General features: G+C 41.0%; 3 protein-coding genes, 1 long non-coding RNA gene and 1 pseudogene across 10 annotated transcripts; 2 read left to right on the forward strand and 3 right to left on the reverse strand.

The window, feature by feature from the left end:
- The first annotated feature begins 37,121 nt into the window (after nucleotides 1–37,121).
- GATB (glutamyl-tRNA amidotransferase subunit B) lies at nucleotides 37,122–126,885 on the forward strand. 5 transcript variants are annotated; one of them, XM_086704112.1, is made up of 13 exons: nucleotides 37,123–37,338; nucleotides 39,228–39,378; nucleotides 69,464–69,577; nucleotides 71,905–72,103; nucleotides 72,563–72,685; nucleotides 81,376–81,489; nucleotides 83,594–83,678; nucleotides 84,394–84,453; nucleotides 86,408–86,597; nucleotides 98,287–98,420; nucleotides 105,838–105,916; nucleotides 119,169–119,267; nucleotides 120,825–126,885. In XM_086704112.1, exons 1-13 carry the CDS (start codon nucleotides 37,163–37,165, stop codon nucleotides 120,951–120,953), a joined length of 1,653 nt encoding a protein of 550 aa, XP_086560238.1. In that variant the 5' UTR covers nucleotides 37,123–37,162; the 3' UTR covers nucleotides 120,954–126,885. The 5 variants fall into 5 exon arrangements, with proteins under 5 accessions (XP_086560240.1, XP_086560238.1, XP_025777776.1 ...); XM_025921991.2 differs by having other exon boundaries at nucleotides 37,124–37,338; nucleotides 119,169–119,303; XM_086704110.1 differs by having other exon boundaries at nucleotides 37,125–37,338; nucleotides 84,394–84,438; nucleotides 119,169–119,303.
- Nucleotides 126,886–128,273: 1,388 nt separating this feature from the next.
- FHIP1A (FHF complex subunit HOOK interacting protein 1A) lies at nucleotides 128,274–378,603 on the reverse strand. Of its 3 annotated transcripts, XM_086704108.1 has the most exons (14): nucleotides 378,296–378,603; nucleotides 308,377–308,503; nucleotides 225,335–225,447; nucleotides 218,164–218,395; nucleotides 205,627–206,253; nucleotides 194,409–194,567; nucleotides 192,297–192,383; nucleotides 157,013–157,180; nucleotides 155,779–155,858; nucleotides 146,717–146,907; nucleotides 142,662–143,807; nucleotides 135,699–135,877; nucleotides 135,201–135,339; nucleotides 128,274–129,009 (listed from the first exon to the last, which is right to left on the reverse strand). In XM_086704108.1, exons 4-14 carry the CDS (start codon nucleotides 218,266–218,268, stop codon nucleotides 128,756–128,758), a joined length of 3,135 nt encoding a protein of 1,044 aa, XP_086560234.1. In that variant the 5' UTR covers nucleotides 218,269–218,395; nucleotides 225,335–225,447; nucleotides 308,377–308,503; nucleotides 378,296–378,603; the 3' UTR covers nucleotides 128,274–128,755. The 3 variants fall into 3 exon arrangements, with proteins under 3 accessions (XP_086560234.1, XP_025777865.1, XP_086560235.1); XM_025922080.2 differs by lacking the exon at nucleotides 225,335–225,447; XM_086704109.1 differs by lacking the exons at nucleotides 225,335–225,447; nucleotides 378,296–378,603 and adding an exon at nucleotides 334,003–334,871.
- Nucleotides 173,220–187,855, reverse strand: LOC147581707 (uncharacterized). Its single transcript, XR_015250180.1, has 2 exons — nucleotides 181,746–187,855; nucleotides 173,220–181,707 (listed from the first exon to the last, which is right to left on the reverse strand). It is a non-coding gene; the product is annotated as an uncharacterized LOC147581707 (long non-coding RNA).
- A 13,746-nt stretch (nucleotides 378,604–392,349) lies between the features above and the next one.
- LOC112858849 (chromobox protein homolog 3 pseudogene) lies at nucleotides 392,350–392,907 on the forward strand (annotated as a pseudogene).
- Nucleotides 392,908–468,912: 76,005 nt separating this feature from the next.
- On the reverse strand, nucleotides 468,913–469,401 carry LOC112858066 (calmodulin-alpha-like). The gene is given in 1 exon segment (XM_086702900.1): nucleotides 468,913–469,401. A coding segment is annotated over 1 exon segment (465 nt). The 5' UTR covers nucleotides 469,378–469,401.
- Between the last annotated feature and the right edge of the window lie 10,147 nt (nucleotides 469,402–479,548).

The following is a 479,548-nucleotide window of genomic DNA, read 5'->3' on the forward strand; positions in this document are numbered from 1 at the left end:
CACGGAAGCTATCCTCTCTGGAGGTTATGGAACAGAGGCAGTCATACCTCTGGCCTTGCCTTCCCGTCATCACGTGTAATGAAGTTTCCCTCCTGACCAAATGGGACCCCAGCTGCGAGGCATCTAGCAATTGACCAGGTGTTAGGCAGAGATCACTACATATTTTTCTTCTATCACCATGGAGAAGCCATAGCAGACCACAGTACGAACTTAAGACAAACCCTAGATAGTTCTCCATGTTGCCTCCAGGGTCCTTCTGCTTTTCTCCATCTGCAACACTTTTCTTCTCTCTAGAACCATCATCCTTAGAAACCCCATGACCAGCATAGGTCATTCTGGCGTCTAACTTAGGTTTGTCCTTTATGTCCATCCACACCTTTGTTTGCCTGGGGTCCTGTTGTCAAGTAGTTCTCACAGGGAAATGACCCGAATATGTCTGGCACGATAGACTGTTACACTGCAGTGATACACAAATCTAAAATCTCAGTGGTCAAAATAAGGGTTTCTTGTTCATGTTGCATAGCCATCCCAGGTTGCCAAGTGTCTATGCCTCAGAGCCATCCAGTAACCCAGGCCACCATCCTAGAAGTTGCAGTCATCAGGACACCTGGGTGGCTCAGTCAGTTAAGCATCTGACTCTTGATTTCGGCTCAGGTCATGATCCCATGGTTCATGAGTATGAGCCCCATGTCAGGTTCTGCCCTGACAGTGCAGAACCTGCTTGGGATTCTCTGTCTCCCTCTCTCTCTGCCCCTCCTCTGCTTGTGTGTGTGCTCTCACTCCCTCTCTCTCTCTTTCTCTCAGAGTAAATAAACATTAAAAAAAAAAAGAAGTTGCAGTCATCATCCCCAAGGGAAAGAAGGCTCTAGAATCTTCTCCTGGCAGTTGAAGGCACTGGCTTAGAAACGATAAGTAATTACTTCCACTCTCAAGTCATTGGCCAGAATTAGTCACATTGCTCCATCCGAAAAAAAAGAGGAAGTACAATCCTCTTTTGTGCATTGGAAGAACAGAAATATTTGGTGAATTGCATAAATGATTAGCACACCACTTAATTAATTTACACCAGGAAGAAAAATGAAGATTCAGAGAGTAAAGAATTACCCCTCCCAGTGGCATTCACTAGCACAATGAAGCTTATTATGTTCCATTCTCTGGTGCTGCACAGACATGGGCAGATGCTAGAAACAAGGGGAACCTCTCCCCAGTTCAGATCCTGCGTTCGCTTTATTCACTCTCAGTTCTCCAAGTGGCTTGCCACCATGAATCCAAAATTACACAAATACGTGCTGAAGATGAAAAGGATACGATGAGTGTTTACCAGAGGGTACACTAAACGATGTACATGGCAGATGAGGGCATCAGAAGCCGAGCCAGGAATCTGAAAGGAACCATTGGAAGATGGAGACAGGCTGGGTGAGGATCATTGTTGCTGCTAGCTGCTAGCTTTCTGCATAAGGGGAGACAAAAAGGCCAACGTGACAATTATAACATCAATCTAACATGAAGCAATTAAGGCTTGGAGCAGAGTTTGAAGGAAAGAGACATGCGGTCTCAGAATTGGAGACTCCGGTGAAGGAACGCCAGACGTGATGAGATGACGGTGTGGGGAAGACGGAGACACTTGTTCTTGAATCCAGGAGAACTTCCGAGCTTTAGCAAGAACTCTGCAATGGTGGCAAGAAGCTGAGTTTCAGAAAATAGAAGGGCAGCAAACTCGTGTTCTTGTACCCTAGCAAATGCCACATATGTGCCCAGGGCAAAAACCAGCAAAGAAGTAAACCCCTAGTATGACCAATAATGCAGTCCTGAGACTCCATCTGAGCCTAAAGCAGGAGGGCGGAGGAATCTCAAAGATCGCTGTGCAGCTTGCACCAATTCCAGGGGAATAGGCCTGTGGGGTGATACCACATCCAGTCCCTCAGCAAATTCTATTGCCCTTACTTGCAAGATGTAACTTAAAGGGGACCACACTTTACCACCTCCACCTTCCTCCGAACACTCTAATCTCCTGCCTGGATTTCTGCAGTTGCCTTCCCAACTGGTCTCCTGTTTAAAGCCTTATCTCCCAATTGTCTATTTTCTGTGAAGCAGCCAGAAGGAACCTCTTGAAATGTAACCATTTCTCTGCTCAGCACTTTCCAATGGCTTCCCATTCCATGCAGAGGATCCTAAGGCCTTCCCTTGACCTAGAAAGCCCTCTAGGATACCATCCTCTGAATCTCCTGGGACGGGACCTCTTTCCCCCCCATCACCCCCTCCTCCAGCACTCAGCTTTGGTCACACTAGCATCACTGCTCCCTCTGCCAAGCCTCTGTCTCAGGGCATTTGCACAGGCTGTCCTCTCTGCCCGGAAGGCTCTTCCCTCGGAGATCTTCATTGGGCCTTGCTCTCAGACCTCCTTCAGATGCCACGACATCAGTAAGGTCTTTCTTACTGTTCCCAGCCCTGAAAGCCCAATCTCCTATCAACTATCTTTCCTTCACCAATTTTGTGTGAAATGGGTTGTCACAGGCAACATATTTTACATTCCACTTTTTGGTTCTAGTATAAGAGCCAAGAGGGCAGGAGGGTTTTTTGTTTGACTTGTTCACTGCTGTAACCCCAGCATCTAGAATAGGACTTGCCAGCAGTAGGAGCTCAATACATACATGTTCACTGAATAGACTGCAATTGATCACAACCTAACCACCACACTGACTTAAAGAGATATTCAAGGGACAGGCATTTCTTCTTCTTGAAATACCCTGTGAGGATTCAGGGCTGCCGCCTCCTCCTACCTGATGTCAGCTGCCATGGATACAGGTTTCTTAAAGGGGTCAAGGATGCGACAGATGCTTTACATTAGCTTTTATGTCCTCCATAAAATTAACAACAAGCAAACCTTGGGTAACGGAGCTATAATTCTGTCTTGCAATTCTGATCCAACACAGAGTGTAAGAGATTGGCTCTTGAGGCTAAAAGCTGTTTCCAGAACCCTCAATGGAATTATACCTCTGTAATTCATTTACTGTTATTCATTTTATATGTTTATAGATAGAGCCAAAAAAAAAAAATCACACAGCCAGCAAAACCAAAGCAAAGAAGAAAAGATAACCTAGTGGTTTTCATTTTTAAATTACAATCATTATGTAAGATACAGTATTTTGCCACACTATAGCACTTCTAGGCTAAATAAGAAATATACTTAACAACAGGTAAACCTAATAAGATAGCTTTTTGAAAAAATGAATAGTACCTTGCTCTGTCTTCAGGGATGTTATTTTCGATGGCAATATCAATTCACACAGAAAAGTCAAGAGAATAATTATGGCTTTTTAGCCAATAGGACTGATATACGTAAATAGGATCTGTGAAAGTGTTGGATAATATCCTTGAAAGGCTCTAAAGTTATTGTCCCACTCCAGCTATTTGCAATACACGACCAAAAACAATCCAATAAGGCTTCATCACTTATGTCCAAGTTTCTAATGAAACAAGCCTCATGAAAAATAAACTAGCATACAGATGGGCTTGGAGAGATCTGGCAGCATATCTACCTTTTATATTTATTTTATTTTATTTTATTTTAAAGCCACTGAGGGTAACCAAAGTGGTTTGTTAGGAAGGAACATTGCAGGGGAAATTGCATTTTCCACTCACCAGACACAACCTAGATAAAGATACAACATAGACACTTTCTTCAGCCAATGAACTACCACTTCATTTGTGAAGGAACTGCAGGATGTAGCAGGTTTTCTTGGTGTGGATTTCTATCCACAGGACATTTGGCTGCCGCTTACAACCCATTGCATGTATAGGCTGCTGAACAGCCTCCAGATGGTGTGTATAAGGTTTTACAAATGTTTTTCTTGTTCCAATCAGACATGACCTTTCAAATATATAAAGCTGTACACACAAAAACTGCCACAAGACTTCTAGAAAAATTGAGCAAGTTCAATTCACAAATATCTTTGAGCACCTACTACGTGTGAAACATCATTCTAGGTACTAAGGGATATAGTTGTGAACAAAACAGATTTTAAAGCCCTGACTTAATGAAGCTTCTATTCCGGGGGGTGGGGGGGGTGGTACACACACAGTGAACAAAATATATAAATTATATATTTTTAAGGTGATAACTGCTATGTGCTATAGAGAAAAATCAAATGGGGAAAATAAGGTGGGGTGGGGGTGCAATTCTAAATAGAATTAATGTAGGCTTTACCAAGAAGGAGACATCTAAGCAAATGAAGATGATGGATGCCAATATCTAGAAGAACCTTCCAAGCAGAGAAAACCACAAGTGCAAAGATCCTGAGGTGGAAACATGCCCGGCATGTGATTGGAGCAGAGTGAGCAACAGAAGAGCAGTGGATGAAGTCAGGGAGGTCATGGAGACTATATTCTGTAATGACTCAGGCTTTCCCCCCCAGACAGGACAACCATGGAGCAGGGTAGTAACATGATAGGACCAATGTCTTCAGAGCATCCATCTGGTTCTGTCCAGAATAGCTGTTGGGCTGGGAAGTAGGGAAGTGGATGGGAGGTGAGGGCAGAAGTGGATCAGGGGACGAGTTAAAAAGCCATAGCATTGCTGTCAGTATAAGAGGGAGGATACCACCCTTGGACCAAGGTGGTAGCCACGTGGATGATACAACGTGTTTGGATCCTGGATATATTTTGAAGATACATAAAATAGGATGGGGACAACAGGATTGGGCCACTCCCAAAGATTTCGTATGGCCACTTTAAGTATCTATGATCCTCTCCCAACTATGTCCTGGGCAGTGTTATTTACAACATCACTCACCCACCCAAAACTTACTGGCATTAATGACAGTTTTGAAGGATAGTTCAGAAATGTGGATTCTTCGGGAAGTTTAAGAACCATGTTAGAATTAAAGGGTTCCCGAGTCAACAGAAGTGTCACGTCTCTGCTGCTCAGTCTGCACATGTGGGAGTGAGGGGGTTCACTCTGTCTCTTCTCTGGTTACCAGTTCTCTCCCTGCCTCATCGCTGTGCTGGGAGCTGAGAGCGACAGAGCCGTAGGGTGCTACCTGTGCACGCAATGAGTCCCAGACTAGCTGGGGAGATATGTGGAGGTACCGCCTCCTTTCTTGTTCTGCTCTTCACCTTCTCAGTTTCTCTCCTCCTGCTCTGCCCCTGTCAGATCTCTCTGGGTTCCTCAAGGCACCAAGCACCAAAGAGAAGCTGAATCACGCTCCTGACAATAGTGAACTCTACGGAGACTGCCCTTATTTGCTTCTATGTTCTTGTCTGCTGTCTGATGCCTGTTTATGCACAGCTTCCCTCTCGGGAGTGGCGTGGCCCCGTCTCTGACTTTCTTCTGTGTTGTTGTTGTTGTTGTTAGCTCCAAGTTAAGGGAAAGCCGCCAAACCAAACAGGACCCAACCCTATCAACTCAAGAATCAGCTTAAGATGATTGAGACTGTGACCCTCCATGGGCCCTTTAACTTGGATGCTCGGAGATCTGCTCCTACCAGGTTAAGGCAAGAATAGGGCATTCCTTTCTGTATAGCTGTGTTCCATCTTCCCAGTTACTTACTTGGACCTTTTAATAAATGAGCTCTCCCAGCTAGAGACCTATAGAAGGTCATTGTTGTTTTGGTTCCTGATGCCTTTGAAAATATAGCTAATGTTTTGTACTGGAGATGATGTGGGCTAGGAAACCAGAGTTTTACTGTCTATTTAATTTGTAAACCATGTCTTTTAAGCATATGCTGTGGCAGATGGTAGGTGATACCATGGTGTGTTTAGTTAGATGGGATCCTCACTAAAGTTCACCTGTCCCATCTGCATACTCTAGAGGCCAAGACATTCTAGTACCTGTGCTAGAAATCCATCAAAACCAAGAAGACTTTTTTAATGGTAAGTAATAGTAATGGGTCTGTGCTAATGAAAATTCAGAGCTTCTCCACCCAGAGTGGAAAAAACTGAACTGAACCCAGTATCAGCGATTTTCCAGCAAGGCTGTCACTGTGATCTGTGATGTGCTATCAAGATGAAATTGGAACCAAGTGTACTTTATTCAGGACATCTGCGAGATAAAAAATATAATGCTCCTTTTCTATCTTTGTGACATTGTTCGCAAAGATGTGATTTGGCTGTTAAAACCACTTGCGCTGTATCTCAAGGCTAAGGCTGACAATTCAAATAAAAGTCTCTCTCTCTCTTTGGTTTGTTATCTGAACCACAGTTAGCTGTCATGGCAATTCTATATACTGGGGCACTTGGGGAGGGGTGTGAGGCGTTTGACCTGCCACAGCTTCCCATCTGACTCTATGCTTCTGAGCATTTAATTTCCTGGAGTTCTAGGAAGTTGTTGTTTTTTGGTTTTTGGTGTATATTTTTTAATGCCTTCAATATCAGGTTCAGTGTTAAAAGACAAATAATGATGTTTAGTTTTTAATAATTTTATTATATGCACTTGGTAGAAAATTTAGAATATACATATTAGAAAATAGGATGCTACCACTTTAGATTAGTTCTGTGAATATTGCAATACATTTCCTTCCAGTCTTTTTTCTGTGTGTGTGTGTGTGTGTGTGTGTGTGTGTGTATGCATGTGTGTGCAATGTTGGCTTGTTTTGTTTAAAAAAAAGAGAGATGGGGAGAACTGAATGAATAATTTTGTGAACTCCTCATCAACAACTTATGACAAACATTTTTCCACTAACCTTTCATTCTTCACAGATGTGGACACACAATTTTTGGTTCTCATCATTAATGTGCAAGGAACACCATGAGTTCCTCCACTCAGATGAGTGTCTGTCTAAATTGTCATAAATCACTTTAGAATTTCCATCAAAAGAAACACTGTGAAATATCTCTCTGTCCTATAGGGATGCAATATTGCAAACAGAATCTTATCCAAAACATTCAGATTTACTGGCCCTCCTGCCTCTAGCTTGAGCAAGCTCTGTATTCTTGTTTGCTTAACCTCAAGCCTACTCAGAACCTTGAGTCTACCTGATATGTGGGACCATCCTGGACTGCAAAGAGTCCCCCAAGATGTCCTACTTACTACCCCTTTTCTTACAGGGGTGCCTCTGGCTTTCTGCAGAACCATTCATTCTTACAGCTAAATCCAAATCTCTATAAGAAGGCAACTTTCAGATAAATATATTTGTATATTTTCACTGGAGACACTAGGTTATAGAATTGGTGTTAGAAGTCCATTCGAGGCTTAAAGTACCAAGGGGAAGAAAGATGCACAGTTTAAATTCGAGAAAAGGAACATTAAAAAGCCACTCATCAGGATCTAGATTTGGCTGACAGCTATTCATGCAGCCCCAATATTTGGTCTTCATTAGCTTGTGACATTGTCCTTTACTATGACACACTCCTATTAAGGAATCCTCAGGGAAAACTGTAGTGGTTGAGGAGAAGGAGGGTGGCCTCCTTAAAAGAAATTTCACTTTTGGAACAAGAAAATGGTTTGCAGTGCACTCACTTGTGTTTTGTCCTCTGAGTTGACCTTGCACCAAATTCAGACCAACCAGAGTTTGGCCAAAATTTCCATCTTGAAGTCATAGAGGTTAGGACTAGCCAGGGGCTCCCATGTCAGCAGTGGGTACCAGAGACCCAACATTCACATTGAAACTTTCACTTGCCTATTTTCTTTTTTGTTTGTTTGTTTGTTTGTTTTTTGTTTGTTTGTTTCATTGGCTGTAGGCATCCATCTTCAATCACATACAAACTTTTCAATAACATACAAATCACATACACTCGTCATCAGCAGGGAATGAATAAAATCTGTTGTATTAAACTGTTACTAAATTCCTCATTCCTGGGTATTGGAAGATGAGGAAAAGGGATACACAGTCAAACTTCGTTAGTACATTTAGTAAAAGTCTGGCTAACTGTGGTTCGATGGTTTCTCTTAGATGAAGCTACATATGTTTTCAAGTCTGTAATAGTCTTCTTATTTAAGGGCAATCACGAGCCTGCATGGCCTTTTTGAGCCACCCAGGCACCCCTAGATAGCATAGCTTTCAACTATAAAAATATTAGGTTCAAGATCCAGGCACAAAAATGAAAGAAAATGAAGCAAAATTTCATTTTTACAGAACAGGTCAGGGTCAAGGGCACTTCCATTTAAAATAATATTCTCTAAATATGGAAATCAGCTGATTCTCAGGAAATGTTGGGAGATCTAGGACGAAACTTGCAATGTTGGGAGATCTAGGACGAAAATGTTGACATTTTCACCGGGCAACAAATGCTGACCACCAAGAAAATACACCAACAAATGTCTAACCTAGAAAAGAAGAAAAGGGGAACTCTAGAAGAGAAAGACTCATGTCCAGAGAGAAACCTGAGCAGTTCCTGGAAACTGAGGAAGGGAGAGGTCACTGGGGAACTTGAGTAGAGAAGGAAATTGCAGAGTGATCATACCCAGCTAGGTGTGAAGGATAAAAGAAGTTGAGAACAGGAAAACTACGTGAAACGGACAAGCTCGCAAAACAGAAATCCCAAGGAATGCCTGTAATCAAGGGTGTTTAAAGGACAATTCGCGAAGGGAATTACCTGAGACACAAATGCAGGCACCTCTGCCATCACCTTGAGTGGAAGGCAGATTTTACACGATGGATTGGAATAGTCATTTTCATTTCATAAAGCCTACATCCCTGGAAAATTGGGTTCCATAAATTGAGATTTTTGTTACATTAAGCTTTATTACTAACTTTCCAGTAGTTTTAGAGATATAATTTATCTGAACTATTCAGAAGTATAGAAGTAAGATAAAAATGCGTCAAAAGCTTAAAACTTCATTGAATAAATCAATTGGATAAGTAGTCAAACAATACTGATTTTTCAGGAAAAACAAATTGCATATCAATTAATACACTTGAAATACAGTTTAATTTCTCTATAAGCAATTATCAATGCTTATAGAAAAAAGGCAGAAATGAGAAACAAGGTCCACAGAGAACTCTGAAATTTCATTCCCATTTCAATCTTTTCCCCCATCTCCATTTCAATCTTTCTGTTGAACTAACTTGGGTGTTAAGAAGCTTGTTTCCTTTCTAGTCATTAAATAAATATTTATTAATGGCCTATTCTATGCCAGACCTTCAACAGGGCATCTAGGAGAAAGGGACCAGGGTCAAGGGCTGACCAGGACCCTAATAATAACAGAGTTGATTTCAATTGTTTTCTGTTATCATCTCAGCAAAATGCATAGTATAAATTAAAATTAATTTTAAGATTCCCATAATAAATATGGGTATCCTTATCATAATCATGTCAAATAGTTTTTCACTAGCTCTCATTCTTAATTCTGATCTATGTAGGGACAAGAAAATGGCATCTAGGGAAAAACTGAGAAAGAATAGAAACTAGGAAAAAGCAAAATGAAAGTATATAAAAAATTAAGACACAAATAGAAAAGCAGAGTGTAATTCACTTACAAACAGTATTGAAGTTAATCCCAGTTTTTTCTGGTAGATGAAAAGTTGCAAAAATGGATTTATAAATGTGAATGTCATGATTGACAAGCCAAAGACTTATGTGGAGAGGATGTAGGAGTGAGACAGAAATGGTGTCTATTCCAACAAATAGCTAGGAAAAAAAAAGGTAGCTGCAGAAATCAGTAAGCAGGAGCATTTGCTCCACATTCATTACAGAAATGACCAGTCAGGAAGTCTAGGATGCAAGGAGCCGGTCAGGGCCATTCAGGAGGAGCTCTTTCTACAAATCATTTTCTTACCTACTCATTCCACAAACATTTGAGGTGCATCTCATAAGTACTTTTTGAGCCAATAAACAATAGAAGAAAATAATGAATGATCAAGCCAATCCTTCAGAAAATCTACACATCTTTTAGCACCCGCAGCTTTCTGCTATTATGTACTTCCTTTTTTTTATTATTTTTTTTAATGTTTTTTAATTTATTTTTGAGACAGAGAGAGAGCATAATCAGGGGAGGGGCAGAGAGAGAGGGAGACACAGAATCCAAAGCGGGCTCCAGGCTCTGAGCTGTCAGCACAGAGCCTGACGCAGGGCTCGAACTCACGGAGTGTGAGATCATGACCTGAGCTGAAGTCGGACGCTTAACCCACTGAGCAACCCAGGCTATGTACTTCCTTAACCTTGGCTCCTGTTGGGCTCTTTCTCACCTACCTATAAATAAGGATTCTTAAATCACAGTTACCATGACTTCAGACTTTCATGGGCCACACCAACCAAATGATCTGGTCTATTAATTTTGAGGAATATGAATAAAGGCAGGCTGCAGAATTTCAAAAAACAAGATTAATGGTCTTCTTCCCAATTCTATCACTCATGGGCAAAATGGAAATATAAGCATTATGTTGCCAAATACCAAGGAGATGGCAGATATCTTCATTGAGATAAAGAGATGCACCCCTAACTTGAACTCTCACACACAACACCATACCTTTCTGCTGTAATAAGATATACACCATGCATGACATGATCTTGGCAGTGTTTACTAAGACATCCATGATGCTGGGTGGGATGACATTACAGGTCTTGACACAACTGCCTCCAGCTGTCTAATGGTGCAGCACAGGCTCGTGCTAAAGTTTAGTATGTGATTCCACAGGTTGAGAAGAGAAGATGGGGAGCACTATGAGCTGAAAAATGTCATTCGAACACAAGCCGATGCCAACACCTGGGATAGAAGTAGCATGGACCCAACTTAACTACAGAAATCCAAAAGGAATTCTTCCAGAACCCAGTGCCTGATCATGCTGTCCCAGAAACCAGGGCTTAAGTAATAATAGTAAACTCTTGCATACTGACACTTGTACATATTTTGTCTTGTATTTATTTATTTACTTATTTACTCCAATATAATTAACATACAGTGTTATATTAGTTTCAGGTATACAATATAGTGATTCAACAATTCTCTACATTACTCGGTGCTCATTACGATAAATGAACTCCTAATCCCCTTCATCTATTTCACCAACCCCTCCACCAACCTCCCCTCTGGTAAGCACCAGTTTGCTCTCTGTATTTAAAAATCTGATTTTTTGTTTGTCTCTTTTTTCCTGTGTTGGTTTGCCTGTTTCTTAAACTCCACATGTGAGTGAAATCATATGGCATTTGTCTTTCTGTGACTGACTTCTTTCACTTAACATTACACCCTCTAGATCCATCCATCTTGTTGCAAATGGCAAGATTTCATTCATTTTATGGCTGAATACTATTCCATTGTGTATGTATACCACACCCTCTTTATCCATTAATCTATCAGTGGACGCTTGGGTTGCTTCCATATTCTGGCTATTGTAAATAATGCTGCAATAAACATAGGGATGCATGTATCTTTTCAAATTAGTGTTTTCATATTCTTTGGGTAAATACCCAAGAGTGGAATTATTGGATCATATGGTGATTCTATTTTTAATTTTTTGAGAAACATCCATACTGTTTTCCACCTTGGCTGTACTACTTACACAGTTTTTAAAGCTCCATAGGTGATTCTAATGAACAGCACCATTGCCATAGCATCACAAAAGCTTCTAATTCTTCTTTCTGCCTCCTCCATGTTCCATCATGAAAATGACAGGTTCTTAAAACATAAAAAAAAGTCACTAGATAAGGGTATTTGAGAGTGTCACAAGACTTGCCTAAGACTAGATGTTTAGAGACATGCTTATCAATCTAAAATAAATGGGCGAATTTGCAGAGTAAAATTAAGTGGTTGACCGGCCGATGAAGTGGTGAAATATGGTCTATGCCTTAATGAAGAGAATAATGTGATCTCTTTGTTTTTATCCTAAGTTTTCCCCTACTGGGGAAAAAAAATCTTTTTTCCTTTATCCATCGTAGGTTCATTGACTAGGGCCCTACAAATTAGACTGAGAAAAAAAAAATTAAGAAGAGAAAACCAAGCAGAAGTATATTTTTTAAAATTTTTTCTTAATGTTTATTTTTTAGAGAGACAAAGACAGAGTGTGAGTGGGGGAATGGGCAGAGAGAGAGAGGGAGACACAGAATCAGAAGCAGGCTCCAGGCTCTGAGCTGTCAGCACAGAGTCTGACGCGGGGCTCAAACCCACAAATCGCAAGATCGTGACCTAAGCCAAAGTTGAAGGCTTAACTGACTGAGCCACCCAGGCACCCCCCAAGCAGAAGTTTATTAACATGTGCACTGCCCATACACATGGAAGTACTCAGCGATAAGTGAGTACTTATGGGGTGGTTAGAACTTGGGCTTATATAGCATCTTAACAAAAGAACAGTAAGTTTTGTAGAGAAGTGATAAGACAAAGGAAAAGGGCTTCAGGCTTTTAGGGGTGGCCAACTGTGGGAAGGTAAATATATGGAGACACTAATGGAAGATAAGCGTTGTTCTGGCAAGGTTTGTTGTATAGATTCCTCTGGTGCCTGCCATCTCTGGATTTAGGATTTGTAAGAGTCTAGAATTGTCTCCAATGATTCAGAATCATCTTACCCTTCCTGACAGAGAGGGAGAGGGCAGAGAGGTCTTTTGTGCCTGCTTTTTTTTTCTTCTTTAATGCCTTCAGCTCAAAATAATCCTTATGCCAGAGTGGCATATTCTGGGATGGCATACTCTGAACTCCTAAACCCCTTTCAAAGCTGTTTGATGGGCTGGAAAGCCCTCTGTGAACTCCCCACTAAGTTACTCTCACTATATCATCACCCAGTTGATTTCTTCTTTGGCACTTGTCACTAAGTAACTTGTAATTACTTAGTATATTAGAAGTGATATTTTGAAAATTATTTAATTAGCTTTTCCTGTTTGCTTTTGTACTGCAGACCCAAGGTGTCCATCTGCCATTGGGGAGATTAGAATTTCTTATAGGGTGGTATTCACTTCTAACATGCAAAGTAGGATTATGCAGTAAAACAATAGCTTCGGTAGCCAGGCATTTGTGCTGAAAGGATTTTCCAAAGTCCTCTAATATCCACTTCATTAAGGGCCAGTAGTGGAGCTCTTCTGTTGTGGTGAGAAGCTATCCCTTTCTCCCTGTGACAGAAAAACTGGTGAGGTTTGTTGTTCAATATGGAGAGGATGTAGTGTAAGGGAGTAAAAAACAGGAACAAAAAAGCAAAAGCCTGGGAAAGACTCCGAGAGTGGAGAGAAAGAGAGAAAAGGAGAGAGAATCAATAGACCAGCTTTAAACCCGAGGAGGGTAGTTACTGTAGATAAATGAGTATAATAAGAGTAACACCAAGGGCAAATAAAAACTCTTGCTCCAACTTCTCTTTGGGGCTCTGGAAAAGTTCACCCAAGTTAGCCCTGGGCTCCTGCAAATTAACCCAGCAGTGTCCTTAGGCACAGAAGGCATATTGGTTAGTGTGCACAGGCTTTCTGCGGATACAGGTACCATTTCTGTCAGGTTTATTGAAATATTGAAAGTAGTTTTACAGGGGCGCCTGGGTGGCGCAGTCGGTTAAGCGTCCGACTTCAGCCAGGTCACTATCTCGCGGTCCGTGAGTTCGAGCCCCGCGTCGGGCTCTGGGCTGATGGCTCAGAGCCTGGAGCCTGTTTCCGATTCTGTGTCTCCCTCTCTCTCTGCCCCTCCCCTGTTCATGCTCTGTCTCTCTCTGTCCCAAAAATAAATAAACGTTGAAAAAAAAATTTAAAAAAAAAAAAAAAAAAAAAAAAAAAGAAAGTAGTTTTACAAAGTGAACTGTCGTGTTTGTACCCACTCCAGTCAATATTTTGCAGGATAATGAATTCTAGACACCTCAAGCAGGAATCAGGGGCCCTTTTCTATCAAGTAGCAACATTTCCCCAATCCCTAACACAGTGATTGTGAATCCGTAAGTTTGCTGACTTATTAATCAGTCATTATTTATTGAGCACCACAATGCATCAGGTGCTGGGATAGATGCAGTCGACATGGAACTGTCTTCAAGGAGCTCACAATAAAGTAGGAAAAGGTGGTCATGTAAACACAAATTATAATACTGCTGTAAGTTGAATTGTGTCCCCCAGAAAGATAAGTTGAAGTCTTAACCACCAGTGCCTCAGAATGAAACCTTGTTTGAAAATAAGATCTTTGCAGATGTAATCAGGTGAAGGGTAGCAGAATATGCCACCCCAAAATATGACTACAGGAGTTCAAGACATGCCACTTCAAAGTATGCCACTTTGGTTTGTCATATTGATTATTTTAAGCCACAGGCACTTGAAAAAAAGAGCAAATGCACGGAGAAGCTTTCTCTGAATTCCCTTTATCTACCTAAAGATGAATCCTCCAAAAGAGACTCAATCGCCATAAATCCCTTCCCAGGGAGCTGCATGAACCAGAGGAAACTGACTCTCATCATAGGAGACACAAAAAGTGGACATCACACCCAGACAAACTTTGTCACGAACTACCATACCTCCCATCTATGCCTCTAAGGGCTTGTTCACTAAAAACCCCTGACTCTCCCCTAAGAGATCAATATCAGCCTTCTCTTTTGTCTATTAAGATGGTATTTAATGCTGCATTCTAAGCCACCTCATGGAGTTACTCATTTTTTCTCTAGCTATCTCCCATGTACACATGAAGTCTATATAAGAAACTTCTGTTTGCCTTCCTCCTGTGAACCTGTCTTTTATTAAGCAGTCTCTGCTGAGAACTCAGAACAGTGAGAGAAAATCATTTTTCCCTTCTGATGCCCTAATCCAGTGGGACTGGTGTCCTTTTACAAAGAAGAGCATATGGGAGAGGACGCCATGTAAAGAATTAAACAAAGATTGGAGTTTTGGTGCCACAAGCCAAGGAAGACCAAGGATTTCCGGAAACCACTAGAACCTTGGAGACAGACGTGGAACCGATTCTCCTTCGGAACACCCAGTGGTTCTGAACCAACTCTGCCAACACCTTGATTTGGGACTTCCGGCCTTCAAGACTGTATAGGAATAAGTTTCTGTGGTTCAAAACCACCCAGTTTATTGTGATTTTTGACAGTGGCCCCAGGAAACTATCACAAGTACCGTGTGAGGAGTGCGTCAACCGGGCATCATATAGTACTGGGAAGCACAGAGGACTCTCACACAAAGAGTAGAATGTTCTGACTCACTGGAGTGGCACAGAAGAAGTTGGAGGCAGAAGCCACATGAAGTTTCTAGCTCAGCCAGAACAATGCAGGAGACCTAGAAAAGAGACTTCTGCATACTCAAAAACTATTCAGTGGCTCTGAGAAGAAATGAAGCCTATGGTGGACCAAGGTGGAATTCAGTCTTAAACTGTAAGTTTTCCAATTGCATGGGTAAAGGAAATGAGGAATTCATGACAAAGCTTGAAAGCAAGCGATGGAACAATGCCTCTCCAAGTATGTGTGTGCTTTAGGGCCTTAAGTAAAGGAGCCCTAGGAAATGAGGCATCAGGGAGCAATGTAAATTCATAATCTGTAGATGCAGTACAGCCGGCCACTGGTGTTCTGTGGAAAAAAGGGAATGAAATGTTGCTCAATCTGTTTCTCAATGAGATATTATCATCTTTATTATTATTACTTCCACCAAGTTGACACTTTATCTACCAAAGCTGATATTTCAAGAAAGGCTTTCTTCGTTGAAATGGGTTCCTATCTTTTTCTATCAGACTCCAAAAATAAATCCATACCCCCAAGACTATGTATTTGGAATTCCAAGGGGTTTTCTAGGTAAAAATCTACTCTGCCATCTTTTTAAACAAATGAGTTCGGTTGCACAAATACATTCATGCCAAACCATTTCTAAAAGAAATGTACTTCAAGTTCCATAGATCATGTTGAGTTTTTATTCCAGTATTAGATGTCATTGTAAATCACAGAAAGAGTAGAGGTGTAAAGGCTTGAGCTGTCATTGCACATGGAAGGAAATGTTATTTTCTCTTAATTCCAATTTAATTGAAATTATTTACCAAGGTAAATATATTTACCTTACAGGAAAATACAGAAAAATGTTTCAAGATACAGGTAGGAGGAGAACACATATATTTTTCTCAATCAGACTATTGAGCAGAATCTTTGGCAAGTCTTGTGGGGAAAAAAAAGATACTAACCTTCTATTTTTGGGGCGGCTGATTATCCAGGTCTATCTTCTTTCTTCTACTTTTAACTGATCAACGCTGGGGAGAAATGATGGGTGAATCGGGAGTTTCCCATTTTCTTTTAAGTCCTTCCTTTTAGTACATTTACATTTTAAGCTTTACCTCTACTACAGAGTATTTCCTTCAGAAGGAGTTATTTCATGTGTCGTAGCCTAAAACCTCAGCACCCAGTAAGCAACATTCTCTTTCTCTCATGGATAAGGCCAGTTCTACAAATCCCAAACTGAAGTGGTGTTTAGAAAGAAAGAGAGAAGTGAAACAGAAAATGTACGTGCAATTAAGGACCCCAAGTCCAAATGGCTGGTTTTGATTAACATGTACCCTTTTCCTAATGCTAATTCATTTGTTCATTTATTGGATTTCAAAACTGCACCCTATGCCCTCCAGCCTCAGCAAACAAAGACATAATTTAAAATACCAAGACACAAATGTGCTATTTATTACTGAGTAAAAGAGCCATTATTACAGTGACTTATTTTTTTTCTTCAGGAAACTAGCTCTTTTCAAGTTATTTACCATGTTGTCAATTATTACCATCATTAATAATGATAATGATAATCACTGAGAACTAGCAATGTGTTGGGGGATAAATAGAGCACAGAGCTAGGCCTGGTCCCAACCCAGTGAAACAATGGGGATTTTGTTTCACCTCAGATTTCACAAAGTGAGGATGGTAAATATCAGGAAAGTCTTTACCCATAATCTTCCCTCATCTTTTTAGTTGCAAAGCTCCCCTTTTATAATTCCTTGTGCACACAGAGGGTGTGAATTCACAGTTGCCCTCTCATGCATGACCTGGCACGTGCACGCCCCAACACTTACAATTCTTCAGGCTGGCACTGATTGCCAGATTCTCCCAGCTGAGAGGGACTGCATGTTAGTACCACTGGATGCGCTATTAATGGAATCTGTTATCAAGTCACAAGACAAGATGCCAGTCTGGCACTATTCTACAAACTGGAAGTGCATGGGGGAAAACACAGACACCCTGTCTGTCGATGAATAGCTAAGCTGTGAAACCCAATGACTGGGCACCTACTAGAAATTAGCTTGTCAAAAGTGATTGCACTGTATGAGACGGAGCATCATGTGTTCGTGTGTCTGTCTGTCTATTTGCATGCATGTGCTTCCTTTGAAAATGCATGTGTAATTATAAGAGGAGAGTAATAACTGAAATTCTTGGGCAGTATCTTGCTTGGATTAATGTGTTCTGATCACATTCTGAATATAAATCTAAGTGAATTACTAGAGCAAGAGTAGAAGTTGTATAATAGCTCTTTTCTAAGGAGTAATCTCTTTGGAATAATTTATTCTCACTTTTTTCATGTATGCTTAGAATGAAATATGTAATTTATTTTTATCATGTTATAGAGTTGACTTAATACAAACTTAAAGATAGACCCCTTCCCACTAATGTCAATGCTTTTCATTCCAAGTTTCTGAAGCTTTAATGCTTTAATTTAAACACGAGGAATAGGACTAGAAAAAAAGTCGTAGATCTTATTTTCCTTCTGCCCATTCCTTGGCTTCATAGAACCACTCCTTGTTCTGTAGCTGTCTACAGAACAGGGATCAGAAAGAAAACTAGGCAATGCTGGTGGAGGGAAGTACTGGTGGAATGTACCCTGGTTGCTGACATTTCTGTTTCATGGCCCCACTTCCTATTTATCCCACCTCTTGGCCACCTACAGATTACTAACTAATCAGAGGATCAGAAGAGAATCTCCACCTGCACGTGTATACACATAAACCCCTAAAACAAGCTTTTCTGAGAGCCACAGTAGAGATCATTTAGCAAAAAGGAAGTGAGTCCTCATCCTTTTAGCTCTAATTTCTACCTAGTTCTTGAAACGTTTCATAGGCAGTGGATAGAGACACAGAAACTACACACACAAACACTACATGTGGATACAGAACCATTCAGACATGCTTAAGACCACCTTCTTCTCTTGGGAAAACACATAGTATTCTGAGGTCCAAGTACAGCCCTCACTTTTGTATAATCATCTCAGCCAGAGTTATCTGTGTGTATCAAAGGGTGAAATTTGGTCTAGGCTATTTAAGTTTGTTTTCCTATTATCACTTAGATGCATAGAACAATATTTTCAAAATCTGTTTATCATGTTTTTAAGAAATAATTTTTCTCATATACACTTATAAGTTAAAATTGCTCCGGTAAGGACTTAGTTGTCAATAGTCATCCATTTTTCCTTCATTTGCAGTTACAAACCAGCATCAGATTATTTCTGACAGAGAAGTTTCCTTCAGTTTTTTGAAGAGGGAGAAGGTGGGAGCAATATTGAGCTTTTTTATTTAAGTGACCTGAGATTTGTGCCTTTAAACTTCCAATTACAGAGCCCAGATTTGCTGCTGAACCTTCTGTAAACCTATCAGTTAAAAGCCTGTGTAGTTTTATGGCACGTCACCTCTAGCCTCTGATTAGCAAATTGCAGGCCAAGCTAAAACACTTAAGCAGTGCTGCAGCTTGTCTCATTTTGGAGGACCAGATCATTACAGTTTAGTAATTTAGAGAAATCTTTGCAGTCTGTATGCCCTCCCTCTGTGGAGATCTGATGCACAGAGAAGGCACTCAGGGCCAAATTACACACTACATTTTCCTTATAAAAAAAATACCAAAGAAATTTGCATCGGTGGAATTTATGAGGGGTTTATTGCATTCACTCTCTGAAATTATCTTGTTCACTTCCTCACGTATGAGTTGTCTCCTCCTCCAAAATGTAAGCTCCATGAGATCACAGACCTCTTCTGTCTTGAGCACTGCTCTGCTGTATCTCCTGTATCTCCAGATTACTGCTCCGAGCTCAACGGATACTTGCTGAATGGATAGATTCATTCATTCATCCATTCCTCAAACATTACAGACGAGAAAAAATAAGTCCCCCACCTTTGAGAGATTCACAGTCTTTTAGAGGAGTCACAAACACTAAACCACTACAGAGCAAGTACATGAGCCAGGGAAGGGCATCAAACACTAGACATTACCTTTAAAAATATAAGCTACATATATGTCAACTAACTTGGATTTAAATAAATATAAAAAAATATATAAGCTACATATTACCTTTATGTTTCATATATATGCTATGATATGGATACAGACATATTCACTCTATTAGCCCCACTGCTTAGTTATTCATTCAGCAAATATTCTTTGAGCACTTGGGCAAGGATGCCATCCTTATAATTTGGAACCATGCCAGAGTATGAAGCTGGCAGTCACAGGCCAAGAGGAAGTCTGGAGTCAAAAGCAAGCCAGGGTAAAGTTGGGGCTGGTGAGCAGCTTACGGGGTCCCCACAGTCCATCTAATCATTGGCTGGAGTAGGCAACTAGCATTGGAATATTTGAAGTCAAGAGGGCAAAGTTCAATAAGTTCTATTAAGTTCTCAGATTTTGAATTCGACGGAAAGACCCTGATGTCTGAATCTCCCCAGGGATGCCCATGAAGGAAGGTTGTTCAGGAGATAATTCATCCATTTTTGACTTGTTATTTCCCAATTTAGGGCATCTACTTTTCAGTAAAAAATTAGGACTTGGCCCAGAGCCCTGACATCAGAATGTCTTCAAGCCACCCCTGGCTTAAGTACATTTGGGACCAGAGACACAAGACTGGAGGTCCTTTAGATAATGAGCCACCTGGTACCAGAACAAGTAATCTCTATTTATTTATTATGTGCAAATTTATTTTAGCACGCAAATTAAATTACATCTGTGACTTTATTTGGACTCCAAATGATGACTCAATGCATGGTTGAAATAGTTGCTTTGTTGTTTAGTGGCTAATAAAAATAATAATACCTGTATTTATTGAGTGGTGATTATGTGCCAGGGCTCCAGACATTTTCCATTGACTAACTTATTTAATATTTATAACCACCGTATAAGGTGGTTACTGTTACTATCCTATCTTAAAGATAAGGAAATAGGCCCAGAATTGTTGAGCTGAATTTGCCCCAGATCACACAACTCATAGAAGGTAAGATTAGACAAAACCCAGACAACCTAGCTCCAGAACCAGCAAGCCCCTAACCACTGATTATTGCTACTATTTATTAAATGCCAGCTATGTTCCAGAGGCTTTACATTTATTTTTATCTCTATAAATCTGTTTCATACAGCAACACGACAAGGTAGATGTTATCTTCCTCATTTTGCAGACAAAGACACTTAACGGTTGGCCCAAATAAGTTCTGAAATCAAGATATGAACCCTGTCTGTTTGTCTGTCTCAAAGGCCTCTGCTCCATCCACTGTCCAGAGCTTCCTCTGCGACCTTGAATAGTCTCTTACCTGATTCTTACTTCTTCTATTCTTGCTTTATTTCATTTTCTCTGGTCAAAAACATCAAGAAGTTCTAATCAAGTGTTCATTAGGAGGTTCTGTGTTCCTTTCTTAGAGTTATAATCTTTTATATTAATATACCACTATGTATCTTTCCAATAATCTTCATTTACATGCCCTCATTCAATTATCGCAAAAACTCTGAGCTATAAAAAGCGGGGGGGGGGGGGGGGGCATTATTGTCCCTTATTTCTGAAATGAATAAGCCTTACAAGAGAGAGAGTGAATAACATGCCCAAGGGGCTTGCACCTGGTCCTGCTATACTTTCATTCACTTGCCTTTGTTTCTACTTTGTGCAAACATCCTGAAGCAAAGTTTGATAGGTGGGAGAATCAGACCAACAAAAGGAAATCTGGCTATCATCTCAGAGAGACCATATGGATTTTTACGAAACCGTTCCTACCCACAATAAAATAAAAGTATCTGAAAAGCCGTTGGAAGGTTCCAGTTAAATTCAGAGAACTGGACACATGCATTTATTACTACATCTTGAAATTATATAAAAATGAAAGAAAATGTACTAAGAGAATAATCTCACAATAACAAAGACATTGAGAGAGAAGATCAATTTAGGACATGCAATATCTGCATAGTAGGAGCCCTGAAGAGAGAGAACAGAGGGAGATTACTAGAAAAATAATTCAAAATTTTTATCCATAACTGAAAGATATAAATTTTCAGATTGAGATAGTGGAATATCCAGCTGGAGAGATAAAAAAAAGACCCATATATAGAGGCATTGTCATGAAATTTAAGAACACTAGGAATAAAGAGAAGATCCAAAAAGCATCAAAAGAGAAAAAAAAAACAGATGACATAAAAGGACTGAGAAGCAGAATGGCATAGAAGTTCTCAATGGTAACATTGAAAATGAGAACGGAACAATGTCTTTAAAAGTCTAAGTGAAGAAGAGAAAAAAATTCTGAAGGAAATTATTTCCAACCCGGAATTTTAAGTCCATCCAAATTATCAATCACATATGAGGTTAGAACAAATATGGTGTCAGATATTCATCTCAAGTATGTACTCCCAATATATCCTTTCTCAAGAAACTACTAGAAAATGTGCCTTATCAAAACAAGGAAATAAACCAAGAAAGAAGACATATCATGGGAATAAGGAAATAGAGCTCCTCCTACACATTCATAAGGTAGAGGGAATCCCCAGGGTGATGATAATAGGATTGTTCAGGAATACAGTTGTGTATCAGGACCAGGGAACAACCATCCAGGATCAGAAGAGGAAACAGTGAGTTCCAGAAGCAAGTCTCTAAAACAAAGATGAAACTGATAAACAAATACATGTTTGGCTGAATCGAAATGCAATTTATACGTAAAATCTTAGAAGTAAATTAAGGACATACAGAACTAAGCAAAGGAAAAAATCATTCGGTGAAAATTAAAAATTTTAAAAAGAATATGTAACTGTAATATACTACATAACACAGCTTTGACTCATATTAACATGGCCCTAATAATATAAACATTGAGCATAGAGTGAATAAAATTATGACATAATTATGTTGGAAGAATGAGTGAAGAGAAGTGGTAGTGGTGTAGGCATAAGTGTACAAGAGAGGTAAATTTCTCATTTTCCATAATAAAATAAATAGATAGTATTTAAAACAAGAAAATACTTAGCAGCACAATGTTGTTGTTTTTGCCTAAATGTGAATGTTTGCCTGAATTCTAGGGAAAACAGATGAAATAGCTGAAAACAGTTTGCCTCTAGGAAGTGGGAATCAGGGTGAGAAGGAAGATGGCCCAGAGGACATAGTTCTTCTTAGAAATTTGGACAGAAATGTCGTTGCCTACCATTTTCCCCGTTTTTTTTCTTGGTAATAGAATACTAAATTTATTCAGGAGAGTAGTATGCCCAGATAAAATGGCATGCTTCTCAATGACACTTACAGCTAGATGTAGCAATGTGACTTCATTCTGTCCAATGAGATGTAAGCAGAAGTTGTTGAGTATGACATGCCTTTTATCCTTCTTCTTTTTTTCTTTCTGCTGCCTGGAATGCAGACATGAAAGCCTGGACCTTACTGTGACTGAGGACAGAGAAGCAGAAAGCTAGAAGGAGATTATGTTTCTGATAATCTCAGACACTGTCAAACAAGCTCTGGACTATCTAGCACTAAATAGCTTTTACTAAGGGAGAATAAACCTTATATATTTAAGACATTGTCATTTTGGGTTTTTGCTAAATGCAGCTGAAACTAATTCTAACTAACACATATACTTTAATTATCTATCTTGTATATTAAACCATGTATGTGTACCTTGGATAAAAATTAGAAATGAAAGAAGGGAAGGTCAGCAAATGCATAAAGAGAAGAATTGCCAAATACTCATTTTGTAAAAGTTCTTTAGGACACTGATGTCCACCTGATAAGTAATGTTCCTTCCCTAATAAGCTTCATTGCCAAAGACAAAGCTGAGATGAAAAATACACTGGGTGGAGCCTGTGGCAGAACAGACATTATATAAAAAAAGATTAGTGAAATTAGTCAGGGAAAGACAAATATCATATGACTTCACTTATATGAGGACTTTATGATACAAAACAGATGAACATAATGGAAGGGAAGCAAAAATAATATAAAAACACGGAGGGGGACAAAACATAAGAGACTCTTAAATATGGAGAACAAACAGAGGGTTGCTGGAGGGGTTGTGGGAGAGGGGGGTGGGATAAATGGGTAATGGGCATTAAGGAATCTACTCCTGAAATCATTGTTGCACCACATGCTAACTAACTTGGATGTAAATTAAAAAAATAAATTAATAAAAAAAAGATTAGTGACTTAAAGACATAGTAATAGGAATGATCTAAATAAAAAGGCACAGAGAAAAAGGAAAGTTAAAAAACAAAAAGACCTTCAGTAGGCTGTGGGATATCTTTAAGAAACCTAATATTATAAAATGAGAGTCCCTGAAGGACAGAAATGGAAAAAAAGGAGGTGGACAAAAAAATATTTGAAGTTGAAAGTGGCTGAAAATTTTGCATATCTGGCAGAACCTATAAATCCACAGATCTTAGAAAAAAATTTCAAGAACAAAGCACATCAAATAAGATTGCTCAAAGTCAGGAGAAAGTGAAAATCTTAAAATTGGTCAGAGGGGAAAAAAAAGATATGTTAGGTAGAGAAGAACAGTAAGGATTACAGCTGATTTCCTATAAGAAACAATGGAAGTGAGAAGACATTGGGAAAACATTTAAAGTAAAGGGATAAGAAAATATAATAATAAAGTAAAAGGATAAAAAACATGTGCAACCTAGAATTCCGAACTCAGAAAAAAAATCATTACATAATAAAGGCAAAATAAAGATGTTTTGTTTACATACAAATGCTGCAGTAATTCACCAGCAGCAGATCTAGACTGTAAAGAAAGTCCTTCAGGCAGAAGAAAAATGATAACAAGTGGAAATATATATCTACACAAAGGAGAAAGGGAGTGCTGGAACTGGTAAGCAATGGGTAAATATATAAAAACATATCTCCTCCTAAGAACAAAGCAAGTATGTACATTCTCACGACTTGTACTCAAACTTATCCTAGAAGTTCTAATTGATGCAATAAAGCAAAAATAAATAAATAAATAAATAAATAAATAAATAAATAAGGCAACTGGATTTAAAAGGAAAAAGGAAAACTAATTTTATTTGAGACAATATAATTGTTCAGGTAGAAAACCTGATGAAATCTGCAACAAAGCCAATAAACTAATAAGTGACTTTCAGGAAGATTTGCAGAATACAGTATGCAAAAACTCAGTCATGTTTCTGTATCCTGGTGACAACCAAAAATTTAAATTTAAAAATAATACCACTCATTATAGCACCAAAAAAATGACATTCTTGAGGGTAAATCTGACAAAACTATGCCAGGCCTGAATACTGAAAACTGTAAAATGTTGCTGAGAAAAATTAAAGAACTAGATGAATTAAATAAGTCTTAATATTGTTAAATGTCAGCTCTCCCCAAATTGATCTATAGATTCAATGCAATCTCAATCAAAATCCCAGCAATGTTTTTATAGAAAATGACAAGCTGATTCTAAAATTTACATGGAGGGGTGCCTGGGTGGCGCAGTCGGTTAAGCGTCGGACTTCAGCCAGGTCACGATCTGGCGGTCCGTGAGTTCGAGCCCCGCGTCGGGCTCTGGGCTGATGGCTCGGAGCCTGGAGCCTGTTTCCGATTCTGTGTCTCCCTCTCTCTCTTCCCCTCCCCCATTCATGCTCTGTCTCTCTCTGTCCCAAAAATAAATAAACATTGAAAAAATAAATAAAATTTACATGGAAAATTCAAAGGACAAAACAACTTTGGGAGAGAAGAGCAAAGTTGTATAACTGACACTATTCAATTTCAAGTTTTATTTTAAAGCTACAATAATATAGTATTGTACTTGTAAAAAGATAAACCTATAAATCAGTAGAAAAGACTAGAGAATCCAGAAATAGGTCCGCACATATATGAACAACTGAGTTCTTCACAATGGCACAAAGGCAATTCGGTAGAGAAACTATAGTCTTTTCCACAAATGGTGCTGAAACAATTGAATGTCCATTTCAAAAGATAAGAACTTTGATCCACACCTTACACCAAACTCCAGAATTAACTCAGCATGTGTCATAGACCTGTAGATGACATGTAGGTGACATCTGACTTTCATTACATTGCCCTGAAAGGGGAGTGTGCAATGTGAGGAACCCATGCAGTTATAACAACTCTGCTTCTGACCCAGAAACCTCATGTTTGCTCTCAGGACAATGTATTTTATATATTAAAATATATAAAGAGACAGACATGAGCGGGGGTGGGGCAGAGAGAGAGGGAGACACAGAATCCCAAGCGGGCTCCAGGCTCCAAGCTGTCAGCACAGAGCCCAACACAGGGCTCAAATTCACGAACTGTGAGATCATAACCTGAGCTGAAGTCAGACGCTTAACTGCCGCTAACTGAGCCACCCAGGTGCCCCTATATTTACAACTTTTAAATCATACTATACACCCCAGCCCAGCCAATTTCATCATTTTCATGGTCCTAACCACCACATACCTTCTTAAGACTCCCAAATTCACGTTTTTCAGCCTAGACTTCTTGTTTTTCAGACTGGTATTTTCCACCAGCCCTCCGTGTATCCACTTAGATGTCTCACTGACATCTCAAACTCAGTGTGTCCGAAACCACACTTGGTATCCTGTTCCCCACAACTGCTCATTTTCCTGTGGAGGCATCACCTCCCTGGAGTCACCCATGCCAGAAGCCAGGCAATCACCAAACACACACGACAGTACAGGAGAGACAACTTTCATGTGTCATTTCAATGTTTGTGGCCAGAATGGCCGAGAGCACCGTTTTGATTAACAGAAAAAAAGCCCAGAGAAGGAGCATGACGCTCAGAGGGGAGACGTTGTGGACATGTTGGCTTCAAAGTGCTGGCAGGGCATCCAGGTGGAGATTTCCAGCAGTCGGTTGGAAATGCCACTGTACATGACAGATTGCTGATCTTGGTTGCAGAAATGAAAGCTCAAGAGCTTTTCTGAAAAGTTTAAGCTGTGGTTTGACAGGAATCATACTGTTTCTAAGAGTGAAAACATTCAGAAGCATTCGGCTATGGAGGACAGACCACAGGGAGAGAGAGAAATGGAAGTATGCTGAGGAAAAGGGGAGCAGCGTTTGAAGCATGCTTTCTAGCCACCTGAAGGAGAGGCGGTACTGGTCAATATTTTTGTGGTAGGTCCTTTACTAGAGACTTCATGAATATATGACTTCTTTCTCCTTCTCTACCTGACAGAATCTCTTCCCTCTGTTTCCTGCTTCCTTTCTGACCCTATTTTTTTCTGGGCTAGGAATGCCTGCATGGGAGAGTGCAGTGTGGAGGACAAGGGCCTGGCTGTAGGCTTCTCACTCCACTGCGTTAGGAAGGCAGACAGTAGGGAACAGGTTAGCAGGAAAAGTCTTAAGGCTCTGGCTGCCCTTTTTGATTTGTGCTTTAATGCTGGAGTTGACAGCTTGCCTGAGAGAGGCTGAAGGGACGTGTGTTCTGCATGTCTGGAATTTATTCCTTTGGCTCTGTAAGATGTGACACTGCATAATGGGCATGAAGAAGTAATTTTGATCCTGTGACTATCTTGGCAAAGGTTCCAGAAAGACATATGGACATAATCTTCTGGACATTTGTAGAAGAGCCCTCCCTTAGGGATTGTCTTTGCAGGCTTTCATTCACTTCCAGTCCTATGGCTTTCACCTCAGCTTTATTCTGTTTTTACTTAAGAGATAAAAAGCCAAATCACATTCAATTGAAAGAACTAAAAATATTAATGTAGAAGTAAGTCATCATTATGACACGTATCAATTTCTCACCTCTAAGGCAGTGCACAGAAGCAGGGCTCTGGTTATTAACCAGCCATGATTAGGGAAAAAAAAAAAAGGTCTGGGTAGATCTTGGTAGACACTGTGAAAATACGAATTTTCACCATGATAGGTTCTAGCATCTTCACCTACAAATTTGCAAAGGGTGACATAAACAGAAGAGTCTTCCTAAGAATGACAACCTGCTTAAATATCATTCTGCAACAAGCTGTTCTGTATCTAGGACCCTACATTCTTGGATGTTTCAGAAATGACTTATTTCTCATTGGAACAGATTTCAATCTATACACATTTCTGTTTTAAAATAGTTGAGATAGCGCAGTAAATCCAGCTAAGTGTACCCTAAGCTTCTGTGTGAGTGTGTTTGTGAACTACTTGTTCAATTTAAACTTCATCTACAGCCTTCATTTAATATTGATCATTGTTTCTTTCCTTGAAGAGTCTGACTAATACAGTGATAGAAAAAAATTCAGAAAAAACAAAAGCCAGACCCCAGTCCTAGGAAGATAACTGTGCCCTGGCCCTAAAGATACTCCTTAAAACTAGCTCCCAGAAGAAGAGGTCTTCCAGGAGCCAATATTTATTCATTTGCTAGTGTTTTTGTGAATCTTCTTTGAGAAAATTCTTTGGAGTTATACTACTGGGAAAAGGAGAGACTGAAATGTGGAGACAGATGTTCCCTGGGGTATGAGGTCTTCTTTGCTTAGACCTAAGTGATTTTCCCTCCAAGGGAGCACTCAAAATCACCTTGCTGCAAAATTGCCTTGGCTAATGGCCAGCCTTAAGGGAAAGGTTTTTTTCTATCTCAAGGGGTCACCATACTGTCAAGGTCTAAACAAATGGCTGTTCTATGAACCTCAACTGAGAAAAATGAGTAATCAGGAGATTTTCTGTATTTCTACTCATTATGGTTATAGAGGAAGTCAGCCTGATAGAATCTGATTATAGACCCAGAGAATTCTAGATCTTGAAAATGCTCAAGAGGTCATGTGATCCAACCTCTTGAAACTCAAGGCTAATGGATAGTAAGTAGCAGGGGTGCGGGGACACTATCAGGCCAACAGGACTTTAGATGATAACTTGCATATTTACAAAATTCTCCTGCACATGTCTGAGATAGGATGGAGGAATGTATGTTTAGCACATCAATGACTTTCTTCACATGGCTGGAAACAAGACTTCTGATAGGTGCTCAGTTTTAACCAATTAGGACAAACTTCTTCTCTTAGTTCTCTAGTTACAAAGAAACAAATAAAGCAGGAAAGGACTCTGATTGAACTTACTTGGGTCAGATATTCCTTTCCTCAGGTCAAATAAGCCGTAGCTGTGTGTGTGTGTGTGTGTGTGTGTGTGTGTGTGTGTGTGTGTGTGTGTGTGTAGCAGGCCAGCTTCATGTGCATGCAGACTGTGCAGTGACACAGGGATCTGTGCTTAGAAGGATCCCATGCTTGGCTTAATGCTTTGATGTTTCCATCTATAAATTCCTAATAAGTTTTAATCAATGAATTCTACATTTTAATTTTGCACTGGATGCCCCAAATTATGTAGCCAGCCCTGACATGGAATTCTAGCTCAGCTTGGCAATTCCTAACAGAGTCATATGAACGGTGTGAGTGGGAAATAACCCTAGGATCAATGGGTAAATGGTGGCCAGTACAGCTAACAGAGTTCTGAGAACTTAAAGGGCATGAAACATGAAAGATATGGTCCTTTTACTCAAAAATCTCAGTCTAGTAGGACAGGTATGGAAATAACTTAAGTGTCCATGAATGGATAAAGGAAACACAGTTTGTATATATATGCACACACACACACACACACACACACACACACACACACTGAAATATTATTCAACCATAAAACGAAAAGAATTGGATCTTGCCATTTGCAACAACGTGGATGAAACTGGAGGGCATTACGCTAAGTGTAGTAAACCAGACCAAAAAAAAAAAAAAAAAATGCTGTGTGATATCACTTAAATGTAGAATCTAAAAAAAAAAAAAAAAAGGTTGAACTCACAGCCACAGAGATAGAAAAGGGATTGCCAAGGGTTGGGGTGGGATTGGAAATTGGGATAGGTTGGTAAAAGGCTACCAACTTTCAGTTACAATATGAACACAATCTGAGGATCTAATACATAACATGGTATATTATAGAATTTAAATTTGCTAAGAGTATAGAACTTAAATGTTCTCACCAAAAAAAGAAAAAAAAGGTAAATATGTGAGATGATGGGATGTGTTAATTAACTCAATTGTAGAAATCCTTTCACAGTGTATGTGTGTATCAAATCATCATGTCATACACTTTAAACATCTTACAATATTTTTGTTAATTAAACCTCAGTAAAGATGAAAATAATTTTAAAGAAAAAATGCAGGGAGAATGTCCACCTTCACTTTCATTTCATAAAGACTGGTTTTATGAAACTATGAGTTCGTGTGTATGATTACAGATGGAATTAAGAGTCTCTTGTTCAACAACAGTGACACCATTATAGCAGCAATGACTTGCTACTACAGACTGCTAAAAATATTCTTTCTACAGGATCCATAAAGAATAGGACAAAGGAAGCCCTGGAATGATGCCTGTAGTCTTGTAAGGACTCAAGGAATACATGGAGAATAAATGAGAGAATGAAGTTGAATAAAGAATAAAAGAAAGGAAGGGAAGAGAAGGAGGGAGTAAGTTGACCATGCTCAGTTTTTCCAGGTAGTCAGGCTGTCCAGGAAGACAGTAGTTGGAAACCATAAAAATAAAGGGTAAGCCATCTAGAGCAATAAATTTTATGAAATGTTAATTGGGTTTACTCTTAGCACTCTTCCTTTCATTATTATGTTTAACACCAAACACTAAAAAATTAATCAGGAAATTCCATCTGGCCAACAATTTTAATTTATGAAATTCCTTTTGCTTCTGAAGATTAAAAGCAATCCTCTGAGTGAGTTAGGCATTCTAAGAGAGCCCCAAACAGCCCTGAACAAAGACTCTAGAGTATCATTTCCTTTTATATTGTAACATCTTTGAATCACTTGCAATCTATAAATAAACCTGCATTTTACAGAAATGGCCCTACAAAAAGCAGTGCCATGCTGGAATTCAATAATACAAAGCTATTTTTAACAGAGTTTTGATTTTTAAAAATTAATTGTAGGCCCTAGATAACACAGGAGTTCTAACTTGACTTACTACAAGTTTTATGTTGTGTAACAACTCTTTAAAAATGATTCTCCTACATCTGTGCTTTAAGTGCAAGTCAATGCTAATTGAAAACTTTGTTGATTATGGCTTCCCTGTTCTATAGTGGGGAAAATGGAAGCACTGATATTCTGAAATCAGAAATTAATGCTCTTTACCTTTAAACATCTTCGGTGCTATGGTGCTCCTGTTTTTAGAGCTATTTAGTTTCCCCAGGTGCAATATAATAAGTTATCTGACATCAAAATAAATCTTTGAGACAAAAGCTGTCCTCCTAAAACCTGAAAGAAAAGGAAGGGGAATTTGGGGGCAACTTTTATCTTGGTAGAAAGGCATGTTCAACTGTAAATCTATGAAAACATAACATAATGAAATAATGAAAACTTAAGGCCTAGATATGTTTGTCTAACTGAGCTTATTAGTTTATTTTATATCAGAGGATAACAGAGAAGAAATAACTCTTGATGTGATGAGACATATATGAAACCACAAGCCTGGGGAACATTATAGCCTTTATCTTCTATCAAAAGGCATAGATCGTAGGAAATAGCAGTTGTAGTATTTGGAAATTTTAGGCCTCAGAAAGTAAATGATAACTTCTTTCAAGAGTCCGTGGTTTTAAAGTATAGGAAGAGGAGGAATTATTTCTGCCTCTATCTTAATTAACCAAGATTAAATGCCTAGGCCTCATCTGTTTTTTGCTTTAGAAAAAAAAAATCTTGGGTGGTTTTCTCCTAACATTTGCTTTGGAGAGGATCAGACATTAGCTATGGTATCTAGAGACAAAATAGGACCTCGGATACAGGACTCTTGTAATAAAAACTAATTGATTTTCCGTAATTTGACCTGTCTTGCAACATTATATTTCAGAGTGAAAATTATCACTTCCACACTTGCTGTTTTTTGACAAGCGAAAATAAATAACAGCACTTTTGAAAGAAGAAAGAGTAAATACAACATTTGAGTCAAAGGTGCCATAGAAATCTAACACAAGACATATAAATACTCAATTTTACTTTTCAACTCCATGGACAATGACTATTACACAGTAAGAAGCACAGTTCATGTGATCCACTGCACAATAGAACCAATACAAATGGATATTATCACTTTGAAATAAGTGATAATATTAGATCTTTCCCCACCTTAGATCTCTGTTGGGGAAAGAGAACACAGGAGCATAAGGAAAAGTCTAGTTGAAGTTTCTAAAAAAAAAAAAAAAACAACAATAAACAATGTAGGCCAACAGCAAACTATTGGTTTTCCTTAGGGAAGTGAGCTACTATTCTAGAAAACAAAATTGCTCTAAGGGAGGTTGTTACATAGCAGAATGTCCTCTTGTCACAGATCCCAAGAGAAAGGCCCCAGGCACCTAAAATGGTTGCTAGTCTGGACAACTACGCAAGACGAATTATTTTCTTTCCTAAACTCAAGAGTCTTCATTTTGGCATCTGCTAAGGACACTAAACTCTGAGAGACTGTAAAATGTCAAACTGACCCCCATAAATTGTGAAAACATTTCAACAGATTATGTGAGTTTCAGTGTGGCAAATAGAAGGTAATGCATTTATTGAATAAATCTATACAAAGTTTTTAAAATCACAGGCTCTGAATCACTGCAAAATGTTTCCCAGAAATGCCGTATCAATGTTCTATGGCAGCCAAAATAAAGATAATAGCTTAGAGAAGGAACACAGAATATTAGGCTTGTTATTTGCTAGAGTGGCATTTTATATAATCTTGATTTCCTTTGCCTTGTGAAAAACGTGGCATCCAGCCCCATTTTTAGTATCATCTCTTTTCACTTTTACTACGTATGAAAGGGGTGAAAATACCTTTTAGTAACAAAGCTGGTCTAAGTGTGGAATCAGCATCAACCTGAAATCGCTGTTGGGTCAAATTATCGAATCTTACTGGTGAATTAAAATCTAGAGTCAGACTCCAAGGAGACAAGAATAATGTCTATGTTGGTCTTTCCCTCTTTAATTAGTATACATGAATCACTGGATTTTTTTTCTGTCTCTCTCTTTGCATTTATCTCAGTAGTTGTATCATTTGATTGCTAATGTGTTTGAATTGAGCTGCTTGATTTTAATTCAATCTGGCACCTCTTCATGGAGCACTAAATCTCCTCTCAACGGCCATACATTAAACCGTGGCGAGCCCTGAAGGCTCTGCCACCAACAAGACTTCAGCTCTTATTGCTTTGTGCAGCCCATCCATTCTTGGTTCAAGGGCAGCCTAGATGTAGAGATCCCAGTCCAGATACTCACAGGTAATGACACGGATTACCTGGCAGGATGTGTAAGATAAGCCTTTCTGTTCCCTTCTATACCACCCTGGTGGAGTCTGATACATCTTCCCTTCGATTAGCAAGTAGGATTTCATTCACTCAGGGAAAATTGTCATCAGAGCTCCTGTGTCTTTGGTGGAGTAGTTCTTAAAATTCATACTTTACTCCTTAAAATCTTCAGACTTAAAATCAAGAGAACCATCTGACATACAAAAAAAATCATCTGTTTTGAAATTTAAAAGCTGTTCATCATTATAGGTACATGATCTGGAAATAAGATATTACTCAGAATGTGTGCGTGCGTGTGTGTGTGTGTGTGTGTGTGTGTGTGTATAAGCTCTGCAACTTTGAAGGGTAAAGACCCAATTTCAAAACAGAAAAGAGACAGCTTCTTAGTGCATAGCAGGAATCTTACCACATGCCGAACATAGTTTACAGGGACACAGTGTTTAACATGTTCTACTACCCATTACTTGTGACTCAGGAGTCTCTTCTCTCAAGTAAATGGTGAGTCATGGGGATATGTAGAGGTGGAACTTCTTTCTTACACATAATTTCTCTTTGCTTCCAGGATTAGTCAGATTTCTAGAAAAGGACGGGGGAAACAGCAAACCGTCCCCTGAGACCAGAAACAAGGAAAGCCAGTGGAGAGATTACAGTTTATGGGCCAGGCAAGCCTATTAGCAGCTATGCTCTAGACTCATCTTCCCCAGATGGCAGTTCATCTCTACAAAGACATTGGACAGGGTGTTCTATTTCCCTGCCTTGGAAAGGAAGAAAAAGTTATAGATTTCTTTGCCCTGAAGCAATCTTCTAGAGAAAGCAATTGTTCCCTTCACATCAGTATTTTATCAGAATCAAGACTTAATGGTAAAAATAAAAGGAAATGAATCCTGTTCTCCCAATTGTCCAGCATGTACCTATTCCCTGTCTTTCTTCTTCCCCTAATGACACCTAACTGGATCTTAAAATGTGGTTTTTCTAAGAAGGAAACTTCTATTTTCAGAATGGCTTTTCAAAAACAGGACTTCTTCCTTCTCGTGCCAGTGTTCTTCTTACATGAAAATAATGCTGTCAATTTCTGTCATATGTACATCATTCTAAGTTATATTTTTTTCCTTAGAGAATTTATACTTACCTAGCTACCCTTCCTCCTTACCACATAACACAAAATTTAAGAGAGCAGGCTGGGCACTATAGCCATAGAACAGATAGAAACTAATAGTCCCACAGAGGAACTAAACTCACAACTGTGTTAAGAAATACTACAGCCAGCTCCATTAGACAACAAGGGGCATTTTGTTTATCAGTCTGCTAAACGTCTTTAAAACACTGTTTTGTTTCCACAGGGAAAAGTAGTTAGCAAAGAATAAATTGGTTAACACAACTTTAAGTTTCAAAATTATATACAAAGAAATTTTGAGATACATTGCTGTGACACATTATCAAAGTGAATAGTGGAAACTATCTCCTTTAAATTTTACTTGGAATTTTAATGTTTCCATTAAAATCGTTTACTTCATTGTGAAAAATGATGCAAGTGGTTCTAAAAAATTAGAACCACTTGCACCATCCTCTCACATTGTACCCATGTTAGTCATGCAGTCATAAATCCTAGGACACCATGTTTTCACACCATTTCCCTCATCCCAAGCCAACAGAAGGATGAGAAAGGGAGTGATTACAGTCAAACACAACTTAGATTTGGGGGTGATGATTTGTGTGTAAAAAATCAATGTGTTTATATAGATACCTGGAGATTTTGAGTCAAACCCAGGGGTAAGCCAGTCTGATCCAACTCTGACATTCAAAGACTCTCTGAAGAATACTAAACAAAACCAAGCATGCTATTTTAGACATACTTTCTAACTATTGCCATTTATAAGTAACAACTCAAAAATCCTGCTCTGGCTTACATATCTTTTTTAAAACTTGTTCTAAATTTATTTGTACTGTGTCAATTATGTGAATAAAATAAGAGCTGAGAAACTCTCCCTAAGAAAATGTTTTTGCTAGAAACCCTGTCCTGCTACCTTCTGAGCTTCTTGAAAATGAAAATCTCTGTCTTCCAGATGACAGCCACCTTTTTGGTGGAACCAAAATAGCTCTCTCTGCTAGAGTGCTGTCAGTAAGAGTTCTGACAGATAACAGATTTGGCATGCAGGAGGAAGGTAAGAAATGGTCCCATGGTAGGGGGTTGGGTGGGAGCACCTACTAACTAAGGAGCACCTGACTAACAGGAGGGGTGCTTGGAAAACAGTGCCCTCCTAGACACCAGACCACGCTTGAGGAAACCAATGGGCACTTCTGGAAATAACACATAATCTTGGGGGAGAAGGGAACCATCGCTCTTGTAGGATTTTGAAAGGGCTATGTAATATGCATCCGACTGGAAGGTTTCCATTTGTGAAAGGAATCAAATATACTTGCATGCAGAGGATTTTCTCTCCCTCTAGTGGTAGGGCAGGAGCCTCTGAAGTCACATGCTATCACTGTATAATACTGCTTCCTAAACAAAGATGTGCATTTTGCCCATAAAATGAGTATTTTCACTAGTAGTGTGCTGCTCTCTCTTATGGTAGTTTTCAAAACACCCCCAACACTTCGTGTTAGGGAATGAATTGCCTAAGTATGCTCATTACCAGTGGTAAGGTAGCAAGGATCCCGCTGTTCTTTTGCTAAAAGATGCCTGTGCTCACTTCTGAGATACAGGATTCCCCTTTCCTCTACGTTCCTATCAAAGATGGAACCATGCTGTGATCAGAAGCAACTGCCCTGACACCCCATCTAGGCCAGAAAAATCTGAGGCACTAAATGAGAAAGAGAAAACAAACTTACCTAAAGAAAAGGTGGGCAATATGGAAATTCAAAGGAGAGATACTAATGAATCTGAAGAGTGATCTGAACCTGATAGGTCAATAATTAACCATGAATTTTGGAACAAATCTATTCCTCTACTTTGCAGTCTCTGTCATTTCTCTCATTTTCATTTTGGTCATGAATAAATACTTCCAGTGTAGCAATTTGGATCAATGATATGGGTGAAAAACAGAAAAGATGGAAAAAGTAAATAATGACATTTTGAAGAGAATGACTAAAATTGCCTCCAAAGAGGGATTAAACTGCATAAAATACCACAGTTGTACAAAAGTATTGGTGGAAATGGATCATAGGTTAAAGCTGTCTAATCAATAGGTTATTTATCAATAATTGAAAATCTACCAGTGGGAGGTATGCAGAGTATGCAGCTTTTTCCCTGCTCCATACTCAAAGTCACGCATCCATGATGCCTACTTGACTTCTCCTCTTGTATGTCTCCAAGGCAACCAAAATCATGTTTTCCTGCAAACCTATTTCTTTTCTAGTTTCTTTATCTCAGTGAATAACTCCACCAGCCATCCGTTTTCACAAGCCAGAAATTCAGGAGTTACTTGACCCCACCTATTCTATCACCACTATATCTAATCCATCACCAAGTCCTTCAGTCTTACCTCCTAAATCTATCTCACATAGGTCAATTTCTCTTTGCCTCCACCACCACACTATTTCATCATCTCCCTCCTAAACAAGTACTACTCTAAAGGGCATCCACTCCATTCTTTGTCAAACACATTTCCCACACTGCACTACTTTATTCAACAAATATTTTTAAGGGGTCTACTTTGTACTCTGAAAACACTTTGTTGAATAAGACAAATTCCCCATTCTCAAGGAGCTTGTGGAGACAGAAGATAAACATCAGATAGTCATAATAAGCACTATATAGAGAATTAAAATAGGGTGAATAATACAGAATGGCTGAATTGTGTGCTCAAACACAAGAAATCAGTGAGGGTTTCAGAAAGGGTTTGAGTTTCGGGGCGCCTGGGTGGCGCAGTCGGTTAAGCGTCCGACTTCAGCCAGGTCACGATCTCGCGGTCCGTGAGTTCGAGCCCCGCGTCGGGCTCTGGGCTGATGGCTCGGAGCCTGGAGCCTGTTTCCGATTCTGTGTCTCCCTCTCTCTCTGCCCCTCCCCTGTTCATGCTCTGTCTCTCTCTGTCCCAAAAATAAATAAACGTTGAAAAAAAAAATTAAAAAAAAAAAAAAAAAAAAAAAGGGTTTGAGTTTCAAAGAAGTCCTTTGGGATGATGGTATCTATTAAGGCTTTTTCTCATGTAAGAAAAAGTGTTTCAAATACTCAGCAAGAACAAAAAGGAAAATAAAAATGTACCTGAAGGTACAATCTAGGTCTGTTTGTCTCTAAGCACCTCTCCTTAAATACAGCACTTATTACCTACATGAAAGTATCCTAGTTTCATTAACTTTTCTGTATAGCTCCTCTCCCAATAACGTAAGTCCCACGAGAATAGTGGACGTAAATGTCTTCCTCGTTCCTTTATCGTCAGTGCCTAAGAACTGTGCCTGGCATATAAGTAGGCACCCAAGTGAGTATTCGTGGCATTAATGCACAAATTAGTGTGTGAACGGGCAGAGTAAATAGAGAAAATAACTGAGTGAGTTTGGAACCTCAGGAAGTCTTCGCGGAGATGTCAAGTTCATTTACTTCAGCTGTTAAGGTTAACTGAGGTATAAGATCCCGCCAGGTTTCTTAGCTTTGGATCTCCGGCACCACCTGCTCTTACTCAAACTCATCTAGGCACTCCCAGCCACAAACCTCTCCAACTCCCCGCTAGGAGGAGTCACACCTCCCGACCCAGAAACCCTCCCACCCTCTCCTCTAGTTCTCCTTCCCTCCCCTCCCCGCCAGAGTTCCGGCAGCCTTCGAGTAGCAGTGCTCACTGGGAATAGTAGTCTTCCGGTGTGAGGCTAAGGCGTTTTATCCATTTCTAGAACTACGCTTCCCAGAGAGCCTCGCGGCAGAGGAAAGCTGTGTCACCTGACCAGGACTCTGGTGGGGCAATGGCGGCGCCCGTGCTGCGCGGGTGCTGCCTTAGAAGGTGTTGGGCTTTAGCCTGCATTGACAGCGGTTCTCGCCACGGAAGAGGGGCTGCGACTGGGTTCACGTCCAGCGGGAAAAGGGGACAGAGCTTCGTGGCTCAGCAGCCCCTCCTTACGGCCCAGAAGTCAAGGAAAGGGTATACTATTTCATACCATTACTGCCCACTTAGGTGTGAGGTGGAACTGCCGGAGTGGGGAGGTGGTGGCCACTACAGCCTGGCTTCAGTCTAGACGTTTTGTGGGCGGGGGGGTTGGACTGTAACCTGAAACCTAAATGAAAGAGCAACACGAGCCCTCTGTCAGCCTCGCCTCCGCACTAAATCATCAAATAGATAAGCATATTTGAGGAATTCGCGAGTGTAAAATCTCAGGTGTTTTCTTGAATGTAAAACTACACACACCGAAGTGTGGATTCAGTCACTTTACTAATAGCACTACCAGTGGGGTCCGTGACAATAAGCGGGATCTTATTTAGCTGACATTTATTTAGCGCTACTGTGGGAGAAGTGTTTTCAAAGTAGAGAGGGATCCTTTACCTACAAGCTCTGGATGGTGGTGGCTTAATATTGTCGGAAAACTCCACCTATCTGTGGAGGTGTTTAATGTTGAACGTTTTCTAGACCTAGGAGGATGCAGCCAATACAAGAGATCTTCCTTCTGATTAGAGAGCTTTGCTTCGTTTGTTAAATAGCCTCTAAACAGCTGTTTATACTTTATAAGACTTAAGTAGTTTCTTTTTAAATACAGAAACAGAAGGCACGTGTTTGGTAATCACTATATCCTTTGAGACAGTTAAGTTGGCATTATATTTGCTTTTCTGTTGGAGCGACAGAAGGAAAATGTCCAGAAACGTTCAACTTCTATTCCTTTTATAAATTAGATCGTCCGACTGTAAATGGAAAGTATTTTTTCTGTCATGTAATGAAACTTAAAAAAAAAAAAACACTTTTGAGTAATGTTTTAGCAAATGCAGACTTTCTGATGAGTTTTTCATTTAATTCCTCTCAGTAGCAGGCAGCGCTTCCAAACTTTAAAAGGAAGGACTTAATCTTCTCACAGCACTATAGATAGAGAACTTGTGTTGAAATGATTGGAACAAAACCCAATACATGCAAACAAAAACCTAGATAATATAGGAAATTGCATGGGAGCAAAGCAGAATAGGAACAGAACATGGGAGGAGTATGTGTAAACATGCATTGTCCAGGATGTATGATTTCAGAAGGAATAAGCACACTTACAAGAACCTGGAGAGATTTGTGTGTGGAATGTTCATATAGACCCAATAGAGTAGGAGTGGCCAGATAGAGATTATTATAGCATTTAACAGCTTCTTAGATTTTGATAGCAATCGAGCATAAACAAACAGGAACCTGAAACTGTATCTGGGGAATTGAAAAAAAAAAACAAAGCCACATCTTACAGTTTAATGTTTTCATTTGCACAAAATTCCCAGGAAGAGTATGATTTAGTGATGATTTATTATATCTGTGTCACTCTTACCATTTTACTTGCAAGCCATTGCATGATGGAGAATTTCCTTTCCTTTTTAAATAAGATATACAACTATTTATTTATCATTATTTCTCTAGAAGTAAAAGCATAATGTTTATGTTAATTCTAAAATATTTGCAAGATTAGCTTTCATTTACTGAGTCATTAATTGGGGAAAGACAGTTAATGTAGAAAATGCTGCTTTTCACTGAAGTCAGCCAAGCAGATGTCACGTGATACCCATTTCTAAATTGTTTCAGGACGCCAAATTGTTTCTTCATCACCTTCCTTTGTACAATGAGTTTCCTTATGCCATGTTGTAAATGCATTTTATCTTGCTGGTCTTGTAGATGTTCACTATGGATTGCTTTTGATTCAGTGATCAATACAATATGACATATTTTTAAATATAAGGATCTAAAATTTTAATAAGTTAAAAAATATGAAATTAATACGTATGGTTTAGGGTTGTAGAAATTCATGCATAGTTGCAGATCCAACTACTTCTTAACCATTATTTTTTTCTCTTTAGCGAACACAAATGGGCAGCTGTGGTAGGTTTGGAAATTCATGCCCAGATTGCCTCCAACTCTAAACTCTTCTCTGGATCTCAAGTCCACTTTGCAGCACCTCCAAATTCTTTGGTATCTTTTTTTGATGCATCTCTGCCTGGAACTCTGCCGGTAAGGTTTTTGTTTAATCATATTTCATTAGAAAATGCTTATGTTTTATTGGACGTAGATAACGATTTCCTTGTTTTAACATCTTGGCACAATTCTTAGAAAGTACCTGTTTAGGGATTTGGAGTGAAGTAGGATGAACTAAATGTTTTCTTTTTTTTTTTTTTTAATTTTTTTTTTTTGCAACGTTTATTTATTTTTGGGACAGAGAGAGACAGAGCATGAATGGGTGAGGGGCAGAGAGAGAGGGAGACACAGAATCGGAAACAGGCTCCAGGCTCTGAGCCATCAGCCCAGAGCCCGACGCGGGGCTCGAACTCACGGACCACGAGATCGTGACCTGGCTGAAGTCGGACGCTCAACCGACTGCGCCACCCAGGCGCCCCGAACTAAATGTTTTCTAAAGACCCATCTCTGTAATTCTGTTTCTAAATCTAAATGTCATCCATTTATTCATACATGTATTCACTCATTTCACACACATTTTTAAATGTCTACTAAATACCAGACCCTGTGCTATGAACTGGAACACAAAGATGAGGGGCATTCCTTGCCTTTGAGGAGTTTAAAGACTAGGTGGGGAGAAGTGTCTTACAAACAGGTAGAGTAGTGTGTGATTATGCCTGTGAAGGCGATATGAAGGACATGGTTTTGGAACCCAGAGTGGGGACATCTAATTTTGTAAGAGAAGGATTATTGTGAGAAATTGGGGTATGAGTATGATTGGAAAGCTTGTTGAAACAGGTGGTGTCTGAGGTATCTGAGAAGCCAGATAGGAGTTAGGTAAATGAAGGAAGAGAAGGAGTCTGGTCACAGAAAACAACATATGTCACATGATATTATAGTGTAAGGTTCATAATGATTGCGATTATTGAAAATTAAGTGGTCAATAGTAGAAAAAGTCAACCACAGTATACATTGAATTAACTACTTATTTACTCACTTTCACTTAAACCCAGGGAATGACTAGGTCCAGTGTACTCAGTCAGCAAGATTGTTATCATATAATTTCATACAGTTAAGTGGATTTTTAAGAAAAGGATGGAAGGAACAATATGAATATTTGAGGTAATCAATAAATCATAGTCTGTGCGGGACATACAATATCCACTGGGTGTGGGATTTCCTGCCATCCTTGGAGGGAGTGTGTATAGATAGATGGTGGGAACTGACAGGGAGAGGGAAGGATGGGTGAATTCTGCACTGTCTAACATGTGAATACAAGTGAAAGCTGGTTGATGTGACCATTGGCAGACTTGCAGAGATGGAGGTTTACTTTTCTCAGGGTCACTGTCCAGAGTAGAAGGTTATGGGCAATGCCTCCAATGTGCCTGCTATACCCTGGGCTTTGATTCTACTGGGCAGTGTCTCTTGTGCTTTTTGTTGTGGAGGACTCCCATCCCTGAAAACCCTATCCAGGCTCACCTTTGATTTGCTGTTGGGTCTTTTGGAGGAAAGACAGATAAAGGGATGTCTGTCCCTCCCTCCCTCCGACTTAGAGTGTCTGTCTGTGGAAAAATAATTTTTGTTTGGGAAGAGACAATTTGTCAGTTACAAACGTATGAGTTCCTGTTTGGGCAGAGATGCAGATATAGTGGAAATAGAGTAATATCTGTTCAGACAAATGAAATGGAAAGCAGTTCATCATAACACCTCTCCTTTTTTCCTTCTGAGCTCAGAACTTTTTTTCACCATATGGTAGTTCATTATCAAGAGGCTACACATAACCTCTGATTTCTTTCTAGGTTTTTGCAGCTGGGAATACAGAATCCAACAAAGTATTTATTATAGTTCACATTTAGAAATAGATCTATTTGCAGATAGGTATGTTTTCTATAAATAGGCTTTCATTTGTGGCTAAATGTGGTCAAATATTAGAGACAATTTAAAATAACTAAAATGTCAACATGCTTTGAAAGACTTCTTGCTATACACCAAAGAAGGAGGTGCTTGCCCAGTGATAAGCATAGCAAGAAAACAGTGAAGGTGTTTGGGACGTTTAAGTGGGTGAAAGCAGACATGAAATCAAGGGCAAAATTTTTATTAGTCCTGTTTTTCTTAATATTGGAGAGATTTGAGAATACTTAAATACGTATGACTTATAGTCAACAATAAGATATTCCATACTTAAAAACTGTGTTAAGAAGGTAGATTTCATCATAAGTATTCTTACTGCAATAAAATAAAATTTTTAAAAATGCTGATGAGGAACCAATGAAGAAGAGCTAAAAACAGTTAAAGAGGCTTGAACATATGCATTGTAATCGGTCTCTCTCCCTACCCCAGAGAAACCCCACTGAAATTACAGTAAAAGAATTTAAAAGTTATAAACCTATAAGAGAGTGGGAGACCAGAATACATGAGAGATGGTAGATGGAGGAGGGACTTACTTAGCAGAGCTGAATTAAGTATAACCCAAGAAAGGGCCGCTAGTGAGGAGTGAGACGGCATGCCCTTCGTAGCCTCAGAAGTGGTCAGGATATGGGATCCTTAATTATTGTGGAAGGCCAGGGAGAGGTGGAAACAAGGGATTGATTCTGAGTCTGGATATGGAGCAGTTAGACTTAACGTCCTCTCCCCTGACCCTCTGTAGCTGCCCCACTCCCCACAGGAATCTATAGTTTTAGGAAAAATTCAACTGGTAACACATTCTCCCTGGGACCCCAGGCAGAGGAAAGACACTGATGTTAGAGATTATCTACACTCTAGACTCCAGGGCCTGCCCAGTGCTTTTCTCTACACTGTTTGGGGACCTCAGGCAACCTTGTATAGCCATCACTCCCCTTCCCCAAGCAGGAATTTGCAGGAACTTGTTTGGAGATTACATGTCCCTGGAATGAAAAGCTTCAGATACTGAAATTTGGAGTGGTAGGGGTCTCTATAAACAAAACTTCCTGGTCACCTGATCATCCTAGAATGCAGGCCACCGGTCAACAAGTCCTGGATACTTACGTTGAACTTGTAATCAGCGTTTTAGTACCCTACTTCAAAATACAGACCGATGGCCAAAAATCACTAGACTTTTGAGGAGATTCTCCTACATAATGGAGACAGCCCCAAATAAAAAGACTAAAAGAAATAAGAGGCAGCAGATAATGCACCAGGTAAAAGAATACCTTAAAAATGAAAAGCTTTTATAAATATCCTCAGATAAAAAAGGTAGCTGCACCTTTGAGATAAGAGCATGATAGTACTTTTTAAAAATAATCAGAACTAAAGCTCCAAGAAATTAAAATTATGATGACAAAAAAATCCAGAGGAGTTAGAAGATAAAGTTAAGAAAATCTTCCAAAAAGTGTAACACAAATACAGTGAACTGGACAGTTGGGGATAAAATTAGAAGATTAGAGAATCAGTCTAGGATGTCCAACATCTGATTCATAGAAGTTCCAGAAGACAGAAGAGAGACCATAGACAAGAAGAAACTATCAAATAACACAGATTAATTTCCCAGAACGGAAGGACCTGAATCTTCAAATGGGAAGGGCCTGCCAAGGACCCAGTGCGAGGAACAAAAAGAGTCTCACATATAGGCATGTCATCGTGAAGTGTAGGAACGCCTGGAATAGAGGTAAGATACTGGAACTTACATAAAAAAGAAAAGAAAGGTCACGTGCAAAGGACTGGGAATCAGAAAGTCATCAGACTTCTATTTTTTTTTTAATTTTTAAAGGTTTATTTATTTTGAGAGAGAGAGAAAGAGAATGAGTGGGAGAGGGGCAGAGAGAGAAAGAGAAAGAATTCTAAGCAGGCTCCTTGCTGTCAGCGTACAGCCCAAGGCAGGGCTCAAACTCACAAACCGTGGGATCATGATGTGAGCCAAGATCAAGAGTCAGATGCTTAACGGACTGGGCCACCCAGGCACCCCATAAAGTCATCAGAATTCTTAGAAGCAGTGCTTAAAACTGGAAGAGAATGAAATGGTATCTTAAAAAAAAATCTTAGAAAAAAATGGTTCTAATTTAGAATTCTGTATCCACTATCAACTGTGACAGTAGAATAATAATATTTTCAGACAGGTTCTCAAAAACTTGGCCTTTTACTATCATGAAAACCTACTGGAGTAATGGAGAGCTTCCAGATTGCCAGCCCTGCAGCAGGCCTCAGGGAATCTGGTGGGACAGCAGGATGGATGGCTCCAGAACAGAGCCATTTCGAGAAAGAATGGGTAGCTGGGTGGGAATAGCAAATATCTAATGTTTGTGTAGATACAAGATTTTACATGTAGAGTCTTTGAGAATAATAAGCAATAAGTAAAGTGAAAAATATGAAGCAAATAATGAAATAAAGACTCGTCAACTCCAGAAAAGACACAGCGTGCAAGAAAGGAAATGTGATCATAGTACACTTACCAGCTTAGCCAAGAAACCCATTTACTTAATAATAATAGAAGAACCAACTACTGATTTAACAAAAGCTGATATAACTAGGATTTGGGGAAATAAAAGAACTAAATTCTTATCTACCATTATCAGAAGTCACATTCCAAATTGATAAGGCAAGAAAAAAATAAGAATATGCTCTAGGAACAGTTTTGGTCACAGATTCAGGGAGGCCCCTTTCTGCTTTCCAGGCCCTAAGTTGGTAGATTGGTTTTTGTTTTTGTTTTTTTGGCTTTTATTTATTTATTTTTTTAATTTTTACAAATAAGGCAATGAGTGAAAAATTTAGAGTTCTCAAGAGACAAATTAGTCAAAAGGGTTTTCAATGACGTATTAAGAAATTTTATGTAAAAGTAATATTAAGTAATCAAATATTAACCTCTGCTGGTTTCTCAGCCTTCTGCTAGTGAAATATCTTTTTTGTTCCCAAAGTCCAAATAGTGACAGACTCCCCCCCACACTCCCTACCTGTGATTCCCATCCTTACCATGCTTTTAGGAGGAACAGGCTCATCTATATTCTAGATTATTCATACCCAAATTTATGCATGTCGTGGGAGTATGTGCTTTCCTGGAGGTGAAGTGACCTACCTACCTACCAGTTTGACTTTTTGGACTTTAACATTACTCAGCTCACCATGGGATTGGACTGAAGAGTGGCATATTTTGTTCCTGAATAGAAATGTAGTAAACTAGGAAGCATGGGTAAATTCTAAGAGGCAAAGTAAGATAAAAATACTGCAAAATATCTTGCCTTATAACTTTATTTAAATTATCTCCTGGGGGGCACCTGGGTGGTTCAGTCAGGCGTCCGACTTTTGGTTTTGGCTCAGGTTTGTGGGTTTGAGCCCCATGTCGGGCCGCACGCTGACAGTGCAGAACCTGTTTGGGATTCTCCCTCCCTGTCCCTCTGCACTTCTCCTGCTTGCGCTCTCGCGCTCTCTCGCTCTCTCTCCCTCTCTCTCTCTCTCAAAATAAACACTAAAAAAAAAAAATTATCTTGTAGGAATGAAATTGGCCAAGTCTTGGGGCTCCATGTTCTAAAACAAGAACACCGTGTCATTAGGACAGGTATCAACTCTGTCTTTTTCCCAGATGAAGGAAGGATTGTCACTTGGCAAAAGGCCAGCAGCCTTGGCCAGCAGGTGATGGATTTTTCCAAAGGTCCCCTGGCACTGCATATTACTTAAAAATAGGAAGATAAATATGACAAGACAGCTCAAAGATCTGAAAGTGGTGCTGCCAGGGAACAGGACTGGCGGGTGAGGGCAGCAAGAGCTGCTGGTTTTCATTATAAATTATTTCAAAATACCTGCCTGTAATAAATTGTTAAACAACTAAAAGTTAGTTGTAAAGGAGCAACATATAGATAAGAGGAAATTATTGATAGAATCAAGTTCCTGAGAAAGCAAGAAGTATCTTCAGAGCACAGGAAGAAGGACAGCTTTCCGTCTGTAATCTCGCGGAAGATGGTCCCTCCAACCCATCTGTAAAGGCAACTTTTTAGTTTGGGTTGTGGAAGGTTGAGGAATCTCCCATCTGGTTTTTCCCTTTCCTAGCAAACACTGTTTCTTATATCTCACACTCCTTTTTGGAGCTCTTTCCTGCCTGAGTCAGTATCCCTTGCATTCTGGGTCTGTGGGTGATTCAGTCTCTCAGTTTTTCTGGGCCTCCAGTCGTTTCTAGCTCTTGAATGATAGCACAGAATTCTAAGTTGACAGTTATTTCCCCTCAGCACACTGAAGACATGATTCCATTGTCCTCAGGCATCTATTATTGCTGATGAGAAGTCTGCATCCTTTGTAAGTAATCTGATTTTTTTCTCTGATAGCTGTAGCCAGGACATGTCTAGGTGTGGATTTGTTTTTATTTATTCTGCTCAGTACCCAGTATGATTTTTCCACTTGAAGACTCTACCCTGGATTGTGGAGGTATCTCTGCGGGATGAATTCATGGCAGTCTCTACCAAGGCCCATTGGGCTTTATTAAACAAACTGTTTCCATGTTACTTTCTCAGCTCCTGAATATCACTCAGCTTGGATAGTGCCAACATTCAAGCCACACCCATGCTAGGTACAGGGCCAGGGGCCCTGATTTCTCAACACTTTCTTTTCACTTTGGCCTTGTGGCAGGTGGCCTGTTCCATATCCACTCCTATAGTTGGTGGCAGAACATTTTCTGCCTGGACCAGGATTTTGTGGTTCCCATCTCCCTGCCCCAGGTGTCTCACAACCTCGACTTTTGCTCCTAGGGCAGGGGTGGGGGTTAGGGGGGAGGGGCTTTAAGTGGCCAACATCTGGTATCCTCTCCACCTGGTGAACAATAATGATAGTAGTAAAATCAACTGACATTTACCGAGTGCATGGTATGTGGCAGGGACTGTTCGAGGTGCTTTCTTCATATGTGTTAACCTTTTTTAATCTCATAATAACTATATCAGACAGTTCTCGTCATCATCCCAATTAGAAAGTAAGTGGAGAAGCTAGATACAAACCCAGTAGTCTGCCTTCCAGGTTCAAACCTGTAACCCCTTTGCCATCCTATCTCTTATAGTGACCCTTGGGTGATACATGGCTTTAAGCTCCACTACTGCCATGGAACCCCAGTTTCCTTTCTGGCTTTTGAACTTAGGGGTGTGTGTGTGTATTTATAAATTTGTACATTTATATAATGTCTGTGTGTATAGATACAGTACTTGTTTTCATCCACCATGTCCCCTCCAACCCCAGTGTATCTGTAGTCCCAGCTATCTATCACTTAGGCTGCTATTTTGACCAGTGATTACAACCCCAGCCCCCTGCCCCTATTCTGATTGATGACTCTTCTGAATGTTTCTTAGGACCACAGGCATTTTATCTTCTTATTTTACCGTTAGTTTTAGAATTATATGGAATCCCATCATAAATCTTCAGACTGAAAAGGTCATTCAGCCCATTTTCTTGCTTATAGGCAGGATTACAGCTAAACTAAGGACAGCATTCTTTGTTTTTATTAGCAGGGATTCAGCCTCACTCATTACTTTGACCTAGTAAAACCTCTTACTCTGGTATAGAATCTTCCTTAACTTATTGAATAATTATTCACCTATAGAACTTAAGCGAATCTTAGGTTATCTGCCTAGAGTTTACTATATCCTACTTATCAGTGTCATCTCGATTTCTCTACTTATAATACTTTTATGAGATGTGAAATGGGAAGAACAATAGGAAAGGAAACATACTTGTTTGATAAAATGTCAAATTTACAACTCTTGTAATTTGCTAATGTTTCTAGTAAGGGTGAGATTTCATCAAGTTTGTTTGAAATTTGTGCTTGTGCAAACCTGCTTGGACACACACACACCCACCCACCCTTCAGTCTGTTACTTGAAATGCTTGCCCCCTCCTAGTGTCAATCCCTATGCAGGAGAAAGCAAAGAGAACATTCTGCCTCTGTTGATGCCAGCTGGTAGGTTGCTCAGCTATGGCCAGTAGATAGCTACTTCTGATAATCAGGCTGCGCCACAATTAGATTAATTAAGAACTAGTGACTCTGCTCTTGTTTTCCTTGTTTGAAAGCTCTTATCTGTACATAACACCGAGCCCCCTAGTAACTGTAAATGTCTATTGTTTCCAGAACAGGGGAAAGGGTTGTAAAAAACTGTTTTCCACACGTAGGCAAGAATATTCTCCTCTTTTCTCAGGATTAACCTGTCTAAAAAAGCATTTGAGGTTTTACATATCAAAGATGTTTGGAATTGGCTCTGGCAGCTGTGGAATGGAAACTGGAAGATTGTTTCCCATATTTTACAAAACTTTCTTTTATGCCTAAGAGTATATACAGTTGACCCCCAAACACGGGTTAGAGGCACAGAGTCAGAAATCCATATATAACTTTTGACTCCCCAAGAACATATCTACTAATAGCCTGCTGTAGACCAGAAACCATACTAATAACATAAATAGTCAAGTAACACATATTTTGTAGATTATATGTATTATGTGTTATTTGTATAATAAGTCTTCTAGAAAAGAAAATGTTAGTAAGAAAATTATAAGCAAAGGAAATTTATTTGTCATATTCTCCTGTATTTGTCGGAAAAATTCCACATATAAGTGTACTTGCACAGTTCAAACCTATATTGTTCAAGGGTTAACTGCATTACTATTAGCAAGAAGAGAATGGAAGAGGGGGAAAGATATGATGTCAATATATCTGAGATGATGCCTGCCCTCTGGAAACTAACAAACGATGGAGAGATGATGCTTTATATTAGAGATTCATACTTGAACATGTATGCCACGTTGCACCATAAGGGATCTTGGCCCTTAAAGAAATGATGATGTGAATACTTTGTAAAATACTTTGAGATTAATTTAATTTTTAAATTTCTTATGGCATATTTATTTAAAGTTAGCTGTCAATATCCTAGCTCTCTGAACATAGCAGATACTAGTAATAACTTTTGTTTTGAAGGACCTAATAGATTTAGAAATACTTGACTAGTTCTAGAGAGCATTAGGCTGAAGTGCTTTCCTGACTCTTAATTCTAAACGTAATTATAAAAGTTGTTAACTCAAAACTTCCAAACGAAATAGAAATTCAGGAACACAGCATTAGGGAAGTGTTTAAATGCATACATTTATAATCAGATCTATATTTACCTCTCTGTCCATTCATACTAGATTATGTTAAGTTATTTGACTAAGAAGACAAAATGTGACAGTTTTCTATTAAAATATTTTTCCATTTCAATGATTTGCTTTAATGTAATCTGTAGAACTTATAATTACATTATATTCTCAGTCTTTAATCTTGCCAGTCATTCTCAGAGTCACTTTGATGGTTTTCCTTCCTTCTTTTGTAAAATAGGGTGTTCCAGGGGTGAGGAGTTTTGCCCTATGACCCTTGTCCCTATAAAAGTGGTGTGTCTGTGAGTGTGTCTGTGAGTTCAGACACACAAATGTGGAAAAGTTCCCTTTCAGCTCCTAAACTCTTCTGATGGTCCAACACTTGCCTTATGATGTCAGTAACTGGCTATCTCCCATGAACTCAGATGACTCATGAGGGTGATGGACTCACATGTTCAGTAGGCAGTATGACCTCCTCTCCCCTCACGTCGGAATCATTTGACTCCTTCCCTGCCATGGATCTTTTCCCAGCTCTCTGTAGATTCTTGAAAGCCTCTCTCTTCACGACCATTTTCACCTCCCCTACCCTGTAGCAGTCTTACCTGCAGTATTCCCCACGTGAAGTCTGACTGTATTAATAATAAGGCTTCTACTTTGTATCAATATATATTTGTTTTGTATAGTTGATTGACCATCCTTCTTGTGTATATTGTTTATAGCAATTTATGTGTTTGATTATAAGTTTCCAAAAAGCAGTTCATGGACCTTTCTTGGGATGCTTGACAGTACCTTGCATATAACATGTATATAACACCGTGAATAGATATTTCTCTATATAATTGCATGCACATACATGAGGAGTCCATATGAAATAAAGTTCTAGGTGTCTAAAACCCTTTTGCCATTTTTTAACCTCTTTATGGGAATCTTTCTGAAGTATATTTTATACTTTCCCACTTTTGCATAGGGTATATTGAACATATAAGCTAACCTCTTGATTACTCAAGGTCATCAGCAACGTCAGTTATTGGTCAGTGTTGTAATATAATGCTGCCTTCAAAGGCTGTTGAGGTGTGTAAACCTATCTGATCCTACAGTAAATGGATCAGATACAGTAAAAGCCATCTTTTTATTCATATTGCGGTCTTTTTCCTTGCTATTATAGTTATCTACCCCTCACCTTTTTTTAAGCTGCTGTTAGTATATTTGACTCAAGGAGCCCCTTCTTGCTCATTTTCTGCTTGTCAATCATTGCTTCTCATCTGCTGTAGCCCAGAAAGCCTGATTATTCACTTGCTATTGTAAGTAAGAACAAGGCTCTGCACAGAGATCTGTTCTACAATATAAAGTACATGAGTGGTAAGAAGCTTGTTAGCTTCTTAAAGTTATAAACAGTATGAGAATGGAATAGAAAGAGATCCTGGAAATTATTCACTTTAGTCCTTTTAATTTACAGATGAGAGAGCTGCTGTTGTGACTTGACCACAGTCACACAACTGCTTTGTGTCCCAGTCAGATTAGAACTCATGCTTAGCTTCCAATCTATATTCCACCATTATCAGAATTGCTGGTAGGCATTGTTATTTTGCAGGTATGTGTATATTTCAAAACATAATACCATTGACAGATGTGTATGTAATATGTTTACATGTGCATCCACATGCTGATAGACAGACAGAGAGGCATTGACTATTTAGCATTGACACTGATATTATGCACTGTTTCTAACGACAGTGTCCACTGGGTGAGAGATCTAAATCTGGAGAGAGAGAAAAGAGGGAAAGAGTGCTGATTCCGAAGAAGAAATGGAGAAAAGAAAATCTAACCTAATTAGTCTTTCTCCAGACCCACCATTAAGGGAGCAGCTGTAGCTCTGGGCAGCTCTCAGCTGTACATATCACCATGCAAATACTGATTATAATGAAACATTCTTTTAGGATCTTTACTATATGCTTCCTCCAGGAAAATTTTCTCTACATTTTCTTTTGGTTCACGAATTCCCTGTTATGTCTGCTCTGCTTTTCAATATATCCATTGAGGTTTTTTTTTTTTTCTTCTGAGAGTATCTTCCATATATAGAAATTTGGTTTTTTCTTTTAAATGTCTCCTGACTTTTTAAAAAATTTTTTTAATCTTTATTTATTTTTGAGAGAGAGAGAGACAGACAGACCAACAGAGTGTGAGCGGGGGCAGGGGGGTGGACAGAGAGAGGGAGACACAGAATCCAAAGCAGGCTCCAGGCTGCAAGCTGTCAGCACAGAGCCCAACATGGGGCCCTAATGCACAAACCATGAGATCATGACCTGAGTCGAAGTTGGACGCTTAACCGACTGAGCCACCCAGGTGCCCAAATGTCTCCTGTCTTTTAAAAAATACTGCCTTTTTTGTGTATTCAGTTTTTGAATTCTTTAGTAATTTCATGTATTTTTGAAAGGTTTTTTTTCCTTGGGAGAGAGAGAAAGAGAGCGCACATGTGCAGGAGAGGGAGCAGAGAATCCCAAGTAGGTTCTGTCAATGTAGAGCAGAGCCCAACACCGGGTTTGATCTTGCAAACTGAACTATGAGATCATGACCTAAGCTGAAACCAAGAGTCTCATAGTGTTCAGAGTACAGATCTTTCACCTCCTTGGTTACATTTATTCCTAGATATGTTATTCTTTTTGATGCAATTATAAATGGGATTGTTTTCTTATATTCTTTTTCTGGTATTTCATTCTAATAAAAACACAACCAATTTCCGTATATTAATTTTGTATCCCTCAATGACATTTGTTAATTCTAATAGTTTTTTGTTGGAGTCTTTAAGGTCTTCTATATATAGTATCATGTCATCTACAAATAGTGGCAGTTTTTCTTCTTTCTTTTTTTTTTTTAAGTTTATTTTTTCTTTTTTTTTTTTTTTTTTTTTTTTTTTTGAGAGAGAGAGAGAGAGAATCCCAAGCAGGCTGAGTGCTATCAGCACGGAGCCCGACTTGGGGCTCGATCTCATGAACCATCAGATCATGACCTGAGCCAAAATCAAGAATCGGACATTTAATGGACTGAGCCACCCAGGTGCCCCAGTTTTTCTTCTTATCAGTTTGGATGTCTTTTTTTTCCCTTGTCCCATTGCTATGACTAGGACTTCCGGTAATGTGTATTGATTATGATGTTAGCTGTGGGTTTGTCCTATATAGTCTTTATTATGTTGAGGTACATTGCCTGTATACCCATTTGTTGTGAGAGTTTATCATAAATGGTGTTGAATTTTGTCAAATACTTTTTCTACATTTGTTGAAATGATCATATTGTTTTTATCCTTCATTTTGTTAATGTGGTATATCACGTTAATTGTTTTTTGAGACATTGAACCATCCTTGCATCCTTGGAATAAATCCCATTTGATTGTGGTATGACCCATTAAATGTGTCATTGAATTTGGTTTGCTAACATTTTGTTGAGAATTTTTGAATCTATGTTCATGAAAGATACTGCCCTTTAATTTTCTTTCTTTCCTCTTTTTTTTTTTTTTTTTTTGTAGTATCTTTGGTTTGGTACTGAACTAATGCTGGACTCTCAGAATGAATTTGGAAGCATTCCTTCCTCTTCAGTTTTTTTGGAATAGTTTGAAAAGGATAGGTGTTAACTCTTCTTTAAATGTTTGGTAGAATTTACCCACGAAGCTGTCTGGTTCTGGACTTTTGTTTCTTCGGGAGTTTTTGATTACTGATTCAATTTCATTATTAATAATTGGTCTGTTCAGATGTTCTATTTCTTCCTGATTCAGTCGTGGAAAGTTGTGTGTTTCTAGGAATTTATCCATTTCCTCCATGTTGTTCAGTTTGCAGGTGTATAATTGTAGTGGTCTGTCAAAATCTTTAGTATTTCTGTGATATAAGTTTCTCTTTCATTTCTGATTTTATTTGAGTCCTTTTTTTTTCTGGGTAAGTCTCACCAAAGGTTTATTAATTTTGTTTTATCTATTTTTTCTGTTTTTGTTTTTATTAAGACACATTTTTTTTCATAAATAATTTATTGTCAAGTTAACTAACATACAGAGTATGTAGTGTGCTCTTGGCTTCAGGAGTAGAGTCCCATGATTCATCACTTAAATGCAACACCCAGTGCTCATCCCAACAAGGCCTCCTCCTCAATGCCCATCACCCACTTACTCCTCCTCCCCAACCCCCCCCCCATTCCCCACATCAACTCTAAGTTTGTTCTCTGTATTTAAGAGTCTCTTATGGTTTGGGTCCCTCTCAGTTTGTAACTTTTTTTTTCCTTCCCTTCCTCTATGGTCTTGTGTTAAGTTTCTCAAATTCCACATATGGGTGAGAACATATGATATCTTTCTCTGACTGACTTCACTTAGCATAATACCCTGCAGTTCCATCCACATTGTTGCAGATGGCAAGATTTCATTGTTCACATAGCTGTTCAAGGCTAGCTGTGGGTGTGGCTGAGTGGGAGCAGTTTTGGAGGAGTATTAGTCTCAAATGAGCTACCTGCCAGTTATGGCAGGGTGGGAGCTGCTTTGGGGATTTGCTGGTCCTGACAGAGTCTGCCCATTGGGTATGGCAGAGTAGGAGCCATTATGGAGGGACATCTGTCAAGGCTAGCAGGTTGGATGTGGCAGGTCCATGGAGAAACACAGGGGCAGGGTGAACAGTGCTCGCAAGAACTGGCTCTGGCCAGCAGTGGGCCAGCTAGGTAGAATCAGGGCAAGAAGAATAGTGCTTGCCAGTGCTTCTGTTCCTGGAGAATATTCCTACAGATCCCTGCCTCTTTCACATGCCCTAAAACTCATCATACATCTACTTCACATATGGCCCGGGTACTTTTCCATCTTCTGCCTCTGTGCTCAGTCTCCAAGCAAGTTAGCTTATGCATAGGCCCTTTAAGAGAAGACACTTGGTTTCCTATATCTCTGGCTCCCTTGGAGGTAAGCCCCACTCATTTTCAAAACTCCTAGAGTTAAGCCCCACTGGTTTTCAAAGCTCAGCATTATGGGGGGCTCATCTTCCCAGTATAGTCCCCCAGGGTAGGGGGTGTCTGATGTGAATCTTTTTTTGCATTTATTTATTTATTTATTTATTTTTTAAATATTTACTTAGAGAATCCCAAGCATACTCCATGCTGTCAGCACAGAGCCTGACGTGGAGCTTGATCTCATGAACTGTGAGATCATGACCTGAGCTGAAATCCAGTCAGATGCATAACTAACTGAGCCACCCAGGCGCCCCCGGTGTGGATCTGGAACCCCTCACTCCTCAAGGAGGATCTCCACACGTGTGATATTACTCCCGCTTGTGGATCCCACATCAGTGGTGGAGGACCCAATACACATCTCTCCTCCTCCTACCATTCTCGCTGTGGCTGTTTATAACTTTAGCTGTGGAAGAATGTTCTGCTGGTCTTCAGGTCTTTTTCAGAGAGGGCTGCTCTATGTAGCTGCAGTCTTGGAGTGCCTATGGGAGGAGATGAGTACAGGATCCTCCTACTCCACGGTCTTGATCATCCATTTACCCATTGCTTTTAAAAGTTACCATTTTCCAAAAAGAATTTATCCTTTATCCTTTATCATTATCCAAAAAAAATTATTGAATAATTGCCTTCACCTTTGTATGGAAATGATGGTGCCATCTCATTCCTCTTAAGAAACAACAAAAAGTGGGGCACCTGAGTGGCTCAGTCAGTTAAGTAAGTGTCCGGCTCTGGCTCAGGTCGTGATCTCGCGGTTCGCAAGTTTGAGCCCCGCATTGGTCTCTGGGCTGACAGCTCAGAGCCTGAGGCCTGTTTCAGATTCTGTGTCTCCCTCTCTCTCTCTCTCTGCCCCTTCTCTGCTCACACACTCTCTCTCAAAAATAAATAAAACATTAAAAAAATTTTTTTTAGTAAATAAAAAAAGAGACAACAAAAAGCAATATGATAGAATTGAAAGGTTCAGCCAGCTATGGTGGGAGACCCATGAGGAAACTGAGGTTTTGTCTTGCCCTCTACCCCAACCTTGGGGAACCTGAGGAAAGTCACTTGGCCTTTTCCCCAGGTGACTCTCCTAGGCCTGCAAAGCATCTCTCTAACCCAGCCGTGTTTCCCTGCTGCTATCTGCTTTTTTCCTGATAAGGGAACATCTCTAGGCAGCATACTCGGTCTTCCCAGAGATTCATTCCTGAGGATGAAACCTTCAGCATTGTATTTGGAAAGGGATTTTCTCCCATTTCCACATTCCCTTATGCTGGTTTGTTTTCCCCTCAAAATATGTGCTTGGATGAGAGATTGCACACAGTAACAACGAACCCTTGTCAGAAAAGATGGTGCTATACTTAGAACACATAACTGTTTGTAATGAATTTGGTACACTACTGCACCAAAAAGTCTGTCATACTAGAAAGTGAGGCGGGGATATGTAGAAATAAAATATAAACACATTACCAAAGATACCCAGGAGTATGAAAGCTTAGGGGTTTTTTGTTGATATAAATATTTAGTAGTTAAAAAAATTACCTAACAGTGTTCTGTGACGCTATTTTTGTCTCTGACATTCAGGCAGCTCATACAGGCTTTGTACTGGTGATTTATACTAGCAGCCTGTAATAAAAATGCAGCCTGAAATCATGCAGCTGGGTACCATTCATTTTTCCTCCATGGACAGTACCAGAACTTAAAAAATTGCAGCAGACATGTAAAAGCTCTTCCCTCACAGGAAATGCATGCCCAGCCATGGCAGCTGGCCCTCCTGGGTTTCTTCTGCTTTATGGAGTCATTGGTGATGCTGTGCAGGTTTCTAGATTGGTTTTATGAGTATGAGAAAAGAATTTCCAGGAAGATATTATGTGGTTTTAGGGGGTCACTAAAAATAAGACCCCCTTCTCCTTTTGAATCAGAACCAGTGGAGAAATCAACACAGAAGTCAGATAGAGATGAGCATATCAGCTTTATTACAAATAATGACTTGATTGAAAAATGCAACCTGATATATAGCCAAATAACTTCTAACACTTTCTGCTTAAGTTGAACTGGCTCCCCAAAACTGTAGGCCTTTCACTTGTTGGGGAAGAGCCTGCTTCTACAGAAGACTTTTCAAGTGTCCACAGTGTACCAGAATATATCATCTCTGTGGGCATGCTGATCGGAAAGAGCTCATATAGCTTTGATGATTTATGCTAGAGGCCTGTAAAAAAATGTTCAGCCAGAGGGGCCAACTCCCATGTGCTTGCCTCCTTTTCCCAAAGTCACTATAGTCAAGTCACTCCTCTTTTGGGAGAACAAAGTATGGAGTAGAGAGCAAAATCTAGCTATGGTAACGTAGGAACAGGAGAATGGAGAATGCCCACTCTGCCTTCAAAAGCATGGGACAGTTTTATTGTGTCTGGCAGTAGATGTGAACTACTCTTTTTGGATAGGTTCTGTGGAATTCTTTCTCCATACCACAAGTACATATACACTTGTCATCTGATGCCATTGGGAGGGGTCTTTCTTACCTCGTCATTTCTGTGTGTATTTTCAGCTTTATATTAATATGGTGAGGGGGTGAGGTGGGGAATGGTTGGCTATTCTGTACACTGCAGCATCTTAGGGAATTTTTTTCCTTAGCTCTTTTTAAAATCTTGGCAAAGTTTGGAAGTCATTTTGCCATTGGCATCTCAGATGACAAACGTCAGCTTGGTGATGTTGGCATAGTTGGTGTAGTCAGGCTGGGCTTCTCTGAAGAGCATTCTGTTCCTTGTGGCAGAGCGTTCTTGCCAGTGAGCCTTCGTGTTTTCCAGCCTTCCACCACTGGTTGCATCGTTATAACAGGCCTAGAGCTGGGACAGGAAGAGGAAGTGGGAATATCAAAAAGCATTTGCATTCCCAGGAATCTTAAAGTATTCTGTTCCAAATTCTGATGCATGAATCTTCTTTCACAAGTGTAAAAGCAAGAAGCATAATCAATCAAGGGTCTTTGTCATGCTCTGCAGCTTTCTTAGGAGATGCAGGCAGGAAATAATATGTGATTGTCAGTAGTGTCCTGAATTCTCAGTGATGTTTGCCAACTCATAGGCCACCCCAGTGAGCAAGGTCAGAGGCTCCAACCTCAGCCGATGGAAGAAGAAGCTGAGGGCTTTGCTGACTTGCCTTAGGGAGTCAGGGAGGTCAGGAGCCCAGTTAAAAATAGAAGTGAGAGAGTTGCCTGGTCCCCATTCTGCAGTATTTCTATTCTGCAGTATTTGCTAATTGTTCATTTCCAACACATAACAGGGATTTTTTTCCTTTATAGCTGGTTGTAAACTTTTAAGATGCCTGTCCTCACTCATAACCTGTGTTTTCTTATCATAGCTGGCTAGCTATCTTAGTTGCCTTCTTTGTCTCTTCCATTTTTACATCTATGAACATAGAGAAGTTAATGTATGTGAAAGCACTTCATGAACCCTCAAGGGGCATGTAAATGTTTTTGGTATTATTATGATACTCATATTCTTAACTTTGTGTCATTAAATTATAAATACTTGCATTTCATAGTGGCCAGTAGGTTTGGGCAAGGAATGGAAGTGGTTAAATATTTGTGTAATGCTCACTGAAATAGCTTAAGGTTGCACATGTCACAACAGCATGAATTTATTTAAGATGAGGTTCTTGACCATGGATGTCTTTCAGAGAAGCACACATTGAGAAATTTCATGTACATTTACATAGTGAAGCAACAGAATGGAAGCATCAACAGAAAATAAGATACCCACACAGCTTTGGGGGAAGCTGGAAGTATTTTCAACCAGAAAATATATAGTTGGGGAAAATAATTTACCTACCATGTAAAAAACAATAAACAAGTTGTCTTTCCATATTCTTGATTGCAAACATGTTGCCTATATGCAGGATTTATATACTTACATGTAGATGGTAGAGAATTCCCTGTCAACAGATTTTTCATGTTCCTGGAGGGTTGCACCATACTTCAGCACCTCTGTAGGGCCTTAGTATGTCCCACTTAATGTTGGCATAGGAAAGTTTTAGATAGATACAGTATCTAGAATGTTTTCCTTTCCACAGCTGATTTTCAGCAGCAGTGAATATAAGCCCCTGATACACACGTACAGTTTATGAGTTAGCATCAGTTTAAATAGCTCCTGTCTCCTCCAGGCTCGCTCTCCCTCTTATGGCTTGTAATATCTCACCATCCTCTCAGGTAGAATTATCTACTCCTTTCTCCTGCCCCCACACTTTTTATTTTGAAGAAATCCAAACTTATGAAAAAGTTGAAAAAATAGTACAGTGCACATCCATCCTGCACCTAGATTGTCTTTCCCTCTGGATGAGTCATTTGAGAGTAGGTTGCAGACATTATGGCACTTTATCCCTAAATACCTTAGCATCTCTCTCCTAAGGAGCAAAACCCTCCTCTTCTCTGCTCACTGAGAACTGATCACAACTAACAGCGATACAACACTGTTCTCTAAAACACCGTTCATACTCAGGTTTCCACAGTTGCCTCAGCATTATCCTTTATTTTCTTCTCCCCAGGCCAGGATCCATTCAAAGATCACATACTGCAGGGGCGCCTGGGTGGCTTGGTTGGTTAAGCGTCTGACTTCAGCTCAGGTCATGATCTCACAGTCCGTGAGTTCGAGCCCCGCGTCGGGCTCTGTGCTGACAAGCTCAGAGCCCGGAGCCTGTTTCAGATTCTGTGTCTCCCTCTCTCTCTGCCCCTCCCCTGTTCATTCTCTGTCTCTCTCTGTCTCAAAAATAAATAAATGTTAAAAAAAAAAAAATTTCAAAGATCACATACTGCAACTAGTTGTCTTGTCTCTTTGGTATCATTTCCTTCCTTTTTCTTTCTCCTTTCCCTTCCCTTCTTTTAAAAGTCCAGGCCAAGTTCTTTTGTAATCTATTCTTAAAGCAAACATGATTAAGGAAATGGGGTGTTTTGCCCTATGAAGGCTTGGCTTTTTTCTTTTTCTTTTACTTGTTAACTTCCAAGATTTCATGGCTTGCCATGAAGCCTCTAAGGAGATGTATTCCTGTTGGGTGCATAAAATTAAAGATAGTTTTTTCTTCCTAAAAATGTACATCCTGATAGACTCCTCCAAAGGCTCGCTCCTCAGGACACTCATCAGGGACTGATGAACGCAGCAGGTACATGTGCCTGTAGGAGTTTGCTTTTGGTATTCACAGGCCTTGTTCCACCAAATTCCCTATCCATCCCAGTAGTGAATACCCAGCTAGCATTTTTTTTTTCCTCTTCAAATTTTTATTTAAATTCTAGTTAGGTAACATACAGTGCAATATTGCTTTCAGGAGTAGAACTCTGGGGTTCATCACTTACATACAGCACCCAGTGCTCACCACAAGTGGCCTCCTTAGTACCCATCACCAGCTAGCCCATCCCCCACCCACGTCCCTCCGCCAACCCTCAGTTTGTTCTCTATCATTAAGAGTCTCTTATGGTTTGTTTCCTTCTCTCTTTTTTCCCCCTCCCATATGTTCATCTGCTTTGTTTGCGAAATCTTACGGTATTTGTCTTTCACTGACTGATTTATTTCACATAGCATAATACACTCTAGCTCCATCCATGTCACTGCAAATGACAAGGTTTCATTCTTTTCGATGGCTGAGTAAAATTCCGTTGTGTATGTATACACATACCTATATATACCACTCCTTTATACACACACACACACACACGCACACACACACACCCCATATCTCCTTTATCCATTCATCAGTTGATGAATATTTGGGCTCTTTGTTTTCATAGTTAGGCTATTGTTAATAATGCTGCTATAAACATTGGGGTGCATGTACCCTGTATTTTTGTATCCTTTGGTAAATACCTAGTAGTGCCATTGCTGAATCATAGGGTACTTTTATTTTTAACTTTTTGAGGAACCTCCATACTGTTTTCCAGAGTGGCTGCGCCAGTTTGCATTCCCACCAACAATGCAGAGGTTCTCCTTTTTCCACATCCTCACCAACACTTACTGTTTCTTATGTTGTTAATTTTAGCCATTTGACAGGTGTGAGGTGATGTCTCATTGTGGTTTTGATTTGTATTTCCCTGATGATGAGTAATGTTGATCATCTTTTCATGTGTCTATTAGCTGTCTGGATGTCTTCTTTGGAAAAATGTCTAGTCATGTCTTCTGCCCATTAATTGGATTATTTGTTTTTTGGGTGTTGAGTTTGCTAAGTTCTTTATAGATTTTGGATACTAACGCTTTATCTGATATGTCATTTGCAAATATCTTCTTCCATTCTGTAGTCTGCCTTTTAGTTTTGTTGATTGTTTCCTTTGCTGTACAGAAGCTTTTTATCTTGATGAGGTCCCAATTGTTCATATTTGCTTTTGTTTTCCTTGCCACCAGAGACATGTCTAGTAAGAAGTTGCTACAGCTGAAGTTAAAGCGGTTTGCCACCTGTATTCTCCTCTAGGATTTTGATGGTTTCCTGTCTCACATTTAGGTATTTCATCCATTTTGAGTTTATTTTTGTGTAAGAAAGTGGTCCAGATTAATTCTTCTGCATGTCGCTGTCCAGTTTTCCCAACACCATTTGTTGAAGAGACTGTCTTTTTTCCATTGGATATTCCTTCTTGCTTTGTTGAAGATTAGTTGACCATATAGTTGTGGGTCCATGTCTGGGTTTTCTATTCTGTTCCATTGATCTGTGTGTCTGTTTTTGTACCAGTACCATACTGTCTTGATGAATACAGCTTGAAGTCTGGAATCCTGATGCCTCCAGCTTTGCTTTGCTTTTCCAGGGTTGCTTTGGTTATTTGGGGTCTTTTGTGGTTCCATACAAATTTTAGAATTAGCTTTGTGAAAAATGCTGGTAGTATTTTGATAGGAATTGCGTTAAATGTGTAAATTTCTTTGGGTAGTATAGACATTTTAACAATGTTTGTTCTTCCAATCCATGAGCATGGAATGTTTTTCCATTTCTTTGTGCCCTGTTCAGTTTCTTTCATAAGTGTTCAATAGTATTCAGCCCATAGATCTTTCATTCAGCATACAGACCGTTGGTTAGGTTTATTCCTAGGTATCTTACAGGTTTTGGTACAGCTGCAAATGGGATCAATTCCTTGATTTCTTTTTTCTGCTGCTTCATTATTGGTATATAGAAATGCAGCAGATTTCTGTACATTGATTTTATATCCTACGACTACTGAATTCATGTATTAGTTCTAAAAGTTTTTTGGTGGAGTCTTTCGGGTTTCCTCAGAGTATCTTGTCTGCAAATAGTGACAGTCTGAGTTCTTCCTTGCTGATTTGTATGCCAGTACTATGTTAGATAGTAATTAGTGAGAGTGGACATTTGTCTTGTTCATGACTGTCGAGAAAAAGTTCTGTTTTTCTGCTTTGAGGGTGTTATTAGGTGTGGGTCTTTCATATATGGCCTTTATGATGTTGAGGTATGTTCCATCTATCCCTACTTTGTTGACAGTTTTTATCAAGAATGAAGGCTGAAATGCCTTTCTAGAGTTTAGTTGGTTCAGGCCAGTTGTTTCATTTCTCAGCAAGTCAGATCTGTCACCATAATACTATTCTTCTATACAAAGATGAAAGTAGATCTCATTATGAATCATTAGAGCTTTTGACTCATGAAATTTCTTACCACTATCACTGATTACTCTCGAGATTTCAGTGATATGAAACAGTTTGTCATGCCACTAAATTTCTCCAGGTAGATAATCTTGTGAGTAAATTTTAGGATAGATTAGAAAAGACTCAGCAGTTTCGGTATGGGGTCAATCTAAAATGAATGGGTTTGTGTGTTTTAGCCTTTTTGACATTAATATATTTATTCTTAAAAGTTATAAACAAGAGAAAGACAAATTTCAGAGTTAGCGGGGGGGAGGGGGGGGGATCTTTCTCCAGTAAAGATTGTGGCCCCATCCCAAAGTTTTATTGAAAAAGAACAATGATTTTTTTTTCTTAAACATTATTCCTGTATCTACCTCATGCCTTCTTCATACATCTCTTCTCCCCAGCCTGTCTGCATTTCAAACATATTTACTGTCTCAGAAGACAGGAAGCCACAAATGTGTGGTGGACATCAATGAGATGACGGTAAATATTGGCTCATTTAACTAATTTACAACTATTCAACTTGTTAGAAGGTAGCTCCTTTCATTTGAGAATGGGAGTTTTTTTCCAGCCACAGGCATGCATGCAGTGTTATCCGGGAAAATTTTGGGTCACCATAAAACAGAGACAATGAAGTAATACAAGTTTCCTGAGGCATTAAGAAATATGGTCTCTGTTGCACTGGCGATAACACTAATTATCACAAAAGGTGTTGGTTATCATTTAAGGGGGAAATAGCATGTTGACATAATACATAATTTCAGCATCTGTTGTGCCTTACTTTTGATTGTAAATCTAGAGTAATGGATCTATGGAGCTGTTTAGACCTTTTCTCATTAGAGTCTTTTGCCTCCTAGGAAAGCTTGCATATGAAAGATTCAAATGAGATGGGCATTCTGCCTTTAATAACACTTGAGTTCTGAAGTCAGTATTTTCTAAATGTCTGCCATGTGTTGAGTGATTTTGTTTAATTCACAGAACAACCCTGAAAAATTACTGTTCTCTAACAGATAAGGAAACTGAGGCTGAGAGAGGTTAGGTAATTTGTGTAAGGTCACACAGCTAGTAACAGTAGAGATTAGATTCAGATCTTTCTGACTCCATTTTGTCCCAGTTTGTCAATTAGTAAAAGTCTTCTCATAGATCAGTTTGACTGCAATGAGTAATGCCAAATTAATTAACTGTTGGAAATGTTGTGGGAAAGAGACCAGTTTAATGTATATACCCAATCTTGCTTTTTACTGGCTGTCAGTCCCTCTTAAGCCTTCCTGTCTGATTTGGCTAAGTGGCCAAGCTTGAGACTCCACAAATGAACATATAGTAGCTAGGCCATTGGCCTCCAACCCCAAAGGGAAGTCCAAGCAAACCAGGCTGTGCCCTGTGAGAAGTTTTAACTAGGTTAGAGATGGGTCTAGAGTTGCCAAGGTTTTTTCTTCTTTTTCGTACGATCCACAGGTAAATGTCAGATCTTAGATGCCAGTGGTCTGTGGAAAAGCAAGAGAGATTGCTCCAGCTCTAAAGACCAAGCTGGTCTAGGCTAGCCATAGCTGGTGGTGACTGTGGGCACCAGGTCCCCCTTGCCAGGTGGGCAGAGGCTAGAGGAGGATGGAATCCCACCTGAGGAGATTGGGCCTTCTGGCACTTTGGACCAACACAACATCCTTGCCTTTGATCTTGACCAGACGTCGGGAGTGGAATTGGTGCAAGAGGATAAAGAGGAACTTTGGAACTGAAGAACAGTCAAAACTGCCAAGCCACACCCTTCTTTGGAACAAGAATTGTTTCCTGTGAAGTGCATATTTGATATTTTTTCCCTTTTGTGAAAGAGGGATTTAAACAAAAGAAAATATAGCATTCTCTTTCTCCTTTTCCCTAGGCAGTGTCCATGTTTAGGCATAAATAATATATATTTATGTGGGTATATCCTTATAAACATTAATATCTGCATAAAGCTAGTAACTTCTGATGGTAAAATTTCACTTTAAAAAAATTAACTGACCAGTTTTCACAAGCTTAATTTTCATAGCTCTCGTGAGTGTTTGTATTTGTTTTGGGTGATGATAAAAGAGCTTCGTGGTGAGAAGGGATGTGGGGATGCAGAAACGGGGGAACAGTTTTCTCTACCATAAGGAAAATTTATCTGTGTAGTAATTTTTTTCTTTGAATATGAATATGAATATGAACATGAATAGAGTTCATGTTTTGAAATAAATTTATGGTTAGCAGTAAGATAAAGGCCCATTTTACTGCCTTATTTTTACTTAATAAATCTTAATTACTTTCTATCCATAAATTAAAGCATTTACCATGCTGTATCTTAATCATCAGTTTTGTCATATATAGCATTAATTTCACAGAATAATTGCCATTTGGGCTTTTTGTAAAACATCACCTTATAGTCTTCACTCCAAAAGAAGTGCTAACTAGAATTTCAGCGAGTACACAAGTCTTGTCATGTTACCTCCGTTTTTAAAGGAGGCACTGATACCAGTTGGACTAACTTTGGGGATCACCAGTTAAGGATGAAGTAGGAAGGGGAGAGAAATGGTATGAATTACAGACTGTTATGAAAGGCAGTTTTATTTCTTTGAAGTGCATCACAAAATATTTCCTGGTATAGGTCCCAGGGACTGACTTCACTGAATAGACTTATTTATAATTACTAGAATTCCAGGAAATTCTAGTGAATATTATATTGACTTAAGTGCATTATATAATCTTCTTCATTCAGCTTATTTGCTTAGCAAATCCTTTCCTAATAGTTAGTATATAGACTTAGAGTTTGTTCCAGCCCAAGTTGAGTTATCACAGATGTTCCTTAGAAATTAGTAGCATTTCATGATTTTTTGGCTCCCAGTCTGTGAAAAAGGAGTCCACGAAATTTTCAGTTTTATGTTGATTGGATAGACGTGAGAGTGGCATCAAATATTAGCTATTATCAAAAGTCACGGAAGTGAATATAAAAATGTGTGTATTTGCTGTGCAGTTGTGGCCCGTGTATCCCCATATCACACCTCACTGTTCCTCTGCTCTGCTGAGTATCACTGGGGAACTGCCCACACACACTTCTGTTTCTGGTGCCTCCGCTCAGCTGGTAAAAGACCGGAAGTGGGAGGAAAGGAGCCACAGGGTATTTCTCCTTCCCTAGCCTCCTCTGGCAACACCTCTGGTAGTGGCTGGGTCTCATCCCTGGCTCCACCTCCCAGGAGACAGGTCTGCTGTGTTTCTGGGGTCCTCTGGGTGCCCTATGCCCCGGATCCAGTGATGCTGCTTCTCCACACCCCCATCCCTCCATCAAGGGGTAGAAATGGCTTCCTGCTGTTGAGAGTCTCCTAAATTGCATTACTGCGCCCTCTGTGATGTCCCAGCTCTTTGTCATCTGTGTAATAAAGTCTCTTTTTTCAGGTGGTTCTGTTTTACATACTAAGGGTGGTTTCTTTTTCTTGACACATATATTTTATAGAACAATTTTGCTTTTATTTCATTGCTTATAGTCTGGATGTTGATAAAGGGAATGTTAAATTATTCATTACCTCGGTTAATGTTTAATCAGCTTGGTATTGCATTTAGGTGGGGGGGCGGAGCAAAGAGGAATAAGATAAAACGATTTGACTACCCTCAGGGAGCTCAGTCTGCTTGGAAGCTGGTGCTTTACCAGAGTGCATGGGTGCTGGAGAAGGAGTACCTAGACTGCAGTGGGGGCAGGACATCCAAGGCTTGCCAGGTGCTGAGATCTTGTTCAAGTGGATGAGAATACAGGGCATTACCAGCAGAAGCAGCAGTCTGCACAAAGGGTGTCAAATGCATGTTTGCATGAGGGTCTATGGGATTAGGGACAGTGGAAGAAGAGGAAGCTAGAAAGGTAGGGGTTAAATCATGAAGGACATAGGAGACTCCCCCGAAGACTTGCACTTTATCTTTACAGTGATGAGAAGTGGTGAAGAAGGTTTTTAAGTAGGGGCATTGCATGGACACATTTCCTCTTTAGAAAGATTGCTTTTGAATGGGTGTGGAGGAGATGTTGAGAGCTGGAATGGAGGGAGACAAACTTGGCCAAGGTGGTTTGTGCAGAAATCTCAGTTGGAGGGGATGATGCTTGAATAGAGGCCTGAATTAAACCAGAGGATTTGAGAGGAAGGCGGAGTGGTGGGGAGGGGTGAGTCAGGATATACTGAGAAGGTGGAATATGTGCAGCTTGGTGAATTGGGGCGGTTGGGGGGGAAGATGTGTTGGTAGTTGTTATTAAATGATGGTCCATTTTAGGGGCGCCTGGGTGGCGCAGTCGGTTAAGCGTCCGACTTCAGCCAGGTCACGATCTCACGGTCTGTGAGTTCGAGCCCCGCGTCGGGCTCTGGGCTGATGGCTCAGAGCCTGGAGCCTGTTTCCGATTCTGTGTCTCCCTCTCTCTCTGCCCCTCCCCCATTCATGCTCTGTCTCTCTCTGTCCCAAAAATAAATAATAAAACGTTGGAAAAAAAAAAAAAAAATTTAAAAAAAAAAAATAAATGATGGTCCATTTTACTCAGAGATTAGGAAATGCTTGCTTAAAACTAGAAGACTGTTTCTCAAATTGGGGTCACAATGTGTCCTTGGAGGTCTGATGCATGTTTCTTCTACCTCTGCCTCTCTTATTTTCTGATTAAATAAAAGAGCCTCTCCACTTATTTTATAAATCATTTCGTGGGTACTTGTGTCTAAGGGTTTCAGAAACCTAGAAATAGAACATCCCCTGCTAAAGGTCCACTCATCCCCAAATCTTCCACATGCCAGAGACTGTGTATTGTTTTACAAATTGAAAAGAACACAGTGCTTGCTCTCTAGGAGTTCAACCTCTGAAAACAAACCTAGAGAGAAAAAAACTGCTAAGAGAAAGATATTAGAAACGATACCCGCCTGAACTTATCTACAGCGGAGTTTGGTTTAAGTTGCTGCTCCAGAGTTACAGCCAGGTATTTGCAGTTTACATAGCTATCAGTACGCTTTATTCTTTGAAGATTCAAAGTAGAGTGTCGTAATTGAGAGCTGGAGTTCCAGGGGTCTGACTTCCTGGCTCTGCCACTTATCATATGTGTCACCTTGGCCAAATTACTTTATCTCTAGAACCCCCTTCATTACCTGTAAGATGCCCTATGATTACTGAAAGGGTTAAATGGCTAACGTATGTGTTGTGCATGGCACACCTCCTGACACAATGCAGTGTGCAATAAATACTCACCGATGATCATTCCCGAAGCCAGAGCGAAGCCTCTTCTAAGACTCAGTTGAGACCAGTGTGCTGTGTGAGTTCCAAGGATTGTTACTTTCCTTCTGCATTAAAGCTGTTGGGGCTAAACCTGAGATCCTTTGTAGTCACTTATGTTAATTGTAAAGAAAATCCTGGGACATGCTTTCTTCGGGAGAAGTTAACTCTTTGGATTTTTAAGTTACCTCTTTGATCCCATTATACATGATTGGTTTTTGCTTCAGGAAACTTCTAGAAACCAGTGTGAAGGCCTGGAGATTGAGACATCACTGCCTCTGTGAAACCTTGCCTTGATATGCATCACCTCCATCCTCATTGGAGTTCAACACACATTAATTGAGCACCGCTATTTTTCAATTCCTTATTAGGCTCCAGGGATGCAAGGATGAACTGATAATTCCCATCCTCGTGAAAATTAGTCTAATGGAAATATATGTAAATAAGGTCAGTCCACTGTATTACTAGCACAAATGGAAGTGTGTAGACGATCAAGAGGGGTACAAAGGGAAGATTAGTAAGGAGAGTTTCGCAGGTTTGGTGACATCTCAGTAGATTTTGAATGGAATGAGAAAAGGGAGAGTCCACAGATCAGCGTGGTTTGTATAGGTGATGGACCATATGGGGTGGTGGGGAGCGGAATGTGACGGGAGATGAAATTGAAGATGGGGGGTGGGAACTGGATCTTATAAAAGCTTAGCCTGTGGGTGTTGGGAGCTATTGAGTGATTTTAAGCAATGGAATGCTGTAGGATTTACATTTTTAGCAAGATCTTCCCAGTATAGCAGGTGAACTTGAGAAGGATGTTGGAGATGCTGGCACGTTCATGTCCCCACTACAGATTCATTGAGGCCAGTGACAGAGTCCTATTTACCTTTGTATCTCTAAAATCTAGTACTTTATAGACACTTCAGAAGTTGCTCAGAATAAAGACAGCCCAAGTTGAATTTTCCAATTCTGCATCCCATTCTCGCAACATGCTGACCTGGACCTCCATCTGTCATAAGCAGCTTGACTAAGATCATAATAAATTCTTTTTTCTTGGCATTCTTTTAACTGGCACTCTCTGTTTACTAGCCCCTCTGTGCAGCTATAGTGTGGAGATGATTGATGCTTATAATTCTGACCCTGAAGTACTTCAAGTCTTCTAAATCATCAAAAAAAGATTAAAGTATATTCAATATTGCTGTAATGTTTATGTGTTTTCCTGCATTCTTATTCTTTGGAAATTGATGGTTTCTCAAATGCCTGCATCCTCTTGCGCACACAGGCACAGTGGGAGTCTGTGATCACCCACAACCCCTCACTCCCTCGCAGGGCCAGGTACAGGGAGTTTGTTAGCAATGCACGTGCAGAAATGAGCAAGCAAAACAAAGCTGGGTTCTCTTCATGTCTAGAAGGAGGAAGCAGGTTGGCCCCCCGAGGGGCAGACCGGACAGAGATGAGAGAGAAAACAGTGGGAATAATAAAGCAAGAACTGGTACAGATTAGCAAGACAGGCAGTTTACAGCAAGCCCCCACTACGGTAGAGCCCAGGAGGAGCAGGGCTCCGGGCTGGGACACGAGCTTCTCATTCTTGTGTGCCTTGACCCAAATCATCAGGCTGGGATTTGGCAGTGTTCTCTGCCAGCTATATTTGTATTACAGTAACAACTGTTCAGTAAAATACCAAACATTAACAAGTGAAAACATCAATAATTAGAGAGCATCCTGTTCCCCGCCCCCCCCCCCCACATCTCTTCATGAAAACCATTATTACTGCAGAGCTAACAATATTACTTGCCCCAGAATGAAGAAATCCAAATAGAAGTCCATTTTGTAACCTGGTTTCTGAAGAAAATGCATATAATGATGTTACTAGGAGGGAGATTCACTGTTTGAGTTCTCTTTAGGGGTGGTATATTGCAGTGGGTAGAGACGCCTCTTACCTTTCTGTTGTACAGATTTGTCTTCAAAATCTGTGTTTGATCAAGTTCTGCCTGTGCTGGAGTGCCCCACTCATTATTCCAGCCTGGAGAGCCGGTCCCTAAACCACAGGGATTCTGTTTGTCACTCACTAGGCAAGGGCTTGTGTGGACCTTAGAGCTGACTTTACCATTTGCCAACTCAGTGATTTGGGTGACTCTCTTAGGATCTCTGGGTCTTAGTTTTTTCTTTACTGAAATAAAATAATACAAATTCCTTCTTTACAGGGTTGCTGTGAAGCTGAAATAAAATGGTGGATGTGGAAAGCCCTATATAAATAAAAGTATACTAAATATACTAATGAACATCATAAATATTCTAATAAAGAGTAGAAGTATGTTTCATTAGCAAGTACAAAAATTTTTCATCTTCAAAAATTTTCCCGAAGCAGAGTGGGGAAATGAACTAACTAGATAGGGATTTCTTACTATGGAGTAGATGTTCTGTCTGTTACTTTATGCATTCTGCAAGATAGGTATTAAACCCTTATTTCAGAGATGAGGAAACTAAGTCTTCACACACTTATACATAGCAGAAGTGGGGTTTGGACCTGCTTACTCCAGAACTTAATGCTTTCACCTTATCTCTAGTTGCCGGTCTTATTCCTTACCCCACATCCCCACCCCCCCGAAGTTCTTTAAAAAGCTGTTCATGTCCTTTTGGGCTGGGAAGTTTGCTAGCCATTTCTTGGTCGTTCACTCCTGAAAGTGGGGTAGGGTGGGATCTAGAAGGAACCTGTGAGGTACGACAGCCCCTAGAAGGACAAGAGGCTCAGGAAGAGTCGGGGTGCAGGGCACACTCGGTCTGTACCTCTAGCGAGTCCGCCAGGCCTGGACCGAAACTGAGGAGGCAGGCATGCCCCATTTCCCAGCCCTTGAGGAAATGGCTGTGGCCGTTTTTCCAGAAGATTTTTCCCGGAGTTTCCAGAAGTTCGTTCTTCCTCTGGCGAAGTGTTTTCCAACCTCGCTGAGGTGGCTTGGTGAGCTGCTTCTTGGCTCCTCCTCTTAGGAATCAGTGCCTCTCCTGTATTCTGACCAATTCCTCGTTCTGTTTTAGGATTAAGTTTATTCCATGTAACCCTGCTGGGCTTTTCTGGGTCCCTCCCTGTTAACTTTGATGTGGCAGTTCCTGAAGTTCCCCGTGGAACCCACCATCGCATGCATTTTCTTTTTTATATAAAGTTTTCCCGGTTCCAGAGGATCAGAGCCTACTTGCGAACTGGAGCTGCCCACACAGAGAACCAGAGATAATGCCTGTTGAAGGGCCAGATTGAATATTCAGGGAGGATGTCAGTGTGTGGGAGAAGCATTTGTTCAGACTGGATCATAGAGATGCTGTGCATCGTGTCTCCATAGGTTCTCAACAGGAGATGCGTCGAAGCGGCGGTGATGACAGGCCTGGCACTGAACTGCCACATAAACAAGAAGTCCTTGTTTGACAGGAAGCACTACTTCTATGCAGACCTCCCTGTAAGTACGCTTGGCGGCCCGCCCTGTGTACGGCCTCAGAGCTGGGGGGCTTGACGCGAGGGAGGGGGGCCGCGCCTCTCATGTTTTCAGTCAGAGCTCTGTCCGTGTCAGCGGGAGGTTCTGCCTGGCCCTGATGAAGGCAGGTGCCCCCCGATGTTTACTAGATTGGATGCAGTTGTCCTGATTGCTGACTCCTTGCTTAGCCTCATGCTTCTGCCGGCTCCCTCGTAATTGAACGGGGATAGAAGCCAGCGTTCTCGGGCTCAGCCCAGCCGCGGTGTTTGGCGCTAATTGCCTGTTAGGTCAAATCTAACTCTGTGGCTGATGCAACAGTAAATGCATACTGTAGCTTTGCAGATGGAGTGATAGCTTCCCTCTTTGAAGTTGAAGTTACCAGTAATAGGACTGTCTCCTCCAGGGACATTTCTGTCATCTCACGAGGAGCACATAAGTGGACAATAGTAAGCGGAAACATGAACCAGAAGCCTCGACTAATGACAGTAATTGTGCAGTAAACCCAATATTAACCTGCTTTTTCCTTAAAATTATAGTTTCTTCTTTAGGAGAAGCCAGGGTGAAGTAGAGCCAGTTTTTCATAATGTTGAACTGAACCGAAACTGTAACGTTGAGTGGGTTTCCCAAAATAGTATTTCATTTGATCTGAGCCTCTGATTAGTAAGTATGCCCTTTCTTCAGATTTAGAAAAACGATAGCGAAGATATTGCTTCCCGTTATTCTCCTTGAACTGAAGATGAGGGTGAGCTGGTTGTTAGTGGGTGAGGGTGGAAGTGCGATTAAATACAAAATGCGACTGGAACCTTATTTCTCCAATTGCTTGCTTGCTGCTTTCCCCTCTGGCTGCCACCCGTTAGCAAATTCTATCGCTTGGTAGGATGAAGGGAATGAAACTGCATTTTTTTCCATCTTTTGAGAGTGCTAATCAGTTCGGTTAAGGTGGGAGACTTAGCATGCAACTAAAATGAGATGTTTTAATTATCTGTGGCTTTCTGTTCTTTCTGGCCCAGGTGGCTCAGATAACCAGAGTTAGTCTTGCCAAATTTTACATGGAACATACTTCTGTAAAACGTCTTTGTTGTTTATCTGAATAAACAGTTCATTCAAATCCAAATATGACTGAGCATCCTGTAATTTATTCAACAACCCTATTCAGAGTTTAATTTTTATACATTGTGACTTGCTATTTCAGCACAGAGTTGACCCAGTGCAGTGGTTCTCAAAGGGCGGTCCCCGTGCCACTAGGATCAGCATCTCCTGGGGACTTGGTAGAAATATAAATCTCAGGTGCTGCCCCAGAGCTGCAGAATGAGAAACTCTTCGGGTGGGGCCAGTCTGTTTTGACCAGCCTGCCAGAGGACTCCTGATGCAGAGGAAGTGTGAAAAATGCCAGCCTGGTGGCTAAGAGCAGAGTGTGGAGCCAGACCATCCGGTGTTCAAATCCTGACATGGATACTTACTAGCCCTGTGGCTTAGGACAACGCACTTAACTCCTTCCCTGCTCCGTATCTCCCTCATAGGGTTGTCGTGAGGATTAACTGGTATGAAGAACTCAGAACAGTGTCTGGGACCCCATAAGCACTGCGGGGGCTTCAGCTGCTACTCTCTGTTCTCCAGTTCTCCATATCAACCTCCTGTCTCTTTAATGTGTGCTGATGCATGTGTGCGTTTGGAAGTCCTTCCACCTCTACTTAGGAGGTGAGGGAATCCTTGCAACATCCATCAGTATTTTAGTACTACATGTTTTCTTAGCCGAGTGTGAGTGTCACAGCATTTTCTAGCGAGGGAAATGGGAAGTTGGGTCATGGAGGGCAGCTGGCATGATTGGTTCCCTTAAAGAGCAGGAACAAAACAAGCGTAAAGGCACTAGCAACTGCTGTCTCCCGCGCTGAGAGTAGATGGCAAAATGCTTAGCCAGCACTTCCTAATAAGGAGGGTCTGTCAAGAGCCCAGTAATCAGATGCAGGGTTTAGGCTAATGAGCTAAGTGGAAACAATAAATTCTTCTCTTAGAGGCCTCTGACAATGAGATTATTGTTATTCCCCAATTTGTAGGGAAGATGGGATTCGTGTTTATTGCATCATGATTGGGGGTTGGGGGAGGTTCAGGGAAGGTAAGGGAGGGGGGAAAGCCAGAAGAGGCCAGGTTAAATTACAGCTAAATTGCCTAAACTAATTTTCTTCTCCTTTTCCTTTTTTTTTCTGTTGTGTTTTTAAGTAAACCTCTAGTCTTAGTGACATAAAAAGAAATAGTGAACTGGACTCCCGCTCACATTTATGGCCTAATCACTGTGTAACTCATGTTGTGTGCAGGCAGGCTACCAAATTACTCAGCAGAGACTCCCGATTGCTGTGAATGGGAGCCTGGCATACAGTGTCTGTGTGGGGAAGAAATGGAGGCAGGTGATCACCAAGACCGTGAGGATCAAGCAGATCCAGCTGGAGCAAGACAGTGGCAAAAGCCTTCACGATGAGCTGCGGTCTCAGACACTCATCGATTTGAACAGGGCAGGTAGGCTTGGAGATTTTCTCTTGCCTTTCCTTCCAGCCAACCCTCTTCCCCCCTAGAGTTTTCCCAAATCAGTTGAGGAAATAGGCCCAAGAGTTTCACAGATCCAGATCAAATATCAGCATTGGTATTGGCACAACTGACTCGAGAACTCAGCCTGAACTGTGATTACCATTGGGCTTGCTAATAACCCACCAATAACTGTGATTATCGTCAGGCTTGCTAATAACCTATCCCTAAAATGTGATAAATGTAGCCACCTCGTCACCGACCCCACAGCTCGATCTCTCAAGCAGACACTGAAAGAACCAAAGTTAAAAATCAAAATTTGAAGGGGAGGAGAAACCATTCAAAGGCTAGAACCCGTGTTGAGAGTCCATCAGTGATGCAGGGTTTTCCTGAGACTTCAGCCTGATTTATCTGGAGAGCTGCGGTCAGGCTGACCCTGCCTCTCTTTGGTAGGAGTTGGCCTTCTGGAAGTGGTGCTGGAGCCGGACATGTCCTGTGGAGAAGAGGCAGCAACAGCCGTCAGAGAGCTGCAGCTGATACTTCAAGCACTGGGGACCAGCCAGGCAAATATGGCAGGTAGAAGCCACAGAGGAGCTGTCGGTCGTGTCCCTCCTTCTTGATCTTCTTTTTCCGCTTCCCAGGTGTCTTCTCACTGGAGTGTTTTCTGCGTCAGCTGCATTGCGGTTGTTTACGTGTTTTGTCAGCCTTTAGACCTCTGGGGTCTTTTTCCTTAGAGTTTTCCTTGGGTTCCTTAATGAGCCCCTAGTCAAAACTAAACACACCAACAGCAACGGCACCAAGGCACTGAGCCCAAGAATATGAGATTAGGAGTTGTTAAAAAAAAAAAAAAAAAATTCAGCTGAGTAAATTTGAAGATGAGACTGGCTTTATTTAAAGATTCATGAATCAGGCAGCGTCTCATCTAGCTAATAGGAGGTAGCTCCAAGGAGTTGTACAAAATGGAAGACTTTTATAGAGAGAAAGGAGTGATAAAGGAAGTTTTATAGCAGAGAGTGGATTGTTTCAGGTAAGGTCACCTTTCTTTGGGGGGCGGGGTCTGTCATGCAGATTACCTCTCTGGTGTTGATCAGGAACTTCCAGGTCAACTGGATAAAAGGTCACGGTCCTGGGAGAGGCTGAAACTGCACTTAAGTTTTGGTTTGCTATACTGGGAGTGAGACGTTCTTTCTTTCTTTCTTTCTCTCTTTCTTTCTTTCTTTCTTTCTTTCTTTCTTTCTTTCTTTCACAAAGGACTAGATGCGACTAGATGCTTTCTTCTGGCTTCTTCTATCCAAATGTTTTGCACCAAAATTAGGGTCAGTGAAATAGTGTGTTTGAACAGTTTTATCTTTCTCATAAGACATTATATTTTCCAGAATAGCTCTCAGTTTGTGAGTCTGTGCAGGTAGCACTTAGTTGCTACTTGATGATTTTTATTTGTGTCTTTCATTTTGTGGAATTTTCATCCAACTACAGCTGAAGCCCAATTACATCAAGTATAAGGCAAAGTTATGATTTCAAAATATTTGAACTTTGGGATAATATCAACTTCATTAGAAATGTAGTAGGAAATCAAACAAAAGAAACACCTGTGCCATTGGGACCAAGCAAAATGTATGTTTTAAGTGTTTGCAAATTGGATATAAAGATTACAAGTTTGGGGGGCACCTGGGTGGCTCAGTCAGTTAAGCGTCTGTCTCTTGATTTCAGCTCAGGTCATGATTGCAGGGTTGTGAGGTCCAGCCTAGCATCAGGCCCTGGGCTGGGCGTGGAACCTGCTTAAAATTCTCCCTCCACCTCTCCCCCTGCCCCTCCCCACCTCACTGTCTGTCTGTCTGTCTCTCTCTCTCAGAAAAAATAAAGATTACAAATTTTGGTCAAACTCAATTTCTTAATGGTTCCTCTCATGGCCCCTTCCTAGCACTCCTTTTTTTTTAACTTTATTTATTTATTTTGAAAGAGAGGGAGAGAGAGGATGCATGCAAGCTGGGGGAAGGCAGAGAGAAAAGGAGAGTGAATCCCAAGCAGACTTCGTGCTGTGCTGTCAGCATGGAGACTGATGTGGAGCTCAAACTCACACACTGTGAGATCATGACCTGAGCCGAAATCAAGAGTGGGATGCTGGATCAGCTGAACCACCCAGGTGCTCCTCCTGCCCTTAAGTCACCAAAAGCTAGCCTCGCCCATGATTGCCCTCTATTTTCTGTTCCCAGGGGCTTTAAACAAAACTCTTGCCACTCAGCATTCCTTGAGTAGAGAAAGGCAGGAGTGGAGAAAAGATACAGATTCTGCATATACAGTTGTTAATTCATAGTTCAGTAGTGTATTAGAGTACTCCAGTGAGACAGAACCAATAGGATGTGTGTATATGTGCACGTGAATGTCATATGTATGTATGTTTATATATGAAGAGATTTATTCTAAGGAACTGGCTGATGTGATTATGGAGGCCAGCAGTCCCATGATCTGTAGTCAGCAGGCTGCAGGAGGGCTGGTAGTATAGTTCCAGACCAAGTCTGAAGGCCCGAGAACCAGGAGAGCCGGTGGTGGAAGTTCCAGTGTGAGGCTGAATCCGAAGGCTGGAGGAGACCAGTACCCCAGCTCCACGACAGGCAGGCAGAGAGAGCAAGTTGCCCCCTCCTCTACCTTTTGTTCTCCTCAGGCCTCCAGCAGATTGAATGAGGCCTACCCACAATGGCAAAGGCAGTCTGCTTTATTCAGTCTACCAATTCAAATGTTCTCTCCTCCAGAAGCAGCCCACAGACACACCCAGAATACCGTTTAACCAAATACCTGGGCACTTTGTGACTCTGTCAAGTTGACCCATAAAATATACCATCAGAAAGTGGTCACAGTGGATGCCAGTAAATACCATTTGAGGATGATGATTCATCTCCTTGTTGGTTTATAATACTATTTACCAACCTTTTGATGTCCCACATTATATTTGCGTGTTACAAAAGGACTTCTGAAATTGTAACGCCACATTTGTCACAGAGAACATGTTACAAGCAACAAACTGTAACATTGGAGCCCCATACAAGTTGAATTTGAAGACAGAACTTGCCTATTTAGTATCTACTTTAAGCTAAACACTGGAAAAACACAGCTACATGAGTCTGCCTACAATTTGGCTTTATAGAAGCGAGGCTCTGTTGTAGGGTAAGAGAACTCTCCATTTCAGATTTATGGTTCACGCTGCTTTTTTACCCACAGAACATAAATGAAATATGGGCAGGTTGGATGGTTATCCATTTATGCACTAAGTGTTGATTCTCTATCACTTAAAAAAATTTTATTATTCCATTCTTCCTCAAAATAACTGTGATTCCTAGCAAACCTATGGAATAATAAACGGACCACCTGTTAGCTGAGAAATAGTCCCATCTGGGTCCTTGCCAAGAGATAAACCATAACGGCAAGAACTCATCAGTCGGTGACAGCTGAGAGGGTTCATTAAATCTCATTTGTTGTGACACTGTTTGTTGCTTTTAAATACAAATCCAGCAGCTTTGCCCCTAGCACAGCAGCAGAGCGGCTGCGGCTGTTCTGAGTGATATGGGGAGGGAAGGTCCGCATAGAGTCTGCAGGGGTCGAGCTTTTTGTGCTGTTAGTATTTTATCAGCCCCAACCCCTTTGATCCTTCTTCTGCCCCACCACCGTAGGACCACTATGCTGGCATTGGAGACTGCAGTCTGAGAACTGAGGACCACCCTAGAAGGGACCAGTGGACCCCCAGGGTGTTTTTGGAATGAAGCTTCAGTTGCTCTGGACTGTGATTCAGTGAGTTCCTGATAGTTTTGCTAATGAGCATGGGTCAGCTCAGCCTGGGTTCCTGAAGTCATTTCCTTCTCAGTGGACGTTTGCCACTGTTGAGATCCTCAAAGCCATCTGTAGAGTTGAGTGTGCACTGAAGTAGACATTTGACATGGTTTCGGTGATAACGTCTGCCATTTTGAACGGCTAGCCTGTGCTCATCAGCTCACCAAGCATTTTTAAAAATTACCATCTCGTTTAAACTTTACGGCCTTCCTGAGAGATAGGTGCTGTCACGCCTGTTGTATAGGTGAAGAGGCTGAGGTTTAGAGAGGTCGTGTTATTTGCCCAAGGCTCACAAGAAGTGACTGAGCTGGGATTTGAGTCCAGGTGTGTCTGAGCCCAGGAGCCCTTCCTCTAAACCCCGCATCACACTGCTTCCTAGAGGCAGCCACAACGGTGTCACAGCCATAGATGACACCTTAGAGAGGCAGGATGGCAGAGCATGGGTGCTGAGGATGCTAAGGTCCCAGCCCTGGGTTGGGGCCCTGTCCTGCCTCTGGTGGCCGAAAGAACCTGGGCAAGGGGTTTTGATTTCTCTGAGCCTCACTTTCCACATTTATGAAGCGAGTCCCCAGATACTTGTGTATGGAAAGGGAAAGGTCATCACATAGGGCTGGGCAGCTGGGTGTGGTGTCACTGTGCACTGAGACATGGAAGACGGGGAGAAAATCTGGAATTCCATCTTGGGTATGTGAAGTTTGAGATGCCCAAAGGGTGTCTAAGCGGCTTCATCTAAAGCTGCATCGTAGGAAATGAATGTGATAAAGTGTATAAAACTTCTCACAAGCGCTGACAAGTAGCATGTGCTCGGTAAACGTTAGGTGCTTTTATTAATGATAGTAAGTACTGTTGCTTTTACAGAACCACCACTCACTTTGGGTACATAAGCTTTGCGAAATATGTTCAATAAAATTTGGTCAGTGTGTGTGTGTGTGTGTGTGTGTGTGTGTGTGTGTGTGTCAGAACTTGTTATTTAAGTCCTGGAGAGCATCCAGTGATCCGAATGAGATAGCTTAACAGACCTCTCTAAATCCTCAGGCCCCTGCTGTTTACAGAAACAGTTTTCTGTCCTGATGGTATATTTCTGATGTGTGAATGTGTTCTTAGAAAAAAAATATGTAACTGCACCATATCACTGCGCTCAGTGGTATCGTTTTTTAGTTTTGCTGTTACAAATCTCTGCTTCTGGAGGGCAGAAATCGAGCTTGATAATGCTCTCATGATGTGTGAATGAAGGCCCCTCACTCAGTGCTGCAGAATGCATTGAGGTAAACCTGACTGGTAAGGCTTTTGTGCACTGGAGGCAATTTAACTTAATTTGTTTAAAAGGTATTTTGTCTTCACTGGATAGAATGTCTTTTGTTAATGCTTGATACTATATTTGAATCCAGGCTAGTGGACTCTCTTTCAACACTGCAGGATACTAAATGATTCCTCTCAGACATTTATGTAGCATGGCCTTCGCCGGGAGAGACTGAAATTCATGCTCTTGTTCCTTATCCAAGTTAAAATTCTAAATTGCAAAAGATGGTGCCATTTTTAAAAGCGGGTGAAGTCCCACTCAGGGTTCCCTGAGTTCAAAAAAAAAAAGTTGTTTCCCAAGAAGTGAGATTTGGTTGAGCACAGCTCAGCATACTTTAGAAGTTTTCCTCTGAGCTGAATAGGCCTTTCAGATGATTCCAGCTGTAGATCAGTCCTATTCAGACAGAAGTTGAGAACTTATCAGGAGCCTCTTGTGAGACAGTAACCAGTCTGCTTACTCATTGCTCAGGAAAATACCAGAGTTCTGGCTTCTCCAACAAGGTATTAATTTTATTGAATAGTTACCTTCTGCCAGATCCAGCTCTAGATTCTGAATATGGCAGTGAAAAAGACAATGGCATCAAATAAGACTGAAAAGAGTTGACAAGGGATAGATTACCAATAATGAGAAGAAATTTGGATTTCATCCCAAATGCAGTGGGAAGTCATTGAAGGGCTTTTAAGTAAGGGAATGACAGAGTCTGAAGAACGTTGTAGAAAACCACTCTGGCTGCTGTGTTGAAAGTGGATTTCAGATGAGTAGGAGTAGAAGCAAAGAGACCAGGAAAGAAGCTCTTATAGTAGACCAGATGAAAGAGGATGCTGTTTTGGACAGGGTGGCATCAGGAAAGATGGAGAGATCAAGCTGAGTAGACTCAAGGTGGATTTTAGAAATCATGGGATTTGTTAACAGGCTGGTGTGGAAATCAAGGGGCAGGAAGAAATCAAGGATGTCTTCAAAGAAGCTTGAGGAGCTAGGTGGTGCTGTTGGCTGAAACTGGGAAGATGAAGATGAGCATATTTGTGGAGGGGAAATCGGGATTTAGTTCTGGAAAGTGAAATGTCTGTGAGATCTCCAAGTGGAAGTGTCAGGTGGAGGTAAGGGTGGGGCTCAGAGTAGAGGTCTGGGCAGAAGAGAGAAATTTAGGACTTAGCAGCACATTGGTGGTATTTATAACTATATACCCCTCCAGAGAGAGTGCAAGAAGAGGGTCCTGAATTAGATGGGGAAGAAAATACCAGCAGACGAAATGCAAGTAGAGTGTCCAGAGAGGTGGGAGGGAAGCCAAGAGCATATAAGGTCACGGCAGCTGAGAGAGGAAGGTAGTTGAAGAAGGAAGGATTAGTCGGTATGTTGCATGCTTCTGGAGTGTCCAGCAAGGGGAGACAGAACAGGTCCTGTGTCCACTGCATTTGGCAGCCAGGAGATTGCTGGTGACTTTAGCGAGGAATTTTCAGAGAGGCGGGGACAGAAGCGAGACTGAAGAAGGTTTAGGAGTGAACGGGAGGTGAGATGGTAGAGACAAGATGTGCAACAAGCAAGCAAAACCTGTGGGAGAGGATTTGCTGGAAAGGAAAGCAGAGAGGCAGCTTAGTAACTGATGGAAAGCAAATGGGGTTCAAGGGACTAGGGTTTGTGCTTTGTTTGGTTTGTTTTTGTTTTCCAGGAGCAAGACTTTCTGCGTGTGTCTCTATTAGAAGTACTGCCGAGAAAGCAAGGGGGTTGACTGATGTGGGAGAGAGGAGGTAGCTGAAAGAATGATGTTCTTCGGAAGGAGGGTGGGTGAGGATTTGAAATCCAGGGACAGTCCTAAAGAGACTTCCATTTCGGTCCTAAGGATAAGATTAATTCAAAATAGACTGTAGTCATGTGCTAAGTTCTATGGTATTGACCGTGTATATTCTAATCATTCAGAGGAGCCACCAGCGGAGGCAAGCTTATTGATGAGAGCTTCTAGGAGGAGAAGTGGTAACACTTAAGTGGGATCTTGGGGGATGAGCAGAGGCTGAAGAAGGGACAGTAATAGTGATAAAGAGGACGTGCAGGAGCCAGTGGAGTGGGCAGGGGCTCCTATGCAGAAAGCTTCCCTGACTGGAGGAAAGCGTTCTCGTGGTCTGAGTAGCAGAGAGAATGTGGGTCGCGTCAGCCAAGACTGGATGACGGCTCTTCAGTACCAAGCAGAGGAGACAAGATGGTCCAGCAGGAGCTGGCCCTGCACATGAGCAAGCAGAGAAAATGATGAAAGCCACATCATAGCAGGATGAAAGTCATAGCCACATTGTGGGTGACTGGACAAGGAGGGGTTGCTGAACTACAAGTCAGGATGTGATTCTGAAACCCGGTCTGAAGTTCCGAGCCCTCCAGCGAGGGTGGCCGCAGTGGAAAGAGAGAGGAAGTGACAGATGTGAGGGGGGTTGGGAGAGAAGAACTGACAGGATCTAGTTGTCAGTTTGGACGTAACAGGAAAAGAAAACAGAGGCAGTGTAGATGACTTCAGGTTTCCTAGACCACGAGTCTAACGTCAGGAATAGTTGGGACTTCTTGACGTTCAAGGAGGCACAAATTGTCCAAAATGTTGAGAAGTCTGTGCTAGAGATGTAGATTAATTTCTGAGCTGAAAGCACCTTTTTCCCTGACGGTCAGCGTGGGTGGCACTTGGGGTCGCAGAGTGGGGGAGCTCATCCTTTGTTCTGGGGGAACAAGTGGAGAGAGTAGGGCAGGCAGTGGGTGGCCGGTGGTCTCAACCTTGCAGGAGGTTGAGCCCCACATCAGCATTTGGGGGAGCAACAGAGACTAAGACCATGGAATTTCTTGGCATGGAATTTATGTATCCTGTTTCATTATTTTAATATGCTTTTGCTGCGGAGTCTTGGAAAATGAATCTCCTGATTCAGCCCATCACAGCCCTCAGGTTTGGCACGTCCTTTTTAAATTTAAGAACCAGGGGCGCCTGGGTGGCGCAGTCGGTTAAGCGTCCGACTTCAGCCAGGTCACGATCTCGCGGTCCCTGAGTTCGAGCCCCGCGTCAGGCTCTGGGCTGATGGCTCAGAGTCTGGAGCCTGTTTCCGATGCTGTGTCTCCCTCTCTCTCTGCCCCTCCCCCGTTCATGCTCTGTTTCTCTCTGTCCCAAAAATAAATAAAAAACGTTGAAAAAAAAATTTTTTTTAAAAAAATAAAAAATAAATAAATTTAAGAACCTGCCTAGGAAAACAAAAATCCAGCATTTTGCCCTCACGTTCTGTTCAGTTTTGAATATTGTAAATGAAACTGGAGAATAGAGAATCTGAGTTTTACTTCATAGGGTATAAAATGTGATTGTTTTTTATCTTCATCTACCTATTTGTCTTAGGATTTTGTCTCTGTCTCCTCCTCAAGGGCCTCTTAGTCCTCTCCACAAACCACCTGCTTCCTTAGGGGTTATTGCTCCTTATCTGAAGGGGCTTTCTGGGTCAGAGAAGGGCCTTCCAGGAGGGAGGTAGTCCCCTCTGAGTTCCTCCACAGACTCACCCCTTCATAACAGCACTGTCTGCTGCAGCAAATCCTTACAGCAATCAGGAAGGGTTCAGAGTCCTGTTTGTGGAAAGAAGAGATGATTGCAGGACCCAGAGGAAGGAGGAGGGGAAAAGCCCAGGTTTCTGGTATTTGCCCTTCAGCTGTAAAATCTCAAGGACTCCCTTATGGATCTCCTGGAATCACTGTTGGAAATCCACCTTCCATTGGAGAGCTGTGCAGGGTTATCAGATGATCATTTCTAATGCCTTCCTGCCAGCTCAGCTCTCACACTTTGGATAAAAACTCAGGATAAAACTACAGAGTAATTTTCCATTTTGACAGTGTTGTTTTTCTTATTTGGCAAAAAATTAGATTTCTGCATCTGGTACCTCCAGAATTTCTCCTGTCTTCTGCACGTGCACAGGGGCGTACAGATATGCACGCACACATAAGCTCACACCTCAGATGCCTTAGGACTGTAATTCTCGTAAGTGGGCAGAAGAGCTTCGGGACCAACCATACCTTCTCTAAACTTGGGTTGCCATAACTGACTAAACAGCAAGTGGAGTTAAATATTACTTGCCGGGAGACTTCAAAAGACCACGTTGCCTCAAAGAATTTCTAAAGAGTTGTCTTTTTTCTTTCCTTCCAGAGGGCCAGTTAAGAGTGGATGCCAACATATCTGTGCATCATCCTGGGGAGCCTTTGGGCGTTCGAACTGAAGTGAAGAATCTCAACAGTGCCAGGTTCCTGGCCAGAGCAATAGGTGAACGTCAGCTATTACTTTTAATCTTCCTTTTGTATCCATTATCTATTGCTTTGTAACAAGCCACCCCAAACCTTGGTGGCTTATACAGTCACCATTTCAGTTTTCACAATTCTACTGATTAGATCCTGCCTCAGCTCATTCATGAGGCTGTGGAAGCTGGCACCTCGGCTGAAACAGAGGGTCTAAGGCGACGCCACTCACATATCAACACCTTGGTGCTAGAGGTCTGCTAGGCTTCTCTTTCCTTGTGGTCCTTCTTCATTCGCTTGCCTAGCCTGGACTTTCTTGTTTGGCAATGGGCATTCTAAGGGAATGAAGGCAGAGGCCTCAAGGCTTCTTGAGTCCTAAGCTCTAGAACTCCTATAGTGTCTCTCTCTTCCAGCACATTTGATTCAAAGCAGATTCAAAGGGAGGATCCTTTTTATGGGAGGGTCTGCAAAATACCGTAACTCTGTTTTTCTGTTTACCACATTCTTTCTGACCTGCATGAACTTTACAAAGTCATGTTTATTCATTATACATTGGCCATAATTTGACCTCACTGGTCAATATATTTTTCTGCTTCTTACTATTTTTACTAATAGATTGCATGTGCCTATATAGTCAAGTTTTGGTCTTATTGGAGCTCATACAGTCCCATGACATTGCTGACTGTGAAGACATCTCAGAGGCCTAAAATATTCTTTAAAACCAAAAGTATCTGTAGAGGAAGAGAGAATGTAGGGAGGGATTGAGTTTAAAGTGCATTCCTTCAAGGATGCACAGAGCACAAGCTATCTGGATATATTGCTGTGTGTTGAGTAGAGTCTTGGGTCTTGTTGAGAAAAGCATTGGAAACAATAGAGCAGAGATTCTCTAGTCTTGTGTGAAACCTTATCCTGAACCTGAAATGATCAGCCTCAACAAAGATACTGTGAGTACAAATTTTCAGAAAAAACGGCATCCTAATGGTCAAGGGGGATAACTTACTCAAGGGAAAGGGGTAAGGGAAGGTTCCCACATGAAGATAGACCAAAGAGGTGGGACTCTTCTGTCTCTAAAAGGAGATACAGTCCATGTTTATGAAGCCATGAAAGGTTTGGGTCAGGGAAACCCTTACAGCGCAGTGTTATGAAGGGGAAGCTTGGCAAAAATAGAAGAAAGCTCTGCCTCACCCTGTGAATAGTAAGTGTTCTGGAACTCATTACTCTAGGAGGTGGTGATGCAACCTAAAAAAACAAGCAGCAAGATTTTAGGTAGGCTTATCCATAATGATTTACAAAGGAGCTCCCGAGACAGAATTCTGCCTGTGTTCTCACTTGGACCGGAAGAACCTCAGATTTACTATGATGGGCTTAATTCTCCAAGCCCATGATTTTTCCACCCCACGTTTCTCCCTACATCATGCCTAGTAGCTATCGTCTCAGTGGGGGAGATGGGGAGCAGAAACTGACACATTTTGGTGTTGCTGCTGCTTGTCAGCTCAGGTAAAAAAGTTTGGATTCGGGTGCGGGAAAGTGGTATTTGATGGTGTGGGGAGTAAAGGGGAAGCTTAAGCTGCTTTCAGAAAGAAGCTTAAGAGTTGTGGCTGTTTCTTGCTTACCACAGTCTGCCTGGTTTGGTGGTGAGGGAGCATGGCATAGAGCAGTGGCTCTTAATCGTGTGGGGTCATAGATCCCTATGAAAATTTTGGACTCTGTCTCCAAAAAATGTACAAATGCACACACCCACATTTTGTGTATAATTTCAGGAGGTACCAGAACCTCTTGAAGTCTGTCCATGGATCCCTGGATAAGAACTCTTGATTGGCAGCGGTCCCTGATCTGGAGTTAGTTGGCCTAGATATTGGTCCTAACCCTTCTTCTACCAAGAGCTGTAAACTGGACTGGGTCACCATGAACCTGAGTTTTCTCAGAAAGTGAGGAAGCAGAACTTCCTAAAAGGCCCTTTCCGGCACCATTATCCTATGATTGCAATGCAAAAATATAGCCTATCAGGGAAGAATTATTATGAACAACTCTCTTGATTATTTTTGACTTGAAGATTGAAAAAGATTTCTAATTATTGCTTGATTGGATTAAAGGAATCAAAATATGATACTAAATTACTATGTTTTTCTTAGACTATGAAATTCAGAGACAAATCAACGAACTTGAGAATGGATGTGAAATTCTGAATGAAACTCGCTCATTTGACTACAAGCTAGGGTGAGTTTGCTTTGACAAGCATCTTGAACACAGTTGGGTGGGGCTCCAATCCAGGCTCACCACAGGCAAGCCCTGTGACCTTGAAGAAGGTACTTAGCTTCTCTGCATGAATGCTTTTCTCACTAGTGCAATTGGGAGAATACTGTATGCTACAAGGATAGAATATCCTGTAGGGCTGGCAAGAGGTTGAAATTGAACCAGACTTGTACATAAGTACTTATTATGTTCTGGCCTTTCATTTGCTTCTAGTTTACCCACTTTATGGCAAGAATTTCTACTTCCTTAAATTCTATCAGACTTAAGCTCTACCAGTTCAAGCTAGAGGTAAAGAGAGCTTAGGGTTGGTTACAGAGGTGTCCTTTGTTTTGTTTTGCTTTGTTTTGATAACTTTGACTCTGATATTCTGACTCCGAATTTTGAGGATTTTGTGCTTTTAGCAAGAGACCGAAAAAAGCTCAGAAGACGAGAGTTTGAGCTGGTTAGAAGCCGGAAACATTGAAGCAATTTCTTCTCTCTTTTTTTAGTTAATCTAAATATTTCTCTTCCATTAATATAATTTTTTCATGGAGTCACGTAAGTGTCTGCCAAAGAAGGTGAAAGAGCTTGAATTTGCCCGTGGCTCTTATTGATAGGGGTAACCCATTTCCCTTTGCACATATGTTAGGTGGTGCTGCGCGCAATGTTTGTGTAACGTTTTCTTATTTAACCGTCATAGGTGCACCGTACCGATGAGAGACAAAGAAGGAAAACAAGACTACAGGTGGTTACTCCTCTTGTCAAAGTACCATTACATGTTTGGGGTCAGGGGCGTATTTCAAATCCACTCGCAGAGTACCATAATGATCCTGGATAGTTTTTAAGAACCACTTTGTGTTTGTATTGTTGCATGATGGAAAATCTGGACTTCCTATTTTATGTGTATACTGAGAGAAAGAATGTTTTCTTCTTTTGGTAGCCTCAGAGTGCCTGATTTGACGAAATTCAACTGTTGGAAGACACTGTTGACTCACCTCTGTGTGAGAGTTGTTGAGCTAAGAGGGTGGCAGTTGAGGATGGGGCCTAGGATGTTCTTATATTCAGTGATAGATAAAGTAACACACTGAAGATCCTTGAGAAGATATGGGGAAAAAAAGAGATGCATATGTCAGTGGCATTTCCCTTCGTATCTCAGGTGATGCTATTTAATTGATAAACTAAACAACTTGTACTTAATATGAGATCCAGAAATAAGGACAGGCTTAAGGTAAATTGAACCTTTTGTTTTTTTCCCCACTGAGTTTAGCAGATTTGAAAGATTGAGGTTTTAAGCGACAAAGTTGTTGAGGTTAGCCCACTGTTCCTCCACAAAATGCAGGAAGTGCAGCTCTTGCTGTGGATGACAAGCATCTTGAACAGAAGTAGCACTGTGATGTGGGAAAGAAACTCCTAAACCCTTAGAGTGAACCTCCCCTGAAGGGCTCCTCTCCTGTCTGTCGAAGTCAAGATTGTTTGAATCACTGTGATCTCAGTTCAACCTGTTCTTCCCAAGAGCTTCTTTGTTCTCCAGTGTTGCCGCCCTACTCTGTTTGTGCTGCTTTCTTAATCAGCGTGGAGTTTGGCTTTTAGGTCAGCTAGTGGCTTTGGCCCAATCCCTCAGGTTAATAGGCGGGATTCAGGAAGCCTCCCTTTGGCTTTCCTCTTGCCATCAGAAGTCAGGCTGATTCACAGCACAGATTTGGCATTGAGGTGATGGGTTGTTTGCACGTCTGATCTATCACCATGGCGCCACCATTTGCTCTGCATTATCCTGCTTCTACGTAAGCCCTTTGACAAGTATAAGCAGAGAGAAAATGTTGGATGCTGGAATACAACAGAGGGAAAGACATTATATGCAATGGTGCAGCAGAGAGGTCCCGTATGCTCCTTGGCATGTACCGTGTGCTCCACGTCACCCCCCACAGTTTCCCCTGACAGCATCTTGCGTTGCTGTGTGATTTGCATCTATTCCCCAGGAAATGTTGAGCACTCACTAAACACACTGGTACAGTACATTTGCTATAATTGATGAACTGATACTGAGATTTTATTATTAACTAAAGTCTATAGTTTACATTAGGGTTCACTCTTTACGTTGCATGTTCTGTGGGTTTTGAGCAAATGTATAATGACGTACATCTACTGTTACAGTGTCCTAGAGGATAGTTTCACTGTCCTGAAAATCCCCTGTGCCCCGCTTACTCGTCCCTCCCTCCCCAATAGCTTCTACATTTTATTTAGGCAAAATCTTACTGATTTCTTCCACATCTCAAGGTTTTCTTTTTCTTTGACTTTTCATTTATTTCACAGATACTGCTAAAAATAGTGAGAATTTTTAAATGAGGGAAAGTCTTTTTTTCTGCCTAATAAGTAGATTGTTCTCATTTGGTCCTATTTTTCGCAACCTATGTCTTTATGAATATGTACTTTATCCACAATTAGAAATCACAGTGTGGCATCAACCCTGCGTGGTGCCTTTTTTGCTCATCATTCATTTATAAGCATGGACGCCGGCAGATCTGGTGGTCTTGACCTGTAGAATACACTTGTCCAAAGACTCCTTCCTGGGAAACAGGGAGAATTGATATTATGGGACATTCGAAGACATTGGCAATTTTAACACGGCAGCTAAACATGAAACTTTTGACGATAGGAGTTTTTTCCCGTTAAACGAAACACTTCCGAGTCAGACCCCATTTCCTCTCTGTGCCTAGGTTTATGCCCGAACCCAACCTTCCTCCCCTGCTGCTCTATGACACTGCATCTCTGCCTGCTGGTGCAGACCCACAGCAAGTGATCAACATTGACCGGATTCGGGAGCAGCTCCCTGAGCTCCCCAGTGAGACCCGAGAGAAGCTCATTCAACAGTATGGGATACTGCCAGAACACAGCTTCGCCTTACTGGTAGGTATTGATCAGAGGCTAAAATAAACCCAGCTCAGCAGTTTAGGGTAATGCTCTACACTGTGGGCTCTGAGTGGAGCAGGCAGGTTGCTTCAGTTGTACAATAGATGCTTCTGAGAAGAACAAGGTGCGATAACCTTTGCTCACCACCCTTTACGGTAAATACTCCTCAAAAAACCAGAAGATGAAGCAGAATCTCGCGTCAGTCATTTCTTCTGTGTAGAAATGAACAGCTGCTCACAGCAGCCGTGGAGGCTTCTTGAAGACAGTCCAAATGTTATGGATGAATGTTTTCCCATGTGTCCGCAGGACAAAAGAAAATCAATGTATAGGGTTTCTAGATGTCTAGCAGTATTGAACCATGACAGGGTCTGGCAGGAAGTTCGGTTCTCAAAAGCCAGCCAGCTGTTTCTCCAATTGTAGAAGAAAAACGTTTATTCCACACGAAACGTTGAAAACTCCGACTAAAAGTATCGGCCCTTTGAGGCTTGAAGATGCATCTTAAGGGGCTGTTAGAGAATCTGACACCACTGAGACCTGCTTAGGGATTTTCCATTCTTTTCAGAGCTGCCCGGGGCTTTGCTGTTTTCTTTGTCATGGCAACATTAAAGTGATACAGGCTCAGTGAGGGTAGGGTTTTGTCACAGTTGTCTCCTGCGTGCCTGTTAGGAAGTAGGAAGTTTTGCTGCTGCACGGTTCAGGCACTGGGGATATGCCACACTTTAGCTTTTGGAGCAGCGGAGTCTGCACAGACTCTGGATTTTTGGATTTTAATTAACCAATAATAACTACATAGGGATGCTGGAATGCACATATTTATATACTTCAGTAACAGCAGCCCTGCCGTTTCTGGTACAGGGTTGGCAAGTGGATATTTGTTGAGTGAACGGCTCTCTCTTTATAAATCAGCTAATAGGAAAACTTCCTGGAGAATCTCACGTGAAAACTCCTCTTTTCCTCCCGGTAATGATTAGGCATGCGCAGATTTTTTTCATACTCCAGGCAGAGGTGACCACTGCCTGCTGTGGGCTGACATTGTGTCTTAGCCATAACTCTGTGATGGTTGCGGTGCTAGATTTTAATTATTTCATAGTGTGACTTGTTCGGTGCCTTGCAGGCAAAGGCTGTGTCACCCTCTCATTCGCTGTTCCTCAGCACAGATTAGCGCATCAGCAGTGCTTAATGCCAGATCTTTGTGTGAATCAGTTAGCATCTTGGACAGAACAACTTTTAATCTGAAACCTCTTACAACTCAAGTATTTTTCCCTAGGTTGACATAACCAAACTGAGTTTTAGTCCTGTCCATCTTCCCCAACATCTGATCACTTGAATTTCCAGCCCACCGGACTAAATACGAAATGCCACGTTCTGGTTCTGCATTTTACAACTGCCAGATTACACAGGGGGCAGGAAGACTGGGACGGAGCCCACTGGGTCTTAGCCTCAAAGACATCTGTTACCTCTCTTTATTTGGCCTTCCGCCAGGTGAACACAGGCAGCCCTTGGAGGTAGCAAATGAAGAACCTAGGTTTCGTGGCCATTTAAAAAAGAATTTTTTTAACTTTTATTCATTTTTGAGAGACAGAGATGGCACAAACAGGGGAGGGGCAGAGAATGAGGTAGACACAGAATCCAAAGCAGGCTCCATCCAGGCTCTGGGCTCGAACCCACGAACCATGAGATCATGACCTGAATTGAAGTCAGATGCTTAATCACCTGAACCTCCCAGGCTTCTCTTGGCCATTTCTTTGCTCACAACTGCGATTTTAGAGAAGAATCCACTAAATATAATGTTAAAAGTTATTTTTGTATATCAACTTCCTTTATAAGAGAGGTGAAAAGATCTCTCGGAAACTCCTCTCAAGATTATGGCTATTTCTCTCCAAGGCACGGACTGCAAATATACACTCCCTTTGAAGAGCATCTCTCTAGCATTGTCACACTTGGCCTCCGACAAGCATGTGATGGTGGGGAGCGTCTGCCGTCCCTTACTGAAAGAAGTCCTCTGAGGGCAGGGAGGTTTTCTTGTTCATGTTTCTGACCCAGGCTCCACTCGTGTGTCCTTCACAGGAAGCCTTGAATAAAGGCTGAGGGATGCCTGGTGAGTGGGTGTATGTTTTCATAGTTTAAGGTCCTGTTTAGGGGAACCCACCTTTCATCTCTTCAGTCCACCACTTTTATTTTCTGTTGCATCTCCTATGTAGTGGGTACTCAGAGGCAGAGATTAAAAAAAAAAAGTGTTTCTTTGCTTTCCAAGAGTTTATATGTATACACACACACATGACACAGCTAAGCAGCTAACCAATAGATGCATAATGCAGGATGGGAGCCCGGGGAGGCAGTGATTACCTTGATCAGAACAAAAGGGAAAAACTTCAAGAAGGAGGTGATTTTTGAGCCAGTTTTGACGGGACTGGTCTTTTAATAGCTTAAAAATATGCTTATTTGTATAGCTTGCAGCTAATGTATTAGGTGATTCATTGTTTTTTAAAGGGCCAGCCCTTGAAATTCCCAAGATGAGCGCAAAGAGAACTTAAAAGCAATGGAAAGAGAATGAGTCAGACAAATTGTTTTCCTGAAAGTAGGCATCCTGAGCTCTTTATGACTTTGTAATCATTGAAAGCTGAGTTACTCAGACCCGAAAATGATATGTTCATGTTTTTTCCTGCCTTCATCAGAAACACAACAGATTGCTGAGAAGGGCGGATGCACAAATCTAATGAACCATCTTTCAATTTAAAGAGTGCCCAGGAGTATTCATTAAATAAATAGCAGTAGTGGAGGTGTGCTTTGCTGAGCTTCGATTCCATGCTTTGTGCCTTCAGATTGCTTATTAAGTTAAGCATTTAAGCACATACCCACCCTCACACACATGCCTTACAAATAACAGAGACTTCAGAATTTAACTCTGATCTTTATCTTATTTTATTGTCTGGTAAGGACTGAATTATGTATTGATAATTTAGGCTTGATATTTACAGAACCCTAATATTATATTTTAGCATCTCCCACCATGTCTGGCACGTAGTAGGCACTCAGTGAATATTTATTCAGTGAATGGACAAACAAGTAAGCACGTGGGATACCATTACAATACTCATGGAAGCCCTGGAAGAAGCAGCATTCCTGACAAAAGCATCTCTGTTTCTAAAGATCAGATACATAAGCCAGTCTTGACAACCTAGCAAATCATGGAACGATACCTGACTCCTTGAACTCGGGGTGAGAACACCTGGATCACCACTCTAACCACCCCAGATCCTGTGTTCCGATGCAAATCACTTGGTGTCTCTGACTCTTGTTTTCTAAACTGGTTTTGTCAGGACATTAAGTCCAGTCTATATTCTGGTTTTCTCTCATGAACCTTCCTGACAGTCACCTCCGAACAGAAAATCTGTATTACTGTTTTTTCCTCTGGCCACATAAAAAGTATCTTGCCCGACGTGAAACTTTGACCTATTTAGTTAACCTTGCTTCCCTTTCATAAGTCAGATTGTTCGATTGTTGACCTCCTTTGTAAGGATTAAGGAATAGAAATGTAGAAGCTGAGATCCAGGTATTAGGATTCTGAAAAATACGAGGTTCTAATAGTGTAACACGTCCTTCTCTGAGTCAGCATATTCCAGGAGTAATTATTAGAATGATCTAGATTATATGCATGTGCCGATAATCCCAAAATGATGTCTGTGGGGGTATCTCTTCCTAAATCTGCCTTACCTGATTCAGAGAATGCAAACAAATTGTAGTCATTTGCCTAAGCAGTACATAAAAATGGCTACTCGCTGACAGAAGTCTCTGTGGTTTATAGTGGTCACTTTTTAATTTACCCTTACAACAACCCTCTGAGGTCGATATTGCTGTTCTCCCCATTTTACAGATGAGGAAACATAACCTCTGCGGTTGAATGTAAGACGTTAAGTAACTCAGCCAAGCCTGTGGGGACTTCAGAGCCCAGGCTTTATTTATATGCCGAAGCTCTGTTGCCTGCCTGTACGTGTAATGTGTCACAATGCCAAACAGGAATAATGTGTCAAGTTCATTGCTGTTTTGGATCACTTGATAGAGAAAATAGAATTTTTATGTTTGTTAATGTTTTATACAGTCCCACTAATGCTTCAATCAGTCATAGTCACAGACCATTGATTCAATTTGAACTTTTGACCACTTGGTTTTTAAGAGGTCAGACTGCCTTATAAATAAAAAATGCTGTCTACTAAATTTAGTGAAAATCAGTCAAATCCGATGAAAAGCAGATATTATGTCCATTTTCCAAGTAGGAAATTTAAGTCACCAAAAATAAATGTAAGCTCTCCTCTGCAACTTTGTTTCTCAAACTTGCTGCCTCAGGTTCTTGGCTCCTTCTGACTAAATCATCGTAAAGGGTCTGCACAGAGTGCAGAATATGTGGAGTTTGTGAGATGACTTTGCCTGTTGTTGGCCTCGTGTCATGCACCCTGGCACATGGTAGGTACTTGGTGAGGAACAGATATGAGCTCACAAGGTGGCTGGCTGTGTACGAAGTCAGTAGATGGAAAGATGTCCATCTCATCAAGATTTCAGTGGAGGGGGGCGCCTGGGTGGCTCAGTCGGTTGAGTGTCTGACTCTCGGTTTTGACTCAGGTCACGATCTTACGGTTCAGTTTGTGGGTTCAAGCCCCGCGTCGGGCTCCATGCTGTGAGCACCGAGCCTGCTTGGGGTTCTTTTACTCTCTTTCTCTCTGCCCTTACCCTGCGTGTTCGCACGCTCGCTCTCTCTCGCTCAAAATAAATAAATAAACTTAAAAAAAAAGATTTCAGTGGAGGAATGGCATAGCATCCCCAATTTAGTATTTCTTGAGGGCCTGCTATATGCACCACAGTGCCTTATGCTGTTTTCAGATATAAGAACTTTATCTTTTCCATGCCACTTTTAACTCTCCCAAGTAGCCCCACAGGGCAATGGGTTGAAACACTGACTAAGAGATAGTCTTGATTTCAGATCTCACCTCTGATGCTTTGGAGGGGAGAGCTCTGCAAAGGTGACTGGAGCTATTACCCTCCCCAGCTGAAAGAGGGGAGGGGATGATTCACTCATCCTAAAGATGATTGACAGAGAAGAATCTTCACTGAATCTAAAAGAAGCCTAAATGCAGCCAAGCAGACTCCCTAGAATGAGTTGCCGGGGAGAAGAGCAGTGGCACCGAACAGCTGCTAACTAACACATTGATTTTAGCTCATCAAAAGAATGCACTTTCCCACCATTCCATTATTTTATTCAGTACCTGCCAGCTGTTCAAAGGTTCTTAACATATTAAAAATGTTGCATTTTAAGAAAAGTCCAGCATGGCCCCAGTAAGACTGCAGGAAAAAGTGGTCGTGACCCGCCAGATTAGTGACCTATGCTGCTGTATATGGCTGTCTTTCTTTGTATTCAGCCTCAAGATGTGTAGTCTTACTTGAACCACTTCATTTTCCCCAGCTGGTTATTCCCCACTTAAAGTCATAATCCTTTGTTTCTGACACCATGAAAAAGGTTAAAGTGACTCCAGGGGACCAAGAAACAGAAAAGATATCATGACTATGGTTGGTCGTTAAATGGATTGTTTTCCAAGAGTTTTGCTTTGAGTTTCTAGTAAGCTTGAAATGGCTTGGTTTGGATGAACTGTCTTTAAAGTAATTTCCCATGATAAATGTCTGTATACCCATAGGTAACACTGCTTTAAAGCTAATAGTTTAAAAAGGCGTGTGAAACCATATTGACTGGTTTCAGACTGCTTAGATGTACTGAGGAACAAAGCACTGGTCTTCTAACTGCTGCTGAAGGAAAATCCATTTGGTCAACATCGTCGCTCACCATTTCAGCTCCATGTAATTTTCGAAATTGATTTTATTCTTCATTTTATAAAACTGTACCCAGTGCTTGCCAGCTTATGGGTGCTTTTACAGTTAGTGTATGCACTAGAAACATAACCAATATTTTCTCCTGGTAAAGCTAAATAAAAGATGCACCTTCTAACTTCACTCCTGCAAAACCAACAATGCATTTATTTTAGATACAACTAACAAAGGACTTTCGGAGATGAAGATCCTCCGGGCTCAGGGTCATTTGACCCCTCAGGGACACGCTCATTGGCCCAAAAGTACAGGGAGGAGTGAAGCCCCGAGTGCCCAACCTTGGGGATTCACAGGGGCTCTCTCCTTAATCCTTCCTGAAACCTGGTTTCCTGTTTGTGGAATGATTTCCTTTTGGGGACAATTAAAATACATTATTTCAGGTTTCAATCAGATCTTAGAGCCAGTGAGCAAGCACTGCCTTGAAGCTTTGTTGCTGGTTTTAAGCTGCAGCCAGAAAGCTGCTGTTGACCAACACAGGTTCTCTCCGTGTTGGGCCCATGTGACAATGGTGGCTTTAGGCACGTTGAAATGTGATTGTAATCAGAATTGATTTCTTGACAGCATACTTTTTATGGCCCACTCTTGCAGATACAGTTTTCTAATTATGCCAATCTACTGTCAATGTTTATTACCTAAATTATTTGGGTTTTAATTATCCAAGGAAAAGTCTTATTGCTATATAGGTTTCCCTCCACATCCCTCCTAGAGTTAATATATCTCGGAAAACGTACACTTGTTTTCCCGTTAGTCTAAGCCAGATGTAGGTGTGAACCCTCCCCGAATGGAACCATTATCCTGAGTTAAACTCAGATGTGTTACTTCCCGACTCTGCTGGGAACACAGCACAAGTGAAATTGTTGGCACCAGAGTTTTGCTCAGATTGTAGGGGCTTCCAGACCCACTGGAAACATGACCCAGGAGGAAAAAGTATGAAGACCAAAATAGGACTGTAGCTCTTTCTAGTTGCGTATTTTATGAGACAGACTAGGGAGTATACCCTTGGTGTTTCTGGGCCAGTTTCAGAGCTGCTTCAGATCTCCGTGTTCTTGAAAGTGGCCGTGATGGTTCAGGATTCTGACTTCGCCTGACACACTCAAGGGAGAGTGGTGTCTCCTGCGCTAGTCTCACACCACCAAACAGCTGTCTTTAGTTTTTCCCCATCCAAGACTCCTCTGGATGATCGTGTGTGTGTGTGTGTGTGTGTGTGCGCGCGCGCGCGTGCTCGCTCACTGCAGGATTTCCACAGCCACTTCTTGTTTCCATGAAAAGCAGAGGGAGGGCTCCTTCACATCACAGACCTAAGCCACCACCCCACTGAATGTCAGTCCTTAATCTAGCCATAACTTCTGCTTTCTTCCCTAGCACCACCACTCAGGCATCCCTAGCTAGTTTCCATTTCATCCCAACACTAGCGTTTGATGCTATTTTTAGGGCTGCTTTTCGCAAAGTTGGTGGGTCTGCATTCTGTTCCCACTTTGTGAGAGCGACCGAATTCACAGGAATAAAGAGGGAACAGTGGAGTCCCCACTGACCCACAGATGCTGGGCCCTCTTACAGTGTTTGCAGAAAAGCTCAGTGGCCACTCACCCCAGCACCCCTGCCACGTGGTGGAAGGGTGCGGTTCCAGTTTGTGTCTCCACCACATGGCACGTGAGCACCTGGCTCAGTCTACAGATGCAGGGTCTCCTGTACAGTCAGCCGCTCCCACCACAGGAATGACCTGCCCGGCTAGGTGTAAACCCACGCACAAGTTCTTCGTATTAGAAGAATTAGAATGCAGTAAAATGCAGCGTGCTTGATACCAAAACTATGTGAGCAGTAATGGGGTTGGTTTCGTAATGTCAGAAGGGGCATCAGAATTAGGCAGTGTCCTGGTTGAGGCATATACATACCCGCTGTAACTTCTCTGAGGAGAGGGTGCAGAAGGGGTGCAGAAGAGAAGCCCAGCAACTCTGGCCACCCTCCTGTCCCCTGGAAGCTCTGTATGGCATAGGGTGGGGGGGGTGGGTAGGGGGGTTGAGTGTCTTCCTCCCTGATCTGGGGGCAGGTGTGTGTCAGGCCACGGCGGAGAGTGCCAGGTGGTGTAGATGTACATTGGCAGAGGCAGAAAGAGAACTTGCCATTTTCTCCTAATTTCTCAGTTAATTGCTAAGGGCCTTTGCAACATTTTTAATATGTTAAGAATCTTTGAACAGCTGGCAGGTACCGAATAAAATAATGGAAGTGGTGGGAAAGTGCATTCTTTTGATGAGCTAGTTGCTTCACGTTGTGCCTGGCACTGGTAGGTGCTCCGTCTTGGTCCCCAGGAAGGCAGCAACATGATAGTTTCTTCCTCAGCGGCGGTGTAGCGTGGAGATAAAGAGCACAGACCACAGGGGTTCAGATCCCAGTTCTGCTGCTTTCTTGCTGTGGAACCTCAAGCGAGTTCATGCCTCCGCGTCCTTGTCTGTGAGAGAGAGTTCTGCTAGGATCCACCCAGGGTTGTTGTTAAGAATTAAATGAGTTAACGCAGAGACAGCACTTAGAACAGTGCCTAGCCCCTCTTGTTGTTACTAAAATGTATTATCATTGCCAATGGCGGCGGCAGCCATGCGCAGCTCCCCACAGGGCTGGCCGCCGTTCTCCATGTCTAGCAGCTATTCTGGAAATATTCCTGAAAGCCTCTTAACTAGCCCTGGATTGCTAATCTAAGGTCCCTTTAGCTGCCATGTCACTCCCTGCCACATAATCAGCTGTTCCTCAGCTTGTACTTTGTAGGTTTTTTCTTCTCTGAAGTCTGCCACTGGGCAGCTGTCTCTGTCAAGTTTCATTCTACTTCTAAATATAGTCCAGCTAATTTCTGCCCTGTCATCAAGTTCAAAGGCTGTGTGACTTAGAACAAGAATGGTGGTTGGGAAGGCAGCCCTCATCCTATCCCAGCTTCATAGTCTTCTGACATTTTGTCGTCTCTGAAGGTAGAATGTAAAAAACAGCATTGCAAAAAGACGTTGCTTCCAGAGCCCGGCGCAAGGGTAGATCGGGGTTCCTTTGCAGAGCAGACGGTGAAGGTGAGGCGATCCCTCTGCCTTGCCTCACAGCCACATTGACCAACTGACAGGTCCGTTAGTGGTGGAGGGTTCCTGTCAGCCTCTACGAGGCTGACCTGGCATTGGCGCCGGGTGTAATTGAATGCTTCGGGAAATTTGATTAAAATGTGAAAAGGATGCTTCCGGGTCATAGAGCTACAAAGGCTGTCTGGCGTTACACGAAAGGCAGGACCAGTTAGTTGTCCCTGCTGCGTTAGCTGCAGCTGAAGGAACAATTAGTGTTACATTCAGCCAGGAGACTTGACACCCCGTGTAGCTAGAGTGTCGGCTCTGATGTAGGATAGGTCAGTCCGAGTCGGACGCTTGCATGTCGCCTTTGAGAAGGAAGTTGGGGTTTCCCTAATGCAGTGGCCTTTTTGTGTTGCTCTTCATACGGTTTTTATGGAAAGGAATTACCAGCGCACTGTTTTCCTGAGAAAACCAGATGGCTGCACTGCCACGTTCACCAGGGCCTCAAGAGATTTGTGCCGAGCTTATTAGCAGTTGCCGACCTCCTAAGAAAAACTAAGAAGACCTTATCTAGAATGCTTGAAACGCGGGCTTGTGATCTAAAGAGCCAGAACAGGCAGCCCATGTGTGACTTTGTATTGATCCGTCATTCCCTGGGCGGCAGCGGCTCGGCCTCGTGTAGCTCGCCCCATTACCATCACAGATTTTCACATCCGCTTCCAGTTGTGTGCCGGAGCCACGTATCCCCCAGCGAAGTACGGTTCCAGCTTGGAGAGGCTTCATCACAGCACTGACACAAAAAGACAAACAGAAATCTGACTTGCCATGTTATCCATCCAATAAAAAAACCACCCAAGGGTAGAAGAATAGATATTCATCACGTCCCAGCAACTCAGCCAAGCCTGGGAGTTCAAGTGCAATATTTCTAGGTGGATTTAGAAAACCTTTCCTTGGCAAAGCAAAGAGCTCTGCTTCTGACAGCTCTTTTCACCAGCGGGCCAGCCTGTCTGCGTTAGAACAAAGGGAATTCTGCCCGTCTGATTTGGGCCAGATAGTGGTTTTCTACTTCCCCAGCGGTTTGCTGTACCATTGTGGAAGTTTGAATACTTTTCCTAAGTTAAGCAAAACTTCCTCTTCATTCTTCCTGCATTTGCCTTTATCTGCAGTCAAGCTTTGGCTGCTGAGGCGGCCTTTGCCCTGGTTTAGCATGAGCAGAATAGTAACATTGGCTTGAAAAGAGATTCAAGAGATGATTATGGGATTATTCAGTAGGCTTGTCACCAGAGAATTTATCTGTTACAAAGGGCATGTAGATTTTTTTTTTCTTATGGAATTTCTACTTTAGCAACCGTGTGCCTGTGTGTATATTACAGCATCTGCAATAGCTGAGCTTTCAGAGAACTTTTGTTCGTATGTCTTGCTTCTTCCCAGTATCTTGTTTTTCCAGAAAGTTCTTTTGCTTAACGAAGGTTCTCTGAAAGGGCAAGGGTTCGAGAGCCTTACCCGCAGTATAAAGTGAAAAAGACCATTTCAGGGAAAGTGTGGTTTTATTTGCATTTCAGCAGGTAGGAGAAATCTACTAAAAATGTGTTCCCTCTGCATTTGGAAGCTTCAGCTTCCCCTGTGTGAGGGGAACATGTTTTTATCTTTCTTACTGAGAAACAAAGGATGGACTTAGCCACATTTTTTTGGTTCTGCCGAACTGCTCTGAGCTGGCAGTTAGCTATAGTAGCTAAGGCACTTTGATGAGTGCCTTGGGGTTACTCTTATGCATAATTGTGGCAATTCTAATATTTAAAGGTGAACATGGTATGATAAAGAATGAGCATTCACATGTGATTTTTTTTTTTTTTTCAATGTACATGGTGATGGCAGCAGACATTAATTCCATCCGTGGATATTTACCATGTAGCTGCCATGGCCCAGCACTGACTTAGCTCTATTTATTGAGTAAACAGGACAGAATGGCCCCTGAATCACAGAGCTGACAGTCCAGAGGGGAGACATAGTAGTCTTCTTCACATGTCCTTGTTGAGCCCACCCAGGCGATTGTTTTCACAGAGCAAGAGGAGAGGCAGGGTTAGCTGTGTCTAGTTTGGCTCCGAAGGTCCGGAAGCCACTGCTGCCTCCATCAGCTGTGTGGTCTGAGTCGGTCACATGTGCCTGGGTTCTTCCTCATTTTGGAAACATTTGAGAACCATTTCTGTCATTTTGGGGATGATGTGAAGATGAATACAGTTACGATCCACTTTTGGTTTTTCAGAGGTAGAATATTCTGTCTGTTCCTTCTTCATTTACTTCTTTTCCTGCCTTCTTATTCTCACAATCACTGGGACTTCCAGCAGAGGATAGGCCTGGAAAGAGAAAAGACAGTGAAGTGAAGCCAAACTTCATGGGCCCGAAGATGAAGGACGCAGCTCAAGGGTAAAGGGTGTAGGGTTCACAGGGCTGACGGTGAGAGGGCGGGTGAGTTTGGGGGACAGTGGATTTCATTGCCCTCTGGTTCACCAAGCCAGGCTTTTGGAAATATGTTCATTCCTTTGACAAAAAGCTATATAAAAAGCGCCATGACAGTAGTAGAAGTCAAATACTTGCTGTTTACTGAAAGTGATTAGAATTTTCTGGTGGCATTTCCATGTTTAGGAAAGTACAGGTAGGTGTCTCAGAGGAGGCAGAGGGTGACAGTTTCAGATTTGCCTTCAGAATGCTGATCTTTCATTTTTTTGGAGATATATATATATATATATATATATATATGAATTTTTTTTTTTTCTTTACAGAATGAAGTTGGCCTACTGGAGTTCTTCCAGAATGTGATAAAAGAAACTAGGGCAGAGCCAAAAAAAGTAACTAGTTGGGTCCTCAACATTTTTCTGGGTTTTTTAAAGCAACGGAACCTTGCTGTCAATGAGAGGTGAGTAGGGTCTGGGGATTCTTTCTTCCTTTATGATGAACTCTGTGTCCAGAAGCAGTTTAAGTAGGGCAGGGCTGGTGTTTTGTTCTCCGTCGTTCCCCTTAAGATCTCCTAACAAGACACAAACACCCTTGTGAATTCCATATTCTAAAGCTATCCGCCATCACCTCTGAGATTTCATTTATTTGTTCCAATCTCTGACTGTCCGTACTGCCCTTTGTACCATTCAGGGCTGGGGGCCTGAAGATGAGTAAGACCAGGAGTCTACAAGCTGGTGGGGAATACAGATCTGTAAGAAAACAGACATTCACCTCAGTGTGGTCCTGTTAGGCCGGAGGCACACAAGGTGCCATGAATGAACACCAAGGGGGCCTGGCCTGAGGCCAGAAGATGACAAAGGTTTCCCGCGGAGGATATGCTGGAACCAGGCCCTGAAGACCTAGTGGGAGTTGCCAGGTGATGGGAGGGATGAGGGGATTCTGGGTAAGGGAGTGGCCATTGGACACTCAGAGACGAGCAGGCATGGAGGCTTAGGAAACCCAGAAACTTCGGGGTGCCAAGGGGGCACGCAGGAAAGCTCAGGAGAAAGCTGCAGAGACCACCAGAGGCCACCGTGCAAACACTTCTGTCAGCGGCTCTCAAAGCTATAGATCTCCAGCACACTCCAGTTTCACTCGGAGGGGTGGAATGAAAGAACAGACCAGAAGCAAGGAGCCTGTTGCCAGAGTGCCAGTAAGAAATGCCATGGGCCTCAGCTGAGGTAGGTGGGAGAGCAGTTATCTCACATCGCATGACTTCCAGTTCTTACTCGGACAGCGGAGCGACATGGAGGATAGTGTTTTTCAGCCTGGCGAGAGCTAGAGGAGGAGGAATGAGTTCAGAGGGAAGGGGCGGGGCAGGATGCCATGTTCCATTTTGGACGTGCTGAGCTGGGCTGCCTGTGGGACAGACATCCCCCTCACGGGCATAACCAGGAGGCAGGCAGATATATGATCTACCACTGACAGGAGATATCTGGCAGGTATAAATCCTAGAGTTCTCATTTGTTCGTTATTCAGCACATGTTTATTTAGACTCTGTGCAAAGCACTGTGCTAAGCATGGGAAGATCAGTCAGCACACAGATATAGTCCCTGCTCTCTGAGCTGACAGTCTAGAAGCTGGTGATTAGAAAGCAGTGAGCTAGCAGGTGCCCTGAGAAGGCGAAGGTAACAGCTAAGCTAAAGCCTGAGGGAAAGATGAGTAAGGTTAGTCAGGCAAAATCCAAGAAGTAAGAGTGTTCCAGGTATAGGGAATAGCACGGGTAGAAATCTTGAGGTAAGTTCAGGCATCATACTTCTGGCAATGCAAGTGCATAGTCCAGTATGGGTGGAACATGGATTTCGTGGCTTATAGATGGTACTTGAAGTTGTTAAAGCAGAAGAGAACTGTCAGGGAGGGTACGGCCTGATAAGATGGCTGAGGAAGGAGCCGGAGATGCTCTAGACTCTTAAGTGAGAAGCGTGGGCAGAGAAGGAGGCAGCCGAGAAGAAGTGGCAGAGAAGAGGAAAAGTAGGACAGAGTTAGCACCACAAAAGCCTAAGAAAAGGAAAGTTTCAGGAAGGGAGGAGCAAGCAGCAAATTTAAATGGGAGAAGGAGGGAGAGTGAATTCATCAGGAACCCCAGGCTGATGGCCGGGGCCTGGCAGGGTCCCGGTGGAAGGGGGAGCCCAATCTCAGCAGGTGTGTCACTTGTCTCAGCAGCCTCCCATGGCCACGGAGAAGTGGAGGAGGGGGGACAAGCATATGTTGATACGTGATTCTGAAAAACTATTCCCTCAAAGGAGGTTAACACCATACAGTGCCAGTTTCACATCCAGCCTCTTGCTTGCAACGTGTATATGTATGTTGTAATGTGGCATTTGGGATCAATTCACTTCCTCACTTAGCTCCTTACCACCAGTGGCCTTGGATGAGTTCCCCTCTATGACCCTCCATTTCTTCTCTATGAAACAAAAATGACAGTACCTGCCTCCAAGGGTTTTTGAGAGGAAAATGCACAGTGCCTGGCACATAGTGAGCCCTCTGTGTTAGTTTCCTTCTCTTTGCCAGGTCGGTATACCAAGTACCAAAACAGTGGCCACCCTCAGTCCCCTAAATTCCTGTGGCATCTGTGGCCTTTTTGTCGTTCATTCCTGTCCTTTCAGGTTTGGCCTCTCTTCAGAAACTCCACTCTACACTGAAAATATTGTGGCCTTCAGTGAAGACTGGAACCATCTAGAAGAGTTTATGGAGGAGATACAACTGTATCTTAAGAATGGCCTTAAAGAACGGATAGGATTTGGTGAGGCAGAGGTCTGGGAAGCACTTGTAGGGAGCCAAGGGTGGAATGGCAAAGAACTGGCATGTTTTTAGACCGAGGAGGAGCATAGCTTACAGGAGCAGAGAATGGAAAACGGCAGCAAGCACTGCTTCCTGTATGGTTGGAGCAGGGCTGGAATCTGAGGGTGTGGGAAGTCACAGGGGAGGTTAGCTGTGAATCCAGTAAATACGTGTAGAGCACCACTAAAAGGACCCCATCCAGGCCCTCAAGGAATTCTCCGTCTCCTGGGGAGGACTAGACTCATGCATCAGTATTTTATTTCAAGACAGAAAGGGGTGCTTCCTGTTTTAGAACTATACACAGTGCAGTGAGAGCAGAGAGGAGGGAGATTGATGTTGGCCAGGAGAACCTGGGAAGGCTTCAAGGTGCGGTTTGAGCTTTTGGAGGAGTTACCGATCTGATCTTTAAATGTATGGTTTTCCATGTTATTGGCTGTGATTCTTAAAGTCACTGACTTTTCTTGGCAGAGACCTTAGATAACCTTTGGTTCAGCTCATTCCTTTAGCAGACAAGGTGGCACACCTCAGGTGGTGAGCTGCTAAGACTGGAAGCCACGTCCCCGGACTTCCGAGCTAGTTTCTTTCTATATTGGTCTATAAAATTAGGGGTTTGCTCGACAACCATGTTGGTAGCTGTTAAAGGAGCTAAGGTTAATAAATTAGCTTGTCAAGTGCACTTGGAGCCCCTGGTATTTACCCAAACAGTTCATATGCACTAGAGTTTTAAGAACCCAAAGGGTACCCCGTTCTAAATAAAAGTATATGTAACTGTTCCAAAAGCAGGTAAAGAGGAAGCTAAACAATAGCTCTATCACACAATTTATGTAGATCAAGAGCCGAGGATCCAAAAACAAGCTGTAGGCAGCCTCTTTCTACACAGTTCAAAGAACCATTAGCTGGGCTGGATACACCAGCCTCACCTTGGAATAAACAGTAATTAGCGCACAACTCAGCTGCTAGGGCTAACATTTCCAGAGCTTAGAACGGCCGTAGCTGCGGAGCTTCGCAGTAGTCTCATGATGACCCCAGGCAGGGAACACTCTGGAGGTCAAGTTGGTAAGAACTGATTTTGCAAATTAGCACTCATCTTTAAAGACCTGTCATGGTGTTTAAAGGGTCCAACCAGAAAAGCTCTTGTTGAAAAGCTCTTGTTGAACTCAGCTTTTTAATTATTTTGAGCATATTGCTTTGAAAGTTGTTTTTCTGTTAACTCCTTCTAAATCTCTATTAATAACAGGTTTGATGTAATTAAGAAAGTGGAAATTACAGATACCCTGGCCAAGCATTTCGTGGTGAGATCAGGCAAGCCCCTCCATCCAGTTGTCCAGTCTAGTTGAGTGCCCCAAACTTCAGGTCAGCCAGGGGCAGCAGTTCCTGAGGCACTAGCAGATCAGGGCAGGCTTTTGAGCCAAGAGGGGCTTGATGGTGAAGGGAAGGTAAGTCCAGCAGTGTGATGCATGGGATAGCATCCAAGTGGGGCTTCAGGGTTCAGAGCCTGTTAAAGATCATTCTGGCGGGCCTGTGAGCGAACAGTGCGTATGACTTCTTAAACCAAAACAAAGAATATGTGACAGAAACCATGTGTGGCCCACAAAGCCTTAAATACTTACTCTCTGGCACTTCCCGGAAGAAGTTTGCTGACCCCTGGTTTAAAACACGTTTGGTGAGAGCTGGTTGAATCTCATGGTGGAGAGAATTGGACCCCGAAGAAGCAGCGGCAGTCTTGGGAACAGATGTGCTTCCTTTCCCTGGCAGCCTGAGGTGGAGGCAGAAGACCATGTGGGAAAGAATGCTGGCCGGTGCTCATTATCGGGCCAGGAGTGAATGAGGGACAACCAGGGAGAGGGAAGAGATGGGAGGCCCAAGGAGAGGAGTTTTCACAAAGGGCTTTAAATGTAGCCCAGAAGTCAGGGTGCAGCAGAATGGGGAAAGCTGTTATGCTTGGCAACAAGCGAGGAGGGGTGTGATTTTTAAGAGAACATCCCCTGTAGAGGGGAGGATTGGTGCTGGAATGGCACATGCTTACGAGGACAGATAGTAGCCACTAATGCTAGATATTTATCCGTAAAAGTAAGGTAAGAGACCAGGCTTGCAGACTCCGAGATCACTTGCAGACATTTTCAAGATAGGAAGATCTGAGCATTTGTGAGGGTGCATGGTTAAAGCCAAGAGAGAGGAAACAAACATGCAGACGGGATCTGCAGGAGTGGAAAGTAATGGGATAAAAGCATGGGTTGAGGGGTTTGTTTGCTGGAAGAGGAGGAGGAGGGCATGATAGAAATTTCTGAGTCGTGCATCATGAGCTGCTGTCCTTATGAAGTGAGAGGTGGGGGCAGGCGCTGAGAAGGGAGGTGGGAAGAAGATGCCGTGGCTGTAACAGTTGCTTTGGTGGGGCCACCGGATAGGGGTGTGGGGAATTCATCGAGAGGAACATAAGGATTATTGAGCAGCAAGAGCCACCTGGATGTCCAAGTCCCAGTGTCCTCCTCCAGGAGCTTCCTGTGTCCCATCTTAGCAGAAGTAGAGAAGGTGGACTTTGGGCTTGAAATGGGTGCAGAGATGGAGATGGGCTGCTCATTTCTCTGATGCAGGGAGGGGGTAGGGATGTGCAGTTGTAGAGGTGGCAGTGCGTCTGCTCCCGATGCAAGCTGGAGGTGGTGTCATGACCCTGAAAGAGTGCTAGCTGGACTAGAGGAAGTGGGCAGATTGGAAGGATCCCTTTGTACCTACACTGGCCTCAGGGGATTGGAAGCTGGCATGCAAAGCTTAAGCGTTTAGGTGTCAGATTCTTCTTAGTGGAGACACATTCACTGTCCAGAGACTGGCATCTGACAGCAACAAATCAGTAGCTTGTGCCTCGGCTGCCAATATGTTGCAAATCTGATGATAGTTTATTTATTTAACTGAGGAGTGGGGTCTTTCAGGATCCGTGTGACAGGTACTGATCTTTGTCATTGTCGTATTCAAGGTTAGCCCTGGCATATCTGGAATTAATGTAGGCGGTATACCAGATAGATATCCCTGTTGGTAGGAAGAGTTCTGTGACACAATTTCTTACTGACCGACTGTGTGTCAAGCATTTGTGGGTACAGAAAGATGAGTGAGAAATCTCAAATGCTGTTAGGTCAGTGGAAATGTTTTATGGTGTACATTTATGACCTAACTAACGAATTAAGGTCATTAGATGAAAGGCAAAGTATTTTTAGTTACGTCGTGTTCTATTTCTATTCTCCATCCCCATGTCCCTTATATCATCAACTCATATGGGAGAAGGGACCTTTTCTTTTTTTCATGCTCTAGAAATCCAGTTCACCCTCAATGCTTATTATGGGTTCTATACACTGTCTACACTCTAATCAGCCACTGTATTTTCTAGGATTGCAGAGCATCCAAGGAACCCACATTTTTAAAACAAACTGATTCTTTATTACTTGTCAGTAAGGTAGAAGGCTGGAAAGGGGGTTTATCAGTTTATTTCCCAGCCCTCTGTCCCTCTTGCTGCTGAGATTTAATCAGGGTGATACACAGATGTTCCGAATGCCAACTTAATAACACCAGACAGTCTCCAAACTTAATTTCCACTTGGAATTACCTCTTATCCATACTTTGGGATAAACAAAGACTTTAAGGATGATGGTCTGCCTCCGTGTGTCAGCTGCTTCGAATGAACAACCCTAATGAGGTTTCACTGTGCTTGAATCAGAGTCCAGTAAGTCAGAGCTGGTAAACTTGAACTCAGTTGGTTTGGAATGCATGGAAACTGGATGGGGGCTAAGTGGCAATTTCCTTTTTATTATCTAAAAGCACGCAAAGAAATTAATTGTGATTGATGAAAACTAAGACAAAAGGTGTTTTCAAGTGGCGTTAAGCACTTCAAAAGTTTTAGTTTATACAGACATACTAACGTGCTATTTATAAGTCATTCCTATTTAAAACTAGTCCTCTAATGACCTCAGATAAACAGTGTTCTTTTAGCTTAGTTGCTGTATGTGTTTAAAAGTAGCAAAATCAGGGGTGCCTGGGTGGCTCAGAGCAGTGGCTCTTGATCTCGGCTCAGATCATGATTTCAGGGTCGTGAGTTCAGGCCCCGTGTTGGCCTCTGCCCTGGGCGTGAAGCCTGCTTTTAAATAATAAGATAGCAAAATCACATATTTTAAAAGAAATAGTCTAGGGGCACCTGGGTGGCTCAGTCGGTTAAGCATCCAACTTCGGCTCAGGTCAAGATCTCACAGTCTGTGAGTTCGAGCCCCACATCAGGCTCTGTGCTGACAGCTCAGAGCCTGGAGCCTGCTTCAGATTCTGTGTCTCCCTCTCTGCCCCTCCCCAGCTTGTGCTCTCTCTCTCTCAAAAATAATAAACATTAAAAATCTTTTTAAAAATAGTCTATAGTTCAGTGTTACTTTTCACTAAGTCACATCCTAAAGGTATAGATATAATGGATCCTGGGCCCTTCTGTGGTGAAAGCTCTCAGAAAGCTGTTGTGAGCCTGTGGAGGAGAACAGTGTCTGTGCAGATGCCCATGGGGACAGTTAACGAAGCGGATGGCAGTCACTGCACTCTCTTAAGGAAAAGCTCTTACAATTAAAAAGAATTTATATTTGCATAAAAACACTCAGAAAAGTAGCCTTGTTAGCTCTTTTGTTTGAAGTAATTTTTAGACTGATCTTGCATTCGAAAATATTTAATTACTGAGTGGTAGGTTTTTTGTTTTTTTGTTGTTGTTGTTTTGTTTTTCTCTTGTCATGGTTCATGAATTTTGCAGCCACTCCTTTTTTTTTTTTTTTTTTTTTTTTTTTTGACTAATTAAACTGAGCAGTTGTTGCTACAACTTCTGCCAAACGGCCATTACTGTTGTGTGGTAAAACAACACTAGTCACCGAAACTTGTTATATCCTAACCTACAAAATAAATAAATAAAATAGAGCCCCATTGCCCTGTTATTTCCATTCCTGGGTGTGTTATTTAAACCTACAAAATCGAGCACTCTTCTTCTCAATGGGTGTATACTGACAGTGTGAAATGTACATTTATTTTTCTCTCCTTTTGGGGGCTGCTAGTCCTGTCACACCTTCTGTGCTGGCTGAGCTTCTCAACCTGCTGGACAGAAAAGTAATTTCTTCAGCAGCAGCTAAACAGGTATGTCCCCACTTCCTAAAGTTTCTGACTGCTCTGCTATTCCAGTAGATGTTGTATGTGAAATTCAAATGCCGTCACTAACTGAATTTCATAAAGTATTAAATGCGTGTAAGGGCTGTTTTCATACTGAAAAGGTAGAAACATTTCAGTTAGCAAATGAAAAAAGGCTGGTATATGCAATGCAGGTAGTGTGCTTTCCATCTTTGCTAAGCAGGTGGTTCCCGTGTGGTTTTGCCTGGAACGTTTTCCAAACATTTGTTTATGTGAAAGGCGGGACTGTAGCTTTTGGGGGCTTCGAAGCACATGCACTGCCCCTGTGACCCCCACGAGGCCGAAGCCAGAGCACCTTCAGCACTGCTCCCCGGCCCTCTAGTTCTTCTCAGTCCCCTGCAGGCTCCCAGCCAGTACTAGGGCCTTATTTGTCTTCATTGCATGATTGCCCCCTGAAATTTAGTCTTCCAGCAAGGAGGATGAGGTCAGACAGACTGCCTCTTGTTTAGTAGATAAAACTTTATACACATGCACAGTGTATGCAAACTGAGAAAAACAGCATCGTCATCAAAGGTGGCCTCTGCCTCGTCTCCTTTCCACCTGACAGTCATAGGTGGGTGAAAGGTTCCTGGAATCCAGAAAAGTCTTAAAGGATAAAGAACACCAAGGTGGCTGCCTTATTTAGACTTTGGGTATCAAAGCCATCAATGCTTCAGCCAGAAACTTAGTGTGACTTTAATGGTGCCTTCTGCATTTAATATTTATACCACATCAACAGTAGTGGCAGGCACAAAGTGAGGCTTTGGAAAAGCAACTGCTTTTGGCTAATTATGAGGCGCTGTGGCACTCACACCCAGCTCTGTGCAGTGAAACTGGAGACAGAACTAATAAAGTTTCTGTTTACCCACCGCCCAGTGAGGCTGTCAACTACAGGGCCCTTGGCACATGTAGGAAAGGATTTGAGTTGCCTGGATGTCAGAGGAATACAAATGTTTATGACAGTGCTCAGCAGTGACAGAAAGATTAGGTGGCCTGAGGGCATCTATATATATATATGTATGTATACATAAGAGCAGATGAATTGTAGCATTTGAAATGAAAGAAGGGAAAAAAAATCTTCCCCTTCTCACTCATCCTGCCCCACCAGACAAGGAAAAGGGAGGAAACCTAGTGCAGTGAATGTGATTGGTTCGGTAGGACCAATGGAAAATGCTAGAAGATGCTGATGGTTGGTTCAGATGTAGGTAGGGACACCTTAGATTGTATCAACTTTCAGCATGCTCAAAGGAAGCAGGGTGCATCCTGGCTGCTGTGAGGTAATCAAACTGAAATAAAAGTCTGACTAGAAAGGTGTTAAATGTATGTTGCATGAGGGAATCTCCTGTGTATATTATTGCCTTGGGGGTTTTGCTTTATTTATTTTTCTACTTTGTTTTCTGTGTTTAATAAAATCATGTATGATTTTCTGGTGGAAAAAAAAGGTATTTTTTCATTATAAAGAATTTAAGTAATATAGAAAAAGATAAAGATCTTCAAATTTTACCACCTTGAAATAACTACCATTAATATTGGGTGGACACCCTTCCAGGCATCCTTCCATGCACATGTACTATTAGAAGGATGGATTGATGGGATGGACAGACATGGAAGTTAGAGAAATAAAGACTTTAGAAAATAAGAAATAAGAGGTTATAGTGATTTTTTTTTTTTTTAGTTTATTTCTTTATGAGCCAGGCAGTTCATTGGCTTTTAGTATATCCACAAACCTATTCAGCCATCACCCTATCTAATTCCAGAACATTCTCATCACACAAAAAACCAAACCATTAGCAGTCATTCCCCCACTAACCCCTTGCCCTAGGTTACTACTAATCTACTTTCTGTCTCTGTGAATTTGCCTATTCTGGACATTTAATGTAAATAGACTTGTACAGTATGTGGCCTCTGTGTCCGGCTTATTTTACTTAACGTGATGTTTTCAAAATCCATCTATGTTTTAACATGTGCCAGTACTTCATTTCTTTTTAAGGCTAAAGAATATTCTACTGTAAGTATATGCCACATCCGTAAATGGACATTTGAGTTGTTTCCAGTTTTGGGCTCTTATTGAACATGCTGCTTTGAACATTTGTGTTCAGATGTTTTTGTGTGAGCATGTGTTTTCAAGTTAGTTACGTATAGACCTGTACGAATGGAATTTCTGGGTCATATGGTAGTTGTACATTTAACATTTTGAGGAGCCGCCCGACTATCTTCCAAACTGGCTGCACCCAGTTGCATACCCATCAGCAATGTATGAGGGTTCCTGTGTCTCCATATCCTTGCTAGCACTTGTTATTGTCTGTCTTTTTGATTATAGTCATCCTAGTAGTAGGTGTAAAGCGATAATCTCACTGTGGGCTTGATTTGCATTTCCCTAATGACCAACTATGTTAAGCATCTTTTTGTGTCTTTTGTAGGGTACTTTTTTAAAAGGAAAATGTTACAATTAACTTTTTACTGAATTTTTAAAAAGAATCCAAGTAGGTCTTGGCTTCTAGAAACCCTGTGAGCCAGAGGGTGCTCCAGTAGAGCAGACTCTCTGCTTCTACTCCTTCTTGGTGTTTCCCTCTGACGGATTGGGGTTCTGTTAGTGATTAGATGACCAGGAGATGAGGAAAAAAAAGTAGACAAAGTAACTGACTCCTAAGGATGACAGATATGTAGAAAGAGCCATCCTGTCCTTAGAACACTCTGAATTCCAAAGAATCTCCCACTTTATGTCTAATTTACTATTAACCCATCACTCTCCCTTACATCATTGCCCATTATTTCATCCCTTACACATTTCACCGCCCCTTCCTTGGAGGTACTCCGGCAGTGCTCCTGAGATTTACAGGCCTCATCCCCTTGGCACCCCAGGGGCAGGGATGTTGACAGGTTGCTATGATGCAGCACTCCTGTTTTTCAGAAACGGAAAGAGAAAAAGATTACTTATCATCATGAGCAACCTCCTGGTAACTGTGGACAAAAGCATCTCAATTCTTGTCACAGGATCTAATTCTAGCTGTTGAAGTTGTGGGTAGCGGCCCCTGTCTCCCTCACCAAGGAGAGGGCCGTCAGAGTCACGGTTCACCTGCAGACCTGCACCCCGGGATCCTGAGCCTCTTGTGAGTCAGAGACCCTGGGTGTTGTCCACAGCCAGCCACAGCCCCAGGGGAAATGGTGTGGACTGTGTGCATGCCTCCTTTGTGCACACTGGAAATAGATGTGGCTTATCCACTGTCTCTTGGGGATTGTCCGGTTAGCATTTCTAGTGGAACCAAGCCAGGTTATGATTCCATAGCAATGGAAATTGAATTTTAACATGTTAGGTGTGCCACTTAACCCGTCTCCTCTTGTCTACTTTGGGATCTGCTTTAAAGAGAAATCACCAACCCCTTTTAATGCAGAAAATGTTATATGTAATGCGGTAAAACTGTTACAAGTGATGTGATGTCTTTTTCTCCCTTTTAGTGAGTGCTTCAGTTCTATGTGCATTTTACTGTGCCCTACTTCTTTTCAGGGCTTGGGCTGATGTTTGTGCCTTTCTAGAAGAATGACCTTTCACAGTTCTTGCCTTTGAGCAGAGGGGACACCCCTTTCTGTTCCTGTCCCGGCCCCCTCCCTACCTTCTCCCTTCAACAGGCCTTTCCTCCACACTCTGACCCTGGAAACCCCTGGACAGGTGAGAGGCCCAACTGCTTTCCTTCCATCCTTCCTTCTAGATACTTTAAAAATAGCTTTAGCGAGACACAATTGGGTAGTAGTTGAAAGGGTGTGTGAATTCAGTCCCCAGGGAACTTAAGGCTGCCCTATGTGTCGGAGCCAGCTCCGTGGTCAGTGTGTGATTGGGGGTTCCCAGCTTGCGTGACCCCATGCTTTCGGTGGCCATTTAACACAGACGGCCAGCATTACCCTAAGAATCCTGTGTTAGGGACTTGGATCTTGGGTGGGCAGCAGCAGGGCCTGGGAGCTGCACTCCTAGCCAGAAACAGTTGCACTTCGATAGCACTTCCCAGGGTGGTGATTAAACACAGACAAAAGCTGAGGATTTATGCTGCAGCACGAGGCTGGCAAGTACAGAAGCCATTATGTTTGCAGCAAGAGGGCTGGGGAGCCCTCGAGTCTGGCCTGGAGGTGGAAGGCCCCTTCAGTGATTCTCACCCTGCTGGGCTTCGGCCAGGAGAGCACAGACTGTGTCTCAAACAGGAACGAGCAGAGGATTAGACAGCTGGAGTCTACTGCATCGGCCCAGGGGGCTGGGGCTGGGCTGCGGTGGCCACTCGACCAATTGAGGAAGTTAATAAGCTGGTATGTTTTCACTCTGGGAGTAGAGAACACCCCAGACACAGGGCTCCCATTTGTTCCTGGAGGCCGCTGAAATGTTTCTCCGGCGTCACTCTGTATCCCCGCCCTACCTCGCTCTACTTTCTCGGGGAGCAGCCAGCCCCTGCATTTAAAAGTATCCATCCCAGCACTGTCTTGCGTTTCCTCTTGAATGGTGTGGTTTGGCAGCGGTTCCCGAGCTGCCTCACATCGCCTCTGTTCTGGTGTTTTTGGCTCAGGCTCATCCAACCAGCGTTCGAGCCTGTCGGGTCCCACTGTATTAGGTGCCAGGCAAAGGCTGAGCCCCTGGTCAGCCTGCTCGGGTCCGCTGTGTGCTGTCAGCCACGGTGGCTGTTGCGGGCCAAGAAAAATGATGCAGGCCCAGGAGCGGCCTCCTGGGTCAGCCAGGTGTGCCAGCTTACGATTCCCAGGCCCCAGGGACCGCCCACGTCTGCTGATCTTTCCACCTCATCTGCCTATAAAGAGGTGCTGCATAGATTCCTGAGTCCTCACAGGTGATTGCACTTTTGAGCCAGGGATCTAGATCCCTCTTGAGATTTCCACATTCTCCTGCTGAATGTTGGACATTTTTTAGGCACTGTTTTAGGAGACTGTGCAGATGAACAAAATAAACACTGGTCAAAGTCTAAATACTTACCAGAGGGCTAATTTAATCATATTATAAATATACTTAATGGATTTAATTTTTTTATTAATATGAAAAGTAGTTCTGTAGCAAGTAAAACAAAAGCAGATCACAGACTGTATATATGTTGTGATTGCAACTGTGTTCCCAAAGAAAAATAGGGGAAGGAAAAACCCCAAAATACTAACATTTATTATCTTGAGGGAATGGGAAATACAGGTGATTTCTTTTTATCGTTTTTATATTTCCTTATTTTCTATAGTGAACATGTTTTTAATAGAAGTATAGTTGACACATAATCTTACATTAATTTCAGGTGTACAACTTAGTGACTTAACATTTATGTACATTATAAAATGATCACTATAACTCTGATTACCGTGTTACCAAAGTTTATTATTGACTATAGTCACTATGCTGTACTTTGACATCCCTGTGACTTGTTTTGTAACTGTAAGTTTATACCTCTTAGTCCGCTTCACATATTTCCCACAACCACCGTTTTGTTCTCTGTATCCCTGAGTCCATTTGTCTTGTGTTTTTTAGATTCCACATACAAATGAACTCGTATGATATTTTTATTTCTGACTTATTTCCCTTAGCATAGTACCCTGTAGGTCCATCTATGTTGTCACAAGTGGCACGATTTTCTTTCTTATGGCTGAGTAATATTCGTTTGTATATATATACCACATCTTCTTTATCCATTCATCTTCTGATACACACTTAGATTGCTTCCATATCCTGGCTATTATAAATAATGCTGCAGTGAACATACAGATGTATATATCTTCTCAAATTGTTTTTTTCATTTTGTTTGGATAAATATCCAGAAGTGGGATTACTGGATCATACGGTGGTTCTATTTTTAATTTTTTGAGGATCTGCCACACTGTTTTCCAGAGTGGCTCCATCAGTCTACATTCCTACCAACAGTGTATGAGGATTCCTTTTCTCCTCACCAACATTTATTGCTTCTTGTGTTTTGTTTTTAGCCATTCTGATAGAAGGTGGTACCTCATTGTGGTTTTGATTTGCATTTCCCTCAAGATTACTGATGTTGAGCATCTTTTCATGTGTTTGTTTGTCATCTGTATGTCTTCTTTGGAAAACTGTCTATTCAGGTCTTCTACCCGTTTTTTAATCAGATCATTTGACGTTTTTTGGTGTTGAGTTGTATGAGCTCTTTGTATCTTTTGGATATTAACCCCTTACTGGATATATCACTTGCAAATATCTTCTCCCTTTCAGCAAGTTACCTTTTCATTGTGTTGATGGTGTCCTTTGATGTACAAAAAAGGTTTTTGGTTTGATAGTCCCGTTTATTTTTGCTTTCATTGCCCTTGCCTGAGGAGACAAATCCAAAATAACATTGCTAAGACCAGTGTCCAAGATTTTACTGTTTTAAGAGTCTTATAGTTTCAGGTCTACATCTCCGTCTTTAATCCATTTTGAGTTAATTTTTGTAAATGGTGTAAGAAAGTGGTAGTTTGATGATTTTGCATGTAGATTTATTATATTGCATTATATTCATTGACTCCTTTGTCATAGATTCATTGAACATATCAGTATGGTTTTATTTCTGGCCTCTGTTCCATTGACCTCTGTTTTTTTTTCCCCCCCTTTTTGCCAATATCATACTGTTTTGATTACTGTAGATTTGTAGTACAGTTTGAAATCAGGGAACATGCTGCTTCACACTTTGTTTTTATTTCTCAAGATTATTGTTGCTATTTAGGGTCTTTTATGGTGGTTCCGTACAAATTTTAGGACTATTTGTTCTAGTTCTGTGTAAAATAATGTTGGCATTTTGATGGGGATTGTATTGAATCTATAGATTAGTTAGTATGGACATTTTAACAATATAAATTCTTCCAGTCAGTGAGGATGGAATATCATTCCATTTATTTGTGTCATCTTCAGTTTCTTTCATTGGTGTCTCATAGTTTTCAGAGTACAGGTCTTTCACTCTGGTTACATTTTTTCCCCCCCTAGGTATGTTATTTTTTTTTTTTTGATGCAGTTGTAAATGGGATTGCTTTCTTCTCTTTCTGGTATTTCATTATTAGAAAAGCACAACCAATTTCTGTATATTGTATCCTGCAACTGGATTTGTTTATTCTAATAGTTTTTTGGTGGAGTCTTTAGAGACTTCTTAGTATCATGTCATCCATAAATAGTGACAGTTTAACTTCTTCCTTGCCAATTGGATGCCTTTTCTTTCTTTTTCTCCCCTGATTGCTAGGACTAAGCTAGAACTTACAGTACTATGTTGAATAAGATAGTGGCAGGAGTGGCCATCCTTGTCTTGTTCCTGATGTTAGAGGAAAAGCTTTCAGCTTTTACTGTTGAATACGTTAGCTGTACGTTTTGCATATATGGTCTCTATTATGTTAAAGTGTGTTTCCTCTCTAGCCACTTTGTCATAAATGGATGTTGAATTTTGTCAGAGGTTTTTTTTTTTGCATCTACTGAGATTATTACATGATTTTTATCCTCATTTTGTTAATGTGGTGTATCATGTTGGTTGATCTGTGTATGTTGAACCATCCTTGCATCCCTGGAATAAATCACTCTTGATCATGGTGTATGATCCTTTTCACATACTTTTTAATTCAATTTGTTAACATTTTGTTGAGGATTTTTGCATCTGTTGTTGATCATGAATATTGACATGTTATTTTATTTTTTTAATTTTTTTTTGGTAGTGTCCTTGGTTTTGTTATCAAGGTAATGCCAGCCTTGTACAATGAATTTGGAAGTGTTCCTTCCTCTTCAATTTCTTTAACAATTGTTTGAGAAGTATAGGTTAACTCTTTTAAAAATGTTTGGTAGAATTTGCCTGTGAAGCTGTCTAGGCCTGGACTTTCGTTTGTTGAGAAATTTTTATTACTGATTCCATTTCATTATTGGTAATTGGTCTGTTCAGATTTTCTATATCTTCCTGATTCAGTTTTGGAAGATTATATGTTTCTAGGAATTTATTCATTTCTTCTAGATTGTTCAGTTTGTTGGCATACAAGTTTTCACAGTTGTCTCTTACAATCTTTAGTATTTCTCTAGTATCAGTTATAACTTCTCTTTCATTTCCTATTTTATTTGGAACCTCTTTTTTCCTCAATGAGTCTGACTGAAGGTTTGCCAATTTGGCTTATCTTTTCAGAGAAATAGCTCTTGGTTTCATTTATCTTTTCTATTTTTCTTGTTTTGTTTTTTGGTGTCTATTCATTTCCACTCTGATCTTTATTATTTCCTTGCTTCTACTAAGCTTGGGCTTTGCTTGTTCTTTTTCTAGATCCTTTAGGTGTAACGTTAGTTTGAAACTTTTCTTGTTTCTTGACGTGGGCCTGGATTGCTGTAAACTTCCCTCTTACGACATTTGTGCTGTATTCCATAGATTTTGGAATGTATGTTTCCATTTTCATTTGCCTCGAGGTATTTTTATTATTGCATCTTTGATTTCTTTGTTGACCCATTGGCTGTTCAGTAGCATGTTGTTTAGCCTCCATGTTTCTGTGTTTTCCAGGTTTTTTTTCCTTGAAATCAGTATCCTTGAAATACAGTCATGGTCAGAAAAGATGTTTGATACGATTTAAGTCCTCTTAAATTTATCAAGACTTGTTTTGTGGCCTCACATGTGATCTGTCCTGGAGAGTGTTCCATGTGCACTTGAAGAAAATATGTATTCTGCTATTTTGGGGTGGTAGGCGTCCATCTGGTCTATTGTGTGATTTAAGGCTACTGTTTCCTTATTGATTTTCTGTCTGGGTGATCTTTCCATTGCTGTAAGTGAGGTGTTACAGTTCCTTACTATTATTGTACAGTTGACCCTTGAACGACACAGGTTTGAACTATGCGGGTCCACTTACAGGTTTTTTTTCAACATATATTAGAAAGTTTTTATTTTGTAAATATAATTTTTTTCACAATGTCTTTATTTTTGCTGTATACATATAACAGTGTTTTGTATAAGACAGTATTAATATAGGTACTACATGATACTTGTAAATGTACATTAACTTATGGTATTGATGAGTACAGTAATATATTTCTCTTATGATTTTCTTAATAACATTTTCTTTCCTCTAGTTTATTGTAAATATATCTAACATACAAAATATAATACTTTATAATATAAAAGTATATAATATATCTAACATACAAAATGTGTTAACAACTGTTTATGTTTTCAGTAAGGCTTCTGGTTTACAGTAAGCTGTTAGTACTTAAGGTTTGTGGAGTCGAGAGTTATATGTGGTTTTTGACTGCACAGGTGATCAGCACCCTTAAGCTCTGTGTTGTTCAAGAGCCTGATGTATTACTGTTAATTACTCCCTTTGTGTTAATATTTGCTTTGTATATTCAGGTGCTCCTGTATTGGGTGCAAAGATACTATAATTGTTTTGTCATCTTGTTAGATTGATCCCTTTACCATTATGTAGTGCCCTTCTTTGTCTTGTTATGGTCTTTGTTTTCAAATCTATTTTGTCTGATATAATCATTGGTACCCCAGCTTTCTTTTCATTCCCATTTACATAGAATGTCTTTTTCCATCCCTTCACTTTCAATCTTTGTGTGTCTTTATGTCTGAAATGAGTCTCTTGTAAGGTAGCAAATGTGGGTCCTGGGTTTGGCGGGGGGGGGGGGGGGGGGGGTTGTTGTTGTTTTGTTTTGTTTTTTTAATTCATTCAGCCACCTGATGTTCTTTGAATAGAACATTTAATTCATTTACATTTAAAGTAATTATTGGTAGGTATGTACTTATTGCCATTTTATTAGTTGCTGGTTGTTTTTGTAGTTCTTTTCTATTCCTTTCTTGTTCTCTTGTTCTCTTCCCTTGTGGTTTGATGACTTTTAGTGTTATGTTTGAATTTCTTTTTCTTTTTATTGTGTGTGCCTATTACAGGTTTTGGTTTACGGTTACCATGAGGTTCATAATATACCCTACATATATGGCAGTCTGTTTTAAGTTAATGGTCACCTAAGTTCAAATACATTCTACAAGCACTATGGTTTTCCTCCCCTTTCCATTGTTTTGATGTCATATTTTCAGTCTTTTTGTATATTGCTTAACTAATTTTTATAGATTAGCTGATTTTACTTTTGTCTTTTAACCTTCATACTACCTTTACTGTATGTTTGCTTTTATCAGAGATTTTTTCCTTTCACAGTTCTCTTATAGTTGTGGCCTTTCCTTTTTTGTTTCCAAAAGCCCCTGTAACATTTCTTCTAAAGCTGGTTTAGTGGTGATGAACTCCTTTAGCTTTTGTTTCTCAGAAACTCTCTCCTTAATTCCAAATGATAACCTTGCCAGGTAGATTTGTGGTTGTAGGTTTTTTCCTTTCAGCACTTTGAATATATCATGCCACTCCCTCCTGGCCTACCAGATTTCTGTGGAAAAATCAGCTAATGGTCTTATGGGGTTTCCCTTGTCCATAACTAGGTGCTTTCCTTTTGCTGCTTTTAAGATTCTTTTTTTCTTTTTGCTGTTCATCTCAGGGGACTTCCACTACCCTGTCTTCCAGGTGCTGATTCATATTTGCTCTTGCTTCCTTCTACTGTATTTTTCATTTCAGTTATTATATTTAGCTCTCATTGGCTCTTTTTCATATTTTCTCTTTGTTGGAGTTCTCACTGTATTCATTTTTCTCCCAAGTTTGGTAAGCATCTTTATGGCTGTGACCTTGAACTATTTATCAGGTAGATTGCTGACCTCCATTCTGTTTAGTTCTTTTTTTGAGGTTTGTCTTGTTCTTTTGTTTGGAACATATTCCTCGGTCTCCTCGTTTTGCCCGACTCTCTGTATTTGTTTCTATGTACTAAGCAGATCAGCAACATTGCCCAGTCTTGAGGAATGAAGAAGGTATGTGCTGATCCCGACTACTCCCCAGGGGTGGTGCACAGGAGCTGCTTGGAGGGGCACCTCAGGGGAACATCTGGGTGGGTTGAGCAGTGCTTGCAGGGTAGATGGAGAGTATCAAAGATGGTGCCCACCTCCATTGCACGAGAAAGTTCCCACAAATCCATGCACCTCTGGCACATACCCTAAGGGTAGTCAATAAATCTCCTCCTTATATGGCCCAAGCACTTTTCTTTTTTTCTTTTCTTTTTTTTTTTTTTTAACCTTTGTTTATTTTTGAGAGAGAAAGAGAGAATGCAAGCAGGGAAGGGGCAGAAAGAGGGAGACACAGAATCCAAAGCAGGCTCCAGTCTCTGAGCTGTCAGCACAGAGCCTGAACTCACAGGCTTGAACTCACGAACCACAATATCATGACCTGAGCCAAAGTCGGACGCTCAACCTACTGAGCCACCTAGGCACCCCAGCCTGGCACTTTTCAAACGGCTGCCCCTGAGCTGGGTGTCAGAGTGAGTTTGTACTCCAACCTTTTAAGAGCAGAACCTCATTTCCTGTAGCCCTTGTGCTCTCCCGGAGCTAAACCCTGCTGATTTTTAAAGGCACACATTACTGGGGGGCTCATCTTCCCAGTACAGGTCCCCGGGGCAGCAGTGCCTGACGAGCCTGAATCCTAAACTCCTCAGGGGGGACCTCTGCATTGATTTCCCTCCTACTTGTGGACTGCCACGCCAGGCGTGTAGGTCCTGACTAGACCACGTCTCTGCCCCTCCTGCCCACCTCACTTTAGGTCTTTAGTTGTGGAAGAGCTGTTCTGCTAGTCTTCAGGTTGTCCTCAGAGACGATTGTTCTGGATGTAGTTGTAGTTTTGGTGTGTCCTTGGGAGGAGACAAATTCAGGATCTTCTTACTCCGCCATTTTCATCCTATCCTCCCCAACATGTATTTACTCATATAATTAGAAACAATGTTTTGCAGTTTAAGAAATTTAAGAAATTTCTAATCTAAGAAGTAGATGAGAGAAATTCTTCAGACTTGCTTTTCTGCCTTACACATTGTTCCGTTACCCCTATGCTGCTGATGCTCCACTAAGAAGTTTGTTGAAGGCAGGGAAAGTTCTTACCTGTTTTTGAGCCCTTCTCCCTCAATGCCTCACCCATTTTCTGGCTGAAAAAATAGTTGAAAAGTTGGTTGGACGCATATATAGTCCGTGTTTTTCTAAGAGCAGGGACAGGTTTTCTCTAAGCAGCCAGGCCTGTGCAGCAGTAGCCAGAGGGGTGCCCTGCGGGGGGGCTTCTAGGAAGACCCACCAAAGACACCGCTCAGCCACAGTCACCGTGAGTATTCTGATAGCTGAGCGGAAGGTGCACGGACCATTGTAGCCACGGTAAATATTTGTGGTTTGTCTTTGTCCAGACTGGGGAAACCTTTGAGCCCTGCAGAGATACAAAGCATCTTCCCCTTCATTTGCTTTGCCCTGTGTGCTAATTATTGACAAGCTCCATATTTCTGGGAGGAATGGCTCCTGGCTGGCCTGTCCTGAGCCCGAATGTTCATAAGGAACATCCAGTGCTCAGTACTGACTGCTGGCAGAGGTGAAGGAGGTGCCGCAGGAGACTAACAGGGGAGCCCATGCCCCACCCCTTGCGTTTACACTAGAAAAACAAGAGGAAGGAGGAAAACTACCGTAGGAAATGCCTTCTTTAAAAATGTATTCCTTTCTTCCCCAACTTTGATAAGTCTGGGGATTTGTTGCTGTTATTTATTTATTTTTTTTTTTTAGGTAGAAAAATACACCATTAACATTCGTTATCGTAGCCAGATTTGGGTCTAGCTCCACCAGTAGGGGATAAACGTGGCATGGCAGAGGCCCCTGTGGATTATGATTTATGTTTTTAGTTATTTTCCCTTTTGTAACTTATTATGGGGCCACTTTCTTGCCCCCCTGAAATCATAATTCCCAGCAGGCTGAGCTTTCTGGACTTCATCTCAGTGCAGTGGTTACATCCCTCAGCCTGTGCTGCCCCTGCCTTCAACAGAATAATAGCACCTCAACTAATTTATGCAGCGGGCGTGAAGCAGAGCTGGCCCTGGCCCTCTGACTCCTGGCGGCAGGGGCCCTGTGAGTCCTCAGCTCCCAGCTCCTCCCAGCCTCTCCCGGCCATGTGGTTTGAGTCCATGAGTGGGAAGGGCCCGCTGTCCCCACGGGCCCCGTCTCAGGCTCTGTTCTGTGGGAACAGCCCAGCCTGGGTAGACTGTCCAGGTGCTTCAGGAGAGACAGGGAATTCCCATGGGGCAGGCCCGCACATCTGGGAATTCACTGAATCTGCTCTACCTCAGCTCCGCTTGTCCTGGCCGTGGCAGGTGGAGCAGGTCCTCACTTCTCCGCCCCTCTCTCCCTCCTCTGGCCCGTAGGTGTTTGAGGAATTGTGGAGGAGTAAAGGGAAGACTCCATCACAGATTGTTTCAGAAAGGAAGCTTGAACTGATGCAGGATGAAGAGGCACTGGAACGGGTGTGCCACGCCGTGATGGAGGGGCATCCTCAAGTGGTAATTAACGGTCACCACAGGGTGGAGAGGGTCTACTCTCCTGGTCAGGCCAGGACAGGGCCAGCCCGAGGACTCGGCCAGGAGCCTCTCCACTGCTCCCTTTCACCGCCCAGAGGCACTTCCTAATTAGGGCCGGCCCAGCTTGCTCAGCAGTTCCCTAAAACACTTTATCCGTTTTTAGCTAAGGTCAAGAGCTGAAATTTGGTGACTATTAGAAAAATACCACATTTCCTAGAAGGAAAATCCACCCCTGGAGTCTCATCTCATGCCGTTCAGTTTACAGGGGTGTTTATTGGGCTCACCGGATCCAAGTTTTGACCTCCCAGCACGGCACCCTCTCCCAGGGCGGGCACTTTGAGTCTGTTACCACTCACTCTGCTTTATAAGGAGACCGCTCACTAACAAGCCAGCAGGCATGACTGCAGAAAGGGAAGAAAGATGGGCAAACACTTTAGCTCCATGCCTAAAAAAGGTGGGAAGAAAGGCAGAAAGGGAAATTACTTGTAAATTATGGAGAAAATCCTTGACAGGAGCGTAGCTGAAAACCAAGTCATTCTGTGTTCTGAGCACAGAACAAAATATAAAAGCGAAAATGAGTGCCATCCCTTCCTCCCCAAGTCTAATCATACTGTCTAGAGATTTTTTAGTGGGTAAAAAATTGCTAGCATCTCTTTCAGAATAATACCCACCCACCCATCGGCTTGCCGGGGACACTAACAGCTCTGAAAAGAGCTCTCGATAAGGAAAATGAGCTTGTGCTGGGTCCAGCAATCTCCGTCTTCCTGCCTCATCTGTAGTGACTGATAAAGACACACTTTCAGTTTCGGACTCGTCCTGCGGCACTGAGTACAGATGCCCACAGACGTTATTACCCATCAAGATGCCGCAGAGCCGGAGCTCGGGGTGGGTGGCCCTGACAGTCAGTGGCTACTTGATAGGAAGCTGGCGCCTCCTTCTTTTGTTGTCCCCATCCTGCCCACCACAGTGCACTCCCCAACCCCCGTGCTCCGGGACAGCTGCCATTTTTCGGATTTGTCTTCTGACAAACACGTGTCCTTGGCAGGCAGTGGGGGAGAAGGAAAGCCGGGCATCTCCGTGCCTGCTGACCACGGGAGGATTAGAGAAGGACCTCACTCTGACTAGACTAGATCGTTCATCTAGGGTTACTCACCCCAAGACTGAGAAGCTCTGTGTCCCTGTGTCACTGTGGCACCCAGGAGAGCACCCTCGTTCCTGCATTCCAGCTCCCTTGCTGTGGACAGTCCCTCGTCATGCACACAGCCCTCTCCTTGTCCGCTTTAATCAGAGAGCACAGTGGCAGACATCCCTGTGATGGGAGCCTAGAAACCTCCTCAGAAGTTCACACCTCCCCCCTTTCCTTTTCTCATTTTATATCTAATCCTAACAGGAAAACAAAAGAAATGAAGTTTAAGTGTCAGCAAACATAAACCTTAATTTAGCATTTTTAAGTATGCATATCATTATTTTCTCCTCTAAAACAGTTTCTATCTATCTTTAAAGGTAATGGACATGAAGAAGGGAAACCCCAGAGCCATAAACAAACTGATTGGGTTGGTACGAAAAGTAACTCACAACCGAGCAGATCCTACGGTGATAAAGGAGATCCTGGAGAAGCAGTTGTCGTCATGAGATGTTCTGGGTCCGTCTCTGCCTGAGGGACAGCAGAGCGGCCATGACTGAGAACCTGAGCCCGTGAAACCTGACATCCAGGGGCTCAACCTGCTGGCGCCTCCCAGTCTCTAGCCCCAGCTAGAGCTGTAGGCCACCCAGGGCCAGACCCGACTCTGCCCTGGGATGCTACCTGCACAGACCAGCAGCGACAGCCCCGTTTGCCTCATTGACCTGGAAGTGGTTCCAGGATGGCCGCAGTGGTGCTGAAGGAATAGCACGTTCCAGGCCTTAGTAATTCTAAACTAAGTGAAACACACGGTTTCAAGTGCTGTCACTATTCTAAGAAAACTTCCCATCCCGCACTTCTTTAACAAGTATTTCTGAGTAAGTTCCAAAAGCCAGGCACTGCTCTAGGTGCCAGGCATGAGCAGTGGTCAAGAGGGACCATGGTCTGGATGCAGTATTTTAGACCTGAAAGTAGATGAGTGGAGATGAAAACCACAACAGGACAGACATGCCAAACACACTTTTGTCTAGACAGGCCCTGCGGGGCTGGGAAGGAGGGCATTAGTCTCACTAGCCCGCACTCATGCACGGAGTAAAAGTGACATTGCCCACCTGCTCAGCTCCCCAGGGATTGCTGGGAGGTCTGAGAGTAAATGAAACATTATTTGTAATAAACAAAAAAAAAAAAGTTTTCAAATAAATTTAATGAACAAAATATATACTGAAATATCACATAAAAAATTAACTTACACGTCAAAGATTGTGCAGCTGACAAGGACCCCCGCCCACCCCACCCTCAAGCCGAAAAAAGATTAAAACAAAAAATGTAACATTAAATTGATTTGTTTTCCCTGGAAAGAATAAGATTATAAACTAGTACATCAAAATCTTGACCTTTAGCAGTAATTGTGGTGCAGTTAACAACCTCTCCGTGAAGGCTGGGTCGCCTTCACCCCTGTTCTCGTGACAGTAATGCGGCTTCTGTGTAACGCACCAGAGCACCCCTGTGTGCGCCGCGTGCCTTTGCTACCTCTGACTCATGGTGCTCAAAGACCACTTTCACAAATGCTGTCTTGTAACGTGTCAAACCGTGGCATAAGAGAACAGGCTCTTCGGAGGCTCTGATTTTACATTGGCTTCTCCAGCGTACCAAGAAGAGTCCAAGCACTGCCGTCATGAACGGTGGCAGCTGGGGAACCAGAGAGAAGCAGACCTTCCCCATCGCCAGGGTGACCATGAGTGGTGCCCCAGGTGCTGGCAGTTGCTCAGGACTTCCCTAAGCATCCCCCCTACCCAGCCAAAAGAGCAGGGACAGAAAGGAAACCAGACAAGAAGAGGTAAGGTTTTTAAAAAATTGTGACAGAATGGCTCAGAATTGTGCGAGAATGTGTTACCTCACGCAGCAACCACGTGCCTGCTCCGCGTGCATTCTGTTCCAACACTGACGACCTACTGGACCTAGAAGTAGAATATTCTCTTTTCTATAGAGAGAGAGGCTGAGTCCAACTTCTCTCTGCACTTTGCAAGTCTGAATTACAAATGGGGCAGGACAGCCTGAGCCTGGATTCTGGCAGGATGGTTTTCTCAGGAATAATACGGTTCAGTTTTGTCTTAAAAACTCCCATTTTCACCAAAGGTCTGGCTTCTTGGTAATCAAATGTTACAAAAGATGATACTGGAGGATCTTTCCAGACCCTTTTAAATCAAGGCCTTGCTAAAATGGGTGATGGGGGAGGGGAGGCAGCCAGATGAAGACAAATCACCAAAATTATGTCCAGTGTAGACTGTATTATGGACTGATCATTTCCAGAGAAAAATGCCATGGAGACACCTGATCTTTATAGTGCTGTCTACCTCTGACAATTGCCCGTGGTCTTGAATGCCCACTTCTGAAATCCCGAGAATTAGACAGTTATAACTGCTAATAGAAAAAGTAAAATCAAAACACAGCTCAGATTATCTTACTCAGAACCTGACTATATATTCAAAAGACCTATTTGCATAACAGAAACTCACAAAGTATGGCTCTACTCATAAACAGGTCTCAAGTACAGTTTTAAATACATCTTTGCATGAGTGAGAATTTAGTCTGGTTCGTTGCTGTTCCAACAAAAATCACAAGATGTGTGAGTTGGTGTCATGTGAAGCCACTGCCATCTGTCATTGGAATCCACACACCTGTAGGCTGGGAGGGAAATGTGCTGGAAAACTGGCTCATCCCCAGGATGGCGTGAACCAACCGGACCTGGTCATGCCCAAACCATGTGTTCTGTTGGTTGACAGGGAAGTTGGCTGGTTGGTTGGCTGGCTGGTTCTGGCAGAAAGGAAGCTCAGCCTCAACACTTAGCATGGTACCTGGCACAGAGTAACTTTAGCGAATGCTGATTAAGTTTATAAAACCAAATTAGTGGACAGCCTTTTAGAATGAGAGGCTGGTGCTGCCAACAAGTAGGCTTTGAATTCTGGACAGGAGTCTAAGAAGGAGCTTCTTGACTCTGTCCAGGCATATGCACCAAGGTGAACTTCTGTTCCTCTCAAAGTATACATGCCTCAGAAAAAAAGCTAATCATTATTTATAACAAGTTTAGCATGTTTTAGCTGAGCTTATACACACACACACACACACGCCCCGCTTTTCTAATTATTGCTTATCTGCAAGAAGGCTATGAAATTTTTGAAAGTACACACCCTCCTGGAGCTTTGAGTTAGTTGATTAATTCAGTACACAGCTTATGGGAATAACCCACAATTCATACTGTGTTTTTCATTTCTACTGAATTTGCTGCATTTCAAGGACTCTACCGAGTGTTGCGGGGGCAAAACACTAAGTCTATCTCAAGGGTCATGTTATTTATCCATTACCAAAAGCAGCGTGGAAATGGCGGCCATGCTTCTCTGGCAGATTTCAGACAAATGTATTCATGGATTATTTGAACACAGATGACCCTAAATTGAAAGATGGCTAGAATGTGATTGAAATCCTCTCTCCTTGCCTCCCTTAATCAAATAATTTAGCAAAAAGCATTTAAGATCAACACTAAATTCCCCCTTAAAATATCTCCAGGCCAAAAAGGGGCCTTGTTACAAGCCTTCTGCAGACTCGTCCCAATAAAAAGTCCATAGACACACTCAGAAGCACAGACTTCTGCAGCCTCAGCTCCATGAAATTTATAATCTGGCCTGAGAGCTTCCATCACCCTTGTCAGGTTCTGAAATGACATAGTAAATCTAAGCTCCCCAAAAGATGCCTGAAATACATATCGAATGCATACTGACAGAGCTTATTGGCAGTCTTGTAACCGGTGTGGCTGACAATGAGTTAGGTTTACTCTCATGTCATAAGACAGGAACAAAATTCACAATGACCCAATGGGATGGGAAGGGTCAGTCCTAGCCAAAATCATCATCTGTCTTCAGATCCAAAGTGCAGAGCCAAAGAACTGAAGACTTACGCCACCCCCGCCCCCAACCCTATCCCTGTCTTCTTCCCCATAGAACGTCACCAAAAACCTTTCACGAAAGCCCTGGATAACTCGTTATCCAGTTAACGAGCTGCCAGGATAATCTGTCCTCCAAAACAAGTAATGGCCTAATAAATGCCTGAGCGTGGGGAAGATTTACTGAGGCAAAATTATCCCGAAAACAATTCTTAGTCTTCCGAGAGCTCTTCCTAAAGCATTAGGTTTATGATGGTCATTCAAAAAGGAAAAAAAGAGTCCACTCCATTTTCTTAAAATATTTCCTCAATGATGTGATTTAAGGGTGGAGTATACACTGGTCTGACAGTGTTCTAAGCTGTGATTTGATGGAGAATTAGTGCTGCGTGATTTATAGAATGATGGCTGAAGCGAGAGGGGCCTGAGAATATCTTCTCAATGACTTAAAGCTGGTGTGGCCTCAGCCCCCAGAGGACCGCTGCCTCCAGGAAAAGCCAACACTGCAGAGCTGGCTGAGCTTCGCAGCAAGCCACAAATTACACTGGTCTGGGCCAGTGGCTTGAAGTAGCACGTGCAGTAATAGCTGTCCTGCAATAAAGCGTTTCATAAAAATGGCAAGCTTGACAGCCACTTCCGTAAACACAGGACTAGTAATGAGCAATTAAACTGTACTGCCCTCAAATGAGAGCTGTAGCTGATGCTGCACATCCTTAACCTCACACCAGTGACACGGCCCACCCCAGCCAGGGCAGCGCTTCCCTCACGAATCTAGACACGCCCGATCCCGATTCCGAATGAGCGGTGCTTCCACGGCGCAGAACCTCCAACCAGATCTGGACATCAACCCACATGACCGTGGCATCCCAGCCGATTCAGAGACCATTTTCAACCCTGAGTACCACTGGCCACCCAAACTGAACAGGCAACCCAAATATTCTCGTATCCTGTTTCTGGAGTCTATTTGTAAGAGGATGCTCTCCCCATAATTCCAAAGCTCTGTGAGGTCTTTCTTAATGGACTGAAAACCAACAATTATGTATGACCTAAATCAAAGGCACTTGCTGAGCAAAAGATACTCCCGAGGACCCAAAAAAGAACTGAATGCATCCTCCCTACATGTGACAGAGACCTCAGTTCCAAGCCATCAATACGTCAAAGTATTTTCCAAGCCAGTACTGGGTAAAGAGGGGAAAATTCCAGAATTCCTTTAAATACTGAGGAAAGGAAGTTATCTATTAATAAAGGAAATCACATCTCTTTAATTGGTTACTCTGGCACCCCCCTTTCATGGCTGGGAAATTGTTTATACCCCAAAAGCTGTACGTTAGCCTAAATTCACCTGGAATTTGTTTATAATTTTTAAAATTTAGTTGGTTGTTTCTAAAGATCTATTTTAAATATCCCAGTGCACACATATACTTTGAATCATAAAATTCACTCCATCTGGAACTTTACCTCAGACCCTGCACTGGGAATTGAAAGGCATGTGTGATGTTCCAGGAATCCTCAAGTTGTTTTCACTGCCCAGGACCATCAGGCTAGACACAGGGACTCTGGTCTCAGGCCTGCAGCAAAGGGTTTGTGCCCACTGTGCCTGCCAACAGGTAGCACAGCATCTGAGTGGGAGCCTGTCGTATGGAGCAGGGACCACACTCTCGGACCACATTTTAAAGCACGCCAAATATCTTTACAAATTTTCCCTACATTACAAAAAAGAATTTCTGCAGGCCCCTCTGACTACTTTATGATTTTTACCATGATTTTTTCCCACCAAGGAATTACCATTGTCACCCACCTACGGTACAGTATCTCCATATCTTCCTAGATCAAAGTTCATTCCTCCACCCCCCCCTCTCCCCCCCCCCCCCACCATATTTGCTTTTCTCTTATTTATAGCCTCAGGACTCTGCTGTTTTTCCTCTGGTATGTCCACACTATTGCCACAACCATCCTTACCTAAGCTACCTGGCTGTTTCACTCCACCGTGTGGATTTTCCAGTTCTCTATAATGCATTTCCAAGTCAGATTTCTGACTTCATTTTGAAAACCCCTGAACACAATACTGTGGAGGAGGCCTATAATGGATGCAGAAAGATGAACCAGTTTCCAATTCCAAATAGGGTTATCATGTGAGTTTGCTACCGGCACCCCACCACGGGAGCTAATTTTACTGTCTCCCACCCCCGACACTGATCATCTCTGCCCTTCTTTAAGGTAAGTCTAGTTCAGTACCTATTTTTAAAAATGCTAAGAGGTACAAAAGCAATCTCTTTCCAAAAGGGCACCCTCTACACAGGGGACTACAGTGGTCTATAATAAAGCAATATGGACTGAAGAATCAACACCATCACCAGATAATGGAGAGAAGCGTAAATCAAGCCAAAAAGCCAATGAACACACTTTCCAGGTATGACTGCAGCATTTTCTGTACCTGTTCAGTCCAAACTGGTAGGTAAATACTTGTCCAAAACGAAGCTAGAGGATAATAAATTACAGCTTACATTCCATCTTCCTGTTCCTCTTTCTTAATCTACCTTGAGCCACCTTCTTTTCCAGTGGAGACCTGGGGGTTTGCGAATACAAGGCTGTGCCAGGAAGCCAGGCCAGTCCGCTGGGCCTCATACATTCCTGCGGCTGTACCACAGCTGGGCAAACCATTTTCCAAGACAGACAAATGTGACGTCAGAAACATACAATAGGTCAACATCTTTGGTTTCTTGCTTAGACTTAGAAACACTGTGAGGCTGGCCGCTGAGAGCCTCCTTGCCCAGGCCAGGTCTCCTGGGGTCCACATTCCATGGGCTGGCTAGCTCTCAATACAAAGCTGCTTCAAGAACCGTGAAACACTGAAGGGCAGCCTCTGCTCTGCAAGGTCTCAGATGGGATTCTTTCCTCCACTGCCCTCCTCTGCTACGGGCCTGATTAAAATCATACCAGTCCTCCTGAGGCACAACTGCCAGACCTGTGGCTGCCCCCAGGGCTCAGCAGCGATGCCCACGAAGAAAACAAGAACTGGGAAGAACTGGGACTTCCCGTTTCCCCCCAAACAGGGAGGCCCACCCTTGTTATGTGCTCCTCCCCTGCTCAAAATAGAGGGGAGTGGAACTCAATGTCCACAAATATCAGCTGTTCATGGTCTCGTTTTTTAGCAGACAGTTATTGTGTGTGTTTCCCCCTCTTTGGTGGTTTAAGGAGACCGGTGGCGCTAAGTATAATTATGCCTGGAGCAGGCTGCAAAGCAGCACAGAGGCACTAATGCATCGTGTGGGGGCCTTCTAATGAACCCCATTACTCAGAAGGCAGCATTTCTGTGTGTAGTGAGTCACCAGCAGGCACTTGGCTTCGCAGGGCTTCCTGTGACCCGTCTGCATTTACATTCCAGGTCCCAAAGTGTACAGTGCTTGTTTCTCTACAAAGTGCAACATACTAGAAAAAGCAAACAGGATCTAAAATAATTGCCAATGTTTTTATAGATTTCATTTAGTTCACCTTTATCCTTTCCCCTGCCCCATACTCCTCCCTACCCCCCCAAAACCCACTGTGAAATAGCTTCACAAAATCTTTTATAAAACACAAAACAATGATACCCGAGTATATGATACCCCACTTTCTCCACCAGATCAAACTTCTAAAAACTAATGTAACGGTTTGCCTATGTAGATTTCATTTTGCGCAAATCTTACTAAAATAAAACTATTTCCAGTGTTTAGGAAGTGATACACTGATTAAAGAAAGCTCTCAAGCAACAAGAAAATTTCCCTGCATTCCAAATTATCCACGATGACATCTGACTTCCCAGGCAAACAGCTGAAACCAATGGATTTGCCTGCAACATAAGGCAACACATGTTGGGCAGAGTGCAAATCTTGGAAGTAAGATGCAAAGGGACACCTGATACATGCTTGTGTGATAGAGGAAAGCGGGGCCCCATCTTTATTCTTCCCTTTTAGAAAAGGGAAACCAAAATGCAGAAGGCAACCGGAACAGATGTTCATTCATGTGTTATTTGAAGAGCTGAGCCTTCTAACCCGGGGTACTTCCAGAAATCATGGAACCCCAGTATTTGCTTGGTGTGATCTAAGCTCTAAGCTGCAAGATAAGTGACTCAAAGGGATGGGAGAATACCAAAAAATTGAGGAGTAAAAAAGAAAAGAAAACCTGCCCAAGGAGTTACCAGCTTATGAGACTTACATTCTAGAGGAGGTGGAAAGACCCGGCTAGAGAAAGAGGAGGTACACAGAAAATTTCCCTCCCCACAAATCAAGTATTGTCAGGAAATATCAAAGAAATTTTTGTAAGCAGCTTTGCATTTAACATTCAGTCAAGACGCTAAAACCTTAAAAACAAGAACCTCTATTAAAAAACAAAAACAAAAAACTAACAACAGGAGTCCTCAAAGTCACCCAGGATCTTGTAGCACAGAATGGAGTGTTCCTGGGCCAAGGCAGCCAGTTCCTTCAGGAACTCTGGGAAGAGGGCAGCGGCCAGCATGGTGTTCCTCACCGGCAGGGGCAGGCTTGGGGGCACCCCAGCCACCTTGGCTCTGTTTGTCAGGAAGGGCTGAAGCACTCTTGGGGGACCATCCAAAAGGTTCTTGCCAATTCCTGTCCTGGAAGCATCCTGAATGGGATCTGAAAGCAGAAAGAAAACTGTCAGGGTGACCCTCCACAGGCCTTTATGTCCACCCTCTTAAGTATGTGTGTTTGAGGGGAGGGGGCTGGTGGACTGTCTAGTCGTGGGTTCAGTTCCTAGAACCGAAGTCCGAAGACACAGCCCTTGAACATGTACCTTCTCCGCCCTGTGGCGCACACACACACGTGGCTGGGTTGCTGTCCAGCAGATAACCTCCAGCACGAGGTATGTGATGGCGAGAGTTTTATCCCAAATCCTGTGTAAGAACTTCGTGCAGCAATTGTGGCAACCCTCCATGCCCAGGACATGGTGAAAGGAAAAAATGAAAAAGGTGTCTCCTGCCACTGCATCCTACCAAGTGAAGACTTAACTCACCACGTGTTATCTGGGGACGTCCAGAGGCTCCACCTGCTCTCCTGGTGTTGGGGGAACCATCCTACCTTTACCAATTAAAGCAGAGCTGCAGGAGGCAAGCTGGGCTAACCAAGCCACTCCATGCTCTCTGTAGCTCCGGCCTCAAGGGCTCCCTGAGGACCCCCAGCTCTGGCTGGGATCTCCAGCCTTTTTTGAAGAACAGAATGGAAGAAGCCTTTTAAAGGTTGGAAATAACGGAGAGGAAGCTGGGTGCTAGGAAGACCGACCCAGATTGGGAACTTCCCACCACCATGGGCATCTAGTGGCAGCAAGTGGCTTAGAAGCCTCCATCGTTTTCAGGGGTTTCAATCTCAGCTTCAGTAACACGGGTCCAGGATGAGATGAGCCCAAACGTGAACATATTCAAATGATTTGCATTTCCACATCAAATCAGTTTTACTAATTAAAATGGTTCAACTTTCCCCACTATTTAATTCTTAAATATCCCCAGCCTTCATATATTTATAGGAATTATTTATGCGTCCGTCTGCCCCTACTCAAATAGGCTCACTACTCTTTATAAATCATTATATTCAAGTTCTTCATTATTTTGGCTGCTTTTTAGAATTCAGTCCCATTTTTCAACACTTCTCAGAGTGTCGCTTAACTACAGTACTAAAAATTCTTGACATTTATAGTACTTTCCACATCTCACTACTATAGTCTTTAGTGTGAAAAAAAAAATCCTCTGCTTTACTGCTTTAAATATCTTTTAGATTAGAGTTTATCACACTTCATTCCATGAAGAACTGGAAAAGTTGTAGAGGATCTGTCTGCTGCCACCTTTCAGCAGAAACACACAACACGTCCGGACAAGAAAGTGAGGACAAAAGTGTTGAGATCACTGAGGTCCATGGCCAGCCTTGGAGACCAGCCCCTGGGACCCTCACGGGAGTCCTCCAGCACCGCAGCTCTTCAAAGGGTCCAGCAAAACTCACAAAGGAAGCTGGCCTGGCTACGAGTGAGGAATGGGACACCCATAGGCAGTAATCCCAGGCCAAGACCTGCACAATCCATGGAATTCTCTTCCCCATATCTCTGCTCCTCTAGATCTCACTAGCCTCAAGAGACCCCAGTGCAGTGGTTAAGAAGAGCACACACTCTGCCACTTAGTGGCTGAGTGACATCAGGGAGGTTGCTTCACCTCTCTGTACTTTAATGTCCTCATGTGTCAAAAGCTCACAGATTTGTAAGGATTAAGTGAGTCAATAGGAAACTCAACCCCCAGAACACAAATAATCCAATTAAATATGGGCAAAAGACCTGAATAATGAGACCACAATGAAATCTCACTTTGCAACTGTCTGCATGGCTAAACTCAGAAACAAGAAATGACAGGTGTTGGCGAGAGTGTGGAGAAAAAGGAACCCTATTGCACTGTTTGGTGGGAATGCAAAGTGGTGCAGCTACTGTGTAAAACATTATGGAGGTTCCTCAATAAAATTAAAAATAGAATTATCGTATGATCCAGTAATTCTACTTCTGCGTATTTACCCAAAAAGAACAAAAACACTAATTTGAAAGATCTATGCAGCCCTCTGCTGCATCATTATTTACAAGAGCCAAGATACAGAAGTAACCTAAATGTCCATCAATGGATGAGTGGATAAGAAGATACAGTACATATATAATGGAATATTACTCAGCCATAAAAAAGAACGAGCTCTTGCCTTTTGCAAAAGGTGGACGAACCTGGAGAGTATTCTGCTAAGTGAAATAAGTCAGACAGAAAAAGACAAATGCCGTATGATTTCACTTACATGTGAAATTTAAGAAACAACACAAATGAACAAAGAAAAACAAACAAAAAAAAAAGACTCTTAAATATAGAGAACAAACTGATGGTCACCAGAGGAGGGATGGGTAGGGAGACGGGTGAAACAGATGAAGAGGATTAAGAGGTATAAACTTCTAGTTATAAGACGAAAAGTAAAGCAGAGGGAATATAGTCAATAACACTGTAATGATGTTGTTTGGTGACAGGTGGTGACTACACTTACCGTGATGAGCACTGAGTAATGCATAGAATTGTTGAATCAATGTTGTACACTGAAAACTAATATTGTATGTTAATTATACCTCAATAAATCAACAAACAAGAGGTAAAAAAAAAAAAAATGAGCCAGTAGGCATAATGTACACAGGGACCTCTTGATGGGTCATCCATCATATCATCAGCAATTCAGCTGCCACTGACTTCACAGACTTCCTGTTTCCTGCCCCAGATGTCGTTCCCTGCTCTAGCCTCCCACCCCGTTTTATTAACCAGCAAAGGCCAATGTGGCCCTTTAACCTTGTATTGTTTGTTTTTCCTCCTCTATCAGACCTTGAGTTTTCTGAGAGCTGAGCCCCTAGGCGATGTGTCCTTCACAACACCCGACCCACTTCGTTATTCATAGCAGAAGCTAATAAACATTCGCTGAATGAACGAATGAGGGAAGGAACTGACCAACATCAGCTCTTCCCTACAACTGATCTCCCTGGATGGTTCATTTTCCTCATCTCCATCTTTCTCTTTCAAATTCACTCCTCCTTCCTCCCAAAAAAGGGTTTTTGTGGTTCATTATTCTAGCTTCATCCATGAATTCAAAAAGTGTCATGACTTTAAAAAAGTGTCATCACCAAGGCTCATTTACCCACTTGAATCCAAGAATCAAAATTGTCTTCACTAATAAGGCAGCAGCAGGAGCGTGCCCAGTGAGGGAGACCTAAGATTTGCAGGGAAACCCTCCCAGCAGGCTGTGCTGTTAGCACGGGAGTGGCCTCTCAGAGTGTCACAAAGCTCCATCAAGCTCTCAGTTCAAAAGCAAGGAGAACCAAGTTATGGTTCCTACCTGGCAACTAGCTTATCATATAACGTCTCTGTTTCCTTTTCTGTAAAATGGAAATACCACCCACCTGACCTCCCTCCCTCCCAGAACTCATGATCAGTGAAAGGACTCTGAAGATAACTAACTACAAGCAAATACAACCTCTGTGGTTTGGAAAGTATTTGAGGGGAAGTGGCTGATCCCAGAGATCAACAGTCTCAAGGATGACAAAGTGACAGCTGGCATAGGAAGTCTGTCCCTATTTGAAGCCATTAGTGAGGAGGCTCGTTTTTTTGTTTTATTTTTTTTTAATGTTCTAATTTATATTTGAGAGGGAGAGAAAGTGCAAATGGGGGAGGGGCAGAAAGAGAGGGAGACATAGAATCCGAAGAAGGATCCAGGCTCTGAGCTGTCAGCACAGAGCCCAACACGGGGCTCGACCCACGAACTGTGAGATCATGACCTGGGCCAAAGTCAGACACTTAATGGCTGAGCCACCCAGGCACCCCTTTGGCTCGTTTTTTACAGGGCTGTCAGGAGGCCAAGGGAGTAGAGCACCTGCATGATGGGGGAACTCGCTGCAGGCACCCAAGTTCCACCCATCATCAGAGGACTCAGCAAGCACACACAAGCACCTAAAGAAAAAGGCAGGGAAGAAGAGAAGTATAAATAAATGTCAGAATTGGGTGTGGTTTTCTGAAATGCTGCCCTGGGTCTGAAAAGCTGCAACAGAGGGCTTTCAAGACTAATACTGGCAAGATTTAAAAGTCAGGTGAGAAATCTGTTACAAGCTCCTCCCACCCACCACGTCCACAGTGCTAGACAAAGTACACAGCTCACAAACATGGAAAACCCCAGTGTCTGGCCCATTACCATGACGCTCGAGCTCCTGGATTCAACTCATTTAGAGGCAATCGCATCACACTCAATGCTTTGGTGGTCAGCTTTGTGCAAGGGGACAGACACCTTTCTCATTCTGTGAGAAAGTTTAGAGACTTTTTAAGTTGAGAGGAGAGTGTCACTTTGCCAATATGAAAGAAGTTGGAAAGTTTACCTGAACAATTCTGTTAAAGGAAAAGTCTTCTTCCCCGAGAGAAGCTTCTCACAAGTCAAAGCCCCCTGAACATTACAGACCTTAGAAAGCATCAATTATGGCTCATTTGACAACTGTATGTGGTGAGAACAAGTTCCCCTGGGCACATACCTGGCATCCACAGCCAAGAAACAGTCTGAAGCCAGGACATAGGACAAGGTGTGAGTGAACCCCGCCACTCCCCACCCCACCACCCCTCACCTGGAGTGTGTGGGTCAAGGAAAGCCTAGGAAGCCAGTCAGCGTCTGTGCCCTGGGCTCCACACACTGGGCAAGACAGGCTCAGGCACCTGAGCCTCATGACCCTGGCGGACTACTCCAGGCACCTAATTTCGGCTGCCTTATACGAAAATGAAGCCAGTAGTATCCTTCTTGCCCACTGCACCGTGCTATCTGAAAACAAGATTGCCTCAGAAAGCACGTTACAAATTGAAAACTACAAATGAAGACCAAGCATGGAGTGTAATGTAAGAAGAGGCATGCCACCTTCCATCTACAGATTGTAAACATGCCCACAATTCTTCTAGCCCTTGCCATGGAGAGGTGGAAGTTTGGCTCCATTCTTGAACCTGGGCCGGCCCCATGACTTGCGTTGCCCAACAGAATGTAGCAGAATTGACCTTGTTTGGGTCCCGAGACAGAGCCTCAAAAGATTTTGTACAATCCTGCTCTCGTTCTTGCAAACCTACCGCCATGATGTTGACGAGCCGGGGCGAACCCTCTGGATGATGAGTAATACAGACCCCCACCCCACCATCCCCATCACCCCAGCCGGAAACCACCCATATGAGTGAGGCCATCCCAGACATCCAGCCACCCGCTGACGGCCACACATAAGCAAGTCCAGCCAAAATCAGCCGAGGCTGGCCCAGATCAGAAAACCCGGGCAACCACACAGACTCGTGAGCACTCATAAATGACTTTCTCTTAAACCACTGAGTTGCTGCAGTGGTTTGTTACTGAACAAAAGCTAATGCTCACAGGGTGAGCTACAGAGGTGTGCTCCGGGTTCGGGAGGAACACAACTAACAGACCAGTAGTCCAGGAGCTAGGAGAGGCCACGCAGGCCCACAGCCCACCTTTCCACAGAGACGTGGGGGCTACTCCCCCTCCGTGAATGGCCCGGCCCAGCTTGGACTACTCTTCTCTAGGGCCAAAGCTTGGAGCCTGCCCCCTCATCTCCCAGTGGCACAGGCCCACCTGTCTTTCAAAGTCTGCCTTGCAGTGCCCTGAAGGCTCTTCACAGTCAGAGCTCTACAGCCAAAAGGACTTGAGATAGAAAACAAATTCTTCATTTAAAAATCAAGGAACAGGAGGCTCAGTGAGGCCCAGTGACCAAGAGGAAATAGCTACACAGAGACAAGGTCAAGCCATCAGAGTTCTGGGATCTTTTCAGCTCCCTTCTCCCAGTCCAAATGAATAGTTTTTACCTTCCAGAGCCCTAAAGCACATTTATTTGGGGCCTGAGAGTCTCTGAAAACATAATAAAGAGAACAGATGCCCTCCTCAGGGCAGGACTGGCCAAAAAAATGGTTCAGGGTGTGCACATAATGCCTCTTTCTGGCCCACACACGCCAAGTTATTTATTTTAGCCAAGCAACAACACGCAGCACTCCTCCCTGACCACTGTCGGGGAGGCAAGCAAATGTCCTACTAAGTCCTCCCAGCCGGGAGCAGGCCAGGTGCAAGCAGGGGAGACTTTTCTTTAGGTTTCAGAACGCGAAGAGGCGGCTCTCCCCTGTTGGGGAAAATGATGATGTATTTAGATGCTTTTAAGGCCCAGGAGCCAGCACAGCATCTGTGAGCCCAAGTCAGGAGGCTGGGGAAACGGAAGAACAGTTGGAGGAGAGACACAGAGGAGACACCTGACTTACCTTTGGTTAGTGACTCAGGGGTCATGTCAGACATGTCCACTCGGAAGAGCAGGTATTGCTGGGCTTGTATGAGGAGCCCCGGGAAGTCTCTCTCCACAGAAGCAAACTGCTCAATCTTGTTTTTCACAGACGCAAGGACCTGTCAAAAGCGACATTAATGATGTTAATGCTTCACAATGGAATCCCACCCTCAGTTATCGATACATCTTTCCGGTACAGCCCTCGCTGCCGGAACTTTTATGATATCAGGCATTTGCTTGTTTTTAACTGCCTGGGTGTTCTTGGTAGGGCGCCCTCGAAACATCAAGCTAAATGAAGCTTTGCAGTTTGTCTAGAATAATCCACACAACTGGTGTCATAGGACGGGGAAGGAGAGCAAATGAATTAGAACCGAGGGATTTTAGAAAACCAACAAAATAACAGAGGAAAGGAGAGAAGCAGCCCTCTCCTTAGCACCCATAAAATCAACAGGTATGGATATGGGCTCAGCTAACGAACCTGATAGAGGGAGCGGACACTTGGCTGGAAGACCATGTTGGTGTTGAGCAGAAAGGAGCGCAGGAGAGGCTGCGGGTAGCTGGCTAGCTGAGTGATGATCCCGATAAGCAGCAAATTAACATGTAGAGAGTTCTCCAGCATGTTCTCCAGCTTTGACAGGACCACGCTGATGAATGGGCCTGCAGGAAGAGCACAAAGCGTCAGGGCTGGCTCGGCACAGATGACATCTTTCCTTGACAACTCAGGAGGCACTGGGGCCACCGCTCCCAAACCGCGGGTCCGCCAGGTGCAGGTCAAATACAGAAACAGCAAATTGAGCCAGATCTTCTCCTGCCTCAAAGCAGAACATGAAGCAAACCACCACCACCAGGAGGAAGCAGGGATACGTGCATGGGAGCTGGTATTTTGACTCTATGAGCAGTTTTGATGCTTTGAAAATTATCACAGACCTTGAAAAAAGTCAGAGGAAGCATAATTTTAAAGATACACTTCGGGGCACTTGGGTCCAACTTCAGCTCAGGTCATGATCTCATGGTTCGTGAGTTTGAGCCCTGCGTCGGGCTCGCTGCGGTCAGTGCAGAGCCTGCTTCAGATCCTTTGTCCCCCCCTCCTCTCTCTGCCCCCTCCCCTGCTCAAGCTTTCTCTCTTTCAAAAATAAACAAACATTAAAAAAAATTAAAATACGGGCTCTGTGCTGACCGCTTAGAGCCTGGAGCCTGTTTCAGATTCTGTGTCTCCCTCTCTCTCTGACCCTCCCCCGTTCATGCTCTGTCTCTCTCTGTCTCAAAAATAAATAAACGGTAAAAAAAATTTTTTAAAAAATTAAAATATACTCCATAACGTTGCCGTATTTCCAGAACTGCCAGAGCTCAAAACCATGATATTCAATCACCTCATGAAGACGCATACTGTAGGGCTTCACACAAACATCAGAAACCAGCAAAAGTTTTAGTAACAAAAAAACTTTTGTGCCAGTAAAGAATAGCAAACACACAAACTATGTTTGCCAAGTAGCAACATGTGAACAGGGATTGTCTATCCACAAGAAGCACCCAGAGAAAGATCCCGTCTTGTGAAATATCACCATGTGGAAGAATCGGAAGAAGAGAAAAACCAGGGGTGAATGAGGCCTGGGCTGTAATTTTAATGGCATTGGGCAGCTGGGTAACAATACTTTAATCTTCAGGTGGAGCAGGCGAGGGAGGGAGAAGTGGGACTCAATTTGGGGAGGTATAGTTTGAGGTGTCATAGGTTCCTCAAGAAAGAAAATCTATACGACTGCAAAAGTAGTTCATAAATAATTAGGTAAAAGGAGGCTTTGACTAATTTGGATCGTGAGAAAATTAATGTGCTTTATGTGGGAATTCATTGAAGACAGGGAAAATCAAAAAAATTAATCTGGCATTAATAAAATTACTTGAAGACATTTTCCATTTTTACCATAAAAGCGGTCCATTAAGCAAAATGAATGAGAATTCTGCATTTCCCCCAGTGGAGCTATTGATGATGCCTCTAAACCACGGCATCTTTATAACAAAAGCACATCACCCTTGATGAATAAACCTGCCTTACGAAGATTTCACCAACATTAATACGAGTTTAACAAAAACATACTTTACCACAAGATGCTTTATTCAGAAGCCTTGGTGGTGTAAGACAGTAAAACCCTTTGCAAGAAAAGAGAAGCCATCTGTGAGAATTGGGAACACCAAACCTAAACCCTTTACCCCTGGATGATGGCAATATTCCTGTCGCTGGGGTTGCAGAGGATGTTTCTACTGGGGCCTCAAACAGAAAGGCACTACCCCCTCATGTATTTAGATGAGCCTCAACTTCCCCATCTCTGGGATGGACAGAGCTCCTCACTTTCCACAACACAGCCGTTCAATGAACTCTCTGAGTAGAGAGCCTTCGCAGAGGCCCTGCTCACAAAACACAACTGGGAGTGTGCCAAACACATTCAGAAACTGGATGAGAATCCCACTTTGAAAGCACCTTAAAGAGGCTTCATCAAAAACCCTGGAAACGTCACTAGTAACTCTTCTGGAGGCATCACAACCCAATTCAAGCTTTTCAGGTAGAGGTACAAGGTGAAGGCTGCTGCCCTCATCTTCCCCGACTCCCGGCCAGGTCTTCCCTTTCTTCCCCTCCCACCCCCTCCCCTGCTGCCCTGCAGTCCCTGGCTCAGCATCTATTTTCCTCCAGAGGAAGCCAAGACAGGTGAATCCAGTCCCTTGAGGTAGATAGAATCCCCTATAAACAAACACATGTCCTTAATGAGAGTCCAACCCTGCCCTCCCATGGCCCGAGACTGTACTTTGCCCGTGTAGCCATCCAATGCACATGAGATGTGCCGACCTTGCAGGTGCCCAGGGCAGAGCAGGTACAGTCTACCGCTACTACAGGGGAGGGAAACAGACCAGCCCCCTGTGGAGAGCAAGTGGCATCACCATCTCTGTTCTGAATGACAGAACGTTAGGTCAAGACCAGCAACTGTCATAATCCACTAATGACATTAATTACAACTTCTTAGGCATGTGCAAAAAGAAACATCCATGAAACCCTTTCAAATTCCTCTTTTATTCTTAGTTGATTTCTAGCACTTAAAAAAAAAACTGCTTGGCAACAAACGGTTGCTAGGGGAAACTCTTAAGCAGCTGAAAATCAGAAAAAACTCAGCTACAATTTAGAAAGCCACAGGTGTGTGTGCGGGGTGGGGTGGACAGTGTGTTTTTTCTTCCTCTCTTCTTCTAGGAGGACAGGCAAACTCCCCACCCAGCAAATACTAATTTCTCAGAATAACAAGCAACGTGTCATTCACGTCTCTCCCCTCTCATGTGCCCTCTTCCCCTGCCCCCACCTACCCGCCCGCTCCTCCTCTTTTCTCTAACTCCAAGAATGGAGCGGCCATCAATTCCGTGCCTCGGCTCTGCTGGTCCCATGCTGGAAATACATCCTGAATGTGGGCCTTCACTGCCGTCTCTCTGCCAGCTCTGCCTGAGGTCTGAGTCCCATGGTTGCTTGTCTTGACTCCAGCAATGGTCTTTCTATTTTAGTAGAGATTTAAATGATTTTTTTTTTTTTTTTTTTTAGTTTTCTTCAAACAGTACAGAACTATAAAATAAAGAATAGCCTTCGTCCCTGGAGGCAACCCCTGTTAACAGATTAGAGCGTGTTCTTCCAGAAATGTATATATACATACATAATAGAATATATGTATATTCTATATATATTCTATATATGTATAGAATATATAGATAGATAGATATAGATATATAGATATAAATATATATAGAGAGTATATATATATAGAATATATATATTCTATATATATATTCTATATATATCTATAGAATATATATAGATATATATAGATATATATAAATATATATATAGAGAGAGAATATATATATAGAATATATATAGAATGTATATATTCTATATATATTCTATATATTATATATAGAATATAATAATACATATATAATAGAATAATAACTGAATTATTATTTAAAACATTTACTAGTCACTATGTGCCAGGCAGTGTTCTAAGTGTTCCACACTTTTCATGTATCAACTTACTTAAATATTCTACAGGAGCCTACGAAGTTGGTTATTTATCCCCATTGAACGATGAGGCAGAACACTAAGTGTACGTGGCCAATAAATGAAAAGTCACGACTGTAATCCAGCCCATCTGTTTCCAGTGCTGCTTCTTTTCACCAACAAACTGCCTTGCCTCTGCCCGCGCACACGTGTGTGTGTGTGTGTGTGTGTGTGTGTGTGTGTGTGTGTATCCTGGTTCTTTTTTTTTTTTTTTTTTTTTGATCAAATGATGACATCTTCCACACCCTGTCCTGCACCTTGCTTTTCCATCGAACACTCTACCCTAGAGACTGTCCCATAGCAGCACATACAGAGCAGTCGCATTCAGCACAAGGCTGCAAGCTAGTCAGTCACCATGGGTACTACACTCGTAAAACAGTCTCCTACTAGTGGACATTTGGGTTGTTTCCAGTCTTTTTCTATTATAAACAACACCTCAACAGACATCCTTGTAAATACATCTTGGCACATACGTGTGAATACAGACTCGTGAGACGTTCCCAGGAACAGAACTCAGAGCAGGAGTGCATTCTGAATTCTGCCACAGTGACAGCAGGCTCCCACCTGCTCTCTCTCTCCCTAGTACTCTAGGCTGGCCTTTCGAACACAGACCCAGTCACATCACTTGCCAACTCAAACGCTTCCAGGGTTTCTTCAGTGCCAGCAGCGCAAGGTCCCTGTTCCTCAGCTTGGCCCAAAGACCCCCTCCCCATAAGGTGGCACCAACCAAGCTTTCTGGCTTCCGCTCTCAGACACTTCACTGTCTCACAGGAACCACGCTCTGTCACACCTGTGCCTGCGCTGTCAGGCTCCTTTGTCTTCTGCCTGCTGTTTCCTCTTCCCCAGACGATCATTCTGAGCCACTTTTACCTGAGAGCTTCTCTCCGCTGTTTGTACCCCTCTTCTGTGAAGTCTTTCCCACTCCCCCCCCACCACTGGGCTCCCCTAAGACGTGTGACACACAATCACTAATAATGCACTTCTTTGGAGCGCCTGGGTGACTCAGTTGGTTAAGTGTCTGAGTCTTAATTTTGGCTCAAGTCATGATCCCAGGGTCGTGGGATCAAGCCCCACATTGGGCCCTACTCTGACAGCATGGAGCCTGCTTGGGATTCTCTCTCCCTCTCTCTCTACCCCTCCCCCCCCAACTCTGTGAGTCTCTTTCTCTCTCAAAATAAACAAATAAACTTAAGAAAATAATGCTTTTCTCACTGAGTACAATTCTTTCTTGATCTCTCCTCTGAAAGTCTGTGAATCCCTTCAGTTTTCTGTCCTAGTATCTGGCACAGAACCTGCCAAATATTAGGAGATCAATACAAGACTGCTGAATGCACAAATAGAGTTAATTAGATAAATGAAATGGAATGCTTTGATCGTCCTGAGAAGCAAATTCATTTCGGTGGAAATCAGGATTCCACGGAGAGACAGAAGTTACGCTTACTGCTACACAACACACTCAGGAGTTTGGAAACTACAAAGTTTATATACGTGGAAAGAGAAAAGATGTTTCCTGAAGCTGTGTACAAATTTCAAAGGAGGAAAAAAGCAAAGTTTTGGTTAAAATTACCTATATGTATCAAAAAAACTCACAACATTTTGTTGGTTCTCAGGTGTATCCTATGCAAAACACTGATGTTATTTGATAAAGTGTTGTATTCTCTTTTTCTTCTTGCCCTAAGCTATACTTTGTTTCTGCAATTTACATATTTCCCAGGGACGAAGCTCTTTCACAAGAAAGCCAGCGTTCTGTTCTAAAGAGCAACCCTCATTAGCCCTGGGTGGCTCTCACACCCCCAAGAGCTCTGCAAAGTGGGGATTTCCAGCTGGGCCAGAGTAAATGGGGCAGGCCCCAGGCAAAATTCCGGTTTGTGGTAGGTTACTTCTGCCCCCCTTCACGCAGCCAGGGCCCTCCGCTCCCCACCCCACCCCCAGCCCCCTCCCCTTATCACCTGGGCAAACTGAGATTATCTAATCCTTCTTACTTCTGAGGGACTGACTGATTGAATTTTAATTAAAACCCATTCACACTGAAATGTTATCTCCACGAGAACCTCAAGCCTTTTAATTGTGGAATTAAAAGCTCTCTCCCTCTTTAAATAAATCTTCAGGCCTCAGTAAATAGATGAATAAATACAGGAGGAGGCTGGAAGAGCCACTTGAAATCACAGGAAGCCTACCAGACTGGGCCGGAAGATAATATGATCTCATCTATTTGGGGTGATCCAAGGAGGTGGAGCACGGCCGGTCCCACCAAGCTGCTCCCCGCCAGCCAGAGAAAGGCAAGCCTCAGCCAAGGCTGCCGGGGGCTGCCCGTAAGAGTGATAACAACACACACGCCCCGCCCCGGGGTTCCCATTCAGTCCTCACAGGAGAAAGGGGAGGGTTTAGGATCTCAGAGCTGGAAGTGCTACAGCCAGGAATCCCCCACAGGCCTGACTCTAACGTTGCTGTGGGTCCCTCTGCGGAGTCAGCCCCTAAAGGGGGGGATCTCTCCCGGTTACCTAGACACTGCTCAGGGGTCCCACACCAGCCTTCCCTGAGTTTGATGAGCCCCCTGGGCCAGTTCCCCCCGCACCCCAATTTGCAGATTCAGATATTACTGGCTAATATTTAATGATGTTTTCTATCATAACTCCTCACCCCAATCCACGCGTCTGATATCCTAACCTATCCCTTGGGCTCTTACTCGGTTCCTACCTGTTGTTAGGGGTATATGCTGGAACACACCCATTCGTTGGCAGAGTTACAGGTTTATGGGGGTCCACTCTACTTATTTTTGGGTAAAGATTTTGCAATTACCTGAAATGAGCTCCGGGGCAAAGGCATACCTAGCTCCAATGGCCTCTGACGTGTGTATACAGCTGTCTTTATTCAGCAGCTATTCTGAGCACCTGCCCTGTGCTCTGTTCTCTGTTCAGGTGCTGGGAAAGAGCAGAGAAAATCCAACACCTGTGCCTTCGCGGAGCCTATGATTCTAGTGGGGGAAACCGTACCTTTTTTCTATACAAAAACACATGCCATGGAGAAAAATTAGTAGACTAAGGGAAATGAGGCTATCAAATACGGAGACTGGATTTTTTGTGTGGTTTCATCAGTCCTAGTATTTTATCAAACACATATCAAGGGAAGCAGTTATCCAGCTGTGAAATGCATCCTCTGATTGGCTGGGGTCCAAAAAAGACCGCTAGAATGACAAGGTAACATGAAACCATCTCTCTGTGCTCTTCACAAATCCACTTTCCCCCCTCTGTTAGGTAAAGTGGCAATGCCCCTTGCCTCCACCTACCGTACTTCCTCGTCACAATATGTCCAAGTACTTACAAAAGCAGAAATCAGAAAGCGAGCGAAGATCATCACCTGTGAACGGGGTGCTCTGAGTCCTCACGGGAGGCTGACTGGCAAAGGCAGTCTCATCTCTCACCCCAAACGGGGACGGCGCGGCGTCGATGGTGGGAGCGTCTGCTATAAAAGAATCAAAGTCGTCCTCCTCTTCCAGGGCCTTCTCCCCGGCCTCCTCCTCTTCGTCCTCCTTTTCTCCTTTGCTCTCTTCTTCGTTCCCCTCTTGCTCTCCCTTGAGATGCAAGACAGCAGGCGAGGGGAAATTCTCTTCTGTCAAGCCCTCAGGGCCCGAATCCAGTTCTTTAATGATTTGGTCATACTGGGCGATGAAATCTTCACCCCCTCGGTTAATGACCGTCGGCTTTGAATCGTGTTCGGCCTCGGAGATGGGAGACGCTAACTCCGGGCTCGGTTGCGGGGCTATTTCCAGCTCCTCTTCTTGTTTCGGTCCCTTGGACGCATTTGGAAACAGGTCTAAATTGTCCCTACCGTGTTCCTCCTCTGAATCCGTGCCTGACGGAGGGCTGGGCAGGGGGCCGTTGTTCAGGGCGGGACCCTGAACCTCAGTCTGGGCTTGGCTTGCAGGGCTGGCGGTTTCCGCCTGTACCTTCCTAGTGTCCTCAGAGTCCTTCTCGGCACACAGCCGGTACACCATCACATCATCCTGGAAGTCGGACTCTTCGATGTAGGACCCTTTGAAGAGCAGGATGGCGTTCTTCTTCATCTCCTGGATGTGTCTGGGGGGGTCGACTGGTGCCGGCGGGCCCGAATTCTCCAGATCATCATAAGGCCCGGGGGAGCCCACGTCCGCCCCTGAGGAGATGCCGGTGTCATAGCTGTCATCCCACTCCAGCTCCGTGTGGCTCTTCTCCTTTCCTGGAGGCAGCGGAGAGCCCGTCTTCCTGGGGAGTTGCTGCGGGAGCCTGAACACAGGATAGAGGGAGCCGATGGCGCTGTCCTCCGTCAGACTCTGGACAAACGTCTCCGGGTCAGGGGAGTCTCCGTCGTACAGGGCGGACCAGACTCGGCAGTCCCTCATGCAGCGGAGGATGTTGGTGTGGGCCTCCCACAGGTACTGCAGGTAGCTGATGTCCAGGGCTTTGCCGTACTCCACGATGCAGGCCGACGGAGACGACACCTGGGGCACTGGCTGCTCCACGGCCCCTGCCACGGGAGGCAGAAACGAGTCAGAACGAGCCCCCTGCTTACACGTACAACAGGTGGGGAGACAAAGGTAGTGGACACAGATGTGACTCATTTGGCTGCTAAGATTTTGTGCCGCCAGCTACTTTAGTTCTAATTAACTTCTGAGTAAAAAAAATGGTTAGATTTTAAGAAGGAAAGCTAAGAACAGAATGTCTTCATAGAAGTTATAGAATCATAGAGGAGACCTAGAACTCCACCATTTCTTTTTTTTTTTTAAGTTTATTTTATTTATTTTGAGAGAGAGCAGAGGAGGGGTAGAGAGAGGGAGAGAGAGAGAATCCCAAGAAGGCTCCACACTGTCAGTGCAGAGCCTGATGCGGGGCTCAGTCCCACAAACCGTGAGATCATGACCTGAGCCAAAATCAAGAATCTGACGCTTAACCGACTGAGCCACCCAGGTGCCCCAGAACTCTACCATTTCTTTTCTTCTTCTTTTTTTTTTTTTAATGTTTATTTATTTTTGAGAGACAGAGAGACAGAGCATGAGTGGAGGAGGGGCAGAGAGACAGGGAGACGCAGAATCTGAAACAGGCTCCAGGCTCCAAGGTGTCAGCACAGAGCCCGATGAACTCTACCATTTCTTAAATGGAGAACTTACATGGCAGGTGCTTTTTCAACACTACCCCTCCCAACAGCCCTATATGGCAGATATCATTTTCTCCATTTACAGGCAAAGAAACTGAGGCTCAGAGACAAAAGATCACCCAACTAGTCAGGGACAGAGCACAACTCAAGCACAAGCTGTCTCACGTCAACCCCCGTTCATACTTTGTTCGATGCCACACCTTTGCAAGCTTCCTGTCCCTTCATTATCTAAATCTCTACCAGGCCAGACCAGAATTATGAATTGCATTACCTGTCTACCCACCCACCTACGCCACTGTTCATCCATTAGGGCACTCCACTGTAAGGCGATCCCAGAGTGGGAGAGTGGAAATAATGTGGAATTTGGAATCAGAGGACCCATCAGCTGTGTAGCCTTGAACAAGTCAACTCCTCTGAGTATGTTTCTTCCTGGGTAAAATGGAAATACTACTTTCTTCAAAGGATTAAATGTGAATACAGGGAAAGAATGTGGCAAGTTGTAGCCATTCGACAATCGCTTGTTTAATTTAAATTTTGAATTATGCAGCAAGGTCAGCCCCAGAATCATTCTTGAAACAACTTTCTTAGTAAATAAAAAAAGACATCAGCTGTCAAATATGTTCTAAAAAATGACTATTGGTAGGAAAATAGAAGATATCTGGAATAGTTTACCTAATAGGAAAATACATTTAAAATAACTTGTACTGCCAAGTAAATTATTAATTTCCATGATCACTGTATCTTTATTTAAAGACCAAGAATACAACCACCTTAATTTGTAACAATTACATCTACACCAAACACCCTGATATTTTCCTGGTCAAGTAGCCCAGCTCTTAGAGAAAATATACTTTATCTAACAGGATGGTGCCTGGATAGACAGGATGATATTGTTTGGGGGGATATCAGAATACACACTGGAAATACCGGGGTCAGTACCAGGGTTGGACTCTTTCCTAGCGGTCACAGGAAAGGCAGAACGTTCCCGAACTGAAATAGCCTTCTGGCCACCGAAGATGAACAAATGCCCCCTTGTTTCAGCTGCCTGCCAGAGGGCCAAGGTTGATATAGGTGACCATTTAAATTTTACCTGTGCAGGGCCTGGGTGACTCACAGTCAACCGAGCATTGACTCTTGATTTCAGCTCAGGTCATGATCCCAGGTCCTGGGATGGAGCCCCACGTGGGGCTCTACGCTGAGGGTGGAGCCTGCTTACGAGTCTCTCTCCCTCTGCCCCTCCCTGCTGCTTGCACACTCCGTGTCTCTCAATAAAAAAATAAATTTTACTTGTACAAGATCAACTGCAACTGGCAAATAGCACGAGTACTATAACTCCTATTAAAACAAACAAACAACAACAAAACAAAACCAGAGTATTTATTTAAAAACAAATAAAACCCTCGGAGTTACCTGGGTGACTCAGTCAGTGAAGCATCTGACTCTGCGACTCTTGATTTTGGCTGAGGTGATGATCTCATGATTCCTGGGATCAAGCTTTTCCCCACACTCCTCGGCTCCCACCCCGTGCTGTCAGCATGGACCCTGCTTGGGATTGATTCTCTCTCTCTCTCTCTCTCTCTCTGCCCATCCCCCACCTGAGTGAATACTCTCTTCTCTATCAAAATAAATAAATAAACTCAAAAAAAACCCCAAAAAAACCTAAGTAGGTCAACGAAATGAATCAGATATTGTTGCCACATCACAAATTTCAAGCTTTATGATGATATATTATTGGCAGGCAAGCACGCACAAAGGGTCATCTTACAAATTAGAATAAGGACTAATTCTATCTTAGCTACAACCATCTCCACATCTCTACCCCCATTTTGTTTAAAAAGACATGGTGGCACATATTTTCATATATGTACTCTGAGGATGCCACTAAAGCCTGGTCAAAATAAAGGTCTGGTGGGTGGTGCCTGGGCGGCTCAGTTGGTTAAGCATCCAACTTCGGCTCAGGTCATGGCCTCGTGGTTCGTGAGTTTGAGCCCCACATCGGGCTCTGTGCTGACAGCTCGGAGCATGGAGCCTGCTTCGGATTCTGTGTGTCTCTCTCTCTGCCCCTCCCCAGCTCTGTCTGTCTGTCTCTCTCTCTAAAATAAATAAACATTTAAAAAAATTTTATAAGAGGAAGCAGAAAAGACCCTCCCCGAGTCATTCATAAATGAAATGGGGCTCACTGCATTATTCCCTGTCTACCCAAAGAGACACATATCCATTGGAGGAATGGCATCTGGCATCCTTTTTGTTTAAAGATTATTCACTAGGCGAGTTCCTTTTACCTGAACTATCATGCGTACACTTTGACCAGAGAATATAGTCCCTCTCCTGGTTCCCAAGAGTCAGGGTGATCCCGCTGGAGCAGCAGACGGGGGTCAGGGCGAGCAGCTTGGCCGCAGAAACAGAGTAACAGTCTCTCTCCTTCACGGCCCACCTCTGACTCAGCATCATGTGGTTGCAAGGGATCAGATACCTGTAACGACAACACGGCTGCATTCAGTGTCTGCCACATCCACTCCCATCGGGACTCGTCATGGCCCGAGGTGGACGCATGATGCATCCTCTCCCCACTCTCGAGCCAGCCATCCTACCAGCCCCGGGGCTCACTCGCTTGCGTAAAACCTGCGGAGGGCTTCCTTCTTCTGGCAGAACCACCCCCTTGCAGAGGGCCCTCCCGCTGCAACCTTCACGAACTGCCTCCTCTCTCACCGGGTCCGCTATCGCTCTGCCTCCATGTCTGCACCCACGGTAACCCTCACTAGGAATGTGCTCCCCGTTCCCTGCCTCACCGATGTCTTGTCATCCTGCAAGGTCCAGCTTCAGTGTCACCCTCTCTGGGAAGGCTTCCAGGGCTTCCTGCTCCAAGACAGAGCTACTCCCGCCCTCCACTACACTCACCGCCCTCTCCTAAAGCACGGGTACCTAGACTCACAATTATTTCAGCGTCTCAGAACACTCGGACACTCAGTACAACGTGCTACCAGAGCAGGGGCCTTCTTTAACAGTGTGGTTTCATAGTCCCAGAAACTCTGGCTCGTAGTGGATGCCGAATGACCGCAGCCGCACGAAAAGGCAAAGACCCACTCCACAGTGCAAACCCCCTCTCGTACTCTCGTGGTTGACCCTGAGAAAATATGGCGGCGAAAGGTATTCTGGTCACCAGTTCCAACATGGGAGCTGGGGACAGGGAGAAGGGGTGTCCCAACACCAACAAGCCAGCAAGGCTCTAGGCACCAGCAAGGTGTCCTTCAATTCAACTCAATTCTGACCGTATCTACCTGGAGATAGCATCCACAGGTGAAGGGTTCAGTCTTACATGACTGTCGCCCACGTACACACACTTCAGATGACCATCGCAGGCCAAGGTTATCACCTGTGCTTCTGACCAACCTGCTATAAATGGGAGGTTCCAACAACCTCCTTGGATATCAAATAATACGCTGCAGTGGCTCACCGAACTCAGAACAACATTTTACTTCCTGGATCACCAGTTTATTACAAAAGGATATAACTGGGGAACAGTCAGATGGTGGAGATGCATAGGGCAGGGTGTGGGGGAAGGGCGCAGACCTTCCATGCTCTCTCCAAGGGTATTGATCTCCCCACATCTCTGTGTGTTCAACAACCTGGAAGGTTTCTGAACCCGGTCCTTTTGGATTTTTATGGAGGCTCTATTACAGAGACACGGTTGATTAAGTCACTGGCTGTTGGTGACTGATTTAACCCGGGAGGTCAGGGGAGTAGGACCAAGGTTGTAAGTAACCGTCTAATCACATGGTTGGGTCTCCTGGCAACCAGCCTCCATCCCCAGGTTTGGGTCATGGAGTGGCCTTATCAACATAACAAACACATCTTTGTTCTTCTCAGCATGTAGGAAATTCCAAGGGTTTTAGGAGGTCTGTGCCAGACACAGGACAGGACAGGGACCAAATATGTATTTCTTTTATAAATCACAACTTCACAGTGGCCAAGGCCTCACCAAGGAACACTAGGCCCCACTGCACACAAAATGCTTTCCGTGGGTGATCAAAAATACCTGAGTATCACTATGAACCTAGAGATAAGAAAATCTGGGCAATCAGTTCTGACACTCTGGGAGCACATCCACGGGCTTCACAGGTGGAATAAAGTTTATTTAAATGGTTGACACTCTTAACGGGGGGGGGGGGGGGCAATAATACTGTTCCTTTAAACAAAGACGGAAAAAAACGGGATGGAGGCAGCATTCCAGAGCCAGAGCCAAGTGTCACTCGTACACAGGGGCCAATTCCCGAAGACCTGAGCCATGATCTTCAATAAACCAGAATGTTTTTGTTTCTGTTTTTTGCTTTTGAGAAAGAGACAGTACAGAAGAAAACAAGCTATGATGAAGGATTCGGTGAAAAAGATAGAAGTACAACTTTCAGGGTGTGTCTGGAGGCCTGAGAACAACTAAGCTGTGTCTCCCACTTCCTGTTGATCCAAATGAGGAAGGTACGTTTACATCAATGACTGACCAACGGCAAGAGCCTGAGTCAAGGAGGAAAAAAGACTGAATTCTTTTCATGGTGCTTTACATGAAAGATCTTAATAACTTTCACAGTGTGAAACAAGTTTGCCACTTAGCCCTCCCATTCCCAAAAGAACCACCACACCATTCTTCAAGTACTCTGCCAGAGGCTCCTAGTCTCTTCTCCCCCACACCCACGGGCATATAATCCACACACTCCTGAAGCCTAAACTTGGAATCACTGAGATCCAGACATTCCCCGCAGGTCTGATGTGGTGGCATCGACTTTCATAAATTCGAGTGTATGAATATCAAAGGTCATAAAAACAAAAAGGAAAGAGAGGAGGACAATATGGGCAAGGTGACAGGTCTGTTCTAATTCTTGGCCCAGCTCTGGGGTCTTGATCCGAGCACTAGCGGAGAAGAAACAGAAGTTGTAGGTTGAGGCACCAGGATGGCTCAGTCAGTTAAGCTTCTGACTTCATCTCAGGTCATCATCTCACAGTTTGTGAGTTCGAGCCCTGTGTCAGGCTCTGTGCTGACAGCTCAGAGCCTGGAGCCTGCTTCGTATTTCCTCTGTCTCTCTCTCTCTCTCTCTCTCTCTCTCTGTGTCTCTCTGTCTCTCTCAAAAATAAACAAACATTTTAAAAAAGAAGCTGTAGGTAGCAAAATGAAGGAGGTCTTTTCACAAGGATCTCTGTGAGCAGAGATGCTTTGGTGACAGACAATGATGCAGAGGAGAGAGGCTTTCTCCCACTTGTCTACACAGGGAGCACAGCTCTGTCCCTCTGTCTACAGGGCACAGCTCTGACCCTGAGGGCACAAGGGAAGGCAGTGCTGGGCCAGCACCTCAGCACCTCTGCGCTCTCAGGTGGGGACCAGACAGGGGCAGAGGGAGACGGCACCAACCAAAGGGGCCTCACCAGGCACTGCTGTGGCAACTATGGTGGTGGACACACTTGCTTGTGACCATGGGTTAAGACCCCTCCCTAAGGCCAAGTTCTTAGTTGACAGGTGAAGGCCAGAAGACCCAGGAAAACATCGTGTGGTTGTTGAGATGGACTGTTCTCATCTCACTGGCTGGTGAGGCCTAGGGAAACTCATATCACATAGGATTTATTATCTCCTTATTTTGATCATTAATTATTTAAGAAAGAAACTGCTTCAATGCTTTGATACACTGCAGGAACTTGATGACTGCTTACAGCTCCAACCAAGCATATTTCATGATTTAAGTTGATATACATAGATTTCTGCTCTTTGTTTGAAGTATTTTTTAGAAATGGAACAGTGGATCAAACCTAATAAAGCTATTTATCAAATATCACCAGTGGGTAGCTGGAAATTATATTAGAATAAAGAGTAATTGGGAATTTGCAACTTTGCAAACACATATTTTCAGCAGAAACTAAGAATTTTCTTCTGAGTAAATCAAATAAACAGATTCCCTATAGGCTGAAGCAGAGGTTTTATCAAATCGAAAAGGGGGGGGGGGCTGGGTGGCTCAGTCAGTGAAGTGTCTGACTCCCGATTTCAGCTCAGGCCATGATCTCACAGGACATGAGTCTGAGCTCTGCTTTGGGCTCTGTGCTGACAGCCCAGAGCCTGCTTGGGATTCTCTCTCTCTCCCTCTCTCTCTGCCCCTCCCCGCTGTGCGTTCTCAAAATAAAGAAAGTTAAAAAAAAAATTGGAAATGGGGAGTGAGTTCACATAAATAACCCCTCCCTCGTATTCACAGTGCTTCCACAGCACCTCTGAAATGAAGGATCATCCCAGAGGGAAGAGTGGGAAAACCATGCGTTGACCCTGTCTTCCCATCCCTTACAGGGAAAGATTAGGAACAGAATGAATGTCAGAAGCTGCCCTAATGTCAAATATCAAAATGAAGTGGCTGTCGATAAGAGAAAAATCACTCCAGAATTTGTCCTCAAACCATCTTTTCATTTATACTACACATACTTTGTCTGGAGGCTTTTATTTAAATTCAAAAGCAGTAAAAATAACCAGAAACTAAGAAATATCTGATTTTAGAGATCCAGATTACTCAAAGCCGTCCTACGACACAGCAGGGGGAAAAAATGATATCGTCCATATTGTCCTCTCTTTTTTTCGTTATTTCCCCAACCCTTCGCACCCCTTGGCCCACTGTCCCTCTCCCTGGCTCTCACTCATTGAAGTGAAGCATCGTTGCGTCTGAAACAGTTCAGTGACAGCCAATCAATAACAAAGCGCACACATTGCCTACTGCTACACTGACAACACGAGCGAAACAAAGCAGTACAATGAAGTAGGTAAGGTGTTTCTATGAGATGACAAGAACCTCAATAACGCACCGAGAGGCAAAAATCTACAAAGCAACATCAGTAAATTTCAAAAAGATTGTTTTCCAAAGACATTCTGACTGTACTTTTCCTAGCCATCTTCCCCTAGGCTGGCTTGCCTTTTTTTTCCCCTTGCTCTCCTCCAGACACCTAGCTCCCATGCAGGATGGAAATGTTCCTGAAGTGGACACACAGCAATGCACTTTGCTCTCCGAGCAAAACATCCTCTAACTGAACACAAGAGGCAACGCAATTCAAGAACCTGACGATGGACCAGCACTTCCGGAAAAATATTCAGAAACGGCATTCAGGGTAGTAAGCAATTAAATTTTGCCTAAACTGGCAAGTGCCAGGAATATGGGGGTGATCTGTCACCTCACTGCTTATCAGCATTTCCTGCCTGCCTCTGGCCTATTCTATGTCACATCCATGCAGGCGGACAGTTTCTCCTTGGTTTTCTGCTCACTAAAATAGCCTCTCTTTTGGAGGTACCTTATTTCAAGTTATGGCTCCTGATTATTATGCTAACCATAAGAAATATATCACTTATGAATGGATTATCACTTTGCAATATCAGTATTTAGTAGTATTTGGATTGCAACAAAAATGGACATATAGTTATTATTTATCACATAACAAATAAGTTCAATTCAGTGGACTCACATAATCTCGACTGCTCTACTGCCTCTCAGCCCCACACGTTTATCATGTGCGTTCGAACCACTATAGCGGCAATAACAAAAAGGACAGATTATAAATCTGGGTTTTATGTCCCTGAAGATAAAGTTTAAATGACTAGAAGAATAAGGATTTTGCATTGTCTTTGCTTTTGTACAGATTCTAAATCAGAAAAGACAACGTTTTCATTAGTTTAGGATGTATTTTCCAGGAAATTCTCCTCCCTTCAATTTGTGTAGTATGTTACAGCGTTTCAAAAACACTTTTCAGATAGCCCCACACTTGATTCTCCCAAACATCTTAGTATGAGCTAGAAATTCCAAAAATAGAATAGGTCAAGTCAGCAGTTCACTCTCCTTCTAATGGGATCTGTTACACTTTATCAATTTAACCACCGTCATTCACAGCCTTGTTTTCATAATTTTAATCTCTTTACCTCTTTCTGCTGCAAATGTAGTAACTTCTTCCATTCTATCTCCTAGTTCACTAATTCTTTCTCTCTTAATCTGTGCCCCACATGCTATTTACCCAAACCCCTGATTTTTCATTGTAATAATTACAGCTTTTACTTCTAAGAGTTCTGACTGGTTCTTGAAATCTGTCTCTCATTTTTGCATGATCACAAAAACACCATTTCTTTAACAGAAAATAACAAGTGTTGGCAAGGATGTGGAGAAACTGGAGCCCTCGTGCGCTGTTGGTGGGCATGTAAAATGGTGCAGTTATTATGCAAAACAGTAAAAAACTTAAAATAGAGTTACCATGTGATCCAGCCATCCCACTTCTGGGTATATCACCCACAAGAATTGAAAGCAGGGTGTTGAAGAGAGGTATATGTACTCCTATGCTCCTAGAAGCATTATTCACAACAGCCAAAAAGCAGAAGCAACCCAAAACGTCCATCACCAGACATATGGAGAAACACAATGTGGTATATATAAACAGTGGGATATTATTCAGTCCTAAAAAGGAAGGAAATCCTGACACATGCAACAACATGAAGACAAAATGAAAAGTGATAAAGTTCAGGCACCAAAAAAGGGTATGATTCCACCTAAGGGAGGTATCTAGAGAGTAGTCAAATTCAGAGAGTCAGAAAGTAGGAGAGTGGCATCCTGAGGCCGGAGGAGGGAGACATGGTGAATTAGTGTTTAGCGGGACACAGTGTTCCTGTTGCAAGGTGGAAACATTTCTGGAGCTGGATAGCAGCAATGGCTGCACCACAATGTGAATGTATTTAATACCATTCATTGAACTGTATGGTTGCGATGGCAAATTTTATGTTCTGTGTATGTTATGACAAATATAATTTAAAATGGGGGGGGGGGGGACCTGGCAGTTCAGAGGGCGGAGACCAGGAAGCTGAGGGTTCCCGCGAGTCTGCTGCGTACCTGACTTCCGTGTATATTCTCCATTTGCTCATGGATTCCCCCAGGCAATGAGGTAGAATTCGAAATAAATTGGGGCGCCTGGGTGGCTCATTCCACTGAGCGTCTAACTCTTGATTTTCACTCAGGTCATGGTCCCAGGGTCATAGGATCAAGCCCCACGTCCAAGCTCCACACTGAGCATGAAGCCCACTTGGGGGCTTCCCTCTCTCCTTCTCTCCCTCTCTCTCCCTCTCCCTCCCCCACCCCCTGCTGCCCCTCTCACACTCTCTCTCTCTCTGAAAAAAAAGAAAAAGAAAATATTACATAAAGGGCAACTATCATTATTGTATTATCGCCATCATCCTCATTAAAGAAACAAGGAAAATGCTTGGGCTCAGAGAGCCTAAGACCAGGTAGTTACGTGGGATTTGGCTTCCATCACCCTATTCAGAATCTTCGACGTGTGCCCTTCAGGCACTTTGCTGGGAAACGATTAGCCCTGACTTGGATATGGAAATATCTCAACCATGAGCCAATTTCTCCCCCTTCACATGGCACGTGACTGGGTCTCAAAAGCAGCTAACACGATCTCTGAGGGCTGTGTTTAGCACAACGAGCACCGCACCGCATCCCGCGTAGACCAAAGGTGATGGAGGAGTTGTCCCCAGCTGGGCCACATGTGATGAGGTGGCTCAGAGGGGAAAGGCTCTGCACATCCCCAGCAGGGCCAGGCTTCCAGGGAGGCTGAAAAAGACAGCTGCGTTTCATGCCCCCAGCAAAGCAGCCTTTAGGAATTTGACACTTAAATATAATCAGGTTTTACCGTGGTGGGAAGCAAAGTGTGGTTTGGGGCAGTAAGAAAGGCTTTAACAAGCTGCTCTGAGGGATTCCGTTCAGGCCTTGCTAATGCATCTGTCACGTCAGCAGACACCTAACGGGAGGCTGAAGCAATCCTTTTAGGATGGGATGTTCTACTCAAAATATTCTAGCCAGACTACCCAGGCTCTCTCTTCGTGATCAGATTTGTTCTTTGCCAGTGCCTTAAGATTAGTGACTGATGACCTAATCTAAACCTCTAGAAAGTCCAAAAACTCTTTTTAAAGTAAGAAAATTAATAAGTGATCTACTTCCCCACGAAATGATAACTCTGTGAGGCCTCCACCATGATGTCACCATCCCACCTCTTCCAGCCTGGGTTTGGTTTTGGTTTTTTTATCGCTCCCATTTGCAGATAAACCAGTGACCACTGGTTCTCAAAATCAGCCATGCATCAGAATCCCCTGGAGAGTTAGTTAGAACATAGCTTGCCAGGCCCCACCCACCCCCTGAGTCAGCACATCTGGGAAAAGACCAAGAATCTGCATTTCTAACCTGTTCCTGGGTGAAGCCTCTTGTTCCCTGACCACTTCGCCACGCCCTTACTTGTCCACAGCTACCACGCTGGAAATGCTAACGCAGCCACTTGGAATGTCCTCTTCTCGTAATTCTACTCACGTTGTATCAAAACCCCACTGGTGACCAGAGGTGGTCCAAGTCTCCTCCTCTTCCCCTGTCCTAGGCTTCTTCTCCCGCTATTCCCAAGGAGGAGGTCACACAAAGGGTCAGAACGTCCTCAAAGGAATCAAAGGAAGGAGGAGGCAGGAAGGCGTGCCAGATGACCCTGGCTGACTTGTTCCTTTTTGTTTCCATACCCCGAGAGGGGAGTGTGGGAGCACAAAGCCTAGCCACCTCCCCCTCTCTCCCTTCACAAAGCAGATGCTTCCCTTGGGGACCCCCACAGGAGAGGCAGAGTTGGGCCAAGGCGGGGTTAGGTGTTCCTGAGTCCCCTGCCAAATGACCACATTAACAGCATCCTAACAGCAGTTCACTTTGACTCCTGACACCTGCCTTCAAATACTAGCCAATTCCCCAAACCTTTCTCACCTGTCCCTCCGAAGGTCCTACCTGCTCCACCTTGTTTAGAAGTCCTTTTCAATCCCTCTACCCCATGCCCTACTCTCTTCTGAACTGTACACGGAAAGTACTCATTAAATATTTACTGAATTGAATTGAAACATACTTATGGGTCAGAGAGAGCATGCTGTAGGTGTAACATTAGGAAAGCAAGAGTCATAAAAATTATATATCAATAGCATTTCATATTTGGAAAAGTTGTTTCCAGTAACACAGGCCTCTAAAAGTGTACTTCAGGAGAAAGACATTCAGCCGCAGAACAGGAAAGCCTTCATAGTCTGAAAATTTCCAAACATCCTATCTGTTATTTCCAGGAACATATTTATAATACAATGTATTTAGCCCCGTAAATACTCTTAATAGGAAAACTAAAATTAACCTTGGGAAATGATACAGAAATTAGATTGATATTCCTGATCATTTTTTCCCTTAGAAGCATGGCTCCTACATGGCTTATATGACCCAAAGAAAAATATAATAGCAATAGTACATATTGAGTTTTTCTTTAAAGAGAACAAAAGAGGGCAACTCACCTTAGAACTAGCTGTAACATCACATCTTCACAATGTAAACCGATGAGAGTTCTAAACAATGCCAGGGACACCACACAGAGCTGGGAAGCAAAAAACACACATTCTATTTCAGATATTGGAAGAATAGCTCTACTCCCCACAGATGGAAAATAAATCAGAATTACAAAATAAAATGGCCTCTTTTTTTAGCAGCTTTGATAAAAACATGCTGCTTCCCGAGAGAATGTGTGTTAAGGCTTTTAGTTCTCCTACAGGATTTGATTAGAAAGCCTATGTCTAGGGGTGCCTGGGTGGCTTAGTCAGTTAAGCGTCCGACTTTGGCTCAGGTCATGATCTCACAGTTCGTGAGTTCGAGCCCCGTGTCGGGCTCTGTGCTGACAGCTCAGAGCCTGGAGCCTGCTTCACATTCTGTGTCTCCCTCTCTCTCTGCCCCTTCCCTGCTCATGCTCTGTCTCTCTCTGTCTCAAAAATAAATAAACATTTAAGAAAGCCTATGTCTAGAATGATGCCATAATGCAGAATGACCCTCCTACAAAATGCCTGTGCTCTTATTTCGAACTTTTAAAGATCCACATAAACGTGCTCCTACAACTCCCCAACACACATACACACACACACATGCGCGCGCGCACACACACACGATCTCCTGCTTGGCATTTATTTTCCCAAGTTATTTTCAAATATGACATTGGTTATTTACAAGACAGGGCTAACAGAAAATTGCAGGTACCCTGGCCAGCTCCCCAACTAGAATGTTTAGCCCCATGCCTCAGCTCCTTTGGGCTTGTCTCTTGGCTTTGGGGCAAACATTCTCCTTGGTTCCATTTTCAGTAGTGCTGAGAGTATGATAATATAGTCTTCTAAGAAGTTCATTCAAAACCAAGAATTCTTTTGATCTCTAATTTCCAAAAAGGAAAGGTAAATAGCCAAATAGGGAAGATACCTACAGGTGAATTATAAAATCATTGTACCCTTTTGAGAGTAAGCTTTCATCATTTCATCAGAGCACTTAAGTAATTTTTTGCACCAGGGAGTAATTCCTAGTCTGTGTTCTAGATAGGACGGACCTAAAACCTGGTCAATGAAATCCATAATGGTGTCATAATAATAATAGCTACAAGAAACAGCAGGGGAGGGGGGATTAGAGAAAAAATATTCATCATTAATCCCCAAAACAAACTCTCCTGAAATTTGTTCTGAGTTATAAAGTCCCTTCCTCTGGGGTTCACCTTACCCGAAATGGGGTGTTGATTCGGCTTGTGAGAGTATCTAGGATGTGGACATTCTCGTGCTGGTGCAACAGGATAAAACGAAGGAAGATCTCGAGTAATGCTGGCTCGGAGATACTACGCAGGAAAAGGTCCAGATATGCAGTTGTGGTCATGACCTCCTCCACAGTCACCTGGGACCAACGACAGAGTGAGCACAGGCGAGCATCCTCTCGATGCTGTGATACATGCTTCCCCAAAGGCCCCTGGCCTCACCGTAGTGACCCCATCAAGGCAAGGACATGCCAACCACGAGAACACGCTTCAGAGCTTCATCTGAAGCCTATAACCTATTCACATCCCACAATACCACATGCTGCTTCCGCCCTTTAATTCAGTAACGGAAAAGCAAGGACATAAAAAAGCAATTCAAGTGTTCTGACAACTCTAATCATCAAATGCAGTTCAAATACCATAAAGATTTTAGTGTGTAACCACAAAGGGGGGGGGGGGATAGATAATGTAAAGTATCTACATGGTCAATAAAGGATTAATTAGAAAGCTCAATATAACTGTTTCATCATTAGTCATCCAATAAATATTTATTAGACTTGCTATGTACCAGGAGCTAGAACCATAAGAACACATTTTCTGTCCAGGAAGATGGGTGTGTGTATGCACGTATATATGTAAGAGGTACAGATACAAAGTAATGCAGATGTTCAGGTATGTTCCTGGAAAGTTGCAAGTCAAATTTTTATAACTGCATAATATACGTAAAGTGTTATTTATAAAGTGCTATAAGAGTTTACCACTTATAAAGTAACCGACTTTTTTTTTTATAATACAAATTAGTATTTTCTACGTGGTGTGATTATCCCGAGCAGTAGAATGTCTGTCTTTCAGGGAATATAAAACTCTCAAGAGTCAATTTTTTCAAAGTGCTGAGGACTTGGTGCTTAAAGCATTCAAATTTTAATTTTAAGCATTTTGATAGGGAATATCTTAAGAACTCGGATAGATTTCTTTGTCTTCCTAAAAAGCAAAGTACAACATCTCTTGATGAACAGGGGTCATCAATTGTCTGACTGACTGTAGAACAGAAATACCCAAACTGGGATGCATGGAAATCACGAGGGAAACAGTTCCAAACTTCAGATTCCAGCTCTATCCCCTAGAAATCTCAGCAATCTCCCCTGCCATGAGTCTAACGCACCTGCGCTAAACAGATGGGGATGCTTTTTGAGTGGTTACATCTTTCTCTTTTCCAGTTTTTCATTTCTTTCTTCCTTTCTTCCAAAGTATTAACTGTCACTTTATGATATTGTTGTTGGTCATTCCTTTTATAATACACTCTTCTCCTTGTAATGTTCTGTCTTCAAAATCAGTTTAGAAACCAGATCAGCAAATCTGGTATCTGAGTATAGATAGGCCCCATGTGGATGCATCTGTACATAAAGGCTTAAACTGTTTTCATATATTTTCTTGGTCCTTAGTTATATTCCAGACAGAGGAGACCAAGTGGATAAGATAAAGCCAAATCAGTTTTGTCTATTTTCCTTATTCCAAGCAAGGCATGCCTATACAGTACACTTGAACTCACCCTCTCAGGATCTGTTGACAAGTGGCCCAGCAGAACCCTGAGTGGCATGAGCTCGGCGTGCAACAGAGTGCAAACGCCGTCCCCCTCCAGCTCAGCGCCAGTGCTCTGAGCCCTCAAAACATTCCACACACCACTGTGTCATCTGACCAACTTGAAAGGGCTCTCTGTGGCCCAAATATAACAAAACAAACAGGTGAGCCTCAACCACTCAGCAAATAAATTACCTTGAGAAGAGTGCTTCTCATGGGCTGTCCCTGGTCCTGAAATAAACTGCTTCTATCCTTGTGTTTTTTTGGTGTTCTCCAGTCCCAAGCTCATAGCACTCTTAACACTGTCCTGGAACACATGCTATGTCTTTTTTATTACTCCAGTGCAATGTACAGAGTTGGGCACATAGAAGGTACTGAATATAACATTTCCTGAATAAACAACAGCCCCCAAGGTCCTAGTGATTTACATTTGCCAGAGTTGAGCTTAATTTTTAATTCTTCCCTCTTCTCCGAATGTGTTCTGAGGGCCCCAGAGAATGGGGACATTTTTAATAAAAACCTATGAAATAACTGATGTCACCAAGTATACTTATGGGGGAATGATTCACACCACCACCGAACGTGGAGCTCCATTAGCTCACCCCATTCCACTGCCACAATCTCGGGGTCCGTTAGCAGAAACTTAATTCAAAATCACTTGGGCAGAAGTCTAATTCCCTAATGATCTGGATCACTAGAAAAACGCACAACCAGACATTTCAAACGGGCCATGCATGCATGCAATTTCTGCAATACTGTATTTTCAGCCTTCCTTACTGAGCACTGCTGAGCTGACATGTCCTGCACAATTCCAGGAGCTGCCTTTGCACCAATAATGCACCATCAGCTTTTCCCCCCTTAAGTTACACATGACCTTAATAAGCTCAAAAGCACAGCAATAAACCCTTTAGAACAGAAGTCTCAGTCTTTGGGGGCTCACATGAAAGCAGGGCATTAAGCATCTATTGTTTACTACTCTTAGGCTGGATAAATGAAAGATTTTATTATTTTTTTTTCTTTTCTTAGCAATCAAAGCTGTCATTTATAAGCTAAGAGGATTTAAGAAAACACTTGGAGGGGCAGCATTTACATAACATGGTATAAATATTAAAAACCCAATTCTATTAAGCATCAAGTTGTAACCTCTTTATAAATCGAGGTCACACTCACCTTAAACTAATACCCAAGCCAAGAAAATCTGGTTCCCTTCTCTGTCTCTTCCCTCCTCCATATTCACAGAGCCCTCAGAAGACTTTTATCCCAGAAAATCTTTTCCTGCCCCATTATCTTACTTTTCAGAATCTTCCTCTAATCCCCCAAATAGGCAACCTCCTTAACAAGGATGAGACCAGAGCCTAAGTGTGATCACTTGAAAGCTAACGATGAACCCCCAGGGGAAGGCAGCTCTGCCGTGCAGAATGCAAAACCAAAGCGGCCACTGATGCCCCAAAGAGGACATATTAGTAGAACAGGACAGTAGCATCCTCTTCATGGTCCAATTACAAAGGACAATCAGCTCTTGATGTACATAAGACCTTTTGCCTTACCAGTGAGATGAGTGTCAGTATTTATTTCTCTTGTTCTCTAAGGAATTGCAGGTAGCTACAAATTCGGGTACAAATACTAGTAGAAATAGTAAATGAGGTTCTACCTTACTACCATATAATATACAGTAATAAAATTTAAGGATACTAAAGCTTAGGAATGTTAATTCTTACTAAAGGCAGAACCATAGGGGCACCTGGGTGTCTCAGTCGGTTAAGCGTCCAGCTTTGGCTCAGGTCATGATCTCACGGTTCATGAATTTAAGCCCCGTGTTGGGCTCTGTGCTGACAGCTCAGAGCCTGGAGCCTGCTTTGCATTCTGTGTCTTTCTCTCTCTCTCTCTCTCTCTCTCTCTCTCTCTCTCTCTCTCTCTCTCTGCCCCTCCCCTGCTCATGTTCTGTCTCTGTCTCATAAATAAATAAACATTAAAAAAATTATTTAGAAAAACAAATTTTAAAAAATTAAGGCATCAGGACAGCAATAACCTAAGGAAAACTCCTTCCCACAAACAAATAATTATCCTTGACAAGATAAATGCAACCATGAACCTAAAGAATGTATCTGCTGAGGCACCCTTCTGTGCTTCACTTTTCGGCCCCAGTTCTAGAATGGAACCTGAGCCCTGACTCAGGGACTTGACTTCATCTCTGTCAAGACCAGTTTGGTCTACCCTTTGAAATCAATCCCTTTCTTCACCCACCTTCTCCCCCCTCCACTAGCTCTCACCTGGGTCCCCTTCACGCCCAATGCCTTCACCAGTCCCTCAAAATGGTGTTTTTAAACTAGAGTCTGAAATCCAAAAGTGGATAGTGAAATCAGTCTATCAGTTCACTCATGGTTTAGACCAGACTGAAACAGAAAATACTAGAGTACATTGCACTTGGTAGGAACTATTTTGTGAAACTTTCGGGTGCCTATTTTGTTCAAAATATATGTAATGTAATATATTATATTTATGTATGTGCCTTGTTACATACTCAGCAAAAAAATATAGACAAACATACACAAATGCCTAAGATAAATTTTGGACTGTGCATTAGAGTCAGAAACATCTGAAAAGCGACACAGTAGCACTGGAATAACCACACCAGCCCACGGGCCTTTCTGCCTCCCCCTCAGCCGCTCAGGCTCCTCACCAGTCCTACACCCCAGGCTACAACCCAGCATGTCCAGAGTCTGGAAGAAGTGCATGCATAGTCCAGATTAGTTCTCCGACCAGGAAGCAACTGAATTTACAGTCAATCTACTCCTTTCTCTCTTAGCCATGAGCCCCAGACATGCATTTTTAAAATTAATATCTCAAGCCTCTCAGAAAAGGACAAAATAGGACTTGTTTTCCTTTAAAAAAGGGAGTGGGAAGGAAGAGAGGAGTTGACACCATGTGTCACATCCCGCTTCTGTAATTCAAAACTCTCTCAAAAGCGAAGGCCAGAACCAAGCCCAGCCATTGTGCCCACGATCGCGGCAGCACATCAACTTAATGTGTAGCGTAGGAGTGAAATTGAGCATATAGACATTCTGACCTTTCTGTAATCAGCTCTAGTTGGGCAATTCCATTTGCATCTAAATTAGCACCAGAATCCTCCCTATAATGGCAGGTTTATGTGTATGTCCCGAAAAACAAATTTCCCACCTGCTAATTGTTTTTTTGTGATCCAGTCACATTGGAACAAACAGATGGGTTCTACCTTCTGTCGCTTAGGCAGGTGGCAGGCAGTGGGGTCAGGTGACTGTTGCATCCTCTCCAAGTTAGAAGCCACCTTCCCTTGGCTTTTCCTTCCATAGACAGGAAACAACTAGCTAAGCAGGGGCTCACCCGGGTCATGTGTAAGTCTTCAGCCCCTGCAGCTCCAATTGGAGGGTTAGGAAACTGAGACTCAGCTGAACCCTGCCCACTGAAAGCAGCAGGGAAGAGAGGAACAATAAGGCTGGATCGCACTGAACAGGCATGAAGGGACCTTCACAGGAAACACAGGCTAAGAACTTTGCTCACTGCTGCCAGACAAGCTAGCAGCCAGGCAGGAGGCATGTCCACCCAAGTGCAGCCAAGGGCAGCAGCTGGGTGGGCTCTTCACAGACATCTTCTACCCTCCAAGGACACAGAGCACAAAGAACGTTCAAGTACATAAAGGAAGACAGATACCCTGGTTCTCAGCGAGCAGCCCCACTGTTTCAGCCAAACATTCAGGAAAGATGACGTTCAGTTATTCCAAGTCTGCAGAGAGCCTGCAGTTGATGAGTCAGACTCTCTCCCTCCTGGCCCCTCAAGCCTCCCTTCTGCTCCTAGACCTCTAGGCCACACCAGTCACTGACACCGCCACGGGCAGGCTGAAAAGGCAAATGGAGGTGATATCCAAAATCAGTAAGTTTGACTACTTATTCCTAAAATATTTGAGGAAGGAAGGAATTAAAATGATGGCTAGAGTGACATCAGCAACATATTTGAAGGAAAAATGTTAAAATTAAGCCAGTCTCTATCTTTTATTCCCAGCATTTCTTCACTATATCTGTAATACATTAAATGTAATAATTAAATCAATTAAATATTATCAATTAGCTAATTCATTAAATATAATACACTTCCTCTTGCCTATCATAAACCTCTCCCCAGAGCGGTCAGCAAATTCTTTCTTTTTTTTTAATGTTTATTTATTTATTTTGAGAGAGAGCGAGCACAGAGGAGAGGCAGAGAGTGAGGGAAAAAGAGAATCCCAAGCAGGCTCTGCACTGTCAGCATAGAGCCCAACGCGGGGCTCAAGCCCACAAACCATGAGATTATGACCTGAGCCAAAACCAAGTGTTGGATGCTCAACCAACTGAGCCACCCCGGTGCCCTGGCACATTATATCTAAAGCCTCCCTTGCTGTACTATGTGTGCATAATTTGTTCCCTAATACTTCATTATAATATAACTTATCAGAGTGTAATTCAACATATGATCCATTATATTTGAACCTCATCTAATGGAATTCAGTTATTGAAATACTCCAAATATCGCATAAGAAAGCTATTTCACAGTTTGGTTCTGAGGTCAGAATGAACAGAGACACTCTGGGGTGGGTGTTTAAGTGCAGAAGCAGAGATCCAAACAGTATCCCAAAGATTGCTAAATCCATCCGTCGGCTGTTTACTAGCTGTTTCAGAAAGCATCTTAGTTACAATACGAACCACCATAGAAACAACGCCATCATCACTGGTCAGTTTCTGAGCACCTACTGTGTAATGAAGGATTATTCTCAGCATATTGCTTCAGCTCCTGGAGTCCACACAACTTCATGAGAACGGACTCAACCCAAGCAAAATGACCCTGCATGAAAGGACCCTGCGGTACGTGAGCGGAACCACCAGAAGGCTGAAGAAGTGGGCTTCCAGAGGAAGGGGTTCTGCTGCCGGGCAGCCAGAACACACATTGCCACTCTGCCTTCTTCTAAACTGCTTCCCGTGGCAACACAGCCCCGGTCTTCCCAACCAGAAAGCATTCCTCATTGTAAAGAAGATTCTACCCCCGTCATCTAAAGTGTGCCTCACGCGGGGCGCCTGAGCAGCCCAGTCAGTTGAGCACCCGAATTCAGCTCAGGTCACGATCTCACAGTTCGAGAGTTTGAGGCCCGCGTCGGGCTCTGTGCTGACAGCTCAGAGCCTGGAGCCTGCTTCAAATTCATGTCTCCCTCGCTCTCTGCCCCTCCCCCACTCATGCTCTGTCTCTCAAAAAATAAATGTTAAAACTTTTTTTAAAAAAACAGTGTGCCTTACCCTGTGCTCACATTAAGATGTGGTGACAGGGAAATGCCACCTCTCAAAACTCAGCTGTCTTTCCTATTCTGGAATTATTAAGCCCTCAGCTTCCTCTTTTGTGGGCTAGTCCATTTCCTTTCCCAGTTTCCTTAATGTCTTCGCCCATCCTTTAAGACTACAGACTTACTGCAGAAATGACTGTGTCTGACCTACAGTGTGAATTCTCAAAGCACCTGCTACGCCAGCAGGGACTCAGAGGGTAATCAATACATGTGTCGAGATGGAAATCAGCAGCCCTGTTACTAATAAAAACACGTGGTTTTTACAGCCCATGTTTGGGGACGCCTTCATCAGCAAGGTGGTTAGATTAATTTGACAATACATGCAAAGCAGAGGATATTTTCCTTTCATCATGAATAACATTACATTGAAAATACAGAGCCTAACTCATGCCATGCTCTTGAATTACAGCAACCTAGAAAAGTGACCTATTGGGAAAAAAGAAATGCTTCCTCGGGTTTCCCCTTAATTTCTCTTCTTGATTAATAGGACAGTACTAGTGAATTCTGATGAGCATCGACATTAAAACCCAACAGTCAAGGGGAAATGGCTCATGGACCAGAGTCTCAATCAGCAGCTTCTGTAGAATGAAGTTATTTGAGAACAATTCTAAGAAGGCCTACCACCTCCCTCCCCATTCAATTTGCCTGCTGGGTCAAAGGTATTATTTGGCCTGGAGTTTTATACACAGACCAATTTTCCTAGACACCACAGACTATAACAAAGGCAAGCTAGGATGACAAGAGCCAGATTTCACTCCTGGCTTACTTTCCATGAGACAGAAAGTCCTCAACACAATGGAAGACTTAGAAAACACACAGGTATCTACCCAAGTGAGTTCAATAATTCTCGTCTCTCTGTTCTAATTCTTGTTTCTCTCTGTTGCCCCAACCTGGTCATCACCTGGCACTAGATAATCACAGAGTAAAGTACACAGAGGCGGACCCTGTCACAGTGATTCTGTCTCTACCTCAGTGGAAACGCCAGTCAGACATACAAATGGGGGGTGGGGAAGAGCAAAAAAAAGTTTAGTGTGGGGCAAAAGAAAACTAAGCAGACTGTAAACTTCCTTTCTGTTTTCCTTTTTGGTTTTCTTACGACAATTTGAAATATTGCCGGGCATTTGTTGCCGATAAATGTTTAATGTTCTGCTAGGAGGGTGCAGGGAAAGAATACAAGATTCACACCACCTTCCAGACTGGACCCTCCCTCCCTTCTCCAAGACTGTTTCCAGGACAAATACCACCTGGCTGCCTTAGATAAATAAGGTGGGGCTTTGTGCGAGGTACTTTCCTGTGGTTCTTTGCATTAGAGAGAGTGGGACCCTTCCTATCTTTCCATAACTCTGATGCTTAAGAACTGAGGAGCATTATCTCCCTCGTGCACTTGTTGAAATTAAAAAGAAAGAAAGACAGAAATCTACTTTTCCATTTCAAATCAACAGTAAATGCAAGCTTAATTTATAACCCTAATTTTCTCTCCTACAATGGCAGAGAAATGACATGAAGTACCACGGTGAGGTCAGAGATGACGTAGCTTTTCAGAAACTTATACTGATTCAGACTCTAAAAAGCTGACTGCATGTGTTGAGACAATGAACACACTTTAGTCTCCTAACTTCTAGCTGCTTCTCCCAACTCCCTCTTCTGATCTGCCCTTTCTGCAGGACGTCCCTGTGCAGTGCACAACATGTGCAACCCTATATGTACACAGCCTGGCTTTTCCACAGAATAGTAACAGAAAGCTCCAGCTTCCCATCAACAGAAACTAAATTTTGTTAACATCTATGAAACTCTGAGGTTTGTGGCAGGCACTTTTGTCTCCCCAATATTCAGTCTCTCTTTCTTCTTTGAGAATGAACCTCAAATTTAGAGCTAAAAAAACTACAGTTTCCCCCTTCCTTTGTATCTAGGTATAGCTGTACCTGTCCTGGCCAGTGAGATAGATGTGAACAGAAGTGGTGTATGGAATTAAAAAAAAAAGAAAAGAAGAATGTTTAAAGGGAGTTTTCTGTGACATGAAGGGAGTGTTCTGTTATCTGCAGCTAAACCTTATGCAAACTGATACAGAGTTTTCTCTGAAAATTAGATGATTTGCTTTGTAAGTAAACTGCTGGAGTGATCTCATGCCAGCATTTAGAACAGTGCCTCGCATATACTGGGTGTTCAAAATATATTTGTTGAGTGAATGGATTAATAATGAATGTTTTATACCAAGAGAAGACCAGCTAACATTTGCAGCCCATGATAAGGCTTAAAATATTCTTAAAATATTATTCTCCAAATAATCTTCCAAAACATGAGAACAGTATTTTTTAAACTTTTTAAAACCAGAACCCATCATAAGAACTATATTTTACAATAATACATAGTATTTACAGTTACAAAGTACAACGCACCAATGTTTTCTATTTTATTGTTTTTTAAGGGCTAATTGCAACCTACCAAACCAAATTTGTGACTCATTAATATGACAATACTCAGTGTTTGAAAACTGTTTAAAATACAGATATACTGGGGCGCCTGGGTGGCGCAGTCGGTTAAGCGTCCGACTTCAGCCAGGTCACGATCTCGCGGTCCGTGAGTTCGAGCCCCGCGTCGGGCTCTGGGCTGATGGCCCAGAGCCTGGAGCCTGTTTCCGATTCTGTGTCTCCCTCTCTCTCTGCCCCTCCCCCGTTCATGCTCTGTCTCTCTCTGTCCCAAAAATAAATAAACATTGGAAAAAATAAAATAAAAAAATAAAATACAGATATACTTACCTGTTAATTTTTCTGTTAACTGCTAAACGAGTAAGAGCAAACACTAAAATTTGATTTTTTGTTTCTTAATTAAAACTCTAAAATATTCAGGGCACCTGGGTGGCTCAGTCAGTTAAGGGCCCGACTTCAGCTCAGACCATGATCTCACAGTTTGTGAGTTTGAGCCCCACATCGGGATCTGTGCTGTGAGCGCAGAGCCTGCTTTGGATCCTCTGTTCCCCTCTCTCTCTGCCTCTCCCTGCTTGTTTGCTCTCTCTTGCTCTCTCAAAATTAATAAAAACTTTTAAAAAAGCTAAAATATTCAAAAGGTAACAAAAAGAAACAATGGTAGAAAAAACAAAACACTGTGCTTATTTTGCCATTTTTATACAATAGTTAAATATCATCACTAATGTCTTATCCAAGCTTGGTTCCAAAACTGCCTACTCTGGGTGGTTAAGTATTTGTGTTAACTGTTCTTTCTCTTAGCTAATGAGAGAACCGAAAGTGCACTTCCTTTCTAAGCTGGGATTCTCAAAGTCTACAGATACTAATTTAAAGAAGCAAAGGGTGGCGACTGGGTGGCTCAGTCAGTTGAGTGTCCGACTTCGGCTCAGGTCATGATCTCACAGTTCGTGGGTTCGAGCCCCACGTCAGGCTCTGCACTGACAGCTCAGAGCCTAGAGTCTGCTTCGGATTCTGTGTCTCCCTTTCTCTCTCTCTGCCCCCCCCCCCCCCACTTGTGCTCTGTCTCTCTCTGTCTCAGAAATAAATAAACATTAAAAAAATTAAAAAAAAAAAGAAGCAAAGGGCAGCATGGTGTAATAGAAAACAGACAGCAGTGGGAATGTAAAACACTTGCATTTTAATCCTTGGACTCTGGTGACCTTGGGCAAATCAAGCAATCTATTGGTGTCTCAACTGCTGCAGCTGCAGAACAAGCAGGATGTCCCTGACCCACGATGGAATCCAGCATGTCCATGAAGAAGCCCAACAACGAGATGTGGTGAAAGCTTCTGTGAAAAGCATCTTCCTCCACAGATTTTAGTGAGAACCCATAAGGTGAGGCTCAGGGTAACCAAAAAGCGCTTTGGAACACTTAGAGGACTCCCTGAAGTTAACATAAAGCCACCACATAAGCCTCCTCTGGATAATCTAATGTTTAGGCATTGAAAAATCATCTATTCCATATCCTCTATTCCTCTCACAAATAGTAAGCTCACGGTCTCTGAATATTTCTTTTCAAGTCATGAGCCTTAGCGTGCTCCGCTGTGAAATGATGGCATTGAACCAGATGATCTACCCTCTCAGTTCCAAAACCCTGAAATTCTTTGATTTCATGTCAGCGACATGAAACGGGAGCTAATTTCATTTCTTTGCCTTGGTAATTTTACCTCCAGCATAATCAACACATGACTCTATTCTGTAGTGATAAGGGTGCTACCCACGTTCTTTGGAAACATTTATTTAATCACCTGCCTATGTATTGAGTGCTTTTCCTGTGTAAACTAGCAGCTGAGGAGACATAAAAGAAGTACAGGAAACATCCTGTCCCTCATGGCACTTCCAGAGGTGGGCTGCTGAAATTCACGCGGAGAAACAAGCATGAGACCGCGTGCTTCCAGAGTAGCAGTTCAGAGACGAGACAAATCAGTGTGTACTTCAGTGCAGGGCGTTAGCCCAATACAGGGACTGTGCCGAGACTTAACCAATGAATACATTTTGCACAGACAGACAGGAAGCAGAAAGAATTATCCAGCAGGAACACGGTAATAAGAAAGAGGACAAGGGAGGCACTGCTCTGACCTCAGGTCTGCCTTTGAAAATCACGGGGAAAGGAACGTTACAAGGCAGGATGGAGACAGATTAGGAGGGGTTTTCAGAAACAAGGGAGGGAGTCTGGATTATTTTCTGCAGGCAACAGGCACGCATGATGGGCTCTTCAACATGGCAATAACATCTAAACTACCCCTATTTGTTTTTGTAGTATGAATTACTGCTTCCAAATCTCTAGAATTTAGAAAGGTTGCATTTCCGTAAACCTGACAGAGAAAAATGATCTTAATGTTTCCTCCCACATGCAGGATCACCCAACAGAGTACTTCCGGCCTCTCTGCCTCCCTAACGCCCTCCCCAGGAGAAGAAGAGTAAGGTCATTTTGAGAAGCCTGTCCTTCCTCTCTCCTTTCTTCTGGGAGCCCAGCTGCCAGCAGGAAGTACACATTCTTCTCTACTCCTCTCACTGCAGGCTCTATGGTGCATCTGGGCAAGTCTGTCTAATCCTGGGGGTCGGTATGAGGCAATCTTACCCCCAGGTATAAACTCTATTCTTCAGCCTCAGTTTTATTGATAACAAAGGCACTATTTTGATCTCCTGTCTGCCTCACTCGTAGTTCTCAACCTGTCAGAACTCAGATGGGGAAGAGAGCCCTTTATACCTCAATTACACCATACTGACTTTCCTGAAACTGCATAACCTCTGCTACTCACAGTTTCCACTGATTCGTATAAACGCTTCAGACTCCAGGCTCAGGGCTTCAATTGTACTGTAACCCCAGACACTGCCAGCCTAGGGCAGTGAGAAAGGTGGCCACCGAAACAAACTTACGGCAACACACAGGCAGTCCTGACGGGGAACTGTGGACAGCAATTCCAAACTGACGGCTGCTGTATTTGGGCCCTCACCACCCTAAAGTCCCCGGTCCTGGCATCTCCTCTTCTGGGCTTCCTAATGGTCCAGCCCTTTCTGTATGTCCGAAGCCCACGCCACCAGGTGTAACTTAACACTAAAGTAATCCCCCCACAAGTCACATTCTCCCATCTTCCCTCCTAACCCCCCCTTCCACACTGTTTAAATGAAGATTTATAGTCTATTCTCTCTGAGGTAAACAAGCAAGCTATACACAAGATGAAAGATCAGTGGAATTAAGTCTTCTAAGGAGCATCTACATTTTAAGGGTTTAACATGTGATGAGGCTAAATGATAACATGTTGATTATATGAGGATGAAAATTCTGAGTACACCTTTTCCAGCTGGGGCCTCTGTCAACACCCTTACCGTCCCTATTCTCAGCCCACTGGAGAGACAACTGGACACAGGCCAGGAGCCATTTCCAAAGGAGGAAAAAATTTGTTTATTTTTATAATCATCAGTAATTATTACTATTATTAATAGTATTTCCAGAAATAGCTACCATTTATGGAGTCCCAGCTCTGCACCATGCATTATGGTGTTTCATATATGTTCTCTGGGTTAATTCAATTTGGCTTTGCAAGGTAGCTGTCAGGGTCGTCTTCTCACAGATAAGAAAAGTGAGGCTCATAATCTTGTCCCAAAAGTACACAATAAGTGGCAGAGACCAGATTCACCAGAGACCAGGTCTGCCCGATACCAAATTTCATGTTCTTTGTATTATTTTGAGGAGAAGCCAAGATAAGAATTCTAACATTTCCTTGGCATTCTTGTCCCCTGGCCTCTGGAAACTGAGCATAAATACTTTGAAATTGAATAGTTGTATCAACTATGTGGGCTGATTAAGGTCAAAGACACTATCTCCCATTATAAGAGTTGAGTTATGGCATTTTGGAGGATTTATACCCATTCCTGCCCTTTTACCACGCCATCCCTCATCCCACCAATTCAGCTATTTTTCTCTAAACCAGCTGCTCCCAGGGTCGAGTCTAGACTTCACTCCAGAAAACAGCTTCTCCAAAGAACTTACTGAGCACCTTACTCCTGGGAACCATCAAAAGAGGTAAAATTGATTATTAAGCCAACAGGAAGGTAAAAAATTGTTCTTAAAACCAACAAGAGAAGAAAAAGACTTAATGTGAAAGGCCAACTCTCCTACTATCACTGGACACATGCCAACAATATAGAATCCATACCTAAGATTAGGACAATTATAATAACACATTAAACTGCCCCTCACAAAAACATGAACTTCTGGTCCTCACAGCTCCTGGCTATCCCAGAAGGGACTCCCATTCCTCAGACCTGGATCATACACCCAAAACCGACTCTACCAGCCCCAAATGGGGATGCAAAAATGGAGTCTCTTAGATGCAGCAATGACCTCATTACTCCAATCACAATACAGTACAGCTTCCAGCCTCAAAGAGAATAATGGTTTTCAAATATAGATCTCCAATGTTCAATTTGATTTGGAATCCAATGGTTCAAACACATTTTCAACGACATCATACAGCACCTCAAAAAGCTTTTAAAATATGAATACCCATATTCACACCCTATCTGGATCCAGGTAAATCAGAATCTCCATGGGTGGGGCCAGGCTTCCCTTGATGACTCTGATGTGCACCAGGGTAAGAACCACCCTCACAAAGGACACCTACATTACGCAGGTGCTAGGATGCCATGTAAGATACTTCAGTGGATGGAGTAACAAAAGTAAAAACAAAATGAAGAACTCAAACACAAACAAACAACAACAACAACTCTGGTTTTTGCTGAGCATTACTCTGTAAATATAAGGATGACAATCACATTCCCTCTAAAGAAGACTCCGGCCCAGGAGGTAAATGAGCATTTCACATCACAGGGCAAGTCAGCGGTGAGATCCCCACCCCGCGTTGCCCACGCAGTCATCAAATTACCCTGCTTGAAAGATGCCATTTTCTACCACCTGCCATACAAAGCGAGTATCGTGTGGAGCTTGCGAAAAGATTTTAAATTTCTATTGAAGAAAACAAAGGAGTAATTTGGAAGCTTCCAAAAACTTCACTTATCCAACTGGATAGAATACTGTACATTATTGAATAAGTTAATTGTCCAAATGAGTACTAGAGAATTTCCCGAGAATAGTAGCAGGATTTGACTAATTCCCACCTATTATAGAAAGACCCATTATAGAAGAGTTAATGTTTTGAATTAATGAGGCAAAGGATCCAAGCATGGTTGAAAAGACAGGTTGATATAACACCCACTTCCTTACCCTCCTTCTACCATTAAAAAAAGGCAGAAGAGCATGGTCAATAGCATGTTCTGCTTTTAGCACTGTGAGGTACAAAGTGACCCTAACATCATTCTGGGCTTCTTTTTCTTCTTCTTCTTTTTTTTTTTTTTTTTTTTCTCATTCTGGGCTTCTAATATCACTCTCATGATATGAATAAAGAGTTCCAGGTAAGAATCTGCAGATTAACTAAAAATATTTTTCCTTTCTTTATTTTAAAGTGGGGCCACCAAAAAATTAAATCCAAGAGCCTCTTCTTAGATCCACTAGATGGTGCAAGCTCTCCTGGTAGAGCAGACTTACCAAGAGGAGAAACTCAAGCAGGACATCAAAAATTAGTATGGGCGCACCCAACCAGCCCCTGATCACATAGGAGGCTTGAGAGTAAAAGGATTTGCTCTCAAAGAAATCTATTTTGCAATTAATATAAGCATAAGGAGAATTTGTTCTAAATTCTGCCCTGGGAGCTCAGGAGTTAACTTACGCTTTGGAAGCAATCAATGGATCTAAGATTTACTTCCAAAGGGGTAATGGGAAGAGATGATACTGAAGCCTCTATAGACCAGCAGTTCTAGGTTTGGTCCAAGTTCTGCCCGTAATCAGCTGTGTGAGCCTGAGCAAGTCACTTAACCTCTCTGGTCTTCAATGTCTTTATCCGAAAAATGAGGAGCTGAGACTATACAGTCTCTGGAATTATGTCTAGTACTAAAATCCTGTGAGTGTATATCACATACTATGTTCCTATCTCCAATTCAATCTCGCCACTTAGATTTGGGAAGAACCTCACACACAGGAAATGCTTCATGAAATCCAACCAATCTGTGAAATTTGTTTAAACTGAGATGTTATTAATTCATTTACTGACAAACATTTTTAGAATCCCTACTGGGTGCCAAGCACTGGGGTGACACCTGTCTCAGAAATAAGGATACAGAAACAAAGGAGTTCCTTACCTTTGTTCCACATAGAGTTCCTCTGTAAAACTGAAATCCAATAGATTTTAAAGTTATAAACCATAAATTCTGACAGACAGAATGCTATCTTCAAAGAAAAAAATGGACAGCTAAATCCACTAGTTCTATTAAAGCAACTATGACGAATATAAATATCATACATGCTTATCCAGATAGTTGAATGTCTTGATAAATAACCATGAAAATGATATATTGCCAATTATTTTTAACTTGATAGGTATCTCCTAGGCAACTCAAGCCAAAAACAATAAAGAAAATTCTCCCATTTTGAATAATTTCAATTCCAGATGTGGAGAGCACATTTTAAATCTGAATCTTAGAGGGGCACCTGGGTGACTCAGTCAGTTCAGTGGCTGACTTTGGCTCAGGTCATGATCTCACAGTTGGTGGTTTCAAGCTCCACATCAGGGTCTGTGCTGAGAGCTCAGAGCCTGGAGCCTGCTCGGATTCTGTGTCTCCCTCTCTCTCTCTGCCCCTCCCCCACTCATGCTCGCTCTCTCTCTCAAAAATAAACATTAAAAAAGTTTAAATATGAATCTTAGCGTCATCGCTGATTCTTGAGTAATATTTTTTTATTCATTTTTCTTTTCTTTCTGGAAAACTCCGTATCTTCCTTTACACTGCTCCAGCAATATCTGTCTCAAATCTGGTCATTTCCATTGTGGATTTCCACAACAAATAAGACATATTCCACTTTCAGCAAAAAGCCATGTCTAGCCAATCCTAAACACCCCTCCCCTCAAGTACCTCACTTTCCTCCCATTCCATGCCACCCCGGAGTGCCAGCTGTCACCCAAACATCAGTTCATCAACCTGACATGACCCCTCCGCAACAGCTCCAACTACTTAATGTCTTCTTAGCTCTCTCCTCTTTCTCCCTCACATTTGCTCCACAGATACACATCACTATCTAGTTACCATATCTATGTTCACTTACTTATTCAGAAAACAGCAAAATACCTATATGTGCAAGGCAGTGTTCTAGATGTGCTGCTATAATATTTGTATGCTCAATGGATATATAAATAAGCACACATAATCTCTGCTCTCATGCTGTTTGTCACCTGGTAGGATAAGTAAGACACAGCAAACCCATAATGATCATACAAGGTAATCTTTTAAGTGCCATAGGAATGAAACCAACAAAGCTCTAAAGATGAGAAGAATGATTGCCTATGCCTGGCTTGGTCAGGAAGACTTTCAGAAGGAGGCAGTATGTGGTCGGGACACTGGAGGATGAGAAAGATTTGTATAGTATAGTTGGAGGAGATAAGTATAGTTGGAGGAGAAAGGTATCTCAAGTACAGGAATGGCATAAGCACAATTAACTGGAAATCAAGTTCATACTCAGTGAATAGCAAATGGTTCAAGATAGCTGGAAAAGTCAACCTTTGGAGGAAGTTCGGGGTCAGCCTGGGAAAAGATTCAAACAGCTGAGCTCTACAAGTCGAGTCCCAGAGTTATTTCTCCTAGTACGTTGATGCCTACAGTTTCCTACCTTTTACTCCTGGCAATATGCCAAATTTTATAAATTACAGATTAATGAGAGAGCTGCCCAGTGACTTAAAACTATGATTCTCCAACATGTACATGATAAGAACTAAAAAGGAATAACAGAATTAACACATACAAAGCACTAACTCTGTGCCAGGCAACACTGCAAAGTATCAACCCATTAAATCCTCACAAGTCGTTTAAGGTAGGCACTATTATATCATCCCCATTTTACAAACAAGGAAAACGGCTCAGAGAAGTTGAAAGTGCTGCCCAAGGGCACAGAGTTAGCAGGTGGCGAAGCTGGAATATCAACCCCTGCAGTGTGACTCTGAAGTTCACACCACATTAAATCCTCCGCAAAGAACTAACTGGATAACACTAACCACTACATCCAGGTTTATGCCAATGAATAAATGCACCTTCCTCTTTGCTCTCTATTTTAAGTCTGTTTACTTAGGCCAGTGTTTTTGTTTGGTTTTTGTTTTGTCACAGCATTATATACAGCATTATAAAGATAGGGATGCCCCCAAGACACCATGAGGCTGGCTCTGGGCCATGGATTCTGTAGTCAGTTCACAATTTGTTCTGGGAATATGCAAAAGGAGAGGGAAGATTTGGGTTTCTGTGCACATAACAGCGTGCCCAGGTCTCAGCTTACCATGTGCCCTACCTGGAGCCTCCACATTTACAAAATATTCAAAGATACAGTGGTTACGGGATACCTGGGTGGCTCAGTCAGTTGAGCATCCGACTTCGGCTCAGGTCACGATCTCACGGTCTGTGAGTTGGAGCCCCGCGTCGGGCTCTGGGCTGACAGCTCAGAGCCGGGAGCCGGCTTCAGATTCTGTGTCTCCCTCTCTCCCTGCCCCTCCCCACTCATGCTCTGCGTCTCAGTCTCTCAAAACTAAGTAAATGTTAAAAAAAAAATTTTTTTTAAGATACAGTGGTTACATAAGCTGGAAGCTTTGCACTACAACCTAGATATTAATTAGAAGATTTTCTTTAGAAAAAAAGTTAATTGGTCTGATAGTTTCTATTATAATCTATTTCTATATTCTCAGAGGTTTCCCACAATAAATACTAAGACATTTCATTATGTTCCACAGTTGGTCTACAAGGGATAGCTCTGGGATAAACAGTTGACTCTCTTAGGCTTTTCTATATATTGATGAAGGGAAATGTGTACTTGTATATGGATCTAAATGACTGTGTGCATCATCTTTCCACTTAATAACCTAGAATATGAGAAGTAAAAAAATAACTAATAATGGTTACAGTCAAATGAAGAAAATCTTGTCTCTACTGTGCAATCTCTCATGACAAGGAGCACTCACTTCCCCTTCTGCCCATAGCACCACAGCATCTGGTGGGTCCAGTCGGCAGAACAAGGATGACGCTTTGTTGTATTCTGTGATACACATGACACCAATGTGTGGCCAGTTTTCCTACTGCCAAGCTGGCAACATTTCCATTTGAAAGTATTTTTTATGGTATTCACATCACTGTATACATATCTTCATAGTATTACACAGGAAAGCCATGTTGATTTCACAGCAGTAAATAATGGCACTTGTCCAGCATCCTGAACCATGGGAGGTACTTCTCACAATCAAACACTCTACACACACAAGGGAGCAGAAATTTATTCTTAGAACCGATACACAAAAGGGCACCCGGGTGGCTCATTCAGTTAAGCATCCGACTTCAGCTCAGGTCCTGAACGTGATCTTGCAAGTTCATGAGTTCGAACCCGGCAATGGGCTCTCTACCAGCACAGAACCTGCTTCAGATCCTCTGTCTCCCTCTCTCTCTGTCCCTCCCCTGCTCTCTCTCTCACTCTCTCTCTCAAAATAAATAAAACATTAAAAAAAAGAACCAATACATAAGAACTCAACAATGTCCTTTCACTACTCACCTTTAGATGCTACTACTACTAAGTCCTTAAATAATGCAAGTATTGTGACCTATGCTACCCTCTTTGATGGCTAAAACAGCTCCAGAGGGAGGCAGAGCAGACCATATCCCCTTTTTTAATGCCTTGCTCGTTTGGGAAAGACTTCACAACTTCCCAAAGCATTGTTCTCTACCTCCTCATCTGATGTTCACCACAGCCTTAGGAGGCTGACAGCATGGGGATTACCACAGATGAAAAAACTGCATGCTTAACCAGGATAAGCCCCTTAAGATCACACGTAAAACTGGGATCTATGTCTTCTGAATCCTCGTCCCAATGAAAGAGCACAAGCAGGTACCATGCCAGCAGAAGGGCAGAGATTATTCATCCAATCACCCAGCGTGGTCCATGGATCATCCAGTTGCTGGCTAACAGGCAAAGCTCTGGGCATCAGCCCTATTAAATTAGATCCTGCTACTCAGGAGTTTAAGAGTAAGAAGTTCCCAGATGACTGTCTTTGCACATTTAAGTGCAAAGTGCATTGAGAATTAGAATAAGGAAGAAAGTAATTCCAGGTACAACACAGTTGACATCACGTTCTGAGAGAAATAAGGAAAGAAATAAATCCAAAGTTAGGCTATGAGAAGAGATAAAAATGAGGTAAGGAACAATAAGCACTATCAAAATAACACCAGCATTCTCAGGGTGCCTGGGTGGCTTAGTTGGGTAAGCGTCCAACTTCAGCCCAGGTCATGAGTCTCACTGCTCGTGGGTTCCAGCCCCATGTTGGGCTCTGTGCTGACAGCTTAGAGCCCAGAGCCTGCTTCGGATTCTGTGTCTCCCTCTCTCTCTCTGCCCCTCCCCAGCTCATGCTCTGTCTCTCTCTGTCTCTCAAAAATAAATTTGAAAAACATTAAAAAAAAAGTAACACCAGCATTCTTCACAGGGCTAGAACAAACAACCCTAAAATCTGTATGGAACCAGAAAAGACCCCAAATAGCCAAAGCAATCCTGAAAAAGAAAATGAAAGCTGGAGTCATCACAATTCCAGACTTCAAGCTGTATTACAAAGCTGTAATCATTAAGACAGTATGGTACTGTCACAAGAACAGACACTCGGATCAATGGAACAGAACAGAGAACCCAGAAATGGACCCACAAACGTATGGCCAACTAATCTTTGACAAAGCAGGAAAGAATATCCAATGGAAAAAAGAAAATCTCTTCAACAATGGTTTTGGGAAAAGTGGACAGCGGCATGCAGAAGAATGAACCTGGACCACTTTCTTACACCATACACAGAAATAAACTCAAAATGGATAAAAGACCTAAACGTATGACAAGGAGTCATCAAAATCCTACAGCAGAAAACAGGCAGCAACCTTTCTGACCTTGGCTGCAGCAACTTCTTACTTGACATGTCTCTGGAAGCAAGGAAAACAAAAGCAAACATTAACTATTGGGACCTCATCAAGATAAAAAGCTTCTGCATGGCAGAGGAAACAATCAGCAGAACTAAAAGGCAACTGATAGAATGGGAGAAGATATTTGCAAATGACATACCAGATAAAGGGTTAGTATCCAAAATCTATCAAGAACTTATCAAACTCAACACCAAAACAAATAATCCAGTGAAGATAAGGGCAAAAGACATGAATAGACACTTTTCCAACAAAGACATCCAGATGGCTAATAGACACATGAAGAGATGCTCAATGGTTGCTCATCATCAGGGAAATACAAATCAAAACCACAACGAGATACCACATCACACCTGTCAGAATGGCTAAAATGAACAACTCAGGCAACAACAGATGTTGGCGAGAATGAGGAGAAGAGGAATCCTTTTGCACTGCTGGTGGGAATGCAAACTGGCGCAGCCACTCTGGAAAACGGTATGGAGGTGCCTTAAAAAATTAAAAATAGAACTACCCTACGACCCAGAAATTGCACTACTAGGTATTTATCCAAAGGATACAAGAGTGCTGATTCAAAGGGGCACACGCACAATGTTTATAAGCAACACTATCAACAATAGCCAAAGTATGGAAAGAGCCCAAATGTCCATCGATGGATGAATGGATAAAGAAGATGTGGTGTATACATAATGGAATATTACTCAGTGATCAAAAAAATGAAATCTTGCTATTTTAACAACATGGATGGGACTAGAGTGTAGTATGCCAAGCAAATTAAGTCAGTCAGAGAAAGACAAATATCATATGATTTCACTCATATGTGGAATTTAAGATACAAAACAGATGAATATAAGGGAAGGGAAGCAAAAATAATATAAAAGCAGGGAGGGAGACAAACCATAAGAGAGTCTTAACTGTAGAGAACAAACTGAGGGTTGCTAGAGGGGTGTTGGGGCAGGATGGGCTAAACGGGCAAGGGGCATTAAGGAGGGCACTTGTTGGGATGAGCACTGGATGTTATATGTAAGCGATCAATCACTAAATACGATTTGTAAAATCATTACACGATATGTTAATGAATTTGGACTTAAATTTTTTAAAAAATCTCCACTGAAAGGTCTAAAAAAATATAAGCAGAAGTATAGATTACAGGGCTACAGAATACTGATGAATCAGTAATTTTTCCCACTAAATTTATTTGACAAATAAAATTGTGTCTATTTAGAGTGAAAAAAAGGGAACAATAAGCATATTATCTAAAATCAAAATACCGGTGACTACAAATGGTACAAGATTCACTGTCCAGTAACATACAGTGTCATGTGAAGGATGTCTCATTTAAGAGATTCCGCTGGTTAAGTTAATGGGTGATATGCGTCAGGACTAAGTGCCAGAGACAATAAGAACTGTAAATGCAGTGCCTTGTTTGTTCTTCACAAGAACCCAATAAAATAGGTATCATTTTATCCATACATAATATATATACATAGACAAAGGTACTTGCCACAGTCACATTGCTACTTAAGTAGCAAAGAGCCAGAACTCAAACTAAGGTCTCTTTGACCTCAAAAAACATTTTTTTGAAATGTTATGCTAGATTGCTTCCTCAAATTGGATTAATCAATTATAATGCATTAATTGAATGTCTTAGATGGCACACACACACCTTCAGTTTTCAATTCATAAATCAAGTATTTCCAAGTGAAATCCTCTTGTAAGTGTCACTAAAATCCTCTGGGTCTATTTAATAGCTGCCTCTCGTTGGATAGAGCAATTATTAATTAAGGCGGTCTGAAGCTGGCCTGCTTCACATGATTTCTTCAATCCAAGTTGCATAGCACTACAGCCAATCCATGTTACATAGCTGCAGGCCCATGACAGGACGGGCCTTTTAATTACCTCATTCAACTGCCTCTACTGACAGACCACAGTGATCCCTACATCTGGCCTCTCGACTTCCACGGACTCTTCTGTTTAAATCCAGGATGACCGAGGACACAGAATGACTGTTCGGGCCCCTTGCCACTGCCATCCCAGCAACTCGGTCACAACTAGATCTCCAGCATCAGACTGGGACCATGACACTAGGATGTAAGCTGGAGACGGCACCAGGTGCATCAGGCTTTCCCGTTTGAGCTCAAGCTCAAACATCCGCAGCACATGGCTTCCCCACTGCCAGATGGCCCTAAAGGGAATGGCTGCCTCCCTGACCCGAAGCCGCTGGAGCCTGCCTCAGGCTCTGAGACAAGAGCAGCAACTTCTAGAAGAAGTGACCCCATTTCTCTAGGACATCCCTGAGACCCCTTCACTTTACACCAGACCAGCAGTGTATGGGCCAGGTGGGTGCACAGGTATGCTTTCAGCATGGTGGAGGACAGAATCATTATAAGTGACTGGTTTACTCCAGGCATGGTAAGAAACCAAGTTCCATATGAACAAGTATAGCTCAACATCATTATAAGAAGAGGAGTAAGAAGCTAGCAAAAAAACGGGGGGGGGGGGGGAGGGGGCAGGATAATATTCCAGAGTCTTTAGTGATTGGACACCTTAGGTCAAAAATGTAGACAATGGGTTTTAAAAAGCAAATTACTGAAGTGTATAAGCAGAAATATGAAATGGAGAGACCAAAACATTATCCCATTACAGTTATTTATACGGCACACCCCAGAGCTGGAGCCTAGTTTGGAGCTCCATCACTCAAGGGAAATTGTAAAAGATTTAGCAAAAAAACACCAAATTTCAAATATAAAATCTCAAAATTCCAGGGCCGAGATGGCATCCTAATTCGATGTTTTTGATTCCTTCTTTCTTCCAATTTCCCACTGAAAGGAATGACCTGATCGGTGAAGTTTTACAGCATTACTGGAACCAGACATAAAACTTCAAGGTGTTTTTCATCAGAAAGTAATGCAGACGACAGCAGAGTAACGTGCTGGGCATCCAGAAACGCAACAGGAAGTCTGCCAGAAGGGCAGGCAGGAGGCCTGTCTCTGTACTCTGGCCACTCCAGAACCCTCTCCACCATCTCCCAGACTAGAGATGCGTAAAGAAGGGTGGACAGAAGAAACGGAGTGAAGTGACAGTTAAGTGACAGGCTGCTCTGCCCACTCCTCCCTGGAGACTAAAAACAGTATGACCTCAGAGGTCAGTGCACACCTCCTGTAAACTCAGCATCCAATTATAGCTCTTTAACATTTATTACTGGTGATAATTTGAAGATGGTATTTAATTTCTCTTAAAACTTTCAGTCACAAGTTCCCCTGAGCATAAAAGCCAAAAACATTCCTCGCCAGTGAGAGCCCAATTAGACTCCAAAGGGGTCCCAGCCCACCTAACCCACAGACACACTAAGAGCAAATGGGTGACTCAAGAGTGTGGCTGCTCCTAGCCTCTCAAAATTTCCATCTTCTCCAGTCCCCAAAAAACTTCCATCCATCAACCTAAGTCAATAAGCCATGAATTATTGAGCTCACAGGATACAGATTATGAATATGTATGTGTGTGTTTAGGAGACAAGATTGTAAAACAAATGGGCTCCACCGTGGTTTAGAGGAAGCCAGCCACACGTGCCTTTAAGGAAATGGCTGAAATTATTCTACCCATGTATATTGTTCAAGCATGTAGCACACAAGAGATGGTGGGAAATTGGGTTTTCTGGTAGATTTTTTTTACTTCTTTTCCAAGCATCCTTGTACAGAATAACTTGCTGAATGAAACACAGCTGGCTGCTCTTCACAAAAACCAAAGGTACAGGCTTTCTTTGATGTCAGTTATTACTGCTAATGTCTGTGAGCTGCCTGCAAAAAAGCGGGGTATGTAATTATTTTTCCTTCTCTCTCTCCCTTCCTTCAGCACACTCCCCTGTCAAGGTCTCCTGTCAATTTCCTAACGGTCTCCAAATAAGGGAGCCAAAATAACCCACAGAACAGAAGAACATGCTAGCCCACAAGACACTTGACCAAAATAATACGACTGAGCCTGGGATGCTATTCGCGCACCCTTTCTCCTCCAAATACCTTCCCAGTCCCCTCTTCCTAACCCCGCCATGGCCAGGGCAAGCACTAACGCCATCTTTGGCTGCTACTGCCAGCAGTCTGCCAGTCTCCCGCCAGCCCAGGAGGCCTAAACGACACACCTGCACAGAGATTCTTCCAAGCTAGTGACAAAGTCAACCAGCCTGCTTCACTTCCGTTTTTATCTGCTACTCCCCAGCCTGATCACCGCATTCAAAAAACGACCAGCACCAACAACAAAGGGTCTTGATAATCCCCTTACTAGGCCTCTCTACCTAGGGACTTCCTTCCAGTATTACCACCATCTTCAAACATTTAGGGATCACCTAACGAATACAGGACACCATGCTGCCTCCTACAGTACAGGTTAGCAACCTTTTCCTGTAAAGGGCCAGAGAGTAAATATCGTAGGCTTTGTGAGTCACATACAGGCTCTGTCATATACTCCTTTCTTAAAAAAAACACTAATTGAGGGGTGATGGGGTGGCTCAGTCGATTAAGCATCAACTCTTGATTTGGGCTCAGGTCATGATCTCACGGTTTGCGAGTTCAAGCCCCACGTGGGGCTCCGCGCTGACAGCACAGAGCCTGCTTGAGATTCTCTCTCTCCCTCTCTCTCCCTGCCCCCCCACTCCACTCGCTGACTCTCTCTCAAAAAAAAAATAAACATTTTTAAAAAACAATATTTGAGAAAGGTGAAAAACACTCTTTTAAAAAGAAATTTTGGTAAAACACACATAATATAAAATTTGCCATCCTAACCATGTTTAAGTGGACAGGTCAGTAAAGTACATTTGCACTGTTGTGCAATGTATCTCTAGAGCTCTTTCATCTTGCAAAACTGAAACTTCTATACTCAATAAACTCCATGTTCCCCCAGGCTCCCCGCAAACACCGTTCTACCTTCTGACTCTATGAATTTGACTACTATGTGGAACCATACAGCATTTGTCTTTTTGTGACTCATTTATTTCACTTGGCATGCTGTCCTCAGGGCCCATGTATGTTGAGGCCTGTATCAAAACTTCCTTTCCTTCTAAAGCTGAATAATACTCCATTGTAGGTTTATACCATATTTTGTTCATCCGTTTATCTGTAGATGAATGTAAAAGCATTCTTAACTCACAGGATATACAAAAACAGGCCATAGTCTGTTAGATTTGGCCCATAGATCATAGTTTTCCAAGCCCTGCTCTGGAGGCATAAAAGAGCATTACAACACAGAGGTCGTAGGACTTTCTCAGTCCATGGCACCTTCAGTGCATCAGTAATTTTTTCACAGCACCTCTAGGCCAAAAGAAATACCCAACCATCCCATTTATTAAGTATTTCAGTCCAAACAACTTAATATGTACTTAAGTCCTAACAACTTACCTCCTGTTGGGCACTCAAACCTCGGAATCAGACTGGACAATACCACGTCATTCCACGTTCCACAATGATTTTCAGGTGATACTTGATTTTTATGTACAGCACCCACCAAAAACTCAGTTTTGCAAAAGCACAATCATATTGAAAGGAATGTATATTTAATACTGAAACTCAGCAATTCCAAGCCAGTAATTCATGTGGTATCTGACAGACGTCACTGTACTTCCCTCATAAATTTAGAGTATTTCACCGAGACCTGGCACACTGTTTAGGAACTGCAGGTAATAGGATGGAGGCGGGGAAACAGAGTCAAATGCCAAGGATACATCAAACAACAGAAAGGAGAATAGGCTCATGGATAAAAGATTGACGCAGACACTAAGCTACGGATTCTAGAAAAGGGAGATGCCTGGAACCCACAAAGTCAGGGAAAGCCACAGGCAGGAGTGGGACTTCAGCTGGTCCTTGAAGAGACAGTAAGACCTGACAAGAGAAGAGGAAGAAAGAGAAAATTCCAAGCAAAGGAAATAGGCTAAGTATAGGAGAGGTTCTGAAGCAAGAAGGAGGGTGGCCTGGAGTGGGGGGTGAGGGGGCACGGTGCAAGGTGTGGACTGAGGAGACCGAGGGAAATGGGGCCATTTCAGGTTTCAGAGGGAGGGTAATGGCTTTAAAGATATGTTTAGAAAGCTTAACCCAGCCATACGTGTGAGACAACCTGAGGAAAGAAGTTGCAGCAACAAGACGTGTGAGCAGACAGTAACCCTGGTCAAGGCACATGGAGACGGGACCTAAAGTGCCCATGTTGGGAGAAGAAACAAAAGGATCACACAAAAGAACCTTATGAAGAAAGGTTAACAAAGGGGGTAGTAAGAGAAAAGGTTCAAAAACAACCAGGCATCTAGGCCAGGTAACTAGGAAATAAACGACGTGCAGAGGAGGAGCTAAGCTGGACTGGGGCGAAAGCTACGAGTTTGGCTTCTGATATTCTAAATTTGAGGAACACAGCAGGTCGCTTAGGCAAAAATATCCAGCCAGCAGTGGAGGATTTTCAGGCCATCTGTGTAGTTCATTGCGGGTGTAGGGGTTGATCAGCAGAAGACCAAGCCCCACACATGCCCATTATTTAGAGAAGGAAAGGGGAAAGTTAAGTCCGTGTGGCCAACAGACTACAGGAGAACCAGGAGAGTCCACGGAGTGGACATCAAAGGGGAAAGGAGGTTACTAAGGAGTCAGAAGTCTTGGATTTGTTAATAAAGCAATTTTTTCAAATCCCAGTAATTTTAAAGAAAAGTTTAAGTGCATTTAATGATCCAGCAAGGGGAAAGCTGGCAGGCATACATAAAAAAGAAAAGCAGTCATCTCTTTCAGTAGTTTGAAAGGGTTTTATGGGTAGCAAGAGGGATAATATCTTCTCTTTAGGATCCTTCTTGCTTATATCCCTATTTTCTTCCGCCCTTCATTTCTCCTGAGTCCCCTTTCTTTCTGTTTTCTTTCAGTTCACCCCCACACATCCCAAAACGCCAACCACACCTACTGCCGTATCTTGTCACCGCCAGACGGGTCTTGAGCCCAATCTCCCAACTCCCTCTGCACTGAAACTGCTCACTATGGATGCAAATGCTCACCTGCCCTGGGAGTCAGACCAGGGTCTTTGCCCAGTCCTCATTCTCCCTGTCCCCTTGTGTACACCACAGCACTCCGGTCCGCCCCGAGCCCGGACTCCCGCTGGAGCTCGCTTCCTGAACGTCCTTCCCCACCTGCTCACCTGCAAGGTTCAGCCCCAGGTCACTCACGTCACTCTCTCCCTAACTACTCCACCTTCTGTGTCCACCCCACACCTTCCCCCACCTGCCTGGCTTCCTTCTCTGGGACAGCACTTATGTTAGTCCATCTTGCTTCACATTTGTGCTTAACATGTCAGGATCCTAGGTCCCAGATTATAAACCCCATGGAGACAAGAAGGTTTTCAGGCAACTTCATTTCCCCATAGGGTCTGGTACAGACCTTTGCTTCCGGTGCACAATCACTAAGTGGTCTTAGAACACACAATATTATCCTCTGACTGCATAGGAGACGGCAGAATTTGTCCTGGAATAACTATGATAGCACCTTTGCACGTAACGGCAGGTGATTCTCAGAATGCTCTCATGTTTGCTCTCCATTCCCTGCAAGGAGGAAAGAGGAGTTTGCTGTTCCCACTGTGCAGTTGAGGAAACAGACTCAGAGAGGCTAAAAACTTTGCACAAGGTCACACAGCAGTAAATTTGAGAGCCAGGACTAGAATTCAGATCTTCTGATTCACGGTCTAGTACTCTTCCAGCGCACACCCTGCTTCTGCCTGTGCTTTAGGTAATTTTTCGTTGTTTATTCATATCTGGTATATCGTTAGCATATCTGCCTGTCGCATTAAAGTCTAACTATGATTTCAGGTTCCAGAGAACAAGGATCAATACATAGAAACAGGCAGTAACTATAAACTATGACAAGTGGACTTCTGTGTTTCTAGAAATTTTTAAACCACATTTTACTTAAGCACTAAATCCAAATACACTCTACAGTTGTCTGTTCCTACAATCGACACTCTAAAGTGCTGATACTAGTAAATACGTGTGCTGAATCACCTCTGTTCGCCTCTCCATATCTGCTCTCCATCTTTTCCACCATGCTCTGAGCCCCAGATGACCTGTATGGACCACTTTCTTTCCACAGTTCCCTTGCTATCTGGTTTCCATTTGGGTTCACTCAAAGGGAGTCCAGCAGGAGACCAGAGGGAAGGAGGAGAATGAAATTGGCTATTTCTTCCCTTGCCTCCCTCTCTGAGGCACTGCCTCAGATTGGCTGTGACCCACACCTGAAGTTTCTGGTTTTATTCAGGTGGCCCTCTCCACACCGCTCTCTCTGACACTTTACAAACACATTCAGTCCTAGGGATGGTAACCATGGTCAACTTGCCCACAAATTCTTTGACATTCCTACTATCAAAAGGTGGGGTCTATGTCCTTTCCCCTTGAAAAGGGGTGGACTCTGACTTCTATGAATAATAATAAAATATGCCAGGAGTAACACTGTTTCAGTTTCCAGACTGACAGCTTCTACTTCCTGTCTCTTGAGCCCCCAGCAAACAAAAAGGAATCCATCTATCTGCAGTTGCCATGTTGAGACAAAGCCCAAGCCAGCCCTGTGAAGAAACTGTGTGAGATGAGGGAAAGAGGGAGAGGGAGAAGGGGGATGAAGAGAAAGAAACCCATCGTTCCAATCAGCCCCCAAGATATTCAGGCCCCAGCCACCGTACTCATCCCAGCTGAGGTCCCAGATATCAAAGAGCAGAGAGAGATGAGCCATCCCCACTGTGCCCAGCCTGAATTCCTGAACCAAAGAGTCGTGCTTTACACTAATACATGGTTGCTTCAGGTCACTAAGTTAGGGAGAATTTATTACATAGGAGTAGATCACCGAAACGCCATACTCTTGTAACCAGTCCCCCCACTGCCCAATTTGAGTGCCATCTGTTCCTTCTGGGCCCTGACTGATAAAATACATATGACAGCCATTAGGGCCATATTGTAATCACACTGCAGACTTCTCTTCTTCTAGGAAAATGGTAGAGCTGCACCTCCCTCTGAGATGTGGCCTGGTGACTTGCTTTGCTTTAGACAACAAAATGTGAATGGAAATGACATGGGTCACTCCCAGATAAGAGCTTCAAGAACCAGTGGACCATTTACCGTGTTCTCTTCCTCTGACATTATGTGCCCAGCTATCAGTTCCAGATGGACCCCCACCTTGGGTCCCTGAGTTAGAAGAACATGGAGGAACGCTAGCTGCAAACTGCCCGCCCCACACCCCAAGATGGACAAGTAGTGTGAACAAATAATAAGTATTAGTTTTTTCAGCCCCTGAGATGTTGGCGTCATTTGTGACTGCAGCATACTCATCGCGACTGACATAGTACATTCCTTCGTCAAGTGAATCCTGACCAAAGCAAACCCTTGCCAGTGGAGACCATTTGAACTCCTGAATATTCTGTACACAAGGAAGCAAGTATATAGGTCCATCGCTTTCACATCTATAATCAGGAAAGCATGGAAATCAGTCAACCATTTGGAAACATGGGAACCCACCTCTTAGACTTCCATCTACAAGGAGTGAAAGAGACCAAGGGTCCCTGCTACTACACTCAGAAGTCCTCGCCACATACCCCACAGGCGGCCCCCATAGTGACTGAGTGCAGCAGGGACACCAGGCAGACCTGTCCCTGGGAGACACAGGCCTCCTCTGATGGGCCTCCTCAGACTGCACAACACTGAAGGACACTCCCAGCCAACCTCCCTCTCTCTACTTCACCTGGGGTCAGATTTGCACTGAGGTCCAACAACTCCCAGCCTTCCCCACCTTGCTGCCTATTTTCTCTCTCGCAAGCATTTCCCCTAATAAAATCCTTGCACGTTTAATCCTGTCTTGGCATCTGCTTCTCTGAGAACACAGACTAATACAACCACACCAATGAATATTCAGCCTTGAAAATTTAGTTTTAATAAATTAAATATACAGAAACAAGAGAACTACTCTTGCTGGTTAAGGGCTGCCTAAAGTCATAAATAACCAGTTTTGTGCAACACAGTGTCTAGATCAAACTAATTCCTAAATCATCCATATTAACATGGTATCATTTTCTCTAGTATGACTTTTACAAAGTATGATTTTAAACCTATCTCCAAAAATTGATCCTTTCCTAAATGTACAAAACAGGCTTCCAATCCCTTATTCAAAATCCTGGAGACCATACATACATTGGAACTCAAACTTTTCATAGTTTAGAAAAGTTAATTTGCAGGGTGCCTGGGTGGCTCAGTCGGTTAGGCGTCCGACTTTGGCTCAGGTCATGATCTCGCGGTCCGTGGGTTCGAGCCCCGCATCAGGCTCTGTGCTGACAGCTCAGAGCTGGGAGCCTCCTTCATATTCTGTGTCTCCCCTCTCTCTGTCCCTCCCCACTTGCACTCCGTCTGTCTGTCTGTCTGTCTCTCTCTCTCAAAAACAAATAACCATTACAAAAATTGTTTTTTAAGAAAAGTAAATTTGCCGTATTTGACTAACCCAGCGGATCTGAGGCAGCACCTTATAACCAAATATATTAGTATTCCTTCCACAGAACATACACATGTTAACACAAGTGGAATAAAAACAAATAGTCTCAAGATAGTTCAGGGGAGGGTTTACCACAAAATGAGTTCAGCAAAGGTTAGGTTGTGCTGCCACATGAATTATTTAAAAAAAAAAAAAAAAAAGGGTTTTCCAAGCTTTTTGAATTTCTGACTTGAGGATAAGGGATTATGGATGAGTATATCCACACTACAGAAAACTATGCAGCCCTGTGAAAAAAATCAAATATGCCTCTGCGCTAACACAAATATGCCTTTGCGCTAACAGGCCACAGTGTTGGATGGAGAAAGCACCTAATGGAACAACTTGCAAAGGCAACTTTACATTGTGCACATACTGACTTGGGAGAGGGATGGTAGAGGCGACCTTCGCCTGTCAAGCAGCAGCACCCCACCTCTCGTTACCCGCAGTCCTTCGTGATGACTTCATCTCTGGTTAGGAAATGCCATAGAAATAGTTTATGAGAATTGATTGTGATGTAGGAATATTTTTAACTATGAATTTATTTATATTATTTATGAGACAGAGAGAATGAGTTCACCTCTGCAAACTGCCTACATGGATGGGACGGACAGTAACTAAAATACTATGCATAACTTGGGAGCTGAGATAGTACACCATGGAAATTTATTTAGGATACTAAATTAGGCTCCTCTCCCAGGGCAAGGGACACAAAACATGAAAAAACATACACTGGAGCCTCTACAGAACACCTGAGACTTCCAGCTATCCTTTCCCATATCAAAGGAGAGGCCACAGGCTATTGGAGGTGAGCGTTCCCCCAGGAACTCCTCTAGAAACACCCCATTCTGGACTTCCTCATCTGCCTCGGGGGCTCCTGTCCTGCCACTCATGAGAGGCACCTTACTTCATCAACCACTGAGGCAGCCAACAGTCAGGGGAGAGATTGTTTACCCTCCCGCCTTGCCCTGCTTCCTTCCTAAACCTTTTCATTCTAAATGATAAAAAACCACAAAGAAGAAAATATTGGAAAGCAAGAAGAAAAATTAATTAGGGAGGAAATATTCTCCCTGGTCTCTAAATAGCCCTGGGAGAAACTGTCTGTAATGGATAAAAGTTAGGGAATTTTAGTTAGGGGTTGGAAATTCAAATCCAATACAGTAACATTCACTTTGCATTTTATTTATTCAGTAGTGACGGTATTGTTTTTTATCACAATAAGGATGTGTTCCTGACTTCGTGATTTTAAAAAACCTCATATTTTAATTACAGGCATAATAGAGGGCAATATTAATTAATATACATAAAGTGCAATTAGTATTCTCTTTGCATGGCACCTTAACAAACATCCTTCCGTTTGGGCACTGTTTATTCAGCCTCCCGAGTCCAAGGCTCTGTCCTTGGCATAGAAGATACACCAGTGAACAAAGCAGGTCTGAACCTTACCCACAAGAAGCAGGCAAACCACTGTGGAGACAGCCATTAAACAAGCTATTGCACATTTAATGATTTGATTCCACTTCTGGTAAGTGCTATGGAGGAGTAGTACAGAGTGACCAGTGAGGTCCCTGTAACAGTCTCTGAGGTGGATCTCATTCTCAATTATGGATAAAGAGTTATCATTAATATTTGTAACATTAAGGTATGATAATTATAATAATGTAAAATATCCTGAACAAATAATCATGATAATTATCACTATTATAATAATGACTTGGGAAATTATTTTATATCAACTGGTCAATGAGGAAAAGCATGGGAATAAATGAGGAAGAAAGTCTAAATGTGTGAGAGAGTATAATTACTGCCAAAGAATTTCAATAGCAGCATTGTATTCCTTCATAGAGGAAAATGTCTCCATGTAGAGGCTTAGAGACCTTCAGTACAAGACATCCACCCCACCTCCAGGACAGCAAGGTACTAAAAGAAAGACAACCTGGAAACAAACATGAGCTTTGTATTTTCCAAAGATATATCCTGTGTTTTCCAAGACAGATTTCATTTTGAACACTTGGTCCCTTTGTGCCCATTAACCACTAAAACAACCTGGAAATATCAATATTTTGAGGTTTAAACTACATCCAAGATGACCTCCTGAACCTAGAAGTAGCACAAAAGTCCCAGTCAGACCAAAAACACTGTTTTGCAAAATAGTGCAGCACTAAATGGTAAAAGATGAACATTTTCTATCAAACCTGTTGCTCTAAACTAGAAACCCCATTACCATGGCTTCAAAGCTGCCATAATAAGGTATTCTTCAATTCTGTAAAATGAGAGCCCATGGAAATGGTACTTTCAGATGTAGAAACCTGGGCATCCCATCAACACATGTGATAAGTTGTTTCTTGCTTATCTCCCCACATGCACTGGCAACTCTAGTAACTCCACAAAGATTCTATGAACTAAATACTCTATGTGTCTCTTTACTCAGTGAAGAAAAACTCCTTGTAATTAGAATTCTAGGCGCATGGGTGTCTCCAGACAGCTCACAATGGAAAAGATACCAGTTGATTTATTATATGAAATGAGTGCATCATAAGGAATTCAGAGTGGTGTTAACGGGACAGCCAATCTTTGCTGGGACCTTAAGTTGCTTCGCTTTAATTTTTGCTGTCACACAATTGTTATAATAAAAAATTACGTTCTATTAAGGAGATGACGAATATATGACACTTGTGCTACCACTGCCCCTTTCCCCACCATAGTAAACCTTTCACTCTCTAGAACAGACTTGGCTTAACAGAGAGTTCCAAGTAGCTACTCCCCATGAACTGAAGGAAACGCAAGAGTCAGAGTCATTTGCTAATCCTCACATAGACTATCTTACTTAACATTCACAATGCTGGGTTCTATGACACCAGCTGGATTCCATCAGACTTAAACTGTTGCCATTGTTAAGACCTATCTTTGGCACAAAAACAGACACATAGACCAATGGAATAGAATAGAAACCCCAGAATTAGACCCATAAAGGTACGGCCAACTAATCTTTGACAAAGCAGGAAAGAATATCCAATGGAAAAAATGGTGCTGGGAGAACTGGACAGCAACATGCAGAAGGATGAAACTAGACCACTTTCTTACACCATTCACAAAAATAAACTCAAAATGGATAAAGGACCTGAATGTGAGGCAGAAGACCATCAAAACCCTAGAGGAGAAAGCAAGAAAAAACCTCTCTGACCTCAGCCGCAGCAATTTCTTACTTGACACATCCCCAAGGGCAAGGGAATTAAAAGCAAAACTGGACTATCGGGACCTCATGAAGATAAAAAGCTTCTGCACAGCAAAGGAAACAACCAACAAAACTAAAAGGCAACCAACAGAATGGGAAAAGATATTTGCAAATGACATATCAGACAAAGGGCTAGTATCCAAAATCTATAAAGAGCTCACCACACTCCACACCCGAGAAACAAATAATCCAGTGAAGAAATGGGCAGAAAACATGAATAGACACTTCTCTAAAGAAGACATCCAGATGGCCAACAGGCACACGAAATGATGCTCAACATTGCTCCTCATCAGGGAAATACAAATCAAAACCACACTCAGATATCACCTCACGCCAGTCAGAGTGGCTAAAATGAACAAATCAGGAGACTATAGATGCTGGCAAGGATGTGGGGAAACGGGAACCCTCTTGCACTGTTGGTGGGAATGAAAAACTGGTGCAGCCGCTCTGGAAAACAGTGTGGAGGTTCCTCAAAAAATTAAAAATAGACCTACCCTATGACCCAGCAATAGCACTGCTAGGAATTTACCCAAGGGACACAGGAGTACTGATGCATAGGGACACTTGTACCCCAATGTTTATAGCAGCATTTTCAACAATACCCAAATTATGGAAAGAGCCTAAATGTCCATCAACTGATGAATGGATAAGGAAATTGTGGTTTATATACACAATGTAGTACTACGTGGCAATGAGAAAGAATGAAATATGGCCTTTTGTAGCAAAGGCCTTTTGTGGGTGGAACTGGAGAGTGTTATGCTAAGTGAGACTCTTAAAAACTGAGAACAAACTGAGGGTTGATGGGGGGTGGGAGGGAGGGGAGGGTGGGTGATGGGTATTGAGGAGGGCACCTTTTGGGATGAGCACTGGGTGTTGTATGGAAACCAATTTGACAATAAATTTCATATTTAAAAAAAATAAAAATTTAAAAATTAAAAATTAAAAAAATTTTAAACAAGACCTATCTTTGATATTGCTGAGGAATGTGAATGGAATGAGAAGAAAAATGAAGCTAAGGTCACTATCAAGTCAATTACACTGTTCACCTTCCTCAATTTCCACCAGTTGTACCATAAACAGACAAGATTACATTAGCCAGTCACTGACCTTATGGAGCGCAGGAGCCAAGACCGGTACCAAGAACCCATTGTAAATATAATTAACAAGCTGACTGCGAATCAAGGGGTGAGCCACCTAAGAGAGAAACGGGTAGTCATGAAAAAGACAAAGAGTTTAATCTTTAGGTCTTCTTAAAATCACACATTTCTGTGAACATCCTACATTAAAAAAGGAAATTCATATTTTGGCCATTTATTCCATGGTTAAAAAGTAATTCAGACTTCAAACCACTATGTAATTTTTTTCAGATGGTTTATTCCAGTATAAACAGCTTGGACTTTCAAACTTAAAAATTGGTAACTTTAGGGGTGCCTGTGTGGCTCGGTCACTTAAGCATCCGACTCTTGATTTTTGGCTCAGATCATGATCTCAAGGTTCATGGGATCGAGTCCTACGTTGGGCTCTGCACTGACAGCACAGAGCCTGCTTGGGATTCTCTCTCCCTCTCTCTCTGGCCCCCCACCCCATTCACACTCTCTCTCTCAAAATAAATAAATAAACTTCTGAAATAACTGATAATTTCAAGTTTCTACTTGAAACCAGATAGTGGATTGAATATGTATAAGGACACATAAATTAAAAGTAACAAACTATAAAGTATATTTTTGCCCCATAACTTCACCTATGTCCCATCTCAACTTCTGACTAATTAAAAAAAAGAGTACAACTACTAGAGTGGACAATTCAATACATTTATTTTGCTAGCAGAAAGAATTCATGTTAATGATGAATTTTCTGACATTTATACTGAGGGGAAGGCATGGAGAAAATCTTTTCATAAAAAATAAGATTCTGTTCAAAAGTTGAAAACATTACCAGAGGTACAACTCTTCCTATGTTTGATTTTTAAAATATATTTAGCATGGATAACACTTTACTAATATCTTTTATGAGTAATCTTTTCAGTAATACCTCCAAACAAAAAAAATCTTAAAACTATATGGCCTCAATTTCAAAATATAGCATGAAATATATCATTTCTCTGTCTTTAACCATGCCTGTTAGCTTTTACTTCTCGTTCTTAAAAAAAATAATAATAATAATAAAATCAAACAATAAAGTGAAAAGCAATTTCTAGGGAAGTAAAGCTAGATCTTTAAATTACTGATAATCTCTCTCTGTGTGTACATTTGGGAAGGAACTAATAGTTTCATCTTTTTTATTTCCACACACTTCTGCAAGAAATGTTGATAGACTGTAATATTAAAGGGGAAAAAAAAAACCCCTGAAGATGTAATCCATTTATCTTATATATAAATAAAACTTCCTTTGACTTAGCAATAAAAATGAGATAGGAACTAAAGTAATTTACTTTCATTTTCTTCCAGAAGCTATTTCTTTATTTGGTAGATAAACAGATTATAACTAACATTTTTCACCTTATAATCAACATAAGGAAAACTTGATTTCTTAATAAATCCAATATGAAGGTAATATTTGTATTGTATAGAAAGAAAACATTTTTTATGAAAAACCACTACATCCTTAAATATATATATATAATCTGATTTTTATTGAAAGCAGTAACAAGAAATCTGAAGGTAAAAATCTAATCAAGGAGCCAAATATACTAGAGTTCAGTGGTTGTTTTTTCCCCGAAGCAGACCAATTTCAAAGCATAGATTTAATTTGTGTTGCTAAGAAGATGCTTAACTTCTTCTAAATTCAATTGGGATAACAATATTCTTTATGTAGCATGCACCATTAAGCAAAATAAAGTGTTTTCCTTTGTATACTCCCAAGAAGACCTTGAAGTAAGAGTAGTATAATTTGGTGTACTTAGAAGCCTAAAAATATCTATTTAATGAGTGAAGCATTGAACTTATTTTTGATGGTTAAGTGGATAATCAAAACAGAATTAACACTTTGTATAAGGAAGATAAAGAAAACCTACTTATTTTCTTCTCAATTAAAACTTCCCCCAAACCTATAAACTAACATTTTTGTTCATTCAAGGACATTCAGTATGCTTAAAATAAAGCAGCAATATTCCACAGACATTAAAATTTTAAAAAGGAATGCTGATGAACTATCTTCCGCAGTGCTTGTATCCTGAATGCACCAGCACAAAGGGCTCCTCTACTGTGCTCCAGTACCCACCTGTATGACGGCATTGCAAAACTCCAGGGAGTTCATGAACTGAACGAGAGCAGGGAGTAGGAGCCAGTCGTCCTTCAGAAGGCAGTGCCACTCCTCACCTTTCTCTTCGAGCTTTGTAGGCAGGGAAGAGTAGAGACCACTGAGCCCGGTTGCAAGTACCTGTGTTCAGACATAAAAATAAGCTCTTTTCCAAAGTTCTTAGCCTGTAACTCATAGCTGCCTGGTGATGCTAATGCCGCTTGTCCAAAGACCACACTCTAAGCACCGAGGCTATTCAAATATTCAAAAATATCAGCTAGCTAGGAAGGACTCAACAGGTGAAGGGTTCAACTCCAGCCGAGGACACGGCAGCACCAGAGGGATTCAGCTGACACATGCACAGTTAATACAGGCTGCTTATCTCTCATATGCCAGGCATACGCTCAGCTGGGGGTACAGGGAGTGGAGGGAGACACATGCGGAGATGAAGAAAACACGAGTCTGCCCGCAAGGTGTTTGGGAGAGAGGCGGATCCATATACAATGCATTACAGTACAACACACTGAGTTCAAATCCAGAGAAAGACTAAGGCAATCCAGGACAGAAGATCGCACAGGTAGGAACCATGAGTAGCCTTATGAGAAAGATTCGTGCAGACGTATTAAAGGTCATGACCGATACACACGTTTACAGTTTAGAAAGCACCTTAATCTGATCTCCATAAATTATAGCAAGAAGTGGAGGTCATGGGCCAGTTAGATGTGATGATGATCAGCTAAGGTGGGTCTAAGCGGAAGCATCAGCAATAAGAGAAGAGAGGAGGAAATAGAGCTGAGTACCATGTGTCAGGTGGCTGTGAGAGTGCACTAGGTAGGCCTCTATCAATCCAGTAGTAATCCAAAGGTCACAGGGTTTATTTACATCCTCTCTCAGTGCTAACATGAAACTTTCAGCATTTGGGCTTAGTCAGTGAGGGTGAATGAGAACTCAAATTTGTCAGGTTATCCAGCTTGGTCTTTAAGAAAATAGCGATCCTCTTTTTTTTTTTTTCAAAGAGAGAATGTGAGCAGGGGAGGGGCAGAGAGAGAGAGAGAGACAGAGACAGAGAGACTTAAGCAGGCTCCATGCCCATCGGGGAGCCCAAAGCAAGGCTCATTCTCACACTATGAGATCAAGACCTGAGCTGAAATCAAGAATCAGATGCTTAACCGACTGGGCCACCCAGGCACCCTGGTGATGCCTTTAATAGAGACAGAAGTGTAGGAAAGAAACACATTTACAGTGGGTACCTATTGATTTTATCTTGCAGAGTATAAGACCAAGGAAAACTATTAATTTCACAGTACTAGAGGCCTCCCAATTGGGAACTGATGCCAGCTAAACAGCACCTTAGAGATCCCAATCTGGCAGCCATGCAAAGAACGGGCAGGAGTGGCCCAGAACGGGTGCAACGAGGTCATCTATAGAAGGCACTGCTCCAGGGTAAATGCTAAGTTTACAAGGAATTCAAATCAGATTGAACACTCAAGGAAACGTTCAATCCTGAGTGAGCCCCAGAAAAGAAAGAGTGAAGTATTCATTGATCTGACCGTCTAATAAGAGATGAACAGGCCAATTACAATAGCGCAATAAATACTCAAAATATGTAAGAGAAAAAATATAGTGCTCTGGATATACAAAAGGCTCTTACTCTAGACTTGGGGGGCTGAGAGCATGAAATGTTCTCAACAGAACTGATATCCAAGCTGCTGAGAAACAAATAGGAGTTACGCCAAAAAAGAGCCTTGGAAGGAAGACTATTTCAAGCAGCGGATGCACAAAAGCTCATAGGGGTAAGAAAAGATGGCATCTTCCAGGAACTAAGAGAAATACAGCATTACTGGAATGTAAAGGTAGAGGTAGAAAGAACCAGGCAGGTTCAGATCCTATAGGGTTTTGGAGGCCAGGGAAAAGAGCTTGAGGGACACCCCGATGGGGAGCCTAGTAGACAGATGTGTGCTTCTGATGCTCAGGAGTGGGATCTGGACCAGACGTGGAGATCTGGAGTCATCCATTTGTAGATGGTGGTACCTCAAGCCATCAAGACCAGAGAGAGGAGGGAAGGCAGGTTCAGACAGATGAGATACGACAAAATAATCCAGGGCTTGGCATCAGAAACAGAAAGTCAGAAGAAAGTATGGAAACAGGTATGCTGAACTTGGAAAAATTATCTGTCAACTCATTGCTGTCTCTCCTTTTCTCTTGTCCTGTTCCCACAGCACTCTCCCATCCCTCTGTGGAACAGTCATCTTTCTGGTCGTCTTTATTAGGTGATTGGCTATTTTCTCCAGTTCATCTGGTCTGACTTATTCACTGCTCTTTCCCCAGCACCAGCCTTCCATAGTGCCTGGCCAACGTCGGTGTTCTAGAAATATGTGTAGGTTGGGTGAATGAATCTGAACTCTGAGCAAAGTCTTGGAAAGGAAGACATAAATATGTAGCAATGAAGGTTTGGAGTCTTGTTCTTAAGACTATGCAATACTCATTAGTCTGCAGAACATTTTCATCCATGTTTCTCTGCCACTCTGAAGAAGACAGCACAGGCATCCTCTGGCTCCACTTTCTGTAGGCCAGAACAAAGTAGGCCTCTGTGTCCAGCTATCACATGGCACTGTCCTTCTGCACAGGCAGGCTTCTGTTTGCATCTGAACCATGCCCTTCTCAGAATACTCTTTTTGAAAAGTGAATACTAGGGCACCTGGGTGGCTCAGTCGGTTAGCATCTGACTCTTGGTTTCAGCTCAGGTCAAGAACTCGCAGTTCGTGAGTTCGAGCCCCATGTCAGGCTCTGTGCTAACAGAGTGGAGCCTGCTTGGGATTCTCTCTCTCCCTCTCTTTTTTCCCCCCCACCCTTGCCCCTCCCCCACTCGCTCTCTGTCGCTCTCTCAAAATAAATAAACTTAAAATTTTTTTTTCTTAAGTAAAATATTAGGTATGTGTTATTTTTAATTACTATCAGTGATGTATGTAATTTGAAAATTAATGTTGCTGTAATTATATTGATATACTGAATAGCTATTCCCAGCTTTTTAGTCAGACAAATTAGGCCTGTCTATGAATTCATCTTCAAAGCCTCTAAGTGGTTAAGGAATCAGGAGTATGCAGAATTAAAGCCTTTGTACTGCGGTTAATTTAGCATGAGTTAGCAAATGTAATTGATTTTTAAAATGTGACATCAAGATTAGATTTCCCTTCAAGGAGAATTCTCCGTCTCTGTTCTCCCTTGCCAGAGGTTCCAAATTTGTAACAGGCAACTCACTCGGGTCACATTCAAAACTGGAATTAAAATGATTTGTTTGGGTATGCTGACAAGGAGTTAAATACTTTAAATAGGGGACATTCTTCTTTGGGACAACAAATGCCCTGATTTTGAAAAAGAGATAAATGCACAATCTCGTTTACTGTTTGTTTCCAGTACTTTAACATATTATCTGGCTTGAAGGTGTTCACTTGAGTGAGTGAATGAATGCATCAATAAAGGTCATTATAAACAAAACAGAGAAATACATATACTCTTGATGCCTCCCATGTTGAAATGGTTCACCTGTTTTTCTCAGGGCCCTTCATACTCCACTGTGGGCTTCTCTCCCAGATGCGCCCCCCTCCCCCCCACACCTCCCGACTCCCACTCTCTCCCATGGCGTCAGCTGGTGTCTCTGCATGAAGACCTCAGATTCTCAATCTACAGGCCTGTAGTCTGTTGTGGAGTTGGATGTGTTATTCATAGTGAGTGCTTCTAGCATCTGATACTCAACATACCTGACTGGACAGATCATCCACACCTCCAGAGTGGACTAGAATGAACAAGTCAGACCGGGTGAGCCGGAGAAGACAGCCAACAAACTAACAAATGCAAGAAACACGAATGCTCTACAGAGGGACTCAGGGGGTGCTGTGGGAACAGTAGAAGGGAAAAGGAGAGGCAACAATAGGTTTTGCAGTTCATCTTCCCAGTAGTTTAATGACATAATCTATTTACTTTTATATTTCATTTTTAACATAAAAATTTAAAAAAACATAGACATTCAACAGTTAAACATAAAATACCCATCTATTATTTGAGCCTTTTATGATCCTCTCTACAAAACAAAAAAAAAAAAAGTAATTTTAAAACATAGTATTTATTCCCAGCCCATTAAGTGTTAACTCAGTATTTCTAATTTATCTTCTCTCAAGAGTCTCCTTAAAAGAAAGCTAATCACCATATAAAATCATAAGGATAACAACAGTTTAAAACAACAGCGTGCCTGGGTAGCTCAGTTGGTTAAGCGATCAGGTCATGATCTCGCAGTTCGTGAGTTTGAGCCCCATGTCAGGGCTCTCTCACACATATTCTCTTTCTCTCAAAAACTTTAAAAACAAAATAAAATAAAAAGCAAACCACTTCCCTGACAGCAGAATAGTATGGGACCTGTTGCAACTGTGGATTTTAGTATCAGACTAACACGGTTTCAAACCTGACTTTGCCATTTACAGAGGTTTCTAAGGTTCAGCTTCTTCAGTGAACTGGTGAAAGAATTAAAGACAATACGCATGTACAGAGATGGGCATCGTGGCTTACACACAGCAGTGTTTCCAGTGGAGGTGAGGAAAGAGGACATGCACAGAGGACAGAACAATTCAGGGAAGGTCCATCATTAACTTTAAACACTAATGGTACCTGGTTAATTTTAGCAAAAGAAAAAGATTTCTAGAAGATGACTTTAGTCTGAAGCTAGCAGCAAAACAGCTGGTGGGGACCATTTGATACAACTTGCCAAAATAAAAAAAGCTCATAAATTTTGGAGAGGAGATAAATAACTTTCTATCAGTGGCTGTGTACCTACAGGTTGCTTACTTCAATTTGCATTTCCTGATTTACATATATGCAGCTTTCTACTTTGGCCAATATATAACAAGTGACGAAGACATAACCATCAATATTTGGTTACAAAAAATCAAAAGTGATAGGGTCACATATATAGTTGCCCATCCATCATTTGTCAGTACTAAACTGTACCCTAGAGTATTCTCATTCTCCTCCTTTTCTGGGAGAGCACATCTTGTCAGTGGAGGCAGCGGAACGAGCTCTTCCTAAAAACTACAACACAAAAGTTTCCAAAATGTGGTCCAGTTTCCTGAAAGAGTCATTACTCTTCCCAAAGCCTGATGCTAACACACTTTGACAATCATACTAATTACAGAAAGCTTTTTGTCAATTGTGGTCCTTAGCTGGATGGCTAACAGAGTACGCTTTTATCATCAACATAAAGAGTTCTTTTTTTTTTTTTTTAATTATGTTGTCAGATGTAATTATAGAAAACTGGGTACAAATGAGATTATGGGATCTATCCTGAGGGGCAACTTGGCACAACGGACCTCTGTGTTCCACTCTAGCAAATAAGGTCAGCTGGAGCTGTTGTTGTCCCTCCGATTTTAATGAACTGTACAGTGTTTTAAAACACGTTTTTATAAAAGCAACAATTACTCAGTGAATTCTGCTTATAACACATAATAAGTGGGTATATAAACATTAAAAACTGCTCCATTCTAGTGATATGTTTACATTTTGAAGTATAAAATATTACAAACATAAAACCTAAAAACACCTCCAAGACTTAACATATTTTAATATTTTGCCATAATTTATTCAGAGTGCTCTTTATTTTTTCAAAAAAACAACCCCAAAAAACAAAAAAACAACCACATTACAAATAGAGCTAAAGCCTACTCCAATCATTTCTCCTTCCTTCATCCCCAGAAATAACCACAATTTTGAACTCAGTACATATTATTCCTGTGCTTGGTCTTGTACTTTCACTGTATACATATGTGTCCAAAAAACAGTCTATACTAAAATTTTGTGAGTTAAAACCTTATGTAAATTTTATGTAAATACTAACATGCTATATGAAACCTCTTTCTACTTTTTCTACTCAACATGTTTTTAGATTACTGATGTTCACACACGTGGATCTAGTTACATGCTAATACATGTGATTCATTCATTTTGAATCCTGAGTAGTATTCCATTGAAAAAGAATAAACCATTCATTTATCTTTCCCTTAATGTATTTGTTTTGCTCTTCCTCAAATCACTATTCTATTGAATATCTTTGTGTGTGTACCCTTGTAAACATGTGCCAGATTTCCCTGGGGCAGATATCTAGAAGTGAAGACAAGATCACATAGTATGCAAATATTCCATTTTATTAAATATTGCCATACAGCTTTCCTGCATTATTGTACCAATTTATATTCTCAAGAGTTGTTTTTTCTCACCCTTGACAGCGCTTGGTGTTAACAGATGTCCAACAGTTAGCCAACTTGATGAGCATTATCTGGTGTCTCACTGTGGGTTCAATCTGCATTTTCCCTGATGCTACTGAAGATGAGAATATTTTCATATGTTTATTGGCTTTGGGTGTCTTCTGGGAACTGTCCATTCATATCCTTTGCTCCACACTGGGTGTGGAGCCCGATGGGAGGCTTGAACTCACAACCCTCAGATCAAGACCTGAGCTGAGATCAAGAGTTGGACACTTAACCAACTGAGCCATGCGGGCCTCCTTTGCCCTTTTTTCTAATGGGCTGTTTCATTGTTTTCTTATTAATTTGTAGCATTACATATATTTTTGTGTATTTGGGGTTCCAATCACATACGCAGTTATGTGTATTACAAATATCTTCTCCAAATCTGTGTTTTTGTTCTTAATTCCAGTCGCTTCCTATGGTTCATGCATTATAGGAAGGCTTCATATAATGAACAAAGTGCTGCTTAAGCACAAGGGTCCTTGAGTCAGGTTGCCCCAGTTCAGATCCCGACTTCATCTCTTACTAGCCATGAGGCCTTTTATAAATTTACTTACTGTCACTGTGCCTCAATTTCTTCATCTATAAAAAAGGGTATAATACTAGTACTTACAGTTGTGAGGACTAGATGATTTAATACATGTAAAGCATGAAGAACAGTATCGGCCATACAGTAAGTTCTCAACAAATACGTTACTGTTACCATTATTCATAATCATCTGTTATTCCTGGTATTTTACACACATTTATAGGACTTTTAGCAGTGATTTGTCATGTTCCATGAAGAATCCTATTGGGATTTTGATTTAAGTCACATTAACACTTCATAAATTACACCTTACATTTGCAAGGGGGCAATGTTACTTTTACCTGGAGAGAGATAAAGTGATCACCACTTTAACCAATAAGTAATCAAGTGTAGCATCACAAAAGTGAGACGACCCAACACATGCTTCTTGATATAATGCAATAAGAAGTGTATCACATCACCTGTAAAGTATTCTTACAAACTTACCCTGAATTTAATCAAGCACTTAGATCTAACTTCCAATTTGCGGGACATACAGGTGATAGGGACAAGTTTAAACTACATAAGAAACAAACCCAGAGTATGTAGGACATTCAACAAGACAATGGCTTCTCTTAAAAAGTCACTGTCATTGAGGGAAAAAGTGGCAGGTTGTTATAGATTAATAGTGACTTAAAGAGATATGACAGGGGCGCCTGGGTGGCGCAGTCGGTTAAGCGTCCGACTTCAGCCAGGTCACGATCTCACTGTCTGTGAGTTCGAGCCCCGCGTCGGGCTCTGGGCTGATGGCTCAGAGCCTGGAGCCTGTTTCTGATTCTGTGTCTCCCTCTCTCTCTGCCCCTCCCCTGTTCATGCTCTGTCTCTCTCTGTCCCAAAAATAAATAAACGTTGAAAAAAAAAATTTAAAAAAAAAAAAAAAAAAAAAAGAGATATGACAGGGGCGCCTGGGTGGCTCAGTCGGTTGAGCGTCCGACTTCAGCTCAGGTCATGATCTCACGGTCTGTGAGTTCAAGCCCCGCGTCGGGCTCTGTGCTGACAGCTCAGAGCCTGGAGCCTGCTTCAGATTCTGTGTCTCCCTCTCTCTCTTCCCCTCCCCTGCTCATGCTCTGTCTCTCTCTGTCTCAAAAATAAATAAAAACATTAAAAAAAAAAAAAAAGATATGACAATCAGAGATGTACCTTGTATCAGACTCCAGTTTGAAAAAAAAAAACCTACAAAAATCACTCAAGGCATAACTGAGAAATTGGTTATTAGATCCTATGATGGAATTAGTGTAAAATTTTCTTAGGTATAATAAAGGTCTTGTGGTTATGCAGAAGAGTGTCCTTATTTATAGGAGATTCATACTAAAGTATTTAATGTCTGTAACTTAATTCCAAATGTCTATATCTTCATTCCAAATGGTACAGCAGAAACAAAAAACAGATGATAAACATAAATATTAACAATTTTGAATGTAAGTCGTGTGTATTTGGTGATCATTTCGGTATTCTTCCAAGTTTTCTGTATTTTACCTTTTTTATAATAAAAGGTTGTAAATCATAAGTGGCATTAACTTTATGGACTGATTTTCAGGAAAGTGTCATCTACACGGTATCTACAAACTAAACAGTTTTCCATTTATTTAGGTCTTCTTTTATACTGATTAAAAAAGTTTTATAATTTTCTCTGTAAAACCCTTTTCACAGATTTGTTAGATTTATTCAAGATACCTTAGAATTGTTTGCTTTTGCAGATAATATCTTTTCTTAATTGCCTTTTGCATACTGATCTGGAGAACCACCTGAATATTTTGATGATTTGTTTCAATGGCTGTGCTCCTTCTTTAACAGAACTACCCAAAACAATTCAAATAAGCCCAAACCCAAACCTCTGTATAGGTCCCTCACAAAACTATTTTTAGTAAGCTTCTGCCTCCACAGCATTGCTCATATCCAGCCCTTCTTTGTCATTCTCATCCCTATCGTTCTTGTTTCTAGACCCTAATGTATCTCCCGACCTCCTCAGCATCTCCCCATCTTGAGCAAACTCACCTATCTTACCCAGTTTAAACTCCTAAAAGAATTCTGATTCTACCGTGTTATTGCTCAAATTTCTTCAAGAGCTCTCTGAACTGAATAGAGCAAATGTGATAGGCAGACTAATGCCCACCCGCACCCACACACCCACACTGTTCGCTTCTAATCCCTGAACCTGTGAATGTAATAGGTTACATGGCAAAGGGGAATTAAGGTTGCTCATCAGCTGATGGTTAAATAAGGAGGTCATCCTGGATAATCCAGGTAAACCCAGAGTAAATTGCAAGGCTCCTTCAAAGTAGAAGAGGGAGGCGTGACTACAAAATGGTGTTCAGAAAGATACAATACTGCTGACTGCACAAGTGGAGGAAGGGGCCACAGGCCAAGGAGTGTGGGAGGCTTCTAGAAGCAGGAAAGGGCAGGGAAGTGCACTCACCACGAGAGCCTCCAGAAAGGAGGCTGCCAAGGCAGGAGCCCTGCCAAGATCTCCATTTTAGCCCAGTGACACCTGCTGGACTTCGAACCTACAGTAAGCCAATACTACCGTAAGATAAGGAATCTGTGTTGCTTAAAGACACCAGAAGAAATAAAAAAGTAATACAGCAATGTATTTCAAAGGTGCTTAGATTCAGGTAAGAAGTTCCATTTTTGCCGATGATAATATATTCTTTAAAAAGAGTTTACAAGAAACCGCACCGTTGAAGGCAGTAAGGAAGGGAGATTTAATGTGTTGGCACAGATGGAAGGGAATCAGCTCCTTACTTCCCATCTGACTATCACTCTTTCTACAATTTCTAATTCTACTGGTCAGAACCCAGAAGAGACACATGGTACCCTGAATTTCTGAACTGTAGTTCTAATTTTCAAAATTTTTATCCATCTGTTTGCCCCAAAATATTCACCACATACTAGGTGATCCTGGTTTATTAGTAAAAATAAAAATTTAGTAGCATGAAAAAGATTATTGCTTTTGAACCTCAAAGCAAAATACAGTATATTATTCACTAGGGTTGCTATTAGCATTTTGGGCAAGTCGGTTCTTTACTGTGCAAGACTGTTCCACAAACTACCAGACATTAAGCATCCTTGGCCTCTGAACACTAAATGCCAGTTGACCTCCCTCCACAGCCACCTCATGTCCCTATGACAACAAAGGACACCCCACAGACATTCCTAACTGCCCTCCCCCCAGTCAAGAACTACTCATATAGTGTTCGTTAATAATGAATCTAATCTACTTATGGCAACTTGCCTGGCCTATTTCAATAAAACTCATTAATGGCCTTACTATTCCAGCAGAATCAGGCATACTTAAGACAGTACAGTTTATAAAGAAATATAATGAGGTGACTGTAAGAAGAACAACCAATTGGAGCACCTGGATGGCTCAGTCAGTTAAGCGTCCCCTCAGGTCATGATCTCTTGGTCATGGGATCAAGTCCTGTGCCCCACCCCACACTGAGCGTGGAGTCTGCTTAGGATTCTCTCCCTCTGCCCCTCCCCCACTTATGCATGTGTGTGCTCTCTGTCCCTCTCTCAAAAAATAAAATACAAAATTTTTAAAAAGAACAGACAATGGAAATAGACTGGGAGTGTTTACTGAGTTGGGAAAATAAAATTAGCTGTTGCCCAACATCCCTGACAAATCAGATGATATAAATTTGCCATTCAAATGCCCCTTCCAAAGACAACACTAACACCAAAAACTAATCAGAGCCCTAAGGTATCTTAAGAGCCTCAGACAGCTCCCATTATTTTCTGGAACTGTGACCACGATTGGATCTATGCTACACCAACACCTGCAAAGGACCTCACACTTTCTTTGTCACCATGTCGATGATCACGAAGCTATACAGAGTGAAGTGTTTCTTGCTACCTCAAACTGTAAATACGTATTTATTTTTATAAATAAAATCAGTGCTTTGTGTCTATAATCATCTGATCATTATCTTGCTGAGAAATAAACTGATCTGTGAAACCAGCTGAGCAGTCTCACAGCGTGCCATGATTCTACAGTGCAAGATCAACTTGAAAAGCTAAGAATATAGAAAGTGCACGTTCTACCAATCACTCAGGATATGTTCATAGTAAAAAACTAAAACAGTTCCTAACCCAACAGAAATGAAACATGAAATGGTAACACATAGAGTTTCCTCTGTTGGCTTATTTAGAGCTGACAATGCTCAGCCAAATAGCTTTTCAACTTAGATTGCTCCCTCCAAAAGATTTCCTCCCAACATCTTTCCGTAGAAGGTGCCAAGTACAACTTGCTGAAAAGAAAGGTATAAAAAAAAGTATTTACCATTAGCACGAGAGAGGGAAAGCGGAGTGGGTGGAAAGCATGCCAACGAGAGGGACTTACTGGACAAAAGTAGGTGTTCTCCACAATGTGATTGGCCACCATGCTGTTCTCAGCAGACAGAGACATGATGAAAAGCAAAGCATCCCGGGCCTGCTGACCCACTGTCCCCTCTCGGTGAATGAAGGGAATCAGAAGGGAGAAGATGAGGAAGTTGGCTGCCCCTTGGTCCTCACTAGTGTGGAAGAAGAGTTCCAGAATAGATGGATCTTTGGCAAGGATGGAACAAAGCTGATTGAGGAGGACAACCAGCTTCCCCTCCACGGCAGGGGTGCTTGTTCCCGAACAAGAGCTCAGCAACATCATTAGGGGCTTCAGGATGGGCTTGTGGTGCAACAGAGGCTGGTGCGACTGAGTGACCAACATCTCGTACATCTTTAGCTGCTCGATTTTAGTCTCATCAGTAAATTCCCTCCGCAAGCTCCAAAGGAAGAGTTTCTCCATGATGTTCTCGGAGACCACAAATTCCAGAATCGGCCCCATCGCAGCATCCTTGGCTTGCTCTTCAATTAGCAAGAAGAGCATGTGTTCTACATAATTCTGCACGGCACTGGCCTCATCTGGAGGGATGGATCCATATTTTGCCTGGGTGTTCTTCAAGGGGTCGTGCTTCTCTAAGATCTTCACAACCTGTAACCAATTCAAACATTTGTCATCCATCTCATGTTTACCATAATTACAATACACACCACCCCTGACTGCGCCTTATCTTTCATGGAAAATGCAGGAGCCATGGCCCAAAACAAGATAAATATGAGCACTGTGTTTGTCTCTCTCTCTCTCTCTCTCTCTCTCTCTCACAAGAATAAAATGAAGTGGTTAAACTATAGAAAGCAGACATTTGAAGATGTTCCTTTAAAATCGTTATAAATTTGGGCAACCTAAACGTCAGAGAAAGTAGTATAGTTTAAAAAATTAAGCTACTTGTGTTCATGAGCCTATTATGAATACTACTGAGCAAAATGAAAAATTGTAAGTGATATATTAGATGAAAAATAAAGTCTTTATATATAGTCAGATACATCATTATCAACTATGTCAAAAACATACATGAAAAAAGATCGAAAAATATATATGAAAAAATAATAATCACTTTTGTGTTCAAAGTGATGATAAATTTTCACTTTTTTTCTGCACTGTCAAAAATATCACTTTTTAATTTTAAAATACATTAAATAAGTAAGACTACCCATGTTCTACAAATAGATTTGGAGGTTCCAACAGGAAAACACGGCTCCTTCGCACGCCCTCGACTGAACATCCCTCCCTCCTCTACTTGGATGGACACATTCTCCCACCAAGCATGCAAGGTTAGTAAGGATGAAAGGAAACTGATGAACAAGGGATACATACCTAGCACAATCACCCCTAGCATATGGCATATGATGAAACTAAAAAAATGAAGGTGTGAACTTTGCATTTTTTAAAACCAGAAAAAGTTCTGGGATAACCATTTACTAAGTAAATCCCTAATGCAGCAAGTTTCTGTTTGAAGTGATAAAAAAAAGTTTTGGAAATAGCGGAGACAGTTGCACAACATTGTGAAGGTAGCCAAGGCCATTGAACTACGCATTTTAAAAAGGTTAAGATGAGGGGCAGCTGTGTGGCTCAGTCAGTTAAGCGTCCAACTTCAGCTCAGCTTGTGGTTCACGACTTTGAGCCCCACGTTGGGCTCTGTGCTGACAGCTCATGATTCTGTGTCTCCCTCTGTCTCTGACCCTCTCCCACTTGTGCTCTCTCTTTCTCTCTCTCAAAAATAAATAAATAAATAAATAAATAAATAAATAAATAAATAAATAAATAAGAAAGTTAAAAAGGCTAAGATGGCAATCTTTGTTATATATGTTTTACCACCGCAAAGAAAAAAATCTATTGACAGTAAAATATAAATAAATCCCCAATTAGGTCATGCGATGTCCTGGTGTTTTTCTCCCTTACGACTGCTGCCTACTGAATGCTTCCTACCTCTCTCTGCCCATCAGTACTTACCTCTACTTTAGGACCTAGAAATTAAAAGAATTTCCTATCTCAACTCCCATGTAACTTTATGACTTGGAATTTCTACAATATCCATTCAATTGACTTCCCTTAAAATGTATACATATTCTAATAATAATTTTTAGACAACCCAGCACCCTAGCAATGAATTTATACTTGTTCCTTTTTGCCTTTCTGAACTGCACGCTATGGGGATTATGTTTGTCTTTTGCAGTACCCTCCTGGCCCAGTTCTATAACGTGCTGTTACACGCTCTATATTTAGGTTATAGAATTTTTGCAAGTCACTGGGGAAGCTGGCAAAAGTACAATGCTATGTCAGCATGCATGAGAAATGAGAAAAATGTACTTCCCCAGGAAAGGTCTAAGTTTTTCTCCTGTCAGAAACAAGGCAAATGAGCCTTTATAGACCAAGCAAGTGTATCCTCATAGAATGAACAGAATTCTACAGAATCTGGAATCTCTATCAACCTTCTTTATGAAATGAATAATGCTGTCACAAAGAAAAAAAATCACTGCAACACCCCTGAGTTGACATTTTCAATGAGAAAGGCCTTGGGTTCGCAGCTACCCAGGTGGCACCTGGCTTAATGACTCAGCCCCAGCACATCCACTGGACGGACATCTCTCTTTCGCTCCCTGCCAGACTCCAGAGATCCCCCAGCCGCCCCCAACCTCCAAGAAGTCCTCCAGAATTCCTCAGAGGCCTGACTACCTCACTGGCAGAAATGTTGGGATCTGGCTGTCCTTTCCCTCTGCTCTGGCCTTGACAACATCTCCCAGCATGGGACCACAGTACCTCACTTGTCCAAAAGGGGCCTCCACCTCAACACGTATGTTCTCAAGCCCCCACAGCTCGAACTTCAAGGTTCCACATTCTGAAGAATAAATCAGCAACACGCTTTCTCCCAGTTCCATAATTTCAAAGTCCACATATTGAGTTTACTTATGAGAACTATCTATACAGGTAGGCCTCAGGGTAGAAATGTAATTACACTTCTCATGTGTGCTCAGACTGTCTAAACTGTCTAAAATTGATCCTATGCTTTATACACTGTTAGTGGTGGGGCAAATTAGCTCCATCTTTCTGGAAAACAATTTGGCAATCTGTATCAGAAGCTATAAAATTATCCCTGCCCTTTGACTTGTTAATCTCACTTTGGGGAGAATCTAAGGAAACAATCCAAAAATAATACGTTAAGAAATGTTCATGCCAATGATATTTTCAATAATGAAAAATAAAAATATTATTGACCCAGTCAACAATAAGAGAATTATAATCAAAATGTTACATCACCATACAATAAAATTATTAAAAATAAACACTAAGTGAAACATATCATTGCATGCAAATGTATATATGAAATAATTTAAGTTAAAAACTAAATATATTGACAAATAGACACAGGATCATAAGTGAGTCTGAAAAGATACAAATGGGATTTTAAGGTTAATTACTTCTTCTCCCCTATAAATTGATCTAATTTCATAATATAAATACAAATAAAAGTAGACAAAGTAATTTTGCACTAATCTCTTTTCTAAAAAACCAAAACACTGGAGCACCTGGGTGGCTCAGTCAGTTAAGCATCTGACTTTGGCTAAGGTCATGGTCTCAGTTTGTGGGTGTGAACCCCACATCAGGCTCTCTGTTGTCAGCACATAGCCTGCTTCAGAGCCTCTGTTCCCCTCTCTCTCTGCCCAAACCCTGCTCATTCTTTCTCAAAAACTAAACTTTAAAAAAAGAAAAACCAAAACACTGAGTTAAAAGCAATTAATAATTGAAAATCTCCTAATTCTCAGAAATTCCTAAGCAATATAAATTTATACACGTGTATATGTATTTATACTCTATGCATGCATGTAAGTAAGTGTATGTTACACACCTAAATATATATAAGTAATATATAGCAGAACTATTTACATAGTCATGAAGCACATTTTCTCATAAATTAACCGTCACATATTATTTATTCCACTGTATTCCTTTGCAAACAGACTTACTTTTTTTGCTGTGAAAAAGCTTAGAAAAGAGAACTGAGTTTTTTATACAGAAGACAAACTACTTAGCCACTTTTAAATTGAAGCATCTTTACCCTCTTTATAGTATAAGCTCCTCTACACTGGTTAATGGGCAGAGAAACTCAAGAACAGAGCTATGATAACCCATGGAGACGGAAGGTTTGTTGATCATCTGTAATGGAGCAGACATGTTAAGAGCCCTTACTCATTCCCGGCCCTGGCCGGGTGGTGTTACTGCCTGGAAAAGGGTGTGTTACACCAAGGCCTGTGAGTCATGGAATATACAGTGCTCAGCAAAGCGTTAATTATGCCTGTGTTGACACATGTCCTTAACCTCTCTTCTTAGGTGTCAGGACCCTCCCAGGCCACCTCCCTTTCCCTTCCTGGCAGACACACCCACGAACTGCTTTTAAGAGTGGTCTCTAAGGGCCCATACCCAGGGCCTGGTTCCTAACCTGACAGGGAATGTCTTAAGAAGCTTCTCGGCTACAGCACAACATGCGTTGAAATGCCAAAGAACTGATGCCTCAAGTTCACTGCCCAGATGGTGTCACAGTTCTCTCAGTTTCTGTAGATGCTTTCTCACGTGACCTGGACTTTTCCTTATTTTTTCCTTTAGTGCTGTCTTCTCACATCACTTCCACCATACCAGTACTCCTGTGTCCTGACTTCTGCCTGCTGCCTACTTTCATCCATTTATCTACTCTGAGCTTCCAGTCCTCTAGATCCACGGTCTCTTGCTGCTCCTGGTGGCTTCCCCAGGCCTTGCACATTCCCCTGAGTATCCTCTATCTTATGCTCACAACTCTGCTAAGTTGGCTTCTCAGCTGTATACTCAGTCTCGGGGATTCAGGTCCCGGAAAAAAACACCATTAGGGGAGCTGGAGGGACCTAGAGATGGGAAGAGAATGAACGCAAGCAAAATACGCTGTGCAAATATTTCCTTTACTAAACAAGTTCACTTCTTTCGTCTAAAAATGCCATTTAGGGGCGCCTGGGTGGCGCAGTCGGTTAAGCGTCCGACTTCAGCCAGGTCACGATCTCGCGGTCCGTGAGTTCGAGCCCCGCGTCAGGCTCTGGGCTGATGGCTCGGAGCCTGGAGCCTGTTTCTGATTCTGTGTCTCCCTCTCTCTCTGCCCCTCCCCCGTTCATGCTCTGTCTCTCTCTGTCCCAAAAATAAATAAACGTTGAAAAAAAAAATTAAAAAAAAAAAAATAAAAATGCCATTTAATAAAGCAATCAACCCCTGCTACAGCCCCAGCTCATTAAGTAAGGCAGCTAAGATCGGAAATAGCACTGTAAATGTTTTGCTGATCATGGCTAGGCATTTGTTGGTCTACAAACTTTAAAAAATATAAGCTGATACATATATGTGTGAATCATAGCCTGGATCACAAATAGAGCCACATGTAAATTATCACAAATGTACAAAAAATCAACAGTATGAACAATTGCATACAAATTATCATCTGATGAATACGCTTAAATTTTAACCTAACTTCAAAGTCATTTGCTCTATAAATATAAAGGTTATTAGGGGTAAAGGAGATGAATAAATAGCATTTTTCTTTTATTAAGGATATCAGCTACTCCTAATGATGGTCCCCATCAGTCAGTAATAATAGGCCTGGATTAAAAATATTCACAAATTCTAAAATAGGCATCTCAAATGCTGTCAAAATGAAAGATCCACATAATCACTCCTCTAGCTAACAAATGATTATTCTTCATGGTAAACACAAGTGTTTATCTGTCAGATTAGCTTTGACTACATCTTAATATTGTTTTATGTCTTATATACACGCATATGTTAAGAGATGATTACTTATGCTACTTTGGTTAGAGCCTAGTTATTTCAAGAAAGTCACATGAGTATAACCCATACTTCCAAATCCTTTGGAATGCTAATTAAAGTGGCATCGTGGAAAAAACCAAGTTACTAAGCAACATTTTCCATCACATAGAAGAAGGCCAGGCTTTTGCGATCTTAAGCCAAATTCCACTTAATGTACCAAATAACTACAACAAAACTAAGTTTCCATCCAGTCCTTGATCATTACTTAAAAGCCATGTCTTTCAATCTGGGGTATTCCTGGCACACCTATTGCCACGGGAGACAACTACTGAGTCATTTCTTTTTGTATTAAGATTAACAGCCTAGTAATATATCTGTGCTTGTACAATTTGGTTCATGTCAGCTCCAGTCCCAGTCTCCAGAGGCATATCTAAATCTGGGATTGAACAGGGTAAAAGCAGGAGCTATCTCTACACATCATACCTCCTTGGGACCAAAGATGGTCTAGCACTACCATAATAAAGAAACATGGTAGAAACATCAATAAATAAAATAACATAATAAAACCTTCATTTAGGTATGTTTGTTAAATTTAGGTTTTAGGGAAAGGATTTAAGAATAATGATCTATGTAATAATATTCCATGGTAAAAAACAGACTTATCACTGATCATACAGTGGGTGCACTGTTGATATTTCCACATGTTCGACCACTTTAAAGTCCACTAGAAGCATAAGTTAATGCCTCAGCCCTCTAAAGAAACAAAGCTTCTGTTCTGCTTCACTTTCTACTGTCAAGTTCAGAGCTACTTGAGAAGCTAAGAGATATAAATTTTTAAAATATTAACAAACATCATTTGACTAAGATATTAAGATGAGATTCTCTAATACTTCCCAACTTTTCATCTCTAATGAAAAGACTAATTTTTGTCATTTCGTCCATGACAAGGCATAGACCAAAAGAATGAAGACGAACGGAACAAGAGAATCAGTTTCACAGGGAACAGATGCATCTCAAATCCATTTAGAAGTCCTCTATACTTCTTTACTAAGATCAGGCCCCTTGGAGCTCTACATAAGATACTATACTTAAACCATATCATCTACTTTGCATTATTGTGGGAAGACATTTGACTTAATTAACTAATCTAATTTTTCCCATCCCCACCCTCACCAAGAAGAGAAAGGCTACTAGACTCACTAGCTTTTCTTCATCCATTGTCATTATTCTATCTGAGCTGAAATTTTCTTGGCTCAAAAATTGTATAACCGCTTATTTTTGGAGGCTGAGGGGTGGTAAGGAGAAGCTTTGGGCTATTGACTAACCAGAAGCACACAGAAATGTGCATTTCCAATTGATTTTATTTTTAACCCATCACTTCTGTTCTCCTAGCTCTAAGTGCAGACATCATTGAGTGTATAACCAATACTGATTCAAGGCTCAAAAGGAGAGGACAGAGGATGAATAGAGCAAGGTCCATGAAGCTTCACGGTACAGCTGTGCCATTACGAAAAACTGGTGTATGGGTGGGTTAATTCACATGGCAAAATAGTTGAACAGTTTATTATCTGGTGGACCAATGCTTCTTACATCCTGTTCTCTCTTCCATTCAGAAGAAGCACAGAAGTAAAGGCAAGAGATAAAAACAATAGTCTACTCGACTATAAATCGTTCTTCCAGACTACTATTAAAAACTAAACACACACACACAGTCCTCCAAATCACAGATAATTAAATAGAAGTCCAAAGACCTTCCTACAAAATTATAGAATGTTTTAATACTAATGTATGTTCAAAGCTGTTTTCTAAGTCACCTAGCTCTTCTAAAGTTGTACTTCATACAATGTTCCTATCTCGCAGTTCAACAATTTATTGAATATCTACAACAGTGGGGCTACGCTATTCTTGGCACTTGGAGATGTAGGTCAACTATAAATGGTCTCTGATCATGAGGAGCTTGAAATGAGGGTGGAAGGAAACTACTGCACACATAATCTTAATAAAATGTGGCTGGTATAACAGAGAAAGAACACTCAGGATGCTGCTGGAGCACAGAGTGGAAGCATAAAAGAGAGCAGAGAAGGTTTCCTAGAAAAACTGATGTCCCAAAAGAGTCTTTAAGAAGGAGAGGCATTTAACCAGGGGGAGGGATATTCCAGGCAGGAAGAGGAGGAAATGCCTAAAGCAGAGAAGCGTGAAATAGCATGAAGGCCACTGCCTAGGAGTGGGGTTGGCTAGGAACTCCAAGTAATTTCCCATCTCTAGAGAATAAATCAGAGACAGGGAGTGAAATGAAGCCAGACCATAAAGGCCCTGTGTGACGTGCTGGCCTGTAGGTGCCCGGATGCCACTGAAATGTCCAACTAGAAAACTGACACGGGCAAATCTGGGGTTTTAGAGTCACTGCTCTGGCAACATGACAGTGCAAGACGGCATCTCAGAAAGTGAGAGAAAGTACAAGCCAGAGGCTGCTTCCTATGGCCTGGATTCACTGTCAGCAATGTCACCTGCCGAATGTCCCCTAAAGAACTATTCTGGGGATGTCATGACATCACTGGGCCCAGGGAACAGTTTGGAAACTCAAGTGCACAACTGGGCCACGCAAGATCTCTCCACTGGCAACCTTCCTGAATCACAGACTGCCGTGGATGATGGCTGGTTGTGTGACAAGCTGTCCCTGACAGACTGCAGCGTGTAGGTGGGCAAGCGGATAGCCTCCTCCATCAGAGTTTGCTTTGTAACTCAAGGCCTGGAACAGAAACTGCCAAATACATGTTAATTAGGCTGAATTTGTACTCAAGTATCCTAACAAACAGAAGAACTCTGGATACCACGGATGTCTGTTGACTTCATTTTCCCTAATTTAACAGATAAAAAGTATTATGCTTGCCAGCTGCTGGGGCACTTCGGTAAACACAATGTTGTCACCCAGTTCTGACTATGCCACATTTCTTACCAGCCTTACAGGTTCCTTGGGTGGCCTCAGGGGAACCCAGGGGCTGCTGTCACACTAGTCACAGGAGATTATGTCAGGCTTTAGCTCACTTCCCAATCCTCTGCAACCCTTCCACATGTACCTCCACACTGCACAACTCACAACAAAGTACTAATGTACAAAACTCTGAAATGAGTCTCATTTATTCCTATCAACTGAATCTCTCATTCCTTACCTGAGTCAGCCTTGCACGTCCACTTTGCCCTAACTTCCTCACTTTTTTTTTTATCACCATGAAAAGCCAAAGCTGAACATTTCTTCCCAACATCTTCTCCAAAACATTGTTTTCCTTTGTCAAGAAAACTTTCCTTTCCTATAGTCAAGCTAGCAAAAATCTCACCTCCTCCATTTCCCAAGCCACTTTCACCCATAATAGTCCCTTCCTTTGATTTAATTCCTGTAGTAATATTATTCATTTTCTAATCATGTATCTCACCTTGTCATCCAAATTAGCATATACATTCTTCATTTTTAAAAAATTTTTTAAACGTTTATTTATTTTTGAGAGAGACAGAGAGACAGAGTATGAGGGGTGAGGGGCAAAGAGAGACAGAGACACAGAATCTGAAGCAGGCTCCAGGCTTCGAGCTGTCAGCACAGAGCCCGATGTAGGGCTTGAACTCGTGAACCACAACATCATGACCTGAGCTGAAGTCGGACTCAACCGACTGAGCCACCCAGGTATCCCAGCATATACATTCTTTGAAAGCTCAGACCAAGGCTTACACATTCCCATGTCCACCTGTGCCCACTATACCAATGTATCCGCAGTTTGGGCTTGGTAAATCTCCATTTAACAATAATTGTGTTGACATTCACATGCATTTCTTCAACGTGAAGAAATGCAACAGAAAGGTCCTCAAGAGCCTTTCTTGGAAGTAAATAGACACTGTGGGCACTTTGCAGGTTTATTTAAAAGGAAAAGTCAAGGCTAAAGAGGTAAGAAAGTTAAAGAAATGGTTGAAACAACAATAAAACAAAGAGTGTCTCCACTTTATAAAAGCAAGTATTTAATAACTAAACACCATTCCCTCTGACAAAGTTATCCTTACTCTCAACTCAATATTCTGCTGCACTAGGATAAAGAAGATATGGCATATATAGATACAATGGAATATTACTCAGCCATCAGATTAAAAAAAAAAAAAAAAGAATGAAATCCTGCCATTTGCCACGAAGTGGATGGAGCTAGAGTATATTATGCTAAATGAAATAAGTCAGTCAGAGAAAGACAAATACCATATGACTTTACTCATATTAGAATTTAAGAAACAAAACAAATGAACATATGGGAGGAGGGGAAAAGAAAGAGAGGAAAACAAACCATAAGAGACTCTTAACTATAGAGAACAAACTGGGAGTTGATGGAGGGATGTGGGTGGGGCTTGGGCTACATGGGTGATGGGTACTAAGGAGGGCACTTGTGATGAGCACTGGGTGTTGTTATGTAAGTGATGAATCACTGAATTCTACTTCTGACACCAGTATTGCAATATATGTTAACTAACTAGAATTTAAGTAAAAACTTGAAAAGAGGGGCTCCTAGGTGGCTCAGTTGGTTAAACATCCAGCTCTTGATTTCAGCTCAGGTCATGATCCCCCATCGCGCTCTGTACTGACAGCATGAAGCCTCCTTGGGATTCTCTCTCTCTCTCCCTCTCTCTCTGACCCTCACTCTCTCTCTAAATAAATAAATAAACATTTAAAATTTTGAAAAGAAAAAATATATATATTTTCTGCACTAAACAAAGGGTACTATGTTTCAGATAACCCAAAATGTCTGATAATGCTGAAGTCATTCATATAAGATAGGGAAATGAGTAATATGATTCTGGGACCACTAATTTACTCCTTCACTAGTGTGAAAGAGTATTTACAAATTCATGAATTAAGACTCTCTAACAGCACTCCAACAGCTTTGGAGAAAGCTTGCCCAGGACGGAATTTGACAGGGCAAATGATCCATCCACATAAAATCAAGAGGTTGATATATCATGTCTATATAAATGGATATTAAATGGACCACATCACAGATACTCCACCAGGAACAATTACAATCAAAAGTATTTTTATACAAATAAACAAAATGGGCTCAGAGCCAAGAATACGTACTAGAATGATGGGAGTTCTTCAGCCAAGTGAAATGACTGAGGCTGAAAGTACTGTTAATATAAAACATCTAATTGGGGTGCCTGGGTGGCTAAGTCAGTTAAGTGTCTGACTTCGGCTCAGGTCATGATTTCATGCATTTGTGAGTTCAAGCCCCATGTCAGGCTCTGGGCTGGGCATGGAGACTGCTTAAGATTCTCTCTCCCTCTCCCTCTACCCCGCCTCTGCCCTCTCTCTCTCAAAAAAATAAAATTAAGTTAAATTAAAGATAAAGATAAAAATAAAAATAGGCTTTCTAAAATATTCTTCCCACACCCAATGGGCTAACAGCCACATCCCCTTGGTTCACAAACCCACTTTGGAGCTGGCACATTAAAATACTTATAAAAGTGCAAAGTCAAAGACAACTACTCTAATTATCTGGAAAACTCCTGAATTACTTTCTTCCCTTTGCTAAAGCAGACATGCCCTTAAAATCCAGAGCAAATCCATTATGATTCTAATTGTAAAAAGTCAGAGAATGGGAAATGCATAAAAAATCTTGGAAGCTTTATATGAATGACAAGAAGCTACAAAGTGCAAATGACCCAGAAGTAGAATCGATTTTGTTTTTGATCTAAACTGTGTCCCCTATAATTGTTGTGATTTGCAGGCTCAGTGCTTTAACCCCTGTGCTGTGTCCGGCCACAGGAAGGAACTGGGTAGTCATTAAAAAACTGTCACATAAATAGCCACTTACCAGCTCACCTAGGGAGTGTAATGTTGGACAAGTAGTAAAGAAGGCCAATTTTATTTATTTTACTACTTACAAACTCCCCGAGGAAAGGTGGTGAGCTGATAAATTTTCTGAACACTCAACCCTTAATTATCTCTATGAGCAGATCAGAGTTACAGAGAAGTCAAAACGAATAATCAAGAAAACTTTTATAAACAGCTTTCTAATGAATTCAGGTACTGCCAGGCATCTTCTTTTGTTAAATTACACAGGGACCACCAGCCCAAAAAATGGTAGAAGCACAGAGGTCAAATACACGAGTCAAGGGACCAAGGTCTATGCACTTGCTTGCAAACTCGCTATTTGTATAACCTCAAGCAAGTCATTTAACATCGCTAATTTTCTATTCCCTCATCTGTAAAATGAGGAAGCTAATATTAACTGCCTTGTGGGTTTGCGGAGAAGATTAAATGACATAAAGCTTAAAGCTTTTGAAGTACTCAGCACAGCACTTGGTAGGTATTTCATAAATGTGTATTTTAGTGCTATTGGAATGTGAGGACTAAATGGAAATCATCAGGGAGGAGGGAAAGAGAGTTTGTAAACAAGGTCAAGTCTACTGCAAAGTGATGCAAAAGTCACTTTAAGGCCAATTGCTGTTCTTCTAAAAATATCTGAGGAACATATATGTTCCCTAATTGCTTTTATGGCAACCATGGTTTTTAACCAGATCCCTATTCTAGGAAAGAAAAAAAAAAGTTGCTTTCCCTTCCACCTGAAAGGGTTTCCGTGCCCTATACTTCTGGAAGCCTTAGTTAGTGCCACAGAGATAGGCAATCCTGGTTCAATGTGATGGAGACCTTGAGGGCTACCTAGGCCAGCAGAGGAAGTGGAACTCATACATTACCTGTGCCCAGTGGTTTTTAAATACAATCATGCATGTTTCTGGGTCAACTCCCTGCAGGCTCACAGTCTGCTGGAGTTTACTTTCTGTCGCAACCGATGACATCATAAACCTTCATACATCAATGCTTCTAAGTCATATTTAATTTTCCAGAAAATTTGGCAAGCAGTCACTAACTTTCAAGTATCACGTAAGAAATGTAACTTCTTCACATTTCATTGTTATCTTCTGAAACCTGCAAGGACAATAACAAAAACACATCTCGTTATGTTCATATATTTAATAGGACACTGGCTATTAAATTTAAATCCAAGCATAGACATTCTCAAAGTCCAACGCAGAACAAAATATCCACGAAAGAGACATTACTACTCTATCTACGGGTTCTCCTATTTTCTCCTACCTTGCTACCAAAAATATAAAATAATGATGCTACTACCAAAGCTACATGCATGAATTAAACAATTATCAGCTTTATTTTCTCCACTACCACCAACCACAGTCCCCTAGATTGAATTTCTAATCATTCAAATCTAGTGTCTATAATCAAGCAAGAGATTATGATAACAATGTCTGTGGAGTTTAAAAACATCCAGAAACAGGAAAACCATTAGTTAACAGCGACAGAAATAAATGGCTTGATGCCACTTGGGGTACTTATAAAACAGCACCCAGACTCCTGGGTCCATTATGATTGAATTTTTTTTTTAATCAATGGCTGTCATAATGGAATTTAAAGCATTGTCAGTCATTTCATAGCTACAAACCAAGTTAAGGTTTCTAGCTTTTCTGAAAAATAATAGAATTCCAAGTAACCTTGACAAATCACAGATAGAAATGATCCATCAAAAACAAGATAGTGCTTACTCGGTGTGAGTACAAGATAGCACACTTACAAATGAAAAATGAATTATGTGGATAAAATATGAAGAAAGTATGACTACAACAGAGCCAGTAGGGAGAAAAAAGATATTGAGGTCACAGAGTGTATAGTAAATATGAGCCAGTTGCGTGTTGCTAACTCTCAGACAAAAGTGGTAAGACAATGGTATTGTCTTATCATTGTGGTCAGCCCATCCAAAGGACTGGGTACAGTTCAGAATCTTTTTTTTTTTTTTTTTTTTTTTTTAAGTGTACAAACTGGAGAGAGTTCAAAGTGATTACAGGATAATTATTAGAGCACCGGGAAACAAAATCCATGATAAAATTTCCAGACTTTCAGTGCCAAAAAAACCCCAACTATTTTCAACTGAGTAATATGAAGGGTATCACACTGGTCAACTGTTCCGCCCACTAACAATAAAGTGTGAGAAAGGGGGCTTAATGTGAGGATTCAGGTTAGACTTATGGCTCAAGTTCTTTGCGGGGAGTGAAATTAACTAGAACATAGTTAAGGAATATTCAAAACAAGGACATCTGTTGGGGGTAGAAGGCTAACCATTCAACATTCATATCTGGGGGAAAAAATGTTAGAATGTAAGAACAGAAAACTTGCTAGACGTGATCATTCTTGAGGAAAGAAAACATTTTTTAAGGAGAATGGAAGGGGATTAAAGTATGTAGAAAGAGGACAGCCTCTTTGAAGAAAGATCACACAAATTACATACCTGAGGGAAACAGCTCATGTGTATCGTCTAGGACTATATTTTATTACTCAAATTGGTGAATTTTCCAACATGTAATTCTTAATTCCTAATAATACAAATCTATTGTTTTCAATAAGACATTGCCCACTGCCAACAATAGCTCTTTGCCACTAAGAGGCATGTTTTGACAGGCCCACGTGGTGTCTTAAACACCAGGAGTGGCCTCCCCACGCACACAGGGTATACATTTCCCGTTCCCACGGTCCCCACCACTCCCTAGAATCTGACAGCCAGCGTCATCACCTCACTCTTGGTTACTGGACTGGCCCTTATTAGGTAACATTTCAGTATGTGGCCCTGCTTTACGTGATAAGAGATAAAAACAAGTTTCTGACTTAACTCCCTTGTTGTCTTAAACATAATATTTCTGTGGCAATGTCTCTTATTCAGATGCTATAATGAAAATAATGAGGAAAATCAGAGTGTTTCGGTTCATCCCAGAGGTTCAAAAAGTACAAGACTCCTTGAGACTCCTCCCAACCCCAGGATCCCCAGATTCTTCTTGTGACATAAGAAGGGAACATTCAACATGCCAACTGCTTCTAAATCAAAATTAGAAACATGCTCTCTAAGGTCTGTTAGGTTTGTTCTCAGAGGGGCTGCACATGCACTCTTTTCAGACAGTGAGACTGCATTATAGACAAGATAAATATCTTAGCTAAAGTCATAAATCACGAATTAGTTTCTTTTGTTGTTTTAATTTTACTTTATTTTATTTGAGAGAGAGAGTGGGTGTGCAAGCCAGGGGAGAGGGGCAGAGAAAGAATCCTAAGTAGGCTCCACTCTGGGACTGAGCCCGACTCAGGGCTCCATCCCACAACCCTGGGATCATGACCAGAGCCAAAATCAAGAGTCAAACGGTCAACCCACTGAGTCACCCAGGTGCCCCACAGGTTAGTTTTGATGGAAATCAAAGGTAAGTCTCTTGATTCCCAGTCCACTGTTCTTTCTAGAAATCTATATTCTCCTTTCTCCTGGCTTTAATCCCTGGCCCTATTCCCAAAGGAGGCTGTATCTTCTCTAAGAAAAGTGCATCTCGCTTGGACGATGCTTAACCAATCATATTTTTAAGGCTAAATGTGTCATAAATACAGAAGATTCTAAATGTGTCATAAATACAGAAACCACAATAACAGGTAAGCTTGGGAGAACAAGGTGGGGTGGGTATCAGGCAAGTCAAGCAAGCCATGTTTTTTTTTTTTTTTTAATTTTTTTTTTTTCAACGTTTATTTATTTTTGGGACAGAGAGAGACAGAGCATGAACGGGGGAGGGGCAGAGAGAGAGGGAGACACAGAATCAGAAACAGGCTCCAGGCTCTGAGCCATCAGCCCAGAGCCTGACGCGGGGCTCGAACTCACGCACCGCGAGATCGTGACCTGGCTGAAGTCGGACGCTTAACTGACTGCGCCACCCAGGCGCCCCGCAAGCCATGTTTAAGAAGGAGAAACTGCCAGAAGATTCTATAAATGAAAATACTTCCAACACATCCGAGACAAGAAAGCTGGATATTTCCTCCGTCTGTCTGTCTGTCTGTCTGTCTCTCATTCCCATGTTAGAGTATTAAAGCACTAGCTCATCCCCAGGGCAATAGAAAACTGAAAGAGAGGACTCCATATTTATGAGAGATGTATAAAGGCATATTTCCTCAAATGCCAAGGTTTTCAATATATTCCTGCATCTGCCTGTTCTCAGGCTTCACTTTTTTTCCCTTTTGCATTTTTTCCATTCCAGGCTTTTTATTTAACTCTCAGAGCACAGCTGAACGTCCCAAGTGAAGAACAGAGAAGGACAAAACTAAACAAAAAGCCAGGAGCAGGTAAAAGAGGCTGCAGCCACCGGAACATGTGCTCAAGTCATAAGCACGGCATTGTTGGACCTTTCTCCCCGTTCTTGCCCTCTACTCTCTGTAGCCTGACCTATAGGTGCTGGGACTGTTTAGAGGAACACTCTGGCCACATATTCAGCCTGTTCTCCCTGCAAATACCCACACGCTCTTCAACTCGAATTTCATGCCTGAGAGACAGCTCTATAAACCATTCAGAGTGACTTTTTTCTTTCTTCAAATGAACCACCAACACTGAAAAATACCCAAAGGACTCTTTCCGACAGCGGTTGCATGTGGTTTTGTGGTGTGGTTGTTGAGTTTTTTGGCATGGGGTGGGGGGGAGGAGCTACCAAAATACATGTATAGCATCTGATAAGCCAGCACAGATTCTATACTACAGACAGAACTGACTTTATTATTTCCAAAATTACTGAACAGTCAAATTTATATATCTCATTAATATTATATGTAAAAACATTTTTCATCAGTAAGGAAAGAAAAATGCTATTAAATCACTGTTGGGGATAGAGATAACTGACATAAGAATTATATGTATTCTTATTTGCTCTTTTTTGAAAGTACATTATATCTTTTATTTGGTTATGAAAAAAAGCACATGCATATGCTTCCGTACCACAGAATTATAAAATATACCATCAGATCATAAAGGCTTAGATTCTAGTTACTAGATTATACCTCTTGCCACTGCAAAAATTCCTTCAGCCTCATTCCCAAATAGACAGACATCCTTATCTAATTTCAGGCTCCTCTGAAAAGTTTAATACTGAGGAAAGCTATAAATGTGTGAAAATCACTTTCCCCCTGAACAACAAATGACTCTATTTTCATATACCCCTCTTTCACTATAAGACTGAAATTACAAAGTAAACATTTTGTCATTTAATGATATATGATCTCATACCACTCATACCATCCTTCTTTTATCTATTTAAATATAATATCTTCTAACAATGTATTATAAAAAATTCCTTAAGGAAAAGAAATGATGGTCACCTTAAGGGGAAACAAGGCCAAGGGAACATTTTTATTAAGGAAAAAATGATCATATTTGCAGGCCTAATGGGAAGGAACCAATGAACATAGAGAATTTAAATATATATGTATATTTATATACATATTTATGTGTGTGTGTGTGTGTGTGTGTCTGTGTGTGTGTGTGTGTGTGTGTATTAAGGATTTTGATATAGCAACAAGAGCAGAGGAAAGGCAAGGTCAAGAACACGGGTAGGAGAGGCCTAGACTTAAAGAAAAGCCACACTGAGTTTTTCCACAGTGAGTCGCTAAATTAGAAGCAATCTCTTGAACTTGATGAAAAGGCATGACAGGCTTCCTTCCCATTTCTCCTTCTTCCCTCCTCATATTTCTCTGGTTGGCTTGTGGAAATGCTTAGAGAGATTAGGTGGATTTAAAGTGGTAACAAAGGATAGGGCTAAGAGCTTTTAGTTCAGTCTTCCACGTGTGGAGGTCAGAAAATGTCAAGTCACCACTTGGAGACTTGAACTCTGAACTGGGAGATGGCTCCAGGACTCTAACCAGCTGTGAGACCTTGAGTAAAAAAACAGGGCTCTTGGTTTGGAACCTGATTTAGATGAGTTACTAGGATTACATGGTTATTTCTTAGGTCTCTCCCAGCTCAAAAGTCATTATTTTCTGTACTTTATTCCACTGTTTTACTAATGGGGGAGGGGTAAGAAGATAGCTTAGAAGCAGAATAATGGCCATAATATAAAAATCTTTGTAAGATTTCTAGTTATAAATGGATTCTATTTGTACTCTTTTTAACAATTAAAAGCATATTTCAGGGAGCCTGAGTGGCTCAATCGGTTGAGTGTGCAACTCTTGATTTCAGCTCAGGTCATGATCTCAGGATCATGGGATGGAGCCCCGCTTTGGGCTCTATGCTGATAGAGCCTGCTTAAGATTCCCTCTGTCTTCCTCTCCTTCTACCCCTCTCCCCAACTCATGCTTGCACGTACACACTCTCTCTCTCAAAAAAAAAGAAAAAGAAAAAGAAAAAAAAAGAAAAGGAGGTATATTAAACAAACAAACAAACAACAATTAAAGCCTAGTTCACTTAAAGAACCCAAAGCAGGGGTGCCTGGGTGGCTCAGTCGGTTAAGCGGCCGACTTCGGCTCAGGTCATGATCTCGCGGTCCGTGAGTTCAGGCCCCGCGTCGGGCTCTGTGCTGACAGCTCAGAGCCTGGAGACTGTTTCAGATTCTGTGTCTCCCTCTCTCTGACCCTCCCCTGTTCATGCTCTGTCTCTCCCTGTCTCAAAAATAAATAAAACATTAAAAAAAAAAAAAAAGAACCCAAAGCACAGGAATCAGCCATCTCTAATATAATTCAGTTTGTTTGGGTTTTTTCCTAAGCAATTGCCAATAGAAAAACTCATTGTTTTAGAATGCACTTTGGAATGCCCTGAATTGGCTGCTACTAAATACATAAAAAGTCGATTACTATAAATGTGCTTATCATGTAAAATTCCATCTAGGGGTGAAGATTCTTCAAATACTGGGAACACCTGAAGAGAGAGAAAACTTGTGCCCTCAATTATGAGTAATAGCAGTTGGTGGGGGGGGGATTCATTTTGGGTTAAACTACCTCAGCCAACCTCTACTTAGAGCCTAATAAAATCCTATTAAACCTAAATCCTCCCTGTGCTGTAATCCTCTGGCCCAGTTTCCTTTTCTCTCTGGCTGTCATATCACATAGCAATGCTGGACTGTAGAAAATAAAGCAAGCATCCAATAGGCCCTGAGTCTCCTGGACCTTGTCCTTAGCCTCCCTCAACCTGCCATAGTTTTTTGACTCTGGCTCATTCACTGCTTACTGTCCATTATTCAGTAAAGCAGAATCTTGTTGTGTCCCACCAAGTTGTAAACCGCCCATTAACAGAGTGTGCACAAGGAAAATTCTCTCGGTACGTAGATTCCACATAGTTTCAGGCTTTGATAAATGCATACTTCAAAATAGTAACTAGATTGCAGAAAACTGTCAATAACTTCTTGAAAGAATTCCATGGTTTACATTTTAATTTCACTAGAACGGGCTGCCACCGAGGTCATACCAAAGTGCCATGTGACTGATTGATAAGTAGAATGGAGAAGAAAAATTAAAATTAATATTCATATTCATACCTGAAATTTGTTTGGGGACTTAATTTTTAAGGCTATTTAAGAAACTAACCCACTACTGGCAAGGATTTAGAACGTAAAAATTATAGTTTTTGAAAATTATACGAAGTGTCGAGACATCAGCTCGCTGGTGACTGAACAGAAAAGTTTCTTGCACACATGGACTGATTTGTTGAAACATGAAAACTAAACCATTTTTGGGGAGTCTCCCCAACAAACCAGTTCACCACTACAATTTTGGTAGTATGCACCGCCCTTTCACACCACTATTTTGTTGAAAGCTATCAAGGGATAACTCAGGTAAGATTTATGCCACAAAACTGAGGTAAATGCAGAAACAAGATGAACCAACAACTTCTATGGGGTAATATTCTAAAACAGAGATTTGGGGTAAACGCTCTGAATCTAAGGACCCTCTCATACTAATGAAGTTCTTCTCAAGAAATGTTCTTCGCAAAAAAAGTTTTTGACCAACACGTTTTTTGGGCACTTTCTAGGGAAAAGCAGGTACTTTGGGAAGTTGTGCTGTTGAGTCTACACCTACCTTTATAGCTGTATCATTCAAAATTAGTTCCCTCCCAGCAGTTTTTCAAGTGCTTTCAGTGAAAATTTTCAGATACGCAATCCATAGTAGAACCAAGGTGATGTGATGATTACCTTTTGAAATAACAACATGAACAGCCCTCTTTTCAAAAAATGTCCTTCATCCATGCACGGCATAAGACATACTAAATCCAATGAGTGAAGTACCAATAAAATCCCATGCATATCCAGGAATCTCATAAATTGCGGGCATCCTTCTCTGAAGAGAGGCAGCTACAGTTTTCAGCCAATTTTAAAAAAGCGTCAATGAATTGCTCCCGTTTGAAAAAAGTTTAAAAGCCACTTTAAAGATGCATTCATGGTAAAGCCATGAAGAGTCCCAAAACAGAGGCTAACAGCCAGTTCTAGTACTAAAGGTATTACTGGAGAGACTTGTAGAATTTTTGTGACTTTAATTGTAACTAAAAGTTCTGCTGCAGCAGCGTGGGGCTGGTTCCAGCCCATGAGTAACCACGCTCTTGAATAATAATCAGGTCAGGCCTTGGTGTCCTACCAATTTCATGGCTGGCTAAGCGCTTCCACTCTTACCCAAAATACTGCAAGGTGAGGCATCAGAGGTACAAAGTGATTAGCATTTATTACAGAGTTGGCAAAGGCTTAGAAGTCAACAATTTGCTCGTCTCCGAGAACATGATCCTACGCTGATTAGGACAAAGCACTCTTCTTCACCAGTCTGTAAACGGGCCACAGAGTTGGGTGCCTTTTGCGTACTCTAAACATGACAGAAATGGAGTAAACCACTGGTGCTTGAGCTAATCGAGACTGCTGTCTTACCTTCAATCAGGTGCAATACTAGTAGCTTATGTGGTAACCTAACACTATCAAGTTCTAATTTTACATTCATTTTTTATGAACATAAAAATTATGGGGGTGCCTGGGTGGCTCAGTCGGTTAAAGCGTCTGACTTCGGTTCAGGTCATGATCTCACAGTTCCTGAGTTAGAGCCCCGCATCAGGCTCTGTGCTGACAGCTCAGAGCCTGGAGCCTGCTTCAGATTCTGCGTCTCCCTCTCTCTCTGTACCTCTCCGGCTCATGCTCTGTCTCTCCCTCTCTCTCTCTCAAAAATGGATAAACATTACAAAAAAATTATGTAAAGCTTCCTTACATGTAAATATAATAGTCCCTCTAACAAATGGTATGAAGATTTAATAGATTACATTTTCTCATCTATGAGTAGGTAAAGAATTCTAGAAGTATATAATAAAAGCCTACTGGTTTAAAGTAGTTTACCACTCACACATTTATTATTGCCATGATCAGTTTATTATTAAGATAAGATGTCATGATGATAAAAGTAAAAAAGTAAGATCTTCTAGAAGCACTGAAAAATTTCAGGGGTCAGAAGTTTTTAACTTGAAATCTTTCCCTCTTGAGCAACTACTTAAATGGGCCTCAGGAACATACAATCACGGTCCAGATTTACACACATATCCAGAGGCAATTTATGAGAACTAAAAATGAGCTCACCTCCCACACCTCAGGTGAGAACATCAACTGGTCTTCTACCTACAGGGAATGATTTGGCAATAGTCTTCAAAATTAAATTTGATCAGCAAAACGATTTCTGTGCATTTATCCTATGAAGACCCTTTCATCTTGCAAAATGGCAGGCTGAATAGTAAGAGTTGTCACACACGGAGCATGTCTCTGTGCCAGGACTATTTGAAATATATTACAACATTAAATCTTCTCAACAGTCCCATGGGCTATACTCCCCTTTTTTCACAGGTAAGGAAATTACAGAGAGGTAAAGGAAGTGGCCTAATCAAAGTCATGCAGATATCGTGGGATCTGAGCCAGACACGTCCTCTTAACCACTAGCACCTCTCTAACTACAGTGATAGCCTTTGTAGCACTGTTTAGATAGTAAACAACTGGAAAGATCCTCAATATCCCCCAGCAGTGGTCTGGTTACATAAGTTGGACACTTCTTTTTTTTTTTATTTTTTTTTTAACGTTTATTTATTATTGAGAGACAGAGAGAGACAGAGCACGAGCATGGGAGGGGAGGAGAGAGGGGAGACATAGAATCCGAAGCAGGCTCCAGGCTCTGAGCTGTCAGCACAGCTGACAGGTGCCCCAGTTGGGCACTTCTATATAATGGAAACTATGTCACAATTTTTTTTTTAAAGTAGGTAGCTCTGAATGTACCGATATCGGAAAGTCTGCCAGGATATGTACAGAACATCAAATACACCACGCCATCGTTTGTGTAAGAAAAAAAGCAATGTGTTACTCTATATGCCTGAAAATGCACAGACCATCTGTGAAGATACCCAAAAAGGTTAGCAAAGTGGCTACCTCTGCAGAAGGACATCAGGTGGCTGGGGACAGAGGAGGCAGGGAGACCTTTTTTCACTGTGTACCTTTCTTCACTTTTTGCATTTGGTACCATGGTCATGTACTACTTAGAGAAAACATTTTTTAATTTAAAATAAAAGCAGGGGCACCTGGGTGGCTCAGTCGGTGTCCCACTCTTGATTTTGGCTCAGGTCACGATTTCATGGGTCATGAGTTTAAGCCCCACATCAAGCTTTGCACTGACAGCATGGAGCCTGCTTGGAATATTCTCTCTCCCTCTCTCCCTCTCTCTCCTTCTCTCCCTTTACCCCTTCCCCCTCATGCTCTTTCCCTCAAAAAAATAAACTTTAAAAAAAGTTTATAAAATAAAAGCAAATGAACACCCAAAACAGCAGTACCCAAGTCCAGCTTAGCATAGCAATTCCAATAGACCTGATGTCTCTTCATCTCAACAGGAAAGGAAAAGTGCCTGTGCAGAAAACGCCTGATGGTGTGAACAGGGATAAAAGAGAATCTTAATAGAATATGCCATTTGTTTTCAGTTTTGTTTGTTTTTGTTTTGTTTTGGTTTTTTTAGAGAGAGGGGAGCAAGCATGCCCAAGTTGGGGAGAGGGGCAGAGAGAGAGAGAGAGAGAGAGAGAGACTCCTCAGCAGGCTACATGCTCAGCACGGAGCCCAATGCAGGGCTCAATCCCACGACCCTGGGATCATGACCCAGGCTGAAATCAAGAGTTCGACATCCAACTGACTGAGCCACCCAGGCGCCCCTACAGTATGCTGTTTGAATCAATTATAAGGACCACAAGATGTTTGAGAAAATATTCAAGAGAAGACACACAAAGGGAAAACAGCTACATCTAGAGTTCTGGCTTATTAGCTTCCAACAGACTAAATATGGATGGAAAAAAAATGTTAAGAAGGTGTAAAGAATTCAGGGCACCTGGGTGGCTCAGACAGTTAAGGGTCTGACTTTGGCTCAGGTCACGATCTCACGGTTCATGAGTTTGAGCCCCGTGTCTGGCTCTGTGCTGACAGCTCACAGTCTGGAGCCTGTTTCGGATTCTGTGTCTACCTCTCTCTACACCCCTCCGCTGCTCATGCTCTGTCTCTGTCTCAAAAATAAACATGAAAAAAAAAGTGCAAAGAATTCAGAAGAGTGGCAGTCTTACTGTTAAGGACCACTTTTCTAATACTTATTTTTAAATTATTGTGTAATAATACTTAGTTAAAATTTATGTAGTTTACCTTTCCCTATGGGGTTCATAGCTCTGGGAATTTAGAGAGTTAATGTCTTGCCAAAATTTTTGTCAGTCTAGATCACTGGTTCTCCAAATGTCGTTGGAGGAATCCTGTGTTCTCCATGGTTCTCAATAATTTTTTAAGGACCTCTTTTTAAGACAAAACAAAATCCGTCAAAGTAAAAGTAAAAAATCAAAAAAAAATACATCAGTCACAGCTCACTATGAAGATTTCTCTTATTTTAAAAATCGTCCAGCATTACAGTTTACTGTAGTTGTTATAGTTGAGCGATTTCACCACCATGCACTAAAACTTATTTTTTTTAACGTTTATTTATTTTTGAGACAGAGAGAGACAGAGCGTGAATAGGGGAGGGGCAGAGAGAGAGGGAGACACAGAATCTGAAACAGTCTCCAGGCTCTGAGCTGTCAGCACAGAGCCCGACGCGGGGCTCAAACTCACGGACCGCGAGATCATGACCTGAGCCGAAGTCGGACGCTTAACTGACTGAGCCACCCAGGCTCCCTGCACTAAAACTTTTTAAATGTTGTCTTTCTTAATAGGATTTTTTTCTACTTGTACAAACCCCATTCTTCCAAACTAACATTTGCCATTGAAAACCGAATATTATGCACCTACAAATACATTTCTTAAACTTTCTCGTTTAAAAATATTGCACTCATTAACGGCAGATCTCACTACACCGAAGCCTCCATTTTGCCACAAGCATCATCCTGTGGAAGTGGAGAATAGAACTTGGTAAGAGATCGGTTACCTCCAAACAAAGCAGTGCTTTCCCTCAATGAGAGGTACATGCTCTCTCACTCTCCCTGCGCACAGAGATGCACACACGGTGCACGCACACACACACACAAGTCTAGTTCTGCACACAGATGGAAACACTAATCACTACTTGCTGCCTTTTCAGAGACGCTACAGTACAAAAGCCATATGTAATTTGCAATTAACAAAGGGTAATAGAGGCTCTAATTTCTGCTTGGGGGGTCCAGAATTTAGGCTGACTGTGATGCCTTTCCAAGAAATAAAAGCAAAGCTGAAGCGACTCGTATTAAGCAGTTCCACTGTTGCAGCAAGGATGGCTTATTGACTGGATGGCTGCCAGCCCCCTAGCAGACCTGCTGAGAGGCTGTCCTCATGGGGAGGAAGGCATTAATTTATCTATAAGCCTCCAGAAGCAACTGGGTAGATCACAGCTCTCCCATATTCTGCTTCAATTCATCTACACTTGCCTCTACAGTGACTGGCACAGCCTTGAATGGTTTCAGGCTATCCATACTTGTTTAATTAAAACTCTTCTCCACTAAATTAACATGTGTGTATCAATGTCTTCTGTACAGAGGGGAAAGAAAGAGAAAGTGAAAGCAAGAAAAGAAAAATCAAAGACGGTATTTTAAATTAAATTTTGCTTGAGATAAATGTTGCAATTGGCACTATTTCTCCCTGGAGTTAGTGTTTCAGGTGGAAAACGATGAGCAAAAAGAGTAGACAAGAGTTCCTACTTCCCCCTCAAAGCATCCTGCACTTGAGAGCTAATTAACTTCTAAAATCAAAGGAGCTGTGAAGTAGGTATGGAAGCAAAAGAGTTCCTTTTTGTGGAAGGATAATTTTATATAATATTAACATACATATGGATAATAATTCGCTTACATTCTAAACCCTGCAGAATTACCAAAGATTGACGATCTGACTCAATACCACTGGAATGGAATTGCAGCTTCTCTGTAGATTCTAATGTCCATGCCTAAGGCAATACATGCAAACACTCAAAATTACTACCGACACCCCTTAGCAAAGCCCTTGCTGGAAATCAACATACTTTGTCTCATTAAGCTGGCAAAATGGCTAGAGTATCCCAAGAAAGCAGTAGGCATTTGGGGTCGGTTGTACCAAACATAACATGTATGGTCAAATGCAGGAATGGCTTTCAGCACACTGACACATTTCACACCAGGAGAGGCAGGTGGAAGTTAGGACCAAGCAAGAAGATAGCAGGAACACATCTACAATTCCCCAAGAACAAACTCAAAATATCTGAAACTTTGAAATTATTGTTCTCTTTCTCTGATTTATTGGGGGTGGGGGAGTGGTAGGTCAAGGACATATAAGGTGGGTGAAGTTACTACACAACATAGGAGCTTGCTTCAGAATAACTCACAAGGAGGAGCCTCACAAACATTAACTACATAGCAAATCTGTGCTAATTCCAAGTAAGTTACATTTCCTGCTTTCATAGAAAAGGAATGTAGGTAAACCATCCAAGAGACAACTGGAGTAAAATTAAAGACAGATTTTTTCCATTCAGTAAACATGGCTCTGTTTCTAAAATATTTTAAATTTATGCCCACGAAAATAGCATATAAACACTGCCAGTTACAAATCCAGTAATAAACACCATACTCTGGAGAAGGATTTCCCCAACGTGAGAAAAAAGAGGACAACGGAATGGGAATCAAACAAATTTAATCTGGATTTCAGGTGGGCCTGATTGTGCTAATATTAGTATTGATCTAATGAACTGATAGTGAACTTAGTAGCAAAAACTTTGGGCTCTAGCATACAAACTGTTCATTTCTAGGTTCTTTCTATGCGAAATCTAAGAGAATTTCGAGCTTTAAACCTGACCATATCTAGTTCTAAGGGTTTCCAAACACATGCTCATTATAATTAATGTATGTTTAAAATATAAGTACTTACTTATAAGTATGGTTTATTGAGAGAATAAAACGATTTTCTCCAAAAAGTTGCCACAATCTTTGTCTGTCATGTGTTGAGAATTTAAGCACTGAGTGCAAAAAAGGTAAGGACTGCTATAATGCTAGAATTAAGTATTTTATATGATTATATCACAATAACATCTTCTTTAGTCTAACATAATCAGTATTCTATATTTGTTGCCTGCACAAAACTGTAATTACTCGTTGATTTGATCGAAATTACTAGGTGACTTGGGCAATTCAGTCTGCCAGCCAGCCTTCAGGGTAATTAGCCAAATCAACAGTATATCAAAATGACTAATATGTTTCTGAATCATAGTTTAGACTATCTGCAACATCATGGCAATGCTTAGATTCAGTTCCAAAACCTCAGTTCATCTTGTTTAACTCCGTGGACTATTTTCCTCATGATTTAATTTACTCTGTACACAAGTTGAGTTTTTCCTCCCCTTCAAGGGAAAAAGGAAAGTGACAATAAAAGCCAAAGTACAAAACTCAATGAAATCAGATACTCTTGTTTCAAAAAAGAGGAAGGGGAGGAGAGCTGTTTATTGTGTGAAAGGGGTGTAGCCAAGGAGAAGGAAACAGAACAACAACAACAACAAAAAATGGATTCTTACCAATCAAACCACCTCTCGGTGCTTCAAATTCCATTAAAGGCCACAATTCTGTTGAATTGATGCCAAATGCCTCTAAAATGTTCTTACCCAAGAAAAGTGTGTTTTTGAAAGAACAAGGAAAGCAGTACATTTAAAGGCTGGAGAAAATTTTCTTCCATTTACTTGGGTCAGTGAAACATCCATCATACAGAGACACAAACACCTTACAGAATAAAAGATCAGAAGAGCTACATTGGTAGAAGATCTAAGAGCCAGTGCCTCTGGGGGAATCAAACAAGTAACTGTCTGAACAGATCCTCCTGTGATTTCTCCCCTAAATCTAGCTTATGTGATTGGGTGGGGGGGGGGGGGGGGGGGGGAAGGGAGGAGGATCACAAAGCAGAACATGCTAGCCAAAAAATGTGATTAAAAAATAATTAATTCTGCTCTCTCTCTCTCTCTCTCTCTCTGGAGAATCTTTTCAAAGTCATTAAACAGAATAACAATATAATGAAAATTTAAAAAAAAAAAATGCTCATATTGTCTACACACTGCAACCAAGCATATGAAATAAGCATGGGCTCAGCGTAACAGCACACGCAGTGTAAATAATGGTAGATGTATTCGGTAAATGGTAGCAAAAGTGTCAAAAGGACCTGGATGCGTTTAACAGATGCTCTCAGATCTAATTCCACTTGCTTGGGCTAAAAAAGAAGCACCCTCCCCACCCCTGTCACATGTAAAGTTCAAAGAACAAGCTGTCATTGCAAGTTGAGGGGGGTAGAATTCAAAGCAGAAACATAACATGTCCACTATAATCCTGCAAAAATTTCTAGCATCCCCAAACCTCTGGCTGCCAGGATCAAAAACATTATGCTGAACACCTACTAAGTGCCTGCCTTAAATTTACCCTATTAATCTCTTTCTTCTCTAAACCTCTTAATTACATCTCCCTATGGCAATGTACTTTCTACTTTGTGTGCTAGTTATTTCAGAACCAGACTCTGGTCTCCTTGGGAGTAGGGATCACAATTTATGTTATTCATGGGTGATTTACAAAGCACTCATCCAACTGCCCAAGATGCACAGTGTGGAGCACGGAAATAAGATTTAGTCCGAGGCCTCGGGGAATAAGGAACTCACACCGGGGAGAGGTTTACCTGGGCAAGTAACAGTAATAACCAGAAGTAAGGGCTGCCATTTATGGGAGTCAGTGTACCCTGTGCTAGGTACCACATTAAACCGTCTGTGTAATTTTCACAACCATTCAATGAGTTAGGGGCTATCATACCCATTTTATAGTTGAAGGAACTGAAGCTAAAGGAAAGATGAATGGTCGCAAGGCTAACAACAAGCAGAGGCAAAGAGACCGGACAAGCTGGGAGACTGGTGAGAGAGAAGGGGAGTCCATTGCAGCAGTGGTCAAGCAAGGGCGTAGGAATGGCTTCACCAAAGAGGGGTTCTTTCACCGATACCATGTTTGTACGGGAATGTATCTGAGAGTGACACAGGGCAGCAATTCACCTGACCAAATGAGAAGTGTGTTGATAAAAATACGACGTGATTTGGGGCGCCTGGGTGGCGCAGTCGGTTAAGCGTCCGACTTCAGCCAGGTCACGATCTCACGGTCCGTGAGTTCGAGCCCCGCGTCAGGCTCTGGGCTGATGGCTCAGAGCCTGGAGCCTGTTTCCGATTCTGTGTCTCCCTCTCTCTCTGCCCCTTCCCCATTCATGCTCTGTCTCTCTCTGTCCCAAAAATAAATAAACGTTGAAAAAAAAATTTTTTTTTAAAAAAAAGAAAGTTGCCAAGGGGCACCTGGGTAGCTCAGTTGGGTTAAGCATCCGACTTTGGCTCAGGTCATGATCTCATGGTTGGTGGGTTCAAGCCCCGCGTCGGGATCTGGGCTGATGGCTCGGAGCCTGGAGCCTGCTTCCGATTCTGTGTCTCCCTCTCTCTCTGCCCCTCCCCCGTTCATGCTCTGTCTCTCTCTGTCCCAAAAATAAATAAACGTTGAAAAAAAAAATTAAAAAAAAATACGACGTGATTCTCTACATTCTAGGTCTTAATGAAATGTCTCCATTTGTTATTTGTTTTACTATAATGTCAAGAGAACGGAGTCATGGAGCTCGTACCCATTACAAATCCAACTCGTAGACAGATTAAAAGTTTGGGAATAGGCAAAATAATGGCTGGAAGAAACTACAACCATTAGTCACCCAGTTGTTGCTACCGCCACAACCTAGCACTCAGTTTAGAAAATCAGGGGTTTCAGCTACTGGATATGCTGTTGCATTTCCCTGCTTATACCAGGAGTAGCTATGCAAATGAAATCCAACTGGTTTGTAATTCCAACGCATGTTAGAAAGATTAACAAAACGGGGCGCCTGCGTGGCTCAGACAGTTAAGTGTCCAACTTCAGCCCAGGTCATGAATTCGTGGTTTGTGAGTTCAAGCCCTGCATCAGACTCTGTGCTGACAGCTCAGAGCCTGGAGCCGGCTTCGGATTCTGTGTCTCCCTCTCTCTCTGTTCCTCCTGTTTGTTCTCTCTCTCTCTTTCTCTCTCTCAAGAATAAAGATTAAAAAAAAAAAAATTTTTTTTAAAGAAAGATGAATTAATTACCCAAAATGCTGACTCAAAACACTTTTGTGTTTATTTCTTCATATGGCAAATACTGATCAATATGAGGAACGGCTCATAAGTTTAGTTGTGTATCTACTGCAATTTTTGTATATAATTTAAATTAGCAAATTAAGATGTAACTACAGAAGATGGCGGCGTAGGAGGACGCTGGGCTCACCGCGCGTCCTGCTGATCACTTAGATTCCACCTACACCTGCCTAAATAACCCAGAAAACCGCCAGAGGGTTAGCAGAACGAAGTCGCCAGAGCCAAGCGCAGACGAGAGGCCCACGGAAGAGGGTAGGAAGGGCGGCGAGGCGGTGCGCCCTCCACGGACTGGCGGGAGGGAGCCGGGGCGGAGGGGCGGCTCGCTGGCCAAGCAGAGCCCCCGAGTCTGGCTTGCAAAAAGCGGAGGGGCCTGACGGACTGTGTTCCCACAGCAAGCGCGACTTAGCGTCTGGGAGGTCATAAGTTAACAGCTCTGCTCAGAAAGCGGGAAGGCTGGAGGACAAAGGGAAGGAGAGCTGCTGAGCCCCCGGACGACAGAGCTCAGTTTGGTGGGGAACAAAGGCGCTCGCCAGTGCCATCTCCCCCGCCCATCCCCCAGCCAAAATCCCAAAGAGAACCAGTTCCTGCCAGGGAACTTGCTCGCTCCGCGCAAACACCCAACTCTGCGCTTCTGCGGAGCCAAACCTCCGGCAGAGGATCTGACTCCCTCCTGCTGCCACAGGGCCCCTCCTGAAGTGGATCACCTAAGGAGAAGCAAGCTAAGCCTGCCCCTCCTGCCCCTGTGCACCTTGCCTACCCACCCCAGCTAAGACGCCAGATCCCCAGCATCACAAGCGTGGCAGTGTGCAAGTAGCCCAGACAGGCCACCCCACCCCACAGTGAATCCCGCCCCTAGGAGAGGGGAAGAGAAGGCACGCACCAGTCTGACTGTGGCCCCAGCGGTGGGCTGGGGGCAGACATCAGGTCTGACTGCGGCTCCGCCCACCAACTCCAGTTATACACCACAGCACAGGGGAAGTGCCCTGCAGGTCCTCACCACGCCAGGGACTATCCAAAATGACCAAGCGGAAGAATTCCCCTCAGAAGAATCTCCAGGAAATAACAACAGCTAATGAGCTGATCAAAAAGGATTTAAATAATATAACAGAAAGTGAATTTAGAATAATAGTCATAAAATTAATCGCTGGGCTTGAAAACAGTATAGCTGACAGCAGAGAATCTCTTGCTACAGAGATCAAGGGACTAAGGAACAGTCACGAGGAGCTGAAAAACGCTTTAAACGAAATGCATAACAAAATGGAAACCACCACGGCTCGGATTGAAGAGGCAGAGGAGAGAATAGGTGAACTAGAAGATAAAGTTATGGAAAAAGAGGAAGCTGAGAAAAAGAGAGATAAAAAAATCCAGGAGTATGAGCGGAAAATTAGAGAACTAAGTGATACACTAAAAAGAAATAATCTACGCATAATTGGTATCCCAGAGGAGGAAGAGAGAGGGAAAGGTGCTGAAGGGGTACTTGAAGAAATAATAGCTGAGAACTTCCCTGAACTGGGGAAGGAAAAAGGCATTGAAATCCAAGAGGCACAGAGAACTCCCTTCAGACGTAACTTGAATCGATCTTCTGCACGACATATCATAGTGAAACTGGCAAAATACAAGGATAAAGAGAAAATTCTGAAAGCAGCAAGGGGTAAACGTGCCCTCACATATAAAGGGAGACCTATAAGACTCGTGACTGATCTCTCCTTTGAAACTTGGCAGGCCAGAAAGAATTGGCACGAGATTTTCAGTGTGCTAGACAGAAAAAATATGCAGCCGAGAATCCTTTATCCAGCAAGTCTGTCATTTAGAATAGAAGGAGAGATAAAGGTCTTCCCAAACAAACAAAAACTGAAGGAATTTGTCACCACTAAACCAGCCCTCCAAGAGATCCTAAGGGGGACCCTGTGAGACAAAGTACCAGAGACATCACTACAAGCATAAAACATACAGACATCACAATGACTCTAAACCCATATCTTTCTATAATAACACTGAATGTAAATGGACTAAATGCGCCAACCAAAAGACATAGGGTATCAGAATGGATAAAAAAACAAGACCCATCTATTTGCTGTCTACAAGAGACTCATTTTAGACCTGAGGACACCTTTAGATTGAGAGTGAGGGGATGGAGAACTATTTATCATGCTACTGGAAGCCAAAAGAAAGCTGGAGTAGCCATACTTATATCAGACAAACTAGACTTTAAATTAAAGGCTGTAACAAGAGATGAAGAAGGACATTATATAATAGTGACAGGGTCTATCCATCAGGAAGAGCTAACAATTATAAATGTCTATGCGCCGAATACCGGAGCGCCCAAATATATAAAACAATTACTCATAAACATAAGCAACCTTATTGAGAAGAATGTGGTCATTGCAGGGGACTTTAACACCCCACTTACAGAAATGGATAGATCATCTAGACACACGGTCAATAAAGAAACAAGGGCCCTGAATGACACATTGGATCAGATGGACTTGACAGATATATTTAGAACTCTGCATCCCAAAGCAACAGAATATACTTTCTTCTCGAGTGCACATGGAACATTCTCCAAGATAGATCATATACTGGGTCACAAAACAGCCCTTCATAAGTTTACAAGAATTGAAATCATACCATGCATCCTTTCAGACCACAATGCTATGAAGCTTGAAATCAACCACAGAAAAACGTCTGGAAAACCTCCAAAAGCATGGAGGTTAAAGAACACCCTACTAACGAATGAGTGGGTCAACCAGGCAATTAGAGAAGAAATTAAAAAATATATGGAAACAAACGAAAATGAAAATACAACAATCCAAACGCTTTGGGACGCAGCGAAGGCAGTCCTGAGAGGAAAATACATTGCAATCCAGGCCTATCTCAAGAAACAAGAAAAATCCCAAATACAAAATCTAACAGCACACCTAAAGGAACTAGAAGCAGAACAGCAAAGGCAGCCTAAACCCAGCAGAAGAAGAGAAATAATAAAGATCAGAGCAGAAATAAACAATATAGAATCTAAAAAAACTGTAGAGCAGATCAACGAAAGCAAGAGTTGGTTTTTTGAAAAAATAAACAAAACTGACAAACCTCTAGCCAGGCTTCTCAAAAAGAAAAGGGAGATGACCCAAATAGATAAAATCATGAATGAAAATGGAATGATTACAACCAATCCCTCAGAGATACAAACAATGATCAGGGAATACTATGAAAAATTATATGCCAACAAATTGGACAACCTGGAAGAAATGGACAAATTCCTGAACACCCACACTCTTCCAAAACTCAATCAGGAGGAAATAGAAAGCTTGAACAGACCCATCACCAGCGAAGAAATTGAATCGGTTATCAAAAATCTCCCAACAAATAAGAGTCCAGGACCAGATGGCTTCCCAGGGGAGTTCTACCAGACGTTTAAAGCAGAGATAATACCTATCCTTCTCAAGCTATTCCAAGAAATAGAAAGGGAAGGAAAACTTCCAGACTCATTCTATGAAGCCAGTATTACTTTGATTCCTAAACCAGACAGAGACCCAGTAAAAAAAGAGAACTACAGGCCAATATCCCTGATGAATATGGATGCAAAAATTCTCAATAAGATACTAGCAAATCGAATTCAACGGCATATAGAAGGAATTATTCACTATGATCAAGTGGGATTCATTCCTGGGATGCAGGGCTGGTTCAACATTCGCAAATCAATCAACGTGATACATCACATTAACAAAAAAAAAGAGAAAAACCATATGATCCTGTCAATCGATGCAGAAAAGGCCTTTGACAAAATCCAGCACCCTTTCTTAATAAAAACCCTTGAGAAAGTCGGGATAGAAGGAACATACTTAAAGATCATAAAAGCCATTTATGAAAAGCCCACAGCTAACATCATCCTCAACGGGGAAAAACTGAGAGCTTTTTCCCTGAGATCAGGAACACGACAGGGATGCCCACTCTCACCGCTGTTGTTTAACATAGTGCTGGAAGTTCTAGCATCAGCAATCAGACAACAAAAGGAAATCAAAGGCATCAAAATTGGCAAAGATGAAGTCAAGCTTTCACTTTTTGCAGATGACATGATATTATACATGGAAAATCCGATAGACTCCACCAAAAGTCTACTAGAACTGATACATGAATTCAGCAAAGTTGCAGGATACAAAATCAATGTACAGAAATCAGTTGCATTCTTATACACTAACAATGAAGCAACAGAAAGACAAGTAAAGAAACTGATCCCATTCACAATTGCACCAAGAAGCATAAAATACCTAGGAATAAATCTAACCAAAGATGTAAAGGATCTGTATGCTGAAAACTATAGAAAGCTTATGAAGGTAATTGAAGAAGATTTAAAGAAATGGAAAGACATTCCCTGCTCATGGATTGGAAGAATAAATATTGTCAAAATGTCAATACTACCCAAAGCTATCTACACATTCAATGCAATCCCAATCAAAATTGCACCAGCATTCTTCTCGAAACTAGAACAAGCAATCCTAAAATTCATATGGAACCACAAAAGGCCCCGAATAGCCAAGGTAATTTTGAAGAAGAAGACCAAAGCAGGAGGCATCACAATCCCAGACTTTAGCCTCTACTACAAAGCTGTCATCATCAAGACAGCATGGTATTGGCACAAAAACAGACACATAGACCAATGGAATAGAATAGAAACCCCAGAACTAGACCCACAAACGTATGGCCAACTCATCTTTGACAAAGCAGGAAAGAACATCCAATGGAAAAAAGACAGTCTCTTTAACAAATGGTGCTGGGAGAACTGGACAGCAACATGCAGAAGGTTGAAACTAGACCACTTTCTCACACCATTCACAAAAATAAACTCAAAATGGATAAAGGACCTGAATGTGAGACAGGAAACCATCAAAACCTTAGAGAAGAAAGCAGGAAAAGACCTCTCTGACCTCAGCCGTAGCAATCTCTTACTCGACACATCCCCAAAGGCAAGGGAATTAAAAGCAAAAGTGAATTACTGGGACCTTATGAAGATAAAAAGCTTCTGCACAGCAAAGGAAACAACCAACAAAACTAAAAGGCAACCAACGGAATGGGAAAAGATATTTGCAAATGACATATCGGACAAAGGGCTAGTATCCAAAATCTATAAAGAGCTCACCAAACTCCATACCCGAAAAGCAAATAACCCAGTGAAGAAATGGGCAGAAAACATGAATAGACACTTCTCTAAAGAAGACATCCGGATGGCCAACAGGCACATGAAAAGATGTTCAGCGTCGCTCCTTATCAGGGAAATACAAATCAAAACCACACTCAGGTATCACCTCACTCCAGTCAGAGTGGCCAAAATGAACAAATCAGGAGACTATAGATGCTGGAGAGGATGTGGAGAAACCGGAACCCTCTTGCACTGTTGGTGGGAATGCAAATTGGTGCAGCCGCTCTGGAAAGCAGTGTGGAGGTTCCTCAGAAAATTAAAAATAGACCTACCCTATGACCCAGCAATAGCACTGCTAGGAATTTATCCAAGGGACACAGGAGTACTGATGCATAGGGGCACTTGTACCCCAATGTTCATAGCAGCACTCTCAACAATAGCCAAATTATGGAAAGAGCCTAAATGTCCATCAACTGATGAATGGATAAAGAAATTGTGGTTTATATACACTATGGAATACTACGTGGCAATGAGAAAAAATGAAATATGGCCTTTTGTAGCAACGTGGATGGAACTGGAGAGTGTGATGCTAAGTGAAATAAGCCATACAGAGAAAGACAGATACCATATGGTTTCACTCTTATGTGGATCCTGAGAAACTTGACAGGAACCCATGGGGGAGGGGAAGGAAAAAAAAAGAGGTTAGAGTGGGAGAGAGCCAAAGCATAAGAGACTGTTGAGAACTGAGAGCAAACTGAGGGTTGATGGGGGGTGGGAGGGAGGAGAGGGTGGGTGATGGGTATTGAGGAGGGCACCTTTTGGGATGAGCACTGGGTGTTGTATGGAAACCAATTTGACAATAAATTTCATATATATATAAAAAAAATAATAAGATGTAACTACATGTGTTTTGTAAAATTGTTAATGAAATATAAAACCATGCAATATTTTAAATAAAAATTCAGGTCATTAATCCTTATATTAAATCCCCCCTGTGGATCAGATTCTGCAATCTGGCTCCTGGTTACATAAAATTTCTATAGGCCATGCTCATCTTCTCCATGCAGCATGGTTCCAGGCTTTTCTTCAGATAATTATAATACAAGCACATTCCTGTGTGAGCAATTTAAAAATCCGTGACTTAGCCAGATTTGGAATTTAATACTAGAATAAATCACGCAATAAATTAGGTAAATTCTATACCAAAAAAAGCGGTTCTATTTTTATGGGGCTATACCTCAAACTCTCTTCACACACACACACACACACACACACACACACACACACACACACACACACACACAGGGTAAGACTGAATTTGTTAACAGATTGCATCTTCAACTATCCACTTACCTTAAACCCATATCCACCACACAAAGATTATCTAATAACCTCCTCTCCACCTTCTGCTACCCTTCTACTGAATTTCAAGAGCTGACGGCACTGTACTGGCTGCTGCGACATCCACACAGCCCCTCCAGGGCCAAGAGATTTATTCTCCCAGCTGCTACGAATGTTCCTGGCTGTCAGCTTTCTCTAGAAATTGCCCTCTGCTGAAGACAGCCATTTTACCCAATATTACTCCTTCTCCTTGAAGGCAGCCACACCCATGCCTGGACTAAGGAACACTGGGACCACCTCACCCCAATTCAGGACAGCCCAGGCCTTTGTGGAGACTTCGTGGCAGTCCATCATCTCTCTCTGCCTAGTCCTGCTTCCTTCTCTCCCCACAGGTGTTGATTCAAAGAACACAGCCTAACCTAACCATCTCAGAGTCTGCATCCCAGACGGCCTACAACAAGCACTATCAGTCAACCACAAGAAGCTACATACATATCCACAGCTATTAAAGATTACTTTGAAAGAAAGAAAATCCTATTTCTTTGAACAACAAAAATTTTTTGAAATGTTAGAAGTCTTCAAACAGAGAAAGAACATAACTTTGCAGGCAAACCAACAAAAAACAACACTAAGGCTGCTTCAATAAACTCAATCCATATTTCCCAATATTCAGTCCTAACCAGTCTTAAGAATTAACACACAAGTAGCTTTTACTCTATGTGCTTACATTATCATTTAAAAAATATTTGTCCCTCATGTTAGACTGGTAGGTGATTTGAGTTCCTTTAAAATAAATAAATATCAGGGCAACTGGGTAGCTCGGTCGGTTAAGCACCTGACTCTTGGTTTGGGCCAGGTCATGATCTCAGCATTCGAGAGTTCAAGCCCCATATCGGGTTCTCTGCTGTCGGCACAGAGCCCGCTTCAGATCCTGTGTCCCCCTCTCTGCTGCTGTCCCCTGCATGTTCACTCCATCTCAAAAGTAAACATTTATAAATGAATAAATACATACATACAAACAACCTGGAGAACAAGACAAATAAATTAACCCACCTACTAACTTTTTCTTTCAAAAATAAACCCTTTTCAAAGATTTTTTGACTTGTCTGGTTACAGACAAGACAATAAGGTAGGTGAGAGGAGGAAGGGGTTTCTCCCCTCCAACACATGCTCATCTCCTTTTCAAAAAAAACAAAAAAAACACTATTCTTTTGCTTTATGAAAAGAAGGACGTGCGTCACTACGTTTTGCTTAAGGTAACTGTTCTCCTAGGAAACTAGCTGATCCATGAGATATCACTCTGATAGTTCCAAAGCAGCTGTCACTATGGTACAGCACGAAGAACACTGGACCAGGGGTCAAAATTACTGGGTCCTGATCCTGACCACAGATGTGACCTCACGAAGTCATGACAACATCCTTTGACATCTAGTGCTGATGTCCCACTAGATTGGCAATTAAGGACACTGGCTGGTAAGTCAGGGAGACCCAGGTTCAAGGCCAGCTCCCATCACTTTCTAGCCATGTGACCTTAGGCGGGTCACTAAAGGTCACTAAGCCTAATACCTCATGTGTAAAACAGTGAGGACCATATGATGTCAACATCATAGGGCTGCTAGGGACAGTAAATGTGACACTACAAGTATGTGCTCCACAGTGTCTCTCTCGTTGCAAGCACTAATACAAATGAGCTGGTATGATTAGCTCTTTTTCAGCATGTGCCTGGCAGAATCCAAGAGCTTTGGGAAGAATCAGTGCTTAGACATTCAAAAAATAATGACCATGAAGGCTCTCCCGGGTGTCAATTCATTGCTTTTCTCAGACTTATAACCTACATATCCAAAGAAGATTTTGTTGGGGGAAAAAAAGCATTTAAGAAAGTTCAAAGAACATGGACCAGCTGATCTCGGAGCTCTCTGTGAGTGTGTGGCCTGCTCCACAGAGACCCTCTTTGTAATGTAGTTTCAGCACCACCGCTGCAGATACTTCCGCCACTTGTCACACAAGGTAGAATGCAGCTGATGGCCTGTATTCCTTTACGACAACCCTGCAGGGGACAAGATAAGGCCAATTAATGGCACGACTGCACAGAAGCACATCACAATTATTTTCTCCCGGTTTCTGAGTAGCAATGACATGTTCCAATCAAAACTGCCCATCTACAGGAAGAATCACCGTGTAGTTTTCCAACAAAGGGAACAAGTGTCAAGGCAGGAGTCGCTGGAGCTGCTGAATCCGATGAAGTGGGGATCAAAAAGAACGTCTTCGCAGTGGTAGCCTGAGACATTGCGTTTCCCTCTGGCCATGAACCTGGCCACCAGAGAAACAAAGTTTAGGCTCTAAAATAACAGCAAACAGTTTCTGTTATTGAGATGAAGGCTCTGTCCCTACGCCTGAATATGTTCATGGTCCTCCTTCTTTTATGCATATCCCCACAGTTCCAGATCTTTTCATAGTAGGCATATTCTTCAGTCCTGGATGACTAGGACATCTTCTCACTGCTCAGGTCTTGGCTTGCATGTCTCTACCATTGGGAAGTCTTCCCAGAAAGACTGGACATTTTGCCCCACAAGATGATAAACCCCATGAAAGCAAGATCTGTATTTTGTTCACTGCTGTTATCAAACCCAATGCCTTTGTTGACCAGGAAAGAATTCACCAAACAAAATTTTTTTAAGCGAGCATTTATTTGGGTGATTAGAATTGCAATTCGTGGGACACACTGAATCGTGTTCCAAGGAAGACAAAGAGGGACAGAGTTATAAAGGCGAAAAGTTAGGAGTGTAGTTTTCATTGAGGCACAGTCTACAAAACAGGAACTGAAATTAGGTTAACTGGGGTTGGCCGGAATGATATGCAAACGAGGGACCGAAGCATCTTAGACTGAACTGGCTCCTTTCAAAGTGAAGGATGTGGATGATCCAGTTGCCATGGTGAGGAGGAAGTTAAATCCCCACTAAGGGCTTGTGGGCTGGCTTAAAAGTTCAAAAAGATCATAGTTCTTCCAATGAGTACCCATGTAAGCTCCTCCTCCCATATGACCTCCCAACCCTCTTTTAGAAGAGACTCTTAGCTAGGCTTGCTTCCCCCCTGCCCATCCCCTACCATTAAAATCTCCTTTTACACCTTACACAATGCACGTAAGAGGCCCTTCACTAATATTTGTTGAGTGAATTAATGAATGACTAAGTAAAAGAAAGGGAAACAGGGTTGTCAGGCCAAAAACTTAAGCCCAGTTTTACCTATCATTTCCATGATGTTTAAACAACCATAATATGTTCCTGAGAGAGGAATGGACATAATTATCTTTAAAAATTGCCTTTTCTAAACTTCTCCTCCAAAAGCATATTAAATAGGGTTTAGGCATTCACCTTTCCCCAAAGGCCAGGGGCTTTTCAAAGCAGGTTTCTTTTTTCTTTTTTTTTTAAATTATTTTTACAGGAAATTTTAATCCATCAAGACAGTTCTTGTAATCAATTAATAACATCCTATGCTCTCTGTTTAAGGGTAGGGTGATAAAGGTAGGTTATTCTGAGACTAAGAAAAGTGAGGAAGTATCTTGCCTTGGTAATTTTAGTCAATCTTATTGGCAGTAAAGGAGAGATATGAATTTAATGTGCGTTTCCAACCTTGAAGCTACTAACCTTTCTATGCCTTAATCATCACAATATCAAAAAAACATTTGAACTGCAAAAACTCAATGCATTTATGTCTCATCCCACAATACTGATATACAGAAATACTAATCCGTGCTACCTAGACCTTCCTGGAAAACCAAGAGCTCTTAAGATAAAGGCAAAAAGAGTGAAAACAGTGAGGACTTACATACTTCTGAGCCTGAAGAGCAAAGCTGCATTAAAATTATGGTTCTAAGGGGGCACCTGGGTGGCTCAGTCAGCTGAGTGTCCAACTCCTGGTTTTGGCTCAGGTCACCATCTCACAGTTTGTGGGTTCAAGCCCTGCATCGGGCTCAGTGCTAACAGTACAGAGCCTACTTGGGATTCTCTCTCTCTTCCTCTCTGTACCCCACCCCAACTCTTATCTCAAAAATAAATAAATAAACTTTTTACAAAAATAAAAATAAAATAAAATGATGGTTCTAAGAACCAGTTTCCAGGGCAAGGTTTAGTCAGACTGAGTCAGCTTCCGTGGACTAGCTCCATACCATAGCTTTCCTCAAACCACAGCAGAAGAGAAAGCCACACGGCCAGACATTGCAGGTACCACCGAGGCCCACACTCCTAAGGAAACCTGTTTCCAAGCACAAAGCACTAAAGAACTTCACAGAGTCGGAGGCCTCTCTCTGCCCGTCAGGGACAGGTCATTGCTCAAGTCCTCATCTTCCTCATCTTCACACTTCTTCCATTTTATCAGAGTTAAACATTGGCACCTGGGAAGCTCTAAGTGGGGAAAGGAAAGATTGAATAGTGCCAAAGCTGGACTGCCGGATTAGGTTAACCTGAACTCTTTTACCTTAGCCCCAAAGCGTTGCAAACATTGATTATTTTGTTCTAAGCAGTACCTCCAAATTTGGTCAGCTATGTCTGGGAAGCCAGACGGACAGATATAGATGAATAATTAAGGTAAATGAGACACAGTGTGACAAAATGAAAAATCAATGAGTTTCAAAACCAGATCAAGACTCATTCTGCTCCGAACCAGTTCTATGAACCTGTTGCTTAACCTCTCTGTGTCTCACTTTCTTCATCTTCACAACATGGGTTAAAGTTTGTACAGTCTCCTCCAGTTCCTAAGTCCTAGAATTCTACAGAGCCCATCACATCTCAACTGAAAAATCAACCAAGTAACTACTCATGCAACATCATGTGCCTTGGGTTTGGTGCAATGTGAGTCATGACCCTTGCCCTAGATCATCTATCACATTGGGGATGGCTCATCAAAATGTTATTGGTCAACAGGAACAGTGAATGAGTGGTCAACAAGCACTTAAACACCTGGAGTTTCCCAGGATGATGACATAATAAAGTGGTACAATCTCTGAAAGGCAATTTTGCTAAGATACCAGAAGTCCTCTTTAAAGCCAGGATCTATGACCTATTTAATTATAGAAATATTTATTAGTCATTTAAGACCTGGATGTAAACTGTAGGTCCACTATAGACAAATTACATAAACAATTAAATTGCACTCATTATAATGTTGATTTAGAATAATACTTAATGACATAGGCAAATACATATAATGTTAAGAAAAACAGGATACAAAATTATATACATGGCATGGCCATAATTGTATATAATATATATAAATGCTCTGTATTATCAGGTATATATGTATAATATTTATAAGTAAGACAAAGAGGACAGACACCATGTGAAGAACAGTTATCTCCGGGTATATATATATATTTTAACATTTATTTATTTTTGAGAGACAGAGAGCACGAGCAGAGGAAGTTCAGAGAGAGAGAGAGAGAGACACCGAATCCAAAGCAGGCTCCAGGTTCTGAGCTGTCAGCACAGAGCCTGACGTGGGGCTCGAACTCACAAACTGTGAGATCATGACCTGAGCTGAAGTCGGAGGCTTAACCAACTTAGCAATCCAGGCGCCCCTCCAGGTGTATTTTATTTTCTTCTTTGATGTTTCCATTTTCCAAAATCTCTATTTTAGCATGTAATAATCTCACAGTCAAAGGAATTTTTAGTACATAAACAGGACTGAAGAATACAAAACAGCAAAGACTTAAGTAATTACTAACTTATTCTCCCTATTATACTAGTTAGGAGTTCAGACAAAGAGCCATCACTCTAGGCTGGGGGACTGAGGAAATTCACAAGTAGAATTTGAGTGTACAGAATAGTGTTTAAGAGCACTGACTCTAGAGCTAGACTGCCTAGCTTCAAATCCCAGCTCTGCCATTTATCAACTGTGTGAATTTAAGGAAGTCCCTCAAACTCTCAGCCTCAGTTTTCTCATCTATAAAATGGGACTGATATCAATTCTTGTGAGGATTAAACAAATTCATATAAGGGTTTTAGGGCAGTGTCTGACACATAGTAAGCATTATGTAAGTACTAAGATAGTTATTAGAAGGGCATTTTAGACTACCTATGCATAATACACTAATACATCACCCTTTTGCTGAATTCTTACTTTGTGCCAGATACATATACAACTCAAACCTCACACTTCTGTGAAGGAAGGACTATCACTATGCCCAATTTATAGATGAGAAATCTCGGGGCGCCTGGGTGGCGCAGTCGGTTAAGCGTCCGACTTCAGCCAGGTCACGATCTCACGGTCCGTGAGTTCGAGCCCCGCGTCAGGCTCTGGGCTGATGGCTCGGAGCCTGGAGCCTGTTTCCGATTCTGTGTCTCCCTCTCTCTCTGCCCCTCCCCCGTTCATGCTCTGTCTCTCTCTGTCCCAAAAATAAATAAAAAACGTTGGAAAAAAAATAAATACAGATGAGAAATCTAAAAGATTAACTGCCCAAGGTAAGCTGCTGAACCAGCATCTGAACCCCATGCTAATGTGACCCCAGAGCCCGTGTTCTTTATCATGACACCATCCTGTATGGAGCAGTAAACAAGCTTACCTTGGGCAGACAACTTACTTTTGAAGAGTCCATGCACAAGAGTGCATGGAACTGGATAATGAAAGCCAGACAAGTGAGTTAAAGCTCTAGTTCATTAAGGCAATTAGGAGTTGATAAAGATTTCTGAGCAAAGCAGTTCCAGGACAAAAGAGGAACATAAAGAAATTAGTCTGTTAGATAAATATGGGATATGTTGGAATGAGGCTTTTGACAGACAGACAGAGAGAAAGACACAGAGAGAGAGAGGGATTATAACTGGTGCAGTGATGAGGCACTGGGCCAGGTGAGAGGACAAAGAGAAAACAGGGCTGAACAAATGGAAGAAAAAAAACCTGCTTTGAAGGAAAAATTAAGAACTTGGAAACGCTGTATGCTGGGAGGGAAAAAAACAAAACAAAAAAACAGGGACAAACAAGTCACATCCCACAACCCAAGGAGGGTCAGACTAGAAAAGTTTCCTTTCATGTTGATTTCTGTAAGTTTTGTGAAACATTTAGTGCAATTACTTATTTGTAAAACGTATGTTAAAAACCAAACCAACAGTAGCACAAAACAAAGCACTATGCAACACTGTACCCTGTACAAGCAATGTGGGGTGAGTGAAAAGGCGCCCCGCAGGGAGTAACAAAGTGATTAGCAAGGAATTATAGAACATAAACATCTACTGTGGAAAGGAAGTGGCTATTTACAAAATCAAGATAAAGATCCCACTAATGGCTAATGCCGACAAAGAGCCCAGGTCTGATAACATCTTCCAGGACAAAGACAAGCTGATTTACCCCTTGTTTTAAAGAGCTTGCCAACAAAAATATGTGATTGATCTAATTAGCTTACTGCACTGAGGAAAATGCGTGCCAAAATCATGTGTCCTCACAGACTAGTCCTTCCAGGACAAAGCAGTGTCGCATAAAAGCCTATCCTTCAACTTAAACGTCTATGCTCATTAAAAGGGACGAAACCCAGCAGTCCTCAGCATGCAGGAGCTTAATGAACATTATTGGATAGTGATGACACAGACATGAGTCTCAAAAGAACAAGCTCTTGTGGTGGAAAAGAGGAAGGAACAGGAAGGACTACAAAAATGTATGTGTGATGGCTAAAGTCCAATTCTCTGCTCCGGTCAGGCAATTCTAGTACATTATACCTGCATTAACATTCCCACTCTCCACTTTAATGGTTTATTAACCTAATCATAATGCCTGTCTTCACTTGAGGTTATTAGCAAATATAAGCCATGTCTGTTGGGTCCAGCAAAGTAATTCATTCGTTCAACAAATCATCTTGGACGTTTGCCCTGTGTAGGTAATAAATGATTATCTCTATCTAGTCTTGTTACTAAAGCCAGACAGGGTCTAAAAACCAGTTTGGTGTGCTAAAAAATCCTTCATGAGCAGAGATGAACAACTCAGAGAAAAGAAAAGTGACATCACTAGCTTCATCTAATAGTCTGCAGATCACAAGGGGCAGGAGACTAACTGGTTACTAGCAGGTGGTACATATATTTCCAAAAAGCAAATTGTCTTCTTCAGAAAGGGTATTATTACTCAATTTGGACTCGGCCAAAGTCAGCACAAGAAAAAAATAGTATGTAGTTGTTTATCCAAGTTGTCTTGCCTGTTCTACCTTCAACATCACTGCCTGGAAGGATCCTTGGTCCAGGAAGCCATAGCAGCTCATGCTCTCGGAGCCCGGGGTCAGCGGATGTGACCTGAATAGCCGGGCAGCCTGCCTGACGTGGGGACACAGGGCACACTCAGAGCATACAATGGGAACAGAACAGGGTCAGCCATCTAAGCAGACTGCTACTACTTTTTCTAAACTTATTTTTACCACCAAGATCTTATATAAAAACAATTTATCACTTCGTGTCTGAAATAAGGATAATTTATATACCAAATTTTACTGCTTAGAGTATATTTTGAATAGCCTTGAGCGTGAAAAATGAATCACTTTGTGTCACCTTATATTGAATAATGAGCATCAGTTATAGGAGAAATTTCTCACAGGAAGAGAAAACAAAATGTTTGATTTTACCAAATGTATAATTACTGCTATTTAAGAATTTGAAGAACTAAAACTAAACAGCTATGACAACAAAGACATGCATCAAACTTCAGTTTTCAGTGAGAATTGTTTTGAAAGGTATTTATAGATAATTTAGTTTTTAGAGGACTGTCTTCTCTGAAAAGAAACCCTGCCCCCTGCTTGGCTGCAGACCAGTCTTAGTCAACTACTCAATTTTGCTAGCATATAGCTCTCTGGGATGGAGGGGCTGCAGAAATCCTACTGCAACTGAGATGACTGTGGGTAGATGAACACAAAATGTCCTTGAAGGCAGAGACTCTTTAAAAAGGACATATATACACATTTTAAATACTTTGTTTCATCATGAACCCTAAAGAAAAGCAAATCCATTTGCCAATATTTTCACACTGCCATTTCTTCAAGTACAGGCATACTGACTGAAGTTCAAAGTTGTCTTTCTTGCATGAACCATGCTCATAATGTATAATGTATCATTTCCAGTTTGGCTACTTGAAGCTGAGAAAAACCTTAGTGCGAATCAATCTAAGTGTAGAATCTTTTCATATTTTAAACATCTTCCCAACCTTTTAGAGTTATCTCTTCCACACCCAATTTGACAGCAATGTCTTAGAGCAACTTGCCTTTATTTTACTCTTTACAAAGAATTCAACTTCACGGGAACAATTTTCTCTCTGCACATATATTTTATCAGTTTCAACGTTATTTGATGAAATTATATAATTACTATAACAATGCACACAACTCAGCAGTGGGAGGAGAAATCTGAACCTCAAGAACACCCTGGAAATAGTCGACCAAATAGAACACTCACCAGGGAGTGGGTAGTGTGTTTTCCAGATGGAACAGAAGGAACTGGAGATCCAGGGAACCACTTAGATAGGTTATGAGAACTGCCGTTGTATGACAAGAAAGAAGCCTGTTGTGTCTTCAAGAGTCAGCCTCCAGCTTAAAAGGGTATCTCCAGGCAAAGTTATGTCTTGTTTAGAGAAAATGTCAGCTAAGTCTCTCAGGGAGGGAACTTCTGTGTCTTTCTGCAGCATCCCTTGTGGGAGAAGTGCTAGAGAGCCATTCTCTTTGAGAATGGAAGCATGTACTGCTATCCACATAGCCTAAGGATATCCCAGAGTTTAGTTTCCAGTAGTCACTCTGGACAATAATCCCTAACAGACAAGCTGGTGAAAAAAACTACGGCTGGTAGAGAAAAAACTGACACACAGATGGCAAATAGAATCTCCCACACCACACACACCCCCACCGACACACACAAACACACACAAAAGACACTGCTCTATACCTGCACAAGGCTATTACAACTGGCAGCCAGAGTACTGAAGCCAGCCCCCTGGCTTATTTTTTATTACTATTATTCCCACTTGGGAGATTAACAGGTTTGGTATTCATGCTCCAGTTTACCATAGACTCCACCACTCCCTATGGTCTCACACCTGCCTCACCCCAGCAGAAATGCCACTGAATCAGTTAGGATATTAATAGAGTTCCACCATAACTTGATCCTGTATAGGCACTTTGGTTTGCCTCTGGTAACAACTAGGAGTGCTCTTAGAGAGAAAGCATTTGCCTTGGCAGAAGCACCCAACCCCGACAGTAAAGAAAGACTGGAGCATTCACTTACCACAGAGAAACAGAAGCAACTGAGTAATGAACTGTTCAAACACCTTAGCCTCCATAAGAACCATATGAGAACCTTGCTGAAATGCAGATTCCTTAGAGCCCTTAATCCTTCAGATTCTGATTCAGTGTGTCTAAGAGTGGAGATCCAGGAATCTGCATGTTAATAAGCACCCAAGCTACTTACTTTTATTACACTGATGCAAGAGGTATAATAATAAAAGTATTAACAACAACCATAAGTGCTCCCCAGGCCATGCTCCGAGCAATTTACATGTAATGACTTAATCCTTGGGACAACCCCATAAGGTAAATACTATTATTATCCCTATTTTACGAATAAGGAAACCGGAGGAGAGAGAGATTAAGGAGCATGCCTCTGCGGACTCAGCTGGTGAACGGAAGAGCCAGGATGAAAAACTAGGCCATTTTGCTAAAGAGTTCACTGTCAACCACCCAGCTATACCACACACTACTACCTCGCCTAAAGGAAGCTGTAAAACATAAAATACAAATCCCTAAAGGTTTACAGCTTCTGACTCAGCAAAAGCCCAGTTAGGGGAGTCCTAACAATGCCCATTTCCACATTCATCACCATCCTTCATGGCAGAAAATAACGAGTTTATTTTGCTTGTCACAATTCAAGAAATTGTAGAACTGGTGAGAGAGACCGGGGGAACAGGATGAATGACCAGACTCAGGTGCCCCGATTCTGAAGCAGGATTGTAACATCTTGTGAAAGCTCTCGGCAGCATGAAATAAAACAGAACCCTTATATTCTCCCAACTAAAGTTATGAGAAAAGGAAAGACAATAGCCCAGTTATTAATAAACCTAAAAATAGTCCAACCCAATTCCTACACAGTTACCCCAAACTGAAAAATTATGATCAAAGTTAGAGGGTCTCTGAGGAACGAATCAAAAGGCCATGTTGGCTAGACAAAGAGTTCTGAGACTTGATACCAAAAGCATGATCCATAAAAGGAAAAATTGATAAATTGAACCTCATTGAAATTTAAAACGTTTTGCTCTATAAAAGCCTATATGAAGAAGATGAAAAGACAAAATAAAGACTGGCAAAAAATATCTGCAAACTACATATTCAACAAAGTGTCTAGAAAACTAAAGAACTCTCAAAACTCAAGAGTAGTAAATAATCCAATTAGAAAACAGGCAAAAGATGTGTACAGACATTTCACCAAAGAGGATACCCAGAAGCAAATAAGCACATGAAAAGTGTTCAACATTATTAACTGTTAGGGAAATACAAATTATAACCACAATGATGTATCATTAGACACCTATCAAAATAAGCTAAAATTTGTAAAAATGACAACACTAAATGTTGGTGAGGATGTAGAGAAACTGCATTGCTCATACACTGCTGATGGGAATGTAAAATGGTACAGCCACTCTGGAAAACAGTTCAGCAGTTTCTGTAACATGTAACTCCAGTACAACCCAGCAACTGACCAAGTGGGTAGTTATCACAAAGAATGAAACCTACATTCACACAAAAACCTAGACACAAATGCTCATACCAGCTTTATTTGTAACAGTCAAAAACTAGGACCAGCCCAGATGTCCAACAGGTAAATGGTTAAACAAATTATAGTATATCCATATCATGAAATATTACTCAGCAATAAAAAGTAACAAACTACTGATAATAGCAACAACTTGGATAAATTCCAGGGAATTATTCTGAATGAAAAAAGGCAACTCCAAATGGCTGCATACTGTACAATTCCTTTCACATAACATTTTTGAAATGACAAGATTTTATAAATGGTGGGTGGATTAGTGGTTGCCGGGAGTTAGGTATGGGAAGATAGGGACTGGGAGGGCAGGGGGGAAGTGACATGGTTACATATGGGCAGTTCCAGTATTAGAACCGTTCAGTATCTTGCCTGTGGAGGTAGACACACAAACCTACCCAGATGGGAAACCTGTATAGAACTTAACAGGGTAATAAAGGCACACGCAAATAAGTACAAAATTGGGGAAGATCAATGGATTGTATCAATGTCAATATCCCGGTTTTAATACTATACTATAGCTTTGCAAACTGTTTCCATTGGGGGAAACTGGGCAAAGTGTACAAGGAGTTTCCCTGCATTATGTCCTACAACAGTATTTGAATTTACAATTATCTAAAAAAAAAAGAAATCAATTTAAAAAAAGTTCTATGATCCCAAGTGTGTAGGTAAAATCAAGTACTGTACTGTGTTCTTTCACTGGAAATGTAAAATAGTGTATCCTTTCTGGAGGACATTTGTCAGTGCTATTGAAAGTGAGAAACACATACATACCCTTTGATCTTTGGTCCAACAACTCAACCACTAGGTTATTAATCTTAATGAATAATTTATGATGTATCAAGCATTTAGTTACAAGAGCATTTATTTCAGCGGTGCTTTCTTAAAGACTGGAAAAAACTAAATGTGGTATATCCACACAATGAGATTCTAGCTAGTCGTCAAAATAACCTTTGGGAGCAAAACAGGTGACTTGAAAGATCATCAAGATGCATGCAGTTGTTCCATGAATATTTATTCAATTCCAACTAAGTGCCAGGCACTGTTATTGCACTATGAACTCTGACATGCCCACAAGCCACAGTCCCGGTGCTCATTAAACTATACAGTCTGGTGGACCGTCCTCTATTGGTAAGAAACACTGTGCATGTATCTCTTTGTGTGACTACAAATACACACATACACACACACATACACACATGCACATATGTGCATCTATAATATAAATTCAGGAAGGACATAACCCAAAATGTAAATAGTGGTTATTTCTGGAAAGTGGGATTGTGTGTGTGTTTAATTTTATTTGCTTTGTTATCTGTCTAAATATTCTAAATTTCTACAATTGACAAGTTTCATTGGTATTAATTTTAACTATTGAAGGAAAAGAGGAAGGTCCCCAGAGATTGTTGTCTTTGTTTTTGCTTTGTAGTTTCTTTTGGTTTCTATCAGGGTACAATCAGAGCGAAATTTTTCTAAATCTTGTTTCAAAGAACTCAAAGATCTCCTCAATTATCAATGTCAATAAAGGCAAATTAACCAAACTGGATTACCTCGGGGTAAGAATTATGTCCATTCAAAACAATTACATTTCCTCACAAATTCAGGTGTGTAAGCAATTTCTAGCCCTTGGATTGAGCTGGGGTTACTACTTCAGGAGGTTTGTATTATTTGCTTGTTATCAGAAAAACAATGCAGATTAATTACAGAAAAATAAATGTAATGCAGATATGAAAAAAAAACACAACTGGTATCACTCAACCAGACAAAAATAACTATGTTAAGCTCCAGATATCCTACTTTAAATCTGCATCTACGTGTGCATATTCACCAATTCGTGTGCTTGCGCTTACCCTAAGACTTGCACAGCATATATTATAACTTTTTTCTTTTGCTTAACAATACATGCAATTTTAATGACCTGTTTTAACATTAAATATGTGTATTTAAGGGGCACCTGGGTGGCTCAGGTGGTTAAGCGTCAAACTTCGGCTCAGGTCATGATCTCACAGTTCATGAGTTCAAGCCCCGAGTCAGGCTTTGTGCTGACAGCTGGGACCCTGGAGCCCGCTTCAGATTCTGTGTCTCTCTCTTTCTTCCCCTCCCCAGCTAGTGCTTGGTCTTTCTCTGTCTCTCAAAAATGAATAAAAACGTTAAAAAATAAAGTTTATGTATTTAACCAACTAGTGTCATAAACAGGGGACAATGAACGTTCTTTTTACTAAACATTTTCGCATATCCTTAGTTTTGTCCTTTTGTGAAAACCCTAGAAGTACACACACCTGAAGGCTTCTGATATAAGTGGGCTCCCAAAGAACTGTACTGATCTATACTCCCCATAATTAGTAGGGGAATAAAAGCGATCCACTTTCTACATGCTTACTAATGCTGCTGACCAACAATAAAGGTTAACTTGTCATCAAATTCTCTAGAATTTCACCTTTGGGGGGAAAATTTTTTTTTTAATATTTATTTATTTTTGAGGCAGGGAGGGGCGGGGGGGGGGGGGTTGGCAGAGGATCCAAAGTGGACTCTGCACTGACAGCAGAGAGTCCAATGCGGGGCTCAAACTCATGAACTGTGAGATTATGACTTGAGCCGAAGTCAGGCGTTCAACCTACTGAGCCACCCAGGTGACCCAGAAAAAAATCATTTTTACAGCGGATCAAAATAGAGGAATTATTTGGCTGTGAGTTAAATTAGAAATTTTAATTTGTCAATTTCACTTTAATTGCAGAAATTTGTCAGACCCTCTATGGCAAACAAAAGATCATCTCTGTAGGACTCTTGTATTCAAACAACATCTTTATTTAGATAATTATTGCAGATTCGTATCTGACACCTCCAAATCTTTGGCCTGCAGAAATCAGCCCTTCCACCAAGAACTCCAGTGCTGACAGAGGCGGCCTCTTTTTTTTTAAGTGTTTATTTATTTATTTTGAGAGAGAGAGAGAGAGAGAGAGGGAGAGGGAGGGAGAGAATGAACGCAGGGGAGGGGTGGGCAGAGAGACAGAAGAGAGAAAATGTCAAGCAGGCCCCACACTGTCAGCATAGAGTCCAACGCAGGGCTCAATCTCATGAACCATGAGATCACAACCTGAGTTGAAATCAAGAGACAAATGTTTAACTCTCTGAGCCACCCAGGTGCCCCGAAAGAGGTGGCCTTTTGAATAAATGAGATGATGCAGGCTTCACATACCTGCCATAAGGTGCAGTATAGTAGCTCAGTGCCCAACACAGTAAATGGTCTAAAAACGTTGTTTACTGTAAGGTTGTGCTATAAGCAACGTAACCTTAACTGACATAGTGAGGACTGAAATACCAGCTGTATCAATCTTTTTTCTTTTAAACAAACAAGGAAACTGGGGTTCACAAAGCTAGGCCTGGAACTCATATCTCCTTAATGCCAGGCTGATCCTTTTTCTCTAGCACTATGTTTCCCCTGCACAGACTGAAGGCTTAGAGACACCTTAATTCACACAATTACACTTAATCAGAGCAATCTGCAATTTGAGATTTAAGTCTACATGCTCAAAATATACTTGGTTTATAGATATCTGCCTGGTTAAATAATAATTCTCTAAAGCAGATATTTTAAGTTGCAGGCTAAAAGTGAATGGGTTTATAACCACCTCAGAAGATGATGAATGATTGATTATAAATCTCTCCTCTGATAGAGGGCTTCTGATTGCATTAGACAGAGGGCATGAAGACTAATTAAAAATGCTCATATATTCATCACCGCTGATTGTGCGTAATCCACTGCTGAAGGTACCAGCGCACTACCTTCTCCAAATGACAGCGGAACCAGATGAATTTCCACTCAGAACTCCCAGAGGCTATCTGTCTCTATTTCAGGGTAAATGGGCTTTCCCTAATAACCTAAATCACAAACAGAATGACGGTTCAAAAACCCTGGACCAAATTTTACTATTCTATCTGAGCAGGGTCTGGCCAAGCCTGGTCACATGGTATGTGATCAATAAGTAATTACAGATGAATTGGTAAATAGGTGCTGGGCCTACTTCAGAGATTTTCAAAACTAATTTTTCTAGGTGCCCACATAATTGGAAATCACAGTATGTGTTCCAGTCAGCTAAAGGAAATACATCCTGTATGGCACCCCAAACAGCCCTCATACATGCACTCCAGCCCTAGAGTGAGTGGTTTGTACGGATCGCTCCCCACTCCCTTGGGGGCTACAGTTCTTATCTGGCAGTCTTAGCTGCAATCACCTGGGAAAACATCACCAAGGCAAAACACTGACAGACAGGTGCTTTCTAACAAGGAAAGATGGATGGTCCTCACCTCTGTCCTCTGCTCACCACACACCACAACCACCAATACATGCCTCTGAGCTGAAAAAGGAAGAATGGGAGTAGGCTGATGGTCAATCTGGGCTCTTCTACTCCTCAGGAAATATCTGTCCGCCCACTTCACCCCGATCCCAGAAAGCCGCCACCACCAGCCTCCCTTTTGACCGTGTTCGGGAGTTAGAATCCTTGCCTAGCTTCAGGATGTGAGAGGAGGAGACTCCACGCATTACGCTGGCTGAGAGTGGCACAGTGCTTAAGGAGCGTTTACCCACACTGCTCCAGGAGGCCCCTGTGGCACCTCTGTATGTCAGCAGTGGGAGCAGCCAGGGGGCTGGGGAAAGGAACAGTATCTGGTCCGTGGAACCTGCACAACAGAGGGCATGTTTGGAGTACTGGCTCAAAACTCAGCTTCCTGTTCAGACTCATACCAGCCTTTGACTCCCTTGCTGTATAAAGGACCTGGCGAATGAAAATGGATCTGAAATTGTATAATCTGCATTAATAGCAAGGAAAAGAGTTTTGAAATTAAGGGTGATTAAACACAGCACCTATAAACCTAAGGTGGAAAATGGAAAAAAAAAATGATAAGACTCTGAGCTTGAGAAGTCATCCTAGTTTAAGTAATAAAAGGACAACATCAAGAAAAGATATAAACCAAACAAGAGCAAAATTGTTATGCAGCTGCTCGCCCTCTGCTTTTTGAAAAACAATCAAATAGCAGCACTGAATTATGCAATGCCACACATCCACACACTCTATGTTCCCTCTACATGAACTACCACAAGGGAAATTTACATTTTCTATTTTGTAACTTTCTTATACATTCCTAATATGTTCCTATGTTGTCTTTTGGTTTTGTTTTAATTCTTGCTTTCTTTACTTCATTCTGTTGTTTACACTTCTTTCACTAGGTCCTGGAGATTCAGATTCTGACCCTACAGATATCTGTCCCTATAGGTATCACTGTAATTTACATAAGTATCAATGAACCTCCGTTTTCTCAATAAATCATTCCATAAATTCTATTCTGCACCAGATTCAGTGCTAAGTACAGGACTATAAGACAGAACAAGTCAAGCATGGCACATGTTTCTTAAGGAGCTCAATCTATAAAAATGATGGTTAGATATAAAATCAACAATCCTTTTTAAGTTTTCAAGGTTTTTTCTTTGGTTTTCTCCCTCTCTCTCCAGATTCTCATGGATCTAACTTTACCTCTTTCATTTGCATTCTTAATCATCTTTAGTACCCCAAAAGCACTCAGTGCCATATGAAAATGTTATTCTGTAGCATTAAGATTTAGCCAGATTGGCTCACAAGGCAAAAAAAAAGTGGCGGGGAGGGGCGGGTGTGAGAGGGGCAGTGCAGTAGGGACAATCTATAAAAATCAAGGCCTCAAAAGATGTACAGCAGCACTTCTTCAGATAAACACTGGCTGTGAGTAAAGGTGACAGGGGAAATGGGCAGGGGAGAAGAAGAGAGCATAACTATCTCCTCCTCCTCAAAAATTGGAACCTGATCCCCTGAAGGTCTGGTCACTGGGTCATTCAGTCCTAATTGCTTAATGAAAGTGTACAAATCAGCAGATATTATGCCTGAGCGTTCCAAATGTCCCTAATTATGACCAAGTAGAGGAAGGCCTTAAAAAAAAAAAAAAAAAATCACACTTCACCATATTGAAAGGGTTGCTGGCACATCATTAATTAAAACACCTCAGCTCCCAACTACATTAGAAACATGATAATTATCTTCATAGGAAATTTGCTTTAGAACACTTGAAATGCTTCAAACCCCAGTATGACAACAGAATATAAACAAGACCATGCATTAAGGCTCCTGTCCATTACTATGCTGAAGCAGCTCAAAGTTAAGAGCTCCCCCCTTTGGGAAGAACGAGCATTAACAATCCTGAGAAGAAAACGCAACAATTAACCACGATTATCATTATAACCTTAGCAGCACCTAACTTTTCTGGAGTCATTACCTTGTGCCGTGCACTGTGCCAAATGCTTTCTTTACATGCCCCAAAAGCTCAGAGAGACCAAGTAACTTGCCCAAGGTCACCCGACTCAGGGCATGTTAGAGCAGGTAGTAATGTAGCCATTACCACCAAAGAGGTAATGTCAAAAGAGGAGACAGGAGCAGGAAAGAGGAGTTAGTTGTTAAGTACAAACATCTGCATTTTCCCAAAGTACAGTTTATTAGACTAAAAATCATAAGGAACACAGAAGTTAAAGCTGAACCACTAAAGAAGCCAAACAGAATTCCAAAGAATTTCCCAAACAGGCATCAGAAAATCTGCCTTCTCTCCCACAGTGGGTAAAATCTGAATAAAGAGAAATGATGGGGCGCCTGCATGGCTCAGTTGATTAAGCGTCCGACTTTAGCCCAGGTCATGATCTCGCAGTCTGTGAGCTCAAGCCCCGCGTCGGGCCCTATGCTGACAGCTCAGAGCCTGCTTCGGATTCTATGTCTCCCTCTCTCTGCCCCTCCCCTGCTCATGCTGTCTCTCTCACTCTCAAAAATGAATAAATGTTTAAAAAAAATTTTTTTTAATAAAAAGAGAAATGATGAGGAGCATCTGGGTGGCTCAGTCATTTTAAGCATCTTGACTTCAGCTCAGGTCATGATCTCGCCCTTCATGAGTTCGAGCCCTGCATCGGGTTCTGTGCCGACATTTCGGAGCCTGGAGCCTGCTTCAGTTTCTGTGTCTCCCTCTCTCTCTGAACCTCCCCTGCTCATGCCCGGTCTCTCTCTCTCAAAAAAATAAACATTGAAAAGAACATTTTTTTTTAAAAGAGAGAGAGAAAGAGAGAGAAACAATGAGAATGAAGCGTGAGGAAAAAGGGATTCATCAAGAAGGTGCCTAACCAGGACCTGAGGACAGGCAGTGGAGCTGCAAGCTAGCCAACACAGTGTAGCCTATGCCTACCGTGTGCCAGCTGAAGAGCAATCACAAACCCCTGTGTGAGGAAGAGAACCCGGGAGAGGGAAATGAACAGGACTGACAGGCTCCATTCCAGTAACATCCACCTCTAGTGTTCCTCAATTCAGAGGAGGACTTCTCAGTTTGAGAACGTCCCCAACCCAACTCCTGGTTCAGCGCCAATATAGTGAGAACAGTAGTGATGTCAACATACTGAGTTTTAACCATTTCTTTTCAATAACTGAAAACTCAAGAATCTTTCTTAGAGCCTCTTTCCCTTGGGATGGAAAAAATGAGATGCTCTCCTGGCTACCGAGCACTAGGAAAATGGCTACCACAAGCCCAGTCCCTCCAAGAACAAGAAAGGGCCGACACCATTTCAAGTTGTACTGTGGCCCTGCCTCATTTTTTAATAACTCGAAAGTAGAAAACATATCATGGCCTAGGAGAGCCAAGTAAATCAGGCATTTTTCAAATCTCAGCTCTGTCACCTACCATGTCTATAACTTTAAGCAAAGTACTTAACCTCTTTTGGCCCCAATTTCTTCAGTGTCAAAAGAGGGATAATTTCCTCCACCTTCCTGGTATCTTGCAGGCATTACGTGAAAGTGTGTATGCCCTTCACCCCGTTGAGGCATATGCCTTGCTCACGATCCCTTCTAAAGGAAATTGGTAATATTCCCAACCAATGCTTGAGGGCAGCCTTAGGCAATGATTTTCTCACTAAAACACACCCACACTCACACCTCCACACACACACTCCCACACCATCGACCTGCTAGTCATATGGAACAGAAACTGACAGGACCCAGATCGGGAACCTGACCTAAAAGCAACCAATCCCTAGGCTGGCCATCAACCTGTGATGTGGTGGTTAAACCTCAGAGACGATGGTTAGTTGGCTCAACCATTCAAATTCTCTCAGAGATTTGAATCAGGAAGTAAAGTCAGCTAGCAGCAGGCAGTGAAGCAGATAGCCCCAAGACAGACCAGCAGCCTGGAGAGTACCTGAGTTAACAGGGAGGGCAGGCTCCCGGAATGACACCCACAACCTCTCAGCAGAGGCCTCCAGAACTAGTAGAGACACAAGCAGCCTTCTGACTTCAGCCTCCAGTTCTCCTCAGCCCCTGCCCTTCCCTTCCCAGAGCCTGACTGTTTCCCTTTCCTGGGACCTAACAATAAGCTTCACAGGACCCGAAGTCACAGGAGTCCATGTCTGTCCTTTGCAACCAGTGGTAAGGCATGTAAGTAGCCTACACCAACCTGTGAAATAGGCATGAGTGGCAGAGAACCATTCACCAGGCTGCTTTGTAGGACCTCATGGACAAGACTGGGAAGGAGCAAGGACATGATCCATCTAACAAAGAAAGGCTCGAGATGCCCTTTACTGGGGCGCCTGGGTGGCTCAGTCGCTTGAGCGTCCGACTTCGGCTCAGGTCATGATCTCGCAGTCTGTGAGTTCGAGCCCCGCGTCAGGCTCTGTGCTGACACCTCAGAGCCTGGAGCTGCTTCGGATTCTGTGTCTCCCTCTCTCTCTGCCGCTCCCCTGCTCATGCTTGGTCTCTCTCTGTCTCAAAAATAAATAAACATTTAAAAAAAATTTTTTTTTGAAAGATGCCCTTTACAGACCCAAACTGCCAGAGAAAACAACTCAGGGGAGGGGACACCCTGTTATATGATACTAAGTATGTGATAAAGATCTTTACGAATTTCCATGAAGGGAGGGGCGCCTGGGTGGCTCAGTCAGTTAAGCAAGCATCCAACTCTTGGTCCAACTCTTGATCTCGGCCCAGGTCATGATCTCACAGTTTCTGAGTTCAAGCTCCGCGTCGGGCTCTGCACTGACAGCACGGAGCCTGCTTGGGTCTCTCTCTCCCCGCCCCTACCCCATTTGTGCTCTCTCTCTCTCTCTCTCTCTCAGATATATGCAAAAAAAAGAAAGAAGAAGAAGAAGTAATGGTAGTAGTAGTTCCATGCCAGGACATACCTAGTAAAGTCCAAAAGCCCTCATATCTTTGCCACCATTTCTAGCCTCCTTTGAGGGAGAAAAAAAATAAATAAATAACACTCTAACACTTCTTGAGATTGAAACAAAGATAAACGTTGCTAGTTCTCACTTTAAGTTTTCATTAAGGAATGAAAAACAACAACAACAAAATATACTATCCAAGCCCTTCCAAAACAAAAAACAGAACAAAAAAAAAAAAAAAAAAACCTTAAAGCCAAGCCTCCTTGCTCCCCCTCCCAAATACAAAATTTAGGAACCGGCAGTCAAGATAACTGGCTGCATCCATCATGCAGGGGCCTCCGCATGAAGCCCCTCCCAACACCGACCTCCTCCCAGCCTGGCCTCCAATCCCACGCCAGCTTTTCGGGACGACCTTTGGGGTCCCTCTCCATTTATCACTTGTTTTATTACCTGGCTTGCAACCCAATTTGTTCCACTTCATGTTTCTGGCTTAAATGTGTGAGTTCTATATTTCAACGGCATGGACAATGGGTTTCGGCAGACACCCTTGATGTCCATTTCACAGCTACCTGCTTCAGTGGCTCTCTCAAATCTGCACAGAACATCGAAAATGTGTTTGCTGTATATTCAGAAGAGGCGGCAGACAGGCACTTCTGCATAAATCAGACCTGGGGAGGGAGTCAGGGGTACTCTAACAGGCCAAAGCATAATTTATCTAGATTTACTTTACGTCCGACCGCTATTCAGCTGGGCCCGAAAACTGTCATTCCTGTTAGCTTTTCCTTCAGCCACCAGAAGCACTAGGCCCAAAGCAGCTGCTGTTTTGACAAAGTATTCACCTCTCACAGGGGTGGGAGTAAGCAGAAAAATTCAGATCTAAAGCCATTGGCCTGGGTCCACTCAATATGTTATGAGAAATGCCTGAGATAACAACACTTAGGCTTCTGTTTTGAGCTACGTGGTTTTTATTCTATTCTCTTACTGTACGAGATTCAGTGCCTTCCCGGCACTGAGTGGCAATAGCTCAAGGTGATGAGCAGTGAATCACAACAAACTTCATTGAGTGTTTTCTTGCAGCCTATAAATAAAATCAGAATCTCTGAAGCCAGTAAACCTCCGGAGGTCTGAACATCTCAAGGTTATTCATTTCTAAACCTCTCCGGGAAGGATATAAACACAATCAAAAGAAACGCAGTTTGTAGGGAACAAAACTTCTGAGCTCACAAAAATCCCACATTTTGATTGTGAGGACGTTAGGCTAAAGCACTGCAGACCTTTAACTTTCATGCCATGTTACCAAAAACAAAACAAAATGCCAAACACCTCATTTTCCAATAGGGTTTACTAAGTACAGACAGGTAAGCAGCAAAACACCAGCTTCAAGGAAAAGCTAGGGTTCTGCAATTATTTCTATATAATGAAATTGATAAAAATGGACCAAATTTAACTCTTCGTTATGCCACAGAGAAATTTCAAAACATTTACACAACAAACGGTGAATAACTTTTCAGGAATCTGGGCAACTTTAAGTTGGGATTATAATTTGTGGGTAATATCTGAACAGGTTCTCTTCTCTCTCCCCAGTACCCCCAATTCAGGGGTGGAGCCTGGCTGTCCTGCCTCCCACCCTCGCTGAGTGGATTGCAAAAATGGGCTGAGCCAATCAAATTCTGCCCCCCCCCCAACTAGGGATTCAAATCAGAAATGGAAAACACTAAATGAGTTCCTCTAGTTGCTTCAATAACTGGGACATAAACTTGGGAGACATAAAGCAGCCCAGTTGAGCTAGGTGGAATGAAAGCCAGTTTAATAAAAGGAAGAAAGAAAACAGGATAGAATGCTGAGCCAGCAATCCAGTCCCTGGTCAGAGCGCAGGCTAAGTCTGAGTTCCGTAAGGTACCAGAACCCCTTCAATAAATTTCCCTTTTTACTTAATCAGGTAGAGGTTTCTCTTAACGTCCACCTATCTCATCAGGGCTAGGGCTAGGGCTAGAGCATGGGACGAGGCTTAAGTAATATTAAAATGATCCTTCAAAAAGTAAAAATAAAATAAGATAATCATCAAAATTCCAAGTCAGAAAACCTTTTGATCTAAAGAGATAGAGCTGACATGCCATTGAGAATTTGATTCCTTTTTCTAACATATATTTATTATAGCACCTGAGTGCAAAATCAAAGAGCCTCACTTTGTATGTGTCAAACGGGTAGTAGCACCTCCCTCCCAAGGCCATTTCTTGCTGCCCTCCCTGATCGCAACCACACTGACACACAGCAGCAAGTATCTTTTGCATCTTCCCTTGAGTGTTAATTTGCCCACGTTCAGCTTCTTCTCAGCAGCCTATAGTGGCTTCCAACTGTTCAACCTATCAAATTAAAACACCCAATGTTGCATCCATTAGTTGTGCGCTATCCAGCCACTGTCCTAACCCATTGTACCCAAGCTCACCGTCAGCCCAAGAGTCAGCAATCTTGTTCATCACCCCATGGTCACAAGATGCCCACGCCAAGTTGAGAGCACAGCACTTGCTGATGCTTCCACTCAGACAGGAGTGAAGAGCAAAGAGAAAAGATCCCAGAGTCTGGACACTTGGACACCAGTCGTGATTCTTCTATTAACCAGTTACCTTTTAAATTCTACAGGGCTGATTTCTTCTCTACAAAATAAAGATGCCAAGACTTGACCACTGGCTTTTAGCCTCTTTTTCCTGCCCCAACGCAACGAAAAGGTATGGCAAGAACACAAGAAAAATTAAGTAATAACAGAAGAAAACAAGGTAAAATGTCACACTGACTGAGTACAATATCCAGAAAGAGATTGCTGTTGGCTTGGCTGGCATCATGGCAGAGGTGGAACTTGAGTTAAGCCACGAAAGATAAGACGAACATAGATCAATAGAAAGACATGTGCTTATGTCACTTAAGCCTTCATTTACTTTTGTGCTGGTTGTTGACAAGTCGTATTAATACACCATTGGGGAAAAACACATATTAAGAGATTGAACTAGGAAGGAAGGAAAAAAGGAACAACTCTAAAAGTCTATCAAATACCTATTAGGAAAGGTTTCTAAAAGGCAAAGGATAGTGGTAAAGGGAGATTTAAAGATAAGGGGACATGGCCTACTAGCACCTAACCACTGAGGGCAAAGACCACATCTGCTCTGCTCTAGTCTATACACTAGACTTCCAAAACCTGAGAGCATCTAGCTGCATGCACTGTAAATATACGTTAAAGAATACATAAATATAGCCCCTATCTTTAAGGACTTAGGATTTTTTTTTTTTTAATGGAGAAATAAAAGAGAGAGAACATGTCCTCTCCCTTCAGGATCGTTAATAAATATGGCATCAATTTTACTTACAGGGAGCCCTCCTAGGGATAATAGAGGGACGAATGTAAACCTCACACAATAACCATTTTACACAATAAATGATCAGATCCCACCATGTTAGCAAGTAAACAAATCTGTCACTTGACTCATTCTCTGTGCTGATGCATTAGCTAAGAATGAGCTTTTTAATAAAAAAGAATAAGTCACTCCAGAATGGTGAGTCCAAGCAGTCTCTGAAATATATATTAATTCGCTTCAAAATGCCATCTCCTCTTAAGCTGATTTTCTTCTCCAACTGCCTCCACCATAGGCAATTATGTCACACTCACCAGATCCATGTGGTCCCAATGACAGTCTCCTTAAACCAAATGTATTACCATAGCAACAAAAGGACTACATTTGCCACTCTCTACCTGCCAGGACCCAATCAATTATTTAACATGCCTATACTACAGTGACACTGTATAAATGATCATGTTCATTAGCAGCAAGAGTCAGCTTGAAAAAACCACAAACACCCAACAGCTAAACTGATCACAAACCAAACACACACACCTTGGTGTTGATGTTAAAGAGCACTGCACAAGGGAAGGATGGAGAACAAAATGTTCTTAATTTTAAGCTTCCACTTTAGAATTACACAAGCAAACGCATCTCTCAGCTCTGATTTAAAAAAAAAAAAAAAAAAAAAAAAAAACAGGAAGAAAAACATATAAACCAATTTTAAACATAAAACACACATTATCAAAAGTTGCTGAACACAGGCTAATTCGATGAGAAGATTAGAGAGCCAAAGGATGAAATTCATCTTAAACCTGTTTTACGGTTTGGGTTTTGGTTTTTGTTCTGTCCCATTTTCTGGCTTATTTCTCATTAGGAGAATAGGCAGGGGACTGGAAAATTGGATTCTGAAGGAAATGTGCAGCCGCCAGCAGCCAGCTGTGACCGCCCTCTCACTCAACCTGGTTCAATCTCTACCGACTTCCCAGGGCAGATTCCTGAGCAGAGAACCACTGAGGACATCCATCTGTTCTGTGAGAAAGGAGAGAGATTCTTCCATTAAGAATAACCAGTGGGTGATGGACATTGAGGAGGGCACCTGTTGGGATGAGCACTGGGTGTTTCATAGAAACCAATTTGACAATAAATTTCATATTAAAAAAAAAAAAAAGAATAACCAGAGACTGAGTTCAGTCCAGGACTCCTTCAATTCACTCTGGGATGCACCTCAAAACCTCAAAGCCAATACAACTGAAACCAACGATTCTATCTTGCGAGCTGAATCCAGATGGGGGCTGGGTTAGGGAGGCCCCTGTGCCTTGTGTCCATAGTGACCTCGTCACAGGATCAGCACTGAAGGCTGGCATCAACACTGGGACTGGAATGGAGGGTAAATGGCTTTTTGACTCACTTTGTTATGCTCTTTCCTGTTGCCCCTCAGAAAAGGAGAAAACGGGGGTAGCCCTCTGAAAGATTCTCATTTTTTATAATCAACTATAGTTTGATAGTGAAAGCTTCACACAGATGAGAGTTTACATTTCGTTAAAAATGGCCAACATCTCCAATTTACTGACAAATTAAAAGGCGTATATAAAGTGTGAAGAATCCACTCTTCCACAGAGTTCCTATGATACTGTTCTACATACTGTCTTCTGTCGTTCTGCTTGCCAAAAATCTAGCCTGCCACAAGCTGAGGCTATCAAACTTTGATTAGATTGCAGAGATAACTTAATAATTTATGAGAACTGTAGTTTCCCAGTACGGTAGTCTTTCCAACACAAATATTAATTTTTGTTATTGTAAATACATCAAAACCTCTTAAAAGATTATGAAGTACAATTAATTCACTTTCCAGATGGAAAAAAAAAAGTTTTGAGAACATGAAAAATACATTAAATATTCGCCTAAAATAACTGCTTTTCCCTTAGAATCTATCTTCCCCAAGAAAAGCATCACAAATACTTTAAATGATGTCTAGGGTGGCCCATCCACCAGAAATTGCTCCTGGAAGTGGATAAATTATCAACAAGCATTTATAAACACTTCACACCGTGATCTAATTTTATTTATATACTCACATAAAATAAAAAACATTCACCTCGGGTATCATTTACACAACTAAATGTCTTGCTGATTATCATATAAAAAAGCTTACAACAGATAACCTCTCACATCTGACGGTATATGAGACATGAGTTATGACTGCTGTTCTATTTCCATAATTGAGTGAATGCCTTTAGACAATTGGTCAAATGTCTGCCTCTCATTCTCAGTCACTTGACATGCATGCAAATACATGTTTACAATAGAGTGTGGAATCTACGGAGAACAATAAATTCTCAGAAAACCCTTCTGAAGTTTTTATTTTTAGACTTTATACTTCTCTACTCTAGTAAGTTTGGTTGACAGTATAATAGAAGTAATCCATCGATGACATTTAGAAGCAAGGTGTTATCTTCTTCTCTGGCTGATAAGCACTTCGTGGCTAATCTACCTTTTTACCAAGAGCAGGCACCCTCATTTGTCACAGAACTAAAAATTAGAATATGTTATGTAAAGCTGAACATCACGCTTGTATATATTTGTCCTGAATTTTTGTTTACAAATTATTTCTACCACTTACAACTGTAATAATCAAAAATTAAATAACCTAAGTAATATTCATCACATATTGTTTTTAACAGCAAAAATTATACACTTTTGAAAGTCCAACAGCAAAGTGACTCCATATGACTATGGATATCCATGAAATATACAACTATTAATAATGGCACAAGACAAAAGTAGTCAAAGGAGATCAATGGAACAGAATAGAGAGCCTCGGAAGGAAAGTCCCACATACACAGCCATGACTTTCAACAAATGTACTAAAGCAATCCAATCAGTGACAAAAAATCTTCTCCACAAATGATGCTGAAATAACTGGGTTATCTAATCTACATGGAAAAATACCAACTTGATGCCTATATCTCACATCACTCACACAAACTGATTAGCAATGTAATGTAAACGCTAAAACCATAAAGCTTTTAGAGGAAAATATAGACTATCATCATGACTTCAGGGTGGGCAAAGGTTTCTCAGGTCACAGAATGCAATAATATAGGAAAAATAATAAATATGACTTTGTCCAAATTTAGAAATGCCATCAGAGACAGAGTTAAGAAAATGAATAGCTAAGTCACAGACTGGGAGTAAAGACCTGCAAAACACCTATCTGACAAAGGACTGATATCCAAATATATATAAAGAACTCCAACAATTCAATCATAAAAAGACAACCCAGTCTGAAAATGGACAAAATATGTAAACAGACTCTTCACAAAAGATATGCAATTGGCCAATAAGCATGTGAAAAAGTTCTCAACATCATTGTACCACTACACACCAAACAAAATGACCAAAATCAAAAAGACTGCCCAACACCAAGAAGGGGAGCAACAGAAACTCGTATATATCACTGGTGGGAGTGTAAAATACTACAACCACTCTGGAAACAGGTTTGTCAGTTTCTTATAAAGGTAAACATACTCCTAAGCATTTATCCCCCACAAAATGTATACATGTACACACACACACACACACACACACACACACACACACACACACGAATGTGTGGATGTGTGTGTGTCCTCAAAAAGACTAGGGAACTCTCTATGGTATTTTTGCAATTCTTCTGTAAATCTAAAATTATTTTTAAATAAAAGTCTTTTTTTTAAATGCTGACAAGGAGGGCCCATGTAACATGTGGAAGGAGGCAGCTAAGGAAGCAGGAGGTATATGCAAGGGCACAGAAAAGGGCACAGTGGGTCAGGGAGTCACATCTGCCTTCTGCGTGCTTCCATTTGCTAGCTTATGCCAGACATCTGGGCTAAAAGGGACATAACCTGCCCTGTGCATGTGAAAGAAGAAGAGAACAAAGCTCTCCTAGTTCCCAACCCTGTCTAGGACAAGCCATGTTTTAATACTTTCAGTTGTAAGAAAAATGTTTGGACCTCCCAAAAGGTTTCTGCTCCTCCTCAACAACAACAACAAAAAAGACAGAGACAGAGACAGAGAGAAAGAGAGATCAATCCTTGACCCAACTGATGTTTCCAATCCAGATCACAACTTGTCAAGAGAGAGATATAAATCCAGGAAGGAAGGAAGGGAGGGAAAGAGGGAGGAAAGATGGATGATAGGTAGGTAGGTAGGTAGGTAGGTAGGTAGGTAGGTAGGTAGGTAGATAGATAGATAGATAGATAGATAGATAGATAGATAGATCATACATGCATACATACGGGGTGGGGGGAAAATCTCTTTAAATTATTTATACCTACACACAAAATAAGGAATAACTACGCCAATCACAGTATTTTCAAAGTACTTTCAGCAGCTCAATGGGAAAGAAACATGGAGTAAACAAAAAGGGGCCCTGGGATGCCGTCTACCTCAATGCTAGCCTTCTGTTGGCCACCATTATTCCTTGCCCCAACCACTATTTACTTGTTTGCCAGTTGAGAATGACAACAGAGGTAAATTTCACACAAGAATAAGCTCACAAATGGTGCTTTCAGTCTCCAAGGGCCAAAATCACATCTGCCAATCCATTTTGTACCACCCCTGGCTCAGTGCCCCATAAAGGTAAAGAGCTTAATGAATGCGTCCAGTGTGCCAATGGCTGAAAGAGTTTGCTTCCCATCTCATTTACTCCTCAAGTAGTATTTAGTAAGTATTCACTTGTACAAGGGTAGCCCCCAGCTAGGGGCTATTTATATTCCTCCCAAATAATGTCCGATACTGCCACAGGGAGGAATTTCATCCAAATCCAAACGGAAGAAAAATTGTTGCTTTAAGTGTTTCCTGGATTTATCTTGAGGCAGAAGTTTTAAGAGGAATGTTCCTTCAAAGTTATAGAAAGTTTTTAGGGAAGGTAGGCTGGGGAGGGGAAGCGTAAATGAGCTGACTGTGGGGAAATGGACTTTTCTAACCTCTGAGCTGCCCGTTTGCTCTGCTCTGTCTCTGCCAGGATCCAGACAATGCCAAGTGACTGGCCCTACCTGGTTCTGGACTCAGTGAGTTCCAACTCCAAATTACCAATTTTTGTTTACCCCATAATTCTAAGCCTTGTGAAAGTAATACATCATATTACAATCCTGAGAGCCTTTCCACGCAAGTACACCGTTGAATTTTTGGTTGAGCGAATGACTGTGGACCACTGTTCACTGAGAGGGCAAGTAGAAAGCTGCTTGTTCTTTCTTACGTCTCACACTGTCACCCATAGCTCCAGCCGGGGGCCACATACAGCCAGTTATTTATTCTTAGTTTCTGTTCTCTGATGAGGAACCTCTAGATGAGCCAGATCCTACCCCAAGGCAAAATGCTAACAATTCCAGAGCCAGTAACGTAAGGAGACAATGCTGGCCACGGGTCAGACGTCGGCACACTTAACATTTCCAGACAGCACACAAAAGCAGATCCCCAGAGCCTTTCTTCCCTAAATTACTGCGCCTGCCTTGGTCTTTCTTAAATCTTAAGTTCCCAAAAGGTTGTTTTCATTTGCAAATGTTGCACCTCTCTGAGATACTCTAAGACTAAATAAAAATTGAGTCACTCGAAGCACAAAGCCACATAAAATTGTGTGATCCTGTTGCATAACCCCTACTCTATCTCCCCAGTCCCATCTTTGTGCCTCTTCCAAACCGTTTCATAAACCTGCTCGGCAAGGCCTAAGTGCTCAACCTTCCTATGGCACCTCCTCTAGTCTTCACCTTGAAATTGCCTCTTCCGTTTTCATTCTATATTCTGTCTTCTCCTGAATCCTGCAGAAATGCCTCAGGAAAGAGACACTAATTTCAATACTAGTCTGCTTCCAGGATCAGCAACATTTACCTTCACTGTTTAAATAATATATAACACAATCTCTCTGTTAAGCACTAGCCCACACCACCCTTTTCAGTTCCCAACCCACTTCTATCCCTGTAAATGTCTCCATCTCTCCCTCAGACTCAAAACTGTGGTTCTCAAAGTGTTTAAATTAACGGGTAGTGAGAGAGGGGTAGAGAGAGCAATAGGAGCTTTTCTGTAGGTCATTATAACTCTGAAAATAATGGGGGCAGGGGTCAAGATGGTGGCATAGGAAGACCCTGAACTCACCTCCTCTTGTGGACACAACAAATTTATAGCTACGTATGGAATAATTTTCCTCTGAAAATGGCCTGAGAACGAGATGAATAGAACCTCCACAACAAAAGAGATGCACTGAGAAGGGTAGGAGACGCAAAGACATGGCCTCACCCACGACCCACCCCCCTCCTCAAACAACACAATCAGGTGGGGATCCAAAAACCGGGGAGCTCCCCCTCAAGAGTGAACAGATTACACGTGTGCCTGGGTGGCTCAGTCAGTTAAGTGTCAGACTGTGGCTCAGGTCATAATCCTGCAGTTCACGAGTTTGAACCCCATGTTGGGCTCTGTGCATACAGCTCAGAGCCTGGAGCTTGCTTTGGATTCTGTGTCGTCTCCCTCTCTCTGCCCCTCCCTGCTCATACTCAGTCAGTCGTTCTCTCTCTCTCTCAAAAATAAAACATAAAAAATTTTTTTTAAAAGAGTGAAGAGATTGTGCCCCACAACAGGCACCCAACCCTAGGGGCATCACCAGAAAGACAAGCCCCCAAAATATCTGGTTTTGAAAATCAATGGGAATTAAACTCAGGAGAATCATAGAACTAAAGGGAACAGACATCCTGTTTGTTTTTGTTTTTTTAATACAATTTATTGTCAAATTGGTTAAAATACAGTGTGTAAAGTGTGCTCTTGGTTTTTGGGGTAGATTCCGTCCCTGGCTCATCGCTTACATACAACACCCAGTGTTCATCCCAACAAGTCCCCTTCTCAATGCCCATCACCCATTATCCCCTCTCCCCCACCCCCCAATCCACCCTCAGTTTGTTCTCTGTATTTAAGAGTCTCTTATGGTTTGCCTCCCTCCCTCTCTGTTTGTAACTATTTTTTCCCCATCCCTTCTCCCATGCTCTTCTGTTAAGTTTCTCAGGATCCACATATGAGTGAAAACATATGATATCTGTCCTTCTCTGACTTATTTCACTCAGCATAATACTTTCCAGTTTCATCCACATTGCTGCAAATGGCATGACTTCATTCTTTCTCATTGCCAAGTTGTATTCTATTGTATATATAAACCACATCTTCTTTATCCATTCATCAGTCGATGGACATTTAGGCTCTTTCCATAATTTGGCTATTGTTGAAAGCACTGCTATAAACAATGGGGTACATGTGTCTCTATGAATCAGCACTCCTGTATCCCGTGGATAAATTCCTAGTAGTGCTATTGCTGGGTCATAGGGTAGTTCTATTTTTAATTTTTTGGGGAACCTCCACACTGTTTTCCAGAGTGGCTGCACCAGTTTGCATCCCCACCAGCAGTGCAAGAGGGTTCCCGTTTCTCCACATCCTTGACAGCATCTGTAGTTTCCTGAGTTGTTCATTTTAGCCATTCTGACTGGTGTGAGGTGGTATCTCAGTGTGGCTTTGATTTGTATTTCTGTGATGATGAGTGACGTTGAGCATCTTTTCATGTGACAGACATGCTGCTCTTAAAGGGCTTGTGTACAAACTCACTTGCCATGAGATCCAGCACGAAAGAAGCAGACTGAAAAGCACCTATATCATAAGCAAAGGAGATCTACTTACTAATTTTAAAGTGCCTGTAGAAGAGGCAGGAACCTACAGGGACAAAAGTGCTTACAAACACCATTTTTGCATTCCCATCCTAACGTGGGTGACAGATCCAAGGGGCACCACTTGTAGTGCCTTCCCTCTAGCCTGCCAGCACTGGAGGGCATGTTCTTCCCACCCTGTGCTCTAACCAGGTTGGCCAGCACCCATAGTACCACCCATCCTAATTAGCACCAGAGCTGCAATTGGCCCAGACAGGTGGTCTCGGCCCCACCCAACCCACACAGAGACCAGCTGCCACCACAGCAAGTGAATAACCCAAGCCCCACCATCTCCCCACAGCAGTTGACCTGTAATCAACCGGAGCAGGTGCCCCAGTCCTTACCCCACCCCCAGCATGCAGAGATTGAGCTAAAACCAGGATGGGTCAGCACCCCACACCTGCCCACCCTCTGAGCCCAGAAGCTGACCCATAACTGGACTGTGTGAGCATCCTGAGTCCCACTCTACTCATACAGAGGCCAAGGCGCAACTGGGCCAGGTAAGTGCCCCAAGCCTTGTCCTCCTGGCATGCAGCAGCCAGGGCCCTATCCCAGCCAGAAAGCACAAACAGCACATAGGGGATGCCCACAGACTGCCTGGCTCAGAGCCACACAGAACAGCTCCTGAGCCTCCATTTCTGAGCCACACAGAACAGCTCCTTCACAAGATCACTCCTTCAAGACTGGGGGGGTAGTTCACCTATATACAGACAAACACAGAGAGACAAGCAAGATGAGACCAAGAAATATGTTCCAAACCACAGAAAAAAGAACTTCATGAAACAGAAATAAGCAACCTATCTGATAAAGAGTTCAAAGTAAGGCCATTAAGATGCTCACTGATCTCAGGAGAAGAATGGATGAACACAGCAAGTTCAACAGATGGAATGAAAATATAAGAAAGTACCAAACAGAAGTTACAACTGAACTGAAAAATATACTAAAAGGGTTCAACAGCAGAATGGATAAAGTAGAAGCACAACTCAATGAAGTGGAAGACAAAGCAATGGAAAACACTCAGAACAGGGAATTTTTTTTTTTTTTTAATTTGTAAGAAGAGGAATACCTTAAAGGACCTTGGGACAATAACAAGTATAATAACATTCACATTATAGGTGTCCCAGAAGAAGAAAGAAGGAAAGGGCCAGAAAAATTATTTGAAGAAATAATGGCTGAAAACTTCCCTAATCTGGTTAAAGAAGCAGACATCCAGGTCAAGGAAGCCCCCAGAGAATTCCAAATAAGATGAACCCAAAGAGAACAAAACCAAGGCATATCATAATTAAAATGATAAAATTTAAGGATAAAGAGAGAATCTTAAAAGCAACAAGAGAAAAGCAACATATTACATACAAGAGAAACCCTGTAAGGCTATTGGCAGATTTTTCAGCAGAAACTTTACAGGCCAGAAGGAAGTGGCATGACATTTTCAAAGAGCTAAAAGGAAAAAACTGCCAACCAAGAATTCTCTACCCGGCAAGATTACCATTCAGAATTGAAGGAGAGATTAAAAGTTTTCTAGGGGCGCCTGGGTGGCGCAGTCGGTTAAGCGTCCGACTTCAGCCAGGTCACGATCTCGCGGTCCGGGAGTTCGAGCCCCGCGTCAGGCTCTGGGCTGATGGCTCAGAGCCTGGAGCCTGTTTCTGATTCTGTGTCTCCCTCTCTCTCTGCCCCTCCCCCGTTCATGCTCTGTCTCTCTCTGTCCCAAAAATAAATAAACGTTGAAAAAAAAAAATTAAAAAAAAAATAAAAATAAAAAAAAATAAAAGTTTTCTAGATAGGCAAAAGCTAAAGGAGTTCATCATCATCACACTGGCTTTATAAGAAATGTAAAAGGGGGGGCACCTGGGTGGCTCAGTCGGTTAAGCATCTGACTTCGGCTCAGGTCATGATCTCACACTCCATGACTTCAAGCCCCGCGTCGGGCTCTGTGCTGACAGCTCAGAGCCTGGAGCCTGCTGCAGATTCTGTATCTCCCTCTCTCTGACCCTCCCCCATTCACACTCTTTCTCTGTCTCAAAAATAAATGAACATTAAAAAAAATTTAAGAAATGAAAAAGGGACTTCTCTAAGCTAACCAGCAAAGCACTAATTAATAAGAAAATATACAAAAGTAAAAATCTCAAGGGAAAAGGTAAATAAACAATAAGATAGGCATTAAAGTATGAAGGTTAAAAAGTAGTAAAATTAATTATAAATATAATTAGTTAAGGGATACATAAAATAAAAAAGATGTCAATATGTTCTCAGAAACATAAAATGGGGGGGGTGGGTGAAACTGTAAAGCTTTGGAATGTGTTCAAAATTAACTTACTATCACATTCAAAGAGACTGTTATTGCATAAAATGTCATGTGAACCTCAAACTAACAAGAAAGAAAAAAACTTACAGTAAATACACAAAAAAAGAAACAGAAAGGAATGGCTGGCAGACTAGAGGTAAAGGGATGGAAAAAGATAGACTATGCAAATGAAAATAAAAAGAAAGTTGGGGTAGGACTACTTATATAAAATAGACCTTGGGGCGCCTGGGTGGCACAGTCGGTTAAGCGTCCGACTTCAGCCAGGTCACGATCTCGCGGTCCGTGAGTTCGAGCCCCGCGTCAGGCTCTGGGCTGATGGCTCAGAGCCTGGAGCCTGTTTCCGGTTCTGTGTCTCCCTCTCTCTCTGCCCCTTCCCCGTTCATGCTCTGTCTCTCTCTGTCCCAAAAAAATAAATAAACGTTGAAAAAAAAAATAGACCTTAAAACAAATACTGGAATAAAAAACAAAGGGTTGGGGCGCCTGGGTGGATCAGTTGGTTGAGCGTCCAACTTCGTCTCAGGTAATGATCTCATGGTTCATAGGTTCAAGCCCCACATCGGGCTCTGTGCTGACAGCTCAGAGCCTGGAGCCTGTTTCAGATTCTGTGTCTCCCTCTCTCTCTGCCCCTCCCCCACTCATGCTCTGTCTCCCTCTGTCTCAAAAATAAATAAACATTAAAAAAAAATTTTTTTAAGGGCATTACATAGAGATAAAGGGATCAATCCACAACAAAACATAACACTTATAAATATTTATATACCCAAATAGAAGCACCAAAATATATAAAGCAAATATCAGACATAAAAGGAGAAGAAGATAGCAACACAATGTTAGTACGGGACTTTAATACTCCACTTTCATCAATGTATAGATCTTCCATACTATTTTCCATAGTGGCTGTACCAATTTACACTCCCACCAACAGGGCACCAATGTTCCCTTTTCTCCACATCTTCACCAACACTTCTTATTTCTTGTCTTTTTGATACTAGCCCTTCTGGCTGATATGAGGGGATATCTTGCGGTCTCAATTTGCATTTCCCTAATGATGAGTGATGTTGAGCATCTTTTCATGTGCCTGTTGGCCATCTGGATGTCTTCTTTGGAAAAATACCTATTCAGATCCTCATGTTTGGTTTCTGGTAAGTGTACCGTATGAGTTCTTTATGTATTTTGCCTATTAACCTCCTAGTGTGTGTGTGTGTGTGTGTGTGTGTGTGTGTGTGTGTGTGTGTGTGTGTGTGTCACATACATATATATGTAGTGTGTGTATACAGACATATACACATACATAGGGAATATAGTCAAAATATTTTAATAATTTCATATAATGACAGAGGGTAACAAGAGCTATGAAGGTCATCATATTTTAATGTATAAATATATCAACTCATCATGATGTACAGCTGAAACTAATATAATTGTATCCCAATTATAATTCAAGAAAAAAGATAAAAACCATCATAGAGGCCACTTCTTGACTTAATTGTCCAAGAAAGCATTTCCCTCAAAATACAACATAAATCTCAGATTATCTACCATACCATTAATGTATAACAGCATGAAAATAAAAATACATTAGATAACTCTTTTATCAAGTACTAATAAATGCAAATATTTCCTGGAAGTAAAAAGTGAAGAATTTGGGTTAAAAATAATACATAACATGTTTTAACTTTTTAATAAATTCGTTTCTGGTTTTTACAGTCTCTCACTCCTTATTGACTTCTTTTTAAAAATTAGATAGGGGCGCCTGGGTGGCTTGGTCGGTTAAGCGTCCGACTTCGGCTCAGGTCATGATCTCACGGTCTGTGAGTTCGAGCCCCGCGTCGGGCTCTGTGCTGACAGCTCAGAGCCTAGAGCCTGTTTCAGATTCTGTGTCTCCCTCTCTCTCTGCCCCTCCCCTGTTCATGCTCTGTCTCTCTCTGTCTCAAAAATAAACGTTAAAAAAATTTTTTTAAATAAAAAAATAATAAAATAATAAAATAAAAAAATAATAAATAATAAATAAATAAATAAATAAATAAATAAGATATACCAGGGCACCTGGGTGGCTCAGGCGGCTGAGTGTTCAACTCTTGGTTTTGGCTCAGGTTCTTGAGTTTGAGCCCCACATCAGGCTTTGAGCTGGCAGTGCGGAGCCTGCTTGGGATTCTCCCTTCCTCTCTCTCTGCCCCTCTCTCACTCTCTCTCTCTCTCAAAATAAATAAATAAACTTTAAAAGAATTTTAAAAATAGTTATACCTATCCCAGCATATAAACAGAGACAGTGGTACAAGTCATGGAATTAAGCAGTGCTACTTTGGGTAGGAAACATGTACTTATTATTGAAGATTATGTAAGTCTCATTTTGGCCTTAGATGCTAAGGGAGTATCATATTGAATTTCTCTCTTGGAGCAATAAGATTTGTCCTCTGTCCCAGGTAAGAAAGTTGGTTTACAAGTAAATTTAAGAAATTATTACCACAGTTCTAAATTTCCTCCCATATTACATAATTGGTTTCATATTTTTATGTTCTCAAATTCAGCACTCTTTTAATATAGGTCTTCTTTTATTTAGTGGAAATACTTCCCTGGCAAAGGTCATAGAAGACTTAGTAGAGCCTTGCAATATAGTAAATATTTTATTAAGTATCCTGTCCAAAAATCACCCCTCTCTACATACTCACCACCCAGGCCAATTTCTTTCCCCCATTTTCCATAACTCCATTTAAATTTTATCCCCCAAATACAGGCTAAGCCTATCCTCATTTACGAACATGATTTATTAATGCAAATGTGCTAGAATCTGATCTTTAGCTTTCTGAGAAAACCATATGGTAAAGCACCTTTAAATAAAAGTTACTGATCAAATCTTGGCAGACTATCAGTCTCGTGGGTACAGCATAATCTGTCCTAATTTATTAAGAAAGCTTTTCCAAGTCTGACTACTAATTCTTTCAATATCTAGTTCTAGGTAAATTAAATTAGTCTGCAGATGGTCCAGAGCTCGGGAGATTATCAAACTATTTTACATTTTCAGAAACCCCAAATTACTCGGTGCTAGCTAGCCATTAAGTACAGAAGATTTCCATTCGTGGCTAGTTTATTATTAATGGCCTTGAACAACATACAATTTTGTTGTCAATCCATAGCATGCTAGGACAACTCAAAACACTCTACTGGGTGCACACCAGGCAGCACAGGAATTGTGTCATTTCCCGTCTCCTTCAGTCATTACAAGAGTAATGCCAGCCCGTGTTTTCAATACAGTTAAAGAGCTTAAGCGACTGCCACACTGAAACGTTTGTTTTACTACATTAACTTCATATTCTTGTTCTGAAATTGGACAGTGTGCCCATTTCGTTTCTCTGCACTTGTCCCTTATTTGTCTTTAAAGAAACAAAGAAAAGTTCTAACTCTATTGCAATCTCACACACAGAAAAATGCTAGATTCTTCTGGCACACTGATTCTTTCCAGGCTCCATTTAGTTCAGGGCTTCCTCCCAAGTGTATCAGGACATACTAAGTTTCTAAGACCTGTTTAATTGTGACAGCACCAGAATTTCTCCACAATATGGACTCCCTTTGGACAGATCTTAACCTCATACCCTTTGTCCTCAGATTTCCAATCAGTCCAGTCACCATCCTCTCTCACTACTAATTAGAATTCCACTCATGTTTGTTTTGAATTCAAAACAACAAGAATGTCCCTGGGCACATGAATCCCAGCTAGAGGGAAACTAAAGGTGAGTATTCTCCACACTGGTTATATGCTTATGATTCTACAAACTATGAACAGCCAAGACAGACAACTTCTGATATCAAATTAGCCTCACCACAAGTAACTCAAGGTCAACTATTCTAAAACTAATCCAGTTCAGTGCTTCTCCCCAAATATGTTTTAAGTCTGTATCTTCCCACACTGAACTAGAATAATATCTCTTAAGGAAAACCTCTGCAACCCACTTATTCTAAAACATTTATTGGGGTGCCTGGGTGGCTCAGTTGGTTAGGCATATGACTTCGACTCAGGTCATGATGTTATGGTTCAAGTTCAAGCCCCATGTCAGGCTCTATGCTAACAGCCTGCTTCGGATTCTGTGTCTCCCTCTCTCTCTGCCCCTCCCTCACTTGTGTTATCTCTCTCTCTCTCCCTCTCTCTCTAAAAAAAAAATAAACATTAAAAAAAAAACAATAAGTCATTTACTAGGAACAAGCTACAGTACTTAACATTGGCCAGTGACTATTTCCAAGTTGAGATTGCTTTCCTCTATGGTCATGATTGGCAATAATACCAGCTCTGGAAAAATTCTGGGGTAGATTTAACATGAGTGCACCTTTCGCCATGGAACACCTCAGTGGTTCATTCAGCCAGGTATTAGAGTGCCCATTCTAAGAAAAAGTATTACCGTATCCTCAGATTCTTCCTCAAACAGTGTGTTAATCATGATGGCTGAAACTATAGGTGACAGAAATCCATCTCAAGTCTGCTTAAGCAAAACAGAAGATATATTAGTTTATCTAGACAGGAAGACATTTTGGATAGCACTCAAAACAGAGGAAACAGGAATCAGGACTCAGTACTGTCATGAAACTCACCCACCACCCACCTTAACAAGTTTCTGCTTATCTCTGGGTCTCCTTGCTTAATGCCTTCCTACTCTTCACTCTATGTGTGTCTTCCATGTGACCCAGGAAATAAACTCCAAGCTATCATTTATCACAAAAGTCCTGGGGACAATTCCCATTTGCCTAATTAGATCATGTGCCTTTACCCATATACATCACTGTAGCCTGGAAGATGGGGCAGGGGAGGAGATGGGGCACTGTAATTAGTCAGGCCTCAATTCATACTTGCTTTTGTGGCTAGGAATGGGAGGCAGGGAATGGAGACATGGATCAACATGACTGTTATCCTTATCAAAATCACATCAAGTGGGGGAAGAAGTCTCCAAATGGAAGGGGCTGTTACTACCAAAGGGGCAATGAGAGAAAAATGTTCAGGGCAGCAATAATCATTAGCTAGTATAGTCTACCAATGACCTCCTCCAGGAAAGATAAGGTGGCCATCTACCCAAGTGTGATTCCCAGACTTCTTACACATTTTAAAACAGACAGCAACCTGCCACCCACTCAGATGACCATTGAGAAACATAAGGATATATTCTTGTCAATAATGTTGAACAGCTCAACTCTGGATGCTCATAACAAGAGAATAACCTTGAATTTTCTGCTGCTCAGCTCTGATCAGAAGTTTAATTGTAGGAAGTAACATTCAGGGAAAATTAATGAAGGATATGCTGTCCCTCTGTAACTACTGGTTACCTTTCCAACTGCCATTTTGCCCTTTTGTTGTTGTTATTGGCAAAATTTGACTTTGTTGGGTATCTACCCTGATTCCACCTGATTCAGCATTAACTCCTCCTTCAGGGATAAAGAGTGAGGAGTTAAATTCTAAGTCACTCATAACGGCCTTTCATGCTCCTTTCTAGGGCTGGTTTAAGGGTAGATAGGTGACCCATTTCTGGCCAATGAGACCTGGAGGGAGTCTGCTATGGAAATTTCTGGGGCAGGCTTCCCTGCTCCTATAAGGAAAACAGAAGAATGTCAGGAACTCTTTTACTTTTGGATAATATCACAACCACCTTGCAATCTAGAAAGGGGCCAGCCTAAAGACAAGCACATTGAAGATGGTGGAAAAGACAAAAAGCTCATTGATGACACTGTAGAACTGCCAGTCAACTAGCCCTGAAATCTATCATAGAGATATCTGTTATTCTTTGCAGTTAAACAAATTTAGAGGTGGAGTGCACTGTATTTGTTTTTTTTTAATTAATTTATTTTAATTTAAATCCAAGTTAGTTAACATATAGTGTAATAATGATTTCAGAAATAGAATTTAGTGATTCATCACTTACATATAACACCCAGTGCTCATCCCAACAAGTGCCCTCCTTAATACTCATCACCAATTTAACCCATGCCGCCCAACTCATCTCCCCTCCAGCAACCCTGTTTATTCTCTGTATTCTCTGTTTTTATCTTATTTTTGCTTCCCTTCCCTTATGTTCATCTGTTTTGTTTCTTAAATTCCACATGAGTGAAATCATATGATATGTCTTTCTCTGACTTATTTCACTTAGCAAATACACTCTAGTTCCATCCACGTTATTACAAATGACAAGGTTTCATTCTTTTTGATTGTCAAAGAATATTCATGTGTGTGTGTGTGTGTGTGTGTGTGTGTGTGTGTGTGTACACACATCCTTATCCACTCATCAGTCAATGGATATTTTGGCTCTTTCCATATTTTGCCTATTGTTAATAGTGCTGCTATACACACTGGAGTGAATGTGCCCCTTCAAATTTGTAACCTTTGGTAATGCAAATGTGGGGTCAGAGGGTAGTTCTATTTTTAATTTTTTGAGGAACCTCCATACTGTTTTCCACAGTGGCTGCACCAGTTTGCATTCCCACCAACAGTGCAAAAGAGTTCCCCTTTCTCCACATCCTCACCAACATCTCTTGTTTCCTGAGTTGTTAATTTTAGCCATTCTAAAAAGTGTGAGGTGGTATCTCATTGTGGTTTTGATTTGTATTTCCCTGATGATGATGAGTGATGTTGAGCATCTTTTCATGTGTCTGTTAGCCATCTGGATGTGTTCTTTGGAAAAGTGTCTATTCACATCTTTTGCCCATTTCTTCACTGGACTGTTTTTTTGAGTGTTGAGATAAGTTCTTTATAGATTTTAGATACTAACATTTCTAACGTTTGATACTGACGTTTATCAAACACATCATTTGCAAATATCTTCTCCCATTCCATTGCTTGTTTTTTAGTTTTGCTGATTGCTTCCTTCACTGTGCAGAAGCTTTTTCTCTTGAAGTCCCAATAGTTCATTTTTGCTTTTGTTTTCCTTGCCTCCAGAGACACGTCAAGTAAGAAGTTGCTGCAGCTGAGGTCAAAGAGGTTGCTGCCTGTTTTCTCCTCTATGATTTTGATGACCTCCTGCCTTACGTTTAGGTCTTTCATCCATTTTGAGTTTATTTTTGTGTATGGTGTAAGACAGTGGTCCAGGTTCATTTTTCTACATGTCGCTGTCCAGTTTTCCCAATGCCATTTGCTGAAGAAACTATCTTTATTCCATTGGGTATTCTTTCCTGCTCTGTCAAAGATTAGTTGGCCATGTTTATGGGTCCATTTCTGGATTCTCTATTCTGTTCTATCGATGTATGTGTCTGTTCTTGTGCCAGTACCATACTGTCTTGATGACTACAGCTTTGTGATACGACTTGAAGTCGAAATTGTGATGCTTCCAGCTTTGGTTTTCTTTTTCAGGATTGCTTTGGCTATTTGGGATCTTTTCCAGTTCCATACAAATTTTAGGATTGTTTGTTCTAGCTCTGTGAAGAAAGCTAGTGTTATTTTGATAGGGACTGCAAGAAGTGGAATACTCTATATTTGGGGTAACAGATACAGCAAAAACTTCTTTTTACCCAGAATAATCTAATTGGATGGTTAATGTTAAAGAATTGGCTAACTGATAAAATCATAAAAATTACATAAGCATTATTTTCATGTAAACATATGAACATACATTTATTCACCAATCTTTAGATGTAGGACCCACATGTTTTGTTTCATACAGGACTCTGATTGTTATTACATACCTTGTTTCTTACATAAGCCACCTCCACAGTGCATACTTACACCTTTCCAGTTTGGGTTTCTTTCATGTAAATTAATAAAGGTACTTCCTAAGTAATCTGAATGCTGAATCCTTATGGAGTTGTTGGAATTTTTTCACAATAGTTTACAGTTGTTTCACTTATACAAAATGTAAAAGCAGTATTTTTTTAGTTATTCTCATCAAGTTTTTCCAAAGCATTAATACTTGGTTTTTGTAGATACATCTTTTTACTCTTACAATTGTTTTATATAATACTTAATTATTTCACACACTAAGTAAAATTTGCACAAACATACACATAGTTGGCTGACAGTAAATATAAAATTCAACTAGAGGAAGCCCAAGTACAAGGTTTCTCTAAGTAGCCCTTGGCTGCAAGTGCAATTCAGCATGCTGTGGACGGTGGTCATGATGCTTTGCAGAGAAAATGGAAGCTGGATGAATCATGAAATCTGGTGAAGTAAAGGTGAATTAAGAAAACTTGTAGGGCACCTGGGTGACTCAGTCGGTTAAGTGTCCAACTTCAGCTCAGGTCGTGATCTCATGGCTCGTGGGCTCCAGCCCCACGACAGGCTCTGGGGCTGACAGGAGCCTGCTTCAGATTCTGTGTCTCCCTCTCTCTCTCTCTCTCTCTCTCTCTCTGCCCCTTCCCTGCTCATGCTGTGTCTCTCTCTTTCTCTCTCTCAAATAAATAAACAAATAAACATAAAAAAAAAGAAAACTTGAGAACTTGTGTCTTATCAGATATAGGACTTACAAATATTGTCTCCCACTCTGTAAACTGTCTTTTCACTTTCTCAATAATGTCCTTTGATTAATAAAAATTGTTCCTTTTTATGAAGTCAATTTATTTTTTTCTTTTGTTGCTCATGCTTTTGGCGTCAAATCTAAGATCCATTGTAAAAGCTAAGATCATGAAGATTTACCCCTATGACTTCTTCTAGTAGGTTAATAGTTGTAACTCTTGTATTTAAGCCCTATGCCTTTTGAGTTAATTTTTGTAGACTGAGTGGGCTCAATATCCATTCTTTTTTTGCATGTGGTTATCCAGTTGTGTTAGCACCATTTGTTGAAGAGACTGTTTTTTGTTCATCCCCAATAAATAAATGGTTTTTTTAACCTTATCGAAAATTAATTATTGCAAATTAAGTGGCCATAGATACTTGAATTTATTCCAGGATCTTCAACTCTATTCCATTGGTCTAAATGTCTATCCTTATGTCAGGAGCACACTATTTTGATTACTACAGCTTTGTTACTACAAACTGTTTTTTAAAAGTTTATTTATTTTGAGAGAGAGAGAGAGAGAGCATATGGGTGCTTATGACCTGAGCCGAAACCAAGAGTAAAAACTTAGCCAATCCAGGAGCCCCTGTAGTAACTTTTTAAATCAGGAAGTATAAGTCCTCAAACTTTGTTCTTTTTCAAGAATGTTTTAACTAATTAGGGCCTCTTGTAATTTCGTATGAATCTGAGTTTTGGCTTTTTTTTTATTTCTAGGGGGAAAAATCCATTTCAATTTTGACAGGTACTGCTTTGAATCTGTAGATCACTTTGGGGAATACTGTCATTTTAACAATATTAAGTCTTCCAGTCAATGAACATTGAGGTCTTTCCATTTATTTAAGTCTTAATTTATTTCAGTGGTATTTTATAGTTTTCTACTGTATCAGTCTTTCACTCCTTAGTTAAATTTATTCCTGGAGATAGATAGATAGATAGATAGATAGATAGATAGATAGATAGATAGATATTTTGCTTTATTTCCTTTAGAATTGTTCATTGCTTGTGTAGAAACACAACTGACTTTTTGTGAGTTGATCTTATACCGCAATTTTGTTGAATTTCCTTGTTAGCTCGAGTAGTTTGTGCGTATGTATATGCATGCATTCTTGGGGATCTTCTATATATAGAATTACATCATCTACAAACAGAAATAGTTCACTTCTTCCTTTCCAATTTAGATGCCTTTTATTTCTCTTCCTAGCCTGAATGCTCTGGTTAGGACTTCCAGTGCAATGTTGAATAGTAATGGTGAAAGCAGACATCCTTGTCCCAACCCTGATCTCAGCCTTCAGTCTTTATCATTGAGTATGACGTTAGCTGGGGATTTTTCATAAATGCCCTCTGTCATGCTAAGGAAATTCACTTCTACTCCTAGGTTTCTGAGTCTTTTTTTTTTTTTAATCTGAGAGAGAGAGTGCAAGCACAAGTTGGGGAAAGAGGCAGGTGTTGGGGGGGAGCGGGGTGAGAGACCCAAGTAGGCTCCACACTCAGTGCAGAGCCCAGCACAGGGCTCAATCCCACAACCCTAGGATCATGACCTGAGCTGAAATCAAGAATCAGACACTGAACCAACTGAGACAACCAGATACCCCTTTCTAAGCCTTTTTGTTACAAAAGAGTGCTGAATTCTGTCAGATGCTTTTTCTGTATCTATTGAGTTGATCATGTGTTTTTCCCCCTTTGTTCTATTAATGTGGTATATTATATTGATTACTTGGTGGTTACCATGGGGATTACAGTTAATATCCTAAGTTTATAACAAACCCATTTGAATTAATATCAACTTAGCTTCAATAACATGCATTAAATCTGTTCCTATCCAGCTCTGTACCCCTACTTTATGCTGTTATTGTCACAAATTATATCTTTATACATTGTGCACCCATTAACACAGGTTTCTAATTACTGCTTTAGACATTTGTCTTTTAAATCATATAGGAGGAGTACCTGGGTGGTTCAGTCAGTTAAGCATCCAGCTTTGACTCAGGTCATGATCTCAGAGTTCATGGGTTCAAGCCCTGCGTCGGGCTCTGTGCTGACAGCTCAGAGCCTGGAGCCTGTTTCAGATTGTGTCTCCCTCTCTCTCTGCTCCTCCCCTGTTCATGCTGTGTCTCTCTCTGTCTCAAAAATAAATTAAAAAGTTAAATCAATCAATCAATCAATCAATCAATCAATCATATAGGAGGAGTATCTGAGTGGCTCAGTCAGTTAAGCATCCAGCTTTGGCTCAGGTCATGATCTCAGAGTTCGTGGGTTCAAGCCCTGCATTGGACTCTGAACTGACAGTTCGGAGCCTAGAGCCTACTTCAGATTCTATGTCTCCCTCTCTCTCTCTGTCCCTCCCCCCTGCTTGTGCCCTCTCTGTCCCTCTCTCTCTCAAAAAAAATAAACTTTAAAAAAATAGTAAGGCATATAGGAAAGACAAAGAGAAGTTACTAACTAAAATAACAAGAATACTAGCTTTATATTTACCTATAGTTATCTTCATTGATGATATTTCTTCATATGGCTTCACTACTGCCTAGTGTCCTTTTGTTTCAAGCCTAAAGGACTCTCTGGCATTTCTGGCAGTACACGTCTACTAGCAATGATCTCCCTTAGCTTTTGTTTATCTAAGAATGCCTTAACTTCCCCCTCATTTTTGAAGGATAGTTTTGCCAAATATAGAATTCTTGGATAACAATCTTTCTTTCAGCACTTTAAATATATCTTCCCATGGCCTTCTGGCCTCCATGGTCTTGAAGAGAAATTGGCTGTTCATCTTTTTTTTCATTTTTTTTTAAACGCTTATTTATTTCTGAGACAGAGAGAGACAGAGCATGAGTGGGGGAGGGGCAGAGAGAGAGACAGAGAGAGAGAGAGAGAGACAGAATCCGAAGTAGGCTCCAGGCTCAGAGCTGACAGCATAGAGCCCCACGTGGGGATCGAACTCATGAACGGTGAGATCATGACCTGAGCCGAAGTCTGTCGCTCAACCGACTGAGCCACCCAGGTGCCCCGTTGGCTGTTCATCTTTCTAAAGGTCCCATGTATGTGACAAGTCAATTTTCTCTTGCTGCTTACCAAGTTCTCTCGGTCTTTGGCTTCCAATAATTTGATTACAATGTACCTAGGTATGGATCTTTTTGAGTTTATCTTACTTTGAATTTTTTTGAGTTTTGGATGTGTAAATTCCTATCTTTCATAAAATTTGGAAAGTTTTCAGACATTATTTCTTCAAATAATCTTTCTGCCCCTTTCTTTCTCTCTTCTTTGAAGGATCCCAGTAATGCATACATTGCTAAGCTTGATGGTGTCCTATAGGTCACTTAAGCACTGCTCATTCTTCTTCATTCTTTTTGCTTTCTGCTCCTCAGACTGGGTAATTTTAACACTAAGTCACACTGATGGCAGAAGATTGTGGTAAGGTCCTAAAACTCTTGCAGCTCAGGTCTGCAAACACCATGAACCCAGAACCCAACTCCAGCCTTAGACAGGCTCAACCCCTTCAGGACACTTGTTCTTAAATCATTGTGATGTTTCAACTTCTGGCTCCCCTTAATGTAAGTCAGCTGCACCTATGAAGCAAATTTTTCATCCACATTGAACAACAGGAGCTCTCTCTCCCTCTCTCTCATAAAATAAACATTTATTTAAAAAAAAAAGAAATTGATCAATAATTAATAATCTTCTAAAACAGATATACCAGGCCCAGATGGGTTCACTGGTAGATACTACCAAACATTTTAGGAATTATACCAATTCTCTATAATTTCTTCAAGATAGAAGTAGAGAGAATACTTCCTAACTCATTCTATGAAGCCAGCATTACCCTAGTATAAAACCAGACAAAGACATTACAAGAAATGAAAATAATAGACCAAAATTTCTAATGAACACAGACATAAAAATTCTCAACAAAATATCAGCAAATCAAATTCAACAATCTATGAGAAAGCACGTGGTACAGAAGGATGAGCAACAAGCTTGGGCTTGGAAGGTCTGGGTTTGAGATTCAGTCTGTCACATGCTATTTAATGGCATTGGGCAAATCACTGAACCCTACTTTATCCTAATTGGCACCCTGCCTATCTCCTGTATAGTTGTATTAAGTCAAGTGAGGAAAATGTATAAAACCACGTCAAATTCTATTGTTACTCCAAATTAGAAAGCACTGATTTAATGAACAGCAACAATGATACTCTGAATAACAAGAGACAACAGAAGTAGGAGTTACCAAAATCAAAGCCACAGGTTTAATCTTGGATTGGCTTCAAGCTCACACTGTTGTTCATGGCAACATACTGCAGCTCTAAGCCTAAGCAGCCACCTCAAGGATGCACAGGCACCACCAGGACCTTAACAAAACTCCCAGAAAAATGACTTAAGGATTCAGACCCTACAGACATTGGCAGAACAGCCCATCTCTCAGGCACCAGCTAAGTACTTGACAACACTGCCATCCTACGCTTTTGCAGAAGCTGCATTTATTTTCCGCTAAGTGTTCTGGCAGCCCGCTTTACAGGAACCCATTACACAGCCACCAATTTATTTGAAAAAAGGAGAAAACAGATACACACAAAAGAAATTCATTACCCACGGGATATGTCACAGTTAATGGTAATTAATCAAACTTTTTTCCCTTCATGTAGAAAACCAGGCACATAAATAACCATATCGGGGATCAATGGAGCATCTGTTTCATGCTTTAAAAAAAAAAATCAACTAGCAGAATGCTGCTCAGATTTTCTGGTATTCTTAAAGAAAACCATTTTCGGAGAAAGAAGATATATTTTTACTTAAAAGAATAAATCCATTATCTCTTTCCTAAATTTGTTTTCTATACCATAATTACATCCTTTTACAGATGGGTACAACACATATTAACACAGGTGTATTTGATTATAAACATTAAAAAAAATAGGTTATTGGCATAAAATATGAAAATGAAGCTCAGGCATTTCCTTTGGCATTTTAGGAAAGCAAATGTCAATTGGAAATGTTTCTGTACATCTAAATTAAACAACTATACTGATTAAAGAAAAATGTCTAATCTTCTGAATTCCGATCTCCTGAACAACATGAAGGAAAAATTGCCCCCCTCCATAAATGGCCAATTTATTCTGTCATGTGACCAAAGTCCAGGTGTTTTTACTGCCTTTATTATGGCTGGTATCACCCAAATTCAAATCCCATGTGTTTTGCTATCCTCTCCAAAACTGAACTCCATACAAATCTTCATTCCTATGTTCTTCAGAAAATCAGTATTTGCCCAGTGATACTTATTTAACCAAGTGCCATTTTAACCACAGCCATAATAGATACCCAGAAGGCAGCAGTACTTCATCGGCTGAAGATACCATAAACATAAAGCTATACACTACTACGTGTATGGTGAGTCACTTATACAAAAAACATATAATTTAAATCTGCCAACTCTTTCATTTAACTTTCGCTGATTTAAGAATTATGCTTAGGCTTTTCTTTCTGGAAATGTCTGAACCTATTTCTTTGAACTCCCTAAATTAATATTTGACCGGATTAGGTCATTAACTCCAGGACTGTAATAAATACTACTAATAATAGCTAAGGCTTCAGTGGCACTGACTATGTAGACTTACATATAAACTAATATAGGCACATCTCGGAAATTCTGCAGGTTTGCTTCCAAACCACTGCATTAATGTTGCAGTAAAGTGAGTCAAATGAACTTTTTGGTTTCCCAGTGCATATAAAAGTTATGTTTACAGCATACCTTAGTCTAGCAAGTGTGCATTACATCTAAAAAATCAATGTTTTTATTAATTTATATATATTTAGCAATGTATGTAGTAATATATTTATTAATACATATTTGTGTTAATGCATTTATTAATGTATCCATTAATTTAAAATATTGCTAAACAAATGTTAACCATCATCTGAGCTTTCAGTGAGTCATAATCACTGATCATAGACCATCATAATAATGAAAAAGTTTGAAATAAAAGGAGAATTACCAAAATGGGACACAGAGACACAAAGTGAGCAAACCACAGGAAAAATGGTGCTGAAAGACTTGCTTGATGGCGGCATTGCTACAAACCTTCAATTTGTTTAAAAAAAAAAAAAAAAAGCAGGGGCGCCTGGGTGGCTCAGTCGGTTGAGTGGCCGACTTCGGCTCAGGTCATGATCTCGTGGTCTGTGAGTTCGAGCCTCGCGTCGGGCTCTGTGCTGACAGCTCAGAGCCTGGAGCCTATTTCGGATTCTGTGTCTCCCTCTCTCTGACCCTCCCCCGTTCATGCTCTGTCTCTCTCTGTCTCAAAAATAAAAATAAACGTTAAAAAAAAAAATTAATTAAAAAAAAAAAAAGCAAAAACACAGTATCTCTGAAGAGCAATAAACTGAAGGACAATTAAACGACATATGCCTCAAGAGTCCGTATAACAATCTTATGGGGTAGGTATACTGTTATTTTCTCTGTCTCACAGCTGAGAGGAAAGGAAAACTGAGGCAGAGAGAGGTTAAGTAACTTGTCCCAGGTGACAAGGTGCAGAGATAGGATTCGAACCCAGGTAGGCTGTCTCCAAACTCAGTATTCTTCAGCCTAGATTATACAGTATTTCTTAGGATACATTAGCAGATTTAATTTTTTTTTAATAGACAGATTTTATTTGAAGAGAATAGCTGATCTTGACTTAATCCAGGGGGAAAAAGATTTTTCTATGTCTATTAATAACAAATAGTAAATTAGGAGGTTATACCTCATTGCTTGACTGATTGTTGCCTTCTTTTACTGAGATGCTAATACATTAAAATGGTCCTTTGGGAGACTAGAAAAAGAAAGAATGGCCACAAAGTCCAGTAGGCTACTAATTAGAAGTCTCCACATGCTCTCCTCCTCTCTCTGCACAAATTTTAAAGTTTCCCCATGTCCTTCTGGACATCGTCTATGATGGCAATTCCAAGTCATTAAAATAGTCTCAAACAATGTCCTGATAGTACCCATAAAGTCTCTTATGAGAATATTCTCCCAGACAATAGCTGAAGATCTATAAACAACAGCATGGTCTTCTCTATGACTTCCCATCATCAAAATGAAAGATTTCCAGAAGGAAATGGGGGGAAAATTAAAACATGTGGAGAATGGAGAGAAATGCAGAGAGAAGTTCTAATTGGCATGCATTAAGGGCTTTGTGGCCATTTTATAACTATGCTTACTTTATGAAGTCATGTATCAGAACTCAGTCTAGAATAATGTGGTCAGGAAAATCAGGATGTTAAAGAAAATGATAACCATCAGCTAGAGGGGTTCAGTTGAGCAGGCTGGATGTGTACTGGGCAGAATTGGCTTCATGTGGAAAAAAGAGAAGTTCAGACCAGTAGGTAAGCCAACGATCCAGGGTTTCTGCCCAGAGAAGGAAGCAAAGACACATGGATTGAATAGAGGTCAGGGCTCCAGTTCTTAGGAAAGTAGCAGGCAAAAGAAATGGGAGACTGAGACTTACATATACAGTAAAAGTCAAGTTATAGCTCTTGTCTTTCACTTGCTCTTGCCTCTCAGTCACCAAGCAAGATTTCCAATCTCCTTAACTTCTACCCCAAGATATAAAAACACATCTTCAGACCCTGTGTGCACTCTTGTTCTCTTTACACACTTCTAAATGAGAACCCAAAAGATATAGTAATCACTTCCATTTATTGCTTAGTAACTATCTAAACTTGTTTTTAACAAGTTCATACATTTGCCTTTTAGCATTTTACTTTCAGTTGAAGATTGCAAGGTTCTATTTTTTTTTAATGTTTATTTTTGAGAGACAGAGAAAGAGAGAGACAGAGTGTGAGTGGGGAAGGGTCAGAGACAGAGAGGGAGGGAGACACAGAATCTAAAGCAGGCTCCGAGCCCTGAGCTGTCAGCACAGAGCCCAACACGGGACTTGAACCTACAAGCCACAAGATCATGACCTGAGCTGAAGTCAGATGCTCAACCGACTGAGCCACCCAGGCACCCCAAGGTTTTATCTTTTAATGAAGATTCCAACGTGTAAACAAATACTGGAGAGAAAGAGAGGTTGAAACTGAAATCCCCCTAGATAGAGTCCACCTTATTTCCAGAAGAAAATGGACTTATTTCATTCTTAAGTCCACCCAAAGAGCACAGCCATCCTCTACCCTGGAAATGTTGTTGGGTAAAGTATCTTTACAGTTGGCCTCTTCCAAGTCCTGAAGCAACTGTTCCCCAGTGCAGGTTTGTGCTTGCTGGTCTTTCCTCCCTATAAAATGGAACCCCCTGGGGCGCCTGGGTGGCGCAGTCGGTTAAGCGTCCGACTTCAGCCAGGTCACGATCTCGCGGTCCGTGAGTTCGAGCCCCGCGTCGGGCTCTGGGCTGATGGCTCAGAGCCTGGAGCCTGTTTCCGATTCTGTGTCTCCCTCTCTCTCTGACCCTCCCCCATTCATGCTCTGTCTCTCTCTGTCCCAAAAATAAAATAAAAACGTTGAAAAAAAAATATATTAAAATGGAACCCCAGAGGTAAGGCGGGGGGGGGGGTGGGGGGGTCCCACTGCAGTCATTCTGCAGAGGTGATCCCTGAATTCATATATGTACCAAACATTAGGTCATGAGATCATGACCTAAGCTGAAATTACTTTAGTCCAGGGTTTATCAACCACAACACTACTGATATTGTTAAAGAGAAAATATTCTGACAGTTGTCAAACAAGTATGGGAGGATTTAACTCAGGACCATTATAATAGGTGTCAAGACTATCAAAGCAGGGGAGTGAGATCAGGCTCAACTCCAACTCCATAGAGCAAAGACAACTGGGAATTTATACCAACCAACAAGCAGAGTGAGGAGGTCAGGAGACAGAAAATTACTAAGACAAGACAGCAAGGATGGGGGATTCTTACTAAACTGATCTAACAGGATTCTTGCTGAGCAGATATCAAGGGTGGGGAATATGGAATTTGATCAGGAATCAAAGCTGATCAGATATTAAGAATGGGGGTATTTTCACTAAACTGGCTTGGCAAAATTCTTGCCAAAATGGAGATAGGCAGGCCAAAAACAGGATGGGAGCCAAGTTTAAGACCTAGTCAGCAAGAAGGCTCAGAGGAGCCTAACTTAAGTTTGGGCAAGAGAAAGTCTTTGTCAACATTTTGGATCAGTCCTTTGTTTGTCTTGAGGAGCCATTCTGTGCATCATGTTTAGCAACATCTCTGGCCTCTACCCACTAATTGCCAGTAGCATCCACACCCCCCACAGTTGTGACCACCAAAAATGTCTGGAGACAATGCCAAATGTCCCCTGGTGGCAAAATTGCCTCTGGTTGAAAACAACTGCTTCAGATCAAGGGTTGTCTTTTTTTTTTTTTTTTTTTCTTTCCTGTAAAGAGCCAGGCAGTGAATATTTTAGGCTTTTCAAGATACATATACAGTTGATCCTTGAACAACACATGTTTGAACTACACAGGTCAACTTATATGTGGATTTTTTTTTTCAATAAATACAGAACTATAAATGTATTTTCTCACCCTTATGGTTTTCTTAATAATATTTTTTCTCTAGCTTACTTTAAGAATACAGTATATAATACATATAACATACAAAATGTGTAGTAATTATCTGTCTGTGTTATCAGTAATACTTCTAGTCAATAGGAGGCTATTAGTGATTTTAGGAAGGTTTTTAGGGAGTCGAACGTTAGCATGGATTTTATTTTCTGTTTGTTTAATGTTTATTTATTTTTGAGAGAGAGAGAGAGAGAGGCAGAGAGAGGCAGAGAGAGAAGGAAACAGAGGATCTGAAGCAGGCTCCTTGCTGACAGTAGCCCAACACAGGGCTCGAACTCACAGACTATGAGATCATGACCTAAGCTGAAATCAAGAGCCAGATGCTCAACTGACTGAGCTACCCAGGTGCCCCAGCTGTGGATTTTCTGGGAAGCCAGTGCCCCTAACTCCCTACATTGTTCATGCATCAACTGTATGCTCTCTATACATATTCCTGTCTCTTTTTTTTCCCAAGCATTTAAAAATGCCTAAACTGCGGCACCTGAGTGACAGTTAGTTAAGCAGCCAACTTCAGCTCAGGTCATGATCTCACAGTTTGTGAGATCAAGCCCTGTGTCCGGCTCTGTGCTGACAGCTCATAGCTTGGAGCCTGCTTCGGATTCTGTGTCTCCCTCTCTCTCTCTGCCCCTCCCCTGCTTACACTCTGTCTCTGAAAACTGAATAAACATTTAAAAAAAAAAAAAATGCCCTAACTATTCTCAGCTGGTAGATGGTTTAAAAAAAAAAAAAAAAAAAAAAAACAGACAGCAGGCCAGATTTGGTCCATGGGCCATTGTTGTCCAAACTCCACTTTAACCACTTTTTGAGTACCTATAGACAGTATACAGACAGTATACAGACAGTATTATATTTAATAAAATACCAAGTTACTTAAAAATATAAGTAGAGTCTTCATACCTTTCTATCAGTATTATTTTCTCAATTGAGGGAAAACAGAATTAGGGGCAAAATCTTATAGCAGCCCACAGAATGATTTTACATTAGAAAAGTATGCTCATTCTCAGGAGCCTGAAGGAAACTACTCAAAACAAATTCCCACAAATCTGCCCTCTCCCCACCAAACATAACTAAACCTTGCATTCCCATCCCGAGGTCCCCAAATTCTGACATACAGTGTTGATTTAGAGGTTTGTTTTTGTTGCTTTTTAACTGACACTACTTTGGTTTATATTTCACATGGTTTTCATACACTCTCTCCTTACATAACACTCTGGAATGCACCTCTAAAATTACTCTATTCCTGCCTACAGAGCCTGTGAATATGAAAGAGGTCACTATCTTGCCTAAGGGTCACTTACATGAATCCATACACTCCATGGTCCTCTCATTATTTTTCTCTAGAAACAAATATATACTTATATATTAATAGAATTGCCCTGGAAATGATGACTTAGTTAAAAATGACCCTAGGACTACATAGAGGTGATACTCCAATCCAGCTACTGAATACAAGAATTCAAGTTTTGTGGTGCTTTTGTTTTTAACAACTACAACAAATGCCACTGGGGAAAATAAAAAGACCCAGCAACGTTTGTTATTTCAACTTTCTAGTTTCCATTAGGTAAGGTTGAAATACCAGACAAACTAGAGAAGGGATCTTTACACCAATTCAGGAAAACATGTCTAACATGTAAATTCTAAACCCTAGAGGATACATCTGCCATTGCTTATTCTTCTGTGGATGATAAGACCCTAAATAGCAAAGCAGTGGTTGATCATCAAAATAGAAGGCATATTCTTTATTTTCAACTGAATTTCCTTTTAAAAAAAATTTTTTTTTAACATTTATTTATTTTTGAGACAGAGAGAGACAGAGCATGAACGGGGGAGGGGCAGAGAGAGAGGGAGGCACAGAATCGGAAGTAGGCTCCAGGCTCTGAGCCATCAGCCCAGAGCCCGACGCGGGGCTCGAACTCACGGACCACGAGATCGTGACCTGAGCCAAAGTCGGACGCTCAACCGACTGAGCCACCCAGGCGCCCCTGAATTTCTTTTTTAAATCATAAAAAACAATAGTCATTGCAAACAATATATAGAAAATACAAGAATAGTAAAAATGACTCAAAGCATAAGCAATATACTATTTTTAAAGCTCTAATATCTTTCTACTCTTTTTCCTACATTTCCTAATAATTTCATAAATTTTACAAAATCAGAGGTATAAGATATGTGTGGCAAAAGAACTGGCAACAGAAATCAACAAATAAGGGATCCAAATATTCAATCTCTTCTGTTCATTCTTCTATAAATCTACCAAAAACACAGAAATCTAAATAAAATTATGTACAAATGTACTAAGTTTTTCATCAAAGAATATTTTTAATAGTGAAAAAACTGGAACAAGCTTGTGTTCAATAAGAAAAGGATTAAATATATTCTTATAGTGGAATGAATGACAACTGTTAAAATTGCATTTTTTTTTAAAGAATTTAATGACTTGGGATCAAATTTTGATTCCTGCTCCTTCCCTTTAATATTATATCCTAAGCATTTTCCCAAGTCATTACATTCTCAAAATAATCCAATTTATGGAATTTAGATTTTAGCTTTACAGAAAAGCAAAGAGAAGGAGATTGAAGATAGAAATTTCTTACTTCTTGATATCTCTTGCCAAATATTTTGCTAAATATTCTAGCAATTTATACTCCCACCAGAAGACTGGGGCACATCTCAATGAGACTTGAAGGTATACTCTCAAATCACTAAGTGCAAATACCCAGAAAACAATGTTTCATAAAAGTAATCATTTAGATTTTTTACATGCCTGTGAGTAAAGATCATAAAATATCCAAGTAGATTGCTAATTCTCTCCTTTATTAACAGAATACCAATTTTGCAGCAAGCAGCCAAGATCTAAGGCAAAAAGTAGATCTCCTGGGGGTGCCTGGGTGGCTCAGTCAGTTGAGCATCCGACTTCAGATCAGGTCATGATCTCACAGTTCATGAGTTCAAGCCCCATGTCAGGCTCTGTGCTGACAGCTCAGAGCCTGGAGCCTGCTTCAGATTCTGTGTCTTTCTCTCTATCTGCCCCTCTGCCACTTGTACACTGTCTGTCTCTCAAAAATAAACAAACATTTAAAAAAAAAAAAAAAGATCTCCTGGCCTCCCTATAGCCAGAGGTGATACTATGATACCGTCCGACCAATGAGTATAAGGGGAAATCCATGAAGGCAATCCATGAAGGCCTTTCAGGAAAGCCCCTAAAAAGGGTGGAGGCAAGAGGCAGACTGCTGGCAAGTCCCTTTTGCATTTTGACTTTCCCTTCGTTCCTAGAATGAGGACCTACACTTGGGCTAGACTTCTTACGTCCATCTTGAGATGGGAACATGGGGCAAGGATCACACCAAGATAGTAAAGCTGAAAGATGGAAGGACCTAGGTCCCTGATAATCAAGAAACCACCACACTAAGCCTGGATAGCCTAGTGCCAGACTTGTTTTATGTGGAAGAAAAATAATCCCCTAATTTGTTTGAGCCATTGGTTCTGGTAGTTACTTATGGGTGAACCTAACCCTAACTGATATATCAACTTACAGAGTTATTTTTAAAAAGGTACGAAGCAGCTGGAATTGGCAGGAATTAATTAGTTCATTTAAATACTCATTTACTCTTCCATACAATCAATAGCTACTCTGGGCAATGGAAACACAGCAATAATGTAGCTTATAGTCTAAAAGAAAAACTGAACAATTAAGAAACAGTTTTATATGGGCACCTGGGTGGCTCAGTCAGTTAAGCTTCTGACACTTGATTTCAGCTCAGGTCATGATCTCATGGTTGTGGGATCAAGCCCCATGTCAGGCTCTGAGCTGGGCATGAAGCCTGCTTGTGTTTCTCCTTCCCCCTCTCTCTGCAAACCACCCCCCCCCCAATTCACTCTCCCTCTCTCAAAATAAAAAAAACTTTTTTTATAAATCAGATGGTATGGAAAGAATGGAATGCTATGGCAGCAGGTAAGAAAAAGGATTTAACCCAAACTGTTGAAAGGTAAATGGGATCAGAGGTGGTTTTCCAGGTGATCTGAAATTTAAGTTGAGACCTGAAAACGGAAATGGTAGTGTTAGCCAGACGAAGAGACAGTGAGGGAGGAGTATTCTAGGTGCAGGGAAGAGCATATGAAAAGACCCAGAGGAAAAGAGGGACCGTGACGTATTGTAGGGAATGCAAACAGTATGCTTTGCCAGAGCACAGAACTGGAGTGGGAGTGGGGACAGCACTCTTCCAGGGAACTTCCAAAAGGACAGATACCGACCCTTCTCTGCACCAGACCTGACTCTGACTTTTTTGTTCTTTTATTTCTCTAAATACAAATTAAGGACCCAAAGAGGCAAAAACAAAGATATCAATTATCTTTTTATTTTGAAACTCTCAAAGCGTCAGGTACCACCAAGGTGCAGGTACCTGCACCCTTCCAGCTTTCTGCCTTAGGGTGAGATTCTTCAAATGCCTGAAACATTCTTTCCTCAGAACTCCTGGGGCTTGCCCAACAGAGAAGTGGAATAATCGAGGATTCACCCAATACTAGCTATCTGATCATGGAAAGGTTAGGCTGGTGAGTACAGAAAAGTGTCATAATCAGATTTACTACAAGGAAGAATAACACACTGGCCATAATATAAAGAAGTGGATGGAAAGAGGACACAGGTTATAATAGCAGGGGCGAGAGATGATGCAGGCCTAGATTAGAATACTTACAATAGAAAGCAGAGAGGGACGCCTGGGTGGCTCAGTTGGTTAAGCGTCTGACTCTTGATTTTGGCTCAGGTCACGATCTCAGGGTTCATGAGTTCAAGCTCGACATCCAGCTCCATGATGACAGTGTGAGCCTGCTTGGGATTCTTTCTCTCCCTCTCTGTCTGCCCCTCCTCTGTTCATGCACAAGTTCGTTCTCTTTCATTCTTTCTCTCTCTCTCTCTCTCTCAAAATAAATAAACTTAAAAAAAGAGAGACAGAGACAGAGAAGTAGATTGTGCTTCTGAAATTTAGTAGGTGTGCTCAAGAGGACTGAGCAGACATGCAGAGGGTAAGAGGGTGAAGTAAAGGGTAATCCTAGACATCTGGCTAGGCTTCCGAGAGAGGAAGGTAGCAGAGCACAATGATTAAGACTACAAACTCTGGGAGTCCGTTTCCACCAATTAACAGCTGTGACCTTGGGGAAATTACTTAAGCCACATACTCGGGTATCCACATCTGTATGATAGGAATAACAATAGAATCTACCTCAAAAAATTGTGTGAGACTTACCTGAAAGTCCTTAGAACAGTCCCTGGCACATAGGGAATACTGGATAAATGTCAGCTACATAAAGGGTGATGGTGATGCCATTCACCAAGACAAGGAACATGAGAGATTTCAGGGGAGTAGAAAGAAGAGTTCTCGGGGCGCCTGGGTGGCGCAGTCGGTTAAGCGTCCGACTTCAGCCAGGTCACGATCTCGCGGTCCGTGAGTTGGAGCCCCGCGCCAGGCTCTGGGCTGATGGCTCAGAGCCTGGAGCCTGTTTCCGATTCTGTGTCTCCCTCTCTCTCTGCCCCTCCCCCATTCATGCTCTGTCTCTCTCTGTCCCAAAAATAAATAAACGTTGAAAAAAAAAAAATTAAAAAAAAAAAAAAAAAAGAAAGAAGAGTTCTGTTTTGGATATTTTAACTGGATCTGCCTGTGGGATATCCAGTAGGCAGCTGATTATATGAACTAAAGCTCAGAGGGGAGTTCTGAGAGTCAGGTACTACTTTAGAAAGGGTGGTATTAAGGGGTCATTTGAGCAAGGCCTGGCAGACATGCAGAAGCGGGCCCTGAGGGGAGAGCATGTAGGTGAGATGTGGAGGAAAGAAGCTCCTGGGGAACCCTGACATTCAAGGGATAAAGGAAAAAAAAGACTGAGAAGGAGCAGCCACTAAGAGGGAGACTCACAAAAAATATTTCTAATAAGATTGTATCATAAAAATTAAAGAAACAAAAATATGAATGGCATGGGAGGGGAGCAGCAAATTTTCTTCTACCTTTCTAGGTTCTTTTGGCTGTCTATTAATTAAATTGACAAAAGACAGATTAACAGTAGAAAAACAGATTTCATTACATACATTCAGGAGTCCCCAAAAATGTGACCCACAGGCAGTTGGGCAGTTGAGGCTTATATGCCATCCTGAGCTAAGGAGAAGGGGGTAGGGGTGTGAGACTTCAAAGGGGAGAAAGACAATTTACAAAAGGTGGGAAGAGCTAATGTTTGGAAAACAAATGTTTTCCATGCCATTCAAAGACAATGAGATACAGAAAGGAACCTGGTTTCCAGGCCTTGCCAAGCTTCCCCCAAGCTTACCACACTTAGACCATATTCCTTATAGTTATCTCTGGTGACAGTTCTCTTCCTGGACCAAGCCCCCTATATAAATTATTTTAGGCCCCTAAGAGGGAGGGGAAATCTCTGAGTCTTTTGGGCCTCTAATTCAGCTCAAAGTAATGCACATGCCAAAGTGGCACATATCAGGGAGGCTTGATCTCAATTCCTTCAAAAGTCAGATGAGGGAAACATCACACAGAGGGAACAATCTCAGAGATTATAAATAAAGGGTAAGGACAAAAAGACCTCAGTAAAAGGCAGTATTCCCTAAGAGCCAGTGTTTATTTTTATAAATTACCTAAAGAACCACATAATGAAATCTCCAAGTTTACAAGAGTCAGAAAGCTCTTTTAAATGAGCAGACTGCCTTACCAATGAGGATTAGCATCAGAAAAATCTCCTACAATAATCTAAGTAGTCAAGAAAGAATAAGATTTTTCAAGGTAAGATTCTGATTTTTCAAAATCAGAACATATTGGTTTCAGTGAAAAATAATCCAAACTGCACTTTGCAAATAAAGTTCTGGCCCCCAAGCTTCAGTTACTGAACCTCCCAAAAGCCATTTTAAATCCCATTACTTTATAACTTGAAGGAAACTCAGAGACATCCACTGGTTCGGATCATAAATATGAAAATTTGCTGAAAAGTAGACAGCGGAGTCATCCAAGACCTACTGAATCAGAATTTCAGGGTATGAGGTTAGAAAAAATTTACTGCTTTTTAAAATTTTTTAAATAAGCTCACTAGATAATTTGTGTGCACACTAATATTTGAGAACCCTTACTTTATCTGATCAGGAAACCAAGAGCTAAAGAATATGAATGACGGGGCACCTGGGTGGCTTAGTCAGTTAAGCATCTGGCTTTGGCTCAGGTCATGATCTCACCATTCATGGGTATGAGCCCCACATCAGTCTCAGTGCTGATGGCTCAGAGCCTGGAGCCTGCTTCGGATTCTGTGTCTCCCTCTCTCTCTCTCTCTCTCTCTCTCTCTCTCTCTCTCTGCCCCTCCCCCACTTGCACTCTGTCTCTCTCTTAAAAATAAATAAACATTTAAAAAAAATTTTTTAACGAATACGTATGACTTAGACAATAGCACATAACTAATGAGAATGACTGAAGCAATTCTCAAACTGTAATATGCATCAGGATCATCTGAGGTCTTGTTAAACATAACTACCTGAGCTCTACCCTCAGAGTTTCTGATTCAACCTAAGAATTCACATTTCTTTTTAATTGTTTAATATTTATTTTTGAGAGAGAGAGAGAGTGCGCACACATGCAAGCAAACAGGGGAGGGGCAGAGAGAGACGGAGACACAGAATCCGAAGCAGGCTCCGGGCTCTGAGCTATCAGCACAGAGCCCGCAACAGGGCTTGAACTCATGAACCACAAGATCATGACCTGAGCCGAAGTCGGACACTTAACCAACTGAGCCACTCAGGCGCCCCAAGAATTTACATTTCTAACAAGCGTCCAGGTGAAGCTGATGCTGTTCATCGGGGGACCACACTTTGACAACCTCTGGTCTGCACTAAGCCATTAGAGACTTTTCTCTGTACACCGATTCAGGGCAGCCTTGTACCCTTAAAGACCAAGAAAAGCCAATGCGTTTCAGGAACGTTGTTGAAAATAAATAGAAAACATGACCAAACATAAATTACATACATTTATTCTAAGCCATTCTAGTAAACTGGAAGAAACATACAGAGCTGGAAAAGATCCAAACTAAGCTAGAATGAAATTACAAGGGTCGTGGAACCTATGAAGAAATAAAAATAACTGAATACATAAAAGGACAGATTTCACAAAACAATTTAAAATAGATCGTGATTTTAAAGTCTATAAATTATGAAAAGATACATGCAGAATGAACAAATTTCAGAATGAAAGCACTAGGTAGCTGGTTTGATTATTTGACTGTACAAAGTCATTTTAGGTATCTCTTTATGTTATTTGATGGGGTTTTGGAGTGGTGGGGGTCCAGAGCTGACAGCCAAGAAAGAATTCTTTGGTGCCAAAAGGTGATTTTATTAAAGCATGAACAGGACCCGTAGGCAGAAAGAGCTGCACTGGGGTTGTGAAGAGTAACTGATTATATACTATGGAATTGGGGGAGGTAAAGGCAAAAAGGGAGGCCTCTAAAAGGACTTTCATAAGTGAAAGAAGACTCCTAAGATACCTGAGCCCTTGCTATTCTCAAGCTAAGGTTATTTTCCCTCTAGCAAGACATTAACATGATGACAGAAGTTCCTGGAGAAATGTTATCCACACTCTGTATTTGCCTTAAGTATTTGTCAGTGGGCTGCAGGTTATAAAGAAATTTAATTTTACCTGCCATTTCCTTCTTGCCTTTGTTCCCCACATCACTATGAAGGGGAGGGTGATGTTGGGGCTCCAGGAAACTGAGCCTATAGGTTTCTGGAGATTAGGCTATTAACAAGATTGCATTTTTCTTGTAATTTACTACGATATTCGTAAACTGATGGAGACTCATGTCCTGCATGACTGTGATCTCTATCAGTTAACCATTTGTTTTCTCCTTTCTTGTGTTCTTGCACAGCTAGGAGTGTCAGAGGAATAACATCACACATACCCCCCCTGGGGGGTTGGCGTTTGCTACCTATCAGCTTGCCTTATGCTCCCTCAGCATCATTTACTCAGAAAAATCTAGTCCAGTTTTGAGGCTAGATTTTTTATGCAAAACCACTTTGACAGTGGTTTCCCACTGGTTCCACACAAAGCCATGGAAGTCACTCACCACCCCAATTCTGCATGACTCAGACATCCCGGATTTACGTCCGAAAGACAGCATTCTAGTGCTGCTATCACTGTGGCTCTTCTCTCGTGTAGACAAGTCTTAACCCTGAAACACTACATTCGAATATGTAATTCCCTCAACAGCTCAGAATATCTGTAATTGCCTCTGTCTACCTGCTATTTGTCTCACTGTTCTGAGAACAAAATCCCTAACAGATGAATTCCACTGACAGCATCTCCCCAAGACTATCATACACATTTTATATCATATTGTCTCCAACTCCTTTCAAACCCACTTTTCATCTGTAGTACTTACTGTGCTACCTTTATTATCTGCTACCATTTCCTCTGAAGAAAGTAATGCGCCTAAGTATGTAATCCTTTCATTATCCATGCCACTCCTACACCCACCTGAACTGTTCCCTCTATCTTCTGCCCAGGCTTTCCTCTCAGTTACATATATTGCTACTATATTCTTCCCACTCAGTGCCCAGTACCCTCCTCCCCTCCCAAAAATAACCTGACTTCTAAGGGTACAATATCTGATGTCTAACCTTTCCAAAACCAGTGTAAATATTCTGTTGACACACACACACTGCTTTTTACAGCTAAGAGGCAAAAACAGGTTCCAAATAACTTCTGCTACACAGACAGGTGAATGTTTGAGCTGGCTACAGGTTTTTCCCAGGATTCATTACTGGCTATTCTCTACCACAAAAACGTTGATTCTGTTACGATCTTGAAACTAAAGCTCCATAAAACGACAAGATCCTTCATTGGCCAGAGTTAACTGAGAAAAGCCCTGTATCAGGTCTCATACACACACACACCCATACCTAAAAAACAAAACAGAGTTTACCATAATCACCCAAATACAAGAAGTCACTGCCCACCAATTAACAAACATAAAACTTAAACACAGGCTTTACACTAACCTACATTTATTAAACCATAGTCTAAAGTGGGCTTCATATTTATAAAATAGTTTCTGAAATAGTCTTTTTTTTCTTTTTGTTTTGTTTCTGAAATAGTCTGACATATCTTCTTAATTACAAACAGAGGAGTTCTGGTTATTCCTACATAGATACAACATAGCCATTTATGATTTTCTGCTTTTCTTTTCCTTATCCTAAACTGTTTTTAAAAATACAAACTTCACTTCAACAAACAGTGTTGGGAAAACCAGATACCCATACACAAAACAATGAAGTTGGACCCTTACTTTACACCATATACAAAAATTACCTCAAAATGGATCAAAGACCTAAAATAAAAACTAAAACTAAAAAAACTCTTAGAAGAAAAGACAGGGGGAAAGCTTCATGACCTTGATTTGCACAGGCAACAAAAGTGAAAACAGATATACTGAACTATATCAAAATTTAAAACTTTGGTGCATCAAAGGACACAATATACAGAGTGAAAAGGCAACCCACAGAATGGGAGAAAATATGTGCAAGTCATATTTCTTTTTTTTTTTTTCATATTTCTGATAAAGGATTAATATCAGAATATAGTATATATTAAAAAAATACAACTCAAAACTAAAAGACAAATGACCCAATTAAAGAATGGACAAAGGACAAGGGGTGCCTGGGGCACTCAGTTAGTTAAGTGTCTGATTTCTGCTCAGGTCATGATCTCACAGTTCGTGGGTTTGAGCCCCACGTCAGGCTCTGTGCTGGCAGCTCAGAGCCTGGAGCCTGCTTCGGATTCTGTGTCTCCCTCTCTCTCTCTCTGCCCCTCCCCAGCTTAAGTGCTTGCTCTCTCTCTCTCTCTCTCTCTCTCTCTCTCTCAAAAATACACATTAATTTTTTTTTTTAAAAAATGGAACAAGGACTTGACTAAACATTTCTCAAAAAAAAAGGTACACATAGGGCCAACAAGCATATGAAAAGGTGTTCACCATCACTAATCATTTGGGAAAGGCATATCAAAACTACAAAATACCAACTCACATCCATCGGAAAGTCTGCTATTAGAAAACAAACATAACAGGGGCGCCTGGGTGGCTCAGTCGGTTGAGCGGCTGACTTCAGCTCAGGTCACAATCTCGCGGTCCGTGAGTTCGAGCCCCGCGTCGGGCTCTGGGCTGATGGCTCAGAGCCTGGAGCCTGTTTCCGATTCTGTGTCTCCCTCTCTCTGACCCTCCCCCGTTCATACTCTGTCTCTCTGTCTCAAAAAAATAAATAAACGTTAAAAACAAACCAACATAACAGATGTTGGCGAGGATGGGGAGAAAAAGGATCTCTTGCATTGCTGGTGGGAATGCAAACTGGTGCAGCCACTCTGGAAAACAGTATGGAGGTTCCTCAAAAAATTAAAAATAGAACTACCTTATGACCCAGCAATTGCACTACTAGGTATTTATCCAAGGGAAAAATGTATGCTGTTTCGAAGGGGCACATGCATCCCAATGTTTATAGTAGCACTATCACCAATAGCCAAAGTATGGAAAGAGCTCAAATGTCCATCACGGATGAATAGATAAAGAGGATGTGGTATATATAAATACAATGGTGTATTACTCGGCTATCAAAAAGAATGAAATCTTGCCATTTGCAACTATGTGGATGGAACTAGAGGGTATTATGCTAAGCGAAATTAGTCAGAGAAAGACAAATATCATAGGACTTCACTCATATGAGGACTTTAAGACACAGAACAGATGAACACAAGGGAAGGGAAGCAAAAATAATATAAAAACAGGGAGGGGGACAAAACATAAGAGATTCTTAAATATGGAGAACACACAGAGGGTTACTAGAGGGGTTGTGGGAGGGGGTAATGGGCTAAATGGGTAAGGGGCATTAAGGAATCTACTCCTGAAATCATTGTTGTACTATATGCTAACTAACTTGGAGGTAAATTTTTAAAATAAAAATAAAAATAAAACAAAACAAAACAAAACAAAAAATCAATAACCAGTGTCAGTGAGGATGTAGAGAGCTCTTGGGTACCATTGGTGGGACTGTAAAGTGATGTAGCTGCTAAGGAAAACAGTGCTTCATAAAATCAAAAATGGAATTACCATTTGAACTAGCAATTCCACTTCTAGATATATACTAGAATATATAATAATATATATATATATATATATAATAAAATAACTGAACACAGGGACACAAACATATTTATACACCACATACATAGCAGCAGTATTCGTGACAGCCAAAAAAGCTGAAGCAACCCAAAAGTCCATCAGTTGATGAATGGATAACACAAAAACGTAGTAGAATATGATTTAGCCTTAAAAAGTAAGGAAATTCTGGGCCTGGGTGGCTCAGTCGGTTGGGTGTCTGACTTCAGTTCAGGTCATGATCTCACGGTTCATGGGTTTGAGCCCCACATCAGGCTCTGAGCGCAGAGCTTGGAGCCTGTTTCAGATTCTGTGTCTCCCTCTCTCTCTGTCCCTCCCCCGCTTGTGCTGTCCTTCTCTCTCAAAAATAAACATAAAAAACTATATATTTAAAAAAAGGAAACAAGCATCTCAAGATAATAGCCTTCACTTGGAAATCTACAGTCACATTTTTATTTTACATTTATCTCTTAATATTAACATGCACAGAATGCTATAATATTGCACATATCTTTTAAAGTAAAGGTATAATCTGTAAACTTGAAAATATCTAAAAACTAACACACTTTATACGCAAGGCTTACACTACCTAAAAATAGTAAATTTATAGGAACGATTACTAAAGAATGTACATGGTAATGAAAATAACATCGTAACAAAGGCTACTGTTTCATTTCATGTTAATACTCCCTTTCATTGGGGGGGGTTCAAAGAGCTTCACAAAATTTCAGGACACTATAAATTTTTCCTTTTTTTTTTTTTTTTTAAGTTTATTTATTTTAAGAGAACGAGAGCAGGAAAGGGCAGAGAGAGTGGGAGACAAAGAATCCCAAGCAGGCTCCATGTTGCCAGCATGAAGCCCCCCATGGGGCTCAATCCCACAAACTGTGAGATGATAACCTGAGCCAAAACCAAGAGTTGGATGCTCGGACACGGGAGGCATCCAGGCGCCCCAAGTCTTTTTTCTGTTTGAATCATAAATTGCACAGCAAAACTTTCCTCACTGTATTTACTGGAAAACACTGGGCTGGATGGTAAATGAGTGTAGCATAGACTCCAGGGGCCTCCAGTGCCTCCCCATTCCTCTTTCCCAGCCACACTTGAAGAAGATATCTGAGGTACAACTTATTAGCAAATATGAAGAGCAGATATTTCATAAAATTTAGCATTTGGCATCTGGATGTCAAAAACAGATTTATGATTTGCACCTAAGGAAAAAATACATCCACTTTGAATTTAGACATAAAGTTCAAAGTACAGTTTTATTCAATTACACCCTCCATTTGATCTAATGATAAGCTACTTGAGAATGTAGTCCTGTGCTATTATATTCAAAGCAAATATCAAGGAAATAACTATGCAACAACAGCTTCACATTAAAAAAAAAATACAGAGATTAGATAGAGGTATGCTTTTACAACATTGGGGATGTCAATCTTCGATGGTATTTACTTGACAAATGCAGATTCCCAAACCCCTCCCCACACCATTCGGATTGTGACACCCTAGATTGGGGCCTAATAATTTGAATTTTTAATGTGCATTTTTAACAAGCACCCTAATAACACTTGGAAAAACAATGCAAAACACACCACCAGTAAGATGCAAATTACAAGGCGTAGAGGTATACCTGAAGTTTAAATCCCATCTTATTTAACCTCATTAATACAGGAACCCTTTCTACAATGCAGACTGATTGATTTTAATAAGAAAGAATACCAACATATACATAGTCAAATAGATAGCACATGCTTCTCTGCAAACTATAAGCCCTATTGTTTAACAATACTACCATTGTTTGAAACTTAGAGTCACCTCTTCTTAGAATTCACTTTTAATACAGTGTATAAGCCTTCAAACACACAAATTACAAAAAGGAAAACTGTTTTCATTATATTACTGTACCTTGTGGTTTTTGATCAAAAGTAGAGCCCCACAGATTCATCACCCTAGCTCTAAAGTTTAGACTACTTCCCAAATACACCCCCACAGGGTTGAGATGCGCCACCACAGAAAATATGATGCTTACGAGTGCTACTGGAGAGGGGCACCTGGGTGGCTGAGTAAGTTAAGCTACCAAAGTTCAGGTCATGATCTTGCGGGTTCGAGCCCCACGTGGGGTTCAGGCTCTGTGCTGACAGCTCAGAGCCTGGAGCCTGCTTCAGATTCTGCGTCTGTCTCTCTCTCTGCCCCACCCCACTTGCGCTCTGTCTCTGCCTCTCAAAAAAATGAATAAACGTTTAAAAATTAAAAAAAAAAAAAAAAAGAATGCTACTAGAGGATAGAGATGTAGGTCCAAAAAACACATAAATAAATTGGTTTTTTATGTTTATGTAAATGTTTTGAGTATAGGACAGCCTCTCAAACTGTTGTGAACAAGATAATGTTCACTTGGATGTGTAAGTTCAAGTAGGTTTTTTTTTTTAAGCCTGTTACAGAACAGTACTGAACTCATACTAATAGTAATGAGAAGATGTTACCTGAGATTGCTGTCTTTGGTAGCGTAGTGCTGGGCTGTATTTGCTCAATTCACGCTATCAGAGGGGCAGAAAAGATTTCTCCAACACTTGGCACTGTTGGAAACTCCCAGAAGAAGACTTCCAAAATCTATAGAAAGGAATAAAAAATATCCCACAATCATTAATAAACTGCTAAAACCCAGTCTAAGACTCTCTAGTCTTTCTCCCCTCCCTTTCCCCACCATTTGTGGTACACTGAGAGGGTTCTCCTCAGATCGCACCTCTCTTTATCAAAAAGAAAATTATAAGCAAAAAGTAAATTTTTACCTAAACACCTGAATGCTCGCGAAAAATGAAAGACTCCCTCTGGGTAGCAGAAAGTAGAGGATTCCTCCATTGTCTAAGAGATGTTAGACAACTACACACTTCTTTCAGAATAGAAGAAAAAAAAAAACATGAAACTAAATAAATCCATACCCCTGCATCAGCAGCATTGTATTAAGATAATGACAATACAATACAAAATAGTCAAGGCAGGGCCACAAACAACTTTCACAATCAACTTTTTAAAAGTGTGGAATACTCCCAAAATATTCCCTGGTACCTCTGACCTACCCTGACTTTGACAGTTGAAAGTTCCAGCTTTTTTGCCAGCCCATGAGCAAGGTTTACTTTGGTCTTAGACACACATCTCCTATCATCAGGCCTAACTGGGAAGATAAGTTTCACAACACAAATGGATGGCTTAATCCCTACTGTACAGCCAGAAATACAGGAGTCTGAAGAATGTTGGGAAATTATCCTACCTGAGAGAAATACAAAGAACACCTAGAAGTGTCCTGGAGAGCACAGCAAAAACACTAACTCCAAACACAGAGTACAAAAGGCAGAAGCTAATGCAAATGCTAAACAAAACCACAAGAAGTCACTGTTCAAGATCAAAATAGGTGGAAGCTAGACAAATGTCCAGGTAAGAACATCTTATAAGAAAACAATAAATGCTACACTTAAATTTGGCCCTTAACTACAGAGAACAAACTGATGGTTACCAGAGAGATGAGTGAGGGGATGGGTTAAATAGGTGATGGGGATTAAGGAGTGCACTTGTGGTGATGAGCACTGGGTGTGTACAGAAGTGTTGAATCACTATATTGTACACCTAAAACTATTACACTGCCTGTTGACTCTACTCGAATTAAAATAAAATTAAATTATATATATATATATATACACACACACACACACACACACACACACACACACACACACAAACACTTAACTGTAAAGCACAAAAACCATTTAAATGCCCAATAACTGGGGAAGAATTAAGTAAATTTGACACAACATAATTTACTTAACCGTCATTTTGTCAGCCATCAAAAAACTTTGAGTTTATAACAAAATGGAAAATGCCATTTACCATATGAAGAAAAAGCACAGTGCAATGTTGTAATTACATATGATCACAACTACTTTTGCAAAAGCAAGAAATAAGATGCAATATGTTCTGATATAGTTATAAGTATTGGGTAAAATATTTCCCCAACCCAGGTTAAGGGGAACAATTCAAGAGTCTAGTACAACAAATACGTCTTTAAAATCTGTGTGTAACAAGGATGAGCCACTCGTTAATGCAATAATTTTCCTGCAATAGTCCAATATATTAAAAGATGGCTTCCTAGAAGTCACTGTCAGAGGTTTTGTGTATGTGTTTGGAACGTAATACCTTTTCTTGTAACAAAAGTTTCACAAAGGCGAAAAAATGGGGAGGGGGGAGGGAGACCTCAGTGCAACCTAAATCTTCAAAACTGGGCACAGTAGTGATACTGACCAGGCACAAGAAGAGTGAGTATGAGGCACAGAAAATAAAAGGTAACATTTTACACCCAAATAAATTCTTATCATTAAAAAGGAGACAGAAGGCCCCAAATGGAGGCACTTGTGCTAAACCCCACCTCAGCAAACCAAGACTTAATACCTAACCTGCTTTTCCAACCCCCTCACCATCCCCCCCAGGAATGTAACCTTTAACCAACCAACATGGAATTAGCTGAACAGCACTAGCGAGATAATCTACCGAATACACCCCCTCCCATCTCCCTTAGGGTGACAACCTTGTCTGAAACAATGTATTCTTTGCTAATAATTTCCATTTTCTGCCCCCACCCTCCTGCCTTTAAAAACCTTTCCTCTTCTACAGCTCTATAAAGCTCCTTTCTGTCGCTAGACGGGAGGTTGCCCAATTCATAAATCAGTTAAACAAGGCCAGTTTGATCACCAAATTTATTCCGTTGAATTTTTGTTGTTTAAAAATACCAAAATATCTTCAGTACCTTCAAATCTGCCTTCTTCACTCTAATGAATTAATCATTTATTAAGCATCTGGGACAGCGCAGTGTAATTCATAATCAACTCTACAGGCATTTCATCGCAAGAGGTTTTACAAGAGAACAGAATGCTACTTTTTCCATAATCCCACATGAACAGTTTCATCATCATGCACTGGAGAGATACAGGCTCTCCTAGTGCCTCTTAAGAATTACAGATCGCTTCCAGATGCTTTTCAGGTGATTTCAAGCCTTTCTTCATTCTGTGACTCTTGAATTATGAAAGGGCATCTCTAATTCATGAGAAATACTTCTCCCATCTTAGTGTCCATTATCATATATCACATATCCTCCCCTTACACTCTAAATTTTTAGACACACACGTACGCTTTTACTTAGGTAAAAAGGCATCGTGTATCTATCACTAAGGGCTTTACTGAGAACCATTTCTATTTTACCATCATGATTCCGCCAGCAGCAACACTTTGGAACTTCAAAGGAAGCAGAGTCCTTTGACAGTAATGCACAGAATGACATCGAAGCAAGGTTAAAAAGAACTCAAGTAAATTGAAAGGACTCTCAAAAAAATTCACTGGGTCTTGGTAATTCTCTTGGTTGTCATCTCATTTAAAAACAAAATATTTCTCCTGCTTAAAAGGGGGGGGGGTGGGTAGGGAGTTAGCAGTTAACTGTTCAGTCACACTCAGATCTGTGCTCAGGCAAGTACTCTCCTAACAAAACATTCTACCTCCACATAATAAAATCAAATTCAGGCTCACACTCTTCTGTGTAACAGCTAGGTTACATCCCTAATTTCAACTGAGAAACAAAATTTAAACCTCATTTCCTGATGGCATAAATTCAGTGAATTTAGACCTCTGCTGTGCTGAGTTCAGAAATCTGTTAGCAGGCAGAAGCACACAAAAAGCACAGCGAAACCACCAAGTGAACACGGGGCGGGGGTGGGGGGCAGGGAGGATAATTAATACCCACATCATGGACTTCTCCCTATAATCAGTACAACAGATTCGGGGGGTTTACACAGGAGGTGTGGATTTATCCGCAGCACTATATTAATTGACCTGTGCTATAATCAAGTGCTTTCCTGGAGGGTAATTAAATCAATCAATCAAAACAGAAGTCTCAAAAAGTTCAACAAGTTCATTCAAATACATGCAATTGACTATGAGCTAATTATTGAATAATTTCATCCTCCAAAAGAGCTGACCTGAAATAGACTATATCCACACATGAAAACTGTAGGATAGAACAAAATATATTCTACATGGTTCTACAATCTTCAATGATTCCATTAAGCACATCAATAACAACTCAGCCTTAAAATGCACGGGCCTAAACCCAATCCCTGAATTTTACAGACAATAAAAACGAAGCACAAGGCACAAAAGGCTGAGTGACCTGTTCAAGATCAAACAGCTGGTATGTGGTGAAGACAGAGGGAGATACCCTACCTTCTGACCCACAGTGATGCCATCTTCTCCACATTATACGCTCACGATTCCTCAACTATCTACCCATTAAGTTGATTATATTCCTCTGCCCCACCCCCCCCCCCAACAGCAAAACTTCTAAAGCTTTGGGAAAAGCTGAATCAAATGAAGCTTCAATTTCCATTCAATCAATCCCTGAGATTTTGCATTACGTTTATAGAGTCTCTTATTTACCCAAGAAACCCAGTGTAATCTGGATGACTTTGGGAAGGTATCAACCAAGAAACAAATGAATGAGTTGTAGCATATCACAGAGGAGGAAAAGCAGGCAGAAAGAGATGACAAATATCTTAGAAATATATCAAAAATACACATTTATTAAAATGAATAACAAAGGTGAACAAAGCCAAAATCTAAGTATTAAAGTGCTATTTCCCAATGTGACAACTACTCAAAAAGATGTTTAAAGAAAAAAAAAGTAGCAATTGTTGTTTAAAGTTCTGCATTCAAATACATTTGGAAAACACTGCATTCTAAATATCTCTCTTGAACATTCACAAAGAACATTTTATGTATTAAGGATCTAAAAAAACCTGCAAGAAAGAAGCCTGCTTAGTTTTAATCCAATATTGCCCAATTTTATTTGGCATCTTTGGTTTGCAGAGCTTGTACTGACATCCTCCAAGAAACATACTTCAGAAAAAAAAAAAAAAAAGAAAGAAAGAAACATACTTCAGGAAGCATATATAGCATTTTTGATGAACAACATGAGTATGACCCTCATTAAGCAACATGTATAGCAAGATGGGCTTCCTCTTCTAGACCCAATCGTTAAAAATCAACTCAGGAGATAAACCCTGTAATTATAATGCAAATAGCCACCACCACCAACATGTAATATGTGCTAAGTGCAAGGCATTGTGCCAAGTGTAATTGTTTTTAAAAGGGGTGGGGGTGTCTTCGTATTCAAATTATACCCCCCGAGGCTGTATCTATTCATAAACAAGCAAAACACTTTAACACAGATAAACATATTATATAAACTATCCTATACCTTGCATTTTTCACCAAACACATACTGGCAATTTTTCCAAGACAATACATAAAGAGATTCATGGGTATTTTTTATGACTGCACTGGTTTTCTAATGTACAGATGTAACAATGTATTTATTCAGTTGCCATGGATGAATATTTCAGTTGTTTCCAATCTTTAACCAACATAAACACTCCTACAATAATTATCTTGTACATAAATCACTTTCTCATACAGGTAATATATATATACATGTAAGATACATTCATAGTACATATGTATATACAGTATGTCTCAGAGGATATATTCATATCTAGGATAAATTTCTAGAACTGAAGTTCCCAGTCGAAGGATATGAGATTCTTTGTTATTGTAGATTCTGCCAAATTGGCCACTAAAGAGGCTATTGTTTTGCATTCATACTCTCTACAGTGTAGATCATAAACCTTTTAAATCTTTGCCCATTTAGGGGCGCCTGGGTGGCGCAGTCGGTTAAGCGTCCGACTTCAGCCAGGTCACGATCTCGCGGTCGGTGAGTTCGAGCCCCGCGTCAGGCTCTGGGCTGATGGCTCAGAGCCTGGAGCCTATTTCCGATTCTGTGTCTCCCTCTCTCTCTGCCCCTCCCCCGTTCATGCTCTGTCTCTCTCTGTCCCAAAAATAAATAAACGTTGAAAAAAAAAAAATTAAAGACTATTTGTATCCTTTGCCCATGTTTCTACTGAGTTGGACTTTTTCTTATGGATTTATAGGATCTCTTTATTAGAGAAATTAGTCCCCCTTTTTGATATAAAAAAGTAAACATTTTTCCCAATTTTCTTGTTCTCTGACTTTCCTTATGCAGAATTTTTGTAGTTTTTTTTTTTTTTTTTTTCGGGGGTGGGGGGCAGCAATGCGATCAAGTTGGTCGATCTCTTTGGTGGCTTCTCAGTTCTCTGTCTTACTTAGGCCCTATGCAGTCCAACGTTATAAAATAGCTTCCTCATGCTGTCTTCTAGAACTTATTTTTTTAATTTCTGTTTTATATAGCTTTTGGCTTAACATTTGAGGTACCACTCTAAATAACTTATTCATCCCAGATGGCTACCTGCTCATCTGACTACTTATCGAACACAGCATCTTTCTCTAATTAATCTGAAAGGCCATCTTTATCATACACTAAATATGGTATTTGGTAATACCAATGTTTCAAGTATCACAGGCTTATAATATATTTGAATCTCTTGTTTATTTTTCCATGCGAACATAGAATAAGCCTGTTTAGTATCCCCCACAAAAAAAAAAAAAAATCCTATTGTTATTTTCACTAGAAAATCATCAAACACACATATTAATGAATATAAGGAGAATTGGCATCTTTTTATCCAAGAATATGACAGGCCTTTTCATATCTCTTTTGCATCCCTCAGCAGCATTAAGTGCCTGCCTACATATACATCATATATATTTCTTAAGTTTATTCTTAGGTATTTTATACTTTTGTACGCTAATGGTCTTTTCTTCCATATATCTTCAAATTAGTTATTGTTGGTATATATGAAAGTTGTAAATGTTGACATAATATCTTGGCATCCAGGCACATTTATACATTATCTGTATTTTTTTTTTTTAAGTTTATTTATTTTGAGAGAGAGAGAGCACATGCAAACAGGGGAGGGGCAGAGAGAGAGAGAGGGAGATAGAGGGAGAGAGGGTACGGGGTAGGGGGAGAAAGGGAGAGGGAGAGAGAGAGGGAGGGGGGGAGAGAGAGAGAGAGAGAGAGAGAGAGAGAGAGAGAGAGAGAGAGAGAGAGAATATCCCAAGCAGGCTCCATGCTGTCAATAGAGAGTCCAAGGTGGGGCCCAAACTAATGACAAGATCATGACCTGAGCCGAAATCAAGAGTCAGACACTTAACTGAGCCACCCAGGCACCCCTATACATTATCTTTATAATTAGTTTTTCACTTGATTCTCTTGGGTATTCTAGTTGTATATTCTTGTCATTTGCAAATATATTCATTTGCAAATATAGTCATAGTATGTTCTCAAATTTCCTATTAAGCCTAAGATGGCTTTTGGAATGAGATGGACATACCTTATTTTGCTAAGAATATTTTCCTACTCTATTTTATAGAGTTCTTTGAGACCAATAATTGATATTGAATTTTATCAGATGGCTTTTCTATAAAAATGATATGATTTGGGGGCACCTGGGTGGCTCAGTCGGTTAAGCATCCAACTTCAGCTCAGGTCATGATCTCACGGTTTGTGGGTTTGAGCCCCACCTCAGGATCTGTGCTGACAGCTCAGAGCCTGGAACATGCTTCAGATTCTGTATCTCCCTCTGTCCCTGCCCCCTGCCACTCTCTCAAAAATAAACATTAAATAAATATTAAACATAAAAATGATACGATTTTTTCTACTGATATTTAATAAGATAATGAATGTTGTTAATAAGCTTCATACTACTGAACGCTTCTTGTATGCCTAAAACAATCTTCATGTATTATAAAGTACATACTCAATGTGTTTTCTCACTCCATTTTCCAAGCAACCCTACAAGGTGGGTACTGCCCTCACAGCTGCTCTGGCCTTCACTCATTGCAGGCTGGCTCTCCTCCTTGCTGCTCCCCAAACATGCCATGCTTGCTCTCACCTCAGGGACTGTGCAGACTTGCTCCTCCCTGAGATCCCCAGATACCTTCATATATCATTCCTGTCTCCATTTAGGTCTCTGCTGACATGTCACCTCAGTACAAAGCCCTCCCCTATCTACCTCACATAAAACAGAAAGAAAGCGCCTTCTAGCCATGTCATTCTACCCCAAACCTGTTTTATTTTTCTTGGTAGCAACTGTTACCATCTAAAATACATTCTATTTCTATTCATTTATATTCCGTTTCTCCCTGTAGAATATAAGCTCCACAAAAGCAGGGGTTTTGCTGCTTTGCTCACTGCTCACTCCCCAGCACCAACAGCCCTGACACATAGATATATTCACTGAATGCATGAATGAACAAATGAATGAATACCCATTTTTTTAAGTAGTCTCTGCCCAGCGTGGGACTGGAACTCATGACCCCGAGATCAAGAGTCACACACTCCACTGACTGAGCCAGCCAGGTGCCCCATGAATACCTATTTTATAGACAACAAAAGTGAAGTTTAAAGAGATTATGCAACTGGGGCACCTAGGTGGCTCAGTCAGTTGAGTGTCCGACTTTGGCTCAGGCCATGATCTCACGGTTCGGGAGTTCGAGCCCCCTGTGTCAGGTTCTGTGCTGACAGCTCAGAGCCTGGAGCCTGTTTCAGATTCTGTGACTCCCCCTCTCTTTGACTCTCCGCCCACTTGTGCTCTATCTCTGTCTCTCTCAAAAATAAACAAACATTAAAAAAATATTTTTTAAGAGATTATGTAACTAAAATCACACAGTGGCAAAGCAGAGACTGAAACCCAAGTTTAACTTTCAATTCCCTACCCTTAACTGTCAAAACAAGTGACAGGTGATTTGAGCTCACAGAAAATGCTCATACTATCTTATCAACACTGAAGCACAAATTATTGATGCCTTTGAAAGTCACAGGAAAACTGTAGATGGTCCCTGTACAAGATAAGCACAAGAATCAGAAGATGGCCTCCAGAGGTTTCCTACAAAATTCATGGGCATTCTATTAGGGCAACTCTGTCAATACCCATGAACCTCACACAATTCCAAGCATCAGGAAGCTCTGACCTTCATCCACATATGTCCTTGGATACCCAGCAGGTAAAACTCAATGCTTGAGGGCCAAATGCCATTCAGCACACGTTTACTAACAGCACTAGTAGATGCAAGTACTAGAAAGTGCACTGCCTGTCCCCCTCACCCCCAAGACTACCCACAGTATGGCCACTACAGACATCGGGAACACAGCTTTGAAAAACATTTGCTCTCTCAAAGCCTAAGAATCTTTTTTGGTTTTATGGCAATTTACAGTTGAGTCTTCTTCATGCTCTTTCCCTCTTCTATCACTGGGATACTTTCTTGAACCAACTTTAGGGTAAAAAAATTTCACTAATCTCCATTTCTGATATTAAATGGTACCTGTAATTTTTTTCAGAATTCAATCAAACTCTGTATTTTAGAACTGTGTGGCTGGTCCAACATTGCAATGTGTCACATTTAATTCCATCAATGTAAAGCATAATGAGCAAAGATTGAGCTAGTGAGGCATAACTAAATGTTTTGAACCTATGAATTTAAAAAGCAAGGCTCATTTACGTTATTTCTAAATAGTAAATAAAATCATTTTCCAACATTTCACTATCAAATTACAGCAATTTTTCCACCAGCATACACTTGAGGAATGCCACAAAAGGACTTTTCTAACAGTTCATGCTATTGTCGCTCATAACCTCCTAAATATTTCTCTCATTGGCTTCTATTCAAAGATAAATAGAAGGCAGTAAAATTTATGGAAAATGTATTCAACTGCTTAAAATACATCAAGCAAAAGGAAAAAGATTTTAGAGCTATATTATGAGTTGTGAAATTATATCTCCTTCACTTAGTCTCCAGCTTCAATGATAGGTAACAAAACCGACCCACTGGTCAAGTTCCAAATCACCTCCTCCATGGAGCCCAAATCTCTCATCTCAAATTCTCACCTTGGTCAAGGCCAGAGACAACACCTGTCCTTCATGTTTTTGTACAACGTCACTTCATCACCACAAGTACAAGCTTTCACACCAGAGAGGAAGCAAATGCCAGTGCAAGGGACACGTGTGCGCCCTCTTAAACCAGGCTGTTGATTGTTCCCTTGATTTTCTCAGCTGTCAAGATAGCAAAAGGCGGAAAAGGGCCTTTCTGTGAAACTGGAAAGTGTAACCAGATAAGTCTGCCCTTTAAGCAATTCACAGGGAGAAAGGTAAAATACAAGCCTGGTTACGGTTTAAAAGTTAGCTATGAAACCTATAAGCTAGCACAACTTTACCAACATGTTGCAAGATTTTAATAAAGTAAGATTATTACAGCGAAGTCTATTCAAGTCAATTTTTACATATGGGCCAAGGAAGAGGCATGAAAGAATTTTTTAAAGTAACATTTAAAAGATACCATACTTTATAAAATTAAGGGAAAAAATGGCAATTGTGCCAGTTCAGAAATGCCTTAGAAAAGGGAAGTGAGGAAGTCTAAAAAGCATTAAGTATAAAAAGAGAAACCAGAGTATTAAATTAAAAAAGAGAGATTAGCATTGAGAAAAATTCACTAACTTAATAAAACTCAGCTTAATATAAGAAAATAATTTATTCATCTTGCATAATACTCCTTCATCTTATTTATTCCTTTCTCTAAGAATTCTGGAGCTCTTTGTAAGTACTGTCCACTTAATCCCTCATTTACCAGTATGAAAGGAAAAGGCACTGCTATTACCATTTGCAAACATGCAAAAGATTTTAGTGTTTAAAAAAAAAAAAAAGAACAAGGGATCTAAAGTTTCAGGAAACTTCAAAGCAAAGAAGACAGGAAGTAGACTCTTTTTTGGCCTGGGGTTTGGGGAGGAGATGTGGCTGAAACATACAATAAAGGCAAAAATATATATAATATAGGACTGGCTTAAGTAAGCAAACAGGTCAGGAGTATACTGGCCAGCAGTCTTGCAGGAAAAATAAGTTTGGCAGAATCTCAGTTTACACTCCAACATTCAAAAATATCTTTTTTCTATCAACTTTTGTAGCAAGTTATATAGCAAGTTCATGCTTTACAATTCTTACAAACAGACCAGCATCGGGCATCACCACGCGCATTTCTTTCTTTGAATCTTAGAAGCAAGAAATGTTCAGAAGCATGAAACAGCTGACAAAACTCTAACTTTAATATGAAATCCCTAACAGAAAACACGAAGACAACAAAGTAAGACAAGTCGCTACAAAAAATAGAGCAAGAGGAAAAGGTTCCACCATTTTCAGGCACAAAAAGCAAAGCACAGTAAACATTCTTTGCAGCCACAGGGCACCTTGTACACGCCTCTATTAATATTTGTTTATGTTTTTATACCCCTAGGAGGCTATGATCTCCTTGAAGGCAAAGACCTGGCTTTATATCAGCCTGGCCTATCAGCCAGTGAATTCAAATAAATGAACCAAGTGTTGAGTCAATTAACCTCTCTTAAATTCTCTTGACAAAATATATTCACAGCATTCATATTATGTAAATTTTATTTCTATTAAAACAATACCAAAAAGATCATGACCTCAAACATATATTAAAAGCCAAATGGTAAGGAAAAGGCTTGTTTTAATTATTAAGGCAAAGGTTTTTTTTTCAATCTTATTTCCATTATTAAGGTATACTGTAATATTAGTTTCAGGTGTACAATTATAGTGATTCAACACTTCCATACAATACCCAGTGCTCATCACAAGTGCCCTCCTTAATCCCTGTCACCTATTTAACTTATCCCCTCACCCACCTCTGCTCTGGTAACCATCAGTTTGTCCTCTATAGTTAAGAGTCTGTTTCTTGGTTTGTCTCTTTCTTTCCTTTGCTCATTTGTTTCTTAAATTCCACAGGAGCGAAATCATACAGTATATGTTACTAAGGCAAAGCTCTTGTGAAGTCAGAAACTACGTCACTGGACTCTAATATAAACATAGTATGTTTCACAATAAACAATAAGCCTTTAAAAATCACACAAGTATTTCCTAACCCCACATATGTCCAGAATCCTTAACTGTCCAGACAGGTGAATACACAACCTCAAAATACCCACCAAGCTATATATGGCTTCTGGGTCAGGTGACTGGCATAGTGTTGAAACTCATTTACTTTCTTTATTTAGATGCAAACAGATTCTGTAATAGGAGGCTCCATTGTAGGAAGCACAGATTCAGAGTACTGGTTTTGGGTTTGTTTGCTTTTTTCCTTACAAGAATCTGAGGTAAAAGGAAATTCAGGGAAATCTAGATGCCTGCTTTGCCTCAGGCTCCCTCCTAGCCTCAAGTATTTCAATCTATTCTGCTTCTTCCTAGAAATATAAAGTCCACCACCACGGGTTAGGGGACTAATTGGAACATGGCCCTGGAGCTCCTGAACTTACCACCTGCCCCTCATCTCTCTTAATCTCCATTGCATGTGTACCCATTGATTCCCCTGAGATCAAAATAAGGCATCTCATTCAAGTAAAAAATATGATCTTCAGTATTGTGCTCTGACTTTGAAAAGTGAGGTCCACATCAGGCACAATTAGCTAACATCATACCCACTGTCTCTGCCCCATAAATTAAAATCCTGGAGCAAAAATGCAATGTGGCCAAAGACCAAAGAAGGAAAATGAAGACCTCAATAGAAAGATGCAGACGGCAAGGATATTATTAATTACCCAGTCTAAACACCTAATACTGACATCAGTGACTAGAAGAATTAAGAGCTTTCTATGACCAGTCAGGTCTCACCAGACAGATTGTAAGAATGCTAAGCAGGACAATGTATCACGGGAATCTACTCCTGAAGCCATATACACTGAATGCTAGCTAACGTGACAATAAATTATATTTAAAAAAAAAAAAGGCGGGGGGGGGGGGCGCCTGGGTGGCTCAGTCGGTTAAGCGTCCGACTTCAGCCCGGGTCACGATCTCGCGGTCGGTGAGTTCGAGCCCCGCGTCAGGCTCTGGGCTGACAGCTCAGAGCCTGGAGCCTGCTTCCGATTCTGTGTCTCCCTCTCTCTGCCCCTCCCCCGTTCATGCTCTGTCTCTGTCTCAAAAATAAATAAACGTTAAAAAAAAAAAAATTAAAAAAAAAAAAGAATGCTAGGCAGGAACCCTCTTCTCTGTATTCTCACTACTGTTCAACAAATCACAGATATATAAGCCCTAAAATACAGAAATTAAATGACAAAAAAAGTCTAAATGACATTAATATGCATATTTGTGATAGAAATATGGAGTCACTTGCTCAAAGTGAAAGTCTAAATGACATCAGTATGCATATTCCTGGTAGAAATAGGGAGTCACCTACTTAAATTTTCATAATCAATTATGACACTGACAGAAAGAACCACCACCCCACTTACTAATGCCTTTTCTACCCACCCAATGCCATGGACCTGAATTTACTGACATCTTGATCCTTTTCGGTGACCCTACTGAAGTGAAAAAGTAATTCAAGTCAGAACAAGAATCTTTATAAGAAGTTTTCAAAGCACAAATACTCCTTTTGGAAAATGCTCTGGCCCTAAGCCCTCAGCACAGACACCTTTTATATGCCAGCCTTCCTTAACACACAGAATCTCATCACTGACTGAATCACAGATACAATGCATTTGCAAAATAAAAGTAAATTAAATGTCCACATATACAGCTTCCTTTACTACATTAAGCAAAAAGTGCAAGTGGAGTACAGGAGGCACTGACCTCTAGCTTAAACACAAATGGAATTACCCTACCACACATTACTTAAAAATGCAAAGCACAATCTCAAGTTAATTTGTCACTTGGAGAAATCGCTGTGCTTTTAAGATGAGAATTCACTTATGAGAGGCTCTTAGCACAGTTTTCCCCTTAACCTTCTCAATTTATCTTACATTTGCTACTCTTCCATAGCAAACTTTTATGTGCAATTTTAAGGCTGTGTAATATAAGTTACAAGGGCACTAGTCTTTGAAACCCAAAGAACAATCTAATGAAAAGGAGGCGATGCTACCAGCTGCCAATGACTTGCCCTCTCCTGACGCAACACGCTAAAAAAAAATATGATCAGGGGGGTTTTCTATGATCTTTATGAAGGAGAAAAGAAGAGGGGTTGGGGCCAGCTTACATTTGACTGTGAAGTGGGGAGATGAGATCTATAAAATTTTTGTTTAAATATAAGGAACCGCAAAAAAGAAATCCACAATTTTCACAGGATCCATTTCCTTTAAAGAATAACAATTTTAGGGGCGCCTGGGTGGCTCAGTTGGTTGAGTGTCTGACTTCAGCTCAGGTCATGATCTCGTGGTCTGTGAGTTTGAACCCCACATCGGGCTCTGTCCTGACAGCTTGGAGCCTGGAGCCTGCTTCAGATTCTGTGTCTCCCTCTCTCTCTCTGCTCCTCCCCTGCTCATGCTCTGTCTCTCTCTCTCTCTCAAAAATAAACATTAAAAAAAGAAAGAATAACAATTTTAGGTGCAGTTAAACAATCAGACTTTTATCCACAATGGACTTTCAATACTAGTCTAGGCATCATCCAAGAGTATTCAGAAGTAGCCATAGGGGCACCTTGGTGGCTCAGTCGGTTGAGTTTCTGACTGTTTCAGCTCTGGTCATGATCCCAGGATCATGGGATGGAGCCCCCGTTGGGCTCCGTGCTGAGCATGGAGCTTACTGGGGATTCTCTCCCCCACCCCCTCTCTCTTTCTGCCCCTCTCCCCTGTGTTTTCTCTCTCTCTCTAAAACAAAATGAAAAAAAAAAATCTTTTTAACAAAATAAAACAAAAAAAGAAGTAACCAGAGCCTGAGCCAGTGGGAGTGTCCTATGCATTCAGACCATGGGGACAGATAAACCTAGCGACAATTTCACGTTTTTCTCTAAACCTCAGGGTCATCAACTGTAAACAGGAATAATATCTTCCTGTTCTATATACCTCAGAGGATTGTACTTTTTAAAGAAACTACTCCTGAAACTACTGAATTAGCCATTGATAGCAACAAGTGTGCATCCTCCCTCCTGCTCAGAAACAGAAAATCATGATTCTAGAAGTAAAGAACCAGTCTTGCTTTACTTAACATACGTACAAACACTTGAGGAGACCACAAGGCAGGCTAAACTAGGATTGCCAATCCCCCCGAAAGCTCTTCCACCTCAGATGACTGCAAATCTAGTGAAGACTTCTTACAACTATTATCCCAAAGCAGCTAAAGCAATAGTTAATCAGTTTGGGGGAGGTATCAGGGGGACAGAGATACTTTCCAAAATCTGATGAAAACTACAGACCCTCTATCCACAAAAAAAAATCATATTCATACATACAAGCAAATCTTATTTTTCTGATCTCAGGGGTGATTCTTGGATCTTACTTACATTCAGAATCCCTAGCTACAGGCTGTTGAATGACTGCCTAGTTAATCAGGGAGACACAAGAGAAGAGGAACAGGTTTGCAATGCTGAGACAGCTAAGATGATTGTGGTCATGTAAGTGCTGCATTGGGAATCCTCCAGCAGACCCTCCCTGGAGACACGAAGCTGAAATGCCTGAGTGGCCTCAGCAGCATCCAGAAGAATGAGGCCCTGACTGCTCCAGCAGAAGATCACTTCCTCTCATAAACAACCAGGCTCCCTACTAACACCTGAAACACCTAGTCTTCAGACACATCTAGTCGCGGCTTCAGAATTTCCACATCAAAGTTACCAAGGGGTGGTAATCTAATTGGAGGTCAGAGCTAGGCTATTTGTTTTGAAGATAAAGTTGGGGCGCGCCTGGGTGGCTCAGTCGGTTAAGCGTCCGACTTTGGCTCAGGTCATGATCTCTCACTCCGTGAGTTCAAGCCCCGCATTGGGCTCTGTGCTGACAGCTCAGAGCCTAGAACCTGTTTCAGATTCTGTGTCTCCCTCTCTCTCTCTCTTACCCTCCCCTGTTCATGCTCTGTCTCTCTCTGTCTCAAAAATAAATAAAATGTTTAAAAAAAATTTTTTTAAAAACCTGTCTTGAAGACAAAGTTGCTGAGGACTTCCTAGAAGATAGAGATAACATCAAATGTCCACAACAGAGCAAGAAAAACTCTATATATAGAAGGCAAGGGGACAGGGGTAGCTATCCCATGCTAACCCCCAGACTACTACTGCTCTGACAGCAGAATCACCCAGAAAGCTTGTGAAATACCAACCACTAGGCTTCATCTTCAAAGTTTGTGATTCAGCAGACCCATGAAAGAGGCCAAGAATTGGCATTCTAGCAAGTTACAGGGGCTGTGGCTGCTTCTAGTCCACGGGACCCCACTTTTGTGACCCCACTATCACAATTAGAGTCTATCCCACATAGGGCATCCCAACTTCCTAAGCACATTCATAGTTTCAGCCATATGCCATACTTGCCATCAAACAGAGAAACCAGTATCACTCCATCACTCAAGTCAGATTCTTACCTGTACCTAACGTGCACGTTGGTTGGGCTAAACAACATACAATAAGCTTCTTCATGACTGGTGAGTGTCTGTAAGTAATTCACACTACTTCCTACAGAGGAAGAACTCTGAGCAGTTCTGTTTTAAAACTGTACCCTCAGGAAGCAATAAACAGCAAATTGGTGCTAGGAATATTTAAGACTTAGCAAAACACCCATTACCTCCAGAGCTGTGGTTTTCAAATTAAGCTCCACAGAGCCCCAGATGGTGTATCTGTATACCTCAAGGGTTGGGGTGGAAGGGAGAAGAGAGATAAAAGAGGCTTTTGGCCTCTCGTTTCAGTGCCTCTCTGAACTTAATGTTCAGTTGTTCTCCAATTTACACAGTGGCATAAATTACATTTATTAGTGCTTGTACTGTCCTTTCGAGGCAAAGAAAAGTTTAAAGAACTCTGGACTTGACTACCTTTAAGAGTCCCTCCATTTCTATAAATCTATTAAATACAACAGCCAAAGGCTGACCGCCCCATTATAAAAATAAAAATACTAAACTGGCCCAGAGGGCTGACAAACGGCTAAAAATAGCATCAGAATGAGTGGTTAGCAGTCAGATCACATTTGTGTCTGGTAAGAAGGTCTGGATGTCACACACAGGAGCTTCTAAACTCACTGAGGGCAGCAAATGAATTTCTGTAAACGGGATATAAAAAAACAAACTCCAGGGGCATCTGAGTGGCTCAATTGTCGGTTGAGCGTCCAACTCTTGGTTTTGGCTCAGGTCATGATCTCGCAGTTTTGTGAGCCCTGTGTTAGGCTCTGCACTGCCAGCGCGGAGCCTGCTTGCGATTCTTGGTCTCCCTCTCTCTCTGCCCCTCCCGTACTCACTCTGTATCTCTCAAAATAAAGAAATCAATCAATTGGGCGCCTGGGTGGCTTGGTCGGTTGAGCGTCCGACTTCGGCTCAGGTCATGATCTCGCGGTCCGTGAGGTCGAGCCCCACGTCGGGCTCTGTGCTGACAGCTCAGAGCCTGGAGCCTGTTTCAGATTCTGTGTCTCCCTATCTCTCTGCCCCTCCCCTGTTCATGCTCTCTTTCTGTCTCAAAAATAAATAAACGTTAAAAAAAATATTTAAATAAAATAAAAAAAAATAAAAAAAAGAAATCAATCAAACCTTAAAAAAAAAAAAAAAAACCTCCAGTAGTAATTACCTTTACTTAAACTTGCCCCATCAAGCAGACACCTTACAGAAACGACGGTCTTTTCAATAAGGACCGTGGTGATATTCTGAGACATAGAGCAAGATGCCACATACTCAGGATCATTATCAACAAAGCCATCTACGAAACTGGCCAAACTTTTCTTTATGATGCATATTTGTAAGCTACCAGGCAAGTTATGCACAAAGTACTGGGATCATCACTGCAGTCCACAGGTGGACCACAGCTGAAAAGACAGAACGGAGCACAGGTGGATGGGGGTGTGGTGGTATGGGGGAGGTGGACAACATCTCTTTTATTATGCTTTAACGTAAGTCATCCATAATTCCAGTGTTTAGAGTCACCTTGGAGGCGCAAATGAGGAAATGGAACTTTCTAAGTGAAGAACCATCCATTCCTGGGATGCCAAAGCTGTCTATAATGACCAGAATGCCCTGTTATGGAATGGAAGATATGGGTTCAGGATTCAAAACAAAGACAGTAAGAGCATCTTCAAACACATACCATCGTCCTATTTTCAAACAATCCCTTTGGTTACCTTCTTTGGCTAGGGCAGCTCCCAGAAGCAGGAAAAAGGGATTATCTCAAAGATCAATCCAATTCCAACAGAAAATCTAAACCACTCAGTAAAACTCATCTATCCTAAACCAAAGCAGCTAGAATGTCCCATTCGTATCAGTTCTAGGGACCATTGCAGAATGGGGGTGGTGAGGAGAGACAGCACCAAGCAGAGGTATTGCAAATTCATTATTTCATTCAAGAAAAATGTCTCCTGAGTACCTAATATTCAGTGATGAATATTACATAGTCCCAAATCTAAAGGAGCTCACAGGGGCCCTGAAAGACCTACCCTCAGCCAACCAATACTATAAAGTTATATCTAATTGCACACAGAATTAGGTTAGAGTCCAAAGTCAAACTCAAGGCAGCAATTACAAACAACTGAAACTACCCTTGAAAATTCCCTGAAATTCCTCATAAATACAATACTATGCTGTACAATCCTAACTCCAAGAGAACCAGTTTTTCCTGCTCTCTAGAAAAGACTATTACCTCTTCAGGTAAACACCAGATGAAGTACTTGGCCTGCATTTTACAGGCCATGTGGTTAAACCCAATTGGTCTCTCTGAGAGGAAATGAAATCTCCCTAACACAGCAGGCTCCTATCTCTCATCTCATGTTCACTCTAGGATCTATACTCATCATAATTCAATCATCATTTCTCGACCTTTTTTTTTTCTTTTGGCCAAGTGCATTAGTTTAATTCCCATGAGTGAAATATGCATATAATGACTATCACCATCTTAATATTTACCCAAAGGCATGCCCAAAATGCCACCATTTCTTTGAGTCCACACACTGTGAATCTTTCTTTTGAATGCAAACATTATCCCTACACAGGAGAATGAATGTTTTTTACCAAGTTAGCTCCAGTTATCTGGAGAGACCAGAAACACCAGAGAGTTTTGGTAGGTAAAAAGAAAATCAAGAAAGATCCAGAATATGTAATATATGTTCAGCAAATTGGGGCTGTCAGGAAACAATGTGAATCCACGGTATACCCCAGGAAGAGAACTGGAGGAACCAAGAGAAAATTCTGATGACATATATCCAAAGTTCTTCATGGTCAGCCCTACCCTCATACGTTACAAAGAAATCCCATTCCCAAAGTCCTCCAGGTGAGAAACATTTCAAGAAAAAGAGATCTCTTTTTTCCTATCAGGCTATTCTACCTTGAGCCAACTAGACTACCCAGTTGATTATATAGTCCCAACTGCTCATGCTTTCCATTGCCTTCAAGGTCACACAAACTCATGTGGCTCCAAACATAGTCCTGGAAATTAATACAGTCCCCCACATCTTTTTCCATTTTTCTTGTCCCCCACACAATGGGAAGAATGGGTGCCACACCCACCACACCTCAGACTCTCCTGGGCAGCATCAACAGAGTAAGCCTGACCACCGCTCGGAAAGCCAGCCCTCCCCAATTCCCACAGGCGCAGGTATACTTTATTCCAGTCAGCAACAAATGTCTTCTCAGGAAACAAAGCACTCACCGCCAGCCTCTTCACCTCACCTTTTCTGTAGCCCTTTCTCCTCTCTCTGTCATACCGTAGATTCTGCTGCTGTTGCCCCTGAGCAAGCTCCCTCTCTAACCAGTTTTCCCTGCCCCTTATCAATATGTTTAGCTCACTGCACATCCCTCTCTCTTTGTCCGCTCCAGATTCCACCTCATCTTCACATTTATGGTCAAGCTTCTAATCCTCTGATACTTAGCATCTGGTTCCCCAGAAGATCAGGTGGCACATTTAAAGGCAAAAATGCACCCATAAAAAACTGTTTATACTAGTCAAATAAACATATACATTTTCATACAACTACACAATTTAAGCCCTGTTCCATTCTTTTGGACACAAATGTTCAGCAACCTGCCACTCCTCCATGACAGCCTGAAGTCATTCCTCTCTGCATTTCCCCCCTACAGTGAACTTCCGATCTGCTCAGAACTTGTACTTGACCTCGGTCCATATTACGACCATCTTAAATTCTTCAGCTGATTTTGGAACCGAGAAATTTTAAGCAGACAATTAAAAAAGACTAGTAAACCTGCTCTTGACAGGACTAGATTTAACTCTAATGAGATAAAATGACAACCACATGGCTTGCTGCCAAGGCATCATGAACAGTTTTAAGAATTAGATTCAAAATAGCTGATAAAATCTGAAAGACAGAACGACCTCTATCTATACATTGTATACTTTGCTTGGTTTGCACTGTGTGAAAGATAGGAAACTCAGAATATCAAGATACCAGTTTAGGGAGAGACCTTCAATTCAAGATTTAGGAGGAGGTGTTGGGAGAGAGTGCTATAGCAGAATACTTACTAACTAGATGTAACTATTTTTTATCAGCAGCCAATGTGAAATGCACAATATTCCTAAACTTTATGCACTGAATGTTTTCTTTTTCTGTCTTGCAGAATAAAATGGTCACTTCTTTGCTAAAATGCTCACACCTCAGGGCGCCTGGGTGGCTTATGAGGTTAAGCATCCAACTGCGGCTCAGGTCATGATCTCACGGTTTGTGGGTTCCAGCCCCGCGTCGGGCTCTGTGCTGACAGCTCGGAGGCTGAAGCCTGCTTCAGATTCTGTCTCCCTCCCTCTCTGCCCCTCCCCAGCTCGCACTCTGTCTTTCTCTCTCTCTTAAAAATAAACATTAAAAACAAAATTTTAAAGGCTCTCTCACACAAACATTTCAACCTAATAACTGGAAGATCTACAAAAACTATTTAATTTCAATTTAATACATTAAAGTCTTCATACACATTTGAAAACACTGTGTCAGTATTCTTATTTGCACAAGAACGTATCTTCACACATCAGAAAGAAATGCCATCTACTGCTAGGCATACACAATTTCAATTAAAAAAAAAATGGTTTCCCATAGGGGCGCCTGGATAGCTCAGTCGGTTGAGCGTCCAACTTCAGCTCAGATCCTGATCTCCCTATTCTGAGTTTGAGCCCCACATTGGGCTCTACACTGACAGCTGGGAACCTGAAGCCTGTTTCAGATTCAGTGTCTCCCTCTCTCTCTGCCCCTTCCTCACTCGTGCTCTGTCTCTATCTCTCAAAAATAAATAACCGTTAAAAAAATATTTTTTAATAAAAAAAATGGTTTTCCAAAGCAGGGGAAAAAGTAAATTCTTAAAACATGAAAAATCCTAAGCATTCAAAATAGTTGACTTGAGATTCCCTTCATTTCATTTGCCAAGAAAACACAGAGCATCTGTCCTACAATAGAAAACCAAAAAACACAAAAACTGAATGTGACACTGCCTTCACCTTCATACCACCACCACCAACCTTAAGAAAAGGTTATATCGTTTTGGCAGCTCCACAACAAGGGCCTCCATACTTAAGCCATTCTAGCTTCAACCACTGTTCTGGTTTCTTGCTTCAGAAACTACGGTCTTAAACCTGACACTGGAGATAAATAATGGAGATTAACGCAGTATTACCTTGAACAAGCAATTAAAAGAGGCTGAAAAGCAGCAACTAAACCCCAAACCATTTGCTCTTGCACAATAGGAAGCAGAAGATAATCTTGTTTACTAAACATAAATCACTGGAGATCTGGCCAAACTCTTAGATGATATTCCAGATGGAAACACTGCAAAGACAAGAGCTGCTTATGTGAGTATTTTCTTCCAACTCTAAAAACAAACTGGACCAGTTTTTCTTGTTGCTTCTAGGAAAACAATCATTTTAAACCAGGGAGGTGATTCAACAGAAGGGTTTCCCTAGACCCACTCAGGACCTATTTTTGCTCCCACCCTTGCTGCCCCGCCCCCCCTTCTAGCAGGATTAGGTTTCTTGCAACTAAGTTTGCTTCTTCCTGCTTCAGTATCTATTTAAAAGTCTTCACACGGCAGAAAGCAAACTCCATTAATCAATCCTACTTTCTTACATATTTTTGTGGTATATTCCTATTTTTCAGGGGAAAAAGTCAAGATACAGTCCCTTCGTGTGTGTGTGTGTGTGTGTGTGTGTGTGTGTGTGTGTGTGTGTAATTTTTAAATTCTCTTTAGGGCTCTGTGAGTTTATGCAGACAGGCCTCTCACAGAGGCTGCTGTGTTTGCATGTTCACATGCTGCCAGTTAAAAATCGCTTGGCTTTACTTTTCATTTCCTTGAGTTAGAGTCACTTAGAGAGGCTTTGAGAGCTACAATGTGCAGAGTCAGGGGCTTGTTTGTTTAAAGGTGCTACGTTCACAGCCGAATATTTTGATTGTGCTCCTTAATTCAGCAACCAAAGGTTTGTCAAGAGACTTTCTTTATTACTCTCTTTCGACTAAATATCACGGGAAATGCCAGTGATCCTGACTCAGATCTGCTGTGTCCCAGAAAAGCCACTCTGAGGCTTGAGTGGGGGCCTAGTGAGATAACCAAACAAGAGACCAGTGCAAAGGAGTCTGTCCCCACCCCTACACACACCCCGGCCCCGCCCCACCCCATCCTCACTGCCCCCCATCTCCAGGCAAAAGCCTCCTTTCGTTTTCAAGTGTACTGTAACAGGAAGCCCTGGATTAAATCTCAGACCCCATACGTTTTAGTTCTTTAGCCTACAGCTCTAGATGTTCCCTCATACACATTTAAGCCAACGGTGCAAATATCCCAGGGGATCTTACTCACATCTGCCAAAACCTACATTACAAGCTCCTACCAAACTTCCATTTCGTATGATTTTCCACTCCTATATGCTGCACACATTCCAACCCCACCCCCATCTCCTCCGCCTCCACTATTACTTTATTCCCTAGCAAGGTAATCAAGTCCCCAGGCACCTAGTAAAGACTTTCTAGAGTCTGTGCACACGGCAGCAGACATGATCCTGCTTTCTTCCTCTTCTAGGACCAAGAACAAACACTGCCCCTTCTCCCGGGCCTGGCAGCTTCCTCTAAGACCACAAAGCAAGCCGGTAGCTTAACTCTGAGTAGCTCAACCACTGACAATTTCCTTCCCACTCAATATAGCCAAAGTTCTGTGGCTTAAAATCAAAGCCTCACAAAGCTCAAGATCCAGAGCCAGGCAAAAGTGGCTTTGACTCTGCTCCTTACCACCTCTGTGACGTGGGCAAAAACCTCTCTAAGTCTCAGTTTTATCTCCAAAATGGGGATAATAATAGCATTTACCTTTATTGTGAAGACAGAATGAGATAATACATGTGCCTGGCACAGAGTAGATGTCAGATATTTTTGTTATGATATTAGTACTCTACTGTTGTTATTACTACAGGGATAACTGGCATAAACTGGTAGGCTTCAGGCCAAATTTGAACTTTGTTTTGCTGTCATATATACATCACTTTTGTTTATTTATTACTTTTGGAGAGGTAAGCATGCTCCAGTCTGTCACAGTCCTCACTATTCCCCCCTTAAAACCTTATATCTCATTATACTACCTATCTGGCCCCTAAATGTATGTTACCCCCCCCCCCTCCACACCTCCCCAAACTAAAGGTCTCAGAGATACACAGGAGTTTTGGGGTTTTTTTTTAAAACAAAAACATTCTAGAGCTAGGGTAGCTAGGCATTATACTAAAAACAATTCCTTTTTAAAAACCATAGCAAGGAGCCACCATTTCCAAAAAGGTTAAGATTTCTCCCATCAGTCAAAAGGCAAACAGGTGACAGGTGGGAAAAAAGGAATAAATTCTACTTTGTAGTTTTATGGTCAGTAACAACTTCCAAAACATGGAAAATTTGCAAGGTTCTTCTAAAACACAGAATCCACTGTTAGCTTTGCTGGTCTGGAACAGAATGGACAAAAATAATACCAGCTGATCAGAAAACATACTTCAAAAGCCAGACTCTTTCCTAAATGCAGAAGGCCATTATATCCAGGCAATCTCTTGTTCCAAATGCACCTGTCAGAAGTCAAGGTCTTAAATTCACCTATAGCTTTGTACATATCAAAAAGTTAAGCTGCCTGACATTTAATATTTTTCTCTTCTTACTAACTTTGCCCACAAAGATTTTCCATAAATGATAAAAAGTATAAGTAACCTTCTTCATAATACATATAATTTCTGGAAAAAATACACTGTCAAAAGTACAAAAAAATTAAACACTATAAGACTGTAAAGATATTAGAGATTTATTGATATAAAATTACATAACCATAATTCTCTTTATTAAAAAAATCTCTATCTCCTATCATTCCCAAGAGGCTATCCATTGAAAATATTCTCTTTAAAACAAGATCATTTCCGGGGCGCCTGGGTGGCTCAGTCGGTTAAGCGTCCGACTTCGGCTCAGGTCACGATCTCGCGGTCCATGGGTTCAAGCCCCGCGTCGGGCTCTGTGCTGACTGCTCAGAGCCTGGAGCCTGTTTCAGATTCTGTGTCTCCCTCTCTCTGACCCTCCCCCGTTCATGCTCTGTCTCTCTCTGTCTCAAAAATAAATAAACGTTAAAAAATAAAAATAAAAAAATAAAATTAAACAAGATCATTTCCAAAAGAATAAAAATAAAAACATGATCATTTACTTCAACAAATAGTTGTCCCTTGAACATGGTTTTGAACTGCATGAATCCACTTATACAGACTTTTTTACAGTACTATAAATGTATTTTCTCTCATGATTTTCTTAATATTTTCTTATTTCTAGCTTACTTTAAGACTACATTATATAATGGGGGGCACCTGGGTGGCTCAGTCAGCTAAGCATCCGACTTCAGCTCAGGTCATGATCTTGCAATTTGTGAGTTCGAGCCCCGTGTTGGGCTCTGTGCTGACAGCTCAGAGCCTGGAGCCTGCTTCAGATTCTGCGTCTCCCTCTCTCTGCCCCTCCCTCACTCACTCTCTCTCTCTCTCTCTCTCTCTCTCAAAAATATATAAACATTTAAAAAAATTAATTAAAAAAGACTACATTATATAATACATATAACATACAAAATATGTGTTTACTGACTGCTACTAGGAAGGCTTCCAGTCAACAAGGCTATTAGCAGTTAAGTTTTTGAAAAGTCAAAAGTTATACATGGATTCTTGTCTATGCAGATGGTTGGTACTCCCTAACCCCCAGGCTGTTCAACTCTAAAAGGACTTGGGCTTCTTTCAAGGTTTACAAAAATTTTCAAAGTAACTACAAAATAAAAGGCAGACAAGGTCAAAATTACCATCACAACAACCAATTACAGTGATCTTGTATGAATCCAACTCATATTACTCTTTATGGAATGTGCACACCCTCTGATCTGAGAATCCAAAGTAAACATAATTAAAGTAATTTACAAAGAAAGAAAAAAAAAGGGCATTTTCCACAATGTTAACATGGTTTATTTCTGGAGGAATTGATCCTAGGGAATTTTTCTTTTGTGTACATGTTTTCCAAGTCTTCTGCTCTATAAAATATATATATATTCCTTTTATCATCAGATGAAAAGTGTTTATTTATCTATTTTAAGGATACTATACCTAACTACTATTGAGGTTCAGGATATATTTCCTAAAAGGCCAAGTCCCTTAAGGAGTCAAGGGTCAGTATACGGAAAGCAGCTCTCCACCAGGACTCCTTTGCCTTCACTTCCTCTTCTGAGAGGTTTAAGGACCAACTCTCCCCCCCAGAATGCCACAGCATTTACCCTCTGTACCACACGATGCTCTGTACCTTTCTGCGGCCAGCTGGATGCGTTCCCTAGCGCTCAACACTTCTACCCTCTACTCCTGGCTACTTTCAATAGGAACTGCATTTTACATGTATTTTATAGACCTCTCCAGAGGTTAGCAGCTCTCTCAACACAGCAGACTTCTGACACCTATTTGTTAAACATAAATGAAATAACCAATTAATAACCAATTAATTAACAGTAAAGTAAACTCAGCCTTCTGCTTCTTTGCCTTTAGACGTAGCACTGTATTCTGTGTAATAACAAAGACTGACATGTGGTCCCAATGACCGACATCAGGACTACTGATGGGAAGGCTTTCAGAAAACACACCAAGCACGGGAGGAAGAAGTGGCTTCTCCCTGAGTCAGCCCTGCCCAAAGTAAGAGAACAGACCTGGGGGTGCCACCTCTCAAGACAGTAATGAAATCCACTCCAGTTCCTGCATCATTCCCGTAGAAAAGCATGTGATGTCCGCTGCAGACTCCTAATCCAGCTTTACTATCCCATAGAGAATCCAATCAGCAAACAGTAAAAGGCAAGAGGAGCTGATCCCTCCTGGGGGATACCCTGCCTGCCTTTGGTGACAGCGGTGGAGATCTCAGTTTACAAAGGCTGTGAAGCACTGGCAGGGTTTTCAGGGATCTTAGACAAAGCGCTATTATTACAGTGACGCTGAAGATGGGCTAATCACAGAGGAAACATCCTTATATTCTTTGGCTTCAACGGCTTTAATTATATTTACTGTGAATTCTCAAACCAGTGGGTATACCAATGTGTGAAGAAAAACAGGAGTTGGGTGTGTAAAATTAATTTTACTGGGTACGGGGAAGCCACTGTAAATTTGGAATTGTTAAACTGAGCTGCTTCAGAGTCAAGTAATCATCTATACAAACTGGAGTTTAGGAAGGCAAAGCAGGGGAGGCAGTGAATTGACTGGGATTTGAACTCCCAATGAGGCTGGGTGGCTGTGTCCCAAACCACAGGGAAGAATGATTTTTGTTTTGCCACCGTGAGCCACCAGGAATTGCTATTGGAGTGAAGGGAAATCCACACAAGCGAACAAGAAAAATAAACCCTACTAAGATTTTCCATTTTTACACACAAACAAAAGCTAAAGGATGTGTTTATAAATATTTCTGGAGCACCTGGGTGGCTCAGTTGGTTAAGCTTCCAACTTCGGCTCAGGTCATGGTCTCACAGTTCATGGGTTTGAGCCCGCATTGGGCTCTGTGCTGACAGCTCAGAGCCTGGAGCCTGCTTCAGATTCTGTGTCTCCCTCTCTCTCTCTGCCCTTCCCCCCGCGCGCGCGCGTGCGCGCTCTCTCTCTCTCTCTCTCTCTCAAAAATAAACATAAAAAGAAATTCCTAACGCAACCTCTTTGATTCTAATCTTTCAGGTAGTTGTAATGCAACATTTATGGTCAAACATCACTCCTCCGTGATTTCAAAAATTCTCTTTAGGAAGCATCAGCGCATTTCTGGGGTTTGTGTTCTACAACCACCTCTGCTGGAGATTTCTGAGGTCTGATTTGCCCCATTTTCTCCACTGGACTGTAATTGTTAGGTGTGTTGAATGTTTTAAACACAGCTGTCAAGACTTAGGAAAATGGAAATTTGCTGGGGGTTTGAGGGTGGGAAGAATAACAAACTTAGTAGCCTTTTTAGTTCTGCAAAAGAGTTATTTTACAGTCTATGCAGTGAGAAATGCCTACATTTTGGCATACCTGGTCCTGTATCACACACGCAGACCCCAAGTTACCTACAGCAGCAAAGTTATTGGCCCAAACAGTACAAAAAGTGGCTGCCAGTCTTCCACACCAACAATACCAGTGCTTCCCGGTGAGCCTCCAAGATGATACGCCTGAATCAAGAGGCATATAGATGCCCTATCACAGCCCTTCGAGAGTCAACTTTTTATTTAACCTAGTGATAATTAAAAGGCCGTAGTTCATCACTACCTTCCTACCACAAAATCAAAAGGGCACTGCATTATACCTGAAAGCTTTGATACCTAGTAATACCATCTCTACTATCCAAAAAAAGAAAAAAAAAAAACAAAAACAAAATAAACAAATGCTGGCGAGGATGTGGAGAAACTGGAGCCCTGTGCACTACTGAAGGGAATGTGAAATGGAACAACTGCTATGGAAACCAATATGAAGCTTCCTCAAAAAAATAAGTATTAATTAACAGAATTACTATATGATCCAGCAAACCCAATTCTAGCTATATACCCAAAAGAACTGAAAGCAGGATCTTGAAGAGATATTTGTACATCAGTGTTCAGAGTAGCAGCATTATTCATAACAGCCAAAAAGCAGAAAGCAACCCAAATGTCCATCAATGGATGAATTAATAAACAAAATGTGGTATATATGTACAATGGAATATTCTATCATTAAAAAGAAGATAATTCTGATACATGCTACAACATGGATGAACCTTGAGATATTATGTGCAGTGAAATAAATCAGTCACAAAAGAAAATAAATACTGTAGGATTTCGTGTATATGAGGTACCTAGAGCAGTCAAATTCGTAGAGATACGTTATAGCATGGTGGCTGCTAGGGAATGGGGGAAAGAATGGGATACAGAGTCTCAGTTCTGCAAGACGACAAAAGTCCTGGAATGGATGGTGATGATGGTCGCACAACAATGTGAACGTACTTAATGCCACTGAACTGTACATCTTGTTAAAATGGTACAATTTGTGTTACGTATTACAGTAGTTTGCTTGGGCTACCACAACCAAGTTCCACAGACAAGGTGGCTTAAACAACAGAAACTTATTTTCTGGAAGCTAAAAGTGCAAGATCAAGGTGTCAACAGGATTGGGGTCTTCTGAGGCCTCTCTCCTTGGCTTGCTGGTGGCCATCTTCTCCCTCTGTCTTCACAAGGCTTTCCTTCAGCAACTGTCTGTGTTGAAATTCTCCTCTTCTTACCAGAGCACCAGTCATATTGGATTAGGGCCCACCCTAATGATCTCATTTTAACTCTATTACCTCTTTAAAGACCCTGTCAATACAGTCACATTCTGAGGTACTGGAGGTTACGGCTTTTACCTATGAATTTGGGGGGAGGGAATTCAGCCAATAACATGCATATTTTACCACATTTTTAAAAAATAATAATGAAATAAATTGGAGCAGACATGGGGAAAAGAACAGCCTGTGGGAAGGCCCTGCGGAAGGAGAAGTTTGGTGATTGGAGGAAATGAAAGAAGGCCTGCAAGCCTGCCTTGAAGGGGAAAGTGACAGCTAGTGTCATGAACAGAAGACAAACGAAAAGACAATCCTTGAAAATTCATTCCAAAATTTACAAGCTCAAAAAAAAAAAAAAAAAACAAAAAAAACCTTCAAAAAGAACAGCCATGACAAAGAATAAGCAGCTTATTTAAGAGAGGTATTGCTAGTTACCTAGAAATGGGTAATTTCAATTAACTTTTAAACTGTTTTTTTAATTAAAAAAAATGTTTTTTAATATTTATTTATTTTTGAGAGATAGAGCATGAGCGGGGGAGGAGCAGAGAGAGAGGGAGACACAGTATCCCAAGCAGGCTCCAGGCTCTGAGCAGTCAGCACAGAGCCTAACATGGGGCTCAAACTCATGAACCTTAAGATCATGACCTGAGCTGAAGTCAGACACTTAACCAACTGAGCCACTCAGGCACCCCTGAATTAGCTTCTGAAAGACCCCTCTACACTCAAAAGGGGTCATCTTTGCATTTTTGTTAATGTCCTAAGTTTTCCAAAACTTCTTTTTTCTAGCCTTAGGGTTTTTTTAATTGACACTATGGTGAAACACTCATAAAATTTACCATTTTAACCATTTCATGAAGTTTTTATTTATAGAAATAGCACCACTTTAGAGAAAACATCCCTAAAGTTAACCTCAGGGTACATTGTTAAATGGAGAAAAGACTGGGTGGTAATTAATACTATCATTTTACATAAAGCCAACTTACTTTTCCATTTGATTTCAGAAAATTTCTGAAATGTGTTAAATGCAGAGTCAAGAAAAATACCACAGGGGCGCCTGGGTGGCTCAGTCGGTTAAGCGGCCGACTTCAGCTCAGGTCATGATCTCGCGGTCCGTGGGTTCGAGCCCCGCGTCAGGCTCTGTGCTGACAGCTCAGAGCCTGGAGCCTGTTTCAGATTCTGTGTCTCCCTCTCTCTGACCCTCCCCCATTCATGCTCTGTCTCTCTCTGTCTCAAAAATAAACAAACATTAAAAAAAAATTTTAAAAAAAAAAAAGAAAAATACCACAGTTGTCACATTAAAGCCCTGGATCAGCATTCACAACCCAAATCCCCTTCTGGCCGTGTGCTGGCCAGCCTGCGGTGTGGTACCACTGAAACAGATCTGCTGGAACCCAGCATCCCAGGCATCATCCTCCAACTGTAATAGTATGCATTCCAGAGAAAACTTTCTGAGTCACTGAATGTCAGCCAAAATTTTTTCACAATAAAGGCAGTTTAGGAGAGAAGGGAAAATAACTGCAAAATGTTCGAAGTGCTAAAACTTACTTCTCAATTTTGTCCAAGAAGAATCACAACCAGAAAGAGAAAGAGAACACCATAATCATATAAGCAGAAAATCAACTATTGGAGATGAGCACTTCCTCTTCCTCCTGGTGCAATGGAGTCTGCCTACCAAAACTAAATTCCATCACATATTATAGATATACAGATATGCATACCCTCACCTACATATCCAAGCTATAGAAGAAACACCCACCAGTCATTAAGAGAAGACTAACTGAAAAGGGCGCCTGGGTGGCTCAGCCGGTTAAGTGCCCGACTCCCGATTTCGGCCCAGGTCATGGTTCATGAGTTAGAGCTCCGTGTCAGGCTCTGCACTGACAGTGCAGAGCCTACTTGGGATTCTGTCTTTCTCTCCCTTTCTTTCTCCCCCCTCCCCCCCCACCCAGCTCATGCTTGCTCACACTCTCTCTCTCAAAATAGACAAACATTAAAAAAAAGAGAGAGAGAGAAAACTAACTGAAAAAAATGACAAACTTTCACAGAAGAAAGCAGGAAGGATTAATAGCCACATGAAAATATATCTCTAACCTCATTAATAAAGAAAATTAAAATTAAAGTCACGAGAATGTAAATTATACTACACATAAATTACATCTCAATTTCTAAAACACACAATAAGATAGGATTTCACATCTACCAAACAGGCAAAATTTTTTACAAATCCGATCACACAAATGTTGTCCAGCCACAGGCAATGTCCTTCATCCTGATACAACCACTGGTAAACAGTCATCATCACCTAGTAACACGTATAATCTCTATGACCCAACAAGTCCACTCCTAGGTTTATACATTAGAGAAGCTCTAACACATATACAATAGGAACTATGTTCATACCGATCTTCCTCATGATTGCAAAAAGTTAACACAAATGTCCCTCCGCAACAGAAAAGATAATTAAATATGGCATATTCCTATGATGCAATTCTATACAGCAAATAAAGTACAGCTTTGTGAATAAACATGGATGAGTCTCAAAAACATAATCTGGAGTAAAAGGACAAGGTAGAGAAGAATACATGTTACAGGATTCCATTTTTACAAAGAGTAAAAGCAGCTAAAATTAAACAATATATTGCTTAGAGATAAATACACATAAGGCAAGTCCTTTTTTTTTTTAAAGTTTATTTATTTTTGAAAAAGAGATAGGGTGTGAGTCGGGGAGGGGAAGAGAGAAAGGGAGACACAGAATCCAAAGCAAGCTCCAGGGTCTAAGCAGTCAGCACAGAGCCCAGCACTGGGCTGGAATCCACATACCGTGAGATCATGACCTGAGCTGAAGTCAGACACTTAACCAACTGAGCCACCCAGGCAACCCCAGGGCAAGTCCTTTAAAAAAAAAGGGGGGGGGGGGGCAAGAGAATGGCTAAAAATTAAAGAATAATAGTTAGTTACCACAGGAGGCAAAGGGGAAGAAGAGTTTCATATGTATTAAAAATATAATATTCCATTTCTCAAGCTATCTAGTAGGCACCAGTATTCATTTTATTATTTTTATTTAAATTATACATACACTGATATATACCCTTTTGTATGTACGTGTGTATATATGATATATCTCTCTTTTTAAAAAGTAAAAAAAATCCAAACACCAAATGCAATTTTTTTTTTTTTTTTTTTAAATAACAACCTGGTAACATTTCAGTTTCAAAATAGTTGACGGCCTGGGTGCCTCTCCTGAATTCCTAATGAAGTGAAAGCTTCAAAAAAACAAAACAGAAGAATTTCAGGAGATTAAAAAAAGTTTGCTGAGAGAGAACTTCAAATGGACCGAGATTTCAACACATTCTAGAAAACAGGAAAAGGGAATGTGCTGACAGATGGAGCATGAGGAGAAAGCAGCTACCCAAGGACCACCAAGGAGACAATCTGCTCCACAGAATCCCAGTGAGACTCTGGGCTCAGAGACAACAGGTATCACAGAGTGAGGAGGATGACACAGAGCAGGAAATAAGGGGGTGACGCGATGACAGTGCACACTACTACCCCACCTCCCTCAGCCTCTCACAGAGCCTCCAGGCAGCTTAGCTAAGTATAATGACAGACAAAACATCTGGGGTTCATCTTTAAAAGAACAGAACCAATTGTGACAGTAGGGAGTGAGAGATGCCGCACGAAGGCTTCCGACGTGAATTTTGTTCTCTCAGAATAAATCCTCATCATTACGGCATTCGGGGAAGAAGCAAAGCTGCCAGGTGACAACGCAGCCTCTCCCGGCCCCGCCTCCCCTCAAATCTATTTAGAATTGTTACTTAGGGGTGCAGTGCAGCTAGCGGGGGAGAAACTCTATATACAGATCTTTTTAGACTCTTCCAGTCTTTCATTCTTTAATCATGAAAATGCAGGGGTGCCTGGGTGGCTCAATCGGGTAAGCGAAGGACTTCGGCTCAGGTCATGCTCCCGTGGTTCAGGAGTTCAAGCCCTGCAGCAGGCTCTGTGCTGAGAGCTCAGAGCCTGGAGCCTGCTTTGAGTTCTGTCTCCCTCTCTCTCTGCCCCTCCCCCGCCCATGCTCTTGTCTATCAAAAATAAGTAAACATTAGCAAAAATTACGAAAAAGCAAACAAGCCTACAAGGAAAATCAATAACATGGGGGGCGGGGGGAACCTGTCACTGAGAAGAAACAGTTAATTCAGGAAAAGAGAAGAGCACTTTTAAAGGAAATCACTCTAATGCAACTCAAAGATTCCAAGAAGATACTACAGCTATTAAAGAAGGAGACACAATGAAAATAAAATGATTGGAGAATAATCAAGAACTTCTTAAACAATTTTGATGATGTGATTACTAAAATGAGAAGTCTGTAAAAGTACTGCAAGATAAAAATAAGGAAATCTCTCAAAATGTGTAATGAAAAGACAATGAAAAATAGAAAAGATTGGAAACAAAGAACCAATGCAGGAGATGCAGTATCCAACTAAAAGCTGCCCAATCTGTACGATGTTCGGTCTTCCCTGACCCAACCCCAATAGGTCACTAAACCCAGGGTGGCTACCTGATCCAGGAGAAATAGATCTATTGGCAGAACTAAGCCAACCCAAGTGCCCCTTTTGAGAATCTGACTTAGGAAAAATACAGGCTCTAACATGAGCCTAAAACCAAAGGTCATGTCAGTGCTAGTAGGTATAAATATGTTGGCCCATGGTACAGAGAAGGGAATAGAGAAGTAGAGAAAAAGGCAGAACAAGAGAGGAGGCAATGTGACCATGATTCTTGACTTTTTCTCGAAACCAAGCCATAGTCCCTAACGGGTCCACTGGTACCACTGAGATTGGTTGTTAAATCCTACATTTCAAGGGTTGGGTTTTTTTTGGCTTTGTTTTTGTTTTTTATTTAAGTGAACTGAGTGGGCTGCTGTTCTCTGCAACCAATAAAACTCTGAGTGAAACAGCAGGTATCTCTTGTCTGGAACTGCGCAGTAACCAAGAGATACCACATCATGTCTGCTCCACCATGGGAACGCCCTGCCTTTCTGTTCACCAAACCTCTGTGCACAACACAATATTGGCTCCCACTGCCTGTCATTCTGTCAGCGTCCCACAATAATGTGAGCTGTGTGGTATTGTTGAACATTTTTAAGATTATATGTGATCAAACACTCCCAATAATTAAAATGTCAAAATCCAAGAGTAAACATACAGTGTATTCAATGAAAACTCGAAACTGTGGAACAATTGGGAAGAGGAGGAGAAGGTTAACTTGCCTTACAATATGAACAAGAGAACAAATGGTTCAAGATTTGGAAGGAAAATGAACAAATTAACGTCTTTTGTATCCTCGCAGAGTTTTTCAATCAGTCTGAAAAATTAGAAAGCCAGGCAAAACCCCTCTTTTGATGACATGAATAAAGCTGATTTACTCAGAAAGGACATGGAATGCCATTGTCTAGATTAACCTGCACTGAACAAGAAAAAAAATATTCTTTGAAGTTCAGAAAATGGAACAGTACCCTTCTGCCTATTTGGAAGGTAACTTTCATGCATTCCCTGGGTAACCAGAGTCAAACCACAGCGTTAAGAATCTGAAGCCAATCTAAAACAGTGAGAGACAAATACTGTACAACTGAGCAAGGGCAACACGGCCACAGCTGAAGGTGAAGGGATAGAGCGTGTGTCCACAGGCTTGCGTGGTTAGCAGCCACCAAGCCTAGTCTTCCCTAGACCTTCTGATTTCAGAAACCAGTAGAACTATACATATATATACAGGCACACACACACAGGCACACACACACAGGCACACACACATTCCACCAATAAAACCGCCAATTTTCTTTTTTCTAAGTAAAGGTAATTACTATGTAAGTAATTTTATCTAAGTAAAAGCTGTTACTATGACTAGATATTATTACCCTCATTTGAGTTTTTATTTTTTTTAACATTTATTCATTTTTGAGAGACAGAGCGTGAGTGGGGGAGGGGCAGAGAGAAAGGGAGACACAGAATCCCAAGCAGGCTCCAAGCTCTGAGCATTCAGCGCAGGGCCCCACGCCGGCTCGAACTCACGACCCACAAGATCATGACCTGAGCTAAAGCTGGACACTTAACTGAGTGAGCCACCCAGTGCCCCTGATTTTTTTTTTTTTGAAATGTTTATTTTTGAGTGAGAGAGTGCATGCGCACAAGTGTATACACACGCGTGAGGGAGGGGCAGAGAGAGAGGTGAACAGAGGATCCGAAGTGGGCTCTGCGCTGACAGCGGAGAGCCCAGAAGTGAGACTCGAACTCACAAACCATGAGATATGACCTGAGCTGAAATCAGACGCTCAACCAACTGAGCCACCTAGATGCCCCAGCATCATTTGATTTGCAAAAAGGACACTTTAATGCCCCCTCCAAAGAAAGTAGGAAGAACTTGATCTTAGCACTTTCTAAAACCCTAGGAACTTCATCACAGGCTAGTAAATACACTTCCATTAGGTCAATTTTGCACCACAGCTTAGCAGGTTTTGCTTTAGCTATGATTTGTGATTCATTCCCTCACAACAAGTTCATTATGCTATTAGCCCCTTCCCTCAAAACGGTTATTATAAAGAAGAGAGGGGCGCCTAGGTAGCTCAGTTGGTTAAGCTACCGACTCTTGGTTTCAGGCCACAAGCTCGCTGTTCCTGAGTTGGAGCCCAGAGTGGGAGCTGTGCACCGGCAGAGCGAAGCCTGCTTGGGATTCTCTCTCTTTCCCTCTCTCTCTGTGCCTGCCCCACACACACTGTCTCTGTCTCTCTCAAAATAAATAACTATTTAAAAAAAAAAAAAAGAGGTTCTGTTTGAGAAGATTCAGGCCCATCTACCCTGTGTGAAAGCGTACTATTTCTGTTCCAAGAGTTCTGATGCCAGTGACTGTCTAAATCTCCTAGAAAAAATTGCTCTAAGGTGTGGTTGCCAACCCCTCTAGGACTTTGCTCTTGGTAACATGAAAGCAGTGTCATTGGTGGAAATAAGAAAGGCACGAAAGGGAGTTGCTTTAGAAGAGAATCAAAAGTGATGTATTAATAGACATGTCCACTAGGCAACTGAAGATTCATTCATTTGCCCAACAATATTTATCAAGCCCCTACATGGCACCTACAATGTGCCAGACACTTGAACAAAAAAAGATAAAAGATCCCTGTCTTTGTGAAGCTTACATTCAAGCAGGACGATAGAGACAAACAATAAACACAGTAAATACATTATACAGTATGTAAAAAGTGCTTTGCAAGAACAATATAAAAGGAAAAACAAAGGTTGGTACTAATCTACAAATTAAAAAAAAAAAAACACTAGTTGAACCTAAGAACAGATGAGTTCCCCAAGGAGTAGACTATTTGGCTAAAATGCCTTCCACTTCTAAAGTTGTACCATTCCAGATCAAGGATATTGACATAAATAGCCTCAAGCTTCTCTTTGAAACAGAGGGTAGGATCAAAGGATCACAGGATTGTTGTGGGCCTGAAGAGATATCAGAGACCCACCACCATGGAACTGTCATCTTCCAGTCGAGGACATACAGGCCTCCAGAATTTAGGTAAGGTCATCTTAGAGAGAAAGACGACTGGGAGAAGAGGAGTTCCAGAACTCTCTACCTTTTTTGTAACTTTTAACAACAGTAGCCCTTTTGGTCACTTTAAAAGAGCTTCAAACTCTATTGGAGGCAATGAAAAATATTTTTTAATTACATAAATACATGGTTTTTCCATATAATGCCAATAATAGAAACAGAAAGCACTTAGATAGCACTTACTTTGTGCCGGACACTCCTCTAACTACTGGTCATGAATAATAAACTCATTTAATCCTCAGAACAATCTTATGAGGCAGTCAGACTCCAGAGTCCTTGCTTTAATGCCACGTCACACCCTTCTACTTATTTATGCATAGCCTCATGGAGCATAATCTTTATCATTAATTAGGATACTAAGGTCTAGAGTTTTCATTTGGCCCTAGCAGAATTAGAATATATTTGCATGTCAAAAATGCAGCTATTTAAGCTTTGTCTGAGGAAGACATGATTTAGAAAAAAAAAAATTGAAACTATATAATATAAACTAGTTGCTCAGAATTAGAACATATTTGCATGTCAAAAATGCAGCTATTTAAGCTTTGTCTGAGGAAGACATGATTTAGAAAAAAAAATTGAAACTATATAATATAATCAGTATTATGCTAAATAACTGGTAGTCACTGATTCAATAACAAGTCCTTGAGGTATGTTTCCAACCACATACTATTTCAAAGATACTCTTTCCAGACCCTAAGCAATTTTTTTTTTTTTAAATGAAACTCTGGTAAAGCAGGGGTTCATGTTTTTGTTAATTGGACAAATCTTACATGTTAGTTTTCTGAGGAGAGAAAAACAATTTAAAAAGTTTCTCTGGTTAGAATTTTTCTTTCCTTCTCTTTCTTTTCTTTTTATTTTAGAGAAAAAGAGAGAGAGAGCATGCGTGCAAGCTGGGGAGTGAGGCAGAGGAAGAGGGGCAGGGGGAGAAGGAGAGAATCCCAAGCAGGCTCTATGCAAGGCTCCATCCCACGACCCTCGAATCATGACCTGAGCCGAAATCAAGAGTCAGACATTCAACCAACTGAGCCACCCAGGCACCCTTCTGGTTAGAATTTTTCTAAGCATCTGGTATTTAAAGTTTTACTACTAGAATCATGAGCTTACCGATAACATATGATAATGGGGGATAACTGATAAAATACAACATTTTTAAATTAAAAACAAAAAAACAAAGATTGCCCCTTCTCAACATACCAATACAGATTTTATTTATAAAATTTATAAAAATTTAATTATAAAATAAAGAATCAAATCTTACCATTTGTGACAATGTGGATGGAACTAGAATGTATTATGCTAAGTGAAATAAGTCAGAGAAAGACAAGTATCACATGATTTCACTCATATGTAGCATTTAAGAAACACAACAGATGAACCTAGGGGAAGGGAAGCAAAAATAATACAAAAAGAGAGGGAGACAAACCATAAGAGAGTTTTAACTATAGAGAACAAACTAAGGGTTGCTGGTGGGGTGTTAGGTAGGGAGAAGGGCTAAAGGGGTGAGGGGCATTAAGGAGGGCACTTGTGGGGATGAGCACTGGGTGTTATATGTAAGTGATGATTCACTGGATTCTACTCCTGAAACCAATACTACCCTATATGTTAACTAACTTGAATGTAAATTTTAAAAAATTGAATAAATTCAACATATTTCAATAATAGCCCATATCATATTATATCAGAATTATATTTTCATTTTTAACTGATTAGTCAATTTGAGCTTTTGTGAAAACATAACCTTGGTACTGAAAATTATAAAGCTGTTTATACGATGAAAGTTACTCATTTGCTCAAAAAAAAAAAAAAAAAAGAATAAAAAAAAGTTTAAGAAGTCTGTTCACTGAGGGGCACCTGGGTGGCTCTGTCAGTTAAAGCTTCAACTTTGGGTCAGGTCATGATCCCATGGTTCGTGGGCTCCAGCCCCGCAATGGGTTCTGTGCTGACAGCTCAGAGCCTGGAGCCTGCTTTAGATTCTGTGTCTTCCTCTCTGTCTCTGCCACTCCCCTGCTTTCTCTCTCTCTCTCTCTCTCTCTCTCTCTTTCGCTTCGCTCTCGCTCTCTCAAAAATCAACATTAAAAAAATTTTTTTTAAAAAAGAAGTCTGTTCACTGAAATGTCATAGGTTAAAAAAAAAAAATCTGTTTTCTACCAAGTTGCACAGATGTAGATGTGTCTTTAAAAATTCCTATACAATTAAAATGGATTCCTTTTCTTTCAAAATAAATAAATAAAGTTGATGATCTTTTGCTTTCAGTTAACCAGATTCATTTTCATTTCAATGGACCTTCCTGTATAAGAGCTTTGACTATGTGCCACATACGATTAGAATTCACTCCACATTCGTTAGTTGTACTAGAATTTAATCATATAGAATAATAGTTGAATATATGGATCACTGGTTTCAGCTCACAACCATTTTATTACAACTCTTCTAGAGGTGACGTAATCTGCATTTCACAGCAGGTATAATAACTATAGTATATATGTGCACAGATCTGAAAGCAACTTCTAAACCCACACTGATTAGACTGCTCCTCTCCTTACTAACCCCTTATCTTTTTTCTGTAAGAGGAGAAAACTGATTTTTCTTATCGGAGCTAAGTTGGGAGATGCCAGGGTCCCAATTTGATGCAGCAGTATATTTAGATATGACACAATGAGGAAAATAGCATATGCTGGTTCCAATATTCAACATTCTTTTCTCATCCTGAGGAGCATCACATTTCATTGTGTTATATTTTCAAACATATAATTCCTCTGACCCTCGGCACATTTCAAAACCTTCTCTGGCATACTGCCTCTTTCTTTCTCCTTATTCTTATCACCATGGAGGGCCCAACATGCAGCTATTTTTGAATGACCTACTAATGCTCAAGTCAGCCACTATTTGAGTGCCAAATGTGTGCAAGGCCCTGTGATAACAATGTAAAGAATATAAAGAAAAGTATAGAATTCTTGTCTCCAAACAGCTTTTAAACTAGTAGGAAAAGATAAGTGTACCAATGACTATACCACCAAGGTAGAATGACAGGGAGAAGAGAGGTGTTCTAGACATTTGAGGAGGAGGAAGAAAAGGAGGTGGGCAGGGACTCTAAGCTGTGCTGCAGCCAACATGTAGACGGAAACATGATCGGTTATAATATTCAGTGTCCACAGGGTAAAAATAAACTAGCTGCTCAGAGAAAGAACTATTTTTTGATACTGAGATCAGAAAGAAATTCAACCACAGTTCCTGACAGGAGATTCTACTGAAAGCAATAAAAACCATAAGGACATACATATATATATATGTATATATGTGTGTATACATATATATATATATATATATGTATATGTATATATATATATATTTACAATAAACAATAATAAGTGTGGGTAGGGCTGAAAAGCTCTAATGAAAACCAAGAAATTCAACATGGACATGAGGCAGAAGAGCAGTCCTCAGCTCTACTATGACCGCAAACTCCATACCTGTAGCACTCAGAGAAGATACTGAAGCATTAATCACCACATTTAGAACAACTGCATTTCTTCTTATAGAGTAAGAGGAGGTCTAAATAAGTAAATGCCACTGTGTTATGCAACTAAATTCATGTTTCCTTATACAAATCTAATCACAAAGATATTTCGATGTCAACAATTGATACTTCATGTAAACAGAAAGTAGGTCATCACATGATTCTCTACGTGAAAAACCCGAAAGACTCCACCAAAACACTGCTAGAACAGTTATGTGAATTCAGCAAAGTCACAGGATATAAACAGAAATGGTACAGAAATCCACTGCTTTTGTATACACCAATAATGAAGCAGCAAAAAGAGAAATCAAGAGATCGATCCCATTTAAAAACCATAAGATACCTAGGAATAAACCTAACCAAAGAGGTAAAAGATCTGTACACTGAAAACTATAGAAAGCTTATGAAAGAAACTGAAGAAGCCACAAAGAAATGGAAAAACATTCCATGCTCATGAATTGGGAGAACAAATATTGTTTAAATGTCTATACTACCCAAAGCAATCTACACATTCAATGCAATCCCTATCATAACAGCAGCATTCTTCACACAGCTAGAACAAGCAATCTTAAAATTTGTATGGAACCAACAATACCCCAACTAGCCAAAGCAATGTCGAGAAAAGAAAACCAAAGCTGGAGACATCACAATTCCGGACTTAAAGCTATATTACAAAGCTGTAATCATCAAGACAGTATGGTACTGGCACAAAAACAGACACTCAGATCAGTGGAACACATAGAAAACCCAGAAATGGACCCGCAACTTTACTGCCAAATAATCTTTGACAAAGCAGGAAAGAATATCCAATGGAAAAAAGACAATCTCTTCAACAAGTAGCACTGGAAAAACCGGACAGCAATGTGCAGGAGAATGAAACTAGACCACTTTCTTAAACCACACACAAAAATAAATTCAAAATGGATGAAAGACCTAAATGTGAGACAGAACATCCAAATCCTAGAGGAGAACACAGGCAACAACCTTTTTGTCCTTGGCCACAGCAACTTCTTACTAGACACATCTCTGGAGGCAAGGGAAACAAAAGCAAACATGAGCTATTGGGACTTCATCAAGATAAAAAGCTTCTGCACAATGAAAGTAACAATCACAAAAACTAAAAGGCAACTGACGGAATGGCAGAAGATATTTGCAAATGACATATCTGATAAAGGATTAGTATCCAAACTCAACACCCAAAAAAACAAACAACCCAGTTAAGAAATGGGCAGGACACGTGAATAGACACGTTTCCAAAGAACACATCCAGATGACTAACAGACACATGAAAAGATGCTTAACATCACTCATCATCAGGGAAATACAAATCCAAACCACAACGAGATACTACCTCACACCTGTCAGAAGGGCTAAAATTAACAACACAAGAAACAACAGGTGTTGGTGAGGATATGGAGAAAGGGGAGCCCTCTTGCACTGTTAGTAGGAATGCAAACTACCGCAGCCACTCTGGAAAACAGTGTGGAGTTCCTCAAAAAGCTAAAAACAGGGATGCCTGGGTGGCTCAGTAGGTTGGGCGTCTGACTTCGGCTCAGGTCATGATCTCACAGTCCGTGAGTTCGAGCCCCGCGTTGGGCTCTGTGCTGACAGCTCGGAGCCTGGAGCCTGCTTCACATTCTGTGTCTCCCTCTCTCTCTGCTCCTTCCCTGCTCATGCTCGGTTTCTGTCTCAAAAATAAACATTAAAAAAAAATTTTTTTTAATAAAAAAAAAAGCTAAAAATAGAACTACCCTATGATCCAGCAACTATACTACTAGATATTTATCCAAAGGATACAAAAATGCTGATTCAAAGGGGCACATGCACCCCAATGTTTATAGCAGCACTATTAACAATAGCCAAACTATGAAGAGAGCCCAAATGTCCATCGACTGATGAATGGATAAAGAAGATGTGGTATATGTAGGTACACACACACACACACACACACACACACACACACACACACACTGGAATATTACACGGCAATCAAAAAGAATGAAATCTTGCCATTTGCAACGAGTGGGTGGAGCTAGGATATTAGGCTAAGTGAAGTAAGTCAGTCAGAAAAAGACAAATACCATATGATTTCACTCACAGATGGAATTGGAGAAACAAAACAGATGAACACAGGGGCAGGGAAAGAAAACTGAGATAAAAACAGAGAGGGAGACAAACCATTAAGAGACTCTTAAATATAGAACAAACAGGGTCTCTGGAGGGGGGAGGAGGATGGTTTAAATGGGTGGTGGGCATTGAAGAGGGCACTTTTCGGTATGAGCACTGGCTGTTATATGCAAGTGATAAACCACTGAGTTCTACTCCTTAAACCAATACTACAGTGTATGTTAACTAACTTGAATTTAAACAATAAATTTTCTTTAAAAAGGAAAGTAGGTCATCAGTCTGAAACAAACAGAAGTCTAGTTACATTTAGAAATATGATTTTTAAAACAAAGTTTCCAAAAATATCTCATTTGACATCATTTGATTCTACAAAGGTTTATTTTACCACTTAAATTTACATCAGCAGAAGTTTGTATCTTCCCACTTTACAAGAATTAACAAAGTAGTTCGAGGAAAGGATAACACTTTTTCAACTTTAAAATAAGAGGAAAGTTTCTACTGGAGAGTAAATCCAATAATAACAGATACTTGGCTATTTTTACTAACAGATTTGTGTTAAAAAGGCATCTAGTTCCTGATCTGGCCACTGAAAGCAAAAGTCTCCTTTTATAGAATGGAAAAGATCATTCTTAGATAACAGAATCCAGGAATGATTGGTGGTAAGAGGTCAATTCCTTTTACCTAACCAGTGATCTATTCATTGCTTGGGTGAACAATCCACAAACATTACACAGTCTTCTGCAGCGGAGTCTGCATGAATTGACTAGAAATAAAAGCATTACTAGACCACATTAGTTCAAATCCCAGTGATTAGTCCCCAGCCATTATTAACAACTCTGGGATTCCACATGGACCAAATATTAAAATTTATAAATGACTGACAAAAAAATCCCAATTCTTACTGCAAAAATTCATATACCTGAAAATGAATAACCGATCAAGAAGAGGCAGAGAGGGTAGGGTCAACATGCAAATATTTACTCATGAACTTGGCTCTCACTGTTGCCTAATTTTTCATTTAGTTCTGCAGTCTGATTATGTATCATGTGTCTAAAAATTATCAATGAAGACAGGTTCACAGAGAATAAAGAACATATAAATTTAAAATAGTTTGAGTCCTTCTATTTACATACTGATCTATCACATTCTAAGTACATCTCATCCAAATAGTTAACAGCATACGAGCATTATTTTGCCCTCATCTCATTCCACAAAGAATTTGAGGTGACTTATGAGAAATGCATGTACTAAGGGAAAAAAACTAAAAATGAGGCCAAAGGAAACCATAAATTAGAGAAGAAAATAAAGACTGTGGCTGGGAGAAGAGATATTAGAATAGAACTTAAGTATGGAGACTGTAAGGGTCCTACATAGTTAATATAGTTGAGCAGAGACTTTGATTTTGTGCTTCCTAACAGCTGAAGTAAAAAGGTAAATGTGACCAGTTATAGGATTGTCTGTGAGGAACAAAAATTTGCAATCCTCTAAGGAAGCAAAGATGTTTACTATTATTTACTATGAAATAAAATGCTCTTGGAGACACTGAAAGATGGGATGTAAAAATGTCCCAATAGAATCTCAACAACAAAGGAGGTCACAAAGCTGGGGCCTTTTATGTTGTCCCTGATTATAACTGAATTCTACAATGGAGTCAAGATAAAATGGCCCAGGTGCACAATTTTTCAAGCAACACAGAGGACTGAGCTGGAAGTACAGGGCTGGAGTCGAACAATGTAGTTTGACTAAGAGATTATTAGCACTAAAGTACAAGAGCGAAAATAAAAATAAACAGCCAAAACTATCATGTTTCTAAGTTTCCATCCTCACCTTTCTCTCTTTGAACTAGTCAGTCCCTGGCCCAATGTCATCTATCCTACAACTGGAGCTGCTTAATTATCACCCCAGCCTACATGTTCTAACCCAGAGCTAAAATGCTATTTATTTTCACTTACTTATCTAACACTGTTACCTCAAGGTCCCCACCAGCAAATTAACTCCACAAATCCCAAACTCCTCTAAGTAATGTTTCTCAAACAGATTTTCCTTCTACCATTCCTTGTTTGTATAGAAATCCTATCCCCTCAGGCATCTTACATTCTTGAAATCAACTCTTCTCCTCCTCCTCCTCAACTTCCCACATCTGATCAGCAGTCTACCTTACCATTCCTAGTGGCACAACTGCCCCATTGTCTCTAAACGAATCCCAGGAGCCCCCTACCAGGTCACGTCACCATTATCTCAGGGCCCTGAATTATTGCTCAGTCACTTCTCTCTCCCCATTCCAATTTAGGGGTTACACTACTGCAAGAATAATATTTCTAAGGCTGTGATTATGACCATCCACTAAAAAAGCCTCCAGCGGGTTCCCTCTGCTTACCTGAAGCAATCCGGCATATCAGGCCTAATGACTTATCTCTCTCCCACACAGCCTATGCCCCAGCCAGCCAGTAAGTCTAGCCACTCCCTAAATAAGCTGGATCTCTCCATTTTTGTTCATGGTAATATACCCATGAGATGCCCTTCCCTTCACCTCTGTGTGTTTAAAAAAATTTTTTAAGTTTTTATTTATTTTTTAGAGAGAGAGAGAGAGAGAGAGAGAGAGACAGAGCATGAGCAGGGGAGAGGCAGAGAGAGAGGGAGACACAGAATCCGAAGCAGTCTCCAGGCTCTGTGCTCTCAGCACAGAGCCCGACGCAGGGCTCGAACTCATGGACCGTGAGATCATGACCTGAGCTGAAGTCAGATGCTTAACCGACTGAGCCACCCAGGCACCCCTCACCTCTGCGTGTTTAAAGACCAAGCTGAAAGGTCACCTCCCTGAGAAAGCCTTCCCTAATTCTCTCCGTGGAAAGTAACACTTCCTCCTCTCTCCTTCCCCCCTGCGCCTGTCTAGGGCTGTCATTCCTCACAGTAATTATCACGTCCTATCATTAGTGTCTTCCCTGTCTAGCCTATGCTTGAGTCTGCTCCACAACTACCACCCTAAACACACATCTGGTCCTGTCAGCACACTGCCTGTAGTAATCCCTCAGCTCTCATGAGGATATGCAAGACCTTCAGAGTGGGAGTCACCCACAGCACGTTGTCCACACATCAGTCACTGCACACACTGACTCACTCTGTAGCAGGCGGTCTACATGTGTGTCTCCTCCAGGGAGAGTATCAAACCTTACTTATCTTTGCAATCTAGCGTAGCCACCCAGCAACTCTCTGCACGCCACCCTATTTTCTTTCTCTGCAGGTCTTGACACGCTTAGGTATGGTCTGTCTCCTTCCCACTGGAACGTACACTCAGGGAGAATACAGACCTTGTCTGCTTTGTTCACAGCTATATTCCCAACACCTAGAACAGTGCCTGGCACATAGCAGGTGATCAAACGCTTCACATGATTGATAAACAGATGAATGATTCTTAGTTTCTAGCCCTGTCCTGGCACACCACAGGTGCCAAATTAACGTCTGCGGAGTCAATGAATTCTGTCATGTGTAAGTTATTTTTGCATATGTTTTACAGGCTCTAACAGTTGGTGATCTTGATATCCTCTCCAGCTCCCAGCATAGTGCTTTGCACATGCTACACCCTCGATAAACTTCTACTAAATTGAATTGCTGGTTCAATAAAAGCCCAAGTAATTTATTAATTTATCTTTTCAATCTGATTTCATCTCATCTTGTCAGTAAAAGGAGTCTATTTTTTCTCGTGCCACATGACGTCTTCCTCCCGGAGAAAAGGCAGCCCAGCAGGAGGTTAGGATCACCAGCTGTGCTGTCCTAGAGGTCTGGGTTCAGATCCCAGCTCTGGCACTGATCACCTACACACGTTGAGAACACTATTTAACCTCTCCTGGCTTCAGCTTCCTCTTTGAAAGAGGATCAGGAAACGTGTCATGCAAAGCAGCCTATTTACTTCACAGCTAAATGAACGAACAGTCAGCCCTAAAATCCTTCATTACACCTTCTTTACCAGCGTTAAATTGTTCAACTCATGTTAGAACATTTTAACATATGTTGCCTGAACTTGAGTAGATCATTATTTGAAATAATAAGTATTACAACACCTGGGTGGCTCAGTCGCTTAAACGTCCAACTTCAGCTCAGGTCATGATCTCACAGTCCATGAGTTGGAGCCCCAGGTCAGGCTCTGTGCTGACAGCTCAGAGCCTGGAGCCTGCTTTGGAGTCTGTGTCTCCCCTCCCCCACTTGCACTTAGTCTCTCTCTCTCAAAAATAAAATAAAAACATTAAAAAAAATTTTAATAGTAGGTATTAGTTTTCCATTAATTTTTCATGACCTCACAGTGTTTTAGGGTTCATCCAATGAGCACAGGTAACCTGAGCACATTACTGCCATCATTCCTAAGACTTCCCAGAGCTACAGCAAAATAATGTCCCAAGATGGCACTACCTTACACAGAAAATCAGTTCTCTTTCCTGTAACACACAGAAAACAGCACAACAATCAGGTAAGTGATGAGCGTAAGAATTGTACCCATCAAATACATTATATAATAACATGACCCCGGCTTAAGACTGGATGATTCACAAAAACTGGTAATAATAGAGGGCTTAATGCTAAAGTTAGTATGTCTCAGTCAAAATGCATTCGACAGCATTCAAATCCCTGTGGGGGGACAATAATTCCATTAGAGGCAGAGAATGGTTGGCCAGGGCTCACACAGATGAATGAATGTCACTGATTCACGTATGAGGTTATGACTCAGTCACAGAGAGCAATCACTGAGATTCACAGACAGAAAACACAGTGAGTCTTATGCACAAACACTTAAAGGTCTTTTTCTAAGAGCTTTATTTAACAAGAAGCAGTGACCTGCCAGGAAAGACATTGAGCATAGAACCACCGTTTAAAAGACCAAAATCAAAAAGTTAGTTCTCTCACAAATCTTGGTATTATTGCTTAGCTCAGAAAATGTATTTGCAAAAGGAGGCACAAAAAATACATTTGCATAAGTAAATACTATCCGCACTGAAGCAGTGTGAAAATGTAAGCCTTTAACTGGCAAGTTGTAAACCAAACAAAACGCTAAAGAAAGTCAAATCCCTGTTGTTCAGGTGTAAGCAAAAACACTTGAGAATCAAAGATCAATGGAACTTTTGTTACTAAAACTTGTCACTCAACTGTTGGCTTACAGAGCTGTCTACTATTCTAAAACCATCTACATCAGGAAGAGATGAGTGCATTTTCTCAAAGGTGAGCAAGGGAAAAATACAGTGCTGATGGTCACCTGAATGGAGCTGTGACAAATGTCCTGCTTGAAGACGAACTTCAATAGCTGCAGTTACCAGTTCGGTGTATCCAAAAGAGTTCCCACAGATTAAAAGGTACAGACACAGGGGCGCCTCGGTGGCTCAGTTAAGTGTCCAACTTCAGCTCAGGTCATGATCTCTCAGTTTGTGAGTTGGAGCCCTGAATCGAGCTCTGTGATGACAGCTCAGAGCCTGGAGCATGCTAAGGATTCTATGTCTCCCTTTCTCTCTCTCTCTGCCCTCTCCTGCTCATGCTCTGTCTCTCAATAATAAATAAATGTTAAAAAAAAAATTTTTAAGACACATATGTGGGTTAATTTCAATTCAGTTATTTCTGCTCAGGATCAATGCCAACTTAAGCTATTGGAGAAAGGGAATACATACAACTTCTTTGCAAAATCAGGAGGTAAAGGGGCAATCCTTAGCAAAAAAGAGGTTAAGTGCTGGTGACTAAGTCAACAAAACTACTGAATAAATAACCTTGAATAGAACTTGGCCAGACTCCTGGATACTTTCCAATGGAAGAATATGGTCCCAGTTCTGTGATCTTTCATACCAACAGAGACTTCTGCAAGACACAGAACTCAACATCTAAGAAATTTAAAGCACTTTATAATGGTTAACTCAATCCCTTATTACATTCCTTTCCAGGAAAAAACAAATTTTGCAAGACTCATTTTGCCCGTGGAGGATGAAAAGCGTCAAGATGAAGCGAATGACTTAAGAAAGTAAAATGCATCCCTCTCCCTCACGGCCAGAAACAAACGTGAAACATCCTTTCAACATGAAGGGTGACTTCATGAAAGATTTTAACAGAAACATAGCAGAACCCACACATCCACAGGAATATTAGCCTCTTCAAAGACTACATGCTGATTACAAAAATGCCCACCAATGGTCAACATATTTTAGGAACAACTCTTTTAAGGCTGCCTTATGTTTACAGCATTCTTTTGAAATTTTTAACTGTGGCAAATTTGGTTCCTTGAAAGTGGAGTTGGTATCTGTAAGTGGAAGTACTTTTAGAATCATCAAGCTGGATATTTTTAATCAAAAGGTAAGTCCTTTTTTTTTTTTTAATTTTTTTTAAGTTTACTCATTTATTTTTGAGAGAGAGCAGAGGAGAGGCAAAGAAAGAGAGAAAGAGAGAGAATCCCAAGCAGGCTCCACAGTGTCAGTGCAGTGTGCAACTCAGGGCTCGAACTCAAGAACCATAGGATCATGACCTGAGCCAAAAACAAGAGTTGGACACTTAACTGACTGAGCCACTCAGGTGCCCCAAAAGTAAGCGCTTTTATTAAGCAGCCTGTAAACGTCTTCCGAAAACAATTCTTATATGTTCCAGAATTCCTTTCTAACAACAGCAGTAGAATAAGCAGGCAACCTCCCCGGATGACCCCTCTGAAGGGCACACTTCACTTATTACAGTGTCTTTGGTACTGGCAAAAGTGATTACATGCACTTAATCAGTTAGGTAACAGCTATGCCTGATTCCATTTTCTCATGTTTTTCTTTCATTCAACAAGTATTTACAGTGCACCTGTTATGTGCTAGGTACTAAGTCCTAGGGCAAAAACAGGCCCAATACTTTCCCTTATGAAGACAATTTATACAAGTACATAATTTATCACCAGTAAGCCCAATGGAATGGGGAAGTGGGGGGGGGGGGGGGGGGATTCATGGTGATATAAAAGCCTGCAACAGTGCGACCTAACTAGTATAAAAAGGCTTCCCTGAGGAAACAAGGTTTGAGCAAAAGATAAACAGGACTTAACTAATTAAGCAAAGGGGACTGACAGGGAGAGATATAGACATGGTAGGGGTGAGGAGGAATGTTCGGAGTCATGAACAGCATGTGCAAAGATTCTGTGGCTTTTTAAAAGAGTGTGGGCACCTTAAGAACTGAAGGAAAGACAGTGGTGCTAAAGTATTGTGAGCTAATGAGTAACGGGTGTGAGACAGGCTGGCAAGGTAGTCAGGCTGGACCCCTCAGAGACAGGCACACAGAGGATCTTTATTTACCTTCAGAGTGATGAGAAGCCCCAAGCCTCCTAAAATGGGAGGGAAGGTGAGCGAGGAAAACAACACCATGAAATCTGCATTGTTTACAAATCACTGAGGCTGGAATGAGGAGCCAAGTGAGGAGTGGATAGGGTGGAAGCAGGAAGACCAGGTAAGAACCTACTGTAATAATCTAGAAGAGAGGGTAGAGTTAATACAGATAAGAGAAATGAAAGGGCTTGAGAGATACCAAGGATGTCAACTCAGTAAAGGATTGGATGGTATTCTCCATTTGTGGTTTACTCAAAGATCATGCTTTGGTTTTACCCAAGAGTTCCTTATTTGTTAATTATTTGCAAACCAAAAAGCATCATGCAAATGCCAGGATACTTTCTCAATCAGCTTTCTAAATCATATTTTAGCTTCTTTTAAATGAAGAAGAAAAAGTAGCAAAGAAAAAAACAAAATTTAAGAAGCATCTCATTTTATGTAAAAATATGTGCTCCTGAAAAATTATGCTACACCTGGGTAATAAAAGAATCTATTTCATAAAGAATATTACTGAGTAAATATTTCTTCCTTGCACACAAGCATACACTAAAAAATGCAGAACAGATTATCGTGATACTTTATCAAGTGATATGTAAACCACTATCTTGATTATTTCCATAAATCACTTCTCCTTTATTGCAGGGTACATAAATTGGGTGATTTTACAACCCTTAAAAGATGGAATGGCTGAGAAATTTAATAATCACCAGCAAGTTTTATAATAAACCATTTAGTAAGCAACTAGAATGCCCAAGAGGCTTGCAAGGATTTAAATCTATTCATCCACCAACGACTTTATTCACATGGAAAAGTCATTTTTATATCTACGTTACAACATGCCATCTCCAGTCCATACTCTCCAAAGAAACGTAGCTTTCCTATAAGCCTGAAGACAATGTCATAGCAATATAAGAAGCTCAAAATATAGTCAGCCTTATAGACTATACACATATACCACCACAAAAGTCTAATTTTGGCCACATGTCATTTTGTCTGACTATACAGACCAATTGTACTACAGCTCAGAATGAACACAAAAGAAAGAACTGGGTTTTAGGAGTCTCGTATATCAAAACAAATGTACCAGCTAAATTCTAATTCAATGAGCTAAAAAAAGACAGTCTAATTTTGAGATTTTGCAACTAGAGTTTATACCAACTCTTCAAAATGCAGCTTTTACCTTGGGAAGGAAAAAACTGAATACAAAAAACACCGAGGAAAGAATTTAAAATCATGGAATGTCAATAAACTGACTTCTGAAGACTAAATGCACTTTTAAATATGCTGCTTTTGGCAACTAAAGTCACGACTCAGGCATTATTTTATCAGAGATTGTACATGTGAATTTCTGTTTTCTTTCCTTAAAAAAAAAAAAAAAAAACCCTTAACGTACACAAGTATATGTAAAGTAATTTTAATAGTCTAAAACAGTATCCTGACAGTCATTATCATTTATAGCACATACACTTAAGGCTGAATTGGGCATATTGCAGTGTTTTGAGAAATAATCGTTATTTCTGACATACCACAATAGCTCTGAGAAATGCTGTGCTCTACACCATCGTGTGGTTATTTTAAATGTACAACTTGAGGGGCACCTGGGTGGCTCAGTCGGTTAAGCATCTGACTTCGCCTCAGGTCATGATCTCACGATTTGTGGGTTCAAGCCTCATGTCAGGCTCTGTGCTGACAGCTTAGAGCCTGGAGCCTGCTTCGGATTCTGTGGCCCCTCTCTCTGCCCCTCCCCCGCACGCACGCGCACTCTCGCGCTCTCGCTCTCTCTGTCTGAAAAATAAATATTTAAAACAATTTAAATATATAACTTGAAATCTTTCCAGCACAGGGGTGAGAAGGAGCAATCATGAAAAATTTCACTATTTGGGGGTGAGGGGGCTGGGGAGGGTTAAGGAAAAACAGAGTAAAACAGACTAGATTTCTCAAGATTTATAACACTGCAGTATTACCTAAAAGAGTAATTCATAGAAAAATATTAATTACTACAGAGCTATGCCAGGGAATGTGCTCTACATGCCAACTTGTGGGTCACTGGGACATTTTACGATCACATGAAAACACAGTTGAAAGATGGGTTCTAAAATAATGCAGATTATCTTTCATATTTCATCTGCTTGACAAAGATGTAATGATACAATAAGTTACTCTGCCCGAGAGTCTTCACCAACAACAGTGACACTTCTCATGTGACCACCAAGATTTTAGTACAGAAGAGAAAAAGGACTTCCCTTAGCTAAGCCTCAGGTCATCTTATAGCTTACAATTTGATTCCAAGTAAACAGATGTTCATTTGCCCTCTATCTCTCTTGAGAAACATAAAGAAATGTCTAAAAAGCTAGTGAAAAGTTGAAGGATGTTAGAAATCTCATACCTAATTTTCATTAGCAGGAAAAAAAATTGAGATTTGTATTTATCAGGAGTCAATGTAGCATACTGTCCACATTCTCAGAGAAACTAAGAAATCCTGCTCTGAGAGTCAACCTTTCTCGTTTGTTTTTACCTTTCGCTACAGAAATATTCAAACACAAACAAAGTAGAGAGAACAGTACACTTAACTGCCGAGACTCATCTCAAAAATTAACAATTTATGGCCAGTCATAATTCAGCAGGTTATAATCTTTCACTTTGCTCCTTGCCTTTGCTGAGTTGTTTGAAAAGTGAAAGCAAATCTCATATACCCGTATGGAAGGTAAACAAAATAAATGGCCCCCAAAGATATATCACTTCCTAATCCCCAGAAGCTGTGAATACTACCTTATCTAGCAAAAGATGTGACTATAAATTAGGATTTTAAAAAGGAATTTACCTTCATTTACATGAGGAGGCTCTAAATGCAATCACATGTGTTCTCATTAGAGGCAGAAGGAGATTAGATACAGATGTACACAAGAAGATGACAGGAGATTAAGCAGAGAGATGCCGCCACAAGCCAAGGACAGCTAGCAGAAGCTGGAAGACACAGGAAGTCTCCTCTAGAAACCTCACAGGGGAACATGGCCTGCCAACACCTTGAGTTTAGAATTCTGACCTCCACAATTATGAGAGAATAAATTCCTGTTGTTTAATCCACCTAGTCAGTGGTAATTTGTTAAGGCAGTCAAAGGAAACTAACACAATACTATATAATCTGAAAAAAAATGTAGTATGCATCCTTAAAATAATTTTTAAATTATTTTTAAAATAATACCACTATTGGGTCGCCTGGGTGGCTCAGTCGGTTGAGCAACCAACCCAATTTCAGCTCAGATCACGATCTCATGCTTCGAGGGTTCAAGTCCCACATCAGGCTCTGTGCTGACAGCAGGGAGCCTGCTTGGGATTCTCTCTCTCTCTCCCCACTCTCTCTCTTTGCCCCTCCCCACTCACTGTCAAAAATAAACCTTTAAAAAAAAAAGGTCTACACATGTTTAAAAAATAATAGCAATAATTCCACTATTATTCCTCTAAATCCTTTAATTTATCCACTGTCTGGAGTTTAAATTGTCCAGATTATCTAACTTTGTATAATTTATAGCTTTGTAATTAATTTATCCAAATCAAGATCCAAACATAATGGACACGTATCTCAAGTCCCCTAATGATAGCTTCTCTTCCCTCTGTTTTCCTTGTCATTTATTTAATCACACTAATGGAGTAATCTGTCCTACAGGAACTTCTACATTCTGAATTTGGCTGGTTACCTCTCCGTGGTATTGTTTAACATCGTCCTCTTTTTCCTGTGCTTCTTATAAACTAGTAGTTAGGCATAAAAGTTTGATCTGAATTACATGACATTTTCTTTTAACAAGAAACCTCACAGACAACCTTGTATACTTCCTATCCCATCAAATTAGGAGGCCTGTAGTATCTACTTCTTTCTCTTTTTGTAACATTAAGATTGTTCAGTGGGTTCAGGGATTATTAGCCTAATCCATCAATTATAAAGTCTGCCATCAGCCTCTGACCCCTAGTCACTGGTGACCATTCCTAATATCTATTATTTCATCGGGGTAATAAAATGGTTATATTTTCTTTATATCATTCCTTCCACATTTGTTGGCTAGAATTCTTCTAAAAACAAGATTTTCTCCAAACTATTTCATTACTCTGAAATACAGCTGTTTGGCTTTTTTGTTTTTAAACAGGAAAGGTATTATAAATGCTTGATAACATCTAATTTTTAAGGGAGTGCCAGGATGAACATAAAAAAGAGACTACAAAGACCACCTTGTCTATACTCAATGAGTGTAACTTTCCAACTGCATTCAAGTTAGTTCTCAAATTACCAATTCAAATACTTGGTCTACAATATAAAACCTATTTTTAAATAAAAGCCAGGATTGGGGCAACTGGGTGGCTCAGTCAGTTGAGCATCCGGCTCTTCCTGATTTCTGCTCAGATCATAATCCCAAAGTCATGAGATCAAGCCCTATGTCAGGCTCCACGCTGAGCCTAGAACCTGGTTAAGATTCTCTCTCTCCCTCTGTGCTTTCTCTCTCTCTCTCTCTCTCTCTCTCTCTCTCTAAAAAAATAAATAAAAGCCAGAATCCAACACAACATGTCAATTTGATGTCAGTTCTTGGGATTTATGCCCTATCAGATCATTCTAAACTCCTCAACTAACCACTCCAAACCATTCAGTCTGGGTCTACTGGATCCTATTTCACTAATACAAACCACCTTCTCATTCTACACTGTGCCTTTGGTTTAGTGTTCTTCACATCTGCCTCTCTCTTTGCAAACTACTAAAGCTGGCCTTTTCCCCTCCAGGAGTCAAAACACCTCCTGCTCTTGCTGTCCAACACGGCTCCTCTCTCCTGAGAAAAGCACAATCCTTCTTTTAGGAAACTGTTCCTCTTCCTCACCCCAAATAGGTATTTCTAAATGGGGCTGCCAATAACCAGACAATCGGTGCCACTGGCCATAAGGATGTCACCCAAAAGATGTCACCCAAAAGAGGTCAACCAGAGCCATTCCTAGGATTCAGAGATTTGGAGTAAGGAAAGAAGGTCAAGTCCCCTCTGAGTGATTTTTGGCTTGCTGGCAGCCATGCCCCAGCCACGTGGAAGCAAATGACCTAGAGAGAAGGAGAGACAAGAGACAGAGAGTCTTGGGGCGCCTGGGTGGCCCAGTGGGTTAAGCGTCTGACTTCAGCTCAGGTCATGATCTCAAGGTTTGTTGAGTCAGAGCCCCGCATTGGGCTCTGTGCTGACAGCTCAGAGCCTAGAGCCTGCTTTGGATTTTGTGTCTCCTTCTCTTCCTGCCCCTTCCCTGCTCACACTCGGTCTCTCTCTCTCCCAAAAATAAACATTAAAAAAAAGAGAGAGAGAAAGAGACAGTTTTGGTGATACAGGAGTTTTTGGTTTGGGCTTCCCTTACACTCACCTCACCTGTCCTTTATTTTGGCCATGCGAGCCAATAAGTTCTCCTTCTGTACAGTTTAATTTCTATAATTTATGACCAAAGAAATCCTAATATGATCCCTACCATGATTCTTGAAGACTTTGACCACAGTCACCTCTATCTTCATTTGCCGTACCTACTTTCATCACATACTATCCTAATAATTTTATGTGTCAATTACATATCTGTTGCCACATATATTTTCCAGACATATATTTTACACACTTCTTGACCTCCCCCAAACAGTCCCTAGAATGGGGCTAATAGACCTGAGTATATAAATAACGATTGCCGTGCACTGATTTTTACTTCCATGTTAAGCACTTCACATCTGTTATTTTATTTAACACTCACAGAAATAAGGGCATTATTATCTCCACTTGATGATGAGGAAGCTAAGATTCATCCAAGGAAAGTAACTTGTCCAAAGTCACACATTTACAAATGGCAGGGTAGGGACTTGAACCCGATGTGTATTTAAACTGCCATCCTGCCTCCCACAATATAAATCCTTGCTACTTAACTTACCAGAAAGTATAAATGATCAGAGACTTCCAGGTAACCCCTGAGTTTCCACTAACCTCAAAGTGTATTTTCCTCCATCATTAAAAGTAACATTAATGTATTGATGTATAAATAAATGAACTATATGAAAATAAGTATCTTGAAAAAGTTATAATACAATTTCACCAAGATTGCTACTGGCAGCCTGAAGACTAAATGCTGGCATTTCTCTTAAAGTAATAGGTAAAAGGAATGAATATTTAAGACTACTCTGTCAGAACAAGTTGTATACAACTCCCCTGGCAGTGATATTTCAAAACAGCAAAAAGAGATTTGTGAGCACCTGTCAACATGTGACACGCCTACAGCTCTCCAATTGCTCAGAGGAATATTCCTGTGTCATCATTAGACACTAATAGTTATCGAGCGCTCCCATGGCTTGGAGGCAGGAACAGAAGGCCTTTAGGAAGAAAATGGTTTCATCTTCACAGCTAAAAAGGAGAGAGGCCAGGACAGTAAAAGCAACTTACTGGTGGAGAATCTAATCACCACCAGTTCTCACCTCTACTGTATCTGCATCCTTTGGGCCAACTTTCTCAATTTCATGCTTGTGCCTCCAATTCCTGCTAGCCAAGTCCACGTGTAGCTCTTGCTAGCAAATGAACTTTGAGGCAATAGTTTTTCAGCATCCAGCCAAGTAGCTTCCATTGAAAAGAGTCCCATAAATGTATATTGACGGTTGTCTGTTTTTTTTTTTTTTTACCCTTTCTCATTTTTATCACAACAAAGTGGTTTTTTTTATCACTTTCTCATTTTTATCACTTTCCTTGAGGACCTGACACCATATAGGCACAGTTCTGGGGAACAGAATGATTGTTCCTAAAAGGCCAGAGGACACTGAAGAGGCACATGTAATTTTGGAACAACAGTCAAGGGGAGGTATGCCCAGCACATACTGAAGAATGCATCCCCTGGTGAGACAAGACATACTGTCTCACTTGCTGACTTGCATACTTTGGTAAAAGCCCCTAAAGAATGGAAACCTGTCACAGGCTTAAGAATATCTGAAATGAGATCATATAGATGAAAGTGCTTTGTAAACCATGAACAGCCAAGGGACTATAAACTTCTGTTGTGATATGGCTATTATTACAAATGCACAGATCTGGGGAACAGGTAGTTATATGGTTTGAAAGAACTAACCTGTTCTGGATAGAAGTGATCTTTAGTAACCATTCTCTTTCAGAGAATACAAAAGAATACAAAAGAAAAGCTAAGCAACAAATGGTAGGGAGTGAAGACCTCCAAGTTAGCAAACTCCCACTCAGTTCAACAAATTCTTACTGAATGTCAAGCACGAGTCTGTGTCTTGGGATATACAGCCAAAGACAGCCAATACTAATATGGCCAAAGATTGCTATCCTTTTTGGAGTTCTATATTCTTACTAAGGGAGAGAGTCAATAAACAGTACACATAATAAATAAGTAAATTATAATATGTTAGAAGATAAATGCAGAAGAGCAGGGTAAGGAAGATGGAAAGTAGAAAGTGTTTCCAGTATTTTGAGCTTAAAAGATGAGCAGACCATCAGTACAGCATGTGACTCTTGATCTCAGGATCGTGAGTTCAAGCCCCATGTTGGATGTGGAGATTACTTAAAAAATAAATAAATAAAATCTTTAAAAAAAAAAAAAAAAGATAAGCTGAAGAACAGAGCAGAATGAGGTCGGATTTCCAATGGTGTTCCTCAAAAACTACGTTCGGTTGTGGGAAAATGAGGAAAATCATACTCTGCTTGAATAAAATTTGCATAAAATTTGACAAATCTAAATTCCCTAGGAACATATAGCTCATTTTATTATTTCTTTTCCTTCACCCTTGTTCAAAATTATTGACAAAAATGTGCTATATAGCGTATTTACAGAAGAAGATACAAAAAGACTTAGCCAGAAGCAGAGCAAAGGGAATTATGAGAGACACGAGCAAAGCAGATGACAGTAAAAGTAAACCAGGCAAACCAGTGCCTCAGGAATGGGCTCATTTCAACAAGACTTTAGGACTCAATTTTTTTCTCAAAGTTGGATCTAGTTCAAGGATGATATATAGGTTTCATTTCTGGTAACAACCCCAAACAACTTGCAGAGTCTCCCTGGAGCATGGCATTGATAAAGACTTTGGGGTCTTGTGGCAAATGAATTAGACATTTCTTATTGGGTTCAATACGGAGGGTGGGCAAGGAAGCATGATTTGCCTTCCCTTCCCTAGGTAGATCTTGGTGCTTTAAAAAAAAATCAGTAGACATTCTCTGGCCACCTACTAAGTAAAAGTTAACATCAAGAACAATGGAGGATTTGGAAGGATAGGGCTGGAATTCCTAAAGGATTCTTAAATTCCTAAAGGAATTTATAATCTAATTGGGAAGAAGGTCAAATGTATACAAGATGACACTGCAAGGCATCAAATGACTCAGCTTGTAAAATTTCAGTCCAGAGATTCACATGCCAAGAAACTGCTACAGCAAAAGATAGCAAGAAAGACTTAGTGGAGGACACAAGCTCTGAACTGGGCTTTGAAGAATGTGCATCACTGAAATAACTAGAAAAAGGAAGGGTTACTCCCAGCAGAGTTGGATGAAAAGGCATAGGTAGCATCTGCTCCAGAATGAGAACAGACCAGCCTGGCAACCAGATCATAGATGGATGCCTTGTGTATCACTCAGGATTCTCCAGAGAAACAGAACCAATAGAAGATTTTACACACACACACACACACACACACACACACACACACACACACACCCCACAGACAGAGAGAGAGATTTATTATAAGGAATTGGCTCAAGCAATTATGAAGGCTGAAAAGTCCCACAGTCTACAGTTAGCAGGTCAGAGAAGCAGGAGAGCCAATAATACAGTTCAAGTTTCAGTCTAAAGGTAGAGATGGATGGCCTAGATCAAAAACAGTCAGGCAAAGAGTGTGAATTTTTCTTTATTCAGCTTTTTGTCCAATTCAGGTCTTCAACAGATTGAATGAGGCCCACCCACAACAAAGGCAATCTGCTTTACTCAGTCTAACAATTCAAATGTTAAATCTCATCCAAAAATACTCTCACAGACATACACAGAATACTGTTTAACTAAATATCTGGACATCCTGTGGCCCAGTCAAGTTGGCACATAAATTTATCACCCCACTTTGAGTTGAGTCATTACCAGTAGGAAACAAGGACCATGATCAGTGACACAGGCAAAGATACACTTTATAAAATCAGACTGACTTTAGCATGAAAATGGACTAGAGAAAGAAAAACCAGAAACAGAAACAAGATTTAAAAATATAATTGTGGACACCTGGGTGGCTCAGTTAAGTGTCCAACTCTTGATTTCAGCTCAGGTCAGGATCTCATGGTTCATGGATTCTAGCCCCGCATACAGGCTCTGCATGGAACCTGCTTGGGATTCTCTCTCTCCCCTCCCTGCCACTTCCCTGCTCAGACACTCTCGCGCGCGCACACTCTCATGTTATTTTTAAAATAAACATTTAAAAAATATATTATAATTGACCATGTGACAGTAAGAAGTAGATAGATCATCAACAAACAACAAACATGTATAGGGTTCTATTTGATATAAGGTACTCTGCTAGGTGATTAAGATGCACTTACTCATAAGTGCTACCCTATAGTTTAATTTGATATCTGGATCCAAACGTAGACCTGTCCAGCAGGAATTGGAGAAGCAAGCCTAAGATTCCAAAGGTCAGCGAGAGGATGCATTTATAAATTATCCACATGGGGAAGAGAGCCAAGTTGAGAGTTTGCCCCTGACATGCCTATACGGAGAAGCTCAGAAGACAGCAGGTTGAGTCAGTCAGGCTCGAGTCAGGAAGCCTAATCAGACCTACTCATTTTATGATTCACTGTGAAGGAATGACCACTCCTCAGTGACAGACTAACTCTAAAACATGTTCAAAAGGTAGGATTACTTTAAGGGGAAAAGAACGGGAGGCAGCAACACAAGCAGACCCCACACACCCAAACTCAAGTTGCAAGTGGGTTCTTCTGTAGCAACTCCAGTGTCTGCTTTTCAAATAGGACATGCAAGGTCTTAAACAGTAACACATTGGAGAAGTACCAGGAGGGAATGCAGAGAAGGTGAAACTTAATCAAGCTGATAAGAAATTTGCATTAACCATTAAGCATTTAATACAACTCAGGTAAATAGTGTTTCCTGAAGCAAATCGAGGGCAACAACAGTCCCGCTGTCAGATTTTTCACACACATTTAAATGACTACATCTTGCTTAAAATAAGCAAAATGTCAACATTTTGAATATATACACAAATAGGAGAGATTTTAAATACTCAACTTAAAAAACTGACTTCATGTTACAGAATAGACAATAATCAAGAATACATTAGACAGGTTGCATCCCAAAAAGATCAAAATAAGAGCACATGCCAACTATAAAGTACCCCCATGTCTTAAGAAATAGTTTTATTAAAAAAATTTTTTCATATAAGAGCACCTGGGTGGCTCAGTCAGTTAAGTGTCCGACTCTTGATTTCCACTCAGGTCATGATCTCACGGTCCATGAGGTCAAGCCCCATGGCAGGTTCTGCACTGTCAGCCATGGGATCCTCTCTCTTCCTCACTCTCTGCCCCTCCCCTGCTTGCTCGCTCTCTCTCTCTTTCTCAAAAATACATAAATAAACTTGAAGAAAAAAGAAAATGTTTCATATAAAAAAATGTCAAGAAACATTTCCCCTAATAAAACAAAGATGGACAGACGTCATCTTCACGTTGAAGATGCACCAAATATTCACGCTAACAGAGCTACTTAAGACACTGTTAAAATACACTTACACATCAATACATGCATGTATACATATGTGTGTACACACACTTATATACGTTTTCTATACTCGTTTTGATATATTACAAAGAAAATACTAAAATGAATGAATCCCAAGTACAAGTTCCATGAACACAAACCAAACAGAAGACACTCATTTTGAGGCATGAAATCTAATCCTCTAATCTAATAGCTATGAACAAAGCTTGAACTCAGTGAAACTATTAATCGACTCTCTCAGATAGTCAATAAACACTTTGCCACAGGAATCCCTGAGATGTGCTTGCTTCAATGACCCTGAGTCATGAAATTTATCAAAGTAACATTTATCACATTTATCAAAGTATCATTTTTCACATTTTTCACACACAGAAAAGTGAAATCCATTCCTGGCACTTTCTATAAACCTAAAGGTCTTAAAATTAACCCATTACCAGTATTTCATTAGAAATAAACTTTAACAATATAAGAAGAGCTAAGATACACTCATTCTGTGTTCTGCACCACCTAGTGGATTCGCTGAACTCCTTAAAGGCATGTCCTAGAATAACGTTCTTCGGAAAATGTTTGGGGAAAAAAAAAAAAAAACTATGCTCCATTAAAACTAATTAGCAGCTCGTCCAACAACTGCAGAATATTTTTATAGCTGTTATCAATTACTATCTTCTCTTGGGGAAAACATTAAAACCAAAAGGAACTCGCAATGTGAGCAAATGAGGCAAGACCCACCTAAAAGCTCAGAGCCTTTGCTACTATGACCTCCTATTTCAGTGTCTGATCACATATGAATCATTTCTATCTTCAGTCTTACACATTAAGAAAAAAGGTGTTGACATAATTTTACATGGAGGGACACTATTACAGGAAGTATAAATTAGAGAAATTTAATATTTTCATGTCTTTGACTTTCACAAAACTTCGCTATAGAAAACATTCACACAAGTGTACTTTAGGGGATATTCTCTAAAATGCTGTTCTTAATATAGAAAAATGGGAAACCACCCAAATTTCCAACAACAGGAAACAGTTTAAATAACCTGTGATGTGCTATTACACAGCCGAAATGCTCTGTATGTAGGGGCATGGAAATACTTTTAAGTTATATATATTAAGCTAAAATAAAAACCAAGTTGAAAGTTGTTTAGTATTACCCATGTACTCGGTAACAACCACAATAATATTTTAATATGGAGATAAGTTTGGAGGAAAAACATGTACCTATTTATAGCAGTTTCTCCAGAACATTAGATTACAGTGCACTTCAAATTTAAACATGACATATTTCCATAATATTTGATTGTTGAATAATATGTACTATGTGTATAATCAGAAAGAATAAAGTTTTATTTTAAGTTAGTGATATACTTCAAAGGGAAGTAGGAGAAAAACTTAGGATAAAGAGAAAACATAGATGTTAAAAACTTTTCTAGGGGCGCCTGGTGGCTCAGTCAGTTGAGCGACCAACTCTTGATTTCAACTCAGGTCATGACCACAGGATTGTGAGATGGAGCCCCACATCAGGCTCCACAGTAAACATGGAGCCTGCTTGAGATTCTCTCTCTCTCTCCCTTTTGCCCCTCTCCCCCGTTCGTGCGTGCCCTCTCTAAAAACCAAACAATGCCAAAAAAACAAAAAACAAAACAAAACAAAACCACTTTTCTATAATTGCTCTAAAATAACATCTGTCTCTACCTCCCTTTTAGAAAAGTTATATCCTTCTCAGAACTTCAAATTTAAGCCACACACACAGATACTGGAAACACCTCCTTAGCTAGCATCTCCTGTTAGTCACAGCTTCTCAGGATAGAAGTTGAGCCCAAATTCCAGTACTTATCAAATTCAACTGAGCAATGCTGTCACTTCCTAAACAGTTGCAGACAAACTGCATTCAGTGTCTCTAATTCTAACTACAAGTTAATACAGAATTCACAAGAAAAGGTACAGAGTCTGCAGACTGTAAAGATACTTGAAGCTTTTTCATAATGGAAATATGAGGGGTTAAGAGATAACTACTCTTGAATCCACAGTTCCATAACCTATTTAAACATTGCAAAAAAACTAGATCAAAGTGGAAAAGAGAATTGCCTAGAAAGGTAATTGTGGAGAAACAAACATGGGGAAATGTTCCACTGCCTGGGGATGGTATGAACTTGTGCTAGGAGAGGTTTGTCTCTACAGTCATGGGACCCTGACAAACATTTAAACTCCCATACCTCAATCTGCTCACCTGCAAAATGAAAAAACTGGCCATAAAGAGTCGCTATAGTCCTTTCAGTTCTAAAATTCTGAAAACAGACCGCTATGCTATTCTCGCCAAAGGATTTTTTTAAATAATATACCTGTACACATCATAGCATATACGATACAAAGTTGTAAAGTAACATAGCCAAAAACAGCAGACTCCTGTGTGTCTCTTCTCCACCCCTGAATTCCATTCCCCAGAAGAAGCTCCTTCAACTCTGCAAGATATTTCTTCTGGTAATTAATTCCACATTTGTAAATCACACATTTAAATTAGAATTTCCCAGGTTTTGTTTTTTCAGTTTTAGACATTATAAAAAGTTCTTTTCTCAATCTATCGGGGCATTTATTCACCCCACTTCCCCAGGTATAGCCACACTGTTGAGATGCAAACGATATAAAAATTACATACACATATATGTGTGTACATATTTACATAGCATCCTGTCCCCAGTGAGGTCACATTTTGGTTAATAAATAAGCTTTCATTTCACATCCAAACACTTCACAAAACGTAGCAGGCAAAAAATTAAAAGCTTGGCCTCTGTATTAAAAATCCTGGATTCGGGTTTGAGTCCACGATGTATAGCAGCAGAGTGTGAAAATGTGCTAAGGAAACCTAACTCAAAACTGGAGTTGGGAACCCTCGAAGAGAGGTCTCTGAGACGCATACCACTTGTGGTCACAGCTTGTATAGTGCAGGAAAAAAGAAGGTTTCCTCTCAGCCCAGCAACAGCAAGCTGCCCTCGCCTACAGCCAATGAGAAGCCACCACCACTTAGAACTCTCATTTTCCTCCAATAAACTTTTGTTCAAAACAAATCCCTCTAAACTTCCTCCTTACCTCTATAAAGAAACACTCTCCTTTGTTTGCCTATGGTACCCCATAGTTTGTTTGTCCCAACTGTAATTTTTCCACTTTCCCAAATAAGCTCAATTTTTGCTGGCTGAACAGTTTACCTTTTTTCTTTTAAAAGGTTGACATTTCTATGGTCAACAAACCTTCAACAAAGCAAGAAAGAATATCCAATGGAAAACAACAAACGGTGCTGGGAAAACTGGATAGAAACATGCAGAAGAATAAAACTGGACCACTTTCTTACACCATATACAAAAATAAATTCAAAATGGATGAAAGACCTAAAATGAGACAGGAAACCATCCAAATCCTGGAAGAGAACACAGGCAGCAACCTCTTTGACCTTGGCCAGAGCAACTTCTTACCCGACATGTTGCCAGAGGCAAGGGACACAAAAGTAAACATGAACTACTGCAACTTTATCAAGATAAAAAGGTTCTGCACAATGAAGGAATAATCAGCAAAACTAAAAGGCCGCCTACAGAATGGGAGAAGATATTTGCAAATGACATATCTGATAAAGAGTTAGTATCCAAAAGCTATAAAGAACTTAGCAAACTCAACACCCAAAAAACAAACAACCCAGTTAAGAAATGGGCAGAAGACAAGCATAGACGCTTTTCTGAAGAAGACATCCAGATGGCTAACAGACACATGAAAAGATGCTCGACATTACTCAGTATTAGGGAAATACAAATCAAAACCACGATGAGATACCACCTCACACCTGTCAGAATGGCTAAAATTAACAACACAAGCAACAACAGGTGTTGGCAAGCCCAAAATCAAACATGAATTGCGAGGTTTTCTTGGACTGGCAGGTTATTGTAGCAACTGGATCCCAAACTTTCCCCTTATGGCCCAAGATTTATACACTTTGTTAAAAACTACTAAATCTGAATCTAACATCTGAAAGATTCAGATAACATGACTTTTCAAATCCTAAAAGTTAAAAAAACAAAAAAACACCTGTCCTTGGACACCCCGATTGTCAACTCCCTTCCTGTATATGAAAAAGAAGGGAATGCCCTTGAAGCGCTCACCCGAAAGCATGGAGATTGCCATTGATCCATTGGATATTACAGCCAACAACTAGATCCTGTAGCCTGTGGATACCCCATGCCTCACACTTATGTCTTCTACTGCCCTCTTACAAAGACCACTAAGGAAATAGTCATAGGATCTCCTTTAACCATCTTTGTGCCACATGCAGTTTGAAGTTCTTAACTCTCATCATAGCATCTTTCAGTGGGCTGTCTCACTTAGTAAGTCACTGTAATAATTCATCACTGTAATAAATCACTGTAAAAACCTTAGCCCTGCTACTATTTTTCCCCTCCTACTCTGACGAAACCCCCCATAACTGCTCAATACCAACAGATCACCCTCTGACTCCCTGTGATGACTTATAGAAAACTCTTTGAGTAACACTGACTACTCATGGTTCACTGATGGTTCTTATGTGCAAAATGAAGATGGTAAATATCACGCTGAGTATGCAATATCAACTCCTTCTGAAGGAACTAAAGCAGCACCTTTAACTTTGGCTACTTTGGCCCAACAAACCAAACCATACACACTGGGGCCTCTATCCTAATCAATGGCAAAACTGCCAACGTTTACACAGATAGTAGATACACCTCTGGAGTGGCTCATGACTTTGAAATGTTATGGCAACAATGTGGCTTCCTTCAGAGACAAAATTAAAAGCAGACTTTTTTTCCAGAAATTATTGGATGCTATACTATTATCTGCTGCTTTGGCTATTACTAAGATTACAGAGCATTCTAAGCTTGACTTTTGGAAAGCTAAAGGAAATGACCTTGCTGACATTTCTGCAAAATAGACTGCCCTCCAAAGTTCCAAAGTCAAACTTCTGTCGTGGTCCAAAGGAACTCATCTTCAGATGATAATGTGGAGAAACTGACTAGAGACACCCAATGATCAGCACTGGAAAGGAAAAAATAGTACTGGCAATCGGATGGTTGCTGGTATAAGAAGAGAAACCTCTGGTTTGGGTCAAATAAAAAAATAGCCCTACCAGAAATTCTAAAACTCCCACTACTGACAACTGTACATGCATTAAACTATCAGTTGATACATAAAATGAGATGTTTAGGAACCAATACTGGTAGGGAAATATTAACAAGGCTTCAGAAAATGCCTACTTTACTTGTCCCACCTGCCCAAAAGAAAATCCAGGGCAACCCGTCTGCACAGTTCCTGGGCACTTTAAATTGCCTAATGGACCATTCAAGGTTTGGCAAATGGATTTATTCAGCTACTTCCATCTTACAGATATAAATATGTTTTGGTAATAATTTGCATGTTTTCCCACTGGGTCAAGCCTTTCCAGGTAGACAAGCTACTGCCTCTAAAGAAGCTAAAATCCTATTAGAAAAGCATCTATACACAGGGAATCCCTCTTGAGCTTCACAGCTACCAGGGAACCCATTTTTACTCGTCAAATATCATGGCAAGTCTGTGCTGTTTGGCCAGTTCTACAGCATTTTCACTGTAGTTATCATTCTCACTCCTCAGGACTAGTCAAGTGAACCAAAGGCATCATCAAAACCCAACTGGCAAAATTTGTGGAAACTCTCCAAATGCCTTGGTGGTTGGTTGGTTCTTCTAAATCTCAGATCCACCCCCTTTGGAGCTCATAAACTCTCATCCTTTGAGTTATTTACTGGGTTCCCTGTAAATCTAGCTTCCACGTCTTTTTACCTGCACCTAATAAAAGGAGATACAGCTCAATATTGCGAATGTCTAATTACATCTCTTGAAAATAATCATGCTCAAGTAGAGCAATCTTTTCACAGTGTGTTCCCAGGAGATGAAGACCCAAACATCACACCCTGCAACCTTGGCATTTTGTTTATTGGAAAAGATATCTCCAATAAGACTCTCTTCAACCACACTAGAAAAAGGCGTTTATCAAGTGTTACTGACTAATCCCTGTGCAGCCAAAATCCAAGGAGTAGACTCCTAGATCCATGTGTTCCATGTAAAGAAAACTCTAAAACCTGACTGGACTTGTACACCAACTGGTGGCCTCAAATTAAAGATTTCCAGGAACTGAAGCAGACAACAGCTGGAGCAGACAGCTTTCCCCAAGATGATGGCATCAGGCCAATACTCTTTCTGCTTTTTCTTATCCGTTTTCTCCTTCACTATCCTGGAGGGACAACACCCTCCTTCACGTTTCCCAATCCCTCAAAAAAGGGGGAAACCTTCCTGATAGTTCAGATTCTGTTGAACAAACCCTGTCATCAAAACCCCAATCTGTCCAGGACAGCCATGACCTTGTAGTCTTCCTCACAGCAACCTTCTCCTTCATCTCCACTACAACCACTAACTATACCTGCACCTCTATGGATATTTGTCACTAAGTCAAATTTCTACAACCACGTTTTCCTGTACCTTGGTTTGATCTCTCCCCTGCCATAACTCTCAATGCAACTAATCATACCAATTCCACCCATACAGTTTCCCATTCCCACTACTACCTTAGGTCTGCTTGCCCTAGCCAAACAACCTCCTCTCTATATGGTCTTTGAGAGCAAAGTCCACAGAACAATATGGTTTCTCCCTACTTGTTCCTCAAACACCATTGACCCTTAGCTTGAAAGGACCAACTGAAAAATCCCAATTAAGAGCCCTATTAATAATCAAACCCTAGCAGGAATCTTATATGCACTACCTGGTTTTATCTTTGTGGCAACCCAGCCTCTCAGTGGGCCTATGAATGTTTAGACAGCTGGCGGGTTGGAGGCCAATGCTTGCTAGAATAACTGTCTCTGTGAACATCCACAATAAATCTGAAGCCTTCCTGTGGTCTTCCTCCCTAAACCTTCAACTCTGCATTCACCAGGAACTCCCCAGAGGTATACAGGACTCTGGATGCCTCTATTGTAGGTACTCACACCAATGAACACATTATTAGAAATCTCTCTCTGGAGTTGGGAAAACTTGCCAATTCCTCTGTTAAGACAATAGCAGTCCAACCACAATTATTTGACTCATTGGTTAAAGTAGTTTTGGACCATCACATCGTCCTTGATTACCCACTTGCTAAATACAGAGGTATTTGTGTGATAGCAAGCAACTAACACACATGAATAAATTCTTCCAAAGAACCAGAAACCCAAATACATAAAATTAGGGAACAAGTATATTGCTACAACAAATTCCACCTGATGATCCGTGATCCTTTGATCTCTTTGGCTAGTTACCTTCAGGTTTAGGCTCCTGGTTTAGGACTATTACACAAACTGGAGTCATTATTCTGCTCATCTTATTTTATATAATCATTTTCAAACTTTGTACCTGGTGCCTGTCAAACCTTTGGGTAGAAATAACATACCCAATAAGGTGATGCTGGCTAAATGCATCAACATGATCTCCAATGCTTACAACCTAAGATATAGACTTTAGATGGGAAATGCCTGAGAGTTCTCTCTTCTACTCACCCTTGTTACTCAAATGTGGCCTCAACAGTTTCCAACCTGGGCCCTTTCCCTTGACATGGGACAGGACCCTAGGAAAGGTTCTTCCTCACATCAAGAAATAAAAATGTTTCTAATAAGAACAGATGACCCAACTCTTGATCAGTGATGCTCTTAAAGAAATATTTTGATCACAATAGGGAAATGTAAAAATGTGTTAAGGAAACCAGACTCAAAATTGGAGTTGGGAAGCCAAAAAGGGAGGGCTCTGACACACGTACCACTCATAGTCACAGCTTGCACAATCCAGAAGAAAAATTTCCTCTCAGCCCAGCAACAGCAAACTGCCCTCACCTGCAGCCAATGAGAAGCCACTACCGCTTGGAAATCTCATTTTTCTTCCAAAGAACTCTTGTTCAAAAGCCCTCCCAACTTGCTCCTTTTCTCTATAAAAGGATACTCTCCCCTTTTATTCTCCCAACCTGCCTATAGTTCACCATCAATTGCCTGTCCTGAATTGCAGTTCCTCTGTTACCCTGAATAAATTTGGCTGAACTGCTTACCTTTTCCTTTTAAAAGGCTGATAGAAGTATATACCTAGAAGTTCCTTATTTTCTCTGAATCTTAACTGTTTCCCTCCTATATAATCTAAATATAATAGCACCCACTACAAAATGGTTAAATCACAAAGCACAAATATGGTACATGTCAAAGTACTTTGCTAATTATAAAGCTAATCATAAAACATACAGAAATGTTACTTTCTGCTCTTGCCTTTACTAAGAGACCAGATCCGTATAAATGAAATCCCTGACATTATTGGTCACTCTTGAGCACTGTTCCTCTACTTAGGCTGAGTTAGAAGTCACTGAAAATAAGAGTGAAATAGATATCAATTGTGTTCCAAGGCCAGAATCTGAGTGTCCAGTTCTTCAAAGGGCTCACATGTACACAGAATATAAAATAAATACCTAAGCATGGATTTGAGAAGGCAATTTAGTTTTCTATTCACCTGGAGAGGAAGCTTCCTTACCAAAATTTTATTTTGAGTAATATGAGAACAAAATTTCAAAAGTCACCCCTCAAGCAACTCTTGTTTCTAATATGTACCTCTCTATTTTGAAATAATTTGTTTGTACATTTGCTTTTTGACTTGTAGACATTATCTATTGGCTTCCTATTATGATAGAATGAACTTCGTAGAGAAAGTGTTCTGAGCCAAACTTGAGATATTATGATGCAGAACTGTCCAGTGATGCATTACTCCGAATCACCCTTTCATTTCTAGTCTTCAAAGGCCTACATTAAAAGCAATACAACCTAGAGTGTCTCTGTTTAGAGACAATAAGGAAGCTAGCTGGGCCTAAAATATTAGACCACTCTAAACCTCTCTCTGAATCTAGTTCAGGGATGCTCGGTTTCTTTTGCCATTTTCACCCACCCCACACGGTTTAGTCCTGTTCCTAAAGCTATAGGACAAATGAAAAAGGAGACCCCAAACAGTTTCAGGACAAGCATGGGCATAATTCTTATGAGTTCTATGGAAAGGGATTAACTGGAGCTAAAAGAAACCAGCTTTTAATTATCTGAAAAGTTATCTAAAGCCGACAAGATGCAGCATTAAAATTTATGGACTGAATCTCCTGCATTACATCTGTCCAAAGGAGACCACTAATGTTCTCCAAATGTAGACTTCGGCTGGGGTACGCTAGGTTTGAGGCAGGGACAACATCGGGTCCAGTGCCAGGTTTACAAGTAAACTTGAGGTCAGGCAGGTGACCCTGTCAAGCAGGCATGGTACATTAAGGAAAGGAAATCTTTTCTCTCATTAATCAACAGGATAAAGGTGATTAAGCAGGAATTATTTTTCAATGACCTACATAATTTCATCAGGCTGCTATGGCTATTAGCAGAGAGCAGATGACTTCCTAACAAGATGAATTTGATAGCACAGCCCTTCCCGAGAAAGCTGGGTGTGGGCCCAATCGGTTGACACTGCCTACTACTACTCCTCAGCTTGGGGATCCTTCCTCCAATGGGGATATCTCCCCGTCACTGAATGGCTGAGGCTGCAGCACTTGCTGAATGGTGGAAGCCGGGTCTGTTAAGGGATGGATCCAGGTAGGTGAGACAGAGGTCACGTGATTCCCAAAGTTCCAAACAAACAAGACTACAGCTGCTACCAACACCTCACCCTGGCCAGGCTTGAAATAGAACAGCAGCTAGTTCATTCCCTAGCAGAAACGGGGTTAACAAGGAAGCATTGTTGGAGTCGGGGCGGGAGACAGACGGACAGGCATGCAGGCACGACATCAATAACAACCACCATGATTTGAACGCAGCTTCATTAGAGACCTTACGAAACTGAGCAAGAGCCACCCAACAAGTCCGCCCTTACACCGGGAGAGTGCTACAAACCTCAGAGGGACGCCACCTCGGTCTCCCGCGAAAGCGAGGTGGCTTGGGGAGAAAAACTGAGCCCCAGATCTCTTCGCCTCGCCTTCCTCCCGTAGGACCCCCGCTCTCTGGCCCCAGGGACCAAGGAAAGAGGTGGAGAGACCGGATGACATCTTTCTCCGTCAAAATAAGCCGGCTCTCTCTCTCCCGGGGTCAGTCACCGAGTAACGCCGGGTCCCGCGGCTCTCGCAGCCACCTCGTCCCCGCCGTGCTGCGGCCCGATGCAGCGATCTAGTTTGGGGTATTCCCAGTGCAACCCCCATCCCAATACCTGCTCCTCCAGCCCAGTCGGCGGAATGCAGAGAAAGGACGCGTCTGCTCTCCCCACTCCCTTAACCCCCTAAAGTAAAAGAAGTCCTCAAGCTGCAAAGCTCCAAGCAGGGTGCCACGTACCTGCCCGCGGACTCGGCTCCTCCTTCCACACAGTGCGGGACGCTCCGGACAAGTGTCCCCAAACTGTCGGGAAAGTTTGTGCCGCCGTCCAGGGTACACTGGACCCCGAGCCGCCACCCGCGCCGGACTCCAGGAGGGGCGGAGAGCCCGCTCCTCCCTGCCCGGCTCCAACTCAACAGCCCGGCCCTAGGAAGAAAGTAGGAGAAGGGAGAAGGTTTGAGCGCAACTTTCCGACCATGCGTCAGCGGGCGGCTGAGCCGCGCGGATCCGGGGCTCTGCACCACTCCCCCCTCCCAACTCTGTGCTCCTAGGAGCGAGGGCGGGGCGGGGCGAGCCGGGGCAAGGCGGGGCCCAACCTGCCCGGCAGCCCTGGGGAGCACGGAGCTCGGCCCCGCCCCGGCCGCCGCCAGCCCCGCCCCCACCCCTGCCCTTGGGACGCGCGGCCGCCAGGTGCGCCCGGGCTTGGGCTCCGCGGCGCGGCAGCCTTGCGCGGGTTTCCAGGGTGAAGGGGGAGGAGCCTCGGAAGGAAACTTTCCACCGAAACTTAACCCGGGCGACGTGGAGTACACCCCACCCCGCCTTTAGGGGTTCGTCTTTTGTCTGCACTGCATCCCTTCACACACAACCGCTCTCACACCTCCCCACCAACGAAAAAATAAATCAATATTTATGAACCGGCCACAAGGCTGGTTTCTTGGGTCCTGCGGGGTGGAGGAAGTCAGACAACTCCGCATGTCACGGACGTTTTAGATTTCTTGCTCCCCAAAGGTTTGACGGCAGCCAGCGGTGCCCTCTCCCCACTCCAATTTCTTTCACTGAAGCCTTTCGTTCTGTCCCTGAGGTTTGAACTTTAAAATACTAACAAGGTCCCAAGAGAGCTGAGCCGATGACGGAAGCGTTCTCCTGTTATTTTACTGGCATATTCTACTGAAGTGAGCAGGGGGAGTTTTACTCTTGGCGGACTTAAGGAGTCAGGGTTTTGGGGAACGGAGGGCAGTGAGCAGGTGTTGCTTTTTGTTTTTAAGGTGAGTCAGCATTGTTGCAATTGTTTGCGAGTATATGTGTGCGTGGCACATGTTCCCTAGCAATCCTCCCCCAACCCCCAGATGAGGGCTTTTTAATGTGGACAGTTCTACAGCAAAAAGGAACCATCCCCAACTCAGGACTCCCCAGAAAATGGCACAGCAGGTTCAGAATCCATTACCCCAGGACCGGGGCGAGGAGTTGGTGGTGGTCTTTGGCCCTGCGCGGGTCTCCTTTCCAGAGCCCAGACCTCCACGGTGTAGGGCCTAGCCTCTCCTTTGCCCTTAGACACTTGGGGCTGTGCCCATTGCCAAAGTAGGCGGCGCTGACTTCCCTCCCCCATTCCTGCATCTCCCACGCCCCCTGGGTACTTGGGCAGCAGAGTCAATGCTCTGCTTTCTGGACTTTAAAGCCAGGAGGAGGAATCAAATTTGTAGGTAGAGGCCTTCTTGGCATTTTCAGAGCCCTGTGGTTGGCATGGCTGAAACTTGAGGTAAGCCAAAACCTGAGCAGGTCAGGCCACACCACAACTTACAAAGGTGGATGTGGAGGATTTTCCACCTCAGCAGCATCCTGCTGGCACCTCACCAAATTCTCCTTTGGAGGAGTATCCTCCTCCCTCCATTCTCAGTGAATGGCATCCGGGGAAAACCAAAATCAGGTATATCTAGTTTCAAGTTCTCTCTTGCAACCATGGTAATGGGATGATAGGAACTTCCCACTTCCTTATAAGGCTGTCTATGACCACTGCTGTGGCTCATGGAAAGCAGCACCAACACAGGTTGCACTTGCTGGGAGTCCTTTCAGGATTCACTAGCCTTTCACCTGTAACAAGTGTAGACAAGGGTCTCAAGTAAAATCTGGGGAAGGACAAGGGAGAAAAAAGGGGAAAGTTCTACCCAGCAGGTCACCTTGGCCTGCTCTAATAATTGGAATGTGGGGAAATCATTAGTGCTTTTTGCATGCTAGGCATTCTTCTAGGTGTTGGAGACAAAGGGGATGACAAAAAAACTTAAAAATTCTAGCCCTAATGGAGCTTACCTTCCAGATGGGAGAGAGGCATATGGACTGCCATATGATTAGAAATGCTACCGAGAAAAATTAAGCAGGGAGGGGACACGAGGAGGAACAGGTTTTTTTTTTTTCTTTTCAAAATTTTGTTTAAATTCTAGTTAACATACAGGGTAATACCGGTTGCAGGAGTAGAATTTAATGATTCATCACTTACATATAACACCCAGTGCTCAACACAAGTGCCTTCCTTAATATCTATCACCCGTTCAGCCCATCTCCCCTCCCCCCCCCCCCCCCCCCCCCGCCGCCCAGTTCCCCTCAGCACCCTCGGTTTATTCTCTATAGTTAAGAGTCTCTTATGGTTCTCCTCCCTCTTTTTTTCCCCTTTGCCTATATTCATCTGTCTTGTTTCATATGGTATTTGTCTTTCTCGAACTAATTTATTTCAATTAGCATAATACACTCTAGCTCCAACCACATTGTTGCAAATGGCAAGGTTTCATTCTTTTTTGATGGCTGAGTAATATTCGTGTGTGTGTGTGTGTGTGTGTGTGTGTGTACATGTATACACATCTTTATCCATTCATCAGTTGGACATTTGGGCTTTTTCCATAATTTGGCTATTGTTGATAATGCTATGAACATCAGGATGTATGTGCCCCCTTCGAATCTGTGTTTTTATACCCTTTGGGTAATGCTTGGTAGTGATTGCTGGATCATAGGGTCTATTTTTAACTCTTTGAGGGACCTCCATACTGTTTGCCAGTGTGGCTGCACCAGTTTGCATTCCCACCAACAGTGCAAGACGGTTCCTCTTCTCATCCTCGCCAAAACCTGTTTCTTGTGCTATTAATTTTAGCCATTCTGACAGGTGTGAGGTGGTATCTCATCATGGTTTTGATTTGTATTTCCCTTATTATGAGTGATGGTGAGCATCTTTTCACGTGTCTGTTGGCCATGGTGCTCTTTTAAATAAGAGCATCTAGCAACACCTCTGTAGGAAGTAATATTTGAGCAAAGGCCTAAAGGAGCAAGATATCTGGACAGACAACTTTCAAGGCAGAAAGCACAGCAAGTACAAAAGCCCTGAGGCAGAATTATGCCTGAGTGCACTAGGAAGAGCCAAGAGGCCAGCATGGCAGATCGAAGAAGGTAAAGACAGGGAAGAGGTTGGGGTGAGACAGTTCAGGTGAGGCTTTTACTCTGAGTTGGGAGCCATCGGAGAGTTTAGGGTGGAAAAGTGACATCTTCCGTCACATTTTAATAGGATAACTTTGCTAGATTGAGTATAGACAGTAGTGGGTAGCAGAAACCAATTAAAAGGCTACTGAAATAATCTAAGAGCAAGAGGATAGTGACTTGGACCAGGGAGATACGGGTGGAGGTGATGAACTGACAGGAATCCCTCACAGATTGAGCGTGAAGTATGACGGAAAGGAAGCAAAGAAGACTGAGGTGTTTGTCCTGAGCAGCTGAAAGGATGCGACTGCCAGGGCAAAGAAGACGACTTCAAAAGGAGCAGGTTGGGATAAAAATCAAGAAGGCAAAGGGATGACAGGAAAAAAAGGACACATAATTTGAACAATCTTCAATTTCCTCAGTTTATAAAATGAAAAAAATACCTACTTCATTAGGGTTGCTTTAAGGATAACATGAATTAATCCAGTGAAGTGGCTAGCACAGTACCTAATAAATGGCAAGCAGTTAAGTTTCCTGTGTACAATATGAATTTCATACATATCCACTCTGCCCTCTGGGGATGAAACAGAGTCATTGTTTCAGAGGAAATAAGTCTTACTAAAAGGAGAGGGAAAAGAAAACAAAGAAAGAACATGAAATAAAAATACAAAAACAATGGAATATTACTCAGCCATAAAAAAGAATGAAATCTTGCCCTTTGTGACAAGGATGAACCTTGAGAGTGTTGTGCTATGTGAGATAAGTCAAACAGAGAAAGACAAATACTATATGATTTCACTTATATGTGGAATTTTAAAAATAAAATCAGACTCATAGATGCAGAGAACCGACTACTGATTGCCAGAGTGGGGGACAAAGTGGGTGAAAGGGATCAAGAAATACAAACATCCAGTTATAAAATAAATAAGTCATGGGAGAGTATTGAACAGCAGGGGAAATACAGTCAATATTATTGTATTAACTTTTTACGGTGACAACTGGTAACTAGACCTATTAGGATGATCATGTATATAAACAACGTATATAAACATAAAATTGCTATGTTGTATACCTGAAATAGGATATTGTATTTCAATTATACTAAAATTTAGAAAGATGGAAACTCATAGTCAATGGAGGAAAAAAACAGAAGAAATGAAGTCCAAGAAAAGTGTCTAATAAAATCTATGTTATAGTAGTTTCTCTGGAGTTCTAGTCCCTCAAGGAGACAAACTAAAGTATCAGAGTTTGATAGTTTGGGAAAGGAATTTGAAACATGAAAAGTTTGTAATAAAGCAAAAAAAAATACAGTATATATAATAAGCAAAGAATTTTGGTTACTACTCCTTATAAAAAATTATTTCAAATAAGATGTAAGAATAGAAAAATATTCAAAAGAGAATTCTAAAAAGTAAAATAAAAAAAAACACAAATGACCACTGTATTTTAACAGTCCAGTCATATCAATTAAAGCTAGGATGAGAAACAATTATTTTTTATTTATAAATTTGGCAAGACTAGAAAAATTATAAAAAGTAATATTGTTGCATGTTGGATAATTTCATATCATGCTAAAAGAAGCTATAGTAATTTTTAGAAATGTGTATCTAAATATTGAAAATATTTATACTTTTCAAACTAGAAATTTTACTTCCAGGAATTTATTCTAATATTCAAATATTTGCCAAAACTTTACATATAATGTGGCACCTGGGTGACTCAGTCAGTTAAGCATCTGACTTCTGCCCAGGTCATGATCTCACAATTCGTGAGTTCAAGCCCTGCATTGGGCTCTGTGCTGACTGACAGTTCAGAGCCTGGAACCTGCTTCAGATTCTGTCGCTCTCTGCCCCTCCCCCCCCCCAATAAACATTAAAAAAAAAAAACCTTTACATATAACAATGTCCATCACCGGGTCATTTAAGTATAGTGAAAAGAAATATCCTAAGTATCCAACAAGACAGAATTATGGTAAGCACTAGGTTATGGTAAAGCCATTTATGTTATTATAGGCAGATTTTTTTTAATATGGATGAATATCTATTAAATGAAAACATGTTCACAATATATTATAGTAACAGAATAAGCCATGGGGCACCTGGGTGGCTCAGTCAATTGAGCATCCAACTCTTGATTTCGGCACCACATTGAGTGTGGAGACTGCTTGGGACTGTCTCTCTCCCTCTCTCTGTGCCTCTCTCTCAAAATAAATAAACATTAAAATAAAATAAGCCTACCACAAAACAGAATGTAAAATAGTATTTTCCTGGGGTGCCTTGGTGGCTCCGTCAGTTGAGCGACGCACTTTGGTTCAGGTCATAATCTCGTGGTTCATGAGTTCGAGCCCTACATCAGGCTCTGTGCTGACAACTAGGAGCCTGGAGTCTGCTTTGGATTCTGTGTCTCCCTGTCTCTCTGCCCATCCCCTGCTTAAGCTCTTTCTCTCTCAAACATTAAAAAAAAATTTTTTTAAGGAGGATTCTCCTTAAAAATATTAATTGTCATCTCTATATTAGGATGACTATTTATTTTCTTTGTTCCTTTCTCTATTTCCACATTTTCTGCCATAAGCAAGTGTCATGCTCTCTTGGGAGTGGAGCTGCTGAATATATAATGAGATTTAGTGAATATTGCCAAAAGTTTTCCAACATGGTTATACCAATTTATACTCCCACTGGCACTATATAAAAGAGTTCTAGTTTGAAACAATGCATTTTTAACATAATGTATCCAGTAAACAGCCATTGATTTGAACTCTACTACTTTAGAAGTTAAAATGATTTCGTGGAAGATAGAAGTACATTGTTGTGAATGCACAGATTAGTAATATAATGCCAACCCTTTCTAAGTTGTATTTTTCATTATCTCATTTATTCTTACCCTTTTTAGCTGTGTTATATACATTAGTCAAAGTATTCAGATTAGATTTCTTTAATGCAGCAGTTGCACAAGACTCCCTTTTCTTACCTCCTTTATCCCTGCTTTAAAATGTAATTGTATTTCAAATTGCCTTACACATTTCCCTCAAAATATTTAAAACATCAAAATCCATGATTATGTGAAAAAAGGAGAGCAGTATCTCATTAGTACTTGCAAACACTCTTCTTTCACAGAGCTCATGGGACTATAGTCTCTATCTTAACATCTCTGTGAGAAAGCGAACAAAGGCTATCAGCTCTGTTTAACAAAAACAGAAGTTCAGGTACAGCAAAGGGAAGAGGGCAGTTTGAGATGAGGATGTCAAAAAGATCTCTTCATTGACCCAGATACCTTGGAATCTAATCTAAAAAAGACACAAAGACATTATCATTTATAGTCAGATTAAATCTAAATATAAATTGTCTCCTAAAGTTGCTTCTCTTAAGAAGAGCGTAGAAATGAACAATGTGTATCTTGTTAGAATATTAATCATTCTGTCAAGAAATTCTAACAAATACATTAATAATAAAATAAAATTGCTTTTCAATGGTCTCATCTCCTGTGGAGATTATCAAGTGGTCAAGGTCTACCTACTCCACTGATGATATATGTCTTATTTATTATAAAAACTCTTCAAATCCACCTGTCTTCTCCTTTAAAGCAAGTCAGGGTAGGGGCGCCTGGGTAGTACAGTTGGTTAAGGGTCTGACTCTTGACCTCAGTTCAGGTCATGATCTCACAGTTCGTGAGTTCAAACCCCAGAGACTGCTTGCGGTTCTGTCTCTCCTTCTCTCTGTCCCCTCTCCCTCTTAATCTCTCCCTGCCTTCTCTCAAAATAGACTTTAAAAAAATGAAAATAAAATGAATCACTGTAGCATGTTAACAGCCTAAGCTCTGGAGCAGATGCAGCCGACAGGAGTGTGTTCAAATCCCAGCTCTACTGCTTGCCAGCTGTGTGACCTGGATCAACTAAGTAACTTCATTTCTTCTTGTGCCTCAGTTTTTGCTCTAATAAGAGATCATCGTAGTAACTATGTCACTAGTTTGTGATGAGGATTATGTAGCTCCCTGAGCACAGTGTAGAGCACATGATAAGCACTCAGTAGATTTAGTTTTCAAGGCAATTTTTAGGAATTTGTAATAAGGAAGTAATTCTAAAAGTGGATATTTAAGTACAAGTATTATCATACCAGGATGAATTTATAATATCAAAATTTTGGAAGTAATTTAATTATCGAATAGGAATGAACTAAAGTAAATTATGTTCTATCCAAACATAGTCAGTCTACCACATAGTATGATCTCCATTTTATTAAAAAAAAATCTATAAAATAAAACCCCTGTGTACATTCAGAACTACAACGTACGGTTGTGCAAGTTGTTCACTGCACAGGATGCCTGCCCTTGGAGCAAGTAAGATCTGAAATCTAGCTGTGCTCTGCTTATCAAGCTGTACATCCTGGTTCAAGATTGCATTCACCTAGAGAACAGGATGCCTTTTTCTGAATTGCCCAAAGGGTTAGTATGGGCTAGCATCACCTATGTGTAAATCTGGACAAAAACAAAAAAGATTGAAAAAACGCAAACCGAAGTATTAACTCTGATTATCTTGAAGAACCAGGATTCTAAGAGATATTTGCTTCATTCTAATTTTTTATATTTTCCCAGCTTTCTACAATGAATATGTTACTTTATGATAAGAGAATAAATTTTACTTTTTAAAAAAAGTTGTGTCAAAAATGCAAATCAAAACTACAAGATAAAGCCTCACACACATTAGAATAGCCACTACCAAAAAAAAAAAAAAAAAAAAAAAAAAACCCACAGAAAATAAATGCTGGGGAATATGTGGAGAAAAGGGAACCCTTGTGCACTATTGGTAGGAATGTAAATTGGTGCAGCCACTATGGAACAGACTAGGACAGTTCTTCAAAAAGTTAAAAATATACTTACCACATGACCCAGCAATCCCCCCTCTCACATAAAACCAACAGAATTGAAAGCAGGATCTTGGAGAAATATTTGCACACCCATGTTCATAGCAATATTATTCACAATAGCCAAGAGGAAAAGGTGAGAAACTCTGGCATTGTCCTTGACTATCCAGCTCATCCAAAGTCATGCCCACTTCCTGGAGACAGTGACTGGTCTATGCAAGAAACAAAGTTTGGGTCCACTCTTTGCAAATCAGAAAGGCAGTCCCAGCTCTGGAATTCTCCATAGGATCAGGCTGAGACGACCACAGTTCAACTGCTCACTTAGCAGGATCCTGCTTCCTTTACTCCCCTACAGGTGCTGAGCCTGAGATCATAGTCCAATAATCTCCCTAAATGCAAATCTCTATTTTAGGGTCTGTTTCCTGGAGGACCCAACCAGGAACAATTGTTAAAGAAATCTTTTCCTTTCCTGATAGTCTCCTATATTTTCTTCTTCACTTTTATACTTGATCTTTTATAATTCATTTGGAGTTTTAGATAAAATCAAGATCTGATATTTTTCTTCTTACAGTGAGCTAATTTTCTCAGTACCATTTACTAAATAATCCAATGTTTCTTTGATTTTATTTCTCTATGGCAAATTGCCTATATACACAGGTGTGTTTCTTGACTTTCTACCCTGACCTCTTGGCTTAAAGATTTGATCCTGGAACACTGTTTCGAAAGCTTTGGCTTATTTTTCAAAATTGTCTTTAGATATTCACCAAATACATTTTAGAATCACTTTATTGACATGCCTCCAAAAATCCTTCTGGGATTCTTTTTAATTACACTGAATTTATATTTTTGAGTATATTTTGAGTAATTTAATCTTCAAAATGTTAACCCATCCCATCTCTTAGCAGGATATTTTGCTTCATTTATTCAAGTATTTTTAAAATATCCCTTAATAGGGGTGCCTGGGTGGCTCAGTCAGTTAAGCATCCGACTCCAGCTCAGGTCACGATCTCACGGTCCGTGAGTTCGAGCCCCGCCTTGGGCTCTGGGGCTGATGGCTCAGGGCCTGGAGCTTGCTTTCGATTCTGTGTCTCCCTCTCTCTCTCTGCCCCTCCCCCGTTCATGATCTCTCTGTCTCAAAAATAAATAAATGTTACCAAAAAAAATTTTTTAAATAAAATATCCCTTAATAAAGTTATATAATTTTTTCCGCAATTATTTTCTGTACTCCTTAATAGCTCAATTTCTGTATATCATATGGTTTTGTTGCAATTAAAACGTTTTCTATTACTATTTCTAGTAATTTCATTGCTGGTATGAAGGTATGAAATTTATTTCTATATATTGATCACACCTCTGGCTCTCTTGCTGGACTCTCTTTGCTTCTCAAGTTTGGTTCAATCTGAAGAGGATTTATATAAATTACCAACATCTGAAAGTGACATGTTGTAATGCATTCACCAATTCTTTCCAGTCACCTAGCATTAGAAGAGGTTTCTCTCCTTTTAAGTCTCCAACTCCCATAAGAAAGAGCAGAAACTTGCTTTTTCTAGACTCTTGTACAGACAGAACATAGATTTTGCAAGGGACATTAATGAGCTAAAGGAGAAACCACCACAACGCATCATTCTGCAAGATATAGAAAACAGAGACCGGCTTGGAGGAGAGATTCTCTCACTAGTACCCAGTGCTCACACCGGTAGCATTGGCAATGCTCACTGCAGTGTCGACACAGAGTGGGAACAGCGCTGTCTCCCCTACAGCAGACCTGCAGGATGACTGGTGTACATGCAGTTCCCAGTTCTATGGCTTCTAAATCTGTATCTGTTGCCAATGTTACAGACTCAGTAAGCTGCCTAGTATTGTTTAATAAGTTATTTAATAAGCTTGATGTGGTTTTTATAGATTTTAGCAGAACTAACAGTTATATTTCACATTTATTGTTATCTCTTTGCAATGGCCAAGACATCAACTCTAACTTGAAAGGCAGTCGTCACGGTGGAGATCATGATGTTGTTCTCAAACCTAAACAGAATACAAAGCAGATGCTATTAATTGTCTACCCGATTTCAAGCCTTCAAGTTTTTCCTTTCTACCAATTTTGTTTACAGAGGCAAAACTGCAGCTGCCCTTGCAACTAAAAGGTGGCCGTGTATCACAGTCAAGCCAATGGAATGTGATACAAGGTCCCTGTGTGAGCTTTCAGAAAGCCTGGCAGGCTAGGTTCCACATCTCTTTGCCCTCTCTCTACCTGCTTCCTCCTGCCTGGATCATGATTACCTAGAAAAGCAAAAGCCACCTTGAGAGGATGAGGGGGGAAAAGCTGGATATGTGAGATGATGATCACGAAGTAAGAAAGCTAGAAGAGGCCTAGAACACTGAAACTTTGTCAGAACATACACCAGAGCTATACTGTCCACCTCTGGACTTCCTGCTATGAGGAAAAAACCAATCCCTTGTGCATTTACCACTATTTTGGTTTCTTTTACATACAGGAAACACACTCCTAAGTAATACAGCACCTAAAATTTTTCTAAGTATAATGTTTATTATGAATTTTTGGTTGATGTCCATCATTAGGTCAAAAATTTTTCCTTAGATTCTAGATTATAGATATCTAATTTCTGGCATCTCCAGAATTGTTGTGCAGGAGAAGGAGCCAGCAGTCATGCTCAATTCACTATCTTAGCTAGAACCAGAAGTCTTTGACTTAATGCATGAAACATTCTTGCAAATATATTTATGTAAGTACATATACATACCTTAAGGATAAGGAATACACCAGGCATGTGTGTGTGTGTGTGTGTGTGTGTACATAAGCATTTATTTCCTTCCTTCCCTTAAATACTGTACACACAAAAAGAACCTACCAAATTCCAAACCTTCTATTAGTCCTATAGGGAGCCATAAAAATGAGCATAATACTATCTTACCACTGTAATCCAGAAAAGAAAATAAACTGCATGGTATAACATGATTAGAGTTATAGGAATTTTTTTTTAAAGGGAAGTAAATTTAGCTGGAGCTACCTAGAAATGTCTAATAGTTGGGGCACCCGGGTGGCTCAGTCACTTAAGCGTCTGACTTCAGCTCAGGTCAAGATCTTGCAGTCCGTGGATGTGAGTCCCACATTGGACTCTGTGCTGACAGCTCAGAGCCTGGAGCCTGGCTTCGGATTCTGTGTCTCCCTCTCTTTCTCTGTCCCCCTCCCCCACTCAACACTCTGTCTCTCAAAAATGAATAAATGTTAAAAAATAAATAAGAAAGGTCTAATAGAATGGTACTTGAACGTTCTACATCAAGATGGTAATGTAGGAAAATCCTGACCTCCCCTCTTTCCATGAATAAACTGAATCAACAGCTACACATGAAACAACTTCCTCTGAAAAAACAAAAACACAAACTAGCTAAGCAAATCCTATGTATCAGACAAGTGAGGGGGGGAAAAACACATTAAAGCAGATAGGAGTAGCTGAGACCATCTCAGACACACTGACACAAAATCAGGAGGGCAATCGAAACCTGGAGCTTCTACCTGAGGAGGTAAGGATTTTAAGCCTGCATTGGTCACATCAGTGTTCAACACCTGCACCTGAAAGAGAAGACCGCAACATGCGAGCTTTGAAAACCAATAGGGCACTTGTCCACAAGACCAACAAGGCTATAGAGAACTGAGAAACACCTCTTAAAGAGCTCACACTCTCAAACTTACCCATCACAGGGACCAGTGCAGAGGCAGCCAATTTAGAGGAGCCCAAACTTTATGTAAACAATGCTTATTTAATTATCTTAAACACCTGTCTGGAGGGCAGGCATCTAACTTAACACACATCAAGGAACATACTGGGGCACTCTCTGGGAACAGAGGCTGGCATGCCCTATCTGCACTCTCCTTCTGCCTCACTCCAGCTCACCATTATCTCCTGGAAAGGAATAATTACCCTCCTCTGGTCTCCAATTTTTGCAGCTGTCACCAATGGACACCTAGATCACCTGGTGCTAGTAGCCAGTGGGACTTAATGCTTGCAGTTCCATAGGACTGTGTATGTTGCATACTTTAAAAAATATTTTTTTTGAGAAAGAGAGCATGAGTGGAGGACAGGGGGGGTGAGGGAGAATCTTAATCAGGCTCTACGCCCAGGACCAAGCCTGTAGCACAGAGCTCAATCCCATGTCCTTGAGATCAAGCATTGGATACTTAACCGACTGAACCACTCAGGTGCCCTTATGTTTGCATACTTTAAAAGCTGCTGTCTGAGTAAACAAAAAAATAAAAATAAAAATAAAAAATAATAAAAGCTATATCCTGAGGGTCTGGCTTCCAATCAACCTGAACAAATGTACTGACTGGGATCCTATTCTTTGGGAAACTGACAAGATTCGGCATACTCTCAATGACTGGGATCCACTAGCAATAAAATAGGCTGCCTGGGTAATCATGAAGGTTTGAGAGCCTAGAGCGAGGGCAGGGTTGAACAATAAGTTTCATCTCCTAAACAAGGTCACTCCTCCAAGGCTGGGAGAGGTGGCTGTTTTATCAAATACACAGAAACCAACAGAGTCAAACAAACAAACGAAATGAAGATACAAAGAAATGTGTTCCAAATTGAAGAACAAAATAAAACACCAAAAAAAAAGTCCTTAAGGAAACAGATAAGTGATTTACTTGATAGAGAATTCAAAATAATGGTCAGGAAAAATCTCATAGAACATAGGTGAAAAGTGGATGAACAGAATGAGAACTTTAACAAAGATGGAAAACATAGAACTACTGGGGTGTGTGGATGACTCAGTTGGTTGAACATCCAGCTCTTGGTTTCAGCTCAGGTCATGATTCCAGGGTCATGAGATCAAGCCCCACGTCATGCTCTGCACTGAATGTGGAGCCCGCTTGGGATTCTCTCTCCCTCACTCTCACTCTCTCACTCTCTCTCTCTCTCTCTCAAATAAGAAGAAAAAAGAAAAGAAAATATAGAAAGACCAAAAAGAAGTCACAGAGCTGAAAAATCAATAACTGAACTGGAAAATATAGGGATTCAACAGCAAATTAGATGAAGCAAAAGAAAAGATCAGTGAACTTTAAGAAAAGGCAGTGGAACTCACCCCATCGGAGCAGCAAAAAGAAAGTGGAAAAAGAAAAAAATAAGTGGAAGCTGCCTTAGGGATTCATGAGACAACATCAAGTGGACCAACATTTGCATTACAGGGGGCTCAGAAGAAGAGAGACAAAACTGGGCAGAAAACATAGTTGAAAAATAATTGATGAAAACTTCCCTAACCTAGTAAAAGAAACAGACATTACAATCCAGGAATCCCAGACAGTTCCAAAAAAGATGGATCCCAAAATATCTCATTATAATTAAAATGTCCCAAGATAGAGAGAGGCTGGGAAGATGGGAGAGTAAAAGAACCCTAAGCTCACTACATCCCACAGATACAACTAGGTAACATTCACATCAGTGTAATAATTCAAAGGGGACTGGGTGCCTCAGTCAATTGAGCTTTTGACTCTTGATTTTGGCTCAGGTCATGATGTCACGGTTTGTGGGATTGAGCCCCATGTTGACATCACGGAGCCTGTTTGGGATTGTCTCTCTGCCCCTCCCCTGCTCATACTCTGTCTCTCTCAAAATAAACAAACATTAAAAAAAAAAAAAAAAAAAAACAATATGAAGACTGGGAAAACAAACTCCACAACTAAAGGTAGAGAATAATCCACACTAAAAGAGAGTAGGAAGGGTGAAGATGCCATTTGGGAGTGAAACAGACATTGACTGTCTGTGGTAGAAAGGGAGCCGGTAGCATGGTGAAGAATGAAAAGGAGACTTTCCCCGGGGGGGGGGGGGGGGGGAGGGGGGAGCTACACACGAAAGACAAATCCCTATGACGTTTGGCTCTTAAAGCAAGAAGAGAGGAGACACCACAGACCCAGGGCTTGGAGAAGCTCAGAATAATAGCTCTTCAAGTCTGCAATAAGAAGTGGCTTCCAATAAAACTACATTGCAAAAAAAATGGGAAAGAAATAGAATGAAAAGAGTAAAAAAGTGGAAGAGGCAGAGCCTGAAGAATTTGTGGTGGAAAAAGTACTGGACTGATGTGTAGCGAATGGGAAGGTGGAACATTTACTGAAATGGAAAGAATTTACAGGTACTGGCAATACTTGGGAACCTAAGGAAAATTTAGATTGTCCAGAGTTAATTGAAGCATTTCTTACCTCTCAAAAAGCTGGTAGAGGAAAAGATGGTACAAAAAGAAAATCTTTGACAGTGCATCTGATGAGAGCAAGTCAAAGAAGAAAAGATAGGCTACTGATAAACCAAGTTTGCCAGAGGTCTTGATCTTGGACAAATAATTGGTGCCACAGACAGCAGTGGAGAATTAATGTTTCTCATGAAATGAAAAAATTCAGTAAAGGCAGACTTGGTGTTGGCAAAAGAGGCAAATATGAAGTGTCCTCAAATTGTAACTGCTTTTTATGAAGACAGACTAACTTGGCATTCTTGTCCAGAAGATAAAGCTCATTGTTTGCATTGCTTCATCTAATATATAATATATAATATATAATATAGAGGAAATCTAGGTCTTGATTTTTTAATTTACTCATGTGAAAAAATAACATTCTAATGAAAATCAAGTTTGATATGTTTCTTTTGAAGTAGTATTGGGGGATTGTTGGGGGGGTGGGTTGTGCAGCTATAGCACTGGTTACTTTGAACAAATAAAGGCTTTCTGTAATTGCTTCCTTTATCAGAAAAGAGCATTTGAGACATGGTATATTATTCTCCCGCATTAGAGAACACTTTCTCTAAGTGTTGGGGGAAATCTTTATAATCATTAATCACAATGTGTTCAACTCCTATATGCCTATCGACCATTCTGAGTTTTTTGTTTATTTGGGGTCTTTCTATGCATATGCTTAAAATATGTATGTAACACTGGGTGTTGTATGGAAACCAGTTTGACAATAAATTTCATATTAAAAAAATAAAATAAGTAAAAATAAATAAATAAATAAATAAATAAGCAAGGCAGCAAGGCAATCATGAATTTCCAAAACTAGGTCATCAGATATAAGTTCAGTTGATTGTGAGTTTTGAAACTGTTTATCAAAATTAAATAATTTGATTTGATTTGTATTAGAAAAAAAGAGTATGTAAATGGTTTTCTTTTCTCCTCCCCCCCCCTTGGTTTTTTTTTTTTTTTTTTTTTTACATTCATCAAAACATCAACAGCATTTTATAACCATGGATGAGCCTGTGTTGCTGGAATGCCATCATTTTCAGCAACATAAGAAATAAATCACATAAATAGAAATTTTTCCTGAAGCCTTAAACTTTCAAATTTTATAATTGGAAGATTTAAATATAATGTAAACTTGGGGCACCTGGGTGTCTCAGTTGGTTAAGCATTCAACAACCCTTGGTTTCAGCTCAGGCCATGATACCAGGGTCATGGGATCCCCACTGAGTATGAAGCCTGCTTAAGATTCACTCTCGCTCTGATACAGTCCCAGACAAGAGGCACCTGGGTGGCTCAGTCAGTTAAGTGTCCAACTTTAGGTCAGATCATGATCTCACAGTTCTTGAGTTTGAGCCCCGAATCCAAGCCTAGAGCCTTCTTTGAGTTCTGTGTCTCCCTCTGTCTCTGCCCCTCCCCGTCTCTCTCAAAAATAAACATTAAAAAAAAAATTTTTTTTTTGACAGTTTCCCAGGGGCACCTGACTGGCTCAGTTGGTTGAGCGTCCAACTTCAGCTCAGGTCATGAGCTCACAGTTTGTGGGTTCCAGCCCCATGTCAGGCTCTGGGCTGACAGCTCAGAGCCTGGAGCCTCCTTTGGATTCTGTATCTCCCTCTCTCTCTGGCCCTCCCCTGCTCACGTTCTATCTCTGTCTCTCAAAAATGAATCAATGTTTTTTTAAAAAAAATTTTAAGCGTTTCCCAGACAAACAAAAACTAAAGGAATTCACGACCACTAAAGCAGCCCTGCAAGAAATTTTAACTGGGACTCTAACAGTGGAGTGAAAAAAAAAAAAAAAAAAAGCAGCAAAGGATACAAAGGACCAAAAAGCAGGGGCGCCTGGGTGGCGCAGTCAGTTAAGTGTCCGACTTCAGCCAGGTCACGATCTCGCAGTCCGTGAGTTCGAGCCCCGCGTCGGGCTCTGGGCTGATGGCTCAGAGCCTGGAGCCTGTTTCCGATTCTGTGTCTCCCTCTCTCTCTCTGCCCCTCCCCCGTTCATGCTCGGTCTCTCTCTGTCCCAAAAGTAAATAAACGTTGAAAAAAAAAAAAAAATTAAAAAAAAAAAAAAAAAAAAAACAAAGGACCAAAAAGCATCACTAGAAACACCAAATCTACAGATAACACAATGGCACTAAATTTATCTTTCAATAATCACTCTGAATGTAAATGGACTAAATGCTCCAATAAAAAAAAAATATCTTTATTCTGCCTACAAGACACTCATTTTAGAATTAAGGACACCTGTAAATTGAACATGTGGGGATGGAGAACCATCTATCATGCTAATGGACATGGAAAGAAAACTGGAGTAGCCATACTTCTATCAAACTAGATTTTAAAACAAAGACTGTAATAAGAGATGAAGAAGGACATTATATCATAATTAAGGGATCTATCCATCAAGAAGAGCTAACAATCGTAAATATTTATGCCCCCTACACGGAATACCCAAATATATAAATTAATCACAAACATTAAGAAACTCCTAGATAATAATACCATAATAGTAGGAGACTTTCATACCCCACTTACAACAGTGGACAGATCATCTAAGCAGAAAACCAACAAGTAAACAATGGTTTTGAATGACACACTGGACCAGATGTACTTAACAGATATATTCAGAACATTTCATCCTAAAGCAGAATACATATTCTTCTCCAGGGCACATGGAACATTCTCCAGAATAGATCACACACTGGGTCACAAAACAGCCCTCAATAGGTACAAAAAGATTGTGAACATACCAGGCATATTTTCAGATAACAATGCTATGAAACTTGAAATCAACTACAAGAAAAAATTTGGAAAGCCCTCAAATACATGGAGGTTAAAGAACATCCTACAGAAGAATGAATGGGTTAACCAGGAAATTGAAGAATAAAAAAATACATGGAAGCAAATGAAAATGAGAACACGACAGTCCAAACCCTTTGGGATACAGCAAAGGCAGTCCAAGAGGAAAGTACATTGCAATTCAGACCTGTCTCAAGAAGCAAGAAAGGTCCCGGGGAGCCTGAGTGGCTCAGTCATTAAGCATCTGACTCTCAGTTTCGGCTCAGGTCATGATTAATGGTTTGTGAATTCAAGCCCCATATTGGGCTCCATGCTGAGAGTATGGAGCCTACTTGGAATTCTTTCTTCCCCTCCCCCATTCATTCTGTCTCTCAAGAATAAACAAACTTTGGGGCGCCTGGGTGGCGCAGTCGGTTAAGCGTCCGACTTCAGCCAGGTCACGATCTCGCGGTCCGTGAGTTCGAGCCCCGCGTCGGGCTCTGGGCTGATGGCTCGGAGCCTGGAGCCTGTTTCCGATTCTGTGTCTCCCTCTCTCTCTGCCCCTCCCCCGTTCATGCTCTGTCTCTCTCTGTCCCAAAAATAAAATAAAAACGTTGAAAAAAAAAAATTTAAAAAAAATAAAAAAAAAAAAAAAAAAAAGAATAAACAAACTTAAAAAGAAATTATAAAAAAAAAAAAGAAGCAAGAAAGTTGCCAAATATACAACCTAACCTTACACATAAAGGAGCTAGAAAAGGAAGAGCAAATAAAGCCTAAAGCGAGCAGAAGAAGAGAAATAATAGGGGTGCTTGGGTGGCTCAGTAGTTTAAACATCTGACTTCATCTCAGGTCATGATCTCATGGTATGAGAGTTCAAGCCCCACATTGGGCTCTGTGCTGACAGCTCAGAGTCTGGAGCCTGTTTCAGAATCTGTGTCTCTCTCTCTGCCCTTCCCCCATTTGCTCACATGCTCGCTCTCTCTCTCTCTCTCTCTCTCTCTCTCAAAAATAAACATCAAAAAAATTTTTTTAAGGGAAATAAAGATTAGACCAGAAATACACATTACAAAACAAACAAACAACAAAAGAGATCAACAAAACTAAGAGCTGGTTCTTTCAAAGAATAAACAAAATTGATAATTCCCTAGCCAGACATATCAAAAAGAAAAGAGAAAGAACCCAAATACCCAAATAGATAAGATCATGAATGTAAGAGGAGAGATCACAACCAACACCACAGAAATACAATTACAAAAGAATACTATGAAACATTATATGTCAACAAACTGGGCGATCTGGAAGAAATGGGCAAATTCCTAGAAACTCACAAACTATCAAAACTGAAACAGGAAGCAATAGAAAATTTTAACAGACCCATAACCAGCAAAGAAATTGAATCAGTAGTCAAAAAATTCCCAACAAACAAGAATCCTGGGCCAGATGGCTTCCCAGGGGAATTCTATCAGACATTTAAAGAGTTACTGCCTATTCTTCTCAAGCTGTTCCAAAAAATAGAAATGGTAGAAAAGCTTCCAAACTCCTTCTATGAAGCCAACATTACCTTGATTCCAAAACCAAAGACCCCTCTAAAGGGGAAAATTACAGGTCAATATCCCTGATGAACCTGGATGCAAAAATTCTCAACAAGATACTAGCAAATCGAATTCAACAGTACATTAAAAGAATTATTCAACATGATCAAGTGGGATTTATTCCTGGGCTGCAGGGCTGGTTCAATACTCACAAATCAATCAATGTGATACACAACATTAACAAAAGGATAAGAACCATATGATCCTGTCAATAGATGCAGAAAAAGCACTTGACAAAATACAGCATCCTTTCTTCATAAAAACCTTCTCAACAAAGTAGAGATAGATGGAATATACCTCAACATCATAAAGGCCATATATGAAAGACCAACAGCTAATATCATCCTTAATGGAGAAAAACTGAGAGTCTTTCCTTTATGGTAGGGAACAAGACAAGAATGCCCACTCTCATCATTACTATTTAACACAGTACCGGAAGTCTTAGCCTCAGCAATCAGAAAACAAAAAGAAATAAAGGGCATAGAAACCAGCAAAGAAAAAGTCAACTTTCACTCTCTTTTTTTAAATTTTTTAAAGTTTATTTATTTTTGAGAAAGACACAGAACATGCAAGGGGGAGGGGCAGAGAAAGAGGGAGACACAAAATCTGAAGCAGGCTCCAGGCTCTGAGGGGTCAGCACAGAGCCTGATCTGGGGCTTGAACCCATGAACTGTGAGATAGTGACCTAAGCTGAAGTTGGTTGCTTAACCAACTGAGCCACCCAGGTACCCCAAAGTCAACTTTCACTAATTGCAGATAACATGATACTCTATGCAGAAAATCTGAAAGACTCCACCAAAAAATTGCTAGAACTAATACATGAATTCAGCAAAGTCACAGTATATAAAAAATCAACACGTAAACATCTGTTGCATTTCTATACACAAGTAATGAAGCAGAAGCAAAAAAAAAAAAAAAAAAAAAAATTCAATCCCATCATCACATTTACAATTGCACCAAAAACTATAAGATACCTGGGAATGAACCTAACTAAAGAGGTAAAAGATCTGTACTCTGAAAACTATAGAAAACTTATGAAAGAAAATGAAGAGGACACATAGAAATGGAAAATCATTCCATGCTCATGGATTGCAACATTATTAAAATATCTATACTACCCAAAATTCCTATCAAAATACCACTAGCATCTTCACAGAGTTAGAACAAGCAATCCTAAAATTTGTACAGAACCACAAAAAACCCCAAATAGCCAAAGCAGTCCTGAAAAAGAAAAACTGGAGCATCATGATTCTGAATTTCAAGCTATATTACAAAGCTGTAATCATCAAGACAGTGTAGTACTGGCACAAAAACAGACACATAGATCAATAGAACAGAACAGAAAACCCGGAAACAGACCCACAACTATATGGTCAACTCATCTTCAACAAAGCAGGAATATCCAATGGAAAAAAGATAGTCTCTTCAAAAAATGATGTTGGGGGGCGCCTGGGTGGCTCAGTCGGTTAAGCGGCCGACTTCGGCTCAGGTCATGATCTCACGGTCCGTGAGTTCAAGCCCCGTGTCGGGCTTTGTGCTGACAGCTCAGAGCCTGGAGCCTGTTTTGGATTCTGTGTCTCCCTCTCTCTGACCCTCCCCCATTCATGCTCTGTCTCTCTCTGTCTCAAAAATAAATAAACGTTAAAAAATTTAAAAAAAAAAATGATGTTGGGAAAAGTGGATGGCAAAATGCAGAAGAATGACCTGGACCACTTTCTTGTATCATACACAAAAATAAATTCAAAATGGATGAAAGACCTAAATGTAAGACAATCCAAATCCGAGAAAAGAACACAAGCAACAACCTCTTTGACCTTGGCCAGAGCAACCTCTTACTAGACATGTTGCCAAAGGCAAGGGAAACAAAAGCAAACATGAACTTGGGACTTCATCAAGAAAAAAAAGCTTCTGCACAATGAAGGAAACAATCAACAAAACTCAAAGCCAGCCTACAGAATGGGAGAAGATATTTGCAAATGACCTATCAGATAAAGCATTAGTATCCAGAATCTATAAAGACACCCTCTCCAAAAAAAACTCCACCCAGTTAAGAAATGGGCAGAAGATATGAACACTTTTCCAAAGACAACATCCAGATGACTAACAGACACATGAAAAGATGCTCAACACTAGTCATTGTCAGGGAAATAGAAATCAAAATCACGTCACACCTGTCAGAATGACTAATACTAATACAAGGAACAACAGACAGTTGGCAAAGATGCAGAGAAAGGCTACCCTTCCTACATTATTGGTAGGAATGCAAACTGGTGCAGCCACTCTGTAAAACAGTATGGAGATTTCTCAAAAAACTAAAAATAGAACTACCGTATGACTCAGCAATTGCACTACTAGGTATTTACCCAAAAGATACAAAAATACTGATTCAAAGGGATATCAACAAGCATTATCAACAATAGCCAAACTACGGAGAGAGCCCAAATGTCCATCGACTGATGAGTGGATAAAGAAAATGTGGTGTATATATATCCAATGGAATATTATTCAGCAATCAAAAAGAATGAAATCTTGCCATTTGCCATGATGTCGATGGAGCTAGAATATATAATACTAAGCTAAATAAGTCAATCAGAGAAAGAAATACACCACATGATTTCACTCATGTGGAATTTAAGAAACAAAACAGGTAAACATATGGGAAGAGGATGGGGGGCAGAGAAGAGGGGAAAACAAACTACAAGAAACTCTTAACAATAGAGAACAAACTAAGGGTTGATGGAGGGAGGGGGGTCAGGGGGATGGTCTAGATGGGTGATGGGTATTAAAGAGGGCACTTGTGATGAGCACTAGGTGTTGTATGTCAGTGATGAATCACTGAATTCTACTCCTGAAACCAATACTGCACTGTATGTTAACTAAAATCTAAATTAAAAAAAGAAAAAGAAAAAGATTCTCCCTCCTTCTCTGCCCCTCCCCCACAAACAAAAAATTGCTTATCATGAAAACAATTTAAGTTGGACAATTTAAAAGCAGCCATATCAGAATCCATATCCATATCTATAGTTCTATAAATGCAAGTTTATTTGTAAGATCCCTGAAAGGAAAATTTTGTTGCTACCAACAACTGCCCACCTAAATGAGAAATCTAGATAAATCCTGGTTTAATTAGGTAAGCAAAACTTAGCTAAATGGACATTTAAAGCTTCCTTCTAGTGAACCATTCCTTTTCAAGAAGTTGGAATCCTTGTGCTGTATTCACTGAAAGGTCATTATTCATGGAATGTATAAGACTTCATTCATGGAAACCTAATCATAATCAGATGATTAGAGAAGTTGACGATTTAACACCTGCTGGAATAAATGGGTGGACAAACTTCTATAATCTAAATTCTTGACCTGAATGTTTTTTCTTGATCCCAACTCATTCCTTACATGCATGCTCAATCCTCTCAGTATTTGAATTACTGGTTCAGCAGAAACCAGGAAAAATTATACTTTTGTAGTCAGAATGTTATCCAACTCTATGTTGTTTACTTTATTGTAAATACAGGTAAATAGTTGTCAATAAATAGTTTTATATTCCTTAAAAAATATAAATAAAAGCAAAAGGGGCCAAATTTCATGAGTTCTTACAACCAGTTAGACTTAAAGCCCAAAATTCTTAAAATCCATTGGTTTGATTCTGGGAGAGCTGGAGGGCATTAGGAGGCCGAGTTCCCATCCTTAAAGACAGAGCCCAAAAGCTCATGCAGATATAGCACATAACCAGCAGTTTGAAAAATGCCTGGACTAACAGGAGGGAGAGTAATTTACTCATCTCAGGGTATGGCCTTGAGAGATAGGGATCACAGGGAGACCCCACCAGGAACAAAGGAACTGGCATATGCCATTTCCCTATCCCACCCCACAGTATAAACATAGGGCCACCTGCAGGGACCAGAACAATACCAACACTTGCTATCTAACTTGCTTATGCCAAGCCACCCCACACAGGCTTTAGCAGAACTGTCCTCCCCAGTTACACCTGCAGGGCACTGCAGACCCTCTCCCCAAGTAGAGAAGCATAAACCCCACCAATGTCCCATCTCCCAAACAGGTGTTTTATGGAACCTCAGTTCCAGCATTTTGGTGGTGGCGTCAGATATCCTTTAGAAGCAGACCAGTGCACACCTTGTTAAATCATGCCCAACGCCTGCTAGGGACCAAATGCTGCCCAAAACAGGAAAAGAGAGCCTCTGCAGACAATTGGACTGAAGGAAAAAGAAGCCAGGACTCAACAGCAGAACACACACAACACACATAAAAGACACTTCCTGAAGGGCCAGGCCCTGGGGAACAGGGGACCCTGCACTGCAGGGCATTATAGGACCTCTTCTTCATAAGGCCATTACTGTCAACAAGAGACATATCTGACTTTTCTAACACAGAGAAATAGACACAAAGAGTTAGACAAAATGAAGAGTCAGAAAATATGTCCCAAATGAAAGAATAGGACCAAACCACAGGAAGAGACCTAAAAGAAATGGATATAAGTAATATGCCAGATAGAGAATTTTAAGTATTGATTACAAAGATACTCACTGGACTTGAGAAAAGAGTGGAGAACAGTGAGACCCTTAACAACCAGAGATGAAGAACACAATAAATAAAACAAAAACTCAATCAATAGTATACATACCAGGCTATGGGGGCATCTGGGTAGCTCAGTCAGTTAAGTGTTCAACTCTTGCTTTTGGCTCAGGTCATAAATTCCCAGTTCATGGGATCGAGCCCCACATCGGGATCCATGCTCACAGTGAGAAGCCTGCTTGGGATCCTCTCTCTCCTGCGCTCTCTCTCTGACCCTTCCCTACTTGTACTCTCACTCTAAATAAATAAATAAAACAAACTTAAAAAAAAAAAAAAAAAGGATACCAGGTTAGATGAAACAGAGGAAAGAATTAATGACCTAGAAGAAAGAGTAACCATAAGTAACCAAGCTGACCAAATGAGAGGAAAACAAATTATGTAAATTGAGAATAGTCTTAGGGAACTCAGTGACTCCGTCAAGTGCGATAATATTCCTATTATAGAAATCCCAGAAGAAAAAAAAGGGAGGGGGCAGAAAATTTATTTGAAGAAATAATAGCTGAAAACTTCCCTAATCTGGGGAAGGAAACAGACATCCCAACCCAGGAGGTACAGAGACACCCCACACACACACACCAAAAATCAACCCAAGGAACTCCACACCAATACACATAGTAACTTAAATGGCAAAGAGTAGTGATAAAGAAAACAATTTTAAAGCAGCAAGAGAAAAGATGACAGTTATATACAAGGGACACCCCCTACATCTATCAGCAGTTTTTCAGCAGAAACTTTGCAGCCAGAAGGGAGTGGCGTGATATATTCAAAATGCTGAAAGGGGAAAATCTACAGCCACAAATATTCTATCCAGTAAGGCTATCATTCAGAAAAGAAGGTATGATAAAGAGTTTCTCAGACAAACAAAAATTAAAGGAGACCATGACAACACAACCAGCCCTATAAGACATATTAAAGGGGACTCTTTGAGTGAAAAGGAAATGCCATAAGTGAGAGTATGAAAGGTAAAAAACACAAAAGCAGTTTAAGTCTTTCTGTAAAAAATCAGCCAAGGGATTCATAAAATAAAAGCATATAAAATATGATACCATATTCCTAAAATGTGGGGGAATATTTTAGGAGAGGAGTAAAGAATGGGTTCAAATTTAAGCAATCGTGAACTAATATACACTGCTATATGCACAAGATGTTGTATACAAACCAAATTGTAATAAATCAAAAACCAGTAATGTATATAAAGAATAAGGAAAAAGGAATCCAAGTATATTACTCAAGAAAGCCAACAAAACATGAAAGAGAGAAGAAAGGATCAGACAAAAACTACAAGACAACCACAAAACAAGTAACAAAATGGCAATAAGTAACATATCGGTAATTACTTTGGGGGTCACCTGGGTGGCTCAGGTCATGATCTCACAGTTGGTGAGTTCAAGCCCTGCATCAGGCTCTGTGCTGACAGCTCAGAGCCTGGAGCCTGCTTCAGATTCTGTCTCCCTCTTTTTCTATCTCTACCCCTCCCCAACTCGAGCTCACTTGCTCACTCTCTCTCTCTCAAAAATAAACATTGGGGCACCTGGGTGGCTTAGTCAGTTGAGTGTCCAACTTTAGCTCAGGTCATGATCTCACCCTTCATGAGTTCAAGCCTCACATCGGGCTCAGTGCTGACAGCTCAGAGCCTGGAGCCTGCTTTGGATCCTGTGTCTCCCTCTCTCTCTAACCCTCTCCCACTCACACCCTGTGTCTCTCTCTCTCAAAAATAAACATTTAAAAAAATTTTTAATAAACATTAAAAAAAATAATAATTACTTTGAATGTAAATGGACTAAATGTTCCAATCAAAAGATATAGGGTAACAAAGTGGATAAAAAAACAAGACCCATCTACATGCTGCCTACAAGAGACTAATTTCAGACCTGCAGATTGATAGTGAGGGGATGGAGAAATATTTATCATTCAAATACATGTCAAAAGAAATCTGGGGTAGCACTACATATATCAGACAAAATGGATTTCAAAATAAACACTGTAATAAGAGATGAAGAGCACTATATAATAATAAAAGGGACAATCCAACAAGAGAATATAACAATTGTAAATATTTATGCACCCAGCATGGGAGCACACCAATACAAAAAAAAAACTTAATAACAAACGTAAAGGAAATAATTGATAGTTATACAGTAATAGTATGGGACTTTAACACCCCACTTACATCAATGGACAGACCATCCAACAGAAAATCAACAAGGAAACCATGGCTTTGAATGACAGACCAGACCAGATAAATTTAACAGATATATTCAGAACATTCTATCCTAAAACAGCAGAACACACATGGAATATTCTCCAGAATAGATCACATATTAGGTGACAAAACAAGCCTCAGCAAATTAAAAAGGATAAGTCATACTATGCACCTTTTCTGACCACAACACTATGAAACTAGAAATCAACCACAAGAAAAAATCTGGAAATACCACAAATACATCAAGGTTAAATAATATGCTACTAAACAATGAATGGGTCAACCAAGAAATCAAAGAAGGAATAAAAATTACATGGAAACCAATGAAAACGAAAACACAACAGTCCAAAATCTTTAAGATGCAACAAAAGCTGTTGTGAGGGAAGTTTATAACAATATAGGCCTACCTCAAGAAGCAAGAAAAATCTCAATCTATCTTTATACATAAAGGAGCTAAAAAAATAAAAAAAGAAGGAAAAGAAAAACAAAATCCAAACCAGGAAGGAAATAAAGATTAGAGCAGAAATAAATGATATAAAAACTAAAAAAATAGAACAGATTAATGAAATCAGGAGCAAATTCTTTGAAAATAACAAAATTGATAAATCTCTAGCCAGACTCATTATAAAAAAAAGGACTCAGAATCACAAATAAAAGAGAAATAAAAACCAATACCACCAAAACACAATTATAAGAAATTATAAAAAATTACATGTCAACAAATAAGACAACCTAAAAGAAATAGATAAATTCCTAGAAACAGAGAACCTACCAAAACTGAAGCAAGAAAGATCAGAAATTTTGAACAGAACAATTACCAGCAATGAAATTGAATCAGTAATCAAAAAACTTCCAACAAATATAAGTCCAGGGCCAGATGGCTTCACAGGCAAATTCTACCAAACATTTATTTTTTTTTTTTTTTTTTTTTTTTTTTTTCAACGTTTATTTTATTCTTGGGACAGAGAGAGACAGAGCATGAACGGGGGAGGAGCAGAGAGAGAGGGAGACACAGAATCGGAAACAGGCTCCAGGCTCTGAGCCATCAGCCCAGAGCCTGATGCGGGGCTCGAACTCACGGACCGCGAGATCGTGACCTGGCTGAAGTCGGACGCTTAACCGACTGTGCCACCCAGGCGCCCCTCTACCAAACATTTAAAGAAGAGTTAATAGCTATTCTTCTCAAACTATTCCCAAAAACAGAACAGGAAAAAATACCTCCAAATTCATTGAGGCCAGTATCTCCTGATACCAAAACCAGATAAAACACTAAAAAAAAAAAAAAAAAAAAAAAAAAAAAGACTACAGGCCAATGTCTCTGATAAGCATAGAAGCAAAAATCCTCAAAATATACTAGCAAACTAAATCCAACAATACATTTTTAAAAAACTGGGGCGCCTGGGTGGCTCAGTCAAACATCGACTTTAGCTCTGGTCATGATCTTGAGGTTCATGAGTTTGAGCCTCGCGTCAGGTTCACAGAGCCTGCTTGGGATCCTCTGTCTCCCTCTCTCTCTGCCCCCCTCCTCAAAAATATACATTTAAACACATTAAAAAATAAGTACATTTTAAAAATAAATAAAATTTTAAAAATCACTCACCACGTTCAAGTGGGATTTATTCCCAGGATGCAAAGTGGTTCAATATTCATAAAAAAATCAGGGCACCTGGGTGGCTCAGTGGGTTAATCGTCTGACTTTGGCTGAGGTCATGATCTCACAGTTCATGAGTTCAAGCCCTGGATGGGGCTTTGGGATACTGACAGCTTAGAGCCTGGAGCCTACTTTGGATTCTGTGTGCTCCCTCTCTCTCTTCCCCTCCCCTGCTCATCCTCTGTCTGTCTGCCTCTCTCAAAAAGTAAATAAATAAATAAATAAATAAATAAATAAATAAATAAATAAATAAATTTTTACTATTCACAAATCAATGTGATACATCACATCAATGAGGATTAAAACCATATGATCGTTTCAATAGATGCAGAAAAAGCATTCCATAAAGCATAACATCCATTAGGGTTTGTTTGGGTTTTTTTTTAGGTTAACTTATTTGTTTTGAAAGAGAGGGAGCCAGCAGGGAAGGGGCAGAGAGAGATAGAGAATCCCAAGGATGCTCCAAACTGTCAGCACAGAGCCCAACACAGGATCTGATCTCACAAACCATGAAATCATGACCTGAGCTGAAATCAAGAGTCAGATGTTTAAACAACTGAACCACCCAGGCTCCCCAACATCCATTCATGATTAAAAGTCTCAACAAACTAGGTCTAGAGGGAACATGCCTCAACATGATAAAGGCCATATATGAAAACCCCACAGCTAACATCATAGTCCATGGGGTAAAACTGAGAGCTTTTTCCATAGGGTCAGAAACAAGACAAGGATGTCCAATCTCACCACTTTTATTCAAAGTATAAGTCCTAGCTACAGTGATTAGATAACAAAAAGAAATGCAAGGCATTCAAATTGGTAAGGAAGAAGCAAAACCTCCACTATTTGCAGATGACATGATACTGTACAGAGAAAACCCTAAAGACTCCATAAAAAACTACTAGAGCTGATACATGAATATAGTAAAGATCCAAGACAAAACACCAATTTGCAGAAGTCCATAGCATTTCTATATACTAATAATGAAGCAACAGAAAGAGAAATTAACAATCCCATTTACAATTGCACCAAAAATAATACCTAGGAACAAACTGAATGAAAGAAGTGAAAGACCTGTACTCTGAAAACTATAAAACATTGGTGAGAGAAACTGAAAATGAGACAAAGAAATGGAAAGACATTCCATGCTCATGGGCTGGAAGAGCAAATATTGTCAAAATGTCCATACCACCAAAAGCAATCTACAGATTGAATGCAATCTCTACCAAATACCAAGAGTGTTGTTCACAAAACCAGAACAAATAACCCTAAAATGTATAAGGAACCACAATAGACCCCAAATAGCCACAGCAATCCTGAAAAAGAGAAACTGGAGGTATTACAATTCCAGACTTAAAGTTATATTACAGATCTATGGTAATCAAGACAGTATGGTACTGGCATAAAAACAGACACATAGATCAATGGAACAGAATAAAAAACTCAGAAATAAACCCATAATTATACAGTCCATCAAACTTCAACAAAGGAGGCAAGACTATCCAGTGGGAAAAAAAGACAATCTCTTCAACAAATGGTGCTGGGAAAACTGGACAGCATCATGCAAAATAAATAATCTAGTTTCATTGTGGTTTTATTAAAAAATTAATAAATTAATAAAACCATATTTTATTTAACCATACACAAAAATAAAATGAATTAAAAGTCTAAATGTGAGACCTGAAATCATAAAAATCCTTGAAAACAGTACAAGCAGTAATTTTTCTGACACCATAGCAACATTTTTCTAGAGGTCTCCTGAGACAAGGGAAATAAAGCAAAAATAAACCATTAGGAATATATCAAAATAAAAAGTTTTTGCACAGCAAAGCAAACAATCAACAATCCTTAAAGTCAACATATTGACAGGGAGAAAATATTTGCAAATGACATATCTGATAAAGGGTTAATATCCAAAATATATAAAGAACTTGTACAATAGCCAAAAAACAAATAATCTCATTAAAAATGGGAAGACATGAACAGACATTTCTCCAAAGAAGACATACAGATGGCCAACAGACACATGGAAAGATGGTCAACATCATTTATCAGGGAAATGCATATTGAACTACAATGAGATTATCACCTCACACCTATCAGAATGGCTAAAATCAACAACACGAGTAAGAAGTGTCAGTGAGGATATGGGGGAAAAGAAAGACTCTTGCATTGTTGGTGGGAATGCAACCTGCTGCAGCCACTTTGGAAGACAATATAGTTGTTCCTCAGAGAGTTAAAAATAGAGCTACTCTTTAATACAATAATTACACTATGGGGTATTTACCCTCAAAAAACAAATATGCTAATTCAAAGGGATACATGTACCCCTGTTTATTGAAGCATTATTTATAATAGCCAAATTATGGAAGCAGTCCACATGTCCATCAATTGATAAATGGATAAAGTGTGTACATATTTACAATGGAATATTATTCAGCCTTAAAAAAGAATGAAATCTTGCCATTTGTAACAACAGGGATGGAGCTACAGAATATAAGTGAAATAACTCAGAGAATCACAAATACCATATGATTTCACTCACATGTGGAATTTAAGAAAGAAAACAAGGGGTGGGAGGGAAGAGAGACAAACCAAGAAGACTCTTCCTCTATAGAGAACAAACTGATGGTTACCAGAGGGGTGGTTGGTAGAGGGAGTGTGGAGGGGATTGGTGACACAGGGGATTGGGTTTCAAGAGTCCACTTATGAAGAGCACTGAGTAATGTATAGAATTGTTGAATCACTATATTGTACACCTGAAATGAATATAACCATGTATGTTGACTATACTGGTATTAAAATTTAAGAAACTTATTTTAAAGAATGTCAAAATTTTTTTTTTAAAGGAGAGAATCTTAAAAGCAGCAAGAGAAAAACACTTTGTGTCATATACAAGGGAATCCCAATAAGACTATCAGATTTTTTAGCAGAAACTTTGTAGACCAAACAGAGCAACACAATATATTCAAAGAGCTGAAAGAAAAAAACTGACAACCAAGAATACTCAACCCAGTAATGTTGTCATTCAGAATTAAAGGAGAGACAGTTTTCCAGAAATAAAAACTAAAGGAATTCATCACCACTAGACTGGCCTTTTAAGAAATGTTAAAGGGAATTCTTTAAGCTGAAACAAAAGGGTCCTAATTAGTAACAGGAAAACATATGAAAGTATAATACCCACTCGTAAAGGTAAATATATAGTAAAATTCAGAATAATGCTGTAAAGGTTGCATAGATCATCACATGTAAGATGGTATGAAGGTTAAAAGACAAAAATGGTAAAAATGTATCTACAATAATTAAGGGATGCACAAGATAAAAAGATGTAAAATGTGACCTCAAAAACATAAAACATAGGGTAGGGGGATGTAGACCTTTAGGATACATCTAAATTTAAGTGGTTATCAATTTAAAAGACACTTATAGAGGCACCTGGGTGGCTCACTCAGTTAAGCATCTGACTTTAGCTCAGATCATGATCTCACGATTCAGGAGTTCAAGCCCCACATCGGACTCTGCTGTCACCATAGAGCCTGCTTTGATCCTCTGCCCACCCCCCTTCCCCCCTGGTTCTATCTCAAAATAAATAAACTTCAAAAAAAAAAAGAGAGAGATTGGGACGCCTGAGTGGCTCAGTTGGTTAAGCATCCAACCGCAACTCAGGTCATGATCTCGCAGTTCGTGGATTCCAACCCTGCGTTGGTCTCTGTGCTGACAGCTCAGAGCCTGGAGCCTGCTTTGGATTCTGTGTCTCCCTCTCTCTGTCTGCCCCTCCCCCACTCGTGCTCTGTCCCTCTCTCTCAAAAATAAACAAACATTTAAAACAAAAAATTTTTTAAGGTTTCTTGTTTTTAGCTCCTCCTGATATGAATTGGTCCACTTTTTTATTTAACATTTTCATCAAGCTTTCATGACTTCTGATTTTCTCCTCTATTCGCAGGAGTCACCCACTCTAACTGGTTAGCCTGGGTGGCTCAGTTGGATGAACATCCAACTCTTGACTTTGGCTCATGTCATGATCATGGGATGAAGCCTGCATCTGGTTCTGGGCGGAACATGGACCCTGCTTAAGATTTTCTCTCTTTCTCTCTCTGTCCCTCTCCCCTGCTTGTCTATTGTTATAGTCTGATGAACACTTGCCATTTATGTTTTACATTTCTCAGAAACTGTATTCTCTTCGTGGCCTGTTACATACACTCCATACTGGATGCTTTATCTTCGGACCTAGGCTACAAAATAACATTACACACTAAACTCACAGATACTTAGGAAACCTACAGCCAGTTTCAAGAGCTTTCTGTAAGTAGGCGGTGAGAGATTATAATTAAGCAGCTATATGGAGCTTTTAGAAAGGAAAATCCAACAAGAAAGTGTAGCTGTAGTGAACCATGATTATTCATAAAATTGTATGAATAATTGAAATGCACAAGTTTTCTTAATAAAAACTGCTTTCATCTTTGTCCATTTGGGCTGCTTTAACAAAATGCCACAGACTAGATGGCTTATTAATAACAGAAATCTTTTTCTCACAGTTCTGAAGGCCAGAAGTCCAAGATCAGGTCACTAAGGCCTTCTTCTGAGTTGCAGACTTCTCATTGCAGCCTCACTTGGTGGAAGAGGCTGGGAGCTCACTCAGGGGTCTTTTATAAGAGCAATAATCCCATTTACCAGGGCTCCACCCTCATGACCTAATCACCTCTCAAAGGACCAACTCAAAACACCATGGCTGTGGGGGGTAGGTTTCAACATATGAATTTTGAAGGGGCATATTCAGACTATCACACATGCCCTCTGCCTAAAATCCCACTGAATTTGCAACTCTAATCATCGAAAACTTGGAAAGATGGCAGGACTATAAATTTGTAATTACCAAAAGGATCGTTATCTATAAATCAAATGTATCAATATGAAGGATTATGGTGATTCACAGTAGAATACAGTCACATATCTAAATATGTGAGTCCTAGCGGTTACTCACAAGGACTAAAAGCAGGTATCAGATTGAAACCATGTTCAAGAAAAGCATTTTTGCAAAAAAGCAGTCTTTCTTTCCATGAAATAGAAAAATCAGTTTGAAAGATGTGCTAAAAAAAAAAAAAAGAAGAAGGACTGGTAGGAGACACCTGTGCCCAGCATAAAACAGTGGCTCACCAAGTGTGCATCCTTCTCTGTCATCAGCATCAGCATTACCTGAGAACTTGTTAGAAATGGAGATGCTTTGCCTCCTCCCACGCCCCTGCCCTAAACCTACCAATCAGACCTCAGGGTTAAGGCCCGCGATTCATGGTTTAACAAGCCTACCAGGTGATTCTGATACATAGTAAAGTTTGAGAACTGCAGGTGTAAAACACAGCAGGAAGATATTTTAAAGGCAACTCTTCATCATACCTAATTTAAATTCCTCTAATTTTAGATAGCCTTGGGATTTGGCCATCCTCGGCTTGTCTATGATTTTTCAAAAAAAAAAAAAAGCTATAAGATCTGGCATTAAAAAGGGCATTTGTGACACCCTGTTATCAAAATAATTCCTGATCTAAGCATATTATGCCTGCTGTTTTCTATCTGCCATGGGGACCTAACTCTGCGACACAAAACATTCAGTTCTTCTTACCCCTCCCTTTATCCTCTACTGCTCCTTAATCCCTTTCAGGATTCTCTGTGGTCCACAGGCTTTGACAATGAATTTCAGGTTCTAATTGTTTCTCAGAATTTGTGAAAATATGATTGATAAACAGTGAACTTTACAAAGCTAAGTAGCTTTAGAAAAAAATAAATAAGGGGCCTTATCTATAGCCTGGATATTCAGTTCTGCAATATAAAGAGTTACATTTTTGAATTCTAGGCTTGTTTACAGTTCATTAGCATATTCCATTTGCAAGTATTTTTTTCCTTTTGAATGTGTTTCCTGGAGTTAGAATAGATGCCATTAAGATAAAACAATTGCCATTATTTACCAAAAAGGCGTATGATTCAGTTATAAAAATAAGAGTATAGGCAGTTGATCATTTAAGAACTCTTAAAAATGTACCAAACCTTGAATTTGGATTCTCTCTAATATCACTAAATATTGAGGAGAGCAGTACATTGTTAAAAACATATTGGAAAATCTGTCTTTTCCCCTTATCTTAAACCTGCAAGCTCTTTTACTACAGTAAGTAAAGCAAATAAACAATGATCATCACACAGTGAACTGTTGCTTAATTTTGCAACAGTGGAAATCTCTCTAGCACAGTAGTTCTCATCCTTGGTTGCATATTAGAATCACCCAGGGAGCTTTTTTAAGTACCAGTGAATGCCCAGGTTGTATCCCAGAACAATTAAGCAAAAATCTCTGGGGCTGGAAAGCAGATATCAGTATTTAGAGCTTCTCCAGGCAATTCTAGGGCACTTAAGGTTGAGAACCACTGTTTAAGTTGATCAAGGCCCTTTTATGGAAAGGATTCTATTTGGTGTGGTTAAAGTAGACATAGAATCTAAGAACATGAGTGTAGCACCTATTGATTATCACTGGTTGCTAAATCCTTAGCTCGTGACCATTTCACATCACTCCATTTATTCAAAAATCTTTAGTGGCTATACAAAAACTCACTCAAAATGGATCAAAGCCCTAAACATAAGAACTGAGTATAAAACTCTTAAAAGAAAGCATATGGGAAAAGCTTCACGACGGTGGATTTGGCAATGATATCTCGGATATGACATCAAAAGCATGGGCAATAAAGTTGAAAATAAATTGGACTACATCAAAATTTAAAACTTCCGTACATCAAAGAACACAATCTATGGTATGGGAGGAAATATTTGCAAATCGTATACCTGATAAGGGGTTAATATCCAGAATAGAAAAAAAACTCCTACAACTCAACATCAGAGAAACAAATAACCTAATTTAAAAATGAGCAGAGGTCTTGATTAGACATTTCTCCAAAAATATACAAGTGGCCAACAAGCACATGAAAAGATGTTCAACATCACTCATCATTAGGGAAATACAAATCAAAACCATGATGAGATACCACCTCACACTCATTAGGATGGCTATTATTTAAAGAAAATTTTAATGTTTATTTTTGAGAGACAGAGTGTGAGCAGGGGAGGGACAGAGAGAGAGGGAGACACAGAATCTGAAGCAGGCTCCAGGCTTCCAACTGTCAGTCCAGAGCCCAACATAGGGCTCAAACCCATAAACCACAAGATTATGACCTGAGCTGAAGTTGGATGCCTAACTGCCTGAGCCACCCAGGTGCTCCAGGATGACTATCATAGAAAGAAAGAAAGAAAGAAAGAAAGAAAGAAAGAAAGAAAGAAAGAAAGAAAGAAGAGGAAGAGTGTCCATAAGGATGTGGAAAAACTGAAATCCTTGTGCATTGTTGGTGGGAATGTAAAATGCTGCGGCTGCTATGGAAAGCAGTGTGGTGTTTCCTCAAAAACTTAAAAATAGAATTGCCATATGATCCCACAATTCCACTTGTGGGTATATATCCCCAAGAGAATGGCAAGCAGGACCTGGAAAAGATGCTTGCACACCCATGTTCATAGCAACATTATTCACAACAGTCAAGAGGAGGAAGCAACCAAAATGTCCATTGACTAATGAATGGATAAATTATGGAAAAGGTGCTCATTTATGTTCTGAGCACAAGGCAAACTCAAAAGAGTATAACTTAATATTGGTTCTGTTGTTATTAGCACCTAATATTTATTGAATGCTCACCATGCGCTCAGTACAATGCTACCCACTTGTGGCAGCCCAGATGCTCCTCTCAGACCTCCAACCGCATCAGTCTACTGGCCTCGGCTGCTAGGCTCTGAAACTATTTGGGCCAAGCTTCTGAAACTATTGGCTGCTCCCAGCCAATGCCTCAGCATTGGTAGAGGTACAAAGGCAAGCCCAGTCCTGAAGATACTCAAAGCCTCTGAAAGGCAACTCAGTGGTCTGAGGGCTCCCTAACAGCTTTGCCAAAGCTTATGTAGCTTGCATGGCAGTCTGGGACGTTTCCACCCAACTTGCTTCTCTCTCTACTCCACTGATGGTCAGACTGGCATTATGGTCTGATGACTCTCCCTGCCCTTTCCAGCTCCTTCTCCATCTTCTCTCACAGGGGAAAATCTAAAAGGAATCCTTGCATCTTTACCCCTGCTTCTTGCAGGACCTGTCTTCACACAGTAAATGCATTATTTCAGTCAATGCTTATAACACAAATTGTACCGATCATCTCTACTTTATAAATAGGGAAACTGAGGTTTAGAGAAGTCATTATCTCATCAATGGCAGGATTAGATTTTGAACTGTAGTTTTTCTGACCCTAAAACAAGCACTTTCAATCAGTACATGAGTAACACAAATATTTTTATTTTATTTCATTTTGAAAAATGTCCTGAATATGGGGAAATACAGAGAATACTGTAATAAATTTCCACATGTCTATTACTCACAATTAACAAGAATGATTGGGTTGTCAAATGAGCTCCTGAATTTTTAAAATATTTGAATAATAAAACACTACACTAGAACATTACAGATAGGAAAGGCCATGGGACTGGGGCTGGGTATTCTATCTCCCTATCAGCAACTATTTTCATGATTTTGCTGTGTGTCCTTCCAATTCATATATTTTTTTTATTTCATTTTCTTTTTTAAAGTTTATTTATTTATTTATTTTAAGAGGGGGGAGGGGCAGAGAGGGAGGCAGACAGAGAATCCCAAAAAGGCTCTGCGCTCTCAGCGTGAAGTCCTGACATGGGGCTCAAACCCACGAACCATGAGATCATGACCTGAGCCGAAGTCAAGAGTCAGTGACTCAACTGACTTAGCCACTCAGGCACCCCTTTTCTGATAATTTTAATACATACATTTGTATCTATAGAAATTCATTGCTTTGTGTGTTTCTAAATTTTACATTAATGGATATTGTCTGTATGTCTTTTTTTTGCAGCCTGCCATTTTCAAGATGAACTATATTTTTAAGATTGCTTCATGTTACTAATTCATTCTTCTAAACCAGTGCTTCTCAGCAGAAGGCCATTTTACCTCCCCAAGAGACATTTGGCAATATCCAGAGACATTGTTGGTTGTCGCAATGAGAAAGGAGAAGAAAGGGCTACTAACATCAAGTAGGGAGAGGCCAGGGATGCTGCTAAATACCCTACAATGCACAAGACAGCTCCCCACAAGAAAGAATTTTCTGAGGTGCATGGGTGGCTCAGTCAGGTAAGTGTCCGAGTCTTGATCTCAGCTCAGATCTCAATCTCTTGGTTTGTGGTTTGGAGCCCCACGTCAGGGCTCCATGCAGACAGCATAGAGCCTGCTTGGGATTCTCTGTCTCCCTCTTTGTGCCCCTCACCCTGCTCCTGCCTTCTCTCTCCCTCTCAAAAATAAATAAATAAACTTAAAAAAAAAAAGAAAGAAAGAATTTTCTGGTCTAAAATATCAATAGTGCCAAGGTTTAAAAACCCCCACGTAAACTAGTGATCCTCAAAATGTGATCCCTGACTAGTGGCCGGAGCATCAAATGGAAATTTGTCAGAATGCAAATACCAGGGCTTTGCATCTCACCCAATCAGAAATTCAGGGGGTGGAGCCCAGCAATCTATTGTTTAACAAACCCTGTTGTTTAACAAACAATCTATTATTTAACAAATCTAGTGATTCAGATGCTCACTAAAGTGAGAACTGCTGATCTAAACTGTTGGCTAGTATTCAATTGTATGGAAACACTCCAATTTATCCTGGGAACCATTTCACATTTCTTATGAAAAATAATGTCCTCTCTACTATGATGCTTTGTCTTCCCATTGCTTTATCATAAAATATATGCTGTAACAAACTCAAATGAATATTTTAGCAGGAATGAACATCTATTGAATGCTTACTATATGCTTGGCATTCTAAATGTTTTTCATCTGTTACTTACTCATAGCAATCCCACCAAGTAGGTGCCAGTATTATCTAACTTCGCAGCTGAGAATCTAAGTAGTTAAGGGGTGTCTAGATGGCTCAATCAGTTAAGTGTCCAACTTTGGCTCAGGTCATGATCTCACAACTTATGGGTTCGAACCCCACATTGGGCTCTGTATTGGTGGTACAGGGCCTGCTTGGGATTCTCTCTCTCTCCCTCTCTCTCTCTTCCCCCGCTTGCATTCTCTCTCTCTCAAAATAAATAAATAAACTTTAAAAAAAAAGGTCCCTTAAGTAAGAAATTTGCTTCAGGGTCACACAACTTAGTGTCTGGCTGAGTCAGGATTTGAACTCAGGCTGTCTGAAACTGAGACATTGCACATACTCTCAGAAACAGACCATACCATCCTAGCTTAATGTTCAGAACCTAGCATAATGAATGGTGCATTCAAGCATCTAACGAAAAAATGATACAGGAACGAGAGAAAAGGGTGCAGTGAAGGTGGAGTCTAATCTGCATTTGGCTTGCTTCCACCAGGCACAGAAGCCCAATTTTATCTAAAATACTTCAAAGCACCTGCTCCAACCATATACACAGGCATTTATATTTATATCACTAGAGCAAGAGCCTTCATATGAAATTTGGAGCAAGAATCTGGCTTCTCAACACTTTTTTTAAGATTAAAAACAGGATTTGGAATCAGGCTGAGTTCTGCTCTAAGCACATGAAAAATAGATACTAAAACTTTAATGGTATTTTTAGCCCCACCTCCCCTCAAAAAACTCTCAATGGTGGCCTCCAAACATTCACTGTAGTTTTAATTTTTCTTGAGTGTCATATTCTATTTTGATGTGGTATGAAAAGTTCAGTGACTTTCATCCTAAAATATTTAGGATGACACTAGGCATGCATCATATTGGGCCTGAGAGCACTGGTGTTTAAAGGGGGAGCTATTGGTATTTTGGGTGGGACAATTCATTACATAGACCAGCACATTGCAGAAAGTTTAATATCGCTCTTCCCCATCACAAATTGCCATAAGTGTTCCTGGTTATGTGACCATCAAAAATGCTCCTGCACATTCCCCTAGTGCCCTGATACTCAAAATGTAGCTTTTGGACCAGCAGCATCAAAGTTACTTAAGAGATTATTGTAAATGCAAAAGGTAGGGTCTACCCCAAACCTAAACAATCAGAAACTGCATTTTAACAAAATCCCAGGTAATCTGTAAACACATTGAAGTTTGAGAAGCAGAGTGGGACTACCTGTTGAACACTGTTTCCCTAGAAAACTTCCTGGATTAGGAGGCACTTCCAAAACTGTTCAGACTAGAGATGCTACTCACTTAGTAAAGCAGTTCTACTTCTGATTGAAAATCAGAGACTCAGAGCATTTCTGAAAAATGAAGCTGACATCCAGTAGGATACAGTCAAATCGTATATGGGCACAAGTCCAAAAAAAATTGCTTGCACCCCTCAAAGCATTCTTGCCTCTCATCAGTTACTTAGATCTATAGGTCAATATCCTGCTTTTTTGTTTAAACAGGTTTGTGTTGGATTTCAGTTACATGTAATGAAAAAGCCCTAGGAAGAGAGAGGCCACACTGTGAAGAGTGTTAGAGGCTAGACTGAAGGACATGAGCAGATACTCCCAACGTGGGGTCTGCGAATGGTGACTGAAGTGCCAAGAGTGTGACCCTTTCAAGCCTTTCGGGTAAACAGGGAGCATAAGATGACCAGAGACCCCACTGGTCAACTCTGGCCTTAAACAACTTTACTTATTTACCCTAGTGTGCTAGTGATCATTTCTGTGTGTGCCTTGTTTAAAAAAAAAAAATACTGGGAATTATTATTGTCGGCAATAGGTTACTTGGTTTGTTTGTTTTATTTTAAATTGTGGTAAATACACATAACATTAGATTTGCCATCCTAACTGTTCTTAAGTGTACCGATCAGTAGCGTTAAGCACATTCACAGTGTCATGCAACTCATCTCCACAACTCTATTCATCTTGAAAAATTCAACTCTATATTAGTTCAACAACATCCCCCCCATGCCCCTCTCCCTAGCCCCTGTCAACCACCATTCTACTTTCTGTCTCTATGAATTTGACAACTGTAGGCACCTTATGTAAGTGGAATCATACAAGAGTTGTCTTTTGGTGACTGGCTTATTTCACTTAGCATACTGTCTTCAAGATTCATCCTTATTGTAGCATGTGTCGGAGCTATTACAAACGATTTTTTTAAAGGAAAGGATTAAAGCTTCCCTCCTAAGAAATATTTCACACTGAGCAACATCCTTGTGGTTACAGCAGAATTTATCTGTTTGGAAGCCAGAGAAGATTAGGATGAACTCTGTGCCTGATATGATGCATTCCCAAGGGGGAAATTTACCTTGCTTGTTTTCATTGAACCCAGCAGTCTCCAAATTGATATAATAGTAAATAATCATTTTTTTAATAGGAACTTCAGTCTTGTACTTCTATTCAACTCAAGTAGAAATTTCCTGATAGTTTCAGTGAAAGAACCTGCAAAAACTGCTTAACCAGAAAGCTCTCAGGTGTCCAACTTACCCTGCTCACTTGTTTCTGTATTTGATAGGACATGGTAACCATATGAATCAAAACTGGGTGACTCAAAATACAGAAGAGGGTTTGATTCAGAATCCAGGTTCCTTTATTTCATTGATTTTGTTTATGACAACTTGCAACCTTACCTTTCAAAATATGAATTGCATTAACTTTTGACCTATCAAAAAGCTAGTTTTATTTCCCCTTTCATCATTAAGAGGATAGAATTTTTCTTGAGTAAGGATTCACAGTTAATTCATGATTCTTTAGAGCTTTATGGCTACCTGTGAATACTAATGAGGTGGTCTTGAAAGAGTTGGTTGTTGATTTTTTTTGGTCGATTGGTTGGTTGGTTATTACTCTGTTGTACAGTGGAGGGATAAGGCAATGCACTTCTCTGCAAAGGGAAATTCTTCCCATTGGCTTAATGTCTATCTTCAAGCTCTTGTATGTTTATTTTTCTTTCCAGTCATACAATACCTTAAAAATACCTACCGTGGATGAAAAAGATTTTAAGAGAGGGTTTGCTAAACTGTTCCTAAAGTATTACCAGTTATGGGGGGTGGGAGGGCCTGAATAGAATTCAATGCTCCAAGAGCACTTACTGTGATTCCTGCCATCATTTTTGGAAACTTATAATTATTTTATCATTTAGAAAATAATTAAACTTGATAGATTTCAGTGTGCATTAGTGCATTAGAGCATATTCAATTCAAACCATAATAAGAGAAACAGCTTTACATTTGCAGCTCTGAATAGATATTTTCACTTTTGTCCCTAATGTTCATTAATTACTATAATTTTTCGGTAACTTTCCTTTCATTTAAACATTTCCTAAAGTTCTGGAGCTTGTAAAGGCAAGATCTTAAGAAAAAGCCTTTCCCAATATAAATTTTTAAAATAGTCCTATCCAAACTCTTTATATGTAATGACTCATCAGTAAGCTAGAAATTTTAACTTATTAAATATAATTGGTAAAGTTACCAAATTAAGCATTTCATGATACTGTTTTCCCAAGTTTCATTATTCAGTTGCTTCTAAATCTTTTGTGAGAGCAGTGGTAGAGTGCAAGCCCAAAATACATACAAAGCTTTTTATAGTGCAGAAAACATAGGAATAATACTTAACTGTATAAAGCTTTACATTGTATAGTGTTTTCACAGAGCAAGTAATGAGGACTTATCAGGAATTCTCACAATGATTTCAAAACATTTCTTCCTGAGTTCATTGATGTTCAAAGATATGTAGCATGTGCCAAATGTGTAGTAAGAATTTTCGAGCCTCCTAAAAGGGTCCAAAACACCCTCAAAAAAAGAAAAAGACAAAATTTAGCAATAGTTTTCAAGGCAATGGGAAAACGAAGGAGAATGATCCCTGGAAAATGGGAAACAAGTAAGGGAAGCCGTGTGATTGCTGCAGCTTACTGCTTTGGGAGAGGTTCCAGGCCCCAGGGCAGGGAGCCAGAATCCAGACACAGCCCAGTGAACTCCCTGAGCCAGGAGTCCAAGGTAACCAAAATGGTGAGCATCCACAGGACAGAGTACTGGAGAAGAAAGAGTTGCCCAAAGACACAACCCTGGAGATATACAGAGGGCCCCTTTCAGTATTCAGCAGAGTACTGATGAGTGCATGTATGTGAGGAAACTACCTGAGCCTTGGAAACAATTATTTGAAAGGCACAAATTGCCAAAGCTCACTCAGGAAGAATTAACTTAAATACCCTATATGTTCATTAACAAGATTGAATATGTAAAGAACCTTCCCAAAAACAAAACGCCAGGCCCAGATGCTTTACTTGCAAATGCTATAAAACAATCAAGGAAGAAATAATATTAATTATAAACAAACTTTCCAGAAATTTTAAGAGAAGGAAATACTTTCTGATTCATTCCATCTGGGCAGAATTCCCCTGACGCCAAAACCAAACAAACGCATGATAAGAAAACTATAGTTCAATATCACTCATTAACATAGATTCAAAAAATTCTAAACAAAATCCAACAATATATAAAAAGGATAATACATCATGACCAAGTGGGGTTTACCCCAGGAATGCAGAGTTACTTAGCATTAGAAAATGAATCAATGTAATTCATCCATCTTAAACTAAAAAAGAAAAATCATATGATCATCTAAGTAGGTGCAGGAATACATTTGATAAAATCTGACATCTGTTTTCTCAGCAAGCTAGGGAACTTCCTCAACCTCATAAATGATATCCATGAAAAATCTATGGCTAACATCATACTTAACTGTGACAGATTGAATGCATTACCCCCTAAGATCAGGAGCCAGGCGTGGATCAACACTTCTTTTCAACATTGTACTAGAAGTTCTGGAAAGGAAGAAGTAAAATAGTTCTTATTTTCAGACAAAATTATTGTCTATGTGTAAAATCCAATATAATGTATACAAAAGTCACTAGCATAATTGAGCTTAGCAAGGTTGTAGGGTACAGGTACAGGATCAATGTACAAAAAAGCAATAGTATGAAACCAATCTGTAAGATACTGTAATGGTGGGCATAATATCATTGTACATTTGTTAAAAACCATGGAATATGCAACACAAGGAATGGCTCCTATGGGCCATAAACTATAGACTTTAGTTAATAATAATGTATAAATATTGGTTCCACAATTGTAACAAATGTACCACAGTAATTTGTATGATGTAAATAATATGGGAAACTGGGGGGTGGAGAGGATATGTGGGAATTCTCTGTACTTTCCCATCAATTTTCCTACAAAGCTAAGAGTGCTTTAAAAAGTCTATTAACTTTAAAAACTAACTTAAATAAACTTACAATTAAATAAATCATGTCAATTCCCCCCAAATTGATTTCTAGATTCAGTGCCATCTCAATCAAAATCCCAGCTGATTTTTTTTTTTTTGCTTGAAACTGACAGTGATACTAAAATTCACATGGAAATGCAAAAAATCCATAATAGCCAAAACAACCTTGAAAAAGAAGAACAAATTTGGATAACTAACCCTACCTGATTTTAAAACTTGTTATAACACTAATATTCCAAATAGATACAACTGAGGGGAGTGTAAATTGAAGCACTGGTTCTATATATCATTTGGCAAATGACTAAAGTCTTTGACTCAACAATTCAGTTTTAGCAATTTCTACTATAAAAAAAAAATCTAAGACACAGAAGAACAAAGATAGTAAAATCATCATTATTCTTTGTGGCTACAAACTAGAAAATTAACAGAAAACCTTGGACTGCGAGTAACTTGTTCTGTGAGTGTTCTGCAAGACGAGCAAACATTTCTAATAAATTTTAACTAGATAAACGAGCATTGTCTTGCAGTACAAGTAGTCTGTGACACCGGATGCCACATGATCACAACTGAGCTAATGGTTCTTCTCTCTCTCTCTCTTGCTGCAGGATTGTGGGTGATCATCTCCCATGCTCTGATGCTTGGTCTCAGGCCTCAGTGTCTGGTAGAAGTCAGTGATTTTTCAGAACATTGCAAGGTGCTCAAACTGGCACTAGTGTATTTTTTGTCACTTCAAAGCACCTATGGACAATCCTTTGCTTTTCCATACAAAAGTAAGCTTAAGAATGCTTTGCTTCATCTAAGTTAAGCAGCCTGCAGGTATAGACCCTTTTCTCTGCTGCCTTATGAGTTACATTAAATACAGTATATGACAAGAGTTTATTAATACTGTAGTCAACATCGGTGTGAGCGTATACAGCACAGAAAAAGGTTGAAAAGAAAGGTGGTAAGAAGAAGGAGATGATTACGATGGCAGTTAGGGAGGAAATCATCAGGAAGTACTAACAAGATAGTGAATGGCCGAAATTGCAAGATTTTATAAGTAGTCTATGTCTGCATCTCATCTGTAGAGAGATGGAGGAGGACTCCCTTACTTCAAATGAGATTAGGGAGGTGTGTAAAATGTGGGTAACAGTGCAAAATTTTGTAGAAATCACCACCCAAATAAGGCTGTAGCAGTGTGAATGACAAATTTGTTTCAGGACAATGCAGTGTCACATTTCTGAGAAATCCTCAGAAGGAGGCAAAAGCAAGTGCCATTGAACAGGTTCCTTGTTAAAGGTACATGAAAAGAAAAAGATTCCATTGAGCCAATAGATAGCAGTGATTCTGTTAGTGATAGTGAAAGTCATCCTATACAATAATCCTCCTCTCTCTTGTCTCCCTCACACCAGCCATGAAGGTTTCCAAAAGTAATTGCAGGTTAATTTGTTTATTTTTCGCTATATTTGGTATTTTATTATTTTCTATTATATTACAGTATTGTAATCATTTTTGTACGAATATTTTTGGATTGGGGAACAAATCATCTATATTTTCATTATTTCTTATGTGGAAATTTGCTTTGATATACTAGTGCTTTGGATTATGGGAATGTTTCTGGAACAAATTATGATCACAAACCAAGGTTTTACTGCATATGACAACAGGAGACTACTTGAATAAATTATGGTATATACTTACGTTAAAATAAGTATACATCCCAGCCGTCAAAAATTATGTATTTAATGACATGGGGAAAACTGTGATATATATAATTATGTGAATTTAGCAGTTCACAAAACAATAGGTTCCTGCTTTGTTTTAAAATATCTGTTTCTTAGTGCCCGGCTAGCTCAGTCAGTAGAGCAGGAGACTCTTAAAATATCTGTTTCTTGAACTATTGGGACCCCATCAAAATAAAAAGCTTCTGCACGGCGAAGGAAACAATCAGAAAAACTAAAAGGCAACCAACTAAATGGGAGAAGATATTTGCAAATGACATATCAGATAAAGGGTTAGTATCTAAAATCTGTAGAGAAGTTATCAAACTCAACAAATAATAAATAATCCAGTGAAGAAATGGGAAAAAGATATGAATAGACACTTCTCCAAAGAAGACATCCAGATGGTGAACAGACACATGAAAAAGTGCTCAACATCACTCATCATCCGAGAAATACAAATCAAAACCACAGTGAGATACCACCTCACACCTGTCAGAATGGCTAACATTAACAACTCAGGCAACAACAGATGTTGGTGAGGATGTGGAGAAAGAGGATCTCTTTTGCATTGTTGGTGGGAATGCAAGCTGGTACAGCCACTCTGGAAAACAGTATGGAGGTTCCTCAAAAAATTAAAAATAGAACTACCCTATGACCCAGCAACTGCACTAGGTATTTATCCGAAGGATACAGGTGAGCTGTTTCGAAGGGGCACATGCACCCTAATGTTTATAGCAGCACTATCAACAATAGCCAAAGTATGGAAAGAGTGCAAATGTCCATCGATGGATGAATGGATAAAGAAGATGTGGTATATATATACAATGGAGTGTTACTCAGCAATCAAAAAGAATGAAATCTTGCCATATGCAACTACGTGGATGGAACTGGAGGGCATTATGCTAACCAAAATTAGTCAGAGAAAGACAAATGTCAGTATAAGTATAACTTCACTCAGAGGAATTTAAGATACAAAACAGATGAACAACAATAATATAAAAATAGGGAGGAGGATAAAACATAAGAGACTATTAAATATGGAGAACAAACAGAGAGTTGCTGGAGGGGTTGTGGGAGGGGGGATGGGCTAAATGGGTAAGGGGCTTAAGGAATCTACTCCTGAAATCATTGTTGTACCAGGCACTAACTAACTTGAATGTAAATTATAAAAAATAAATAAATTATAGAAAGAATAAATAAATAAACAAACAAACAAATAAATAAAAGATCTGTTTCTGTATCTGGAAGAATACATAGCAAAATATTTACAGTTCTGGGGCGCTTTGGTGGCTCAGTCGGCTAAGCATCCAACTTTGGCTCAGGTCATGATCTCACAGTCTGTGAGTTCGAGCCCTGCATCGGGCTCTGTGCTGACAGCTCGGAGCCTGAAGCCTGCTTCAGATTCTGTGTCTCCCTCTCTCTGCCCCTCCCCTGCTCATGCTCTGTTTCTCTCTGTCTCAAAAATAAATAAAAAAAAAAACATTAAAAAAAATGTTTTAAACAAAATATTTACAGTTCTAAGTGAAGAAATTACCGGTTATTTTTCACAAAAACAAATGCATTCTTCTTATTAAAAAAAAGGTTTTAAAGTTTAAAAATTTTTGAAATTTTATGATTAGAAAGATATATTTATCAAAATAGTCATGTTTAGCATGAAAAAATAATGTGTATCTCAAATTACATCTGACAAGTTAAATCCTGTTTCAAACTGAAGGAGGAGGAACTCTCTAAATGACTATATGATAGACTTTCCCTTCTCATTCATTCATTGTGTTTGCTTTCCATTTTGCAATCAATCTGCATTTGCCTTTATGTTTTATATTTTTAAATTTATTTTACTTTTCATTTATTTATTCTTTTTATTTTAGAGAGAGAAAGCATGCAAACCGGGGTGAGGGTCAGAAGGGGAATGAGAGAGAGAGAGAGAGAGAGAGAGAGAGAGAGAGAGACAGAATCTCAAGCAGACTCTACTCTCAGCACAGAGGCCCTCACAGGGCTTGATTCCACAACCTGGGAGTCATGACCTGAGCTGAAATCAAGAGTTGGTCACTCAACGGACTGAGTCACCCAGGTGCCCCTGTTTTATATTTTTAAATGAAATCTGTACATGCTTTCTATAAAAAATTTTAAAGACACAGAAAAGTATTCAGAAGAAAATAAACAAATATGTATAATCACTACTAATTCGTTCTTGTGTTTCATTGTTCTTTCAAGGACTTGTGAGTATGCTTCTCAGTCCCTGGCCTATATCAGCGGAAGATGCCGTTCATATGGAATCAGTCCCATGAGCCAAACTAGTCCCACATAATTGTAATAAAGGTATGAAATTGCTCATCCTTTTCTATGTGTTGGAATAGATATTTACTTATTTGTTTTGGAATTTCATTAATTTTCTTCCAAATATAAAAGTATTCATATTCATTATTTTCTAAGATATAAAACACTATAAAGAAGAAAATAAAAATCGACAATAATTCTACCATAAAGAGATTATCACAGATACCTTCCAGGGTTTTATTCTATGTTAATACGTATTATATAAACACTTTACTAAAACTAGGATCTCACTATATATCGTTTGGATTTTGCTTTTTTCAAAAACTTAACTTTTTCTCATTGTAATTTTTCCTACCTGTTAATGACTGCATTGTATTTATTTGTATGACTATACCATAAGCCATTTAGTCAGCCCCTTATTATCAGACATTGGATTATTTCCAAGTTGTTGTTGTTGTTGTTGTTTTTTTTACAAGGCAAGCCCCCTGTTTACTGGGATATGGGGATATATTAGCAAGTACTGTAGGGACCATCAATTTACAAATATTTTTGTGCTCTACACGCATTATTTATGATAGAGTTTTTTTGTTTTTGTTTTTTGCCAGGGAGAGGGTGATGGATGGTCAGGGAAGCTAGGAATGGTAGGAGTGGGGAAATGTGCCCCATCCAGTTCAAGAAAAACCACTTTTGTTGCTTTGGGGAGGGATTCCTGGAGCCCCGCCCCCCAGACCGTTGCTCAGTAGTCTCCGTTCCTACTGTATGCTGAGCTGCACTGCACCCCTGTGGCGGAGCTGCCGCACTGCACCAAGTCGCAATGGTTTTAAAGAGGTTATTTGGATTCATTCACTTATGAACTCATTTTTTAAATCCAATTTAAAACTGCAGTTGTTTTCTTCAACTCACAGATAGAAAATTTACAAGCTCAAAATGATAAAATGTGTGGAATTTGGATCTGTAATAAATGCTTCCTTTGAGCTCTGAGCACTTGAACAAAAATAAACTGAGCACTTATGTCCCCTGCTCTTTTCTCTAGCTTCAGCCCTGTTCATCCTGCCCTCAGGCATTATCCTCTAGCCATAATGAACTACTCTCAAGTCCCCTAATAGGCCAGGCTTCCTTTTGCTTACTGGACTTTACACATACTAAGCAAACCCCAAATCCTCTCTCTTTACTTGACTTCTAAATCTCTCTTAAAATGTAGACTCCTTTCAATTCTCTAAGATGGGACTGATTGTTGATTGGTGCCTGAAGTCGTCTCCCCCCCCCCCCCCCCCCCCGCCTCCCGGCTCTGAACAGCAATTCCTGTAAACTCATTTCGTTCCCCTACTGGACTAAAAGGTGCTAGAGCACACACATGACAAACATAGATAGCACAGTATGCCCTCTCCATTCAGTTCCACCAAATTCAATTCTGCCAATATTAATGGGATGTCTACTCTTTCCAAGGATCGTCACTGATAACTTGGGTGAAGAGAAGGGAGAAGGAAAAGGTATGGGATGAAGAACTGATATCTACTGCTATTAAATTTGCATGGTATATTACTCCTTCCAACCACTTACTTCATGGACAAAGCATGAGGTGTTAGACCTCGCTTGAAAGATTAGACTCAGATGTATATACTTTAATACACACCCCCATGATTCTAATCATGTGTAGCTAGTGCTGAGAACCTTTGCCTCAGAGTATCTGTACCACACTCCTGAGTCTCAAAGTCTTAAACAGTGAGAAATAATGGTGAGAATTTCAAGTAAGTTGGTGAAACACTATTTGAGGACAGAAGTAATTTTAGAGATGTTCTGGTTTTGCCTGCCCAATATCCATTCTTCTGCTGCTAGGAGCACGTTGGTTTTCCTTTGGAGAACTACCCCTTCCCTACTCCAAGCTCTTGCAATTGGGGTAGAACTGATTTTCATCCAGTCCCCCCCCCCCCCACCTCCAACACATACACATGCATACACACACAGTACATGCACACACAGCACCCCCCCCCCCCAAGCTCTGAATTTGCTCTTTTTCAGCTTAAATTGAATTTGGACTCAGTCACAGCTGAACCTTTAGACTGAACTTCTATCCTTGGACTTTTCAATTAGTGAGCTAATAACTAATAAATCCCCTGCCACTACTCTTCCCCTAGATGACTTTGAGGTGAGTTTTGTCATTTGCAACCAAAACATTTCTAACCAACAAATTTATGAGACTTTTAAATAAGTAAAGCAGCTTTATATTTTGTCTACTGATAGAAAGGAGATACATCAATTGATACGTCCTAATATGGTTTTTTTTTTTTACATTGTTCTAGGATAAGATTTCCTTCATTGTTCTCAGCAGAGCTTAAGTGTGTTAAACATGAAAAGCATGACATTTATATTGTCTAGGTTAGCCTTGTTCAATGTATAGGCATATTTTGGAGATACTGGGTGTTCAGTTTCAGATCACTGCAATAAAGTGAATATCATAATAAGGCGAGTCAAATGAATTTTTCAGTTTCCCATGTTATGTTCATACTATTGTGCAGTCTATTAAGTGAGCAATAGCATAGTGTCTAAAAAATGATGTACATACCTTAATTTAAAAATACTTTATTGCTAAAAAATACTAACCATCATCTGAGCTTTCAGTGAGTCATAATCTTTTTGCTGGTGGAGGGGCTTGCCTCAGTGTTGATGGCTGCTGGCCAGGGTGGTGGTTGGGGAAGGCCAGGGTATCTGGGGCAATTTCTTAAAATACCACAACAATGAAGTTTGTCACATTGATTGACTCTTACCTTCATAAATGATATCTCTGGGGCATATGATGCTGTTTGCTAGCATTTTACCCACAGGAGAACTTCTTTCAAAATTGGAGTCAGTTCTCTCAAACCCTGCCGCTACTCTATCAACTAAGTTTATGTAACATTCTAAATCCTTTGTTGTCACTACAGCAATCTTCACAGCATATTCACCAGGGGTAGATTCCATCTCAAGAAACCACTTTCTTTGCTCCTACATAAGTAGCAACTCCTTGTCTGTTAAAGTTTTACCAAGAGATTACAGCAATTCAGTTCCGTCTTTAGGCTCCACTTCTAATTCTAGTTCTCTTGCCATTTCCACCACATGCAGAGTTACTTCCTCCACTTGAACTCCTCAAAGCCATTCACAAGGGTTGGAATCAACTTCTTCCAAGCTCCTGTGGTATGTTGATATTCTGATCTCTTCCCATGAATTACAAATGTTCTTAACAGCATCTAGAATGGTAAATCCTTTCAGGAGATTTTCAATTTACTTTGCTCAGATCCATCAAAGGAATTACTGTCTGTGACAGCTATAGCCTTATGGAATGTATTTCTTTTTTTTTTAATGTTTATTTATTTTTCTGAAAAAAGAGAGAGAGAGAGCATGAGGGAGGGAGGAGCAGAGAGAGAGGGAGACAGAGGATCTGAAGAGGTCTCCGTGCAGACAGCGGAAAGCCATACAAAGCTTGAACTCATGAACTGTGAGATCATGACCTGAGCCAAAGTCCAACGCTTAACCAATTGAGCCACCTAGGCACTCTGGAACGTATTCCTTAAATAATAAGACTTGAAAGTCAAAGCTACTCCTTGACCCATGGGCCACAGAATGGATATTGTGTTAGCCGGCATGAAAACAACATTAATCTTGTACTTCTCCATCTGAACTCTTGGGCGACAAGTGCATCGTCAGTGAACAGTAATATTTTGAAAGGAGTCTTCTTCTCTGAGCAGTAGGTCTCAACAGTGGGCTTAAAATATTCAGTAAACTATATTGTAAACAGATGTGCTGTCATCCAGACTTTGTTGTTCCATTTATAGAGCACAGGCAGAGTAGATTTACCATAACTCTTAAGGCCTGTAGGAATGAGGAATGGCAAATGAGCACTGGCTTCAACTTAAAGTCACCAGCTGCATTCGCCCCCTACAAGAAAGTCAGCCTGTCCTTTGAAGCTTTGAACCCAGGCCCTGACTTCTCCTCTCTCACTATGAACGTCTTAGATGGCATCTTTTTCCAATAGAAGTCTGTTTCATCTATGTTGAAAATATGTTGTTAAGTGTAGCCATCTTCATTAATTATCTTAGCTGGATCTTCTGAATAACTTGCTGCAGCTTCTACATCAGCACTTGGTGCTTCATCTTGCATTTTGATGTTATGGAGATGGCTTCTTTCCTTAAGCCTCATGAACCAAACTCTGCTAGCTTTGCTAGCAACCTTTCTGCAGCTTCCTCATCTCTGAGCCTTCAGCTGTGAAGATTGAGGAGATTTAGAGCCTTGCTCTGGATTAGGCTTTGGCTTAAGGGAATGTTGTGGCTGATTTGATCTTCTGTCCAGACCACTCACACTTTCTCAACATCAGCAATGAGGCTGTTTCACTTTCTTATCATTCATGTGATTACTGGAGTAACTCTTTTTATCTCCCTCAAGAACTTTTCCTTTGCACACAACTTGGCTAACTGGTTGGCACAAGAGGCCTAGCTTTCGGTCCATCTCAGCCTTCGAAAGGCCTTTCTCACTAAGCTTCATTTCTAGCTTTTGACTGAAAGTAAAAGATATATGACTCCTCCTTTTCACTTGAACACTGAGAGGCCATGTTGTAAGATTAATTGGCCTAATTTCAATATCATTGTGTGTCAGGGAATAGGAAGGACCGAGGAGAGGAAGGGAAATGGGAGGATTGCCAGTTGGTGGGGTGGTCAGAACACACACATTTATTAGGTTCACCATTGTACACATTGACACCTCACAACAATCACAATAGTAACATCAAAACTCACTGATTACAGATCACCATGACAAATGTAATACTGAGGAAACCATTTGAAATATTGCAAGAATTGCCAAAATGTGACAAATATCTGATAATTTCTATTTAATTTTAAAACAAAGTTAGCAAATGCTGTTGGAAAAATGGTGCCACAAACCTTCAATAAATAAAAAATGCACTATCTGCGAAGCACAATACAGCGAAGCACAGTAAGACAAGTACACCTATATTTGTTTCTGGCATGAGTCTTTAAAAGCTACACACACAAATAAAATGGAGATAACAAGACTTATTTCACAGAACTGTTGAAGGTAAAATGAAATAACATGGGTGAAATCTCTTTATGCCACATAAATGTTGGGTATCATTACTAATGGGTATCATCATTATTACCATCATCTTTCATTTTCTGCCACCAAAGTTCCTGGATGGTTATTTATTATTATAAGTATTGATAGCTATACAAATGCAAACTGTAATTGAGCAAGTAAATGATAAAAACAAGAAATCTGACTCTTTTTAAGCTATAATCATCCCAGGAATGTTGTAAAAGATCAGTTGAAATAATGTATTTGAAGGTACTTGGAAAACAAAACTGCTATATGATTATAATGTGCTGTTATGTCAGCCCGATGGGTCACTGAATCTTAGATATCATTCATTCACATGTATGTTTTGTTTCAGAGCTTATAAATATCTGATAATTTCTATTTAATTTTAAAACGAAAAACCCACAGCCTGTGTTATAGAGTGCAATCTTATACAATGAATGGCTTTATCTTGGTTTTCATTTTCTTTGGCCTCTCAGTGACATTTAACCACCCTGGCAACCCACTCCTTCAAATTCTTTCCTCCCTTAGAGTCAGTGACACTACATTTCCCTATTTCTTCTTGACCTTTTCAACTATTTTTGATTCCTCTCCTCCCTTCCAACTCTTAACTCTGAGAATGATACACCCAAGACTCTGATCTCCACCTCCTCTGTCTCTGTCTCTGTCTCTGTCTCTGTCTCTCTCTTCAGTTCCTGTAGAATTCATTCATTCTTATCTATCTTGCATCAGTCCATAGTTCCATCTTCCAACTATTTATTTCAGCATGTACATGCTGACACTACCTCACTTTCAATATCTTCACAAAATTCGTAATTTCTGCTATTCCAATTTGGCTCCCTTTGCAAATGCCCTGTTTTGGGTGATGGCATTGCCATTATTCCTATGTCCCTGCCTTCCATATTGCTTCCCTCTGCTTCAGATCTGTTTTCCAGGCTCCCAGTACATTAGTGCCTACCGGACTCACCTTTATATGCTCTCCTGGGACCACCACACCAGCCCAGGCCCTCATCGTCTCCCTACCAATCCTTGTAGCTGGTCTCTTTAACTCTAGACTCTCCCTATTCCTGTCTGTCCTATGGACTGCAACTAAATCAATTCCCTAAAATGCTTTTTTGGTGAGTTCCATCAAAGCAAGAATCATACAATGGGCATCTTGGTGCCCCCAGCACCTGACACAGTGCCCAGCACATATCATGGCTCTTGACTGATTGTCATTCCCTTGTTCATGGGACTTGTTTCAGTGTGTGTGTGTGCGTGTGTGTATGTGTGCGTGTGTGTGTGATATCAACTTCAGTCTCCTTAGCTTAACTAGTTTTCTGTAATATGAATTATTCAGCCCATCTTATTTCTAACTGCTTCATAGAGTAAATCATTTACTCAAGCCAATCTGGTTTTTCCTTTTGTAAACTTATACTGCACTGATATTTAAGACCAAACTATTTAGCAATCATTAATTCTCTACTATCAATGTAATTTGTCTCTAAATAGATTATAATACCCTAGAAGTCTGAAACTCTATTAACTGGCTGCTAGAGTATAGTCTTTTGAGGTACCCCCTTCACTATAAATACTACCTCTGACCCACTAAAGTAAAAAAATCTGATATTTTTCACTTATATACTTACATTTACTTCCATATTTATAGATCTATAACATATTATTTTTCACTTATATACTTACATTTACTTCCATATTTATAGATCTATAACATATTATTTTTCACTTATATACTTACATTTACTTCCGTATTTATAGATCTATAACATATATTTATGTATCTCATAGCACCTGACATCATGCTGAGTACCAGTGGTCGCTTGTTAATTATTTGCTGGGTACTACACGTGGCACTGAACAGCATCCCATTGCGATTCACTGCTTGACCTGGAAACCCAACAAAAAATAGCACCTTGGTGGCCTGACATTATTATCTATCTCTGAAGATGTAAGAGCTTAATCTGTCACAGAGTGAGTCTTTTAATACTGGGATGATAGGGCCCCAAATATTTATTTTATCTAAAAAAAAAAAAAGAAGAAAAGAAAGAAATGATAATAGCATTTGATAAATATGGCTGCACAAACCATAGGACTTACAATGAGAGACAGCCTCTGAGCTGATGCAATGTTAAAAAAAAAAAAAAAAGTACTGGAGTAGACCAAGAGAATTGTACCAGTCCAGTCTTGTCATTTCTGATTTTTTCTTTTCTTTTCTTTCTTTTGCCCACAGTAGGAATGACCAAATGATCACCTGGTAGCCTGAATTAATGGACCTCCTTTCAATTCCTAATTCAAAGCAAGGGAGTTACGTTGTGTTCTTGGTAGAATCCAATGCATTGTGTGGATGCAGGAAGGAGCCTCAGAAATGGAGTCTTTACGGCTGTATAATTCTGCATGTATTTGAATAATTAAAACTTATGTACCCCTCCCCCAGCCATCCTTTTATTCTTAGCACACTGCAGACATTAATGGCATGAAGCAATAGTGCACTCGCATACTTTCTGAAACAATTGCGCTAATTGTGAACTTGCCAGCTCCTAACAAAAATGCTAGTGTGCACTGCTCTGCAGTTGTGCCCAGCTCCACGAAGAGATAGCAACACTTTTGTCTCCAGTAGCCAAGGCTCACAGATGGGTCACTCGGATGCAGCAGAATTGGGCTATGCTTTTGGCAGATAAATTGGAAAATTGGCTGACTTGCTCAGAAACCCGACGTCCTGATCATCTCCAGCCTCCACAGACAGGCAGACTCTTCAGACACATAGTTCCAGCTCACCACCTCCCCTCCTCAACAGCATTTTCTTTGGAAAAACTCACTTTTACTATGTAGCTCGCTTCCCCTCTGTTTCTTTGATGACTGTACATTTGCATGTCATATATATATTTGCATTTAAAAAAATCTCTTGGTAGATATATACATATATATATATATAGAGAGAGAGAGAGAGAGAGAGAACTACATTATATAGGGAGAGGGCAGGGGAGGGGGGAGGAACGTATCTCAACCTCAGCTTTCTTAACATTTCAGGCTTGATAATTCTTTGTTGTGAGAGTCTGTCATGTCCTGACAACCAAAACTGTGTCCAGACATTGCCAAATGTTCCCCAGTGGGGAAAATTGTCCCTGGCTGAGAAGCAATGGTGCAGAGCAATGTTGAGTGAATTGTTTGAATTAAGGCCTTGATACACTGTACGTACATAGGCACAATCCACTACAAAGTGCAACCACATAAAAATTGATTAGAACCGAAATATTTCCAACTGAGACTCATTTTTATTTCAAGAAATATAAAATACAACATAATTAGAGTATTAAAAAATTGAATAGACCTTTAAATTTTGCTGTAATTTGTACTTTTTAATCAAGTATATTTGATATACTAGGCTTTTATTCAAAACGTCTGAATAAGAGAGAAAAATGTTTCCGTAGGTTCCCTACCTCTCCTATTCTGTCAGACAGGAAGTTTTTACCATACACCTAGATCCTTGAAAACATTTTTAAATGAGGTAGTTCACGTAGCATAGTATCATGTACATACATGTTAGCTTTCAAAAACTTTCAATAGTTATTATTATCTTATTTAATCCACATAACAACCCCAGATATAGAAATTATTATTTTTCTTTTACAGATGAAGCTCGTAGAACTTAAGGAGTTTCCACAAGGTCATACAACCAGAACATGTCAGAGTTACCTCTAGAACCCAGATCTTTCTAACCTCAAGTCTTATGTTTTAACCATTTGTTTTTACTCCCATAATAAGGAAACAAAATTCAGGACGAGAATAAATGAATTGTCCAAAATCCCAAAGGGATTGCTTTGGTGACTCCTCTGTGGTTGTTGCAATGGGGTGATGGTGACTATGACATGAAGTCCTCTCTTGGGGTTAAATCTTGCCCACTGTGGCTTTGGGAATGTCACCCCATCACTGCTCCTTCAAGGAACTCTTCCTGTAGGGGCCTTCTGAGAGTGTGTAGGACATCTACATTCAGCCCACACTAGGAATAGGATAACTTCCAAATTAGACTTTGATCTATAAAGACGTGACATAGGATGGGTTACTGTGGGGACTGGTTAGAGGGGAGGATCCAGAACAGATGTCAAAGATGTTGGGAATGGTGGGATCACAGGGTAGGCAGAAGGAGATTAAGATTGGAAGGTGAGATAGGAGGGGAGTAAGACTGGCCAAGGTAAAGATGTTTAGCTTAAACTAGGCAGAGAGAAGCATGCTTCTAGACCAAGGAGGCAAGGGGAAAGGTGTGTTCTCCACCCCTGAGGATGTTAGTTGAATTTACACCATCCCATAATTTGTACCTGGGTTGCAGTTAACCATCCCAGGCCATCCCAAATGGCATATTTTACTGGAAGAGTCTTATTTATCGGCTTGTGTATCAATTGGAAATTTTTTCTCTTTGTGTCTTCTAGGAGAGGGAGCCCAACACCCAGGGAAATGTGTCAGTCCAGGTGTGGGCAAGGAGGCATTATACCAAGTGTAGAAGTATTTCTAAGTGCTAAGGTTGACAACTTAGATTTGCCAGAGGAGGCTTACAGTTGCTGATGAGAGGAATTCAGTACACAGCCAACAGTTGGTCTTATTCTGTATAGAAGCTGTGGTCAAGACCCAATGGGGGAACAGGTTTCCCATGCAGAATCTAAAAGCAAAACATAAGCTATTTAGTACATACCAGAAGAGGCAAGTCATGGTTGTCTAACAGAATGCAGGAGGTGGTGTTGTTCTGGGATTGCACCACCCCTGACTGTGGTTTGGCTCCAGGTTTAGAGTACAAAATTTTTGGCCCTCTCACTGTTACATGGTGGGGAAAACCTGAAAAGGACAATGGAGGTATAACAATGCTCCATACGGTGATTATGATAGTGTCCTTTTTTTATGAAAGGTACATGGTTGTGTACCTTCATTGTCTTCAGTAGAACGGGGTAAAAAAAAATGGGGTGATGGTTAGGTCCTGTTCTATTCCTATTCCACATTGAGTCAAAAACCCAAACCAGCATGGATTTGTTTGCCATTTACAGGGCCATTTAATTATATGTTTCCCTGTAGACGGATCTTGTGGCAAAGACAATAAAAGGTTACCTCGTGCCCCTACCTACAGCAGAGAACATCTTTCCTGCCTGCTGTCTACTCTGTTCTATGGGTGACATCAGGTCCTTGAGTGAGTACAGTACAGGCACTGGGCCCATTGGAATGTACCTGTTCATTTAATGTCCTAGAGCTGTTGACAGGTGGCTTGTCCTGTGGGCCAGTGAATGGTTTCTTGTGACAATTGTTTTGATGGTCCACTCACACGTCCTGTCAGTCCAGCTGCAGTGGGATTGCATGGTAGATGCAAATGCCAACAGGTGCCTTGAGTGCTGGCCGACTCTTGCACTTCATGTCCTATAAAGTGGGAGCCTTGGTCACTGTCAGTGTCAGTGAGCACCCCACAGGCAGCACACGACTCTTCTGGACCAAGGACAGTGGCTTTCTGGTTAGCATGCTTACTGGGGTGGGCTTGTAGGAGTCCTGAGTAAGTGTCAACGCGTATCAAAGAATAACAGCAGCCATCAGGGAAGGGCAGGGGACTGATGCCATCTCTGCCATCTCTGAAGAGGGTGCTGCCTCCTTGCTATCTGTCCAGTGTCTCTTGGCAAATGTCATGTGCCAGAGTCCAGCTCCAGCAGGTCCAGGGGTTCCCAAAGGATGAATGGTGTCGGTGAAAAGGTGAAAATAAAACAAAACTAAAATAAAAAACAAAAATAAAAATGGACACAGGCAACAGCAATGTGTTGAACTGGCCACTTTATTGTGGCAAACGTGGCGTTATATTTGCTAGCAATTTCCTTATAGCGTGCGTCATCTGTGTTTTCTGGCATTACCTAATTCTAAAAATGTTCCTATGTGTAATCACCCTTTAAGGAATAACATGGTTGTTTTCTCATAACATTCCCTCCTGCCCTTTGCTTATTGATTAATTTCTTACATTATTTTCATTATTAGCTACGTTTATCTATAATCTATAAAGCATTTGCTTTGCTGTTTTCATGAAAGGTCATCTATCTCTCAACACCTCAAATGGAACAGTTACAGGGACATGACCTCTTAGTTGTTTCCCCGAACCATTTGTGGTTTGAGGAACAAAAGTGTTTGCCTTGGTCCGAGGTGCCAGGAGGGGGCCAAAAGGGCCTTAGGAACCCACGCCTTATACATTCTCAGAGAGACAATGCACCTAGGAACTAATGAACCATTCTGTGCTTTAACTGACTAGGTTTCAATCATCATCTGGAATGCCTCCTGGGGGCCAACTGGGCCTAGGGGTTGGAGTAACTTGTGCCCATAGATACACTCCTTAGTTGCCGGAGTGGGGCTTTCAAATCCATTCGTTCCTGCCTAGGCTGAGAAATACATGAGGCTATCCTTCCTTCAAACAGAGGGGTCTCCATAGGGGATGGCAAGGGCCAAATGTAGGGCCGCACAATTTCCTTGAGGAAGCTATTTTCTTTCCCAATGGTTCTTTTCCCAGGGGGCCTATCGAGGGCAATTCCCCAACAGACAATTCCCCAGGTACTTTTATTAGGGCCAAGTTACATAAAAGCAGGAGTACAAGAAGCTTCACTGTCGGTGGGCCGCCTTGCAGTCCCAATCCGTCCACAGCAAGGGTCTTGCCATCAGGCTGGGATAGCTCAGCTTCCGACAGTCATGGTCATTGCTGGTCACGGGTTGAGCATTGTTAGTAGATGGTTACAATGTCTCTGTATGCCAAGGTTAGCCCCAGTTCTTAGCAATGGCTCACAAGGTCCATTGTCCTAGGTGTCCTGTCTTTTCATGTAGCCAGGTGGTTACATCTTCTGTTGACATATCTTCAAGGAGGCAGACGTGGGCCAACTCATGAGCCTGTTGATTACCAGGTGGGATGTGTGCTGTTGTGTGCATCTACATGATAAGCAGTGATGTTCATACCTCGTATGTGCTGGAGAATGTCCTTCCACATGCCATTACCCCAGAGTGGGTGCCCTGCCACCACTCAGTCCTGTGCCTCCCATTGGAGAAGCCAATGGTCGATTCTTTGTAGACTATCCAGCTATCTGTGCATATAACATGGGGTCAGGCTCAGGGAGCGTCACCATTCAGGCTGCTCAAGGCTTGGCTCATTGACTACTATGTCTAGTGCTGGAGTCTATCCAGATATTTCTTGTTGAGGACTGGATGGCAGTGACGATCCAGACACAGGTGGGCCCCTTGCTGAGCCATCAGTATACCAGGCATGCTCAGGGATTGGTCTGTCTCCTTCCGGCACAAAGGATGGCAGCTGTGATGGCTTTGCTCTGTCAGTTAATGGCTGCTCTTCAGAGTTGACATAAGTTATTGGGTGGAGAATGGAGTGTAGCTTCTCACTACACTCACTACTTCTCACTACAGGGGGCTGTTTGTCAAGGTACAGCGTTGATGCAAGTAGGCATGGCATTCGGCCATTGTGGGTCTGGGCACTGCCTGACTTGGGCTTTTGGAATATATCCTTTAGCCATCTTGCTGTGGGATACTGAGCATGAAGAGTTACTCGGATCCCTTTATTTATGTCTTCTACTTGCTATAAAGCATGGTAATTAGCACACAGCTGTTGTTCTAAAACACCAAGTCACATCTTGACTCCTTTCCATAATTGTGACCAGAAACCTAATGGTACTCACTTGTGCCCTTGCTGTTGCCACAAGCCCATCCTAACCCTTCTGGGTAAGTGGCTTCCTCCAATTCACATGACTATCCCTGTACAAGAATATCTAAGGCTTGGATATGTTTAACAGCTATCTTGCTTGTTCAAATGTTTTGCTCTCTTTTGAGGACCAGTCCCATTGGTCTCCCTTTTTACCAATATATAAAGGGCTGAAGCAATTGAACTAGGTGAGGGATAAAAGGACACCAATACCCCAAGAGACTTAGGAAAATTTGTAACTGCTTTGGGGTGGTATGCCTGTATTTGACTAATGACCACCGCAGAAACAACTTTTATCTTACCCAACCAGATCACACACAAGTGCTTGACTGATAAGCCAGGGGCCTGAATTTTCTGTGGGTTGACTGTCTGTCCATCCTCTCTCTTCCAGATGCTCCAGCAAAGCCTGAAAGATGCTCTGCAGCAGAGGCAAGACTTCACGTGTTAACATTATATCCTCAATGCGATGGGTCCACCTCACCGATGGAGGTAAGAACAGGATCCCCAGCTAACATCTCATGACATATTGTGGGGCTATACAGGTAGCCTTGGGGGAGCACTTGAAAGGTTTATCATTGTCCCTCCTACATGAAGGCAATTTGATCCTAGCTATCAAAAACCTGTACTTGTCAAAGTCTTTTCCATGAGCGTCCTGGAGAATGAAGTACTTTTGTAAGAACACTTTTTTGCCAAGGCATCAGAGTAAAACTGTAACTCTATAAATAATAAAAGACATAAAAACTATCCATGGCTAAAGGTCTGTTGAGAGTTTCTTATAAACCTGGTAAAGGCAAAACATAGAAACTTTGTTTTTCTGGGTAGATAAAGAAAATAAAAACTTTGTTTACAATTTCTAATCAAGCACAGACCCACAATTCAAGAAAAGTTTGTCTTTTAATAGAGAGAAAAACCAAATCCCAGTCTTACACGAGTGTACTTTTACAACGCATTTATTTCAAGTTTAGTCAGTCCTGATCATGTATAAAATTCTTTTCCAAAGATTCCCCTTCATGAACCTTCTAATTTCTTTTTCATTTAGATTTTGTCCTAAGTTTTCCCTCTCTAAATAACTGGCCTCATTTCTGGACTAATTTATTGATTTTACATTAACAAAAATGTATTCTCATTCTTCATACTTTTTTTGCACATCTCCCACTTTGCCTACATCCAGAGTTGCCTTCTAGCAGTCTATATTTTAAAGAGCCTTCCCTCTCCTTTTTTTCCTCCAACCTCTATGGGCAGTGTTTTGGTTATCACCTGGAGTATTTATACCTTAAAGACATGATAAGATTTACAACTTCAAGGGTCAGAGAAAGAATGCGAGTTATCTCCTAGGAGTTGGTAGTAATTACATTTAAAATTTTTCCTTGGGGAGCACCTGGGTGGCTCAGTCGGTTAAGCCTCTGACTTTGGCCCAGGTCCAACTTCAAGCCCCACATCGAGTTGTGTGCTGACAGCTCACAGCCTAGGGCCTGCTTCAGATTCTGGGTCTCCCTCTCTCTCTCTCCCCTCCCCTACTTGTGCTCTGGCTCTCTCTCTCTCTCTCTCAAAAATAAATACTAAAAAAAAATTTTTTTAAGTTTTCTTTGTATTAGGGTTTTTCATCACTTTTTAGAGTTTCCACCTCTTAGTATCTTAATTGGGCTTTGTTACAGTGTCAGGACCTTAATCTATGACATCTTGTGCCCTCTTAGCTTTGTAGCACAGGACGCTAAGTTCTCTCATTTATCCTGTTCTCTCATCTTGTCCACCAGCCCCGAAGCCATCAGGCTTGTGAACATTTTCGAATCCTTTTCTAATCTCAGCTCATCTTTTAACTTCCAGACACAAGCTTCAGCCTGCAGTCAAGCACTGGTAGCCAGCTGGACTACCCATGGTAGAGGACAGCACAACAGGGCTACCATGTGCTTCCTTTCCTTGCCACAGTGCACAGTTCCTCTGCCAGGTGCATTAGACCAGCGGGTGTTTTCAGGGCATCCCTGTACTCATGCAGTGGTCCACAAATATCTGACATATGGGCCACCCCTCCCCACATGGACGTCAATGAACAAGTCAGAATTTCTCCCTCAGATGCCTCTTCCTTAAGTCTAGGGAACTTACTTAAGAGGCTTGCATGAGCCATTACTGCCCACACAAAGGTCGATGGTCAACTCAGGATGTACCCCAGCCCCCTACCCCCCATGCACAGATTTCCCTTCTTCCCTTTCTCACATCTGGGCACTCACAAGTTTCTCTGACCTCCTGGCTGGCTCACCAGTTATGTAGGCACACCCTGGCAGACTCTAAGCCAATGGTGACTAATGGCCCTACGAGACAAAAGAAATGACCCGGAGATAGCAAGCAAGACATAGGTTTATTGGAGAACTTACATATAGGGAGTCCAGGAGCGGCAGACCGGATGAAGCATCTGCTGCTGGGATCTACACACAGCAAGCTTTTATAGTGGAGCAACTAGCCTATAGTTGCTCTTATAGCAACTATCAGGAGTCTTTTCCCTCCTTGCATGACTAGCATTCCGAGGAGATCAAGACCTGCCATCCAGACACTCCTTGTTACCAAGGAGATGCTCTGGCTTGGCCACGCCTGGAGCCCCTGACCGCCAATGCTGAACAACATGTTTTTTCTACATACTCTGATTGATGGAAATATAGAGAGGACAGGATCTTTGTATTCTCAAGATAGTGATTAACTGGGCCATTCAGGATGTGCTTGTACAAACCAGACTTCCAGCACGTACCACATACCATGTAAAAACCTCAGAGACTGTCTCAGCATTTGACACTTAATTATAGAGTAAAAAAATTTCAAAACCTCAGGTAGTCCTGTCAAAAAGATTTGCCTCGGCTTTTTATCCAGGGCTGGGCTGACAGTTCCCTGTACTCGTGGTAATTAGCACCACCTTAACATTCAGCAAGCCATCAAACATCCTCCAACTTCTCCCAGGTAGACTGGGACTGCCTTAGCCTGACAAATACCCTGCACAACCTCACCCAACCTCTCCTTAAATCTTCATCTTTTGTCTCATGCCCGTCTCTTCAGCCTTGGGGGTCATTCTCAGCCGCCCCCACCGCCCCTGTGTCTTGCACAGTGCTATCTCTGCTTCCTTGCTGATGTCATGCCTTCTGCTGTTCCTCTTACCCTTGACGGCCAGCTCAGATGCTTTTCCATCAACACAACCAGGAGCAACTTACTGATCCTTGAAATCCTAGGCTCCTTGGTTATATCTCTCTGACCACTCTTGTCCTGTCTTCCTTTTAAGGTAGCTCTTGGGATACAATCCTCTCTTCCTCAATTATGCAATCTCTGGGATAGAGACTTGCTTTACATTATCCATACTACCTAAAAGAGTTTGCAGCAAATTTTTGTTGAACAAAATGAATAAACAAAAGAATGTTTCTTGCCACTGATGGCCCTCCATTATCTGGCCTAACTCTGTTAGCCCTTTTATTTTGGCGTTTCCCAAACATGCTTCATGCTTCTTGCCATTGTTCCCTGTTCCTCTGTTGCCTTGAAGTCTTTGCTCATATTAACTCTGCATGTATCCTTTTGTTTATTCAGTCATTTATTATTCATTCATATACACTAATTCATTCACTCACTCATCCTGCCACTCGAATATTGACAGAGCATCCACTGAGTGCCACCCATCAGGCAGAGGCACTGAGAACACAAAAATGTCAAAGAATGGCTCCTTGTCTTCCACTATGGTGAGGGAGACATAGGTGCAATTTGAGCATTGTAAATACTGTGTGGTACTGTTCGTCCATAAGAGACGTATGTACACAATAAATATTGGGACAGAATGTAAGCAGAAAGAGTTAGAGGTCCCCCCCCCAAAAAAAAACAAAGATAAACATAGCTTTCTTGACATAAGAAAAGTCATTTTAGGTCCCCAGCCATCTTGTGAAAGAATGGAAGAACAAACAGCCAGTATCAGGCCAGGGGATAACCAAGTCATATTCAAAACTGAAGACTGACCTGATGCACACTCTTGAGTTATCTTTGCAGGATCCACATGCCTTTGCACACCCAGTTACCACACCAGCAGGAGCCAGAGAATTTATGATGCTGACTCTTGCCAGCCCTGGTGACTTTGACCTGGAGTAAGTCACCTTGAGAAGACTTTTGCCCCAATCCCATGCTGTATTCCTCATTGTACAAGCCCCTTAATGAATGTATATATATATACCCTTAGCTTAAAACTTCCCCAATTTTGTTGTTGGGGAGACACTGCTTTGGGAAGGATCCCTAGCATTTTTTTCCCAATGGGAAAAAGAATTTTTCCCCATTCTTTGACTTGGTTGTGTCTTCTGGCTTAATGCCCACAGAGAGGAGAACCCAGTTTTGAGTAACAAATTTGGTGACCCAGATGGGACCTCTCAGCTAACCCCCTTGAGTTCCTCCACCTCCCTCAGGCAACAAGTGGGCAGTGACAGTGAGAGTTCAGCTAGGTGAACTCATCTATGTTGTTAGGGAACCTGCGGGGAAGGACATAAGAGAATCCCTCTTGGAGCCTGATGTGTCGGATCTGTGTACCTAAGACTCACTGGGCAGGATCAGTGGCTATCTGCTTGCAGAGTTCCTTCAGAGACATGAGTGGCAATCATCCCACAAACTGACCTTAGGGCTCTGCCTCTATCTTAAGTGGGGACAGGAAAGGCTCAGGGTCTGTGCAACTATCTGGTCTGGTCCACCTGGAGAATCTGAGGGATTGCAAGATATCCCTGTCTTCCCAAGTCCTGGAAGCTGATCATTGAAGGCCTCAAGGAGATAAATGTCAGATTCTGGAGATTGCCTGTCTGGAAATTGTCCATAGAGATGTGCCAGTTTGGTATACTTGAACAACCTGAATGTGCACTTTTAAATTACCAATTGAAAGAGTTTACTTACCAGCTCTCTAGAGAAGGAAATTTTCAGTGAGCTAAGAATAGCGAAATCTGTGTCTCTACTAACCCTTAAAGCAGACCTCTTGGTAGTTAGAGACAAATCCTTAACAGAGATCTAAGGAGATGGGGAATCAGACATCAATTCCCTCAGATGACCCATTAAGGAGGATCCTAGGTCATTGAAAGCTTTTTGGGTATATCCCAATGACAAGAAAAACCCAACCTGTTTTCTTTTGTAATACTTCCTGGCCACGATACCAGCTAGAAGACGAGGAAAAATGGCCAGAAAATTATAATTATAAATTATATTATAAATTATATTATAAATTATAATACTGTACTCCAATTAAACCTGTTTTATAAGAAGGAAGAAAAATGGGATGATATCCATTATGTACAATGGCCTTCTGCTAAAATAAGGGACTGCAGAAAAAATATGGGCTTGAGTATATTCAACTATCTAACCCAGGGAATCAGACCATGCTTCTCATTTGGAGGGAACTCCCTGAAGACTTCTTAGATCTCCCTTTGCCCTGGGGATTTGGAGCAGGTCCCCGGCCCTCAGTTCCACCTGCAAGTCCATTCCCTCAAGATTCCAAGTCACTGCTGGATTCACCCCCTGTTTACTACTCTTCTGACCCACCTCCACCTTACTTAGGAAAAGGAGAACGTAATGATGGGCCCCCAGTCCTCAGCCCACCATTAGGAGTGGTCATTCTTCTCACACTAGGAATGTATGCTCTCTAAGGCAGGTCCCAGAAGGAAATTTGATCATTATGCATGTTCCTACCCTTCTCTACTTCTAACCTGTAAAAGTGGAAGCAAAATACTCAAGGACTCAGGGAAGACCTGGAGGGGTTTATTAACCTGATGAGCACTATTTTTATGAATCATAACCCCACTTAGACATTCTAAGGGAGACATTCAAAGCCTATTAACTACTCTGATTACAGGAGAAGAAAAAACTAGGGAGGAAGCAGACAAGCAGCCCACCATCCAGCCAGGCAGTGCTATTTGGAGACCAGCTAAGCAGCCAGTGCCAACCATTGACCTTTGCTAGGACTCAGATATCTAGGCTGGGGGGCAGGGGAGGGGGAAGCTGGAACATTATAGGTACTTGCTCCTCAAAGGTGTAAAGACTGCAGTGACTTGACCAATTAACTGAGGCAAGGTAAGGAACATACAACAAGGAAGGAATGAAAATCCCTCTGCCTTTTGGGGGAGAATTAGCAAATACCTTAGGCAATACACCACCCTGGACTCTGAGGATCCAAGAAAAGCTACAGTAGTAAACACCTATTTCATATCTCACACCACTCCAGATATTCACTGCAAGCTTCAAAAGATTGCAGTAGGACCTAACAGCCCCACCTCCCAACTGGTTGAGGTGGCCTTTAGGGTCTTCAAAAACCAAGTGTGGCAGAAGAATAAAAAGACACGAAGATGAAGAAACAGAGTGCCCTGTTGGCAGTGGCACTGCAGATCAGCCCAGGTAACCCAGGAGAAGAATATAAGAAGACACTGTGGGTGAGTGCCCACTAACCCCAACATGGGATACACAAGCTGCCAGCAAAGCTGGAACCTAACCTATGTGCTTACTATAAAAAGGAGGAACACTGGAAGAGAAGATGCCCTGACTATTCCTAGACAAGAAAGGCTCAAGCTAAACCCTCTTCCTTTCAATTCCTGGTGACCGACGCAGAACATTAACAGGGCCTGGGGGCTCCCCAGTTGGCTCCTCAAGGCACCATCCCAATATCCTCCGAAGACCCCCACATAGTGGAAGAACCAATTGAAATTTTGCTGATACTGGTGGTACCAGTGTTGACTACCCAAAAGGGCCACCTCTCCAAGACAGAATGCAACATCAAGGGGGTGTCAGGAATGGTAAATATAAGAAAATTTTTGGAGCCTCTGACCTATGAAATAGATTCAAAAAACTTTAAAGCACTCTTTGTGTGCTCTAGAATGCCTGATCCCTCTGTTAGGGAAAGATCTGCTGGTCAAGTTGGGAACCACTATATATGTAAACCAACGTGGAGTTGAGATAAATGTGCACAAATCACAGAAGGCTACCCTTCTGGCACTCTTAAATGGGGATCTTCCTGTTCCTGCCTACAAACTTGATCAAGTGAAGACAGAAGTTTAGGTGGGAGGGTAAGTAGGCAGAGCTGTGAATGTTCAACCTGTAAAGGTTTTAAGTAATTCAAGGGAAACTTTCTTTTGCCTGCTGAAAGTAAAATAATACCCCCTTAGACTGGAGGCAGAGAAGGAAATAGATCTTGTAATAAATAGATAGGTAAGCCAAGGCTGGATAGGACCCTGCCAATCTCCCTATAACATTCTAATATTACCTATAAAAAAACAAAACAAAACAAAACAAGACAAAAAATAGGAACAGAAGAATATTGATTTGTCCAAGGTCTTGGGGCAATAAATGAGGCTATACAGGATATCTATCCTGTGGCCCCCACCCCCTATACTTCACTCACTCACCTCCCAAGCAGTAGCAGGTTTTATAGCATTCTGGACCTTAAAAATGCCTTTTTTCTCCATACCCTTAGATGAGGGCTCAAAAGACCCATTTGCTTTTGAATGTGAAGATCTTCACTCATATCAAAAGCAGCAATATTGTTAGACTGTTCTTCCCCAGGGTTTTAAAAGCTCTCCCATATTGAGGAGGGCACCTTTTGGGATGAACACTGGGTGTTGTATGGAAACCAATTTGACAATAAATTTCATATATAAATAAAAAATAATAATAATAAAAAAAAATAAAAAAATAAAAGCTCTCCCACTACTTTGGAGAAGTTTTGAGTCAAGACTTCAGAGGACTACACCTAGAAAAGGGAACAGTCTCCCCAAATGTTGATAATATTCTTATAGCTGACCCAGCAAAGGAAGACTGAGATCAAAATACAATAGAGGTTCTAAACTTCCTAGCAGAAAGGAGATATAAAGTCTCAAAGAAAAAGGCCCAGATGTCTAAGACAGTGATGAGGGAGCATAAGGCAAGCTGACAGGCCGCAACCTCCCACCCCGCACCCATGGGGGATATGTGTGATATTCCCCCCTCCCCCCCCCCCACTCCTGACTGCCTGAAAACAAAGGAAAGGGAAAAAACAAATGGTTAACTGATAGAGATCACAGTCCTGCAGGACCTAAATCTCCACCACCCCTCCAGAGTGATGTGGGAAACAAAGGCAGAAGAAAATGGCAGATGAACTAAATTCCCTTATAACCTGCAGCCCATTGACAAATACTTGAGGCTGACAGAGTAAAACGTTTCTCCAGGATTCCTACTGTCTTAATGCTAACGGTTTGCTAGAGGAAAAACAACCTTCGCATGACAATAGCTAGATCTCCTGTATCCTGTGAGTCTTCTTTGGTATATGAAAATCTCACTGGAAACTTCCCCTGGACTTTACTCTCCCCAACTCCATAGTATAAAACCAGTCTCTCCTCATGGTCCGTGGGCAACTCTTCCTGCCCACGGGTCCTGCCCCCCTGCTTTAACAAAATCATCTTTTTGCACCAAAGATATCTTCAAGAATTCTTTCTTGGTCATTGGCTCTGGACCCCACAAACCTCACAATCACCCCAAAAACCTCATCACTTAGGATACTTGATCCCTGAAGGACAGAGGAGACTCCCAGAGGACAGAAAGCAAGCCATATAACAACACTTGAAAGCAGTTGAGGGGTTTCTTGGGAATGGTGGGATTTTGGCAGATACGGATTTCCAATTTTGGTTTTGTTACGGAACCAGGCTGGAACGCTGGCGGAAAAACCAAGCGGCACTCGGAGATCTTGGTGGATCGGAGATTTATTTAACACCGGAAGGCTCAGAGGAGACCGTTTCTCCAAAGATCTGAGTGCCAAATGCAAGCGGGAAGGGTAATTTATAGTTGTCAGTCTCCATATTCATGGGGGTTGGGGGGGTTCACGCACATGCGCGGCAAACAGGGCAAGAAGAACCTGGAAGAGTGGTCTCCAAGCCAGAGACCAGAGCTTGTTTTAGTCCCATAGGCCATCTTATGGTGTAAAACTTTATTCATTTGCCCAACAGTTTGATTGAAAAGCTCCTTCATGAAAAATTGCAGGGACTGGAAACAGACCCTTTTGAGTGGGATGGCCAAAATGATGAAGACATTCAAAAACTAAAAGCCCCTCTGCTTTGGGCATTCCTGACCTCCCAAAGCCATTTGAATGATACATCCATGAGAAGCAGGTACGAGACTTAGGAGTCCTCATCCAAATGTTGGGACCTATGAGGAGAATCATAACATTCTTGTCAAAAACAGAGGCCACCATGTCTACAGGCAGTGGTGACTACTTGCTTATTCATAAAGGGGCAAAAAAAAACAAAAAACAAAAAACAAAAACCTTACTGCGAGGCAGGCTTTCATAGTATGGACACCTTATCAAGTAAGACCAATTCTGACTACCAAAGGCCATAATCGGCTAACAGATGGCAAACTAGGCCAATTCCAAGCCCTGTTGCTAGATACCACAGGCCGGCTTATCAAATAACAGCAAGCTTTGAATCCTGCCACTTTGCTGTCATCTTCCCAGGGGCCACCTGTCCACTAACTGTAATGAAACCATTGATGTGGTATATTCCAGTAGAAAAGACCTAAAAAGTGAACTTTTGCCTAATGCTAATGAAGTGGGGTGGAAGCAGATTTATGGAGAGAATCAAACATAAGGCTGGATATGCTTTGGTCTCCCTGCATAAAGAGATAGAAGTCAAAAGCCTGTCCCTGGGAATTTCACCTCAGAAGGCTGAGCTAATAGCCCTGACCCAAGCCTTAGAGCTAGGGGAAGGAAAGACTTACTACATACATTGATTCAAAGTATGCCTTCTCGGTAATACACACTCATGGGGCTATCTGGAAAGAGCAAGGTCTACTCTCAGCTGCTAATAAAGAGACCAAACATAGCAAAGAGATTCCCTGGCTCTTAGAAGCCATCCACAAACCCAAGGAAATAACTGTGATTCATCACAAGGGATACCAAAAGGGAGAATATGAAGAGGCCAAAGACAATAGCCAGATAGACACAGCTGCCAAAAGCCCAGCTAGGGAGAAGGAAGCCTTAGGATTACCACTTATTTCTTAGTTTCCCTATGTAGACTTAGACCAGACTACACCCCCCAAGGACCTACAAGAGACTACAAATGGCTACAAGGGGACCTCAATCTTAAAATCTTGGCTAATCAATAAAGCCAGAAAAATATGGGTACCTCTAAGTCTGGGATGGGCAATTGTTAAAGCACCTATGACTCCATTCATCAAGGAAGAGACGATGCACAACCGGCTGATGAGAATAATTAGCACACCCAGCTTAAGACATCTAATTGAAAAAGTCATGAGCCAATGTGCATATTTCCAAAAAACAATGCTAATACCAGGCCTTCTGCCCCAGCACTAAAAAGAGCTGTTTAACCTGAGGTTTCCCAACTAGGGTAAAATTGACAAATAGATTTTACTGTGATGCCCCCGGTATTAGATGGCTTCAAGAATCTCTTGGTCCTAGTTGACACTTGTACTGGCTGCATTAAAAACTTTCCATTGCAAGACAGAAAAACAAACAAACAAACAAACAAACCAAGAGAAGTAGTTAAAGCCCTTCCATAGAATATTATTCCTAGTTTGGGGCTATCCCAAACACTTCAAAGTGACAATGGACCAGCCTTTACCTCCAAAGTGATGGTTAAAGTTACTTACTCCTTAGGTATCAAATGGAAACTGCATGCTGCCTGGAGGCCCCAGTCTTCAGGAAAAATAGAGCAAGCTAACTAGACCTTTAAAAAGACATTGACAAAATAAAATAAAATAACTTAAAAAAAAATTGACCAAACTATGCCAAGAATCATAGGAATAATGGTTAAAGCTGCTACCTGTAGCTCTAACCCGCATTAGGGCAGCCCCTAAAGGAAAGTTAAAACTCCATCCCTTTGGAATGATGTATATCTGGGAAGCCATTCCTAAAGGGATGGGTGGGGCCCCACCTGAACTAGACATTATAGAAAACACTATAAAACATATGATACAACTAGGGAAAGCTGTGACTGGACTGAGCCACTATGCCAACCTAAGCCTTCCTGACCCCACGGAAATAAAAAGTCATCGTTATGAACCAGAAGACTAGTTGTGTCTAAAGACACAGAAATAGGAACCCCCTCGGATCAAACACAGCACTTATGGAATTGATGAGGGTTTCACGGTGATGATGGGGTTAGTGGGGTCTGGAGCTGACAGCCAAGAAAGAATTCTTGAAAATGTCTTTGGTACCAAAAGATGATTTTATTAAAGCACGGGGACAGGCCCAGTGGGCAGGAAGAGCTGCCCTGAGCCCCTGAGGTGAGACTGGCTATATACTAAGGAGTTGGGGGAGGTAAAGACAAGGGGAAGATTCCAATGGGATTTTCATATACGAAAGAAGACTCAGGGTACTGGAGGCCTAGGTATTGTCAAGCTAAGGTTGTTTTTCTCTCTTGTCAAGCATTAACAATAAGACAGTAGGGAGATCCTTGGGGTCCCTGGATAGCTCAGTTGGCTAAGTGTCCAACTTTGGCTCAGGTTATGATCTCTCAGTTCGTGAGTTCCAGCCCCACATCAGGCTCTGTGCTGCCAGCTCAGAGCCTGTAATCTCTTCAGATTCTGTCTCTCTGTCTCTGTCTCTCTTTCTGCCCCTCTCCCACTTGCACTCTGTATCTCTCTCAAAAGTAAGTAAACAACAACAAAAAGACAGTAGGGAGTTCCTGGAGGACCGTCTGCCTCAAGTATTTGCCAATGGGCTGCAGGTTATAAGGAAACTTAATTTTATCTGCCATTTCCTTCTGCCCTTGTTTTCCATATCAGAATGGACCTTATTTAGTGTCGTTAACCACCAGCTCTTCATTTACATTGCAAGGGATGACACCTTGGATCTACCGTTCCACAGTAGAGAAGACAGCAGAACCTGTCTTGGGCAACAAAGAAGGGGACCAAACAGACTACAAGTGTGAACTGGCATCAGATTTCAAGCTCCCCTTCAGAAAATCCAGTTAACACGGGAGAGTTAAATTCCAAGGAGAGTCAAATGTACTTACCCTGAAGTACTGGGAATAATGTATTGTTATTGTTTGACCCCTGCATCTCCAACCTCCTAGTAAACTTTGTCACTTTGTGATTATAACAAATTCAACCTCAAATTGTTCTTCAAACAACCCTTAAAGAGCACCCCAGGGGATAATAAAAACTTATCTAGCTTTATCAGCAGGAGACTGTCACTCCTGTAACTAGGGACACCACAAGACCCATTCTCAGCAGGAAGTAATTACAGAAGGCTGACCTCCATCCATGACCCCTCAAGAATGAGGAACAAAATATCTCAAGGGGGGGATTTAAAAAAAAAATTTTTTTTTTAACATTTATTTATTTTTGAGACAAAGAGAGACAGAGCATGAACGGGGAGGGTCAGAGAGAGAGGGAGACACAGAATCCGAAACAGGCTCCAGGCTCTGAGCAGTCAGCACAGAGCCCGATGCGGGGCTTGAACTCACGGACCGGACTGTGAGATCATGACCTGAGCTGAAGTCGGACGCTTAACCGACTGAGCCACCCAGGCGCCCAAGCGGGGTGATTTTGTAAGTAGAAAGAGTTAAGGGTTCCCAGAAAAACAAAGACAGACATAGCTTTCTTGACATAAGAAAAGTCATTTTAGGTCCCCAGTCATCTTGCGAAAGAATGGAAGAACAATCAGCTACTACCAGGCCAGGGGATAACCTACTCATACTTAAAACTAAAGCCTGACCCGATGCACACTCTTGAGTTATCTTTGCAATATCTACGTGCCTTTGTGCACCCAGATACCACACCAACAGGAGCCAGAGAATTGACGATGCTGACCCTTACCAGCCTGGTGAATTTGACCTGGACTAAGTCAACTTCAGAGAACTTTTGCCCCAATTCCATGCTGTATTCCCCATTGCACAAGCCCCTTAATGAATAAATATGCACCCTTAACTTAAAACTTCCCTCTTTTATTCTTGGGGAGACACTGTTTTAGGAAGTGATAAGGTTTTTGGGGTGAAAGTAGGGTGTTTGTGGGGTCTGGAGCCAACAGCCAAGAAAGAATTTTTGAAGATGTCTTAGGTGCAAAAAGGTGCTTATATTAAAGCATGGGGACAAGACCTGTGGGCAGGAAAACTGCCCTGAGCCCTGTGGAAAGATTGGTTATAAATTCCAGGGGAAGGTTCCAATGAGATTTTCATATGCTAAAGAAGACACACAGGCTACCAGAGGCCCAGCTATTGTCAGGCTAAAATTGTTTCTCCCTCTAGCAAAACATTAACATTAAGACAGTAAGCAGTTCCTGGAGAAAGTTTTACTCTGCCAGCCTCAAGTATTTGTCAATGGGCTGCATGTTATAAGGAAATTGTTTTTACCTGCCATTTCCTTCTACCTTTGTTCCTCATATCACTATGGAGTGGTGATGTTGGGGCTCCAGGAAAACAGAGTCTATAGGTTTCTGGAGACTAGGCTATTGATAAGATTGCTTTTTTTTTTTTTTTTTTTTTTGTAATTTACTAAGATATTTGTAAACTGATGGAGACTCATGTCCTGCATGACTGTGATCTCTATCAGTTAACCATTTGTCTTTCCCCTTTCCTTTGTTCTTGGGCAGCCAGGAGTGCCCGAGGAATATCACACATACCCTGCCTTGAGGAGCTTGGGGGTGTTTGCAGCCTATCAGCTTGTCTTATGCTCCCTCATCAGGAAGGATCCCTGGTGTTTTCCTTTACTGTTCCAAGTAAAACCCTTCCTTTTCCCATTCTCTGGCTGGGCTGTGTATTTGGATTGACCTACCAAGAAGTAAACCTAGTTTTTGGTAACAACAGGAGGAAGAGTGGTTAACTCTACCTGGTAACATCTACCTGGCAGATGGGGCACCATGTTCAGAGAAACTTCACAGAGGAGATATTCCTTCAAGTATCATGCCCAGGGTTGTTGTTCAGGATGGACTCACAGCAAAGGGTAGCAGGCAGTCCTGGGTATGGAACTTCCAGGCCCCTATGAGGCCCTCTCCCCAACTGAGAATTTCTCTGCACGCTGAATTTGGGTCTCTCTTTAGAATGGGATTTGGAGCCCAAGACCCATTCAGACTTACTTTTTGGGTCTTAACTTGCAATCAATTACAATTGGTTAATAAATTCCTTGCTTAATTAAGTGAAATCCCCAATTCTGCTCTAGACAAATCACACCTGGCTACTAGTTGTTTGGTCCCTTTAAAGTACTTATGTCCAGTGTCATCATATTTGCCCTTATTTTATCAGTCAACTTCTCAGAGTTCAAAGGGTGACTTACTGGCACACCCTACATTTGACTGCTTCATGTGAAAAGCTCTTCCTCCTGCACTTGGATGTATGCTCCTTAAGTGTGGGGTCTATTTTTTTCCTTCTGTGTACCCCACAATACCGACTATGCTAGGCTGGTGATCAGGGTCAGTGTCTATAGAAAAAATTAACTCTTTTGTCTTCTCTCCCTAAGGCAGTTCCCATTTCTCAACCTTCTCTCCTCCTTTTCCAACTCATCCACTGCCTCCAATTCTCCCACCACCTGCAGTAAATTGCCTCCAGCCCCAGGAGCTATCTACTATCTAGGAAATGCAAAATGTTTCCTGAGAGAACAAGCCCTCCTCTGGGGGAGGATGTTTGAATGTACAACAGGAATACACAGAGGTTAAATCTGGTGTATCTCTTCAGTATCTCTTCCCTCACTGAGATTTTGATTCTGTTTTCAGGTACTGCTTTTAAAGTCCAAATAGCTTGTTTGACACTGTTCTTTGTTCTGCAGATTTTTTCAGGTGTTATTATGTCAGGAAGAGGGAGAATGGGGGGGGGGCAGATTTTCAATATAAACTATACCTTTAAACTGAGATTAGGAAATTGCTAATTGATAAAACATGTTTATTGTGTTAGTCATTAATACTTTTACAAAGTAATCTATGAATCACACAGTAATAAATCAAAGAAAACCGAATTCAAGGTTATTTAGAGGAACTAGTATATGTAACAATGCTTGTAACCAGAACGTGCTATGCAAAACTAAGATGTTTTTGTTAATATCATTAGTACTTACAGCTGTCCTAAATGTGTGATTTTTTTTCCTAACGCAAGTCACAAGATTAAGAATTGCAGAGATCTTTCAGTTCCTTGTCAATAGAAGATATCAGTAATAAGCAGAGATCATTTTCTGTTTTTCCAGTTCATCCCAGACTGTAATCAGTAACCAGGGCCAGAAATATCAAATAATCAAAAAAAATCAAATTCCATTCAAACTAGGCTATGCATCTTTCCAATGTCAGGACAAAGATTGGCGACTAAAAGCTTTCTCAAAATCTTTTCATCTGTAGACACTGGCATGTCAGGCAAAAACAGCAGCTACCTGTCAAGCTCAAGGGGCTTGGTTCTGATGGGACCTGTTCCTGTTCCACAGGGGCCCCAACCTGCCATCAAAGCAGCTGGGCTGGGCTGCTAGATGTATGCAGTTCATCTCCGGGAAATAGAAAACCTAAGTGGACTAAGGTTATCAACATATCCCAGGAACACACCTTCATATGCATGTGATTTGTGTCAATATGTCTATTTGGCTTCAAGTGATTTTGTAAAACGGAACACAGAAATGTAGAACAGGAGGAGTATGAGGTTTGAGTGAGAAGGAGATTGAAAAAAGAAGGACAAATGCTTGCATTATTTGCTTTGTTCCAGGGGAATTGTGCCATGCTCATTGATTTATTATGGAATAATATTAAATTAAGTGCATTACTAAATGTGAAGTGCCAACGCCACTGCCTGCACATAGTAGACACTCAGTAAGTGTCATACCTCCCTATTGGCCTCCTTCTACCATTGTGATTATCAAAGCTTATTGTAGGGACACCTGAGTGGATCAGTCAGTTAAACATCCAACCCTTGGTTTCAGCTCAGGTCATGATCTCAGGGTTTGTGAGTGGGAGCCCTTCATTGGGCTCTGTAGTGACAGCGTGGATCCTGTTTAGGATTATCTCTCTCTCTCTCTCTCTCTCTCTCTCTGCCCCTCCCACATACACACTGTCTCTCAAAATAAATAAATGAACTTTAAAAAAAAGATTCTCTCCCTTTCCCTCTGCCCCTCCCCTGCTTGAACTATCTCTCGCTCTCTCTCAAAAAAAAAGAAGAATATATATATATATTTTAAAAAGCTTATTGCCAAACTTTGAAGAAAAGATATAGAATAAACTGCCACCAGGAACAGAGACACAATCGGGGCATGTAAAGATTCTGTTAAGACAACCACACACCCTTCCTTCAATCAACACCTGAGGCACTTGATCTTTGCCCGGGCAGTATTCAGGTGAACTTTGGTCTTTAAGGCAAATCAGCCCTGACACCACATACAGTCTTCGAATTAGGTATTAGTGCAATTATCCTACACTCAGAAACAGCTAGGGTGGGGGAATGAGTGGGTGACATCAGAAATGATCCAAGGCTTCTACAGGTGGCTTCAAATCAGAATCAGTTATGAAGCTGCCCAAGTAACCCAAGCATAGAGTAATCCCCATAAAATAAAATTCTGACTTCAGGGCAAGGAAAGGGACCTTTTCTTTTCAAACCATTACCTTAGATCATCAATCATCACGATGGAAGATAAATCATAGCTCATCTCCAGCATTTATCAAAGTGCCCCAAATATTGTAGGCACTCAATATTTATTAGACATATGAATCTTAGTTTTTTAAGAATGTTTGACAGTCAATTCCAGGTAGAAATGATAGATTGAACAAACGTATCTTATCTAACTCCCTCCAGAACTCTACTAAAACTCACAAGGATGAGGAAAGAGGGAGAAGAAGCATTAGCAACAGATTTTTGGAGGCTAGAAAGCAGTGATAAAGGGCTTGGAAGACCTGAGAAAACCAAATGCTAAGTTAGTGGCATTACAAAATCCTCTGGATATGGAGTGAAGATGTAGGAGGGTTAAAATAAGGGAAATGGCTGTGATGCAGGCTGGCCAGGTCCAAGGATCCAGAAGGGGTCCTACAGGACCAGCCAGAGAGTCCTTGGCTCCATGCAGGATAGAAATTAAACGAGAGCAGATAGTAGAATTTACTGAAGGTGGATCTGGCTGGCTCAGTCAGTAGAGCATGTGACTCTTGATCTTGGGGCTGTAGTTCCAGCCCCCCCTGTTGCTTAAAAACATATTTTTTGGGGGGTGCCTGGGTGGCGCAGTCGGTTAAGCGTCCGACTTCAGCCAGGTCACGATCTCGCGGTCCGTGAGCTCGAGCCCCGCGTCAGGCTCTGGGCTGATGGCTCAGAGCCTGGAGCCTGTTTCCGATTCTGTGTCTCCCTCTCTTTCTGCCCCTCCCCCGTTCATGCTCTGTCTCTCTCTGTCCCAAAAATAAATAAAAACGTTGAAAAAAAAATTAAAAGAAAAAACATATTTTTTTTTTTAAGTTTAAAAAGAAACCACTGAAGCACAGAGAGAGTGCAGATATAGACAGAGCATCTGGGAGACTTGGAAAAGAAAGAAGAGTGAATCTTGTCTTTAGTTGAAGTCTAGGGTTTTTATTGAGGATGGTGCTTTGGTGCAAGGGTCTTCTCAGTAATCCAGGTACAAAGATGAATGTTTAGGTGTCCTCCATAAGTCATTTATGCCATGGAACTGGGGTCTTGATAAGTCAGTAGTCTTGGAAAACATATTGATGATGACCCCACCTAGTCACTCCTTAGATGTTACCTATTGTGCTAGAAGACTCCAAAGAAATCATAAAATCCTTGACCTTAGGAGGACATATTATCTGTTCTATAAGGCATGTGTAAGGGGGAGGTGTGGGTTCAGCAAAAATAAAAGTGAGAAAAGGAGGGGAAAAAAGTAGTTTTTCATGGGGTCCCTTTAGTTTCTTTGTCTCACTTGGAGGCTGGAAGCTACTTGAGAAGTAACACCACTTTTATATCCTCTCCTCTCTTTTCAACTGGATTTCAGTCACTTTCCCTACCCTAACTGAAGTGAAGGTATATACATTTCTTATCCAGGGCTGAAGGGGCTAGGGATTCTAGTGAGTAAACAGGGATCAATTAGTGCAGGCATACTAAATGCTCACATCCTCTCCCAATTCCTCATTTGCTAGAAATCAAGACTTACCTTTCAGACATAAGATGGGAGAAGACTCTCTAAGGAACATGACTAGCCCAAGTGAAAAAAAAAATCCTTAAAGATAGTGATATGGAGTGGGATGGGGTAGGGGTGGAATTTCCCAAAAAGGAGGTTACTCTATCACCTTTCAGCAACCATTCATGGTCAACAGTTCTTCCCCAATGCACAGAACTTCTAATCAGCTTTTCACTCTCCCACCCTTAAATATGAGCTGGCAGTCAGAATTACCAAATATAGGAGGAAATCCTGTAATGTAAAAGATAAGGAAAGGACCTAAATTGCCAGATTGAAGGAGTCCACCAAGTACCTAGTTCAATGAATGGCAACAGACCCATACCAACAATATCATCATGAAATTTTAGAACACCAAACACAAAGACAAAATTCTCCAAACTTTTAAACAGGAAAACCATGTGCAAAGGAGAAGGAATCAGAGTGGCATCAGACTTCTGAACAACAACCCTGAACCCTGAACTCTGAGGACAATGGAGCAATGCTTCCAAATTCTGAAGGAAAATTTTTTCTTACTTCGAATTCTATACCCAGACAAACTGTCCATGAAGAATAAAGAGGCAGGACAGGAAACCATCAGAATCCTAGAGAAGAACACAGGCAGCAACCTCTTTTACCTTGGCCAGAGCAACTTCTTACTAGACATGACACCAGAGGCAAGAATAACAAAAGCAAACATGAACTATTGAGACTTCATCAAAATAAAAAGCTTCTGCACAGCAAAGTAAACAAACAACAAAGCTAAAAGGCAACCTATGAATAGGAGAAGATATTAGCAAATGATATATCTGATAAAGGGTTAGTATCCAAAATCTATAAAGAACTTAGCAAACTCAACACCCAATAAACAAATAATCCAGTTAAGAAGTGGGCAGAAAACATGAATACACATTTTTCCAAAAACAGACATCCAGATGGCTAACAGATACATGAAAAGACGCTCAACGTCACTCATCATCAGGGAAATGCAAATCAAAATAATAATGAAATATCACCTCACACCTGTCAGAATGGCTAAAATTAATCACACAAGAAATAAGTGTTTGTGAGGATGCAGAGAAAGGGGAACCCTCTTACACTATTGGTGGGAATGCAAAGTGGTGCAGCCACTCTGGAAAACAGTATGGAGTTTCTCCAAAAGTTGAAAATAGAACTACCTTATTATCCAGCAATTGCATTACTAGGTATTTACACAAAGGATAAAAAAAATATAGATTCAAAGGAGCACATGTACCCTGATGTTTATAGCAGCATAATCAACAACAGCTAAACTATGCAAAGAACCGAAATGTCTATGGACTGATGAATGGATAAAGAAGATGTGGTATATATAAACAATGGAATATTACTCAGACATCAAAAGGAATGAAGTCTTGCCATTTGCAACTACATGAATGGAACTAGAGTGTATTATGCTAAGCAAAATAAGTCAGAGAAAGACAAATACTCTATGATTTCACTCATATGTGGAATTTACGAAACAAAATAGGATTGCCTAGGTGACTCAGTAAGGTAAGTGTCCAACTCTTGATCTCAGCTCAGGTCTTGATCTCAGGGTCATGAATTCAGGTCCTGCACTGGGCTCCACACTGAGTGTGAAGCCTACTTAGAAAAGAAAAGAAAAGAAAGGAAAGGAAAGGAAAGGAAAGGAAAGGAAAGGAAAGGAAAGGAAAGGAAAGGAAAGGAAAGGAAAGGAAAGGAAAGGAAAGGAAAGGAAAGGAAAAGAACATATGGGGGGGGAGAGAGAGAGAGAGAGGGAAACAAACCATAAGAGACTCTTAACTATAGAGAACAAACTGACCGCTGATGGAAGGAGGTGGGTAGGGGGATGGGCTAAATAGGTGATGGGTATTAAGGGGGCACTTGTCATGTTGAGCACTAGGGTTTTTTGGTTTTTGTTTTTTGTTTTATGAAATTTATTGTCAAACTGGTTTCCACACAACACCAGAGCACTAGGTGTTATATGTAAGTGATGAATCACTGATTTCTGCTCCTGAAAACAATATTACACTATATGTTAATTAACTAGAATTCAAATAAAAATTTGAAGAAGAAAAAAAAAAAGAATAAAGAGGATGGTTCCACCTTGTGGAACCCGCCCTCTCTCCCACCTTGAGAGTGTACTTTTGCTTTAACAAATTGCTCTTGCAAAACAAACAAACTTGCAAAAACAAACAAACAAACAAACAAAGAATAAAGGTAGAATACATATAAATTCTCAAAAACCTTAGCTTCCATGCATGCTTTCTCAAGAAGTTAAGGGAGGGAGGACATGTTAAATCAAAAAAAAGAAAGTATAAACGAAGAAAGAAGAAGGTATGGATTATAGGAAAAGAATATCCAAGTAAGGAAATAGGTAAAGTGAGACTTCAAGATGGGGGTGTATTAGCTTATATACCAGATATAGAGAACAACAAATTGGAGCGTTATAACTCAAGAGAGAAGAAGCCTTGAGAGAGGTTATCATTAAGATGTCAACTGCCATTGTACTACTTTTTAAAATCTGAGAATGGAATGCCTAAATGAGCCTGATCCAGGTTGTTATTTGCATTTTCTTTGCCTTATCCATGTTTTGATGGAATTTCTGTTCTCCTGCCCACCTATCCCCCTACCCAACCATGACCTACCACCCAGATAAGCCGAGGAACCCATTAAACGCCACAGAAGTTTTCTGCTTTGACCTACTCCAGAACTGGGATGACCTTTGGTGAACTTAGAGGCAAAAAATAAAGAGCAACCCCCTGCCCCATCCCCAACCCCCACCATAGTCTTGCCAGATGTCCTGTACCTAGCCACCTACCAGTAGTCCCAATTTTTATTAAGTTCTATGTTTCCCAGGTCTTGCTCATGACCTTGCCCACTGATTTCTCCAGAAATGCCCTTTATACATTTTCATGGAAGCTGAAGCCAAACTATGGGCTAGAAACTGTGTTCAGTTTATCTTCTTTGAGATCATCTAATAGTGCCTTCATGCTTTTTTCTTACACATCTGGGTTTCTGATTGCTGCTCAGTTTTTGTTTTTATTCAGTTTTCAGTTTTTATTTACTTAAGTAATCTCTACACGCAGAGTGGAGTTTGAACTCACAACCCCGAAATCAAGAGTCACATGCTCCTCCAACTTAGCCAGCCCCTTGCTCAGTTTTTATATTAACCACTTACAGTGGTTGATAAAATATCTGAGAAAAAAAAAGAATGATAGTAGTATTCCTTAAATATTTCAATTACTTCCTCTCCTGGGATTTTGGAGATGATATTCTGAAGATCAAGCCAATGAGTAGTAGATCGAAGTGGAAAGAGTCTGTGTCATAGAAAAGCAGCCTTAATGGGCCATGAGCCGCCTGATAAAATATCCATCTCCTTTGCTTTTTTTTTTTTTTAATCTTTATTTTTGAGAGGGAAACAGAGTGTGAGCAGGGGTGGAGCAGAAAGGGAAAGAGACACAGAATCCGAAGCAGGCTCCAGGCTCCGATCTGTCAGCAGCACAGAGCCCCATGCGGGGCTCGAACTCACAGACCGTGAGATTATGACCTGAGCTGAAGGTGGATGCTCAACCAACTCAGCCACCCAGGCGCGCCTCCATCTTCTTTGCTTTCCCTTCATGCCCCACATCATCTCCATTTGGCTGCCAAAATCTTCACTTTCAAATCTTCACCTGCTGTCAGCACCTAGACCCTTTCCAGAAAAACAAACCGCCTATGTGGTAGGAGCAGTGCCGCACAGGGACTAAGGACATGATAAGAAGAGGGAGCCGAGTCCAAAAGACTGGCCCTTCTCAATCTTCCTCCTGGCTACCAGGTCTCTCTGATGCTTAAAATCTTTCTAGGGATCCCTATTGCCCCAGCAATGGATCCCTCAGCATGGCATATAAAGGCTCTTTTTAATTTCACCTCTCCCTACCTTGTCATCTTCACCTGTGGCTCCTACAGCCTTTTGTCTCTTACCCACAGTAATATTCAACTACGTATAATTCCCTGAATACTGTGTTTACACCTCTCTCTTTTGATCATGCCTGGAAGTTTCTTCTTACACTTTCCCCTCTTCCTTATCTGGTTAATATCTGCTTATTTTCAAGGCTCAGTTCGGGGGTAACTTCCTGAAGTAAGACTTCCCTGCCCTAGCCACCTCTCCTCTGGACTGGGTGGGATGTGCTTCCTCTGTGCATATCTATGCATGTCACCTTGTATTGAAAAGTATCTCTTTGTCTCTCTGTGCCTTTCATTAGATTTAAATCCCTTGAAGACAGGGACAAGGTCTTCCCTGTAAATAACTCCAGCGCCCGGCACTGTGCCTAGTACAAAGTAAGCATTCAATAACTATCAGTTGAATGTAATTCTTTTTTTTTTTTTTAAGTTTATGTATTTATTTTGGGAGAGAGAGGGAGAACAGAGGAGGGGCAGAGAGAGGGGGAGAGAGAAACTCCCAAGCAGGTTCTGTGCTGCCACTCAAAGACCAATGTGAGGCTCCATCTCACAAACCATGAAATCATGACCTGAGCCCAAATCAAGAGTCAGATGCTTAACTGACTCTCCAAGTGCCCTGGCTGAATGTAATTCTTAAAAAGCTTATCATATATTGAAATATCATTATTTTCATATTATTATTTTATTTTATATTTAAAAAATAATTAATAGACTTAATTATTTTAGAGAACTTTAGGTTTACAGGAAAATCAGACAGGAAGTACAGAGTTCCCATATACCCCCTCATTCCCCAACCTAGTTTCTCGTATAATTAACATCTTGCATTAATGTGGTACTTTTGTTAAAAGTGATGAACCAAAATTGATAGATTATTATTAGATAAAGTCCACAGTACACTAGGGTTCACATTTTGTGTTATATACCCCATGGGTTTTGACAATGGATTACTTTTGTATCATATGTAATAAATTCACTGTCTTAAAAATCTACTATTCTCCATCCAATTATCTTCCCTCCCTGCCTCTCTGGAACCCCTCTCTGTAAGTGATCTTTTTACTGTATCCACAATTTTGCCCTTTCTAGAATGTCATACAGTTGGAATCATAGAGTATACAGCCTTCTCAGATTGGCTACATTTGCTTAGCCATATGCACTTAAGTTTCCTCCGTGTCTTTTTGTGGCACATTATCATTTTTACTCTTCAAAATAATCCTGCAAGGTATGATTTTTAGTAGATGAACACCTGAGACTTGGAGAGTATAGGTGACAGTGCAAAAATAGCTGGGATGTCAACAATGCCATACTATCAACCCATGAAGTAGACATTCACCAGGTTCCTGCTTTGTATCAGACACAATGTTTGCTTGATTCCGAGAGCAATAAGAAGATAATGTCCTAGTCCTTGAGGAACTAATGGCGTAGTGTATAAGACAGGTACATTTAAAAAACTCATCATTTCACAATACAGAAAGAACTACTGAAAGGATAGGTTTCCTACTGATATAAAAATTAATTCAAGGGGCTCAGTCAGTTTAGCATCTGACTCTTGATTTCAGCTCAGGTCATGATCTCATTGTTCATGGGTTTAAGCCCAGTGTCAGGCTCCATGTTGACAGCATGGAGCCTGCTTGAGATTCTCTCTCCCTCTCTCTCTCTCTGCCCCTCCGCTGCTCATGCACATGTGCATGCTCTCTCTCTCTCTTTCAAAATAAATATACATTTTTAAAAAATTAATTCAAATAATATAGGCACTTGGCACAATAATGCCACATAAGGTGTTCATTAACTGTTAATTAATATTACTGTTATTTCACTTAGTTCTTATAACAGCCTTAACCCCTCTATATTGTTATTTCTTATTTTTCTGATCAATAAATAGTTCAGAGTAGTTAATGAACTTGCTCAAAATCACAGAATGAAAAAATGAATCAAGGTTTGCCCAAAGCCCATGTTCTTTCTACCCTTTTGCTTTCTAAGTAGTCTGGGCAGAAGTAACAGCATGTCTCCTGAGGTAGAAACATAAACAAGAAGGGTACGTTGGGGACAGTGACAAACTGAGAGTGACTGGAAGTGCAGAGGGTGGGGTGGGGTCAGTGGGCAGTAAACACTAGTCACAGTTAGGTATGTAGGGTTTCCAAGTACTGAATTTCATAAAATATGTCAGTCCCACTAATTTGCTTATGATATTTAGCTCTAAGAACTGCTGAAGTGGAACATTCCCTTTGGAGGGAACAAAATAAGACAAGCTCTGTGTAAGACATTTTTGGTCTTGCTGAGGTCAACGTGGTGGGTGAGGAAGAGTTCTGACAATTGCTATGGAGATGCAACATAAGCAAAGAAAAGCAAAAATGTTTGTCTTCCAAAAGCAGATTTAGAGGGAAGCACAGTAACTCAAGATTCCACACATAACATGTTTGCAAATAAACACCAATTTGAAGAGAAACTTTAGGAATGAAATTGACTGAGTCCAAGACTTTACAGAAGACCCATCTGCTTTCTTCTCTAGATGGTTGGAATGCTTACATGTGGTGGCATTACTTTTTTTGTTGTTGTGTGGCTTCTTTACTTGAGAAGTAGAAATTAAAAAATTTACCTTTGATTTCTATTGTATTGTTGAAATCATCACATACGTTAAACTGAATGCTGAATGCTGAATGCTGAGGGCTGAATGCTATTTGTACTTTTCCGGGGGGAGAAAAGCACAAAACACTATTTGTACTTTTCAGCTATCCCATATCAGACACTTGTCGAACTATTAAAAAAGAAAATTAACTTCTACCTAATTATTTTAATAATATATATTTAGCATTGATTTTAATATAGCAGAAGAAATAGCATTGAATTCAATTCAGAACAATTCAAGAACATTACCAATATCTACTAACCTGATATATTTTTATATTTATATTTTTATTTATTTTAGAGAGAAAGAGAGAGAGAGCAGGGGAGAGGGTCAGAGGGAGAGAGAGAGAGAGAGAGAGAGAGAGAGAGAGTCTTAAGCAGGTTCCAAGCTCAACGTGGACCCTGACTTAGTGCTCAATCTCACAACCCTGGGATCATAACTTGAGCCAAAATCAAGAGTCAGATGCTTAACCAACTAAGCCTCCCAGGTACCCCAAGTCTGATATTTAAAAAAAGGGTTTTTTTTTAAGCTTATTTATTTTGAGAGAAAGAGCATGGAGTAGGGGAGGGGCAGAGAGAGAGGGAGGGAGAGAATCCCAAGCAGTCTCCACATCATCAGTGCAGAGCTGGACATAGGGCTTGATCTCACGAACCATGAGATCATGACCGGAGCTGAAATCAAGAGTCAGATACTTAACTGACTGAGCCACCCAGGCACCCAATGATATATTTTTAAAATGTAACTTAGATGAAAGAAAACAGAGGTCATTTTAATACCATATTTTCTTGTTCCCATAAAAAAATTCTATCTATTTTTGGCCAATATTTATTTACTTATTGAACCAAAGTGGTTATCAAAAATGTACTATGTCCCAACTTGGTATCAGGCACTCAGAATGTAGTCATAGGCAAAGCAGACACAGTCTCTGCTCAGGGGGAGTTTGCAGTATAATACCAGAAAACTACAACCAGTTGCATCAAAGGGTTAAAGTTAGCCATTTTTATTACTGTATTGCAAAAAGATTGGGCTTGGGAGTGCATAGAATAGTGCTTTTCAAACTTTGTGTGTGAATCACCTGGGGATCTTATTAAAAAATGGATTCTGATTCAGTAGTCTAGAATGCAACTGATATTCTATATTTAAACATGGTGTCATACAATACTGATGCCACTAGTCCATGGACCACACTTTTTAGCAAGGGCATGGGCTATTAAGATGTAAGAGTGTTCAGATGTAATGTTAAGATGTAGGGCATAAAATAATATTAAAACATTTTCTTTTCTTGGGGCACCTGGGTGGCTCAGTCAGTTAAGTATCCAACCCTTGATATCAGCTCAGGTCATGATCTCATCGTTGTGAGATTGAGCCCCGAGCCCCACCATGCTCAGTGCAGAATCTGTTCTCTCTCTCTCTGATTCTCTCAGAGAGTCTGATTCTCTCTTTCCCTCTCTCTCTGTCCCTTCCCCACTTGCACACTTGGGAGCTCTCTGTCTCTCTCAAAATAAATAAATAATCATTAAAAAAAACCATTTCCTTTCTTGGTGTGAAATGTACATTCTTTGGAATCAAATAGTCTGAGTTTCAATCCTGGCTTCACTATTTGCAGGCTGTGACCTTAGGAGGGCTACTTCACCTCTCTGTCTCAGTTTTCTTATCAGCAAACTGAGGATAATGGCAGGGATTATCTCATAAGGTTGCTGTGCTCTGAAGGTTAATGATATAATAATTTATATAATTCATTTAGAATAGTCTAACTGATAAGTACTCAATAAATGTTAGTTATTATTTTTTGTATTAGCATTGCTTTAGAGATCTACTTGGGATTTGATGTACTTCATTAATCTGAAGATTCATGATTTTTATTTTTTTTTTTTATTTTTTTAAAATTTTTTTTTTTTCAACGTTTTTTATTTATTTTTGGGACAGAGAGAGACAGAGCATGAACGGGGGAGGGGCAGAGAGAGAGGGAGACACAGAATCGGAAACAGGCTCCAGGCTCCGAGCCATCAGCCCAGAGCCTGACGCGGGGCTCGAACTCCCGGACCGCGAGATCGTGACCTGGCTGAAGTCGGATGCTTAACCGACTGCGCCACCCAGGCGCCCCTCATGATTTTTATTAATTCTGGATAATATTCAGTCCTTATCCTTTCAAAAGTTGCCTTTTGTCAATTGTTTTCTCTTTCCTCTTTTAGAATTCTAGTTGGACATCCATGTACCTTGTGAGGTGGGTTTAGAGCCATTGGCCAAAGAAGAATTATTGAAACATCTTCGATGCAAAAGGTGATTTTATTAAAGAATGGGAACAGTACCTATGGGCAGAAAGAGCTGTCCTGAGGTTGTGACAGGTGACTGATTATGAACTTTCAAGTTGGGAGGGGGTTAGGGATAGTGTAATCCTCTAAGGAATTTTGGAAGCAAGGTTTCCAGGACTTTGAGGAGGCTAGCTGTTAGTAGGAAAAGGTCATTTATTACTGTCTAATAAAACCTTAGTCATGAGGCTCTTCAGATTATATCAGTGGGCCATACACTTGGAGGATGATTACTAACATATATTTGGGGGGGAAGGGTAGAGATGAAGGAAGTTTCCAAAGGAAATTTTATATGTTAAGGAAGACTTACAAGATCCTGGAGATTGGGTTAATATAAAGATAAGGTTGCCTTCTAAATGGTCTCACACAAACACAGTAATTACAATAACAATGTAGGATAATGGGGCACCTGGGTGGCTCAGTCAGTTAAGCAGCTGACTTTGGCCCAGGTCATGATCTCACAGATCCTGAGTTCGAGCCCTGGCATTGGGGTCTGTGCTGAAGCCCAGAGTCTGGAGCCTGCTTTAGATTCTGTATCTCCCTCTCTTTCTGCCCCTCCCTTGCTCATGCTCTCTCTCTCTCCCTCTCTCACTCTCTCTCTCCCTCAAAAATAAACATTAAAAAAATGTAGAATGAAAGTAATTATAAAGCTCAAAAAAAAAAAAGTGAACAGAATGTCAGATACCTGTGGGACTATTATGAAAGATCTAACATTCAGACTATCACAGAAGGAGAAGAGAAAAAGAATGGGGCTGAAAAAGCATTTAAAGTAATAATGGCTGAAAATTCCCCCAAACTGGCAAAAGATATAAACCTACAGATTCAAGAAATTAAATGATCCCAAATATGATAAATTCAAAGGTATCCACACCAAGATACAGCACAGTCAAATCCCTGAAAATTGAAGCCAAAGAAAATCTTGAAAGGACAGAAAGATCAATAAATTGGTTACCTAGAGAGGGAAACAAGTCTAATAACGGTGGATTTCTCATCAGAAAGCATACATGTCAGAAGGAAGTGGCATAATATTTTTCAGGTGCTAAATGAAAATAACTACCAACCCAAATTCTATATCCAGCAGAAATATACTTCATGAATGAAGGGAAAACACATGCTTTTTCACAGATGAAGGAAAAGTAATAGAATATGTCACCAGCGGACTTACCTTTAGAATGGCTAAAGGAAGTTCTCTAAGCAGAAAGGAAATGAGTTTTGTGGGGTTTTTTTGGAAACATTTAAAAAAAAAATAGGACTCTTAGATCATCATCAGAAAGAAAGAACAGAAAGAGCAATAATAGAGGTAAATGCAATAGACTTTCCTTCACCTCTTGAGTTTTCCAAATCATGTTTGATGGTTAAATCAGAAGTTTTAACACTAGGGGCGCCTGGGTGGCTCAGTCAGTTGGGCATTTGACTAAGGCTAAGGTCATGATCTCACTGTTCGTGAGTTCGAGCCCCGCATCAGGCTCTGTGCTGACAGCTCAGAGCCAGGAGCCTGCTTTGGATTCTGTGTCTCCCTCTTTCTCTGTTTGCTCCTGCTTGTGCTCTGTCTCTCAGTCTCTCAAAAATAAATAAGATTTAAAAAAAAAGTTTTAACACTATTGTGTTTCTCATGTACCTGGAGAAAATATCTGCAGTGATTACATTATAAGCAGGGAGGGTAAGGGGAGATAAAATATCTACAATTTGAACTGGTAATTAATCAATTAGTAAATGTAATTAGTAAATTAATTAGTAAAATGTAACACCAGTAGACTGACAAATTATGTATATATTATAATGTAATAGTGGGAGCAACCAATGAAATAGCTATACAAAGAGATACACTCACAAACACTAGAGATAAATAAAAATAGAGTTTTAAAAATATGTTCCAGCAAACCACAGAAAAGTGAAAAAAAAATTCATTTATATAACATTCTTAAAATGATAAAATCATAAAGGAAAAAAAAGATAAGGTTGCTGTCTGCGCTTAGCAAAGTATTAACATCAAGGCAGTTGAACTCGTAGAGGAAGGTTGCTCTGCCTGTCTCAAGGACTTGTCAGTGGGCTGTAAGTTGTAAGGAAATTTAATTTTTTCTTTTGCCTTTGTTTCCCACATCACCATGTATCATGTACCTTATGTCTTCTATAACCTTCATGTGACTTAGCTGCCTTATCTATAAAATGAGGATAAAGGGGCACCTGGTGGCTCAGTTGGTTAAGCGTCTGACTTCAGCTCAGGTCATGATCTCACAGTTCATGGGTTCGAGTTCTGCATCAGGCTCTGTACTGACAGCTCAGAGCCTGGAGCCTGCTTTGGATTCTGTGTCTCCCTCTCTATCTGCCCCTCCCCCCCCATTCTCTCTCTCTCAAAAATAAACATTAAAGAATTTAAAGATCATATTGACTTTATTCAATGATCCGTGAATCAGGTAGCATCCCATCTAACAAATAAAAAGGAGCTCCGAGGAGCAGTACAAAACAGAAAGCTTTTATAGGCAGAAGGAGAAAGAGAATGGATTATTTCAAGTAAGGTCAACTTCCTTTAGGGGCCAAAAAGTCTATCAGGTGGATTACCTCACTAGTACTGACCAGGAAATTCCAGACTGGCTGGTTAAGATTACAGTCTTGGGAGAGGCTCATCAGGTTTTGTTTGCTGACACAGGGCTTAGCACAGTGACTCAATTTGGGGATTGCTGGTCCTTTTTAACAATTACCCCCTTTTGATCAAACTCTCAGCTTAACTGAGAGATGTGATCAAAATTTAAGGGATTAGCACGACTCCTAGCTATCACTCAAAAGTTTTCAGTCTTTGTTGATCCTCTATGTGGTATTCACAGGTTGCAATGTTTTTGCTGAATCGTTGTGATATTCATAAGCAATGCCTTCTGGTTCACAATTAAAAAAAATTTTTTTTTAATTTAATTTTTTTTAACGTTTTATTTATTTTTGAGACAGGGAGAGACAGAGCATGAACGGGGGAGGGTCAGAGAGAGAGGGAGACACAGAATCGGAAACAAGCTCCAGGCTCTGAGCTGTCAGCACAGAGCCCGAGGTGGGGCTCGAACTCAGGGACCGCGAGATCATGACCTGAGCCGAAGTCGGCCGCTTAACCGACTGAGCCACCCAGGCGCCACCCCAAAAAAATTTTTTTACATGTATTTATTTTTGAGAGACAGAGCACAAGTGGGGGAGTGCCCGGGCAGAGAGAGAATGAGACACAGAATCCGAAGCAGGTTCCACGTTCCCAGCTGTCAGCACAGAGCCCGACGCGGGGCTCAAACTCACAAACCATGAGATCATGACCTGAGCCGAAGTCGGACGCTCAACCGACTGAGCCACCCAGGTGCCTCTCTGCTTCGCAATTTTTAAGTTGGTCATTCTCTTTGTTCCTTTTCTGATGTTCCAGTCTTAGGGAGATCATTTGGTTGGTGGTTAGTGGCTGCAAACATAAATTTAGAGCTCTCAAGAGAAAACAATGCATTAGGGAGATTTCTATGATTATTATAAGCAGGATAATTCCCAATGTCTGGAGTACACTTCAAAGCCACGACCCCAAAAAATCAAAGAAGTCAAAGAAAGAATTCATTGAAGGAAACACTTATTTAAGCCAAGTGGTTTGCTCAGTGACCTTATGTAATTGAGTTTCAACATCCTCAGAAGTGTTAATCCAGGTGTTGGCAGGTGATGTTGGCTATAGCACAGATATTTCTTTGCTCAACCTAAAGATAATTAAGGCTTATCCTATTATCAAGAACAGCTTTGGCCAGATAGTCAAAGGATTTTTTGCTGGGCAACTAATGTTCTAGCAGCAGATTCTGCAATATTTTTGAGAGTTAAGGAGAAATTCCTGATCATAGCCTCATTTGTACTCACTACTAACCAGGGAAGTGGGCCCTGACAAAGGAAGCAAATCTTGAATCATGAATGCCTCCTCTGAGTCAGGCCTGGAAAGGTGACAGTCATGGAGGCCAATAAAATTTTAAGGGTCTATAGACCACACAGGCAGTTTTATTCTGGTTGCTATGTGTCCCTTTCTTTGCCTAGAACCTGGACACAAGTTTCCCTGGGCTTAGGGTTCTTAACCAGAGACAAGGAAATGTATGAGGGAATCACTAGCATCATGGACAGATTGGAATTCTTGATGACAAATCCAATAGTCTGAAAGATGTGGCCTGGGGGAATCAGATGATGGTGTTATCTTTCCAGGCCAGTGCCAGAGTAAAAGAAAGAAAGGGAAGAAGAAAGGGTTTCATGTTTAGTTAAAATATGAAGTCTTAATCGAGTTTCTTGGGCAGAATGAACACCAATGATAGCTACTTCTTTTCTTCTAAAAATTTTTTTTTAATGTTTATTTATTTTTGAGAGAAAGAGAGAGACAGAGTGAGACTTGGGGAGGGGCAGACAGGGAGGAAGACATAGAATCCAAAGCAGGTTGTAAGCTCTGAGCTGTCAGCACAGAGCCCAGCTAGGGGCTCGAACTCATGAGCTGTGAGATTGTGACCTGAGCCAAAGTCGGATGCTTAACCGACTGAGCCACCCAGGCACTGCCTACACAAATTCTTCATAGTTGACTTGTCCATCTCCATCAATATCTGCTTCCCTGATCATTTCACCTACTTCTTCATCTGTTAGTTTTTCTCCTAAGTTTGTCATGACATGACATAGTTCTGCCGCACTGATGTGACCATTGATATCCTTGTCAAAGACTCAGAATGCCTTCCAAATTTCTTCTTTACTATCTGATTCTTTCATTTTTCTAGCTGTCATAGTCAAAAACTCTGGGAACTCAATGGTGCCAACATTGTCCGCATCTACCTTGTTGATCATATCCTGCAATTCGTCTTCTGTTGGGTTCTGACCCAGTGACCTCACGACAGTTCCAAATTTCCTTGTTGTGACAGCGCCACCACCATCTTTGTCAAATAGGGAGAAAGCTTCCTTGAGCTCAGCAATCTGTTCTTCTGTCAGCTGATCAGCCATGGTGCAGGTGAAGGGAGGAAGAACAGAGGTCATGAGGGTGACTGCACCAGCGCAGGGGCTGTGATGGTGGGGCTCTACTGCTGCTGATGCTGCTGCTTCTGCCAAGGCACAGTGTGCTTAGGGCTGTGTGGCCACCAGACTGCAAGTGTCGGCCCCACACCTGCCGAGCTCCCAGCACCACGGCCTCATAGAAGCACTTTTTACCTTTTTATTATTTTTAAAATTAATTTATTTCTTTATTTATTTGGTGTGTGTGTGTGAAAGAGAGAGAGAGAGAGAGAGAGAGAGAGAGAGAGAGAGAGAAACCCAAGCAGGCTCCACACTGCCAAGGCAGAACCCTACTCAGGGCTTGAACCCATGAACTGTGAGATCATGACCTTAGCTGAAGCCAAGTTAGAGGCTTAACTGACTGAGCCACCCAGATGCCCCTATGAGCACTTTTTAAGTCTGCTTTGTTGGAACTTTGTAAACAGGGCACCGGGTCTATTTTTCCAAGGGGTTTTATTGGCTCTGTAAAGTCAGCTTTAGTTCCTTAAATCTGTCTGGCCACATCTGAATCTATGCACATCTATCTCAAATATGACATTCCAATTAAAGCTTAGGAAATATAGCTAATATTTCCAATTGTATTCCTTTATAAGGACAATAAATTCTTATCAAATTTATGTAAATAAATAATAATTTTGCCACAAAAATAATACTGAAGAGTTTCTGAATTCAGGAGGGATCAGATATAGAGAAAAAAATAAATGTTTCATCTTTGTTTACAATAGTACACTTTACCAAATTGCTGTCAGGGATAACTTAAAGTTTCCTCAAATCTGGAAAAACAAAACATTTAAAGAACCAGAGCTCTTTCAAACAATAAGTCATAAAAACTATAGTCATACTCCTCAGTTCACTCAATTCCACATTATTTATTCTTGTTCTGCTTGAATCCAGTGTTTGGTTTGGTTTTGTTATTAGTTCTGGAAATTCTTATTCAGTTCAGCTTTATGATGGTAAAGTTATCAGAAATCTGTGTTTGCCAGAGTCCTTTCCATGAATCTTCTTGAAGACAAAGCACTTGGTACTTTTGCAAAATATCAGAGTAAAACAATAATTCTCTGTAAAAGACAAAAGACTTTAAAATATCCATTATTGAATATCTGATGAGAGTTCATTATAACGGAGTTGACAAGGAAATTTGCTTATTTTTGTAACACATAATATTTTATAATAATAACTGGAACTATGATCAATAACATATTACTAGGACATATCAGATTTCCAGGAGTTTCATGCAATTTTGGAACACTTACACCTGTTCTAAATAATAGTAATTCACAATAGACGTACTTCTGGTTTCATGGTGGAAGACTTTATTAATTATAAGGGAAAGAGAACATACGGAATTAAACAATTATAGTAAACATAAAGAGGGAGAGAAGTAGAGAGAAGAACAAAGAGGGCTTAATACATCAAATTAGGTTCTTACAACATGCAACCTTCTGGCTGTGGAAACCCCACGGTGAACAGCCTGGTTAGAGTCCCGATTGAGGGTCCTTGTGGAGTGCCCTCCCCTCAGGTGAGACTTCCAGCTAGCTATTCTTCTGAGGGCAATATATATACTACCTGGGTGTGATTTATGGTGAGTCATTGAGTCATTAAGTTTGTGCAGTTCCAAGAAAGTTGTTTTTTCCCTGTTTCTCTTACCGTATATCACAATCTTAGGAGCCTGGGTATCTGTATATTCCTCTTCCCTCCCTGGTCCATTCCAGGGGGCCAGCCTGATCTGGATAAAGTCCGTGAAGCACATTAATCCCTCTTGGCATCAGGAATAAAAGGGCCAGTTCTATCCTGAGACCAGAAACAGACTACAAGCCAACTAAGGCCCCCATGATTGTATACGTGCAACTCTGGGCAGAAATGCATGACAAGTCACACAAACAATTTCTATACAGAACAGTACTATAGACCTATATAAATACAACAAAAAGAATGCTTAGTATTACTTCTTATTTGACAATGCTTCCCACATAAGTTAACATGTGAAATATGTCTAAATAGTTTAACATCTTCCTTTTTATAAGGGGAGAGAGCAAATCATTTTAGATGTTCCAGGTATCCACTAAAAAACTCCAAAGTTAGTTCAAAGTCAAAATGATTTCATTTAGAACTTGATGTTGGGAAGATTGTCAAAAATATCAAAAAGTTCAAATAGGATCATAGGTCACTGTTAAACAATATTTATTACCCATTTAACCATTTTGACAATTAAAGACTTCATTGGCAAATACAGAAGGTCAAATAGTTGCGTAATTTCTTATTAAGAGCAGACAAATAATCTAAGAAAACTTGTTCTTTTAGCAGATGAAAGAATATGAAGATTTAGTTTTATAGAAGTACACTATTGCTATTATACCTTATTTTTAAAATCCTTGTAACAAACTATGCAATCTTTTCCAGCTTGGCCACACATGAAATTCTATTCTCAAAATTCTTTTTTCCATGAACTTTGTAAAATTTTGTCCTATGTTTTCTTCTTTCCCATTCTGAAATAACCAGCCTCTCTTTAGGACAAAATTATTTTCTTTTCTCTCAACAAAAATGCATTTCCATACCTTATACTTTCTTTTACTGAAACACACATCCTACTTTCCTTGCATACAGAGATATTTCCCTTATTTCTAGTGGTTTTAGTCACTCATATTAGAATTATTAATCCTTAAAAACCTTAATTTCTGGGGGCGCCTGGGTGGCTCAGTCGGTTAAGCGGCTGACTTCAGCTCAGGTCATGATCTCGCGGTCCCTGAGTTCGAGCCCCGCGTTGGGCTCTGTGCTGACAGCTCAGAGCCTGGAGCCTGTTTCGGATTCTGTGTCTCCCCCTCTCTCTGACCCTCCCCCGTTCACGCTCTGTCTCTCTCTGTCTCCAAAATAAATAAACGTTAAAAAAAATTAAAAAAAAAAAACACCTTAATTTCTAGTGAAAATAAAGAAGTAAACAATTGTGAATTTTCTTTCATGTTAACATTCTGTGGCTTTGCAAATCTGTTATTTATTTATTTATGTATTTATTTATTTTTGGCCTTAATTTATAAACACCTTTTATAATTTCTAGGAACATATAGTTTTTCATAGTAAATTTTTTGGTGGAGCACAATACATGTTTACTAATAGACACAAATATCTTCAGTTCTTCTGTGAAAGGAAGCAAAAAATAGATAAACTGATGTTCACTAATAAATGCTTTAGTATTTTATCATATTTGGAAATACATACAATGATCTAGATATTCAATAAATTTAACTTAATTCATCATTTAACTTAACTTAGCAAAAGTTAAGGTTTCAAGTTACCAAAAAAATTTGGGAAAACTATTTTAAAAGTTCACTTAAAAACTCTTTATCCTACTAAAAACTTAATGAGACATTAGACAATATCATTTACCATCCCAAGCTGTTTTTCTTATTGACAAATTTTATAGGAGATAACCTGAACTCATTTGACCTTTAGCAAGCATAGGTAGAATAAAAGTTGTATGTCTGCATTATTTTTAATGTTGATAACTCTGAAGACATGTCTATTTTAATGAAATCAATAAACTTTAAGTTAGCTTTAATATTGAATATTTCCCCAGATCACATGAACTTGAAATTCACTTGGGTTAGTTTCTATGATATTTCTGAGAATTTAATCTATATAAGCACTTACCTTTAAGCCAACTAAATAGAGCTCTTTTATAAATTAATTTTGGTAATACCATCCAGAGGTAGAAAATTACCATACATCTACAGTATATATGTATAGATAGATAGATAGATAGATACATGTATATATAGATAGATACATATAGATAGATAGATAGATACACACACACACATATATAGAGAGAGAGAGAGAGAGAGAGAGAGAGAGAGAGAGAGAGAGTGAGAGAGATACAGAGACCTACAACTTTCATTTTAGAATTACTGCCATGAATCAACACAAAACTCACTAGGTATAAAAGAACTTGAAACAAGGTGGGTTTTTTTGTTTTGTTTTGTGTTAGTTTTGTAAAGATTTGTAAGGACAGTTGCTTTTAATGCCTCAAAGATTTGGGTTGCAACTTAAATCAGTTTCTGATTATGAGCTTCTGACTACAGAGCTACTTCATTCAAGTTATGTTGAAGAATTTGTGTAAGACTCTTTGAGACTTTTCCCCCAGTGTCCCAGTTGATTGCAAATGAAGCACTGACCCTTAGGCCATCATTTTGATGGTAAACCCTTAGATATGTGCAATGAGGGGGACCCAAGTGTTTTTAGGTGGATGGTTTTGGGTCTGTTCTATCTGTAAGGCCAATAGCTTAGTGGACTTTGGCCTACAGTCTTGTTCCAAAGTCCTTTCAAAGTGCTCAGCTATGTCATGAGTTCACTCAAACTGGTAGCCTCCCATCCTATTTTCTGCTTTTTTATCAATCCACTAATCTCAGGAGATAATCCATTTACAAACAGAACAGCTAGAGCAGATGACCTCATTTATTGCATGGAACCTGGAATGCCACAGGAGGAGAGCTTCCAGATGGGTTTTAAAGTCTGCCACAGATTCATCTTCTTTTGTTTGCATGTTTAAATAATAGACAGATCAATGTGGGCAGGGAAGACTCTAGGAATGACTTTTATTTAAAAAAAAAATGTTTTTTTTCAACGTTTATTTATTTTTGGGACAGAGAGAGACAGAGCATGAACGGGGGAGGAGCAGAGAGAGAGGGAGACACAGAATCGGAAACAGGCTCCAGGCTCTGAGCCATCAGCCCAGAGCCCGACGCGGGGCTGGAACTCACGGACCGCGAGATCGTGACCTGGCTGAAGTCGGACGCTTAACCGACTGCGCCACCCAGGCGCCCCTAGGAATGACTTTTAAAGATTGGTTCTTATTTTACGAGCTTCTTCTGGTCCGTTAGGAGACTGTCTTGAAGGTCAAGGATCTCAGATATCATCCTTGGGTTTACACCATTCTGCTTCCCACATCCATTTCTTGGCTCCCCCAGGTCCTACTAGCATATGCAGAAGCTAATAAAGATCAGGAAGCCCAGTTTCATAGGCCCTAATAATGACTCTAAATTCCTCAGAAAACATTTGGAGATCCTCCCCGGGCTTAGGAAATTTTTTAACTATGGCCCTTAGTTTGGTATTTGACCAAGGAATAAAAGATATCTGAGGAGGATCTCCTATAACCTTGAGTAGTTTAATTATTAAAGGTAGCTGTTTAATAGTCTCTTCAGAGTGGAAAGTCAATTCAGACAAAGAGTTAATAAAGCATGAGTACTCAGGTAAAGAAGGATAAAGGAATGCAGTAGGAATCACGTAGGTCTTATTATTGTTTTAGGTACCTCTCGTGTTTTTAATTTTTCATTAGCCTTTTGTAACAAATCTTTTAATGAAGCTATTTTGGAATTCTGAAGCCTTTTAGAAGCTTCTGTATACTGATTAAAATTGGTATTCCATTCTTTTTGTTTAATTTGGGAACACATGCTTTCAACTGAACTTCCTTTTGTTTTTTTAATGTTGATTTTGAGAGAGAGAGAAAGAGAGAGAGCATGTGCATGCACAGGCATGAGTGGGGAAGGGCAGAAAGAGAGAGAGAAAGAGAGAATCCCAAGTAGCCTCCACACTTCAGTGCAGAGTCGATACAGAGCTCAATTTCACAAACTATGAGATCAACTGAGCAACCCAGGCACCCTCAACTGCATTTCTTAAATGAATGATCTTGTCTAACTAGAACATCCCCGATAATGGGCATTGCAATCTGTACTGTTTTTAGTAAGATTTTGCCATTTTTGTAGATATTTATAGCTTTTGGGACTATATAGTTCTTAGACAAAATAAGCAGGTATGCTGGAAGGTGGTATACTTGATTCTTTGGACTTTAAGGATCTATCTATCTATCTATGCCTTTGGCTCTCTTGGATATAACACCTAATAAGGTTACGGCACTGGGCTATAAACTGTGTGATGTTTTACAATGTACCTCATTGTATGTAAATTTTCTTGAGGCTAGTGGATAATCCAGTGTCAACCTAAGGCATTCCGTGACCAACTTATCCTAACACAGGAGTCTTCCAGTTAGGTGGCAAGTACTCTCACAGCTTTTAAGTACTTGATCTGTGCCTGCCAATATTGTGACTGCTTCTAAGATTCCCACTAGCAATAGCCTTTATCTACACAAAACAAGACAAACATGTGCACCTTAATATGGTGGTAATAACCAAGAGATGTTAATGCATTCTTGCTGATAGAAGGACCTTCCCACCTTGGAAGTTAGAACAGAGGAAGGATTGAACGAGCATACCTCAACAAATGGGCGCTGTGGATGGGGGGCTCCACATAAACGGGTAACCATGAACTCCTATCAGCAGTTCCCACCTGGATCTTAGGAGAGAATCAAGGGCTGAGGGTTTCCATCAATTACATGATAATTGCACCCTGAACTACCAGCAGCTCCCAATGTGGAACTGACCAGAAAGCCAATTAGATCAGGATCTTGATGCAAAAACAATAGAGCTCAGAACTGAGAGGAACTTACTCATGGCTATCAGAAACGGAGAGAAAGACAGAACTCAGAAGGATCTGTAGTACCATTCCTGTGTTTCTCATAGTCTCTGAATGCTACCAGACGTTGACTTTGGATTTCATCTCTGCCACCAAATCTGTTTTAAAAAAAATTCCATTGTATGAATTTAAAGATTTGACTGACCTATTTCGATGATTCATTGATTCATGAATTGGACAACATTCCATGTAGCAAATAGAAAGGAGCTCCAAGGAGCTTTACAAAATGGGAGGCTTTTATACGCAGAAGGAGAAAAAGAGTAGATTATTTCAGGCAAGGTCACATGATATTTCATTGTAGTTTTGATTTGTATTTCCCTGATGATGAGTGATGTTGAGCATCTTTTTATGTATCTGTTAGTCATCTGGATATCATCTTTGGAAAAATGCCTATTCATGTCTTCTGCCCATTTCTTAACTGGATTATTTGTTTTTTGGGTGTTGAGTTTGCTAAATTCTTTATAGATTTTTGGATACAACCCTTTATCAGATATGAAATATGACCTTTTTTTTGTGCAGAACACTTTCTTTCCCCCATACCTCCTCTCATGACTGTTTAAGACAAAGGTTAATATCTGTAATGTATTGAATTATATTAACTGTGTGCCAGAAAATCCAAAATAATCTTAGCATTAAAAAGTAGAAGTTGGGGCACCTGGATGGCTCAGTTGGTTGAGCATCCAACTTTAGCTCAGGTCATGATCTCAGAGTTCACGAATTCAAGTCCCACATTGGGCTCTCTGCAGTCAGTGTGGAGCCTGCGTCAGATCCTCTGTCTCCCTCTACCTCTGCCCCTTCCCTGTTCATGAGCTCTCTCTCTCTCTCTCAAAAAATAAACATTTTTTTTAAGTAGAAGGTTATTTCTCACATAAATGAATTCTAGATATTTGAGGTCTAATAGGTATGCCTTCTCTGTAATTACCAGGGGTTCAGGCTCCTAGTTTGTTAATATTTGGCGTCCATCTTGTGGTTAAAGATGGCTGCTCCAGTTTCAGCCATTATACTCAAATTCTAACCCACAGAAGAAAGAGGTGAAGAATGGTATGCCTCTTTTCTTTAAAACATTTCTCTGACTTGGCACACACCATTTCCCATTGGCCAGAATTTAGTCACATGGCCATGCCTGGTGTCATGGAACACTGGACAACGTAGTCTTTATTGTTGATGACCAAACACTAAGGAGATAACAGATATTGGAGGAAACAAGCAGTTCCTGCCACTGTGCTTCTCCTCTGTTCTCTCTTATATCATATATCCTCCTATCTTGCCCACTTCCAGGGTAAATGACTTGGCCTGATTTGCCCTGGACTTTGCTAATATTTGCACTGAAAGTTCTAGGTCCCAGGAACCACCTATCATTCCCCAGTCCACAGCCATGTATAAGCAAACTGGGATGATAGTCACCCTATGTCATCTCTGCCTTGGATCTTATTAAATCACAAGCTCCTTGAGGAATAGACCAGTGTCTGCTTTACTGTCACATTCTCAGTACCCAGCACAGTGCTCCACACATAGTATGCACTCAATAAATAGCAAATATTTACATTGTGCCTTTTATGTTCCAGAACTGTTCTAAGTTCTTTACATATGTATCATGAGTTGAATTGTGTCACTCACCTCCACCTAATTCCTGTGTTAAAGTCCCACTACCTCCAGAATGTGACCTTATTTGCTCACAGAGTAGCTACAGATATAATTATTTAAGATGAGGTCATACTGGTATAGGGTGAGCCTCTAATCCAATAAGACTGGTGTCCTTATAAAAAGGTGAAGTTCAGGGGCGCCTGGGTGGCTCAGTTGGTTAAGCGTCTGACTTCAGCTCAGGTCATGATCTTGCAGTTTGTGAGTTCGAGCCCTGCGTCAGGCTCTGTGCTGACAAGTTGGAGCCTGGAGCCTGCTTCGGATTCTATGTCTCCCTTTCTCTCTCTGCCCCTCCCTTGCTTATGCTGTCTCTCTCTCTCTCTCTCTCTCTCTCTCTCTCTCTCTCTCTCTCTGTGTCTCTCTCCCTCAAAAATAAGTAAATAAACTTTAAAACAAAAGGTGAAAATTGGACACAGAGATATGTGTCCAATGTACACAGGGAGACCACCATGTAAAGACTAGAGTTATACAGCCACAAGCCAAGGAACTACATGAAGCATGGGGAGATGCCTGGAATAGATAGTTCCCTAGAACCTTCAGACAGGGTTCAGCCCTCCCAACACATTCATCTTGGACTTCTAGACTCCAGAACAGTGAGACAATAAATTTCTGTTGTCTAAGCCACTCAGTTTATGGTAGTTTATTATGGCAGCCTCAACAAATATTAACTCACTTTAATCCTCACAAGTCTCTTGTGAGATAGCCATTATTATTGTCCCTATTTTACAGGGGAGGAAACTGAGGCACACAACAATTAAGAAAACCAAAGAAATTGCCAAGGAAAAATAAAGTGAAAGATATGGACAAACTGAAAGAAAGGAGGGAGGAAGGAAAGAAGAAATTTTTGAGAAGTTAAAATGTAGACAGGAATAAAGACAATGAAGTGGTGAAGGAAAAGGATTACAATTTCACTTGGCCGAAGCCTATTAGAAGCTCTAGGTCACTGTATATAAAGCACTAACATTTCTCTTTTTCAGATGTGTCAAGAATTTGAATAAAAATGTCCTTCTGTCAGGAAATGAACTCTCATTTTTGACACTTTCATGTATTTTATTATGTTTTGAACCTGAAGCTACAGCTCCTGAGAGCCCTGGTCTTGATTTTGCAATATAGGCTTCATTTTTATTTGAAGAGAGGGACTAATAATAATCGCTTGTTCCATGAATGTGACTTTGAGAGATTTGGATTTTATGCCCACATGCTTTATGGATTTGTTTTTGATGGATGCAATAGTACTTTTTTAAAAAAAAAAAGTACTCTTCTTACTCTAGTTTCTTACTCTAGTTTCATACATACTTACACACACACATATGTATATGTATGTGTGTATATATACATGTATGCATGTGTGTATATATGTGTATATATGTATGCATGTGTGTATGTACGTATAGAGGTATATGTACATGTATTCCCGTGAAGAAAGCCATAGCTGAAGTGCAAAGTTGGAGGCTGTACCCTATGAAGAGGGGGATTAACCCATAAAAATGCAGTATACACATTATATCAGAGATCTTTCTTTTGGTGGTGCTATGTCTCCAATCAGAAGAATATGTGGGTCTGGAAATGAGGGGGTGGGAACAGGAGCGGCCTCACTTACCATCACTCCCAATAATCTACTGAGTTATGCTTCTCGGGCTCTATAGGATTAGAGGTACTGGTTGTCATTAGAGTCATGCTTTCACCAGAGGCTACAACAAGGGTCCAATTGAATTACAAACTATGACTATCATCTGGGCACTTTGAGCCCCTTGTGGCCAGAGGCCAGCAGGTGAGAATAGTGACCACTGTGGCAGGGAGAATTAACTCCGATCAACAGCGGGAGGTAAGGCTGAATTTACATAATGGGAACAGAGAGGCTTATGTTCAGAACTCAGATGACCCACTTGGTCATCTTCTTGGTTCTCCTTTGGTCAACTGTAATTGTGAACAGACAAGTGAAACAACCCCAGACTGAGAAGGATATGATTCCTAGGGGCTAAGACAACCTGAT

The sequence above is a fragment of the Puma concolor genome, chromosome B1 (assembly GCF_028749965.1).
Source record: "Puma concolor isolate L17-30 chromosome B1, mPumCon1.1.hap2, whole genome shotgun sequence".
NCBI lineage: Eukaryota > Metazoa > Chordata > Mammalia > Carnivora > Felidae > Puma > Puma concolor.

Bases quoted from the DNA above. Each gene is read 5' to 3' on its own strand.
- FHIP1A (XM_025922080.2), bottom strand. From the start codon at position 218,268: ATGATGTCATCGGTTGCGACAGAAAGTAAACTCCAGCAGACTGTGAGC. The intron at 146,908-155,778 runs GTGAGTTGCCCT...TTGTCGTTACAG, and splicing joins ATGTTACAGCTAGTTCTAAG to GTATCTGATCCCTTGCAACC. The intron at 135,340-135,698 runs GTTCGTTAGCTG...CGCTTTTGACAG, and splicing joins GTGTCCGCTCCCTCTATCAG to GTCCTTGCGTCTGTGAAAAA.
- GATB (XM_025921991.2), top strand. From the start codon at position 37,163: ATGGCGGCGCCCGTGCTGCGCGGGTGCTGCCTTAGAAGGTGTTGGGCT. The intron at 98,421-105,837 runs GTGAGTAGGGTC...GGGGGCTGCTAG, and splicing joins AACCTTGCTGTCAATGAGAG to TCCTGTCACACCTTCTGTGC. The intron at 119,304-120,824 runs GTAATTAACGGT...CTATCTTTAAAG, and splicing joins TGGAGGGGCATCCTCAAGTG to GTAATGGACATGAAGAAGGG.